A 485891-nucleotide genomic window follows, 5' to 3' on the forward strand; every position below is an offset into this window, starting at 1 on the left:
GGAGTTATTTTCCAATGTGTTCCCTAGAAAACTTGTTGCTGGGTAGATTTGCTTATTATCAGCAGTTTGAGATACTTAATGTAAAAAATGCAGATTTTGATCATATATGGCCTTGTTTGTAAGTGCCCAATTTTGAGATATCTATCATGTTTGGTTTCATATGTGAAATCATCTCTCATTCTTTGTAGCTTCCTAAGTTCGAGACTAAAGGTCCTTCACTCACCCTATCGTGTTTAGTTTCAAATGTGCAATGTCATTAGTTTGTATTTAGCTTTTACTTGTGAAAAAAGATATTCCTCTTTTCCAGTGTGCTTTGTCAAGGGCTGATGAGACTGGGATTTATCTTAGCTAACAGAAGACAACTGACAAAGCTGACTGAATTCCAAAATCAGTTTTTCCCCATAGTGCACTGAGTTGAAAGTCTGAACTGCATGCACAGTGGAGCTAGTTAACACGTGGAACTTATTGTTAGCTCTTACAAACCTCAGTCTGAATGGCCCTTAAGGCACAGAAATCTTTGATGATGAGCAATCACAATTTTTAAGAATCTAGTGATTTCCTTCTTGGGTTTGAAAATTCCAAAATTCAAAGCAGTACCTTTGATGTGGGCAGTAATCACCACCCAAATTTCTGATTTTCTGCCAATGTTTTGGTAGTTTTCAAAGCCTTCAGAACTTGGTGAGTGCAAGTCCGAAAACGGATCAACCTAATTACAGATGTCCTGTGCAGAATTGGAGATAGCACCAGCAAGATATAGATACATGTGTGAGAAAAGGTAGAAGTCCGAAGGAGCGATGTGGAGGCTATATGGTGGGTGTGGCAAAAGATTAAGGTGACCATACGTCCTGATTTTTTACAACTTGTTTTTTGGTCCTGAGTTTATAGCATTTGTCTCCAAAAACAGTAGTCTTAGACCGTAAAAGTTTAAATGCATATATTTATTTAAGTCGTGTAGATTGCAAATTGAAAATACAAGTGTAAGTTAAGAGATGCGTGCTGTACGAGCTGTTACTTCAGGAAAGGAACTGCATTTTTGATATTATTGCATATATATAAATAAATATGACAATTTTACTAATGCCTTACATGTAATGCCATTTTTACGTGCAAAACATCACTCCCTTCTCAACTGCAGTTTTTTTAAACAGTATAAATTTTATCAAGTTAGAACCATCTACTTCAGGAAAAGATGTAACTGCTAATCCAACATCAATAAATGTAGAAAATAATAAAATGAATTTATTTATTCTACTTCAAGAAAAGATGTAACTGCTAATCCATCATCAATAAATGTAGAAAATAATAAAATATTTTTTTTTATTTTGAAATCTAAAGTTATAGATGCAGAAATATTGTGGGCTGTTACGTGCATCAAAAGCTACTATTCTTTTAAATTGTGTGATATTTGGTCGTTATTCACTAAAATGTTCCTGGGCAGTTTCTTTGCAAAACAGTTTTCATGTGGTGAAAAGAAATGTGCTTATATGTGTTATTTTGGTGTTGGGCCTTATTTTAAAACTTTATTACTAAAGTATTGTAAAGATGCTGAGTTTTTTGCATTACTGTTTGATGAGACTCTTAATCTGGCAAATCGAAAGAAACATCTAGCTATTCATGTGAGATAATGGCATCAAGAAAATAAGGTCAGAACTCAGTATCTTATCTTACAAATATCAATGGATGGTCTTGCGGTTAAACTGGAAATTTTATAATTTATTGCAACATATTGGCAGAGGAATATAACATTCAATGCTTGACATTAGGGACATGTGGTTTACAAATTCTTAAGAATGCTTTCAAACATGGAATGTCATCCACTGGCTGGGACATTCCATCGTTCGTATCATCTTTATATTGGATTTTTTAAAGATTCTCTCCTGCAAGACGTGAAGATTTTTTAAGTATATCTGGCTTAAAACAGCTCCCTGATGTCCCAGCAGTTTGAAAAAACCATTGAGCTATGGGATGACTTGCTACTGTACATTAAAAAAGTTAAATGGCGAAGTTTAAAAAAAAAATCATTCTCAAATATTTTAAAGGCAGCTAAGGATAAAACATTTCTTATGAAATTAATTTTTTTTTTCCTCTCTGTCAAAAATATTGCCTTTTCTTGAATATTATCCTTGAAGTGATAAACCACTTATTCCCGTTTTTGCTGAAGATATTTTAAAACTTGTAAATGATTGCCTTGAGCACTTAAAAATTTTGAAACTAGAATATTCAAAAATAACTAAGGCAGAAAATCTTTGTAAATTTAATTTTAATGATCCAAATTATTATAATGATAAAAATAGTTTATTTGGGATTTACTGCTGAACAAAATGAGCGATAAATGCCACAAAAAAGATATTTCACAAGCTGAAAATTTTATATTGAAATAAGATCAATAATGTGTTTTAACAATGGTACAACACTTAATGGCTAAATGTCCAATAAATTATTCTCTTATTCGAAATGCATCTTGTATAGACCCACGATTGATGGCTAAAAGCCCAGAACAAAATGAAAATAGTTATAACGGTATTAATGCGGAATAAAAGTGTTTTACAAGATGATTGTGATGATACTCTGCTGCAGTTTGGAGAGTTTCTAGACAAAGTAGTTAAGACAAATTTACATGAATTTTCTACTTTTGATCCCCAAAATCTTTCTCTTGACACATTTCTCAGTTCTTATTTTCATTATTCAAAAGTATGGAAAATAGTGAAAATGATTCTTATCACATGGACAGGGCCCTGTGGAAAGGGATTTCTCTGTAAATGAAGCAATTGAAAATTTAAGTGACTTATCATACATTTTTCAACGCAGAATATTTGATTACATAAAATTTTTTGGAGATATTCTTAATATCAAAATTATAAAGATGTAAGATTCCTAAGTGTTTTAATCTATAGCTAAAGTTGAGGAATCTTAGGAACTGATAAGCGAATAATTGCTTGAGTTCGTGAGGCAGAGAACAAAACGTAAGAAGGGTGAAATTACCCTTTAATATTCCAATAAATTTGAACAGATGACTCCTTTCTTGGAGTTACAATAAAACCTCCACTCGGGCTTGAACTTAGGGAATTATTCCTAACTAAAAAGATAAAGCCGAAGCTATCAAGAATTCTAACAGAATTGGACCCTTAACGCTGATTAATGGCGAAGCTTGCAAGGGCCGAGCGTAGTAATAGCTTAAGAGAGTAGCTTGAAAAGGTGAACACGTGTTAGTCAGAATGTTGTTAACGAAGTCAGTAGAACTTCAGGGTTAAATACTTCTCATTTGCATTCAGAGGCGATTCTAAAAATATGTTCTGGCCAGAAGTTGTAAGCTTGAAATTAAGAAGAGATAGGAAAGGAAAATTATTGAGGAAGAAATTGATTATATGAAGCAGAAGGAAAATTTTCTTCAAAGGGATATTGATGAAGAAGTACAAGCTTAAGCAGAGAGCAGCAGAAACATTGATTTGTATATCAAAGCAAATGAACTTAGAAGAGTAGTTAAAGAAAAGAAAATAGATCAAATAAATTAGATCTTAAAATATCTGAAAAAATTTTAAGTTTTTTTTTTTTTTTAAAGCATAAATTGTTTGTATCTTTTATTGTATAGTTTATTATTATAGTATCTTTCAAATACCAAAGAAATAAATTGTATGTTTTCTGATCTGTTATTTTAATCTGCAAAACATTCTTACATTGTGATTTTAATAGTAGTTGACTGTGTTTGAATAAATATCAAAAAAGTTAAATAGTAATCATGTAAATCTCTAAAATACGTATGACTGTTATTAGTGCTAAATACATGTTTTTCAAGATCTTATATTCCTAATTTAATGTTATCTGCCTGATAACTTGTAGGGAGTTAGTTTAATTTTCAAACTTGTTTTATGTTTTTGATAAGTATGAAATTGAATTTAATAATACAGTCAAAAGTCGTTAATCCAGACTCGTCGAGACTTCGGCGATTCCGGATTATAGATCATCAGTTTAAATCTGGTAAGATGGCATGCAGAAAATAAAAATATGAAACCATAATTTATGAAATAAAGAACAATTATGATCTAAAGGGTGTCAAAATTTACAAAAAAAAAAGCTTAATATTTATTTGTTTACTTTATTAAACATTTCTTTCAATGTCAGTTGTTTAAGTTGCTTCGTTTTATGTGTTATGTGATAATACTTTCTCTTTAATTCTATAAACAGACATAATTTCTTCTTCAGTTACAAAGTTCTGCTGTTCAAGTCCCGTAATTGCTGTGTCGAGAATTTCGACTAATTTGTCAATCGAAATTTTTTCGTTTTCAATAACCTCTGTTACTTTCTTCACTATCGGAAGCGAATTATAATGACGAGGAATTTGATTTAAATCATATCAAAGACAGAGTACATCGAGATGAAATACTACATTTAGTAAGGAATTTTAAGCCAAATAAAATAAAAACGTCTGCCCTGAAGGTAAGGGTAGTGCTGACAGATCAACTTCCAATTCATTGCGCGCACGGTTAGAGAAACGAAGGATATGCCTTTATCCATTTTTTGCAGCAATTCCACTTTTTGTTTAATGGACTTCGAAACATACTTTCGCTTTGTAAATCCTTTACATATTAGTAAATATATATCGGAAATTCTATTTGACATAATCGAAAATTCAAGCTTACTTTTATAAAATTGCTCTAACAGTCTGGAAAAAATAATAAGCCGGATCCAATTCGAAGATTAAGGAACAACGCAATCTGCAACGTTAACTGAATTAGATAATTTTAGCTTATACCGTCCGTTATACATTAAACGCGCATGCTTAAACGTATTATGCGCATGTGCACATGCATATTCGCAGCCGTAAAGGTCTTATGCACATGCGCAGAAAGTTTGTAGCTATGAGGTCTGAATTAACAACTTTTGACTGTAGTGCATAATGCACACTTTTGATATTTTCTTTAAGCGACATTACAAGCGAGAAGTCGGTTGTATGAATAATTGCTTTATTCTATTCGGTTCTTGTTTGCTGATAAATCCTTAACTTTTTCTTTGATGATTCTTAAAAGTACTTAATTTTCATGTAAGGAAATGTGTATGAACCCTGTTACAGACAGCACTGCAATTTTTAAATGGTATATTAATTCAATTGTGATTTTCTTTTTTAAGGAAACATATCTTCTCGTGTTCCACGAGGCTTGCAGATGTACACTGTAAAAAATTTGGTTCGAAGTTTCACCAAATTATGGGCCAAAAAAGTGGCAACCAAAACATGGTAAAATGTTGTTCCATAATTTGGTACTTTGACTGAACCATAGTTTGGTAATATGTTGTTCCATAATTTGGTGCTTTGACTGAACCATTGTTTGGTAATATGTTGAACCATGAATCGGCATCCATGATTTGAGAACGTTGAACCGTGAATTAGGAATACATTGAACCATAAATTGGTAACATATTGAACCATGATTTGGAAATACCGTAGACCATTAATTATAATTATATTTACCATTAATTTTAACTATTAATTGTAAAGCAGAAATTGCTTGAGAGCACAAGCATAAACAATAATGCTGGTTATGTAGCAATATTTATTTTGGGATGTTTCCTTCGGATTACTTTCAAATTCCAAAACTTCAGATTATGCTTATGATCTTTCTTCAATAGAATTAACTCTTATTGCATCATAATATTAAGATAACCGCAGATTAGTGGTAATTCTTTTCAATAACAGACAACAGTATTTGTGTATCGCCCTATTTTATATAAATTTTCTCTTACCATATGATATAGCTTTATATCAATAAATAATTATAAATTTTATTGCAATTTTTTGTGATAAGTTTTGAATATTCCAATCAACTGCCGGTGCATGTTCAACTATTGATACCAATTCCATTAGGAAACTCTGATTTTACAATATTTAAATGCAAAAGAGAGAGGCATTTTCCCCAACATAAAAGTGGAATTACTCCTTGTTTCTATTATGTAATTAATTTAGTCGATTAAAATTAGATACAAAAAATAAATTATTCCATGCATAATTCGTACTTTTATTCACATTCCATGGCATTTATAAGCTGATTAGACTGCTCGAGATTCTGACAAATATTACTTGGAAAATTCTTTCAGTCCAAACCTTTAAAAACCTCCTACCTAACGCACTGCTTGAAAATGTACGGCAAAAAAATTTTGCGATAGTTCGTTTTCATAAAACAATAATTATTTTCTCAAATACTGGATCTTCATCATGAAATCCAGAAACAAGGTACAATAGTTACAATTCCTTTTAATAATAAAAGATGTCATGCAGGTTCAGATTCAGGGATGTTTGAGCCAATAAATATTGGAAAAAATCTTAAAAAGCACCACATGCGTGCAGCAGTCATTTTAATACCCATCTGAAAGTTCTCTAAAATTTCCATAGGACGGTTAGCAGCCTCATGAAAACCAAATTTGGAATTTTTAATTTTACAATTTAATTGCGACATTTAATACCCATCTGAAAGTTCTCTAAAATTTCCATAGGACGGTTAGCAGCCTCATGAAAACCAAATTTGGAATTTTTAATTTTACAATTTAATTGCGACAGTGTTAGATACTTCTTAAGTATCAAGTGATTTATGATTAACCCCAGTTCAAATGGAACAACCCCCTCAAGCAAATCATGCATTGCATCAGGTGGTAGCATATAGTACTACAATGAAAATTCTTTAAGCAATTAAAAGGACAATTTCCCTTTATTCCATAAACAGAGACATACTTTTTGTCAATTTTCACCAAAGACAAATGATGATTATACAAATCTTTTGTTCGTCGTACAAATTTAGAACCTGTAAAATAATCCTGCATTTCATCTTTTGTTGCTATATAGGAAAGACAGCAACGTACATTTCAAAAAAAAAAAAAAAAAAGGCCATGTCTCATCAGACAGACGATTATGTAACGGCTGTGCGAAGTCGACAGAAGGAGCGCCGCATTTGATTGGACTATTTTTTATTATTCTTATTTTTTCCTTTAACTGCGAACTAAGCGGGGAAATTCCCTTTTCACTCAATTATGTATGCAGTAGTTAGAGTAATGTAACGTTTTCAGCTTGTGTGAGATATCCATATTAAATCTTTAAATAATCACAGCAGGGATTATTAATATAATTTGTAACTTGCACGTTGTAGCCTTGAGAGTTGCAACATAGTAAATCTGGCGTCCGCGACTTTATATTTTTGGATGAAATATGGATATAAAAGTCTTGAAAGCAAAACGAAGTGCTGCAACGATATAGCTCAGAAGATCGAAAACAAAAGTTTAGGAAGTGACAAAGTCAGTACGTTGTTTCGGCGGATTCAAGACAAATTCACACGTTTGAAAACAACTCAAGAAGTTCCGAAATTGTTGCTAAGTGATGATGCCCCTCAAGACGAATATTTCGAAGATTTTTTGAAAGCTTGTTCGCTGTTAGAAAATGCAAAAAAAAAAGGGAAATTCGGTTACGGAAGGAACAACAACCGAGCAAAAAAGGAAATTCAAGCTTCCGAAACTTGAATTGAGGAAATTTAGTGGAGAACCGAAAGACTTTCTTGCCTTTTGGTCCCCATTTCATAAAATTCACAAAAATGATTCTATTGTGGATGAAGACAAATTTCAATATCTGTTACAATGTGTGGTAGCAGATTCTAAAGCTTCAAGACTGATAACAAGTTTTCCGCCAACTAAAGAAAACTATTAAAGGTGATCGCACAACTTGGCACTCGAAAGCCTCGGTAAAACTAAGGAAACATTTGCAGAATTTTTGGAATCACTTGTTAAGTCCTGTTTACCAGAGACTGTACTTCGTGCGTGGGAAAGAAGCCGCTCGATAGAAGATACTGCATCACAGCAAGATAGTGCGCGTTCTTTGGATAAACTTTTGTGCTGTCTTCGAAACGAAGTGCAAAGTGAGGAAATGAGTAAGCTCGCTCGTACCGGGTTGGGAGCTTCACGTTCTGCACATTCGCGTCCACATTGTGATGATTCGAGTTGCTCTACAGCTGCTGCTTTGGTAAATGTTCAAGACAATACAGATAGGCGAAATTTACGTTGTATTTTTTGTGAGAAATCCCACAATTCTGCCGAATGTTTTTCTGCTCGCAAAATGTCTTTAGAAGATAAACGAAAACTTTTGGTGCAAAAGCGCGCTTGTTTTCGCTGCCTACCAATTGAATATAGTTCACGGGCATGCAAAAATAAAGTAAAATGTTTAACTTGTGATAAATTTCATCATACCATTATGTGCTCAAATGGCGAACCTGTAAAGCCAAATGAAACTGACAGTACTGTTATTTCAAGTAATGTATTGTCTAATCGGTCAACTGTTAATGAAAATGTGTATTTACAAACACGTGTTTTAAAAATAGTATTTGAGGGTCAACTTATGGTTCGTACGATTTTGGACAGTGGTTCTCAGAAATCTTATCTCTCAGAAAGGGTCATCGCGTTTTTGCAACTGCGTCCTAAATCGAAACAAACCATTGTACACGGTTTGTTTGGGGGGAAAGAGACAAGTCCTCATTCCCATTTAGTGTTTGATGTTAATTTAAGAAATTTTGAGGGCACTATGACCATAATTTTGAAGTACTTTCTCAAAACAAAATATGTGGATGTGTTCCAAAAGTAGTTGATCCCAATACTCTAAAAGAATTAAAAGAAAGACATATTACCTTGTCTGATTAGCAAGCTAAAGAATATGACATTGAGTTGCTTTTAGGAGCAGATGCCATTGGAGACATTATTACTGGCAGTTCTCTAAAACTGAACTCAGGTGTAACTGTAGTTGAGACTAAATTCGGATACACTGTGATTGGTAAAGTAAACAGCTTACCAAAAGAACCTACTTCAGCTACTATTCCAGCATTACTAGAAAATAATTTGTGCAATAATGTAGTTTCGTTGCATTGTGCTAATCTTAGAGTAACCGAACTCTGGAATTTAGATGCCATTGGCATAACAGACCCAACTGAAGATGTTAAACGTAAACTTACTCACTCTGACACCGTTAAGCAACTTAAAGAGAATTTAAATGTTCTTCCTGATGGCCGATATTAATTGCCACTACCCTTTAAATCTGAAATTTTGTTACCTAACATTAAGTCTATGACTTTTCAAAGGCATCAAAGAATGTGTCAACCAATTAATGGGGAAAATCAGTTAGATGACTATGAGGTAGTTTTTAAGCAATAGAAAGACCTAAAAGTAATAGAAAAGGTTCCTTAAACTGAAAATGATAATTTGAGTATTATTTGCCCTATAGACCTGTTATAAGGCATACTAGCCAGACAATGAAGTTAAGGCCGGTGTTCGACGCTTCAGCCCGAGAGAGAAATCAACCGTCCCTAAATGATTGTTAAAACAGAGGGCCAAATTTAATTGAACTCATACCTGATATAATTGACAGGTTTAGATTGTATTCCGTTGGTTTATCATCCGACATTGAGAAAGCATTTCTTCAGCTGAGTATTATCCCAGAACACAGAGATTATTTGAGGTTTTTTCTTCCAACTCTTGAAGAACCTATGATTAAGACACAATAACACGCCGAATAAATACTAATTCAGAAGTCAAACAACAAAAATCAGCGTTATACCTACAAAATTTTCACAGGACTAGTTTCGATGGTTTTACCGAACCGTCATCTTCAGCTGCAAAACCGCAAATGAACAAGATAGGAAATAATGATTAGATAAGATAAGAAAGCCTGGACAAGAATAAGCAAGTGGCGCCATCTGTTGGCGAAACCAGAACTAAAACATAATTTCTCTAAAAGCCGAAGGCAAATTTGGATTGGAATTAGGATCGTTAACTAGAACAGAAAGATTTTTATGAATGTGAAATGCCTCTAGAAAATCCAGTTCTCCAATGGAAGATGTTTTTTGAATAATTTTGGCAGCAGAAAAATTGAAAGTGTGATTTTCAGACCAACAATGTTGAGCAACAGAAGACCTCTGTGTTTCCTTTTTTCTAACATATGCCTCATGTCCTTTGACGCGAAATTTTAAGGCTCTCTTAGTTTGGCCAATGTAAATTAAACCACACTGGCAAGGAATCCTATAAATACCCCAGGAATTCATATCCGGAATGGGGTCCTTGAGTATAGAAGTTGGAATTTTATTGATGGGAGAAAAAACAATCCGAAAGTTAAATTTCTGCAAAATATGTGCAACTTTATAGCTAATTGATGGAAAGAAGGGAATGACAACAGAATTTTTATAATCTCCTAAAATAAGAGTGTGGCTTTTAGTGTGTTGAGATGAGAATTTTTTAACTGCTTGATTAATAATGTTGAGTGAAAAGCCCCTGTCAATAGCTATTGCTTTTAAATAATTTAGTTCTTCATCAAGGGCTAGTTTGGAGGAGCAAACTTGAAGAGCACGGAAAACATAGGAATAAAATGAAGCTAACTTTTGTTTAGTCGGATGACATGATTTAAAGTGTGGTGGAAGGCAAACCGATGAAGGTTTACGGTAAACTGTAGTACTGAAGTTGGATATGTTACGTGTGACCAGAATGTCGAGAAACGGAAGAGAATTGCAAGTCTCAAGTTCAAAAGTGAACTGAATAGCTGATCAATAGAATTCATTGTTGAAAGAACTCTATTTAAATCATCTTTATTACCTTCAAACAGGGTAAAAGTATCGTCTACGTAGCGGAACCATGCCGGGAAGTTTAAAGTTTCAAACAATTTTGATTCATAATAATGCATGTAGATATCAGCCAGGATGGGACTGAGGGGACTTCCCATGGCTAATCCCTCAGTTTGCTTGTAATATTTATTTTGGAAAACAAAATGTGTTTGTTTCAAACAGAGTTGAGTGAGAGAAATTAGCTCATCAATTTCGATGCAAGAGAAATGAAATTCGCGAAGTCTGGTTTCTAGACATCTTAATGCACCCTCCACTGGGACATTGGTGAATAATGATTTTACATCAAAAGAAACCATGAGTAAATTACTAGGAGAAATGTTTTTAACCTTTTTTACAAACTCTATTGAATTTTTTATGGTGTAAATGTTATTGTCTAATAGAGTGGAAAATCTAGAAACTAAATATTTAGCTAAAGGATACGAGGCAGTACCTAAATTTGATACAATAGGGCGGAAAGGAATACCACTTTTATGAATTTTGGGAAGAGCATATAATCTGGCACAATTCGCAACAGATGGGATAAGCGAATGTTTTAAGTTGCTTGAAATGATTTGCGAAGATTTGATCGCAGTTTTTATTTTGGATAAGTCCGAAGGTGAAGGATCTTTAGGGATCGGATTATATGGTCCTTCGTTTAAGAGTTTAGTGACACCATCGATGTAAGTGTTCTTATCCATGACGACTATCTGGCCACCTTTGTCGGCCTTTGAAATGATAATATCCGGGTTAGAATGAATTTCGCGCATTGTAGCTCTTTCTCTCGCAGTTAGATTTGGTTTCAAAGGTTTATTATTGAATTTCACATTATGAGCGATAAGATGCCTAATCATTTCTTTCTGTGAATCTGAAACTTTACTGAACTTGAAAGCTTTTTCGATAGGAGCCAAAATCTTTGGAATGGAGGGTTTACAGGTTTGTGAGAAGTTAAAATTATATTTTAGAATTCTCTCTTGTTCTTCTGAAAGACTAACATTAGAAATATTAACTATTGGCTTGATGTTTACAATGGGAAGATTTTTTGAACTACTTGAACTGGAAGACTGTAAAAGAAGTTTTTCGAATTTAACTGCAAGGGTGTTTTTATGACCGTTAACTGCATTCTCCGTTCTAGACCAAGACTTTTGCTCAAGGCCAGTGAATTTTGGATATGATTTAGCGAGTTCCAGATGAAGCTTATAGAGTTCATGTTCAACTTTGGACAATTGTTGACGTGTATCCCTTATCACGGACCGAAGTAAGGCAAGCTTGCAATTTAACAGAATTCTTGAAACGCGACTCGAAAGTTTTTGATTAGATTTGATTTGAATAAAATTGGGGATCAATTTTTTACATTTACATTTAAGTAAAAAGTCAAGATGATTCAGGAATTTTTGCCGTTTCAGGCGTAATTTAGTGAAACGATTAACGGATGAAGGCATGATAAACAATGCAGAAAATCAAACTAAATTAACTGAGCAATAATAAAGTACACACAAAACAGCAGAAAAATCCCTCACTGAAATGAATAGAAAACAAAACGTTTGTAAGCAAAATGCATGAAATCAGACAAGCAAAGCACAATATCCAAATGTACAAAACATAAATATAACTTGAAAATTGCAAAAATGTACTCACCAAAACTCCTACAATCACAAAATGGCGGCCACACCACGTGCAAAAAAGAAAGCAAAATGTAAGCCTGTTTGGGGCTTCTATAATTAAGACACAATAACACGCCGAATAAATACTAATTCAGAAGTCAAACAACAAAAATCAGCGTTATACCTACAAAATTTTCACAGGACTAGTTTCGATGGTTTTACCGAACCACCATCTTCAGCTGCAAAACCGCAAATGAACAAGATAGGAAATAATGATTAGATAAGATAAGAAAGCCTGGACAAGAATAAGCAAGTGGCGCCATCTGTTGGCGAAACCAGAACTAAAACATAATTTCTCTAAAAGCCGAAGGCAAATTTGGATTGGAATTAGGATCGTTAACTAGAACAGAAAGATTTTTATGAATGTGAAATGCCTCTAGAAAATCCAGTTCTCCAATGGAAGATGTTTTTGAATAATTTTGGCAGCAGAAAAATTGAAAGTGTGATTTTCGGACCAACAATGCTGAGCAACAGAAGACCTCTGTGTTTCCTTTTTTCTATGATTTACAGACACTGCAGAGTGGTGTTCGGCGTTTGTTCGTCTCCATTCCAACTCTCTGCATCGATAGAGCATTTCTTGGATAATTCTCCTGCCGAGTTTGACGATGTGACCCAAAAATTAAAGCATTCGTTTTATGTTGACAATTGTGTCACTGAGGCTTTACGATATCAAACAGCAAGAAAATTTTATAGTTAAGGCGACAGAAGTAATGGCTCGGGGATGTTTTAACCTACGGGGTTGGGAAAGTAATGTTCCAGGTCATTGTAATTTCCCGGAGTTCAGGTATAACTTCTCTTCTTGGAATCTTATGGGATTTGGATAACGATACATTAAAACGTAATCTTACAGGGTGATCCGCAAATAAGCCCTGATTCCAAAATTAAATATGTCTCTACAACAAAGATCGATAGAATTATGCGGTAAACTGTACGTTTATTAGCAAAACTGTAAAAATGGTGTACAAAAGTTTAGAAAATTTAGTTACGAAAATCGTTAACAGATGGCGCTCTAATCGCAATGACCTATCAATAGCCTTTAAAATGAACTCCGAGGTCGAAAGTGATCAGTACGATTGTTGGCTAGTTAAAAGAGGCTAGCGTAGAAAGTGAAATAATGTATTCCATTGAGCAACGTGTTTTTTTGGTTCTGGAATTTCACCGATTAGAACACAGTCCTACGGCAACACGTTGCAGTTTTCAAAACCAATCCAATGTTCCAGTTGGACCCAATGCGAAAACCATTCGCATGCTCTTTGAAAAATTCGAATGGACTGGCAGCGTGGCTGATGGTCGAAAGGGACTTGTTAAGCCTAGGCAAACTGTAGTCACTCCTGAAAATGCAGCCAAAGTTTCTGGAATTGTTCAGCAAAATCCTAGGAAAAGCATCCGACGGATTGCATCAGAGACATGTTTTAAGTACACAAGCACGCAAAAAATATTAAAAAATAGCCTATGGCTCTTTCCACACAAAATCCAAAGTCATCAGGCCATACCCATAAAAGTTGTGCAACAAAGGGTTGACTTTGCGAATCAGATTCTAACAACGATCGACAACGACAGATTTGATGTGAGCTGCATCTGGTTCACAGATGAGGCACATTTTCATTTGAATGGAATCGTTAATAAACAAACTGGAGATTTTGGGGTTCCGAAAATCCTTATCTGTGTGAAGAGAAAGCACTGCATTCGCCTAAAGTTACTGCATGGGCTGTGGTATGCGCCAGAGGCATTATCAGGCCCTCTTTCGTACGAGAAGCGATTACTACTGAACGTTACGTTACAATTTTGGAACAATTTGTCAGCACTCAACTAGCGTTGGAGGATCGATCAGGTATCGACTGTTTCATGCAGGATATGGCTCGATCACATCGAACAGATAAAGTTTTTCGCTTTCTTCATAAATACTACTTTGGGAATAGAGTAATTGTGTTAGATTATCCGCAGTTTACTGACACAGGAATAGCTTGGCCTCCATATTCTCCTGATCTGAGTTCTTGTGACTTCTTTCTGTGGGGCGCATTGAAAGACACTGTCTATCGAAACAATCCCGCTACTCTAGATGAGCTTGATTGTTATTGGCGTTGCATGTGATTCCATTTCCGTTGAGACATTGCAAGACGTGATGTCAAATTTCCTTGTTCGTTTATGCACCTCATTGTTTCGAATGGTGAACATTTTGAAAAAATTGTATTTTGATTGCAAAGGCTGCTTCCCTTTATTTTATTTATTTATTTTTAGACACCTTTCAGAGAAAGAGTTTTCAGTGCAGAGCGCCATCTGTTAACGATTTTTGTAACTAAAATTTCTAAACTTTTGTACACCATTTTTACAGTTTTGCTAACAAACGTACAGTTTACCGCATAATTCTATCGATCTTTGTTGTAGAGATATTTAATTTTGAAATCAGGGCTTATTCACTGATCACCCTGTAATTATTCAATGGGTAATGAGATAAGTAAACGTAATATTTTGGCTATGGTACATAAAATTTTTGATCCGCAAGGCTTTTTGAGTCCAACTACCTTGTTACCTAAGTTACTATTACAGGAAGTTTGGACTATGAAATTAAAATGGGATGACCCCTTGCCAGACAACATTCAGAAAACTTTTCAGAAGTGGCAGGATGAAATTAAATATCTTGAGAAAATTAGTATTCCACGATATGTAGAGATAAATGAGAATTCAGAGTTACATCTATTCGTTGATACATGTAAGAGCTCCTATGGTGTATGTGTTTACATTAGAACTGTAACGCCCGTGGGAGTCAAAATTCGATTGATCAGAGCCAAATCCAGAGTAGCGCCGTTAATATCTCTGACTATATCCCGGTTAGAATTGATGGCCTGTTGCATTGGCGCGAGACTGGTTCACTCAGCATACGCCGCCTTAAATTTGCCTGATTTGAAAATTATTGCATGGAGTGATTCTATGGTAACACTGGTGGATTAAGAACCGTGGTGATTGGTCAGTTTTCGTTAAAAAATAGGGGAAAAGAAATAAACAGTCTGATTCCTTCTCAGTGTTGGCGCCGTGTTCCAAGTGATTTAAACCCAGCAGAAATGCTTTTAAGAGAGAGTTCTCCTCGTTCATTTTCCGATTCTCTTTGGTGGGATGGTCCGTCCTGGCTCCTGGAACCTCTAACAACTGGCCACTAGATCGTTTGGCTTACGAGACTTCTGAGGTAGAACGAGAAAAAAGGAAGGTTAGATTGCGTAACCTTAATTCAGTTGAAGAGGAAATACCTTGGTATGCAATTAGGTTTTCGCATTTTCAATCCATCATTCGATTAGTCGCATGGATATTGCGGTTTGTAAAAAACGCAAAAAGTAAACGTGCATTTCGAGATACTGGAGATTTAACCGTTCATGAGGTGGAATATGCCGAAAAAACTCTTATAAAAATTGTACAAAATAAGTATTTTCCCTCTGCCGACTCTATTCCCAATATGAGTGTCATTTCAGACAGTGAGGGTATAAAAAGGGTGCAAACGCGCATTACAGAGCGATCAGAAAACCTGAATTTATTTGTCCAATTATTTTACCAGACCGGTGCATTTTCACCCAGCGTTGGATAGAAGATTATTATTTACAAAATTGGCACACTGGAACCCAAATATTACTCGGAATATTAAGGAGCGATTTTGGATAGTGAGGGGCAGAAGAGCGGTCAGGAAAGTCGTAAAAAATTGTGTAAGATGCAATCGATACAAGGCTATGTCCTCCCGGTTACGAGCCGGTGTCTCTACCAGGCGATCGTGTCAAAGACGCAGCGGTGTTCGAGGTAGTAGGAATCGATTTGGCAGGGCCCTTGTATGTGAAGGGAGGTGAAAAAGTTTGGATTGTTTTGTTCACATGTGCAATATATAGAGTCGTTCATTTGGAACCGACTTCCTCATTGTCTACCGATGCATTCTTGTTGTCGTTGAGACGATTCGTAGCCAGAAGGGGAAAGGCGAGAATAATTTATTCCGACAACGGAATTAATTTCAGAGGAGCGCAAAGAGAACTTAGTAGCACTGATTGGGAAAACTTTTGAGGCAAACGGCTATACAACGCATAATATGGAAGTTTAATCCTCCCACAGCCGCTTGGTGGGGAGGCTGGTGGGAGAGGTTAGTTCGTGTAGTAAAGGAACTGTTGAGAAGGACACTCAGTAACGCTGTTCTTACAACCGAGGAGTTGTACACAGTATTTTGCGACTGTGAGTCAATAATTAACTCTAGACCTCTTACCTATCTGTCCGAAAATTCGGATGATTTAATCCCACTTTCCCCAGCCATGTTTCTCATCGAGAATAGTTTAAGTATTCCCGATGTTGATTTCTGCGATTCGAAAGATCTTCGAAAACGGGCTAGACATCGTCAAAAACTGCTTAATGATTTAAGGCATAGATTTAGGAAAGAATATTTAGACCTTCTGGTTCAAAATAAGAAGGGTCCATAATCAGAACTACGGCTGGGTGAAATTGTCCTAGTAGTAGATGACATCAAAAAACCGATGCATTGGCCTTTAGCTAAGGTCATTCGACTAATTCCTGGGAAAGATGGCAAGGTGAGAACTGTAAAACTAAAGACTCAAGGCCCAAGGCATCATATGCTTATATTTCACATGACCCAAGGCAACATATGCTTAACCTGCTGCCTAGATATAGTACTGTATAATCTACAGTGCTACCTTGCATCTTATGTACTGTTGTTGCTCATGATAATATTAATGGTAGCATTCTTCGTTCAGGAGTACCGCGGCTGTGGTTGGCGGGGAATTGCACTGATATTGGCTGTGTTTAGAAAATCTTTAGAAAATCTTTATTGTTAAATATTACAATCCCATTTATCATGGTCATTTATAAGTTGTTATAAAATTAATTTTACAGCACTTGTAAGTCTTATAATATATTATTTAAAAACAGCATATCTTTAGTTCCGATAAACTGGAATAAATAAGTAGGAATTGACTTTAACATGTGGAAAAACTATACTAACATCAAGTGTTACCCACTACAAGTTTAAAAAAGTGTATTTGAACTTGATGAATAAAACGTATTTTATTAAGGATTGAAAATTTTAACAAGATATAGAGAGAGTGTGAGCTAATAGTATGAATTTAAAAGGAAAAAAGATATTAAATAATTTCAAAAACTTACTTCTTCAACAAAATACTCCAAGGGTTCTTTCAAGAGGCATGGTAAAATATAAAGGCCTAAGCTTGTTTTTATGTCCAGAATCCATCAGGGTTAAAATGCGGTTTAGCCCACTGCTTGGCGATTGTTTTTCAATGGGCAATAAACGCGCCAACATGGCTAACCCAATGTTTCGAAGCTGTGTTGTTATTCTGTTGCCACTAAATGTTATCGCCCTGTGTTATATTTAAAGAAATTAAATATTGAAAAATCTGCATAAATGTTTCTCGCATTGTGATAAAACAACGGTACCTAGAGCCATCAAATTTTGAATAACATACGTTTCCAACCTAATATGGGCCCACCAGCGGCCGAGCGGTAAAGTCGCTGAACACTGGTAGTTCGGTCCGAGGTTCGAATCCCGCGAACGGGCTGGCTGCATGGGTGTTTTCGTGGTTTTCCTCATGTGTAACGTGTATACGAGCCAGTTTCCCTTAGAAAGTCCTCCACGAAGGCATCCCTCCTCTTAGGCAGATAGCCCTCGAGGCTTTGCCATAATCACACACCCAACCTAATATGGGCATCTGGAAGCCCAAACTTGGAATTTTTTTTTATTATCTGATTGATATTTTGTAAAACTTGAACGAAATTTTTATTAGCAAACTCAAAGATTTCAAAGCGAGCAACTGCAACACAGTGCGAGGAAAAAAAAAAAAAAATTACCATAAAACTGTGTATCGGAAATTCTAAAGATATGCTCATTTTAAAATTATTTTGCGATATTGCTGTTGAACTGAATTTTATGGTTTAAGTGTAAAGAACATTATATGATAAAGAAATGTAACACACAAAACGGTAAAAAAAAAAAAAAAAAACGCCCCTTTGGGCGTAATATAAAATCTAAAAGCTTTCATTATTTTTTATTTATTTATTTTTACTTGTTAATTCTGTTGCGGTTTGAATGTTCTTATGTGGTTTCTTTTTTTAATCGAGTGTTCCCCCCCCTGTGGGTTTTAGCCTTTTTCCTGCATATATTACGGAAACGGCGTATAAACGTTTGTAAATTTATTTAAAGATGAGGGGGGATTCAAAAGGGTTTCCCCCTGAAATAAATTCATATATAAAACCCCTCAAAAAGACTTTAAATTTTTCTTGAAAAGGGTAAGTGAAAAAATTTTTCTTGTGTGGTTCGTTTCAAAGTTGCTTATTTTAATATTTTGTATTTCTTTTTGGCTCAATCCTAGAAGATTGGAAAAGCTAACGTTGTGCAATTCTCTGATGTTTTTTTTTAATAAAAATAGATCGATATGTACATGAGCAAAGCCAATGCAGTGCCAAATGCCGACGTTGTGCGCGATGCCGAGTTTGTGGAATTCTGGGATGTTTTTTTAAAGTGAAAATAGATCGATGTGCACATAGGCAAAGCCAATGTGGTGCGCAATGCCGAGTTTGTGCAATTCTGAGATTTTTTTTAAGTGAAAATAGATCGATGTGCACATGGGCAAAGCCAATGTGGTGCGCAATGCCGAGGTAGTGCGCGATGCCGATTTTGTGCAATTCTGGGATGTTTTTTTAAGTGAAAATAGATCGATGTGCACATGGGCAAAGCCAATGTTGTGCGCGATGCCGAGTTTGTGTAATTCTGGGATGTTTTTTAAGTGAAAATAGATCGATGTGCACATGGGCAAAGCCAATGTGGTGCGCGATGCCGAGTTTGTGCAATTCTGGGATTTTTTTAAAGTGAAAATAGATCGATGTGCACATGGGCAAAACCAATGTGGTGCGCAATGCCGAGGTTGTGCGCGATGCCGAGTTTGTGCAATTCTGGGATTTTTTTAAGTGAAAATAGATCGATGTGTACATGGGAAAAGCCAATGTAACCAATGTTTCAAATTGTGGCCAACAAATATTATCGCCCTGTATTATATTTAAAGGAATTAAACGATTAAAAATCTTCATAAATGTATGTATGTTTCCCGCATTTTGATAAAACAACGGTACCTAGAAACATCAAATTTAGAATAACATCATCCTCCTGCGAATATGGGCAGCTGGAAGCCCAAATTTGAAATTTGGAATTTGTTTTATTATCGTTTTCATATTTTGTAAAACTTTAACGAATTTTTGATTAACATACTGAGGAATTTCAAAGCAAGCAATGACAATGCTCTACAGATAAAAACATTTTTACCACCAGCGCGCGAGATTGTGTATCGTAAAATCTAAAGGATATGCTTATTTTAAAATTATTTTGTGATATTGCTGTTGAACTGAATTTTACGGTTTCAGTGCGAAGAACATGATATTTAATTAATAAAGGTAACACGCAAAGTGTTAAAAAAACGCACCTTTGGGGCGTAATGTAAAATCTTAAATTTCAGATTTTATTTTGTTTTTTAATTTCATTAAATTTGTCCTTTTTTTAAATTTCCTATCGTTGACAATATTACCTATCGTAGCTTTAGATATCGAAAAGCCATGGCTTTCACAGCGTTTTTTAATAACTAGATACGAATAAATTTCTTCGGTTCAGGCAAGGCTGGGGCTTGCAATTCGGGTTCCTACGCAGGTGCGTTACCCCGTGAATAACACAGTGTCCGATTTTCTAACATTTAGGAGAGGAAATAAATTTCTTCGGAGAGAACACAAATGTCCGAGGACAAATTGTCAAGTAGCAGACTATAATTTATGCTTTCAAAACTATACTTGCAGTTAAAAAGAATTTCCAAGCAGACGATTTCTTTTGGAATTTTTACTTCGTAATTTGAGCAGTTAATTTATTTGCCGTTTGAATGTTCTTATGTGGTAGTTATCAATCGAGTGGTTTTATCTGTGTGTTTTTGCCATTTTTCTGCATATATTTCGTTAAATAAACAATCGCTATGGATTTATCTGTGAGATGCTGAGAGAGGTGAGTGAATGCACACTGCTCAAAAAAAAAAAAAAAAAAAAAAAAAAGGGGGGGGGGGACAGTTCTATGTCTCCTGATCTACTAGGCCGATTGACAAAATTCAAATTGCGTTCTTCATGTCTCGAAAGCGCGACTTAGGATATATATTAGATTTATATATAGCACTATTCTAACATAGGTATTTTGACACAAAATCGGACTTTTTCTGAAATAACATACCAATTTTTTTACATATTTCGATTCTACGACTCAAATTACGCCTAAATATGAAATTTTGTAAAACTTGGAGCGAAATTTACGGAGAAATTCACAAATTTATGTTGGCACTTTTTTTTCAGTTGCGCCAAGAATAGTTCACTTGGCGAACTTCTTAATATATGGCAACCTAGTTTCCTTTCCCAGGAGAGGAAAAAAAGTCATCGTCGTTCCTTTTTTCCAAATCATATTCTTTATATTATATTTTTAATTATAACTGTTATTATTTTAAGTAATTTTTTCTTTTTCGAATTTCATTTTAATTGTTTAAGTTGCATGGTTTTTTCGAACAAGTGTTTTAAAAATTTCTGTTTACCTATTCGAAATGCGTAAATAAAGGTGCAGCGTTTATTTTTTTTTCAAATAGTTTTCTTTATATATATATGTTTTGTCATAGTTATTATTTTAAGTAATTTTTAAATTTTTATACTTTTATTTTAATTGTTTGTGTTGCATTGTCTCTTCAGATAATTGTTTTAAAATTTTCTATTTATTCCTTCGAACTGAGCATTTTAAATGTATTTATTAATATCAATTTTCCAGAATTTGATTTTATTTATTTGAACTGCGTTTCTTTCGGAAGAATACTTTGTAACCCAGACTACGATGAGTTTGAAAACTGCATACTATATTAAATACAGTAAAGCACAGTTTTACACGCCTTTCAATGTTCCGTTCAGAAAAGATATATATAAATAAGAGAGATGTATAACCGACATTTTAACTTAGGAGGACTTGCATACACTGCTTTAAACAGTTTTATCATTGTGCCCATTGCTTTACACAATTTCATCCTACATTTGGTTTCTTAAAATGTTATTCATACTTTAGTCAAATATTTTATTTTTGAAATCACAAGAATCAAATATCATAACATTGAAAAGTTTTAAATTTAAATTTAAAAAAAAATACAAATACTAAATTTTACGAAAAAATTTATTTTTCTTCTCTTTTTCTTTAAGCATTCGGCCCACAAGCGGCCGAGCGGTAAAGTCACTGAACACTGGTAGTTCGGTCCGAGGTTCGAATCCCGCGAACGGGCTGGCTGCATGGGCGTTTTCGTGGTTTTCCCCATGTGTAACGTGTATACGAGCCAGTTTCCCTTAGAAAGTCCTCCACGAAGGCATCCCTCCTCTTAGGCAGATAGCCCTCGAGGCTTTGCCATAATCACACACACACATTTCTTTAAGCATTCTGAAAGTATATTAAAAAGTATCCAACTTTTCGAAACATTTTGGTATTTCTCACAATAATTTTAAATAAAGTTATCGCCTTCCATTTCATAAAGGCCCACAAACGGCCGAGCGGTAAAGACGCTGATCACTGGTAGTTCGGTCCGAGGTTCGAATCCCGCGAACGGGCTGGCTGCATGCGTGTTTTCGTGGTTTTCCCCATGTGTAACGTGTATACGAGCCAGTTTCCCTTAGAAAGTCCTCCACGAAGGCATCCCTCCCCTTAGGCAGATAGCCCTCGTGTGCTTTGCCATAATTAAATAATCCAATCCAATCCTTAATTAAATATAATTGATTTGTAACTTCTACTAGAACCGACGTTAAGAATTGAAGTGCAAATAAATAATATCGTGTGCTTAATATAAAATTAAAAATATTTGCACAGAAAAATATTTGCATTCAGACAGAAAGTTTTTTGAAATATTTGCAATTACTTTATAAGAAGGATATATTAATAACCGTAATAATTACTTATTATATTACTGATGATTAGGAATCAGTTCTTGACAATTACATTCTAAATTAGAATTTTAAGAATTATTAGAATTTTAAATTAGAATAATGAAAATACGCTACGCACAAAAATACATTTTAGGATAAAAAATGAGTTGATTTTTTTATGCTTAAAAACTTCTTAAATTCATTTAATAAACATCGTATCCTCGTTGCTAATTGGATTCAGAATGTTGGGTGTCGTTTATATAATTATTCTTACTTGTCCACGGAATCTGCTGACTTATCCAGTGATTAAGTAGCTGCAGATCATTTCTACATGACCATTGAACTTCCATTAATTCAGTCTCTAGAGGGTTGTATATTTATATCATAATTTGACTTTTATAAAAATGATTATTCTAAATCTTATGTTTCTATAAAAATATACTGTGCTTTAAAAATATGGATGATAGTACCAGCCGCTCTTTCAGCCACTTCATAAGCATTAGTTTGTTTAGAAATAAATTGTGCAGTTAATGTCATAAAATTCAAATAAACATCAAACGAAAATTCTCAGTTTTAGACAATTCGATTTAAACGAAGTAAAGTAGCAGACGATAAAACGCCGAAGGTAAAAATTTACTCTTACAAAAATTTACTTTTATTTAAAAAAAAAAAAAAAAAAAAGTTAGACAGAAATTAAAAAAAATATTAAAAAATTTATTTAAAAAATAGCTTTTCATATAGTATTAATAAATATTTATTACGCATCATTGAGGGAAAAAATGTCATATAATTAATTCTCCGTAAAATTTTACTTGAAATTTAAGGTTAAAAATAGCTGTGGCAATACAGTGTAACAAAAATCCATAGACCACATTTGGCGTTATTATCGCTCAAAAAAAAAGATGCTAAATTTCAAAACGCGAAAATATGTAAATTTGTGTATATCTTAGAAAATTTTGAATAAAAAAAGTCTAATTTTTTGCAGATATGCTTAAAAATATACCTACTTTAAGATGATGGTAAAAATTTTATAGGTTATAATTCAAAATTTTTTTCGAAAAATTTATAAAAATTATTTAAAAATAGAAATTTAAAAAATAAAACACAAAAAATGGGTAAATTTTATTTGGAATGAACCTAAATTTCGAAATGGGAGAGAAAAAATCAAAAAAGTTTAATAAAAAAAGAGATATAAATAAATATTTGCCAAATTCAATTAACATTGAGGAGCTAAAATTTTGAGAGCTAATATTTCAAAAACTACTCGTACGATTTTTACAAAACTTGGTATTCTGGCATAATTTGAGTCATAGAATCGAAATATGTAAAAAACCTGGTATGTTATTTCAGAAAAAGTCCGATTTTGTGTCATATAGCACTGTCCTGTTTTTTTTTTTTTTTTTTTTTTTTTAGCAGTGTACATGTAAATTTATTACTTTATTGGAAATGCAAGGGAAAGGTGCCGTCATTGTCAAAAAGACTTTTTATTTTCCTGAAAAGGGTAAGTGAAAATATTTTTTCTTTTTAAAATTGCTTATTTTTAATATTTTCTTATTTTCTTTCATTGTGAGAAATTAGATTTTTAAAATTTATTAATGTGTAGAATTCTAATACGAAAGTATAGAACGTGGTTTAGGAATTTAAGATACATGGAAATGAAAGCTGTGTATGATGTTGATATTCAATAATAAGTATTTTTCCTTTTTTTATTAATATAAAGCTTAAAAAGTTTTAGAAAATAATGAAGATTGTTTACTTACTAGCATGTAAGAGATGGTGTCGTTACGTAGCAATAAGGTAATTTTGTAAAGATGATAAAGTTAAAATGTTCCGCAATATGAAATTAAAATTTAAAAAAATCTGTTTTTATTTGTATAAATACTAAAGCTTAAAAATATTCACCCTGTATGAGAGACTGCGACGTTGTTTACAGTTTTAATAACTGTTACAATTCACTTACCGTATTTAATAGTTTGAAATACAAAAAAATTTAGTATACTTATTTCTACATCTGTAGAGAATACATTGTGACGTTACAATCTTAGTCCCACCCATTTATGAACGTCACATAGCTCCGCCTTCGCAACTTTGTTTATACAACATCGCCGCTACTGAAAATCGCCAAGCAGTGGGCTAAAGCACATTTTCACCCAGATCAGTTTCATCAGCAGATTGAAGAACTGCCTCAATATCACTCTTTATTTTCTTTACGTAACTTGCATCCATTTAGTACAGCGTTTTTGTAAAACGTGTCCCTCACGTTTACTGATGTCAAACGTTCAAATTCGTCAAACTGATCCTCAAGCTGGAAAATAATTGGATAGTGCTCTTTTAAGTCTTTAATGCTGATATTATTATTTATTGAACTCCTTCGAAAAGAGTATGTTAATGACATTAATAATTTTATTTTATTTCTGTCTTGAAAAAAGGGACTCTTTTTACTTTCTTCTATCATAACTTGCCGATGCATGTCTTGGGAAATTTCATCTTCACCTTCAATATTATCAGGTGCCCAATTTACTTCCCCTTTTTGTGGATTTAATTTAATTTTCTTGGGGACAGCACTAGATACAGATTTTCTTTTTATCCTATTTAATTCCACCTCTAATGATGTATCATTCTGTCGCATTTTCTTTAATTTATTATGCAATTTTATTTCCCACCCACCAATTACTGATCCTATATTGCTTTTAAGGTATGGAAATTTCCAAATAAGAGCCTCAAAAATTTGCACCCTTTCTGCTTTATTGGGATACCGCTTGAAGTCATAAGCATAATTAGCCAAGTGACTTACAAGTTCAGAAGATTGACTCCAGTTTAAGGGAGAACAGTACCTTTGCGTTAACCGAAATAACGTTAAACACGACTAAACGCTACCTTCTGATACACAAATAATATCATAATAATTTCTATTTTTTGCTTATAGATGTGAAACACACGCCTTTGTCAACATTGTGTTCAAAAATAAAAACTTTCACTTCAATAATAATTTTCAAATTGTTGATTTAAAATACTCATGATTAACAGATAAATAAAAATCAATAAGTACGGCGCGCATCATAAAATTTAAAAAACGTTATGCAGAAAACAATTTTTGGTCAAAATCCTTTTAGAATATATCTAACTTTAATTTAAAACCAGAATATATTAAAAAAATACTTAAATTTATAAAATGGTAAAACAATTTTAAAAAATTAAAAATTATCAAAATATTTCGATACTTTTTAATCAAAAATTTTAAATTTTTTTTTATCAAAATATGATATTTTTTGGTTTTAACATGTAGATAATATAAAGATACACATATGATTAAATTTGCATGTATTTATCATATATAGTTTGAAAGCAATTATGCGCGCAATCTTAAAATTTAACATTTTGAGAAACCTCAATTCAAAGTTTTAATATTGATTTTGGAACAGCTTTAGTATAGCCCACCTTCAAAGTTTGGCGAATTTGGTTTGGCGCCAAAGCACATGAAATACGTTGTTTTGAAAAATGGTTGCCATCCAGATTTTCGACGAAACTCCGTGTTTAAAAAAATGGTGGCCATCTTGATTTCACCAGAAATCGTGGATAATAGAAATAAGTTTATGACTATTATACACGGTTTTAAGAGAAAGAAATATTAAGAAATGATTAATAAAAATGATTAAGGTTGGATGTAATTTTAAAACCAATACCGGAAACCTTTAGCTATTTCACCTTTAATAAATAATTTGGTGTGACGTCACAATGTATTCTCCATGCTACGCGTAATTTGTATTTGCTCTTTAAAAAAAATAATGAATTGTTTATTATTGTAAATTAACATCAAATTCTTTAAATTTACATTTCTGAGCTTAGGCGTAACTGAAAATAAGTATAATAAACTGTTAATATTTAAAATTATCATGATACAGTAAGCGAATTCTACCAGTTATTACAACGATAAAGAACGTCGCAGTCTCTCATACTTCATACAGCTTCCATATTTTCAAAGATTTTTAAGCTTTAGCATTTATACAAATAAAAAAAAGTTTTTTTTAATTAATACTCTGGAACATATCAATTTTATCATATTTACAAATTAACGTTTTGCTACGTAACAACATAATCCCTTATATACCAGTAAGTAGACAATTTTCATTATTTTCTAAAAATTTTAAACTTCGCATTAATGAAAAACAGGTTCTTAAATTTCTAAATCACATTATATTCTTTGTAGGCAGGCATACTAGAATTCTACACATAAATTAATAAAAAATTTAATTTCTCACAATGAAAGAAAATATTATAAGAAAATAAATACTACAAATTAGGAACACTAAGCAATACTTCACATACACACACACATACAGTGTCTCACAAAAGTGATGGGACACTTGTGCTTTACAAAAGGAAACTGTAGTAAAATAAATTTAAAAAAAACATGTAAAAATTTTTTGTGGGTGTGTTTCATACTTAAATTTAGTAACAATTACTACATAACGTATATTTTCTCAAAATATTAAAATATCAATTTAATAAAAATACAATTGTTTAGAACGGAGCAAAAAATGGCTCACATAAGTGATGGGACACTTACTTTTCCATCAAATATTTATCCAAAAATTTTACTTTATAAAAGGTTTTAATATTTTGTTGGATTTCCTTTTACTTTTAAAACATGATTTAATCTTCTTGGGATGGATTCGACTAATTTGTTTGCGATTTCTGGAGTGATTTTACCCCATTCTTCTTGAAGCACCGATTTTAATTGTTGCTTTGAAGAAATGGTGTGTTTGCGAAATTCTTTCCTGGGTTTTCTCCACACCAAGAGTTTACCGTCAGAATCAAATATATTAAATTTACTCTCATCAGCAAATATAACTTCATTCCAGTAATCAGAATTCTTATTTATGTTGGATTTTGCGAAAGCCAGTCTGAGGTTTCTATTCTTTTCACTCACGAAGAATGTTTTCCTGGCTGCTCTACTGTGATATCCAGCAAATCGAATTACTCTTCCAATAGTCTCAGGATTAACAATTACTCCATATAATGCTTGTAAATCAGCAGCAACTTTAGGAGCACTCATTCTTGGATTTTTTTTAATATTTCGAACGATAATTCGCTTTAGTCCATTTGATAGCTTTGATGGTCGGCCAGGTCTTCTTTATCCTGAATCATATGATTCTTTTTATATCGTTTAATGATATTAAAAACTGTTGAATGACTCAGGTTAACGGTTTTAGCAGTTTCTCTAATAGAATTTCCACGTTCAATATGCAACTTAATAACTAATTTTCGAATTTCAGGCAAAGTTTCTTTTCGTTTAGCATTCATGGCTGCACAGAGATAAAAACACAAAAATTCCAAAACAAACTGGAGAGAAATACTGCAGACGATTGCGATAAATTATTGCCAATTGCTTTGAGTAAAAATAAAAACCCAAAAAATATTTTTAATGCTTACTTCAGACGATTTTTGTTGCATAGTACGTAGTAGTATCTAATGGTGTCCCATCACTTATGTGAACCATTTTTTTGCTCCGTTCTAAACAATTGTATTTTTATTAAATTAATATTGAGAAAATGTATGTGATGTAATAATTGTTATTAAATTTAAGTATGAAACACACCCACAAAAAATTTTTACATGTTTTTTAATTTATTTTATTACAGTTTCCTTTTTGTAAAGCACAAGTGTCCCATCACTTTTGTGAGACACTGTATTATCAAAGAACTCATATTATCAAGTGCGATTACGATTGCAAACACTACGTATTATAATAATGAGGTAAAAGTTACTTATAGGGTCAAAGTTTACAGTTTTGCTACTGTTGAGTAGATCGTCGGGCTATCGATATATATCGTAAGTCGGAAAGCATTATAAACATATCAAAACCAAAACATTAAAATACAATTTAAATGAAAAATGATGTCTTAAATATAATTCACAATTAAAACAACGATACAAATTTAAAATACACACACGATATGTTAAACATTGCATATAAAATACATTACATTACAGCTCGTCATCACACATTATCTCGTTTTCCTTTGTACACAACGATCCGTATTCGCCCGAAAAACATCAAAGCTCGGTGTCCATGTACACATCCATCTATTTCCACCTTAAAAATATCAGAGAATTGCACAACCTCGGCATTGCGCACTACATTGGCTCTGCCCATGTACACATCGATCTATTTTCACTTAAAAAACATCCTAGAATTGCACAAACTAGGCACCGCGCACTACATTGGCTTTCCCCATGTACACATCGATCTATTTTCACTTAAAAAACATCATAGAATTGCGCAAACTAGGCACCGCGCACAACCTCGGCATTGCGCACTACATTCGCTCTGCCCATGTACACATCGATCTATTTTCACTTAAAAAAACATCCTAGAATTGCACAAACTAGGCATCGCGCACAACCTCGGCATTGCGCACTACATTGGTTCTGCCCATGTACACATCGATGTATTTTCACTTAAAAAAACACCCTAGAATTGCACAAACTAGGCACCGCGCACAACCTCGGCATTGCGCACTTCATTGGCTTTGCCCATGTATATAGCGATCTCTTTTTACTTAAAAATCAGAAATTGAATAAACTCTGCATTGCTCATATACTAAGAAATCTGCTTTCACTTAAAAGAAATCGGAGAATTGCAGAAATTCGCGCATAAGCAACTCCATTGATTCGCGTTGAAAAAAAAAAAAAAAAAAAAAATTTCTAGAAAAATTGAGCTTACTACAGGCGAATCAAGATCCTAGCCTAATTGATTTCTCAGCCGTACATTTCTTGCAAATACTACCATTCGATGACTTTTCCTTACTAACTAACCAGCATGGTATCTTACATTTTTCACAGAAAACGTTATCCTTCAATAATCGACAATCCATCATAAATCCTCTAAAAAGTTCATACTCTATTGTTAATTCATACATAAAATATCTGTTCCCAAACTTTTACGCTTGTTTGAAAACTCCCACCTTAAATTTTCCTTTATAATCTCCTGATATTTAATTACAACATCACTAACAGCATTTTTAGAGCAAGCAATAATTAAACGCAAAAATATCACCTCAAGTAGCCAAAAATATATATACAAAATAGTATTCACGGTATCTGAGCGTTAAACAATCGCCAATAACAGTGTTACGAATTGTGTATTTAGATATTAATTTTAGTAGAATTCTAATTTAAAATGTTGTATTTCCTCCTGCAACGCAGCGTGAGACAAATTTTAAGAGAAATCTATACCGGAAAAGTAAGAATACAGGGCACGTGCATTAAACTTTGAGTAAACGGATATGTCGGTAATTTGTATTGAAATTGAATAAATGTAACTGATTACTAAATTAGCTGTAACCGTAATTCCATCTTCTTGTTTACATTGCGTTTGGCGAATAGTATGGGTTACCAGATCATATCATTTATCGCCGCTCTTGGTGATATTTTTTTTGTTTAAAATTCCGGGTGGGCTATACTAAAGCTGTGCCTTGATTTTTCCTTATTTATATTTTAGTAACATTAATCAAAATGCTCCAGGTGTATAAACAACTCCTTCTTTTAGCTTATTCATTTCATCTTGTTTCTTTTTGTCCCTTCGCTTAGCTATACGAGCCTCTAAACTGTTAATCAGCCCTCGTTGCTTAGCAAATTTAAGCGAAGTTCATCTGCCTTTTTAAGCAAATGTTTTGCTTTCAGCACCAGATGTCAATTGTAATTCACTCATCAAAGATAAAATTGCACATTTTCCATCATTGAAGCTTGCTACAGCTAAATTTATTGCAATTTCCACAATGTTTTTTGCAGAATTTGTTGTTTTGGGGCAAAATGTCCAAATCAATGAATTTAACGATTCATTCGAGTTTTGCGTTCGCTCGCCAATACCCTTTTTTAACAAGTCTGGGTGAGATAAATCTTTAAAAATAGGCTTTATGGCATCCATAACAGCCCCAGGTACAGATTTTTTATGTTTAAAATTTTTCAGTGCACCAGTAAAAAAGCTTTTTTGTATTGACACCAAGAATCTGCTCCATCTGGACAAAAATCGTAAATTGCTTCGTTATTCGAGCGTTTATGATACCATATAGCTGTTAGCTTCCTTTTGTAGTTAAATTAATCACTCGTAAAATGGTTGTAAAAGACAAACATTTATTTAAAGATAAATCTTAATAACCTACACGTAACGTATTTGTAAACGCACATAACATAACAAACGTACTTACTGCATCGTACCATTAAACATTTCAAGAGATTCAAGTACGATGCAGTACACCGTAATGTACTGCATCGTACCATTAAACATTTCAAGAGTACCATTAAACATCATCTCAAGATCTTTTTAAAATTATAAATAGAACGACATCCAGAAATTAGCTGTTGCCATTTTCTCAAGGATATTTTGTCTAATAATAATAAATAATTTACAATCATGCTTACATTCGACCATCCTGACTTTTCAATTGTCCTCAATTGAACCAAATCTTGTCATACATTAAAACGACAAATAAACAACAACAAAAATATAATAATAGGTGTTCGCGCCTGTGCATCTGTAATGTAATCCACGCATGCGCATCTGTGATGTGATGATCTAGGGAGTTTGAGAATCGCCATCGACGGTGTAAGAGGGCTGGTCACAGCTATGAGTTAATGAGTGATTGTAATTAATTATGAGAATTAATAAAGAATCGAACCAGCGAATTTATTTAGTGTGTGTTATTTGGGACGAGACCCAAACATATCTGGTCGTAGTCGACCGGAGCGTGAGTAAATAGTGTTTCGTTTTTGAGAACACAGGAGTGTTTGTGTTTGCCAGTATTCTCAGCTTGTTCTTTTCAACGAAAATCGCTGATTTTGGATAAGGATATTCATCAAAAGTGAATCACTGCAGAGGTAAGTGATTCCTCTCTTGTTAATTCTGTACTTTCTGTGCTTGTTCTGTTATAAATAACAATGTTATTTAAGGGTGCTAAAAAAGAAGATTTAAGGCTTATTGCCTTAGAAATAAATCTAAATGTTGACGAAAAAATGACTATAGCAGATTTGACTGATATTAAGAATAGTGAAATTTTCAAAACTAAGCAAGATAAGAGATAGCAAACTCTATTATTGAAAATAGAAAACAGGAAGAGCAAAAACTTTAGAAAAATTAAAACTTGAGAGATCAAAGAATGAGTTAAGAGTTGGCTAAGCTTAAAGCAGAAACTAAACTTGATGGTTTAAGCGAAACCGAAACAAAATCAGAGTCACTAGATCAATTAATAAAAAGTATCAGAACCTTAACTGTAAAAATTCCTATACGGCCTGAGAGTTGGGGATTTTTCTTTTCGTCATTAGAACGAGCGTTTATTACAAAAAATGTTTCGGAGGACTATAAAGCAGAAATTCTGTTAAATCTGTTAGGAGACAAAGCTTCGAATATAATAACCTATTTACATGATAAGGATATCCCGAATTATGAAAGAGTAAAAGAAGTAGTTCTGAAGGAGTTTCAGCCAACACCATATTCGTGTTTAGAAAACTTTAGAAAAACTGTTAAACAACCACATGAAACTCATGTGCAGTTTGCTTCACGCTTAGTAACTGCATGGGATTATTATTTAAAATTAAGGAAGGTAACTGACTTCGAGACCCTCAAACAACTAATAGTTTCAGATAGGTTATACCAATCTTTAGATACGGGAACAGCTTCTCACATTGCAGTGAGGCAAGGTGATTCATGGTTTTCACCTAGTGAGTTAGGTAAAGAAATAGATTTATATTTCACGTCACGAGGAAAACCTCTTACTGAGAATTCTCATGTTAATCGTAAGTATAATAGCTCAAAAAGTGTAGCTAAAGTGTTTTTATCAGATGTTAAAACAGAGAACTGTATTTTATGCCACGAGAATCACGGATTGGCAAAATGCCCATCGTATTTAAAATTACCGGTACAAGAAAGAGTACAGGTTGTGAAATCTAATAAATTATGTTTTAACTGTCTACATATGCATGCAGTATCAAATTGCCCATCGAAATATTCTTGTTTTTGTCAAAAACGGCACCACAAAACTATTCACTTTCCGAAAGCAAATAATATCGTAAAGGAGAAAGAATGTTCATCGGAACAAAATAAAAACAAAACAAATGTATCTGACTGCAACGTTCCCAAACGAGATGACTCATCGACGTTGAATGTTAATACGCAGGAGTTCGTTCAAAAGGCATTTATTAGCAATTATTCGAATAAACAGAGTACAGTTCTGCTTTCAACAGTCGTATGTTTTCTAATTGATAACGAGGGAAAAAAACACAGAGTGAAGTGTCTGCTGGACGGGGGCAGTATGTCGAACTTTTTGACACGGAATTTTATTGAGCATTTGCAGTTAGAGAAAGAAAAAACAAACATTTCCGTTTCGGGAATAAATGATGCTACTTTAACAATAAAGCATAAAATTAATGCTTGGATATGCAATAAAGAAGGAACTTTTATAAAGAATTTGGACTTTTTAGTAATTCCAAAAATAACTGCTGATTTAACACCTTCGCGCAAAATTAAAATTTCAGTGCAAGATCTTCCTAATTTAAAATTAGCAGATGAAGGATTTAATGTTCCAGAAAGGGTAGATATGTTGTTGGGAGCGGGAGTTTTTTATGAAATTTTGAAACCGAGTCAAATTCGAATGAATAATCCTGATCTTATTTTTCAAGATACAGTTTTTGGTTTTATCGTGTCTGGAAGTATTCCAACAGAGACTGAAAACAGGGTTCATTGTGGGTTGATAAAGGAAGAACACAACTTAGATAAAACTCTCAGAAAATTTTGGGAATTAGAAAATATTGAAACTGATAAACCCAAAAACAAAGAATTTTTAATTTGTGAGCAACATTTCGTAGAAAATTATACACGAAATAAAACCGGTAGGTACGTTGTTAAAATGCCATTAAAGGAGGATCCGGACACTTTAGGAAGTTCTAAACAAATTGCAACGAGTAAATTAAATTCCTTATGGAAACGCTTAGTAAAGAATCCCGAATATTTAAAATTATATTCAGATTTTTTAAAAGAATATCAACAGTTAGGACATATGGTTTAGGTGAGTGAAAGCGAGGAGGAACGAGGTTCATATTACATTCCTCATATTGGAGTATATAGGGGAGAAGAGAAAAGTAAGTCGACTCCCTTGAGGGTAGTATTTAACGCTTCTTCTTTGACAACCAAAGGAAACTCTCTAAATTCTATACAGTATAATGGAGGTGTGATACAAGATGATTTATTCTCAATTATGCTGAGATTCAGGAAATATATTTTTGCTTTCACTGCTGATATACAAAAGATATATCGAGCTATTTCTATCCATCCAGATCAGTGGAAGTTGCAAAGGATTTTATGGAAAGAAGCCATTGATAAGCCAGTTAAAAACTTTGAGCTAACCACCGTTACCTATGGAACTGTGAGTGCACCATTTTTAGCAATGAGAACACTTGTACAGCTGTCAAAGGATGAAGGAGATAAATTTCCTTTAGCAGCACCTGTACTGAGAGAAGACATGTACATGGACGATATTCTATCTGGAGCTGAGTCGCTAAGTTCTGCGTTAGAACTTCAAAATCAATTAATAGGCATTTTGAAGAGTGGAGGTATGTTACTCCATAAGTGGTGTAGTAATGCTACTGAACTGTGTCAAACAAACGACAAAACATATCCCTTTGGTAAATCAGAAGAATCTAAAGCATTAGGTATTTTATGGAAGTTAAAAGGAGATTGTTTGAGCTTCAACGTTAAAATCGAAGACAACGTAAAGGTTACGAAACGGCAAGTGTTATCCGTCATATCTCGCATCTTTGACCCATTGGGTATAATTTCTCCAGTTATAATTGTAGCAAAAATATTTATGCAGAAATTATGGCTGTTAAAATTGAGCTGGAATGATGTTTTGCCAGAAAAGGAGGCTAAAGAATGGAAAGAATTCTCCACTACCTTGCAGTTAATTAACAACATTGAAGTCCCTAGATGTATTTTATTACCGGATAGAATCAAGATTGAATTACATGGTTTCTGTGATGCCTCAGAGGCCGCCTATGGAGCAGTTATCTACTGTAAAGCAACATCAGCAACAAACCATACATCAGTGAGGTTGGTGTGCAGTAAATCGCGTGTCTCACCCCTAAAGAAGACTACAATCCCAAGATTTGAGCTTTGCGCAGCAGTGCTATTAGCTAAACTAATGCATCGAGTGAAATCATCGTTAAAATTGGAGCTTACTACTATCCACCTTTGGACCGATTCTATGATTGTGCTGTCATGGATCAACAAAGAGCCACACCTGCTCAAGACATTTGTCGCAAACCGGATTTCAAAGATACAGGATCTGACTGAAATAGCACAGTCGCATCATATCGCTTCTGAAGAAAACCCATCAGATCTCATATCTAGAGGTATGTCTGCCAAAAAACTGCAACTAAGTCAACTGTGGTGGAACGGGCCTGACTTCTTAATGAAGGATGAGTACCCTATAAGAGTTATACCTGAAGCTATTACTGAAAAGGACAGTAATGAACTTAAAAACTTTGCTGATTCTGAACTATCTACATGTTTAAATCTGAATGTGAATAATTTCATTAATGATTTATTGAATTGCAGTAATAAGTATTTAAAATTAATTCGTATTATAAGTTTTTGTTTTAGGTTTTACAAGAATTGTAAGCAAGAACAAAAGCAGGTAGGTAATTTACAAGTGGGAGAATTGAGAGCAGCTGAAGAAACTTTAATAAAATTAGTACAGGGTGAGTATTATATAAATGAGATAAATGATCTTAAAAAATCAGGTATTGTTCCAAGAAATAGTTCTATTAAAAGTCTTAACCCTTTCATTGACAGTAATGGATTGTTGAGAGTTGGAGGTAGATTAAAAAATAGCAATTTAACTTATGAGAAAAAATTTCCTATTATTCTGCCTTCTAAACATAAATTAACAGAGTTAATAGTTAATTACTATCATTTAAAATATTTGCATGTGGGTCCTCAATCTTTGTTATATCATATAAGACAAAAATTTTGGATTGTAAGTGGTAGAAATGTTTGTAGAAAAATTGTAAAAAATTGTATAATATGTTTTAAAGCCAATCCCATTGTAGCTCAGCAAATCATGGGTGATTTACCCAAGGAAAGAATCACAGCTAATCTTACATTCAATTGTACTGGAGTTGACCTCTGTGGCCCATTCTTAATTAAGTACAAAATCCAGAGAAAAGGTACATATCAAAAAGTTTATGTGTGTATATTCATTTGTATGGTTACTAAGGCCATTCATTTAGAGCTGATAACAGACCTAACATCTGAAGCATTAATAGCTACCTTGAAACGTTTCTTTGCTCGAAGAGGTAAAAGTTTAACACTATTTAGTGACAACGCTACGAATTTTGTAGGTGCAAATGCAGAATTAAAGAGATTAAACAAACTTTCAAACGACCAATTACCAAAATATGTGTCTTACCAATACAAAAAAGAGTATTGTCTTTATAGTTATTGTACAGTATTGAATGTGCTTCACATAAAATGTCATTATGTAACTGAAATGTTATATTGTATTGCTTTGAGTTGTACGCTAATGTATATGGTAAATGTCTAATTATAATAATGATTTTTATGTAATAGTACTTATTCAAAATTGTTTATGATATACTTGTTTAATTTTTTGTGCTGTATCTTAATTACAATAGTTGAATGCTAAGCATTGCAACGCGGGGCGGCATGTTCGCGCCTGCGCATCTGTAATGTAATCCACGCATGCGCATCTGTGATGTGATGATCTAGGGAGTTTGAGAATCGCCATCGACGGTGTAAGAGGGCTGGTCACAGCTATGAGTTAATGAGTGATTGTAATTAATTATGAGAATTAATAAAGAATCGAACCAGCGAATTTATTTAGTGTGTGTTATTTGGGACGAGACCCAAACAATAGGTATGGAAAAAAATAAAATCAAATATAATTTAAAAAAAATTCTATAAGTCCTATACAAAGTCTCTATAGCGCAATGGTTTGCGCACTGTTCACTTGGGCCTTTTAAGTTCGTTGTCAACCTCGTCATTATCATCATCTTCTGTATTTCTGGAAATGATGGCCTCCGACGATCTGTGTTTAGCACGTGAATCAGCTTGGTGGCGCCTTCGACAACCCATTTTTGATCTGTAAAGTGGACAAGATAGATAACTACAATATTGCCTGAAGTAAGGATGACGTAATTGCCTTCGTACGAGCCTTTGAGGTTGTAGTTGCTGCTTATCATCTACATTCTCTTGGCTCTGACTACCATCACTTTCGTCATTCTGTCTTTGCCTTGGCATGAAGTGCTGTTTAGAGAACAGTTGGCCACAGTGTCGATTTCTATTTGCAGCATAAGGACTATTTTTTACCGAAGTGCGATTCAGTCCAATCAGATTTGCAGCTTCATTCCCCTTCTCTCGAACAACAACTTCAAATGCATCTAATTCGCCATCTCTTACACTTCGAACAACACTTTTTGTATTGTTTTTCTTTACTGGAGTTTGGTGAACGAATATATCTTCTTTAGTGTCCATTTTTATGAACTTAGTGCACCTGAGTTCTGAAATATTTAGTGCGAAGCTATCTCTGTATTCATTCGAAAGACGCAATAACTCTTGCTGATGATTATCTTCGAGATCCGAGCTAATTTTAACTTCGCTTAAATTTATAGGAACTTTTATGTTGTTAATATTTTCCGTTTTTGCTAAGTTCGAGCTCAATTCAGGAATTTAAGTATTTAAACATAGTTCAACTTCTTCTGCTCTCCCAACGCATTGATCTTTTTAGAGCCTAACACTTCTATTGCCAACGTTAATCACTGGTATACAAGTTTCGCCATTTTTAATTCCTAATAAACAGCCTATACCTTCGGAAGGATTTTCTATCATAATTAATCCATTATCTACAGAATCTGAATCTGTTTGAGAACTGACAAGACTGATCGTATTTTTCTCTAATTCATTTTCCTAAAGCGCTTTAAGGTAGACTCGATTTATTTTTTCATCAATTTGGAGGTTGCTAAATAGTTCATCTTCCCTATACCCGAAGTGAAATCTTTTCCTATTCTGACATAAGCGATGTGAGGGAGATCAAGCCATGTCCGTCCGATGATTAGATCAACTGGCTGTGCATTATCAGGTACAAGGTATATATTTATGCCTTGGCCTTTTACATTATCAACTTCAATATCGGCTTTAATCATTCCTATAGAAGTCACTGCAGGCACCCTTTGATTTCCAAAACCATATAATTCATTCATAGCAGGTTCGGGTTTCACTTTAAGTTTCTGAGCAACTGAAGTCCTTAAGAGACAACAAGAACTCCCCGTATCAATTAAAGCCTGCACTTCTTCAGAATTATTCAGTTTTGCTTTCTTCAAATATGAATTACTCTCTTCTAAATTTTCGCCAACTTGCACAACAGAATAATTTTTATCATTTGAATGATTATTTTCAGCTTTAGTAACACAATTTTTAGCTTTGCGATCTGTTTTATTACATTTTCGGCATGTTACTACTGGTTTGGGCTGCGGACAGTCCCTTGAGATGTGTCCAAAATTATTACAGCTGAAGCATTTTGGTTCACCTTTTTCATTATGTGTGATACCGTAGAGTTTTTTCTCTTCGTTGATTGTAGCAACTGGACAATCTTTAAAGGAGTTTCGTTTGTCATAAGACCCTTCTTTACGCGGTTGTTTATTGTTGAAAGTTGACTTCAAGGTATCATAATCATCTAGTTTTTTAACTAAATCAATTAGTGAAATCAACTCAGACCATATGTCAATAAAATGATCTCTTACTTCTGGAGACACTTTACGTTTTATCTGATCCGCTACAATAAGGTCGCTAAGTTTCTCAAAAGTATCTACTTTAATTCCGCTTACCCATTCATTAAAAAAAATTCTTAACTCATACGCAAAATTCATCCATGTGTTTCCTACACTCTTATTGTGCGTAAAACATTTTTGGCGAAATTTTTCAGGTGTCATCTTGTACAGTTTTAATAAGATCCTTTTAACTTCTTTATAATCGTTTGCAATCTCATCGGTTTCTCTGGCGATTAACTGAGCAATATCATACGACAATAAGCCAAACAAATGAGTAACCCACGTATTTTCTGGTATTTCAATTTGTTTAGCCAAACGTTCAAACATGATTAAATATAAACTATCGTTCTCGTCAGGTTTAAATTTTTGCATCAAACGATGAACCTCTAACTTTGGATTCATGTGTGTACCACTAGCATTTTCATTGGTGCCAGAATTTGTAGATTTACTTTCTGCTTCAATACGTAGTTTTTGCAGTTCAAATTCCATTTCATACTTTCGTTTTCGTTCCTCATATTCTTCTTTTCACCTACGTTCTTCATCTTGACGTTTTCGTTCTTCAATTTCTTCTTTTTCTTTTCTTTCATTTATTATAATGTTTAACCATTCTTTGGCGCATTCTTCATCGTATTCTTTGCTAGCCAAAATTATCTTTTCCAAATCGCTCATTTTATGACTCTCATTTACATCTTCTCCCAAGTCTTCAGCTAATATTCTTAAATCACATTTCTTTGCCTTACCGAAAATAGACATTTTCGTACTTATTAAAATGCAAATATATACACTGGTGTGCAAAAATTAAGCACGAAGTCGAAAAATTAGCATATCAGCTGAACGAAGAGGCAGAGCGGACAGAAAGACCAATCAGGAGATTAAGTAAGGTGATGTACGGTAGCACATGCGCAGATATGCAGGTAGACGTAATGGGGGAGTGTCTGAGTAGTATAAAGCATGTTGTCGGTGTAAGATCAATATTTCTGGCAAAGAGATTGCACGCTGTATAGCAGTTAAAATCACACCGAGTTGCTGCCTCAGCGAGATATGGCGAATAATCAATCTGTTAGACGACGTCTGGATGCTTTTACCCGAGGTCGAATCATTGGGAAGTTGGAGGAAGGCCGCAGTGTGACAAGTGTGGCTGCAGAGTTCGGAATTGCTCACAGCATCGTTTCATGACTTTGGAGACAATTTCAAACTACAGGAACAGCTATCCGGGGGTTTAGTAGTGGTCGTCCACGAGGAACCACACCCGCAGATGACCGGTATATTGCCTTACAGGCCAGAAGAAACAGGCGGCAGACAGCGGGAGAAATCGCTAGACACACGACACAGGCGACTGGACGACCGATATCGCGTTTTACCGTGGCCAGAAGACTGCACGGTGGTGGTCTGTTTGCACGACGCCCTGTACGGTGTGTGCCTCTAACGCCTACCCATCGGAGAAGGCGTTCTCTGTGGTGCCGGGAACACCGGAATTGGAGAGACAATGAATGGGGACGAGTACTCTTTACAGATGAGAGCAGATTCAGTCTGAGTAGCGATTCTCATCGCATACTCATCTGGAGAGAGCGGGGAAGCCGCAATCATCCCTCGAACATCATTGAAAGGGACTGGTATGGTTCTCGTTTGGGGAGGCATCATACTTGGTAGTCGTACAGACCTTCACATCTTCGACGCAGGTTCAGTTAACGGGACCCGTTATTGTAACGAGATTCTTCTTCCATATGTGCGTCTTTTTAGAGGCGCTATGGGTCCGCAGTTCCTTTTCATGGACGACAATGCACCATGTCATCGCACAGTAGCTGCCGAACAGCTCTTAGAGAGTGAGGATATTGAACGTATGAATTGGCCGGCACGATCTCCGGATCTCAATCCCATCGAGCATGTATGGGATTTTCTAGGCAGACGCTTGGCAGCTCGTACCTTATCACCAGTAACGATTCCGGAGCTTCGATTGGCGCTGCAAGACGAATGGGCAGCAATGCCTCAACAACTCATTGACACCCTCATTCTCAGCATTGGCAGACGCTGTGAAACCTACGTAGCAGTCAGGGGAGATCATATCTCCTATTAAAGACCGGATGTTTCTTGCTGGACACCCATCACAGGGATGTTTCGGCCTTCAGACGCATTGCGCTCCATGCTACTTTTTCAATAAAGCTTCTTTTTATCCCTCTGATTTCTCTTTTAGTAAGTGTTGCTTACATTACTCATGTCCTTACGTATTGGGGATCTTACGGTATTAAATGTGTTGATTTGGAAAGCTTTTGTACAAAGTTATATTGAAAAAACCGTCTCGTCCTTAATTTTTGCACACCAGTTTTATATATATATGTAGGGTGAGGTTAGGATTAAAATAGAGGAAGGCAGTGGCATTTTAAAGGTATTTAATGATGACAGAATAAACATGATTATGGTATATACAGAGTGAAAGGGGGTAAGATAAAAAGTTCTATTCATCATGAAACGGGATTACATCATCAAGTAATATTGTCGAGCGGGATAGCTCGGTTACATCCATCGCTACGTCATAACCTCATCGGAATGGAAGTCTCTTTTCATTTCCTCACGCAGCTTGAAGAAGTATCTCGCTGCTGTAGCTGTTGCCAGATTTAGGAAAAGGCGGATGAGTTGTAGAAGCGAGTGTCCACATATATATATATATATATATATATATATATATATATATATATGCTATTATTATTAACTTCCAATTGCACAACTTAGTAGAACACAGTTATTGGTATTTTATTAAGTTTGTTTGACGTTCTAAATATAATTCAAAATTTAAAGAAATGAAAAAAAATAATAAACTCTCTGGTGAAAATGTGCTTTAGGCCCCTGCTTAGCGATTTTCAGCAGCGGCGATTTTTTGAAAATCGCCAGTAAAATATCAGAATACGTTGCATAAACAAAGTTGCGAAGGCGGAGCTATGTGACGTTCATAAATAGGTGGGACTAAGATTGTGAGGTCACAATGTATTCTCTACAGATGTAGAAATAAGTATACTAAATTTTTTGTATTTCAAACTACTATAATACGGTAAGTGAATTGTAACAATTATTAAAACTGTAAACAAGGTCTCAGTCTCTCATACAGGGTGAATATACGAGTATTTAAGCTTTAGTATTTATACAAATAAAAACAGATTTTTTTACATTTTAATTTCATATTGCGGAACATTTTAACTTATCATCTTTACAAAATTACCTTATTGCTACGTAACAACACCATCTCTTACATACTAGTAAGTAAACAATCTTCATAATTTTCTAAAAATTTTTAAGCTTTACATTAATAAAAAAAGAAAAATATTTATGATTGAATATCAACATCATACACAGCTTTCATTTCCCTTCCTGCTAAAAATGCCCCATAGAAACCCATAAAATTTTTTTACGGGGAATTGGCCTACGGGTACCCGTACAGCTCTGTGGGTACCCGTAGGCCAAATCCCCGTAAAAACCCATAGAAAGAAACCCGTACGGATGTACGGGTACCCGTAGGCCAAATCCTCGTAAAAACCCATAGAAAGAAACCCGTACGGTTGTACGGGTACCCGTAGGCCAAATACCTGTAAAAACCCATAAAAAGAAACCTGTACGTTTGTACGGGTACCCATAGGCCGAATACCCGTAAAAACCCATAGAAAGAAACATGCACGGCTGTATAAGTACCTGTAGGCGAAATACGCGTAAAAAAACCTGTAAACGGAAACCCGTACGACTGTACGGTGACGAGTAGGCCAAATCTCTGTAGAACTGTAGGCACTATAAACAAAATCCCAGTAAAAACCCATAGCCAAAAATCAAAATTTTATATGCATATCCATTGGCCAAATTTCCATTAAAAAAATGGATATTCCGTAGGTCTATGCCTTGTAAAAACCAGTAAACAAAAGCATGTACACCTATACAGGCACCAATACGCCAAATCCTGTAAAAACCACTACACAAAAATCCACAGACCAATAAAGGTACCTCTTGGAAAAATCGCTGCACAAAACCCATAAACAGAACCAATAGCATTATACCATAGTGGAGTATCCATACATAGAATCGTACATAGAACGGGTATCCATATACAGAATCCCTATAAAAAACAATACACAAAAATAGAACTGCATATATTTGTATTTCAGTTCTTTAATTGGGAAATTAAACAATTGTATTTAATCACATCAGCTTGTTTAACAATTTGATACCTAATGAGAAATGTATTAGCTGGATAATATAAGATATAATAAGAATATAATGTATGAATATATGTAGAATATAACGATATAATAAGAATATAATGTAGGATGGTACTTTCTAGCATCTGCTTAAATTTTAGGTTACCTACAATGCACTAAACCAAATTAAAAAACAAAACTAGAAGAAACCCAAATTTTCATGAAGAGAAACATTATTAACAAGCGAGCAAAAAGAATACGGGACTTGCAAATTATAAACTTAACATAGAGTTCAAATTTAGCATACTTGCTATCCCCTTAAAGCTCGCTTACCAATGATAGTAACACCCTGCAGCTTATTATGACATGCATACACATAGATGTTTTGCGTGGAAGAAAGGATGAATCCAAGAATATAATGTAGTGAAGAAATAATAATATACAAACACTGTGTCGACCCCTTATTACAATACTTTGAATGTTACCTGTATCTCTCAAAAGATAAATGAAACATGAAGATAACATATAATAAACTTAATAGTACCCAAAATACAATAAATTATATTGTAACAAAATGAATTTAAAAAAATTTACAAGTTTCAACAAATACGAATTCTCAACGCACAGTTCGGGAATTAAGAAAATATCTCATAGCGTATAATGTTTTATTCCGTATCTCACTTTTAGTGCTATATAATCTTCGACAGATTTTATATAAATAAAATCTATAACATAATGGGTATTTATAGTATATGTAGTTCTTGATGTAAAAAAGATAAACTTTCGTACTGTAAAAATTCCATCTATGTGAATAAGTATGAATATACTCATATACACATAATTATACTAAATAACTAATTTAATGAAACTAAATTCCTATAGAAAATGGGGAAAGTGTAGAATCGCCCACTGCTTGGCGTGTTTTTAAGAATTGCACATACTCGGTATCCATGTACACATCGACCTATTTTCACTTAAAAAAACATCTCAGAATTGCACAAAAATGCCATTGTGCACTCCTTTGACTTTATTCATGTACACATCAACCTATTTTTCACTTTAAAAGTCAAAAGAAAATTGACAAAAATCCAATTCCTTTTACTTTTGTACAAAGTGCCAAATAAATAAGTGGGCGATTTTGCACTTTACCCGAAAAAATATATAAAAATACTATTTACCTATATATATTAATAATTTATTATTACACAAGGTTTTTCATATATCATCTCAAGGGAACATAAATTTAATTAAAGCGATGCATTATTGGAATAAATTTGAGTCAGTGTTTTAGGTGCAAGTTATTTAGATTTCTATTGTAGAAAGAATACTTGAAATAATGTATAGAAATATTATTTTGAACCATAAAAATTCTCAATAGTAAAATTTAAAGTACTGAAAAGGTAGCTATTGTTTTTGACAGTAGATTATATAATATAAAAATACCTCATGCTGAGCATTTTCTGAAATTACAATGCTAAATGTAATTGATATAGTGCAGTATTTAGCAATAATAACTTTTTGTAAACAAATGTGGCTATATTCGGTTAATTGTAATGACAGTAATTTTAACTGCATTTGTATAAGGCTGTACAGAAGATTTATTTATATGGGTTTTCATCCGCAGAGAACAACCGGATTCCCTGTGGAAGTGATTCTGAAAATGATGTTTAAATATTATTCTAACTATATTTAAAAGCAATGCTATAACAGTGCCCTTATAAGACTCATGATCCGAAAAGCTTTGGTTTTAAATGTCTCGTAAAAACTTTCAATTACTTCTGCAAAATTCATACCCACGTAAAAATTACTACACCGAAGTCATATACAGCAAAACGTTCCTAAAACAATCAACTCCACAATTCGAGATAATGCGAGTTTCCTGTAGTCTGACAAAACTATGAATGATTTTTAAGTCCTGTTATTTAATTATTGTCCTGACAAATGTGCCATTATCAGAGGTGGTCATTTAAGAAAATAACCACTATATGAGGTTTCAACTTAATGTAATTTTTTTCAAATAAATAATTCACTTTTTATACTCCCAAGACTAGTACATTTAATATTACATAAATCTTATTCACAAATCTATTTCTATTTCAAAAGCAATTTATTAAAAACACGTTTGAAATTTTCTTCATCAAACTAATAATAATGAAAATTAAAGTATGCATAAAAATGATTATATGTGTTTTAACAAAATAGCACAAAATATTTAATGTAAAAATGTGGTTCTAGTCTCATACTTGTAAAGAAAAATAGACCAAAAAGAAAAAACAATGTAAGCTACTATGATCATCTAAATTTTCACATAATTTTAGTAGTGGAAAAAAGATTCCTTAAGCTTGTATGTCTTGTCTACCCCATTCAATAAGTAATAAACACATTAAATACTTCAATGTTTATTTCATTAATAAAACTTACCTTTTTTGCTCGCGAAATATAATTAGTACATTTTTTAAAACACAAAAAAACATTCTTTTTGCTTGGCCACATCACATTAGTCGAAAAATTCAAAATTGAATCATGCAAGATCATTTTTTAAAAGCGTTGGGAAAGACGAGGTTGGAGTAAGTGGAAATGGATTGGATTGAAAGTCCAATATTTATATATTCATTATATATAATGAATGAAACGTTCAGTTTATATTTCAATGATTATTATCTATGGAAGATATGAAAGTTTCCATATGAATGAGGTATTTTTCCATTTACATATATATATATATTACTGTTTGATATAAAAACTTGCACAGTAAAATCATAAAATATAACAGTTATACATATATATATTGTTTGTTTCTATATGAAATAGGTATAAAATTTAGAAAAATGTGTGTACATGCGCATTCCATTGCTTTTATTTTTCTAACTAATAAAAATTTTCCTTATGTTTTAGTTCAGTTCATAGATGATAGTGATACAGATTTTGTATCCAAACGAACTGAGACCGATATAAAAGAATTTGAGAGTGTTAAGCATTCTGGTCAAATTTCACCGAAATTTATCTGAAACTCCCAGTTTTTCTTACTATAAATATCTTTGGAGGTAATTGTGATATATAACTGGATTTTCTTATGGTTCCTTAGTTTTGTTTCAGAATTCATCTAAAAACAGTGTTAAAAAAGCTAAAAAGAATATTTTTTTAAAATTTGGTTCCAAATCTAAGAGGATACTTTAACAGTTATTTAATTAAGCGCTATCTAAAGTATAAATTAACTCGATTTTTAGCTTTGAACATGGAATTAATTTATTGGAAAGCTGATGTCAGCGAGGATTTTACTGTGGATACTGAAGGTTACTCTAGATCAGAGTTTCCCAACGTGGGGCCCACGCCGCACAAGGGGGCAATGCAACTGTTAAGGGAGGCAATTCGAAAATGGACTCGTCCAGAGTTTAAGGGAACAAAGGACGTTCAAATTTCTAAATATGCTTCATGAAGTCAAAATTTTTCGAAATTTCATTTTTTATTCCCCAAAATAAAGAAAACGTGATGTATGTAAGTGTTTGTAAGTGATGTACGTAAAAAAGTTTTTAAATTGCGGTGCATTTTAAATATTTTATAAAGAATTCTCGCTGTAGACATGGACATTTAAATGCTTTTAAAAGGCATTTAAATGAATGACACATTATGCTTTCCAGACGTTTCTCGCACATTTCAGCCAATGAATTTATTTTATTTTTTACTGTAGAAATGGCAACCGGTATATTATTCTTTCCTTGAATGGCAACAGCAGCTGCTTTCAGCTTTGTTTATATTGATCTTATATTTATTTATTTCAGCCCTTAGTGAAATGAGAGGTGCAAGCAAGAAAAAAAGTTCGTCGGTATTCGGAGGCATATTTAAAATTTGGTTTCATACCAGGTGTATAAACCGTCAACTTCTGTCTTTTATGCCAATAAACGCCTGACCAACGAATCAATGCAACTAGGTAGTCTTGAGGAACATTTGAAGGCGAAACATATTGCTGATATTAATTCAGATTTGAATTATTTTCCCACTTTAAGGAAAAATTTTGAAAAATCGTAATTTTAAAGTCTCTATTTACTGCTCATAATGCAAGTGTTAATCGTGCTTTTGAGGTTATTCATCAAATTTCATTACTAATCGCTCAATCTGGGAAAAGTCGTACTATAGCGGAGAATTTAATCAAACCATCAATATCAGCATTTAAAACTGCTCTAGAAAAAGATGACAAAGACGTTAAAGCTATGCCACTAAATAACAATACTGTTTGCAGAAGAAAGATGAAATGAGTGAGGTTATTGGAAACAACTTGTTGAAAAGCTCAAAACAAGAAAATTTTCGGTGCAGATGGATGAACCAACTTTGAGAGACAGTGAGGCCATATTTGTAAAATATATTCATAAAGGGGATTTTGCAGAAGAAATGTTCTTCTGTAAATCTTTAGAAAGCACAATTACCTCCAAAGATAATAAGCTAAAATATTACTTAGATATAAAAAATATGCCAATAAAAATCTAATACATCTTGTACTGCAGATGGTGCTCCTGATATGATGGTTGAAAAATAAAATAAAGCACGGAATAAGAGAAAGAGTTGCTTAAAATTGATAAAAGATGAGACTCCAGAAATGCTTCTTGTGCATTGTGTTATTCATAGAAAAAACCTAGTAGCTAAAAACAATTCGCCTGTTCCAAATGAAGTACTAAATTCAGTTATAAAGTGTATTAATGCTATTGAAGCTAGGGCCAAATGTGAACGTATTTTTAAGTTATTTTATGAAGAACAAAATGAAGACTATATGAGACTTGTACTTCACACTGAAGTAAGAAAGCTGTCGAAAGGGAACTGCTTGGAAAGATTCATGGAACTATTTGATACTCTTAGTTATTTTTTAAGCAACAAACCTGAAATGAAAAATCCATTAACGGATAATAACAAGGCAATTGTGAGTTATATAACCAATATCTTATTATATTGTGAGTTATTTAGCCGAAAAATTAAATATATCAAATAAACAACTTCAAGGAGCAAATAAAACTTATGTCGATGCAAAAGGAAGATATTTGCTTTCATTATCTTTGTTGAATTATGTCAGGCATATACTACTTACTACAAAAATTTTGAAAAGTTTCATTGGCTCAAAAATGTGACGCGACTACCACTATACTTGTTATTGATACCGCTATACTAGTTATTGGCGATCATCTGAAAATTTTATAGGCTGATTTAAAAGATTTTGTAACCTAAAATGAATTAATTTCCCAACTTGGAGGATGCAGCCAATGCTAGTGGATTTGACTGATATTTCAAATATGCAGTGAAAAGAAGAACTCGCAGAAATGCAAAATGATGAGTCAATTAAAACTTTATTTAATTTAAAAGGAGCTATGACATAGCTTTGTGAGGAAACCAGAATCAGATATCCAAATGGAACAAAATTTGAAAGAGAACTATTGTTACCGTTTCCATCTTCATATTTTGCTGAATGCCGATTTAGTGCCATAAATGTTTTGCTGCTAAAAAAAAAAAAAAAAAAAAAAAAAAAAAATCGGTTGGGCACATAATGAAACCTGGAGACTTGAGATTCAAGTTATCTTAATTGGAACCTGACATAAAATTTCTTTGCTGCAAATATCAAGCGCAAGGAACTCGCGAAATTTAAATAATAAAAATTACTAATCCCTAACATAATATTAAAAAAAAAACTTTCACTAAAATGAGTTTGTTCTTGAATATCAGTTCTCCATGTTTTGAAAGTTCACTTACTGTGTTTGCTCAGAAAATTTCGTAGTCATTTCTTTCTAAAATCTATCATTCAAGTTTCTTTGGTGAATATTTCAATTTTTAAATATTAAAAATTATGTATATGCTAGGGGGAGCTTAAAAATTTTAGAGAGAATTAGGTTGGGCATGGCACAAAAAAGGTTGGGAAACACTGCTGTAGATAGAGATAACTGAAGACTTAAAATCACTAATTAATTTGTAGAGATTTATATTTATTTTAAATTACCAATTTAATTTAATTTTACGTTCTCTCCTATAAGCCTTCATTCCAATAATTGTCAATGCCAGAATATTTAAATTTGGTAGCGCGCGTAAAGTAATGCAAATTCTAAAGTGTAAATACTGAGTTCTAGAGGGAAATGAGAGAGTTTTTGGACTTTCGCTGTCACCTCAGTAGCGTGAGCTTCTATTTCTGCAGTTATTGCTGGTTTACGTGGCATAACAGCTTTCACTTTGCTGCCACTAGTTTTCGACGCGGTTTTAAGTAACATGAGTTTTCTGAGTCCTGTAGCTTAATTTCTGCTACTTGTTAATACCTTCGAATTTTTAGTTTAGTTCTTGTTATTTCAGTTACCGCCCGAGCGAGGCGTAGTGTGTTAGCGTCAAGTTGACGCATTGTGAATTTTAAAGAGTTTAAAAAAGGGTACTTTTAACCCTTCTCCTGTGTAGTTCCTACACGCATTTATTACACGTACAGTTGTTGCTTAGAAGATAAGCAAGCTGATTTTACACATATTTACGTACATTCCACACTTCTCGTTAACGGTAAAAGTAAATATTTTAAGTTTACTCATTAGGGATTAGTTGTATATACTATATTTAATAAGAAATTGTAACAATGAATTTAATTACTGTATAGTTTGTTAAACGGTTTTACTGTTGATTTTTCTGTTCTGTGTATATTAAAATTAATTTTTGATCATCTTTTACCGATCAGATTTTTTTCCACATTTACTTATTTACAATATTTACTCCACAATTTTTTTTTCAACATTTGGTATAGAGTTTTATTTAGTGTTGGATTTTTCTAATAAGCATAGACTCAATTCCAACTCGAAAATATGCATAGTATCAATTTTTATACCACCGGATAGATCAAAGGTAATGCCTTAAATGAAGTTTCTTTGGAATTTACTGAATTTTGGTTTCTTCTAAAAATCAGAGTTTGAGATTTTTAATTATTTGGCAGTAACTAGTAAAGATAGACTTTTAAATCAAAAGAATTAAACCTTTATTGTTTTCAGACCAGTGATTTTAACAGATGTGGTCGGTTTGCTGAATCAAGCAGACGATTAAATGAATTAAATGCAAATTTAAGCTACTAGACAGACCGAAAGAAAAGATGACGTCGCGCTTGCATTGTTGCCAGGCTGATTAGAAGGAATAATTACCCTACATTCAGAAGCATTGATTTTCTTTTTTTTTTTTTTTTTTTGTTTTTGTATTACCTTTCCACGTTATATAGATTAAAAATTCTAAAATAAACTAAAAAAAAAGTCATCAAATTTTAGCTAAATGCACCAAAAATTAAAAAAAATATTTTCGTAACTGTCATAATATGCGTGACTAAAAGTGAATTCGTTGGGTTCCAACATACATACTTTGTTAGGACATTAACACAGTTTCAAGGAATAATAGAATCGAGAGTATACAAGAATGATAACTTCAGCTCACTTTACCTTTGGTAATTTTTATTTAAAATCCTTCATTGTTAGAATCCACATAGTTTCATTTTTAGTCACATGTGATCAGGAATGTTATGATGGCTAAAAATTGTATTTAACTTCTTAATTCATTTGTAAAACTGTCTAAGTTAAAAAAAAGTCTTTTGTATATTTTATGCTTGTTTTTCTAAAGGCGTACTTACAAATTTTAAGATCGGTACTGAAGTCCTCAAATTAATTTTGGACAGCTTTAAAGGCAAGAATCGATGACGATCTAAGGACATTTCTATAGTACCTTGTTAGTTTCGGTTAGTATTCCCCTTTTCTTGCTGCAGTCTTCTACTCTATAAATCTGACGTGGGAGTTATAACATTCGTTTTTGTAATGGCAGTGGAAGGCCATTGGGATAATGGTATAGGCTATTTGTAACCGCAGCGATTGGAACTGTCTTCAGCTGACGATAGGAGTCGCTTTTGCTGGAAGAATCTTCCGCTGTTCTTTGCGATTATTCTCTACAAGTTAAAATTAACAGTTTTCTTTAATTACTTGTGTACTGAGCCAATGCATTACGTGATAATTTTAACACACAAATACTATTAGGTATGTGGAAGAATCAGATAAAATAATTCAAAAGTTTGCATAGATTCCTCATTAAAACGTAAGGTATACTATCAGAATTAAATTTGCGTTGCAGCATTGTTACTGCTATGTTGAAAGTAAGGATTTTGCAATAGAATAATCAAACGGATTACAGTTTCAAGCGTATAGAATACTCACTGGGATATTTGAAACATGCAGATAATTGTGTTGTCGCTTTCACTAGTATTAAGTGTAAAGCAAGTGTATTCCCTTTTATAGCATTTTATTAGGTAAAGGTTAAATAAGTAAGTAAAATATTTTTATTTGCATGAAACAAAATAACTTAAATTTCTCGATAAAATTAAGCAAGAAAACATTTGTTTTATTTGCCCAAATGCATAACTTATTTCTTTTAAGATAAAATCTAAAAAAGCAATTTTTGCTGCTAATAAAAAAACATTCTGTACTGAGAGTTTGCAGTGATGTTAGAGACATCTTTTATTATTTACAGTAATGTTGAAAATATATACAAAAATCACGGATTAGATACATTGAAAATTATACACCGTTTCCACAAATGTCCTTATCCGGAATTCAATTTTGTTACCGTTAGACGTAGACATATGTTTCCAGTTACAAAAATCTTCCAACTGACGGAACTTTCTTAGTAGTTCGCCTAACACCTAAGCGCATGGGAATTTTATTAATACTTTTTCCTTTGTCCAATCTCCCTAAGACATTCAATTTCATTTCGGTTTTTATGTTAATTAGGCTTACTTTCTTCTTGTTTGATGTTTTCGCATGCGCAGGAACCATCACATAAACATTCCAAGCCTGGATGTAAATTGAGAAACTGTGAAAGGCTACCAGGCTTTTTCAGTTACTTCGTTAGTAAGATGGGGAATATGATAGATTGGAAGGCCCATAAAAAGAACAAAATATTCACCGAATTTATTACACAGCTCCAAGAATTGAATATTTGAACAGAACATGGAAATAGTGTGTGGGCATCTAGGGGCATAAATATATACTCTGACTGCACAATAATATAGTTATTAAAATGTGCTTGCATCGTTTGCACAGTATAGGCGATGCTAGCTATTAATAGAACACCACATTATTTCAAAGATAAAGCTCTGCTTCATCTGGGGATATCATTTAGCGACTTCGAAAAAAGAATAGTGATTTTTATACGGAATGTCCAGATATAGAGAATCGAGTTTGCGGTACTCTGCTATATCTTGAACTAAAATCACAATTTTTATTCAAAATTTTCAAAAACTCAAGACGAAAAATTAGGTTTGCAGCTTAAATTCAAAATAAATTTTTAGCATTTTATTTATGCCATTTTATTTCTCTACATTATCTTAAAACTGTATCCGTAAATAAAATTATCAAAAAAATATTTTTAAAATTTTGCATTACTAGCGATTTAAGTAACACTGAAGATAACGTAACCTGTGCAATGGTGAAGAAGAGAATTCAACTTCTGAAAATGAAGCTATCAAAATTGATAGTATATCCCGAAGAAGATTCTTAAAAAATTAGATAGCTAATTATACTTATATTAATACTTATTTAAGTAAATAAAAATGTTTCTTTCTTTCGTGAATACATATCATAAAATACTTTTTATTTTTTGGTTGTTTTGCCACTTCTAGAATGTTATTGGAATTAAATTTGAGGACTGCTATCCCCCTCCCCCAATTTTTCTGCTTTAAAATCCTCCTGCTGCCTAACATTGAAGGGCGTATATTAGAAACATTTGCTTTTTTGAAGATATAATTTCATATCTTATATGTATATTCATTTATGAAAAAACACGCGAGGGGATGTCTGCCTAAGAAATGGCGTATCACCATAGAGAATCCCTTCGGGAAACGGTATCATATTTACCTTAATTCCAAGCAAAACTACAGAATCCTCCTACAGTTTCTGCGTTCAACTGCCAAGTCGCTGAAAAAAGCATTTCACCAAGAGAATTGGCTATTCAATCAATGAAAGGAACATTTCTTCAGTTAAATGCTGTGCTTGAAAGTGATTATGAATGGACATTACCTGCTTTGCATTTAAGAGTTAAAAGAATAAATACTCATTGTTTCCATATGTTAGATTTCAGAAATTTAATTTTAATCTCAGTAAAGCCAATCAATGTGCATTGATACTCGTTTCGTGAAAACTGAAAGGAATCTATTTTTCTCTATGGAATTTCGCTAGTTCTATTATGAAATATTCAAACTGCGACAAAGGATTAAAATTCCGCCGTGAGCATTGATAAATGAATATATGAGACGGTGCAAACAACGTATATGAAATTTCGTAAGTTTTAAAGCAGGTTTCAAAGTTTTTCTTTCTAATTGTGCTAATCTTAGGTCCTGCTTTGAACATAATCACTAGTGATTCGCGATGTTGATTAGTTAATGGACTTTCTTTTTCAAATTCACAAGGATATTAAAAAGCGTTCATAGATTCTTGTACAAATACATGGATTTTTGAGCTAGAGCAAATGCATACTCTAATTGAAACCGTAAAACTCCAGCGTAAAATTTAAAATTCGGTAAAAGGCAACTTGACATTGAGCAAAGCTCTACCGATTCCAAGATGCTCAAATGCAGGTTCCTCTTTTTCAAAAACAAAAAGGTTGTTTTTGAAAAGATGGGGTGTAGAGGATGTATAGGAATATACCTTTGCTGCGAGTATTGCGCAAAGAGCTAGCTCATTGAGCTTAGCCATTGACGCTTGATTTTAGAAGGTCTAGTCAATAAAACTCGAAAAAGAAACAGAAGGAAAAGAGAGAATTAATATAAGTACAGGACCGGTATATCGAGGGAGTGGTTTCTACCCGGAAAATGGGTCCCATGGCCAAGCTATTCAATCAGAAGCAACTCCTACAGAGAAGAAGAGTTGCATAAAAATAACACCAGCATCAGAGAAGAATTATAAACGACTCTGCTGTTTTAACTAACCCATTTTCTCTGAAGCTTCAATGGTCCAAGTCTCAATTTCTACATAGAGCTCTTAAGGCATTTGCATCCTGCACCAATACAGATGATTTTTCTTTATCCTTGCACAGAGTATGTTATCTTTAAAAAAATGGATGAGTACTCGTTTTGGCGGGTAGTGCATTTTCGTCATTTGTACAATCGATTAGTCTTTTTAATACAGCGATCCTGGAAAAAATCCAGGAAGTTTCTGTAAAATGGCATCTTCTTTCTCTTTAAGTTGTTTCACTTCTTTTCGTTGTTTTCTAATAAACGTAAAGAATTCCGAACATTCTTTTTTAATTGCAGGGTGATCAGCATTGCTTCGAAGTAGCAACCTTCTTGTTATTCGGCAATTTACATATGTATGTCAAATGCGTTTCAGAACATTTTAAACGAGGCGGTTCGTAAAAATAGCCAAACTGGCTGAGCCCAAATCTCTGACTATCTCAAACAAATGAGGGCGCATTTCCTCGTTTGCAAAGAGGAGAGAACTTTAAACTGAAGACTTAGTCTGTTTTCATTATGCGCATTTTTGACGAAATATATACTAAATGCAGACAATTGTGTAAACTTCAGGTCTTTCCGTGAACTTCTCATTCGCCGCTGGGATACTAAAGTATAGGGACTTCCAAAGTGTGCGCAAGATGTCCTTTTATCCCACCATGACGTATCTTTAGTGAAGCTTCCTTCAAAATTATCAATGTATTTCCTCCTTTCTATTAACGCATAACAACATTTTCGGTCAAGTTGCATAACATACTGGTTTTACAGGCGTAAAACAATTGCTCATTTGCATTTGATAATCTTGATTCTCTTTAACTAGTTTGCTAATATTTTTAGGATTACTCCAACTTTTAACATTAGAAAAAATTATGCCGCTATTAAGCTCGGTTTATACAGTAGAGGAAAGATGTCTTTCTTCCGAGCTTGAAGTTCTTGAGATTAATTCATATTGAATACGAAATATTCCAGGGAAGTAAGTGATTTTGTTTTTCGGCTAGATTTTTCTTCATTAAGCCGGCTCACATTGAAAACAAGCGCTCTTTTAATAGCTTTATCTAACTCAGTTCTATCCAAAAGTGTAGCATCCACGGTAAAAACACAGAAAAGTGTAGCATCCACGGTAAAATCCGAAAGTGTAGCATCCATGGTAACTGATCTGGCTTTGGAAATGTTCGAACTAAAAAAGAAAAGTAGGCAAATCATTAGTAAACACCTTTCTAAGATTTGCAACAAAATATCTTGAAGTAGGCTAAGTGAATTGAGAGATTCATGGCAGTACGCAGAGAATAGCTTTCCCATTTTATTGCCATTATCTGTTATTTTAAAGTGTGCAATTTAAGGCTGTAAAGATCCTCCTTCATTTACCATTATAACTTGTATTGTCATAAGGACATAAACGGTTCAGGGGATTTCAACAAATTAGAGGATTAGACCATCTTCTGCAGCAGCCGTTACCAAGATTAGAGGCAAACTAGAAGGAGAAAAATGATCTTAAAATACCTATTCTGAAATAACGGGCTAAAGACATCAAGTGCTGTGTAGTTGCGAAGATGATAAATTGATTAAGCCGAGGTTAAATTGGAGTTCCACCGAAACAGCTTTTCACTACAGCGTGTTAGTTAGGGAAGGTCCCATGGAACATCCAGCTAGAGGGTAATCTGCAAAAAATGATATTTCAAGATCGTAAGGAGTACGAAACTCCATTTTCCGCATATCTTGATATGCAAGGGTTTAATATTAACATTTTAACTTATTCTAAGGTGAGGAAAATGGAGAACCATTTTATATAGAAATCAATGGACGGAGTAAAGCAAAAACAAATGTAGGGCCATTTATAGAAGAAAATATTAAAGAAATGTAGAAATATTATATTAGGATTTTGAAAGCGTTAAGAAGAAGTGGGTCCGAAGTAATAAGCTAAAGAAAGTAAATTTTTGCGAATTTAATTGGCTTTAAAGAAATCCAGTAGAACAACTAAAGAAACATTTTCGATCATTCCCGCAGAACTCAAATTTGTGGTTATATTAACGGTGACATGTCGACTAGTTTTCTCTTTTGAAATCATAGGATTCATGTTCCTTGATGTGATTTTGTTGGCATCTCTATAATTCATTTCCCGTGGATAGAAAAGGAATTGGGAATGCTTTTTTAAATTCTCTTAAATTTTAGTACAGGTTTTAAATAAATTTTTAAGTGTTCCAGAAGTATCAAAATTTGTTGCTAAACCAAATAACGTACGTTTTAAGTTCTGGTAAACTATTTAAATAATTTCAAAGTAAGTTAAATGAACTTTCATTCCTTAAACCTAAAATGAAAATAAATATATTCAAATGAAATGTATAGTATAAAATAAATAGACAAAAATTTGCAATAACACAAGGTAAAAACAACTATACAAGTAAACAAACAAAACGAAAAATATCTGAACGCTTTCAGATTTTACATTACGCCCAAAGGGATTTTTTTCACCTTTTTGTGTGTAACCTTTATTTATTAAATATCATGTTCTTCGTTTAAATTATAAAATTCAGTTCAACAGCAATATCGCAAAATAATTTTAAAATGAGCATATTTTTAGAATTTCCGACATAGTCTCGCGCGCTGAAGATAACAATGTTTTTTTTTTTTTTTTTTTTTTTCCCGTACAGTGTTGCCACTGCTCGCTTTGAAATCGTTTAGTTTTTTAATCAAAAATTCGTTGAAGTGTTACAAAATATGAAATCGTTAATAAAACAAATTTCATATTTAAATTAGGGCTTCCACATAACCATATTCTATGGAAGATTACGTTATCCAAATTAGGATGGCTCGAGGTACCGTTATTTTATCACAATGCGAGAAACATACATACATTTATGCAGGTACTTCATTATTTAATTTTTTTTAAATAAAATATAGGGCGATAATATTTGGTGGCAACAATTTGAAAAGTGAACCTACATTTATAGTGAACCGACGTAAAATGACAAAACGAAATTAATAGTCCTCCTGGGCAAATATCCTCTTTGGACTAAAACTAATATTTAGATGAATTTGCAAAAAAGAATATTATTTCATCTGATAAAATGATGCGAATATAACAAAACGAATAAAGTTCGAAATTCTTATGTTTACTTGATTAATTAAATATAGCAAAGCACTAGAGGCCTGTTTGTTTAAGAAACGATGCCCTACGAATAGAACTTTTGAAGATAATGATTCTATTTGAGTTGCACATGGAGAAAAATACCATGCAATCAGCCTCTTAAACCGCTAATATGCGACCCGAGGTGAAGCATAATAGATTTAAGGCGTTAAACAAATAACTGGTTCGAGCTGTTGTACACCAGAAGTTATTCGTGCCCCTCTTATATCGTTTTCTAGAATCTTTGAAATCCTGCAGCCTGATTTTCCGACATACTAAGAAGTTCTTACTATTTAATGACGGGGGGGGGATTCACATAAAAATTCTAAGATTCAGTTTAAAATTTCCTTCAAGCAAATAAAAAACATTCAAACACATATTGCATCTGAAATAAAATATGCACACATATATTGCATCTGAAATAAGTCCAAAGTTTCCAAAATAAATCTATTCTTAGTGTTTGTAGATTTCTTTAAGACGTGAAGTAAAAGGATTAAAGAGATAAAGACTATATTTTGCGCAATGTGGAAGAATAAGGATGGGCAATGTGGGAAGTTCTTTTGTGCATAGTCTATTCCATCCCGATATCATCTTTCGGATCGCAGGTCCTTTAATTTCCGGATTCTTCCGTCTGGCAGCCTTTGCGAACCGGAACTGCGGAACTGAAACGGCGAGGGCCAAACCAGTTTTATCTTATTCCTCACTTCTTCCAAAAAAAAAAAAAAAAAAAAAAAAAAGTCCCACTCGATTTTTGTAACATCATTTCTTTGTGTACAAATCGGATAACGATTGATATTTCAGCATCGTCGCCCGCTATGATTGGCTGCTGGTTACATACGGATAAGTAGCACTTCCTGTCAGGTCCCGTTCTGATATTTTGTGGCACTAAGAAGTGTCATTTTAGTAAAAATAGAAAACAGAGATTTTTTAGGTTCATTTTTGTATTTGTATGAATATTATAATTGCAATAAGTTTAGAGCAAAAATTAAACTATGAAGTATTTGAGAAACAGTAAAATGACACATACAATATGTTTAGACGAGAAAAGAAAATTATAATTCTAGTAATAATTAATGAAATGTGACATTTAAAGTTTAGATTTATTTATTTAAATTAACTAAAGACGTTTCTATAGTAAATTTAGGTTGCCATTATATTTTATAATTAAAATAACACTTATTTCCATAGAAGAAAACAAGTTTTGCATAGCCCTGGATTCTACTCCTTTAATGTTAATTAACAGTGAAATATCGGTAAACATTTATTTGCCAAAGATTCTCGTTTGGATTGAGATCTGTATTATGTGTCTATACGGATACTGACATTTCGATTATATGCCAGCTTTTCATAGCAATACGCTAACGCGACCATTCCTATTGTGAATACTAATGGAAACCTGTCGTTTTAGCTCACTTCGAAATTCGTCAATAATAATAGCAGTATATACGATATATGCAATGTTCTATTACTGATGACTACCAATAAGGGCTAGAGAAGTTTAGCCTGTCACAGAAATGCCCAACCCGTTTGATCTGGCCCGCACTGCACGTCTCATTCTTGCGAAGTCAAGTGCCAAGAGGGATCGGGGAATAGTTGAATTTCAGTCATGCCACACACTCAGAGGTGCAGCTGAACAAAACCCACAAAGATAGAGCTTCTTGAGAGGCCTTTTATACTAGACGTTACGTGGCAACATTACTCTCAATATTCCACTCGTTTTCATTGACGTCACGGTAGGTTGTTTCAGATTGAACTGAGTAGTCGCTAGTCCTTATGAGTACATTTGCCGCGCAAAGTATAGATATTTTACAGCGCCACAGTCGGCCTCTCGCCTTAGCCTGCGTGAAACACACGCAGTTTAGTTTGATTTATTTGATTATTCTAAAGTACTCGAGGGCTATTTGTCTACAGGGAGAGATGCATTCGCGGAGGACTTCCTAGGGAAAAAGGGATAGAATGCACGTTACAAATGGAGAAATTCATGAAAACGCTTATGCAGCTAAGCCCGTTCGTAGGATTCGAACCTCAGGCAGAACTACCAGTGTTCAGCGACTTTACTGCTTGGTCGCTAATGGGCTTCCCACGGCAGCCACGGCCTGGCCTTCTTCTCCAGTTTAGCATTGAGTGCTGAATATTATATTTCTTCTTGAAAACGAAATAGTCTGCAGTGGATGCACCCAGCACCCCTACCGTGTAGTAAGTTCAAAAGTATTCATCGACTCCTTTCATTAAAAAAATGCTGTCAAAAATTTAATGCAGTGTAGAATGCTGCTATGGCTGCGTACTGCCATCATAAGCAAAAGACATGGGATACTGATACTTGGTCAAATCAGTATTTTATTAATGTTCGTATGTTTGGCGTCATTCTCTTCCTCTGCAGGAAGTCCAATAAACCAGAAGTAGGTATTTTGCTTCTTTAATTTAAACACATTAATTGTATGTTCTACTCTTTAAACGGATAATTTTTGCTGCGCTGACATTTTGATTTGTTTTTCTCAAAAATTATAGTTGGAATTTCATAGAATTCCATATTTTATTACAAATAAATTTTGGAAGTAATTTAAAATATTCAAGAGTTATATTTAACCAAATTAAATGCGACCTATTATTTTACGTAAATTAAATTTTCAACCTATTATTTTACGTAAATTATATGAATTAAAATTTTTTTCTCTTATAACGCTCAAATTTTACTATGTCTGTATAAGAATAAGAAAAATAAATGTAACACAAACATTACTATGGAATGCGCCAAACGCAAATATCAAAACAAAACATTTTATTAATTATTCGTAGATTTCTTACTATCACAGAAAAACTAAAAAAATTCACAATAAAAAGAAGATTATGTAGTCTATGCGTATTGTATAATACCAAAACCTTAAAAGAAGAAATAGTCTGAAAAGAACTGCTAATTGAGTCAAACTATTCTTTGTCTTGGGTATTACACTTCGTAGTGTAGCAACATAAAAAGGAACAGACGATTATTTTTCTTCCACATCCGAAACTCCAACACACATTTGGAGGCTTTGTTTCTCACTTAATCTTCGAATTCAATCTCTTCCGAATGGCAAAAGAAGTTGTTAAAGGAGATCGAAAAAGGTTTCTTAAGTGCCCCGGCATATCCGCAGCAAACACTTCAGTAGAGATCCTTAAAGGAAAGAATGCAGTTGCTGCCAGCAAAATGGAAGAATAGTTCATTTACTTTGGCAGAAGAAAATCTGAACATTTCTCCGTCAAACTGAAGAAGATGCATTTTATTAATTTCTTAGCAAAACACTTTCGTTACTTCTACTTCAATAATATTGAGGTATTCAAGCATTTTAAATACATTTAGTTGAAATTCATAATTCCAGGATTCATTTTTAATGTAGATAAAATATAAAGATTAGAAAAGTTTAACCAAAAATCTATTCATTTGTTTGATTTGTGATAAAGAACGTCATAAATTGTTATCTCTGCAATATTAAAAATTTTGAATACATTGGATAACTAAACTGCTAACAAATATTAATTTAAACGGCTTTTGCCTCACTTGTCGTAATAAAATGAACAGCTAGTAAACAAGTAAATGCAATTGCTTTAATATATTAGTGACCACAGCACTGCTCAATACATCTCTCGTTTAATTAAAGCAAAATAACTTTAACAAACTAAGTCTGAGAATTTTTTTAATTAAGATATAATTAACATATCAAAATGTCTATTTTTAAACTGATTAATCAGCATGAGATTATGATCAAAATGAAGATGTTTTTAAAAGACGCGGAATTTTATTAATATCAATACCCATTTTCATTCGTTATTTTTCTGTTTACAAACATGCAAAGCTTAAACAATATAATCTTATTTACAACTTCTGAGTCTGAAAATTTACGTCAATATTTTATTTGCAAACTTGTAAGACTCGTAAGTTATGATTTTTAGTAGTAGGTAATATTTTAAATACACATCCTTTTTTATGATTTTGTAGCTTTTTTAACTTTACTTTTAACCCTCCAACACCTTTTTGATTAAATTTGTATTTAAAATTTCACACGTTGCTGTAATAATGTGAATAACATCCTTCTGAACTCTATTTTATACTGGTCTTATATTAGATTTTACAGTGCTTGAGAAAATACTTAAGTGTATACTGTCTTTCCCACTAAAAATGCACATATCACTTTTTATTTATTTATGAATTATTACGAGATATTTAATTTTCATTATTCTCTATTTAAAATAGGTTATTTTCCTTTCGTTTGCATGTCTATACAGAAGCTAAACAAGGCTATACAAATTATAGTTACATAAAGAGCTAAAAAGAGAATAAGACATAATTCATATAAAAATAAAGCGATCCTTATGAATTTTTACATGTATCAGTATAATGTGAGAAAATTAATGTAACTTTAATAAATTTATATATTCGAACAAAAAGATAAAATAGATATTTTCAAATAGATTGTCATTCCATGTTCTGTTTACTAGGATCGGTACTTACTGTCTAGGTTCTTAAGCTTTCAGAAAATGTGTGGGTTTCCGGAAAACCAGTATCAAAGGTAAACCGGTACCGGTTCATTTGCCTTCATAACTTCGAATACGAAATAAGGTCTCTTCAGCAGAATTTCACATACCAAGGCAACACCGCTAAGTACATGTTGAACAATAGCTTCATGGTGTTTATAATTGGAGCAAATTGGAAATGTTTTAGCACTACGAGAATATCTTAGGTTTCTTAAATATCCTCAAGTCAACCGATCAGCCTTGAAACGAATAAAAGTACCGATACCCACAGTTAGATACCATGAGTGTGTTAAAATTTGTCTCCAAAGCGCCGTTCACATGCAACGCTCTTTCGCACACTCACCATTTGTATTAGGGAGAAACGAGGATATGAATCAGTTTCGCCTTTAGGATCGGTTCAGATGCACATCTTCTTCCATGCCTTAATCCATAAGCCACTGCGAGCAATGAATGATGTCACAAACGCGAATCAGATTGGCGGATTTCCAACGTTTATTTACATCTTTCTTGACATATTTACTATTGCTATAGAACGCTATCGGAGTTTAACTCTTTAATTAATTAAAATACACCTAAATTAATTTAAAATGCAATTTATATACGAGACCAAATAATTAAAAGAAGAAAAGAAACCACATATGCTGCTGAGCGGTTTTAAATAAAATGTTTTGTGGCTACTAAAATTTCAAACGTTGCTTTTTGAAAAAAATGAATAAAACGACGAATTAATAGCATTAATATTAATTATAAATGTTTTACTATTCATTATAAACGTTTTAGAAAATATATTACAATTAACTCATCTGTTAGAATTGTTTTGAACGTGTTTTACGAAGATTTTAAATAAAAGCTTGTGATTTATGTTTATATTAACCAATTGAATAGCACTAGGTTTTATTTTATATATATGTAATGAAATTCAGTAATAAAATTTTTAAGAAATTTGAAATGCTTGAATGACCATACAGACAGCTTATATTCTTTAAACTGCGCGTTCTTAGATTGCATTTCTTTGATAAATCCTTTTATTTAAAGTCCTAAAACGATAAATCTGGCTTAAATTATTTAATATTTTTATCTCTTAATTAAAATTATATACTTTATAGAAAACAGAACGGGTTTTGCAAAATACTGAAAAGAAAAATTTTTTGAAGTGGAAATGTGATTGAGATCATATTTGTTTCAAAGTTTTTGCATAAAAATGTGTTTTTATTTTTTGTCAAAAAATTATTCATTAATTGCAAAATCGATCCTTAAAGTTATTAAGAACTTATCAGGTTCAATGTTCCGTCTTACTTTCTTCGGGAACATGCAAGGACCTGACTCGGAACAGAGAGCTTACTAAAGCTATGTTCAATAACTGTGGGAAGTAGACAGGATACACAAGAAGGGTATACAAAACCCTTTATTTTCTCTATTTACAATAACTTCCGTACTTCGGAATACAAAGACCCACTACTTGTGGTCTAAACGTAAAAATATAAAAATAAAACTAAACTCTTAACTTTGAAATAATAAACGTGGAAGATTGGCCGTATATTAACAGGAAGCCGTATGTAGTACAGAGAACTGTGAACACTACAATACGTTTAAAGTTATCAAGAGGATTAAACCTCTGGCCTGGAAGGCAACCAGCAACTGAGTATAACTTCTAAGGTAAGCGGCCTGCTTCGACTAACTGCTTCCTCTCTGTCGCTTGGCAAAAAGCCACAACTTAAATACTTGGCGTTCGCCAGACAAACTTTGCATAAATACGTTAACGCTTATAATTCTGGCCGGAAGTAGAAAATAAGAAGTGATAGTAAAGATTTAAAATAAAATAAACGTTAGTAAAACTTAAGATCCTTACATACTTCCCGCCAGAGTTAATTAGTTTGAAACTGAGGTCTAAAACGACCTTGTTGAAAACTTTTAGCTCTAGAATCTAACGCGAGGCCAATCTTTTACAAACATTTTTCGCTAGAAACTAGAAATTTAAAAGAAAGAAATTTGTTTTTACAATAGCAGCTCCCAGGACACGCAATTTTTTCATCTGTACTGCATCTAAACAGGAGCTTTTATTCAAATCTGGTTCCTTCCAGAGATCTGGAAGGAAAACTAGTTTAATGAAATGTTACGCAATGAAATGGCAAGTAACATGTATAATTATATTTCTCTTAACATTCTTATTTCATTCATGACTATTTTAATTATCTCTCCCCGTGCTCTCTGACATGTGTTGTAAAAGAACACCAAACACGAATGTGTTTTATGTCTACGTGTTCAACACTTCCTCCTACAATCAAAGCACTAACGTGTTAAAAATTCAACATACCAAGACCTCGTAACACACCCTAACTTCAACTCTAAACCCTGAGGTACTATTCTGAAAGTGGCTAACTCTGAAGTGTAGCCTCAGAGAGCCTAACTACATTCATTCAACCTTTAACACATATTCACCATGATTTGGTCTTTTTACAGTCACACGAATAACAAATTTTTTAACATTACTTTCACTTTTACCATATCACGGTATTTCTTAACATTTGAAATAACAGTTCACATTGTATATAAGAACATATTAACATGCCGTTAATTTTACGCATTTGACAACATACATTAGTAGTACATTGTTAACTTCTATTCCTTTCAAAGCAAGTGCCAATTCTTTCTACATTGCAATACTACATTTCAAAAAGTCTTTCAGACTAAAACTTCTTTCTTGCCAGAAAGTTTTAAATAAAATTTAGACAATAACTTTTACAATATTTAAGTCTTTACACATCGCTATTATACATCAACTTTAGTTTTACGCGCGAATAATTGAAAAACATAATACCAAAATCGGTAACAACTCATTTCTCGCCCTTTTGGCGATAAAGGTAGACCTCGCATGAGGTAAAACTTCTTGAAATCTGCCACTTGCAGTAAGAATGAAAGATTAACTTAAGTTTGCAAAGTAACATAAAATTTTACTTGTCTTTGTGATATTCGGACATTCTTTTCTGAGCCCAGTCCTGGAAAGTAGCGTAGATTCTTGTTTGATTTATCCTCCTTCGTGTGCGGGCTCGCCCTTCAGTGTCTTCCTCTAGAAGCTTTCTTTTTTTTCCAGTTCGGTCACCCTTGATTACTTTCTTTTTCGCCTCTGCCTGTGGTCTTGGCCGTTTGATGGCAGCTGGTCTTGGCGGAACAGTGAAACTTCTTTCGTGTTCCTGCTTGGACCTCGTTGCTGGCCGTTCAAATTTTCCTTGTAACTTTTCCTCCGCCGCTGGTGGCCCTTTCGCAGTTCGGCGACATTTGCTGCGGAGAGTCCTGTCGGATGAGTAGATCTTCCGTTTTAGAGGTGGATTATAGTTGCCGTCATTTCTCCTGGCTCTCTTTGCATTCGTCGTCCTTCTCCCTTCTTCATTCTGGGGGTGTTCGTGAGCTCTCTTTTCTGGACGGTGGAACGGCTTCTTTTTCTTGTTACCTTTAATTTTCCCGCGGGGAAACTTTCTTTTCACTTGCTTCTGCCTCTTAATGGCTTGCCCTTGTACTTGTCGTTGTTCCACCTCTGGAGCTTGTGCCTGCGGTGTCTGCCGTGCCGGATCCTGCAAAAGATCTTTGAAAATTTGCATTTTATTACGATCATAGTAGGGTTTGATTTGATCAATGTTTGCGAAGCAGGTTTCCCCATTCCTGGCTTTTAACACTACTACAGCGTGAGTTATTTTTTCTATGACATATGGTCCTTCAAATCGTGGAAAAAATTTGGCAGTTTTATCTTCTGGTGCTGAAGAAAGTGCATGCTTAATTTTTAATACTTCATCCCCTACTTTATAAGTTACTCCCCGTCGTTTCAAGTCGTAATACAGTTTTTGTTTTCTCTGTGCTACTTCCGTATTCTTTTTTGCTTCTTTAATTAGTTTTTCTATATCACCCATTTTAAATTCTGGTGCTCTCTGTTGCACATAAAATAATTTATCTAACGGCGTTATAATCTTTCTGCCTAAAAATAACTCGGCAGGAGTTTTGACCGTTGTATCATGTTTTGCGGTCCTAAGGGCGAAAGCAAATTCATTGACATAGTTATCCCAGCTTTTATGAAAATTTTTAACATAACTACGCGTAATTTTCACTATATTTCTATTGACCCGTTCCGCTATATTTGATTGCGGCCGATACGGGACCATTTTTAAATGACGTATGCCCAGTTTTTGGCACATGTCTTCAAATACATTACTTACAAATTGAGGACCATTATCCGATATAACTTTTAGGGGCGCCCCGTATTTTAAAATATATTTATTTAAAATAGAATCAGTAACTAATTTCGCGGAGGCTCGTTTTAAGGGAACAATTTCGGTCCACTTACTAAAATGATCAACCATAACAAGGAGATAGCGACTTTTATTTAACTGACTTTTTGGGAAAGGGCCCAATAAATCGATGCCAATTATTTCATTTGGAAATTCGGATTTAATACTATTTAGAAACCCGCCCGGGCGGAAATTAATATAATTAACTGCTTGACATGTTGGGCAGGACTGGACATACGCCCTTTTTAACTTTTGCAGTTCAGGAAAGTAGACTGCCTCGCGTACGCGTTGGATAGTTTTTCGAATACCAGCATGAGAAGCTAAAGGGCTGTCATGGAGCTCCTGCAGGATATTTAATCTAAGATATTTAACCTTTTAATCTAAGATAACAGGTCGAAATTCGTTGTTGGAATTCGTAGTTTTTGTATAGAATAATAGACCATCTATTAGTTCGTAATGGGCCGCCCTATTTCTTATCGCCACAATATCTTGGTGGCTGAAATTTTCAGGATCCTTTAAATACTCATAAATGCTTCCAAACTCAGGATCCTTACCCAGTTCGGTTATTACAGTTTCTCGGGAATTTATTGTACATGCTGTGAGTATTGCCACCTTTACGGTATTACCTTCTTCATCTACTTTAATTCTGGATAGGGCATCTGCTACGATATTTTCCTTTCCGGGGGTATGCTTGATTACCAGATTATATTCCTGTAGCTTGAGTGCCCATCTTATTAACCTTGGGGATAAGTTTTTCCCTGAGTACAATCTAGTTACCGCCGCATGATCAGAATACACTGTTATTGGCGCCTTTCCAAAATAGACTCTGAACTTTTGCACTGCTAACAAAACTGCAAGTGCCTCTCTCTCGGTCGCGGAATAGTTTCTTTGTGTTTGATTTAAAGTTCGGCTAAAAAATGCCACGGGCTGCTGATTTTGCGAAAGTACCGCTCCTACCGCATAATCCGAAGCATCCGCTGAAATTTCTAAATTCTTATCCTTTTCAGGAAATTTCAACCCAGGGGCTTGCGTTAATGCTTGTTTTAATTTTTCGAAAGCACTGTTGGCTTCGGCCGTCCACGAGAATCTTGCCTTTTTCCTTTTTTAATTTTAACAATGGTTCAGCAATAGCTGCAAAGTCTTTTATAAAGGACCTATAATATGAACAAAGTCCTAGAAAAGAAGAGAGCTTCTTCGCCGTGTTTGGAGTCGGATACTTTTGTACAGCGATTATTTTTTATTCCTCTGTCTCGATTCCCTTCTGAGATATTTTGTAACCTAAATATTTTAATTCAGGGGCTGCAAATTTGCACTTTTCGACATTAACTTTTAGACCGGCCTCATTTAATAAAGAAAACACCTGTCTTAAATCCTGTACATGTTGGTCGAGATTATCACTAGTAATAATGATATCGTCTAAATAGATAAATGTGGACTTTCCAAGAACAGGCCTTAACACAATGTCCATACATCGCTGAAATGTTGCCGGTGCCCCTGAAAGGCCAAACGGCATACGCAAAAATGCATAAGTGCCAGACGTGGTTATAAAAGCAGTCTTAGGCACGTCCTCAGGCCTAACCCCTATTTGAAAATAACCAGTCGTTAAGTCTAAAGTCGTCATATATTTGGTGGATGTTGTGTTCCTTAGAATTTCTTCAATAATAGGTAACGGATATACCGGATATTTAGTTATGGAGTTTAATTTACGGTAGTCAATTGCGAATCTCCACCTTTTTGGATGTGTCAAAGGATAGTCATTATTTTTCTTACATAAAACCACCGGGCTAGCATAACTACTTGAGATGGGCGTTATGATCTTTTTACGTAGCATATCGGTGATATGCCATTCTATAATTTTTTCCTTATTCTTATCATACCGGTATGCTTTGTGGCGAACTGGCATTGAATCTCCGGTGTCAATACTATGGTTAGTAACCTGAGTAAATCCTGGAATATCACTAAATAACGAAGCAAATTCACTTACCACTTGTCGGATTCTTCGCTGTTCTTCATTAGGCAGGTGGTCAAGATTTAACATCGGCGGTTCAGCCTTTTCTCCACGAACTGGTTTCATTGTCAGCTTAAGGGACGCTTCATTAAAATCCAGCGTTGCTTGTGCCTCTGAAAGAAAACCTATTCCTAAAATAATATGTGCTTGCAGATTCTTTACTATGAAAAACATCACCTTTATTTGTTCGTCCTTGATACGGACATACAGCGGTAATTTACCTATACACTTACATCGTTCTCCATGCGCCGCTAACACTGTCGTATTATCCGAATTATATATGCGGTATTTCCGAAAATACTTCCTAAAAAAATCTTCTGCCACACAGGAACACTGCGCGCCTGTATCCAGAAGTGCGGTGGCTGGGATATTATTCACCAACACTTCAATCTTCGGAAGAGTCAAATTTTTCACCATTACTGTATTTAACTTGAAGGAAGAGGGGTTTTCGTGGCCTTCGGATTTCCGCACCCTCCCGTCAGCAGAAATCCGTTTTAGTTTAAATTATTTTTCATTTCCATGCTTTCCTTCTTTTTCCACTGGCCTTGAGAATTTTTTCCTGGATTGCTATTGAACTGTCGACGTTCGCCGGCTGTTTTTGAATGCTCGGGTTTCCTTGCCCACTGATTCGCTTTGCTTCCGTAGCCGTGTGCTTGAGTTTGCTGTAGTCTTGGCGCACCAAATTGGTTTCGCTGTTGATATTGGCGTCTTCTTTCAATGTCCGCCGTTCTTCTACTTTCAAACTGGATTGCTAGCTCAAATAACTTTTCCAGTGTAGTCAGATTTCTTAATTCAATAAAGTCTTGCACTTGGGGCAGTAACCTCGGCAAAATCACTTGAATTATCTCAGGATCCGGACGGTTTCCATACAAGAGTTTGAAGATGTGAATTTTTCTTAAAATAAAGCTTGAGAGATTTTCGATTCTTTGCTGATATATACTAAAAAGTTCCGTTTCTAATTTCGCACGATCCTTTACAACAGGGAAGGCTTTTACTAGGGCAGTCTTGAAATTCTCGTAAGTATAGGTGGGACTTCCTGCTTGACCCAAGAGACTTCTGCCTATACATTTGAACCAGTTAAGCGCTTGGCCCCTCAAAGCGCTGGTAGCTGAGGTAACTTTTTGAAATTCGTGCACGGGGTAGAGCATGAAGTGGTCATCTAATTTTCCCAAAAAACTGGTTACCGGTGAGTTTCCATTAAATGTTGCTTCTGGTTTCATCGAAGCGCGCATGGTCTGGACGATGTAACCAAATCCTTCCAGGGCGGCAGCTGGCATTTCTGGATTCTGAGCCGCTTCTGCAGGCAGCACAGGTTCTTCTTGAAACTCGGCCATGGTTATTCTTCTTCGTCGGGCGCCACTATCAGGACTTGCATTCCTCTTCACTTGCTTTGGAAACATGAACTGTCCTGACTCGGAACAGGGAGCTTATTCAAGCTATGTTCAATAAATTGTGAAGTAGACAATACACACTGAAGGGTATATGAAACCCTTTATTTTCTCTATTTACAATAACTTCCGTACTTCGGAATACAAAGACCAACTACTTGTGGTCTAAACGTAAAAATATAAAAATAAAACTAAACTCTTAACTTTGAAATAATAAACGTGGAAGATTGGCCGTATATTAACAGGAAGCCGTATGTAGTACAGAGAACTGTGAACACTACACTACGTTTAAAGTTATCAAGAGGATTAAACCTCTGGCCTGGAAGGCAACCAGCAACTGAGTAAAACTTCTAAGGTAAGCGGCTTGCTTCGACTAACTGTTTCCTCTCTCTCGCTTGGCAAAAAGCCACAACTTAAATACTTGGCGTTCGCCAGACAAACTTTGCATAAATACGTTAACGCTTATAATTCTGGCCGGAAGTAGAAAATAAGAAGTGATAGTAAAGATTTAAAATAAAATAAACGTTAGTAAAACTTAAGATCCTTACAAACTTTCTAATAAATACAATAACAAAATATGAGTGAAAATCATTGAAAATTGTAGAAGAATGACATTTTAATTGTTAATCTTTTCTTCCAAAAATTTAAATTAAAAAAATACTGGCAAACTTTTTTCCTCAGCTTAAAATTATTTTATCTTACAAAATTATTTAATAACATTCATAAAAGTAGATAAAAGTTCTTAAATAAAAAAATCATTTAAAAGGTACCGAGTCTCCTTGTCGAGTGGAAGCCGATATGCGCGTCTTCAGTTTTAATTTGAACGGTAGTTCTGGAACACCCAGCATCAGATAACATTGTCCGTACTTGTTTACAAATTTTCGTATTTCGTACGGTTCTATGCAATTTTTTGGATAATATCACATCCTCAGATATCTACCAGCGCGATTGTTTCGCTGACAGTCCAGCGAGCAGTCAGTTTCACGTCAAACATGTTGTTTGTTAAAATTAAGTGAATCGCGCAGTGCAGTATGAGAAATCTCCTCATTTGACCTGCTCCCGAGAGGTAGGAAAGTTCTACTTCCAATTCGGAGAAGCAGTTAATGCTTGTTGCCGTGTGAATGGGACACTTTGAAAAACCAGCTTTCTCTACCGGTCCAATCTGCTCTTGTGAACGGGACTCAAGAATTGTTAACTGGAGCCTTTCTTCTCGAGTACAGTTCAAAGTAGGTCGAAGGTTCAGCATAAACCTGAGGCATGGAAATATCCTCCTTTGCTGGAATATCAACTATATTATTATATTTCAGTTTCAAATAAGATGGCACCCACTGCAGATGGAGTAGAGAAGAATGGCACAAGGTACTGAGAGCTTCAATTGCTTTAATTCCTTTCAGGTCTCTAATAGTTCTCCACTTATCTAAGTTACATTTTGGCTGTCCGTAAGGATCGAGATTTCCCCGGATAAATGTCGGTCTAAAACACAGTCCAGAGCCATATAAATAACAATGCATCCACAGATAAAAACGGAACAGAAATCGGTATTCCTACGGTTGACAGATTTTCCTTCCACCCCAAAATTTAACAAAAGCCTCGCTACCAGTGTGTCCATGTTCATTCTTACTGTTATCTGCGTACATCAAAACAGCCTCAACAGGTTCTCAATTAATCACTTCCAGATCAGCCTATTTTAAGTATTAACAATAACTCTGCACCAAACGTAGAGTCCATAAGGGATGAGATGGTATTTAAAGAATTAAATGCAACAGAAGACTGCAGTACATCCAAACTCTTATCACGACTAGGGAGACTATTCCTTTTTAACCTTCCATTATTTTGAAAATCATTCAAAAATGCTACTATACGATGTTGATCATGAAACTTCAAGAGCTTGTTAAAGTATTTAGAAAGATTAGGGACAATTCTCAAGATCAAGGGTTGTAAATCAACCTCCTAGAGAACGATTTCATCTGGAGTACTATAACAAAATCCTGCAATAATCCGTGCTGCAGTCAGTTTCACCATTGGCAGTTTTTGAAAACTTGGATCTGAGGCTACATCAGTGTTTCCCTACCTTTTTTGTGCCATGCCCCACCTAATCCTCTCTAAAATTCTTAAGCTCCCCCTAGCATATACATAATTTTTAATATTTAAAAATTGAAATGTTCACCAAAGAAACTTGAATGATAGATTTTAGGAAGAAATGACTACGAAATTTTCTGAGCAAACACAGTAAGTGAACTTTCAAAACATGGAGAACTGAAACTCAAGAACAAACTCATTTTAGTGAAAGTTTTTTTTTAATATTATGTTAAGTATCAGTAATTTTTATTATTTAAATTTAGCGAGTTCCTTACGCTTGATATTTGCAGCAAAGAAATTTTATGTCAGGTTCCAATTAAGATAACTTGAGTCTCCAGGTTTCATTATACCCAACCGATTTCTTTTTTTTAGCAGTAAAACATTTATGGCACTAAATCCGCATTCAGCAAAATATGAAGATGGAAACGGTAACAATAGTTCTCTTTCAAATTTTGTTGCATTTGTATATCTGATTCTGGTTTCTCACAAAGCTATGTCATAGCTCCTTTTAAATTAAATAAAGTTTTAATTGACTCATCATTTTGCATTTCTGCGAGTTGTTCTTTTTACTGCATATTTGACATATCAGTCAAATCCACTAGCATTGGCTGCATCCTCCAAGTTGGGAAATTAATTCGTTTTAAATTACAAAATCTTTTAAATCAGTCGATAAAATTTTCAGATAATCGCCAATAAAAAGTATAGCGGTATCAATAACAAGTATAGTGGTAGTCGCGTTACATTTTTGGAGGCAATGAAACTTTTCAAAATTTTTGTAGTAAGTAGTATATGCCTGACATAATTCAACAAAGATAATGAAAGCAAATATCTTCCTTTTGCATCGACATAAGTTTTAATTCCTCCTTGAAGTTGTTTATTTGATATATTTAATTTTTCGGCTAAATAACTCACAATATAATAAGATATTGGCTATATAACTCACAATTGCCTTGTTATTATCCGTTAATGGATTTTTCATTTCAGGTTTGTTGCTTAAAAAATAACTAAGAGTATCAAATAGTTCCATAAATCTTTCCAAGCAGTTCCCTTTCGACAGCCTTCTTACTTCAGTGTGAAGTACAAGTCTCATATAGACTTCATTTTGTTCTTCATAAAATGACTTATAAATACGTTCACATTTGGCCCTAGCTTCAGTAGCATTAATACACTTTATAACTGAATTTAGTACTTCATTTGGAACAGGCGAATTGTTTTTAGCTACCAGGTTTTTTCTATGAATAACGTAATGCACAAGAAGCATTTCTGAAGTCTCATCTTTTATAAATTTTAAACAACCCTTTCTCTTATTCCGTGCTTTATTTTATTTTTCAACCATCATATTATTAGCACTATCTGCAGTACAAGATGTATTACATTTTTATTGGCATATGTTTTATATCTAAGTAATTTTTTAGCTTACTATAAATATCTTTGGATGTAATGGTGCTTTCTAATGATTTACAGAAGAACATTTCTTCGGCAAAATCCCCTTTATGAATGTACTTTACAAGTACGGCCTCACTGTCTCTCAAAGTTGGATCATCCATTTGCACCGAAAATTTTCTTGTTTTCAGCTTTTCAACAAGTTGTTTTCAATATCTTCACTCATTTCATCTTTCTTTTGCAAACAGTATTGTTATTTAGTGGGCATAGCTTTAACGTCTTTGTCATCTTTTTCTAGAGCAGTTTTAAATGCTGATATTGATGGTTTGATTAAATTCTCCCCTATAGTACGACTTTTCCCAGATTAAGCGATGAGTAATGAAATTTGATGAATAACCTCAAAAGCACGATTAACACTTGCATTATGAGCAGTAAATAGAGATTTTAAAACTACTCTTTTTCAAAGTTTTTCCTTAAAGTGGGAAAATTATTCAAATCTGAATTAATATCAGCAATATGTTTCGCCTTCAAATGTTCCTCCAGACGACCTAATTACATTGATTCGTTGGTCAGGCGTTTAGTGGCATAAAAGACAGAAGTTGACGATTTATACACCTGGTATGAAACCAAATTTTAAATATGCCTCCGAATACCGACGAACTTTTTTTCTTGCTTGCACCCCTCATTTCACTAAGGGCTGAAATAAATAAATATAAGATCAATATAAACAAAGCTGAAAGCAGCTGCTGTTGCCATTCAAGGAAAGAATAATATACCGTTTGCCATTTCTACAGTAAAAAATAAAATAAATTCGTTGGCTGAAATGTGCGAGAAACGTATGGAAAGCATAATGTGTCAGTTATTTAAATGCCTTTTAAAAGCATTTAAATGTTCATGTCTACAGCGAGAATTGTTTACAAAATATTTAAAATGCACCGCAATTTAAAAACTTTTTTACGTATACATCACGTTTTCTTTATTTTGGGGAATAAAAAATGAAATTTCGAAAAATTTTGACTTCATGAAGCATATTTCGAAATTTGAACGTCCCTTAAACTCTGGACGAATCCATTTTCAAAATGCCTCCCTTATCAGTAGCATCGCCCCCTTGTGGGGCGGGGGCCCCACGTTGGGAAACACTGGGCTACATAATATATTTGATAACCATATTCAATAATAGCTCTTATAAAGGAGATAAGGGTTGTCTTTGGGTCTTGGCGTTAGCGTTCCAGTTGCTGCCTGATAAGAATTTCGAAATATTCAATGTGTTTCTAGCCCTAGTTACAAGTAGACCAATGTGCTTATTACACTTGTTTTTAAAGTCAAAATCAATATACCTGGGATTTCTTTCACACTATAGGCGGTGACCATTTAGGGAAATTTAACCATATAGCTGTCTATGTGTTGTAAAGAACCTAGTTCTAGATCTAAGATGATTAAACTATGTTCGAATAAAACTAATTATCCCAAGTTAAGGCTTTAATTTCCCGAATTGAATTGTTTTACTGGATTCGAGATTGTCAATGTTTAGGCCACTAGTCCGAAGTACAATGTTGTCAGCAAATAAACTAATTTTGCAATCACGAGTAATAACATATTCCAGTCCGGAGATATATTATGCAAAGAGGTTGAAACTCAATAAAAGGAAAATGTTTTTGCGACAGCTAGCATCCGCCATCTCGGCTGACATCTTTCTTCCTGTCAGTCGCAGAATATTTTAAATTTTTCCAGCACTTCTTCATTTTCAAGCGTTCAATTCCATCCTATATTCCATCCGAAAACAACTGCCACTTGTTCCTACACATTTGCGATCTTTCTGGTATTGCAGTTTTCTCGGCCTTTCACCTTTTTTTTTTTTTTTCGTTCTCCTTCAAGCAGACTTGGCCTTTTAATCGAGTGATCGTGATGCCTGCCAACTACTTGTTCTAGTCTTTCTAGTATTTGAATCCTTTTTACCTTCTTTGAACCTTTCGTGTTCTTTTTGACATCTCGTCTATAGCTGTCCTTTTGAAAATTATAACAAATGCCGGAACTTTGCTCTCTTTACTTCACTGGCAACCTTGCATTTGCTCTGTGCGGTTTTAGACTTAGATGCAAGTACTGGGCACAACGTTGATGATACTCATTCGTTACATCATTGGGGATAATTGTAACTATACCTATCCGCTGTGCAATATTTGACAGTGATCGAAAAGGGAAGTAGTTGGTATCTTAGTTTTCGAAAAAATAACCCAGGTCCGAACAACCCATGAGAAAATAACCCGTGAAAGAATAGCCCAAGTTAAAGGCTTTAGAATTTGGTCTCGCGATCAGGTTTTGAATTGGTTTGTATTTAATTATATGCCTGCGATATAAAATATTGCCACGACCTGTGCATAAATCAGTATGTATATGTTGCACGAAAATACTTTATAAAAATATCTGATGTGATCACATGGCTTTCTTGTACGGCCTATTAAATTTTACACATTCTTCGCTGCACTACGTTGTAACTTGCTTTCTGGGTTTTTCTGATTTAACTCATCGTTCGAGACAAGTTAAAAATCACAAGAAAAATTTCAAATTTTGAAATATCCTGTTCAATTTGTGTCTCAAGGTAACAAACGCTTTGTATATAGTTTTTGTTTTCATAACAAGTATCCATTTTTCCGACATAAAAACACAGACCCTGCTACATTGAATTAAATGTTAGACGTATAAAACTTTTTAGAAAACCTTTGGTGAATTTTTAGAGTATTTAATATAACAATGAATTCTCTCTTATCTGACACAATTATAATATTTAGCATTTAAAAGAGAGGAATGCTAAGGGAATTATATTATTTATTGGAAAAGTATTACAAATTTAATTCAACATATTGAAGAAATCCACCCAGCGTATTCAGTAAAAGTGTATTTAACTTCAAAGAGGGACGCTTATATAACTTATATATCACGTTCTGGACACATACTAGCTTTGAAAAGTACCGTATGAATGAATGCACCGCTTAAGCTGCTCATAAAGCGATGCATATTTCATTTATCAACTAGCGGGCAAGCCAGCCATGTGAGCGGGCTGCACCCGCTTTATTCACGTTTGCATCCACAAGATCCTGCCTATATATATATGTGCGTGTATGTGTATTATATATATATATGTGCGTGTCTGTTGAGTTTGCAAAATTGCATAAAATGAGTGCAAAATGTATTTGCATTTGAAAAAAAAAATTATATGTTTTTGTACACCTGAAAAAGTGTATAAATACATTTCAGTATGAATGAAATCGTTTCCATACACATCTGAAAACAAATTTGCAGTTTACTTCAGCTCTGAAAACTTCCTTGTAATAGTACAATCTTAGAAAGAAGACATTAAAATATTTATCATTATTTATTATACATAAAAGACAGCGAAGAACAGAAAGACATTTTTCATGAAGTTTCCAAGAACGTTTTGCATTGTTAAGTGATATTGTATGCTTCGTATAAAATAGGTCAATATTGTTGAAAATGTAATCTGAACAATGCATTTGAAAAAAAAATTCTTTCTGGAGTGAACTGCTTTCAGAAAGTGGTTTCGTTTGCTAATTTAAAGTTTTATAGAAAACCGATTTCATAATTAGAAACGTTTTTAGGTGGAGTGAGTGAGCCGTTAAACGGCAATTGCTGTACGTAATGCATGGACTGCTGAGTAAAATAATTTTAACATTTATTTCCTTGATACTAACAGCGAATTTGGTTACCTTACCAACGAATACTTTGGCTCCCAGTGCCTTTCATTATCTTGGATAGAAGGCAAGTTGCATGCGTATTTTTTATATGACAATTTTTTATGTATCATTTTGTGCAAATACAAGTAATAAAATAACAGTATACAATTTGAAACCCATTGAGGAAAAGGATTCTGATAGAAAAGATAATATTATGGATATACTAATGTTGCCAACTAAGAGAAGTATTGGAAGAAAAAAACGACACTGAAAACTCTGAAGTTTCTACGGATGTTGATGTGTGTTATCAAGAAAGAAATATCTCATAGGAAATTTCTGCTGTTAGTAAAAATGAAGACATTTCTGAGAAAACAGTGTAGGTGAACGAAATGAAATTTGATGAAAGTGAAGAAATAATTGATGTTGAGGCAAATGGATAGCAGAAGAAGCCTTTTGATAAAAAGTAGGAAAACACTTGAGGTGCGATATATGGAAATTTCGGATGAAAATAAATCTCGTATCCAATGTTGAAATCCATTTGCGCTGGACGAGATAAGCATGAGCAGCATCAGCATTAGAAACAGGGAACCAGCAAGATGACATTAATTTAATAGATCTATGGACAGAAGGTGATGAAATTGCGTCCTCTGCAAACAGTTAATTTCTTCCCAGAAGCAAGAAACAGCGTTCTGAAGAAAGCCTATTAATAACGATTAAAGAAGTCATCAGACGTGCAGTTTTCGATGAAGTACTGAAATGTTACCAATTGTGAAGAATTCGAGAACAATTCCCGTCGTGGATCTGGCTACACTGAATCAGAAGAAGTCGCTGGTATAGATGCTGAAAACTGTGAAGTACCTAATAATCGGGACACAGAAAATGAAACCTCCGCTAAGATAGAATCTAATATCGAAAGGAAGAATTCTCTTGAGAGAAGTCAGAACAGCATCAACACAGTTAATGAAAATGTGCACAAAGAAGATCATAGTAAATTAGTCGATGTATCGACAGAACACTTTAGAATGGGATCCTCTGACACTAGTCAGTTTACAACAAATAGTAGAAATGACACTTTGGGAAGCGATACAGTAGCAAACTAAAACAGCGCCTACGTAATTTCAAATATATTGCCAGATTCTGGCGGTAATGTCATGAACAGTCACAAAAGGGCGAATAATTCAAGAGTTGAAATTGACTATACTGCTACATGAAACGACCTGAAGGATTCAGACCAAGAATAATTTTTAAATATGGTTTTACATGTTTGCAAAGATAAAAGAATATGCAAGAGTAAAAGCAAAGTTATTACTCCTATTGGAACGTATTTGGGAAACCTCAAGTCAGCTCATACAGAGGGTAATGACCATTCTCTTGATGTTTTTCGTGTAAATATGTTAACAGATGATTACACTGAAAGAAAATTAAAAGTGACCGAAGAACAAAATAGTACGAATATTTCTGCCGACAAATATCTGGAACAATCTGCAACTGATCTTCCGAAAACAGAACCTAAAGGAAATTTTTCAAAAGATTATTGTCCTTATTATGTTAACTCTGTTATTAGAAGAAAGAATATCATTCGTAAAGAAATAGAACGACATGCATTTCTTCTTCTTTCTCTGTATATCACTGGCATTTCTGCTGGACATTGCATTGGAACTTTGTTTAAGAAATGAAGCATGTAAGGATTATGTTAATTTTATTAACAGTAAAATTTTAAGTTCCTTTCCTGTCAAATTCGTAAGTTCAACTTACTACTTCAGGCCAGAACGCAGTTTAGAATCACATCTGGAAACATAATGAGGAAGAGCGGTATTTAACCGCGAAGTTCTTTGGTCTTAGGGAGAGAGAAACAGAGTTTCTGATTTAGCGCGTCTTTTTTTGGCCACTCTCTCTCTCAAAGCTGTTATTACGCTCGGCCGTACTCAGGCCCTTGATAGCTTCGCAGTCATCTGGTGTTTAAGGGGCCAACTGCATTAGAAACTTGATAGCTTCGGATTAAGATTAATCTTAATTTTAGTTTAATTTTTAGTCTCTTAAGTTCAAGGCCAAGTGTCGGCTTTGACTGTACACTCCAAGACGGAGTTTTGCTAAATCTTATTAGAATAATAAAGGGTTAGTTACCCTTCCATCTTGTTGTTTCTTGCCACACGAACTTAAAAGATTATTCGCTAACTAGTTAACATTCGTCACTTTCTACAGTAATTGAGATTTACACAGTGAAAATCTTACAAGCATTTATTTTGTCTTTGTTAGGTTTATCAAATATGTATCATCAGTACATTCAACAAAGCGGAAAAAACTAAAATTCGGAAATTATATTTGAAAAAATTTCTTTGCACGAAATACATTTTATTGTACAGTTTTTGTGTTTAATATAGTTTCCTCAAGTCTCTTAGAATACATTTTTTTTTTAAATTAGAAAGAGTTCGGAATAAAATCATATATTAAGATTTGCTCGAGAATATGTTTTACTTTTTGTGCCTTCTTTTGTGGAACCTAAGATTTCATTTCATTTATCTTTAATGAAAACTCTATATATAAGGGTTTGACTATTTCTCATTGAATTCAGAAGTACCCACTTAACTTACGTAAAGAAATGTTTTGGTCAATCATAAGCATAAAAAGATGTGAAATAATATATTAAAAGCATTTGATGAAGATCTTCGGCTAATATTTTAAATAACATTTTATGTTTTAAAAAAACCATTTTATGAAAGCCTGAGGTTAACAAATTGCACAACTTAGTCTGCAAATTTAAAACTCCGCCATTTGAAGAACGTAAATAAATTATAAAAATAATGTAAAAATGCGTACTCTGTTTGCTATTATATTTTAATTGGAGCCTAATCTTACCGACCGACTATTTATAGACTTTCGAGCAATCCAACATATTAGGCTTTAATATAGATACAGAACATTAATTTCTTCGGAAGCAGACGAATCATACTGGTCCCCTCCAGGCAGCTTCTTTTCGCTGCTCGATGTCTTGACTTTCGCGGTTTTTCAATGTTCGCTGAGGCTATGGAACTATACATGGAAAAATGTTACCATCTTGTCCTTTTTACTAATCCCTCTTATCTGAAAAGTAAACCTTCTTTTCTTTGATACCGGTTTCCCGGAAACCCACATATTTTCTGAAAGCTTATGTCACAAGTAGGAAAACTGTGAAATCTTAGGGGGAGAGGGACAAGCGTTTTGGAGCTTATAGGACCCACTAAGTATCAGTAAAGTGTTAGACATGACACCAAAAGTCTCTAAAATACTCGTATCACGTATTTCTATCAACTAATATAATATGGTAAGAAGGTGGAGATATCAATATAAAGTAAGAAACAACTCGTTGAAAAGAAAAAGATATTGTTGCATGCGTACGGGTTCGTTATGAAATGAATGCACAAGTCCGATGAAAAATGAACAAAAATTTATTATTATCACAACAAAAATGCTTAAATTTTCTCAAATTATCATGCAGTATTACAATATCTCACAGTAGTTATCTTTTAACTACTCAAATGTCCAGTAGAACGTAATTCAAAACAGCTAAAGAACGCTAATCCGCGAATTCGCTACAATCAACAAGAGCAGTTTTCTAAATAACAACAAACTAAGCAACTACTACAAACTGAGATGTTTTCCTCCTTTTATAAGATTTTAAAATCACGCGCTAGAATTTTCCAGTACTTTCTCGAAATCAAAAAGAGATATTTATTTATTTAATGCTTAGCTTTCTTTTAATATTCGTCACGCGCTGCACTGCGCGAGAAATAAAACCAATTAATTTATAATTGAATTAATATTAGCTTTTTAAATACCAAATTCGTAACACTGCCCCCTTCCCAAGGACTGCACGTCCCGGGCAGTACAATCCCTGGACAGGAAGCTAAATTTACAATTGTGGCATAAATGCATTAATAAGCATTACATTACAATAATAAACAACATGAACAATAAATGCAATACATAAAACAAATCAAATGCTATCAAATTCAAATCAAATACTAAATGCAAATCAAATACTAAATACAAATCAAATCAAAGACACATTTAAAAACAAAATGGACCATGGTCTTATACTATTTACAATTATTTACATTATGTACTATGGCCATAGTAATGTGCTAACCTGTCGTAATGAACGACTTTAGGTTTAGAGTTCGAAGACTTACGAATCCGAACCACGACGTCATTCAGCCTGTTTAGGACTGTGTACGGGCCATCCCAAGGTGACTGTAATTTCGGACAAAGTCCTTTCCGTCGAGTCGGATTCCACAACCACACCTTGTCTCCTTCGTGGAATTGATGTTCAGTAGCTCTTGTGTCGTATCGGGTCTTTATCTTCTCCGTCGCCAAGTTGACTCGCTCTCGTGCAAAGTTGTGCATCACTTCAAACCGGGCCTGGAGATCTTGAATATATTCCTCAGACGATGAAGGAGCATCCGGAGGGCGGCCAAACAATAGATCACAAGGCAGACGAAGATCACGACCGAAGAGCATTTGTGATGGAGAATAGCCGGTAGTCTCGTGGACAGCACTGCGGTAAGCCAGTAAAAAGAGTGGTAATTTCTTGTCCCAGTCCTGTTGGTTTCTGGAAACCACTAATGAGAGGTTATTAAGGATGGTTCGATTGAACCTCTCTACCATGCCGTCCGACTGTGGATGCAATGGCGTCGTTTGAGTTTTGTCAATGCCGAGTAGTTTGCATAGTTCTTTGATTACTGCCGAGGCAAAATTCCTTCCCTGATCGGAATGTAACTGAAGAGGCACTCCGAACCTGGAAATCCAGTGCTGTATCATTACCTCAGCTACTGTGACAGCCTCTTGATCAGGAACAGGGTACGCTTCAGGCCACTTGGTGAAGTAATCAATGACAACGAGTATGTATTTGTTGCCATCAGCAGTTCGTGGCAGAGGTCCTAAGATGTCAAAGGCGATACGTTCAAAAGGCGCCCCTACGTTGTAACGTTGCAGCTTGCCTCGGCTGCGTCTCTTCGGTCCTTTCCGACCTGCACAGGCATCGCAGGATCGGCACCACTTTTGCACGTCATCCTTTGCATTATTCCAGTAAAAGCGCTCACGAACTCTCTGTAAGGTCTTCATTATTCCAAAGTGACCTCCCGTAGGGCTGTTATGTAGTTCTTTAAGGACATCAGGAATGCGGGATCTTGGAAGTATCAGCTGCCATCGGAACGTCTTCCCATCATCCGATTCAAATTTCCGGTATAAGACGCCGTTCCGAATGTGAAGTGAATCCCAGAGTGCCCAATACTGTTTGGTTGTAGGACTACAGATAGAAATGTCCTGCCAGGTAGGTTTTCTGGTTGATGACTCCATTAAATCAATTATCGGATTAATGTCGCGGTCTTCCAGCTGGTCTTTCCTGACTTCATCATCACTCCACGGTTCTCGATCAGCCGATGTTGATGTTCTAATTTGTCTTGCGACCGGAGTCAGCAGCTCGTATTTCGCTTCCACCCTGGAACAATATCGGCAGCTTTCTTGGCAAGGTCTTCTAGACAGGGCGTCGGCGTTTCTGTGTGATGATCCCTTACGATGACGGATAGTGATGTCATATTCTTGGAGTCTGTGTATCCACCTGGCTATTTGACCCTCAGGATTCTTGAAATTTAAAAGCCAGGTCAATGATGCATGATCGGTGCGGAGCAGGAATTTTCTGCCATATAGATAGTGATGGAACTGTTCTACGGCTTTGACTATGGCGAGCAACTCTTTCCTGGTGACACAATAATTCCTCTCCGGTTTAGACAGGCACTTGCTCCAGTACGCCACTACACGTTCTTGGCCGTCTATTTCTTGGGACAAAACAGCACCGACACTTTCATTGCTCGCGTCGGTGTCAAGAATAAATGGTCGGTCGAGCTGAGGATACGTCAGGATTGGAGCAGATGTTAAAGCCTCCTTTAAGTTGTTAAATGCATCCTCGCATTCTTTTGTCCACAAGAATCTTTGCTTGCTCTCTGTCAGCTTGTGAAGGGGTCTTGCGATGGAAGAAAAGTCCTTCACGAATCTCCTATAGTAGGTGCAAAGCCCTAGGAAGCTTCTCAGCTGATGGACATTTTCAGGACGTTTCCAGGATTTAACCGCTGATACCTTTTCAGGATCCGTGCGCACACCTTCTACAGAGATGACATGTCCCAGGTAAGTCACTTCCTTTCGGAACAATTTGCATTTAGCGGGACTCAGCTTCAGATTGGCTTCTTTCAGTTTCTGAAGCACCTTCCTAAGATTTTCTAAATGTTCTTCAAAACTCTTTCCGACGATGATGATGTCGTCCAGGTATATCAGGCAGGCTTCGTAGGAAAGACCTTTCAAAACAGTCTCCATAAGACGTTCGAATGTTGCCGGCACATTACACAGTCCAAACGGCATCATCTTGAATTGCCAAAGCCCTTGTCCCGTAGTAAATGCCGTCTTTTCTCGGTCTTCAGGCTGTATTTCTACCTGCCAATACCCACTCTTTAAATCAAGTGTTGAGAACCACTTGCTTCCAGAAAGAGTGTCTAGAATGTCGTCAATTCTAGGAAGAGGGTAACTGTCTTTCTTCGTAACCTCATTCAACCGGCGATAGTCAACGCAAAATCTTGTTGAGCCGTCTTTCTTTCTGACGAGAACGATGGGAGATGCCCATGGACTCGCTGAAGGCTCGATGACATCGCCTTCTTCCATATCTTTTAACAGTGTTCGCACCTCTTCCTGTTTAGCAAACGGTAGACGTCTTGGATGTTGCTTGATCGGGGGATGATCGCCGGTATCTATTCTATGTTGTGTCAAACTAGTTCGACCCACGTCAGAAGACGAGCGGGAGAAAACAACTTGAAGATCTTTGATGACGCGATCGGCAGCATTCTTCTCTTCATCGTTCAATTGCGCATTCTGCAACAACTCCGATGTAATGCTCTCTGATGAGGACACGGATTCTTGGATATTGCTCTTTCTTTCAACGCTGGTTACTGGAGTACATGCTGCAACCACGTCGCCTTTCTTAATATCTCTCGCCTTCTCAGTTACATTGGCAACTCTCACCGGGATAACCATTCTCGATAGGTCGACGAGTGTTGAGGCTACTAGTACTCCTTTCGGGCTATTACAGTTATTGGGATATTCTATGATGCCGTGCGCCGGACAGAGCTTCGAAATCTAACCTTTTGTTTTCGGGAAGAGTCTGAAGGATATCCGCTGCGTCGGCTCTTAAAGAAGCGGCGAGATGACAGGCCTTAGCTTGGGAATCCCATCCATTCGCATCCGCAACGATAGAAAACTGGGTCTTGTACACTTGCCAGGATGTCTTCCCATCATATGTGGATAGCTTCAGAAATGGACGAGCAGGCATCGGTAAGAATTTAAAATCATCATTCTTGCTCCCTGCCGTCGCTACGAATTTCTTTAACGTTTCCATTTCTTTGGCAACTGCAGAAACTCTCTCATCAATTTGTTGTTCGACTTGGTGTTGGACGGCACAAACTTTTCCTTCAATTCGTTCCTCCACAGCCGAAACTCTCCCTTCTATATGTTCTTTTACAGAAGAAACTTTTTTTTCTATTTCTTCTTTCACCGAAGAAACTCTTTCTTCAATTTGATCTTTTACGAAAGAAACTTTTTCTTCAATTTGTCCAACTTTATTTTCAACTGTGTCAATTCTGCCTTCCATAGCTTCAAATTTATTTTCTATTATGCAGGTAATTTCTCTTTTCATTTCTTCTTGACATGCTTCAATCTTTTCTTGACCAGCTTGAACGGCTTTCATTTCGTCCTTAACGGATTCCTGGCCCAATTTCATTTCTTCTTTAAATGAGGCAAAGGCTGATATTAACTGCCTTAATTGCTCTTCCATCGCTCTTGTTATTGGCATTCAAATCCCACCGCTGCCACCAAAAATTGTTGCGTGCGTACGGGTTCGTTATGAAATGAATGCACAAGTCCGATGAAAAATGAACAAAAATTTATTATTATCACAACAAAAATGCTTAAATTTTCTCAAATTATCATGCAGTATTACAATATCTCACAGTAGTTATCTTTTAACTACTCAAATGTCCAATAGAACGTAATTCAAAACAGCTAAAGAACGCTAATCCGCGAATTCGCTACAATCAACAAGAGCAGTTTTCTAAATAACAACAAACTAAGCAACACCTACAAACTGAGATGTTTTCCTCCTTTTATAAGATTTTAAAATCACGCGCTAGAATTTTCCAGTACTTTCTCGAAATCAAAAAGAGATATTTATTTATTTAATGCACGCGCTCTTGTATTTTCAATTTTCCGGCTTAGCTTTCTTTTAATATTCGTCACGCGCTGCACTGCGCGAGAAATAAAACCAATTAATTTATAATTGAACTAATATTAGCTTTTTAAATACCAAATTCGTAACACTATGCATTGGGATGTTGAAAATGTGACTTGTTATTGACTTCAGACAAAATCTATTACAAGAGACAACCAATGTTCAATTCATCAAAAAAACTGTGAGACGGGCAGAAAGACAGTTCACGCATTTTACAAAAGCGTTAGCCTCACGCTTTGCACATTCATCATTTGTCAATGAATCGAAAGAGTAATCCATTGGCGCAACCCACATTCCAGGTTCGTCGTCCAAGTATCCACGCTTATAAAAAGCATAATTAATCAAGTTCTTGAAACGAGGAGCGATGAACTGATATAGTGAAAGGGACTGCAGAGCCAGAAAACAGTCGCCATGCCAAATGTGCTCCTGTGTGTCGACAATGATAGTGTCCGTTCTGTAACGAACAAAAGAGTTGTAGTGCCTGAAGAAATAAATATTCAGAGACTGGATCTTTCCCGTACATCCTTCAGGTACTAGATCTTTTTGTAAGACTTTACCATCAGGTATTTCGGAAGCAGATACTGCATGAACATACAAGAAATTGAGACTTTATTACGGGAATCTGCCCATCTATACACACTTTAAAGACAGTTTGTGTTTAGCTCCTAAACGCCTATTCCTCTGCTCCTAAGACATCACATTTTCTCTACTTGTGATATAAGCTTACAGAAAATGTGTGAGTTTCCGGAAAACCGGTATCAAAGGAGTGAAGGTTTACTTGTGAGTCAGATCAGATCCATAAGTTCATTATCCTTCATAAATTTGAATTCGAAATAAGGTCTTTTCAGCAGACCTTCACGCACCAAGGCAACCTCCGTTGCTAGACCTAACGTTGCTATAAATATAATGTTATATCTGATATTCTATACCTCCGCTGCTAGAATATCAGCTATATCATTATATTTTAGTTTAAAATAAGATCGTATCCACTGTAGATGGAGTAGAGAAGAATGGAACAAGATTTCTGAGATCTTCAATTGCTTTAATTCCTTTCAGGTCTCTAATAGTTCTCCAGTTATCTAAGTTACACTTTGGCTGTCAGTAAGGATTGATATTTCCCCGGATAAATGTCGGTCTAGAACACAGTTCAAAGCTATATAAATAGCAATCCATTCACAGAAGAAAACGAAACAGAAATCGATATTCCTACGCTTGGGAGATATTTCTTCCACCCTCAGATTTAACAGAAACCTCGCTACCAGTGTGTCCGTGTTCATTCTTACTGTCGTCTGCATAAAACAAAACAGCCTTAACAGGTACTCAATTAAGCATTTCCAGATCAGTCTATTTTAAGTATTCTGGACGTTGAGAGGACTTAATAGTACTTATCAATAATTCTGCACCAAACGTAGAGTCCATAAGGGATGCGATGGTATTTAAAGAATTAAATGCAACAGAAGACTGCAGTACATCCAAACTCTTACCACGACTAGGGAGACTATTTCTTTTTAACCTTCCATTATTTTGAAAATCATTCAAAAATGCTACAATACGATGTTGATCATGAAACTTCAAGAGCTTGTAAAAGTATTTAGTAGGATTAGGGACAATTCTCAGGACCAAGGGTTGTAAATCAACTTCCTAGAGAACGCTTTTATCTGGAGTACTATAACAAAATCTTGTAATAATCCGTGCTGCAGTCAGTTTCACCATTTGAAGTTTTTGAAAACTTGGCTCTGAGGCTACATGATTTGATAACCATATTCAATAATAGCTCTTATAAGAGAGATAAGGGTTGTCTTAAGGGTCTTGGCGTTAGCGTTCCAGTTGCAGCCTAAAAGAATTTCGAAATATTCAGTGTGTTTCAAGCCCTAGTTACAAGTAGACCAGTGTGCTTATTACACTTGTTTTTAAAGTCAAAATCAAGATATTTAATATATAATCAAGGTCACCTCACTGTAGGAGGTGACCATTTACGGAAATTTAACTGTATACATGTTTATTTGTTGTAGAGAACCCAGTTCTAGATCTAAGACGATTAAAACTATGTTCGAGTAAAACTAACTATCCGAAATTAAGTCCTTTATTTTCCGAATTGAATTGCGTATAGTGGATTCGAGATTATGAATGTTAGGCCACTAATCCGAAGTATAATGTTGTCAGCAAATAAACCAATTTTGCAATCATGAGTAATCCCAAGTAGAACGACGTTGCTGTGCAACGTTGTAACGTTGCACAGCTACGTCGTGTTTGGAAGAATAGATACCAAACGAAAAGTAATAAATCTGCATTTTACAATCAATAAAAAATATTGAGTGTTTTTTAATATTACACAATTAAATATCACATAGTTATAGATTACAATATTTCATGATAATTAAATCAAGTTTCCTTAACACTATTTTTTCGATCATACACTTTAAAATCATTAACCTTTTTTTGCATACTATAGAATGTGCATTATTATTAATTTTAATGTATTGGTTCTTGTTATTACATATATCTAATTCATCTTCAGCATTCATATTAAGTACTGGTACCAGTCCAATAATTTTTTTGTATTTTGAAACTAATGAACATACCATAACAACAACTTGAATTGTTGTTGCTTCTGCATTGATTGCATTTTCAGCAAAACCAGAAAATGCCTTACCGTTGTATGTTATTTTTGGTTTTACATGAATTAATTCTGAGCACCAACACAATAATCGATTAATATGAATGATATACGATATAGCACTTAGGACGTTAAAACCGAATCGCTAATCCCGTGTACCCAAATATTGCACCGCTGGAACCGCAGCGATTGGAGACAGACACTATTTCCACAGAAACACTATTTCACGAACAGTATATTCTACAGACCACTATAGACCACAGAGACACTAGTTCACGAATGCTATATTCTAAAAACCACTATAGACTGTAGTGGCCCAGTTATTGCATGAGAAATTATTATTTTTTTATTTCATATATTTGTTCATGTGTTTAATTATTTTATAAAATTAACTTTAATATTTTGTTAATATTCATATTTATATTTCTTTTATGCTGAATGGCAATAAGTAGTTCATATTTATATTTAAATTTCTTTATGCTGAATGGCAACTAGTTCTAGTTCTGATTCATGATTGCTAGGTTTTGGTTTCAAAACGTTGCTCGTAGCGTCGCATTTCGATAGCTGGAAAATAAAATGCAATAACTTAGCTATTTGTTTATAATTCATGCTGTTACTAGTCATAAATTAATTTTAGACATTAGTAGCCAAGGCTACAAGACCACAGAGACACTATTTCACGAACACTAGATTCACAATTAAGCACTGTAGCATTTCTTGTAAAGCAGATATTCACACACAAAAGAAGCACAAATTCAGCTTTCTCACGATGATTTCTTCTCAATTAACTTAAACTATTAAACGTCTTTATAACTATTATTTATATCAGTCATTGCTTGATTCAATTTTAAACATGCAGTGAGTCTTTTCAAACGCCTTATAAATGGCATCTTCACCAAATTACTTGGAAGAACTGCTAGAATTTGAATTATTTGCGCAGTTCCTTGTTCGAATTTGGCAGCTAGCCAAAGCGCGCAAATCTCGAGATATTGGTCTATATAAGCTTCGGTAAATAATGTAAAGGTCTGCTTCTCCTGACTGTTTATTAGTTTTCATATATATTGGACAGCTGTGAATTCGTCCTTACTTAAAAAATAAGAAATAAAGGCATATTTCAGTAGTGATTGCTAATATGTGATTTGCATTGATTTCGAAAATATGATTTTTTAAAGTATATAAAATGCATAACTTAATAACTTACTTTATATATTAATTTCATTTTAAAATATTTTGCTATAATATTTATAAAAAATATTTTAAGTATTCATTATTTTAACAAAATTTTAAATAACTATTTAGCACGTATTTCTAGTACTAATTAAATTTAATAAATCAAAAGTATTAGTAAGAATTGGCAGTTGAATCCATTGATACCATTCTCATCTTTGTAGGACTTTAATTAGGCGAGTTATTAATTAAAAACTGTGAAAACGCCAATTTTCGCGCTCATTTTTCCGAGTTCAACAGATTCTTAAATCGCCGGAGATAAAAATCAAGGTTATATTCTGAAGTTGAATAAGGCAGCGATTGCATGTTATCTCACTGTATGTTGAAAATATTTCGTTATAATGTCAGCATTTTAAATTAACATTTTTTTGTTTCAGGTTAGTATAATTGCCACGATATGTTATTGCCACGTTAATTCTTTTATTGATATTGAGTAAAAGTTGTTATATTACATTAAATTTAAATGATGACGTTCTTGAAGTTGTACAACTTTAATCAGCTGAGATATTAATTAAAAAATCAGAAAGCGCTATTATTGTTAAAATATGTTGTTTTTTTTGGCATAATAAATTTGATTTTTTGGAATAATATATTTTTTCATGGCATTAGATACGTGCACATAATTTAGATATAATCTTTGAAATAAAATGATATTTTAAATAAGTTCGCAGCAATAATAATTAAATTCACTTTTGGGTTTTTTTTTTTTTTTTTTAAGATTAAAGATTTTTCTTTGCAAATTTTTAAGAGCTCTAAATTAAATTTCTGTTCCTTGGAGATGGTATACGGGAAGTTTTCTTATTATAAATAATTATGAATTATTAATTCTACTAATATATATATTGATGCAATTTTCTAAGTGATTACGTTGAAGATAATGAAAAGGAATTTAGATAAATTAATTTTAATAACGAATCTACTGCTTAAATAATAAACCTGAACATTTTCGGGATTACACTGCCTACAACGTCCCATTAGTGGCTGAGCGGTTAAGTCCTTGAGAACTGGTAGTTCGGTCCAACTTTCGAATCCCGTGAAACGAAAGCCGGCTTCAGCCCGCTCAGCTGGTGGGCTTGCCACGTGTATGCAGTACCTTGTGGATGCATAAGTGAATACAGCGGACGCATTAGTTAAAAACTGAAAACGCTAATTTTCGCGCTCATTTTTCCGATTGCAACAGTTTCTTGAATCGCTGCAAATAAAAATCAAGGTTATATCCTGAAGTTAAATAAAGCAAGCGATTGCATGTTAACTCAGTGTATTTTGAAAATATTTTGTTAATGTAGGCATTTTTAATAAACAGCTGCCTTTTGCAATTTTTTTTTCTTTTTTAATTTCAGGTTAGGATAATTGCAAGGATATGTTATTGGCACGTTAATTCTTTTATTTATATTGAGTAAAAGTTGTTACCTTTTTGAATTTAAATGATATTGTAAATTAGTTGTCAGTAATAATAATTATTTTAACTTTTTTTACAATTAAAATTTCTTAATTAAAATTTAATTGGATATGAGCTTCATACGAATAGAGAATATTTGTTAAACTCAAAGGTCACTCCTTGCAGCTATGGCGCTGTTGTTGTAGTTTGGTTTATCCCATTGTTAAGTGGGTTAATCTGCAATCAATGACAATAACTACTATTTTTTAATATTTAAAATTTATTCAGACTTTTTTTTAAAATTTTTTTTTAGATTAAAGATTTTTTTTTTTTTTTGCAGATTTTTAAAAAAGAAATTGAAATTACTATTTAAAATACTAATTTAAGTATTGATTAAAAATGTTTTTTCGCTCAGGGTTTAAAAAGGAATATGTGTTCCTTGGAGATGGTATATGGAAACTTTTCTTATTATAAATAATTATGAATTATTAATTTCATTAATATATATGTAGATAAAATTTTGTGTGTAATTAAGTTAAAGTTTATCAAAAATTGAGGGATTTTAATAACGAATCTACTGTTTGAATAATGAACGCGAAATGTTTCGCGAATACACTTTCTAACAGGGTCCATTAGCGGCTGAGCGGTAAAGGCACTGAACACTGGTAGTTCGGACAAACTTTCGATTCCCAGCGAGCGAGCTGGCTGCCCATTTATTGAGTTTAAAATAAAGCATCTTTTACGCTTTTGCCAAGTTTAACCTCGTTCTTTTAGACTTAGCGATACGTCGCTAAGTCTAAACATTTTGGTAGACGTTAACGTCTACCAAAATGTTAAGTTACAATAGTGAAAGACTAAAACCTTATAAATATTTTAATTTTTATTACACAATTTTCATTTAAGCTATCCAAATGGGACAATATTGTTATAATATTTTTATTTACTTTGTCAATATATATGTTACTGAAGCTATTAATCACTATATTTTAATTCGGGTGTCATTATAGGGGCATTAGTTTTATTTCGAAACAGGAAATATGGAAAAACAACCCGGACCCTCGCCGGACTTTCATATTGCAGCTGGAGATGCTTTCAATCACAGCGCTAAGGCATGCGGTAAGGTGGCAGAAAAAAATACCTTACTATTTTCATGAAAAATAAAAGCAGCTCGTCAAGATTTTCCTTAGATTTTTGTAACTAAAAGAAATAATGATAAAATAAAATTTAAGCTAAGCTTTTATTTAAAAATCATAAAACTATTAACGCACTAAAAGCTAAAAAGAGAAATATAGTTTATCATTTAGTTTAATTGGAATTCATCTTGCATTTTATATCACGAAGTATAAAAGAGCGGAGCACCGTTGATCAATTTATAAAGGTAATAGCTTGTTCTATTGACAATGCAATTCGATTTCGTTATTTGGAGGAATATGCTTTTATTATTCGTGATATAAAATTGTAGATGAATTTTGAAGAAGAATTTTGAGAAGTATTTAAATTTTTGTTTCCATTAAACTATATGATAAAATATTTTTCTAATTTTAGTTCATTCATTATTTTACGAGTTTTTAAGGTATTTTCTCCCTCTTTTCCACATGACTTCCTGGTGTAATTTAAGCATACTCGACGCGTATTCGAGAAGTCCAAGTTTCGAGACCCGGCGAGAGTACTGCACATTTTTCACGTCTCCTGCTTAAGAATAACCTAAGTATTCTAAAAGTTTTAAATAAAAACTGTAAAAAAATTTTTATTACATTTATTCTCATCTTTTTAGTTTCAGCGACACTTTATTAATTAAATTATTCAAATAAAAAATAATGTTATTTTACTTTTAAAAATTCTGATACATCTGGTAGAAAAAAATCCAATGGTTTTTATTAAAAAATCTGAGATTACGTTAAAATCTCATATAAATTTTATTTAAAAGTTTTATAAAGTTTTTTCTCCTGCCTCGATACTCTACAGATTGTTTCCACTCTGTACCGATGGTGTAAACAAGAAAATTAAGCCATTGCTAGTTTGTTCGTTAAAGGAAGATATGTGCGTAAAATCGCTTCAACATTAAATTTTTAAAAAGCATAAATCGAATTTCGAAAGAAGTCGTTTACCGCATTATGGCGTCATCCATAAGGAGTGTGCGTACAGAATTTGAATTGGATAGTTATCAGAAAGCATTCTAAAAATCAATACAAAACATTAGATCGTAGTGGCAGACAGTATGAGTGCACTAAGTAAAAACTTATAAAAAGTTTACACTGCACTGATTCTTGTTTAACCGCGTTGTCGAGTTTTTCTAATTCAAATTCGTGATAGTTAAGACGATAAAATATTTATTTGCATTTGAGAACAATTACGAATATTGCAAACAAGATTTCCATAGAAACGAATGAATGAATAGTATTTATATCTACTTTATAAAGATCCAAATTTACTTATCTATGTTTTATGTAGTATACTGACATGTAATCACGAATCAAAGAAGTTGTTATGTCTATCAGCTATTTATGTAACAAATATGCTCTAAGAAGTGGAATGCTTTCCTTGTAATCTAATAATCCTATTGCGTTTCATCCCTCCTCCCCTTTTGTAATTCACGGCCCCAGTGATCTAAATCCTGGTGACCAACGTCCGGTTAGAAGTGTCCGGTAGAACGTCTTCATTCCCGCCAAACGGAGAGAAGCACGTGCAAAATTCCCACGCTCTCTCTTCCCAAACCCTCCCACCATCAATACTTTCACTTTTCTGTATATATATATATAAGGGACCTGTGATTCTCTTGTATTTCAATCACCAGGAACGAACAGTTCGGCCGGTACCATTTTATATTCGTCAATTCTATATAAAAAAAACTTCGTAAACAGTTTAGGACGAAATTTTTATTATGACTCCGAGAGGTAAGATTCTTTTCCAAAATAATCTTTCAATTATCATTCTGTTAAGTATGTTATTATTGCTAAATTTCCGTCGACACGTTTTAGATCACATTTGTCCAAATGTAAAATCAAATTTTTACCATTACAATAATCTTTTGATAATCATACCAACTTTGTACGAGCAGCAGATTCCAAAAAATATATTCGGATAATTTTCTATTCATTTTTTTAATCCTCACACTGAAAAGAAGATTATTTAAATAACAATATCTAACGTAACGTTATCTAGACGATTTTATTATATTTCTTGTAGAATACTCTCAACCTATTAAGTGCGTATACTTGAGGCACTCTTGTATGTAAGCCCTTTCCTTTCTCTGAAGCACCTTAAAAAGTAAACGATTGCCTTAAGGCCTATTTATAATAGTATCATATAATGTGAAGAGGATTCAGTCAAAATATTCTAAAAATGTTAATTATTTCTACATGAAAAATTTTGATATTCTTCCTACAGTATGAAAGTTTTGAACATACGTTTAAAAACAGGAATTGAGTGAATGTAATAACATTTGTAATTCACTCCTGAAGACGATTAGGTTTACAATATCTTAGTTTAAGTCATAATTTGTAGCGTTTAAACCAAAATATATATTTGATGCTTTCCGAGAAATACAATATCCCATAAGGATAGTACTTCCTTTTCACAAAAATTACCGCTCATTTGAATTTATATAATGCAATGTATTCTTGAATTTCATTATATTCATTGGCCCACCAGCGGCCGAGTGGTAAAGACGCTGAACACTGGTAGTTCGGTCTGAGGTTCGAATCCCGCGAACGGGCTGGCTGCATGGGCGTTTTCGTGGTTTTCCCCATGTGTAACGTGTATACGAGCCAGTTTCCCTTAGAAAGTCCTCCACGAAAGACCTTTTCCCTTTAGGCAGATAGCCCTCGTGTGCTTTGCCATAATTAAATACACCACACCACCATTATATTCATTGTAATTGTTAAATTTCATTATATTTATTGATTAAATTTTGAAATGGTGCGCGATCATGTACCGTACATTATCCTTAAATGTAGAATATAAAATCGTGCTCGTTTTTAGGAAGATTAAACTAAATCGTACGCTAATTTGAATATTAAATATGCTATATGAGTATTTTCATGTAACAGTCGATGTTTTTACATAGATTAATGTTGAAAGTATCTATTTACAAATAAATTCTATATCAACTACATTATACTCTAATTTTTTTATATGAATTTTAAAATTCCGGTTAAATTCTTCAAAACAAAAAACAAAAAAGAGTAATAGTTACTTTTATCAGCCAAATGCGATAAAATAAATCTTTTCCGGGCAGAATTTTAATGAACTATCATGTATGCATAATCTTAATACTAGGTACTAGTTTTTAAAATCTTTATATCTGACTGATTTTCTTAATATATTTCAGGACGATGCTTTTTATTGCATTTTAAAACGATGTACTAGACACAGAAACTACTTCCAATAAATATGTTTTGTGATAGCACATTTTTTCCCCGAATATCACGCGCAAACTTTTTTTTTTTTTTTGAGAAATGAAGTGAAGAATTTTTCAGAAGTGATTTATTTCCATTCTTGATTCTGACCTAAAATATGAAAAATAATATTAGGTATAATAATTTTAATTATGGAACAATAATTCACCTTAAAAACATAAAAATAATTTCCTATGCATTGAAAATGACTGAGAAAGGCTGATTTCTTGTATAAAAGGCAGTATTTCTATATGAAAATAGTCAAATTATGGCTATTTCACTTGATTTAATTCGTCGCGCTAATAGTTTTTATAAATTTATTTTATAAGGTATAGCAGAAAAGTATCATGAAGATACTGAAATAAAATGATCTCTTTAAAATTTAAACATGAAATTTCAATTAGAAACATCGTTACTGTTTAAAACTGAAATTGAAATTTCGAAATTACGATTCGATTTGTTTGAATTAGTAATTGATTTTAGAATTTAAAATTCAATCAAATTTTTAATGCACTCAAAATAATGAATGCAAAAAAAAAAAAAAAAAAAAAAAAAAAAAAAACTGAAATGGTTGAAATCGAGTTATATGCTACTTGCTTTCATAATATATATACTAAATTGTTATTTAAAGTGCATGCTGAAGCTCAATAAGCATGGTAATTTAATTCTAAAGCATTGAAGCTCAATAAGCATGGTAAGTAGCGATGGGACATTCGGATTCTCAAACCTCAGGGATGTTGCAAAAACTTTGACTTCCAGAAACGTTTTTCGTCATTAGAACCTTTTGAACCCTAATCTATTATTAAAACCTAAAACATTTGAAATATTATTTTTATTAACATTAAAGAGTTCATTAAAATATTCATTAAAAAGAATGCGATTATTCCGATTGGATCGCCAATATCATACGATTACCTTGAATGAAATGATTTTACTTATCTACACAGACTTTAACATTCAAAGTTTATTTCTGTAAACTTTTAAAATAATTCTCTAAACTTTCTCCGATTTAGAAGGACATTTCGAAAAATGTAAAAATTCGAATATATAGTATATCGTCAAATTAAATTCAGAAAACGAGCTAAAGATCTCAGAATTTTAATAGTGAACTTAATTTTCTAAATTTCTTTAATATTATGATAATTACAAGTGTGTTATTAAAAACAGTATTCTTAAATTTATTTTTCTTCAGATGCAGATTTTAAATTTTGTATTATTCAAACACTTTCAATACTCAGTAGAAGTTTTCTTTCGCTCCTTCTTCTTTTACGAAAGATTCAATAAATTCGACATCTGATAGACTCCAGAATCCTAAGTTTCAGGTTTGAGAAAATTTAGTATTTGTTCCACCTCTACAAAGCAAGAGAAAATATACATAAATATATTTAGTAAGAATACCTGGAATATAAGAATCTTTGTCAATGATCTTTGTTTTAAAAGCTGCCTGTTCCTTACATCACATGGAAGTTATACTATATCCAAATTATTTGCGGTTTTTAAACAGTACTTGTTTCTGGAAAAAGAAAAAAAAGATAATGTTGCCTGTTTTAGCGATGAGGACTCCTGATTTTCACTTAGATGATCTGGATTGGTTTATTGGCATGAGGAGATATGCCTTGTCGTATTTGGTTACGTCAGACGTAACCAAATAAGACAAGAGAACTCTCAGCCCAAGGGGAGGGAGGACTACTTAGGGATACTAGCTCGTATATAAGTTACACATGGGGAAAACCACGAAAACGCCCATGCAGCCCGGGATTTGAACCTGAGACCAAACTACCAATATTCACTGACTTTAACTTTTGGCCGCTGGTGGGCTGTATAAGAAGATATGAGCTCAGTGATATATTTTAATGATTCTCTTTCTTTTTCGATTGAGAATATGCAATCTAACTTTCAAATCTTGTGATTAGTGTTTTTGGTTTTGAAATATTTTCGTTGTTGTTGTGAATATGCAGACATTAAGCAATGAAATATAAGTATCTGCATCTAGACTTTAATGTTTTATTAATACAGTCTAGGTCATGGGGGCCGATGCTACAGCGATTCTTCTTGAAAACTACATACAGAAGTTTGATTTAGTCAATACAAGTATTTTTAGCCAATCCTCTTTTAAACCAATGGCTATTTATATTGTTCAAAGAGAGAAACGTTTCAGCTCTTTTCTGTAGTATATACTAGATAGTCTTAGTGGTACTGAGATTAGGGAACTGCCCAGGACACAGAAGGTGTTCAAGCTCGTTTTCAAGTTCTTGAAACCAGTGTTGTCTAAGATGTGAAAACGTACATTACCGTCCTGATGCACAGCACGTCGGGCACATGCTTAAACGAATGAAGAACTTGGTCCATCGCTTGCTCTTGAATGTGATTATCACCATCAAGAACAGTCAATGTTCACGAAAATTTCAGGATATTGTGATCTAGACCTTCACAAATCTATTTACTATTTTCGCTCTTTGCACGAGACAACCCAGATGATACGCCTTTAAAGAATTTCTCGATATATGGATATTTGGAGTGCAATAAACAGGGAAAGTGACTCAACTGCTATACACAATACACGTTTTGTATTGTGTATTGTCCAAGTTTTGTGCTAGTAATAGCACTGAAACCATAGTTTAGCATAGGCGCTGAGTATCAGCAGCTTTGCTATTAGTTGCTCGACCATGTACATTAGTCACGTGAAATAGTTGGGGCAGTTTTTGTAGAAATGGATGAGCGAATATTAAATTTTATTATAATTTGAGTAGCCTTTGTTTTATGTTTATAGCTACAATTCTTTCTAATATTCTAATATCTTTCTCGAATAATATGCTGTTATCTTACGAATTATTTTGATTAAAAGAAGTTCTTCGCTTGTTTAAAGATATAACATGAAACTAACTACTAGGGTCATTGATAAATCAATAAGACCCGCTGGCTTGGTAACAGGTATATCAGCCATTTGAGCACTAGTAATTTGTCCTCTGATGGAACTCGATATATCCCCAACTTATATTTTGTAATCTATTTCGTTTTTGTTATCGAGGTACATGTATGTTGCAGTAACACTCACCTATTGTCACCTATGTCTGTGTTTGGTGTATTCCACAGAAATTGTTAATACATCTTCTTAAATTTGAAAGACTAACTCGCAAATCATTTTGTATCTTTACGCTTTCGATTTTTGTGGAGTTTTTATAGAAAATACTGCTTAATTAAAGTATGATGCTGAAATCTGTAGAAAAAATTTAAAACATACATTTAAATTCGACAATTCGATTAATTAATAGGTGTTTGCTACACATTTCATACGGCTTCAAGAGACGTTAGATTGTTGTGACATACTATAGTTGGGAAACAGTGGTTTATTGTTAACACACTGGGCTTATTGTTAACACACTGGGCTTTGAATATAGCCATTTGAATTAAAATCCAGGGAAAACTGTACTTTTAATTTCTCCTTTAGTTGAACTGACTTATCTTAGTTGAACTGACTTATATCTATAATTTTGATTGGAACCTTTTGCTGAAGTCAACAGTTTTGATTTCAGTCGTTGAACCGCATTGTATATACTTACTTTTCGAATAACATTGAAGTCAAGAAAGCAATTTATCAAATAAGAGGCACGGTTCTTTTGTGAATTTTTATATTATCTCTACATTCACTGAAGTGTCTGTCAATTATTCAACTATTATCCTTTTCGTTCACTATTATCCTTTCGTTATACTAAGCAAATACATAAAAACTCTTAACTTCCCGGATTAGACTACCAAACCATTTGGGTCTTTATTGCTTTTCCCCTTGTGTGATAAATATGTGTGTTCAATGAAGCAAGTTGGGGAATTTCGATCTACGATCGAATACATATTTTTTTTTTCTTTTGCCGGAGAAGGCATGGATGTAAATTTTCTGGCCCCTCATAGAAGGTAACGGTGGCCGCCTATTAAGTGCCTCCATAATAAAATGACTACAACTTGTGGCCTTAGTAGGGGCGAAAGCCTAAAGATGGTTACTGTCCATCATTAAAGAAAATTTTTTTGAACAAACAACAAAACACATTTATTTTGTCATTTTTAAGAAATAAAACTGTTAATTTTTATTTTGGGTGAAGCAAAATTTATAATACATTTCTGTTTTCCTAAAATTAAAGCAAAGCTGAATGTAGGGCGGTGCAGGATTTACGTATAAGCTATTTTCTTCGGGCCCCCCCAAAAATTAAAATATAGTATAACAGACATAAAAAAGAGTCTCATATTTCAAATAGCTTAGGGTCTTATCAAATCTAAATCCGGCTCTGATGTTGGGGATGTGTGTCAAATTGCTTTGACAAAAGCATTTATTATGGCTAAGCAATTATTCGCAGAGCAAACAAAGAAGGACAAACTATATACTGTAAGTAAACGAGCTTTCATATTTATAAGTCACATATTTGCCAAATATGTGATGGCGTACTATTTATACATAATGAATTGTTACGGCATTTAGTACAATGAATATGTATAATACGTTTATTAACTTATTTTTTTTATTGTAAGCCAATTAAAATATCGTGTACTTAGCCTAGACCAAAAACATATAAATAAATTACCAGCTAGTTTAAATTAATGTGACAATGAGAAAAGAAAGAACGATCGGAGTAACTTATGTTCTGTTCCTCATTAATAAAATAAAACATAGTTTAAGAAGAGAAGTTAAAAGCTTCTGAAATATCATTTTAAAATGCATTAGGTGTCGGAGAAATTATTATACAATTTGACTGACATCAAAAAAGCCACTTCAAAATTTGTAAAGGAAGTGAAGTAAACATGTCGATTCTTTTAGTAATGACTCAAAATCCTCTCATGAGTTCAGGTTTTACTAAAACTTCTATTTTCAAATTCGGAAATTTAAAGATTGGAATAGAACTGCCATATGTTAATTACATTGATTATCTTTTCTAAGTACTAATTTAAACAAAGAATTTTGAATTTATATGCAAATAATGAAACTGAAAAAAATGCGGTGAAATCGATATTAATTTTTTTTATTTAAAGTTTTACCTCAAAAGAAAACAGGCAAGGAAGAAGAATGTTTTTAGAACATGGGATATGTTAAGATAATAACTGAAAAATTAATTATATTTCATTGCTCTGTGTCATTTTTTTTGCTGCTAATATTTATCCTTAAAAATTTTTCAGTTGGTAAAATTCCATCAAGCCTTCCATTTTTTTTCTAGAAACTAGTATATAATAGCTTCAGTTTCAAACCCTGTGTGTTTATACACTGTTTAATTACGATTAAAATGTGTATAACAGAAATTTTTCTTTTTTCTTTTATTCCGTGTTCTTTTTTCATATGATTCAAAAGCCTGCATGATTAAATCGCTCAAGCAATTAATTTTAGATATCTGACTCCACTTTCAAAAGCGAATCAAATAAGGTAGAATCTCAGACTACAATAATTTGGGTTACTTGGATCGTTTTAGTAAAAATATGTGTAAAACAAATTTTTACTTCTGTGCTTACAGGAAAGAAACCTATTAGTAAGTCGTCCCTTATCCCGGAAAAAAGCGTCTAAATTTTACGATTTAACATTACTTTTCCTGGTAAAAATAATAAGAGAAATAAGTCAATTTTAAGGGTCGTATAAAAATTAAATTATGCTAGGTAAGAGCATTCGAATATATTCATTTTTACAAATAAGAGTTTAAAACTTATATATGCTGCCTGATTTAAAATTAACTTTCAGAAAATTTCATTCAAACAATTTATTACATATCTGCCTTTAGTAAGTTCTTGTATATCGTCACCAAAGATTTTTATTATAGATTTTTTAAGAAACTTCAATTGGAATTCTTTTGCTATCGAAGTAATTTGACTATAAATATACTTAATTTTTTTCTGACAAAATTCTCATTTTTCGTGTCATAAAAGTGTAAGATTCTCACACATTTAAAAATGTTGGTAAGTGATCAAAAATGTTCTATGAAATCTCATTCTCCTTTCAGACTAAAACCATTTGTCTGGGACTAGCAGTTCAACAGAGGTTTAGCCGAGAAATCTTTCTTAAACACTTTGAATGTTCAAGACCAGTAGTAAAAATCACAAACTCAGATTGATTTGCTTACGATGATAAACATATTCTTAACGAAACATGTCCTCTTTTGAACTTTTCAAGCATTTTAGCAGAAAAGAACAGTATACTTGAATTTTATTGAGTGTTAAGAACTGAAAAACTTAATGTTTTGAAATTGAATTTAATAAGTTTCTGTTCTGTAAGAGTCATTCCAAATGACTTCAAAGGTTTGACACATTTTAATTAGCTTATTATTCATACTTTCATTAAAAGTACAAAACTACATAGTTTATTTATATTGTAGAAACTACTAAAATAATACTCTACTAAATGTATTTCAAACAAGAAAATACAATTAAAAGTCATTGTAAACAATAATGCAAATACATTCTTTTTAGCCCAAATAGGCAATTTGCCCAGAAGGGCTATTAATTTCGTTTTGGCATTTTACGTTGGTTCACAATAAACGGCATTTCTCTTTTCAAATTATTGCCACTAAATATTAGACCCCTGCATTATATTTAAAGAAATTAAATAATGAAAAATCTGCATGAATATATGTATGTTTCTCGCAATGTGAAACAATAATGCAAATACATTCTTTTTAGCCCAAATAGGCAATTTGCCCAGAAGGGCTATTAATTTCGTTTTGGCATTTTACGTTGGTTCACAATAAACGGCATTTCTCTTTTCAAATTATTGCCACTAAATATTAGACCCCTGCATTATATTTAAAGAAATTAAATAATGAAAAATCTGCATGAATATATGTATGTTTCTCGCAATGTGAAATAACAACAGTATCTAGAGACATCAAATTTTGAATAACTTAGTCCTCCGCTCGAAGATGGTCATCTGGAAGTCCAAATTTGGAATCTGGAATTTGTTTTATTATCTATTTCATATTTTGTAAGACTTAAAATTATCTTTGAGTAGTAAACTCAACGATTTCAAAGAGAGCAATGGCAAGACTCTACGAAAAAAAAAATTATCTCCAGCGCGCGAGACGGTGTATCGGAAATTCTAAAGATATGCTCTTTTAAAATTATTTTATGATATTGCTGTTGAGTTGAATTTTAGGTTTAAGTGCGAAAAACATGATATTTCTTAAATAAAAGTAACACACAAAATCTTAAAAAAAGGTCCCTTTGGACGTAATATAAAATCTGAAAGATTTCAGTTTTTTTTGTTTTGTTTTTTCAAATTTTTTTTTAATTGTGGTCGCAAGCGAAGACCGAGTTTTGCGTGTGCATAAATTTGATTGTTACTCCCTTTTGTTAATCTTTTGAGTATGCTTTCATACCTCAAAGTTTATTCTTTTTTCTATTGTTCTTATTATTTCTTGCGTTAGAGAGACTGAAAATTTTTTAGAGTGAAGTTATTTTAACGCTTATATAAATTACGCCTTTTCGAATTTTTAAAACTTTTTTTTTAAAATGAAGTGTACAACTTACTGAATGCCTTATTATAAATAGTTTTGTGACAATACGAAATTTCCAAAAGTTTTGAATTATAAAATTAAGGCATGATTACAGAGATTAAAATCGTTAAATAACTTAATGTATGGTATTTTTTTCAATTCTGCTGTAGGTCAAGGAGGAATAAACCAACTAGGCGGAGCCTTCGCCAACGGTAAGCCCTTGCCTTTCCATGTGAGATTGCGAATTTTGGAGCTAGCACTTTATGGTTACCGTCCCTGCGATATATCGCGCCACTTACTTGTTTCTCATGGGTGTGTATCCAAGATCTTGACACGCTTCGCAGAAACGGGCTCTATTTTACCAGGAGCTATAGGTAAGAATTCAGATTTAAAGTATTTCTAGTTCAGTTAGTGGAGCCTACTGATATAGGAAGGATAGGCATACATAAATGTTAGGTTATTTTTGCATTATAATGGAAAAATAAATCGAAACACGAAACCATTCTAAAATCCGATTAACGCGTTCTTCTTTTATTTTATTTAATGTTACATAAAGAAGTTCGCGAGTAAATTTAATAAGTTTTGCTGTTACACAAGTGTTTTTAGTTTTGCATTTTAGGGGTAGAAGTGTTTAAGTAAAGTGCGTACGTAGAATATTGTTATCGTCGATATATTTCTTAAATTACAATCACAAATATATTGTTTTTATCTGATCAGACTGACAAAACTTCTATCAGAACTGCGGCCAAAATTCTTTCATTTTCATTACTTTTTGAGGAAAATACTATAAAAATATAAGGGGAGTGTTTAACAATTTTTTTTTATCTAAAGTAAAATATGCGATATGTGCTTTGTTTCTTATAATTAGCTTTATACCTAGAAAATTAATTACGACTTTAAAGTCAATTATGACAACAATGTTCAATATAATCAATGTTTTATGCAAGTTCCAAAAATCTGTCGGAAGTTGGAAATATATCAAACTTAAGTGTAACAATAAAATTTGTGTAATTTAAGATAAATTTCTGTTTATTTGGAGAGAATATGCTTAATGTCCTTGGGTTACTGTATAAATGGCCACTTCTGCCTGTATCTTCTCCATCTAGTACGTCTGACTTTATAAGAATGCTATGAGAGGAGGACAGTTTCCGAGTAATATCAAAGAAGGGAACCGTTCCTGGATAAAGGATGAAACAAAAGCATTTTTCTAAACAGGTACTATAAATGTAGTAAGAAAGAAAGAGAATGCATGTTGAAAAATGGTATATCATCTGTACTTGTCACTCAATTATTCTCTCATAATTTTGAATATGCTGTTACTTTCTGAAACACCCTTAGGTTATGAATTTCTTAATTTGTCTGGTAAAATTCTTAAATAATGTCAGAAATTTAAACTTCTGATAGAAAAATAATTGCACAGAGCTAATATGCAACCTGCTGTAACTATTTCGTTATATTAATCATGGATAGATATAAGTTAATGGATCAGCCATTTTTATAATTTATTTTTTGAATGTTTATAATAATCAGGTTATGGAATTTAATACAAATAATGGAATAATAATTGTAAGTTTTTTTTTATTTTTAGTGTATGTCACGTTTATTAAATCTCTTAATATTGTATCTGTCTACTAAATCAATGAAATTTAGTAATTCAGTATTATTATCAATGAGGTTTGCAAGCAGCATTTCGTTTTTCAGTAAATTTATATGAAATGTTTTTCCTTTTATAAAATTCTAAACGTATACTTGTGTAATTAAACTGGCAAGTTCTGTTTTTTCTCTTTTCCCATTATGTGATTACTTACTTTTGTGAGCTGTTAGCTAAAGATTCAAGAAGTTATAATTATTTATCGCTAATGAAAGGGGTTCATCTGATTTACAGAAATGGTTTAAAATTGACTTAGTCAAAATACGGTAAAATTGAAGGTTAAACAAGTGGTTATTATAAAAAGTATATAAGTGGTGAAAGTAGGAAATAAAGAATAGCCAAAAATCTTCAATTCCTCAATAAATTATGTAGCATTAAATACTAAGCAGTTATTGCGTGTCGAATCGAAAAAATAAGTAAATAAATAAATTGTCGTATGAAAACTTCAGATTATAGAATAGCACCTTCAGTAGTTTACCATTAAAATTTATAAAGTTAAAAATGTATTCATAAAGTATTAAAAAAATTTTTAAAATGTATAAATAAGATAAAAAATTAGCTGTAGTCCTATATATTAATATGCGAATTTCAGTTTAGCAAGTGAAACAATTTTAAGCTAAGCAATAACAATAAGCCTCTTAGTTTAATAATTAGATGATTTTACCCAGATATTAAAGACGTAAAACATACAATATTATATTTGAAATGAGCTGTTCAAAATAGCTAGCCAAATAGTAAGAAAAAAATCTGTTAAGACAATTATTTCATTGTAAACTTACATCACACGAAGACTTGCGCACTTTTTAAACCCCTCTAAAAAAACAACCTCATTCAGGAGATAACTGTTCATTTATTTTACTGGATCGCATGCTCACAATGTTTGCAACAAATAATTCTTATCAGGACGCGAAATTCTCGAAATGAAAACAAACAATTAATACCTTGAATATGATTCCTCTAACATGTTTAGTAATCAAAATAATATTGTAATACAGGCTGTCACATATTTGAGTGTGCGATCAAAGTTTTCTTATATACTACTAATAGAAACTTAATTTATTCGAATCTCATAAGCAAGAATAATTGTTTTTATTTTTTAACTATGTTACTTATTTAACAAAATAACATAATACAAATCCCGGTCGTCTTGCTGAACTATTTTGAACACAGCCTTTTTAATTTATAGGTGGGAGCAAACCAAGAGTTTCAACTCCATTGGTAATCGCAAAAATTCGACAGTACAAAGAAGAAAATGCTTCTTTATTTGCATGGGAAATCAGAGAAAAATTGCTATTTGAAGGTATCTGTCCCAGAGATTCTTTACCATCCGTTTCTTCAATCAATCGAATATTACGGAGAGCTCCAAAGATAGTTTCAACGAAGCAAGAAATGGCAGATAGAGAGAGGGAAGATTCAACATATTTTGAAATCGAAGATATTGCTACCGCTCTTTACGAAAATTCTAATCCTAGCAAAATTTCAAATCGAAGAGGCAAAATATTTACATCAACTCATAATCAAACTATTGCCATGGATTCAAAGCCCATGCGCATTTTAAAAATGACGCAAAATAATAACATGGCCACTTCGAATGTTGTCCCTCCAAAAAAGGAGTACAAGAGAACATTTTATATTAGGGATATATTAGATATGTGACGGTTATCAGGAAACTGAAGTTTATGCCATTTTTACTACTTGATCCTTTTATAAAACTATTTACTGCAGTCGAAATATTGTAAATATGTAGAAATGTGTAAAAAATGTTGTTTTTTGAAACTAACGGAATTTTTTTCTTCACAAAATAATATTGTGCGAAAAGGTGACAAATAAAATGAAATAAAATTTAAAAGTTTTATTTCAAGTACCTGTCTGTCTTTTTCCATTTGCATCCATAAGATCAAGACGATAATCAAAATTTTGCTATACTTCCTTCAGTATATCCTTGTTGCTGTCTTCATGTCATAAAGGATCTGGTTTCTGAGATCATGTAGGCTATGATTAAGTGTGGCATAAACACCTCATTTTTTACGATTCACTGCGATTGAAAGTACATAGTCAACAAGAAACCACTTAATTAATAAAAGATAACATTCGAGAACATTTTTCTTTGGGTGGTACACACCATTTTAATACACTATTAATTTATTGCAGTATTAACTAACAATTTTAATGGACAGAGTTATGCTTATTTGAAACTCGGTCAGTCATTTTGGATAACTTAAATTAGCCAGAATTTGATTATTATTTTCAAGTTGTCCAAAAGAATAAATAAAGGAAAATAAATAAATATAGGAAGTCGCACGAAATACTTACACATTTAATGAATAAAGCAATTTGAAATTAGGCTATTTACATTGCATAAATCTACAAAGAAACGGCAGCGCTTTTTCTAAATATTGTCATTAAACGGATTTTTTTAACTCCACAAGTGAAGTGAGGGAAAATTAAGAGAATTTCAGAATTGGTCAACACCTTCCAGAAATAAAGGATAAATTTTAATGAAATTTGGTACGGATATAGATTGATGTAATACAAAAATCTCTAACAGGAGTGACCAACTTCTGTATGCACGTGATCGACCGTTTTTCTAAAAAATGTATCAAGATCATTTTTTAGTGGTAATGGTACCCACTAAAATCTTGACATTTAACGCATTGAAACTTGTATCATTACTATTAAGTGGTAATGGCTAAAGGAGTATTAAACAACCATAATATTTTATTAATAATATTTATTTATTCAAAAGTAGCCATTGAAGAGTTGCACATTAAGGTTTCTTTTACTGTCATTAATAGAAGTCTGTGCCTGAATGTCTCCAACCGAGCTTTCATAATTTGATATGCCTCCATATAAAGATAATAAAAATTTATATAATATATATATATACACACACAACAATTCTTTGTTCAAAGATATATGTCTAACAATTCTTTAGGTATATAATCTTTAAAAACCATTGGAAACGAAATAAGTAATTATACTGTGAGTATTATGAATCATATTTAAGGGAATAACGAAAGCATCTATTAATATCGTCATATAACGCATCATATATCTTTAATTATTATATGATAAAGGTAAGTAATATATATTATATCTACAAATAATAATATAAATTTAATATCTATAAATGATAAATACGTATGGTTCCATCTTCAGTATGGGAACAGAACGATGTTAGTTTTCATGAATTTTAAATATGAAAAAGGCCGATTCAAATAAGTATGAAGATCCAAAACATAAGTAGGTGTATTCCCTACATTTGGTGATATAAGGAAACTTTTCTTAACTGACATATTTCTAAAAAAATCTTCTTTAAGTCCTCTGTCATGTAAGTTTGAATCAGTTTGTATAGTTATAATTTAATTTTCTAATGTGCCCTTTTTTTCAACATTAAATGTGTCAAAACGTTTTGAGGGAATATATTTTACATACGAACTCTTTTTAAAAGGAAAAAGCAGACACTTCACAAGAGCTTTATAAAAAACTTAAAATCTGACCTTCAAGAGCATTTTTAATTTCTGCAACATATTTTCCAGTGATATAATTACAATTTTCATGATTTTGTAGATGACTGGACATTATTTAGAAGTCACTCCCTGTTTTGCTGAAGATCTTCTATTAGCGTAATAAATTTTGCTTTGTATGCCTTAATTCTTCAATCATTTCAATTATTGTCTTGTGTTTTTCTTGGAATTGTAAATTTAAATAACTTCATTTTGATGTAAAATCTGTTAAGAAATAAATCACTGAACCAAGTCTCATCATTTATATTTACACATTCTTATCTTGCGTTTTGAGAAAAAGTTTTATCTCAGTTAATAAATCAAGAAATCTATGCAGAAATTCTACTTAGAAAAATTACTTCGGTATGTAAATTAAGAAAGATGCTGTTTCTGATATTTCCGGTATATAAATTTGTGTATCTAGTATTATCGGTAAGTAAATTTTCTGCCACTATCGGTCTGAAAATTGTCAATAATATCTGTACGTAAATTGTGAAATATGTCATTAATTAAATTTTGGCTCTCCTTCATTAAATTGCAATTCAAAGAGATGCCATTTTAGGGAACCTTTTCGAACTGAATTATAATTTTTAAGGCTATAGCCATTATTTCTTTCGTATTTCAGCCTTCGTTGGCTAACACTTGTTGATGAATTATGCAGTGATAGCTCAGACACTTGGATATTTGCCATAGTGTTGGCAAAGAGTTTTAAATCCAGATATGTGGCCTATAATTGCTACTGAAACTAGTTTAAAAAGTGGTAGTATCAAATTAGGAAAGAAATGTTTGAGAGTTGAAACTACACTTCTAGTCCTTTCTTTCGAAGAAATCAAGGCTCACCAGTAGCTGAGCAGTAAAGTCGCTATATACGGGTAGTTTGGGTCCGGAGTTCGAATCCTAACGAAAGAGCTGGCTGTTTGGGCCTTTTCGTGGTTTTCCCCAAGTATAAGGTGCATGCGAGCCAGTTTCACTTAGAAACTTCTCCATGAAAGCATCCCTCCCCTTAGACGATAGCCCCCGACTGTTTTACCATAATCAAATAAACCAAACCAAACTTTCAAAGAAATCATACCCAACATTTCGTAAGGTGTATAATCGTTAAAATAACATACGAATAAAAATAAGCTATTGGGCTGTGACACATGTGTCAAATAGAAGTAAATAAAAAAACGTCTATCAGTATGGTTATGTAAGAATTCCCTTATATTTTCAGTCATTTTCTCAATTCATCACATTATTTCGAGACAATCGTAGAACTTTAATTGTAGTTTTTTCTTAAACCCATTAAAAAGTGAATCTTATATTTCAAAGAAAGTTTCTTTTATAAATTTTCTGTCAGAATATGGTTTACATATTTTGCTTCTTTGAATGATGCAATAATTACTGCACATGGCTTCAACATGGGTTTTAAACACATTTTGAGCTCTTAGTTGAACAATTCCTAATTTGATTTTATTCCTCCAGTTACTACTTTGTGGATGAACTGTTTGATATTTGTCATTTGTAAAGCTGAAAACCGTTTCGGTAGATTACTCTTTTTAGTAACAGCGTTAGAGGCATAACATATTGAGCAATAGAATTTATCGTTCATCATTGTATCTTAATTTAAATTTATATAAAGAAGGTATATATACTTTTGCACAGCAATAGTGTCAAGAAAAAATGGATATTTTTTCTAGAAACCCTAATACAGAGTTATCCCCATGGTGAATTGGTTAATTGCTAAACAATGAACATAGGAATATTGATTTAAGCATTGTTACACTAAGAATTAAAACAGAGCAAGCCGAGGAGCCCACTAGATAGCATATTGTGAACTACTGTTAGCGATCAAATCAGAGGCGAGGTAAAACACTGCTCTCCTACTCTCTCTGCGGCTGGCTCGGAAGGCAGACTGTCAGCGTTAACCATGAGACTAAAGAAGCCGCGACCGTTTGCTTCTTTGAGTGACGACTAATGACTTCTTTGAGTGACGATGTCTCCTGTCGGCTTCGATTGATTTGTTGGATATTCCTGACATACTATATTATAATAACAATTATGTTACACGCACATGATCATTCGTCAGCCTCGTCGGCGCAAGAAGGGCTAAGATAAAAGTTACAAGATTGATCCCAAAATGAAGCTAACGGGAAGTGTGGTTCCCTCTCAAAGTGACTTCATACTAAATGAGGCAATTTTCGAGTCCTTGTGGCCCTCGGTTCCTTTCTCACAGCAATGATGTTCTTAGGTGCTGCAGGGAGCTGGAAGTGGGAAAGCGAGTTACAATTGCCTTCCTAAGAGTGGTTGGATAATCATTTGGTTAATTTCTCCATCCACCAAATTAGTACTAAGAGGACGAGCACTGCCATATATAAAAATGATCTGAGAGGCAACTGCGTCTTTGAAATGGCTAGCCGTAGAGAGAGGTAAAGAGAGCAGAAGAGCGTTTTAAGATCTCTTTCAAATATCTCGCAGCAGCCACGAAACCTCTGTTAAAGACCTAAAGATTTCTGGACTCGTTCCTTATGATACTTGCCCAGACCCTCAAAGCTTTGCCGACAAAGTAGTCCTTTTCTTGGATGTTGGAGGACAGGTAGCGGGTGCCTGGTTTTCTCCAGAACTAAGTATGTTGAGAATAAGAGTTGCGGCTGAATCGGGCTTATCTGTGAAGTGAGAGAAAGGAAAATGGCAGCTTTTGCAAACTACTGTCATCTTAGTGATTTATATTAGCCTTTTCAGGGTTGCAGCTGACTAATTTATCCAAACATTGACTTTTCTTGGATGTTGGAGGACAGGTAGCGGGTGCCTGGTTTTCTTCAGAACTAAGTGTGTTGAGAATAAGAGTTGCGGCTGAATCGGGCTTATCTGTGAAGTGAAAGGAAGGAAAATGGCAGCTTTTGCAAACTAATGACATCTTAGAGATTTATATTAGCTTTTTCAGGGTTGCAGCTGACTTTTTTTTGATACGAAACATACGTCTACATAAGGCTAATCCAGTGGATGATTTTCTGGAATGGATATTAACCAGATGGATCGAAACTGTATAGAACATGATAGGAAGGGCGATTACAACTTGCCTTCCCAATACCAAGAAATTGAATATAGCGTTATTGCAGAAGTGGAACCGACCCAATGCGGACTCAAGAATTGTTCATTTCCAGTATGAAGGAGCGTTATGAGACATAGGATTACAACCTTTATTAGCCTTTTTCTTCGGTCGATTTTAGATCTTTCTTTGCACGTGAACCTTATGCATATGTACTATTGACTGTTGTATTATATCCGTCTATATCCATATCACATTTCATTAAAATCTGTTATAGAGATAGCAGCCAAATGTAAAATTCTAAATTTGCACATCAGTGTAGTTCGCTAAGTAGGCTTCGAGATTTTAAAGATTTAAAGAGATTAAATAAATTTTTATACATTAATTTTAGTAATTAGTAACTCGAGATTTAAAATCTGAGAGTATAGAGAAGTTAGTTAGCTCGAAGCAGAAAGACATGAAAAGACATGAAAGTTCGAAGCAGAGACATGAAAAATGAGCAATGTTCTCGTCAGGACTCGAACCACGGATCTCTCGAATACGCACCGATTATGCTGACCACTAGACCATGAAGGCATGCTAAGAAGGTGGGAGAAATGCCTTATATACTCCCCGTTTTAAAGGGCAACTGGAGATTAGGGGACCCAGTCGCTAAATCGTCGTGGTGGAGAATGATCATCAACCACCATTTTTAGTTCAGGCGCCACTGTAGAGGTATTAGGTTATTTCAAAGCAGGAGACATGAAAAATCAGCAATGTCGTCGTCAGGACTCGAACCACTGACCTCTCGAATACGCGCTGAGTGTGCTGACCACTACACCACGAAGGCATGCTAGGAAGGAGGAAGAAACACCTTATAAGAGGTTTATTTTCTAGTTTTTATGGCCTATATCAGGAATGTTAATTTACAAAGTTCTATTCTTAATAGTTTTATTTAATTTTTTTATTTCTAATTTTTTTCTTACACTAGACTTCCAAAATATGCTTGAACTTAAAAGAATATCGAAAAAGGCACGAATGAGTTAAGGTATGAAATTTGGGAGACATAATCTTAGATAGTTCAGTACTTAGTAGCTTAGTGTAAAATTAAGAGAAGACAGTTAAATGTTCCCTTTAGAGTTTTATCGATACTCAGTTTTAGAATCCTGTGAGAAAGTTTAGGTTTAAGAAGCCTGAAAAGAGCGGGAAGCACATTTCAGTTTCCAACGAAGGAGAATGAGCACCTTGAGAAGCAGATAAACCGCAGAACAATGAAATGAACGAATTGAAGAGTCAAGAATTGCAACACCATCTTATAATAGTAGACTGCGAACGCAAACCACCCATGAAAAAATATCACCATATGAGAAGCGCGGACAAGGACAAGTAAACAGTACAACGTAATAAAAATGAAGCACTCCACTATCGACAAATACTTTCAGTTATCTCCACGTCACCATCAGCAGATGAAATCAATGCATTCTTAAAAGAAAAAAACCATATCTCTGGCCACACATACAAATACTGCGACTAACGAAGAATATGAGAGTTTTTTGAACTATTGAAATACGAAAAAAACAGCACATTTTGCTCTAAGACTTTTAAAAATAGGCGAAGGTACATATCCTACTGACCAGACGACTAGCCTCATTGAACCCAACAGTGATTTCTGCAACATAGCCACTATTGAAAACGAACTCATCGACAAATTTATCCAAACATTGTTCACAACTATACTAATCCGGAGAGCCTATATCAAAGGGCAATTTTGGCAACTAAAAATTATTTTGTCAACGATATCAACTTTAATATTCAAAAAGAAATTCCTGGTGAAGAGAGAATATACAAATCGATTGGCACGATGGTAAAAGTTGAAGAAACTGTTAACTTCCCTAGAGAATTTTTAAACTCTTTGCATTTACCAGGAATGCCATTACATTGCCTTCAACTGAAAATTGGATCTCCGATGATTCTACTCAGAAATCTCAACTCACGAAAACTATGTAATGGAACAAACAGCTATCGAAGAGCATCATCGAAGCCGAACTTATGATTGGAAAGGGCAAAGGACATACAGTATTTATGCCCAGAATACCACTGATATCTACTGAGCTGACCGTGATTCCAATTTAAAAGACTGCAATTTCCAATCAAATTAGCTTACCGTTTTACAATTAACAAAGTGCAAGGACAGACTTTAAAATGTTGCGGTATCACCTCAACGATTCCTGCTTTTCTCACGGTCAGCTTATGTAGCTTGCTCTCGAGTAGGAAATTCGAAAAATTTCTACATATAAAAAATACCCCGGATAACAAAATGAAAAATGTTGCTTATAAACGAGTATTGTAAATAGTTAGAATATAGTTTCAATAAAAACATTTTACCTCTTATATTTTTAGTGTTTAAAAGTTTATCCTTTTATTCCAACTACCACATAATCTCATATCAACTCCCTGAGGAAAGCCGGTTACCCCAACTAGTTGGTAATAAATTTCTAAGACTAGACATTTTAATTAATCTAAACTTCGTGATTTCCTTATTAAGAATGAGTTAACTATAACAGACGATGAAACTTTATATATCTAGGCATTCACCACGTTCTGCTAACTAAAAGAGTGATGATTTAAAAATATAAATTTGAGGCACAAAGATTTAAAAAAAATTCTTCATATGGACTTTTCTGCCGTGATATACATTTTGACGCATTTATAAAAACGTAGCTTTATTTTCTTTGAATAATAAGCATGGATTAATTAGCTTTTGCTACATTATATATTTAATTAATGAAGGCTTAGACTGCTTGTACATAACGGCTTCACATTAAAAATTTTTAGATGTATTACTTTATGCGAGTAAACAAATATCTTTTAGTATAATGTATAATTCATTAATATATCAACTTTGTAGGCGAAAAGGAATATATATTTTATTTAGAGTATACAAGAAATTGTGCTTTTTAATAAGACACAGTATAAAAGCCAAGGAGATTTGGCCACAAATCTCGAAGAAATGTAAAAAGATTCTCCCAGATAATTTTCATTATTCATGCAGTCAGTTTGTCTCAATGATAATCTGTAAATAAATAAATATTACCAAATTATATAATTAAATGACAGTTTTTCTCGAAAAATAAAAAAATATTTACAGTAAATCAATAACATCATTAGCACATAGTAAAACATTCATAAATCTCACATTTAGTACTACACTAATTTACAAGTAGAAGAAATACAAAACATTATTTCAGAAAAATATACGAAGGGATACTCAAATTTCATGAAACGAGAAAAATGAAAGCGATGACATATTTAAAAAACCGACTTTGTTAAATGTTTGTGATCGTGGTTCAAATGTTGAAACTGATATTTACAAACTAATGGTTATTATTCCGAAGATCTACTAGGATGGTGAATTAGAAGAAAAAGATTTCAGACAGATCAATCAATTTTTATAAGAAAAATTCAGGAATTTTTCGGATACTCATTATTAGTCTCTAGTGTGTGCGCCATGTCCTAACGTATACAAAGGTCATTTCATTCTACCCAAAAGAATGACAGATGCTACTGCAGTTCTTAGTTACTTTGTAGGGTTTATATTTATTTTAACTAACATTTATTTTAAGTTTAAACTATCTTTCCTGTCAAGCCTTACTTTCCCCTGGAACTGCCAATGCCAGAGTATGTAAATTTTAGTAGAACGCGCAAGGATTCAAATTATCAGCGGAAGTATTCTGAGTTAAATAGAAAGGAAACGAGTTCAAGGTGTGCTGTTCTTACTTCACGAGCGCGGAGGTAGTTAGCCAGAAATTGAAGAACCCCGCGTTTCGGCCTGTGTGCTTGCCTGGAAGTATTGATAATCGTTCAACGTGATCTTCAAGTTTGCTGAATTAGCAGCGGTATTGTAAAACGCGGTGAGGTTAGTTACTATTAGAGAGCCTCGTAGTTAGAGTCTTGTCTTTAGTTTCTTTTCAGGTTATTATTTTTATTTGACCGCCGAGTTGGCGCAGTTTGTGAGCGTCAAGAGCACGCACTTGTAATTTATTACGTTGAATAAAAAGGGACTTAAACCCTTAACAAGACTCTGTCTTTTATCCAGTTTTCACAGTCACCTCTTGGTTGCGTGCAAGTTGGAGGCGCGCAACGCTACATTGGCGCCCGAACACTTATCGAACTGAAATGGCCGAAAATTGGATGTAAACCGCTGGAGAACACCAAGAAATGACAAGCCAATTGGAAGGATTTGGATACCTGGTCCAGACTTTGAGAGCGTCAATCAAGCCAAACGTCAATTTCGACGGAAAAAATTCGGTGGCGATATTTCTAGAAGGCCTAGAAAATCACTTTCAGCTCAACCCTGTGCCGGAAGGACAAAAAGTTGCCATCGCCACATCCGCACTAAGAGGACAGGCCGCGCTATGGTGGAAAAATATAGGCAAATTTTTATTAGGGGAATTTGGAAGCCAGACATATACATTTGAAAATTTCAAAAAATCGTTAGTAAAGGCCTTCCCCATAGTGAAAGATCGAGCAAGGCTGTAAACCGAACTATATAGTTTCTATCAACGGGATATAGAAGAATTGACGGACTTTATTCTACGAAAAATTAAGCTGACGGATATGCTGTATGGGAAGAAACCCGATGCGAAGATTATTGAAATAATCTTACCAAGATTGTTACCCGCTGTTCAAGACTACTTCGAAATTAGAAACCCAAGCACATTGCAGGAGCTCTTCGAATTGGCGGTGAAGTTTCAAAATCGCAGAATAGCGGAAAAAGCTAGAGGGGCAACGTATTCTCAAAGTACCCGAAGGAAATCTTCAAATGAGGAAACCAGAAATGGAAATCGCTCTTATGGGGGAAAGAGCTATCAAGCTAACTCATCGAAACTCGAAGGTCAAGGCCCAAAAAGAAAATTTGAAAATAAACATCCGCGTACCCAGAAGGCACAGATTGAAAGGAAAGCTTTAAACGAGTAGAGGGGCCTGTGAAAGGGAGGGTCCAGACCCCGGAAGTTTTAAAAAAACCCTCAAAAAGACATTTAAATACGGTCATCGTAAAAAACTCACATCTACCAATTATACAAGTCCTGGTTGTCGATTACCAGTAGATGGCCTCATCGATACAGGAGCAGAAGGAAATTTTATGAGCGAAAAGTTCTTCAGAAAGAATTTTTATAGGGTACGATTATTTAAAACCAAAAATACGGAAATTATAGCGGCGCAAGGAAAAACATGTCACTGCATCGGGAAATTATCATTAAACATACAGGTAAAAGAGGAAAGCGTCAAAGTGTTAATTTTTGTAGTGAAAAATCTGCAAAATTCTCTTATTTTAGGTATGGAGTTTTAAAGGGCCGCGAGGGCCAAATTGAATTTTCAAGACAGTTCCGTGGTACTGGAGATGGACCAAAGGGTGGTGGAACCTGTGGAGACACCGCAAGTGGACCTTAGCCATCTGAATGACCATGAAAGGCAAGACATCCAGCAAGTGGTGAGTAATTTTGCTAAATTGTTTTCAGAAAAACCGGGAAATTGTCAGATAGTTACGCATAAGATACAAGTAACTGCCGAAAAACCTTGTAGGACTAAACCTTATCGGTACGACAAACAAAAAGACGTAATCATCGAAGAGCATATTCAGGAGATGTTAAAGAATAAAATAATAACGCCCATAAATAGTGAGTACGCGAGTCCAGTCGTACTATGTAGGAAAAGAACGAGTTTCCTCCTTCGGATAAAAGGGCTTGGAGGTTTGCTATTGATTACAGAAAACTAAATAGTATTACCAAATTTCCAGTTTACCCTTTGACGGTTATAGACGAGATCATTAGACAGATCAAATCGACAAGATACATGTCTACTTTGGACTTAACGTCTGGCTACTATCAAATAGCTATGAGACCCGAAGACATACATAAAACCGCGTTTATAACAAAATCGGGCACTTATGCATTTTTACGCATGCCCTTTGGGTTGTGTGGGGCCCCATCAACATTCCAGAGAGCTATGGACATTGTTCTAAAGCCTGTCCTAGGAAAATCAACTTTAATTTATCTAGATGATATAATTATAACGAGTAGTACGTTGGAACAACACATTAATGATCTAGAACAAGTTTTTAAATTATTAAAAGAGGCCGGTCTTACAATTAACGCCTCAAAATGCAAGTTCGCAACTAAAGAACTTAAATATCTCGGTTATAAAATTTCGCAAAAGGTTATAGAAACGCAAGATTCAAAAATAAAAGCCATCAAGAATTTTCCACCGCCCAACACCGCCAAGAAACTTTCTTCTTTCCTTGGGTTATGTTCTTACTATCGGTCTTTCATAAAAGATTTCGCTAATATTGTTGAACCACTCTTAGTAATCAAAAGAAAGAAAGGTAAATTTACGTGGACAGCGGAAGCAAACACAGCTTTTGAAAGATTAAAAGAAGCGCTCATCAATGCCCCTGTTTTAGAATTCCCGGAGGGGGACGAAAACCTGGAAATTGCAGCAGATGCGTCAGACTATGCGGTGGGTGCGGTTCTTATGCAAAATAGCCATCCTCTGGCATTTTTTAGTAAAACATTGAATCAGACACAAAGGAATTATACAGCTACAGAAAGAGAAACACTAGCCGTATTAATGGCTGTACACAAATTTCGAGTTTATTTCGGCAAAGCGCCAGTAACAGTCTTTTCGGATCATGCGGCTGTTGGTAGACTTTACTCGGGGAAAAATCTAACGCCCAGGTTAATAAGATGGGCTTTAAAACTCCAAGAATATAATATCGGAATAAAATATAAACCGGATAAGGAAAACAATGTAGCTGACGCACTTTCTCGTATAAAACTGGACAATGAAGGAAATGAACTTAAATGCGCTGTGTTGACTTCAAAAATTTTAGATTCTAGAGATACGATTATTACTGAACTGAAAGCTGATCCTTAATTTGGAAATATCTATGCATATTTGAAAGACCCCGAAAGCTTTGAGCACACAGATATCGATGCGATAAGAAATAGAGCAGAAAACTATGAAATAATAGATAATTTATTATTTTATAAGAAAACAACAAACGAAAATCTTGAGTACAAACCAGTCATCCCAGCCTCGCTTCGATTAAGAATTTTGAAGGAATTACACGACGCGAAAACAGCGGGTCATTTAGGGGTCAGAAAGACTTTAAAAAGGGTACGCGAGGCGGTATATTTCCCGCAATTATACAAAATAGTAACGGCGTATGTCAGGTCCTGCAATCAATGTCAGTTAATAAATGATATTAATTACAGCCCGGCCGGGTACTTAAATAGCATTCGCGCTACATTTCCGAATGAAATTTTAGGCATAGATCTTCTTGGTCCCTTCCCCCAGAGCGAGTTAAATAAAAATCGTTTTCTTTTAGTAATAGTAGATCATTTTTCAAAATGGACAGAAATTGTTCCATTTAAACGCGCGTCAGCCAAAACAGTCGCAGATGCATTCTTACACAGATACATTTTAAAATACGGTGCACCGATAAAAGTCATTAGCGATAACGGAAAACAATTCATTAGTCAAATATTTGAAAACATATGCAATGGACTTGGCATACGCCATATCAAAATGGTTCCGTATAGACCACAGGCAAACATAGCACAAAGAGTGAATAAAAACATAGTAAAAATAATTCGCAGTTACGTGAGCACACATCACAAGCGCTGGGATGGCTACATAAATGAATTAGCTTATGCTTTAAGAACGGCAAATCACGATACTACGGGAAAAACCCCAGCAGAATTATTTTTAGGCAGAAAGTTAATTACGCCTTTAGATAAATTATTCTTTGTGCAACAAAGAGAGCAAGAGTTTAAACAGAAAGATGTGCAAAATCTGATTGATCAGGCGCTTAAAAGCTCGGATACGGCAAGAAATAAGCAAAAAACATATTATGATAGAAAAAGCCGTGAAGCAGATTTTAAAGTTGGGGATAAAGTATTGAAGCGGAAATTTTCTTTATCAAGTGCCCCAGACAATTTTACGGCAAAGCCAGCTCCAAAATTTGAAGGTCCCTATGTAATTCAGGAAATCAAAGGTGTCGTATTATATCTTAAGAACGAGAGAGGGGAGGTCTGTAAAGCAAGTCCCGACCAGGTGAAAAAATACTACAATACAAATGATTTTGAAATCCTTAAAAGTTTCTTGCAGGACTCAAGTCTAAACGAAGTAGAAGGTCCAGAGATAACAACAACTGTTCCACCACCCAAGAAACAGAGAAGTGAAGAGAGACCTAGCCCTTCTACAACCCGGACGACGGTATCAAAAAGAAAAAAGAAAAACTTTCAAGCTCCAGCATTTAAGAAAAACAAGAATACAGATGCACCGCGTAAAGAAACCGTGGTAAAGAGCAAAACACCACCTACAACGGATCGCAGGAGAAATTATACATCAAGGAGAACGCGCCCAGAGCCAGAGAGTCAGGTGCCAGCAAGGCCGCCGTTCCGGAAACTGAAACGGCAACAGGAGGAACAAAAATACCAGGAACAGAAGAAATTCAAGAAGGACTCCAGGCCGGAGGACGTCAAGACCAGCCGTCCCATGGAAAAACGGAAACGACAACAGCCCGACGATTACTCCGCCAAGAGGCCAGCATGCAGAGGACGCAAAAGAAAAACTAATGTGGACGACACTCGGAGGTCAGTAAGGAGAAGATTGACGTCCATGAAACCTATAAATTGGGAACAATATTGTCACAAAAGAATGACGGAGTTTCAAGCATCGAAAACTCAAAGATAAGTTAAAATCTTCTATAAATTTTTTTTTTTCTCTTTTGTTCCGAAATGTTATGCATAAGTACGAAGTTCAATGTTTTGACGAAAGTCAATATGTCTCGGTTGAGACTTAGTTTTGTTTTACTTTATTTAGCTAAGGCGAAAGTATTATTTTCTTTAAGTATAAAAGCTAAGAACAAGCATTTTCTGTTGGCCGAAAGACTAATTCTGTTATGTTAAAGCCAAAATTTGGCCGAAGATAAAAATAACTTCGCATTCTTGTATTAATAAGAATTTTAGTTTCAGTGCCGCCAGCTTGGCGAAGAATGAGTAAAGTAAAAATTTATTTTCTCTTATTCATTTTATGGTAAATTGTAAAAATCATATGTATTAAAATTTTGTAAATGTACGTAAATACTTGAATGTTATGTAAAAGTAGAATTTAGTCTAGAAGCATAAAATTTTAGATGCTAAAAGTAAAATGCTCAAAAGGAATGAATTCAAAATTTAAGTATTAATCTGTAGATAAAGTCATGCTTTAGAGCGAAAGCCTGCATGTTTAAAGATGAATGAGAGGGAAGTTAGAATGAATGTGTTTTGTAGGTTCTCCACTTACACTTGAATTTTTAAGAATGTTAAAGTAGCTAATTGAGTTGTAGAATGTCGAGTAAGGTGTGTCTATTTGGTCGTTGAATTCTAACAAATCATGGTGGTTAGGGGAAGTGTTGTAAGACTAAAACACGAATATTCCCGTTTGACACCACACATGGTGGAGAGCCAGGGTAAAGTTAAATTAATGCTTGAAAAATTGAATGAATGTGAATTAAGCAATAACTAAGGTAAACGAATCGTTTAAAAACAAAAATTTATTGTGTCAAGAAAGTGTAAATTATAATGTATTTAGAAAGATACTGATTCCTTCCAGATGCTGGAAGGAAAAGACCAAGATTGATTGATGAAGTCCAGGAAAAGTTGCTGTAAGAAGAGAGAGTTATAAGTACACACAGAATTTTAGTATACAATTTGTTACATAAGATTTTCTTTTCTTTTTTTTTTTTTTTTTTTTTTGTGTAAACGAGGTTCTCGAGAGTGAGTTCAGAATTATAGAAACTTACAACAGGTCGTTTGTAGGACCTGCTTCCAAGTTTTCCAAATTCTGGCAGCGGCAAATGTAGGGTTTATATTTATTTTAACTAACATTTATTTTAAGTTTAAACTATCTTTCCTGTCAAGCCTTGCTTTCCCCTGGAACTGCCAATGCCAGAGTATGTAAATTTTAGTAGAACGCGCAAGGATTCAAATTATCAGCGGAAGTATTCTGAGTTAAATAGAAAGGAAACGAGTTCAAGGTGTGCTGTTCTTACTTCACGAGCGCGGACGTAGTTAGCCAGAAATTGAAGAACCCCGCGTTTCGGCCTGTGTGCTTGCCTGGAAGTATTGTTAATCGTTCAACGTGATCTTCAAGTTTGCTGAATTAGCAGCGGTATTGTAAAACGCGGTGAGGTTAGTTACTTTTAGAGAGCCTCGTAGTTAGAGTCTTGTCTTTAGTTTCTTTTCAGGTTATTATTTTTATTTGACCGCCGAGTTGGCGCAGTTTGTGAGCGTCAAGAGCACGCACTTGTAATTTATTACGTTGAATAAAAAGGGACTTAAACCCTTAACAAGACTCTGTCTTTTATCTAGTTTTCACAGTCACCTCTTGGTTGCGTGCAAGTTGGAGGCGCGCAACGCTACAACTTTAAGCGCAAATTCTTCTTAAAGCAAAATCAATCACATGCGAAAAAAAATCTAGAAACGGAATTTATTTAACCTTTCTATAAAGGATATTTGCCTGAAATTGTAATTTCGCTATCGTTCCATGATTTTATTTCAGACCGAATTCGCATTGTATGAACATAAATATTATATTCTAAGGCTATGTGGCCGATAGGGCTTCGATTGGGATAGCAGATAGCAGTTCAATAAAATGGCAAATGCTTTGCTTTATTATTTAGGATAGCATCTCATTTACTTCCGATAACCGTAGACCAAGAAAATGTCACGACCAAGAAATGTCTCGCTCGTTTTTAACTCCTAAAGAGAGACTCTAATCATTTTCTAATCATCCCCCCCAAAAAAATTGTAGAGTTAAATAATTAATTAAAACTGCATGATTATATTTGTGAAAAATATTTTTTGCATCTTTTATTTGTTACAGCTGTGTGCGTTTACTTTTACACCAGTTTTAAAATATTTAAAGCAAGAATCATGGAAATACCATCAAATGTTTAGCAATAACTAAGAGCTCTTAAAATTTCTTTTCGTTGATAATATTAATATAGCGATGTTTCGTTTAAGATCATTTGAATGACCGCAAAGGATATGCATATTATGTGCCTAAGAGGACATGGCTTCGTGAACATCTTAAGGAAAACTTCTTGTATTTATGTTTTACTTGGTGAAATTTCAAAAACTCCCATGAAGCCACTCCGTTCGCCGATTTGAACCCAGATCAAACTACAATGTTTAGCGCTTTCACAATTTGTCTGTTGGTGGGTTCGCTTCCAAAGTGAAGGTTGAGGAAAGTTCCGAATTTGGGAAATTAAGAATTAAGCTTCTCGTTGCATTTGCTGCAGATGAATTTCATTCTCGAAAAGGAACATAGTTCATGGATGACCTTGAAATCTTTTTGAAATCTGCTATGTTTGTTTTTGCCCTATCGGATTTTCAGGTCGAGACCGTAGTGCTAAAAATCGCCGGTGAATCTGATCCTTTTGTTAAATGGTAAATGTTAGAATTAGCCCGAATTTGAATCTTAACTGATCGAATTCCTCCCTGGTTAGGATACTAACCACCAACAATTAACAGTTTCCGTAAGTACGCTCAGATTAGTGGTAAATATTATAAAGTGACTGAATTTCGAAGTATTGAAATTGAGCCTTGAAATTTCATGGCCAGAAATTTTTATTGCTATTAAAGGATGAGGTGCAATTGGAGGATGTGACAGTACTCTGCACTGAAGTGACCACAGGGAAATCTGGAAAAGTATCTTCAACTATCTGAAGCGATTTGAGTCTCTTGCTTAACAAGTGCATCAGTTCAGATCCATAACTAGGGACAACGTTATAGTACCACGCTAACTGCAATTTTCATTAAATTTACTGTATTGTTGTAGATAAGATATTCTCTATCCATTGCCAGCAGTGACTGCTTTATTCGCATTAGGAAAAATATTAGCTTCCTGTGCTGCCAATTATCAGATCTGTCACCAGGTCTACTCAAACTACGATCTATGACGCAATTTTATTTTGTAATTATTTTGAATTATTGTAATCTCGAAAATTTTCAGGTACCATATTTCAACGAAAATATCCATTTTGACCGCTCTCAAATCCATTTGAATTATGTTTCTGCGTGACGTCTGTACGTACGGATCGAATAAAAGACTAAATTGTTTTTCCAAAATGGATTACGTACGTATGTATGTATCTCAAATAACTCAAAAACGAGTAGTCTCAGAACGCTGAAATTTTATACATGGCACTACTATAACATGTAATTGTGCACCTCCCTTTCTGCTTGCAATCGGCCGCATCAAAATGATATATATATATATAGATTTTTTATGCCTTTCTGTATGCAATAGTTGTAGAATTATCAACAATCTGAGTTGTTTGAGTGCTACTAAGCCTAACGAAGCTGCAGTTGTTTACGTTTAAACTCTTAATAGAATAAAGAGTTAAGTGAGTTTCTGCACCTTCAATGTCTTTTTGCTGAGTGAGACCAAAAATAAACTTTCAGTTTTGTGTACCGAAAGCTCTGTCTTTTGCCCGTAGGCCAAATTTCTTGTTTTGGCGTAGAAACTCTAATTTTAACTGTAAAACTTGCTTTTTTTTAACTCTTTTAAATTTTACTTGGTGTTTAATTTTTTTTTTTTTTTCTCTGTATTTTACAACATTTAAAGACGATAGTTTTGAGTTTTTATGCATTATTATCTTGTCGAAATATATCTAGAATGAAATTCGAGGAAATAAATTAAAATTAAATGCAGCAAAAGATGTGCATAATTTAATAGGCCGTACAAGGAAGTCGTGTGGGTTTCCACGTGAGTTTTTTTAATTCAAATTCAATATAAGCCTGGCAAAATTTTAATTTTTGAAAAAATGAAACTTTCAATTGTAGTTTATACAATTAATAAAATTTCAGAAATTTTGAAACTTTGTAATTGATTAATAAATGATTACGAATGTGAAATTTAAAATTACACGCAGAAAAATTGTTTATTTTCGAATACTTATAATAGATATTTTTCTTTCCTTCTGTAAACAAACAAATTAATACACATGCTAATGCTTGGTCACAAGCTATATCAGATCAATCAAACTTTTACATTTAAATCAATTTAAAAATTATAATAAATGACGTTCTGTATAAATCTTTAAATAATGTATTTTTAAGCAATCTACTAGCAGTGGAATGAGTTCACATAATCGTTCATTATGGATGGACATTTCGATGCATTACTTTGAATGCGCGATTAAAGAAATCTATAAACATGACCAAAACCAAGAAAACCATTTAGAAATTACACATTTTTAAAATTTAACACTTTATAGAAGGAGTTTATTTTAGCATTGTATTAATATATATATATATATTATATTGTATTAATATATATATATATATATATATATATTAATACGATATATATATATATATATATGTGTGTGTGTGTGTGTGATGTATCAGCTTTAATCGTAGCTTAAATAATCAGACGATAAGTTTAAAAAACAGGATCCATTTATTATTATTCAGGAGAAATAGCAGTTACAAAAATCAGATATCCGGAGTAAATAAAAAGAATTACTAATAACTTTTTGTACGAAGTTTACTGCATCGTGACATTTAAGAAAAAGCCCCGATATTCCTTTTGCGAGTGCTTTTATACCCTCTGGAAAGGCGGAGCTTCCAAGAAATGACGTCAGCCAATCCAGTTCGCTTTAAATATCTCGAGAACATTCTATAACTGCACGTATAGAAAAGGCGGGAAAAACAACTTGACTACGGGGCTGTGAATTTAATTCCACGTACTTTCAAATAAGAGAACGTCGCCATTAAAAATGAAAAGAACATACAGTTAGAATTTTAAGTGTATTCTTGACTATGGAATTTTATTATTACATATATATCGTTACAATGGCAGTTTAATTCTGAACACGAAATACACTTTTATGAAGTACCTTAACATCTGTTTAAAATTTTTTAGCGTTGATGTGAGTGAGAAATATTTCTTAGTAGTTCCCCTTAGTACTTTTTTGGGAGGCCTTTTACTGTAATTACAGGCTGATAGAGATATCACATTAAGTTGATCAACCTGATTTTAGACCATCATGAGGTAAAACATCATATCATGACTACATAATTGATTCTGTTAGTTGCTCCTGACTAATAAGCATCTTTAATCGGTTTCAAGGCTTTAAATTCAGATAAGCTTAAGTCTACTATCTGAACATTCTAATAATTCAATATAAATTTCTCAAACCACTTTTTGCATTGAATGAAGATATGACAAGGTACAGTTTTACCAAAGAGTAAACGTTCCATTGTCTCCGAAGAGATCATATGATGATGATAATAATTTTGACTCAAATACCCCCCCCCCCCGATACGATATATTTTCTGCTACTTAAAGTACAATTTAATCTCATAAATTTTTATTATACATTTTACTGTCATGCAACCTTATACACACAACTAGCTGTAGTATATGTAGCTGTACGCTCCACAGTAGGTGTTGTGCACTCAAGCCAGCAAATCTTCACCTGTTCTTGTCATATTTCAACTCCACAGCATCAAATACGAGTATTCCATTTCTTTGGTTCATTATCATACTACATGATTTCACAATTGCAGATGAAACTTTTCTGTTGTTTTTATGACCTATTAATGTCCTTTTTTTCTCGTTCTGAGATTTTTAGACCATTTTTTATGTGAAGTTGATAGGTAAAAAAGGCCTTCTCTTTGAACTTCAAATTTTGCGCTAGAATTAGAATCAAAATTTTGAAGTCGCCAATTGAATAGTTCTACCATTTAAGTTTACATCACATTAATGCGAATTATTTTTAACTACCTCAGACCATTTCCTCTGTTTATAAATGCAGCTTTTCAGTTCTTCTGTCGCAAAATACAGTTTTATAGTTTTAGATCTTTAGGTACCTTCACCAGTTTGATTTCAATCAACTGAGTCTGATGTTTGGAAACTTTCATTTCGTATATTTCCATCTACTTTTCTTATAATCTACTATTTCTTATTATTTTATTTATCGTAATAAATGAATTATGTAGTTTAATTAAAGAAATTACGACTGTAAAAGCCACACAAGAAACTTGCCTTATTGTTAATATAAAAATTAAATAAGAAGTTTTAATATCAATTCTGATAGCAAAATTTGTGTGTTTATTCATGTTAACCAATTTATTAAATCCTTTTCATAGAATCGCAGCATTGATTGATTCTGAGATTTCTTCTAAGATAAGTCAGTTGCATTTTCTTCGTGTCGTTTTTCTATTATAACTTTGTTTGCGTAAGAAGATTGATTCAGAAAGTTTATTCACTATTCCTCTTTTCTCATTTCCGGTTTTAATCTTCATATTTAGAAACTAAATAAGAAGATTCCCCAAACGAAACTCTACTAACATTGAAAAACAAATTATCAGGATAAGCACCTATTAAAGCAATAAATAAAATATAAAAAACGCAAGTAAAAAATATAGTATAAAATTTTGCATAAATAATAAATAGTCTTTAAATACGATACTTACAATTCTTGTATTCAAATCTATAACCATTCGTATATTCAAATGGATGTGGATTCACTTCATTACTCTGCAAAAATCATATATCATATATTAATTAATATAAATATGTCACCAGGACTTCTGAAAAGTAAAATAAACATGCAATGAACCTTCATACTACGACCACCTCTCTAAGATTTCTATTTCTGATAAGAAACCAATCTTTCTTAAAATACACATAAAAGTTGGTACCTTTGTCAGATGACTGTCTCCATAGACGATCAAAATCATGGCAAATCATTTTGTCTTAGGAAGACTACATTGTATATGATAAGAATTTTATAAAATTAAATTGACCCTTTTGAAAAGTGGAAATTATTCATTTAAATAAGATGCTGTCGCAAATTAAGTAACACCAGACATTCCTTATTTTTCGCGTTTGCGTTTCGCGGATGTTGGGATTCATTATTAATGGAATATTTATGTCATTTCTGAATTGATTCAGGTGATTAACGCAATTTTACTTATTAGCTTTATTCCAATTAAGTCAAATAGTATTTGTTTTATGCCACCCGTTTATTTTCTGGTGATTCTCATAACATTTCTAGCTTTTTTTTTTTATTTTCATACTGAATTAGATCAAATTAACTGTCACAGAACGCTTAGAAAGTCACAGAGTGATTATGTTTTCACAGGAAAACTGTTGTTTAATTTTGCCTGCAGTTAAAATTAAATATTGCATAATTTTATCCGCAAAATGCTACAGTATTTCAGGAAATTATTCAAATTTCATATAGAATTGTTATATTTTCTAAATTTTCTTGTTTAAAATCCTTCTCGCTAATGTTAGATTGGAATCAGGACTAATACTGCTTCGAATAAAAAATAAAGACATATGATTCTCATATTAGACCAAAAGATAATTAAAGTTAATCTTAGACAGGAAAGCAAAGAGGGAGAAGCTGAAAATTAATTAGGCTCCTGAATTCAAGCAGACAGTCTTGCTGTAAATGCAAAGAAAAAATTAATTAAACGATCTCATTTAGCAAACACACAAATTAAGAAGAAAAAGAAGATTTTTACTTTTTACAAACTGAGTTATTAGTTGTATTATTACAACGCGAACCATTTACATGCATTGCGAAAACAAGAAATTCTTATGACGCATTTTATTGTGGCATTTAGTGCATCATAGTGACCTTGAAAATGAATTTGCGCTATATCAAGATATGTTTCAATATGGTAAAAGCGAATTTTTTAAAAAAAATTTACAGGCAGTTTTGGAAATTTATCGCATTTATTATTATCACAGTATAAGGGATTTTCGCCTTCTCCACTGCATGACTTCACGTGCTAGTGGTAGCAGATCTAGCTGGTCACTAGAAAATATGGAATTCGTATGCCGACGAGAAAACTGCTGATTTTCGTATTTCCTGCTTCGGTGACAGCTTAATAAACTGTACAGTGGCGAAAGACTAAAATTTGGTGGATGATAATTCGTCACTGACTGAATTTAGCGACTGGATCTTTGCCTTCTCCAGTTGCCTTTCATGTTGGTGAGGATATCAAGAACTTTCACCTTTCCCTGTCTTTGTCTTCGGGGTGCGAGAGGTAGCAAGTCTAACTGGCAGTCAGGACATTAAGAATTCGAATTTCCGGTGAAGTCATTGATGACTACACATTTTTCCTGCTTCTAAAAGCCTAATAGACTTTTATATGTTATGTATTCGTTTCGGGAGTTTGTATTTATTTAAAAAAATTATCAACGAATAATTGTTATTACTTCAAGTCTATATTTATTATCCACTTAACTACATATATCAATAACTCCTGCATAACATTAATGAATAACTTCTGCATTGAACAAAATGTTATAGAAATTACACATTGGACGAAATTATTTTTAGAAAGATGCAGGGTTTTCCTTATTTCGCATAAAAAATTTATTTTAAGTTTGATTTCCTGTTCTAAACTTCTCAACTTCCCTTCACATTCTCTCGCCAGGATGTAAATTTAAAGTTAAGCGCAGCGCTATTTAAACATGTGAATATCTCAGTTTATTCAGAGCGTGTTTCGCTAGCCAAGCGCACGTTTCGTTGTTATTTCGCGGTCACACTAGTAAGCCTCTTGGCCTTATCAGATTAGTATCACGCCGGTTAGATTTCTGTGAGTCTACCTCTTAGGCGTAAACTTAAGTGCGCTCTTGCACTATTTATTTCAGATTTGACTTGCATTTTATTCTGCGTTTAGTTTCCACCGGAAGTGGACAGTGTATTTGTAACGCACGAAGTCCGTGTCTTTCTGTTAAATTAGTTTGAATTAATAAAGGGTTATTGTTCATCCTTCTTCTGTGTTGGTAATTTATTCACGCCTGTGAGAGAATTCGCCAGGTTCGTTGTAGGATCTAATTTAGTTTATGTGGAATAACAGAGACAGATCTTAGAAAGATATTTAAAAAAATCCCTTTTATATGCTTATGTTTAGAAAAACTACAGCAATTATTATTCCATATACTTTATATGCATAATATGTTTTTAACTTCAAAATGCTATGTGAATAAAAACCTTTATACAGAAAAAAAAATATGCGTTTACAGATTTATATATTCCTACAAATGCAAACATAGTATAATTTAATTCTACGTAAGAGGAACATTAAAAGTCTTCCTTGCCAGTGTAATGAAACAAATTTGAATATATAAAGAACGAAGTACAAAATAGGCAGTTAAACAACACATAATACACAAAATTTGACGTGTATAAATTTTTGAATAGGAGAGAAATGATTTCATTTTTGACATTACAAACGTCTTAGCAAAAATTTTTGGACCGTTACTTATGTAAGTTATGCCACCGAATTATGGCCACTGCATGAGAAAAACGATTTATATACTCACGTTTGTGAAAATTGCAACACCAAGAAGGAATCGTCATAATTGAATGCAATTTAATACACAGTTGAGTGGTAGTGGTACAAATAAATGATTAAATGTTCAAAGCAAACAAACAAGAACAAGAGATCAGAATCAGTATTTTGTGTGGCCACCACGCGCCGCAATAAGTGCTGCTACACGACGTGGCATGGAGTCAAACAAAGTTTGAATGTCTGACTGAGGAAGAGCATTCCATATCGTTTGTACGCGTACCCAAAGTTCGTCTGCAGACGCAACAGGACGAGGATCACGAGCAAGACGCCGACCAATGACATCCCACACATGTTCAATTGGCGACATATCCGGGGAACACGCAGGCCAAGGAAGAAGCTGTACCTGCTGCGCTGCAAAGAAGGATTTAACAATCCGAGCAGTATGAGGGCGGGCATTGTCCTGTTGAAATACAGCGCCTGGCAAGCTTTGAAGGAAGGGAACAGCTTCGGACTGTAGAACTTCACGGATATACCGGTTGCTGTTCAGATTGCCCACAATTCGTAGCAATTGAGATCGTCTATGATATGCTATGGCGCCACAGACCATAACTCCGGGTGTTCGTCCACTGTGGCGTTCGATAATGCACTCCGGAAGGTGGCGTTCACCGGCATAGCGTCTGACACGAATGCGGCCATCATGGTACCACAAATTAAAGCGGGATTCGTCAGAAAACACGACATGCTGCCAATCAGCACGCCAGTCTCTATGCTGATTGGCCCATTGTAGCCGCAGGCGGCGATGGTCGTGCGTTAGGGGGATCCTGTATAAAGGAGTCCGTGCGCGCAGTCCACACTGCAGCAGACGTCTACGAATTGATGAAGCACACAATGAAACACCTGTAGCTATTGACCACAGTGCTGCCAATTGTCTAGAGGAAGCTGTACGGTCCGTCCGCGCCATGCGGACCAGGTGTCTATCATCGCGAGCTGACGTCACATTTCGGGGTCCACTCCCGGATTTCCGAGTTGTCCGACACTCGTCCGTCCACTGCTTCCAAACGCGCATCACTGTGCTCCTGTTACGCTGCACACGAGAGGCTACTGCACGATACGACAATCCAGCTTCACGAAGGCCGATGATTCTCCCTCGTTCAAACTCTGTAAGTTGTTCAAATCTCGCTCTTTCGTCGACGAGGCATAAGTACAGATTGAGTTAACGTTTACCACTAGCAGATAACCACCGATAACCATACACGCCTCGCTACAGCCGTCTATTTATTCGGATCCATCAGCCGTTCAGAGGGCGCTGCTCAGCATACGCATGCGCTACGGATTTGCAATTCTAATCATTTGCATATCATGCGCTACTTTGCATTTCCTGAAAATTTCAGCTCACTCGCGTAAGTCCTTCATGGTGTTGCAATTTTCACAAACGTGAGTGTAGTTCATTCTCCACACGACAGCCAGTTTCCAAAATGTTGCTGACATAAGATTTTTAATTTATCTCTCATATTAACAATTTGCCAATTATGAGTATTTAAAAACTTAATAATTTTGATTCATTAAGTTGGTTTCTAAATTTAAAACCCGAACCCACTACCGAAAGGAAAAAAAAGCCAGTCCTGTACTTTACCTTTTTATTACTATTATTATTTGAAAACATAATATGATTATTCTTTACCTTCGGCAAAGTTGATTAGCATCTGAGCGGCCCTGAAAGCGGCAATTGGTGCAGCGCTATCTATTGGTGACGTTGTCAAATGCTCGTTACGCGTATTATTTGGTTTAACCTTGATAATAATGTATTTGTTGAAGTTTTAGATTTTTCCATTTGTATATGCCTAATTATCTACCTTGATGCCAAATTTCAAGTATCTACGTTACTCAGAGGTCTAGGTTTTGATAAGTGAGTCAGTCAGTGAATGATAAAAATGACGCTTTTCAGAACTTAATAATTCCATGATCCTAAGAGTTAGGTTAATGAAATTTGGGATTCTAGGTGTTCAAAAGATCTCTATTAGATGTACAAAATTGCAGGTTTGTAGGTATGTAAGTTATTAGTTGTATTATTACAACGCGAACTATTTACATGCATTGCGAAAACAAGAAAGTTTTTGAGTAATGCGGGGGGGGCGTCGAAAGTAGCTTGAAATTATTAGTTCGACATACGGCAAGGTTGCGTTCTGTGTATTCACAAATAAGCTACTTATTCAATCAATCACATTTATTTTTAATTTACATAGTGAAAAAAAAAGAACATTCTACAAAAACATATCATGCAGCGTATATGCACGCTAGCGATAACGGCACAAGCACGAGGAAGAACTAACTACAACAAATCAGTTCACTTCACTTGAGAGAAAAGTACAGAGTTTAGTTGCAGCACTGCTATACAAGAAAAAAACAAAGTTAACATTTAATTTAAAAGTTCGTTGCATGGTTGCTGCATACTCCCCTCCCAGTGTCAACGATATCGTACAGGGAAATGAACATGACGCCGAGAACGTGTAGTCTTAGGTTGCACCTTTGTTGCAGGCTGTGCTGAAGTGGTGATATCAGATGAACACTCATTTGATGGGGTATCTGGGTTAAGTGGTAAATCATGTACCAGAGTGCCCTGCAAACGGTGAGGTGAAGTTGGTGGTGGAGCGATTGGTTTATCCCTGTTCAGAACATAAGCTGGCTTTACACGATCAATGGATACAGGTACAGTTTTGCCATTTATGTCTAGGTAAAAGACCTTCTCTGTTCTACGAACAACTAAAAATGGTCCAACATAAGGAGGTTGAAGTGGGCGTCTCACCATATCATGACGAAGAAAAACATGGGTAGCTGTGCCTAAATCACGGTGTATAAAGGTTTTGCTATCACCATGTCTCTTGGGTGGTATGGGGCGAAGTGTTTGCATATGTGCACGTAAGTGGCTGACAAAATCTGTGGTGTCAACCGGTTGTTGAACAGGAACCAGGAACTCCCCAGGCAGACGAATGGTGGTGCAACCCAAATCTTCTTTCAATCATTCTATCAATTTCAAAATCTGCTGGTGTGCAACCCAAATCTTCTTTCAAAGCAGCTCGAAAACCAAGAAGAATCACAAGAAGGACTTCAGTCCACCGCTCAGTGGCATGGCACTTGATAGCAGTCTTAAGAGGTCGATGCAATCCCTCTATTAACCCATTCGACTGGGGGTGGTAACTAGTCGTCCTGGATCTCTGAATTCCCAGGTGATGAGTGAGAGAGCGAAAAAGTGAAGCTTCAAACTGGCGTCCTTGGTCAGTTGTCACAGTAGAGGGCACTCCATACCTGGAGACCCAGCATGTGAAAAATGCTTCTGCAACAGTTTGAGCAGAGATATCCTTGAGCGGTTGAGCTTCTGGCCATCGAGAGAAACGATCAATTAAAGTCAAGCAGTAAGAATAACCATTTGAGGGAGGGAGAGGGCCTATAAGGTCCAAGTGAACATGGTCAAATCTTTGAGAAGGCTCCTTAAAACTTGCCAAAGGTGCTTTTGAATGGCGATGAATTTTAGCCTTTTGACATGGGATGCAACACTTGGTCCATTCTGCTATATCCGATAACATTTTAGGCCAAACAAATCGTGACCGCACAATGTGTTGTGTTCTGCGTACACCAGGGTGAGCCATGTTGTGTAATGAGGCAAAAACATCCTGGCGAAACTGTGTTGGGACATAGGGACGAACTCTGCCAGTCGATACATCACAGAATAGATCAATGTTTGATTCCGGGAGAGTAATTTTTTTTAACTGCAGGGATGTGTCTGATGACAGTAAGGACTTCAACTCATCATCCAATGTTTGTGCTTTAGCTATTTCAGAATAATTAACTGCTGCAGGAAGAGTTAAGGCAGCTATACGGGACATGACATCTGCAGGAATATTCTCAGGCCCTGGAATGTGCTGTATGTTAGTTGCGAATTGCGAGATGAAATCTAAATGCATCACCTGGCGTGGAGAGCACTTGTCATTCTTTTGACGGAAAGCATATATCAGAGGCTTATGATCAGTATAGAGGACAAAGTCTCTAGCCTCCAACATATGTCTGAAATGGCGAATGGATGCATAAGCAGCAAGGAGCTCCCGGTCATAAGCACTGTGCCGAGTTTCTGTTGTACTGAGCTTCCTCGAGAAAAAACCTAAGGGCTGCAATTTGGAGTCCACAACCTGATGCAATGCACCACCAATAGCATGATCAGATGCATCTACATGCAAGGCAAGTGGGGCAGTTGGAGAAGGATGAGCAAGTAACGTGGCATTAGCTAGTGCTTGTTTGCATTTTTCGAAAGCCTCTGTTGCAAGCGAAGTCCAAATAATTGGTTTCTTCGAATTCTTTTTACCAGAACCCTTTAGGATGTCACTTAACAAAGCTTGGTTATCTGCTGCATGAGGCAAAAACCTGCGATAGAAATTCATTAGGCCTAGAAACTTACGCAAATTACCAATAGTTTCAGGCAACTTAAAATCTAGGACTGCTTGGACTTTATTTTGCAAGGGTTTAACCCCTTCTGGGCTTATATGGTGACCAAGAAACTCCAACTCAGTGACACCAAACACACATTTTGAAACATTTAGACCATAAGTACTCAGTCTTTGAAATATAGCATGCAAGTGCTTCTTATGCCCCACTGCATCATTTGAAAAACATAGTATATCCTCAAGATAAACATAACAAAACGGGAGACCCCTTAGGACCTCGTGCATAAAGCGCATGAAGGTTTGGGGTGCATTCACTAAGCCAAAACACAGATGAGTATACTCGTAGAGACCCCATGGGGTTGTCACTGCTGTTTTAGGAATGTCAGCGTCTGCAATAGGAATTTGGTGAAATGCTTTAAAGATGTCTACTTTTGAGAAAATGGATTTACCGTAGAGTGAATGAGCAAAGTCTTGAAGGTACGGAATAGGATAACTATCAAAATCAGTCACAGAATTCAGCTTGCGGTAATCTCCAACCGGACGAACTGTAGAATCCTGCTTAGGGACGACATGCAATGGTGAACTCCATGGACTTTTGGAAGGACGGATTATCCCTTGATCCAGGAGGAATTCGAACTCAGATTTCACTGCTTCGTGCAGCTTCGGATGGAGTCGTCTCGGTTTTGAAGTCACAGGTGGTCCACGAGTCAAGATATGATGCACTGTGTTATGAGGAACAGTCTGCTTAATTAGAGTAGGATTTGTTATATCTGGAAACTCAGAAAGCAAGGAGTCATAATCTGAATTAACAGAAACTGTGACAATAGAAGGTTGGCTTTTGTGAGCAACATTGCCATAAGTAAACAGTGAAGTTTCAGGATTTATAAGACACTGCCGTTTCAAATCAACAAGAAGATTAAAATGTTTCAAAAAATCTGCACCGATGATAGGAGAAGTTACATCAGCAATCACAAATGTCCATGAGAAGGGCTTCCGGAGACCCAAGTCGACTTGTCTGCGCACAAATCCATATGCAGGAATTTTAGAATTGTTGGCAGCAAAAAGGGCAAATGTTTCACAACAGTTTCTCTTATCTTTAGGAGAAGGAGGTAACACTGAGATCTTACTACCAGAATCGATCAAAAATTTTTGACCAGTCTTCCTGTCGTGAAGAAATAATCGACTGGGCTTTTTGGATACTTCCGTCATCCCAGCTATGACGGGAGTTACAGGTTTTTTTTTTTTTGCTGCTGGTACGCGCAAGGCTTAGCACATTTGCGTGCCTTATCACCAAAACGGTTATGATAGAAACACACATTACTGGAAGTATTACTTTTTCTGGAGCGAGAGGTTGAACGACTCCGGAACCTAGTTGTCCTCCGATCATGGGAAAGTTCAGAAACTTGGCGTGTAAGTTCTTCGATCTGCCTGGCTACGGTTTCAGTTGTGATGGCACTGGGATCCAAGGATGTTGCAGCTCCAGAAGTAGCACAGATTGCACTAGGTTGAACAACCTCAGCGACTTTATCAGCTATAATTGCTAGCTGATCAAGTGTTTCAGAAGAAGCAGACAGAACTGTTTGGATATGGGCTGGCATTCGTGCATCCATAAATTTTGCAAAAAGTCATCATTAAGCTGTTTCCCAGAAAGCTCTTTCATTTTCCGTAGGAGATGACTAGGCCGTTCATCCCCCAACTGGAGTTCAGTGAGGAGTTTTTTAATTTTCTGGTGTTCAGAATCTTCAAATTCACTGATGAGCCTCTCAGACAGTTTTTTATATTTGTCCGAGTCCGGAGGGTTTAGTACGATATCCGAGACGTGCGACAGAGTTTCCGCATCTATATTCGCTATAAGAGCAGAAAATTTCGTTTCATCACTCGTAATTCCGCTGTAAATGAAGGCATTGTCACATTGTGCGATCCACAACCGCACGTTAGCTTTCCAGAAAGGTGGAATGCGAAGTGCAACTTTCGCTACTTGGCTCTGCTGATCGGGTGGAGGCATCGCTAGTATGTGGAAATAGTTCCGGAAAGCAGAAACAAAATAATCGTAATTATCCAGAAAGCGAAGTCGCCACAGTGGGATAGGCTTTCCACAGCAAGGCTTAGCGAAGCATGTGACCAATTAACGTAACTTATTTTTCGTCCATAGGTCACCAATTACGGCAAGGTTGCGTTCTGTGTATTCACAAATAAGCTACTTATTCAATCAATCACATTTATTTTTAATTTACATAGTGAAAAAAAAAGAACATTCTACAAAAAAATATCATGCAGCGTATATGCACGCTAGCGATAACGGCACAAGCACGAGGAAGAACTAACTACAACAAATCAGTTCACTTCGCTTGAGAGAAAAGTACAGAGTTTAGTTGCAGCACTGCTATACAAGAAAAAAACAAAGTTAAAATTTAATTTAAAAGTTCGTTGCATGGTTGCTGCAGACTCATTGCAAATTAAACTGATTGGAAACTTTTATTCATAATCATGAGCAGCACTAAAAACTTATACAGGAAAAAAACTACAGACTTCCACCTTCAGCACACCCAACACCAACACATGGTGAACGAACAACCACATGGTCAACAGAAACTCTTTAGTCAAAGTTACAGTTAAATATGAAAATTTAAAAACAAAACCACAGCAAAAAAAAAAAAAAAAAAAGTTCTGAAAATTCACACACTTAATTAAAAAAAATTTAATACACATTATTACAGTTATTAGCAATGACAAATAATTATTACACTTTTCTTTCATAATTTAAATTGATTTTTTTTACTAATTTCCGAGCTATCACCAGGCCACTGAAATGCTAAGTTCAAATCCAATGTATTGGACTGGTGCAGCCATCTACTGACAAGATAGTGAAATGCAAAGTGTTCTAACATTACTCCCTCACCAGTAACTAAGTTACGATACATAAATTGCATTGGTAAGGTCAATAATCGAATAACATGATCACTACATCTCATGATCAAAATGCACTTGACATATAAAAGAATCAATTTCTAAGCTTGCATCTGGTTCTGAATTGTAAGGTTATAGCAAATTAAAATACAAATAATAATTAAGGTAGCCGGAACTTCAAAATATATCACTAATCTTTTTGTTCCATGCTGGAAATCCACATAATTGTAGATACCACATTCAATATTCTATACATTCATTATAGATTTCATTATTATATCTCAAAGTTAATATATACATACATGCTCCATATCTGGGCTTAACTGAACAATTCAATGTGTTATGCTTTCAGTGACATGAAAATAGTTAACAACAGTGAAAATCTGATCAGTATTACTAAAATTTTCACATTTCATAGCAGGTATTTAAAACACCAAATGCACTTTTCTTATTTTACTCACTCCTGACTGACCCAATGCAACACTGTCCTGAATATACACCTTAGCAACTAATATTCTTTGAAAATTATTAGTTTTCTGAAAAATAGGTATTAGTACTGCATTAAACTGCAGCTGGATAGAAATTATATTTGCTCTAAAACTCATACATGCCTAATACCAACATGATTAGAATACTACTTATTTACATACAACTCAAATTCTTAATTTTCAATATACTGCAATCTAACATTAACAAATTAGTGAAAAAGACATATCTCACAATACATAGATATATATGTGCACTACACTATATAGCACTGAAATATTCTAACTGAAACAATAATTGTATTTGTAAGATAGCTTCTAAAGAGGTAATACTGATGTTATGCCTAAGCAAAAACACACTGTATTCCAAAACACAATAATACCAACCCTTACAGCTATACATGCATATAGAATTTGAAGCAAAAATTTCTAGAACAGGAAGAACAATATTTAAAGTATATCTGAATATATTCATGAACAGTAATATATTGCTCAATATCTACACCACTACGACTCTGGTATATTACAGAAGATACATAAATTAGAAATTATAAAATCAGTATACATTATTGTTATATATGACATTAGCACTAATTGGGGAAGTAAAGATCATGAATAATAATATTTGCAGTAACAAGAAATAAGAGTTGTGATTTAGTTTTAAGTTCGAAACCTAACAGGAAGTTTTATTTCTCTAGCACAACGAGTGTTTGTTGGGAGATTACTATGATACATTTCCTTTGATTATCCACCATTGACATCATCATCAAGAAGCTGATTCGGTAGCTCTGGCATGCTCTCTGCATTCATAAGGTAAGCAGGTTTCAGCCTATCAATAGAGATGTTAAAATCTTTTCCTTTAATATGCACAGAATAATACTTATCATGTCTTTCTGCTACAGGAAATGGGCCATCATAGGCAGGCTCTAGTGGTTTTTTCACCCGATCAGCTCTTACGAACACATGAGTACAGGTCCTTAAATCTCTATGTACAAAAACTTTTTGATAAGATTGACATGTATCTGCAGACTTCATTGGCTTTACTAGGGCCATCTGCTATTGAAGATTGTACACAAATGTGTCAGGTTCCACGTGGACACTGGGTTTTTCAAAATATTCACCAGGAAGCCTGATATTGGTACCATATACCATTTGAGCAACAGAATAGTTTGTACCATCTCTGATAGCAGCTCTTAAACCCAACAAAATAGTGTGTAGCATATTAACTCCATTTTACATTATTGTGAGCTTTTATTGCAGCCTTAATGTCCTGTGAAAGCGCTCTATTTTCCCGTTACATTGGGGATGATAGGGCGTTGTATGCAGAAGTTTAGCACCACAAATAGCAGCAAGATTTTTAAACATTTGGGAGGTAAACTGGCGACCTTGGTCAGTTACAGTACACTGTGTTACTCCAAATCTGCTCACCCAATGGTCATAAAAAGCTTTACTCACCAGTTCTGCAGTGATCTCTTGTAATGGAACTACCTCCATCCAACAGGAAAATCTATCAATGTATGTTAGACAGTAAATTTTACCATTAGATGGTGGCAAAGACCCAATCAAATCAATATGGATGACGCTAAATCTGGCATCAGGTTCTTGATATGTACCAAAAGTCGATTTGGTGTGTCTTGTTACTTTAACTTTCTGGCACTGCAGACAAGCTCTAGCCCAATCACTTGCTTGTTTCTTCATCCTGGGCCATACAAATATGGCAGTTATCTGTTTTGCAGTGGATCTGACACCAGGATGTGCAAAACCATGGATATGATCAAAAAGTTTCCTGCTAAAACTTTGAGGTACATATGGGCGAATATTGCTAGCTGAAGTATCACACCATAGGATATTTTTAGATTGTAGTACATATTCCTTGAAAATTAATGAGGTGTTACTTGCAATTAATTCTTTCAACTCAGGGTCATTCTGTTGTGCCGTTGCAATTTCTTCATAATTAATTGCAGATATCTCTTCAATTCTGGAGAGAGTATCTGCTACAATATTGTCCTTTCCATTAATGTGCTGTATATTTGTAGTAAACTGGGAGATGTACTGTAACTGACGCAGCTGCCTAGGTGAAGCTTTATCATTCTTTTGCTTGAATGCAAAAATCAGTGGTTTATGATCAGTGAAAATTTGAAAATCTCGTCCTTCCAGCATGTATTTAAATTGCTTCACAGAGAGATATATTCCAAGCAATTCACGATCATATGTACTGTATTTTCTTTGAGCCCCATTTAGCTTCTTTGAATAAAATGCAACTGGTTTCCAGTTACCATCTTCATACTGTTGCAAAACTGAACCAATTGCCCAATCTGAGGCATCAGTGCACAGAGATAATGGACATTCAGACTTTAGATAACTTAAGAGGGCAGTATTAGCCAAGTCAGTTTTGCACTTCTCAAATTGCTTTATGCTTTCTTTAGTCCAAGGTACTTTACTTTTATATTTTTTCTTTGCTCCCTTAAGCATTTCATGTAGCATTGCCTGGGTCTGCGCTGCATCTTTCAAGTACCTCCTATAAAAATTTACCATGCCTAAAAACGTTCTTAAGCCATGAAGAGTGGATGGCAGTTCATAATCAAGAATAGCTTTAACTTTGTTTGGCAGAGGTTGCGAACCAGAAGGCGTAATGAGATACCCCAAAAATTCAATTTCTTTAACTCCAAATACGGACTTTGACACATTTATGCATAGGCCATATTTATCAAGCCTTTCGAAAATTAAGCTCAGATGTGTTTTATGCTCATCCTCAGATGACGAGGCGATTAAAACATCATCAAGATAAGGAAAACAGAAATCAAGCCCTCGAAACACCTCGTGTACAAATCTTTGAAAGGTTGAGGGGGCATTTCGAAGACCAAAACTCATAACGTTAAACTCGTACAGTCCAAATGGTGTAATAATTGCTGTTTTTGGTTTATCCTCTTCAGCTATGGGTATTTGATAGTATGCTTTGAATAGGTCTAATTTTGAGAAAATTGTTTTCCCACTTAAGATTAAATGAAAATCCTCAATCCTAGGAATCGGGTATCTGTCCGGAATAGTCTGCTCATTCAGACGTCTATAATCACCACAAGGTCTTAAAGTTCCATCTTTCTTTGTAACCAGATGCAGAGGACTAGCCCACTGTGATTTAGATGGCCTGATTATACCATTGTCTAACATGAACTGAAACTCTTGCTTTGCCAAATTCAGTTTCTTAGCATCAAGCTGCCGAGCACGAGAGTAAACTGGTTGTCCTTTTGTAGCAATATAGTGCTCGACCTTATGTTTCACTTTGGTGTTCAATAAATTGGGCTTCGTAATACCAGGGTACTTTCGCAACAGCTCAGAGAATTTTACAGAATCGCCACAGTGGCTAATCGTACCGACGGTGCGAATAGCTAACAGGCTATTCACACCACCTACGTTCGCGCATGCGCACAAGCAGCCCAGGTACCAGGTAGAATTTTATGCAAATTCCTATAGCATAGGACTCTCAGAACTTATAATTCAATAAGAAAACTTACTGAAAATGATAATATTCTTATATATTCATCACTTTTTCAGTATCCACACAGGTTAATAGGTTCAACTGCCATATTTCAAAATCAAAGTTATTTATGAAATAAAACCTTACAAAATCTCATAAATCAATGTGTGTGCAAATTTTTAAATCTAAATAACTTACATTAAATTATTTCTAACTTTTAAATTACATCCCATTATTTATTTCAATTTTATTGATTAATCTGTTTGTACTAATATTTCAAAGTTCTTTGAAGCACTTTTTGTGTCCTGAAAATGCCAAGTATTTCCATAAAAAAATGCAGGCATACAGAATAATTCATTTAATAGTTCATATAATCGCTTTTAATTTATTTCATGTCTAAATTTTCTACACAGAAATCCGATGTCTAATTTTTAGCATCTTTTATCAGACGAAATTTTTCAAAGAGGAATGAATTAAAAGCTTGATCGAGCAAAACACATCTTTAAAGCTAAATGTATTCTAAGAAATACAAAAAATGTCAACACGATTTGGCCCCCCCTTCAAATCAGTCATTTAAACTATTCAAACCGTTCAGGAAAAGGATAAACATTGCGAACATAAAAATCTGCCCTTTTGTATATATACTTTAATAAAAGGAAATGTGTTCCTTCTTTCTATAAGAAAAGGAACCCATTTTCCTTTGTAAACTTTGGAAAGTCGCCAACGCTTAAAAATGATAAACCACGCAAAGTTAGAAACCCGCCTTTGACAACTCAATGCGCATGCGTGGTTAATGTTGGTGCGAACAGCTTAAGCGGCTAATCGCACCGGTGGTGCGAATTGCATCGACCGCTAATCGCAGTATTTTCAGTTACTGATATTACATCACTATGTACAAACATATTTGTCACACCATCAATTAATTTCCTCTGGCGAATGTCAAGCAATAAGTGAAACTGATTCAGAAAATCGGCACCTAAAATGCCTCTGTTTACTTTTGCTACAACGAATGGCCATTGGAATGGACGACGTAGTCCGAGGTTCACGGTCAATACCTTACTTCCAAACGTTGGGATTTCAGTTCCGTTAGCTGCGTATAGCTTGTATGAAGTGCAGGTACTTTTAGATTTCGTATCAGCTGGAATCAAGCTGATATCTGCTCCGCTGTCAATAAGAAATTTGATTCCTGTTTTTCTGTCTTTGATAAAAAGGCGAAATTTGAGGCAATTAAGGTATCCGACCTCGTTCGTGTACCATTTTTTAAGAAATGGTTTTTATTTTAACTATAAACGTATTAATTTCAAGATAAGCATATTAATGAGTGAAAATTGCTTAAAAGATAATGCTAAGTAATTTTAATTTTGAAAAATAATGAAAAAACGGATAATTTTTGCTTAAATTTTGCCATTACGGCAACAACCACGGTGAACAATGTATACATAAATATACAGTTTTTTTAGTTTGTATTTATGTTTACACTTGTTTTGTATGCAATGAAGCAAAATAATAAAGAAATATTCATGTGTTCTTGAGATATGTCAAAATATATAGTATTAACTGCATATTTTCCTATTATTGCATCCAAAATCTAAGAATAAAAAGTAACAGTTCAACTTCTAATTAATATTTCTAAAATCTTCTGCTTCAGAGCATGCATCAGATTATATGAAACATGCATAGAAAGTATCATTTAGTTTTATTCATAAAATTGTGAGTTATGGCTGTTACCATTGGCAATATTTACTGAAAAAAACATTTTTCAGAAAACAAGTTTAAAGTTTTCATAAAACAATTTCTTAGTGAAAAAAGCATCCCTGATAATTAAAATCCCCTTCTTTGTAATTGACACCTTGTTTGTTTTTTCGCACACATTGCGCTTTTTTTTTCGAACAAAGCGTAATTTTTTTCTTTGGGTTTTTGTAAAACTTGCGGAATGGCGCCAAGAGTCATGTTTTTGCACTTTATCAAGTTTCAGAATTCCCTGCTCAATGTAAAATTCAGAACACACAGCTAACATTGAAAATGCTTCAAGCAAACCTATAAATCCATCATTAAATAAGATTAAATAACAACACTCACATTTTCTCCAAACGTTAATGTTCGCGAGGAACAATTTGCAATAAAATGCCATTAAAACGTTCTTTGATATTTTGTGTTTTGCCATGTATGAACTTTTTTAATAACTCTTGTTTATGTAGTCAACTCCATATATGTAGGTTTAATTAAATTCAAAAGGGAATTAAAGGAATTAAATTCAAAATATATGTTGACATACCAGAGGTTTTTGGCTGATTTTTTCTTTTCTGCAATCGCACATTGATAGTTGTACCAACTCGTTGACTGAGGAGGGCATTGGCTTTGAAGAAGAGCTACAAAGGAACAAGCAGCTAGTACAGCCTGCTGCATCTCAATTAAGTTTCCATCATTATTTCTAATTGCAATCCCTAATTCTGTAGTTTATCAATAAAAGAACCAATCAGTTTACCTTTCCCTTTCAATCCAGGAGTGGAGTTTTTTTATTTTTCGTAGTCCACTACTAACCCTTTTCTGTATATGTCCAATGCATTCCAGTTTCTTGACCGAATTTTTACCATATATATTTTTCACAATTAAAACCCCCTTAGAATCTCCATCCTCATAATAGTCCGTGTACTTCAGCTTTCGTAATTTAATAGATCATTCATAAAGCGAATAAACACCAACTGCTTCCATACACGAAGCTGCTTCTTTATAATTTGCAGAATAATTATGTTACGCTACATATATTATGAACTACTATATGTCGTGCTGAAGATTGCATTCCATTTTGTTTAGTTTGTTGCAAATGATGCAAAATGTGACATACCTTCAAATCAAGACTGTCAACGCTAATCGACAAAGCAGTAACACATCCATTCAACGTCGAATACCCTCTGCGCCAAACTAAATACGAAATTAAGGGGAAAAACTACCGCCAGTTTCTTAAATTTTATTACAAAATATCTAAACTTAGTACGATGGTTTATAATTTACAAAATCTTGATGATAAATAAAGTTTCTAAATAGGTATGTCTATTTAAACGCTCACTTCCGGTCCAGAATATTGAAACTTCCGGTTTATTCCGTTACAGAAAAATGCTTATAACTTCAGTTCTAATTAACATATCAACAAGCAAAGACTTGTATTTGATAGCTAAAGATATATTCTTTAAGATAATGTAATAAAGTAAAAATCGAAATTTTGTCCGAAAATCGTCTTTTGTACGAGGTCGGATACCTTAATGTTTCCAATAGAAGCAGGGCTTGCCGCTGATTCTACTGCTAGTTGCAGTTTTCCGGCTGCTTCCAACTGCAGGGAGGTTTGCATTTATCAGGGTAGTATTTTTTTCCAAATTTGAAATGGAAAAAACAGTATTTTCCATCTGGGTCAAAACGCTTGCGGGATCTGCTGCGACTCCTATTTCTTTGATGGCTTCGACTTCGTCGTCTGTCTCTCGTGTGTTGAACACTCAGAGTCGCAATTTGTTGCTCAAGTGAAGAATTTTTTTTAGCAACATATCATATGGGCCAGCTTCTTGGACCACACTCGCAACCTCTATCCGGGGATTCATCTCAAGAATTTTGTCGGCCATAGTGGCCAACTTATCAGTACCTTCATCACTAACAATTAAAATGTTTTTTACTTGGTCTGGCAGTTTCTCCATTCATAAAGTCCTCAGAACTATATCAGACACATCATCAGCATCTCCAAGGGCACGCATTTTTCGGAGTAGTTGGCTGGGCTTTAGGTCTCCCAATTCTAGTCCAGTTAGCAATCGCTTGATGCGTTTGTTTTCACTTTCTTTAAAAGTGCTCAGAAGTCTTTCTTTAGCGGCTGAATATTTGTTTGGCGTGTCGTCTCGAATGATGTCCCAAATGTTTTCTATAAATTTGGGTTCAAGTTGTGCAACCAGGTAATCAAATTTTGTGTCTTCGGAAGTAATTCCACTGATTTTAAACTGTGCCTCTACGGTGAAAAACCACATTTCAGGTTTCTCTACCCAAAATGGCGGTATCTTAACAATCACTTTACTAGCTTCAAGCTTTGAAGTAGATGCAGATTCACTGTCCAATGGCATGTTTGCAATTTTAAGTCAAACTAAAACATTAGCATTCCTAATAAAACACGGGTCACCAGATATTAGTTCGACTCATTGCAAATTAAACTGATTGGAAACTTTTATTCATAATCATGAACAGCACTAAAAACTTATACAGAAAAAAAACTACAGACGTCCACCTTCAGTACACCCAACACCAACACATGGGGAACGAACAACCACATAGTCAACAAAAACTCTTTAGTTAAAGTTACAGTTACATATGAAAGTTTAAAAACAATAACACAGCAAAAAAATGTTCTGAAAATTCACACACTTAATTTAAAAAAATTGAATACACATTATTACAGTTATTAGCAATGACAAATAATTATTACACTTTTCTTTCATAATTTAATTATTAATAATTTTACGGTTACTATGGGATTTAAAATTTTCAACTGATATTCACATTTTCAGCAGTAAAATTATAAGTCAGTGTTTCAGAAGAGAAGTAATATATGCAAATGCTACCTAAATTTCGTATAACTGTGGAAAATATTTAAAATTACATTTTAACAAAATCCAAATAAATAAATGAATACTATGTGTACGTGCTAAATATTAAATAATGCTATTAAGCTTAATATAGTAAATTGCTATCAAATAGAAAGAAAAAAATCTTATTTAAAGAGTAATGCAGGTTTGCATATTTGCAAAACATTTAAAAAAATTTTTTAGGGTTACCTACCTAACCTGAGGTGGTTTCAGAGATTTCCTAAGGGAACTATCACATATTTAAACTATATCGAATGAAGGCGAATAAAATCTTCTACGCTACCAGCATTTTACAGAGCCAGAATATACTGAACAATACTAGAAAAAAATATCCACTTTCATCATTATCAGGATGTTGTGAACGTTTCAGGCAAGAATATGACCCGTGCCTTATTATTATTTTTTTCCTGTCTCTTTACTCTCATGAGATTTCATGCAATAGATAATTCCGAGGATTTTCATTTCCTATGCCTTCTCCCCTCATTTTTAATTCATGCATGAGGAAGGCTAAAGCTTCTCCCGCTTTCATGAGGTTTTCATTAAATTATACTCTGAAAAGTGATAAAGCCTTTCAGAGAAAAACAACAAAAGTGCTGTTTTTACAACACCGAACCATTAATCAATAAATCGGATTACTTTTAAAGTAACACCAAAAAGAGTAATTCCTTTCAAAATTTTATTAAAAAAGTCTTAAATTTCTGCTGGTAGTAAACACTAAAATTTAAACAAATTTACTACCGTATTTCTTTACAAATTTTGTGTACTAAGATATGCAACATCTCAGTACTAAAGCTTAATTTTTAGGTGTAATAAAAAATAATGTGTTTTACATTACGAAGGCCAAATAAAAGTATTTATTTTACATTTACAGAATCCTTCCATGACAATTCTGAAACTATTTTACTAATCTTATGCACGTTACTGTGAAAAAGCTATAAATGTATAAGTCTGTATTCAGTATTTCAGAAAGTAGAGCCTTCGGCTACCTTTATAGATCCAGCGTTTGTTAATGAAAGTAATGTCATTTTCTAGAAAGCTGAGTAGTTTATATAACACCTCGTTAAGTCATCTACTGGTTGTTAAGTTAGACAATATATACCTATTGGTTAAAACATCCTCAACATTTTGCACTTATAACACCATCCTTAAAAAAAGATTTTAAAACAAGCAAAATTCAATAAAGTATTATTTTTTAGGAAATATAATATGACATAAAAATAATTTTGAGCTTCTTTCAGAGTATTCCGGACATTATAAGATCTGATATAGTTTACATTTTATTAGTATACATATCAAAGACTCAACAATTTAGATATAACGTGCCATTTCTCCCAAATTAAATGAGATTTTGTTATATCAATTGCTGTTAGATTTTGTTAGATCAATTTTTGATTATCAACAGCATTGCTTTGATTACATCATTTCTATAACATACGAAATTTAATCACAATTCTTATTTAAAGAAAACTGCTGAAGCAATCCAGCAGAATTTAACCAAAATTTGAAAGGTGAAAGATATGTTAGGATACTTGAAATGATAACATTTTTAAAACTGGCTTTAGCAATGTTGTATGGAAAATAAAGATCTTATGTTGCTAGCGCATCGAGAGTAGGCTTGCCTAATCTTGTTAATGATAAATAGATGTGTCATTAAGCTTGTTAAAACAAGAAACATAGAAAATGTTCAATTCTCCTGGATATACCGGGTGATCAAAAAGTCAGTATAAATTTGAAAAGTTAATGGGGTTTTATTAGAACCAAAAAAAAAAAAAATACTGTTATCAGGTACGTCGATATGTTACAGAATCGCATCGTCCCCAGCCTGGCTGATAAACACCTGCTGGAACGTACGATTTTTATGCAGGATGGCGCTCCACCCCATATTGCTAGACGCGTGAAAGATCTCTTGCGCGCGTCATTTGGTGATGATCGTGTGCTCAGCCGCCACTTTCGTCATGCTTGGCCTCCCAGGTCCCCAGACCTCAGTCCGTGCGATTATTGGCTTTGGGGTTACCTGAAGTCGCAAGTGTATCGTGATCGACCGACATCTCTAGGGATGCTGAAAGACAGCATCCGACGCCAATGCCTCACCATAACTCCGGACATGCTTTACAGTGCTGTTCACAACATTATTCCTCGACTACAGCTATTGTTGAGGAATGATGGTGAGCATATTGTGCATTTCCTGTAAAGAACATCATCTTTGCTTTGTCTTCATTTGTTATGCTAATTATTGCTTTTTTGATCGGATTATTGCTTTTCTAATTATTGCTTTTCTAATACAACCCCATGTCATTCTAAGTATGTGTGTCAATTTTTACCTTTCTATCTACATTATTCCGTGATTTATTAAGTTTTCAAATTTATACTGACTTTTTGATCACCCGGTATTACTCGCCACGATTCGAACTCTGAAATCTTACCGATATACCCTCATGCACCGTACCTCAGAGTGTAAGGTATTTTTTCCTCCCTACCGTGTGCCTTCGTGATGTAATTGGAAAGTACGAGTGGTTGGAAATCGGTAGGCTAGGAGTTCGGATCCCGACGAGGGCATTGCAAAGTTTTCACGTCCTCCGAGGTAAAATGCTTAATAATCTCTACAGCACGAAACCTGACATAATGTAAAGACTCAAAGATTTCAATAAGATTCAGCAAAAACGATTTCTTACGACAACGGGAACAGCTGTCTAGTTCAATGCCATCATTTGCATACTTTCATTAGTTATAAATAGATGGTACCTAACACCATAAATTTCAGAATCAGGCTCTGATAATTTAATGTCAGAATCTTAAAAGTTTCACTTATCAAAATGGCACTAATCAATATCGGAATTCAATAAATTAAATTAACCAAAAGTTTTGTAGGAAACACAAACTAAAACAGAGTAATAGACAGCAACTGTGGAAAAAAGGGAAGAAATTTTACGATGGAAACTCTTCTTCATACACAATAGCCTTACTCATAACGCGATTATTATCACATGTTGATTTCGATAACCTGAACTTAAAGAAACTGTCTTCACCACTAAATACCCGAGTTAAAAGAAGACCCAAACTCAAACGTGTAAGAGTAACCTTGAGAAAGACTTTAACGTATTAAAAATCAAAAACTGGATAATAGTGTTTGGGAATAGATCGTCTTGAATTAAATGTTTAGAGAAGGACTGCACCCCGTAGCTCCACTGAGCCGAGTACAGGTTTTTACTCTGCATTTGCATTAAAATTTAATATAAATGCATTATTTCATAAACAACGAAATTGTATTACCAGATCTACAAAATTTTATTGATATCATAATGATCATCTACGGTGTTAAAATATGAGGTAGCTGTATGCGTTTTAAAAGAGCAGACAACCGGCAAATTTTGTAGAATGAGTTCTACAACAATTGTTAGTTAGTAACTAAGATAAGTATTTACTATCATATGTGGCATAAGTAATACTTTTAAAAATTTAAACCTTTAAGTTTTATCTTGAGAAAAGTCGCAGACCATTACCAGGAAGAATCATTATTACAAATGCTAAATGGTATCCTGTATGCTTATGTTATACCTCAAGAAACAATATTTAAAAAAAGTAGTCACACAGTACCCTGCACACATTTACGCTACAACGTTTTATTTTAATACACTACTGTTCAAAATATAAGCTACAAAAGCAACACAAAAACAAAAACCTATTTAACGGATATGCGTGAAATTCATCCTTCAAAAGGCTGTAGTATTACTAGACTACATAGCAAACAATAAAGCAAAGACATACAAAAACACATATATTACGACCATCGTATCGCGAAAGACCAAATGGATCGGAAGAATGTGCAATGAAAACATCACGCTAATAACGGGTAAGATACCCTATAGCGGAAATGCATGCTTGACAAAGGCGAGGCAAACTGGCAATAGTGTCGTTGATCGTTTGTTATGGCAGTTTCACCCTTCCTGTAGTAAAGCAAGTCGGATCTCGTGGAGGGTGTCTAGCCGCACACTGCGACCTGTTGTCCGTCGTCCCAAAATGTATCACACATGCTGTACGGTCAGGTGATCTAGCAGACCACGGCAGATGTGGAATGGTTTTACTTTCCAGATAAATCCGTACTACTCGAGCTCTATGCGAGCAGGTTTTTATCATTCATAAATACCGCGTCGATACCCATTACAGCGATAAAACGACGCACAAGAGAATTTAGAATTTTGTCGCGATATCGGACGGCTGTGTTGGAACCGCCAGGAATCACGCAGAAGTCTGTGCGTCCGTTCATTGGTATCCCAGCGCATACAACTAAGCCTCCTCCTCTGTAATGATCTCTTTCGACGCTGTTTGGCATGTCTGGCCTACAGCTGTTTGGCCAATAGTTTGTCTCTAGCTCTCACCATGTCATTGCTCTTCGGGAATCCTTCAGGATATTAAATCGAGACTCATCCGTAAAGAGCACTTGGTCCCACTGCTCTGAAGTCCAACTCCGATGTTCACGGGCCAGATTCAACCGCGCTCTGACATGCGATTGGGTAAGGAACACAAACCACAGGTCATCAGACACACAGTCAACATTCATGCAGTCGACATGACGCTATTTGGCGGGATATGGGACGTTCTGCAGCAGCAGAGATATGTGACTCTTGCTATCATTAATGATCTGAGGCGTTTTGCACATAGCAACAGGAAGCGATTGCTGCCGTTGTGTTAATCCTCCAGCATCTAGACCCACGTCTTCTACAGGGGTTTTAAACTCTTTAGTAATGATTATACAACCTATTAATGCACATTCTGTGTCGTACACCAGCTTGTAACATCCCGACAGCCCTCCAACGCATTTCATAGGGCAAATTGTGCTTTCAGCTCATGCTTTCCGCTTTGTCTATCTCGGATTACACGCAACTTGCGAACTGACGCATAGATCCGGCATGTTCCTTTTTAAGGCATTGCGGTGTGCCTGCAGAATTGCATTTTATGTTAATTTTGGGCTGTCTATTTGCATTCGGCGATGCAACCTCTATCGCATATATAAGCTGTATGTTTTCATTCCCCTTTTTACATTCGTACCTTTTCTTCTAACGGTTTTTGCTTATTTTTTTAGTTTGAATATAGTATAAGAAGAAAATGAAATCTTTTGAATACAACTAAGTAACTTAATAAAATAGAGCTTCAAATACTTACATGAAAAAGCATGTGTAAATATTTTACATATTTATCAAAAACAGCGTATCGAAAATGTTTTGAGCCAAATCCCAAGAGAAATACGATAAAAACACCCTGAAAGGAATTTATTCAATGAGTGATAAAAAAAGATATATACAATAATCATAAAGCTTTAGTTTGTTAAAGTATACAAGTATAAAGGTTAACATTCACATGTAAGTAGGAAGTAACATTTACACAAAGTAATATTTACATGTAAGTAGGAAGTAACATTTACACAAAATAATATTTACATGTAAGTAGGCAGTAAAAATATGAAGTTTCAATAATTTATATGGAAAACCTAATGTAAGATAAGGCGATGTATATATATATATATATATATATATGTATAAAAAATTAGTAACTCAATAGCCTTGAGTTTGGCGTAGATTTGTTAAGCTCAAAGTTGTTGTGTTACTAATTTTATGTTTCACTTGGCGTGTTTCTCTTCTGTTTACATATATGTATACTTGAATATACTAAGTTTTTACGCAAAATTTCGCTGTAGAAGACGATCAAACCGTATTAAGAGATTCAATTTACTGAATGGCCGCATCTTCAGAGTAGAATGCTTATTTAATTTTGTCAGGCTCATTTTGGTACTAGAATGAATTTTACCGCAATCGGAAAATTTTCCAAGCCATAGATTTCCGAATCTGAGTTTAGTACTCGCCTCCGTTGTAGATTTTCTTGGATTTTATTAGATGCCACCACGACCATGCTCAACTTGTTGGCTAAAAGTGTTAAAGTGTTCCTTTGCATACACTGCGTTACTGTTACGATTATTTCGACTACTTATGTTTAGAGTTATGTAAAATGCTTTTCATGGAAATTGTTACTTTTTGTGCCACATTCATTTCGTTCTTTTTCTTGTAAATTCTTTTTGCCAATTATAGACAAATGTTCTGCTTGAAAATGGTGACCTGAAGTTTGACTGAAATTTGCAGTAGGTCACGGTAAATGTTTCCGTTTTATTGGGTGTTGAAATGCAAAAGCTTTTCTAGATGTTGAAAAATCTACCATACTGTATGCGTTTTATGTGTCATACACATAGCCATGACTTACGTCTTAGATTTCATATTTGTATGAGTATTCTGCTTCAAGTTTCATTGCAATATCGTAAATTGTTCATTTTTTATAAATTAATAAAACATATAATTCTTTTCCAATAACCCTGATCATACAGTAAACATAATGAACCAGCAAACAAATTCTTCGCCTATAAAGCATACACTTTGCTAAAGCAATGTTACAAAACTCGGAATTTAAAAAATAAATAAATAAAATCATGTTAGTTGATTAGTTGGTATGATATATACAACATTATGCTTTCACAAAAAATATTTTTATGAAATACGCTTTTCTTTAAAACTCTCAAAATAATTAAATAACTAAAAGCACAAAAATAATTTGTCGTATAGCACAACGGGAGCAAGATATTAAGTATAATTCTTTTTACAAAATTCATCCACAGTTTTTGTCACGAATAATTCAATATGTGGAACGCCTTTAATAACTGTACAAAGTTTATTCTATTATACGTTTGAAGAAACAGTTCAATTATTATGTTCCATTATTTAGGCACCCTTATTTTTATTATCGTAATATAAAACTGTAGATGAAATTTACAAGGGGAATTATTAAATCTCTTGCTCCCATTAACGTATATGATAAATTATTTTTCTGCTTTTAGTTCAGTAACAATTGTATGTGTTCAGTAACAATTGTATGTGTTCAGTAACAATTGTATACGTATGTGTTTTAATTTAAAGTTTATTTCATAAAACCTTTTTTTCATTTCCATCTTTTTAGTCTCAATGACATGTTATTAATTAAATTATTCAATTGAAAAATTCTTTTTCAATAACGAATAGTCACTGCTTTACTTCTAACAATTGTTTATGCCAAATGATCCACAACCAAAAAAAACTATTTTCAAAAATTCACCAAAATCTCAGAACGTGTATTAATAATTTCGTACATATTTCATTTAAAAGATTCTTTTCCTCTCCTGGTGTTCACAATAAAAATTCCGAGATTTTTAATTTGTTCATGAAATGCAAATATGTACGAAAGACCATTTTAATATCAAATATATTAATTGAAAAATTCTGAACCGAAATTTGAAATGATCGCTTCACTAAACTGAATTGTCATCTATAAATACTATGTGTACGAAGTTTGAACTTTATAGCATATCAGAAGGTAGTTTAAAATTCGATGATAAACCCTTTGATCATAGCAACGAACACCATAAGTGAACACGATTCCAGAGAAAAAGAACATTTCAGAAAAAGTTTTCGAATTCAAAGTGTTGGACAATTTGATGAACAAGGAATTCCTCTTGTATTTTTTAGGTAATTAAATGTAAAGAAGAGACCGATTTCTTCATCATTATTGTAATTTTTTCCTGAATTTTTTCATGCCACTTACTGGCATGTAAAGTGGAGTCCAAGTGGAGACTTTGATTTTCTTTATGCCCATGCTATCTATTAGTCATGCACCTAAAGATATGATTGATATTCATCTTCCTATTTCAAGACTTAACAATCAAGAATAAAATTTCTAGAGAAAATAATATCACGTCTTCTTTCCATCTGTATGTGTTGTAAATGTTTTCCGTTCTTACACTATTATTTTACTACTTTATATGTTTAACACATTCACTGTCATCTACGAAAATCCACGTAGTTGGCAAACTGGGTCTTCTAGCCAGCTATGAGTTAATTCGTTATTGTTCATTTTACCTAAGTGCCAAGTACAAGTATTGCAGTAAATGCATGCAATATTTATTATTAGGAGGATCAGGTCCTCCTACAATATCACTTTCCTTGTGATACTACTTATGGTGATTTAGCATGTCATTATCAATATATGTAGATCAGATTGTAGGATACCTCCAGAGACCGTAAATGATTATGATTTTACTTTGGATGACGTAGAATTTACTCTTAAAAAGTTAAATAAAGGACAAGCTCCTGGTAAAGATGGCCTGACAATGGATATTATTTTAGAAATCTTTGAATGTAATAAAAACTTCTGAATGAATGTCTTCAGAGGGGGATTTTTCCTGAATGTTGAAAACAGACTGATTTGGTTTTGTTCAACAAAGAAAGAAAGGATAAAGAAGATCCTTCCTCTTTTCGACCCATTTGCTTACTGCCTTCCTGGGACAAGGTGCTGGATAAGCTCATGACGCAACGGTTATAATATTATTTATTATCAAATAAACGTTTAAATAAAAGTCAGTTTGGTTTTATGCCGGGTAAAAGTACTATCCAGGCTATAGATAATTTAATTCTGACATCCTTCGAAATAGAAGGAATGGTAAACATACTGCAATTTTATCCTTAGATGTAAAGAGCGCTTTCAACAAAGTTTAATGGCCAATTTTATTAAAGGAATTAAAAAATATGAAATGTCCAAGAAATATCTTCTTATGTGATTTTCTGAATGAATGAAAAGTTTCCTTATATGATGACAGTAGGTGGCATCGCAGAAATTACCAAAGGGGTTGTCCCCAAGGCTCAATATCTGGTCCACTTCTGTGGAATGTTATTGCTAATATAGCTTTAAACATAACCTTACCACAAAATGTCAGTATACAAGCTTATGCTGACGATTTTGTTTTATTGGCCACGGGAAGTGGTCGCCATGCTATTGATAAAGCTTTAAGTTTCGCCTCTCAAGAATTGGAGAAGTGGTCTTTCTATGTTAAACTCAAATTTGATCCAAAGAAGAGCTTTCATTTGGTTATTGCCAAAACTAATACTAGATCAATACATCCTAGGTGCAAACTGAATGAACAACCAATTAGAGTTTCTAAGAATATAAAATATTTGGGCATTACGATCGATCAAAAGCTCACTTTTATACCTCACCTAGATCAAATAAAGATCGAATGCACACATATTCTTAATAGACTTAGTAAAATTAATCACCAAGGTAAGTTCTTAAGAGTTTATATAGAAGAGCTATTGAGAGAAAAATCTTGTATTCAGGACGCGCATTGGACTGGAACGGTCCGAATGCGTAACAAAATTTTGCAAATTCAAAGAATCGCTTTATTGAGGATTACTAAGTGTTTTAGGACTGTTTCCACAGTAGCTCTTCAGATTTTGGCTGGATATCCCCCGATCGATATTTTAGCGGGAAAATAATATGCTATCTTTGAATTAAAAGCTGGTAATAAAACTGTCGATTGCTTCAGTGAGATCTTCTCAGCTAAAGAGTTTGACTTTGAAAAAGGATTTGACATTCATCCAGCTTTTTTGAAACGGTTGAATTGGCATAAAGGCTTCCCCAATATGACAGGCTACACGATTTTTACAGATGGATCTAAATTAAATGGTCATGTGGGGGAAGCCTTTTGTGTGTTCTCAGATGAGAAACTAAGCTTACAAAGGATATATAGACTTTCTGACAATGCCTCTGTCTATCAGGCAGAGTTAGTGGCCCTGCGAGAGGCCTTGCATTGGCTTATTTCTAATTCTGCGATAGATCCTGTAGAAATCTATAGTGACTGCGAAAGTGCAATTGTTTCAATTACGGGTGTTTGTCCAAATAACGATCTAATTAAACAGATAAAAGACATGCTCATTTTTCTTAGCTCTTTCAGAGATATTAAAATCTTTTAGACGAAGAGTCATATTGGTACCATTGGTAACGAGTTAGCAGATAGATTGGCAAAGGCTGCCACTGAAAATAAAACTATCGATTTTGAAGTAAAGACCTCCTTTGACAGTTTGAAATCCTTGTTGAAAAGAAAAAGTTTGACTCTATGCCAAGCGAAGTGGAATGACCCAGATTCTAAAGGAAGATTCACTTATAATTTAATCTCAATTGTAAGTGAGAAAAGATGCCTAAGTGACAAGTATCTAAACCAAGCTTTAACTAATCATGGACACTTTACCTTTTATTATTATAGGTTTTCGATTAAAAATTGTGCCTGTCCATGCGGCATGAGTAATGTCGATATTGAGCACCTGTTGTTTAAATGCTCTTCTATCAAAAATATTGTTCTAAGATTTATTCCAGATATTGCTAAATTTAATACTTTAAAGGATCTAAGTAAAAATACAATGACTAAATTGAAATTGTCAAATTTAATAAAATATGTATCTGTAAATGAAATGAATTTATATATTGATCGCGTTTAAAATTTCCCTGTCTGTTTAAAAGAAAACTGGAATGTTTATGATATTCTGTTATTTTATTTCTTTGTATATGTAAGTAACATATTTTTATACATGCAAGTAACATGTGTTATATTTTACAAAGTATGTAATAATGTGCTTTTGTTGGTGCAGCTGGTAAATCTCACCAGCTCTTAGACTTTAAGTTCATATTTTAATTGTTTATTCTATTTTAAGTTATTTCAGGTAGTAAGGTGGTAGTTCTACTGCTTAGTGGGCCTGATTTAAGCCTTCTTTTAGATCTCAATATTTTTTTAATTAAATAGCTTCACTAAGCCCTGTTAAGCCGCTAATGGCGGTACAGGAAGTTCAACCAGCCATATGCAATATTAGGTGCTTGGTGTGCAGGAAGGGACGAAATAATGCCGTACTGAAAGGGTTTCTCAAAACGTAGTTATCAGATCATTTTGTAAGGTTTATCCTAAGTTTCTAACAGTTATTTTTAAGCTACTTTCCTGTCCATTCTAATTTTAGCTTACAATTTCTTATAAAAATGTGTTTTTAGAATCGCGTTTAATGCAAATGAGTAAGCGTAGTATATAAGTCGGAGTCCACTGACTTCAAGAGAGAGCCTCAGGGTTTCTGACTAGGGCGCGTTTGTCTTTTGGCTACGTCTCTCTAAGCTGTTACTACGCTCGGCCGTATTACAGGCCCTTTATAGCTTCGCCAGCTAATTCGATATTTAGGGGCCAACTACTTAGAATTTTGATAGCTTTGGCTATATCTCTTTAGTTAGGCATTAGTTAAGCCTTATTTCTTATTATTTTGAGTTCAAGCGGAGGCTTTGCTGTACGCCCTGAGAAAGGGGCCATCTGTTAACTCTTATTTTGAGCAACAAAGGGTAATTAACCGTTCTCTAGTTTACATTTCTGTTTTTACTAAAGCAATTATTCGCTTAGCTGTTCACTAGGTTCCTCCATACTTAGTTGTTAGATAAAAGGGTGGAACTCCACAATTTATATCATTTTTCCTTCATCCGGTGACGCGTGTAGGACTATTGGAAAATAACCCATGGCGCGTGAGGAGTTTTGCGCGAATGCGCAGAAAGGCTGAGTATTGTTTGTCTAGTTCCCTCGTAGTTGCCAGAGGGAGCAAAAGTAGTGTTTCATATGCCAACTACGAGTATACTCGCGTAAATTTAGTTACTAATAAAAGAATCTGTTATATTTAAATAATAAAACAAAAAAATAATTTAAAAGCATAAAATTGCAGATGGATTACTGGCATGTGTGAACGGATTCAATCAGCTTTGGGAGAGAAAGTATGAACAAAAGACTAGTGGGTTCCGTTGATGAGGGTTTCTAGTCGAGCGCGGTTAATCAGTGCTTATGCCCTCAAGCTGCATATGCTGAGCAGATAGATGGCTGATCAATTGTTTGAGCAATTTCGGCACAGGATTTAAAATTGTCTCCCAGCAGAGTTCTTCATTAAACGGGGAGGGAGTTCAAAACATAGATAGATATAGATGCCTATTATACATTCGTACATAATTAAGCTGTTTCTCTCACTTCTTTCTTTTCGCTTGCTTAACCTTCAGATCTCCATATTAATGTCATTTTAGAGATAGCAATTTCTAACATGTTTGGCACCAGTTACAGTTTTGTTATTCATAGAGTGCGTGGCGGAAAATGCTGAAAGCTGCAGCTTCCATAGATTATTCTCAGGCTATATCCATCCCTTAAATCTTATGTGTCTATTCAAATCTTCTGTATGAACAGGGATATTTACTGTCTGAATAACAGTTCTTTACTTTTATTGTATTGCAGTCCACAAACCTGGAATTTTTATAAGGTTTATAATATTTGCATAAATTGCATTTCTCATAATTTTCTTACATACACTGTAAAAAAAAAATCTGTAAGTTTACTAAGAAAACTCATGGAAACTGGGATGCCATGGGTTATTTGAGTAACAGAAACAGGTGTTTTCTTTGTACCATTACAGGAGTTTTGCCTGTAATGGTTACAGATCTTTTTCTTGTAATATCACAGCATATAGTTATGTAAGTAGAACATATTTTTCTCATGTAGATTCCCAAACGATATATCTGTAATGGTTACAGATTATTTGCGTGTAATATTACAGCAAATAATTATGTAAAAAGAACATGTTTTTCTCATGTAAAATCTCAACAGATATATCTGTAACCGTTACAGGTTATTTGCTTGTATTATTTCAGCAAGTTATTATGTGATTAGAAGATACTTTTCTTACGTAAAATTCCAATGGTTGTATCTGTAAAGGTTTCAGATTATTTCCTTCTCATATCTCATTAAGTAATTATATGTGTGCAGAATATATTTTTCATAGATGAAATACTAAAGGATATGTCTATAAAAGTAATAGATTTTTGTCTAAAATGATGCTTATTATAACAAAATACATTGAAATCAATATATTTTGAGTAAAACAATATCTGTATGTATATATATCATTTTGATTAATAATCGATTTGAGTTTAATTTGATAATTAAGTTTAAATTGATATGCTACTCCTTACATTAAATTACATGTATATCCTTTATATAAAATAATGAAATGGCATCTGGAATTTATATTTGGCCTGTAAAATAGCTGAGGAAAAAAATGCTTTATTTGCATGTTTTAGTGTCAATTATTAAGATATGTTCTAGAACTTTCTTTTTAGTAATTTTAGCTAAAATAGACACATGTTGCTTTAGATTTAAATTATATGAGTAAATATGTTGCATGTTGATATAATCATATTATTACTGTAAAAGACATTTTGTGAAATATTTCTATGAAGAACTCAGAACAGCTGTTCTTTATGTTTCAAAAATATTATATTCTCTCCTTCTAAAAAATGACATTTTCAGTAAATTAAAGAATTCAACATAGCAATGAACTTTATTTTGTTACTACAAGGAATTCAAAATTTTGTTCATAAGCTTGCATTACAACGTCCAACTAATCTTTTTATTCTTATCTGCACTTAGTGTTTGTCAACAGTCTGCTATTGCTTGAAATAATAGATGGTAAATGCATAAATTTTTAACTTACCTTCAAATAATTTCCTTTGAATTAACAGATAGAAGTCTTTCATTAAAAGCCTAATGTCATGTTTTTTGAATAAGTATAAAACTTCACCAACTGACCTTAATTTTCAAAGCCTTGCTTCCATTAAAATTCTTAATGTTTAATACAATTATGCCTTTAACAAATTTGTTTAAAAAATTAATACTTCACTTTATCTTAAAATTTAATGCATTTTATTTTTACCTATAATTTTTTACAAACATGATATGTAATAAATTTAAGCTTAATATTTACCATTTAGAAAGTGATACTAAAAAAGTAGTCCTACTTATTATAAAGTTCGAGATTTGCATACAAAATTGTGAAATATACACGTGACACCAGAAAACAAACTTTATGCCTTATATATATATATTACAGCATGTTAATTAAGAAGTTTATTGAATTTATAATTTTATTGTGAAATATTATGAAGCAAATAATATGCTAATTAAAATACAGAAGTAAAAATACTTTAATTCTTAATTCATAAACTTTACATAAAATCTGAAAAAAGAATTAATTAAAAATAACACAATATAACATTTCATAAAAATTCGTTTCGACTGCTTGGAAAAAAAGAATGGTTTTTCCCTCTTTGTAAACCATGCCTCCTAAATAAAGAAAAAAACATTATTTTAAAATAATAACCATGCTCTTAAAAGCTTATAAAAATTATTTTAATAGATGTTTTAAACGTGTGCTTATATAACACTTTTAATCATATTTCTTTATAATATCTTAAGAAATTAAGAACAGCTTAAATTCTTTAAAATATTGGATTACAGTGAACCATCTCATTACGACAAACTACCCCTGTCAACCACTTTTTAAATTTACCCAGCATTCCTCATAAAATAACTAATTAGAAAACGTAACTTCTCTAGGATGCCCACTATCATTGAAGATCAAAATCTTCAGGAATCACGTATAGCTAGTTTAGAGAAGGTTCATTGTACAAAAACAGCCAATATGCAAATCTTTTCATAAATGAAGCCACCATAGTTATTAAATATAATATACAGTATACTTATATTCAGAATTTATAACTTGAATAAATTTCTCGAACTATTCTAGCATTCGAAAAATATTGTACTTATTACCTTAAATTTCTAAAACAATATTACATATTGGTCCAAATGAATCACTGGGACTCGGACAACATTTTCCCCCTAGCTTTCTTTTAGCACAGGATTCTGAATATGTTTTAATGATTTTAATAATGTTTGTTACCCTAAATTTTTCGTCCGCATAGTGGTCGTTTTCATCTTACTAACCGATTTGCTAGGGGATTTTGGGTGCTGGCCTATCATTGATGAAACAATAATAGTGAACAGCTTCAAGAAAATGGGGATATCTAATGCTCTTGATGCCATATTCCCACTTATTTTTACTAATTTTATCTTCCGAAAATTGAGAGGGAAAAATTAGGTGAATAAATTAATTTCCAAAGGACACAGTCACAGTAATATGAAAAGTAATCATGGATAAACTACTACTATCACAATATTATTTCTTTAAAAGAAACCTATATTTCAATAAGAATACACACAATTGCAACATCTAATAAGTTATCTCATTTCTACTTCTTTATAATTTGAATTTCTTTCATTCTGATTGTTGTTCTTGCAACTCCTTAGGCCTCAGATCATACATAAATAATTAGAGAAGGTGAATATGCAACTGATATGGCAAAATTGCACAGTGAATGGCAGTTGGTATTTGCTTTAACTATCATAGATCATTTTTTTATTAGCCTGACATAATATTCAACAGGGCTTTTAGTGTGCAAAAGTTTGCCTTTGTTAGTATGACGAAAACAATCATTATATCGAATATCCATTTTAGAATCTTGGGATCTTCATTTTCTGAATGCATTAAAAATTGGAAAATTCTTCAAATATTTTTCTAACTTTGAGAATCTGGTTCTAAAGCTGGGTGGAGTGGAAAATGCAACGCAATACGGTAATTCTAAAGATCATTGGTCGTGCTAGTACAAACTGAACGGTGATAACTTGAATGCTGTAGAAGACGACACAAATTGCAGTTCCAGATGCTTTAAGTGCTTTGAGGTCTAGGGTGTAGCAATGGACAATAATAAGAGTGAAATTCAAGGTATAGGGAAGTAGGAATGAAAATTATTATTATCAGATACTGAAATGTTAATGTTACTAAGCATTCTTATTGGAATGTAGGTCTCTTTTAAATAATAATATGATAGTTACCAGTAGTTCATTCATGGATATTTTTGATTGGTTATCTTACTGTAATCACATCCTTCAAAATTAAATTGATTGCTTAATTTCCCCCTTGATTTTCATACTATAATATTAGTAAAAAGGAAGAAAAAAGTCTGCAAGTAAACATAACTCCTGCTTCTCCCTCTCTCTCTCTATATATAGGCATGTTTCTTCGTGTGCAACTAAGCAAAACAAATGTGACTTTTTCTTCTTTAAAAAAATTTGTGTTAATAAATATGATGAGAATTAAGTTCATTTTAAAGACTTATGACACATGAATTATACATGATCAATTCCACATGATTCCACATGTGTGAGTTTGGAAGTTTTACGTTAAAAACTTTTCTTTAAATTAATTATTTTTAAAAATGGCCTTTCGTAATTAGAACTTGCAAATCGACTTCACTAGTCTTTCATAACATTGCTTATCTTTTATTAACAAGAAATATTGCATTCAGATATTTAATTTAAGATTTCCAAAAATAATGCTACTGAAAGACATGAATATTTACTTAAATTTGAAATTAATTTGGTTAACTTAAAATAATATTTAAAAAAATTAATCTTCATATATACGTCTAAAACATCAGACCTTCATAAATTTCTTTTACTTGAACGATATTTAAATTCTGCATTACTTTGGACTAGTAAATCATTGGGCAATTAAATGGCAAGCTATAAGAGAACTAATGTAGTTTACAAATGCACTGAATTTTATTTCCTGCATTAACTTTAAAAAGTAAAATTTTTTGCATATTTGCATCATTTGATTGATAGAATATGGCAAAGCATGCAAAGGCTATCAGCCTAAAGGAAAGTATATATTCATGGGCGGCTTTGTAAGGAAAAATAGCTTGCACTTCCATTTATTCATGTGGGTATATAGTATATATATTTACATTGTTAAATGCTAAAATCAATGCTTCATTAAAATTTAATTATTATTTTATTTTTAATACTAACATACAGATACAGAATTCTTTTAAATTCCAATAAACAATCATAATTTATTTTAAAGAAAACTTATTTTATGATTTATATATTATATTACATGAATAAGAGAAACATTTGTCAAGAAATGTATTAAACTTATATTAGCAGATTCATGCTATCCTAGTAACAAGACTATCATACTTCAAAACTGTATTAAAACTGGGCAAAATAAAATCAACATAAATTCTACATTAAATGTTTAAAACTTATAAGTATGCAGTGGTAGATATTTATACAATATTATAAATTTTGTCATTTATAAAATAATAATGAAATGATATTTTTGAATATAATGTACAAAATTTTAGTTTTCGTTTATAACTAGTTTAACGAATTTTTAGAAAAATATTTTAGGTCATTTCCATCTTTCCCCTGTTGATATTGGTATATTAAAATATATGGAATAATTAAGTTGCATCTAGTTAGTAAAACAGAACATTACGAAAAGTATTTGATGCAACATATTTTTAATCAATATAATTACTTCATTTTGGAATTATAACATTTTCGTAAGAAATTAATACCAGTGAAAAAAATAATATTATTACACTAAAGAATAAATGAGATTCTCGACCGCGTTGTTCAAGTTTTTGTAATTTTACTTCATAACACACTCGTACATAAACATATTATTAGACTAAATTATAAATCAAGTATAATTAATCAGGTAATCCTAAAGAAAGAATAAACTAAACCTAGTAAGCAAAAAATATATACATTACATTCAGAATTCTAAATGTTTACATAAACTTTTCTCGCAAGGCCTGCCGGGAAAAAGATGTCAAACGTTCTTTGGTCATACGATTGCAAACGAACGCTAACATAATTAATATTGTTTTCAACAACCACATTACCGGTTCAATTAAATACCATAATAGTGATTAAATTTTGGAATAATTAGTTATAATAATACGGGCAATTTAAGGCGTAATTTATCGGATGCACAATGACAAAATACTACTATTAGATCTGCATTTGGAATAAATATTTTGCACTCTTTCAACTCATTAGACATTACGAACACTGATATTAATTAATCGCTAAGCTTAAACGTTTAAATAATTACTCACTACATGTAACAGTGCAAAGTGCATGAGAATAATCTGCATAAAATGAACAAAAAAATATTTCAAACAGTAATTGTAAACATTTTCTTACTTACCTGCGCTATACAAGCAGCATGCATTTAGCCATGTTTTTTTCTGCAACTAGCTTTCAAACACTTTTCTCCTGATTGGCTAATTTTCAGTCAGTCACGTGATTCTTCCGCGCGGCTACTGAAACATTATCTGTAATGTTACAGGCAAATCTGCTGTATCCGCCACAGTTTGCTTTCAACCTGTTACCATTACAGGAAATTCTTGTGTAACTTTTTTATTTCTGTAACTTTACAAAACTTTTGCCTGTAAAGAGCGGACTTTTTTTTTACCGTGTACTTTCAAAATCATTTCAAAAGGTTTTAAAAGTTTATTTTCTTATAAAGATCTTTATTTTCTTTATCTTTCCTCGTTTTCTCTTATATTTGATCTTTCTTTATTTCCTAGTTACATTATTTGTTATAACCTTAAAAATTTTACACCACATGAACTACTCTCATGTAAAATAAAAATGTTGTATAGTTAATGAAATTTAACACAGAAATTACGCAAGATCAAGTGTTTCAAGATTTAATAATGGCTGATAAAAATTTAAACTAAATTTTGAAAGAATTTTTTGCTTTTTTATATCTATTTATATCTTCATTTGATCCTCTTCAGCCATTGATAAGAAATACTGGATGAAGAAAAATTATAGTTTCATATATTTCTTTCCCATATAGGTTTAATATTTTAGTTTTTACTATAAAAATACTAATCAAATATTTTTTAAATTTTACTTACCAACCAAGAGTTAAAAATTTGGAACAATTTTCGCCACCCTCTGAGATTGATGACGTCAAGCTCTAACCAGGTGACAATACCTGGTATCCAGATACCCACGAAAAACATGGATAAGAAACACAGCATCTTTGTGCTACAGCTGTAAAGAAAACATTAAATTTTTGTGTTTTAATTCTTAAATGCACTGAAATATCTTTTAGAAAATACTGATTGCTATAATAATATAATTCTCTGAGGTCATAAAATCTATGAGAATTCTTATAGTATGAATTCTTTCATGTCATAAAATTCATGGGGAAGGGAGTTATATTAAACTGAAGTTAGGAGATAGTAGAATTTGAAAAGAGCATAAGTACAGTAAAATCTCGCTTAACTGAAACTTAATTTAAACAAAATGATGGAAAAAATAACACTGAACTAAAAAATCTGAAAACTAGACACTTCTATTTATTTTGTAATGAATCTTTAGTTATTTATAATTTCAGTCGTTTTAGGACTTAATACAGAGAATCTGGCGTTGCGTGCGCGCTATGAGGTTAGTTTCCTGCCAGCTCTAATAGACGTAATTATCCGACTTTGCGGTTTCTCGCTGCCTGCACATTAATTCTGATGCTACAATAGAGTTAATGAGAATGTTTCTAGTGTCCTTGTCTACTGTTCAAAGTTTACGTCAAATTGAAAGTTTTATTTATTTTTCATCACCACTAGTTGTGGTCATTGTAGCAGAATAGCATCCACTTGTGTTTTACCTTCTCAAGACCTCGTTGTTTTTCTCAGACAAAGCGACAACTCGTTTCATGTTTGTTGCAGCTATAGGACTAAAATATTATTATCAGTTTAAGTGTAACCCTATAATTTTTAAATCATCGTTTATCCTTATCTCATGATTTAAAAATAATTTATATTGCAAAAAAGTAATTTCAGTGCATTTATTTACAGAAAATGTAAAAGGAAAATTTCTGTTCAGTGAACTCAAAGAGAATTAATGATTTATGTCAACTAATATAGTTAAAATTTATTTTTCATTAAACTAGTTTCTAGGAAACAGAAATGAGAACAAATAAATAAAGTATTTAAAATAAATACACAATGTTTTGTGTATTTATTTTAAATGCTTTGTTTATTTATTTTAAATGCTTTGTTATTTATTTTAAATGCTTTGCATTATATTCTAAGTCATATTCTCCTATTTTATGAGGAAATTTATTAATAGTATAACAAATGTTCAGTCCTCCAAAACCATTTCTAATTTAAAGCATAACTACAAACAATTGCAAAAATAAAGATCGGTTAACAACTTTTGTGGACAAGGTGAATACATAAAAATTATTACTATCAAAAGGTTTCAACTATGCTTTAAATAAATGAATGATAATACGATATTTTGGATTTAGAAATATAGTAAAACCTGACTGAGATAATTACCCAGGGTTTCAAATGAGTTTGCTCTTCCCTGAATTTGGTTTTCTTAAGAAAAGATATGATTATCGATGACATTCAATACCGACGTTTCATTATGCTACCAAAAATACCGTTTTCCAGATATTGCCGTCTGTTGGAACGAATGCAATGCGGTTTTGCTGTATTTTAATATAAAATTGAGGGTAACGAAATCTATATAAAGTTCTACGTTAAAAGAACATCTTCGTCACGTTTTGTTGCTATTTTGCTTCTCTTCTCTAATTTAACAGAGTTCCAAAAATTTGCATTTTTGAGAAGACTCATTGGGTATACAGATTACATTTCATAAAAGCTTGATAATTCCATCAAAATAACTTGCAGACCTTATTTTTCTAAATCTTGAAAGAAAATTCAAGAACCGGAATTTTCTAGCAATTTAGCTGTCTCCAAGTGCAGTGATATGATTCCAAAATTACACTGATCGATCTAAATCTCTTAATATCAAAAACCTAACTGCATTTTATTTTCTAATAAGGTACGCTTAGTCTGTCATTATTCTTGTTAAACATGTAACATTGATTGTGCCTTATTATGCTCATTGTATCTGTATTAGAAATAGGCGTTATTATTCATTTTTTATAATATAGAAAATGTGTACATAAAATATAAAAATTTTATCGTGACACTCATCTTTTTCCATATTTTATTAATTAAAGCAGCTAAATTAACTTATTAAGCTATGGTTGAGTTAATGATAATATTTTGTTTCCGTACAAAAGAAATTTTGTGGAGGACATGTTACAGTTTTAATAATTTACTTTACTTAGATGTATTTTGCAAAATACATACCTTGAATGACAAAATAACATCGAATCATTTTGTGAAAATAATTTAATTTGTAAGGATCGATCAAATATTAAAAATACTGAATCTAAGCTCATGTTCGAAAGTACTAAAGGAAATATTTGCGTTCAAAAATACTAAATTTACAACAAAAATGCAATAATTTTGATTCCCTTAAGTTGCAAAAATCACAATGATTAACTTGACAATGTTTCATGAGGAGACAACGCTGAAGTTAGTAAATATATCAGTTACTACTAGAACTCCTTATATTCTATCATCTGAGAATATGTGTTATAAAAATTGAAAAGATTATAAGATTAGTGAAAATTAGAACAAGAATTGTTGAAAACTTTAAGAAACACTTTTAATTATCAGTTAGAGAAGAACACTTACTTAAGCTCTTGAACAACTTCAATCCTTTTGATTTGAGGAGAAGTCAGATTGCAACAAATGACAATGCTCCAAATGAAAGAACTCTGTCCCAACAAAAAGGAAATATGTTTGTTACTTTTGATATAAATTAATTAAAATTTTCTTCTAATTTAAAAATTAGGTTGAATGAAAGCATATGCAAATGAAGTATAAAAAATTTTTTAGACTTATGAAAAACACTTCTTACTTTCCAAGAAGAATTTACTAGTACTTAAATTTAGTTTACACTAGGCGTTATGTGTATTTTATAGAATTAAGAAATATACCAAATTAAAGAAATAACCGGCTCTTCATTTATGCAATTTTCATGACAAAAAAAAAATGAACTAATGCACTTACCATACTAATGAATGCTAATGGGCAAGCTAATGAACATCTCAGCCCTCTGGTAGGTCCAACCATACACCTGTTTAAAAATATTTTGCTTCTTTTATACCGGAAAATATTCAGTGACTCGGTTTAGAAATCATGACTCAGTTTTTCATTCTTTAAGTTCCTTAAATTGCAGCAAAACATACATATTCTATGCCGCGGGGTTATAGGGAGTATTCTATATCTAAATGTGAATGAACTATCTAATGTAAATAAAGGATTTTAGTGCAATATCATATTTTTATTATTTATGAATTTATCAAGAGATAAGAGAAACACGCCTTAAATAAATCATAAAAGTAAGCAACAGCCTGCGATAGGCGTAGATTTCTTTGCTCCTGATGAAGAGGTACTTTGTTCGCCCTCCAAATCGATAGAGTTTCTGTGATAGGCACAGCCAAAAATCTACGCCTATCACGGGTTATTGTTTCACTTTTATGATTACGAATTCATGTTCACAATAATGATATTTATAAGTTTCAATGTGATTGCCCAAAGCAATTAGATATGAATCTTATTCCATGTATTAATTAATATAAGGCAATAAGATTAAAATAAATGATTGAAAACTGAACTCTAATAATTTATAATGGTGAAGGTCTTTTCATGAATTTCTGTTAAGAATTGTTATATGTATAAATAATTCTTTGAAATTAAGTTTATTTATCATAGGGAAAAAAAATTGTGTAATTTTGTTAGAACATAATTTCAATTAAGAAAGCCTGATGAATATTGGCTACAGATTTTGTTGTCTCTTTCTAAAGTGTAGTAGATTAATTTTTGTTGATAATAATAAAAATTTATTTTAATTAATCTTTAAAATTAAAGTTATTAATAGCTAGGTTCTTTAGCATGCAAGTAAAAACATTATGGCTTTATCTTGTCCTAAAAGCTGTCTTATACTAGTCTTAAATTCGAACATTATATAAAATAATGAAAGATTAATAAACAAATGCTAATTAAGTCTGTATAAAATTCTGAATAGTTTTTTTAAACATCAGAGATAAACAGTGACCCGCCGTGGTTAAACAGCTGAAAAAACAAGTCAAAATGAAGTTAATTAGAAGATGGAAGTTAATCAAGTGGGGAAACAATGTAACATAGGCAGGATGTTTTCGACGATTTTGACTATACTGATTGGTAAGAGGACGAGAATAAGGGCAATATCGGAAAGTAAAATCAAGCACAGATTAATCCGCAAAAAATATTTATTCAGATGTCAAATTTGATTTCGTGAGGTTTTATCCCATTCGTGAAACCTTAGTGTTTTGCTTAATGACCCAAATTTTGACTCTTAGGAATCATTAGTTTAAAAACTTGATTTTGTAGTTTCTTTCAAAGTGATTTTTGCATTAAGAGATGAAACCATGTGTTTTGCCTCCTTGTCAATTAGGGTCCTTCCAACAAGTTTTTACTATTTTTACAATAATTTATGTCTGTATGTATATGTGATGAGTTTTTGGCTTCATTCTCCTGTATTGAATTTCAAAAATTTATGCTTTCCGCATTTAAGATTTCTGCGTTCATATAAAAATTAAATTAAATTTTGGGTAAGACTACGCAACCAGAGGCGGTACTTTATTTGAAGTCCATAACAGTTTTGTATCAATCAGCGTAACTTATCGTTGCATATATTAACCATAGCATATTGTTGTAAATGAAAAAGCCTTGCAGATCAAACTCAATTTAGTTTTGTTGATACTGTAGAAATAACATAGAAGAAAATTAAATTATGGTATACATTTCAAAGCATTTATTTTAAATATGTTACAAACGCTTAACATCCTTTAGTTGAAAACCGATTAAATTATATGTTATTGAACTGCCAAATAAAATATAATTTTTTATGAAAAGAATAAAGGAACAAATATTATGTTACTTTTAAAACGCGTTCTACACGCGAGTAAACAATTTCAATGAAGGAATGATGCAATAAACACTAAAAATAAATATTCTTTATAATTGCATGATTATCGTATAGAATTCTTTTGAGCTGCTTATGATTGACTACTTCAGAGATTCTTCACTGAAGGAAACTAAATGTTTTTAAAAGTTTATTTGAAATAAACATTAAGGGTATACTAAATAATTTAATCAATGCAAATGCTTATAACTTTTGACACAAAACTGCTATTATTAGCCCAGCAGGGCTACTAGTCTTAAAACGGTATTTTGCTTATCATTATGAAAGTCTGAATCACTTTTCAAATTATTGCCACCAAATATTATCCCCCTGTGTTATATTTAAAGAAATTAAATGATGAAGAATATCCATGAATTTATGTATGTTTCTTGCATTATGAAAAATGGCTTTACCTAGAGCCATGAAATTTTAAATAACTTAATCCTCCACTCGAACATGTGCAACTGGTACCCCGAATTTTGAATTTCGAATTTGTTTTATTAACTCTTTGATATTTTGTGAAACATTAACGAATTTTTGATTAACAAACTCAACGATTTCAAAGCGAGCAATGGAAACACAGTAAAAAAAAACTCATCTCCAGCGATAGAGACTGTCTATCGGAAATTCTACAGATATGCTGTTTTTAAATATTTTGCGATATTGATGTTGAATTTAATTTTATATGGTTTAAGTGCGAAAAACGCGATATTTAATAAATAAAGGTAACACACACACAAAAAAAAAAAAAAAGTTAAAAAACGCCCCTTTGTGCGTAATATAAATTTGAAAGCTTTTTTTTTTTTTTTTCATTTTGCCTTTCTATTTTTTAATTAATTCTAAAAGACATATTTAAATTTGGTAGAAATCTAGTCTAGAATTTAGATCTTGCTCATGCAAGTGCAGTTTGTAGAATGTAGATTCATTAGAATTTCTAGATTTATTAGAATGGCAGAAATACTACATATATTAACCGAATTTAAACTTCAGTCACTTTTACATGATAACTAATAAGATTATTTTGTGATTTTCCTATATCAAGTTTTACGACTTAACTTTGCATTCTAAAATATATTAACAACACAAAGAATTGCAAAAGCTGTTCCTTCTGGTATTTAAGAACATATAGCTGGAGTTAGATCACTGTTTACATAGTATTCTTCGAGAGTTTGTTTTCGAGTTAAAATAAATCACATATTTACACTTTAAAGGTATTTTCGATCACTTAAAATTGACTGAACTTTTCCAGGATAATATATATTACATTAATATAAATATTATTTTTAATGCTTTAAGTACTGGCTGAAAGCGAAAAAAAGAGGTATGTTTTCAGATATACCTTCCTATTATAAATATTAAGTTTTATTAGAGAGATCGAATTTTAGGATATGAAGTTAGTTTTAAGCATTTAATCAGGATAGTTTAATTAAGTAAAAATAAAGAACTATACCTGTCTTCATAACCGTAATTGGGTGAAGATGCTACTACGACCCCTACCCAAATAAGTGGAAGACCTGAAAAGAAAATTTTGTTGATTAATTAAATTTTGATGTCGATACATCTATATTTCTCTCTCTCTCTCTATATATATATATAACTTGTAGTATCTCTGGTATATGTATATAGGCTGCCATTTTGTTTTAAAAACGACTTTGTAAGCAAAGTTTTAGCGTTTAAGATCATTTGCCATTTCGTTTTAAAAACGACCTAGAAAGCTTTGACGGTATTTTGTCTTTAAAACAACCTTGTAACATTAACCAGAGGTATATTTCGTAAGTGTACATCTGTATAGCTATCGAGGGAGTAGCCTCTGAATGGGCCAATGGGCTTATACTAATATATCTGGCAATTTACATGACCTTCGCAACACTTTAAGCACTGAAAACGTTTTGCCACGCAATTTACTGTACAAAATAATTAACGCATTGTGGATTTCTTGTGAAAATGTTCAGTGCGAAGTTAGATCAAATAGAAGCATGGTTATATATTAAATAATAGAAGTCTTAGCAATTTTTGTTGCAGTCTATATGAAAAATATATTCTCTAATAACAGCCAGTGCTGTTTTATTCAAAATGAATTTTCCTAATTTGCATTTCTACATATTTAGTGCGTTAAATTTCAAATTATTAACTGTTCACTGTTGAATGTATTGCCTGCGCAAGAAATACTGTTCAAACACAATGGATGTATCATATTTATAACGAATAGTTTCAATCTATTCACATGTAACTTTTAATGTTAACAATAGGTATAATCGCAATTTAGATCATCAGATCATTCACAATGTGTATTTTGACTCTTAAGAAAATACTAGTAACACTTGCAGTTATTCTCAGCTCAATAAAAAAAAAATGTACACTTAGAATTCTCTTAATCCACGGGTGTTAGAATACAAATAATATTCAAGCATAAATAAATAAACTTATAAAATGAAAATACTACGAGATTTTCTACTAAAATGGTAACAGAATTTTTACGCTTTACAAATATAACTTATAACTGTGTAGCAAACGAAAAATAAAACATAAAGAACAACATGCTATCATTCCACAATTTCAAAGATTCAAGAGCAGTAGAAGCTCATTGGTTCATTATTTGAACTCCTCTCTCAGTGGCGATACTGATGTGCACATGTGAATTATGCTAACGGGAAGCTCTGCCCCGCTTATGTTAAACAGTTCAACACGACTGGACCAAGATTATTTAGCCAAGTGCCGGTCTTGGCTAAATAATCTTGGTAATAATCTTGCTAAATACACTCATGTCCATAAATTAAGGATAATGCAAAATCAGGCAAAGGAAGAGTTAGAAGCAAAACAAATTTGACTTATTTGTAAGGCTTATTTATTAAACAAAAGGTAAAGAGCAAAAAAGATGCTATATGTTTGACATTATTAAAAAAAAATTAGCGATTTTTTCTCCCTGGAGCAAATTACAAAAAAAAAAAAAAAAAAAAAAAAAAAAAAAAAACCTATTTACAAAAACCAATATTACATAGTTGGTATGATTGTTAATACATTGTATGTCTCCCAGACGATGCAATACAGTCCGTACAACGCCTAGGCATGCTGAGTATCAAATTATCGATCTGATCTTGGGGGATATTACACCACTCAAAAAGCAATGCTCTCCGAAGTTCCGGTAGACATGTAGGAGGAGGTTGACGGGCTGCAACTCGTCGGCCAAGCAAGCCTCCCACGTGCTCTACTGGATTCAAGTCCGGTGAGAATGCTGGCCAGTCCATACGGGTGATATCCTCCGATTGAAGGCATTCACTTACGATGTTTGCACGGTGAGGACGGGCGTTGTCATCCATAAAACAAATTGTGCGCCCATAGCGCCCCGAAGCAAACGTACATGTTGTTCCAGAATGACGTCCCGATAGATTTGGCTTGTCATGGTTCCAATTTGAGCATGCAGGTCAGTTCTGGAACCCAGAATAATTCCACCCCAAACGAGCACTCCTGCACCACTGTAACGGTGTCGTTCAATGATGTTTTCTTGGTGGTAACGGGTACCTGGAGTTCTCCATATGAAAGTCCGGCGAGAATCAGACTGCAAGCTAAACCTGGACTGGTCGGAAAACATCACACAAGCCCACTGTTGCGGTGCCCCCAATGTGCTCACTACTCCAGGCTAACCGCAGGCGACAGTGAGATGCAGTAAATGGAACGCATCTGACAGGTCTACGAGCATATAGACCAATCTGCTCTAAGCGTCTGTACAAGGTCTGCCTTGAAATTGTCGTACCAGTGGCTGAAGAGAGCTGGCGAGACAGGTCTTAGGCTGTGCTACGCCTGTTTCTTTTGGCAGTAACTGCCAAATATCGGTCCTCATTCGGCGTTGTAACTCTGGGACGACCTGTGCTGTAACGTCTACTCACATTAGTATCATCTTGGAATCGTTGCCAAAGCCTGGAGATGACACTCTGGGCAATTCCAAGTTCGTCTGATACTTCCAGTTGGGTACGCCCACATTCCAGACGCCCGATAATTCTATCAAGTAAAAAATCATCCAAATGCGTCCTTTGTGTCATAACTATTCGGTTATTGCACTGAAAAGCTTAAAAAGCGCCTGCGAACAATTTTACTTCTTTGCCTGTATTCCTTATATATCCATTTTAGAGTTCGATTTCCGCGTGACTTATTATCCTTAATTTATGGACATGAGTGTAATTTACCTTACAGCATGTACTACTTTTATTCACCCATCATTTTTCAACGATTGTTTTATGTTTCTCGATATGGCAAAACTATCAAGCAGAGTACAAACATAGAAACATATTTAATGTTTGGGCAATACTATTTTTATTTCGTTTTTTGTAAAACTTACAAATTTCTTATGAACAGACTCTAAGATTTGAAAGCGAGCAGTGACAACACTTTTCGAAACAAAGCATATTTTTATTTGCAGAGCGCAAGACAGTTGCCACTCGAAAAAAATGAGTGCGAGAATTAACGTTTGCAGAGTTTTTAATTCATATCTCGGCTGATTAAAAGTCGTTACGAAGATGAGAATCGTCGAATTGGCTTTCACGAATTTTTGGAATCGAGGGGTATCTTTCTCGAATCTCAATTCATGTCACAAATAAATAAACAGACAGATAAACGCGCATAGAGTTTAAAAGTATAGATAAGATAGGACTTCCAAGTTTTCGAGTCAGCCCTCTTTTTTTTTTTTTTTTTTTTTTTTAAACTTGTAATTGAGATTATTTCTAAAATGCCGAGTAACTTATACGAACAAGTAAATTAGGTTTTCGAAGTTCTTATGTATAGTTCAACTAGGTTTTTTTTAACTCACTATAATTTTGTAATTTATAGGTTTTTTATTTTTTTCAGTATTACACGTCAAAAAGATTTTTATTTTTATGTGTTTCATTTTTATATGTTTTATTCTTAGAGTACGAATGGCATGTGGGAGAAGCTCGTTGGCAATTGTGAGACTACCTGAGAGTTTATTTTTTCAAAAAAGAAATTTATCTAAAACTTATTAAGTAGAAGACTAACATCTCCAAAAACGTTATATGAATTACAATTTACAAACAATTAGTTCGTATCAAAATTATTTGCATAAAACTTAAGCAATAGCAAGAAGAATTTATTTTATTTTCACAGACATTACTAATCAAGTTTTTAAGTCATTTATTTAAAAAAGGAACAGTTAAAAATGTTGGAGCAATTTGAATGTTTTTTTACGTAATGAAGACCGTTTTTAAACCTAACAGGAGCAATGAGGCGAATGAGTAAAAATGATTTATAGTATAAGAAACCTGTAAATTTGTCATTTTAAGCCAAAAGAACGTGAAGAACTGCCACTGTGTTCTAGTTTTCTATTTTCATTTTCCCTAGCTTTTGCCAAAAATTAATTACTGAATTTCATTTTGAGGTTTGCAGTTCTTCTTTAGTATTTGTAAATTCTTTCTCCAGTATTACTTGGCGAGATTAAAAGTAGCGAATAGTAACTATGCTTCACATTCCTTCTTGACATCCTTTTTCACACTCATTTTTCAACGGACATTTTTTAGATTACAAGCATAGAGTACGTAATAATTTTTCTGGCTTATTTATTTACATATTTCTATAATTAGATGCGAATAAATAGCTTTGATTCTATTATTCCAGACTGTATAAGTTACCATTTTTTTGCTATTGTTGATAATTTCCATGTTATAAGTTCCTTTTTTGCCTTTTCCGCCAATTTTGTTTTTCATACTTAACGGAATTTTCGGTACATTAATTTTCTATTTGGATGGTGCTTTCATTGTTTGAATTTTTACTATGTTTTGGCAGATTGGATATGTAGAGGTGACATCTTTAATTTTCAGAGCTACAAATAATTTTAAAATTATTAATTTCGATACCTCTACTAGCTCGAGACTAACAGAAACAAATCTAGTATGCGAGATAAAACTATAGTATCGGCGTCTGATTTTTTCAGTTCTTGAAAAGGTTTAACTCTGACGTGATAAAACAGGGCTTTACCAAAGTTGTATTTACTGTATTTTTACATTTAATTAATTAATACTTTCACAACTCAGCCAACTCAGTATGTTGTTACATAACATACACAAAATTTATATCTTTTGTTCTGATTAGTATTTTAAATATTTTTTCTTAAGTTATCACTTTTCAAATTCATTTTTTTGCCTTTTTGTTATAATTTAACTTAATTAATCAATTATTTAATGTCAATGTTAGATACAATCGAGCAAGATTATAAATTTGAAAGTTCTATTTTTCAGTATTGTAATTACTTCCTAGCTTGTTAAATATATATATATATAAGTGCATATAAAAGAAAAAAAAGATTTTCTGTTACTTTTCTTTTTCCAAAAAAAATGTTTTAAAACCTACTTTACTGAGACTGTTGCAAACTGTGAAATTAGAAACCTATTAAATAATCTGCCTATTCGTAACAAAGACTAGAGTAATTTTAGCGATATAATCTGAGCATGTCGGTAATACTTTAATTGAGAAAAATGGCAAGTTAAAAATCAGGATGTAGGTTAGGCCATAAAATGTATGTTTTATCTCTGGAGTTAGTGTAAATTATAAAATTTATCAGAGAGAACATTATATTTATATTTAAGAACAGATATTTACATCTTTATGACTATTTTTTATGTTTCTGTATGATAATTTTATACCTACTAAACTGAAGCATAAAAGAGGAGCATGGAAATACTCATGAAATTTTCATACCTGGTCAAGCAACTAAATAATTGCAGTCAGGTATTAAAAGTAAAAAGGCCCGAAAGGAAAATCAAGATGTATTCAAAATAATCTTAATAGACAGATAATTAATTGTGAGAAATGATTTAGGACTCACTGCTTAAGTCTGTAAGGACTGAAGCTTGAATGCTGTATTCTTTCCTTGTAGACTTTCTAAACAAAAACTAGTTACCCTTTACGTTAACCAAAACGAAATCTAAAAAATTACACAAGCAAATATTTTGTTGCATTGGGAATGTTTGAAATTAAAGATTTTGTAGCTTCTCGGTTAGTTGTAAAATGAAGTCATATAGGATTTGAAAAAGCAGACATCAGCCCGTTAAATGCGACCAAAAAGTCCTTGAAACCCTAGTAAAATTAAACGCGGCACCTGGCTTAATTGTCAAAGCATGAATTTTTGGTTCATCCTAGTTTCATTTTCTGTGTGTGGGAGGGGGAAGGGCTCAGTAATACCCGTATCATCAAAAAGTCTCAAAGGTCCTTGAGGCTTATAAACTTATGTGCAAAGGGTGCCATATAAATGTGCAAATGGCTGGTCGAGTTCATTCGATTAAATTCCAGAAGTTTATAATAGGGATGCAAAACCTTAACAAATGCACTGTAACTTAAAACGAAACTCATAATTAATTTATTATATAGTTATTATACATTACATTTATAATACACCAAGAAAACGTATTATTTGTTTCATTAAATAAAAAAATCTGATGTGTACACTCCATGATTTCCTTGTACGAAATATTAAATTATATGCATTTTTTCTTGCATTTCATTTAAACTTATTGAATTGAATTAAATCTACTTCGTCGATAGCGCATAAACCACAATAGAAAAAATGCACTCTCTAAAATTCACAATATTTGTTTACCATAGCGACACTCTGACGCCAGGTTTACTTAACAGCGTTACATTTCGTTCATATTATAACTCAGAATGCAAAAAAATTATATCATTTGAAGAATTATCTGATCGTTGCCACATGTTCTATTCAAATACTATAATAAATCTAAAACGAGGTATAAAAGAAATTAAGCAAACAAAACAAAAAAGAAACAGTTTTTCACAGACAATTCAGTATTTTTCATTCAATTAATTCAGTTCTCACTTCCCGACAAGGCAAAAATACATAAAAACTCAAAATATCTATATTAAAAATTACGAAGTAAATCTTAAACACTTATTTCCTCAAATAAATTCCAGAATGGATTAAGCATGATTTTATTCGCAATAATAAAAGAAGGAGTTATCTTTGTTGTTGCGAAGCTTAATTTCTCTAGATTGGCAACAAATCCGTTTTTTTTTTTTTTAAGTTTCAAATGTAAATAAACATGGCCGTCTTCTCAAAAATAATTAGGCTTAGCCGCACTTAAATATCTTTTAAATTGTTGATAAGTCTAAAAATATTGCATGCAGATTTACTAAAGGCATGAAAACCTTAATCGGAAGATAAGAACAACATAATTCAATTATTTTTAAAGCAAAAAGGGCACAATTTACAAAGATCACTAAGCCGGATAACAAAGTAGATATATGCATATATTTATATGCGTTTAGTGTAGCCGATTGAAACCAAAATACGAGGTGCATATCTGTATGTTATAGCAGTCCTATATACAAAATTTCAACGTTCTAAGGCTACTCGTTTTTGAGTTATGCGAGATACGTACAGACTCCACGAAAAAATCTCTTCAAAATTCATTTTAAATCAGTTTTATAATTTTTTAGAGGAAGACTCTTTTATTCTGTCCTTACGTACAGATGTCATGCAAAAACATCGTTAAATTGCATTCCATAGCGGTCAAAATGGGTATTTTCTTTGAAATATGATGCCTGAAACTTTTCGCGATTACAATACTTCCTTTTTACTTCTTACAAGGAAATAAAAAAAAAAAAAAAAAATCGAAATTGAATTTCTGTTATAAAACTTCTGAAATGAATAGGTATTTTAACTCATCTTATTTTATGTTACTGGGTTATTTATGAATAAAAATAAAAATTTCTTGTACCCCATCCTACGAGTAAGTAGAACCGCACCCTGCCGTCGACAATTCCTTTGATGAATCCCTTGAAGAGCGCATGAGTCAAGATGGCGATCCAACATCCTACCGCCAAATAAAAATAGTGGATGAAACCGGATAAAACGCGACAAGCCTCCTATGGAAAGAAATACAAAAAAGCTGTCAACAAATATTAAGTTCACATAAATTTATGTTTTATTAAAATAGATTTATTTGGCTTAATTAATGAAGGCATTTTCTTATTATATATTAAGCCTAAGCAATTACATTTCATACATGAGTAAGCTTTAGCTCAGAGGAACCATTGCTACATTGCTGCATTACCCTTTGCTTTGCATTACTGTTCACAACATGTGCAAGAAATTATACAGGATATTATCGCATTTATGATGCATTAAAATATATGTTACATGCTAATTTGTAACGTTAGTTTAAAAGACACCTGCAAAATGTCAGGTAATCGCAGTATCATATGACACTAGCTCCTTTGATTTTTTTGTGTACTAATAATTTATTGTTTGTGCTACTTCTGTATTAAGATCTTTGAATTTCGACAGCATTTTAGATAGAGAATTTATGTAAATTTACTGCATGTATCCATTAAAAATTATTTCCAACTAAGACATATGCTATGTAAATGCAATTCACACATGAAGATTCCGAAACTTTGTAATGTAAATAAAACACTGTTAGTTCTTCTGTCCGCAGATACTTTAGTGGTCCTAAACCACAAGTAATTACTTTACATTATGCACAAAGTAGCTTTATTTTTTAAAAATAATTCTTCATTATTACGTTATTTCAGGAAATTATTCGTATGGCAACGCATGACATCACAATGCACAAATTACACTCAAAAGATTTTACATTCTCTATTCGCGAATTCTCGAAGCTTAAGTTTATATCATTGGTTTATAGCCTCACTAACTTTATATGGGACATATTGCAATGATGCTTGAAATATAAAACTAAAATATTAAGAGTGCACATTATAGAGACGTTATGCACGGGGTTGGAGTTATTATGCAGCCATGTTACACTTTTTTAAAATGTGGTGAACATACTCTGAGTTTTGTTAGGCTAAATAAAATTCATCAACTTCGGGAGCGGTAAATGTTTCAGCCTACTTCTCTTTCACCAAAGAACCTTAAAACTGGCAACGCTTCATATTCTTTTAAAATTTAATAATTAAGATATATACACAATATCCTAAAAAGTTATGCTAACGACAAGGAAAAACGTTATTGTTTGACTTTATTATTATCACATTCAATTCTTTTAACAAATGCGATAATTGCGTTTAATAAATGCTATTTCGTAGTGTTTGCATTAGCTAGTGGATTAGCCACCAAATTGAAAAGTCGTAAAATATAATGCTCCTAGCTACGTAAAAATCCATTTTCTTACTTCATCATTGTCGCATTCATTTGTTTTTAAATAATACGTAACAGGATTAGGATTGAGGTACACTGCTAAAAAAAAAAAAAAAAAAAAAAAAAAAAAAAAAAAAAAAAAGGTCAGTACTATATTTCCCGGGGTGTACTCCAACTGCGCTAATGAAAATCCCCCCCGGGTCGAGCTATAGTCCAACTGCGCCCCAATCAAAATTTCTTAATTTCTTACCCCTGCTGCCTACAGGGTTACAGTTTAATTTTTCGAAGCCAATTGTAGCCAAGAGGAAAATAAAAATAAATAAATAGAATTACATATCACAAGAACAAGTAAAAATATCTAACGAGCAGGCTAATTACTTGAATAACAGTAATAAATGCGAGAGCTAACAAAGAAAATAAAAGGTATTGGTAAACATACATATTAGCATTACAAACATCTTTCATTTATTATAATAATATCATAAATTAAATAGGCCCACCAGCGGCCGAGCGGTAAAGACGCTGAACACTGGTAGTTCGGTCTGAGGTTCGAATCCCGCGAACGGGCTGGCTGCATGGGCGTTTTCGTGGTTTTCCCCATGTGTAACGTATATACGAGCCAGTTTCCCTTAGAAAGTCCTCCACGAAAGGCATCCCTCCCTTTAGGCAGATAGCCCTCGTGTGCTTTGCCATAATTAAATACATAAATTAAATATTTATAAAGCATTCCATGTTAAAGTGTGCTAAAAATATTTTTTGTTAATTAAAGTAATCATGTATATATTTGCAAAAATTAATAGTTAAATTTAAAAAAAAGCTTAGCATGAAATCTATTATAACAACATTACTACGCGTTTGAACACTGACGTATAAATTGTAAATAAATTTAAATTATTATGCTAAGAAGTTTTTTCTAAAATTTATCTAGAAGAAAAGAATTAAGTAAACAGCACTGCAAATTAATATAATCAATTAGGCCCCTCAATAAATAAAAGCTTATTTTTTTAACCAAAAATTAAAAATTGGGATGCAAAAGTTTGAGTAATGCACTTGGAAATATCTGAACATACAATTAATTAGAAAAATATAATTAAATTAATAACAAGCTAATTAAGAGTAACATTAAGCTTAATTTCATTCAATCTATAACAAGCAATCGATCAGGAGCTCCGCATAACTGAAGTTTTAATGCTAGTTTACGTAGATTTGAGTATAAAATAAAAGTTGCACTTGTAAAACAAGTGAATAATGTACTGATAGTCAACAGGAATTAAAATACAGTGGTTAAAAATATAACTACTTACTTGTCAGAAGGTATGCAAAGTTGCCATGGCTAGAGAAATTGAATGATTATATAAAACTCGTAAAGTTAAGCGCTACAATGTGGAAAGAAAATTCTGGAATAAACATGTTAAGAAAATTAGATGGAGAAATAATCCTTAATTTATTGATATCCATATAAATTCTATGCTTTTGGAAAAATGTTACATATAATTTGCACCGAGGTATCAATCACCGAAATCGAGTTAATTTCTTTTCTTATTTTTTCTTATTAGAGCTATTTGTAAAAAGATATGCTAAGGTAAAGGTGAAAATTTTTGCAATATTTTTAAAGAATAAATTAAAAAAGTATTTTTACTTCATTAAATTTCAAGTAATTAATTTTACAAATAATTCAGCCTGAAACTAGGTTGGGAAATAAGCTATATGCTGAAGATAAGACTTTGCCAAGGTGTTAGAAACATCTTCTGTTAACTAGAGTTGTGATGCAAGAATTTGTAAAAATTATCATTTAAATATAAATTGACATAAATACAATACAAAGTATATAAATTCTACATACATGAAAACTTGAGTACAGTGCAACAATATGTGAAAAAGGGGGATTAAAAGGGAACTGAAAATCCCAGGATATGAATATAAGGGAGTTTGATTTTTTTGTTTGTTAATTATGAAAATTCTGTTGACACTCATAATTATTAATTTATTAATTAAATGTGTATTAGAAATTAAATGTATGCCAAAGTACATCAGGTGGAAAGCAGAATAAATATTTAAAAGTTTCTAGTATTAAAATATGGAATTTGTAACAAAGTTAAATAACTTCATTGATTAAAAATGGAAAGCTTAATACGGGAATATATTGCAATAATATTAGTGTGAATTTAGAACGACTTGAGAAGTCCAATTTTTAATCGGACTTTTTCTGAAATAATATATCAATATTTTTCCATATTTCGATTCTACGTCTCAAATTATGCCAGAATACCAAGTTTTGTAAAAATCGTACGAGTAATTTTTAAAATATTGGCTCTCAAAATTTTAGCTCCTCAATGTTAATTGAATTTGGTAAATATTTATTCATATCTCTTTTTTTATTAAACTTTTATTATTTTTCCTTTCACATTTCGAAATTTCGGTTCATTCCAAATAAAATTTACCCATTTTTTGTGTTTTATTTTTTAAATTTCTATTTTTAAATAATTTTTATAAATTTACCCATTTTTTGTGTTTTATTTTTTAAATTTCTATTTTTAAATAATTTTTATAAATTTTTCGAAAAACTTTTTGAATTATACCCTATAAAATTTTTACCATCATCTTAAAGTAAGTGTATTTTTAAGCGTATCTGCAAAAAACTAGACTTTTTTATTCAAAATATCCTAAGATATACATGAATTTACATATTTTCGCGTTTTGAAATTTGGCATATTTTTTTTGAGCGATAATAACGCCAAATGTGGTTTATGGATTTTTGTTACAGTGAATTGCCACAGCTATTTTTAACTTTAAACTTCAAGTAAAATTTTAGGGAGAATTATTTATATGAAATATTTTCCCTCAATGATGCGTAATAAATATTTATTAATACTATATGAAAAGCTATTTTTTTAAAAATTACAGATGATATTATTGAAATTTTTAACTATTTTTTTTTTATTTCTCTCTTTCTTCCTTTAAAAAAAAAAAAAAAAAAAAAAAAAATAAGAGTAAATTTTTGTAAGAGTAAATTTTTACCTTCGTTTTATCGTCTGCTACTTTACTTTAACTGTTTAAATCGAATTGTCTAAAAGTGAGAATTTTCGTTTGATGTTTATTTGAATTTTATGAAAATATTTTATGATATTAACTGCATAATTTATTTCTAAGGAAACTGTTGCTTATTAAGTGGCTGAAAGAGCGGCTGATACTATCATCCATATTTTTAAAGTACAGTATAATTTTATAGAAACATAAAATTTAGAATAATCATTTTTATAAAAGTCAAATTATGATATAAACATACAACCCTCTAGAGACTGAATTAATGGAAGTTCAATGGTTATGTAGAAATGATCTGCAGCTACTTAATGGCTGGATAAACCAGCAGGTTCTGTGGTCAAGTAAGAATAATTATATAAACGACACCCAACATTCTGGATTCAATTAACAACGAGGATACGATGTTTATTAAATGAACTTAAGAAGTTTTAAAACATAAAAAATCAACTAATTTTTTATCCTAAAATATATTTTTGTACGTAGCGTATTTTCATTATATTCTTAAAATTCTAATTTAGAATGTAATTGACAAGAACTTAATCCTAATCATCAGTAATATAATAAAAAGATGCATTGTCATGCAATACAAAACATTTGGAATACGTTTTCTGACTGAATAACGTAAGATTAAAAGTCAACTGCTCGGGCAATTGCAGACGCTGAACACTGGTAGTTCGCTGAACACTGGTAGTTCGGTATGACGTTCGAATCCCGCGAACGGGCTGGCTGCATGGGCGTTTTCGTGGTTTTTCCCCATGTGTAACGTGTATACGAGACAGTTTCTCTTAGAAAGTCGTCCACGAAGGAATCTCTCCCTTTAGGCAGATAACTTTCGTGTGCTTAGCCATAATTAAATAATCCAATCCAATCCTTAATTAAATATAATTGATTTGTAACTTCTACTAGAGCTGACGGTATAAATGGAAGTGTAAATAAATAATAGATAAAGATGCTTTCATAGAGAACCTTTGTAAAGAGAACCTAGTAAACTACGAAAACCAACCATGCAAAGCCTCGGTTAGACTGCAGCCGCGAACGGGCTGGCTGCATGGGCGTTTTCGTGGTTTTCCCCATCTGTAACGTGTATACGAGCCAGTTTGCCTTAGAAAGTCTTCCCTCCTCTTAGGCAGATAGCCCTAGTATGCTTTGTCCTAATCAAATAAACCAAAACCTCTTGATGAAAACAGTCTTTCCTTTTATCTCATACCTTCAAAATGCTTAGCTTCTAAAGACTGATAAAGGCTCTGATAAAATGGATTGAATTGGATTATTAAGTTACGGCAAAGCAAGGCTATCTGCCTAAAAGGAAGGATGCCTTCGTGAAGAAATTTCTAAGGGAAACCAGCTGGCATACACGTTACACATGAGAAAATCCACGAAAACGCGCATGCAACCAGCCCGTTTACCGGGATTCGAACCCCGAAGTGAACTACTAGTGTTCAGCGACTTTACCGCTCGACCGTTTGTGGGCCTTTATGAAATGGAAGGCGATAACTTTATTTAAAATGATTGTCAGAAATACCAAGATATTTCGAAAAGTTGGATGCTTTTTAATATACTTGCAGAATGCCTAAAGAAAAAGAGCAAGAATAAAGCAGAATTCCTGAAGAAAATAAGAAGAAACAATAAATTTTTGCGCAAAATTTAGTATTTGTATTTTTTTAAAATTTAAAACCTTTTAATCTTATGATATTTGATTCATGGGATTTCAAAAATAAAATATTTGACTAAAATATGAATAACATTTTAAGAAACCAAATGTAGGATAAAATTGTGTAAAGCAATGGGCACAATGATAAAACTGTTTAAAGCAGTGTATGCAAGTCCTCCTAAGTTAAAATGTCGGTTATACATCTCTCTTATTTATATATATCTTTTTTGAACGGAACATTGAAAGGCGTGTTAACTGTGCTTTACTGTATTTTCTCCTTTAATATATGCAGTTTTCAAACGCATCGTAGTCTGGGTTGCAAAGTATTCTTCCGAAAGAAACGCAATTCAAATAAATAAAATCAAATTCTGGAAAATTTATATTAATAAATACATTTAAAATGCTCAGTTCGAAGGAATAAATAGAAAATTTTAAAACAATTATCTGAAGAGACAATGCAACACAAATAATAAAAGTATAAAAATTTAAAAATTACTTAAAATAATAACTATGACAAAAAATATATATATAAAGAAAACTATTTGAAAAAAAAATAAACGCTGCACCTTTACGCATTTCGAATAGGTAAACAGAAATTTTTAAAACACTTGTTCGAAAAAAACCATGCAACTTAAACAATTAAAATGAAATTCGAAAAAGAAAAAATTACTTAAAATAATAACAGTTATAATGAAAAATATAATATAAAGAATATGATTTGGAAAAAAGGAACGACGATGACTTTTTTTTCCTCTCCTGGGAAAGGAAACTAGGTTGCCATATATTAAGCAGTTCGCCAAGTGAACTATTCTTGGCGCAACTGAAAAAAAAGTGCCAACATAAATTTGTGAATTTCTCCGTAAATTTCGCTCCAAATTTTACAAAATTTCATATTTAGGCGTAATTTGAGTTGTAGAATCGAAATATGTAAAAAAAAAAATTGGTATGTTATTTCAGAAAAAGTCCAATTTTGTGTCAAAATACCTATGTTAGAATAGTGCTACATATAAATCTAATATATATCCTAAGTCGCGCTTTCGAGACATGAAGAACGCAATTTGAATTTTGTCAATCGGCACAGTAAAACGGGAGATATAAAACTGCCCCCCCCTTTTTTTTTTTTTTTTTTTTTTTTTTTGAGCAGTGTACAAATCATAATCATGGGTCAGTACTGCCCAACCGTTAACGTGATGCAAGCCAATTTGGAATTTTTAAAAAAAGTTGTGAGCAACAATTGTGTATTGCGCATTTAATTTTTAAATTATATACGTATTGCATTTTATGTATTTTATTTATACGAATTGCAATTACATACGTATTGTGTATTGCACTTTTAATGTTTCAATTATATACAGGGTGATTATAATTAAAGTTGTGATTTCAAAATGCTTTAAAACTACCGGTCAGAATGACTTGATATTTTACCAGAACAATCGTGAGACAATAGAATTTTGTTTGGCGAAGGAAAAGAAATAGCTCCAAAATATGCTGACAGATAGTGCTATCAGGGATAAGGCCTAATCGTTAAACACACGAATGTTGTTAGCCAAAAGGAAATAATAGACACTAAGGGTTTTGGGAAGGCGAACAGTTTAAAGAATACGTGTGTAGAGAGAAAACAATAACAGTGATAAAAGAAAAAGAGGAGCTTCATGAAACAAACACCTTACGGATGATTAACGCAGAAGTTGTTTGATATGGCCTCCTCCTTGTTGGCCTCCGCCTTATTAGTTGGAAGCGCAAAACAGTTCGGAAACATGTTCCACAACAGTTCAGAGGATGTCTGTGCTGATGCTATGAATGTGGTGCGTCATGCTTGCCTTCAAGTCCCCCAGATTCCCAATCCACCCATTGTAAACAACATTCTTCAGGTATTCCCGGAGCCAAAAGTCACACGGGTTGAGTCGGGTGAACGTGGCAGCCATCCTGTTCGAAAATGGCGGTTTATGATTTTATGAACGATCAGGAATTGCTTCACATAACCAGCAATGTCCGGAGGAGAGCCATCTTGCATGAATATTGTGCGATCCACACACTGACGCTGCTGAATTGCCAGAAGGACAGGGTTAAGCAAAAATGCTTCATACAGCTTGACAAAAACGGATAGGCGTATCCAACTTCCGTCCAATTCCCCGTGCACTGCTGATTCCTGCATCACAGTTCGTCGATTCTTGTAACGTTGTGGCCACATCTTTAATTGCCGCCTCCATAACTGGTTTTCGTTCTCTGCCCCTTTTCACCTCAAATAAACCGGTCTGTTTGAATTATCTATCATTTTCCGTAGTGATTATCATACCGTATATGGGTATGGGATCGGATTTTATGCCTTTTAATGTCCAGAACTTCCTGATAGCTGTTTAACGCAGAGTCACCGTTCTGATAGAAAAGCTTTACGAGCAGGGCGCGATTCTTCTTTGTCAGCCATGATGAAGCATTCAGGCAAATCCTTACGTGTTCCGCTAGTGTTCTGCATTTTTACCACAGTCTGTGATGCGCATATGAAGTCTTAGGAATGTACATACCTTCACAACAGCCATTTGTACCCTGACAACATCTATCGGCACAATTTGGAACTATTTTTTTTCTTCACCAAACAAAATTCCATTGCCTCACGATCGTTCTGGTAAAATATCAAGTCATTCCGACCTGTAGTTTTAAAGTTTGAGCGTTTTGAAATCGCAACTTTATTTAAATCACCCTGTGTATTATATTATTATTTTATAATTTGTGGATTATATACGTTATATATAATCCACAAATAATAAAATTGTGTGGCATAATATGTCAAGGAAAAAATTTAATTATTTATTCTTTATTATTAATTAAAAATTCTATTAATTAAAAATTAATAGAATTATTAATCTTATCTATTAATTAAAAATTCAATAGGAGCAAATTAATTACAGGAAAAGCAAATTTTAATGCTAAACCTGATACTACATGTCTTCTGCGTGTTTTTGGTATATACGATTTTGGCTAAATTCATGTAATCATTCATACGTTCGTTTGTTATCCTGGATCTGAATTTCAACAAGTTCATTGATAAAAAAGCATTTTCGCAAATGTAATTTAATCCAAAGAGGGGTTTAACTCTTGAGAAGTTTCCTTTACTGCTCTTTAAACGTTTTATTTCCCTCTAAGACTACCCAAAAAATCTTTTTCTGATATTCTTGTTTTTAATTGTAGATCAGATATTTACATATTTGCAATTTGTTGTGATATTTCAGAAATATTATTATCAAAAAATTAATTTGGAATGAAGGAAGCAATGGGCTGAGTTTTAGGAAAATCACAAAATCTAATTTAGAAATTATATTTGAGCTCGATGAGATTTTCAGAATATTTAATTGTTTCAATTTGCGTATATCTCTTGACGAAATTCTGGAAATTCGCAAAGTGGTAAAAATTTCATTCCTTTATTTGAGATTTCCACAGATGTAGTTTTGATTTAAATGCGCTTATATTTCCTAATAACTCAATAATAATTTCCTCTTTGTCCTAAAGTTCAAGATATATTTATTTTGGTTTTTATATTTCTAATCAAGGCTAAATCAAATAACCAGTTATGACCATTAAGTTCTTCGTCAGTTTCGTTTGTGGATTTACTAATTTCACAATGTACATTTACTAATTTCACAAGGTACCATTTAAGTTCCATACTCAGCATCAAGTTCATCTATCTGTGAATTAAAAAATCTGCTTGATGAGATTTTTTTAAATCTTTCCTATCTACATAAATAAGTGTTCAGGCGAGTTGTCGTCAGCATAAGAATACAGAACTTATTGCACAATTAAATTAACAAAATTCAAAAGGTTATTTAAACCTAATTTGCGGTCGAACTTGAAATAAGGTAAATGTGAAATTTTTTGTGGAAATATACAACTGTTAGCACTGAGCCCCTAACTGTTCACAATTATATCTAGTACTCAATTATTATTTTATTTGAAAGGAAAGGGTACTTGGAAACCTTTTTTTCTTTCAAAGTTAAACATTCTCTTGCTCATCAAAACAGATGTCAGAGTCACGGTTCGTTGGAAACGCCAAAACACATTCCCAGTAATGATGGAAACCTTCTTTAAAAGTAAATTAATCTCGCTATGCTTCAGCATTAATTACAGTTAAAAAATTCATATATTTAATGCTACTTTAACTGAGATTTGTGTAACCATCTAAATTGTACGAATTATTGAGACAGAAAACAAGAAATTAAAATACAATATAAAAACTTGAAATTTGACTCTTTTGAACCCAGTATAATTGTCACATCCTTATCTTTGTCATACAGTAACATTGCTTCACAAGCTGCTTTTCTCAATTTTTTTATACATATACCTGAGTATTTAGTTGCACCTTTCCTATTTGTAGCATGTTATATTCAGAAAAATCAGCTGTGTATAATGTCCCGTATAATATCACTTATTATACTGTCTGTTAGAATGTTATTAATATGAGTGCAATCTCCTTCATTGATTATTGTCTATAAGACTTTTATTTAAATTTCAGACGCTTCCCCTTGCTACAGAATAATGCTATCAGTAGCATAATGAAAATGGGAACCTGTTTTGCATATTCGAAATTACTAAGTGAGAAGATCTAACTAGGTTCTACTTTTGATAGTTTAAACTTGTGTTCTGATCTATTACGCTTTATTACTAATTGAATTAGTTTATGAATACTTTACTCTAAACTTATTCAGGTATGCTTAAAATAAGAAAAAATATTGAACATTAGTGCCGAATGTTGAAATTTATTTATGATAAAAGAAAGATAATTTATGTGGATTGAATATGTAATATATGTATATTTTATTGGTAACAGTAGAACATAATTTTAGAAAGACGTAACATTCCATTGAATTCCCTTTAAAGAATAATAATAGCTATTATGAAACATTTTAAAAAAGGTTTCCTTTAAATTTGTTTTATATTCGTGTGCTATTTGATTAATCTTCATAATAGAAAGAAATTACAGAAAAAAAAAAAAAAAAAAAAAAAAAAAAAAAAAACACTATCTACTTGGATCATGCTTTTATTAAAAAAATATGTGATTTAAATCCAAGATTTTTTTCTAGAAAAGTATTTCATAAATCTTTCTGTGCCTTATGTAATTTAAAATTTCAGTTTTATCTCATTGCTGTGATTGATATTCTGGATATACTATGCTTATCTAGAGAAAAATCATTGACAGTGTTAAGAAATATTAGTAAATGTAATCTACTAGTGTTCTTGAGAAGACCATTAGCACTTAAAATATATTCTTGAATTCTATCTTAAAACACTATATCAAAAGCAACTTAAAATATATTCTTGAATTCTCTCTTAAACGTTATATTAAAAGCATGGTTAAGAAAAAATATGGCTTCTAGATTTCTTATAAGAATAATTAGAAAAGTTTTCTCGATCTTAAAATTTGTTAACCGAAATACTCTTACCCAATCATGTCTCTTGAAGTCAACGGAGAAGAAAGACAACATGGTTCCCACAGCAGCAATGGATAAGTTCAAACGGATGATATGAAATTGATCATGTAATGATCTGAAAAAAGCAGAATTTCAAGATTCATTATAAATGATTAATTAACCAAAATACAGTACTGAAAAAAAATTTTATGTTAAATTGTTGCATGTGAATGGCTTTCAAAATTCATTTATATTAAGATGGATATTCTAAGTGATGTGCACCGCCATAATATACCAGGTAAACGAATAAGTATCTGTAATTAAGTTTTATTTGTGCAGATGGTTTCTCTCTTATTGCTATTAAAGGGTGTAAATTTAGAGAGAAAATAGTTAAATTAAGGCTATTTCAGATAAAACGTACTAATTTCGAGAGTAACTGATATGGTTATGGCCTGATTACTGTCTAAGCACGTACGCCCCGAATCTAAGGCCCAGGAGTTAAGAGGCCCACCAAATCCTCCTTTAGCTCCTTACAGCCTTATTTTTATCTACTTAAAACAAGTAGAGTAAGCATGCCAACCACAGAAAGAATGATTTGCCTCCAGCCTCGGATTCTCTTAATCGTGCTGCAGACACAGGTCCCTCACCTTCAGTTTTAATTAATAAAAATTAAATAAATCTTCATACACAACTGCCGAAAAGGCATATTCTACTACTGTGAATTTCAGCACTAAAATGCATTTTAGATCACCCGCCTAAACCTAAATAAGTTAGGTTTATTTTATTATTTTTATTTTTTAAGATAATGGGTTTTTGGATAAGATTTAATTTGTTACGTTATTTGTTAATTTATTACAAAAAATCAGTTTTGAAAATGAAAAACAGAATTTTTCTTTTTAAAATATACATAGCTGTTTACATATACGTATTATTAACGCATATATTCTTTACCACAATTTTCAATAAACAGATTTTTTTTAAATACTTGATCATATATGCTTAATGAAAATATATAAATATAATTCTGAATAAAATTTTTATTAGCATAAAAAGTAGTAAAAATTATTTTATGAAACTTGATTCATAATTTTCTGGGACGAAAGAATTAAAAATATTTTTAAAACAAAAAAGTCGGACTTGGATTGGGTAACTTTGCTTCGTCTGCACTCTGAAAATATAGAATATCTCTAAATCCTAGTCTATTTATACCATATAAAAAACAAATATTGTGCTGCAGTTATTATTAATCGATAGGAAATGTAGCAATGTTCCGAATATTTAAAAGTTTCTAAAATATTTGAACAAAAAGGCTGAACAACACATAATCCCTGCAGAAAGTCTTGAGTCCGCCAAACGTCTTCGCAGGACTAACTAATGTAGGTGACATATTTTGAAAAATGTGCGCATTTTTGTTTTACTTAACTTATTGTAAGGACGTTTCAAAGTATTTACTTACGGCCTCATGGCTATGGCACTTATATAACATATGAGGACGATGATGGAGATGCTGTAACCCAAGCCTCGAACAACGAACACCCAAGTTTCATCTTCAGGCTCTACGTACTCCTAATAAAGAATGCCAAAATTAGAAAATTAGCCATCTTTTACCATTGCAGAAAATTTAACATGAGTTATAAGGACTGTTTAAACTTTCTTAAGAGGTTATTGAAAACTTGCTTTGGTACTTAAAATAAAAAAATTTTCTTTAATGAATGAATATTGCGATTTGAAATGTCCAACTATTTTTTATGAAATTTGTGATGTATTCCCATTTATATATATTCATATATATAAATATATGAAATATTCATATCTTCCCATTTTTTTCTGAAAAAGTGTACTGGAAATTAACCAATTTCTTTCTTGTATTTTAATATTTGCTCTGCATTATCATTTGATGCTTGAGAATGATGGTTAATTAAATTTCAGTCTTTTACTGTCACCAATATCGCTCACGTATCTTTTACTATCACCGATAATTTTTCACGAAAGAGCATTACATGAAGATCTCAAATTTTATTTAGAATTTGAAAATCAAGTCGATAATTTTTTTAACATCAAATTTTATCCTAAACAAGAATGGCTATTTGAGCTAGGAAAGAACTGTTCTAAAACTGAAGGAAAGTGTTTTTCTGTCTTTAGCCAGAAAGTATCAGCTACTCACCCTAACTTTACTGCTACTCAAAAACTTTCTTTTACTTCTTTTTAAACAATATCGAAATTTATCGAGAAAGCTGTTTCACTAAAATATATATTGAACTATTATATTATAATTTAATTAATATTTCGAATTAGTTCAGATTTTTTCTTTTTACCTCCTTGTACGAAGTAAAAAGGAAGTATTGTAATAGCGAAAAGTTTCAGGCATCATATTTCAACGCAAATACCCATTTTCACCGCTATCGAATGCAATTTAACGATGTTTTTGCGTGATATCTGTACGCAAAGACAGAATAAAAGACTCTTTTCCTCCAAAAAAACTAAAAAACTGCTTTAAAATGAATTCTGAAGAGAATTTTTCGTGGCGTTTGTACGAACGCATGTACGTACGTGCGTACGTACGCATCTCGCATAACTCAAAAACGAGTAGCCTCAGATCGTTGAAATTTTGTATATAAGACTACTATAACATGTAGATGTTCACCTCGTATTTTGGTTTCAATCAGCGGCGCCAAATGTATATAAATTTATTTATAAATATATCCACTCTGTTACCCGGCTCAGTGATCTCAGTTTCTTTACTCTTATATGTTTGTAAATTGTACATTTTTTGCTTTAAAAATGATTGAATAATGTTGTTTTTATCTTCCGGTTATGGGTTTTATGCCTGTAATCTATGCCTGTATGATGTAAGTAAATCTGTATGCAATATCTTTAGAATTATCAACAATTTTAAAATTGTTTAAGTGCCGCTAAGCCTAATTTGATGGTGGCCATTGCTCTTGTTTACATTTGAAACAGCTGAGTAGCGGATTTGTTGCCAATCTAGAGAAACTTAGCTTCGCAACACAAAGATAACGCCTTCATTTATTATTTAAATAATGGTTAATCCTTTCTGGAATTTTTTCGAAGAAATAAGCGTTTAAGATTTACTTCGTAATTTTTAATACAGATATTTTGAGTTTTTATGTATTTTTGCCTTGTCGCGAAGTGAAAACTGAATTAATTGAATGAGAAATACTCAATCGTCTGTGAAAAACTGTTTCTTTTTTGTTTTGTTTGCTTAATTTCTTTTATACATCATTCTAGCTTTATTATAGTATTTGAATAGAACATGTGGCAACGATTAGATAATTCTATTCTTTAAATGATATAAATTTTGTGCATTCTGAGTTATAATATGAACGAAATATAATACTGTTAAGTAAACCTAGCGCCAGAGTGTCGCTATGGTAAACAAAGTGAATTTTAAAGAATGCATTTATTCTATTGTGGTTTATACGCTGTCGGCGAAGTAGGTTTAATTCAATCTAATAAGTTTAAATAAAATGCAAGAAAAAATGCGTATAATTTAATATTCCGTACAAGGAAGTCATGTGGTGTACACATCAGATTTTTTGTTGTTGTCGTTCTTTGCTTAATTTCTTTTATACATAGTTTTAGATTTATTATAGTATTTGAACAAAACATGTGGTAACGATTAGATAATTCTTAAGATGATATAAATTTTGTGCATTCTGAGTTAAAACATGAACAAAATATAACGCTGTTAAGTGTACCTAGGGCCAGAGTGTCGCTATGGTAAACAAATAGAGTGAATTTTAAAGAGTGCATTTATTCTATCGTGGTTTATGCGCTATCGACGAAGTAGATTTAATATAATCCACTAAGTTTAAATGAAATGCAAGAAAAAAAAAAGTATAATTTAATATTCCGTTCAAAGAAGTCATGTGGTGCACACATCAGATTTTTTAAACTAAGTGAGCTTGGCTTCGACTATCTTAAACCGATGCTTAGAGAAGAATACATGTTTCGAGCGTAATATATTCACATACTTCATGCTTAAATTTACTTACTTTAGGCACAGGAGGAATCGCTAGAAGAGAAAATATTCCTAGTCTGTCGCAGGCACACGTGGTGTAATATTCTGTAGAATTTACTTGCGTGCAACCTTCGGATGTCCAACCTCCAAGTTTCGATCGCCTAGAACCAAATGAAGTTATCCAGATTATCGAAATAAGAAACCAGGTACTTTCCTTTAGGATAAAATGTACAATAATCTTTCAGTTGTGAGATTTTTATTTATATGATAATTTTGGTTATGCTATGACGTTTTCAAATTTAGATCAAGGAATGAGAAAATTGCGTTTAAGTACTCTTGTTAAAATATCGAAACTTGAAGCTCATTATCAATCATATGTCAAAAAAAAATTAACATCCAACTTAGATAAAAAGAATCTTCTTTCATTTGATGAATTACTCTGTACAGTATGATGTCTGTACAGTATGATTCATTTGATGAATTACTCTGTACAGGATCTTTAATACAACACATGAAATTGTTTTCTCAACAGGTGCAGTTAGAGTGCCTTGAATTTCGACTAGCCAATGTTTATTTTAACCTCCGATCTTACTTACCAATTTGAATGCAACACTTCAGACCCTTCACCAGTCATTTGACATGTTGTATATCGGAGGAACGAAAGCGTCAAATGTACATCCTTTTTTTTTTTTTTTTTTCATTTTGTAGAGCATATTTCTCATAAGTGTTAAGCTGAAAAGTAAGTAGTCACAGTGACCTCTGTGTGAATGATAAGTCTCTGGCTTTTGGTGACAGAAGTCGAAAGATCAGTGTGGTGAGTTATAAAATCAATAATTATGTTATAATTAATGTAGATATTGCATATATACTCATTGTGCAACTCATTGATTAAAACCAAAAACTTTCTTGTGAGTGGCATTGATTGAGAATAACACACAATTAACCACACAATTTTAAATGACTTTTTAAGCTCGAGATTTTAGGTAGATTGAGAAAGTAAAAATTTTATTAATGTCTTTTAACATCAGTGCCGTTAACATCATTCATGCAGCTCAAATGATTTTATGACATTAAAAATTCTTCAGCTAAAAATTCTACTTGCTAAAATTAACCTCGAAAAGACTTTCCAATAATAAGGAAATGGCATCAGGAAGTGCTGTAACTGCGTTAGTCATTCTTTTATTCATTCATTAAAAAAATCAGAATGGAAAACTTGCAGTTTAGGAATCCGTTTTGATTCAATGTTTGAAGAAATATGAACTTCTAAATTTACCTTTGAAATGAATCAAAGAAAAAACGCTCAGTTTTACATCCAAGATTTAAAAAAAAAAGACAAAAGATTTCCAACTTATTGGAGATGGATGAAAAACCTGAAGAAAAGTCAAGGCGTGACATTACGGTGTGAGAAAATATGCCAAATGAAGACTCGTCAGACTATGCATGATGTAAATCAGGAAACCAAATAAACATATGAATCAATGGGTAGTAGATACACCGGTTTAGTTAACGGTTACGAAAACAAAGACACTTCAACTGCAACAAAATTATATATTGACATAATTCTTTTATTCAATTTCAAGAAAATTTTCTTTTCATTTTGCCAGTGCTTTTTGCTTTTTTACTTTAAATGCTTTGAAAATTATACATTTTGTCAGTTTTTGTGTGCAGTGCAAAATATCATATAGCAACAAACATTCTTAATATTTTTAAGCTTTTCAAAACTGAGAATTCTTGTCATCTTGAGATGTGCAGATAGCTAAATGTAAAACAAGAATATCGATGTAAAAATTAAATCGAAATTTTACTGGAGTTAATGTTAGAGAAACTTTCCATGGAATTCATGATAACTGGATAATCCTTCTTCTTCAACAAGAATTTACTTCTAAAACACAGATATCATGCATATAAATAAAGATTTTCCTATAAAATAAAATACATTCTAAGGCTGAGTTTAACCACTTTCCGCAGGTGCACTACAAAAAGAAGGGACGGACGCACATAAACTATTAAGCTTCACCCGGAAGTCAAATCTGCGCCCTGGAGTTCGAATTGTAGTCAGTCTCCATTTCTACTCTAGTAGAACTGTGTCAAACACCAGGGTACCTGGGCTCGACGTCCTACTCCCTGTAGAGCATACTTAAATTTCGAATAGATGGCAAAAAATAACTAGGAAAAGATATATATAGTTATATATATATATATATATATATATATATATATATATGTACTAATTTTTTAAGTAAGTCCTAGGTAGAATTCTAGGTAGTCCTAGGTAGAACTTGAGTTTGGTTTTAAAAAGATAAAGTTAGATTTCACGAAAGGGGGAAAGCACATAGCAGTTGAGCTTATGAACTGAGTAGAATGGAGCTGTAATAAAGATATGATATGGCAAAGTGCTAATCAAACGATCACTTTGAATCCGTTTGGGTATAGGTACCATATAAATTACAGCATCGAGAGCAAAATACAATACAATAGATATATAATATAATTTTATATTAGAATAATCAAAATTATACAGATACAAAATTGTGTAGAATGCAAAATACATGAGTAATTAGACGATTCAAGTATGTAAGATAGCCATTGGCCTATTTATATTGTTTAGGTCATTGTAATCATAATTTGCAATTTTTATGGCAGAATTGTCGATTTGTTGCTGTCTTTCATGAAGTTTCTCACTCAGATTATAATAATGTGTTCTTAATTGAACCACCCTTAGTTCCTCCTATATTCTATTATTACGAATATAGCATTTGGAATTAGTAAGCTGGCGTAGGATACAATTTTGAGCAGTTAGCAAGCGTTTTCGGTTCGATTTACAGACATATGCCCAAACTGGATTTGTGTAATATGGCATGGGACGCAAAAAAAATTTATAAATGAGTAATTTTTCTATCTATAGATAAAATACTGTTTCGAGAAATTAAGGGGAAGAGTCTAGCTTTACGTGCTCGAAAAGTCTGTATAATTGATGTGATGTGTGGGGACTATGTGAGAGTATTGCTGAGGATCACCCCAAGATAAAGAACCTGCTTGGCCCAAGGAATTGAGGTGCCATAGGTGTTTAGATTCTTCTCGGTTTTCTTTTCCTGGTGAAGAGTATGGAATAAGTTTTGTTGACATTTACTTGAATCTTCCATTTCAGAAGCTAAATCTGTAGTGCATAGATGTAATTTTGTAATCACTGGATGACTGGACCGATGAATGCACTTTGGGCAAGGATCGCCGTGTCATCTGCATACATTGCAAGTGTTGTATCCTGTAGTGGGAATGTTATTCACGTAAATATTGAAGAGGGTGGGACCAAGTAAGGACCCTTGTGGGAACAGTCTCCACCAACCACTACATCAGCCAGGGAGACTCCAAGTAAAATATGCCAAAATTGAAACCATACATGAGGAGAGAAGCTTACCGAACAAAGCCATAGTTCGAAAAAGAAAGGAAAATAACATCTCGGAATTTTAAAACGTTCTAATAAAAAATACAGCTACAACAAAACTTCCATTTTCTAAACGTCTCCACACAATGCATCATAGCCGTAAAAATACTATATAGCATTATTTTACCTTTCTTAACAATATGTAGATTTCGAAGATTTATGCTACTACACTTTTTGCCATGCTTTAATAACAATACGGCACCAAATAATGTGTAGAGTCACTAAGTTCTTTTGAAGCAGAAATACATGAAAAATTAGCAATGTCGTCGTCAGGACTTTAACCTGGATCTCTCAAACACAAGCCGATTGAGCTACTGTTGCACCATGAAGGCATGATAGAATAAGGAATAAAATACCTAATAATCAACTTTTTAAAGGCGACTAGAGATTGGGCAACCCAATCGCCAAATTCTGCTAGTGACGAATTATTGTCCACCACCTTTTAGTACGGGCTCTACTTTAGAGTCATTAGGATTTTTGAAGCATGAACCACGAAAAATGTGCAGTGCCCTAGCCAAGACTAGAACCCGGACCTCTCGAATACGAGCCAAGTTTGCTACCGTTACACCACGAAGGATTGCTGGGAGGAGGGAGAAAATACCTTATAAATAGATTAAAGTAGCTGCTCCAGTGAATATACTGATTTTCTATTTCGTTTATATAGAGGGCTGAGTTCATTATCTTACTGTTGAAACTGACAAAGAGAAGAAATGAATATTACAAATACAAATAAATGAATACATTTAGAAGAAATGACTATGTCAGAATTTGCACGTGAAGTATTGACAAGAAAACTTACTCTGGAATTTCAAGTTCATCAGACCATCTCACGCATTCTCGCCTTTCGATCTGCAAAGAAGAAAATAGATACTTAAAGACAGCTCATATTAAATACCATTAAGCTTTCGTGATTTATTACTTGCAGCAGTTTACTAACTGCAAACTATATTTAGTGCTATGTAGGTTACATAGCACTAAATATAGTTTAAAGATTAAAAACTGAACAAAAACGGAGAAAATTTTCGAATTCTATTAAGAGAGAGAGAGAGAGACCAATAAATAAATAAATAAATAAATAAATAAATAAATAAAAAAGAAACGAAAGAGTAACACATGAAATTTAAAAATTTAATGAAATAACTGTGCAGAAAAATATTATCGTGAATCGATGACAATAAGTAGCGCTAGAAAATATATCAGTATTAAATGGAGAGATGGACTATATTAAATTTCAAAGGAATGGTCTCTGAAAATATTAATATAATAATATAATTATTAATATAAATGATCCCGAGACTGTCTTTATTTTCTTATTACAATGAAATGCTAAAAATAATGCTATTTTATTTGCAGCGATTTTAATTCTGATACGGGACAAAGTGATTCAAGATTCTTCGAGCTTCAGATAAACTTCTTAGTCACCTATATACGATATTCTTAGTCACCTATACACGCGAGAATTAAGATTATTACTACTTTGTATGAGAGAAAGTAAGAGGAAAATTAATAGTCTTGGTCGAAAAAAATTGCCTGGAATGTTTAATGTCAAAAAATTAGTGCGCGATACATTAAAATATAAGCACAAACTGATGGTTGAGTAGATACTTCATAATAAGGATTCAATCTGCTAAATGGTATGAAAATATCACAAGAGTTAGTTAAAGCGTAGTTTTTAGTCATTTTCAAAATCAGAAAAAATTTGATAGAAAAATAGGATATTTTTTTCCAGTTTATGGAAAAAATTTTTAACATGGCGCACTTATTTCCGAATCATGTATTTTTGATAATTTATTTAGAGACTCATAAATTACTGTTAGCTAATTGAGAAAATTTTCCGAGTGTACCTCCGAAAGAGCAAAGAAGGTTTCCGAAAAGATGCGTACTTTTTAAAGAATACACATTTTTAGCCACATGACACGAATAGTTTAAGAGTTTAGATGGGAGTTTTAATTAAATTAAGTAAGAGTTACAACGACATTTAAAAGAGCGTACAGACAAAATTTACAAAACGAACTACTATTTTGATCACCTCACAATAAGACTCATTTTGAATACCCACAAAATCTGAGAGGAACTGAAAACAGGAGCAGGAAATCCTAGATGATCATACACTCCATGCTCTTGATCTAATAGCCTAAAACTTATTGTTAAAGTCCAAACATAGGATAACTTCATCGCATTATTGCATATTTCAATAGGAGGAATAGGACAAGACGAATGAATTTAAGGAAGTTATAGAAAAGTGAGCTTTAAACTGATATGCGAAATATTTTTTCATATGGTAGCTTTACAGCCTTTATATACTTTTTATATTTCCACCTTCTTCAATGATCTTTGATAAATAATAAACACGACAAATAACAAATAATACATAGTGCGCAAACAAACAAGCAAATAAAAACAAGCAAAACAAAAAAAAAAATACCTGAAGTCATCAGATATTTCACATGTTCTCGTTTCGTTATTGTACTTGATATAACCTATTGTTTTCTTCTATTTAACCTTTCATCTTCTTCATCAACCGATCTCTTTAACCAATAGTAAAATCTCAAATTTACGCTTCTCTTTGAAATTACGTTTTGAAAACGTTAAACGCGGGAACTGTAACACGCGGAAAATGTTCTTAACAAAGATACATTTACCATTAAAGTGTGTATGTAGTTTGTAAAAGATCTTGAGGCGTCAAGCACATTTCAAGAGTTCTTTGTTGGAAGTATTCTCAGCCCTGGCCTCCCCTTTTTAGTTTGAGTATCAGTTTTTGAAAAATTTCCTTTATGAGATTTTTTACTTTCAGATTGGTTTGGAGACAGAATTAGGACAATCAGTACTCTTTAGTAAGATCAAAGGTTGTTTCTTTTAAGGACCGAGATTCTTCAGAAAACAATTACCTGTCCTCAAAACTTAAGAGTTTGGTGTCTTAGTAAGTAAGTATTCTCCTTTTAGGGAGTAATGTCAAAAGTCTTCAGTTATAAGGTATTTCTCCCTTCCTAGCGTGCATTCGTGGTGTAGTGGTTCTGCACGCTGGGCCGGTATTCCAGAGGTCCGTGGTTCGATTCCCGGCGAAGGCGATTGCTCATTTTTCATCTTGTCTGCATCCAATTAACCTAATGTCTCTATAGTGGGCTCGAACTAAAAGGGTGTTGGATGATGATTCTCCTCACCCAGCATTTGGCGACTGGGTTCCCTAAAAACCCCAGTCACCCTTTAAAAAGGGGGAGTATATAAGGTATTTCTCCCGCCTTCCTAGCGTGCCTTCGTGATGTGGTGGTCTGCACACTTTGCCGGTATTCCAGAGGTCCGTGGTTCGATTTCGGGCGAAGGCGGTTGTTAATTTTTCATCTCTCCGGCCTCCAAAAAAAAAAAAAAAAAATCTTAATGTCTCTACACAGTATTAAACAATGAAGATAATAAAAGCAGTGAGTTAATTTTACTATTTTTAGACTAAAAAAATATGTGTCGCAGGAGCAACACATCATTTAGTCAAACTTCATGCCAAATTCTCTTGTCTCAAGTGTTGAACCTGCTGAAATAATTTTCGTTAAAATGCATAAGAAAACAATAAACTAAAACCTCGCAAAGTACAATATTTAAAAAAAATGGAAGCAGTGAGAAATTTAATTAGTATATGCTGTGAGTCGACATAGTAAGAAACTAACTCAGTAAAATCTCGGATAAAATATTTCCAGACAGAAGATAATAAACATCCTACAAAACTGTTGTTCATTTCTTTTAAATAATTCAACAGTGTTCCATAAATAATTCGCAGAATTCGGAAAAGAAGTAAAAAATTTGTCAGTAAGAGCACAAAAATTTTAATTTTTTGAAATCTGTAATACTAATGAAAATATTCTTTATAAAATGCCTAAATATGATCCAAAAGACTAGAGAAGTGAAAAATTCGAAGAATTGTAAATATATATATATGAAGGTTCTGTAATGAATATTTGATCATATTAGATATAAAAATTTAGTAATAAATTAAAAGCTAGCAATAAAATTTTAAAAATCTAGAATTAAAAAGCTGTATATATTGTACGGTTAAAAAAAATCAGACTTTGATATACAGATATATATTTGTAATAATAAAATTCCATAGTCAAGAATACACTTAAAGTTCTAATTGTATGTTCTTTTCATTTTTAATGGCGACGTTCTCTTATTTGAAAGTACGTGGAATTAAATCCACAGTCCCGTAGTCAATTTGTTTTTTCGCGCCTATTATACACCTTACTGCATATATAGCGTACAGTTATAGAATGTTCTGGAAATATTTAAAGCGAACTGGATTGGCTGACGAGGCTGACGTCATTTCTTTGAAGCTCCGCCTTTCCAGAAGCTATAAAAGGACTCGCAAAAGAATACCGGGGTTTTTTTCTTAAATGTCACGATGCAGTAAACTTCATACAAAAAGTTATTAGTAATTCTTTTTATTTACTCCGGATATCTGATTTTGTAACTGCTATTTCTCCTGAATAATAATAAATGGATCTTGTCTTTTTTAAAACTTATCGTCTGATAATTTAAGGTACGACTAAAGCTGATACATCATATATATATATATATATATATATAGTAACCTGTATTTACACAGCCGCATAATTAATATTTTACCAAAAAATAAAGGTAAGTTATCGACTAAATCAAAAGGAAAATTAAATAGTCAGATGTGCAGAGTGTCCATATACAAACAGAAAGCCACATTAAACCAAAAATATCTTGATTTAGTCCAGTAAAATGGTAAAGCAATGTAAAATTATTATTTTTATTAGACAAGTAAGTAAAATAACGCAGTTTGAAAGTAAAAAAATGATTAATAATTACCTCTGGGTCTTCAATTTTTTCAGCAGAATCTCCTCGAAGTGACTTTGATTTCTGTATATCGAAATGTGATGTCAGTTTTCAAATAATAATTTTTTAAAATTATATGAGGATGTATAATTGAAATCTATTAAGCAGCTTTTACTTACCTCATAGTTATGTTCTAAAAAAATAATGATAGGATCGGATGATAAAATTTCTTTATCGTAAGTCGGTTTAACATCAAAACTGATAACTCTACTGTCCAAGAATACGCCAGATGCATTGCTACCTCTGAAAAAGAATAATTAGTGTTAAAGGAAAAAAAAAAAACGCAATTTTAAATCTTGAAAAGAATCGCATCAATAAAAATTTCTTCTGTTGTTTTAAACAGTGGGAAATACTACTAAATGAATTCAGTTGGCTGAAAAATGAAAAAACTGTGAAGTTAGATAATTATAACACTGAAAATATTTCTTCGAAGAAATAGCGAAATAAATGAAATGTTTCATAGTATTAAGAATAAAGAGTCATATAACGAAATCGCACCGCTAGAAATAACAAAACTGGGAGCTGAGTAATTTAAATAGACATATAAGGAATTGAAAGCTTTCCTTTCATGTGTCATTATAGTGTAGAGGTTTAGCTAGCAATTTGAAAGTGTCAAATTTGATTTCTGGTGAGGGTACTGTTTTCATAGTTTCTTACAGGGTAACTAGTGTAACGATTTTGTCAAAACTGCCAAAATACGTTTTTGCATTCAGAGCAACAATTTTGCACGATAAATTTCTTAACTCTAGCTTTAGTTAAAAAAATAATACTTTAGAAATCGTTTCAAATATTACATTTTTTAGTGTAAGAGGCAAATTTCGCATATAAGTTTTCTTTATTTTTAATTTGTTGCCAATGTGTCCTCTATATTTTTGTATCTTAAATTTCTTCAATTTTGTTTATTCTCTGATTAGCAGTTTCGTTTTTCATAAAACGTGTTCTTAAAGCTAAGTAAATAATATGTTGATCTTTAAATATGCCTTCTTGAATCAGATTAATTTTTTTGTGCAAATATATTTTTTTATTTTTTAATTAAACACTCACAATTTTATAAATCCGGATCAATTCTGATCAATCTTTTTAATAAACTAGTAGAGTAAGCATTTAAAATTTTGCACTGATTAGTGGCGTTATACTTATTTCTTTCAATTAGTCAAACCAATGACAAGAAATTCCATGGAAAGATAAATTCTGAATGTATTAATTTAGCTTTGATCAAAGATAAACTATAATTTTCGCTTTAATTTTATTCTAGTAATAAACTAAGTTACTTACCTAAATCACAGTAAATTTTCTCAAATCTTTTTATTGATGCCTACTTCTTTTAATAAATATACTTTTTTTAATATAAAACTATTTAAATTTTTGGAAGCTTTTATCATTAAAGTTTTTCATTGGCTCCAATTGAAAGTCTTCTGAGAGTAGTAATTGCAACGTCATTATTTTCTGGAAATAACTTTGTTCAGATTTTGAGATAAAATAATGCTACTAGTTAGTTTTAACTTTCTCTTTTCTTAAAAAAATCCTGTTAAGTACATCGTAGCTTATAATAACTCCTCACCACTATAATTTGACTGATTCTTTTTCTCAGAGTTATACTTTAAGTGAAATACTGTAGGAAACTAATGCTTCCTTTCAATCAATTTTTCTACTGTAGCACTGAAAAGTTCTGTTTAATTTTCAGCAAGAGCATATTTGATATTTTACGATTCCCTTTTTCTAGTTTAAAACAATGTGGTATGGCAGTTTAATTCCCAAATGCCGCCTGATTAATTTAATTTTGTACACCAATTTCCTCAAACATTGATAGAAGAGATTTTTTTTTTGTGTGCATGAGTTTTCTTATGCAATCAGAAAAGATAGTCAAATTGAACAGGTTCATCATTGTAAATACGCTGATGCGATAAGGGCAAGTTACTCAAATAATTTCCGCACTATTGAATTAATAATCACAGACTTCTAATTTCTCTTATTTTCTAATTAATCTGTTTGGTTTGTTGATTGTTTAAAACAAGGCCTACTAAGACTGTAACTGTATAAGCTTTCTTTCTCTAAACAATTAAATGGAAATTGCCTCTTGTTTTTATTACACTTAAAATAAAAGAACTGAATATAAAAACTGAAAAACAAATTGGGTTCCAGTGAGAAAAATTATATTATATTCATTTGAAATTTGACATCTCTCTCTCTCTCTCTCTATATATATATATATAATCATAAACTGAAATAAAAAGAAATCGATACTGTTTTAAGAAAAGAAGAAAGATTGTGATACCAAATCTGACAACTTACGTTATAGAATTTTGTAGTGGCGCCATCTTATGGAAAGCATTATAATACACTGATTGAATACTGATAGCTTCATCTGAAATGAAAATAATAAACTTCAAATAATATATATGAAAAACAAATGAAATATTAATTATAAGAATTTTGTGAAACCTGAAAACAGTAAGAGAAATATAACACGGCAATTAATTTACTTTTTTTTTGCTTTAAACCAAGAAATCAAGGTATTATTAACAAAAAGTAATCAAAGCTTTTATGGCAGTTCTAAGACGTTATGAAATACTGCTGTTAGAATTTTGTTTTCATTAATCACTAACGTTTGAAAAACTTACATACCACTGTGTGCGAACTTTAATAATAATCAACAAATTAAATGGCAGCACTCCTGCTAGCTCTCCCCCCTTTTTTTTCTTTTTAACAACTTTTAAATATCATTTTACGTATAAGATTATTTCAAAGTGTTTAAAGCTGCATAGCAGCATGTGTTTAAAATTCTCGATGAAATGTCAAGTGTTGCCATACACTTTATATTTTTTCAGACTTTTTTCATTTCATCATATCAATATTTAGTTTTCTTAATTTTTTATCTGTTTGTTATTAACCTTTTATGTGTTAACATTCTTTCTTAAACATCACGTTCTTCACCCTTACGCCATATACAATTCAATTTAGAAGCGTAATCAGAAACTATATAAAAACAGCATATCTTTAGAATACCCGAGAGAGTGTTACAGGCAGCCATACATATATTTACATTCACTATATTATTTCTTTAAAAATTAGCCGCTCGAACGGCCAGCCCTAAAATAGTTATAAAAAAAGGGGGGATCTAATGATTTTAGCTAGCATATCCAGCTAGTATTAATTCATAAAAATTTTAAGTATTTCTAATTAGACATCTCATTTATTTGAATATGTGCTTATTTAAATCAATCACATAAAAAGTAGAAAAAAGTATTCTTGGGAATTGTTATTGCCTTTAAATCGCTTAATTTTTATTACTCAATAATCTTCCGGATTAAATTTGAAGTAACTTAGGCTTTATGGAACGGCAGCACTATGGAATGTGGAAGATAAAAGTATTTTATTTCTAGCAGTGGCAACACACTGCTTTTACAGAGCCGAGTTTATTAATTAAAATTGAAAAATAAATATCGTACATTTTTCCGAATGACAACAGTCTCCCGTGTTGGAGATAAAAATGTTTTATTTGGAACAGTGTTGCTACTTCTCATTTTCAAATCGTGCAGTTTGTTAATCAAAAATTCATTAAAATTATGGCAAATATGAAATAACTAATAAATTAAATTCGAAATTCAAAATTCGTGCTTTCAGGAGCACATTTTCGGGTGGAGAACTACGTTATTCAGAACTGGGTGGCTGTAGGTACTGTCTTTTTTTCACAATAGGAAGAACATATATATATATATATGCAGATTCTTCATTATTTTCTTTAAAAATGATACAGAACGATAATATTTGGTGGCAGCAATTTGGAAAATGATACGCCGCTTATAGTAAATCGACACAAAATAGCATTTCAAGACTAACAGTGCTTTTTTAGGTAAAACTATAAAAATATTAGGGTCAGGCATAAAACGTATTCAAATTCATATGCAAATGGATTGACACCAGATGGATAGACAACCAAAGGCACATCCCGGTGTGATCGCTGACAATACAGCGTGCTTAAGGGACTTGCTGTCTAAAAATTCGCGGACTTGTTGAAAACATAGATTCTACATTTATTCTATTTACTCCGAAATAATTTATTTGCGGATGTAAACAACAATCCCAAATTTTTTTTAAGTCTCGAAAGAATTATGAAAGGCACTTTTTCCCCGAAAACTCTCGAGGACCGCTTGCATTGCAAATGCTAAAACTTAAGCCTTTTAGTTATATTTTTAATCTGAAAAACAAAACAAGATAGATCAAGTGAATTGGGATGGTAAGGAACAATAACGTCGTTGTGTTTGGGAACGTGTAGGATAGAGAAAGAAAAGAAAACTTATAAGCAAAGCGGCTGAGAGTCAAATTTCCTACTAGAATCTCCTTGTAAACTTGAGGTGAACTTGAGGGATGGATTTTTGAATTCTTCCAATATTTTCTGTTATTTTGCTCCCGGAACACTCGTCTTTTTTAAATCAAATTCGACTACCCATGAAGCATGAGTGCCATTCAAAAAACAAGTGTCCGATTTAATTACAAAGCGTTTCAGGAATTTCGGTAACAAATTTATCAAGTTTTACTCAAAATTTGATTCATACGTGTTATTCGGTTTCCCTGTCCGTTGCAAAAATTTCAGACACAGTGAAACAAGGAGCTGAACGACGTTAAGTGATAGAATGATGTAGAAAAAATTCAGAATTACGATCCTCACCTTACGATCACTCCGTTTAACGAGATAGTTCAGCAGTAACAGTCATTCTAATGGAATCTCATGCAGCGTAATTTTTGTACTATGTGAATATATAACGCATTTATTGTGCATTTTGATCACTACGTAAAGATTCGAACTTCTATTGTAGTTACAGCACTTCTTAAAAATTTCAAAATTGTTGTGCTACAGCACAACGTTTTGAGAAAACTATTCGAATCTCAATCAGTACAAAGATTTGTAGTATCAGATTGTGACCTGGAATTCTTGATTGTGACCTGGATTCTGTTTCTGAATGTTATCAAATACAAACACTTTAAGTGTGATAAGTAAAAGAGTATTTTCTTTTTAAGTATTATTTTTCAAAATAGCAACAGTAAATTAAAAGAGCTTCACAGAACCGGTTACAATTCGCAAACTCTTGAAATTTTGAAGTAATCATCTATATAGCGATAATCAGTCTGCTGATAAATGCCCTGTTATTTGAATTACGTTAATGTAATTCAGTTAATTCGTTAATTTAATTCAGTTAGTGTAAAAAATTAAATAGTTTCAGTTTTACGCGTTATGTGGAATGAGCTATTTGAATCTATGGGAGATAAAATGTGATTCTGATTCTTAGTGGCAAGAGGAAGATTGAGATAAAAGAGGTTCAAGAATCAATAGATGCATCAATTGAAAACCATGTGAAATTTATTAAAACTTTCGTTTTCAGGTCACGTAGTGTTTTGATAGTATTTTAGCCATAACATATCAATGGACTGATAATCAAACAGCAAAAGATATCAATCATAACTGTGAAGTATTTTCAAGATGAAAAGGAAATAAACTCACAGAAATTAAAAATGAAATTTTGTTTGCATATTTTTAGAACGCCAAGTATGTAAAATTTCATGAAAATACCTGCTGTTAGCATCATACTTTCAGACCTCTTGACTGATAAAACGTAATATGCAGAAGCTTGCTATCCATACAAATAAATGAGTACAAAAAATAAATCTTATAAGTTTCATTTTGAATTTATAAAAATTTTCTAAGCGAGAAAACAAGGCTTCTTAACGGGTTGTGCTGTATTATTTTTCTTTTGATAATTCCTTCTGAGTTATAATAACATTCACTTTTGATTACGAATTGTTATTTTAAGTTTATATAACCGTATGGTTTAGTAGATTGTGCATACAAAAATTTGTTTTAGTCATCAGACATTACAGGAAACTCTCCTGTGCACTGAGTAAAAAGTAATTAGAAGCTATATGAACTGTAGAGAAAATCGCTAAGTCGCTTAACAGAGCTTTTAGTAAACTAATGAGTACAAAGTAAAGAACGAGAAGAATTAGGATGTATTATTGTTATTAATCATATATTCATAAATTTTACTCTTGATAGGATGGTAAAAAATATTAGAACTTAATATTTTTTCTTGGATAAAAGTCATGTTAAACACGACTGGATATAATTCTCACCCGAATCTCCAAATATTGCTGTTGGAATTCTAATCTGATCCCTTGCGTCATTCCATTTCTTCTGTAGTTCTTTCCATTTGGCATCCTTTCCATAATCCGGAAAGTACATATACGGAGCATTTTTCTTCTTAAGTTCCTTTGGACTACTTTTGGCACTGTGTGTAGCTAAAGGAACAAACACATATAATTTATTATTAAAAGTACATTTGTATTTACATATCATTTCTGAAATTTGTGCCGGAATTTTAGAATGGACTAAGCAAGAAACAGTGGTGCGATTGTCAGTGATAAACTCGTAATTTCATGGAATAATTTATAAATAAATGGAAATCAAATTGTATTTGACTTTTAAAGCACAGTATCAAGTTCTTTTATATACTGCTATATGTTTTTTGTCACCTTCAGTGTAATAACTGTAAATTCTTTCCTCCCCGTATTCTTTTCCGTCTTATCACTTTGCTTAGTTTCAAGTACATAAATTTGGAGAAAAAAAAAAAAAAAAAAAGAAGAAAGTTACTATTTCGGTGCGAATATAAATTAACGGACATTGAAATTCGCTTTATAAAAAACGCAGATGGTTCTAGAAAATTGTCATTAGTTATTTTTTTCGTAATTTTCGTGAAACATTAAAAGCAAAATCTTGATGTTGCTTTATAAATAATTTTAATAAATGATACAGAATTAAAAAGAATTAAATACTTAAAAGACATGAATAAATAAAATTTTTAAATCATAAAAGATCTTCCATATACCCCAAAAATTCTATGCAACAAACAATGCAGTGAAATAATTTACGTTATAAAATACTTATTGACCTGTAGACAATCAACATAATTCATAAGATTTAGTGACGAAAGATATTCACTCATTGATTCAATGAAATTGTTTCCACCGTGTGAAGTCGAAGTTCGTTTAATGAAAATTCAAAACAGCAGAATTTATAACATATCAGACCTTACAGTAATGAATAAGATTTTATATTACCAGTAAAATTTGAGTCATTTATTGTCAGAATCATCTGCAATTTTATTTTAATGTAAATGCCGATTCTAAGCAATTCTAACTTCTATAGACATGTTTAAACTGGTGTTGTGGTAAATTTTTTATTCAATAAATGTTATATATTTTCAGACATTTTTTCGAGATATTTTTTGAAATATTGTATATTACAAAAAATTAAGATATACGGAAATTTTCTATAAGCAGGGTTCTTTAAAATTTATTTAAACGATAACTCTTCATAAGTATGAAAGTCTTATACCTCACAATAGCTTAACTTTTTCAAATCAGAACATTAATTCAGTTCAAAGTACAAATTTTATTTATTTATTTATTTTTGTCATGTAATATCTCCAGTTTAATATTGAGATAATCCGTGGTACAAAATGTCATCTAAAATTAATTGAGAAACTAGCTCTATATAAACCACTCAAAAGCAATTTAAAGTTTAGTCAAAAAAAGCATATGCAAGAAACACTGAGATGTTACTTGCCGATATTATCAGATATCATGAGCAAATCCACGTTCTTTTCTGAGGTCTTTGATTCCAGAAGTTTTGACATCGCCCAGTCTTGTACAGACGTTGTCAGTGCAATAACATCTTCACCTTCCTACAACATAAATATTATATTTCATGACATGCGTGATTAAAAATAATGAAAGATTTGATTTCGAAAAATGAAGTGCGATTGTGTGGGTTATTATATCATACCTTTGAGTAAGTATTTTATAATGCTAAGAAATGATTTCATACTTTACCTACCAAATACATTTCTTGAGATTTTTTCGTTTGCCCTCCAACATGTTCTAAATTTTATTTATGAGTGGTCAATAAATTTTAAGCTGAAATTGAATCATGCAAAAATTCAAAATCAAAGATGATGTTCATTAATAGAAGAAATATTATTTGTGATGGATATCAATCGGTTTTTAATGACGATCCCCTTATAATTGTGAATGAAATGAAATAGTTAGGTATTCGATTGAGCAGCAAATTTAAAGGACAAAAGCATGTTTTCTATATTTCTAATAAATTAGAGAAATGTCTTTGTGGATTAAATTTACCAAACTATTAGTTTGTAGGGTTTCACTTGATCTGGAAATGCTAATTAGTCCAATAACCCTAACAGACGTGAAGCGAATTATCGCTATGTCTGAAACAACAACAGAATCGTGAGAAGGTTAAAAATAATATTTTCATTTAAACAGAATTCAGAATACAAAGACACTTTCTGGTTTTACAATATAACCACAGCTCGTGATGATGCAACTAAATAGGAAAGTCAAATTTAAGTTAAATGTGGGCAGTAGTAAAAGACTTCAAAATTTAATTCTATACTAGAAGTTGGCTCACTACTCTAACCGGAGCTTAAAAAAAAAAAAAAAAAAAAAAAAAAAAAAACCGCCAACGCCGATAATCGCAACTATCAGAGCTGGCAGGAAAGTTACCACGAAACGCTTTGCCTTAAAATCCAAAAATCTCAATTTAAATACTGGCTACTCATTTGCATTTTCGTGAGGAATACGGAAAGGAGAAGTTATAGTAAAGGCTGAAATTATAAAAAACCGTTAGTTAACGGGAAATTTCCTACAAGCTGTAATGCTGTTTACTCTGGTGCCGAAATTCCACCGATGGTTGTATTTATTCTGTAATACATAAGTTACAAAGACAGCCTTTTCATTTTCCCTATTTCTCATTTTGATCGTCTACTGCCTTTGTCTGCCCTTCATCATCCATATGTAAAATAACCACCACAAATTTTGGATGGTATGGATATTGATGAAAATTCATTCTCAATTGTGTGCTATACGAAACGTAGTAAAACTCATGACAGAGTTGATTTTGCTTATATCATCTCTGTGACGATGGTATCGAATTGAACACCATCAGTTTCGTGTTAAAAATGAATGAACTTTTTATATTTCTGAACTTCTCTGTATTAGTTTTACAGTAAGTGGTTACCTAGCCAGGCTAGACATGTTTTCAGTTACTTAATCTGCACTGATTCTTTCTCTTCTCTGGAGTCCTTAAAAAGTGCCTCATCATGCAACGGTATTATTACTGATATGCAGCAATTTGTTGGGCAAAGGAGAAGAAGGAAAAGGGAATTTTAGTGTTTTATATTTTATATTTGTAAGCGGACACACGGAGATATATGGAAACAAATGAGTCGATTAGCATGCCAAGAATAGAACTACAGAAAACATTAGTGTTGATGTAAATTTTCCAAAATCGTATTTGAAAATAATATACAAAGCTAAAACGATTGAACAATTGAATTATGATTACATCCAGTAAGAGAGATCCTACAAAACATTCTTTACAACTATCTTTGAAAGTCTGAGAAATAAGGATTTATTGCCCAAGTTTAACGTTAAGCAATTTTTGCCTGGCCATGGAAAATCAGCTTTTTTTTTTCTAAGTTTTAAATAATTATAGATATAATTTCCTTTTCAATAAATATTGAGTTATTTCATTGTCTTGTTTTTGAACTTCATATATACAACAATATTTTTTAAATTGTAAATTGGTAATTGCTATTAAAGTATCCTTATTTGCGCTTCTATTTCCTCCCAATCACCCTCAATTTTTGCGTATTTAATTACAGAGCAGTAGTTTTTACAATTGGAATGATGGTATTTACCTGTTCGATAAAGATTATCTAAAGTTTTCTCAATTTTTACAAGTTTTACATTTCTTAATCTCCATTTACATGTATTATTTTTACAACAACATAATAGGATAAGAAAACAGAATAGAAAATAAAAATATTAAGGAAGGATGCGCTCCCATTCTAAATATTCAATTCTTAAACATTAATTACTTAAACAGAGTAATTATTTCCTGATCTGTTTTTTAGTCTCATATTCAAACGTTCACCAACTTTTTCTAAAACAAAAGTTTGTTTTGGAAATTCACATACATGCTAAATGCAATATTATTAAAATCATTAACATAACAGATACTGCACCTGGTTCAAAAGATTCTATAAATAATGAAATTTTAACATGCACTTCTTTAAGAAATTTTATGTCGTCGTTTGAAATACTTTATTTGAAAATTATGTAAATTTATAGAATTTCCAATGTTTTTTAAGCATCAAAGTAAAATAAAGAGAGCTAGTTGCATAAAATGTAACAGCCGTTTTAAAAACGAAACGTTTCGTTGCGGCATTTGTTCATTTACATAATCTCTACAATTGGATAAAATTTTGTTTTTCCGGTCATAATTTCCGTCATCTGTTAATTTTATAGGAGGAAGAACATAAAAACACTCTTCTTCGCACTGTGAAACGCTATCATTCTTTTCAGTGTTTACTTTTATTTTTGTCTTCAAATAATACCTATTATTGAGAATAGTTTTTAGTTCAATGGGATCTTTAATGTTTCCAATTCTTCTACCTTTTGCTTTTATAGTGTCTGTAATTTTTAAACAATTGCCGTCTATATATTCTAAAACGAACTCTTTATTTGTGACATCTTTTTTGTTTTTCTGATTTCCACTGTTGAATAAAACATTATTTTCCATATCGTAATTTCTATCGCTTGCCAATTTGAAACTACTCAGTTTTACTCTTTTAGTAAAATATAACAGTTTCAGAATACCTTAAAAATGAGTATCTGTATTAGGAGGTGCCTTAGTAGAAAAAGCATTAGTAGGTTCAGAATTCGCATAATATGTTATAAAATCTTTAAAGCTCCCGGCTTGTAACAGTGTCAGGGCAGTGTTTTGGTGTAATTTTCTCAATGGCCTTCTATTTCTAAATACTTGTTGTTAGACCCAATCCATTAATAAATGTTGCACGGTCATTCGTAATGGGAGAACCATCTGACTTTACAGTTTTAAGTCTTTGATAAAGAAAACTGTTTGAAAATAGAAAACAAAGATCTGAACTCTTGAGCGAAAATTCTGTTTTTGCTTTTTCGTCTTTGAGATCAACACTTTATTGTTTTTCAGTTTTTTAATGTTCATAAATCTTTATATCTCTATTAATAACAGATTTAGTTTTGTCCTAATGCTTCATTTCCAATCTCGTTTAAAATATCTTTAAAAAACTCTCTTCCTTGGGTTGTTTTACTCTTTCCATAATATCTATGATGATATATTAACACAGAATTAAACTTTAAAAATAAATTGAATTTTTTTCTAAATATCCCTTTCTGATTCAAATATTAAATTATATTCATTTCTTGACTGTTCAGGTTTAATAATTCATTCTTTTGATTAGCAATTTTTATCGTAATGCTCTTACATTCTTTATATTTTACATTAGAAAATATAGGCTTATCAAACGTTTCTGCAATTTGACTGCCTTGTATTTATTTGTATGCGAAAGAATAACATCCGACATCTTATTATTGATTAAAGAGCCCTTGGAAATATGGCAATAAATGTAGATATTCTTATTTCCGTTCGATATGTCACCGAAGTGTTCTCCTTCTTGTTCGCCTTTTTCATAAATTTTGCTTTCAAATCCTAATATTTTACGAAGTTTACTTACAGATTAGTACTTTATATCCATTCAGTAATTTGATAGTATATCATTGTCTAGCTCTTAGGATACCAAATTGAAAGGGTAGCTCATATTTCTCTACTTTTTCTTCCAAGTTTTAAAAGAAATAGTCTTTCAAGGTAATCGTTCAATTCTATAATTATTTAATTTCCATCCGGAATATTGAAACCGAATCACCGAAATCCAACAAAGCATTTAAAGGTATTATTTCCGTTATTTTCACTTATACCAAGGAACCAACATGATGAATCTCTAGAATGATACTTTTTAATCTTAAGTAGATGATCTAAGTCAACAATGGATTCTTGTAGTTTAACTTTTGAATTTACCATTCGGGCGTTTAGGGTTTGGCCCTGAAATTTCAAAAAGCTCCAAAGATCATGGATAAGTGTTATTATTGTTGCGTGCGTATGGGTTCGTTATGAAATGAATGCACAAGTCCGATGAAAAATTAACAAAAATTTATTATTATCACAACAAAAATGCTTAAATTTTCTCAAATTATCATGCAGTATTACAATATCTCACAGTAGTTATCTTTTAACTACTCAAATGCCCAATAGAACGTAATTCAAAACAGCTAAAGAAAGCTAATTCGCGAATTCGCTACAATCAACAAGAGCAGTTTTCTAAACAACAACAAACTAAGCAAATACTACGAACTGAGATGTTTCTTCATTTTATAAGATTTTAAAATCACGCGCTAGAATTTTGTAGTACTTTCTCGAAATCAAAAAGAGATATTTACTTATTTAATGCTCGCGCTCTTGTATTTTCAATTTTTCCGGCTTAGCTTTCTTTTAATATTCGTCACGCGCTGCACTGCGCGAGAAATAAAACCATTTAATTTATAATTGAACTAACATTAGCTTTTTAAATACCAAATTCGTAACATTATGTTTATTTTAGTTCAAAAATGAAACCTCTCACTTTGTACCCTCACTCTTATTCTTTTTCTTCGGTTATGTATCTTATACTATAAAAGCCGCACTTCACAGATAAAGGATTTTACAACCAAAAAACAAACAAACAAAAAAAAAAAAAAAAAAAAAAAAAACACCTGGCATTATATATTATTATTTTTCCTGACATTTTAAGATGTTTTACTATACGTTTTTTAATTTCATTTAGTCATCAAAAGAGCTAAAATATTCAACAAAAATATAATTCAGATGGTTATAATAACAAAGCCAATGGATATCGTCCCCCGTAGATACATTTAAATTGATAAAAGTATTTTCGATTTTTTTTTCATCATTTTGGTCTGTATATCTGAAGTAAAATTTCTTTTAATACCTTTTTAATTTTTTAAATTATCCTCGATCATTTTGTTGGAAATTCTCAGTTTTGATAACACTTTCTTTCCATAATTGTTTTTTGTTGTTGTTTTTGTTTGAGCATCTTCTTTGTTGTTTATATATTATGTACTGTAAAGCCAATAGAAACTCGGGATTACGTATTTTTGAGACAGCTCCAGATCCAAGAAGCTTCTTAATACCGACAACTGCCGTTGCACCCATCGCGCCTTAAGTTGCAGCTTTTGCTATTAAAAGCAGAAATAAGAAAGGGAAGAAATCCTCCTTTGATCTGATGTACTTGATCTTCGCTCAAAATTACTCTTTCTTGATTTCGATTTCGTTTTTATTTGAGATTTGTTAAAGTATATCAAAACTAGCTGCCTCTTCATTTGGAATTTGTAAAGAAACACTTTTTTCATCTTCAAATGCTTTTCGCATGTTATTTCTTTGACAATCAGAAAGATAAGCTATCATTTTAAAGTAATGTCTGATTTATATGGAAAGAAATTTTTTATAATATTCCTACACAAAATCTTTATTCACTTTCCTATTTCTTAGCAAGTTTTCAAGCAACATCATTATCTGTTTTTTTTTTCATTCAAAACCGTTAGAATTTTTTTGAGTTAGCTCTTTTAAAAGATTTAACTTTTTCCCTAAGTTCTTACTGGTCAGTAATTTTAAAGAATCCCTTATTTTATATAATTTTTCCAATATCGTCAAAACTCTTCATTATCCTCGGTAGTCGATTTCAGTATCTTTTCAGTATCCTCTGCAGTCGATTTCAGTATCTTTTCAGTCTTTTCATTATCCTTTGCCGCCCGAGAAATCTGGCTGTTCAACTGGCTTCTTTCTTTACCTAATCTTGTTTTTAGATCGCTGGCTTTTTCAATTATTTGAGCAATGTTTTCTTCCTTAAAAGAGCAGTAAAATATTCTGAAGGCAGATCTAAATTATTTTCGTCTGAAAAACTAATAGCTAAATCTTTATTCAAATCAAACATCAGAAATATTTCAATATCTTCTATGATTTTGACAGAATTTTATTTTATAGGTACGGGCTTTCTCTCTATTGCATCAATAACAAGCTTATGAAATTTCTGAATGAACACTTTGAATGGTATTTGAGTTTCCTTTATAAATTATCTTCATTATTCAGCCTAATTTCTTTTTGTAATATTATGGCCTCTAAAATCTTTTGCATGCTGTTCTTTCTTTTTTCGTTTTGTTTTTTATTATCGTTCGTTAATAATCAAATAAAACTTGCATCACACAAGATAAAATTTGCACGAAGCAAAACTTTCTTTCTCTAAATGACAAAAATAAAAAATTATAACAAAACAGAGTTGATAACAGATCCCAATCACTCATCCACCCTCTCAGTGTGATTGTAGAAGAATCTTGATTGGGAAAAAAATATTTTAATAAATTTATTTCGGTAGCTTTTGAATTACGATGCATTATACATACGGTTAAAAATCATCATGAAGATGAATATTCGGATTTAATTAGAAAATTTAAAAGATTAGAAGGTATTCAGAGAGCATCATAAAAATCATATCATAAATTTTATAACGATAAAAAACTACAAAAACAGTTGTTAGAAAAATATAATGAATATAAGAAAAAAAATTCTTTGAAATAGATGACTTAAAAGAATTTTTACCGTTAAAAGATTTATGCCCAGATAAAAAGAACATAATTGTATACGATGATTGCTTTAATTAGACAATGATCAGACAAGTATTAAAGAATTATACTTCTGCTTTAGACGCAAAAACGCATCCATCATTCATCAAGCCTAGGAGGCTTTTTTTCGAAATCCTAAATTCAAATTTGCTTTTACTAGGAGCTATCATTTTACATTTATGAAAAAAAGCTTTTATTGTTTCCCAAGTTTTAAACACAGATGATTCTATGAATAGACTGAAAGATATGAACAGTGAAGGAATTAAAGGCACTTTTCATGAAAATAAATTGGTTACATATGATAAAAAAAATGAAATTTATAAAACTGATAAAATGATAAAAAGAAGCAAAGTTTTTGGTAAATAGTTAATATATCTGGAAAGTTTTAACTCCTGGATAGATTAAATAAATCTTTCAAAATTATTAAAAATTTTATTTACATTTTAAATTTCATCCGTTTAATTTTTTTTAAATTCTGTCCTCTAGTTTTTATTATTTAATTTTTTTATGTAAATAAATTGTTCTCGTCATTTTTTTAAATCATTGTGTCGCCTTTTTATTGAGTCTTCATTTTTAAGGATTTTTTTATTAGCTCGTAAATTTTAATCTCCAATTTGAAAATTTTAGCCTGTAAATTAAAGGCGATTGGGAACACAATTTAAATTGCATTTCTTTTTACTTTTTTGTTTGTTTCATATTAGAAAAATCACATTTCTTTTTTTTTTGCTACCTTCAAGTTGCCCTAGCTCGATTATTTATAATTACTCATCTGCATTTCAATGTATAACTTTTTCATGTAGGAATTTGTTTATGAGATAGAGTCGAATTTGTACTTTCTAAAATTATATAATTTTTAAAATATAAAACTTGAATTGCTACTAATATTTCTTTTATTATAATTATAGTTACATTTACAGGAGACTAATTTAATTCATCTACTCATAATATATTTGAAAAAATTAAAAGCAGTGCTAAAATATTTCACCCACTAACTTCATTTAGATAAACATTTTTAAGAGTGTATAATATGAAATTATATTTGGGAACACAGTCTTAGCTATTACTAAAGATGGACTGCTATTTTTCAGCAACATTTCATTGCAAGCAGCAAATTATTGTTATTTAATTAAACGAAGTTTCATTACTAAAATACATTTCAAAACGGCCAAACGATAATTTTAGCCTAATCACAAACTGAGAAGCAGTAACTAGATGTAAAAAAAAAGAACAGGAATTCAGCTTTATAACTAAGTAGACTCAGCTTTCGAATGGATTTAATTTTAAACAAATTTATTTTAAAGAAATATAAAGTAGGTCTTTCCCTTCTTTTAGAATTACATGTATAATAAAATATTTATAACTATTCAAATAGCCTACCTCTTGAATTTCTTTCCACAAATCAACTTGACTTTCAGAAAAGATAGTACTCACAATCTCTTGCATTTTCTGAAAATCAAAGCTCATTTTAATAATGACACATATTATCACGAATAGAAATTAAAATGAAATAAAAGGAAATTTTTAAATTCAGTCGTCTGGAATTAGTGAATTAATCATAGCATTTTTTATGAGTTAGCAATTATCAATGTTTCAAGAAACTATAATTTACAATCTACATACCTGCAATTATTTATTTATCTGTCTATAACTTCTTACACACACACACATAATATATATATATACATAATTAGGACCCGCGGTGCTGCCGATAAATACGAGAACTATAAGAAGTTTTTGTAAAAGCGCAGAGAGAACACAGAAACTAATAGCTTTTCATAGTCATTGTTTGTATTAAGGAGAAATGGGGTTATGGAGCAGCTTCGCCTCTTCAGGATGCAGAGACAGAGAAAATACAGAAACTCTGCTTTTATGCCATATATTCATGGATGATGGAGTGCTTTATGTACAAACAGCTACAACAGTATGGGTAGTGAGTCTCATCGCGTTAATTCTCTTATCTATGCATGAAGTAGTAACCTGATATTCATCTGTACATGCAGCAGCTCAGCATTTGCGAAATTGTGTAGATCGTGAGGAGTAACCAAAGGTTGGGTCACGTTCGCTAGTGCTTCGGGATAGAAATTTTGTAAGGTTTCGAAATGTTTTAAAGTACAAAAAGTTTGTACTACTAATTTAAAGTTTTCTCTTATTTTATAATTATTCATAACATTTACCTGTAATTTCAAATTAATTTATAATCATTAATTAACTCTTAATATTTATATATGTATATTTATTATCACTTCACTATTACATTATTTTCTTCTAAGACACTACTCCTTTTTTCCCTCTCTTACATGGGAGTGGTGATAAACCACGGCATGTGAATGATAAGGGAAAAACTTTAGGATATACTGGCATATATAGAATTGCCAAACGAAATGTAAAAGATATTTTTATATTGTAGCCATGAACGGTTTTGGAAAACATTTATGATGAGAAATTAAAACACTTGTGCTGTTTTATTGAAAATTTGTATAAAACTGAACAGTTCTATGTAAACTATACTGATAGTACTAGAGTAGAACTGCAGCAAATGAAAATTTTGTTCATATTTTCTGACTTTCGTTTAAGAACTTGCAACAGCATAAAAAAACTCCTTAACGAAAACGATTTGTTTCATTACTGCCTATTTCCCACTAAATTATGCACAGAATTTCAAATCATTTCATAAGACGTCGCCCTCTAGTTTACTGCCTTACTCCTAAAATACATTACTTTGCTTATTAAGAAGGACATGCAATTCACAGGAAAAAGATTTTGAATTTACGAATTTCTGTTTTTTTAATTTCTGCTCAATTTATAGTTTTCCAACATGCTGAAACATGATTTTGTTACCTTAAGTTTATTATTCTTTTTCTTATGTTATAAAGGATTTCTATAGCGCTACACGCAGCAGTAATCGTAAAGCACATTTAATATTCCAAGAACTTTGGTATTTTCTCTTCCATTTCTTTAATGCTTTGATGGAAAATCTCACTTTCTTTCCTCATTTACTACAGTAAGATTTTAGAAAAAAAATACCTATGCATAAATTAAAAAAGTTATAAGGAATTTCGCTTTCTCCACTTCGGTTTTGGGGTATAATTGGTGCCACGTCCATTTAGTTGGCATCGGGCAATCTTTAATTTCTCGGAGAAGGCATAGCTAGTTTTTTTTTTTATCCCAGAGAAGGCATACCTAATTTTTTGTGTATTTTCTGCTCTGAAAAGTTTAATAAATTTTGCAGCGATTTTTTTTTGTATTTTCCACTCTGAAATGTCTAATAAATATTGCAAACTCTTAGGAATTTATAGACTACTGAGTGGTTGAAAATATAAGATTTCGAAAATGGATATTGTTGCGTGCGTACGGGTTCGTTATGAATTGAATGCACAAGTCCGATGAACAAAATTTATTATTATCACATGATCTTATAATTATAAAATAAGGAGAAAACTTAAAACTAGTAGTACAAACTTTTAGTACTTTTTAAACATTTCGAAACCTTACAAAATTTGTATCCCGAAGCACTAGCGAACGTGATTTGGATACTCGTCACGATTTACACAATTTCGCAAATGCTGAGCTGCTGCATGTACAGATGAATATCAGGCTGTTGCTTCATGTATAGATAAGAGATTTAACGCAATGAGACTCTTTACCCATACTGTTGTAGCTGTTTGTACATAAAGCACTCCATCCATGAATATATGGCATAAAAGCAGAGTTTCTGTATTCTCTCTGCCTCAGCATCCTGAAGGCGAAACTGCTCCATATCCCCATTTCTTATGAAAAATGAACAAAATGTATTATTATCACAACAAAAATGCTTAAAGTTCCTCGAATATTTGTGCAGTATTACAATATCTCACAGTAGTTATCTTTTAACTACTCAAACGTTCAAAAGAACCTAATTCAAAACAGCTAGAGAAAGCTAATTCGCGAATTCGCTACAGTCAATAAGAGGAGTTTTCTAAACAAACTCTTAAAACAACAGCAAACTAACTAAATTGAGAGGTTTTCATGCCACTTGTATATTCTCTTTAAATGCGCGAGAATTTTCTGTTATTTTCTCGAAATCAAAAAGAGATATTTATTTATTAAATGTTAAATGCATATGCTCTTGTTTTTTTTTTTTTTTTTTTTTTAATTTTTCGGCTTAACTTTCTCATAATATTCGTCCCGCGCTGCACTGCACAGGGAATAAAACAATTTAGCTTATAATTCTACTAACATTAGTTATTTAAATACCATACCCGTAACAATATGAACTGCCGGTACAACAACGAAAGTTTTTAATTTATAGCAATAATTCGAAGTAGAATCAAAATGTACTGCACATTATTGATTCATTCCTTTGTTAAAATTTTAATAAATAGACCAACCAAAATGTATACGTACTGAAACTACATGTTAGAACATTTTTTTAATATTAAAAAGATTCTGTGAAGGTATTTTCTATAAAGCAATCTCAGTTTTGATATGCGTAACTTATTCTTCAACTACTTTTTTTCGAGCTTTTAAGAGTTTTTAAACTAACGAACGGATTTCTTTAGTCTAACGAAATAACTAACCTTCTTGACGTAAACTATAACAAGTAATGTAAACATGGCATATGTTAATATGGATTTTAATTACGGAACAATAATTTTTATCCCATTATGCAGTCTAAATTGTTAGCTAAAACTCATAAGCATATACACTGGTGTGCAAAAATTAAGGACGAAGTCGAAAAATTAGCATATCAGCTGAACGAAGAGGTAGAGCGGACAGAAAGACCAATCAGGAGATTAAGTAAGGTGATGTACGGTAGCACATGCGCAGATATGCAGGTAGACGTAATGGGGGAGTGTCTGAGTAGTATAAAGCATGTTGTCGGTGTAAGATAAGTATTTCTGCCAAAGCCGTATACACGCCGTGTAACAGTTAAAATCACACCGAGTTGCTGCCTCAGCGAGAAATGGCGAATAATCAATCTGTTAGACGACATTTGGATGCTTTTACCCGAGGTCGAATCATTGGGAAGTTGGAGGAAGGCCGCAGTGTGACAAGTGTGGCTGCAGATTTCGGAATTGCTCACAGCATCGTTTCACGACTTTGGAGACAATTTCAAACTACAGGAACAGCTATCCGGGGGTTTAGTAGTGGTCGTCCACAAGGAACCACACCCGCAGATGACCAGTATATTGCCTTACAGGCCAGAAGAAACAGGCAGCAGACAGCGGGAGAAATCGTTAGACACAGGACACATGCGACTGGACGACCGATATCGCGTTTTACCGTGGCCAGAAGACTGCACGGTGGTGGTCTGTTTGCACGACGCCCTGTACCTCTAACGGTACTTTGCACGGTGTGTACCTCTAACGCCTGCCCATCGGAGAAGGCGTTCTCTGTGGTGCCGGGAACACCGGAATTGGAGAGACAATGAATGGGGACGAGTATTCTTTACAGATGAGAGCAGATTCAGTCTGAGTAGCGATTCTCATCGCATACTCATCTGGAGAGAGCGGGGAAGCCGCAATCATCCCTCGAACATCATTGAAAGGGACTGGTATGGTTCTCGTTTGGGGAGGCATCATACTTGGTAGTCGTACAGACCTTCACATCTTCGACACAGGTTCAGTCAACGGGACCCGTTATTGTAACGAGATTCTTCTTCCATATGTGCGTCTTTTTAGAGGCGCTGTGGGTCCGCAGTTCCTTCTCATGGACGACAATGCACCATGTCATCGCACAGTAGCTGCCGAACAGCTCTTAGAGAGTGAGGATATTGAACGCATGGATTGGCCGGCACGATCTCCGGATTTCAATCCCATCGAGCATGTATGGGATTTTCTAGGCAGACGCTTGGCAGCTCGTACCTTACCACCAGTAATGATTACGGAGCTTCGATTGGCGCTGCAAGACGAATGGGCAGCAATGCCTCAACAACTCATTGACACCCGCATTGTCAGCATGGGCAGACGCTGTGAAAGACCGGATGTTTCTTGCTGGACACCCATCACAGGGATTTTTCGGCCTTCAGTCGCATTGCGCTCCATGCTACTTTTTCAATAAAGCTTCTTTTTATCCCTCTGATTTCTCTTTTAGTAAGTGTTGCTTACATTACTCATGTCCTTACGCATTGGGGATCTTGCGGTATTAAATGTGTTGATTTGGAAAGCTTTTGTACAAAGTTATATTGAAAAAAACCGTCTCGTCCTTAATTTTTGCACACTAGTGTAGACTGTGTAGAACTCCGAAAGGGCTCAAAGATTACCAATATTTCCATTCAGTTTAAGTGTACTGCTAGCTGTGCAAGTTGGAAATTTTTTTTAAATAAGGCATACAGATTATTACCCCTACGTTACAATTGATTCTAAGTATCGAGAGTCTTGGTTTTCGTATTGTAAAATAAGTAAGTCATGTAGTTTCTTCTTGTGCAGGCGTTTGTGTACCTGTTAAACGTTGGAAAAAAAAACTGGCTTCAGTTTTTTTATCTTCACATTCATAAGTCTAAACATAATGAGCATAAAACAGAACAGAGCTTCGAAAAGTCAGGTATTAAGCTCTTAAAAATAATCTGGCATTTATCTTCTTCTGCAAAACACTTATGATAGCAATTTATCCCTTTTTGCCTTAAAAATTTAAAACATTAAAAACCTACATCTGATCTTCGATAATTTTTCTAAAATATTGTTGCGTGCGTACGGGTTCGTTATGAAATGAATGCACAAGTCCAATGAAAAATGAACAAAAATTTATTATTATCACAACAAAAATGCTTAAATCTTCTCAAATTATCATGCAGTATTACAATATCTCACAGTAGTTATCTTTTAACTACTCAAATGTCCAATAGAACGTAATTCAAAACAGCTAAGGAACGCTAATCCGCGAATTCGCTACAATCAACAACATTAGTTTTCTAAACAACAACAAACTAAGCAACTACTCCAAACTGAGATGTTTTCCTCCTTTTATAAGATTTTAAAATCACGCGCTAGAATTTTCCAGTACTTTCTCGAAATCAAAAAGAGATATTTATTTATTTAACGCACGCACTCTTGTATTTTTAATTTTTCCGGCTTAGCTTTCTTTTAATATTCGTCACGCGCTGCACTGCGCGAGAAATAAAACCATTTAATTTATAATTGAACTAACATTAGCTTTTTAAATACCAAATTCGTAACACTGCCCCCTTCCCAAGGACTGCACGTCCCGGGCAGTACAATCCCTGGACAGGAAGCTAAACTTACAACTGTGGCATAAATGCAACTGAGGCATAAACATTACATTACAATATCAAACAATATAAACAATAAATGCAATAACTAACTTAAACAAATAAAATGCTATCAAATACTAAATACAAAACAAATACTAAATACAAATCAAATACTAAATACAAATCAAATACTAAATACAAATCAAATACTAAATACAAATCAAATACTAAATGCAAATCAAATACTAAATACAAATAAAATCAAATACACATTTATAAACAAAAAGGACCATGGTCTGATACTATTTACAATTATTTACATTACGTACTATGGCCATAGTAATGAGCTAACCTGTCGTAATGAACGACTTTAGGTTTAGAGTTCGAAGACTTACGAATCCGAACCACGACGTCATTCAGCCTTTTTAGGACTGTATACGGGCCATCCCAAGGTGACTGTAATTTCGGAAAAGTCCTTTCCGTCGAGTCGGATTCCACAACCACACCTTGTCTCCTTCGTGGAACTGATGTTCAGTAGCTCTTGTGTCGTAGCGGGTCTCTCCGTCGCCAAGTTGACTCGCTCTCGTGCAAAGTTGTGCATTACTTCAAACCGGGCCTGGAGATCTTGAATATATTCCTCAGACGATGAAGGAGCATCCGGAGGGCGGCCAAACAGGCGGTCACAAGGCAGACGATGGTCTCGACCGAAGAGCTTCTGGGATGGAGAATAGCTGGTAGTCTTGCGTTTCGTTTCGACCCTAGCATTATTTCGGCGGCTTCCCGAGCTGGGTCTTTCGGACAAGGCGTCGGCATTTCCAGGTGAGGATCTCTTCTGAGGATGGATAATCATGCCACCAGATGCTGAAAGCAGTTTGTTGTTTTTGAAGTCTAAGGAAAAATTGTATTTCCTTAAAAAGTCCAATCCAAGTATGCATGGATCTGTGATATCCGCCACATATGCCGTGTGATGGTAGGCGGCACTTCCAAACGTGATGTTCACGTTTAACTTCCCAGTTATGTCGATCTTGTCACCAGACGCAGTCTGAAGGGTAACACAGGATGGCGTCCAAATAAGTTTATCTTTAAAATGTTCAGCTAAATCTTTCCTAATGATGGTAACATTAGCTCCTGTGTCAATGATCATATTGCAAGGAACTCCATCGATATTCCCATTGATGGACAGTCCGTTATTGTTGCCACTCACCATAGAGATCTTAAGCGCTTTAAAACAGGGTTTTTCATTATCTGGGAACCTCCGTTCCTTGATATGGTCATTAATTGTCACTGCGTCGTTGCTCAGAAATCGTCTCAATTTTCGTACCCTGGGGTGTTCTGCAATTCTTTCGTACGTGGCCTTCAGCTCCACAGTTCCAGCACTTTGGTTCCTTGTCAGTCCTTTTCCTTCCCGTAGCATTTAATTGTCTGTTTAAATCGTATGCCTTATTTTCCGTGCTCTGGGGAGTTCTGCAGTTCCTTCGTAGGTGGCCTTCAACACTGCAATTCCAGCACTTTACGGCCGGTTTCTTGTCACCAATATTCTGTCTCAAGGCGTTCAGTTGTCTAGTTAAATCGTCTAGACGAGCAGTGACTTGATCCCCTGGCTCCTGGACTTGAGCAGCTCTGACTGGATGGCGGTCTCGACGGGTGGCTTGCTGGGCTGCCTCAAATTTCATGGCATACACTAAAGCGCTTTTCAGATCTTTAACATCCGCCACTCGCAGTGCTTTCTGTATTTCAGGGTCCCGGATGCCATCGATGAAATATTGCAGGGACAGGATTTCCCTTGTTTCTGTCGGGCACTCCGAAAAGGCGTGATGTGACAGCCTTTCAACATCCGTGGCGAGCTCCTGAAGCGTTTCGGTGAGCTTCTGTTGACGAGATTTTATTTGGAGCCTGCTGTAGTCTTTTAAACATTTCTCGCCGAAGCGCAGCTCCAAAGCGCCGGATAGAGCTTCGAAATCTAGCCTTTGATTTTCGGGAAGCGTCTGCAGGATATCCGCTGCGTCTGCTCTCAGAGAAGCGGCGAGATGACAGGCCTTAGCTTGGGAATCCCATCCATTCGCATCCGCAACGATAGAAAATTGTGTCCTATACACCTGCCAGGAGGTCTTCCCATCATATGTAGATAGTTTCAGAACGGAACGAGCAGGCATCGATAAAAATTTGGAACCTTCAGAATTGTTTCCTACCGTCGCTATGCACTTCTTTAGGCTGTCAACTTCTTTGGCGACGGCAGCAGAAACCCTATCATCAATTTGTTGTTCGACGGCAGAAACTCTTTCTTCAAATTGTTGTTGGAAGGCCGAAACTCTTCCTTCGACTCGTTGCTCCACAGCCGACACTCTATCTTCTATTTCATCTTTGACAGAAGAAACCTTTTCTTCAATTTGCCCGACTTTATTTTCGACAGCTCCTATTCTGTCTTCCATAGCCTCAAATTTACTTTCTATTACGCAGGTTATTTCCCTTTTCATTTCGACTTGACCTGCTTCAATCTTTTCTTGTACAGCTTTTATGTCTTCTTTAAGAGTTACTTGACCAGCTTCCAACTTTTCGTGAACGGCTTCCATTTCCTTTTTAACGGATCTCATTTCTCCTTTAACGGAATCTTGGCCCAATTTCATATCTTCCTTAACGGATTCCTGGCCCAATTTCATTTCTTCCTTAACGGATTCCTGGCCCAATTTCATTTCTTCCTTAACGGATTCCTGGCCCAATTTCATTTCTTCCTTAACGGAGTTGACGGCCCCTTCCATCTTTTCTTGGAAAGCAGCAAATGCAGTCATCATTTGCCTGAATTGTTCTTCCATCGCTCTTGTTATTGGCATTCAAATCCCACTTCTGACACCAAAAATTGTTGCGTGCGTACGGGTTCGTTATGAAATGAATGCACAAGTCCGATGAAAAATGAACAAAAATTTATTATTATCACAACAAAAATGCTTAAATCTTCTCAAATTATCATGCAGTATTACAATATCTCACAGTAGTTATCTTTTAACTACTCAAATGTCCAATAGAACGTAATTCAAAACAGCTAAGGAACGCTAATCCGCGAATTCGCTACAATCAACAACATTAGTTTTCTAAACAACAACAAACTAAGCAACTACTCCAAACTGAGATGTTTTCCTCCTTTTATAAGATTTTAAAATCACGCGCTAGAATTTTCCAGTACTTTCTCGAAATCAAAAAGAGATATTTATTTATTTAACGCACGCGCTCTTGTATTTTTAATTTTTCTGGCTTAGCTTTCTTTTAATATTCGTCACGCGCTGCACTGCGCGAGAAATAAAACCATTTAATTTATAATTGAACTAACATTAGCTTTTTAAATACCAAATTCGTAACACTATGAAAAAATTACTTAATATTTGCGTTAGATAAACATACTTTTAATTTATAGAAATTAAAATAAGGAACAAAGTTTAATTTGCTGTAGAACAAATTTCCTGCACACTCTACCAAATTGAGTCCGAAACTCTTTCCCTCTTTATAGAGTAAAAACTTCAGTTACGGGTCAAATTACTGCCACAGTGAAATTTATTGACTTAAACATACATCAATCACAACCATCTACTGTTTTTTACATTATGTATCGTCTTCTTTGAAGATACAGAGTGTCTATAATTAAAGAACCCTGTTTTAATGCGGCCTACAAGCGAAACTAGTAATCAACCAGTGATCAGGAAATTGCAAAATTTTGTGGCGGCCTTAATGAAGTGATGAGAATGTCTTTCATCAAAAATATTAGTTCCAAATCTCGTCACTAGATGTCGTTTTATCTTGAAAGCGTGGTGTAAAAATGTAAATCTTTGTCGACGTCACGCAGCAGCTGTTGATGAAACCTAAAAACATTTGCGTAGACTTTTTCTCAATGTGCTTGTTGCTCACAATGACGATACGTTTACGAGATCACGCTTTGTTAGTAAAATTGTTTTACCGAAACCGCCGGATGCGTGGCCTCCTCGATCCCCAGACCTCAATCCCTGCGATATTTGGCTTTTGGGACATTTGAAACATCTGGTAAGTCGCGACAATCCAAGAACTTTACCTGATCTTAAAGCCAGCACTTCAAGCCATGTGCTGAAAATTTCCCAGCACATCCTTCGAGCCTGTGGAACATGCCATTTTCCGATTTTATATGGTATCTGAAAATGATAGGCATCATGTGGAACATGTTTTTTTTTGTAACAAAATTTGTAAAATTATAAAACATTGTAAATGTGTGACTAAATATATAACTTATTAATATAATGCCCTCTAATAACGCAATTTGTAAATTTATTTTTTATTTTTTTTTTTTTTTTTTGGAAGACATTCTCATCCCTTCATTATGTCCGCCCCAAAATTTCACAATTTTCTGATCACTAGTTTCGCTTGTAGGCAGCTTTGAAATAGAATTCTTTACTTGTAGACACCCTATATGTATATAATTTAAAGATATTTTATTGATATGCTTACTAATAAAACTCCAAGGTCTTCAGGTTCCACGCCTGGGCTGAAAGGTCCTGAAGTCTTGTTTACAAGCTTCTTCACTATGGCAATCATGTTCTTCAGATTTCCTTTCTTAATTTTTTCGATATCCACTTCTTCTTCACCTCCTTCATTTCCATCAATACCATCTAAACCTGCACCGTTTTTTTCTTTGTCTAAACCATTAGTAAAAAGCTATTATCACTGAGTAAACAAATTGCAATAGAAAACTGAATAATTGCGTTATTTTCTGCTTTATCTGTCGCTGCTGTCTAAATAAAAAATATTGATTTGGCAAAAAAATATTTGTAAGGGTATTAAAAAAGTAGTCATATCGATGACGTTGGATGTGCAGAAATTATTTAAAAAGACAGAAAATGTTTTATTTAGCACTGGTTTCTGAATACTAAAAATGCATTAAAGTGCAATACGTAAAAAGAATACTATAATATAAAAGATGCATATCCATGTAAAAAAATTATAATGCATCAGTTGGCATACTGTATTCACATATCATCATATTGTAATAGTTTATTAAATAACGCACGCACGTTTTCAGAATAGATAAACTGACGTTAAAACGTGTTCACTAGAAGCGCATCATAACTGAGTAATGGGTAAATAATATGAAATAAACGAACTTTCATGATAATAAATGGATGTTTTGTGCGTTAATACAGCCAGCAGAGAAAGGTAACCTCAAAACACGACCGAGGTTTTTTTTTCTACGATAAAGTTGCATAAAAATTAACTTTATCTTAACCAAACAGCAATTTATTTAACAAAATTCAAAATACTAAGATTATTTTCCTTCTATGCATTGGGATATAGTTATAAACGTCAATTAATTAATTTATTTAATTTATAGCTTGTCATTTGCATTACAATAAAACTTCCATCACTCGAAGTTTGATCATCTTTTGATGTGTCAAACTAGATGTTTCTGCTCTGACGAAAGGCATTAAAAATGCATATTAATTTATTTATTTTTGTTTCTGGAGAAGCCTAAGTTCTATATTATTTACGTACCAATATGGTTACTATCCTAGACTTTTTTTGCAAGAACTATATTTGCGAAATCGGTATTTTTCAGTTATTAAATTCATCATTCTTTTTGTTGCTATACTTTAATAATTATTATTCACATATTTTGCTGCTGTTTGATAGAGAGTGGTAGAGATAATAAGACAATGAAATATACTGAGCTTCAATTGCTGGCGACTGAATACTGGTTGTCTGCACATAGGGCATTCCAGATTTTCCAGTTGTGTTAAATGAATGGAGGCCACTTTTCTTTGTTAAGATTTCCGCAAAGAGCATTGATTATAAGGTAGATAGCTTTCGCAAAGTTATTTATCATGAGATTTTAGTAATAAATGATCTTTAGGGTAAATATTAGGTAACCCCCTCACTTCTACATAACATAACATAATAAATAATCTCATAATTAAGATATCCTGCCATATTCATGATTGATGAAGTCTACCTTTCCAATACACAAAGTAAATATAGAAGTGTTGTGCAATACATTATTGTAATTTTTATTAATTTTCAATAAAATCTGCAACCTAATTACTGAGTAGTGTATTAATTGGAATTTTATATACGTGCATTTAATATAAGATGAGAAAACTTAAATATATACATGTTAATATAATATGAAATTCATTTTAAATCATGATCAATGGGCTGAGAATTTATTTTTCAAGTGGTTTTATGAGGTCCACCAGCGGTCTAGCGTTAAGAACCGCTGTGTACTGGTATTTCTATCCGGGCTTCGAATCCCAGCAAACAAATTGGCTGCATGAGCGTGTTCGTGGTTTTCCTCATGTGTAACGCGAATATGAGACAGTTTATCTTAAAAAGACCTTCACGGGAAATTTTCCCCTTTGTAGCACCTAATAGCGGAACTTGCAATAAATAAAAAAGTTTTTTTTTGAATAACGATAGCAAAAATTCTCCATTTCGTAGTAGGTAAAGAGAAAAAAATGGCTAAGGATAAAAATTATACTAAGCTTCTTTAGTCTATATCGTTACTTCACACCTAGCCCTTTCAAAATCTTTCATACATTTATTTTCTGAAACTGTATGTACTGTTTCGGTCTACTAAGTATTTAAAACTAATGTTTCCCTTCTGCTAGGTATGCTAATTAACTTTTCGTGTATTTTAAGCACAAAATTTCTACAATTTCCTTAAATATCTCTTATTAATGTAAATAAAAAGTATTGGAATAATATCCAAATCGTGAAAGTGATCTTTAGAAGATCAAAACATGAACTTCCAAGCATTAAATACATATGCAATTTCGTTACTATTGATAACTGGAACGTTATTTACCGTCACACAATGAAGATAAAAAATATCTTTTAACTAATAATCTACATGCGATATTTCGATAAAGTTTTTGCTAATCTGAGACCAAAAATAAAGCAGTACTAAAACATGCTTTTGAATGATAGCTTCTCTTTGGGAAGGATTGTAATCCTTCGTCCTTGATTTAAGAGTAAACTTAAGGAAATTCTGAACAAAAATATGATAATCACAGTTCAAGTGATATGAAATCTCCAAAATCGAAAGTAGTTTAACGTTTTCTCTAATTTATTACATAAAGGTAATACTTCAAGTGATATGAAATCTTCAGAACCAAAAGTAGCCCAACATTTTCTGTAATTTATCTTCCCTGAAAATTTTAATATATTAATTTTGTTTGTTGCATTTTAGTATATTTTTACTTAAATTACCGTTACGCCGAATGACTGAAAATAAAGTCACTGAAGATAAGCAAAATGTGTCTCGTGAGTATCGCATAATTTAGAAGTTACGAATAGTTGAATATCATTGGCAAGAGGATGGGAATGCTAATTAATTTCTAAAGCGTCTCAAATTAAAGTCGCCAGTGCCTAACAGAGTATTCTGTGGCCTAAGATAAGCAATAAATGATTTATGAACCCAATACGGGAAAAGTATAGTGTATGAGGTATGATATGTTGAACGTCTGTGACAAGTGAAAGAAGTCTAGCTTCTTTTTCGTCTGGAAGATTGTAGATCAGTTGCACATCCTCAATACTTATATATTGCTGGAATTCGTGAGAAGGATCTCGATACTTAAAAGCTATCAGAGCTGGTTACAAGATAAGATGATGTAAATGCAATTAGCCGCTGCACTTACTTGTTACTGATCTCCTATATTCCCAAACTAATAACCTATTTACTCCTCTTATACGTTCAAAGGCCAATTTTTACTTACACCAATAGTTACAATTTTTACCTTCAGCCATAAAAAGCATATTTTTTGTTTGACTACTTCATTCTCAAGCACCTTTTGTACAGTGAAATTAATAACATTCTAAGCATAAATAGAATACGGGTGTAAAATGTTTGTTTTATCTTTCCCACCTTTAAAATATATCTTTTCTTTTTAAAGTGCCAGTATTGGTTATATCTAAGAAAAAAAAAATTATGTTCTTTTCGAAAGGAAAATAGCCATTTTCTTTTCAAAATTTGCAAATTTTTCCCCCTACATGGTTGGACAGGGTTTTTTTTTCTGACAATTGTACTTGTGATTAATCATAAGAAAATTGCAGTATGATCGAAGTTTTGTACACTACATAATTATGCAACAGTTACGTATATAATAAATATTTGCTTAACTTTGCAGTAGCATACGAAGTTTACACACCTGTTGAAGGTTTCTTTGCACCCTTAGAAATTTCGACTATATGCATTATTGTCGTCATAGCTGTGTCCACATTAGATAAGTCCATTGTGTCCTAAAAGAAAGACAAAATTTAGAGTTTTTAAGATTTTAAATATAAAACTCGAGTTATATGTGTGCGTAATTTATTTAGTCACAGGTTGAAGCTTTGTTATTAACATAAATTTTTATGTACAAGCTGACTAAAGTTTAAGTTTTGAAACCAACTTGAGCATAAAATTATATCGAAAGCAGTTTTGCTAAAATGTTATCAATCATATAATAATTCACATAACGTGTCTAAACACGTGCGTTGTTGAAATTTTTGTAATAGTTGCTTTGCACGGATACTGAAATCTGACGAATACTTAAAGCAGGATGATGAGTGCTCCAGGCTGCGATGTATAATACATTTACAGTTTCTTTGCATCATAAGAAAACTTATTTATTTAACTAAGGCATAGTTTGAGTTGCAAGATCGTTTCTTACATTTGACAGCCTGTTCATTACTGTTGTTAAGCAAAACATAAGTAAAGAAAGAGGAACAAAACTTAGACACTAAAAGTCTAATTTTACATACCAGTTGCTTTATTAGCTTTTTAATATCTGTGGAGCACTTTAAAGGGTGCTTTGGAGGGTTGCATACTGAAAAAAAAATAATGTGTTTAAGATTTAAATATTTAATACTCTTTGCAACATTACATAATATCACTCAAAAAAACAAATGCTTTATGATATGTGTTTTCAATTAATTTAATTTCTGTTTTTTTTCTCCGTTTATGAAGAGGAAAATTTATTGTTCAAGTAAGTTCCATTACAGCATAATCGTTGAATTTCTAAAAATTGCTTTGTTAGGGATATCTGCATATGAAACAAAGAAACCAGTAGAAAAAATAGAGCTATGTTACAATAACTGACAATACTGCGCATCTTCTATGACTACCAGAAATAAGTTTAACACAAATGTTAGTAATTGATAAAAGGTACTATTTAATGTTATATTTAATATTAATAATGCATTTAAATGCACGTTAAATTGCTTCTTGTTCATCACTGCAAAGCACCATTAAGTATGTTCTTCCTAGCAAAATATCATTAGCTTCTGACGTTTTCTTTACAGAATTTTAACTTTTGCTCCCAAAATATGATTTTTTCATGTGCATGCGTTTTACAAATAGATCTTTATCAATGTCTCGTATTGAGATGAAAATGAGTTAAGTTCCTTCTTGAATTCTCGTTTCTTTCAGTGAAAAGATCTGCAATTGTAAAATATATAGTTTTCATTTTGTTTGTCTAAGTTAATACGTTTCAAGAATGCTTTTCTATATATTTAAATTTTCTGAATTTTTTGGTGTAGTTGGTTAAATAAAAATATCAGTTTAGAAATAATATTCCCTTACACTGGTGAGTGAAACCATGTTATGGGAAAGCTATATTACATGGGGGTTATTTGTACCATAAATGATAATTGATAATTCTAATTAATTAAATTTTTTCGTAACTTCATTCATAAATGAAGTTATGAAAAGCTAAAGGAGTTCAGAATACAAACAAATCCACGAAAATAAATTGTGTCCTTGCTGGGATCCAGCACGATCTTCAGTATACTGGTTGAATATGTTAACCAGTGTGCCACAACGCTACATAGGAAGACCGTCATAATTCTTTACATTTCTCCATTTAAAGACGACTGAGAGAGGGTTGATTGACCTCCAATCGACCAACCCTAACTAAGAGACTAAATATTGTCCCCTTTTATTTTATTTCGAGCTCCGGACGCACAGAATAGAAAGAGTTTAAAAGTGGTAAATCTTCAAAAACTCACCCAGCTCTCGTTCGAAGTTGAACACGGGACTTCAGTGCATAGGATAGATATGCTACTCGAAGTATCATAAGTACGCATAAGAATGTTTTATTCATTACAAAATTACCTTTCTGAAATAATAAAAGAGCACCACCAATAAATAATATGGAAATTTTATTCAGTGAAAACAGCCAAAATGCAGGCAGGGGCCTCTCACAAAATGAGTTACAACTTTGTGTTTGTTAAATGTGTACTAGGATTTTCAAAGCCGCGATCGAAATAAGGTAAAAAAACACATACTTTACGTATTTAAACTGCTTTAGAGTAGGCGAATAAAATTATTATTACATAAATATCAGCCATTTGCGTAATTAATGCAGTTTGTTTGAGTTATTATTCCATAGGCATTTAGCTGTCTGTTGTATATATTTAAATAGCTATGTAAATTTTACTTTTCCTCTTATACATAAAACAAGTAGAGAATTAATAAAAACGATACTTAACTCAAAATCGTTTCGAAACAACTGAAATCTCCGTTATAAAAGCATTGTAGAACACAAGAACGCGAAGGTGAAAAAGCATAACAGAAGTCTATGTAACAGTCTCATAGTAAAGTTATGTGATTTTTGAATTGCAACTCATGCGTAGTTAAGACAAATTTCTGTTTTACTGAGGCGCTAATCACTTTGTGCGTCCTTCGTTGCATGAATTGATATCCTTTTGGTAACGGTATGCTAAAACTGAATTTTTGTAATAAAAGCTAGAATATTTCTGTTATCTAATTGATTAAGCATTTTGGCTGCAAGGCCAGCTTTACAATTCTATTCAGTATAGCGATTATATTCTATTCAGTATAGTTTTGAACTGGTCTAGCCTATTCAGTATAGTTAGAACTGGTCAGTCAAAGGTACATGATGATTTTGAGATACAATTGCACGTTTACTAAAAAGTAAAATATAGTAATGCATTTCAAGACAGACAGCCTCTAATGAAAACCTCAGTTATATTTTAAAACATTATATTAAATTTATAAGAATTAAAGAAGAGCGAAGTTATGAGACATGAAAACTACCACCATTATAGCAAAATAAAGAAATGTTAAATGAGCAGCAGATAAAAAACTATAATTTTTTTATAGAAATACGAAGAATAAAAGCACTGTAATTAGTCATATAGTCTGAACGAAATAAAAACATTGTATTTAGTTAATTTATGAATATTACTTACATTTATCCGGTTCTATGTACAGCATGGAAATAAAAATACATTTCTAATAATTAAAAGTCAGGTGAAAATTAGAATAAATATCAATATTCCATAGAGATGTATAATACAATAAAAATATGCAAAACAGGAATGTACCAGAAAAAATGAGTCAATACAATACTGCATATATGGAAGGTTAGAAGAAACAAATTGCTATTATTGGAATGGTTTCGGTATACAGCTTTGCTCAGAAGTTACGCAACAAAATCTCGCGCCTTTAGTTCCAGCAAAGCAAATGAAGTGACATCGTAATGTAATAGCGGACCTTCGATGATAACGGTGGAGGTGTCTGAAATAATGAAACTTATAGACAGGAGATGTGTTATTTAAAAAAAGAGGCAAAAATAAAGATGTGTCCTGAAACCTTATTTATGTCTATTAGTAACTGCGGACTCGAAATTAGACTCGAAATCAGCGCCAGATGGTGAGCCAACAAAAGAACTGTAAATGGAAGATTAATGAAAGAAGTACACATACCAAACAGCAAATGACGGTACATTCTTTACCATGCACAGGGAAAATACAATACATATTATGCTAATATAGTGCTCACTTATTTACATTATTGAACATTAAAGACTGCAATACATACACACGAATAGCGTGTACTGCCTCTATCTTAGATATTTTAAGGTAAGTACTCAAACTACCAAACATTTACACCAAAGAGAGCGGTATTTGCATGATTGAATTAAGGCCAGCCTGTCATTTTCGAAAATGATGCTTGGCGTCTTTCGAATATTGTCAATATCTAAAATGATTTTCTTTGCAACGTTCAAAAGCTTCACATACATCTCTGATTTCGCATGGCCACATAAGAGGAAATTATTGAGTTTCAAATCTGGCGTTCTACGAATAGAGAGAACATCACAAGAATTCGTCCTGGGGATAATCTATTCATTTAATCGGTTGTGGCGTTTTGATATTTTGGAGTCATATGTCTCTAGAAAGAAGTGGTGTACCGAAAAGATTCCAACAGCATCTGGTTTCTTCAAATCCATGTAATGTTGCCGAAATTTTTCTAGGACACCTTAATTAATAGACAGAGAAACAGATGCATATTTAATATTATGAACTCTGATCATTATTGGAAATTTAGTATGTCTTAAACACTTTTTTTGTATACCATTTATCATTAAGACCTATATTTTAGACAGAAATATGCATGTTTAATAATTCGGAGAGATCTTTACAATATATTATGGAAAATGTACTCGTAAACAGTGGTCCAAACCTTTAGTCCGATTCCTAACGTAATCGTGACCATTTGATCGTTTCTAAAAAGGTTATTGAGATATCCGGGGTAAGCTACAATATAATGGGAATCATGTGTAAAGGTATTAACATTTGTTTTCATTGTTTTAGCAACGGACACACAATCTTTGTAAAATAATTTACTTCCCGACACTCTATTAACGAGTTTAACACCAATAATTTTAAGAATTAATACAAAATAATATGTTTAAAAATACTTTAAGAGCAATGAAATAAGCATTGTTTCAATTCCTCTTTTAACTTCCTAAACAGTTCGAGTAAAAGCTATAGAAGAAATTATAATGAACGAAATAAAAGAGTAATAACATAACATAACATATGGTAATATATAATAACATAACATATGGTACTGATTTAATTTCTCGCGTTTAAATCTGCAATCAATGCAGAATCACCTTAATTTTCCTAAGTTTTTCTTACACCAGTTTCTTTAAAACCTTTAATAAAAACTTTATGAAATAATGTACATTGGGGGAAAACGAAAAAAAAAAAAAAAAAAATGGGACACTTCCTGTATCTTCTGTTCCTACTGGGCCGATTAACGAAATTCAACTTGCGTTTTTCATGTTTCGAAAGCGCGACTTAGGATACACATATAGTATTTTTCTAATATAGGTATTTTGACAGAAACTCTAACTTTTTATGAAACGGTATGCCAATATCTTTCCATATTTCGATTCTAAGACTCAAATTATGTCAAACTGCCAAGTTTTGTAAAAGCCGCACGAATAGTTTCTAAACAATTAGCTCTCAAAACTTGAGCTCCTCAATGCTAATTGAATATGGTATATATTTATTAATATCCCTTTTCTATTAGCGCTCACCAGCGCCCGAGCGGTAAAGTCGCTGAACACTGGTAGTTCGGTCCGAGGTTCGAATCCTGCGAACGGGCTGGCTGCATGGGTGTTTTCGTGGTTTTCCTCATGTGAAACGTGTATACGAGCCAGTTTCCCTTAAAAAGTCCCCCAGGAAGGCATCCCTCCCTTAAGGCAGATAGCCCTCAAGTGCTTTGCTGTAAACTAATAAACTAACCCTTCTCTATTAAACTTATTTGATTCTTTCTTTCATATTTCGAAATTTAGGTTCATTTCAAATGAAATTCAACCATTGTTTTAAAATAATTTTTATAAATTTTTCGAAAAAATATTGTATTATAACCTATAAAATTTTTATCATCATCTTAAAGTAGATGTATTTTTAAGTATATCTGCAAACAAGTAGAGTTTTTATTAAAAATTTCCGAAAATATTCGTGAATAAAAAAGGAAAGGAAAATAGATTGCCATATATTAAAACGTTCGCCAAGTGAATTATTCTTGGCCAAACTCAAATAAATGCGCCAACAAACATTTTTTAATATACTTTCGCACAAAATTTAATATTTAAGCATAATTTGAGTCGTAGAATCGAAATATGGAAAACAACTGGCATGCCATTTCAGAAAAAATCCGATTTTGTGTCAAAATACCTATATTGGAACAATTGATATATATAAATCTAATGCATATCCTATCGCTTTCGAGATCTGAAAAATACAATCTGAATATCGTCAATCGGTCGAGTAGAAAGGGAGATATAAAACTGTCCTTTTTTTTTTTTTTTTTTTTTTTTCTTCGCAGTGTACAAGGGATTCATTTAATTTTCTATGAAAATTTGATATCATCCAGTTTTTGTAAAGATAGAGATCATAAAAGCAGAAAATTCTAAAAACATTTTTTTACGGAAAGATGCCTTTTATTGCAGCCATGTTCAACGCGGTACAAATGCTAATATACTCCTCCAGTCACAGTAAAAATTCTGTTAATGGACTGATCGCATAAGAAAAATCAGATGCAGGAGGAAATAATAATATATTTGTACATGAATTTTACTTTAGCGTATTGAATTAGAGTTTGAATTTGGCAGCTATAAATAACCGCATTTTCTGAACTAAATGGGAATTGAGACACACTTTTGTTTTTGAATAAATATATGTAAGTAATTAATAAAAAATCACTACATAAATAACGAGCGACAACGTAACTTCAAATAGACCCGCAAATTTAGTGAAATGCTGAAGAAACGTTTACAACAAGCATTGAAATTATACGATGTAAAGCAATAGTAAAATAAATTCATCTACAAATGCCTTAATGGTGAAAAAAATTAGTAGTTGATTCATTTTTTTTAGGAGAGATGAAAAATGAGTAATGCCCTCACCAAGACTCGAACTACGGACTTCTCGAATACGCGCCAAGTGTGCTGACCATTACACCACAAAGGCATGCTAAGAGGACGGGAGAAATACTTTACAAGCTTTACTGTTGAAAGTCAAATCAAGTATTCAAGGCTCCTCTCTGGTGAAAAAATGCAGATTATTTTTAAAAACATGTATCTGTCGAGGAACGATCATCAGGATCAGGAACTAAATTAATCCGACTTGATCTTTTGTTATCCACTGGTCTGATATAAGTAAATTTGACAGTTAATTTGCAGTTTTAAAGCAAATATAACATAATTTGCTTTCTCTCTTATAATTGAATATTTTTTGTTTAATTATTTAAATTTAAGCAGTAGTTTAATTACCTATAAGATCAGGAATCGAACTAATACAACTTGATCTTTTGAAACATTCTAATCTATCAGAAGAACAATTGCCAGTAAACTTAAAAGTTTAAAGGTTTTGTTCCGTACATAACTTACTTTTCTTCCTGTCTTAGCTTTTGTGCATTCCTTTTTGTTTAATTATTGGAAATTTAAGCAGTAGTTTAATTACTTAATTTAAACTTTTAGTAAAATGTTGAATTCACCTCGGTCAAGAAGTTAGATAGAGTTATGATGGTATACTATCGCAGTTTACGAATGAAAATAGACTGAAGCAAAAGTAAAAATCACCATTGCAATATACAATTTCAGTTTTACGTAGTAAAACAGTGCGCTCTTCATTTTTGCTCCAGCTGAATCAAGTTCCATACACACTCAAAAACAAAGTCCAACGTTAAGAAGAATCAGCGTAAGTTTCTAATTTTTTTTTTTTTTTTTTTTTTTTTTTTTTTTTTTTCAGTACTTGTTTCGATAGTTTTTGAACTGCCTTCTTCAGCTGCTAAGTGCAAATGAACCAAATAAAGGGTAGAGATAAGATAAGAAAAGTTAGATAGAAGTTAAGCTACCGGCGCCATCTATTGATGAAACAAGAAAAACTAAAACAAAATTTCTTTAAAGGCTTAATTTAAAGGTAGATTGCAATTGGGGTCATTAACTAGAATATAAATGTTTTTTTGGATGTAAAACGCTTTTAAAAAATCTAAATAACCTTCAGCCTATACCTTTAGCGTTTAAAGAAATTTTGTTTTAGTATTCTTGTTTCATCAATAGATGGCGCCGGTAGCTTGACTTCTGTGTAACTTTTCTTATCTTATCTCTATCCTTATCTTTTCTTTCTGCACCCTTTATTTGGTTCATTTGCACTTAGCAGCTGAAGAAGGTAGTTAAAAAACTATCGAAACTAGTACTGAAGAAAATTTTTTAAAATTTACACTGATTCTTAATGTTGGATTTTTTTTTATTGTTATTCAGCGTGATATTTAAACTAAATTCCATATACACTGTTGAAAACAATTAGGGGATGTTATGATTTTGGATATAAACTGCGGTTGAGGAAATGTTTTGGTCACTAATATATCGTGTGTAGGTATTATAAGATACGAGAAAAGAAAAAGAAGCAACGAACAAGGAATAATAAATTTTGTTGCCAATATTTGTCGGTAAAGAAATAATTCACAATTTGTGCATATTATACAAACAAACAAAGGAAAATAGGATTTCCCGAATAGAAATAGTTTCAATCGGTGGTATGGTTTTTGCTGACCGAAAGCAATGCCGCACACTTACGAGGCATAGTATCAATGAGAAACTGGGTATTCTCTTCCATTCCTGAGCAAAAGAGCTTTGAAATTATTGAATTGTTTCTGAGGGGTGATAAGCGAGTAGCAACCCTTCTCCCTAGAATGTTCCAAACATATTCTATTGGGTTCACATCTAGAAAACAAGCTAGGCTATCTATTCGGAGGATTCCTTCGTCGAAAAGGAAATTCTCGACTAGCTGAGAATGAAATGGCCTGCCGTTATCATTATTCATAAGAATGAATTCATCTCCGATAGCTGCAGCGTAAAAGACCACAGTAAGTCTAAGAATCTCATCAGTATACCGCTGAGACTTCAGCGTTCCGTTCCTCATATGTGCAGGTCGGTGCGGTCATTGATAGAAATATCGGCTGAGACCATGACTCTGCAAAATCGGACTTTTTCATGCACAAATGCAGGAGTATTCCGTGTAACGGGCTCTCCTAAAATGAGCATTCGCCTACCTCTGATTAATAGTTTAAATTTATCTTTGGTGTTATCTTACTCAGTTTTCTCTTTGCCCCTATTTCAAATATTGGTAAATTAATTTCTAAAATTTATGGATTTTCCTCTCCTTATGCTTACTTTAATTTTATGACTGGGTGCCAATATTTAGTCATCGGGGTTTTGGAAGAAAATTTCTTATGCACGGTAGACCAACATCTTCCGTGGTTTGTTCATTCCCTAATGATTAATAAGCAGCGCATATTCAAAACATTACATAAAAGTGTTCATGTATTTTTCATATAAATTACTTTCATCGTATCACATGCTTTAAATAATATTTACGCTGCTATAGTTAAATAGCACTTAATATGGTGTAAACGTACATAAAACAATATAGTAACCCTTATAATGCACTACTAAAGTTATTCCTTTAATCTGTTCCTTATTTTATTGTGTATTACCTATTGCATTTTATAGTTTTCTATTTATTTTTTTCTTTTATTATTTTCAGTTTGATGAATTAAACAGGCTATTAAAACTTTCTTTTACAAAGGAGGTTTAGATTTTGCAATTTTAAATTAATAGTTTTACCATTAGTTGAGTTCAGTTAATAACTGAACACTTTTATTTGCTTCCCTTACAAAACAAAGATGAGATTTAATAATTTTATTTCGAAATAGTTGACCAGCGTAAACGCAGTTGTTCAAGAATTTTGACATAAGTGCTTTCAGTAGAGGGATATGGAAATGTTTTCCGAAGTAAAATTGCGTGCGCTAGTTTAACATTATAAGGAATGAATTTTACGGCAATCGTATAATATCATCTCCTCAACGCACTTCTGTCTTTTCATTTTTTAATTAAAAAACATTTTAATTTACGGAAATTTTTTTTGATGCTTCATTCTATTTTAATAAAACACTCACTTGAGTACAGACATAATTTATCGACATTTCCAGCTCATCAGAAATAAAATCGAAGGGGATGATAACAATGGACAGCTATATTCTAAAAATTAATTGCTCACACACAACCGAAAATCTGTAAACATAAAAAATGTTTCTACGACTTCCAATAATTTTTACCCTATCTCAAGCTTGACTGTATCTTTTGCTTTGAAGATCCTTACTTTATTTAATTATTTGTCTCCAAGCTGAAAAAATACAATAGCGTTTGGTAAGAAAAGGAGTCATGCTATAAAAAGATCTTTTCTTATAGCATATTCTATGCATTAAAATTCCAGGACAAATTATAATAAATATTAAGAATTTTAGGTAATTAGTAAAATACGATATTAGTTGTGAAAGAAGAAAAATACACATGGTATTGCAATTAGAAAATATTAAGATGAAAAAATAATATAATAGAAAAATTTCTATTTCGATGAATAATTTATGTCATCTTAAGTCTGTTTGTTTTAAAAAGACAGGCAGTTGCATACCTGTGGAATAAGAAAACTTGAGTTCTACATTGCGAAACTTTCGCGATTTCCATGCGTTCCCTAGGGAACTAATGTTTGTATATCGTATAACGACGTGACGAACATTACAGCCGTTGTTTCTTGTACTAGTATGGAAATTTTAGAAGTGACAACAACAACAACAATAAAAAAGAGTATTTATTTCTTGTTATCTTCCATACAATTTAGAAAACGACAGAAAGAGAGTAAACAAAGATTTATGTAAATAAATATATTAGGTTTTACTTAGGACTTTTATTTTTATTTTTTTATTAGAATTGAGAACTATAAAAGTACTTACACGCTCCAGTTATTTTTTTTAAAAAAAAAGGGTCATCCTTATATTATTTATACATTATGCAAATACTAAATAACCAATAAGTTGTTTTCTTGATGCTGTGGTAAAGTACTTTTGTTTAACTTTAATCATTTTTCATATTTGATATAACAGTTTGAAGAGTTTTAGAGTTTCTAAATACATTTTATACATAAAAATGTTACATTTAACTTTTAATAATAACTTTTTAAATTTTTATGATCACTTTTAAACTATTAAACGAAAGTCTCTTAGATGAAAGTGGTAAACCACGTGATAAAAATGTGTAAAATGCCTTGAGTATTTACAACAAATTGCTATTTATAAAAATTCATAAAAAAAGGTTTGTACTGTTAAGTTACGGATGGTCATAAATTCTCATCTGAAATATTGTTATAATTAATGATAATTCTCTGGCAAATTTCTTCACAATGCGGAAAGTTTTTAATAACTTATTAAAATCTTCGATGTTTCTTGTTTTGGTCTTTTATTTAGTTTCCGGAATTTTTTTTAGATCAAAGTAAAATTTAATTGCCATTTACTGCATCGATGAACGCATATGTTGGAAAATCCTTAACAAGGCGGGAATTGTAATGATTAACTATTATGTAATCAGGTTATATGCAAACAACTGATACATTTTATATACTTTTCTCTCTTTCTCTCAGAAAAGATATTTTGTTACTTACCAAGGCCTCCTAAGAAATAACTGGCATTTTCTTTAGAAACTTTATATTGCCAAGTGGCGAACTCGTCCAGCTTTCCTCGAGCATAGTCATCATACATATTTTTACCTAATCTTCTGCAACCAATTGTCAGTTGCAGTGGCTTGAGGGGTTGACGAACAGGAGGTGGGATGGTTTCTGGGTACTTCACGTAGGCTTCCCGTTTTGCATTTATATACAACTGAAACATAATTCGCAAGATTAGATAATATTTTTGTTCATTCTTTAAAAATGTATATCAAATATAAAAATTTCATAAAATTGTCTATCAAATTTTTCATAAAAAAGATCGCTGTTACTCGATATTACTGTTAACAATTATTCCCTACCTGTTGCATAATATATGCGGTTAAGAAGTTTTCATTAACTACAATGAAGGTGAAATTTTCATAAAAAATTATCAATTAGTTATGTTAATGAGTATAAACGGGCATCACAAGGTAATTACATGAAAATAATCTGTGTCATAATTATATGTTATATATATATATATATATATTAAATAACTACATAAAGATATAAATTATTATCTGTTGCATACATAGCTTTTAAAACTTTCAATTAATCCAGCAAGGTATGGTTTTAATTAGAAGATTAACTGACTGTATTTTGTTATGACGAATAGTAATACATCTGACAAGTGGCAGTTTGCGAAGCCTCATACATAATAAATTAAAGACCGTATGTCACATCGAGTAACAGCGACTGCCAGGTAGGGTGGATGATTCTTGTAGTAGTATAATGTCACAGACACGAAAGTTTGAAAGGTTAAGGATACTGATTTTTAACATCAATATAAAAAATACTCATTTGCTTACTATGCTTTGAATACTGATATAAACTTTTGAAAAAAACGGGAGAGATATATTCTGTAAACCGCCTTTTTGACTGTCAGATGTGAAAATACAATTTGTCAAATGTTACAAGTACATTAAGGAATCGAAGTTTGTAAATGGAAAGAGAAAATCTAATATTTCTAATGATGTTTGAATATAAGTCTATGATTAAAATGGCCTTTTTTCACTTTATTTATTATTTCTTTGATAATACTACATTGATTATTCAAGAAGAAAGGAAATATAACAATAAATATTTTTCATTTTAGTCTTGCTTTAAAACATAACTTTTAAGAAAGCAATTCAGATAAAATAATATTTACATCCAAACCCTCGTTTTGACTCCATGTAAATGCAATATTACTCCAAGTATCATTCAGAACTAATCCAGCTACATAAATAGCCCACACATTTTCTCCTGTAGACACAACAGCATGTATGTATATGCCCTTACAAAATACAGCAATACCAGGTACACCTTCTGCATCACCTCCTGTAATCATAAAATTTAGTCAAAAAAAAAAAAAAAAAATTATGTAGAATTAAATATAGATTTAAATGTAAATTATTAAAAAATATGCAGGCTATCAAAACAAATTAATTAATTAAAATTTTAATGAAAAAAGTAGTCAGTTGTCCAGTTTCTTACTAATGCAGGTTCTTTAAGTGAAATTTTTACACATAATTGAAAGCCTTCATATAAAGTATAAATGCCTTATATCAATGAAAGTCTCCACCCAGAGGGTAAAGTGGTTAGGGAAGCCTACTGCGGTACCGAAGGGCCCGAGTTGGAATCCCGGAGAAAGCATGGATGCTTGTAAATGTATAATGTTCCAGTGTTCCTTACAAAGACCTTTATGAAGGCATTCCGTTTCATAGAAAGCCTTCTTGTGTTTTAAAATATTCAACAAACGAATAAATTCTCCAAGAATGAAAAACACTCAAAATTCGTGAATATTTTCGTCTAATTATTACATAAAATATCTTAAAACATTTTATGCTATGAAGCTTATTCTTTAAGACTTAAATTGTAGCACTAACCATTAGTCTTTAGTTTTACTTCATATATTAAATAATAGCCTCACTTCATATATTAAATAATTTTTATTTTGAACAAGAAATTTGAAAATACAGAGTGTGAGCGTTGTTCCATCGACACCCTATATTAATATAAGATTTTTTTGCATAACTGGTTGCAACAAAGCACCTGAAACTATCTCCTCAAGATGACGGATGCCTTTGTGGAAGCCTGTCTAAGGAAAAGGGACTTGTTTCCACATGAAGAAAAACTACGAAAACGTCATACTTCAAGACTATTCCCTAAAATAAGAGCCATGTTAATACATTGAAAGAACTCAAAGCTTGGCAAAGTTCAGCCTTATGTTCATACTAATTTTATAGAAAAGGTCTATGAATTTTGAAGACGACAGGCATGATATCCCATGAAATACGTAAAAATTTTCTATAAAAATCAACGCCAATAAAATGCTGCATTTTGTCAAATTTTAAACTGACGTGATTCTATTCCATTTACAGTAGAGAGGATATTTTAGACTGGCGATATCAGCATCATCATCTCCTCATTCTGGTTCCTTGCCATGGGAGCTCTGTTCATGATATGTGATCATTTTTATGAAAAAAAAAAATTGAAAATGAAAACTACTGAAATTATTTACTGTTTATATACAAGTAAACAATTACTTTTTCCGAAAAATTTTGCTTTGTTAAGGAATCGTATTATAACATTACTCATCCTTACCTGTGCTAAAAAGGTATCTTTTACTATTGTCTTTCCTGTCGAAGATTAATTTGGCAAAAATACTGGCCGAAAATCCGTATTTGCAATTGATAGGATTCCTCCAACATCTATTTTGCTCCTCTGAAGCTTTGCCACGGGTAGATTTCGTCAAATCATTTATCTTCAAACAGGATCTCTCTGGTTCTCCTTCGTTCTCGCCAAAGTCAGCTGAGTTACCAAATCCTTCGGGACCATCTTCGGATGAATGAACGGGTCCATCGTTATAAACAGGCGTTCCCGCGGCAACCAAGTCAGAAAGGTGAAATGAAGTAGTGGCACCATACCTCGTGTCTAAGAAAACAACTCATAATTATGCATAATTAGATAGAACAATTTGAGAAGTATACTGTTTGGGAAATTTAGATGAGTGACAAAAATTAAATTTGGCTAAAGGAAGAGTAGTCACAATTTTCAATTAGAAATTTTAAAACGCGTTTCAATTGCCTTGCTACAAGTCCTAAATGGATTACATAATTCATTACAGTGTAAGAGTTATGCTAAATATGCACTATGTTCGAGATACTCTCCTTTCGTATGATTTCATTCATAAACTATAGTACTTTGTTGTAAAATAAAACTTTATCTTAATGAGAGAATGGAGGAAAAAACGAAAACGTTCTTGTGTATGGATAAACATTTCAAACTTCTCGATTTAAGAAATATAGCGTCTATTTGCGCTTCTATCTGCTAAAATAAGGTATTAAAGCTAATTTATAATTGTTACTGTGCTAACTGAATGCAGAAAATGCTCAGATATTTCATTGTACGGATGTTGGTAAAAATTATTCTAATATGAAATAGTTTTTAAACTTTAACAAATGTATAACAGTTATAATCTATCCTTGTATATATATTATCAAGTGCGGATTTTTTATAACATTTAATCTGTTGCATTTTTTCGTCTCATGCTTTTCGTGCATGATTATGCGCTATATACTATTTTACAATAAAATAAATCATTATTTTCTGTGAGACATATAGCACATTTTTTAAGCTATAATTTGAATTAGTTAAGAATTAGTAAATAATGTATTGTTTAAAAGCAAAGCTAAGAAAAGCTAATTTAAACAAAATTAATAAAGGATTCTGAAAATAAACTGACTAGGAATATAAACTAAACTATAAACAACAATAATGAATAATTCGGCATAAAAATAAATATGAACACTTAACATGAATAATATGAACACACACACGTAAACTAGCTAAAACTCCTTGAGCTATGTAACTTGTATTATGCTTATTTGGAGATACTTTACCTGTAAGAATAATGTTAACGCTTCTAAATGTTACTATTTATAATACCTGAAGGATCTGGGGTAGTAGTTGGAGGATTTGTTGTAGTGGTGAGCCTAGTAGTTGTTCGTTTAGTTGTAGTTGTTGGCTTTGGAGTGGTCGTAGTTGTTGGCGGTTTGGTTGTCGTAGTCGTTGTCGCTACTGTAGTTGTCGTCGTCATAGGCGTTGTCGTAGTTGTAGGTTTAGTTGTTGTCGTAGTTGGCAACTGTGTGGTCGTCGGTTCAGGAGTAGTCGTTGGTTCTTCAGTAGTTGTCGGTTCTGTTGTAGTTGTGGGCTCTGTAGTTGTAGTAGCAACAGTCGTCGTAGTTGGCAGTGTAGTTGGAACAACTTTGGGTGGGGTTGGAGTCATCATGGCTGTTGTCCTTTTTAGTGTATCGTCTAAAACAGTTATTGACGAACAATATTTTTTCTTGCAGTCACTGGATGATTTTGATTTGGCATGCATCTATTCTACGTGAAAACTAGCTACAGTCAAATCTACTCAAGGCACTATCTATTTAAACAAAATAAGTATTTGAAATGAAAAAACGCGCATATTCAAGTTTTCCCTTTCTATTTCTGAAATTATTCAAATTCTCTTTCAGAATACCTCGCAAAGTATTTTACATCCTTTTGATGTCACTTAAATAGTTCTTTCGACAGGAATCAAAAGATATCAAAGATATGATTATCGTTCCTTTCTATTGTGCATATTGCGCTTTAATCTTTGATATTTATTACCTTACATGCAGTTTTTACTTTTGATCGCATATTTCCTCAAATACATTTATAGTGTATAGGAATTACTGCATTTACATTAGAGCAACATTGTAAAATGTGAAAAATATCCTTACCATAATACATTCTGAAATCACAGTGAACGCCCAATATTTATAATATCAAATATATACACATGAAAATATTATTTTTTGTATTCAAATAAAAAAGCTACACATTTTTCACTCAGTTGAAAAACTGCAACAGCGAATTTAAATTTGTGAACTAAAATAATTTTTTGGGGGAGGTATTATTTCGGTTCTGTAATAATGACTCGCCGTAAACACATGCCTTAGATCATAATTAAAAATTTAAATTCATAGTTTACGTAAACATTAAACGTATTTATCTATTACATCTATTATCACAAGTTTAGAAGTATTGAGGTAGAACTGAAAGTAGCATCATAACAGCTCATCTAACTTATTATTTCAACTTTTGTACTTTGATGTAAATACGAAATATTTTCGGAAATATTAAGTACATCTATGATGGTCGATAATTAAAATTTAACTTAGGACAAAAATTGATTTATATTAAATAGAACGTAGTATATTCCTGTAACATTTGATACGAATTTCTGATTTTCCAAGTAAAGATTCCCGCTTTTCTACTAAAAGATAATTTAAAACGATGTAGAAACTATTGAGAGGAAAAACTAGTAAGTATCTAATTAATAAATGCATAATAACAGCCTGTTCTTACCCTTTTTACCCTAGATTTTCATGGGGGCGCAAATAGCAGACGTTAGCAAAGTTTTTATGGGTAGCTTTACGACTCAGCGTGGATAGTAAGGGGTATGTTGCGATAACAGCCAACACCGTCTCGAAGAAACGGCTACTATCTAAATGGTGTTGTAACAGCTGACACTCGCGAAGTTGGGTGGGTTGATTTCATCAAGAGTATTGCTAGGCAGAGAATCACTATGAACTCAATAAATTCGTCTGAAGGAATCGGAAACACACAATAGAAACCCTTTGATTATAACTCTTTGAAACTTCTTAGGATTATAACTGTGTTCTCCTGTTATTTTATGTTTTGTAACTGAATTGATTACTAAATACATTTGATTTTATACTGAGGGTTGTTTAGTATTTGCTAGTAAAAATTAGTATGTTGAATTAATAAAGAGAAGTTCAGTTGTAACGAAAGGTTTTAGCAAGATGAAATAATACAATGTAATATAATCATCGACAAACATTTTGGAGTTACGTTATTTACAATTTAATTACAAAATGACAACTAAATATTCAATAAAAGTGGCATCACGACAGTTACTGATAAGATTGATAACCACAGAAATATATTTGCAAAAGGATATTTTCGGCTTTCCATATTAGACGTCTTCCTCTTCTCTAAATCTGCTGTTTCTGTGAACCTGTGAATATGCCAATAAAGTACATTCAGTACCAATGCATATCTAGACATAAAGTTATAACTTCATAGCTGAAGGAATAATATATGATTACATGACTCACATGTAAATATTAAAATACTATATAACGTATTATTTGGACAGTGGTAATAAGAATAGCATTATATCATAATGAGCAGAACACAAATATTTTCATAGAAATAATTTAATATCTTTAAAAAAATAAACACTCGGTTCATTTCAGTTGGCGATGAATGGAGACACCTGGTGCATATCAATAGTTAGCATGTGTTGTCATACATTCATCATTAATTAAATTTATTTTAATTTTAAATAATAATAATAAACAATTGAATTACATTTTCATATTAAAATAAATAGTTTAAAAATATAAATTTTGAAACATTTACATGAAAGAGGAATAAAAAATAACAACTGAAATGCAATTGCATTAAAAATATAAAACCCACTGTTCATGCAGTCTATATAGTTCAATCAAACCCACATAATATTGATCACACATAAAATCACGCATAATAACATTTTAAAGAAGTGAATATGCTACTGTTATATTTATATTTTTAATTGGGATGGTAAATATCTTTTCTCAATGCATCAAAAAGATTCGTTATTTTACAAATTTTAAGAACAAGATGTCTTTGTTTAATAAGGAATCTTTTGAATTGAATGACATTAGCTGCAAGAAATATAACTTGGTATTATTCCGTTAAGGAACATCCCATTATATAATGACTGGAGATACAATATCCTCACAGATACGATATTGGTAAATCCATCTTCTCGTAAAGCGTATCGCAAAGGTACCATGTTCTGGTTATGTATCGCGATAACTGCGGAATCAAAATTTTATGATCTAAATTAATTTTTGGGAAGCAATTAAAATTAACACTCATTCATCTAAAATTCTCAGAGTAAAAAATTACAATTCCATCGAATATTGCTGATTAAAATTTCAGTAATAAGGTTTTTAAGGAACGCGCAACCAATTATTCTGCACCAAAATTCGTAATATATGACATCAGACCAGGGGTTCTCAACTTGGGGGGGGGGGAATTTCATAGTTTCAGATGGAGGGAGAATGTGGTAAGCATTTTATTTACCTGTTAAGTACTTAGTTTTAGGTATGAATATAAGAAATTACTTTTATTCAAGTTTTAGCATTATTCAATATTTCCTATACTTTTGTTTAATTTATAAAGCACACTAAAATAATCTAAATCTAAATAAATACAAATATGTATTTTTCGAATTCTGGAAAGAAGGGGAGGAATGATCTGGTGATGGTGAAAGGGGTGCAAGTGGGTTACCTCCACATTAGGCACATTCTTTTATTGACTATTCTAAGCATGCAAATGTTCACAAAATTTAGTTATTAACTATATAATAAATAGCATCAGTTAGATGTATGACGAACTGTAAGTAAAAATAAATTTATATAAATAATTAAGCAATACGAGTCCCATTTTTAAATTGATTAGTTTGTTATATAGTGTGTAAAAGTGCACATCTGTATCGCCATCGAGGGAGTGGCTTCTAGAACTGACAAATGGGCTTCAAGTAATATTCTATTATTTCAAATTACTTTTGCTGAACTTTAAGCAAAAAGGTTCAAACTGTTTTGCCACGCTATTTCCTGCATAAAATAAATAAAACATCATGAATTTCTTGTGAAAATTTTCGGTGTGAAGTTAGATCAAATATAAACATCGTTTTATATGTAAGTAGTAAAAGTCTTAGTATTTTTTATTGCAGTCTATATGAAGAATATTCTTTATAATAATAACCAACGCTCAGTTTTATTTAAGTAAACTTTCCGAATTTGCATTTTTGCACGTTTAGTGTGTTAAATTTCACATTAATAACTGTTCATAAGGGCATTTTCTGCACAAATACTCTTTAAACAGAAAGAATTTATCTTATTCACAACGGGTATATTTAATTTTTTAATATATAACTTTTAATGTTGACAATATGTATAATCAGTTCATTCACAATATATATTTTGAATCTTACACATTCAAAATCAAAGGAATGCACTGATAAAAGAAGATACTAGATTCATTGTAACACTTCCAGTTATTCTCAGCTGAATAAAAAAAGTATGCACTTGAATTCTCTTAATCCACGGGTGTTAGTAATAAATGTATTTGATGCTAATTGTAACTTCAGTCATTTTCTCGATATAAAGGGCGATAATATGCCACGAATATTAATCCGAATAACAGCGCGGGATAAATTTCGCGAAAGTAAGATGTTGATGATTAAAGAAACTTATAAAACGAAAGCACTACGAGATTTTCTACTAAAATTATAGCAGCATTTATACACCACAATTTATACACCACAACTGCGAAACAAGTGCAGAACGAAACGTATATGCCCTCATGTACACAGTTTCAAAGATTCAGCGTCACAAGAGGTACAAGACTCATTGGTCCATTTTTGAAACACTTCTCTCAGTGACGATACTAATGTGCACTTGTGAATTATGCCTTCCGGTCCAAAAATGATAAGGAGAAACTCTGTCTTTACTGTTTCTTCCAACTCCAAACTTAACAACTTTTTTTAATCCAAATCTTATTTCGTTTTGGCATTTTGCGTCTATTCTCGTTCTTCGTTGATTCACTTATCAAAATGTTGCCACCAAATATTACAGCCCTGTATTACATTAAAGAAATTAAGTAACGAAGAATCTATGTAAATGTATGCATGGTTCTCGCATTGTAATAAAATAACGGTACCTAGAAGTATAGAATTTTGAATAACGTAATACTCCTCCGAATATGGGCATCTGGAAACCCAAATTTGGAATTTGGAAATTGTTTTATTATCGATTACATATTTTGTAACACTTTAACGAATTTTTGATTAAGAAATTCAATGATTTCAAAGCGAATAATGGGAAAACTGTACAGAAACAAAACACTTTTATTGCCAGCGTCCAACACTGTGTGTCGGAAATTCTAAAGATATGCTGATTTAAAAATTATTTTACAATATTGCTGTTGAATTGAATTTTATGCTTTTATTTTATGCTATTGGTAATTTTGTTAAAGTAGTTTTATACACTTTCATTGAATGAAAACAATTATGATAAATGTCTCGTTAATTTGTGCTATTACATGCTATTTCTTATTCCTGTTTAATCCTGTCAAGTCAAAAGAAATATGATGTTCGATTTTATTTGACGTCATGCAGAGCGTAATTAGAAAGATATACAGTATAATTAAGCTAAAACGTTTACTAAAAAATTGTTCAGTGCAATTTAATTTTACAAACATCTCTGTTTTTTAATTGTTAAGCAAGCAAACTCATTAGGTATTTTACCGGAGTTAATTTTCTGGACACGATTATTTTCAATTGACAGCAAAGCTAAACTGTTGAGTCTGACCTGGCGTATACTGCTCTGTTTTATCATTAATTTTAGTTTTGAGAATAGGCCGCCCAGACGGTATAGTGGTTAGGGGATACTGACTGCGGTACCAAAGGGCCTGGGTTCGAATCCCGGGAAGGCATGATTGTGACTGTCCATCCCTTCATAGGAGGCAATGGTGGCCCACCTGTCAGGTGCCTCTATAATAAAGAGACTACCACATCTGGCCTTAGTGGATTAATGGATTCTGTTACAAAACTGTAACTGTTCACAGTCTACCACTAGAAAAAAAAATTTTGAGAATAGTCGTTCAGCCTTAGCTAAAGTCACAGGAACCATAAAGTTCATGATACATTAGGAAAACTCGATGAAAATGAACTATGATTTATTCATTAACAGATCTGCTGATTCTTTGACGTTATTAAATTTTTCAAGCTCCTCTTTAAATGGCGCCTTAACTAAAAGTAATTGTAATGGAAATGTTTATAACACATCCGCAGGAAACCTTTGAGCAAAATCAATTGCTTCGTCATGGATCTCTGTCGCATTTGCTTTGAATACCATTCGGGTTGAATTATTTAATAAGTATGAAGAAATAATTGGTACCTTTGGAAAATATGGGGAATTTGAGTGCATAATGTACTTATCACAGGGTAAAACACAGCCTCCTGAGGACAGAGCCCTGCCCTAGTTGCCCCATTGGTAATTATGGCTCTATGTGTATATCTTTTCAGAACTGTCAGTTCAACAAGCTGCGAGGATAGTAATGAAGTGGAAGCGTAATGAAGCACATAGTGACACTAAACATTGAAAGGTTAGGCCAAGGAATGTACGAAAATTCTGATTCGGCGCTCCTTTTTAATCACAGGAAACTCGTTACTGCTTGAACTCTTTGGTCTGTAACTCGTAAATAGTACTATGTTGAAATATTATTCTGTAGTACACAAAAGCGATATACACACATAATACTACTATATTAAAGCAAAAATAATACAATAATTTCAGCACATGATGGCATAACACAAAACATGCAAAGGGTATTGAACGTAATACTAAGTCTAATAAGATCAATATCACATGCCCTTAGCACCTTACAGAACACACGATAAAAAAACCTTGATTAAATTTATGTGTAGTTATAGCACCTTGTAGAACTCACGAGGAAAAACCTTAATAAATTTACGTGTATTTAATAAAAGTTAGTCTAACTGTACATTTTGCCCCACATATTTAATTCCTTTGCACAATTAGTATAAAATTATTGTTGTCTTACCTAAAAACACATTTAACCCGTGTAATCTTGTTTGATGGCCAGATGTTTATTGTGAATATAAGTCAAATTCTTCTGCAAAGGAAGATAACTCAGTTCATTTTATCGGAGCCGTATGCCTGAACTCCATCTCACTATTGACCAAAGGTTCCCTAGAAGAAAATTTACCTTGGATATGAAATTAAAGACCTTCTAAATCCACTTTTACTTAACATTCTCATAAATCTATAGCTTTTATATAAAAAAAAAGAATACTTGTTTACCTTATTTCAAATTTCGACTCGGTTATCTACAAAGTAAGATAGATTGACAATCTGTTTAAATTTTAATCCGCCGGAAATGCTGAGAAATTCAAAATGCAAGGACGGCATTCCGGCTCACTCCTGCAGAAGCTCTCTTTTCAGGTCCAGGAGTGATCTAGAAAGGAGCAGGCAAACTTGCCTTCGCAAGAGTGTCACAGAGATTATAGCTTTGAAGTCTGTAGACATGGCTTCTGGAATACCTCGTCATTTCAGAAAACATCATTCACCAGTCGTCTGAATGATCTGACTGCCATTTGCACCTCTGAAAAGGAGGACATATGGATTTAGAATCTCATCTGTTTGATTTCCTGTTAAGTTTACCCTGCTGTTTGCATCTGCTTCAGTTCTAAGTACAAAAGAGCCTATTTTAGCAGTCTTAACAGAACATCGACTTTCAACTAATCGTAAGTGGCGCACTATTTTCTTTATAAAAGATAACTTTTTCAGCCTAACCATTGATTCTTCGCAGACCTTTACCCAGAAAAAAGCAGCAATCCTCTTCGTTCACCATCCGAGAACGGCAAAAATGGCGACTTAAGTTTGAGGATATAAACAGACGACATGGTGAACAGGCGCACAGACTTCACTTCTTTGACAGAAGCTGTGTAACTTCTGTGTAGTATACGGAGAGCCCATGTTCGCCTTTAAAGGAGTCATTTTTATGGATGATAACGCTCATCCTTATAGGACTAGTTTGGTCGATGATTTACTAGAAAAGGGGGTATTAACTGAATTTAAAGAAAATTAACTAAAATTTTGTAATGGATTCGAATTTGTTGCTTCGCTGAGCTTTAGTGCCCCACGCAGCCGGAAGCTTTTCTAAAGCTGCTCAAATCACTTCAGTGCATTAAACTTCATAAAGTAGTAAAAATAAAATAAATTGTCTCTTACGTCCTGCTGCTTTCACCTCCGTTTATTTTATAACTTAAAAAGTTATAAGGTATTTTCTCTCTTCTTCCAGCATGCGTTCATGGGGTAACTTTAGCACATTCAACGGGTATTCGAAAGGTCCAGGTTCGAGTGTCGCCAAGGGCATTGCTTATTTTTCAAGTTTCCAGAGCATTAAAAATCCTAATGACTCAACAAAGTCTTAAGCATTTATTCTCTTTCATATCTATCTGAAGGATTTCTATAGACAGGACACCAAGTAATTATAGCGCTCTGTTTTCATTTTAATAAATAATGTTCTTATTTCAGAAGTTACGCTCTATCCGTAAGTCAGGGTCTTTAATTTTTGACCAATAAGTTTTTGAAACTGAAAAACTCTCTTTTTACATATTTTGCTCAAAGCTTTCTCTAAAATATCTTAGTCGACTAATTTAATAAACTAAACAAGTTTGATTCAGTCAGCTGTTTATTGTTTACATAGGAAAAAGCTGAAAATAATTAGAATAACTGTAATTACAGGAAACTACATATTTACAATGGTAATAAATAAAATCCAATATATTTAACGATTTCATTTTATTTTCGTCAAGATTGGTAACTAAATAAAGACACAAACGCTTTTAAATCTAAGTCGCTAAATCTGAAATAACTTACGGCTTAATCTATTTCCTTACCTTCGAAAACTCAAGGTCCTCTATTTCTTCTTAAATACTGCTTAATTTGCATATTATTACGTTACAGCGAAATTTAACAAAATTTAAAATCAACTGTTTAGTCAAATGAATATTTTTAGAATGTTTTTTTAAATCTTTATACTTACTTACTTTTACTTTTCTTTCAGAGCATCATTCCAACTCTATACAACTGCATCATCTTCCTACGATTACTTTTGATTTAATAAACTCTTCTTTCTGAAGTGTAAAAGGAAAGACATGTAAGAAATGATAAAACATATTGCTAAATACTTCTAATTTGGTAAATTTTGCGATAAATATATATCTCTTTATAATGAAATTTCTTTCATAAGAGAACACTTCTGCTTCACTTCAAGTAAAAAAATAAAATATGTTATATGAATTTCAAAGATGGGTACCGTCATTAGGACTATGGCATTGGAAAAAAAATCCTAAAGAGGTGTCATTAAATATTTATCAATTGGAGATTACGCATGAATTACGCAAAGCATATTTCAATCATTGGATTCAAAGGAATCGATAACTAAAAGAGTGGAAAATTTTCTTTTATGTTTCACTACTGCAAGCAATGAGTAATCCTCACGCTATTTCGATATCTATTTACATGACAATTTTCAACTGAGAATTGAATCCCGCTTTTTGTTAGGTTCTCCGAATCTATAATTTACATGCATTACATTTTCAGCAATAGAAATAAATTATTTGAAACTAATACTCAGTTCTATGACTTTGAATTCATTTGCAAGTAATACCCTATTCTATTTGAAAGCAGTACTCAAGACAGTGCAATCGAGTGATTAATTACATTTAATAACATGTCTTTCAGTAATGGATGAGGAGTGATTATCAGGAAAAAAATCAATACATTTGTAAATTATGAAACAATAGATGACGAGGATTATTTTCAAAATAAACTTTTCAGGATAGTTATAAAACTTTTATCAGTTTAAAAACGATCTTTAGTTAATGTAATATTCTTTATCATATGTGATTAAAAATAAAATCTCGGAGATGCTAATAATAGCTGATTTGAAATCAAAATTTTCAAATAGAAATTTTAAGGAATTAAGTGTAATTTTTATTAACATATATTTTTATGCTAAAATTATTATTTGTTTTCCGAAATTTATTTAATGGTGTAAGACAATTCGAATATGACAGGCCCATTGATTTTATTTTATTCACATATGATCAAAAATATTATACTAGCTAGAAATGAGTTTTACTTTACAGTGTATTTGATTAAAACCGAATAATCTAAATTTTTTTACCCTTTTTTTCTTTTATTTGCTTTAGTCGTCATATACAGAAAAGTGTTACAGACAGAAAGTCGTTGTATCTGAACTTCTTAAATTTAATTCTTATAACTCGGTGTAAAACTACCTTCAATTCATTTACATTTCTATTTTATAGAAATATGATCTTACATCACTTAAAACCGCGGCATGCTAAAATTAATTAATGAATCCTTTGATTTAAAAATCCATCATTCTGAGTAAGGCTGTATTTTAAATCAAAAGGCCTGTTTAAAAATTATGATTTATGATGCTTTAAAATATGTAATTGTCAATAGCTGCACAATTAGTAGAAGATGTGTAATTGTTTATGCAGAAAAAGTTTTGAAAAATTACAGATTTTGGCAAATAATGTTAGAAACATTAAAAAAAACCTTCATTTGATATATCTCGTGGTGTAAAAATCAAACTTCTGTATGATTAGTTTGATTAATAAGCAAGGATTTGCAAGAGAATTTAAGATTAAGAATCATGTATGTAAACTCAATTTTGAAAAACTCTTAGTGGAAAATTGTACTGCTATTGCAAATAGTTTTGTGTGTAAAATTTCAAAAACGTCTGTCTCTGGAAAAGAGATGAAGTGTAATCTTAAAGATTCTACTTGAACAAATAGTCAAACATAGCAAAAAATTAAATAAGGAAAGAATTAATTATTGAAGGTGTTTTAAATGTGCATTTATATTTGAACTTGAACAAATATTTTCCCAAAACAGCTATTTTTATTTTGTGGGATTTGTTACTGAAAACCATAAATGCTGCGATGAAACCTGCATTTATATTGAATATTGAATGCTAAAAATATATTTATAATTTGTTTCATTTAAAAAAAGAGGCTTCTAGATGTAAATAAATAAAAATTTCTTTAGGTGTTACAACGTAGAGAAGTTATTGAAGATAACTTTTATTAATAAATTTGTATTATTATTGTTGGTATTTTATTCAGATGCAAGGGTCATAAATGAAATATTATTGAAAGTTTCCCAAGAAAGTAAAACAGAGAAAAATCTGGCAAATGCTGTACTTCAAAGCAATTTATTATTGTTTAATAATAATATTTACTAATAATTCTACTAACCTCCCTTGTAAATTTGTGATATATTTAATTGATTATTCGCGTAATGTTCTTTTTTTTCTTAATTAAACTCAAATAGAACATTTTAAACAACAAAGTTGGAACTAGTCAAAAGATATCCAGAATACTTTTCTTAAGCTAAAAGATAAATTTTTAATTTCATTCAGTCGTTTATTGGTGAAAAGTAGCACTTAAAAGCATAACTGAATCCAAGAGACGAATTCCACCAGAATGAGATGAAGGCATCTACTATAACACTACTACCATACTACGAAATGTACCACTGTATTCCTTGAAGAAAATGAAGACTGATACAGGTACTGCATATGTACCATTTTTAGCGTACTCTTGCGAAACCCTTTAACGTTTCACCCATGAACTATTGTGCATTTGGTCTCTTGAGGTGAGCTCATTCTAGGCGCAAACCCACCACGATGGAGGGATTCTGGAAAGTAGAGGAAGATAAATGGAAATCAATACCCTTAGTAATTTTACGAAAAGTTCTTCTATTATGGAAATCATGATTCAGATTTCGAGTCCAAAAAATTGTCAGAACGAGCACTTAAGAAAATAATATTTATATTTTAAACATTAATTAAACGGCCACAAAATCGTCTAAAACTAAGTAAACACCCTCTTTAATTTCAAGTAACATGTTGCATTCTAGTGCCTTGTAGCTTTTAGTAGCTTAATTAATTAATTCATTGCACCTTTCTGCCTTTTAATCACCCAAGAAGTTTGTCAATACCATTTTAAATGAGTTCCACAGGTTAGGCTCACCCTTGTTCGATTATCAGCATCCTTCGTAAATTCCTTAATTTTAGGACAGACAAAACATGCCCTCTTTAATTTTAGTTTTACTGATCTTGAGACGAGGAATCATTTCTAGAAAAGAAAATCCTCTGTCTTCAACCCTTTGCTATAATAAAGTTTCTCGTTAAGCAAATTTTCTAAGGACTCATTAAAAACTCAAAAATAACAGTTTGAAGACCTGCACCTAAAATCTTCCTTTTAGGTCAGAAATGTTTTAGTGAAGCACTGATCTTTATCGCTATTGCCTCATTTTATAAAAACAACGGGACTATGTTCATCTATATTTTTGTCAAGAAAGCCCAGCGGATAATTGCTGCTCTGTTTAGACATTCATTCTCGTAATCTATAATATACCTTAACAAAAGGTTCATGTGGGTAAAATAAGGAAGCGTCACTGACAGATATTATTTACATTATGAAGTAAAGCTTTTGAAACTGTTTTCAAATAGTCCACAAACGACCTCCAGGCTTCAGAATTATGCCGATTCTCCAAAATTCTAGTAATGAGTTCTAAGTCATTTAAATTTAAAAAACATAGTTTTTGCATAATAAAAGAATTTTAAAAATCCAATATCTATGTGTCTGACGAAAGCTGCACATTTTTTGTATTTTAACTGCCATTATTTTAATTTACCATTATTTTAATACTACTATACTATTTACTTCATTATATTAATTTTTTATAATACTTATTATATTATAATTGTATTTAATAGCATGATTTCAGTTTTAAAGTCAGTGGCTCAGTCTTACTTTCTTGGGCATTAAAACTGCAAAAGAGTTCTTTAAGCTAATGTTACTGGAGAATAATATATGTCTAGTTGAAACAAATCGATAAATGAAATCTGAAGCATAGAAAAACAGCGTTACTGGAAAATTCTGCTACATAAAAGTACATCCCAATGTAGGAATTCTGACTTTATAATGGAAATCAATACCCTAAAGTACATCTCTAAACACATTTCTTGCAATGAACTCATTTTAACTCATAAATTTTATATTCATATGGTAACTGTGTTTACTAAGTATGCCGAAGAAAAGAGTTTAATATAACGGGTATTAATAAAGATTTTATTGTATAAATGTTATACCTAACTGGAATATCAAACAGCTTGTGTTCTGAAACACTGAGCACCATACTATAAAAATGGCACTAATAATGGGTATGTAATTAAGATATGTTTTTTCAAATATTTGCTGTATGCTTCGAACATTAGAAAGATAGAAAACTGAAGTTAATGGCAGGGTTGAGTGTTTATCCTTTGGAGAAGTTACTCATCTACACTGTAACAATAAAATATCCCATTACAACTCTCAAATAAAAAGAATAATAAAAAAAGGTTATTTACCTAGCTGTTTTATTTTACTTTCAGTTTATAAAAGAATATCCAATTATAGTCAATTTAAATGAATTTATGGTACGTCTGTTTTCCAGGAGATGTTATTAGGGCCACAACAGTATACTGTTGTTTACGGATAATACAGCTTCAAACAGTAGAACTAAGACTCCAGCGCAAATAGTAAATGTCTGAGAAATTTGGATTTCTGACTTCCTCTTTTTAATACGTCGAATAAATGTATGTTTTATTGACTATTGTGAAAATGAAAGGTCTTGATTTTTCATTAAGAATATCTTATTTTAGTAAAGATTATAGTGTTAACCTCCAAACTTGATGATGTAAATTTACATCAATCAATTTTTTAATATTGCGTAGACTACCGTGTTCTTCAAAATATTTCGCTGAATTTATTTTCTTTAATGATTTAGAAATAATTTTGTGATCTAAAAGTTATGGATGAAGTCAAATATTTGAAAGTTATATAAATGTTGAAGTTCATGATTATATCTGAAATGGTTTGGAACTTAAAAGGTTAAAAACGGACTTATATAAATGCATATATCTGTATCTCTATTTTTGTCTTTCTATATTTGCAACAACTGGAAGCATGTTTTTGTCGGCAAATTTAAACAAAATATTAATTTTATTTCCCTAAATATGCAAGCACAATTGAAATAAAAATTTGAAATAAGTCTTTATTTACATAAAATCTGTAGTTGAACATAAAACCTTGTTTCTGTTTATTGAATTGTAGTCAAACAAAGGAAATGTCTCTATTTACTAAAGATAATTAAAATTTCTGTTTAATTAAATTAAGCTACCAATATGTTTCATATACACACTGATCTAGACTCATTTAAAGGTTTCTTTAAAATATAAGTATTGTAATAAATTCTTTTGCAGTGTATAAATGAATAATACCTACATGAAAAATCACATTAAATTTAATTTAGGTTAAAAAAAGAAAACCAAACAGTTTGTTAAATACAGTAATCAGAAAGAACAAAAAATCGGGACAGCAGGAGTTCCTGTTTATAGTTTTTGCATTTAAAAGAGTGATTTACTTCAGTAATACATTTCTTATTATTCCCCAAAAGTTAAAAATTTTTATAGGAAAGTTTGCTGGTAACAGGAAACTAAGAAAATTACTTTAGGAAACCGTATTTCAAATTGTTACCCGAATACACAATTAATATCATTTTCCCTTTCATTCAAAGTGAAGTAGTGAAAAGGTTACTAAGAGCTCCCCTCTAATTTAAATTAAAATATTTTTCTTATTTTATTATCTCTAAAATAAAATACAGTATTATCCCTTTAAAAAGACTCGTTGACAGATTCGTTTGATATGTTCCTGTTTGTGAACACTCACATGTAATTTGCAGAAAGATTTTTACTCAGGAATTCACATCAACATTTTCACTACGGAACTCATACAAAATATTCACTAAACTGCATATTCATATATTTAGCTTCTAGACTGTCTCTAAGTAAAGCAATTACTTAAAACTTAAAATTTAATTGTATTAAAAATTTGTAATTTTAAGCTTAAGAATTCAGAAATGCCTAAAATGGTTTACTTAAAAAAGACAATAATGTATTGATTTTTCTCTGTAAAAAATTAGTTAAAAATAAAAAACTGACAGGCTTCAGATTTTAAATTACGTCCAAAGGGGCGTTTTTTTAACATTTTGTGTGTTACCTTTATTTATTAAACATCAAGTTCTTCGCATTTAAACCATAAAATTCACTTCAAGAGCAATATCACAAAGTAACTTTAAATCGAGCATACCTTTAGAATTTCCGATACACAGTCTCACGCGCTGGAGATAAAAATGTTTTTTTCTGCACAGCGCCATTGCTCGCTTTGAAATCCTTGAGTTTGTTAATCAAAAATTGGTTAAAGTTTTACAAAATATGAAATTGATAATAAACTAAATTCCAAATTTCAAATTTGGGCATCCAGATGCCCATATTCGCAGTAGGATTACGTCATTCAAAATTTGATGGCTCTAGACTACCGTTGTTTTATCACAATGCGAGAAACATACATACATTTATGCAAATTCTTCATTATTTAATTTCTTTTGGACTAATAAATGTCACTTGTAGTAATCCAAAGCTGAAAATCAATTAATGGAAGTGCCTTTCTTATGTTTGGTTCCAATTGGAACCATGGCGAGTAAATCATAAACTATTTTCATTCACATGATGTATTCAGATTAAAAAGAAATACTGCATTATTACAATATAAAAGCAAGGTACAAATTATAGCTTTACAGCTAATAATTACTTCATAGATGCTATTCATCTATTAAAACTGTAAGTGCCATATTGTGTCCATTCCAGATAGGTATTTGGCATCAGTCCTGAATTCGATTTATCCTTGGCCAAAGAATTAGAATAAACCGATACACAGGAAATTGAAAGAAATATTGCGTGCAAAATTTAGAGATGTATGTCAATACTTTGGAGTAAAATATTATTCTTTGAAGAGAAAATTTAATATTTTATCTAGATTATAGATGTACTGTCAGTCACCCACTTCTCACATTTCATTTAAAGTAGGAAATACAATTTATTATGAAACTTTCTATCTCAAGATATTGATTCTCTGTATCACATTTTTCTTTGTATTAATCAATATCTAAAGAAAAACAGACTACTTTTTGAATACTTGTTATTACATGAAAAACTTTTTTTATTTTCTGTTACTGTTACTGGCTTTCTTATATTATTTCTTATATATATTATGTAAGATCTAAGAAAGTGGAAAATGTTTCTGAGTAATTCACGATTAATTACATTTTGCCACAGTTGCTACTTTATGTAAAATGTACGTTTTGATAATAAAATGTCACACTGTATGATTATTCTCATTCAACTAAAATTCTTCAACCCTACCAAGGTAGGCAAAAGAATTAATGTTCGCCTATGAAATAACTACAGAATCTTGAAGAGGTTTAAACAAACATTTTTAATAAAAGCTTTAACTTTAATAAATGGGCAATTCTTGCTTATAAATTTAATTTCTGCTACTTACGAGATATCAGATAACAGAAAGTTTAACTTAAATTTAAATTAGTTCTATGCAGGAAACTACAAATCGCGAAATGCTTAACTAAGTGTTGGCTCAAATTATAAAGTGCGCGATTTACTTCAGCTAGCAAAATGGCTAATGACTTGCTCATTTTAACAGAGCTGGGCAAGTTTCACGCCTATTGGGCCAATTCTACGTCGAGTGTCGCTGCCAAAAGTTTCAACTTAAATACTTTTAAAGCATTTACATCCTGGTGAGAACTAATAAAAAGGAGCAGCGATAATAAAGTCCCAAATCATAAACAAATGGGTTAATTAACATAAATAACGACCTCCATGTTTTTCCTGCTGACCATCCTGAAACGTTAACAGCTGCCTCCTGCAGCCATCAATTTTTCAACTTTTTTCCACTAACAACATTTCTTTTCATTATAGTTTCAATGTTCGGAAAACCTATTACTTAGATGGGGATAGGGCTTCCTGCCCAGGCGCCCGTAGACACGAACGTTTGTTCACAAATACGACAAATCGCTCTTCCGGGATAACGCTCCCTTGAGCTACAGAAAAGAAAAAATGTAATTCGAAAATTTTATCAAAAAAGAGTTTGCCATTAAAAAATAAGAAAAATATTTAAAAAAGAAAAAAATCTGAAAGGTTTCAGATTTTAAATTACGTAAAAAGGGGCATTTTTTAACATATTGTCTGTTACCTTTATTTACTAAATATCACGTTCTTTGCACTTAAACCATAAAATTCAGTTCAAGAGCAATATCTCAAAATAGTTTTAAACTGAGCATATCTCTAGAATTTCCGACACAGAATCTCGTACGTTGGAGATAGAAATGTTTTCTCTGTACAGCGTTGCCATTGGTCGCTTTGAAATCATTTAGATTTTTAACCAGAAATTCATTGAATTGTTACAAAATATGAAATCGATAATAAAACAAATTCCAAACTTCAAATCTGGACTTCCACATGCCCATATTCGCAGTAGGATTACGTCATTCAAAATTTGATGACTTTAGTTTTACTGTTGTTTTACCACAATGCGAGAAATATACATACATTTATGCAGATTTTTCATTATTTAATTTCTTCAAATATAATGCAGGACTCTAACATTTGTGGCAATAGTTTGAAAAGTGACACGGGCATTTATAGTGAACCAACGCAAAATCGCAAAACGAAAACAATAGTCCTTCAGGGACAAAGCCCCTTTGGACTAAAAATAAAACTTTATAATTTTTTTTTCCTTGTCAAGTCATGTAACATAAGGCGTTTATTCTGTAATTAGGTAAATTTTATTCATTATAACAAAGCGGTAAATTAGCATAAAAATTATTTATTGAATATACTGTAAATGTATTTTAATTAAATACAATAGATTAATATTAAATACATTATTAAAAAATAACATCTATTTTAAATTATTAAGAATATCGTTGAGAATCTATAACTGATTGATTATATTTCAAAAATAAATTAAAGCTCTTATATTTTCCTAAACGGCAATACCCTGATAATCCATTATCGAAAGGACATGTGGAAAGTAAAGTAAAGTTTTGCCGCTTGCCAAAGTAAAGTTTGCCGTTTGCAACGCTTGCCAACGATTGCTTCTAGATCTTTTTTATTCTTCTGCTCTATCAGTTTTCAACAAGTGATTAAGTCAAGGATTGTGTTTTGCTAAGAAAGGAATATATTATAAAATGAGTTCACTTCGTTAAGATGAAAAACCTTTAGCTCATGTTTTAGGCTTTCTTTCAATTCTAGGAAATGGAAAAAAGGTCTGACTTCGCAAAATTATGAGCTAAAGAAGCGTCTGGTGCCAGGAAAAGTGCTATTGCCTTTTTACATGGTCAAAGTCTTTGCATACTAAATACAAAAATTAAGAGTAGTATTAGGATCTTTCATTACTATTAATGGACAAAACATTGGAAGAATGTTTAGGGAGAAACAATATGGTCAAGAAACAGTTTTCTAAATAGTAGACATTGAAACAGATAGCCTTAGTAAATACGTTATGTGAAGCCATTTTCACACTGCGTCAAATGCGAAGCATTTTAGCTATTCTACACAACAACTTACAGTAAAGCTAAGTGTCAATGTGCAAAATACCTTTATCAGGTTCAATGTTCCGCCTTACTTTCTTTGGGAACATGCAAAGACCTGACTCGGAACAGGGAGCTTACTAAAGCTGTGTCCAATAAATGTGGGAAGTAGACAAGATACACAGGAAGGGTATACGAAACCCTTTATTTTTCACTCTTTACAATAATTTCCGTACTTCGGAATACAAAGACCAACTACTTGTGGTCTGAACGTAAGAATATAAAAATATTAACTAAACTCTAACTTAAATTTGGAATAATAAACAAGGGCCTACGTGGAAGATTGGACGTATAATAACAGAAAGCCGTATGTAGTACAGAGAACTGTTAACACTACAATACGTTTAAAATTATCAAGAGGATTAAACCTCTGGCCTGGAAGGCAACCAGCAACCGAGTAAAACTGCTAAGGCAAGCGGCCTGCTTCGACTAACTCCTTCCTCTCTCTCGCTTGGCAAAAAGCCACAACTTAAGTACTTGGCGTTCGCAGACAAATTTGCATAAATAAGTTAAAGCTTTTAATTCTGGCCGGAAGTAGAAAATAAGAAGTGATAGTAAAGATTTAAAATAAAATAAACGTTAGTAAAACTTAAGATCCTTACATACTTCCCGCCAGAGTTAATTAGTTTGAAACTGAGGTCTAAAACGACCTTGTTGAAAACTTTTAGCTCTAGAATCTAACGCGAGACCAATCTTTTACAAACATTTCTCACTAGAAACTAGACATTTAAAAAAAATTTGTTTTTACATTATCAGCTCCATGGACAACCACTTTTCATCTGTACTGCATCTAAACAGGAGCTTTTAGTTCAAATCTAGTTCCTTCCAGAGATCTGGAAGGAAAACTAGTTTAATGAAATGTTACACAATGAAATGGCAAGTAACATGAATATTTATATTTCTCTTAACATTCTTATTTCATTCAAGACTTTATTTTAATTATCTCTCCCCGTGCTCTCTGATATGTGTTGTAAAAGAAAACACCAAACACGAATGTGTTTATGTATACGTGTTCAACACTGCCTCCTACAATCATAACACTAACGTGTTAAAATTCAACATATCAAGACCTCGTAACACACCCTATCTTCATCTCTAAACCCTGAGGTACTATTCTGAAAGTGGCTAACTCTGAAGTGTAGCGTCAGAGAGCCTAACTACATTCATTCAACCTTTAACACATATTCACAATACTTTTCTCATTTTTTTTTTTTTTTTCCAGTCACACGAATAAGTTAAAAATTTTTTGGCATTACTTTTACTTTTACCATATCACAGTATTTCTTAACATTTAAAATAACAGTTCACATTGTATATAAGAACATATTAACATGCCGTTAATTTTACGCATTTTAAAACATACATTAGTAGTACATTGTTAACTTCAATTCTTTTCCAAGCAAGTGCCAATTCTTCTACATTGAAACACTACATTTCAAAAAGTCTTTCAGACCAAAACTTCTTTCTTGCCAGAATCTTTTAAATAAAATTTATACAATAACTTTTACAATATTCAAGTATTTACACATTCCTATTATACATCAACTTTAGTTTTACTCGCGAGTAATTGAAAAACATAATACCAAAATAGGTAACAACTCATTTCTCGCCTTTTTGGCGATAAAGGTAGACCTCACATGAGGTAAAACGTCTTGAAATCTGCCACTTGCAGTAAGAATGAAAGATTAACTTAAGTTTGCAAAGTAACATAAAATTTTACTTATCTTTGTGATATTCGGACATTCTTTTCTCAGCCCAGTCCTGGAAGGTAGCGAAGATTTTAGTTTGAATTATCCTCCTTCTTGTGCGGGCTCGCCCTTCAGTTTCTTCCTCTAGAAGCTTTCTTTTCGCTCCAGTTTGGTCACCCTTGAATACCTTCTTTTTCGCCTCTGCCTGCGGTCCTGGCCATTTGATGGTCGCTGGTCTTGGCGGAGCCGGGACACTTCTCTCTCGTTCCTGCTTGGACCTCGTTGCTGGCCGTTCAAATTTTCCTTGTATCTTTTCCTCCGCCGCTGGTGGTCCTTCCGCAGTTCGGCGACATTTGCTGCGGAGAGTCCTGTCCGATGAGTAGATCTTCCGTTTGGGAGCCGGGTAATAGTTGCCGTTATTTCTCCTGGCTCTCTTTGCATTCGTCGTACTTCTCCCTTCTTCATTCTGGGGGTGGTCGTGCGCTCTCTTTTGTGGTCGGTGGAACGGCTTCTTTTTCTTGTTACCTTCAATTTTCCAACGGGGAAACTTTCTTTTCAATTGCTCCTGCCTCCTAATGGCTTGTCCTTGTGCTTGACGTTGTTCCACCTCTAGAGCTTGTGCCTGCCGTGCCTGCCGTGCCGGATCCAGCAAAAGATCTTTGAATATTTGCATTTTATTACGGTCATAGTATTGTTTTATTTGATCAATGTTTGCAGAGCATGTTTCACCATTCCTGGCTTTTAACACCACTACAGCGTGAGTTATTTTTTCTATGACATATGGTCCTTCAAATCGTGGAAAAAATTTGGCGGTTTTATCTTCTGGTGCTGAAGAAAGTGAATGCTTAATTTTTAATACTTCATCTCCTACTTTATAAGTTACTCCCCGTCGTTTCAAATCGTAATAGAGTTTTTGTTTTCTCTGTGCTACTTCAGTGTTCTTTTTTGCTTCTTTAATTAATTTTTCTATATCACCCATTTTAAATTCTGGGGCTCTTTGTTGCACATAAAATAATTTATCTAACGGCGTTATAATCTTTCTGCCTAAAAATAACTCAGCAGGAGTTTTGCCCGTTGTATCATGTTTTGCGGTCCTAAGGGCGAAAGCAAATTCATTGACATAGTCATCCCAGCTTTTATGAAAATTTTTAACATAACTACGGATAATTTTCACTATATTTCTATTAACCCGTTCCGCTATATTTGATTGCGGCCGATACGGGACCATTTTTAAATGACGTATGCCCAGTTTTTGGCACATGTCTTCAAATATATTACTTACAAATTGAGGACCATTATCCGATATCACTTTTAGGGGCGCCCCGTATTTTAAAATATATTTATTTAAAATAGAATCAGTAACTAATTTCGCGGAGGCTCGTTTTAAGGGAACAATTTCGGTCCACTTACTAAAATGATCAACCATAACAAGGAGATACCGACTTTTATTTAATTGACTTTTTGGGAAAGGGCCAAATAAATCGATGCCAATTATTTCATTTGGAAATTCGGATTTAATACTATTTAGAAACCCGGACGGACGGAAATTAATATAATTAACTGCTTGACATGTTGGGCAGGACTGGACATACGCCCTTGTTAACTTTTGCAGTTCAAGAAATTAGACTGCCTCGCGTACGCGTTGGATAGTTTTTCGAATACCAGCATGAGAAGCTAAAGGGCTGTCATGTAAATCCTGCAGGATATTTAATCTAAGACTAGCTGGGATAATAGGTCGAAATTCGTTGTTGGAATTTGTAATTTTTGTATAAAATAATAGACCATCTATTAGTTCGTAATGGGCCGCCCTATTTCTTATCGCCACAATATCTTGGTGGCTAAAATTTTCAGGATCCTTTAAATACTCATAAATGTTTCCAAACTCAGGATCCTTACCCAGTTCGGTTATTACAGTTTCTCGGGAATTAATTGTACATGCTGTGAGCATTGCCACCTTTACAGTATTACCTTCTTCATCTATTTTTATTCTGGATAGGGCATCTGCTACGATATTTTCCTTTCCGGGGGTATGCTTGATTACCGGATTATATTCTTGTAGCTTGAGTGCCCATCTTATTAACCTTGGGGATAAGTTTTTCCCTGAGTACAATCTAGTTACCGCCGCGTGATCAGAATACACTGTTATTGGCGCTCCTGCAAAATAGACTCGGAACTTTTGCACTGCTAACAAAACTGCAAGTGCCTCTCTCTCGGTCGCGGAATAATTTCTTTGTGTTTGATTTAAAGTTCGACTAAAAAATGCCACAGGCTGCTGATTTTGCGAAAGTACCGCTCCTACCGCATAATCCGAAGCATCCGCTGAAATTTCTAAATTCTCATCCTTTTCAGGAAATTTCAACACAGGGGCTTGCGTTAATGCTTGTTTTAATTTTTCGAAAGCACTATTGGCTTCGGCCGTCCACGAGAATCTTGCCTTTTTCCTTTTTAATTTTAGCAATGGATACTTTTGTACAGCGATTATTTTTGATTCGTCTGTCTCGATTCCTTTCTGAGATATTTTATAACCTAAATATTTTAATTCAGGGGCTGCAAATTTTCACTTTGCGACATTAACTTTTAGACCGGCCTCATTTAATAAAGAAAACACCTGTCTTAAATCCTGTACATGTTGGTCCAGATTATCACTAGTAATAATGATATCGTCTAAAGAGATAAATGTGGACTTTCCAAGAACAGGCCTTAACACAATGTCCATACATCGCTGAAATGTTGCCGGTGCCCCTGAAAGGCCAAACGGCATACGCAGGAATGCATAAGAGCCAGACCTGGTTATAAAAGCAGTCTTAGGCACGTCCTCCGGTCTAACCCCTATTTGAAAATAACCAGTCGTTAAGTCTAAAGTCGTCATATATTTGGTAGACTTTATGTTCCTTAGAATTTCTTCAATAATAGGTAACGGATATACCGGATATTTAGTTATGGAGTTTAATTTACGATAGTCAATCGCGAAACGCCACCTTTTTGGATGTGTTAATGGACAGTCATTATTTTTCTTACATAAAACCACCGGGCTAGCATAACTACTTGAGATGGGCGTTATGATCTTTTTACATAGCATATCGCTAATGTGCCATTCTATAATTTTTTCTTTATTCTTATCATACCGGTATGCTTTGTGACGAACTGGCATAGAATCTCCGGTGTCAATACTATGGTTAGTAACTTGAGTAAATCCTGGAATATCACTAAATAACGAAGCAAATTCACTTACCACTTGTCGGATTCTTTGTTGCTCTTCCTTAGGCAGGTGATCAAGGTTTAACATTGGCGGTTCCGATTTTTCTTCTCGAACTGGTTTCATCGTCAGCTTAAGGGACGCTTCATTAAAATCCAGCGTTGCTTCTGCCTCTGAAAGAAAATCTTTTCCTAAGATAATATATGCTTGCAAATTCTTTACGATAAAAAACATAACCTTTACTTGTTCGTCCTTGATACGGACGTATAGCGGTAATTTACCTATGCACTTGCATCTTTCTCCTTGCGCAGCTAACACTGTCGTATTATCCGAATTATATATGCGGTATTTCCGAAAATACATCCTAAAAAAATCTTCTGCCACACAGGAACACTGCGCGCCTGTATCCAGGAGTGCGGTGGCTGGGATGTTATTCACCAACACTTCAATCTTCGGAAGAGTCAAATTTTTCACCATTACTGTATTTAACTTGAAGGAAGAGGGGTTTGTGATGACTTCATGGTTTAATAAGGCACCATTTAGCAAGACGAAACAAACATTTATTAAATATATAATTCAAAGCATAATATAATAGTTACTCAGAGCAGTACGTCGCTCCTACCGCATAGTACAATCTACTACCTTCCTCTTCCGAGGCTAACATGCAACCTCTAATAAATACATTAACCCTTCTCGAAGAAGAGCTACCTGCGCCAAGCATGCTCTGTTGATCGCCAAACAGTCGCCAGATATCACACCCCCGTCGTAAGATTGTTGTTGATATTATTTACAAATCAATCAGCAATCTGGAAACTAAAATCTAGCAACTGTTTGCGATCAACGTGAAAAAGAAAAAAAAAACTACATATACTTTTATACATCCTCTCCTAATTTTCAAATCTCAATTACTATAGACATACCTCAATTTACTACATAAACATAGATAACACATTTTTATATATAAACATAGATAAATCATTTTTAACTTCACTTGTTCCGAACCTTATTATTATTGTAACAATTTATCAATTCTTAATTCAAAGAAACCAAGTTGATATTTTCTTTTATAAACATGTTAAAATATACCCTAGTATTATTCCAATGATGACAGTAAAATTATTAAGTTTCTTATATATATATAAAATTATATTCTTAACATTCCTTTTAATTAATGATGCTGCAGCATGATTTAAATCCTTGGGAGACAAATATCTAAATTTACCACTTACCTCGAATATTTGTTATCCAATAATTTCTCTATCTATTTCAAATTACATAAACATCTTATTTGCACAAAATTGTAAAATGATTATGAAAAGCAAAGAAAACTATCTAATTATTAACTATACAAAATGTTCGTGAAGATGAACAGTAAATTAATGTTCAAAGTTCACAAGTGGGAAGTCTGGATAATGCATCCGCGTTTGACAGTTTTTTTCCAGGGCAATGTTCTATTTCGAGATTATATTTCTGCAAAGCTATGGCCCATCGTTGTAATTTGGACGATTGCGGAGCATTTCTCACTATAAAGGCTAGAGGATTATGATCAGTCACAATTTTCATCGATGAACCGAATATCCAAGGTTCAAACTTCTTCAATGCCCATACTATAGCATAAGCTTCTCGCTCTATAGTCGGCCAGCTCTGTTGAGGTTTCGATAATTTCTTGCTCGCGTAGCAGATGGGAAATTGCTTCTCTCCCCTTTGCTGTGACAAACATGCACCTATTCCGATTTGGGATGCATCAGAATGAATGACAAACGGATCCTGCAGTGTTGGGGTGATCAGCTCCGTTGACATCGCTAATCGTTCCTTCAGTTGTTGAAATGTTGACTCATGAATTTCTTTCCATTCGAGTATTTCCGGTTGTTTATTTTTCGTGAGTTCTGTGAGCGGGTAGGCGATCTCTGCATACCCTGGGATATAATCGCGATAATAATTACATAGTCCTAACAGACTTTTAAGATCTCTTTTCGTTTTCGGCGTTTCCAGCTTCTTGATTGCCTCTATTTTCTCGGGATGTGGTTGATGTTTTCCTGATCCAATGATGTGTCCTAAATATTTAATTTGAGGTTTTGCAAACGAACATTTCTTCGAATTGATAGTAAATCCAAGTGACTCTAGTTTGGTAAAAACTTTATCCAGATGTCGGAGATGAGTGTCGAAATCCGTGGAAAATATAGCTATGTCATCAATATAGGCTCTTGAAAATTGTTGAAATTCTTTCAGCGCGTTATTCATTACTCTCTGAAAAGTTGCTGCTGCGTTCCTTAATCCAAAGGGTAGCACTATAAACTGATATTGACCTCGATGAGTTTTGAACGATGTGTACTCTTTACTTTGTTCCTCCATGGGAATTGCCCAATATCCTTTCAGCAAATCTAAAGTTGTTATGACGTTGGCTCTTCCTATACTGTACATTAAATCAATGGCATTTTGCATAGGAAAGTCATCTGGCTTCGTCACTGCATTCAAAGCTCGATAATCTAAGCACAATCTGATATCTCCATTTTTTTTGCTTACACAAACTACTGGATGAGCTATTTCTGCATTACTTTCTTCTATTAGTCCCGATTTCAATAATTCTTCTACTTCTTCATCGACCTTGGGTTTCAATGCTTCAGGAGTCCTATAAATGTAAGGTTTCTTCCTCTCCATATTGGGTATTAATCTAATTTTATGAGCTTCAACTTTAGCTATTTTCAGCTTACCGGTGAATAGTGCTCGGTGTTTGTTGATAAGAGCTATCAATTTTCTTCTCTGCTGCGGATTCAAATTTTCTAAATTCAGATTTGCATCTATTTTAAAATCTTCCAGGGGGGTCGAGAGATCTTTTCCTGGTAAAGTTATAACTTCTCCAAATTCTTCTTCATTTTCAAATATCACTCCAACTGCATTGACACTAGCTTGGAACTTTCTAATTTTATTTGCATGAACATGTTTGATCTTTCCATCAGGTAGTTTTACTTTATAGGAATGAGGTGGGCAATGATTCACGATTTCTCCTGGACCAGTCCATCGTGCATAGAGTTTGTTATTTGAATCTGGTATGAGTAAATAAACTTGTTCTCCGATTTTGAAATTTTTTGGTATTGATCTCCGATTAAAGTACTCAGCATATTTTTGTTGTTTATCACTTGCAATTAAATTGGCTTGTTCGGCTGCTTGTTCTAACCTTATTTTTAAAAGTTGTAAGTAATCCACTGCCGATTCACTTAGATTAGGTGGTATAGGTATTTCTCCTGACCATGAAGACTTCAGTACTGCTAAAGGACCTCTTGGTTGTCTTCCATACATCAGCTGAAATGGTGAGACACCCGTGGTGCAGTTTGGTACTTCTCTGTATGCAAAGAGCAGGTATGGGATGTGCTTATCCCAATTCGAAGGATCAGTCCTGATGACATGATGTAACATTTGCTTGAAGGACTTGTTCCATCTTTCTACTAATCCATTTGAAGCACTGTAAGCAGGTGTAGAGAACCTAGGGTGAGAACCTAGTCTTTTCTGGAATTCTTTAGTTAATTTTGAAACGAAGTTACTTCCGTTGTCACTAGCTATTGTATTAGGGATTCCTGTTCTCATGAAAATCTCCAAAAGCGCGTCGCAAGTGGCTTTTGCTGTCAAGCTTCTCAGTGGAATGGCTTCTGGCCATCGGGAATGTTGATCTACCAGACATAACACATATTTATGTTTCCTAGCAGAGGAAGGTTCAATAGGTCCAATAATGTCGATGTTAACTGTTTCGAAAGGTAATCCTGGCCTTCTGACCGGTGTGATGGGAATCTTGTCAGATCGCTTTTCTGGACTTTTCAACTGACAATCTTTGCACGTTTTACAAAAGGTTTCAACATCTTGTGCTAATCCAGGCCAATAAAATGAATATCGTATTCGCTCCTTTGTTTTTCTTATTCCAAGATGTGCGCCGAAAATGGAACTATGTGCTAATTCCAACACTTGTGCTCTTCTACTAAGTGGAAGCACTAACTGAAAAACATTCTGTCCTAATATTTTTTCTTGGTGATGTAAAAAATGATCAATAAATAAATAATTTCCTTTTTTTTCTATTGCTAGCTTCCATGCTTCTCTCAGCGAGGGACAGTTAACTTGCTCTTCGCGTAGGCGTTCAGCAGACGATAAGTCTGTGTTTACATAAACACTCGCCTTCTTCCCTTCCTCCTCTTCGTTTTTCTCCTCCATAAGCATTAGCGGGGGGGAATCGACGCTGTCGTTTGACTGTGCATTGGCGAATAAAGTTTGTAAGTTTTCGCTTCCGTAATTATTTCTTTCTGCGTTTGGTTCTTCTGCCGCAGGATTAATCAACAGTTCGTATATTTCTGGAGTTATTAGGCAAGGCACATTTAGCTTATCAGTCACTGCAATTAATGTATCCACAAAATTAAATATATTGCTTCCATGATCTTTATGGTAAATAGGTACACGGCAAACTTTTGCTTCAATTGGTTGTCCGAAAGCAGGTGTTAGCAATATTTTACCTCCTTCTCTCTCCTCTAAATTTAGAATGAGCGATGAATGTACGATCGTTATCTGCGTTCCAGAGTCTACGATAGCTTCGATTTTCTCAGAGTTAATAAAAATATCTACTTTTTGCAGTGGTTGAACGATGCGTTCTGCGAATTCAGATCGTAGATGGGATGAGTCTACTTTAGCTACGATGGCTTCTTCTTTTGATGTTCTGTTTGAATTTTTTTGAGTTTTGGAATCATCCTTTCCCTTCTTATTTACTGCAGTTTCGTTCTTTCTTCTTTTGTCTGGTCAATCTCTCACGATGTGTTGATAATTTCCACAAATATAACATTCTTTTCTTCTCGCGTGAAATCTTTCGTGTTTTGGATATTCTTTTCTCATGGGTGGTGGAATATATTTGTCGTGTGCACATGTTGTATCCAGGAATCTCGGTGATCGCTTAATTCCATTTCGAACTTCGTCGAAAGATTTTCCTTTGGCCGTGAAATAAATATCACATTCTGTAGCTAATTCTTGAGGCTTCAGCCATTTATTTCCTTGGCGTATTGCGACGTGTGCAGCTGTTTCTTCATCTAATGCTTGGAATAATTTATCGGAAATAATTAACTCCTTGAGTGTTTCGAAATCCTTTACTTCTCTTGACTTGCAGTAATAGTCCCATGTAGCTGTTAGTCTTGAAGCGAACTGGATATGCGTTTCGCCGGAATAACGTTTAGTTTTTCTGAAGTTTTCTAAACAGGTTTGAGGAGTAGGTTGATATTCCTTCAGAACAAGAGTTTTCACTTTTTTGTAATTTTGCAGATCTTCCTCCTTTATATAAACAAGAACATTTGAAGCTTTTTCTCCAATTAATTTCAATAATATTTCTGATTTGTATTCTTCAGGAACCTTCTTGTGCTTAAATGCTCTTTCGATAGAATCGAAAAATATATTCCATTCTTCTGCTCTCTTCGGTACTGGTATAGTCAGTGTTTCTACTCCTTTGATCAGCTTGTCCAGTGAAATTTCGGTTTCTCGTTCTGTGTTTTGTATTAAAGGTGTTGGACTTCTACTTCCTTCATTTTGAGTTGCTCGAATCTTCGCTAGTTCTATTTCGTGTTCTCTTTCTGTTCTTATTCTTTCTTCTTCCATTTGCATTCTTTCCATTTCTTCTTTTCTTTTTCTATTCTCCACTGTAGTAATCAGAATTTCTTTCACGAAATCAGCATCTTCGATGTATTCCTTGCTATTCTGGAGTTTGTGTTTCAGTTCTACCAGCTTCAAATCTGGGGATGCTTCTTCGCCAATTTCCAATAGAACTGTTACTAAATCCTCTTTCTTTGCGTTTTTGAACATTTTCTTCTATTTTCCTTTAGAATCAAGCCTTTCAAACTCTCGATTAAATAATTCTCACGTTTTTACTCTCTTTTGCAAATGAACACTTCTTTCGTTAGTTAGGCTTAACTTTACGCCTCTTCCGTTTTCAACGCTCTAAGCTTCTAACCTCTCTGGTTTTCTCGAAAGAGAGCGTGTTGTGATGACTTCATGTTTAATAAGGCACCATTTAGCAAGACGAAACAAACATTTATTAAATATATAATTCAAAGCATAATATAATAGTTACTCAGAGCAGTACGTCGCTCCTACCGCATAGTACAATCTACTACCTTCCTCTTCCGAGGCTAACATGCAACCCCTAATAAATACATTAACCCTTCTCGAAGAAGAGCTACCTGCGCCAAGCATGCTCTGTTGATCGCCAAACAGTCGCCAGATATCACAAGGTTTTCTTGGCCTTCGGATTTTTTCTTTCCATGCTTTCCTTCTTTTTCCACTGGCCTTGAGACTTTTTCCTGGATTGCTATTGAACTGTCGACGTTCGCGGCTGTTTTTGGATGCTCGGGTTTCCTTGCCCACTGATTCGCTTTGCTTCCGAAGCCGTGTGCTTGACTTTGCTGTGGTCTTGGCTCACCAAATTGGTTTCGTTGCTGATATTGGCGTCTTCTTTCAATGTCCGCTTTCTTCTACTTTCAAACTGGATTGCTAGCTCAAATAAATGTTCCAGTGTAGTCAGATTCCTTAATTCAATAAAGTCTTGTACTTGGGGAAGTAACCTCGGCAAAATCACTTGAATTATCTCAGGATCCGGACGGTTTCCATACAAGAATTTGAAGACGTGAATTTTTCTTAAAATAAAGCTTGAGAGATTTTCAATTGGTTTCTGGTATATGCTGAAAAGTTCCGCTTCTAATTTCGCACGATCCCTTACGACAGGGAAGGCTTTTACTAAGGCAGTCTTGAAATTTTCGTAAGTATAGGTGGACTTCCCGCTTGACCCAAGAGACTTCTGCCTATGCATTTGAACCAATTAACCGCTTGGCCCCTCAAAGCGCTGGTAGCTAAGGTGACTTTTTGGAACTCGTGCACGGGATACATCATGAAGTGGTCATCTAGTTTTCCAAAAAACTGGTTACCGGTGAGTTTCCATTAAATGTTGCTTCTGGTTTCATCGAAGCGCGCATGGTCTGGACGATGTAACCAAATCCTTCCAGGGCGGCAGCTGGCATTTCTGAATTCTGAGCCGCTTCTGCAGGCAGCACAGGTTCTTCTTGAAACTCGGCCATGGTTATTCTTCTTCGTTGGGCGCCACTATCAGGTTCAATGTTCCGCCTTACTTTCTTTGGGAACATGCAAATACCTGACTCGGAACAGAGAGCTTACTAAAGCTGTGTCCAATAAATGTGGGAAGTAGACAAGATACACAGGAAGGGTATACGAAACCCTTTATTTTTCACTCTTTACAATAATTTCAGTACTTCGGAATACAGAGACCAACTACTTGTGGTCTGAACGTAAGAATATAAAAATATTAACTAAACTCTAACTTAACTTTGGAATAATAAACAAGGGCCTACGTGGAAGATTGGCCGTATAATAACAGGAAGCCGTATGTAGTACAGAGAACTGTTAACACTACAATACGTTTAAAATTATCAAGAGGATTAAACCTCTGGCCTGGAAGGCAACCAGCAACCGAGTAAAACTGCTAAGGCAAGCGGCTTGCTTCGACTAACTCCTTCCTCTCTCTCGCTTGGCAAAAAGCCACAACTTAAGTACTTGGCGTTCGCCAGACAAATTTGCATAAATAAGTTAAAGCTTTTAATTCTGGCCGGAAGTAGAAAATAAGAAGTGATAGTAAAGATTTAAAATAAAATAAACGTTAGTAAAACTTAAGATCCTTACACCTTCACTAATCTTATTCCAACCGCCTAAGCCCCACAAATGGCCGAGTGGGTTAAGACCGTTGAATACAAATATTTAGACTGTATTTCAATCCCAGGAGAACGGGCTGATCGCAGGATTGGTTTTCCCGATGTGTAAAATGAATATGAGTCAGTTGCCTTTGGAAGGCAACGAAAGCATAACTCCTCTTTGGCAGAGAGCCTCTTAGATAGTATTGATGAATAAATCTGATAAATAATTATGCAAACTTTTGCTTGAATAAACTAGTAAACAGGATGATGTAGTTTATCGCTAAATAGTTATACCTGCAATTTTTTATATTAAGCTTTTCGATATGTCATTGTTACGCGGATAATATATAAAACCAAAAGCGAATAACATCAAAGTGAAATTTGCCAAATGACTTTTTAACACAAAGGTCTAACACATGTATTAAAGAAATGCATTGTAAGTGATATCATATATAATGATTCACATGCACATACATTATGCGATCACAGTGAGCTTATTTTGTGTGTACAGAAATTGAGATATCCGGAATTCCTCTGAAGTTTTCTTATGTTTGTGAATTTATTTAAGTGGGAACAAATTTTATATTACGAATTAATTACACTTCCTAATTTCATGACTTTAATGCCTTAACTTTTAATCGTCATTCTGTGATTTATGTGGATAAAATACAATTCCTTTCTGAATTTTTATTGTTTAGTTTTTAAATCAAATATGTTTTGAATTTTGTTTTACAAAAGTAAAAATATTCTATTTTTATCCATACAATCTTTGTTGAAATAAAATTCTGTAAACGAAAAAATAATATTCACTAACATGCATCACAATAAATATAGAGGGTATTTAGATTTTAGAAAGATTTAATTAACGTTTAAATCGAAAAGAGTATTTGTTTTAATGTTCGATCTAGTAGCCATTTTTCTAGACTGTAAGTTTGCATTGTGATTTCCATGAGAAGAGAACTTATTGTAAGATTCCAAGAAAATTGATTTTCATTCTTCTTCCACTGTTTTCCAGACTCCATTAATCGTGGTGTGTTTGCGCTTAGAATGAGCTCTTCTCAAGAGACCAAATCACAATAGCCGGTAGGTGAAACGGCAGGAGACGTTGCAGGAATACTTTAAAAATGTACTTACGCACCACATGTATCAGTTTTCATTTTTCCAAGGAATGCAGTGGTACCTTTCGAAGTATGATTTGTTGCTTTGCCTTGATGAAATTCACTCTTTGAAATTCATTGAGATAAAGAAATGGAATTTTTTCTCTAAAGATCCCACTTCAGTCTTTATTTTGATAGTACGTTGAGATTTTAACATTTTTTTAAACTTTTCTTATTTTTAATTTTGCTTTGTGAGATAACTCTGCTACAATCATAAAACCCCTATCTAAACTTTCAACAAGTATGACTTATTTTGTGTTAGTGAAGTTTCATTCTTTGAAAGTCAAGGATAATGAAAGATTTCTTCTGTGAATATAAGACCTTTCTCTTGAGAGTATGTTCAGTTTATCACAACATTTTTTCCATTCGTCCTATTTTTTTATTTTTCTATTGTAAAAGAATCGTACGACAATCATAAACCCTTCACATGCTTTGCATTGACAGAACCAGGTTTGTACATTTTTCTCCTTCGTTTTCGAAAATAATTTTTTGTTGTTGTTGCAGTCATTTAAGTAAATTCATTCTTTGTCAATGGTCACAATGTATTTTGATTTATCCTTTGCTAAATAGTTTTCGTGCAGGGTTATAGAAATTGTTCTGCGTTGAGCCACGTGCCTTGGCAAAAGCTGGTAATCATTGTAAAAAATTTTAGCCCTTTAAGGTAGTTTTAATTCTTGGTTTATTACATTATTTATTGTTACTAAAAATATAGCTAAAGACTTTTCAACTGATTTCTGCATCGGCGGATTTTCTCTTGTTACCAATGATTTAACTAACATTTAGAAACATCAGAAACAAACAATAAGTACATTTTTCGAGTCTTATTTCCATGTAAGAGCAATGATTGACATTTTTCCCCCTTCTTGATTAATAATGTTTCTTATTTTGTACTCAGAAATTTTAATACCATGCATTTTGCAACGTTTTTGGAATATGGAGTAGGAATGTTTATCTTTGAACAGCCTAAAAGCATATCTTATTTTCAGTCCCAAATCATATCATTCAAAAAAATTTCTACTTTCTTATTTCAAATAAGCTGTTAGTAGAAATTTTCATTCCGAAACATTTGCCTTAATTCTTCATCGAAATCGTCCTAAAAATGCGTACACATCCTTTGTATGAATGCGGCCTGAGGAAAAAAAATAATTTAGTTATTTGAATTTTTCAAATAATTGAATAAGTCTGGAGTTTTACTACATTATGTAATGTATTTTGAACTTTACTATTTTGGTTCTTTTTACTTACTAAATATCTAAAGTGATTTTTGAAGGTTGGTAAAAACACAGTGTTCATAATTTTGTCTTATAATGTCTTATAGTTTTCTGTTTTTAGTATAACATCCGTTTAAGTTTGATGCAGAACCGCCACTGGCTGAATACATAAGACTGTTGAATAATAACTGTTTATATCAGGCTGAATTTCCGAAGAACGGATTTAATCTTCCTGTTTTACTCCATATGTAACGTCTACATGAGTCATTTATAGTTAATTACTGGAAATTATTAATTGATTTTTAATAATTTAGTAAGAAATTAACAAGCATAAATATTGTAAGTATCAAAGACATTAGGAAATCAACACAGTACGTTATTCATTAATATATTATCTTGGCTTACGACGGACCAAATAAGTAAATCTTTTTCAATTCATATAAATATACCTTATATACTCCCCCTTGGGAGAAATACCTTATATACTCTCCCGTCTAAAAGGCGACTGGAGTTTTAGGGGACCCAGTCGCCAAATCCTGGGTGTGAAGAATCATCAGCCACCACTCTTTTAGTTCGGGCGTTACTGTAGAGACATTAGGTATTTTTTTGGAAGCAGGAGTCATGAAAAATGAGCAACGCTTTCGTCGGGAATCGAACCACGGACCTCTGGAATACGCGCCGAGCATGCAGATCACTACACCACAAAGGCACGCTAAGAAGGGGGGAGAAATACTTTACAATATGATAATTAAGGGAAAGCAAATTTAATGCAACAGTTCATGATATTTTAATATATTTTGAAATATGCGATTTATTCAGTATTTGTCAAGTGAATCTTTCAGTTGTTTTTAAATGCCTGGAAAAAAAAAATTCTTTGGGGGGGGGGGGGGAATAAACCATGTAGCAGCATTCAGACTAATAATAAATTATTTAGGTCATTAAAAAGTGTTCAATTCAAGGAGTTTTTTTCATATGATATATATTTCATAAGATATATATATATATATATAACATTGATTTTTTTCTTTTCTTTTATACTGTTCTAACTTATATATACTTATATAACTTATATATAACTTATATAAGTTAGAACAGTATAAAAGAAAAGAAAAAAAATCAATGTTAACAGTCCAGTCTGAATTTAGATCTGCTTCTTCTAGATCAGCCTTTCTCAATCTGTGGTCCTAGAAGCCTGCTTTTGTGATCCTCTTAGATCCCCCTTCCAAAAGCATAATAAATAAAAATATTCAAATTAACTTCGTATACCATATTGTAGCTGAAATTCTCAGAGGAATTGGAATTCTCACTGGAAATTACACAGGGTAGTAGTCTATCATGTTTTTCCCATTTTATGAAACTTTTCATCAGTTACCCTATCTGTGGATTTTTTCGCTCCCTTCTCTATCTGTGAAAAAAAAAAAAAAAAAAAAAAAAAACATTTAAAGCCTTATGATTATGACACTGCTTATCAGTATAAGTATAAACATAGAACAGTTATTCAATAATTGGCAGGCTCATCTATCTGAGTACTGGCATTATATAAATTTTTAGCTAATAAGATAAATATTATCCAAACTTGACCGTTTAAATTACTAAAAACGTATATAAATTTTCTTTTATTAACTTCACTATTTAATACCATTATAAAATTAAATTGCAGTTATAAAGTTTGATTTTCGTTGCTAGTATAAAGTAAGTCCAAACTCCTAACGGATAAGCGAATGAACTAAAAAGAATTACAAAGTCTTAAGACGGTTATAGAGCCATTAAGTTATTTTTATAAGAGCAAGAGACTGAAAAGTGAGCGAACACGCGCCCAGTGTGCTAACCGTTACACCACGAAAGCGTGCAGAAAGGAGAGACAAAATAACTTATATACTCCCCCTTTTAAAGGGCGAATGGGGATTAGGGGACCTAATCGAGAAATCCTGGTGGTTAAGAATCATCATCCACCAACGTCCCTGTTTGAGCGACGGTGTAGAGTCATAAGTTTATTTCTTTTTAAGCGGGAGACGTGAAAAATGAACAATACCCTCGCGGGGACTCGACCCTGGAACTCTCGAATACGCGCCAAATGTGCTAACCGTTACACCACGAGGGCATGCAGAAAGGAGGGAGAAAATAGCTTATAAGGTTTTAAAACAAATCTTTTTATTAAATCAGAACTTGAACATAAATGGATTTGACAGATCAGCTAACCACCTGTGGCGATGAAACTTAAATAAGAGTATTTAGGTGTTTTTGGTGTATTTAATTATGACAAAGTACACTAGGGCTATCTGTCTAAGGGATGCCTTCGTGGAGGACTTTCTAAGGGAAACTGGCTCGTATACACGTTACACATGGGGAAAACCACGAAAACACTCATGCAGTCAGCCCGTTCGCGGGATTCGAACCTCGGACCGAACTACCAGTGTTCAGCGACTTTACCGCTCGGCCGCTGGTGGGCTTACTTAAATAACAGAAAAATTCAAATTGAAAACTAAAATCAGCATCCAAAGGCTACCCAACTCATTTGCTGCGAAGTTGACTCCAACTTCTCAGCGGCGTAATAATTTAAATATCGGCAACTATAATACCCAAGACAAGGAATATAATCTTATTTGAACTAGCTATCCAAATAACGGGGCCTCGAGAGGTAGAAATACACTCTGCCTTAGATTCTAACAATCTCAGCTTAAATACTCCGTCTAATTTGCATTGTGGCGAGGAAACGCAAGGGAAAAGTGAGAGTAAAGATCTAAAACATAAAAAAGCTGGTTAATTAAAAATAACAGTAACCTTACACGGTTACAATTACTTGTAATTTAAAAATATACGTATACTGGATATAGAGTGTCTGAATAATTCTTTCCGAGGGACAGCATTAAGACGGTCCGCAATATAACCTAATTTATAAAAGTTGTTTTTATTTGAAAAAGGCTTGAAAAACGCCGCTCTAGAGTAATGTTCATCAACCGCTATGTGAAGTGCATCATGAAATCTTCACGGAATTTTTGTAATTAAATATGCCTTTTATCTAACTGTTTATTTATCATGGATATAATGAAAATTTAATTTTAACGTCATTCTGTGTCAAATTATTAAAGCTGAAACACTGGGAACAATGCTTAGTTTACACTTTCAGTTTGCGAATATATATGGAAGGATTCCATATGGTTGATACTTGAAGATGTTTAATTATTAGTTTGTTTTTCCCCGTTTATCGATAAATATAGTATTAGAAACAACCCTGTTCTTAATCAAAAAGAATGTCTGACTAAATTTGTAACAGAATGTCTAAGATTAAGAATTTCAATGATAAAATATTTTAACTCTATTTTTTTTAAATGAATACCAATATTTTATCATTGAAATTTATTTAAAATATTACGCATCTCTTTTTCAGAGGAAGAATAAGTAATTTCTAAATTTGGTATAGCAGGTGAGATCATAGCAGGTGAGATCAATAGCAGGTATTATATGAGGTGAAATAATATCAACTCCGATAAAAAAATTAATCGTTAGACTGACATAGTAAACAGAATTCTACTACAATTAAAAATGGTTAAATTTAAACACATAGATAAAAGTGTTGCATCTTGAAGATAACTTGCATGAGAATCCCTCATTGAGAGCATTTCATTTTAATAAATTTTGTGGAGCACTCCAAACAGAATTCACATTAGTGAATTATTGATTAGTTATGATGATAGTTTCAAATCTGATACATTGTGTTAAAAAATCGCTAAATGCACAATGAATAGAAAAATTAAATCGGAAGCGATGCCGTAACAGTCAAAAGAATACGTAAAATATACATTTTATTCCTTGCATAACATTTATCAGTTTTCAATAAAATAATAAATGTTTGTTAACGAAAATTTATAGTTTCCCTAATTTCACGGAATAAAGGCCACGGACATAGCAATAAACACTGAAAGAGTTGATAATTACACCTTTTTCATATTTTTAGATCTAGCTTATTTGTTCATTATAACGATCTCTTTGCAGTCAGTTCACGTACATCACGAAATGTTGAACATCGCGTACTTTAGCAAGAGAACAACAATTAGTCTATAGCCTCATAATTCGTGAATGTTTTTCTCAAAATTGAAACACTTAATTTTAATTATTTACCGGAAAAGGAATTACAGTAACTTAGTAATTCATTGATACTCTCACAAAATCTAGTCTTTCGTAAAAACATTTTAGGGTATTACCATAATTAGATACCATAACTAATAGCGAATTAGGATAATTAGTGTCTTCCTTCTTTCCGTGTATCCAAAAACAGCTAGGCACTCATCGATGAATTTTATTAGTAATTCATACTAGTGCAGAGTTTGCACACCCGTTGTCGGTTACGAGAAGAAAAATAAAAATTTTCGTCGTTGCTTAGCAACACCAGAATAGTGTATTTTGACACGGAAATAGTTTACATTTCACTGAGATATACAAACATATCAACATATCAAGTCAATATAGCGCTGAAAAAGTAAACTTCATGTTGATGAAATGTAAGAGTTTAAATGATTATGTTTCGCCAATTTTATTAATGTTGCTCAGCAACGTCCAGAAGACAGAAATATTTAAAAATAAAATTCACTCAAAATATTTATTTAAAAGCGAGAACACTCGGAATAGTGCTTCAAAATCCATTTGGCATTTTGAGAGACATATATTCCTCATTTTTCCATAATCACTTAGGAATAAATCCACGTTATCAAAGTGTGAAAAATGGAAATTTACCCAAATGAATTGCTGTCAGCTGTCTAAAACATTCATATACGTGGTTTGTGCCTTACGGAAAGCTTAGTAAATTTTGAAAATATCTTTTTATTGTTTCTAAGCACCTATTAATATTTTGAATGATTATTCCATAAAAGTCATATAACTAAGCAAGAACCGCATAAGAACTAGAAAAGATCTTATAAGAGTGCCACGTAAGGATCAGAGACTTAAGTCAGAAACTTATTAACTTTAAAAATATTTGTAGTTGAATTTTTCCAATTTTGGGCATTTCCATGCTTTTATTATGTTATGTTATCCTAACGAGGTATTTATTTTCTACGTGGATGAAAAGGTATTGTTTTTTACGACGTATAAGGTGTTTAGTTCATCCCATACATCTTGTGTGTGCATGAAGGACTTTTAAGTTCCTGTTTGTTTTTAAACATGAAACATGTTTCAATTGAAAACAACTCCTTGCGTAATTAACCGATCACTTTAATAGGTACTTCTTAATAATTTTTACCCTTTATTTTATTTTTAAAAATACGTCTTATTAAAAAACTAAATAATATTATTGACAATATATGTAACAAATAGCTTATAAAAATATTAGAAATAGGTCCTTTTCTTACACAAGGTTTTACGCAAGTAAAAAATGTCATTTAAGTAAAGCAAGCAATTTTTCATATGAAATATATTACGGCAATTTCATTTACATCTGTTTTTAAAAGCAATAAAGTTTTTACATTTTTTGTTTCTAAGTTAGGTCAGTAATGAGCTGTTGAAAACTATGGAAATATGCTTTATCAGCACAGAATGAAACGGAAATATGAGTTGTAGAGACATTAGGATTTTTTGGAAGCAAGAGAGATTGAAAAATTTGCAACGCCTTCCCCGGGAATCGAACCGCGGACCTCTGGAATATGCGCCCAGGATGCAGACCACCTCACCATGAAGGCATGGCAAGAAGGTGGGAGAATTACCTTATATACTCTCCCTTTTAAGGGGTGTCGGGTTTCTCATTTTCAAATTCTCTACACTTTTATCTTTCAAAAAATACCACTCTTTAATCTCTATGAAAATTAGAAATGTAAAAATCTACTTTAAATTTGTCATCGAATGCTTTGATAAATGAGGATTTTTACATAAAAACGCGGTTTTCTCTAAACGTGATTTTTTTCATACTCGATGTACCTTTTCCCAGGTACTACTCTTCACAGGTATCTATAAAATTGTTATAGCTTATTTATTAGGTTTCCCAATATATACTCAAATGACCTTTTTGTGATAAACTAAGAAAAAAAATTTTTTAAATTTTTTGCTTGAGAAAAGTGCTAAATTTTACTATGCCTAACAAAATATTCTGTAAATTACTCTTAAATTCATAATGTTACAAAAGCTCATTTCAGTATAATTAGATAGGTATACTTTAATTACACAACAAATTTCAAGCGTCTATCTACAGCTGATTTTTAGAAAAGGTACATCGAAAATGGCCAATTTAACATTGTCGGTATAGAGTTTCTGGCACCCCTTAAAGGGCGACTGGGATTTTAAGGAACCTATTCGCCAAATCCTGGGTGTAGAGAATCATCATCCAACACGCGTTTAGTTCGGGCGCCACTGTAGAAACATTAGAAATTTTTTAGAAGCAGGAGAAACGAAAAATTTGCAACGCCTTCGCCGGGAATCGAACCGCGAACCACTGGAATACGCGCCCAGCGTGCGGACCGCCACACCACGAAAGCATGACAAGAAGGCGGGAGAAATACATTATATACTCCCCCTTTTAAAGGGCGACTGGGGCTTTTAGGGGCCCCAATCGCCAAATTCTGGGGTAGGAAAAATGATCATCCACCACTCTTTTAGTTCGGGCGCCACTTGCAGAGTCATTCGGTTTATTTCGAAAGCAGGAGAGATGAAAAATATGTAACGCCTTAACTGCGAATCAAACCGTGGACCTCTGGAATACGTGTCCAGAGTGCAGACCATCACACCAAGAAGGTGGGAGAAATACCTTATACCGTGATCTTACCTAATATTTAAAAGCTATTAAGAAAATGAGAAATGAGTAACATTTAAAACAAATCTTAGGATTGCTCTTTTCATAATGTGCAGTATATGAAGATATTCATGATTCTGGTATGTAATCTTTTAAAAATGAGGATTATAATCATATTTGCTGTGAGTAATGACAAATTAATGCTCTTACTAAAAAAATTTATTGAAAGGATTTTAATTACGATTTGAAATGGAAACAATTTTAAAGACCACATGTTTTGTTGTTGTGTTCTTTAGAATATAAAATATTTGCGTTGTTTTTACTCTTTACTGTATGTTTTTAAAAAATTCTTCTAATTAGGATGTTACCTTTCCTCCTGCATGTGAGAATTTCATTGCATATGAGGTTTCTACGGGACTTGGATAATTAAGCAGTATTAAATGTGCAGTTAGAAAGTTCGGCAATAAAATTTTTAGTAAATTTCTATTGTCATATTTCTTTTCTTTATATAGCCTTCATTTATAGCCAAAGCATTATATAATACGTTCTCTCTCTCTCTCTCTTTTTTTTTTTTTTTTTTGTTTAAAAATTCAAGATTATATACAGTACATTAAAAAACCTCAAAGCCGAGAACAAAAATTTATAAGAAAATATATTTATTATAACAAGTTTGGGTCTGTATTAATTCGAGCAGAAAACTATTTGCTATACGATTATTAATTTTTGGGTGTGAAGTTCTTGAGATTTAATTTAAACTTTGATTTATGTAACACGAAATGCAATTACATAAAAAATATCACAGTGAGATGCCTCAAAATTCATAAAAAAAAACTATTTCATAAATATATCTTAGACTAAATTGATGAGACACGATGTTTACATTCTCAACAGCACGATAAAAGCAAATACTTAACGAATATTTAATTTTTGATCTGACTTATCCCACGTAATGTGAAATTAAAATGATGTAAAAACAAATATTTCGTGCAAAAGTTAGTTATCTTCTTTGTTAGATTTTTATAATAATTTATATCTGGTATAATTTATGAACTGCAGATTGGTCGTCTTGCAAGCTAAAAGTTCATGAAACTGCATAAATCAAATGTTGCCATACGACATGTCAATCATACGTCACATGTTGCATAAATTATAAATTTATAAGTATTTAATTCATACAATAACTACTAGAATATGTAAATAATCGTGAATGATGTTATAAATAAACACTGGAAAATGAGACAGATACAGGCATTCTTGATATTGCCAAGTTCAGAAACTATCGAACTGCATTTAATTGAACTGATGTAATATACATAAAACTTTCGATATTTATTTGCAAACAATTGGATGCAATTGAAATAAATAACCATCTTTCCTAAAACGAAGAATGTTTCTCTGTAGAAAAATTTTCAACGATATTTTAGGTGCCTGATATGTTAGAAATATTATTTTAGTATAATCAAAATTATTGTTTAAATAAAACATGTCATGTTTTTTACTTCCTTGTAAGAAGTAAAAAGGAAGTATTCTAATCGCGAAAAGTTTCAGGCAGCATACTTCAACGAAAATATCCATTTTAACCTCTATCGAATTCAATTTAACGATGTTTTTGCGTGATATCTGTACGTAAAGACAGAATAAAAGACTCTTTTCCTTCAAAAAAATTATAAAACTGCTTTAAAAGGAATTCTGAAGAGAATTTTTCGTGGCGTCTGTCGAACGTATGTACGTACGTACGTATCTCGCATAACCCAAAAACGAGTAGCCTCAGAACGTTGAAATTTTGTATATAGGACTGCTATAACATGTAGATGTGCACCTCGTATTTTGGTTGCAATCGGCAGCACCAAACGTGTATAAATCTATTTATATATATATATATCCAGTCTGTTACCCGACTCAGTGAACTCAGTTTCTTTACTCTTATATGTTCGTAAATTGTACATTTTTTGCTTTAAAAATTATTGAATTTTGTTGTTCTTTTCTTCCGGTTAAGGGTTTTATGCCTTTAGTAAATCTGTATGCAATATTTTTAGAATTATCAACAATTTTAAAGTTGTTTAAGTGCCGCTAAGCCTAATAATTTTTTTGATGGTGACCATTGCTTGTTTACATTTGAAACAGCAGACTAGTGGATTTGTGTCCAATCTAGAGAAACTTAGCTTCACAACAACAAAGATAACGCCTTCATTTATTATTGCGAATTAAATCATGCTTAATTCTTTCTGGAACTTTTTCGAGGAAATAAGTGTTTAAGATTTACTTCGTAATTTTTAATACAGATATTTTGAGTTTTTATGTATTTTTGCCTAGTCGCGAAGTTCGAACTGAATTAATTGAATAAGAAATACTCAATCGTCTGTGAAAAACTTTTTTTTTTTTTTTTGTTTTGTTTTGTTTTGTTTGCTTAATTTCTTTTATACATCATTCTAGCTTTATTATGCATTTGAATAGAACATGTGGCAACGATTAGATAACTTTTTAAATCATATAAATTTTGTGCATTCTGAGTTATAATAAATGAACTCCTACTTTCTTAAGTATTAAGATGTGCCTGCTCACGCAGCTAAATTTTTTTCGCGCACGGGTGTTGGTACTTCTCATAGTACCATTCATTTGAAAATATCTTTGCCTAGTGCACGTTAATGCTATCTACTGGCGAAAACTCTTTAGTAGTTAATGACCAGAAAAAAGTTAAGTCATAAAGTTATAATATGAACGAAATATAATACTGTTAATTAATCTAGCGCCAGAGTGTCGCTATGGTAAACAAATAGAGTGAATTTTAAAGAATGCATTTATTCTATTGTGGTGTATGCGCTTTCGGCGAAGTAGATTTAATTTAATCCAATAAGTGTAAAAGAAATGCAAGAAAAAATGCGTATAATTTAATATTCTGTACAAGGAAGTCATGTGGTGTACACATCAGATTTTTTGTTATAATAATGCTCCATGCAAATAAATGTTCTCATGTTAGAAGCCGATCAGTTCAATGTCGCTGATCGCAGTTATCCAGAGAACTGCAAAATAGTGTTATAATCTTCATCGTTTCAGTAGAAAATAGATTTGTTGGTTTGTCTTTGCAGAGGTAGCATTCAAAGTATTAATGCAAGGAATATTTTCTATATTTCTGTTTACCAGAATTCGTGCTTATTTTTCATGTAAAGCATTCATAACCCTTAATTTCGTCTTTTTAGTTTTTGTGCAACCAAGATAATCAGTGTATAATTAACCGACTCTTCACTGGACATTAAAATAGAAAATTGTGGACATGTTTAAGCAAAGTATATTGTAGATAAAGAATTTATATAAATATTATTGTACGCTGGCTTTTCTTATTCCCAGCCGTTTCTGAAATTAAAAGAAAAACTTTAAAACATAAAAGATGACAAAGAATGCTTATTTCTCTGAAAAAAGGAGAGCATGTTTTGACATGGTAATCAGATATTTGTATAAATAGATTTATAGTTTAATATTTTAGCTAAGTAATTTAAAAGTTTATATCTTGATATTGATATCTTGATAATCGAAAGGAATTAAGAAATTACTTGAAATATCTTATTTTTCGAGAATATTTTTAAATTATAAGTACCTGTAAATTGTATGGTGCATCGATAATTTCAAGCAATGTTTTAAATACTTCAAGATATGAAGTTCTAGTATTTGCTATGTTTTCGTGACTACATGGCATGATTTGCAATGCATAAAGTAGTATATCTCCTAGTACACGTTTCATAAGAATCTTCGGAATTCATTGGATCTTTCAGAGATAATTCACTCTTGTAAACCAGGTTTCCCAACCTGGTTTACAAGATGAAAAGAATACGTTCATTAAAATGGGCTGGAAAATAAGCTAATTTCAGGGCGACTTTCAGATTCTTAATTTCGAATATTCAGGACAGATAGGAGCAGAATGTCACAGATATACACACAGACAGACAGAGAGAAAAACTTGTTCTAAGACACTATCATCAGATGTCTGCGAGTGACCGACAATGAACTAATTAATAATCTATCTAGTTTTCAAGCATACTATCAAATTGCAAGTTTAGAGTTTAAATTACAATATTGTGGTCTCATATACAAAATATCTCTCTGTAAAAATTGAAAAAATGCATGAAGTGAAAATGAACTACGTGAAATCCCATATTGGTGTTATAGAAAACGAGAGGACTGACATATTGTCCAAAAAGGCTACTTTGAATAATACCGGGGATGCGTTCGATATTCAGGCATCAAAAAGAATTGTTATTAGCAAAATCAAGGATATCTATTATGATTGCTAGAAAGAAAAATGGAAAGTTTCCAGAAAAAGGAAAGATTATTCGTTGAACTTTTGAATTTTCTAGAAATATGGAAATAATATGTGATTTTGTTTACAATCAAATAATTACTGGAGACGGACGCTTCCCTGTGTACCTGAAAAGATATAAATACCAAAATAATAGTTTTTGTAGTGCATAAGGCAATGCACGACATTTTGTAGAAGACTTTGTAGTATTGCGACATATTAGGGAAAAACATGGTAACATAAAAAAATTCTATTATAATCTTCAACGAATTTAGATTTGCAAAGAATTTGATGAACTTTATAAATGGCAATAGAACAATATTGAAGATTTTGATTTTTGATGTTGTCAACTGTCTTTTTGTTTCTAATCTGTGTTGAGTGTGTTGCGTTAACCATGAGGTCGATTATTATCGACCAGAAGGGTTGCAGCACCTTCGTATATTACATTGCTATCAAACTATTTCAAATTGTAAGTTTGAAATGCTTCTGTAAGAATAGCCGTCTCTTCGGCGAAGAAAGCTAAGAGTAGTTTGAGTAATACAAGATATATTATATTACGCAAAGGAAAAGACCGAGCAGTGTTGATGCGTACTTAGATCCATATTGAAGAGGAATAATTCTGATTGCGTAGTATGATGTGTTGAGATCGTTAATATCTAAGAAACTTGGCAGTCGATGCAGTTTTAATTCCATTTTTATTTGCGACTGACATTTGTGGCCACAGTTCGTTTGGCAATCTAGCCGTGCCTATTCAAGAATATTTACATTTTCAATATTATTGCAATAGGAAGCAACAAGTGACATTACGTCCAAGCAGAGCAGAGAGAAGCTGAAGTGCGTAATTATGCTATATGGAAGCACGCGAAGAGAAAAGTTTTGGTTTGTGTTTAAAAGCTTCAGTTCCCAATTATTACGTCATAAGCGCTGCGCAGGCGATGCAAAATCCAATGATCTAGAAATGACGCAATCCAGAGAAGTTATTACGATTTTTCTAACAAAGAGGAAGAATTAAAGAGTTACCGTTAGTTTAAATTAAAGTTTTAATTTATATATTTTTTATCTTAACATATACATATATGTAGTAAAAAGATTAAGAATTAAAATATTAGTATTGTTGCACGCGCAGGGTTCATATCAGACCGAATGCACACAGAACTGATAATAGCTTGATACAATTTATTTTTACCAAAACAAACACTTTAGAGTCTTAAAACTTCCGCAAAAATACTTGTACAGCTATTCATATTCATATCAGAACGTATCCAAACAGGATGCGTTCTGCACTGCACCGCTAATACGGAGATATCTCAATGCTCCGAAGTCACGCTGGTCCACCAGTGGCCAAGCGGTAACGTGTGTAACGTGTATACGAGCCAGTTTTCTTTAGGAAATACTCCACGAAGGCATCTCTCCTCTCACGCACATAGCCTTCGAGGCTTTATCGTAACCACATAAACCAAACCGAACTCACGCTGAACTAACAACTCACAACAACAGTTGAAAATTATATAAGTGAGAATTATATAAGAGAAATGGTGAAAATTATATAAGAGAGAGAGTAAGTTGAAAAACTTACTCTCTCTCTTATATAATTTTCACCCTGCTGCCGAAAGATTTCTAGTATTTTCCACCTCTCGAAATTACTGGGAGACATATGAGGGCCGGATACGGATGCAGCGACATATCTAGATTGATTACATTTATTCTGTCTCAATACTAATTACAGTTATATATGGACCGGACTTAAATGCCGCCAAATGGTAGACAATTTTGGCGATTTTGGGCGATAAAATTTAGTTACCAAAATCGTCGACAGTTTGGCGATATCTCGCCCATTTAGCGAGGTAGCCATTTACTCAATTTTAGAAACTTGCCTCTGTATTCTTATTTTTCTGCATATTTCAGTTTCACATATAATTTCACTAAAATTATTTACATATGTACAAAATTCGTGTCAGTATTTGATACCGGGTGTGTTATCGTTATAAAAAGTAAACTAAACATTTTGCTGAGAGTTTTAGATTTACAAAGGAGTTCTGAATAAATTTACAGATTATAATTAAACAGTTTAAAATAATATGCAGTTACTTTTTTTAATGATTTGTAAAACGAGTTACTTACTTGAATTTTAAGCCAAAGTAATCAACATATAATTCATAATGACATTACAGCTCCTTTTGTAAATTTGACAGTATGAACGTTTTAAAAAATCTTGTAGAAGCAATTTTTTGTTGAAGTAATACCACCTATTTTGTTTGCATTTTTAGTGCTAAAATATGTTTTTCAAGTAATGAATTCTATGAACAAATAATACGTTTAATGCCTGTTAGTGGCTAAATAAGTAAATATTGTCCCATTTGCAACTCCTATATGATCGATAACATTATTTTTCTGAACTGTCTTAAATCTTGCATTTGTCAAAGCTCAGTTCGTCTTAGAGAATATAACAGAGCTGAGGAGACATTCGGGGACCTAGGATAAAATTTTGCATTAAATTTTAGAATAAACAAAATCACATCTTGAATAGAAAGCAGTGAGTTTCAAGTAAGTAAAAGTCTATATACAGTCCAAAGCAGAATAAAGCAAAATTTTGGCAGTTTATCGTTGGAAATTTGATGCAGGAAGAAGTTCTGGATTAAAAGAGAAGAATATGAAGTGGTATTATCAAACGACAGAAATCTTGGTTTACACGTTATGTAATATTTCTGCTATATAGAAATTCTGGTCTCAGGCGTTTTGACAGGAAAATGATTGACAGGAAAATGGTCGCAAAATATGGGGTCGGAAATAAGAGATAAGAGATAAAAAATAGGATCTCTTCGCTGTCTGTGTGTGTTCTATTGACAGCGAAATTGTTTTCCTTTTCCCTAATGAGAACAGAAAATGTCTCTTGGACAGCAACCATTTCAACGTTATTTAATTCCGCTATTTCTAAAAGTTGGCCAAGTTTAATTCTGGTTGCCGTAGTCGTTAAACCATTAATATTACACAGAAGAATTTTCAGTCTTCAAGGTTCATTGAATACCTAAGACAGTTGGTTTTGGAGGTAACAAGAACCACTCCCAAAAACACTATTAAGATCTTTACAGGCGACAGCAAAATTGCTGACCATGCAGGTAATAGAATTTATATTGAGACTTTTTTGGAGAAAATAACTCTCTGTCATTGTATTTCTCCCGCCTTCTTCTCATGCCTTCGTGGTGTGGTGGGCTGCACGCTGGCGCGTATTCTAGAGGTCCATGGTTCGATTCCCGGCGAAGGCGTTGCATATTTTTCATCTTGCCTGCTTCCAAAAAATACCTATGTCTCTACAATCGTAATCCAAATCACAGTTCTGTCTTCAGGAGTCAATTAATAGCAATCAATTTGGATCTCGAGGCTATACTAACCGAAAGGAATTTTGGAGATCTATGGATTTTATCTGATAGCCATAGCTCACTACAACATCTTGATAACTGGATAAAACTGCAGCTAATTTCCTAGTACCATGATATCTATTTACAATTGATCCTCTCTCATGTGAATCTTTACGGCAACGGAATGGCAGACAAATTTGCAAAGGAGGGCTATGATCTTTTATCTCCCTCCTCTACCGCTCTCACCTATATGGAACTATATTCTCTTGTAAAATCCTAAATTATGGTGGAATGGCTTGTGCTCCGCACTCATCAATGGTACTTGGTTAGCATGCCTGGTTATACTCCAAACCTTGGGCGAGACAGAACTCCCAGACAGCGCTCTCACGTATTGCCAGGGGTCACATCAAGTGCCTTTCTTTCAAAGAGGGCATAAAAATCTTCTCCAGATGCACCAACAGCAGAGAACATCAGGCTTCTGCCGAACAGATTATGGTCTATATATCAATCTCCTCCTTGTGCTAGACTTTCTTAGAGTCAACAGTTTTTTGCACTTTATCTGACTTCCCCTGAATCCGGAGGAAAAGTAACAACAACGACAAACAAGAAAATGTAGACAACAGGTACCGTTCATCATAGGAGACATTTCATCGGGACGAGATGTTTTTCGACTTTTTTTTCCCAGGAAGAGGAAAGTACACGAAAGTTTTTTCCCACGCTATTGATAATGAAGGATGTTAAGCGCCTACTCAAATTTTTCCGGAGTTATAATTGTCTTAGATAAGGTCGTGGAGACTGCGATTCACCAATTAATTTGAAATGAGGTATAGTTGCATTGGTCGTTGCTGTATAATTAATAATTAGTTGAGAAGTTAAAAGAATGAGATTTGGTTGAAACAGCTCTCAAGAGTATTTTTCTTTTACAACTGCTTTTGAGTTGGGTGCGGAGCTAGTAAAAATCAAGAAGTAAAAAAAGGGGGTAGATTTTGTTTAAAGTGGAAGGTGGAGAGTTTCGTTGAGCTACTTCTTTTAAGTTGGCTACTCAGAGTTTTTCTTCAGTTACAGGTTGTTGAGTTGAAGGCAGAGATAGTAAAAATGGAGAAGTGAGAAAAAGGTAAATTTGGTTGAAGGATAGAGTTTTTTTCATGCTTATTTTCTGGTTTGGCTGGATTTGGTTTATCATTGTATTGGCTTGAAGTTGAAAGATAATTAAGCAAAAAATAATAGAAAAAGCAGGCTTATCCTGAAACGGAAAGAGAACTTATTTCAGTGAAGGTGTCTTGGAAAAACGAGGCGCGTCTTCATTTTCTTTTTTCGGCTTCATTTTTTTTTCCCTTGCGAGGGATGACTGCAGTTTTAGATGAAGGCGAAGTGCTCAAGTTTCTAATTTTCAAGAAATGACTTCGACAATTTACGAATAGCAAAACATCACTGGCTTAAATATGTGTTCGATGTGTGATGGAGAAAGAATGTAATTTAACGAAGATGTCTTGAAATAACGAAGTGGTAAAGATTTCTTCTGTGCTTTGATGTAAAGGTTGCTGTTTGCGGTTATGATTAGCTGATGTTGCTACAGACCTTCAAGTGAAGACCAAAAGAAAAGGGTTCTTCTCCTGCAGAGAAGAAGTCACCGAAAATGGTTACTCTTACGAATTATGTCGAACTGTGAAGAAACCAGTATTCGTATGAACTATATGGAATAGTGTGGAAGACGGTGCTCCTATGCCAGCTTTATTTGTCTACAATTACCATTATTATTATTTTTACAATTAACTGTTATTATTATTATTTAACATAACTATACATATTCTAATTTCTCACACTAACTTTTAGGACTAACATAACATTTTTCTTCTTTTTCGATTTTAATTGTACTCCGAAAGCTTTGTACATCTATAATTTTGCTGTTATTATTTCTAGAAACTTTTCAGGATACTGGAACAAAGATAAAGAATTTAGGAATTATACATTTTATAATCGCAAATTATTAAGTTGATTTCTCTTAAATTTGGTCAGATGTTTCATGTTGTACTATTACATAAATAGTTTGATATGAAAATGTGCTTATATTAATTCATAATTGATTTTGCATGTATAGGGATTCGTAATGGTTTGAATGCTGACAGAACTGATGATAGTTTGATAAAATTTTATTTTCGCAAAAGACACTTTACAGTTCTGGAACTTTACACTAAACTACTCTTACAACTCTTCTCAATAGAACAGAGCACAATCAGTAGGTACCATTTCAAACTGCTAATAAAGTTAAACACGATACAATGCAAACCAAAGCACGTAATACTCTCAGTAATCCGAAGTCAACTCTGAACAAAAAACTGATGGTCTCTCCGGGTTCATATAGTTTCCCTCCGGCCGCCGAGAAATCTCTAGTATCTTCTATTTCTCAAAATAAGCGCCGGATACGGTTACAGTTACACATAGAGATCAATTACAATTATTCAATTATAGTACCAATTGCAGTTATACAGAAACCGAAATGCCGCCAAATGGTTGCCACGTTAAGCGAATTTTGTCGGTTTCTTGCCAAATTAGTGACAAAAACTAGTCGCCAAAACCATCGCCAGCTTGGTGATATTTCTCCAGTTTAGCGAGAGAGTTATTTATTTGCATGTTAAATAGGCTTTCCCTTGTAACCTCATTTTTCCTCCAGAGCTTCGTTCAGTCTTTTTATGATACATTATACAGAAGATACTACAATTTTGCACATAATTTGACTAAAATTATTTACATATATATTATATATGCAGAATTCGTAATAATATTTGCTGCTGTTTTTGAGCTATGCATAGCAATGTTTCTCAAACTATGGTACACGTACTACTTGTGGTATATTATATTATTTTTGGTAGCACTGTTTTTACACAGAAGATTTAAATGCATTTTCAAAATGAATGTAAAATGACACTCTTTTCCAGTGCATATAATCGCTATTCTTATTTATATCGTACACAGTTTCAAACATTTGACAATCTCTATGTATAGTGTATACATAGCTTCTAAGGGTGATTTATCTTAATATATAAAAGTTTGTCACACATTTTATACTGTTTCACATATGTTTTTTGTACGGTAATGCCATTTATATTAAATTATGCTCATGTTGATTAGCTTTCTGTTAGAGCAGTTAAAATTAATGCCTATTGTTTGTAATGTTTAAGTCAATTTTATACCTCATTCCTAAAAATCAGGTTATTTAATTTTAATCCAAAATGCTATTAAATTAATTGAATCGAATACAGCTAGGACATTAATTCTACAGCATAAAGTTGTATCATATTAGAAGCTTCGAATTAATGTTTCTGACCAGAAGCTCTAGGATAAAAGATAAAATATTAAATATTCTGAAAAGGTTTTAAATCTTCTCCTTCAAGATCTTGAATATATAATATGAAATAATGAAAAAAACATTTAAAGAGCAAGCAAGTCCACTTACGCAAGCAAGTCCACTTAAGAGACTAAAATGCATGATGAGATTAAACGTGTTAGATAACTTTAAAGCTAACATTTAGAAAAGAATAATTCTAGTTGGAAAGTAATCAGTTATGTGATGTTATTTTTTTTTACTAGTTGAGTCAAGAGGAAAGATTCAGAATTACTCTTTGATCCTACAATCATATTGCAGAACCTAGAAAATACTTTTGTATGGCAGATGTATTCAAATGAAACTGTGTGCAAACGTGCGTGGAAAGTAATGGTACATAAGTATCAGAGCACTGACTCCTGTTATTATCCATAAAATTGTCGCTCATTTCACCAGAGTGCACGAGCTACTTATATATGAATTCAGTTCACAGATCTAATTGCAGGACATCAAATGAAGCTTGGCAGTTTGAAATGCTTAGAATATCGCTTTTTAGATAAAAACATCAGATTAGTATTTATTGATTAAATATAATAATATTTTACAGCAGTTCATTTCTTCGTAACATGTAAAGTAGATTACTCATATTTTATCTTTTAATTAGCTACTGAAAGTTTTTGCTTAAGCCCACCTTTAATCTATTCACTTAGAAGGAAATATCTACTTTAAAATCGATACAACAGACAAAAATAAAAAATGGCAAAAATAAAATAACGATCGCACTGAAAATCGATGACACATGGTCTTCCACGCAATTAATATTCAACTGATTTTTTATTTATTAAAATTTTGGTGTATGATAGGGATATACGATATACAGGACCGTTTCCCCGTATAAGGGACATAAGAAAGCAGTGAGAAAACTTTCGATATGGGAGAGGCGCAATATGTAAAGAAGTATACAATTAGCCACGAATTAAAAATATACTTGATTTATATGGAGCTTCAAATGTACTTATCGTCAAAGGCGTCAAAAAAGCTGGAGCACGTCCTATCGGTATAATATGTTGAGGTGGTATAATATGGTGGCTAAGGTTCTTCAGTGACGCCGTTATATTCTTTTTTAATCTAAATTTTATTCATATTTTTGTATTATAATAAAAAATATGATGCATAACAAAACTATTTGTTTTTTTTTTTTTAATTGAAAAAATTATAGCATGAGTTAAGATTCATTGTATAACGTCAAACAATGTAATTTTTCTTTGTGGGTAAAACTATAATTATTCATTATTCTATGAATAAAGGTATTTTTATATAGTTTGTAAACTATCAGGCGTTAAACTTAATTAGAATTGCTTCTCCTCGCATCTAACTGCTGATCCTAGAAATTATGTACAGAGGTTCCTGTCGCCTAGTATTGCTCATACTACTAGTACACAAGAAAAGCCTCAAAATCTAGCGCATAAATTATTAACTACGATTTGTAGAGTTACAGAGCTAAAAATATAAAAAACAAAATTATTGAACTTCTTATCGGACAACACCTTGGCAGATCTACATTATACTTTGTATCGGAATGGAAAACTAGATAGTTCTAATATTTTCCGAACTTTAATTTTCGATAGTTCTATTTTGTGAGCTGTTTCTGCAGCAAAAGGAAAGAATTCCAACTTCCAGTGAGCTCTCGGCTGAGATTACTTCCTGGTTTAAAACTGTGCCGCTTGTGACCAAACAATGAATATAGGAAAGAAACGAATAAAAGTTAAAATTATTAATTATAAATTATATTAATAAAATTATAATTTGCTTATGAAGATGAGTTCTTAATTAAAAATTGTTTGAAAACTTTCGAGAAACAAAAAGAGAAATCAAAGAAAACTGATAAATCTTATGAAATAATATTTTATTTGGAAAACATAAAATGCGATAGCTAAGATTATATGGATTATTAAATTAAACTTATTACAAAAACTTGAGAAGTTAAATACTGCTCACAGAACTCACATAAGCTAAATGCAGCGTAAAATACGATGTAAATATTTATATTAAAAACTTAAATTGAAAGCAAAATACAAGTGCTGAAAGTAACTGGCCGTCTGATATTACATTAAAAAATATAAACTGATTGCGAAATGATGTGCAATAACAGAATAACAAACAAAGTGGAAAATATTTATACCTCCAAAAAGTAAAATGTATGATTAGAAAAGTATTTAGGAAAAACAGATATGTGAAGAACACTATTTATATAAAACCTTCGACCAGAAACTAGCTTAAATTTTTTAAAACAGAAACTAGCTTACTTTGGGGATAACGTGCTGAAGGTTGAGGTGAGTAAGGTGCCATGTAAGACGAACTACTACCTAATATATATGTTAGTCCTCCGATTAGCTAGATATCTAAGGATTTATAAATTTACTAGTTTTCTAAAGGGGGCCTTGTAATTTATAGTATCATCAGGTCACCAGCAAGTAATTTAGTGCTTTTCAGATATATAGCGCAGCACCGGATTGCACTTAATCACATGTTCGTATGGATTGATGCTTGTAGAGTCTGAGAATAATACAAAGTCTGGAACCTTTCTAAATATAAGCTTTCTAGCCTTTTTCTGTTGAAACCAAGGATGTTGTTACACCAGCATCATGCAAGCATATACTTCTTTGCGTATGAGTGTCTAAACAAATCTTATTGCCAAAAAAATACTGTAAATCTATTACAACCTGCTTTCAGGTTATATTGGTTTTGAGTGCGCAATTTCCCCAGGTAAATGATAAATAACTATTCGGGCTGTTTACAAAGTGCAGCAACACAAGTGATATACATTTTCGTCAAGTACATTACGGATATTTTGGTCCTCCAGAAAACTAAGAATGAAGTGCTCTGTAGTGTCTCAACTGCTCCATCGTATCACCGTTTGGAACTTGGTCGACTGCCGATTATAAGAATCTCATATCCTTGTTTTCATTTCCGAAATGCTTTGAAACCGTAGAATAATAACTGTGGCCTAGCGTTTGTCAAATTCGATTAATCCGCTTATAACAGGGATGGTGAACCTTATTTCGGTGGCACGCCACAGGTACATATTAAATTGCTTTTATTCACTACAGTCACTGAATACACTTAAAAAAATCTCCAAGACAAGTCTAGCAGCCATATCCAGAGGCGGATTGAGAAGATAGCCCGAGGAGCACCATTATGGCATTTTCCAAGACAGAAGGTTAACTAGTGAAACTAACAGAACTAATGTTTCAAGATATAGAGGAATGATTCTTTGCTAGTGAGAGCCCCTATAACGGAATCGTCTCTTTTATTGATTTAGACAGCTTAATTTTCTAAATATAACAGTTTGAAAATGTGATGAAATGTGTGCGTGGCTTCTATATCATACAAAAATTGAATTTTGAAATAAATGTCACATAAAATCTTTATATTAGAGCAGTGGTTCTCACACTGTGCCATGGGGGCAAAGAATAATTTTGAAAATTAAACATTTTTATGTAGATTCGATGCTATGCATCAATGTGAGAAAGAGTTCGGTAGTTTGAAACTTCCGGTTCTTTATAGAAAGGCGAGCAGAGCTTAAGCCCCTACTTATCCTATTTTATTCATTATTTATTTAAGTTTGGAATCGCGATATTATGGATTACTCATGTACAGTAACGTTCGCTGGCTCTATCGTGGACAAGTTCTTCACAGATTTGTAGAGCTTTCCGAGGAAATTAGATTTTTTTATAACAGAAAAGAAGCAAGAATTTCCAGAACTGATGGATCTTATTTGGTTGTGTGATGAAAAATTTATCAACGACTTTACAACATTATGTACTGATGTAAATAAAGAATTTCAATGAAAAGGACAAAGTGTAAATAAATTATTTGACATCATATTATCCTTAGAACGCAAAACTGATGTATTCTCTAAAGATATCGAAATAAAGAAGTTTAAATATTTCCCTTTTCGCTTAAAATACGCTTAGAATTGACGTCGATAAATTATCTTAGGATGACAGAAAAAATATATTTACAAACTATCTGGATATTTTAGAAAATTCGAAGAAAATTGTATCAGCATGATTTTCTCAATTTCGGAATTAGGAGAAAATATTGCAGCTTATTTCAAGACTAATTTCACTCTGATAGAATGGGTGATCTTAAAGTGATATGTTTTGAGTAGTTTCATATTAACAATTTAGAAATGGAATCGAAAGAACTTCAAGAAAATTCTACTTGGGTGAACAAATTTGTCAAACTTCGTGAAGTATTAGAAGAAATGGAGTGCGAATACTCCAAATAACATCCAACAATTAGAAAGTTTAATGCTTGAATAATGGAACGATTTACTAGAAAAACTGTCGGCCATGAAAAAATATACAATAGCACTCCTTACAATATCTGTGATGCTTGTGAGCCGGTGAATCAACTGTAAGAAACCATCTTCGCTCAAATTTAAGCGAATTTCTTATGTTATTAAAGACAACAAGTTACGACAGAAATATAGTAAATGACTTGGCTAATAAGGTTCAGATACAAAAGTTGGACAAAACTGATTAATATTGTAGTATTTGTTTATAATTTTAAATGAATGTATTTTTAAAAGCAAAAGTATATTAAGTGAAGCGTCTTAAAGAGGATAACATATTTTTGAAGTGAAAAAGTAAGAGCAGTTAATAATATAGTTTGAATTGTATTGACACATCTAATTTTTCATACTTTCAAAAATTAAAAACATCTACCATTAATTACAGTTATTTTATTTTTTCACTTACAATAAAGCATGACCGCTTTAGAACATTTTACGTTATCTTAATATTAAACCGAAATATTTTCAAAATACTGTTTATTCAATTTACATTTGATGCAAGTTTATACCTGAACAGTAAATACAGTTACAAAATATACGATTATTACGATAGTTTAAAATCAAATGAGGAGTTTAAAAATGATTTTAAAAAATAGCAAGTCGTACAGAATGCGTTTTATTTATATTATTCTTGAAAGTGATGTGGGCAGTCTGTTGCCTATAACTTTTCATTTATCTCATTGACGGAATGATCATAAAGTTTTCTTTTGTCATTGTACATATTAAGGTACATTTTCCCACAGAATTATTTGCAGGTATTTCACGTTTCAAATGAGCATGGTTTCATGGGTGCCTTCATTTGTAATTATAGGCTAGATTTTCGTTATAAATGGTTGCGGAACGCAGAAAAGCAAATGCTATTTTATAATTCACCTGAAATATTTATGCAGTGTTTCATTTTTTAAATTAAACTAGAGGACCTTCAAACTATTTCCGGATTTTGCTCCTTTTATTTTTAACATTAAGCAAACGCTGTACCATTTATATTTCACCAAAATGAGTAATCAGACAAAAACTGGATATATATTACCGGAATTTTTTGTGACTATTTCAGTGATTTAGTTGTAAATATCATAGCGATTATGTTTCTAGAAGAATTATTTTCCAGCAAAGTGATTATATTCTAGAAGAATTATTTTCCATCAAAGCAATCCGTCTATAACAGCTTTTATTTTCAAGAAAAATATATGCAGATCGAAGCAGAACTGTCTCAAAATTACACAGCTTAAGAATAGAAAATGCGCATTTTAATTAACAAAAATATAATTATCTTGTAATGACTTTTGCAGTTGGTGAAAGAGTAAAAAAGGAAAACGATAATAACATGAATTCTTCGAATTTGTCATGCACACCCAATTTTATAAATTAGTTTACTGTTTAAATGGATGGTCATTAAAGTAAGTGAATATGGAAATTATTTCTGAAAAAAAAAATGAGGTGGAGTCTGTCTGACTTCATTACAAGGAACTTACTCTCCATCGCTCCGAAACAAATAAGGTTCTGAGAAAATTCATCAACAAAAAAAGAAAAAAAAAATTCTTTCTCTCTGTCATGAGCCAGAGAGGGAAATCTATCGATCGCATGTCACATCTCATCAACACCTTTTGACCCATATATCCTTAGTAATGGCTGCAATTTATAGTTCTTCTGCCACTGATAATAAAACACATTATACTGAATGGAAATAAAGCAGAAGTTTCTAATTCCTTATGTTGGACCAGCAAGGCGTAAATGTGTTTTGTGCCATTTCACGATAAATTGACCTGCATGTCCTTATGGTTGTTAACTGTTAATCTTTAAACTGAATGTAAAACACAACAGTTACGAGGAGAAACATATTCACTTGTTTGATAAATATCGTTTCGGTTTTTAATGGGTGTTTCAGGTTTTTTGCAGGGTCGTAGTCATCCGAGGAATTGAATGGTTTCAAATTTTTCTATATAATAAGATTAAAGTTAATAGAAAGAAATCGAAATTTTAATTTTCTTTTACACACAACTGAAAATGCATGAGAAATCGACACACATGTATACCGTAAAATTTGAGACATCGAAACACATATAGACCATGAAACTTAACTTTGGGCTAAAAGCCAGTATCTACTTTTTTTGCAGGAGTATGGGAGCCAGAAGCACAGGTGAAATTACAAGTTGTAAAATTACAAGCACACGAAGTGAAATTACAAGTTGAAAAACTTAGTGAAACTTAGTGAAACAAACTTAGTGGAACACTGGAACTAATTTCATGAAAACTTTAGCTTTTGTTCGCAATTTTTAGAGACTTGGGTTCGACAAAGTTTCAGCCAAACGCAGCATAGTCAGCTGCTCTTTCCCACTGAAAGTTACACTTAGAGAGCTCTTAACAGTGTTTACTTAGGGAAGAGACTCGAAACCTTCAAATTTGTTGCTGTGATATGCCTGAAATTAATGTCTCAACTCAATGTAATGGGACAAGGGAATGTGATGGATCCCCGATACTTAGAAATAAGACAGAGACCAGAAAAAAAAATACGAAAGTAATTCTGAAAATTATTTTAGGTAATATATAGTGCTCCGAAATGAGTATTTGTTAATAAACATAATCCTGCAAATGTTAATAAAATTATCAGTTGCATATATTTCTTAATTAAATATATTTTAATATACCAATTAGATATATCGTTAGAAATAATCAAGATGCGTTTAGTGATTTTAAGTCACTTAATTTATTAAATAATTGCAGGTGATTATTAAGAAACTTAACGTTATCTGAGAACTCACTATGCAAGAAGCCTTGAGAGAGACTAAAATTTTTGCGCTGTAAAAACACTTGCCAAGGCGAGAAGATGACATGTAAATAGTAGAGTAACATAAAATGAAGAAACGAGAGGTAACGGTTTTGGAACTATTCCATATACCAAATCATTTGTAATGGTATCAGGGAAGAGCATAATTTTTTTAAATTTTAGTTGTCTAGACAAACGCTATTTAACAGCATAAACTTATTTTCAGTAAAACAGCACTTTGTTTAAAACCCACAACATTTATTTAAAGCTCCAATTTATCGTAATACTAAAATCTCACTGCATACAGGTATACTTCTTTTCATGCAAGAAATATGAAATGAATATCTAAATAGTATTTTTTCGCATTGTTTGTATTGCTTGCTGTTATTTTTATAAGCTGCTATTTTACCTGTAATTTGATACCACAGATGATGAATCGTCAGTAAACGATTTCCTGTCCGTGTCCAACAGTAAACATAGTGTCCTGGGGAATAGATGGGTCTTCAAGGACCGGAGTCACGTGAATGAAGTCTGCACAATCAGCGGCGCTGGCAGTCAGACAGCAATGACAGATAGCCGGGTACCTCGGTGTTCAGATCGAACTCACTGAAGCGCACATTAAACCATATTTTTACGTTGGTAGCTTTTTCATGCTTTTTTATTCGCTATTTATCTACGATCCTTTCGCTGATTAGATAACTTTCGCCTTTTTTTATGACTACGCTAATTTAATGAGAGGAAAAAGAATCCATTTAAGTTTGTTGTTATAACTTATTTTAAGAGAACAAGTTCAGTTTTGATAATTTTTAAACAGACATGATTCGCTATATTAGTAAAAATTCAAATATTTGGTTTAGCTATTTAATACCGAATGAAAATAATAGCTGTTTAATTTATGTTTTAAGCATACTGATGTAAATATTTCCAATGGTATCTTAATGCAAATTTCCATTGCGAGTTTGTTTAGTATCCTATACTGAAATCCAAGTTCTCAGTTCCACTTAGAGTTTTAAGCAAGACAGCAAATAAGGATACACTTATATTTAATCTAACAATTGAGAGAATTTATCTATCGTGGCCATTCAGTCTCTTGGAGCAAATAGCTCGATGCCAAAAGATTCGTATTCGAAGCCCAAAATAAGGCATGCATGTTTATGGCCTTAATGCGTTCGCAGAGAAAGCGCGTTTAAAATTCCCTGATACGAAAATTCACAGATATTTAAAAATTCACTGATACAATACATATTAACTGATGTGATACATGTACAGGGGGTTCGAATCAAATGTACCTATATATGCATGCATCCTCAGTTTTCGATGCAGCACATCATGAGCAGTTGATTGTGGTACAGATAATTCAGAAGCTGCCTGCCTGATCGACTTACGAGGGATCCAAACGAAAGCTTGTCGAACATCTTCAACACGTGAATCAGAATGTAAAAGCCGATCACCTCCGTACACTTCCCGTTTCAAGAAATGTTTTGTGCCACTTTTTATGCTCTTAGTCTGAAGTGGATTTCTTTTATAAACTGTTTGAAACATTTTTTGCCACTTTTACTACGGATTTGTTCTGCATATCATAGAAGAATTTGTATTTTCTCCTACGGTGACGCCATTTTTTCGTTTGTCGGCTTAGTAAAAGCGCAGGTGGGTCACACGCAAGAAAAAATATTGTCTCCAATTTCTATGAATTCAGCTCCCACATGTGGCCAATATCGCCCTCATAGCACTAAAATTTTGTTTTTAATCCACTGTTCAAAATAGATACACATTTGATTCGGACACCCTATATATTAACTGATACGAAATACATTTATTTAAAATTCTCTGATTTGATTCAGTGATATTAAATGATATATTCACTGATACGCAAGATTCAATTATATTCACTGATATGAATCACTGATGCAGAGCAAGTGCATTTAAAATTCACTGATATGGTAAAGTTGCGTGCGTACGGGTTTGCAATAGATTGAATGCACAAGTCCGATAACAAGTTAATAAAAATGATTATTATAAACAGAAATATCTGAGAACTCTTGAATTTTCCTCAGAGATATTCGTACAAGTGTTCACAGTGTCCCGCAGTATAATCAGTAGTTATATTTCAAACTACTAAAAACATTAAATACAAAGCGCATCTAAAGGAAAAACTAAATCTGATATCTCAGTTCGTGCGAAACTAAACAACTCATAAAACAGAAAATAAGCAACTGAGAACAGATGCTCTCTTCCGCCTTAAATAGTTTTCAACTGGCCACGCGAGATCTTTCTAGTAATTTCTATTTCTCGAGAGCTCCGAAAAGCAACGAGAGAATGGAATTACGGTTACAGCTAACGTAGTGGGCAATTACATTTGTTAAATTTCAAAAAAAAAAAAAAAAAAAAAAAAAATTCCGAAATGCCCATGTTTATTCAAAGTTAAATGCACGTGCTCCTGTATTTTTATTTTTCCCCCCGCATATTTTTCTCTTAAAATTTGTCTCCCGCTGCATTGCACAGAGATATACAACAATTTTAATTATAATTCTACTAAAATTAGCTATCTAAATACAAAATTTGTAACATTCGCAAGGACTGCACGTCCCAGGCAATACAACCCTTGGACAGGAATCCATAATTACAACTAAGGTATCAATACAATAATAAACACTGCAATACTATAAAACAAACAACATAAACAATAACTGCAATAAGTAACTTAAAATAAATTAAATGCAAATCAATAAATGAGTGCATAAATTTACGAAATAAGAAACAAAAAGGACCATGGTGTTGTACTATTTACATGATATACACTACATAGTACTATGGCTGTAGAAAGCAGCTAGCTAGTCGTAATGGACGACATCAGGCTTAGAATTCGATGACTTACGGATCCGAATTACGACGTCGTTCAGCCTGTTTAGGATTGTGTATGAACCATCCCAAGGTGACTTTAACGCCACTGTGAGAGCTCCCGACCTAAGGGTTAACCTAAGGGGATTGTAGCTCCTACAGCGGAAAAGGATGTACAACTCTAGCTGCCGCCACAGCCCCCAACAGACCAACGGAAGTTTTTTAAATCATAATCAAAGATAAAAAGTTTACAGATACATTGAAAGATTGAGTTAACTAATTGATATGTTACATACATTACAATTTTAGTAATCCTAAATCATTCTGTTCATAGCCATGTACCAAATTATTTTCCATGTATTATACAAAACTAATTCCAATGTGCTGTGTATCTGCTTACGGTACAAGAAAGAATATTTCTTGCTATAATTTACCGTATTACACAGTACCATTCCATTCAGCATACTTGTCATGTTTGTTATACTAAGAATATGTAAATGTTACATCACAATTTTAATCAGACTGTCACTACTACATTTTGATTTGAGGTTAGATAATTCCAGGTGGTGCAAGCAATCCACAGTGAACTTATTGTTCAGTTGTATAATGCAGTTCAAGCTGTTTTAATATTAAGTTTCACTAGAGATGCTGACATAATTTTTATACTACTTAGCGTTCAGTTGGGAAAGTGAAGCGACTATTGCAAATACTTATGATTTGTGAGAGTTTGTTGATGGCAATATTGCTTTTTAAAAACTGCAAAGTCCAATGTTGCCAATAATCATCAGAAGGTTTTTTTTCAAGGTGAAATTGCCGGGTGAATTCGCATTCGTAAGCATAATGATCAACTGAGCCCAGTTCCCCACAATAACATCTATCATAATGACGAAGATTGAATCTAGCTAAGTATTGGGGGAACGCGCCATGACCAGATAAGAACGCTGTTAATGCAGAATTAAAAGATCGTGTTGAAGTAGGTACTTTTGGAATTAATCGAAAAGTTCGACGTCCTGTCGAAGCAGAATCTCAACGGTGTTGCCATTTATGCATTAGAATCTGAAAAGATTGTCCTTTGAGAAATGAGGCTGGAAACGAAAGTTGGAATTCCGGCAAGTAAATACACCGTCTGAGTCCTTTCCATCGAATCGGATTCCACAACCACACTTTGGGTCCTTCGTTAAATCGATGACCTATAACATTCGTGTCGTATCGGGACTTCACCTTCACCTTCGCAAGTTGACTCGCTCTAGTGCAAAACTGTGCATCACTTCAAACCGTGCCTAAAAATCTTGGATGTAGAACTCAGCCAATGACAGCACATCCGAAGGGCAACCAAAAAGGAGATCACAAGGCAAATGAAGGTCGGGTCACGAACGAAGAGCATCTGAGATGAGAAATAGCCGGTAATCTTGTGGACAGCACTACGATAAGCCAGTAAAAACAGAGGTAATTTCTTGTCCCAGTCCTGCTGGTTTCTGGAAACCACCAACTAGAGGTTATTAAGGATGGCTCGATTGAACCTCTCTACTATCCCATCGGATTGCGGATGTAAAGGTGTCGGCTATGTATTATCAATGACGAGTAGCTTGCAGACTTCTTTTATTACAGCCGATGCAAAATTTCTTCCTTGATCGGAATGTAACTGAAGAGGCACTTCGAACCTAGAAAGCCAATGCTGTATCATTGCCTGTGCAACCGTGACATCCTCTTGATCAAGAATAGGATAAGCTTCAAGCCACTTGATGAAGTAATCGATGAAAACAAGGATGTATTTGCTGCCATCAACAGTTTGTGTCAGAGGTTCCAGGATGTCAAAGGTGATACATTCAAAATGTGCTCCTACATTTTAACGCTTCAGCTTGTCCCAGCTGCGTTTCTTCGGTCCTTTCCGACCTGCAAAAGCATCCCAAGATCGTCACTCCTTTTGCACGTCATCCTTTGCATTAATCCATTAGAAGCGCTCACGAACTCTGCAAAGTCTACATTATTCCAAAGTGGCCTCTTGTAGGGCTGCTATGTAGTTCTTTAAGGACGTCCGGCATCCGGGATCTCGGAAATATCAGTTGCCATCGGAGAGCCTTTTCATCAACCGATTCGAATTTCTAGTATAAGACACCGCTTCGAATGTGCAGTTATTCCTAGAGAACCCAATATTGTTTTGTCTTAGGACTATAGATCGATATGTCCTGCCAGGTAGGTTTCTCTATTTAAGGACTCCATTAAATAAGTTATGTATTTTATGTCTCCGTCTTCCAGCTGGTCTTCCTCAACTTCGTCATCACCCCACGGGTCTGGATCAGTTGATGTTGAAGTTGTTACTTCACAGTAGTTCGACCACATACAGTAGTTCGTATTTCGCTTCAACCCTGGAACAGTATCGGCAGCTTTCAAAGCAGGGTCTTCTAGACAGGGTGTCGGCATTTCCATTTGATGATCCCTTTCGATGACGAATAATGATGTCACATTTCTGAAGTCTCTGAATCCACCTGACTATTTGACCTTCAGGATACTTAAATTCAGGATATATTTGACCTTCAGGAAATTTAAAAGCCAGGTCAACGATGCATGATCATTGCGGAGCAGGAATTTTCTGCCCTAAAGTTAATGATGAAAATGTTCTACGGCTTTAACAATGGCGAGCAACACTTTTCTGATGACACAGTAATTCCTCTCCGTTTTAGACCGGCACTTGCCACGGCACATTCTTGTCCATTTATTTCTTGGAAAAAAAACACCGATACTTTCATTGCTCGCATCCGTGTCAAGAATAAATAATCTTTCGAACTGAGGCTACGTCAGGATCGGAGGAGATGTTAAAGCTTTCTTCAGGTTCCTCACATTCTTTTGTCCACGAAAATCTTTCCTTGTTGTTTGTCAGCTAGTGAAGAGGTCTTGCGGCGGAAGAAAAGTGCTTCACAAGCCTCCTACAGTAATTGCAGAGCCTCAGGAATCTTCTTAGCTGATGAACATTTTTGGACGTCTCCTGTCTTTAACTGCTGACACTTTTTCTGGATCTGTACACACACCTTCGGCAGAGATGTCCTAAGTAGGTCACTTCCTGTCTGAATAATTTACATTCAGCGGGACTCAATATTAGATTGGCATCTTTCAATTTCCGAAGCACATTTCTAAGATTTTCTAAATGTTCTTCAAAACCCTTCCCGGCGATCATAATGTCATCCAGGTATACGATCATGATGTCATCCAGGTATCTAAGACAGGATTCGTAGGAAAGACCTTTCAAAACAGTCTCCATGAAGCGTTCGAATGTTGCCGCCGCATTACATAGTCCAAGCGGCATCGCCTTGCACTGCCGAAGTCCTTGTCAGGGAGTAAATGTCTTCTTTTCTCGGTCATCAGGACGTATATGTACCTGCCAATATCCATTTTTTAAATCACGTGTCGAAACCCACTTCCTTCCAGGAAGAGTGTTCAGAATGTCATCAATTCTAGAATGAGAGTAGCTGTCTTTCTTCGTAACCTCGTTCAACCGGCGATAGTCAATGCAAAATCTAGTTAAACTGTCTTTCTTTCTTACCGGGGTGAAGTAAGTAAGTAAATGCCATATCGCCGCCCGTGAACTAAATCACATTCAGGGACTGGTACGTCACTAGTATTTACGTCACTTTAAGATGACATCGAACACACTTGATGAGCCCAGGGTCCCACACCCCCGAGACACCAACACATTTTAGACTCCCTCTTTTCCCACCGCTAAACACGGGCCAGTCAGAACCGCCCTCCCGGCCGGACCGAGACCACAGGGGGTGGGCTTGAGACCATGGAGCAATGATTGGCCGCTCATAATGGCTACCTGCCAGCACTACACGGAAAGCCCCTCTCCTTAGGCTTTATATGGAATATAAAGTACAGCAGTGACCGGACGCTCGATGGCCCAAGTGCTATTTGGCTACCAATACCCTGGTGGAGGGGACTGACACCACCCGGCCAATGAAAAGTGAGTATGAGACCCACCCCATGGACCCATGGAGAGCCGCCAAGTTCATAAATTTTATACCCCCGTGGCCGAGACTGCCTACGTACAGTCACTTACCTCATTTAATTTGAATACAAACTACCGAGAAGATCTAACCAATGTTAAATGCATGTGCTCCTGTATTTTTACTTTTCCGGCATAGCTTAAAATTTGTCTCGCGATGCATTGCACAGGGAAATACAATTTTAATTATAATTATACTAAAATTAGTTATCTAAATACAAAATTTGTAACAGTATTTAAATTCACTGATGTTCGCTGGAGAGGCTAATAGTAAGGAAAATGGGGCAGGAAGCTCTCTGATGTCATGTGAAGATATCTGCGGTCAAAATTAGTAACAGATGGATGAAGTTACATGGCCTTCACCGTTTTAACATCATAAGCAGACCGAGTAAATGTACATGTATGTGCTCACCTGAATGTGGATTACTTAAATAAAAACACGAACTCCATTTTATAAATTGATATAGGATTTTAAAATTTATAATAAAGACGTTCTGTTTAAAAATCATTTCGTCTTAAAACAAACAAAGTTTTGTAATTTGTGCATACAGAAGCTCATTTTTATAAATCTAGGCAAATTTGAATTTACAGAAGATTTGTGACTTTTATACGAGAGATGAAACTTAAGATTAGTTTTTACTGAAGTCCAACAGAAGGATTTTTACAGGAGGAGTATGCGAGTTTTGCAAGTCGATGGCATTTATTTCTCTAATGTCGTTTCGTGGCGAGTTTGAATGTTAGATTTTTTTAAATAACATTTTCATTGAGAATTTTTACTTGTTTATTACTATGCTAGGATTTAAGTGTTTGAGGTAGAGATACATAATGGAATTGGTAACTGACAGATAATGAAAGGCAACGGATTCCTAATAATCAGTATATATATTTTATAACAATGATCTTTCTTAAATGCTTTACTTATTTAACCGTTTTATACGCATTTAATTTATTTATTTTGTACTGGATTACTTTCGATTATCCTATCTGTTCTCAGTGATGTGTTAGAGATAATTTAAAGGGCTAATGAACAATTGTCAAACAAAAGGAAGCATTTTCAATCTGGAATGTTTGGCTTTAAATTTTACAAATAAAGAACATGAACATGATTAAACTCGGTTGAAGAAACTTTCCAGAGAGATACCTTATGTGTTCAAGAAGTACACGAAGAAGACAAAAAAAAGTGGCGTTTTGGAGAATGATTCGTCGAATAATGGGGAACATATGTACTGTTAGATATTCTACTCGATCTTTTTAATTACATAAAGCATTCTTTTCCCCAAAATACATTATTACTCTTTGCTAAAATTTTCTGGTAAAACGTTGTAGAGTTCCCCACTTGTAAATGCTACGTTACCGTTGAACGAGAAGAATCTTAAGAACTGATAAGCGAATAATCGCTTGAGTTCGTGCGATAAGAAACAACAAGATGGAAGGGTAAATAACCCTTTATCATTTAAATAAGATTTAACGGAACTCTGTCTTGGAGTGTACAATAAAAGCCTACAAAATAAAAGCCGACACATTAGTCTCTTGACTAAGAAGTAAACTAAAACTAATCTAAGCTAAAGAGATATAGCTATCAAAGTTTTAATGAAGTTGACCCCTTAAACACGAGATGACTGTGAAGCTATCAAGGGCCTGAGTACGGCCGAGCGTATTAACAGCTTTGAGAGTAGCCAAAAAAAGGCGGAAGCTCGCTAATCAGAAACTCTGATTCTCTCTCACTCAGCAAGTAGAACTTCGCGGTTAAATACCGCTCCTCCTCATTATGCATTCAGACGTGATTCTAAAACTACGTTCTGGCCGGAAGTAGTAAGTTGAAGTTAAGAATTTGACAGGAAAAAAGTTTAACTCAAAATTTAACTGTTAATGAAATTAACATAATCCTTACAACGTAGTAAACTATGATAAAACTTCTCAAATAATACATTTTACAAAGGTTTAGACTTTGAAATTGTTTTTTCTATTGACTACAATAGGATTGAGGAAAAAATAAAAGCATTTGTTAGAGAAAACATAAGATGATTAGTAACACCCTATGGAATTTAGAAAATTTATAGTACAAAAACTATAATAAATACAGAAAAAGATGCATGTTAATACATAAAGAATCTCTTCAAGATTTGTATGGTGCTCGATATTTGTGGAAGAGAATGGCTGAGCCAATGGTCCTGCGTGGTCCTTTCGTTTCGGTTCGGCTTTGGACTAGTAGTTTGACCAGGTTCATTCTCAGGTTAAAGGGCTAACTGCATGGCTGTTTTTCATGGTTTTCTCCATGTGCAACTCGAATACATTTCTTTTATAAAATCCTCCACGAAATTATTTCTCTCCTTGAGTAAGCTCTTGTATGTTTTTCCTCATTCCAATAACTAATAACCAACCTTTCATTTAATTTGTCAGTCTTCTTGAAGCTGTTGTACCATGCGCATATTGTCTTGTCTGGAAGGGCCTTTTTTGTTATTACATAGGAAATCTTTGTGTAGCGTGAAACTGACTCAAGTTTAGCTTCTAAGATTCAGTGAATTTTTGTGTTCATCGTGTGTGCTACATACGCTTACGTTATACTGCAACTTAGTTTTATAATAGTCATCTACTGACTAAATCTACAACTACGTTATGATAGATGGCAAGGGCAATTTTTAGAAATTCCTTATGTACAGCTATGTGCCATTTTTGACGTATTTTGTTTTACTGTATTATAAACTTTCGAAATTAATCAAGGAATTATGAATGACCCTATTTTTATATAGAAATGGAACTGCTTAAACAAATGAATAAATTCCTATTATGTGAGTCTCAAATGTATATCTATCTATACATACGATGAATCTTACTAATATCAAATGAGCATACACTTATTTTAGATTAACAGTTTTGCTTCTTAAATCCGAGCAGTAATATTCAGTTTATTACTTCACTTTTAATTCCAAATTTCAAGTATTTTACCATCATAATGAAAGAACTTTCATTTGGAAAAACAAAATATGTAATAGATAGCATGTCTCACCATATAAAATCGCCTACCTATACATTTTATGGGCTGAAATGTAATTGGAGTATTTGCCTTAAATCGAATATACAGGCATGTGTGTTGAATCAACCATGTTCAATGACTTTCAGCGAAAATCGGATACGGATATTAATTTACCCAAGTGCTGAGTCAAATATACACGCCTAACCGTAACGATAGCCCAAATAACTGGAGCGTGCAGTATTCTTTTGGGGCGTGGACTTCAGAAAGGGGACAATAAGGCAGAACTGCAAATTAGAATTACATTCTTTAGTTTTGTTACAGACTGCCTAAACTAAATTATCTCACGAGCTAACGTGTTCTAGTTATCTATTAAGAATAAAAGTGTGCACGTATGCATATATTCATACATAGTGTAAGTATAAGTTTAGTGTAGTTATATATGTTATTATTTAGTTTAGTGCTGCAAAAATTATTCTTTCCTTCATTCGTGTGTATGTATGTGCATATATATATATATATATACAAATTAAAGAAAGAATAATTTTTGCAGCACGAAACTAAAAAATAAATCAAATACGTACACTACAATAGAATTCTATGCATATAAAAACTAAGTCAGAAAACTAATACTGTACGTTTTTACAAATTTACGCTCCTTTAAAACTTATTTTCAAATTAATTTTTGAGATTTTGTACATTCTTTTTCAATTTAAATTTTCATGCACACAAGTGAGTTTCTTAATAGGTTATGAGAAGTAACTGTTACAGTTTCGTAAAGGCGCAAAAATTTGCCCATACTTAAAAAATATATTACAAAATACTTTTTCATAAACAACAACAACAAAAAAAAAAAAAAAAAAAAAAAAAATCTAGTTGACTGTGCTTTGATTGATTTCTTCAGGGTTTGGGTAGTTGCTTATTAGTACAGAAATTATCTGTTTGTTAGGTAACTTATTACTACAATAATTTTGAAATATCCTTTTTTGAATTTCTTAGTTTGTATTAAATAACCCATGAATCTTATTTGTACAACTGTTCATTAAATAACAAAATCTTTTCCCAATCGGGACAAATTTTAGCGTAATGAATTAAAAACTCAAGAAGCATGGGAAATCAGGACCTTATTTCTTATTATTTCATAGCAGGCCAGATTCCTGCCGTTAGCAACTTAACGCGCACAGAAAATAGCAACATAAGCGTACTATTTTTCTTAGGTATCGCACACTTTTGTAAATCCAAGGTTTGTGGAAATTTTGTATCAAATTAGCTGATCCACATCATCTTGCGACTTCGCTTTCGCTGGATTTATTATGACAGCTGTGACATTCTGATAATTTTCACAATATCTAAAATCGTTTTTCATCATTACACTGAAGTAAGCCAAAGAAGAGTCTTCTGATGCCTCTCCGTATTCACTGGATAACACTATTAAGTTTCGAAAACACTATTATTTAATTTTATCTGTTGTTCAAATTGGTTACTTCCTGAATTTCTCCCTCTCTGTCTCTCAGTAGAATATTACAATATTTCTAAAACTTTCATGTGATTAATGCATATATCATTAATTATAACACTGCTTCAAACTTTTTCAACAAATATTATATTGAAATTAAGATTATGGATTATCTTACCATTGCCTCGCGTGAAAGAAGAAGTTCATATGCTTCCCAGTTTAGAAATAATTAATATTAGATAGAAAGCTATGTCTGAAGCCTGTATATGCCAAAACTGAAATTCTTGTGAAAAACATGCAGCTGAGCTGCAAGCACAAAAGAAACGCTCTCCAGAGAAACTGAAAAGGCTAAAAAATTAATCACGCAAATGGTAAAGATGCAAAGCAGTCCTACTTTTTACAGTTAGTAAAAACGATCGCTTAATAGTTACTTTATCATGCCTTCAGAAACTCCAAATTTTATTGAGTTTGTTCTATTGTTCTATTCTGACATTCATTTTGTTATGGAGAAGTATAACCGAACCTATAATATTCTGTGGTATTCCGTAAGCTGAAACATTTTACATAATACAAGAGAATGTAAAAATTACACTTCTATTAAATGCGCGGCTAGCTTGAAAATAGGACAATCATGCACCTGATTTTCCTGATTCTGAACGAGACTAAAAGACATTTTGTGTCAAATAGAAATAAACGAGAAATGAATTGTGAACTAATACTTTCCGCTGAACGAACTAAGTCTCTCAGTGTTCAAAAATTAATAAACTAAACTTGACTTACTACACCGGCTTCGAATTACCATTTATTTTCACATACTATTTCAGGAATACCGTTATCATTGTTTCGAAGCCTCCTTACATGAATCTACAACCAGATCAGGTCGACAATTTTTTTATCATGAAAAGTGTTGCGCTTGTCGTTGGCTTAAGCCTTGGAAACCTCATCTAGGTGAGATTATGAATCTGCTCAGCTCCTTTCTAGGTCAGAAGAATCTCCTGGGGACGGATTCGAGGACCTACTATCCCTTCTTCCTCTATCACAACCTCTCGAGAGGTCTTTCGGCTGGACTTTTCGGCGGAGTATTTTAAGTGCCGCCATACGGCAAAGAGACTGTTGCTTACTAACCTGCAATATTTTCTCTAGTTTCGAATCCGGAACCAAGTATGTAGCATCTAATCTCTCCCGTACCACCATGCCAGCATTGGCATTAGACAAAGACTGTATCATATTCCATGGCGCTTGGAGAGTAGCGAACAGAATTTCATTTACAGAGTTTCAAGCTCACAGTCCATTGTTGGTTGCCAGCTACATTAACTGATATAAGCTTACTTTTAGGCCAGTTTGCATTCTTCTGAAGTGGAACTAGTAGTTCAACTAAGGTAAATTTGAAGGGAAAGATAGTATAAGTTGATAATCAAAATGCTAATGTTATTCGAAAACATTTACAGGTGATAAAAAACTCGTGAGTATGGACAGTCTGTAAAGCTTTTCGAACCATGAAACGTGAGGATTAAAAACAGTAGCTTTACAACTCATCACTAAGTTTATTTTAGACCAGGAAACATCAGCAGTGCCTTTCCTGGGATTCGAACTCAGGACCTCTCGACTGCCAGCTGGGCGTATTTCCAATTGCAATACGAAGATATGCGGCTAGGAAGTAGAACATTTCTTACAAAGTAGCTAACTAGAAGTTAATGTAGTTTCATAATTGCATTTGAATATTACGAGTATATAAGGTGTTACAAAATAGGTGAACGGGATCGCTACTTGGCTATTTTTAAAAATTAATTCCGAAATTTTTTATCATAAATAAGAGTAACGCGAAAATGTTTTCACTCAACTGCTTTTTTGAAATTCTGTCCTTGTCAGATTGTACAAAGTAGTCATTTACTAATCGATTACATTCGTATTCCAAAGGATATAATTTCGGTAGCATGAAGTGATGAATGTGTATTCCGATCGTCTAAAAAAGAAAATTTTTTAAAAAAAAGGTGGTAAAGATAAATGGAGCTAACTTGAATCCTAGGTGCTTTTTATTTCCATTTCATTCTACTTCGTTGGAGTAAATTGCCCTTTTTTGTTTCTAACTATTCGGGAGTAAATTATTTGTGAATGGAGTAAAGGGGTGAACAGACATTTAAATAAAGATAAATCATGAATAAATTTGTAGAATGCTGATTTACTCTAGCTCAACTAATTGAAAAGCTCTGAAATTTTTCTGAATTAGATGTTCTTTTTTCGTTTTCTCTTTCAAAACTTTTGATTTTCTTCAACCTAATAATATTCATTTTATAAGGAATTTCTCCCGCCTTCCTAGCGTGCCTTCGTGGTGTAGTGGTCTGCACGCTCAGCACGTAATTGAGAGGTCCGTGGTTCAATTCCCGACAAAGGCGGATGCTAATTTTTCTTTTCTCCGGCTTTTCCAATTAATCTAATGTCTCTACAGTGGCGTTCGAACTAAAAGGGTGTTGTATGATGATTCTCCTCACCCAGGATTTGGCGATTGGGTCCTCTAAAAACCCCAGTCGCCCTTTAAAAGGGGGAGTATATAAGGTATTTCTCCCGCCTTCCTAGTGTGCCTTCGTGATGTAGTGGTTCTGCACGCTGGGCCGGTATTCCAGAGGTCCGTGGTTCGATTCCCGGCGAAGGCGATTGCTCATTTTTCATCTTGCCTGCTTCCAAAAATACTTAATGTCTCTACAATTTGTTTATTTTTATATCGTTTATAAAATGTACAAATATTATAAAATTCTTCATGACGTTTCGCAGTAATTTTTAAAACGATACTTTTATTCATTTTTCTTTCCTAGGAAGAGAAATACTTTTCAGAGAAAGGAAAAACTACTACATGTTTCTTTTCAAGTATGTTTTCAATACACATTTCTTAAATTAAAACATTGTGTGCTTGAAAAGAGTGTATTTGTTAAAACCAAATAGCTTTACCTTATACACAGATGAATCTCTCTGAATCTGCAGCAAAGGAACCTCACCGATTTCGTAGAGATTTTTTTTCGCATAACTAAATATATACGAGTATTTCTAAATCCATTCAAATTCCACAATGGAAGAAGACGAGATATTTTAGGCCATTCAAATTATTTTTAACATCAGTGGCAGATCAGTGAGTTACGCAATTGCATAGTTCCAATGAAGATTTTTCGGGTTTGACCGCTGAAAGATATTCGTGTTTTTGATGCCATCTATAGAAATTGCAGCATGCAGAGTCTGTTGGTCATGTTAATCCATCAATCGGCCACTATTAAATAAATAGTATAAAAAATTATGTATATTATTTAAAATTAAAATGCATACTTACGATTTTATATTTCAAAAAATGAAATGAACAAAATTTTAAAATTACCATACACATTATCGCATGAAAATTACAAATTTCCTTAGTGTGATGGCATATAACTTTCAGTGTCTGCCTGCTTACAAGATTGTCACCAGAGTTTTGAAATTTTTCTGTGCATATAATGACATCATGTACTGACGTAGATAAAAACTGCTCTGCAGATCTTGTGGAAGTCTGCAATCCTTCGTGAGCTCCCTTGCATATAACTCTCTTATTCTGCTCCATCTTTATCTTTTTATGAAAGTCATGGGCACTATCTTCAAAGTTTAAACATCGATGTGTAAAAAGCGAATTATATTCTGCAGAAATTAAAATTTTGGAAAATGCGTAAGAAGATATCTCTATACATATAAGCGGCTAAAGTGTGTGTCTCCGATAGTTTATTGTTGCCACTCGGAAAAATGAGCGCGGAAATTCACGTTTCTGCAGTTTTTAATTAATATCTCAACCGATTGAAGTAGTACAAAGATTAGAACGGTATCGATGGTGGAGAATTTTTTGAATCCGAGGATACGAGTCCTGATTTCAACTCGGCGCCGTTCCGTAGATATTCGAGAAAAAATAACTTGGCACGTAGCCAAATCCCTCCAATAGGGAAAACCCAAGAAAGAAAGTGCAAAATGTGGGGGGAAACGTAGGGGGAAAATTAGTTTTTAATAAATATCTCGGCTAATTAAATTCCCACGAAGACGCGAATGGTCAAAATGCCGTGCCACGGACCTGCGGAATCCAACGGTGTGCTTCACTAAGCCCGAGAGCCAGCCGTTTCGGAGGAAATAATGTTTACTCCGAAACGGCTGGCTCTCGGGCAATAAACTATCAGCGACAAACAGACACTTAAACCCCAGATATATATGCGGCTTAAGTGTCTGTTTGTCGCTGATAGTTTATTGGTTGCTTGCGTAACTGTACTAGCCAATGGGGTGAATTGCCAAGGCACAGGGTTGCCGTTTTAATTGAGACGTAAACAATTTCCTGTAAAACTTGCCTTTGCTATGACCATCAATAAGTCTCAGGGCCAAACGCTTAAGCGTGCTGGCATTTTTTTACCTGAGCTTGCATTTGGACACGGTCAACTTTATGTTGCCTGTTGAAGAGTTCGTGAAAGAACAGACGTAAAATTAAAAATAATGGATGGTCCTCTGCAAGGCGAGCTTAAAAATGATGGAAAGATCTGCACAAGAAATGTTGTGCACAAACAGACCTTTGATATGTGAATTAAAATTTTATTATTTAAATCACCTTCATTGATTGAGCTAGCGGTGGCTGTTAAGAAATATACCGCCAGTGGTTTCCTTCATTGCACTCTACTTTAAGCAATTAAGCAAGTAGAAGAGGGAAACGCCGTGGGGCAGTAAGCAAAGAGACGTCTTCGCCGCCTGCCCTGGTTAATTCAGTTTGAATTAGCAGACACCTTTGCACAAATCATTTTAATTACAATTTATGATATCTAGAACAGCGGTCATTTTGTATGACCGCTGGGGTTTCTAGTATATATATGTAGAGAGAAAGAGTTACATATATGCACATATACAGGTCACCTTTTTATTCTAGATGATTCATTTGATCAGAGGTGCCCAAACGTTTAGCTTCCCTGTGCCACAATGGAAGAAGACGAGATATTTTAGGCCATTCAAATTATTTTTAACATCAGTGGCAGATCAGTGAGTTACGCAATTGCATAGTTCCAATGAAGATTTTTCGGGTTTGACCGCTGAAAGAAATTTTTGAATTTCACCACTAGGAGAGAAATGTGCAAGTTTAACCGAGTTAGTTCTCGGGTTGGACACTTTTGCATTATATTAATAAGGTTTGTTACACTGAACGGCAGAAACATAACACAAATGTTTTCCACATTTAAATCCTCAGATTCTTAATTCATTTGCATATTTTTTGTCTCATAAGTCTAAATTTCAAATTTAAATTTAGGCCTCCAAAAGTGTTATTTTGATCTTGCCTGTTAATTGGATGACGGTTACAAGAGATTTCACCGTATTAATTCATGGCCTGTGATGCTAACATGTCACAGAAAGAAAGCTTTCAAGGTCTGTAATGTTTATGTATAAATTTAAATTTGGTTTTCAAGCAGAATCTTTATTTTCTTTTGTAACCTATTCATCAAGGAATTTAAACTTTTTTCGCTTTATTTGCTTGAAGAAATATTTGCATAATGTAACCTGTGATGAACAATAAAGTCATTTAGTTAAGCGATTCTCTTTAATTGCAATGATAATGGAACTTATCTGAGATTAGTTACATTAAACCTACTGCTATTAAATGATATTAAAGCGCTTACAAATTGCTTAGGAATAGCTTCATAAAATATTTAGACCACCTAAATATTATATATTCGAGACTTTAAATAGCATAAAATCAGCAAAGACCTGCTAAAACGCATAAAAAGATCATAAATATAACCTTAGAAATCAATCAGAGAACATAAATAATGTATTATTAAGATTTAAAGAAAACAGTTTTTGTATAAATAAAAAAATAAAGTACTAGGAAAAAATATAATTAGAACTGAAAGTTTTCAACTTTTAACGGTCACCCAAAACGGTTTGTTAAGGTATTTTACGTTCTCGCTAAGCTCGCAGTGTACCAGTCTGCTGCTACGCTCACTCTTACTAAGCATTTTTTGCTGTGTATGTTTTCAGCTTTATTATCAAGTATCATTTTCTTCGCACTTACGCCAAATACAATTCAACAGCAAAATTACAAAATTTTTTAAAAGCAACGTACTAATGCATGTTTAGAATTCTCGATGTAGCGTAGCTTACTCTACATAAAATTCGATTCAACAGCAAAATCGCAGAATATTTAGAAACAGCATACCTTTATAATTTTCGATAGTCAATCTCGCGAGCTGGAGATAAAAATGCTTTATTCCGTACAATGTTGCTACTGCTTCCTTTGAAATCGGTGAGTTTGTTCATGAAGAATTCGTTCAAGTTTCACAAAATATGTGAGAGATGATAAAACAAACTCGAAATTCAAAATGTGGGCCTCCCAAGTGCTCATGTTTCGGATGAAGGACTACATTATTCAAAATTTGATGAGTCTATGTAGTCTGGGTGAGTGTTTTTCCACAATGCGATAAACATACGTACGTTCATGCAGATTCTTCGACATTTAATTTCTTTAAATATAAACAGTTAATATTTGGTGGCAACAGTGTGAAAAGTGATACAACGCATTTAAGTGTTTAAAGGCAAAATGTCGTTTCGAGACTAATACTCTATTCGGGACTAACGTCAATTTTGGGCTAATAATAGAAAATTGCAAAATTAAATATAAACGAAATATAATGAAATATCATAAATGCCTTAAAAAACAAATTATTCAAGTATTGTCTTAGTTGGGATATTTCTTATATCTATCGTCTCGATTTGTATAAATGAGTATGCAGAAAATTAGCAAGAGAATAACTCAAACGCCATAAATTATAAAATTTGAAGTTTTGCTTGCAAACCATGCTTGAGAATCTCTACGCATACTCAAATCTAAAATTTGACAGATGCAGGAAAGTATACTATTAAAACTCCTTTTTGTTTCAGAGTATGACTACCTAACTCATTAGAATAATACATCCTTATTAACTATGCAGAGACACCATAAAAAATACAATAAAACGGTCTAGTTCTGCAAAGAGATTCTGACTTAATGTGAGTGGGCACGCAAAATCTAACATTCATATTTCGATAAGTGATTCTATGCATAAGTTTATGCCAATTACTTTGTTGATCTGCTTACAGTAGAAATTTAGTGGTAGCGTGCTTGCGTCATAAAACTTTCTTACTGTTCAACATACATCTTTCAAAATACAGCTGCTTACAATGAATTTTAAAGCTAAGTTTTATTGACTTGACCCAGAGAAGTTGCCAAACGATAACTGTGATAGTGGTTAAAAGCATATCTCAACTTGAATTCGTTAAACTATCATTCGCTTATGGAAGAAGGTTTGAATGGAATTCTTTATTTGAATTTATACAATGGGTACTATTTTAATAAGTGAAGTTTTTCCTATAAGTAAATCAGCAATAGAACGAAATAGGATAGTTTTGAGTGTGTGTGTTCTTTTTGTTTGGATTAATTTAGTGACTAGTTTGCAACTAATTTCTGATGCTAAGAGATCTAGAGAAGATTTCTGGCTTGGGTAAACTTCTACAGTCATTAAGTTTTTTTGAAGCAGGAAGACGTGAAAATGTGCAATGCCTTTACCTGGACCTTTCGAATTCGCTCCGAGTGTATTCGAGTGTGCTACCTTTACACCAGGAAGGCATGTTAGAAGAAGGGAGAAAATACGTTATAGACCCCCTTTTAAAGGGCGACTGGGATTAGGGCACCCATTTCGCCAAATCCTGGTGGTGATGAAGTATTTATTGTTCACCAACTTTTAGTTCGGGCGCCACTGTAGAGTCATTAGGTTTTTTTGAAACAGAAAGACTTGAAAAATGTGCACTTCTCTGGCAGGACCTCGAACTTGGACCTCTCGAAAACGCGCCCAGTGTGCTCACGAATACATGCTAGAAGGAGGCAAAAAATACCTTATAAAATGTGGCGTTGTTTATTATGTTGCGAAAGTAATTTAAGTTTTAATAGTTTTAATAAGAGAGCTTCGTAATTTTAGGTAATGTTCTTGAAAGTTAGATTTTTTATGCTTGTGCAGTTGCTGGTTAATAAATTTCTGATAGTTTAATTTTAAACTTTGGCATTTATATTTTAACTATCAACGAAGGCTCGCTATTGGCACAATAAACGATTGGTTAAGGTAGCCTAAAACCTAATAAAGCAAGTTAAAAGGGCAAGATCCGTCAAAGGACTTGGTAAATAAAGATAAAATTTATATTACATATAAATTTATATTACACACGCCAACATAGCTTATTTCTGTAGTAAGACACTTTTCTGTCTTTGTAGGTGCAACGAATCTTATACCTTCATTAGAATATTTTATTATATTAAAACTTTCATTAGAATATTTTATTAGATTAAGACGAATTACGTATTTGCGCATGAAGACATATTGCTATTAATCATTAAAGATTGATAATTAAATATAAGATTTACGAAAGAAACAATCAGCTTTCATCTTGACCCCAACAGTGTACCGAAAATAAAATAATAGACCTAAAATTATATACAAGAATTATCGGAGAAGAAGAATAGCTTAAATTTAATTTTGTTTTATTGCTATTGAATAAAAGCAATTTGCTAAATAATAAAGCATTTTTATCCGTGCAAAAAATAATATATCTATAGGGCACACTTTAACTTCTTTTACCTCCTTTCTCTAGAACCGATAATGATTCGAATCTTAATCAGTTAATTTTTTTAGCTATTTTTATTCAAAAGCTTCATGGCACGCTACATTATAATTTGTTAATAACGTTCATCAAAATTTTCTACTTTACCAAACTTTATTCAATGTTACGAACTAGCAAAAAGTGTAAATTTTATAATATAACGAGAAAATAAATGTCTCAAAGGCAAATATGTTTTTTATTTATAAAATACTGTCCAGGTTTTAAAATGGCTTGTGATACTCTCCTTTAAGTGCTAGAAAGGAATCTCTACTGATGTTTAAGTTGGTCTTAACCCTGATACGAGAAATAAAATGAGAAAGATATATCTGTCCCATATGTTGTCGAAGCCAAACTTAAGCGTATCTGATGGCTAAGCAAGGAATTTTGCAGGAGTAGTTCACAGTTAACAGATAATTTAGTAGGTAAAACACCTCCAGCAGACGCTGAAATTCGTCAATAGATTAGGGTATTCGAATATGGTAAAGTTCACGAAGGTTTATCTAGCTAAGGGAAAAGATGTCTTCGTAGAGGACTTTCAAGATAAACTAGTTTCATTCATGACATACAAAGGAAAAAATTACCCCCCCCCAAAAAAAAGGAAGAAAGAAAAGAAAAGAAAAAGAAAAAAAAAAAAAAAAAAAAACAGAAAAATACCTGATGGCTTTGAGATTATTACGCCTAAAAGGGCATGTTTCTTCATTCACATTTACACATACATGCATGTTTCGAAACATTTCGGCTAATGTCTCTTTGGGTTAAAAATATTTAAAAATATCATATCTTTAGAATTTCCGATAGATAGTCTCGCTCAGTGGAGATTTTTTTTTTTTTTTTTTTTTTTTTTTTTTTTTTTTTTTTTTTTACAGTGCTGCCATGCTCACTTTGAAATCGATGAATTCGTTAAAGATTTACATATGAAATAGGTAATAAAACCAGATTCGAAATTTGGGCTTTCAGGTGCCCATAGTCGGATGGAGGACTACGTTATTCAGAATCTAATGGTTCTGGGTACCTTTTTTTCACAGTGCGAGAAACATACATACATTCATGCAGATTCTTCATTATTTAGTTCCTTTAAATATAATACAGGACGATAATATTTGCTGACAACAATTCGAAAAGGAAAAACGAACATTTATAGTGAACCGATACAAAATGCTATTTCGAGACTAATAGCCCTTCTAGGCTAATGCCCCTTTGGGCTGAAGAAAACAGGCATGCAACTGTTCGCTTCGATTCGAACTCGAGTCTAACTAACAGTATTCAGACCTCGCCTAATGATGAAGCGTCTTTCGACAGATACTAACCAGAGCCCAAACTCTATAGGAAGCGTTTGGGCTAATGCTTTTTAAGTTGGAAATAATAAATGTTGTCACTACTAATTGTGCATTTTTAAAAATGTTTATCATTTCTGTAAGAAGTATACATTTATCCTGATTATAACACTGATCACAGGGTACGTTTACTTGAGCAAAGAGAGATAAGAACAAATATTTCTATCTGAGCAACACTTATGAATTCAGAACATAAGAATTTACATATTAAAGCGTACAATTAAATTTAGAGAGAGATAAAAAGTTGGAAAAATTTCTTAATGATAATGCAGAACGCCATCGGATTTTTTACTGTTATCAAAACACGTTTTATTCAACATTACAAGTGAATGATTTGAGAATTAAATTCGATTAAAGAAATCGAATTTAAGTGGTATTAATTTAGAGGCAAGAAATGTACTAAGCGAAGAGGTAATAAAGTAATTAATATTATGCAAGCAAGCAACTGAGGAACATATTGCGCAGAGACGACGTTCATAAGAAATAATTTTTAGGAGTTTAATTCATTTACATAAATAATTCTTATTGCATCGACAGTAAATTACCTTTTATTTTGATGCACTTTCTTAACTGAATAAATTTTATTTACAGTGATTTTAGTTGTTTTTTTTAAACGAGTAGACTAGATGACCTTTAAATTCATTCCTGGGTACTAGCGTTTCAAGGTTCCCAAGGTAAATATAGAATACCAATAAAAACGCTATATTTTATGCATGTATGCCTGAATGCATATGCATGATAGGCACTACATTTGTCGTATCTAATAAGATTACAATCAGCAGTGAACGAATATTCATGGCACTCTTCCAATAACCAGAGAAGGCTGTTAGTTCCGCATAACTAAATTTTTGCTACAGTAGAACTTTACAGGTAAAACTTATATTACAGAAATTTCTTAGTGAGTTGAAAAGCAAATCGGATCTCAATAACCGAATTTTCGGGCTTAAAACGTTTCATTAAATATGTGTAACAGATATCTCAGTAACCAAACCTAAATATGCCTTATTGGTAGTTAGGCGATTTAAAGGTCGGATTACATGACGCTGCTGTAGGTCTTTTACTATAAAACATATCCATAGTAAAAAAATAAATAATAAATAACAAATAACAAATATAAATAATAAATAACAAATAACAAATATAAATAATAAATAACAAATAACAAATATAAATAATAAATATATAACGTGAAAATATATATATTGGATTTTTTAGCGAAAGTTTCCCACCACCGTAAATACCGTCTACGCAAACAGTTCGCTTTGGCGTGTTTAATCATATTTTGTCAAACGGTTTTTGGCATTTAAAAGAAATAGACTTGCTTTAGAACACAGTATTGTGAAATTTGTAAAAAAAAATTCGTTAAGTTCAAGGTGTCTGAAATGAAACTATCACGCTGCCAGATTAGAACCATTATTTACTTGGCAGTTCTCTTGCAAAAAGTTAGTTACAAAATGCCACCAAATCATGTGTATAACTTTAGGAACTAATGTTCTATCATAAGACACTGTGAAGGTTTGGTGGTGTATTTAATTATGGCAAAGCATACTAGGGCTATCTGCCTAAGGGAAGGGATGCCTTCGTGGAGAACTTTCTAAGGGAAACTGGCTCGTATACACGTTACACATGGGGAAAAACATGAAAACACCCATGCAGCCAGCCCGTTCGCGGGATTCGAACCTCGGGCCGAACTACCAGGTGAAGGTTTGGTACCGAAAGTTCAAAAACAAGGGCAGTGACATTCAAGAAGGAAGCAAAGCGCTCTGGTCGGCCTACTGATATTGATCAGGCTCGCCTTCCGAGAACTTGTGAAAGAAGATCAGTATGTAATCCCTCGAGAGCTTGCTAAGGAGTTAGGCATTAGCGCCATGTCCATTAGGCTGCGTTCAGACGGCGGCGTAAAGGGCATAGAGGCGTAGTCATAAGGGCATAAAATACGGGAATTCCGTTCACACTTGCGAGAACGGGGTGTAAGCCGTGGCCAATGAGAAAAGCTAAATCTGCGCATGTGTGGATGTGTCTACAACTTTCCCGCGCTTTTCTCCTGCTCGATTGATTTACCGCGTTCGCTCTGCTTGTTTTGTGACAGCGAAAGCTTCTGTAGAACCCCGCTTCGTTTTAGCTTCGCTCTGATTGGTCGACGCTTATCCCAAACTCGGTGTAAAGTTGAAAACTTTGAATCCTATGCCACGAGCCCTATACCAGATTTTGTGACGTTGCACAGACTGGTTGCCATGGCAACGGAGCTCGGCTTTAATCACTTACGCCATTTACGCCCTCGTCTGAACGAAGCTTTAGTCGCGCTATGCATTGCATGAACGGGACGTACAAGTTCAATCGCTGAGTGCCGCATGAGCTGACTCAAGCAGATAAGGATAGATGTATTCGGGTCTGCACTAATCTGCTCGAATATTAACGCAAGGATAAAATTCTGGACCGGATCGTCACTTAAGATGAAAAGTGGATTTACTTCAACAACACAAGCCGAAAAAGGGATTGGACTGCTCCCGGTGAGCCCATCGGAAAGGCCGCAAAGCGCAGTTTGACTAACAAAATGATCATGCTTTATATGTCTGGTGAGATTGCCTTGGTCGTATCCACAAAGAATGTCTGGAAAAAAGGTAAAACCCTCGACAGTAAGGTGCACAGCGAGATGTCTGGAAAAAGGTAAAACTCTAGACAGTAAGGCGTACAATGAGAGGTTAATCCGTGTTGAAGCTGCTATCAAGGGAAAACTTTGAACAGAGTCCCGGGGCAAAAAGGTAACGTTCCATCAAGATAATGCAAGGTCACATGTGTCTGCAATCACCGAGTGAATTCTGTATAGACTCGAATAGAATCTTTTGCCGTACCCACTATATAGCTCCGACATTGCTTCTTCGGACTTATACCTTTTCCAAATCTGTAACTATATCTGGCTGGTGCTATCTTCCATTCTGCACAGAACCTCCGAATGAGGTTGATCTATTTTTTGACTCGCGGCCACCGAGGTTTGGGAGGAAGGCTTTGGAAAGCTGCCAAAACATTGAAAGAAAATTATAGATTTGAATAGTGATTTTTATCTGCACTGCTTTCTTGTTTTCTCCCTCCATTTTTATTTTGAACTTTTTTTTTTAGAAAACTTTGCTTACAACCAGATGTATATATCGTTAAAAATATATAAGTATAAAAATATTAAATATTTTTACAGAAATTTTTTAAAAATATATCACAATGCAAATACTGAATATTTTTAACAGATTTTTAATAGACAGGTTATGAATTAAATGCATTTTTTATTCTTAAATCAATCGGATTAAAAAATAAGAAACGAATATTCTTAAGAACTGCATCTAATGCTCTGTTTGTTAATTAAAAACAGACTCAGTTTGAAATATAAATTTCTTTCATTTTGTCGACAGGCAACAGACTCAAATCAAAAGAAACCCCGTATTTATACTAATTCAGAAGTCAAACAACAGAAATCAGCGTTATATTTACAAAATTTTCATAGGACTAGTTTCGATGGTTTTACTGAACCACCATCCTCAGCTGCAAAACCGCAAATGAACAAGATAGGAAATAATGATTAGATAAGATCAGTTAGATTTGGTTTCAAAGGTTTATCTTCCCACCGTAAACATCTGGCCAATAGTTAATATTTCTAGTCTTTCAGAAGAACAAGAGAGAATTCGAAAATATAATTTTAACTTCTCACAAACCTGTAAACCCTCGATTCCAAAGATTTTGGCTCCTATCGAAAAAGCTTTCAAGTTCAGTAAAGTTTCAGATTCACAGAAAGAAATGATTAGGCATCTTATCGCTCATAATGTGAAATTCAATTATAAAACTTTGAAACCAAATCTAACTGCGAGAGAAACAGCTACAATGCGCGAAATTCATTCTAACCCGGATATTATCATTTCAAAGGCCGACAAAGGTGGCCAAATAGTCGTCATGGATAAGAACACTTACATCGATGGTGTCACTAAACTCTTAAACGAAGGACCGTATAATCCGATCCCTAAAGATACTTCACCTTCGGACTTGTCAAATATAAAAAATGCGATCAAATCTTCGCAAATCATTTCAAGCAACTTAAAACATTTGCTTATCCCATCTGTTGCGAATTGTGCCAGATTATATGCTCTTCCCAAAATTCATAAAAGTGGTTTTCCTTTCCGCCCTATTTTATCAAATTTAGGTACTGCCTCGTATCCATTAGCTAAATATTTAGTTTCTAGATTTTCCACTCTATTAGACAATAACATTTACACCCTAAGAAAAAAAAAAAAAAAGGTTAAAAACATTTAAACATGTAAAAAAGGTTAAAAACATTTCTCCCAGTAATTTACTCATGGTTTCTTTTGATGTAAAATCATTATTCACCAATGTCCCAGTGGAGGGTGCATTGAGATGTCTAGAAACCAGACTTCGCGAATTTCATTTCTCTTGCATCGAAATTGAGGAACTAATTTCTCTGACTCAACTCTGTTTGAAACAAAAACATTTTGTTTTCCAAAATAAATATTACAAGCAAACTGAGGGATTAGCCATGGGAAGCCCCCTCAGTCCCATCCTGGCTAATATCTACATGCATTATAATGAATCAAAATTGTTTGAAACTTTAAATTTCCCCGCATGGTTCCGCTACGTAGACGATAGTTTTGCTCTGTTTGAAGGTAATAAAGATAATTTAAATAGAGTTCTTTCGGCAATGAATTCCATTGATCCTGCTATTCAGTTCACTTTTGAACTTGAGACTTGCAATTCTCTTCCGTTTCTCGACATTCTGGTCACACGTAACACATCCAACTTCAGTACTACGGTTTACCGTAAACCTTCATCGGTTTGCCTTTCACCACACTTTAAATCATGTCATCCGACTTAACAAAAGTTAGTTTCATTTTATTCCTATGTTTTCCGTGCTCTTCAAGTTTGCTCCTCCAAACTAGCCCTTGATGAAGAACTAAATTATTTAAAAGCAATAGCTATTGACAGGGGCTTTTCACCCAACATTATTAATCAAGCAGTTAAAAATTTCTCATCTCAACACACTAAAAAGCACACTCTTGTTTTAGATTATAAAAATTCTGTTGCCATTCCATTCTTTCCATCAATTTGCTATAAAGTTGCACATATTTTGCAGAAATTTAACTTTCTGGTTGTTTATTCTTCCATCAATAAAATTCCGAGTTCCATACTCAAGGACCCCATTCCGGATATGAATTCCTGGGGTATTTATAGGATTCCTTGCCAGTGTAATTTACATTGGCCAAACTAAGAGAGCCTTAAAATTTCACGTCAAGGAACATGAGGCATATATTAGAAAAAAGGAAACACAGAAGTCTTCTGTTGCTCAACATTGTTGGTCCGAAAATCACACTTTCAATTTTTCTGCTGCCAAAATTATTCAAAAAACATCTTCCATTGGAGAACTGGATTTTCTAGAGGCATTTCACATTCATAAAAATCTTTCTGTTCTAGTTAGCGATCCTAATTTCAATCCAAATTTGCCTTCGGCCTTTAAAGAAATTATGCTTTAGTTCTGGTTTCACCAACAGATGGCGCCACTTGCTTATTCTTGTCCAGGCTTTCTTATCTTATCTAATCATTATTTCCTATCTTGTTCATTTGCGGTTTTGCAGCTGAGGATGGTGGTTCGGTAAAACCATCGAAACTAGTGCTGTGAAAATTTTGTAAATATAACGCTGATTTCTGTTGTTTGACTTCTGAATTAGTATTTATTCGGCGTGTTATTGTGTCTTAATCACGTATTTATAGTTATTCGACGCAAAATCCTATTTCGAGACTAATAGCCCATTTTGGGCTAATAATGTTTCTGTATCCTTGCAAAACATTTTTCATTAATGATAATGAAAGTACACTAGCTCATAAAAGTTATCAATTCGATATAGTATAAATTAAACATATTTTAATTTATCTCAACTAGGTGCATTATTAAGAATATAAATATTTAAGTTTATTAAGAAACATATATATTAATTTTAATCGTTCTGTTTATTTATCAACGATGGATTGATTCAATATGAAAGATAAATTAAAAATCTGAAGTTTTGTTGAATCATAACATTTTGAGAATTAATTATGTATGTTGATATGTGAATGACAAATTATCGCTCTTACATGCCGCACTAGTCAAAGAACTGCTTCTAAATAGAAATCATGCATAAAATAAAAAAATAAAAAATCTGAAACTTTCAGATGTCGTTACAAGTTACTACCAGAATTATTTCGTAAAGCAGAAATCTTTGAGAGATTTAGTGCTTGTTATATAGTTATTCTTGTGCTAAACTCTAATTCTGAAATCGGTAGATGTATAATTAAATGTTGAATTAAAAAAAAAAAGTAATTCGATTCCAAAACCATTGTATGATATTTTAAGAATTAATATTGATGAAGTAAGAAATATTGGCCCCTTAATATATTCCTGAATTTCATTATTTATCTGCTATGATACAAAGATAGGTATTGATGTCATTATAGGTCAGCATTTGGTTATGTTTGTTTCAACGATAGGGGCTTTGATGAAGTGTTACATAAATCATCACACAAAGAATGCCTGCAGACCATTCCGCTAAAAAAAAGACTTTAAAATATGAATAAAAAAAAAAAAGAAAATCTGAAAGGTTTCACATTCTAAATGACGCCCAAAGGGGCGTTTTTTTAACGTTTTGTGTGCTACCTTTATTTATTAAATATCATGTTCTTCGCAAAATTTCGTTATCATTAAGTTCAAAGTGTCTGAAATGAAACTATCACGCTACCAGATTAGAACCATTATTTACTTGCAGTTCTCTTGCAAAAAGTTGTAGAAACATTAAGTATTTTTGGAAGCAGGCAAGATGAAAAATTAGCGACGCCTTCGTCGGGAATCGAACCACAGACCTCTGAAATACCGGCTCAGTGTGCTGACCACTACACCACGAAGGCACGCTGGGAAGGCCGGAGAAATTAAAGGGAGACTGGGGTTTTTAGGGGACCCGATCCCCAAATCCTGGGTGAGGATAATGATTATCCAACACCATTTTAGTTCGGGCGCCACTGTAGAGACATTAGGATTTTTTGGAAGCAAGAGAGATTGAAAAATTAGTAACGCCTTCGCCGGCAATCGAACCACGGACCTCTGAAATACCGGCTCAGTGTGCTGATCACTACACCACGAAGGCACGCTAGGAAGGCCAGAGAAATACCTTTTGAAGTCAGCTACAAAATGTCACCAAATAATGCATACAACTTTAGGAACTAATGTTGTATCATAAGACACTGTGAAGATTTGGTACCGAAAGTTCAAAAACAAGGACTAGGACATTCAAGAAGGAAGCAGAGCGCTCTGGCCGGCCTACTGATATTGATGAGGTCCGCCTTCCGAGAACTTGTGGAAGAAGGTCAGTATGCAAGCCCTCGAGATATGAATATAAAATTCATAAAATTCAATTTAACAGCAATATCGCAAAATAACTTTAAAATGAGCATATCTTTAAAATTTCCGATACACACTCTCGCGCGCTGGAGATAATTTTTTTTTTTTTTTTCCCTTACAGCGTTGCCATTCCTCGCGTTGAAATCGTTCAGTTTGTTAATCAAAAATTCTTTAATGTCTGACAAAATATGAAACAGATAATAAAACAAATTCCAAATTCTATAAATTAGAGCTTTTAGATGTCCATATTCGGTGGACGATTCGTTTTTGTTTTCATTTCTGAGTTATGCGAGATACATACGTACATAGCTGCGTATGTACAAACGCTACGAAAAAATCTTTTCTGAATCCGCTTTAAATCAGTTTTATGATTCGTTTGTAGAAAAAGAGTCCTTTAGTCTGTCTGTACGTACAGATGTCACTCAAAAACATCGTTAAATTATATTCGGCAGCGATCAAAATTAATATTTTCGTTGGAATATGGCTCCCGGAATTTTTCGTGATTACAATACTTTCTTTACTTCGTACAAGGAATTAAAAAGGGAGGTAATGTCGAAAGAAATAAATATTTTAATGATTCAGTCAATTGCCCAATTAGCTTTGAAAGTAGGATCACTAGCAGTAATATGAGATTCACAACTGTTTATAGATCGAACGTTTAGCGACTCTACAGCTGTCTGAAAGGATACCGTTCTCTGTACAACCTTTGAGCAGTTGTTAAATTTCCGTTCTCAACTCTGTAGATGTATTACATATCAGTAAGCTAGCATTCACGTAGCGATGCACACCACTTGAAAACCCTTGTCCGGAACGACAATTTATGAAAATAGATTGCTTTCACCTACCAGTCTTCAACGCACCATTTACACATTCTATTAGAAAATCTACATATGTCAATCTCTTTTACCTGTCTTTACATTTCTGACAGATATTTTAAAATCATTCTGCATTACAGGTTTTGGCGCAGAGCAATAGTGAGGAACTTTTAATTCCCCCCCCCCACACACACACACAAAAAGCACCTCACTCTTCACTTAGTGCGTTCTGTTAATTCGAGCGGTGGAATTAAGAACTACTGCAGCTATTTTTTTCACTAAACTTCCAGCCTCAGCTGTTCTTTTGCCATTTGACTTTAAATCCCTGGTAGCTGACTGATTATTATCACCTGAGAGTTGATAAAGTTAGGAAAAACATTTTTTATTCTCTATTGAATGTATTACAAAAACTATTGGATAAAGGCATTACAACATTCAAAATTCTTTTTAAAGAGTCCAGCATCTGTTGTAATTTTTAAGTTTTAGATGGAAGTAAATTGTTAAACGCCTTTCAGTTAATACTTACAGAATCAAGACATACCTTCTCAGAAGTGTTCTTGACATTTAAAATGACTTATTAGACTCGCACATTATGATCTGTCTCTAATCGTTTCGTTTACAAAATAAAGTATCACATACAAAATTGCTATGGTGTTACAAAAAATATTATTGCGAATACATTCCGCAAAGCATTCTTCTCCACAATGGCCATCCACCATATGATGCCAAGAACTTCCTCTCATTTAGTTTAGTTATACAACTAGTGTAGTAGGACTATATCCATGAGACCGTTTTGTGCTATTCTCGCCCACTTCTTCCTATCCTGTCCTATGTCGGCAACTTTCTAGCATTTTTATTATATTTTGTCATAAATATACTTCTGAAAATACTGATTGTATAAATAGTATAATAGTAATAAATTCTCCTACTTCATATACAGAAATACAAGGTATGTAATTAGTAAACTCAGAATACATTGACAAATTTTAATATCTAAGATTAATCACTAGAGAGCTCCTTAAATGCTAAAATACTTATTTATTATTCTAATATTAAGTATACCGTGCATAAATTTTGTCCCTTCTCTCTTTCTTTCTTCTTATATATATATATCGAAAGTAAGTTTTTTTCATTAGTCTGACTCTGAAAGAAATGTGTTACAGTCACCTTTCGTGTACTTTATTCATTATATTAAAAATCGTTTTGTTAACTTAGCGAGTAAGCAGATTAACAAGGTAATTTATTAAATTAGGTTCGAGACCATCTATAGCAGTACTGAAGATAGAACTTCGTGGAATGCACGTGTTACGCTGAATTTAGATGTCCCTCAGTAGTCCCGCAGGAAAATTATCCAGGTATAGTAAAATATTAGTACCTAGACATAGAAAATGATACAGTGCTTTTGAAATGATATACTACCTATTTTTAGTTTCCAGTAAACATTGTAAGCTATTATCAAAAGCATTCAGATTCTATATATCAAAAGTATTTAACTTGTTCTTCGTTACGATCAACCTTTTATTAGAGGAAACTAGTTGCTCCTTAAATTTGAGAAATTTAGCGCATTCAAACTCTTACGCAATGATTGAAGTGGGTTAACTATGAAATATGAAGCAACTTTATAATTTACTAATAATAAATTTCTGCTTAAGTTGTTGTGATATGAGTAAGCTATGTTCTATAAGATATTACTTACTTGTCATAATGGGAACAATGAATCTGTCGACCATACTTAGAATATATTACGCAGACAGTTCATTTGTATGAAGTCAAGGTCTATCTCTTTGAAGCTCAAGTTTGAAGAAAAATTTTTTAGAGGAAATTTTTCCCAAATAGAGGGTCTTTTATGTAGAAGAAAGCTTTGCTAATTGTAAAAATGGTACGGATGTTAGTCTCCAAGAGCTTTTCTGAGAAACTAAAGTGATTTTGTTTTTACCTATTTTTTGCTGTAATAAATAACCTATCTATCTTCTGTGGCATTAGTCATTGAAATCAGCCCACGACCAACATTATTCTTTGGTTCACTACCCACAGAATCGTAGACAGATTCTGGGATTGTTATTCATGAGTATTTCTGTAAGTCAAACGGTAAATCATTTTAAGCCATGATGTTATAACCATGTTCCATTTTCGTAAGGAGTGTAACAGGGTATGACCTTTTATGTATTTGCGTTATAAAAATAACCTCTTCATGCTTTCGTGGTTGTTTTTAGTCACTTTCAATGCATGGTTGCTTTTAATGTAAACTCATATGAACTTAACATTACACCTTCCTGCTAAAGTCTTTAAAATTTCTTATTATGCGAAAAAGGATGCTTTTTGCTCTTGAGTCTGAAAATACTCGCATAAAATCTTACATTTTGTTGAGAGAAAGTATTGTTTAAAAAAAAAAAAAAAAAAAAAAAAGTATCCGAAGCTGCATTTTGCACATTCTATTTATTACTGAACCTAATACTTAGAGCAATACTTGGACTGTTTCTCACAACAGAGAACTCACATAAAGAAAATGACAATCGTTAGATCAATCTTACCTATAAAAATGACTGAAAGAATCATTAATTTATGGCCAATACACACTCCAGAAGAGCGATGCATGATAAAATATTGAAAGAAGTTCTTAAGGTATATCGAATTTTTTCAAACCTTTAATCAAATGCGCTAATTTTAAGTACTATACAAAAAACAGGGTTTCTTGCGGCGTGTATCAAGAAGTCATACGAAATGTTTCATGAAAATCTTGAAGTCAGATACGATTTTTATGCCATTATAAGAAGTTGTACACAATTATTCCTTCTTGTGTATTTTACATGTTTGACAAATGCAAGCTTCTAACACAAAATAGGAAATGCTATTTCCATTAGTAACAAAATCGAATGATTTTGCAGAAAAGTATCGCTTTACCGGCCTTCAGTTACAGACGATTATACAAGTGATCTGCTTCTTTTGAAAAAAATAAACTCTTAGTGTCCTCAAACTACCCTTTCATGGAAACAAAATTTCTACGTGGTACAACATGCTCTGTTCAAATTAAGATTAGATTGATATCAATATCCCACAATCTCAAACAGTGAAATAAAAATTTTATTTACGTTTCCATTGACAACAACAACAAAACAAAACAATACAAAAAAAAAGTGAAATCTGAACGCAAAAATAGACTTTTGCATCAGTAAAGATCCTACCCGTGTTTAGCTTTCAAACATAAAGCCAGAATAAAAAAAAAAAAAAAAAAAAGTGAAATCTGAACGCAAAAATAGACTTTTGCATCAGTAAAGATCCTACCCGTGTTTAGCTTTCAAACATAAAGCCAGAACAAAACAAAACAAACAAAAAAAAAAAAAAAGCACAAAATATAGATACTTATAACTAATGATGCATAAGTTACTGCGATAATGATAATGGTAATTTTTATTTTGAATCACAATACCTCAAGAACATGGATCTCAGTTAAATGCACTGCAAACTGAAAAAAAGATGAAAATTATAGCTATTAAAGCATAAATTAATGCAGGTATAGTTTAGATGAATTTATATCAGTGTTTAAATACCTGTCATTATACTAATGTAATACATTTCTGTTTTCTAGAAGAAATCCAAGACGGAAATAGATGTACTGGAAAATTAGACGTTTAGATAATTCTTTCCTGTCATTCAATAATACCTGAGATGTTAGTATCTCTTCATATGAAAAAATGAAAAAATAATAATAATAATAATAATAATACATATTTTTCGGATTCTCTACCATGTTTATCAAACTAAAGAAAAATGTACTATTATTAAACATTTATACTACAAGGATTCTTAATATTGTTACGAATTTCGCGTTCATGTAAATAATTTTACTAAAGCTATATGTAAAATTGTAGTATATCTTGTATAAAGTAAAATGAAAGACCTCAAGAGAGTGAAGTTTCGCCGGAAAAATAAGGTTACTAGCTTTAAGTTCATTTAATGTTGAGATAAATGGCTGTCTCGTCAAAGTGCTGTAGCGTAAGCACATCCGAGATGGATGAATGATGTCTTTTAAATATTTATTTTAAAACTTAAAAAACTTCTGGATTAAATAAAAGTAAAACATCATTACAGTACACCCATTAACATACAAAACTTTCGCTTGATACGGCTCTGACAGGCGCGTGGCGCGACTTACCTACAGCGTCTCTCTAAGCATAGTTCTCACACAAAAATCTCTTTCCTTCCTTTTACGTTAATTTAGCAAGGTAACGCACAGAGGGGTGTCCTAACGAGTTTCCTCTGTCGAATTACTTTCCGGTCATTTAGCAGACACTGGGTGATAGTTTGCAAGGAAACCGCACAAGGCGGCGTCCTTAACGCACTTCCTTTGTTAATTACCTGGTGAATAGTTCTCTCGAGAACAAGAAGTCTTCTAATTTAAAGCGAACGTTCCATCAAAATTGAGGATCGTCACAGCGCCAAGCTAGCGATGGTTTTGGCAACTACTTGTTCCTGCCAAATTTGGCAAAATAGCCGAATGTTGCGAAAAAACGCCGATTTGGCGACATTTGTCAGGCTGCTGTGTAACTATAATTGGACTGGAACTATAACGCGCACCCGTTTCTTTACAAAGAAATCTGTGAAATGCTCTTATCTTTTGACGTCAGTTATTCGAATATTTGTTCCAGCCTTTCGAACAATGGTATACCGAATTGACAAGGGATAAGAGGAACAATATGTGTGCGGGTTAAATGCTTGAGGGAGTAAATATTCCTACAAAGAGCTAGGATTGTGTTCAATGCAGATATCCAAAAGAATGCTATTGTAGGGTTTCCAGAAAAGGGGGATATAATTTGGACTAAGATGCTCTTCCAACCTGAATGAATTCGTGGAATTAGGCGTTAGATGTTTTCTCTTTCCCATAGTCACTTGAAGCCGCGATTTTGAAGGGAAAATCGAAGGCTTTAGTAAATCGCATTTGCTTTAGTTGAAATACAGTTGATCTAATGTTCCTTTTAGTAGTAAATATGGCGCGCACGAAAAGAAACAAACACAATGCTGGTTTCAAGCGCAAAGCCATTCAGTTTGCGAAAGAAAACGGAAACTCCAGCTAGAAGAGAAAGTTAATCAGATCTATCAGCTAGATTATTCAACAGGACATAATAAGTGATTTTTAAAATGCTTGAAACTGATGTTCTGATAAGCCAGGATACCGCGAAAAAATTATGAGTTCTAAATCGAAACCAGAAGTATACTTTAGCAACAAAACAAAAATAAATTTGTTGCACACAGTGAATCCTGTGTTCTGAAGAATTTCTGAAGAAGGAATAAGTATTAATTATCCTAATGTCAAATTGTCGAAATTAAGCAGAATCTTTCGAGAATATACATTTAATTGTTTAAAATCGTTCTTAAAAGATTCCGCATTGAAATGCATACACGAATCAACATTAATGCAGAGTAATTATGATTTAACTGTTAAACTATTAAAAGAACGATTTGGTTAAAAATGTAATTATTGTATATGTTCACATGTAAACGAACTGTCAGACTTAACTTTTCCGAAATTATGGTCGAATTTAAAAGAACTGAGACAGTTACATGACACAATTACTATTTAGATTCGAAGTCTCGAAACAGTTGGAGTAGAACTAAACAATTACGGCAGATATTCTGTGCGATTTTCGTAAAATGAATTCCTGAAGATATCATACTGAAATATAATCGTTCTATAAAAAAAGCAGAATGGTGCAATTGTTCAAAATTACTCCAGGTTCTTAAAAGAAAAATCGAAACACGGGGAAAAGCACTATTATTTCGCAAAACAGACGAAGCCGATATCATAAATTATTCGCAGTGAAGGAAGTATGAGAATTCTAATCTAAACGTCAACCGACAGCAGCTGTATTACATATTACAATTCAAAAAATGCTTCTATATTATGTTCTACAGGAGAATATATGATCGGCAGTTATTCTTTACATGAACGGAAAGCTTTTTTTCATGTCTTGGATATTATTTTAATTGCTTAAAAAAGCTCAAATTTCCAGATTTTGCCAAGATCGCATACAGTGCAAAAATATGGTCAAAAATATAGTCATTATAGTGAAATGCGTTTAATGCGAAAACGCTTAAGACGAAATATTGGTTAACACGAAATAATACGACGGTGCCGACAAACTATTATGTATGTTCATGCATTTTTTTTTTTTTTTTTTTTTTTTTTTTTTTTTCTTTTAACACGAAACGAAAATCACTTAACACGAAAAGATTTTCCTTCTGGAAATAAACAAAATACGGAAAACACCAGCCGCGCAGGCGAGGTTTAAGAGGAGTGTAAAGTGAAAGAGAGGTGATTTCGTGTGTTTCCGTAGATAGTGTAGCGACTTTAGAACAGTCAGGTTTTTATTATTGGTAGCGTAAATAAAGGTAAGTGTTAAATTTCACAAATTGAATTTTAAGGTAAGTTCAACTGCTTATCATAACAAAGTAGTTTGCTTAGCAAAGTAGTCCGTTTACAATAGGAAACGATAATCACTTGAGTTCAAACAGAGGTAGCGGAGAAAAAGTCCGGCTACGCTTCTTTGAGGGTTTCTTTTTCCGCTCTTGACAGAGCTTAGTAGCGACTCGGGACGAGCCGTAAAATACACAAGAGAGAAAGGGGCTCTCTAAAGCTTACTAGCGACTCAGGAAGAGCCGTAAAATGCAAGAGAAAGGCTCTCTCTTCTCTACGCAACGACTGCGTATACTTCAGACTAAATTCTCTCTAATTATTTTCACTCACTGTTTTTATGTCCAGGTTTTCTGGGCGTGTCTTGTGCGTCTGCTGCAGTGATTCGCTAAACGTCTTTTTCGGAGCATCTCTCCATTGGTTAACAGGCGATGATTTGTTCTCAGATACTGTCTTGACAGCCTGAGAAACTGAAATTTTCCGTGGGAAAATTCAGAACGTCTTTTTGGGAGGTCTATCTAAATTATTTCGAGAAACAGGCAGTTGGCGACAGTCTATCGCATACACACAATGGACACTCCACAACCCGTGAGAACTTGTATGAAAGTTTTCTCCTTTCATAAAAACAATATGCTTTCCGCACTTTGTTGGGGGTCACGTTCGACCTCAAGAATTCGTAAGTGTCATCAGGGTGGTCATCTGGCGCCCATTTGAAGTCTCCTTTTCCCAGACTTCGTGGGAGCCCGTGGGAAAATAGCTGACAACGTTACAGCTATAGATTCCTTCCCCCTTCGGAAGAACTTTTCTCGAGTTGAAACGAAGAGGAAAGTTCTCCTCATCATTTCACTAACTTAAAAAATGACACGAAATAAACTGTTCTCTCGATAACACTTTCAAACACACCTTTACAGGAACATAGCTACATTAATTAATAACAGTACTAGTAATGTCACTATTGAAAAGTTCACATATAAGTCAATAAGGCATTAACTTTAGAGGCGAGAATTAATGGAATATTTAAAATCAGAATCGCACACATATATATATATACACATACACATCACAAATATTCTTAACAAAGGGACAAAATAACTGATGATATATTCTTATATTACACTTTTACTGTATACAAAATACTTATTCAGATAAGAAACTGGCATGATCACCTCTTTACACTCTGTGTTTCGCCCGATTCGAAACGACTCAGCCCATCAGCATTTTTATTCAATTTGCCTGGGCGGTAAACTACCTCAAAGTTATAAGGTTGCAACAGTACTATAAAGCTAAGGAACACAATAAATCCTAAGTAATTCTAAAAGGATCAACACTCAATATACAAATACAAAGTACTACAATAAACAAAACAAACAAAAAATTATTGTACTCAAAACAAGTTGTCGGCTCCTATTGGTACCTAATTCAGATAAAATCTCAATTCATTTGGTGCGTTTTCGCACCTATGAGCTTTCATTATGTCTGTGGGTTTCCCACTTACGGCTAAATATTTTGTGTTTCTATCTTGAAAACTACTTTGCCAGTGATCTGTTCGATTTCGATGTTCAGTTTCAGATTTCCGAACAGCACATCGTGAATGGAAACGCTCCGGGGGTCTTCCTGCACTTCTTTCTTTCCGAGTTCTTTCTTCCGGGATTCCAGACAAAAATTCGTCCTGGCGGACCAGCGTTTTTTTCTTAGAAATGTTTCGCTTTCTTCGTAAATCTAAAGAAGTCCATGCACTTCGTGGGTTAATGACCGCTTTTGTTATCTTGATTTGTCCATTTCTTGACCTGTTCTCCGAACGATGAGGACACTTCACCCTTTCTTTGCCTCGGACGTTAGCTGACTGGACGGGGAAAATTTCACCTTCCTCCTCGTCATTCATTCGCCCCGCGGGGCGCTCAACTTCGTTGTTATCTGGACCTTGGCTAGGGGAATTTTCTTTCCTGCTGCAAGCTTTCGTTTGACTGCGAGTCATAACAGCATTAATTTTATGGGGCTGCATTTTATTCTGTTCTATCAATCGTGCTGTTCGATTTCCCAGCAGATAATATTCTTGATTCAGGTCGGAGCTAATCACTGCGGCTTTAGTAATGACTTTCCCAAAGTCCTCTCCCTCTAATTCAATTCGAGCCAAGGGTAAACACCAGGGATGTAAATCTAGCTGCTGCTTAACCCACACTGTCTCTCCTAGAAGCATCTGATGTGTTACTTGGTCCCATCCGATCAGATCGATAGTGGAGCCAGTATCTCGGAGTACAGGCATTTCTCGATTATTTACTCTCGCTATACTCATATAGGGAGCTAGCCATGTATCTGGAGATTCTGAAGTGCCTAGTTTGTTTACAGCTTCAGCGGCCTCTTGTCTTTTTAATCTAGGTCTTGTCATCTAGGTATTCTCCGTTGTTCGAAAACACTTGACTTCCATTTCTCCGCAGTTTTTTCTTTCGAAACATTATCATGGCGATGTACTCGATCTGAAAATTCTCCTTTTTTCCTTTCTTTAATATTTGAATCCTGTTCGGTATTTTTAGTAAAACCTGTTGGTTTTTTTACGGACTTTCGTACTGCTTCATATTCATCTAATTTCTTCACTAGTTCGGCAGAAGATATTATACTCGGCCACTCATCCACGAAGTGTTCGCGAATTTCGCTGTTTACTCGACGTTTAATTTGATCCGTCAACATTAAGTCTTTTAGCGCATCGAAATCTCGTACGTCTACTCCGTTTAACCATTCATCTAGATAGTTTTTTAACTCAAAAGCAAAGTCTTTATATAAACTACCCGCACGACGCTGGTGTTGAACAAATTTGACGCGGAACGCCTCTGGGTTCAACTTAAACCGCTGCAAAAGAATTTTCTTTACGTAGGAGTAATTATCTAGCTCCTGTTCCGGCTCTCGTAGAATAATAGAAACAATGTCCATTGGCAATAGAGCCATCAAATGTGACACCCAGTCTCCTTCCTCTGCCTTCGCTTTGCGAGCCTGACGCTCAAACATCGCTAAGTAAAGCGAAATATCCGATGATTCGGGATTATATCTCTGCATTAAATTTTGCAAATCTCTCATAGATCTCGGAATATTATTTTGAGAATTTTCTCTGCCATTATTGGCGTTTGTCAACCTTAGACGTTCTAATTCAAATTCTCTCTCCCTTTTCCTTTCACGTTTACGCTCTTCGGCTTCTTCGAGTCTATGTTGTTCGATTCGCGCTTCGATAATCGACTGTAGTGTTGCCTCGACGAATTTTTCGTCATACTGAGGGCTCTGTACAATGAGGTTTTTAAGATCTTGTATTTTTGCATTTGGGGGACCTTCTAGACCTAATTCTACAGACAGATTTATGAGGTCTTGCTTTCTACCCTTGCCAAGATATGACATTTTGCCAGTGACAAAATTAAAATGATACAATAAAATAAAACTAAAGGTACCAGTTTGTCTACTCTGAAAGTTTCACACTATCCAGAAATACTACAGTAAAACAACATAGCAATGCAATTTATGGTATGTATGACATAAAATACGTACCATTAGCAACATAGGAAAAAAAATTAAAGTAAATTAAGCATTTCTTAAATAATCTGTTGCAGCTTAACACATAACCATACTTAATGCAGTATATAAAAAAAATTGCTAAATACTTATTGGCAAAAGAATATTAGTCACAAAGAGTAATACTTATTGACTCAATTTACAACTGATGAGTGCTTTCTAAAGGTTGAAAATACTATTATAAAATTCTCTACTCATCAAAAACAAAACATTTACGAGTAACCATTTAAACATATAATTTCGATACACAAAAGACAAACTCCATTAAAATGCCTCTTTAAAAAGATAATGCCATATCAACTTACCCATTGCAGACAAAAAAAATAACAGCTCTTCTTTCCTTTCTTTTCTATTTGCACACGCGATTCAATGACCGAAGAAGGAAACCAATTGAACAATAGTCGACTGGGCGATTCTTCTTTCACTAAACACCAAAAGCACTTTCACTGCACAGAGGGTGGTAAACACCAAACGCGAATTCACAACACTTTCGAAACGTCTGGACTTCTTATGTCTTTACGTCTGGACTTCTTATGTCTTGTCTTTACACCCGAGGGAGAATTTTACTTCACACTCTTTCCCAGGCACTTCCGGAACTAGTCTTTGTAGTAGTTGATTCTTCATGAATGCTTCTCATCGATGATCCCTTTTCAGCTGCTGGTTAAACTCTCCAAACTTGACTGCGAAAGAATTCTTTTCCACTGCTAGAATCGGCTGATTCTGAATGAAGATAAGAACCGGGACGGTTCTCCAAAACGATCACGTCTTTGTTTGTCTATTGGGTTTTTACGATCCCACCGCTGCCACCAATTAACACATACCTTCTAGCTGTAGCGAATTTAGAACAGTCAGGTTTTTATTATTGGTAGTGTAAATAAAGGTAAGTGTTAAATTTCACAAATTGAATTTTAAAGTAAGTTCAACTGCTTATCATAACAAAGTAGTTTGCTTACCAAAGTAGTCCGTTTACAATAGGAAACGATAATCACTTGAGTTCAAACAGAGGTAGCGGAGAAAAAGTCCGGCTACGCTTCTTTGAGGGTTTCTTTTTACGCTCTTGACAGAGCTTAGTAGCAACTCGGGACGAGCCGTAAAATACACAAGAGAGAAAGGGGCTCTCTAAAGCTTACTAGCGACTCGGGAAGAGCCGTAAAATGCAAGAGAAAGGCTCTCTCTTCTCTACGCAACGACTGCGTATACTTCAGACTAAATTCTCTCTAATTATTTTCACTCACTGTTTTTATGTCCAGGTTTTCTGGGCGTGTCTTGTGCGTCTGCTGCAGTGATTCGCTAAACGTCTTTTTCGGAGCATCTCTCCATTGGTTAACAGGCGATGATTTGTTCTCAGATACTGTCTTGACAGCCTGAGAAACTGAAATTTTCCGTGGGAAAATTCAGAACGTCTTTTTGGGAGGTCTATCTAAATTATTTCGAGAAACAGGCAGTTGGCGACAGTCTATCGCATACACACAATGGACACTCCACAACCCGTGAGAACTTGTATGAAAGTTTTCTCCTTTCGTAAAAACAATATGCTTTCCGCACTTTGTTGGGGGTCACGTTCGACCTCAAGAATTCGTAAGTGTCATCAGGGTGGTCATGTGGCGTCCATTTGAATTCTCCTTTTCCCAGACTTCGTGGGAGCCCGTGGGAAAATAGCTGACGACGTTACAATAGGCTTTGGCTTGAACTTGGCTTTGAAATACCCTCGAAACAGTGTGTGACACGAGCTAATTTTGTTTATTTAAGCTACTTTCATCCTCCACCCCTGCAAACGCTGCACAAAAACATCTCATCTCTCATCAGTTGGCTTTGGAATTCGGTGACGAGTACATTGCAGTGTGTGTAAAAGATCAGTGAGTTTGGTTCGCGCCAAAAGAAATAGAGAAGACTGGTATTGAAACTGAACCGACAACTTAATGAAATGTTCTGTGTTACTGGACTGTTCCTACTGTATCATCGGAAGAATTCATTGCAGTAGATGATGATAATGTGTATACTGCCCCAATTGATGGCAGACAAGGACAGTTTGGAGTTTGTTCAAAACTCAAAAAATATTATTCATGCACATTCCGACGACGAAAATAAAATGAATAATGCAGTTCCTGTTCACACATTATCCGAAATGAGGAACATCATGAAAAGTACGCGCAGTTATGTAGACTCGCATTCCAATGCTGAAATGAATAACAAAATGGACGATATCGAACAATTTGTTGACAATTTTATGCAAAAAAGACAAATATCAGATTCTTTGCCAAAAACTCAATATATGTTTTGTTTTTCAAAAAACTTGAAAATTTTGTATTAAATAGAGTTCTTGTGGATGTTTTTGTTTCATTGATTTTTATTAAATACATGCATATATACATATCTATGTAAATAAAGGTAGCAAGTAGTATATTAGAAAAGAATTTTCGAGACCTAGTTGGTCAAAAATTGCGCGTTGAGCTGCAAATTAAAAAAAAAATATATAATAAAAGGAAAGGGAAAAAATAGCTAAAGCTGTAAAGATCATTTGAATAATCCTATTCTAGAGATTACATGTATAGCAAAGTTGAAACAACTAAAACTACGTTAAAGCAACAAATTGTTCGCGGAAAAAAAGCCTACATATTAAACATGAAAAACTATACAGGATGTGAGTCGGAAGTTTCAAGACTGGTTCATTTCTAAGTAGGGAAGCGCTCGCGGACCGGTTCCGCCGGGTGGTGGAAGTAGAGGGTCTTAGGGAACGAACCTGCGCTGCGGCAGTTGCCTCCGGAACCCTGGAGAGTGGGCATCGTTTGCAGCGTGAGTGCGTGTCATTGACCTCAGACGAAAAGTAGGAGAGGCGAAAATGGAGCAGCACTTGGAGCAACGTTATGCGATTTAGTTTTGCGTGCGACTGAACAAAACCGCCACGGAGACTCTCGGTATGATTCAAGAGGCCTTTAAGGAAGAAGCTATGTCTTGTGCAATGGTTTTCATGTGGAACAAACGTTTCAAAGATGGCCGCGGGAATGTTGAAGACGACGACCGCTCTGAGGCCATCATCAAGCCTAACGGATCAAAATGTGGAGAGAGTACGGGAACTTTTAAAACAATGACCGTCGTCTTAGTACTAGATTAATTGCCGATGAATTGGGACTCAGTCAGAGTACGGTGTGCGATATGCGACGGGGGCACCATCCCTTTACCATTGGGTTAATTGGTACAGCGCCACGTCCACCTTTATCTAGCGTTCGGCTATTAGAACAATGGGAGATTATATACATATTTGACATTGGTATTAAGGAGTGCACAGCCAAGAACATACAATAGTCATGGGTAATGTATATAAATCATGAGTTAAGGTACAGTTGGCCTGTGTATATACCATAAGACAATGACATATTCGTGTATGGTATGGCAGATTCACATAAAGCTGCGCCATATATATCTGCGCATTAGGACATAAATTACTATATTTCAAATATCTAGCGCGGTAATTAACACAGACAGAGGAAAGTGGACAATTTAGTGATTATGACATTACAACAGTCATAACTACAAATTTTGACATTCCTATTGACAACACTAATTAGCTCAGCATAGGGGAGTGAATAAAGAGGATTGTGACGGAGAATTTGATGATGCGAAAAGTGTGTGCCAAACAGGTGCCAAAAGTTTTGTTGGTAGATTAGAAGAAACGGCGCATGACTGTTTGCCAGGAAATGCTCCACCGGTTGAATGTTGATCCTAACCTTCTAGAGAAAGTGGTTACCGGTGATGAGACCTGGGTCTACGAGTACGATCCTGAGTAGAAGCATCAAAGCTCAGAATGGCACACTGCTTCCTCGCCGAAGCCCAAGAAAGATCGCATGAGCAAGTCGCGTGTGAAGTGCATGCTGATTGGGTTTTTTTTTTTTTTTTTTTTTTTTTTTTTTTTTTTTTTTTTATGGTAAAGGAGTGATTCACAAGGAGTTTGTTGCTCGTGGACAGATTGTCACAGGTGACTTTTACGCTGGAATGCTCCGCCTCTTGAGGGATTGAGTCTGCCGCGTCCGCCCGGCGATCAAGGGCGACTGGATTCTTTCACCACGACAACGCCCCCGCTCACACGTGGAGCGCCGCCACCAAAGTTTTGGTCAAGTTCAACGTGACAACACTGCCGCAGCCACCCTACAGCCCCGACTTGGCTCCAAGAGACTTTTTCCTCTTCCCCCGAATCAAGACAGCCCTAAAGGGAAGCGATTCGACTCCATCGACGCCATCCAGTAGGCTTCGACAAGAGCCCTTGACAGCATGACGCGGCCTTCCAGAAGGGCTACGAACAATGGAAGACGCGCTGGCAGAGTGCTGTGTTGATGCTGAAAGATCATATTTTGAAGAATGTTTTTACACGTTTACAAAGAATGTTACACTGTTGCAAATAATGTTACATTTTACAGAGATTTTTCTGTGAAGTATAAAATTTTGTTACAGGTATAACGTAGATGTTTACAAAGGATTTTGACATGACATGTAAAATTTTTGGCATGTAAAAGTTTTGACAAATTGAAGCATTGTTGTAGAAAACTTTGCAAAGAGTAATGCAAAATTGATGAGAAGAATTGTTTGCGTGTACTTTTGTTCTGAGATTCCGAGAAGATTTTACAATTTATAGAAGGTATTTTGCAAATTCTGAGAAAATTAAACAATTTAGAGAAATTATTTAACAAAATCAAATAATGTTACAAAAATAAAACGAAACTAATAAAATAATAAACTATATAATAAATAAATAGAAAAATAAAAATAAAAAAACTATATGATAAATAAATAGTGAAATAAAAATAAAAATAATAAAATAATATTACAAAAGTAAAACTATATCATCAAGATTACAAGTCATTTTCAAGATATCTACTATTAGTTAAGGGTGTTCCAAAATTTACGTAAGATTTAAATTTACCACCGTTCGTGCAGTAAAGTGTTGGCAACTCTATTAGAAAAACCATTTGACAATTGATAGTTTAGAGTTAGCAGAAAAGAAGCAATACACGATAGAACAACGTATTTTCATTGTTGAAAAATATTTTTAAAATAATGAAAGTCCAGCGGCCACAGTTCAAAAATTTCGATTTTCGAGCCCATTTTCACCTTGATTGCTCGAACCCATTTTTACCTTGATGGCTTTGTTAACCGTCAAAACTGCTGCATTTGGGGTTCAGAGAACCCACATGTGTTTGTCGAAAAACAAATGCATTCTTAACGTGTCACTGTTTGGCTGGAGGCATCATTGGACCATGAAGCTGGTCAAACAGTGAATGTTACTGGCCTCGATATCTCGACTTGATAACACAGTTCTTTCTGCCAAAATTTGATGATATTGATGTGGACGACATGCTATTTCAACAAGACGGTGCCACATGCCATACAGCCGGTTAAACAATTTAATTACTGCAGGAGACATTTGGCCGTGTACTCTCTCGTTTCGGTGATGCGAATGGGCCCCCTAGATCGTGTGATTCAACACCATTGAATTTCTTTTTATGGGGTTATTTGAAGTCAAAGGTCTATGCCAACATGCTCACAAGCATGTGTGCATTGAAGGAGGGAATTCAACGCATCATCAACGAAATTCAGCCACATTTATGGAAAATGGTCATAGAAAATTTCGACAAGAGAGTGCGTGTGACAGCAAAGCCGTGGAGGCCATTTGCTCGATGTTTTATTCCATGCATAACCCTATCCTTTGTACTTTACAATTCAATAAAAAAATAGCAATTTAAAGGAAAAATTTTTGGCACACTCTTTACATACGCTAATAACATTAATAGCTAAAAATTATTAAAAAAAAATTCAGAATTATGCTGCTTTGAGATTGTCACTGTTTATGATAAGATAGTTCGTTAGAGTCTAGAGCTTCTGTCGAAGAGATTTACTCCTGAGAATCTGCTGAAACCATTCACGAGCATTTTTGTTGTTATAGGGCCGAAAATTTAGATCTTTGGTTATTTGACATTGAAACAAATAGAGGTCTAATGTACCTGCTAAGCCACAAATGCAACTGTCTATTGTTATGTAGACCAAAACGAAATAAGTAGGCCACAAAAGGGTCATGAACTGTTAGAAGATAAGCCATTGCACTAATTATAGAAATATTTACATGAGGGGAGAAGGTAACCGTTCTCCTTCCAGTGACTTCTTGTGACCATAAAAATTTCCATTGTGACATTAGATCTTTTTCTAAATGAGATTTTGAGTAAAAAATGGATTAGGCAAGAAAATAATATATGTTAAAACAATGTTTGCAGCCTCTCGTGCTAGCTGATCAGCGATCTCATTGCTGACAGTGCCAACATGGGCACGTGTCCAATATAATCTTTGTTTTGTACCTGTCAGAAAGTGAGTTAAACAGATGTTGAATATTTATCTCTCACTATTGGAGAACGTCTTTGCCCTACTACAGCTAGAAGACTCGGAGCACTGTCAAATATTATTATCCTAGTTTTAGGCCTTTTTTTGCAAATTTAATTGCCTCTCGAACTGCTAATAATTCTGTCTGGAAGATGGAATTTGATTTGTTTAATTTTGCTTTCCAGGTTTTAATTTATAATCCATCGCAAAAAGCGCAAAAGTCTTAATCAAACCTGTTTGTGAAACATCTGTGAATATCTGTAATTGAAACAAGTTAGTCGTAAAGTTTGTAAGCAAGTTTTCTGGAAATAAATATACTGGGTGAATGTCTTTATTTTGCCTGAGTTTCTCATAATCTGAGGGATGATAAATAGTAGAACTGAAGGAACTTGGCTGTCGCAGACATGTTACTTTGGTTTTAACAGCTTCTTTCAGTAGGGCGAGGTTTGCTAGAGGAATACCTGCTAAAATTTGTGAAGAACTTGTTGAGTTATCCAGTGAGCTTTAGTAATTGGTAGAAGAAATACACGACGCTGTAAAGGAAGTAAGTGTCTTTGAGCATGTTTATAGAGTCATGCTCCAAGCAGAAGCACACCATGTAGGAGAATTTGCTCGATCACTGTATGATACCATATTTTTTGAAATTTTGAAGAAATTCCACAGGTTCTGGCTGTAGTAGTTTTCAGAGAGTAAAGAATATTAGAAATTTGCTTTTAATATAATTTATATGATGGTTCCAGGATAGCCTATTGTCCAAAATTATTCCTAAAGAAGGCATTTGTTTTATTAGCTTGAATTCGGAGATTTATTTACAATTTGAAGAATTCACATAAGAAGAATGGTTGCTTAACTACAGAATAACTTCAGCTAGCTGAATAATATTGGATTAAAGGGTCGCAGATGAAGCACTTTATTCAAGAATATTTGGTTTTAACCAAAGGAAGACCATTTCCAACACATTCAGTCTTTATCCTAATATTTCGCACCAAGAAGTACATCTAGTTTTGGTACTTGTCATTGCTTTTATTACATGCACACTGCGGAAAAAAAAATGGGACATTTCTAAATCTCCCATTCTACTGGGCCGATTGACGAAATTCAAATTGTGTTTTTCATGTCTCGAAAGCGCGACTTAGGCTATGTATTAGATTTATATATGGCATCATTCTAACATAGGTATTTTGACACAAAATAGGACTTTTTCTGAAATGACATACCAATGTTTTTCCATATTTCGATTCTGCGACTCAAATTACGCCTAAATATTAGATTTTGTAAAATTTGGTCCGAAATTTACGGAGAAATTCAAAAATTGATTTTGGCGTATATTTTTCAGTTTTCGCCAAGAATAATTTACTTGGCGAACTTCTTAATTTATAACAACCCATTTTCCTTTTCTTTTTGTCATTGTAAACAAGCGAAAAGAAAGTCATCCTTCATACTCTCAAATAATCTTAACAAAACGCGTATTATCGTTTGGCGTTATTATCGCTCAAAAAAAAAAAAAAAAAAAAAAAAAAAAGATGTCAAAATTGAAAACGCGCCATATGTAAATTAATGTATATGTTAGAAAACTTGAGTAAAAAACTCTTGTGGAGTGTCCTCGCACTCCACAAGAGGCACTGCAAAAAAAAAGTTTTTGCAGGTGTGCCTAGAAACTTTAAGATGATGTTAAAAATTTTTTAGGTTACAAGACAAAATTTTTTTCGAAAAATTTATAAAAATATTTTAAAATACAAATTTTAATAATAAATAATGAAAATGTGCGAATTATATTTGGATTAAGCTTAAATTTCGAATTCTGGAAGAATGAATGAAGTAAGTGTAATAAAAAGAGAGATATCAATAAATATATATCAATTCAATTAACATTGAAGAGCTAAAAAACTACTCGTATGATTTTTACCAAGCTTAGAAGTTTGGCATTTTATCTCAAGTCGCGCTTTCGACACATGAAAAACGCAATTTGAATTTCGTCAATTGCCCCAGTACAACGAGAGATATAGAACTGTCCCCCCCCCCTTTTTTTCGCAGTGTATTTGTCACTTATGTGATTTTATCATTAAGGACTACCATGAAACATTAAAACATGGAGATGTAGCAGAATAGGGAGAAAACGTAGATTTTAAGACCCAGACATGGAATATATAAATGCATTTTGTGTCAGAAAATGTTGTTCGAAGCCAATGATTCAGATTCTTGCACCACTGCTAAATGACAGGTAGTGACGTAGCTAGGGTGCCGCAAGGAGGGACATCTGTCCCCGGGCGCAGCATCCAAGGGGCGCCAAATTGACGCTACAAAATTTTTAATGAATTTTTTTCCTTTCTTGGCACACAGAAAGGAGCGCAAATGTCCCCGGGCGCTGGAAACTCTAGCTACGCCCCTGATAACAGAGTATCAGAAGCACACCGTTTTCAAACGACTACATTGGATTATATAAGACCTTTTTACATTAGAGATCAAGAAGACCTGTGTACTGCTCTTCACTTGCACCTTAACCAGAATGATACATTTGGAATTCACTATTGACTTGACCACTTAGACATTTCTACAAGTGTTTCGAAAATTTGTTGGAGGAGAGACATTTACAGTGTCATCTATATTTGATGATGCGAAGACACTCCACAAGGTAAGTCGAGAGCTAAATTTGCTGTAATAATCTTAAAATGGGTAGAACTTCAAAATTTATTTGGAAAGTTATCTATCAAATGGAAATTTATCGTTGAAAGGGCTGCCTGATGGGATGGTTTAGAGGAACACTTAGTGAGGTTATTAAAGATGTCTCTGAGAAGAAACTTAGGAAGAATATCAGTTTCATTTTAAGAACTGAAAGTTATTTAAATAGACACAGAGGACTCTCGTTTATGCCTCTCCAGGTCTCTCACTCCGATCAACTCCAGGCCCCTCACTTATGTTTTCAGTGATTCAAATGAACCAGAACGACTACCGCCTGGGCAATTCTTGATTGGACAACAATTTTTGACTCTTCCTCGAGCAAGCTAAGGGGATCCTTCCTCTGAATCTAAACTTTTGAAAAATAAAAGATATAAAAAAAAATTTACTTAACGGAATTTGGAAGAAATGGAAATCATCTTATCTTCTTGAGCTTAGGTTATAAGGCATTTATCCCACCTTCTTAACATGCCTTCGTGCCGTCGTGGTCAGCAGGCTCGACGCGAATTCGAGAGGTCCGCGGTTTGAGTTCCGGCGAGGGCACTGCTCATTCTTCATTTCTTCTGCTTTCAAAAAATACCTAATGTCTCTACAAGGTCAGCTCATCAATCACGACCAGTCAACCGGTCCGCATAGGTTCGAGAGAACATTGTGATTTGATAAGCGATGACAACGCGACATGACTTTTATGGCGAATGGGCTCTGTGACAGAACTGCATCTTTGACCTGATGACTGTATCCGTGCATGCACCGTGAGACTTTCGAAACGAACATTCATTAAAAGACCTGTGCAACTGTTATATCCTGTGTAACTCTCAATCAGTACTTACAAAAATTTTCATCTCCTGACGAATTTTCGGCTCTGAAGGATGTGGCGAATGTCATTGCCCATAGATGGTGCTGATACGTTATAACTGTTTTAATTTAGTGGCTAAGATGTGTTGTATATCACCAAGAGTGTAAAGTTGCGCCTCATTATATTGTGCCAATAAAGGATGATGTCTAAAATATCTTTAGTTACTGTCTGAGAAGCCACCAGATCAAGAATCAGGCAAGAAATTTCTGTTTTATTCGAGGTGATGTCGACTGAACCCTTTTGTTTTAAATTTAGGCTTATGGTTTTGAGTGTCTTATTTCAGAGAGCTTCTGGCAATCGTCTCTCGTTGTTGATATTCCTGCCCAGTTCTGTTTCAAATTAATATTCCGACCTTAGTAGTCTCGATAGCTGATGAATTAAATTTCGCACATCAGTAATACATCTCTTGAGCCAGGTTGTTCTGTTGCAACAGATAGCGATAACTCGCTGTCTTTCTTGCAGGTAGCAACCGAACGGTAAAGTCGCTGACACTGGTAGCTCTGTCCAAAATTCGAATCTAGGCGAACGGGCTGGCTGAATAAAGAGGTTTTCATGTTTATTCCAGTGTCTAACATGTATACGAGTCAGTTTCCCTTAAAAGTCCTCCACGAAGACGTTCCTTCCCCCCCTTAGGCAAATAGCCCTTGAGTGCTTTGCCATTTTTGCCAATAAACTAAACCAAACCAAACTGTCTAGTACGGCCTGTAGGACTTTATTTATAGTTTCAATTACAAGATTAACCCTAAAAATTTTAAATGTAAATTGTTTTTTAAGCTAGAGTTTCAGTTAAACAGATCTCTGTATTAATTAATTGAAATAAGAAAATAGAATGCAGAATATTTTATTGATTATTTAAAATGTTCTCCTTCAAATCAATGTATTAGCAATATCCGCAATTAAACTTCAGAAGCCCTCTCAAATAAATAGATATCCTCTTGTATTTCAACAGACCTACTGTAAATTAATGAATTTCAGTTTAATCAGATTTAAATGCGCGTCTAATTATATTATTTAAACAAAATTATAAAATTTTGGAACTTTTAAAATTAACACTATTTTCAGGACAGAAACGAAATATATGTGAAGTAATGCATCATTCAGATACATTAGAAAAGATAAATAGTTGAAATAGCTGGCATAGCTAACAGTTATAAGTGCATTAAATTTAAATACGGTAATAAAGGTAAAACATTTTGTTATTGGTGTATTTAATGCATTGTCAAAAATCATTCACCGATCTCCTTTTTATCCATTGTCCAAGTAAAATTTATACAATGTTAAAACATTATTAAGGGTAATGAATATTCGATATGAGCGACCTTCGCGTGAAAACTCTTTTATCCGTGCAAAAAAAAATGTGCTGCATATTGTCATTAATAATTGCATTCGACAAGCTTGTGTAATTGACAAGTTTTCTAGAGTTCTTTCTCATTCATCATTTCCACATGCCTTCTAATAGTGCGGTGTATTGACTTGACAACACTGAATATCGCAAGCAATAGTAGTTGCTTAATACTGAAACCTCAGATTTAAAATCGAAGATACGGATGTCTCTGCAAAGTGAAATTTCATTAAGCTTTAAAAGGAATATTTTTATAAGAACAAAAACATTTTCGTCTAGGATTATACTTATGCTTACAAATTCATTTATTGTAAAGCAATATTTGAACCTAGTTAATCGGCTAGAACCAAATTTTATATAAAAAAAATCTATTTTAAAATCTAATGAAACATAATATTTTAGCTTAACATTCTAAAAACATTAAATTGTTTATCGGTTACAAAATAGAATTATATTAAAAGAGGAGGAAAATCTTGTTCCAAGCATATGTTTTATTTTCATAAAATATTTTAGGCAATCTGCTTGGTTCAAAATTATTAAAAAAAATATTCCAAATATAGCAGATGTTTGAAATTCCGGGCCAAATGGGACTTCAACCCTTTTGAATGTTTGAGAACTCTGGATAATGACGAAGTCTTTCGCCCAGCTCATATATATACTTAGTGTGAAGCAAGAGAAGAAAATTAATTTTTGCGCTTTCAGTTATAATTATAATATTTTAATCAAAGCTTGTAAAGTTAAAAATATGATCTGGCCAGCACGTAATCTCGCGCCAACTGCATGGCTTACTGTGAACAAAATATTTAATATCAGCATATCATTAGAATTCCCAATAAAAGGTTAATTGCTCCAGTACACTTTTTTATATTACTTATATTATTTATATTTACTGCATTATTTCTTAAAAAATAAAGCGTAGCGCTAACATTGATGGCAACATCCTTTTATTTGAAAAGTGATTCGACAAAAAAGTTAAAAGAACTCAAAATCGAAGTTTGAAGCTAACACTTTTAATTGCTTCACACAAGAATTCATCTTCATAATGAGCTTATTCTTGTTGCATCTAGCATAATTCCAAGAATGTATTTCATGATTTTAAATGAAATATGTTGTTCACAATCACATACCTATTTGGAAAACCAAATTTGAGAAATTTTGGATTATATCATAATATAATAATTTTTAAGAAATTTTTCCAAGCTTTCAAGTAAAATTTCAACTCTGGTTCATCAATTTTAACCAAAATCTAATATGCTGTACTCATTGATATAAAAGTTTTAAATGCTAAAATTGGAAAGATTTCGATCATACTTTAATATAGTGTTTCACTAAAAACTATTATGAATTTCAAATCATGACTTCCAGTTATCCATGAAAGACTGTTATGGGCTTCTTGTAAAGTATCACTTCCGGGTGTCCAGTTTTATCCAAAATCTAACCAACTCTTTATGTGAATATAGAAACCTTAAATACTGAAAATAGAAATGTTTGGAAGTTTCATATGAGAGTTATCGAGTCGAAAAAACTGCAGCACACATACAGACTTCAAAAAATAGTGATGTGAAAATGTGTTGTGTAGACACTAATTCGTGCTTTCTAACTAAAAACTCTCTATCGAATTTTTGAACCAAAAACGTTACCTTTCTTACCTGTATATAATATAGGTAGGCGATCATAAAAATAGCAAATGCTCTTTTCACATTTTATCGAAGCCGTCAAGTTCATGCATGTTTCTAGGGCTCAAAGCATCGCTGAGTAAACACGCCTTTATAGGTTTTAAGTAAAATAACACTTTTTCCAATTTTACCCAAAATCCAATCAACTCTTTATATGAATTCAGAAAGCTTAAATACGGGAAATGGAAATTTTTGGATGTTTGATATAACAGTTATCGTGCGCATATAGAATTCGTCACATACATACAAAACACACAGATAGATACTCGAATTTTTGGATCGAAAACATTACTTATGTTGGAGGGAGGTAAAAATACGAAAAACAACGAAATGAATTTAAAGAATGTAGTCCTTAATATAATATATACATACGTAGACCGTCATGTTTAGAAACTTAGCACTGCTGTTTTGCCAAACCATGTGCGCAGATTTAGAGAATCTTTCCAAATTACGGTTTATGGATGAGTGAGTGTCACTAAACTGGAAGCCCTCCATTCGCAACACCTGCCAAACATTGCCTGCAAACAACATAAGAAGAGGCCCTGTTAGGCGATGTTCTTTTCAAGATCCTCAGGCTGAATGATTTCCTAACTACAGAATCTCTTAGACTTAATAAGACTTAAGGAGGAGTATTGTTTTCAGTTGTCAACATGTAAAATGAGAAAATGAAATTGGCAGACACAATTATGCAATATATTATCAGCTATTTGCTAAAATTTTTAGACAAAAAGCGGATCTTTTTTTTTTTTTTTTTTTTTTTTTTTACTAATAATTATATACGCTTCCTGATGGAACAGAACTCTGGTTCTCAGCATTGCGTTGTCTTGTGGAAAAGTGTGCTCGAACTGTCAATTGAGATCCGATATAATATAATATTAAATTAAGAAGAATACATTTATTAAATTAAGCAAAACACGTTAAGGTTAATTGCCTAAGGGGGATGTCTTCCTGGAGGACATTCTAAGCAAAATTGGTTCACATTCATATTACACATAGGGAAACCGGAAAATGACTGCTGAATGGATAAACTGGAAAATGAATAAGCTGAGATTTGAACCCGAATCGAAAAACTAGTGTTTAGCTGTGTTATCTGTTCTACCGTTGGTGAGTTAAGTGAAAAATATAAAGTACATTTTCCAAAAAAAAAAAAAAAAAAAAATTTTTTTCAAGTTAATTTTTCTTTTACATTTTTTATTTGGAACTTTAGACTGAAAACAAATATATGTTCAGAATTGCAAACTTCTACGCTTATTTCGACTTTTTCCAGAATTCGGTTACTACACTTTAATTAACTTAACTGGGCATAATGTAATTAGGTATCACTTTTAGGTTTAGTTGGACATTATAAATAATCTGTATTTTGTTCAATTAGAAAATTTACTAGTGACATCAGTGACGTTTAAGTGTTATTAATAGGAATTTTGAAAGTACATGAAAACTTTGCACTTTTACAATTAATTCGAGCTTTGAAGAGCTTCTTATGCTTACAATTTCAAAATTGTTTATGAAAAAAAATTTTTTTTTAAATTTGGGATTCAGAAAAGTAAAGCGTATAAATTACTTATGCAGGCGGTCTTGTCATACATTTTAATTTACATGAGAGAGAATTTTGAGAAAAGGTGGTTTGTTCGATTTGGATATGTGCGTTGTGAGAATCGATTCTGCCTATAAATTTCTTTAAATAACCGTGTGTGTGTGTATGTGATTACGGCAAAGCCTCGAGGGCTATCTGCCTAAGGGAAGGGATGCCTTCGTGGAGGACTTTCTAAGGGAAACTGGCTCGTATACACGTTACACAGGGGGAAAACCACGAAAACGCCCATGCAGCCAGCCCGTTCGCGGGATTTGAACCTCGGACCGAACTACCAGTATTCAGCGACTTTACCGCTCGGCCGCTGGTGGGCCCTTTAAATAACCGATATTATATTTAACAACCTGCAATTTGTCAAACAATAGAAGTAGATGTTATTAATAAGAATTGGAATTAAATTCATAAGCTTTTATAACTTATGAAATTAACTAGAATTCTGCTTATTAAATGCTTGTAAAAGCTTCTCACTTTTACTAGTGAGTTAAAATGGACTGTTTTATTCACTGTAACATGAACAACAAAATAATGAAAACAATTCATTTTCTACTTAAGATTTTCGTACGTGATTTGTTTATTGACAGTTCTGCAGTAGTTTTATAATGGCGGGAATTTGCTCCATTGTTTTCGTGAATTTTAGAGGATTTTCAAAGATTTTACCTACATCAAACTTTTCCGTGAGTAACAGATAAATATATAAATTGCATGTGTCTTCCTATTATATTTTTAACTTTTATTGTAATTATTAAATGTTTTTCATATTTAAATACAATATTTAGCAAAAATATAGTCCATCAGAAGTTCCAATTTTCTTCAAATTCTTTAGTTCCGGTTCAAATTTAATTTGCTTCAAGGGCAACAAACAACAATTTCCATTCAAGATCACACAACCGGTATTAAACTCCTTATCAGCAGCCACTTAGAATTTTTTACAGGAAAATCTGAAAATCTTTACCAAACAAGAAAAGCTGATAAGGCAATGTTAGTTATTTGTTATTTTTCCGTAAACACTGCTGTATTTTTCACAGTGGCAGCACAAAATCTACAAAAATCCTGCATTTAACTTGATCTGGTGGGCGCCCTATTTAAACTGCATGCTTCCCCAAATAATAGAATAAATAATAGAATAAATTAATTTTAATTGAGATTAGTTATACATTTTTTTGAACCACATACACACTTGTTCGTTAAACACTTATTCCAACTTGTACTATACATTTATTGAGGAAAATAAGATTTGTGTGTTCATCTAACTAGATTTCAGATACTAACTCGGAAATACTTTTAATTGAAGTCCTGTATAAACTACCTCTCCTTTTACGGAGAGTAGTTGGGTCCTCTTATGTCAAATGAAATTTCTCCGTAAATACTATCAGTCAGTTATCAACTTGTATTAAATTTACGTATAATAAATAAATATATTCATTTAGAAAGTCTAGAGGTTTAAATGATATATACCTGAAACATACAATAGTAACATTAAACAGAACATCGGTATAACTGAAACATGCTTCTTTATTTAAAACTGGCCCACCAGCGGCCGAGCGGTAAAGTCGCTGAAAACTGGTAGTTCGGTCCGAGGTTCGAATCCCTCGAACGGGCTGGCTGCATGGGTGTTTTACCCATGTGTAACGTGTATACGAGCCAGTTTCCCTTAGAAAGTCCTCCACGAAGGCATCCCTACCCTTAGGAAGATAGCCCTCGAGGCTTTGCCATAATCTTACACACACACACACTTTATTTAAAACTAGCGGAAGTACCCGATGCCAGTTAAGTTAGACTGAGAGTAATGTATCTAGCAACAGAGAGAACGATACCGCTCTATTAACAACGCAAAAAATATGATTCATAGTACTACATTTTTCAGCCTGATGCGTTATGAAACCCACATAAAAAATGTTGATAGAAAAATAAACTAATTCTTTCTCATTATCAGCAACAATGGCACGCAGTTTTTAATTATTTTCGCCTTTCTAATCAAATGATAGTAAAACCTCAAGTTCCATCCAATATTTCATCTATATTCAATTGTAATCGATTAAATGTGGCAAAAAATTGATCATAATTCATTAGAAATCAGTAACGCTAACAAACAAACACACAAACAGACATTCTTTATATGTATAGATTTTGTAAAACTTCCAAATTTTTGATTAACAAACTGTAGGATTTGAAAGCGAGCAGTAGCAACACTTTTCGAAATAAAGCATTTTCATCTGCAACGCGCGAGACTGTTGCTACTCAGAAAAATGATTTCGAAAATTAGTGTTTCAGAGTTTTTTATTAATATCTCGGGTGATTAAAGTCGCGCGAAGATGGGAACACTCGAAATGGCTTTCCACGAGTTTTTAGAATCGGGAATAATGTATTTAATGTTTGACAAAGCTATTTTTATTTCATTGTAAAACTCAGAAATTTTTTATTAACAAACTCGTCGATTTGAAAGCGAGCAGTGGCAACGCTTCTCAAAATAAAGCAGATTTTTGTCTCTGGCGTGCGAGACTGTTGCCATTCGGAAAAATGAGGGCGAAAATTAGCGTTTTAAGTGTTTTTAATTAATATATCTGATTTTAGCTTTTTTGGGGGGGGGAAGTGGACGTCGACCGTTTCTAGGACCCAGAAAAGAATTGTGGAAAGTTTGATGACGATAGCGATAGTAGTGACTGAGTTATTAGCGAACAAACAAACACACAGTCTTTCTTCTTTATATATATAGATTCATGGAGGTAAGAAACTTCCTACCTCCATGGTATAGATTAGGAGGCAAAAACTTTATTCTGATACTACTTTTTGTATAACACTTCTCTAAGATGATTAAAATAAGTTCGCTATCTTTAGGAATAAAGTAATTTTACTCCTAAAGATTTATCTCGGAAAAGAAAATAGCCGTGTAAATTACCTCATGCACGAATAAAATTCTGTATAACTTTTGCCCAATCTAATGTTTTGACGTAAGATCTGACATTAATTTTGCTTGTTTCTCATCCATACTAATGCTCACAGCATAATTGCTGCTACGAAAAGAATGTACAATTATGTTATAATGGATTTGAAAGTGTTGTTGACGTATATGATGATGATGATGAAAAGCTGGATGTTATGCGAAGGAAGCAGTCATACACCTTTTTTCTTATTCTTGAACATTTGTTTTGCAGTTGAATATTTTTTTTTTTCTTATTCTTGACGTAACATATATATTATATATGTTTAATAACCTGCGCCCGATTAAAATACGATATTCCAAAATTATTAGCTTATTTTCCATATATTCATAGAAGTGCATTTAGAGATAGAAAAGATGCGGCGGACGACATCTTACAGGCAAGCGCTAAACGAGTGTTCAGATTATGGTACTGAAATTAGAATAGATTAATAATAAAGCAGTTTTGGTTCAGTCTTGTTCAGTTTGTTTCAGTTTTTGTTTCTGTTGGCTGGTTAAAGGTTTTGGCTTGTAAAGTTTTCCTTATGAACGTTCTTTATGAATTATGACACAGGATTAATTTTGAAATTTTTCCTCCAGTTTACCATGAGATGAAAAAAAAATATAATAACGACAGCCAGGGAAATGACAATATATCTTGGGATGATTGAATGGCCACGAAATTTCTTCTTCAAAGCGGGTATACAACTGCATTTCAGGCAGTTCATTAGATTACAGATTTCCAATAAATCCAGTGACAATTTCTGAAAGGCTTCAAACCAACGACAGGATACTAAAAGATCGTGAAAGCCAATGTTAAGTTTTAGGAGGTCATTTAAGGAATACTATACTAGACTGCTACAATATCCTCTGAGCAAAGTTCCGAATGAATAAAAATAATTTCTTTAGAATTGCCAAGATTTCTGAGTGCACTTCATGAGTAACTGACAACTAGTCATCTAAGCAACTGCTCTGAGCTAATTATTTCTAGTATTATATGAACAAACAAGGGAAAGTCCATAGGATAATAATAAATAATCAAAATATGTGGCAATTGTAATAGGTAAAACATTGTGCAGAAATTATATTTCAGAACCGACTAAGATTTCGTGAAAGGAAGCAAGATAATTATTCAGTTTGAGGTAGTTGGCTTTTTGCCACTGTGTGTGACTAAAATCAATTCAGAATTGTTAGTTATTAATGGATATACTTTTGAAAAATAATTATTTTGAAAAACAAAGTTATTGTGACATAAAAACGCGCAGCACAATCAACTGAAAAAATGTAACGCAGTTATCTGATGGTGTGGTGTATTTAATTATGGCAAGGCACACTAGGGCTATCTGCCTAAGGGGAGGGATGCCTTCGTGAAGGACTTTCTAAGGGAAACTGGCTCGTATACACGTACACATGGAGAAAACCACGAAAACACACATGCAGCCAGCCCGTTCGCGGGATTCGAACCTCGGACCGAACTACCACTGTTCAGCGACTTTACCTCTCGGCCGCTGGTGGGCCCCGCAGTCATCTGAGGGCAATCCAGTAGCTCTCATATGAATTATGAATACAGTAGGTCCAGTTCTAGATGTTGTATGTTAATGCAATATGAATTTACTTATCGAATGACACTGCGCTTTTAGACAGAACTTAGTGAATATGAAATCATAGAGGTCTGCAAATATTGAGCTCCATAAAGGCAAGTTATAGGAAATTATGGAAGAAGAGGAAGGTAGAAAGAAAAAGAAAATATGATGTGATTTATTTTCTTAGAATTCTAAGGAATTATCCCTAAATGTTATGGCTTTTATTTGTAAAATTACAGCAGTATTATTCAAATAAAATGCTAGTTATTCAGAAATTTATAACATTTAAACTTTATCAGGAAATTTATAACTTTATCAGGCATTTCAAAACAGTTTTAAAAGTGCTAAAAGTTCAAGCATTTTAAGTTTTTTTACTAAAAGCATTTACATTTTGTTGTTCAATGTTTCATTTGTAACTATTGCTGCAGAATGTTTCAAATCTATAAACTAACGAAAGGACAGCATTTCATACGCCTGGCTGTGCAGGGACTTGAAATGAACTCTTCACTTGTTAGTACCTGAAGATGAATTGTTTATTTACAGATACATATCGAAAGCATTTTCTGAACGGGTTTCAACTGCTTTTCACAGAAGTTCAACTGTTTTTCATAATTTAGTAATTTTAGGATATAATTTGTTTCAAATAGTTTGCTTTTGTAACTTATTTTAGTTATTTCTCAACTATCTGCTATATGACTATGAAATTAAGTTTGAGAACGTAATTTCAATTATCAAAAGGTAAACTTAGAAATTTACTTTAAAAATATTTTATACATTAACTCTAACTTCAGTAATTATTGATTCGAGATTTTCAGAACTTAATGATCTTCTATTCGATATTTCTTTAAGGATTCATGCTACAATTAGTGACTTTTATCAATTCCTTGCACTTAAACTGCTCTCCCAGTGTCTTCATGCATCCAAATTAAAACGGCTATAAATTTAGATTAGTCATTTGATGGTTGCCCTCTCAACCACAGTCACATTTAAGAGAGACTACAAGAAATAAAAAACATTCTTTCAATATGGTGTAATGAGAGGTTGTTGGGTCTGGTGATTTCTAAGCCATGGCAAAGGGGGGCATGGTTAAATTTGTCAACTGTTTCTCGCTCTCAAACTCCTCCCAAACTATATCTTTTGAAGAGAAATTGTGTGCACTTTATATTTTATACTGTTTAAATTATTTTAATCATTTAAATTAAGAAGGAATCAAAAAATTTTATTTAATAATAAAATTATGTAAGGCAAACAAACATATTTAGAGTGGAACAACAAACTTTTAATAACTTAACTGCAAATGTTTAGTATATAAATGGTAAAATGCTTAGTATATAAATGTATGTAAGACCAAATCATTGAAATATAATTCAAGCGCATATATGTTTTTCATAAAAATTTGTTTATTCACTTATCTATAAAACTTTAAAATCATACATTTAATGCAAACGTTTTCTTCACTATTATTGCACCATTTAAGTGATTTGTATCGATAAAGCTTATTAATACACACATACATGTGTATATATATATATAAATATAATTATTTATTTTCTGTTCATAGTTTTTTCCTAAGAAGGAAAGTATTAAATTATTTCAAATTCAAATTAAGATACCTTAATTCTTAAGGTGACTTATATATATATATATATATATATATATATAAAACCTTTGATTTCCATTTTTCATAAATAGGGACAAGGTTTTGTTTTCTTTCTTATTAATTATTTATTTTATTTCGTTCATTTAAAAAGAAATAATTCCAGAAAATGACACATTATATTTCTTACTTCTCGAAGAAGAGGCACAAAACACAGTTCTTAAGAAAAACGTTTATGTAGAAATGTCATCAATGCAAAATTAACTTTTATCAAATTTTAAATTTCATACTAGAACACTTTATTTCCATTATACATTAAATGCATTTCAAAAGGATCTTAGTGATTTAAAAGCAATCTTCATGAAGCAAAACTAAGTATGCATTGTTTTGCAGAAAACGTTAAGGAATAAGTAATAAATTATTTTGACATATAATTCTGAAAGGTAGAAAAGTAAAACATTCGCTGTATATTATTTTTTAAAAGCTGAGAAGAAAGCTATTAATATTATGTTATTAGCTTTCATAATATGTAACTAGTATAATAATTACATAATATAATTAGTATATTAATATACTAAATAACATTTTGCTCCTATATATATACTTGTTTTAAAATGTTTCATAAAAGTGTCTAGATTATGTGATTTGTTTTTGAAGGATTGGTTTAATCGAAGACAAATCATAGAACTTATTCATTGGTAATTGACAAGAACTTCCATTCATGGCTCGGCGATTTTATCGAAACTAAAAACAACAACACCTCAACGTTACCAAAAATGCTAAAGTGGATTATTTTTTAACTTCAAAAGAAAAAAACACATTTCGCAAATTTAATGTAACCAAATTATGTTTAGATTGATTTTGCGATCGTTTAAACCTCTGGAAGGTAATCGCAAATGATAATTAAATAATTTCCCTTAAAAATTAAGAATTAAATTTTGAAAAACAATTCATCGGCGGAAAAATACAGTTTATGAAAAACATACGCTTTCAGCTTTCTTTAACGCAAAACTGAAAAACCAAAATTTAATAAATTTAAATTAATCAAATTATAAATATTTACATAGAATATAGCCCCCTGTTTTGCTTAAATACTTCAAATCCTAGAAAGAATCTTCGAGTTTTGTAGTTTAAAAACGTTAGAAACAGAAAAATTATTCATAAATATACATTTGGTTAGTATATTTTTAATTAAAATCTTTAAACCCGGGAAAATAATGAAAGTTAAAATTTAAACTTACCTCTAAAGAAAGAAATGTGTTTAGAATGCGTCGTCTACTGTGCAGATCTTCAGCGCTTTTCAGATGTAATCAAAGAAATATTCCCATCGTCGAACTGCCTTAATCGTAATAAATCGTAGTTTGTCACGTGCATTCAGAGGGAGTCTGCGATTGGTTTTTGGCGTCTACCTCTGAACTAGAACATCGATTTCGTTCCACCCACCTGAGCGGAACGTGGAGTTTGTTACGCTGACGTCATAAAGAGCGTAGATTTATTTTAGGCAAGTTTTTAATTACATTTTTTAGTTTTTTAACTATGCCACTGGCCTCATTTAAGCCGACACACTGATTAATGAAAATTATACTAAAATGGTCGAGGGGAATTACAATGACAAAATTTGTGTTTGCATTATATGGATATTACTGAAGTTGAAAATAAAATTTAGTGTTTGTAACGAATGTAACTATTATTTTAGAACAATTCATTTTAAAACATATTAAGTTTATTAAAGATCAGTTTCAGTTTTCAAAAACGAGAAAGACTGAAAAAGAACCAGGCTTTAAGTTTCTTTGATACTATTCTTTCACTTTAAATGTCTTTGGTACTATTTTTTGACTTTAAGTATCTTTGATATATTATTTCTTGATATTATATATTTGACTTTAAGTTTCTGTGATATTCTTTTGATGTTATGATTATTAATAAATGTAAAGAAATGCGTCGTTCTCTCTTTCTGTGTATTTAAATGCTTTTACTTAATATCATTATTTACATTATATCAAAATTGAAGGATTTCAATAAACAATCGAACATTTAATGATATGAAGAAATTTCTTCGTGTAATTAAAATAAATTTTAGAAACAAATTTTCGATCAAATCTCTTAACAGTTGTAATTCTACACGGAATTGGATCCCAGAACAAAGGCTGGCTGCATGAAATTTCTCCAAATGCAAGTAACTACGAGCCGATTTCTCTCAGAAAGTCCTTCGCGAAGGTACTCCTCCCGTCAGGGAGACAGCCTTCGTCGCCTTTGCCGTGTTCAATAAATAAGCAGTTAAGAACCATTTCTGTGCTTTCCATGAAGAACGTTTATGAATAGAGGAGAACCAACACAGTAATAATGTATAGAAAAAATGTAAAAAGTCTGTCAGTCTATGGACTCATCACAGTATAATACCTACATAAAGAATTTACAATTAAAAATTCTAAAAATTTTAATTTATTTAGAAATTTAAAAAAACGTGAGGTCCAAACAAATATTCACTTTTCTTTAATAAATATAATGTTGCCAATTCATGAAATTAAATCTTTAGTCTTTAATAAAATTTAAAACTAACTCAAAACGAATTTCAACATTAAGAAAAAACTTTTATTTCTGTTTTTCTTCGATGAACGTAACATATATTACAATAAACACCATTTAACATGGTCGCGTTTATTCACGACTATATCGATAACATAAAGCGACAGGAAAAAGATTTTCTTCAAAATGTTGGTGAAATTTAACTAACTTAATGTAAAAACAATTAGAAACATATAAATACTTAATTTCACAGCATTCCAACTAGGAAAAAAGTCATTAATAGTGGATTATCTGCAGCTTCTACGCAAAACTTCTATGAACTATCAATATTCATAAAGTTTCTGTAAATTATTTTATTGATACTGCACTTTAATCTTAACAGATCAGAAGGCCTCTCTCATCTTAGCTTATTAGAAATTCACTGATTTCTTCATCATTTTCTTCAGAAAGTTTTTCACATGATGCGTTTGAATTTGCTTCACAAAGCGACTAGTAGATATCTTCTTCTGTCATTAATGTTGCAAATTGAATTTTCTCATCAACATCCGTCCAGGTCTTCACTAAATTTTATATTAACTAGAAACGCTGCTTTCTCTTCTTTAACTTCATCTGTTTCATCATTTTTTTAAAAGATCGCTATGGTAATGCTGAATATACTTGAGAAAGACATATAAATTACATATTAAGTAATTACCTGTGAGAAGAGAGATATCATTCTTGGTTCGTTATTTCATAACCAAAGCTATTCATTAAAAACTACTGATATCACTCATACCTTTGACTTATACCTATAATCCATTAGTAAAGTGCAAAGGGTGTTTACACATTCTTAGAACGATTTCGATAAAGATTTTAAAAATATATACAAGTGTTGGTGAATTAAAATTTTTGGCAACAGCTTATTATATGAAATGAAAAATATCGTCTGATGTTTAATTTATTCTTATTTCAAAATGTCTCACACAAACAAGTTGTGGATTGAATGTTATGTTTTAAGCTTTCCGAAGAGAAATATTCCTATCCCATAAATTAAAAACGTTATATTAGAATTTCTAAGAGCAAAATAAAAAACATTACTAGTCGGAAAGAGAAAAACCGTTGATCATTATTTCTACATGGAAAGAAGACTCCAAAAGAAGACACGGAAAAGGTATGTACTTTTTCTAAAGTTTCTAAAGCGAAAGACCACTCACAAAGAAATCACTCAGAAGGTCTTTAGATACATCCGTAGCAACAAAAACACAATGTTCCCCAGCGTTTGCTGATGTATGTAGCTCAACGCAGAACAATTTGTAAAACCCCTGTATTAAAACTATTTAGCAGCAGATAAATGGAAATGCATAGTTACTCTTAATGAAGAGTAGGTTCACCTAAATGACTACAGCAATAAAAGGTATATTTATTATCGAAAACGAAGAGAAAAAAATTGATAAGTATACCACATAACTCCCTTGTGCGCTTATTAAATTATACATATTTTTTCCTGCATTCATTTAAACTTATTTCCTTGTACTGGGCAGGTTGAAAAGGACATTAAAAACTGCAAATTTTGAAACTAAATATCCCAGTCATTTTTGGTCGTCCGAGAATCAAATTTCTTATATTTTTATTTTTTCATAACGAGTGTAAAAATTTCCCAAATATAATTCTAGGAGCCAGGAGACCGCATTAAAACTAAGATTTCGCTATTTGTCGGAAAACATATATTTTTAATATGACATTGCCAAAGCATAAATGTTTTCGTCATTTAAAACACTTCTATAATTGGAAGTATGCAATGATGACCAACGATTGCGAAAATAAAGGCTGGGTTTGGATTTTAAGTCGGGTAAGGGAGAGGGTGTGTGTGTATATATATGTATCGTTAAATAGTACCAGAAACTTTAAGAAGAGTTTTGATAATATTTTTACCAATTTATTTAAGACTGTTTGTAAAGTAGTTTCTGAACAAGTTAAAGAAAACTTCTGCTGGATTATTTACGACAACTTGAAAATCATTGAAGAAGTTAAAAATCTTAAAATTTACAATATTAACTGCTATGACTTTGAAAACCTCTACACGACCCTGTCACTCCAAGAAATCTGGGAAAGTCTTATAGAAATAGTTGATTTTCCCCTCTGAAATACTTAATATTCTGGATTTACAAAAATGGAAAGAATTTCTAAAATTTTTGCTGTACAATAACTATATTAAACATTCAAACTTTCTTTACCTTCAAACACAAAGAATTCCAATGGGATGTTCATAATTCCACTCATATTTGTAACCTATTTCTATTTTCTAAAACATTTAAATTCCTTAAAAGCTTTTCGAATAACGATTTCAATAAATTTGAACACACTTATATATATCTTGAAAGTAATATTGATGATATTATTACTTTCAACAATTTTAATCTCATTAAAAACAGCAACATCTACCCAAATTGTCTAAAACTAAATAAGACCAATAAAAACCAACAGAAATAGTTTATCTTGATCTAACTATTCATAAACTAAAGGTAATTAAACTTTTTGATAAACGAAAAGATTTTAATTTTTCTAATAATAAACTTATTAATTGGAATTCTAACATATCTTAAAAAAATTATTGCAAATACTCTTTTTAGCCAAATTAGTAAAATTAAAACGTTTACACTGAAACAGAAACACAAAAAAAAGAAATTCTAATTCTCACCAAATTTTAAGAGATAATAAAATTCCTTTAAAATTTATTAATAGTATATTAAACAAATTTGGAGTAGTCTACACCCCATAATACTTTTTAAAAGTATGAATTTTTTATCTGAAAGCTCCAAAAGGAAGGATAAAGGAGGATGTTTTAAAAGGTATATAGGATTTTTTTTAATTACTATTCTGTTACTAACCATGGCCTTCATGAGCAGTCCATGACGTGAAGTCTTTTTACTTTTCTGACATATTTCCTTTACTTCCTTTTGCAACTTTTTTCTGTACTTTTAAATTATAAAATTTAAAAACTAAAATTCAGCTGTATAGATTTTTTTACTCATCTCTACTAAACAATTATTAAAACTATTTAATCACTTTTTGTGCAACTTTTATAGTCTTTTTTAAGGATTAATTGATTTTAAAATTTAATTAAAGTTTTACACTAAATAATATTCTTTTTTTCCATTTTTGTTTTATAAGAGTCCGAATTTACTTAAATTTCATTCAATTGATGTACAATTTTCTCTTTGACTAAATAAATTTTCTTTAAAAGTTTTTCTTTTAGTTTAAAAATTACATCTTTCGTACAGGATTTTAGCCTTTTGAGCGATTACTTTCTCGCCAAGGATTTTTAGTTAATAAAGACAATAAAGCCAAAATGGTAAACCTGTACGTCACTTCTGTTTCACATCTCATAGTTAAGACTGGTGTTTAATGAGAGTGCTTGAAATTATTAATTACTTCATGTGTGTTCTACTTAGGTTTTTTCCAACAGTGTTTTATAAATTACCTCGCATCTTAATTCATTGATTATCTGTTTAAAAGTAAGCATTTTGATTTAAAATTCTTCACTGAAGTATTTTTTTTCACTTCCGTTTTCAATTTTAATAAAATAAAATTCTCTCTTTATAAAACATAATTATCTTTTTTAAAGTTTTTCTAATTATTCTAATTAGAAATTATTTTGTTTTTTCCTTGCTTTGGGGAAAGGCCAGAATTCTGGGGTGAACTATTATAATTAAAATACATTATAATATTTCATCGGCTAATTCTGGATACTTAAAGCAAGGATTTTCGTAGAAGAGAGAATTGAATTGATTTAAATGTTCCTCTCTCCTGATGCAGTAGCATTGAAGTTGATCGAATTCCTCTTCTGTTTCTGTTCATTTTTCTTTAAATTTCATTAATTTTTTTGAAATGGGGATTTACTTGATTAAAGTGTTTAGGTTTTAACATTCTTAAATTCTTTATTGCATCTATTTGAAATTTATTAATTATGAATTTCAATTTTTTGTCTTTGTGAAATATTAGTTCTAAATTTCTTACTTTATGTCTTTAATGATAATGTTTTCGGCGGCTTCATGCGCGAAAATATTAGGCATGTTTATATTTGGTTTTCAAAAGAACTGTTTTGTATATACATATATACATACAGAGTGATTCTAAATTCATGGTACAAACTTAGAGGGGTAGTACAGAACAACGATGCGAATAATATTCACATAGGAGACCCAGGTCGCAATCTATTTATATAGTCATAAATATAGGGTGTCTCATATACATACAGGGTGTCATAAATACATAAATAGTTTGTAATACATGGTGTACAGAGTGTAAATTCATAAATATAGGGTGTCTCACTTGGGTCCGTGACACTTAGCCGACGAGACACTTAACCGACACCAGTTAGCCGACACGGACACTTAATCGACACGGACACTTAGCCGACAGGACATTTAGCCAACAAGGACAGTTAGCAGACAAGAGATTTAGCTGACAAGGACACTTAGCCGACTGAACATTTAGCCGACACAGAGAGTTAGCCGTCAGAACATTTAGCTACGGTACATTTAACTGCCAAGACATTTAGTCAACAGGACATTAAGCCGACAGTGACGTTTAGTTGACACGTACCCAATAATTATTTAAACTTACCCTCAATTACAAAATTTCTCGACTTCTCCATAAGTTCAAAATTTAAGTCATTTCTTTCACCTATAGGTAAACTTCAATTTTCGATTCTTAAATATCCCATAATTGCTCTTTTATTGTGTAATTTAGCATAGTTTGATATATATCGTGCTATTTCTGTTAGGCCCAGCAGCGGACGAGCGGTAAAGTCGCTGAGCACTGGTAGTTCGGTCCAAATTTCGAATTTCGCAAACGGACTGGCTGCATGAGTGTTTTCGTGGTTTTCATCATGTGAAACGTGTATACGAGCCAGTTTTATTAGAAAGTCCGCCTCGAAGGTGTTCTTCTCCTTACGCAGATAGCCCTCTGGCTTTGCCGTAATTATATAAACCTACTTCTGTTAGGTGGCGGCAGGCCACGAGGCACGAATTCATGGGCCGGAGCTCTATCCCAGTTTAATAAATACACGATGTAAATAACTTGTAAATAGCATTCTGAGAGTGTAAATAGCATTTCAGAAAAAAAATGGAGTTCCAGTATGGCGAGGAGTTTGGCCAATGACTCTACTCCTGACAGGGAAAAAAAATTATGTGTTGAGCAAAGTAGTAATCAAATGTGAAAGTATTAAAAATCTGAAAGCATTGGGAGGAGCGAAACTCATTGTCGGCTTAATGTCCTGTCGGCTAACTGTCCGTGTCTGCAAAATATCCTTATCGGCTAAATATCCTGTCGGCTAACTGTCCTTGCCGGCTAAATGTCCTGTTGGCTAACTGTCATTGTCGGCTAAATATCCGTGTCGGCTAAATGTCCTGTCGGCTAAGTGTCCATGTTGGCTAAGTGTCCGTATCGACTAAATGTCCTGTCAGCTAACTAGTATCAGCTAAGTGTGTAAGGATCCTAAGTTTTACTAATGTTTATTTTATTTTAAATCTTTACTATCACTTCTTATTTTCTACTTCCGGCCAGAATTAAAAGCTTTAACTTATTTATGCAAATTTGTCTTGCTAACGCCAAGTACTTAAGTTGTGGCTTTTTGCCAAGCAAGAGAGAGGAAGGGTTATTTTGCCATAGTAGTTTTACTCGGTTGCTGGTTGCCTTCAAGGCCAGAGGTTTAGTCCTCTTGATAATTTCAAACGTATCGTAGTTTTAGCAGCTCTCTGTACTACATACGGACTTTGTTAAATAACGGCCAATCTTATTGCTACGCACTTGTATACTAATTCAAAGTTTGTTTTAGTTAGTAGTTTTATATTCTTACGTTCAGACCACAAGTGGTTGGTCTCTGTATTCCGAAGTTCCGGAAATACCTGTAAAGATAGAAAAATAAAGGGTTTCATATACCCTTCAGTGTGTATTGTCTACTTCACAATTTATTGAACATAGCTTGAATAAGCTCCCTGTTCCGAGTCAGGACAGTTCATGTTTCCAAAGCAAGTGAAGAGGAATGCAAGTCCTGATAGTGGCGCCCGACGAAGAAGAATAACCATGGCTGAGTTTCAAGAAGAACCTGTGGTGCCTGCAGAAGCGGCTCAGAATCCAGAAATGCCAGCTGCCGCCCTGGAAGGATTTGGTTACATCGTCCAGACCATGCGCGCATCGATGAAACCAGAAGCAACATTCAATGGAAACTCACCGGTAACCAGTTTTTTGGAAAAATTGGATGACCACTTCATGCTGTATCCAGTCCATGAATTCCAGAAAGTCACCTTAGCTACCAGCGCTTTGAGGGGCCAAGCGCTTAATTGGTTCAAATGTATAGGCAGAAACCTCTTGGGTCAATCGGGAAGTCCCACCTATACTTACGAAAATTTTAACACTGCCTTAGTAAAAGCCTTCCCTGTCGTAAGAAATCGTTCAAAATTAGAAGCGGAACTCTTCAGCATATACCAGCAACGAATTGAAAATCTCTTAAGCTTTATTTTAAGAAAACTTCACGTCTTTAAACTCTTGTATGGAAGCCGTCCGGATCCTGAGATAATCCAAGTGATTTTGCCGAGGTTACTTCCCCAAGTACAAGACTTTATTGAATTAAGAAATCCGACTACACTGGAAAAGTTATTTGAGCTAGCAATCCAGTTTGAAAGTAGAAGAACGGCGGACATTGAAAGAAGACGCAAGTATGAGCAACGAAGCCAATTTGGTGCGCCAAGACCACAGCAAAGTCAAGAACATGGCTAAGGAAGCAAAGCGAATCAGTGGGCAAGGAAACCCGAGTATACAAAAACAACCGGCGAACGTCGACAGTTCAATAGTAAGCCAAAAAAAAGTCTGAAGGCCAGCGGAAAAAGAAGGAAGGCATGGAAAGGAAGAAACAAAATTTAAACTAAAACGGATTTCTGCTGACGGGAGGGTGCGGAAATCCGAAGGCCAAGAAAACCCCTCTTCCTTCAAATTAAATTCAGTTATTGTGAAAAATTTGACTCTTCCAAAGATTGAAGTTTTGGTGAACAACATCCCAGCCACCGCACTCCTGGATACAGGCGCGCAGTGTTCCTGTGTGGCAGAAGATTTTTTAGGAAGTATTTCCGTAGATACAGAATATATAATTCGGATAATACGACACTGTTAGCTGCGCATTGAGAAAGATGCAAATGCATAGGTAAAATACCATTAAATATTCGCATTAAGGACGAGCATTAAGATCATGTTTTTTATCGCAAAAAATCTTCAAGCACATGTGATTCTAGGGATAGATTTTCTTTCAAAGGCAGAAGCAACGCTGGATTTTAACCAAGCGTCCCTTAATCTGACCATGAAACCAGTTCTGGAAGAAAAAAGAGAACCACCCACGTTGAATCTCAACCACCTGCCTACGAGAGAGCAACAAAAAATTCGCCAAGTTGTAAGTGAATTTGTTTCGTTATTTAGTGATATTCCCGGATTTACTCAAGTTACTAACCATAGTACCGACACAAGAGATTCACTGCCAGTTCGCCACAAGCCGTATCGGTACGATAAGAATAAAGAAAAAATTATAGAGTGGCACATTCGAGATATGTTACGTAAAAAGATCATAACGCCCATCTCAAGTAGTTATGCTAGCCCAGTTGTGTTATGTAAGAAAAATAATGACTATCCAGTAACACATCCGAAAAGGTGGCGTTTTGCAATTGACTATCGTAAATTAAACTCCATGACTAAATATCCGGTATATCCGTTACCTATTATTGAAGAAATTTTAAGGAACATAACTTCTACGAAATACATGACTACTAATTCAGAAGACAAACAACAAAAATCAGCGTTAGATTTACAAAATTTCACAGGACTAGTTTCAATGGTTTTACCGAACCACCATCTTCAGCTGCAAAACCGCAAATGAACAAGATAGGAAAAAAAAGGAACAAGATAGGATTTTTTTTCCCCTTATCTTGTTCATTTGCGGTTTTGCAGCTGAAGATGGTGGTTCGGTAAAACCACCGAAACTAGTCCTGTGAAATTTTGTAAATCTAACGCTGATTTTTGTTGTTTGTCTTCTGAATTAGTATTTATTCGGCGTGTTATTGTGTCTTAATTATACATGACTACGTTAGACTTAACGACTGGCTATTTTCAAATAGGTGTTAAACCAGAAGATGTGCCTAAGACTGCTTTTATAACCAAGTCTGGCACTTATGCATTCCTGCGTATGCCGTTTGGCCTTTCAGGGGCACCGGCAACATTTGAGCGATGTATGGACATTGTGCTAAGGCGTGTTCTAGGAAAGACCCCATTTATCTATTTACACGATATCATTATTACTAGTGATAATCTGGACCAACATGTACAGGATTTAAGACAGGTGTTTTCATTATTAAATGAGGCCGGTCTAAAAGTTAATGTCGAAAAGTGCAAATTTGCAGCCCCTGAATTAACTTACTTAGGTTACAAAATATCTCAGAAAGGAATCGAGACGGACGAATCAAAAATAATCGCTGTGCAAAAGTATCCGCCGTCAAATACGGCGAAGAAGCTGTCTTCTTTTCTAGGACTTTGTTCATATTAAAGGTCCTTTATAAAAGATTTTGCAGCTATTGCTGAACCATTGTTAAAATTAAAAAGGAAAAAGGCAAGATTTTCGTGGACGGCCGAAGCCAATAGTGCTTTTGAAAAATTAAAGCAAGCATTAACGCAAGCCCCTGTTTTGAAATTTCCTGAGAACGACGAGAATTTAGAAATTTCAGCGGATGCTTCGGATTATGCGGTAGGAGCGGTACTTTCGCAAAATCAGCAGCCCGTGGCATTTTTTAGTCGAACTTTAAATCAAACACAAAGAAATTATTCCGCGACCGAGAGAGAGGCACTTGCACTTCTGTTAGCAGTGCAAAAGTTCCGAGTCTATTTTGGAAAGGCGCCAATAACAGTGTATTCTGATCATGCGGCGGTAACTAGATTGTACTCAGGGAAAAACTTATCCCCAAGGTTAATAACATTTGCACTCAAGTTACAAGAGTATAATCTGGTAATCAAGCACACCCCCGAAAAGGAAAATATCGTAGCAGATTCCCTATCCAGAATAAAAATAGATGAAGAAGGTAATACTGTAAAGGTGGCAATGCTCACAGCATGTACGATACATTCCCGAGAAACTGTAATAACCGAACTGGGTAAGGATCCGGAATTTAAAAATATTTATGATTATTTAAAAGATCCTTAAAATTTTAGCCACCAAAATATTGTGGCGATAAGAAATAGGGCGGCCCATTACGAACTAATAGATGGTCTATTATTCTATACAAAAACTACGAATTCCAACAACGAATTTCGACCTGTTATCCCAGCTAGTCTTAGATTAAATATCCTGCAGGAGTTGCACGACTGCCCTTTAGCTTCTCATGCTGGTATTCGAAATACCATCCAACGCGTACTCGAAACAGTTTATTTTCCTGAGCTGCAAAAGTTAACAAGGGCGTATGTCCCGTCTTGCCCAACATGTCAAGCAGTTAATTATATTAATTTCTGCCCGGCCGGGTTTCTAAATAGCATTAAATCGGAATTTCCAAATGAAATAATTGGCATCGATTTATTGGGCCCTTTCCCGAAAAGTGAGTTAAATAAAAGTCGGTATCTCCTTGTTATGGTTGATCATTTTAGTAAGTGGACCGAAATTGTTCCCTTAAAACGAGCCTCCGCAAAATTAGTTACTGATTCTATTTTAAATAAATATATTTTAAAATACGGGGCGCCCCTAAAAGTGATATCGGATAATGGTCCTCAATTTGTAAGTAATATATTTGAAGACATGTGCCAAAAACTGGGCATACGTCATTTAAAAATGGTCCCGTATCGGCCGCAATCAAATATAGCGGAACGGGTTAATAGAAATATAGTGAAAATTATCCGTAGTTATGTTAAAAATTTTCATAAAAGCTGGGATAACTATGTCAATGAATTAGCTTTCGCCCTTAGGACCGCAAAACATGATACGACGGGCAAAACTCCTGCTGAGTTATTTTTAGGCAGAAAGATTATAACGCCGTTAGATAAATTATTTTATGTTCAACAAAGAGCCCCAGAATTTAAAATGGGCGATATAGAAAAATTAATTAAAGAAGCAAAAAAGAACACTGAAGTAGCGCAAAGAAAACAAAAGCTGTATTATGATATGAAACGACGGGGAGTAACTTATAAATTAGGGGATGAAGTGTTAAAAATTAAGCATTCACTTTCTTCAGCACCAGAAGATAAAACCGCCAAATTTTTTCCACGATTTGAAGGACCATATGTCATAGAAAAAGTACTCAGGCTGTAGTGGTGTTAAAAGGCAGGAACGGTGAAACCTGCACCGCAAACATTGACCAGATAAATCCATTTTATAATCGTAATAAAATGCCAATATTTCAAGATCTTTTGCAGAATCCGGCACGGCAGGCACAATCTCCAGAGGTGGAACAACGACAATCACAAGGGCAAGCCATGAGTATAAAGGAGCAATTGAAAAGAAAGTTTCCCCGTTGGAAAACTGAAGGTAACAAGAAAAAGAAGCCGTTCCACCGACCAGAAAAGAGAGGGCACGACCACCCCCAGAATGAAGAAGGCAGAAGTTCGACTAATGCAAAGAGACCCAGGAGAAATGGCAGCAACTATAACACGGCTCCAAAACGGAAGATCTACCCATCGGATAGGAATCTACGCAGCAAATGTCGACGAACTGATGAAGGAAAACCAGCTGCAGATGCAAAGAAGCAAGAAAAGTTTGAGCAGCCAGCATCGAGATCCAGGCAACAACGAGAGAGAGTTGTCCCGGTTCCGCCAAGACTAGCTGCCATCAAACGGCCGAGACCACAAGCAGATGCTAAAAAGAAGGTCTTCAAGGGTGACTGAAATGGAAGAAAAAGAAAGCTCATGGAGGAAGGAACCGAAGGGCGAACCCGCACAAGAAGGAAGATAAACCAGACGGTAGTCTTCGCCACTTTCCAGGACTGGGCAGAAAAAAGGATGTCTGAATATCACAAAGATAAGTAAAACTTTATGTTACTTTGAAACTTTTAAGTTAATTTTTCTTACTGCAAGTGGCAGAATTCAAGAAGTTTTACCTCTCCGCAGCAACTAGACTCTCCGCAGCAAATGTCGCCGAACTGCGGAAGGACCACCAGCGGCGGAGGAAAAGATACAAGGAAAATTTGAACGGCCAGCAACGAGGTCCAAGCAGGAACGAGAGAGAAGTGTCCCGGCTCCGCCAAGACCAGCGGCCATCAAATGGCCAGGACCGCAGGCAGAGGCGAAAAAGAAGGTATTCAAGGGTGACCAAACTGGAGGAAAAAGAAACCTTCTAGAGGAAGAAACTGAAGGGCGAGCCCGCACAAGAAGGAGGATAAATCAAACTAGAATCTTCGCTACCTTCCAGGACTGGGCTGAGAAAAGAATGTCCGAATATCACAAAGATAAGTAAAATTTTATGTTACTTTGCAAACTTAAGTTAATCTTTCATTCTTACTGCAAGTGGCAGATTTCAAGACGTTTTACCTCATGTGAGGCCTACCTTTATCGCCAAAAAGGCGAGAAATGAGTTGTTACCTATTTTGTTACCTCGTATTATGTTTTCAATTACTCGCGCGTAAAACTAAAGTTGATGTATAATAGGAATGTGTAAATACTTGAATATTGTAAAAGTTATTGTATAAATTTTATTTAAAAGATTCTGGCAAGAAAGAAGTTTTAGTCTGAAAGACTTTTGAAATGTAGTATTTCAATGTAGAAGAATTGGCACTTGCTTGGAAATGAATAGAAGTTAACAAACAATGTACTACTAATGTATGTTTTAAAATGCGTGAAATTAACGGCATGTTAATATGTCCTTATGTACAATGTGAACTTTTATCTTAAAAGTTAGGAAATACTGTGATATGTTAAAAGTGAAAATATTAGAGTAATGCTAAAAATTTTAACTTATTGGTGTGACTGTAAAAATAGAAAATTATTATGAATATGTGTTAAAGGTTGAATGAATGTAGTTAGGCTCTCTGACGCTACACTTCAGAGTTAGCTACTTTTCAGAATAGTACCTCAGGGCTTAGAGAGGAATATAAGGTGTGTTCTGAGGTCTTGTTATGTTGAATTTTAACACATTAGTGTTTTGATTGCAGGCGGTAGTGTTGAACACTTGTACATAGACACGCACGTGTTTGGTGTTTTTCTTTACAACACATGTCAGAGAGCACGGACATAGCTTGCCATAGTAGTTTTACTCGGTTGCTGGTTGCCTTCAAGGCCAGAGGTTTAGTCCTCTTGATAATTTCAAACGTATCGTAGTTTTAGCAGCTCTCTGTACTACATACGGACTTAAATAACGGCCAATCTTATTGCTAGGCACTTGTATACTAATTCAAAGTTAGTTTTAGTTAGTAGTTTTATATTCTTACGTTCAGACCACAAGTGGTTCGTCTCTGTATTCCGAAGTTCCGGAAATACCTGTAAAGATAGAAAAATAAAGGGTTTCGTATACCCTTCCTGTGTGTATTGTCTACTTCACAATTTATTGAACATAGCTTGAGTAAGCTCCCTATTCCGAGTCAGGACAGTTCATGTTTCCAAAGCAAGTGAAGAGGAATACAAGTCCTGATAAGTGTCTCGTCGGTTAAGTGTCCGCAACCGGTCTCACTTTAACTGAAACAAGATATTTACAAGAACTTTTCAAAATTCCCTCCACCAACATCGATACATGTTTGACGGCAACGGTGGCGCGACTGGTGTACATTGGCAAAGATGCCAGGTATTTCACGCACACTTGAAGCAGCTACTGATATTCGAGCAACGAGATCCTCAGTCAACTACAGCCGCATAAATAAGACTTTTCAGATGTTCCCAAAAAAGTAATCGAGGCCTAGTGAATTGGGAGATTGGAGCGGCCAAGAAACTGGTCCACCACAGCCAATCCATCGCGCCCCATTTGGCATTTAGGTAATTGCGAGCATCAGCACTGAAGTGGACTGACGCTCCATCATGCTGGAATCATGTTCGTTACGAATGGAGATCGGAACATCTAGCAGTAGTTTTGGTAGCACCTGTGACGTTGGCCATTGAGTCGCTGCGATAGTTGATATGGGCCAAATAAAAAGTCGTGAACGATGCCCGCACAAATATTCACACTGATTCGTTGTTGAGACGCATGTGGTTGCTTTGCATTGGGATTCTCAGTGTGCATTAAATACAACCCCGTGGTAAACGTCGCCTCATCTGTAAATAGAATATGAGCTGTGAAGTTCGGCTACAATGCAGATTGCTGCAAAAACTATTAGCAAAAGTTCAGACGCAGAGGATAGACTTGCGGATTCAAAGTTTGTACTCGCTGAAAATGGAAGGGGTGTAAGCGATTTTCTATGTTGTTTAGTGCAAATGTTTTCGTACTTAACTCGTACACCATCAGTCACAATATTCAAGATGCTATCTTCAGATCTTGGATTGCGTACACTTCGTCGTCGAGCAGCATCCTGTCTAGTAACGTAGAAAGAAACTGTTTCACAAAGTTGATGATGTAACCGCCGAAACATCCTGTGATCCGGCATTCCTCTATTCGTGAACTGCGCGTGATATATTCGTAGCGCAGCTCTGGCGTTATCATTTGCACGGCCGTACATGTAATGCATGTCTACTTACATGTAACGCATGTAATACATGTCTACGTTATACGTAATACAAGTCTATACCATGTAATACAAGTCTCCCATCACTGACGACAGCACAATAGCGAATGGCATCTTCCCCTACTGAAATTCACACCCTACTGCCCTCTACCAGCAACGGTGTATTTTAATGCCAATTAGTGATATGCAGATGCGTTTCGTGACGTAGTTTAAAGCAATATTTTCTTAAATGTGTAAAAGGATAAAAGGGTCTGTGGACGCTGTTCTTTGTATGAAGTAATTCAAACGAGATGTTATGTGATCTCAATCTTATTTTAAAGTTTTCTTATTGTAAATGCATTTTAAGTTGTATTTATGACTAAATAAATGGACTGAGACCTGAGTTTCCTGTGTGAATATTATTCGTAGCCTTATTCTGTACCAACCCTCCAAGTTTGTACGATGAATTTGGAATCACCCTGTATATAAATTTCGGGGGATCACTATCTTTATTTTTACACATTTCAAATCATCTCTTTGGCAGACAAATTACTTTTCAATCACCGTTGAATACAATAAATTTAGTATTTACACTGGCTTAAAAAGATACGACGTCATTTTAGGCAGGAAAGCATAAGCGGCGCAGAGTTATTTGCGTGGCAAACGTCAGGAAAAAAAGAAGGCGTCATTACTCGTGACGCAATACTTGGTTCACAAACCGGATATGCATCTTATGCGCCCTACATTTTTGTTAGCTTAGCACATAGAACAAGGAAGACAGAAAGAAGGTAGCAACAGAGAAGGCAGCCGCAAAGCTTCCTGCCAGGAGGAAAGCTCAAGCGAAAGTGACGCAGCAATTTAGAGAAAGAAGCAGAGGCGTAGCTAAGGATTTCAGCTCCTGGGGACAACTAAAGATTTTGCGCCCCTTTCTGTGTCCCAAGAATGAAAAAAATTTCATTCTAAAATTTGTAGCATCAATTTGGCGTCCCTTGAATGCTGCGCCCGGGGATAGATGCCCCCCTTGCCCCACCCTAGCTACGCCACTGGAAAGAAGGGAGGGAGTCAAAAGTTTCAGTTCGAGTTAAAAAGTTTTGGGTTACAATTTAGTGATTGGGCAAGAGGTATCTGCATTAAAGCGTTACGTAGAATCGCGTGATTAATTTGAATGACGCAGTTTAGACTTATAGCGCTATTTTTAAGATAGCTATTTTTAAGTCCCCAAATTAAATAAAAAAATAAAAGAGATTTTAAGCAATTAAAATTAGAAGTTTGCCTTCATATTTTTTTATCTTACATATATATATATAATGTTTATTCGAGAGAGCAATATTACAATAAAATGTATTCAAAACTCTTATCTCTCTCTTCTAATCCTATGTCTTTTAGGATTTTTCGATTTACATCTCATAGCAAAAAGAGTAAAATCTATTGAAAACTACTACAACGCAAATGCAATTTTTAATTGTCAAGTAAAGGCTTTGTTCATTAAAGTACAAATAAGTGCCTAGCTAAAATGCTAGTATTGCCTATTTGAAATAACCTTGATTCCCCCTCCCTTGAGACACTGTAATAAAAATAATGTTTCAATTTTCTCTAATGCATTTTTGTATATTTAATTACATATTTATTTTCTTTATGTGAAAAAAAAATCTTTCTTTAGTTCGGATATTTAAGTTTCATATTTAAAGTTGCAGTTACTTTATTAGTCCAAAACGGCATTGTCCCTGAAGGACTATAGTTTTCGTTTTGCGTTGGTTTACTATAAATGTCCGTTTCACTTTTCAAACTGTTGCCACCAAATGTTAGAGTCCTTCATTATATTTGACGAAATTAAATAATGAAAAATCTGCATAAATGCATGTATATTTCTCGCATTGTGATAAAACAACGGTACTTAGAGCCATCGAATTTTGAATGACGTTATCCTACTGTGAATATGGTCATGTGGAAGCCCAAATTTGAAATTTGGAATTTGTTTTATATTGATTTCCTGTTTTGTAAAACTGATTAACAAACTCAAGGATTTCAAAGGGAGCAATGGCAACGTTGTACAGAAAAAAACATTTTTATCTCCAGCGCGCGAGACTCTGTATCGGAAATTCTAAAGATATGCTCAATTAAAAACTATTTTGCGATATTGCTCTTGAACTGAATTTTATGGTTTAAGTGTGAAGAACGTGATATTTAATAAATAAAGGTAACAGACAAAATGTTAAAAAAACGTCCCTTTGAATGTAATTTAAAATATCTTTTTTTTAATAATTAAAAAAAAAAAAAAAAAGTTTTACTTATGTGAATGCATGAATAGGAATCGGGAGATCGCATTTAAAGTTGGATTTCGTTACCTGTAAAAAACAAATTTTTAAAAAAATTGTGCGTTGCCCAAACATGAATATTTTTCTCATTTAAAACATTTCTGTAACTGAAAGAACTGTATTTTACAGACTACAAGCGGACTTTTTTCTTAAAAGAAAAATTGCAACTAAAATTCAGGTGCGTTTTATACTCGAAAATATAAAAATGTCCAGTGTTTGATTTAAAATTCCCGCCAGTCTCAAAAATGGCCATATATTCGATGCCACGGGAAACGTATCTGTATCTGGCAACATTGGATTCAATTGGCAGCAATTGGTAACTCTGTCTCCCTCAGGTCAGCGGGAGTATCCCAGCAATTGAGCAATCAAAGCACTGTCTCCCCCCTCCCCCTTCACAAACACAGAACAATTGACTAACCTATGATGCGTCATTGCAATCTACGGGGCCAGTGAACTTAAATTGAAAGTGATTTGTGTTATCGGTAACAGTACAATATTTTTGTTAGTATCTAGTTTCACAATGGGAAAAAATCTGATCTGTACACCTCATGACTTCCTTGTACGTAATATTAAATCATACGCATTTTCCCCTGCATTTCATTGAAACTTATTTCCTCGAATTTTATTAGAGATGTGTTTCTTATTCAATTAATTCAGTTCTCACTTCGCAACAAGGCAAAAATACATAAAACCTCACAAAATTTTTATTAAAAATCGAAAAATAATGAAAAATATAAAACATAAATATAGTTAAAACAATTTAAAGAACAACTTACAATTAAAAATAGAATTTCTAAGCAAAAACAAGCAATTTGTCCAGCGGGCGTGAAGAAGATTTTCGGTGCAAAAAACTGAACATTTGCTTTTGGTCTAAATCGGCAAAAAGACACTGAAGGTGTAGAAATTCGTTTGATTTGTTATGGACGCTATGCTGAGTCAATATATGGGATAATTTAATAACTTAAGTTTCAATTCCAAAATGGATTAAGCATGATTCATTTCGCAATAATAAAACAAGACGTTATCTTTGTTGTTGAGAAGCTTGGTTTATCTAGATTGGCAACAAATCCACTATTCTGCTAAGTTTCAAATGTAAACAAATATGGCTGCTATGGTAAACATAAATTAGGCTTAGCCGCACTTAAACAACTTTTAAATTGTTGATAATTCTACAGTTATTGCATGTAGGCTAACTAAAGGTATAAAAACTTTAACCGGAAGTAGTAAGAACAACATAATTCAACCATATTTAAAGTAAATTATGCGCAATTTACCAACGTGTAAGAATTTAAAGAAACTGAGCTTACCAAACAGAGTTACAGATAGAGTATGTATATATATATTGTTATGAATTTTGTATTTAGTTAGATATTTTCAGTAGAATTATAAATAATTAAAACTCTTTTCTCATGCAATGCAGCACAAGACATAATTTAAGAGACAGCTCCACCGGAAAATTAAAAATACGGGAGCCGGTGCATTTAAAATTTAATAAATAGGTATTTCTTTATTAAATCTGAGAAAGCGTAATGGACTACTGTGTTAGCTGTAACCGTAATTCTACTCTTTTGTTTTCCAAAAATCTCGAGAAAACAAAAATTACCAGAACTTTCTCGCGATCAATTAAAAAACTTTAAAATGCCAGAGAGAGAATATCTCAGCTCAGTTGTTTATTAGCCATTGTAATTGTTTACTTATTTTGCTGTAATTTTGTTGATCGGATTAGCTTCCTCTGCGCGGTGAATTGCGTTCTATTTAACGTTTTAGTAGTTTAAAGTATGTAGAATCATCAGGTTAATTGGAAAAGCCAGAGAACTGAAAAATATGCAACCGCCTTCGCCGGGAATCCAACCACGGAAATCTGGAATACCGGCCCAGCGTGCTACCGTTACACCACGCAGGCACGCTAGGGAAGTAAGAGAAATACCTTATATACTCCTCTTTTTAAAGGGCGACTAGGGTTTTAGGGGACCTAGTCGCCAAATCCTGGGTGCGGAGAATCCTCATCCACAACCCTTTTAGTTCGGGCGCCACTTGTAGAGTCATTAGGTTAATTGGAAAAGCCAGAAAGCTGAAAAATATGCAACCGCCTTCGCCGGGAATCGAACCACGGACCTCTGGAATACCGGCCCAGTGTATTACCGTTACACCACGAAGGCACGCTAGAGAAGTGGGAAAAATACCTTATATGTATAGCTACTGATTATATTGGGTGACATTGTACGAATATCTCTGAGGAAAATTCCAGCGTTTTACTTTATTTCTTGTAATAAGAATAAATTTTATTAACCTTTTATTGGACTTGTGTATTCAATCTGTTACGAACACGTACGCACGCAACACGTTTTGTTCAATTTGTAGTGGAACAACGAATCGAAGAAAAAGTTTTTGCCGTCCAACAACAAATTGATGACAGGGTTACTGCGGTCGCCAAAGAAGTTGATACCTTGAAGAAATTCGTAGCAACAGCAGGAAGCAATAGTGATGATTTTAAATTTTTAGTCTTACCTGCTCGTCCCTCTCTGAAGTTTTCCACGTATGATAGGAAAACCTTTTGGAAAGTAAAGACACAATTTTCTATAGTGGCGAAAGCGAATGGATAGGATTCCCAAGCTGAAGCCCGACATCTCGCCGCTTCTCTGAGAGCAGACGCTGCGGATAACCTTCAGACTCTCGGAAAACCAAAGGCTAGTTTTCGAAGCTTTATCTGGCGCGTTGGAGCTGCGCTTTGGCAAGAAATGTGTAAAAGATGAACACGTTGAGCTCCACGTCAGCCCTCTGTGGCTGACACTAGACTTTCCGTTTAGGCCGCGTCAACCGCCACTGGCTGACAGCATGTAGCATGATATATAAAATTTACACTGTTTTATGGAATTACAGAAAATGTATTTAAAATTTACTAGATTTTAATTCATTACAGGACTAATGGATTTCATTGAAACACGATAAACATAAAAACGTAACGTGTCGAATGAATGCCTATAAGAATCCCGTTCCCAAACGCAAACTAACTTCTACTGCTATAAGAATCACTGGCCCTACAATACCAGCGTTTTTAATCGGTGCGCGTGGCCTGAACGGGATTGCCTAAGAAATACGCTTGACGCCCTACGTGTTAAAGCATGCCTCAATTTAAATCCCGTCAACAGAAACCCATGAAAACTCTCCGGGAACTTGCCATAAATGTTAAAAAGATGTCTCGCCTTTTCAGAATCCTCGACAGCAACAAGGGAAATCCTGCCCCTGCAGTACTCTATCGACGGTATCGGGGATCCTGAAATACAGAAAGCACTACTAATGACGGATGTGAAGAACTTAAAAAGTGCTCTGGTGTACGCCGTAAAATTTGAGACTTCACAGCAAGCAACTCTTAGAGACTGCCAACCAGTCAGAGCTGTGCAAGTCTACGAGCCAGTGGATCAAGTGATGGCTCGTTTCGATGATTTATCTAGACAAGTCAGTGCTTTGATACAGTGTAGGAGTGAGAATAAACCAATCCTGATGTTTATGTGAGTATCGTTTGCTTCATTTTATTGTTGCAAACAGCGTAAATTCCTTTTGCTTTTCTTCCTTTAGTTTTGAACTTTATGTGTGGCAACAAGATAATTTGATTGATAAAATTGTGTTTGTGACAGCCATGTAGAATGGCTCGCTTATTTTGTATCAATTATTTTGCATCGCTAACAAGTGTAATTTAATAAAAGTGTAGGAATACAGTCCATTTGTTGACTGATTATAGTTTGTGAAACATATTAAGTGTAAGAACATTTATTGTTGGTCAAAAGTCTAGCCGGAGAGCTAGTGAAGATAGTGACTGCTCTAAGTGTATTCTAACAACGCAAATATGTATATGGTTTGTGAAAATTATCCACTTTGTGAGGTAAGTGGATTTTGAACAAAAATTCGTTTAATTTGTTGTTAAATTTTAAGAACAATGTTGTAATACAACATAGAATTCGATTTCATTTTAATAATAGTGTTAAGTGATTTAAGAACAATTTCTGTTTTTGAATTGATCAATTATGAGTGAACTTATAACTTTTAAAACAAAAAGAGCGGTCTTACGCAGGAGTGTTACTAATTATGTAAAGAAAATTGAAACTATTTTAACTGCAGATGAAATTAATTTAATAGAACTAGAGGAATGTGTCGAATTATTGAAACAAAAAGAAACTGAGTTAAGGGAGCTTGATTCTGAAATCGAAAGTTTAATTACAGATACTAAAGAATTAGAAAACGAAATAGATAATGTTCAGGAGTACACAGATAAAATTTATTTGTGGAAATTTAAAGGTGAAAAAATATTAAAAAATCAAAATAATAAAAATAATTCTAATAGTGTAATTTCAGAACAGGTTCTTGACAATATTAAATTACCCAAGTTAACATTACCGACTTTTGGTGGTAATATTACAGAATGGATAGCTTTTAAAGATCTTTTCAGTGCTTGTGTAAGAAATAATACAAATTTATCTAATGCTCAAAAATTGCAGTATTTGAAGGCTTCGTTGAAAGGTGAAGCATATCGCATTATTCAAACCATTCAAATTTCGGATTGTAATTTTGAAATAGCATGGAATCTGTTAGACGAAAGATATTCAAATAAGAGAGAACAAATTTTTGCATATATTAAACGTTTTTTAAGTTTACCAACTATTCAAAATGAATCAGCATTTGATATTTTAAATTTAGTTGACAATATTAATGAAGTAATTCGTTCTTTAGAAGTATTGAATCAAACCATTGATAATTTTGGTGACACTTTAATGACTTATTTAATTTTGCAAAAATTAGACCCTTCTACAAAATTATGGTGGGAACGTCAGTTAAAATCTAATGAAATTCCAAAACTTACGACTTTAATTGAATTCCTAAAAAACTATGCAAGAACACTTCAAAATAGCAAATCAACAAGTAATAAGGTACCTAAATCTGTGTTTCAAAATAAGAATAATGTTCTAGTTGCTACTTTGGGTTGTGGTTATTGTAAAGAAGATCATAGTTTAGCCAAATGTTCGAAATTTCTAAATTTATCGGTTCAGCAAAGGATAGAGTTTGTAAAATCTAATCGTTACTGTTTTAATTGTTTATCTAATATGCACTTGCTCAAAAAATGCAAGAGTTTAAATACATGTCAACATTGCTTTAAGAAGCATCACAGTATTTTGCACATTGTAAATAATTCAAAGAATGAAACTCAGTTAAACAGTATATCTCCGCCTACGCAATCTATCATTAAAAGAGATGAATTAACGAGTCCTAAGGATGTTTCAGCCACAGTTTGTGCCTCTCATTATGATTTGAATGCAAAAGGTAATCAAACCAGTCACATTTTATTGTGTACTGCTTTAATAAAAGTTCAAAATTCTAAGCAACAATTTGTGAAGTGTAGATGTTTATGTGACACTGGATCTCAGAGATCATTTATTTCAAGGGATTGTGTGAAGAAATTAGGATTACGAGTGAAAGATAATTCCATTTCTGTATCATGTTTAGGAGAATTTAATACTATAAGTAATGGGGAAGTCGATTTAGTATTCACTTCTCATTTTAAAAGTGATATTCGTGTATCAACATCAGCGTTTGTACTGGACAAGGTGACAGATAACATTCCCTATGTATCTTTTCCATCAATCATCTTCGATAACTTCAGTCATTTACAATTAGCTGATCCATTATTTTACAAGTCACAACCAGTTGACATTTTATTTGGAGTAAATGTATTTCTGCATTTAATGACGGGAGAAATTGTCAAACGTGGTCCTGATCTACCATTTGCTCTAAATTCGAGGTTGGGATGGATAATTTCGGGTACTACAAATTTTGAATCTACAAATTTTGAGCCAGTATATGTAAATCATTTGAATACAAACACAGATGAGTTAGTAAATTCTTTCTGGGAGTTAGAAAAGTTTCCAAATGTACAACCTTTAACAAATGAAGAAAAACTTTGTGAAGAACATTTTAAAAACTCGCATTTTAGAGACACATCAGGTCGTTATTCAGTTGCATTACCATTCAAACATAATAGAGATATTCTAGGTGACTCCCGTGAAGTGGCGTACAGAAGGTTTCAATACTTGGAGAAGAGGCTGTTATCTATGAAAGAAATTTACAACCAGTATATTCAGTTTATGAAAGAGTACTTTTCACTAGAACACGTAGAATTAGTGCCAGACACAGATTATGAATTAGAGAATAAACACTATTATATCCCACATCACTTTGTGTTGAAGGACTCTAGCTTAACAACAAAATTGAGAGTTGTTTTCGATGCGAGCGCTAAAACAACCACAGGTGTTTCTTTAAATGATACACTAATGATAGGCCCAAAAATACAAGATGACTTAATTTGTATTTTACTAAGATTTAGACTTCATAACATTGCAATAACCGCTGATATTACAATGATGTACAGACAGATAAAGGTTCATGAAAAAGATAGAGATTTTCAGAGAATATTATGGAGAGATAGCCCATATAAGCAAATACAAGTTTGCCGTTTGAAAACAGTTGCATATGGAACTGCAGCTGCTCCATATCTTGCAACCAAAGTTTTGAGTCAGTTAGCGATTGATGAAGGATTGAACTTTCCAAAGGCAAAGAATATAGTTTTAAGAGATTTTTATGTTGATGATATGTTAACTGGTGTAAAAGATAGTTCGGAAGGTATTGCATTGATAGACGAATTGCAACATCTGCTAAAAAGTGGTGGCTTTGAGCTTCACAAATGGTCGACAAGTGAACCGTCGTTGTTAAAAACCTCTGGCTTAACAAACACAGATAGTGACAATATTCATCGTGTAATAGAAGACAAACCATTGAAAGTTCTGGGATTGGAATGGCATCCGGACAATGATGAATTCAAATGTAATGTCGGTGTAATAGAGTATCAAAGTGTTCCGACTAAAAGAATTATTTTGTCATTCGTAGCAAAACTATTCGATCCATTGGGGTGGATAGCTCCGTTTGTAATTCTCGCTAAAATGATCCTTCAGCAATTGTGGAAATTACAGTTATCATGGGATGATCCTGTAACAGAAGAGATTGATCGAAATTGGAGAAATCTATGTAGAGAAGTTAAACTTTTGAATTCTATAAATATACCTAGGAAAATTCTGCTACCTGATTATTTTCGATGTGAATTTCACGGACTTTGTGATGCGTCTGAAAGAGGTTATGCAGCAGTTATTTATATCAAAACTTGCAATAACTCTGACATTAATGTTAAACTCGTAACAGCTAAAACTCGTGTAGCACCATTAAAATCTATTACGATTCCAAGACTGGAATTATGTGCAGCAGTGTTATTGGCACGCTTAATTCAGTCTGTAAAAGCTGCATTAGTTATAAATTTTGATTTAGTGCAAGCTTGGAGTGATTCACAAATCGTGTTGTCATGGCTAAGGTCAGATCCTAAAAAATGGCAAGTATTCGTATCCAATAGAGTTTCTGAAATACAATCCATCTTACCACCTGAGAACTGGAGTCATGTTGATGGAAAGGAAAATCCAGCTGAATGTGCTTCACGTGGATTATTTCCTGCAGAGCTATTATCTCATCAATTGTGGTGGAATGGTCCTTCTTGGTTAAAGTGCAGTGAGATTGCCTTATCTAAAAATATTCTTATAGATGAAGAGGCATTACCAGATGCACGTAAAACAGTCTCATTTGTAGTTTCTGAACCTGTACAGGAACTTGCTATTATATCAAATATATCTTCATTTCAAAGTTACAACGCATATTTGCTTGGCTATTAAGATTCACATCGAATTCTAAAGTAGCATATCTAGAAAGAAATACGTCTTTTTTATCTAGTAATGAAATTCGAGCTGCAACTTTCTGTATTGTCCGAATAATACAGCGATTTCACTTTTTTAAAGAAATTCAATGTTTGGAGATGGGAAAGGACTTACCTACAAACAGCAACCTCCTTAGCTTGTGTCCAATTTTAGATGACAACAAAGTGTTACGTGTAGGAGGAAGACTGAAAAATGCGCAACTGTCAGAAAATGAAAAACATCCAATCTTATTACCTTCAAAACACAATCTGACAGAAATCATAATTAGACACTTTCATGTCAAATATCTGCATGCAGCACCGGAACTTCTTCTATCTTTAATTAGACAGCAATTTTGGATCATAACTGCTAGATCTGCTATCCGAAAAGTAGTGAAATCTTGTATTACGTGTTGTAAACTTAGAGCTAAAACTGCAAGTCAAATAATGGCTGATCTACCGGAATCTAGAGTAACACAATCGCGACCATTTCATCGAACTGGAATAGATTTTTCTGGACCGTTCATGATTAAACATCGTGAAGGACGTGGACAAAAATCATTTAAATATTACGTATGCTTATTTGTGTGTTTTATAATCAAGGCAGTACATTTTGAAGTGGTAGAAGATTTGTCAACAAAGGCATTTTTAAGTGCATTGAAACGATTTATTACAAGAAGAGGGAAACCATTTGAGATTTATAGTGACTGCGGTACTAAATTTAAAGGTGCAGACAAAGAAATCAGAAAATGTTTTTTGCAATGTAAGCAAAATCAAGAAATTCACAAATTTTTGTCTTTAGAGGAAATAAAATGGATATTCAACCCGCCATCATCTCCCCATTTTGGTGGACTATGGGAATCGGCAGTAAAGTCAATGAAATTACATCTAAAAAGGACTGTTGGTGATACTGTGCTGACCTATCCGGAATTTCAGACCTTGATAGCGCAGGTTGAGGCTTGTCTCAACTCTAGGCCATTGTGTCCAACATCGGCTGATCCAAATGATTTAACTGCATTAACACCTGGTCATTTCCTAATAGGAACGTCTTTAACTGCCATACCTGAACCAAACCTAAATTATAGTTCCTTCAATCACATTGACAGATGGCATGTGAGACAGTTTATTTTTCAGCACTTCTGGAAAAGATGGAGTCGAGAATACCTGTCTCAGCTTCAACAAAGACCTAAATGGCAAAAAAGTCAAAACAATTTAGAAGTCAATGACTTAGTCCTCATCAAAGAAGACAACCTTCCGCCTCTTAAATGGAGGTTAGGGAGAATAATTGCTGTTCATCCGGGCTCAGATCAAAGAGTCAGAGTTGCTAGTATTAAAACTGGTCATGGTGTCATAAAACGACCAGTCGTGAAATTGTGTCCTCTTCCTATTCAGACTAAAAAACTATGAACTGCTTCGCATATAATATTTTGTATTATTTTTCTTATGTTTATCTTTTATTACAGACTAAGAAGTTTCAAAATGCTCCAACTGTTGAAATCCCCTGGGATTTCAACGAGGGGCAGGATGTTTATGTGAGTATCGTTTGCTTCATTTTATTGTTGCAAACAGCGTAAATTCCTTTTGCTTTTCTTCCTTTAGTTTTGAACTTTATGTGTGGCAACAAGATAATTTGATTGATAAAATTGTGTTTGTGACAGCCATGTAGAATGGCTCGCTTATTTTGTATCAATTATTTTGCATCGCTAACAAGTGTAATTTAATAAAAGTGTAGGAATACAGTCCATTTGTTGATTGATTATAGTTTGTGAAACATATTAAGTGTAAGAACACCTAAAGTACTGGAACTGCGGTGTTGAAGGCAATATATGAAGGAACTGCAGAACACCCCCGATCATAGAAAATAAGAAAATGGTTTAGACAATTAAATGTCATGAGACAGAAAAGGAGTGACAAGAAACCAAAGTGCTGGATCTGAGGAGCTGGAGGCCACGTACAAAAAACTGCATAGCATCTAAGGGAACGGAAAACAAGACAGTTTCCCAGAAAAGTCGCAGAAAACAAATTAATTACCATATCACGGAGCATAATTTGGATGATGGTGGAAAACCCCGTTTTAAAGCGCTCAAGATTTCAGCAGTGTGTGGCAACAGTAATGGACTATTCATCAATGGGCCTATCGATGGAGTTCCTTGCAATATGATCATTCACATAAGCTAATGTTACCATCATTCGCAAAGATTTAGCTCAAGAGTTTGATGTACGCCATCAAACTGTCTCTTCTATTTCTTCTTTGACAGAAGAAACGCTTTCTTCAATTTCTCCAACCCTATTTTCGACCGAGTCTATTCTGCATTCCATAGCCTCTAACTGTTTCCTATTATGCAGGTAATTTCTCTTTTCATTTCCTCTTGACCTCTTCAATCTTTTCTTGAGCGACTTCCATCTCCTTTCTCACAGATTCCTGAACAGTTTGATGCCTTCTTTAAAAGATTTCTCAACAGTTTTCATCACTTCTATAACAGGTACTTGACCAGCTTCAATCTATTCTTGATCAGCTTCCATCTTTACGTGAAAAGTTTCCATCTCTTCTTTAACAGAACCTTTCATCTTTTCTTTAAATGAAGCAAAGGCTGCCATCGGTTGTCTGAACTGCTCCTCCATCGCTCTTATTATTGGCATTTTTCTCCAGGAATGTGGGCGTAGGTTCGAATCCTTCTTCTGATACCACAAAATGTTGCATGCATGCGGATTCGTAAGAGACTGAATGCACAAGACTGAATTATAAAAAGTTAATAAAATCTATTCTTATCCCAAGAAATATAACAAAACCCTGGAATTTTCCTCAGAGATATCGGTACACCATCCAGAAGGAAGAGCTGTTACTGTTAGGGCTACTTCTTTTAACTTTTCAGGATAGATTTTTACAAGTTCTAAAAGAGGTGTCTTGTAAGAGCAATCATATTTCTCTATTTCTTCAAAAGCCATAGAAATCTTGTTTGTATTTTTTTCATTTTTATATCTAAAAGCTCTTTATTTTCATTCGCTTTGCTTAAGCCTTTTCAATATTATCCAAAAATATTTCTCAAAATCGAATTCATCACTGAAAAAGGATGATAGAGACTCAGTTGCAATGTCTGCAGTTTGACTGCCCTGATTTGAATACTCCAAATGTTTTGAAAATAATTTCATTCTTATTGAAAGTTCATAGATGGCTTTCTTTGCCTTCTTAATTTACTCGTCATCCAATAAAATTCGATGTTTTGGATCTACCTGTATTGAACCCAGCAAGATCTTATTGTCTAGCAAACTAATTTCTCTTTTCTTCACTGAAGAAATTATTCCCTCTACAATGAACCCTCCATTTCAAAAAGAACAAACATCACGTTCTTCCATTCTCACCTTCTGTTAATTCTTCAGTTTGTAGCCTTTTTGTGGCTATATAACTGTAAAAGAAGGAGTTTCCAACTCTGTGAGATCATTCCACAGTCTTTCTGCTTAGTGAAACATTAGGGTTATCTACATCTTCTTAAAAAGCTCTAAATTCTAACAACCTGTATATCATCAAATATGTACTTCCCCATCACGTTGCTTGATCATTAATTGCTCCTTTTCCTGCTCGCTTCCTAAGAATGGCATTAATTTTGGAAGTTCTTGTTGCTATTGCTGCTTACCTAAATTTACCAGTGAGATTTGTATATGAATGAATCAGTTTAATCACTAATGGCAAATATCACATCCATCCTCCTCCCTTATATATATTTATTAATATGTCAATAGAATAGAAAATAGCTATTTAACAATCTATATAGCTCATAAATAAAAATAATAACTCAGCTTATCATTATTTTTTTTAATTCACTTTAATTTCATTCCAAATTCAAACTGTCCAACAAAAACTGGAGTCGGCCTGTTTTCAGCGACTCAGCTCCGAATCCTTTTACCCCAAAATCTGCCCAACTCCGATTCCGACTCCACAGCCTTGCTTTAAACTACTAAAACGTTAAATAGAACGCAATCCCCAGCGCAGAGAAAGCTAATCCGATCAACAAAATTACAGCAACTAAGTAAACAACTACAACGGTTAACAACTGAGCTGAGATATTATCTCTCTGGCATTTTAACGTTTTTTGATCGATCGCTAGAAAGTTCTGGTAATTTTTGTTTTCTCAAGATTTCTGGAAAGCAAAAGAGTAGAATTACGGTTACACCTAACACAGTAGTCTATTAAATTTATTCAAATTAAATAAAAGACATACCTATTTATTCAATGTTAAACACAAGTGCTGCCGTATGTTTAATTTTCCGGCATAGCTTACTTAAAATATGCCTCTCGCGCTGCATTGCACGGGAATACATACGTACGTACAGACGCCACGAAAAAAAATCTGTATGAATCCATTTTAAATCAGTTTTATAATTCGTTTGTGGAAAAAGAATCCTTTATTCTGTCCTTGCGCACAGATGTCGAGCAAAAACATCGTCATAGCGGTCAAAAATGGATATTTTCATTGAAATACGGTACCCTGAATTTTTCGTGATTACGATACTTCCTTTACTTCATATACAAGGAAGTAAAAATAAAATGTATTCATGATGCGGACTATAAATTGAAAGTAATAGCATATGCAAAAGAATATGGGAACAGAGCAACTGAGCGGCATTTCGGCTCTCCACCGACAGAAAAAAAACCGTTTGCGTTTGGCACGCTAGTAAAGAAGAACTGATAAAAATGAGGAAGACTAAATGTGCAAATAAAAAAGAGGGCTGAATGCAAAATGGCCAAAACTAGAAGATGATGTATTGAAATGTATTCAAGGACACTGTCAAAATGGCAATGGAATTAGTAGAAGAATGTTTCAAAGAGGCGCTACAGTGGACCTTAACAGACATTAAGGGTGGAGTTGATTGGTGCTATAGATTTATGAAACTTCATGAACTTAACATGCGAACCAAAATTAAAATATCTCGGAAAATTCCACAAGAGCATGAAGAGAAAATATTATCTTTCCATCGCATTATTCAACATCGGGAGAAAAAAAGTGTGGAGCTAAGCCAAATTGCGAATATGGACGAAACTCCTCTAATACTTGATGGGCCAAGTAACACAACTGTTGCCTTGAAAGGTGCTAAAACTGTAACTATATAAACAAGTGGACATGAAAAAATGCCCTACAGTGTTGTCCTTTTATGTTGTGCTGATGGTACCAAACTCAATCCAATGATCATTTTTAAGCGCAAAACAATGCCAAAACCTTCTGAAACACCGCCAGGTGTTGTTTCTCACGTGCATAACAAGAGTTGGATGGATGAAGCTGGAATGAAACTATGAATTAACAGATTGTGGGAGAGAAGGAAAGATGCTTTCTTGAAGAAGAGTTCTCTTCTTGTACTAGATCAGTTTAGTAGACATTTGAAGAACTCTGTAAAAGAGAAATTGAGACACGGAAATGCAGAGTTTGCTGTTATTCCGGGAGGACTTAACTTTACAATTGCAATCTCTTGATATTTCGATAAATAATTCATTTAAAGTGTATATGAGAGAGGAATGAAACAAATGGACGATGGATGAAACCTAACATGAATTCAAGCCGAAAGGAGCTTTGCAACGACCTACAAACCAGTGTGTCAGCGGATAAAACAGTCGTGCTTTAAAGTGAGAGAAGATGTTATTAAATCTTTCAAGAAGTGCGATATAAGCAACGCTTTCGATGACAGTGAAGAACATTTTTATATGAAGAGGAGGAAGAAGAAAGTTCAGATGACGATTTTCAAAAATTTTAAAGGCCAGTTCGGTTTTTTAAAGTAATATTTTTTTAGTCCAAAGGGGCTTTGTCCCTGAAGGACTATTGTTTTCGTTTTGCGATTTTGCGTCGGACTCATAAACGTCGGTTCACTTTTCAAATTGTTGCCACAAAATGTTAGAGTCCTGCATTATATTTGAAGAAATTAAATAATGAAAAATCTGCATAAATGATTGTCTATTTCTCGCATTGTGATAAAACAATGGTACATAGAGCCATCGAATTTTGAATGACGAAATCCTACTGCGAATATGGGCATCTGAAATCCCAAATTTGGAATTTGTTTTATTATAGATTTTATATTTTGTAAAACTTTACGAATTTTTGATTTACAAACTCAATGCTTTAAAAGCGAGAAATGGCAACGTTATATAGAAAAAAAATACTTTTATCTCCAGCTCGTGAGACTGTGTATATCGGAAATTCTAAAGATATGCTTAATTTAACATTATTTTGCGATATTGCTCTTGAACTGAATTTTATGGTTTAAGTGCAAAGAACATGATATTTAATAAATAAAGGTAACACTCAAAACGTTAAAAAAACGCCCCTTTGGACGTAATTTAAAATCTGAAACATTTCAGATTTTTTTTTTTTTTTTTTTTTTTTTTTTTTTGTCGGGCTTTGCAATCTAATAAGCGTCTTAAAATTCGTAGCGTCTTATAGCCCGTAAAATACGGTACATGACTACAACCAATGAATGCTAAAATATGGGCCGGGTAAGGATTTTTAAGCCGGGTAAGGCGGTGGGCATACATATGTCATAATTCACAGTTGCAATGGCTGAGTGGCACCTGGAGGAGTTGATACCAAATTACATTTAGCCAATTAACATCTTTATTTGAAGATTTGCAGACACACTAGAATAATTCTTTGTAGACAATATTGTAACGGTTTTTGTATTTAGTTTGCTATTTTTAGTAGAATTGTCATTAAAATCGTTTCATTTCCCCGTACAATGCAGCGTGTGACGAGTTTTAAGGGAAAGCTACGCCGAAAAAGTAAAAATACAGGAATACGCGCATTTGATAAATAGATATATCATAACTGCTTTTACTTTCCAGAAAACTCGAGAAATTACGAGAATCTTCTGGTGACAATAAAAAACTTATAAAAGCCGGCGAAGAACATCTCAGTTCAGTCGTTTTAGTGAGCTGTTGTTGTTTATTTAGTTCTTGATTGTTGCGAATTCGCGGTGAGATCGAATTAGCTTTCTCGGGGAAAGTGCACAAATCGCCAACTTATTTGACGCGTTTTGTTTGGCGCTTTTTACAAAAGTAAGAAGAACTGAATTTTTGTCAATTCCTGACAGTTTAAGTGAAAATAAATCAATGTGTATATGGACCAAGTGAAGGAAGTGCGCAATGCCGAGATTGTCCAATTCTCTGATACTTTTTTTTTTTTTTTTTTTTTTTTAAAGTGAAAATAGGTCGATGAGTATATGGTTACGGAGTTTGTACAATTCTTAAAAACGCGCCAAGCAGTGGGTGGTTCTTTACTTTCCCGCTTTCTCTGCACTTTGAATTGCGTTGTATTTAACGTTTTAGTAGTTTAAAATATAACTACTGTGTGATATTGTACGAATATCTGTGAGGAAATATTTCAGCATTTTGTTTTATTTCTTGTAATAAGAATAAATTTTATTAACTTTTCATCAGACTTGTGCATTCAATCTATTACGAACCCGTATGCACCCAACAATATATTCTTTAATTATGATGGTATAGTGGTTAGGGGACCCTGACTGCTATACCGAAGGGCCCCGGCTCAAATCCCGGAGAATTCATGGATGTAAAAATTGTCTGTCCCTTCATAGGAGGCAATGGTGGCCGTCCTATCGGGTGCGTTCATAATAAAAAGATCACCGATCTGGTCTTAGGAGTGGCCGATGCCGGCATCGGCAAGCGCCGTCCATTAAGGGGAAAAAAAACTTTAATCATAGCAATTACGATAATTTCTTATACGTACAGGTAAAAAAATGCGACGTCATTTCAGGCAGGGAAGCATAAGCGACGCAGAGTTGTTTACATGACAGAAGAACGGAAAAAAGGAAGCCTAGTGCTCGTGACTCAGTATTTATACCTGAATTATGAACCTTTCCTAAGTAAAACTTTCAAATTCTTTATCTAATTTTTATCAAATTCAATCTTTTTTTTCCAATTCAGAAATACAAAACTACATTTTAAATAAATCATAAAATTTTTAAATTATTAACTTTCATCTTAAAATGATTTAAAATATTACCATTAATAAATCATAAAATAACACAATTACTTATAAATGCAAAATTATTTATAATGCAAGGTCATTTTAAAACGTAATTTCCTGAATTAAAAACTTTGGCTTTGGAACTTAACACTTCAGTATCACATTTGATAACTTTTGACAATATTCGATCCTTTGAATGAAAAAGCACTGAAATTTTTGAAGAATTTGACGAATAAAGCACAAAAGACTACTTTGTATTTCACATTTCACTGATAATTGTTGAACTTAGCACTCTGGATGTTTAATTTATTTATTTATTTTTTTACACGATGAAAACATTGCGAGTCACGTAATGGGCGAAGAAAGTAAACACAACATTCACTGCTTCGATTGGAAGCATTTTTGAATCTGAATCACTTTTTAATTTTTTGTTTTCGCAGTCATTTGATAGTTTGACTCAAACATATCGGCGTTGCGGCAGCAAGCAGATATCCTGACGGCTTTTTACTTATCTCATCATTTCGAAGCACAATCGCGATGCTTGAATGGTAGGGCGAGAAGAAGAAGTTGATACTAAACTTGATTTAGCCAATTAACATCTTTATTTGCAGATTTGCAGGCACAGGAGAGTAATTCTATGTAGACAATATACTCTTTAATCATAGCAATTACAATAATTTCTTACATGCACAATTAAAAAAGATGCGATGTCATTTCAGGCAGGGAACCATAAGCAGCTGCTTCCATGGCAGAAGTTGGAGGAAAAAAGGAAGCGTAGTGCTCGTGACTCAGTATTTATACTTAAGTGCAGAAAGTATTCTAAGCTATGATTGAACAATATTAGTTTTAGTTACATTTTTCAAGCAGTGTTATGTAATTTGGAATGATCTCGAATTTGGGAGAAGAATTTAGGGGGAGGCAGAGCACCAAATTTAGAATGTTAATTTTGAGATCTCCAATTATCTTTTAAAACAGCCATCGTACATTGTTATATATTACATATATATATATATATATATATATAAATACATGTTTTGTTTGGCCAATTGCAATAAAAATTGAGGTGCGCAACTAGATGTTATAGCAGTCCCATGAATAAAATTTCAAAATTCAATGGCCTTTTGTTTTCCAGTTATTTGAGATACATTCGTAGATATTTCACGAAAAAAATCATTCATTTACAATTTTTTTTGAAAAGAGAGTCCTTTTTTTGTCGGTGTGCGCTGTAAACATTGCGGACGAAAATCGTGGTAAAAAATAATGCGGTTCAAAAACATCGTCGTGGAAAATATCGGTGTAAAAAATAAAGTGCCTACAAATCGTCGCATGACGATAACATCGCAAACATGCATTTTTCAGGTTTTAAAGCTGTAAATGCATATTCGCATAATGATTTAGGAGCGCAGGAAGAAAAGAGGGATTATTTTTACTTCTATATTTCATATTTTTAAATGAGCAAATTAATTTTTGTTGAAAAAATTAGAAGGAAACTTAACTATTTAAAAATTTAAAAAGAGAAGAAAATTAATGCAAATTTTTGCACTTAATAGAATTTTAAATTTACATAGTTAAAAAGTTTTACTGATAATTTTCATAAAAAATACGATCTAAAAATGTTTAGAAAGAAGAAGATAAATAATAGCATGAGGTTACCTCTATAAAAATTGCTTAGTTAATGATCAAATTATTTTCTTTCACGTTTGTCAATCTGATATTGTTTTAGTGAAAAAGGATATCTTTTTTTGTTTCCGTTTATTCTTGAAGTGTCATTTACATTTCATGTATACTCTGTAATCAATTATTTGGATGTCGATTTGTTAGTTAGGAAGAATGTCAATTACATAATATGCCAATATGGGATTTGAATTTATTGGATTACGCCAAAATGCACTAGGGCTATCTGCTTAAGAGGAGGGATGCCTTTGTAGAGTACTTTCTCAGGAACTGTCACACATTTACTTTATACGTCAGCAAAATCACGAAAATCTCCTGCAACCAGCTTGTTCGCTTGATCGAAATACCAGGGTTCAGCGACTTTACGGCTCGGGCACGGGTGGACAGTTCAGCAGGGGAATATTAACAGAAACCTATTCAGTTTTATATAAATAACATCAGTCATTGGAAGACTCAAACTTAAAAGTATATCAGAAAATTTAAACGCAAACTTTTTTTTAGAAATAATATATAATTGCAGTGAATCCTTCTCAAAAATACTGGTAAGACTATAGTATTTTTGAGAACAGAAATAAACATAGGTTTTAATTATTATGGAAGATGGTGCACGTTTAAAAAGATACGGTGAAATCTTGAGTCGTTGATTTGAAGAGAATTTTTTACATCTAGACATTTCTTCTTAACACTTTAAAAATATTATTTAATTTTGTGGATAAATTTTATTCGAAAATTTTTTAGTTATTGATTGAATTTTTATAACATAGTGTTACGAAATGTACAGGCGCGGTAAGATGTCTTCCCCGCAAAGCAGTTTTAGGGTTGCCATAAAATGGCAAGGGAATGTAGGGTTGCCATATTTAGCGAGAAATCGCCCATTTGGTGACATTTGCCGACGAAATTGGCTATATGCCACGTACGGATGGAGAACCTTCTGGAACGAATTCTTACCGGTTTAGCCCAGAATGTTCTCGAACACAAGCCGAAAGCTATATAAACCCTACTGGTACGTGGAGAGTTAGTATCGAGTGTGTGTCTCGTCTAGCGAGCTGATAGTCAGTCATTGAGCGAGTGTCTCGAAGTCTAGCGCCAATTTGGTCGTCGAGTGCATCGGGAATTAGTGCATCGTCGAGTTTTGTCTTAGACTGTGCTGAGTCGAGAGCTATACTCTTGTGTACCGTCGAGTGCATCGCGTGGAGAGTCTCGAGAGTACGTGGAGTCCCGAGAACGACCAAGCAGAGTCGGGAGCTGTACTCTGGTGCTTTGCAGTGAAGATGTCTCCACCGTTATTGCCTGACAGTGTGAAAGCTGTGTCGCTGAACGTATCAGCGTGTTTATTGTAAATCTTCGACGACTGTAAAAGTGCTTTGAAGCTGTCCTGATTAATATTGGTAAATAAAGTGTGTTTCCATACTTCCTCAAGTGTCGTCGTTATTCAGTCCAAATCCACACGAATCCCGTATGAACGTGAAGGAGAAAAATAACGTAACAACTGGTGTCAGAAAAGAAAAACGTAACTGGTGTCAGAAAAGGAAAACGTAACATCTGGTGTCAGAAGTGGGATTTGCGAGTGAATGCCAGTGACCCGCCTGCAGAAGTCACTGGCATTCACTTGCATTCACTGACTTTCTTCCGCCATGGCGGAAGAAACGAAGACTTTCATAGACCTTTTAGCCGAGTTGAAAGCCGGACAGGAAGAGATGAAAGCTGAAATGAAAGCCGAACTGAAAGAGATGAAAGCCGGACAGGAGGAGATAAAGGCTGAGATCAAGAGCGAAATAAAAGCTATACGAGAAAAGATGCAAGATAAATTCGAACAGATAAAAGTGGAACAAGAAAAGATTAAAAGCGAGATCGTAGAGCTTAGGATACTGGAGCAAAAATAGCAACTGTAGAAGAACGATTTGAAGGAAAATTGAGAAAATTCCGGAAAGAAGTAGTTGTTTCGAAAGAAAACCGGACTGAGCCCAAGAATGAAGCTGAAGATTTCAAGATTCCCACAGAGTACTCTCATACGGTTATCAAACCAAGCACATACGGTGGAAAATCATCATGGAGTGTATATAAGACCCAGTTTTCCATCGTGGCGGAAAATAACAATTGGGACTCCCACATGAAGGCTTCGCAGTTGGCTGCGTCACTCCGAGAAGATGCTGAAGACATCTTAGGGGTCCTCTCCGAAGACCAGATTTCAAACTTCAACGCCCTCTTGAATGCGCTGGAAATGAGATTCGGGGAAAAGTGCGCAAAGGACTGTAGCCGTCTGCAGTTGAAATCCCGCCAGTAGAAAAAAGCCTTCAAGAACTTGCATCTGAAAGACCTAAAATCTGCCTTGATCTACGCTATGAAGTTTGAGTCGGCTCAACAAGCGACTCGAAGAGATCGCCATCCTATTAGAGCGGCTCAAATAGAAGATCCAGGTTTTGATATCTCGAAACTAAAAAAAGAAATAAGAGAGATTCGGGAGGCGTTAAGAAGATCTAATAAAAACAATACTGGGAAGAAAATTGTCAAGTGCTGGAATTGCGGATTGGAAGGACATCTCAGCAGGAACTGTCACGTGAATCAAGACTGGGAGAGAGCTTTCGCGAAACAAAACCAGGGAAACTGAAATGCGGCAATCACACAGTGCGGAGGTTGCCAGGCAAAGATGCAGCCCCTCTGAAAGTTCTTCAAATCTCTTCAATGAGCGGCGGAGATAACGGACTGTTCGTCGAAAGATACGTGAATAAGCATACTTGTAAGATAATCATAGATAAGGGAACAAATGTAACCATCGTGAGGACAGATCTAGCTCGAGAATTGAGCCAAACGTTGCGCTGGACTCCGCTCTGTGTGACTTTACAAACAGTGACAGGTGATAAGATTGCCATTGAAGGTAAAATTAACATCATCATTACCTTCGGGCCACACCAGCGGCCGAGCGGTAAAGTCGCTGAACACTGGTAGTTCGGTCCGAGGTTCGAATCCCACGAATGGGCTGGCTGCATGGGCGTTTTCGGGGTTTTCCCGAAATGTATACAAGCCAGTTTCCCTTAGAAAGTCCTCCACGAAGGCATCCCTCCCCTTAGGCAGATAGCCCTAGTGTGCTTTGCCATAATTAAATAAACCAAACGATCATTACCTTCGGAACTGAGACCTACCAGCACTTAGCTTTCGTCGCTGACATCGCAGACGAATTAATACTCGAATTGGACTTTTTTTGGAAGTACGACTTTACGTTGGACTTTAAACGTAACGAAATGCGCTTTGCAAAAGAAGATATAACTGTGTTTGAAATGAAGAGCAGCATTCCCTCAGCTCACCAAGTAACAACAAAAACAGATGTCACCATCCCTCCGATGACAATTATTAATAGCCGGGTCCATAGAAAGAAATAGCTTCACATTTGGACTAATTGAATACCCTGAAAACAGCCCAAATGAGGTATTAGTGGCCTCCTTATTAATAGACCTTTCGAAAGATGTCATCCCTGTGAGAGTGGCGAATGTTAGCCACAGACCGAGAAACATCCAAAAGGGTGAAGTGCTAGCAGCATGCACTCCAGTTACTTGCGTTTACAAAGCCCCACTTGAAATTCCGCTGAGGCAATTAGGAATTTAATGGAAGAACATCTGCAAATTTAACCCACGAACAAAGACCTGGAGCAGAGGAAACAATTAAAGAATTTGAAGATCTATTTTCTAGAACATCTAGAGATGTTGGCCGCACAAAACTGACGCAACATCGAATTGATACGGGAGATCACTCTCCGGCAAAGCAGCATCCCAGACGTCTACCATTCGCAAAAGAGGAAGAGGTTGGAAATCTTCTGAAGGAGATGCAAGAAAATGATATCATCGAACCATCCACAAGTCCATGGGCATCTCCTATAGTTCTCGTCCGAAAGAAAGACGGCTCGACAAGATTTTGTGTCGACTACCAGAGACTAAATAATGTCACTAAGAAAGACAGTTACCCTCTTCCCAGGATTGACGATACTCTAGACACCCTATCAGGACACAAATGGTTTTCTACCCTGGACCTCAAGAATGGGTACTAGCAAGTGAAAATTCATCCTGATGATAGAGAGAAAACTGCGTTCACTACCGGTCATGGACTCTGGCAGTTTAGAGAGGATACCGAAGCTGTGCCTTTTGGACTCTGTAATGCCCCTGCAACATTTGAACGCCTGGTGGAGACAGTGCTTCGTGGTCTATCTTACGAATCATATCTGGTCTACCTAGACGACATCATTATAGTGGGCCGTACTTTCGAGGAACATCTAGAAAATATCAGGAAGGTGTTCCAGAAATTAAGAGATGCCAACCTTAAATTGAGTCCTTCGAAATGCAAGTTGTTCCTATCTCGGATGAAGTTAACCTATCTCGGGCATGTCAGCTCTACCGAAGGTGTCCGCACAGATCCAGAAAAGGTGTCGGCAGTTAAGGACTGGAAACGTCCTGTGAATATTCATCAACTACGGAGCTTCCTGGGACTCTGTACGTATTGCAGAAGATTCGTGAAGGGGTTCTTCGACCTCGCAAGGCCTCTGCATAAATTAACAGAAACTAAACAAAAATTCGTGTTGATTGAGGAGTGCAAGAAGTCCTTTAATCAGTTGGGAAGACGGCATTAACTTCTAAGCCCGAGCTCGCGTATCCCCAGACCGACAAATAATTTATATTAGACACAAATGCAAGCAACGAAAGTGTGGGGGCTGTCCTTTCTCAAATGATTAATGGTCAAGAGCCAGTAATAGCCTATTTGAGTAAGTGCTTGTCCAAATCGTAAAAGAATTATTGCGTCACCCTTAAAGAATTGCTTACTATCGTAAAGGCCATAGAACATTTCCATCATTATCTCTATGGCAGAAAATTCTTATTGCGGACTGATCATGCTTCCCCAACCTGGCTACTGAATTTCAAAAATCCCGAAGGACAAATAGCCAGATGGATTCAAAGAATCCAGGAATATGACTTTGCAATAAAACATAGTAAAGGCTCCTTCCACGGAAATGCGGATGCTTTATCCAGGAAGCCTTGTCCTGCACACTGCAGGCTTTGTTCAAGAGCCGTGGCTAAGTACGGATTGGTGAATCCGAGTATCCAGCAAGTAACATCTTCAACATCAGCTGATCCAGATCCGTGGAGTAATGAAAAAGTTAGAGAAGACCAATTAGCGGATCCTGATATTAGGCCAATAATAGAACTGAAGGAATCCTCCAGTACAAAACCCAAGTGGCAGGACATTTTCATTTTCAGCCCTGCAACTAAAATTTACTGGGTTCTCTGGGATTCACTTCACTTCCGAAATGGAGCCTTATATCGACTATGGGAAAGCGGCGATAGAACTAATAAGAGATGGTAGCTGCTGCTTCCTCGAAACCGAATACCTGATGTTCTGAAGGAAATACACAGCAGCTCAACAGGAGGGCATTTCGGCTGTATGAAGACACTAAACAAGGTCCGACAGCGCTTCTTCTGTAGTTCGACGAGAAACGATGTTGAGAACTGGTGCCGATGTTGTGATGCTTGCGCAGCCAGGAAAGGACCGAAGGCTGCAGCGATACAATGTAGAAGCGCCTTTCGAGCGAATTGCCCTCGACATTACTTGGACTTTTTCCTTGGACCACGGATGGCAACGCAACAAATACATCCTCGTTGTCATGTATTAATTTAGGAAGTGGCCCGAAACTTACCCAATTCCAGATCAAGAAGCTGTCACCACAGCTGAAGTTCTGTTACAGAATTGGGTGTCCAGATTTGGGACCCCCTCCAGATTCATTCCGACCAAGGCAGGAACTTTATTTCGGCTTCTGTTCAAGGAACTCTGCGACTTGTTGGAAATCAAGAAAACGCAGAAGACCCCGTTACATCCACAGTCTGATGGCATGGTGGAGAGGTTTAACCGTACAATCCTGAAGCACCTCTCGCTCATGGTTTCCAAAAACCAAGAAGACTGTGATCGCAAGCTGCCTCTGTTCCTGCTTGCTTACCGCAGTGCCGTCCACGAAAGCACCGGCTATTGTCCATCACAGATGTTCTTCGGTCGCGATCTCCGTCTGCCAAGTGACCTGCTCTTCGGCCGCCTCTGGATGTGCATTCCTCGCCTGAGGAGTACGTGCAAGACCTCCAAGCCCGGTTGGAAACACTACACAGGTTTGCTCGAGAGCGGATCAACATCTCGACGAACAGAATGAAGAGATACGACGCAAGAGCCACCGAACATCAATTCCAGGAAAATGAGAAGGTTTGGCTGTGGAATCCAAGACGTCGTAAGGGCGTTTCTCCCAAACTGCAGTCGCATTGGGAGGGTCCCTATACAGTCCTCAACAGATTGAACGACGTTGTGATACGGATCCGTAAATCCCCCAATTCCAAACCCAAGGTCGTTCATTATGACGGATTAGCCCCATAATTTGGCCATAGTACTTAGTGCTTCTTCTTCTTAGGGATACCCATAATTCTTGTGCAGGAGTTTTCTTGCTTAGTTTCTGTGTAAAGTTTGTATGTAGTGTAAATGTTTGTTTCTTTAGTTATGTTATTTGTACAGCCCGGAACGTGCAGTCCTTAGGAGGGGGCAGTGTTACGAAATGTACAGGCGCGGTAAGATGATTTTGAATTTTTGAATTTTTTTATTTTCTGTTTCATATTTTGTAAAACTTTAAGGAATTTTTGATTAAAAAATTCAAAAAGAGCTGTGGCAACACGGTAGGGAATAACACATTTTTATTTCTAGTGAGTGAGATTGTCTCTTGGAAATTCTAAAGGTAGATGTGCTATTTTTAAATGTTTTTAGCACAATGTGGGGTTAGATCAAATGCTCTCGAAACGCGTATGTGTCTGTAAATGGGGGAGGGGGGAGAAAGAAAAAAAAACACGCCTGTCTGGGCGCATCTGAAATCTTTCAACTTTTGTTTTACTCTTTTTTTTTTTTTTTTTTCTTTTCCTAATTTTTGCCAGTACTGCTGATTTGCTGAAAATAAAGGCCTGTTGCTACCACTTCCATACCCTGATGTCAGCTAGGTAAATGGTATACTGCTTTGTTTATGTAACTAAATTTTCCAATGTTAATTAGTACTATGACTTCAAAATGTGTAAATAGAACAAAGTCAAATATAAATTTGAAGGACCACGTAATTTTAGTCACCTGATATTTTTAACACAACTGTTGAACAAAAAGAGAATGTTTTTTATTTAAGCGATGCTAAACAACATACAATAAGATTGTTTTATATTACTTTTAATTACCGCTTACGAACTGAAGATTTTACACATTTTTAAATATCAGTATTGTTGTTGCTTAATACTTCTAAATAATAAATAAAGGAAGTCATAACTTCGGGTGATGAGAAAGCCACTTTATTCGATTAGAAGGCGAAACTCCTCTATTTACATATGATAAAAACATCATAAATTTCAGTTTTGTCGCTGAGAACGGAAAATATTTTGAATCTGAAGCACCTGCTTTCCAAAATAAAGTAATTATTTTTATTATATAAAATTAAAGCAGAGTATTTTCAGAAATGGGCTATGTGAATTTATTTTCTAAATAGTACATTAGACCGAGGAGAGAGAAATAAGAGAAATTTACAGATTTTTCCGAATTATGTTTTAATCTGCCAAAATAACTTCAAAAATTTAATCGCCAGACTTTATACACAAACATTATATTGACTTTCTCGATTTAATGTATTTAATGAAAAAACTTTAGTTAACTTAATGAAATGCGCATATAAATGCTTAAAAAAATAGTGCCATATAAATAAGTGAAACCGGTATGATGATTGAAAAATACTTACTGGTTACAAAACTGGTAAGTTTTGTCAATTCCACTTTACAAAATATGTTTCATTGATTTCCCTTTACTACCGATTCCCTCACAAATGCTCACAGAATTTCTGCATTTATCTCTCTCTTGTTCACAGTGTCTGTTACCTATACGTTAATCTCAATATATATATATACTATATGTACAAAATTAATCTTAAAATTGCATACAGTCCCTTAAAAAGTAAATGATATATCTAACATCTAAGGCTTTGAAATCTTTTTTTGGAATCGGAAATATATGATTGATTCTTTAACGAAAGGTTAAATAAATAGTCGACAAATCCCCTTTAAAACGATTAACTCAAGATTCCACCATGTCTTTTTAATCTTGCGTGGATGAGTTTACTCTAAGGGCAGTCCGATGAAGTTTTTATTTCATTAAAAATTAATTAATTAAATTAAAAATTAAATTAATTAATTTAAATTAAAAATTAAATTAATTAATTTAAATTAAAAATTAAATTAATTAATTTAAATTTTTAATTAAAAACTAAATTAAAATTATCATTACATTTTAATTAAAAATTTTCATTGACAAATAATAGCTTCAAAATTACTAGTTAAAAAATTCCGAGGACAGAGAAACGATACAAAATAAAATCTCATTCAGAAGTATTAATGTAATTTTGCTATAGATTTCTGGCGCGCGGACATTAAGATATGACATCGTGCTCCGCGATGTATACCAGTGATCATCTTGACTTGATACTAAAAATTAAGAAACACCAAGTACAAGCATGATTTTAAAAAATAGTTCTCTGAAAATTGGTAGTTTGGACCGAAGGTTCGAATCCTGGAGAACGGGCTGGCTGCCGGGGCATTTTCGTCGTTTTCCCGTGTTTAGAGTGTATACGAGCCAGATTTTCCCTTAAAAATGGCCTCCACGAAGCCATCCCTTCCCTTAGGTAGATAGCCTTTGAGTGCTTTGTCATAGTTAAATAAACCAAACCAACCAAGAAATAAAAGACATCGGCCAGTGTTTTTTGTTCTAATTACTAATATAATCCACTTTCCTTTAAAAACATTCTTATCAAAGCCGCGTTTCCTAAGTTATAATCCCACAGCAGTTTAGCAGAAGTCATAATAAAATACCTACTTAAAAACATCTAGAATAATCTTTCATCCTAAACATACTAGTGGTCACTTCGAGGAAATGTTGGTACGAAAGGATTCAATATGTGTTAAGAAAGCACAAGGAATATTTCAATTTTCATATAAAAGCATAAAAAATTAAGTGTTTACTAAAGAAAATAACTATACCTAAATGGGAAAGCTATGTTTAAGGCGACCATTTACAGTTCGAAATGATTTACCCTTCTATGAAGGTGGTCATCTTGGATGAGATTTCATACCAAAGCTTCATACCTATACTGGTCACTTACAGTTGTGTTTGTTTTAGGAAGCTGTTTCATTGTATGTTATAAAAATCCAGTCAATAACTAAAAGATTTTTTTTCGAATACGACTGGGCCACAAAATTAAATAATACTTTTAAAGTGCTTATAAGAATGTTTAAATGTAAAGTTCAATGTAAAGAATTCTCTTCAAATCGACCTCTCAAGATTTCACCATAATTTTTTATACTTGCTTGGATGTGCCCATCTTCCATAATAATTAAAATCTATATTTATTTCTGTTCTCAAAAACACTAGTAGTCTTAGAGAGATACTAGTATTTCTGAAAAGCGTTCACTGCAATTACATATTATTTCTTAAAAAAAAAAAAAAAAAAAAAAGATTGCGTTTTAAATTTTCTGAGTATACTTTTAAATTTGAGTCTTCCAATGACTGATGTATAAAAGCAAACTGGTTTACTTTAATATTCACCTGCTGAAGTGGCCACAGTACCCGAGCGGTAAAGTCGCTGAACACTGGTATTTCGATCAGGCGAACGAGCTGGTTGCATGAGTTTTTTGGAATGAAGATTTCCGCCCTAGTAACCGTTATTCATGGTGATGTGGCTTATCTTCTCTATATATTTGTGTTTTTTAACTTTTGCATCTTTAGGTTAACTTTTTTAGTAGATTTTTACTTGTCATAAAATATAATCCCCTAATGTGTATATATATACATATTTATGTCTGTGCTATTTTAACTTAATTATTAATATATATATATGTGTAATAATTAAGTACGTAGACGACATTGGCACTTTTAGCAGCTTTCGATATCCGTCATGGATGATGATTAAGACATACAGATGACGATAATAAAACTGAATTTTTTTAAATCGCCAGTCTTTATTTTCGCACATATGTTACTAGGGCGGAAATCTTCATCTTAGCAGATAAAATATTTCTAAATCATAAGCAACTATACTAATTTTTATACAAGTTATGTCATCTTAGAATAAGAACAAAGGAGACAAAACTAACATAACAGCATAGAGATGTTTGTATGGCGGAAGCTAGGGAAAGGAATGACGCAGTTATTGTGCTAAGAGTATTTATACTAAGTCTGATGTATAAGTACAGCTAATCTGTGATTGGTTAATTTTAGTTTTAGTTACCTTTTCCCAGCAGTAATACCTTGGAAGGATCTCGAATTTGGAAGAACAGATAAATCTAGAATTTCGCCAGTTATTCTTAAAACAGCCATCGTATTTTGTTACATCTTTGAAAAATTAGTTCTAAATTTCTTACTTTATGTCTTTATTACTAATATTATTTATACTAATTGCGTTAACTAAAAGCGCGGGCTATATTAAATATATAAAAATACTTATTTTTGGCCTTGCCGGCGCTTATTTACGCAATTACTCTAAATTACGTAGCGCCACATTCGTGATCGAAGTTTTTCCATCTTCTTTTTACCCTATGATAGTAAGAATAGTTCAGAGGTGTCCATACTTTCGATTAGTAATTTCAGTTTCTCAAATTTCATCTTAATATTTCATCTTAATATGCATACTAAAGACGCTAACTAGTCTTATACAATGCAGCACTTACTACTACACACCTTTGGGGAACTCTTATACACCGTGAGGATGCGCAGAATTCGCTCTTTTCATTGCATACATAGACCACATGTACGGATAGGCTACTTTCTGCTTTCCTCTCCCTGTCTCAATTTAAATTAGCTCTTTTATTTTTTTTTTTTTTTTTGTTTCTATTTTTATTTATTTATTCTTTTTTCCCTATAACGAACTGAAAACTATGCGAAACTCTCTACTCTGAAATGCGAAATTGCTCCCTCTTTCTATATATGCGCAATTAAATTCACTTATTCATGTCACTTTCACACACTAGTGTGGCGGATAAAGAACGGTATTGTGATCATACCTCCCGCATCCGAAAAGGGAGTTGCTAAGCTTTTCTGAAATTTTTGATTTCATTAAAGGAAGTGTAAATTCCGGGTGTATTGCTGAAGCAGAAAGAATTTTAAAAGCAATTCATATAGTAACACACGGAATTTTACTTGAAAGACCGAATTTAGAAATGTTACCTTTATGTTTAAGGGCATGATCTATAACATCCTTATATTTTGATGTTGGCAAAGGTGAACTTACAATAAAAAAATTTCTTGTTTATGTAAAAGAAAAGCTGTTGGTTGTGGTAATTACTGTGCCTCTGTTTTATCGTATTGCAACAGGTAATTGAATTTAATGTTTGTCTTCATCAATTGTAAGCAAACGATCTCATATGTGTTTTATGTGTTTAACCTGGCATTTCAAGAAAAGTCCTACAATCAAAAGTGTCTTTTTTATATAAAAATTATACTGAATCTACAAATATTAAAAAAACACCATTGAATTAATTTATATAACATTAATTATATTTAATCCATGAAAGTATTTTTTATTTTCAACCAAGACATACGAATTTAAAAATAAAATATCAGATTTAAAAAAAAATGAAATTATCTTTTAACCAGTCTGCTTCTTTAATGCAATTTTATTAATAAATTTATATCTGAGTAAGGGTCAAAAATTCAAGAATATCTTTATAATATCTTTAAACAAATTTAAATTTTAACAAACATGTATATACGTAAAAAAGGAAATTTAAAGTTAAAATAATTAAAAAATGTGCAAACATATAAAAGATTTAATTTTCGAACTGATCTACAATTTCATTTAAAATCAGATAGCATAAGCAAATCAAGTGCAAAACCAAACCATGAAAATAAATTCACCAATTTAGCAAATTAAAATTAATCTAATTTTTTTTTTTTTTTTTTTTTAAATATGAAGTGAATGACTGTTGAGCAGGCAGGAGACAGACTTATCAAGGGGAAGTTGCCTCCAAACCTAACTCTCCAATCATTCAATTCGTGTTTCGTCGTTCATGCAGGCAAGGGTAAAAGTCAAAACCAAAAGTAAAGAGTGAAGAATGTCCAAAAAGAAATACCAATAAAGTGATACCTTTAGAAATTAGCAATTAAAAATTAAAATTCTAAAAGGAAAAAACCAATGAAGTTTTTTGAGAAATAAGCAATGTAAAGTCAAGTATTAAATTTAAATTTTTTAAAAAATTAAATTTTAAAAAAATTAATTTTTCAGAAAAATTAATTTAGAAACCAATGCATTTTAGAAACCCTTGTCTACAAAAAACTCCCCGACACGAATATGCATATCAATAAAAAGAAACTGAAAAGGAGCTAGACATAATTTATATAAACCAATAAGAAACAAAAAGAACTACTTCATAATTAAAAAAAACAAATATATACTTAAAAATATAATTTCATATCTAGAAAATACTTAAATACTACATAAAAAATATTTAAAAAATACTTAAAGCAAGTAAATAGTAAGTTTTAATTCTAACTTACCTACTATATTAGCGTATGGGGTCTGCAAAAGTATTTTCAAAGTGATGTAAGTGTGTTCTTCAAATTATATAGCTGGCGCTTATGTAAGTAAAGTTGAGTGCCAAGCTGCTATCTTATATTATATATTAAAAATTTAAATATATTAAAAATTTTTTGCAAACTTTAATATTAAAATATTTAAATCTAGAAAAAAATTAAATATCCTAAAAGTATGTAATTCAAGTTTTAATTTTAACTGATCAACTATTTATGGTAGAGAGTTAAGTAGCTGAGCCAATCAAGAGATGTAAGTTTGCTTTGCAAATATCATAAAAAGAGTACTAATTGAAGTAAAGTAGAGTTAAGTGGTTATAGTGAATTAATAAATGTAAACTGTTTGTAATGTGCAATGTGTGTTCTCTTGCAAAATTGTGTAAATATTGCAAATAATAACGTTAAGTGAAAAATATTTTTTGTGAAAATTGCAAATAATTAAAAAGTAATTAAGTAAAACTGAAATGTTTTAAAAAACTTTTTTAAAAGTTTTAAAGTAAAATTTAAAATTTAAAATGTCTCAAAATGTCTTAAAAATTCTTAAAAAATTTCCCAAAATTTTTTAAGTAAACATTTTTTGAAATGAATTCCTTGAAAAGAATTCCTTAAAAAACTTCTAAAAAAATTATCAGAAATTTCCTAGAAATTTCCCAGAAATCTCCCAAAAATTCCTTAAAAAAGTTAATTAAAAGTTATATTTAATGAAAGAAAATATTGAAAGTTTAATGAACTTGATTTCAACTAGTATATCAAAACTTAACTAAATACTGGCTAAAGTATGAAAAATTAGAAGAAGATTAAAATCTTCACTCAATTCGGGCTATAATTGAGACTTTTGAAAAGAGTTGGCCCTTTATTAGTAAAAGGAAAGAATCCAGTATTGATTAAATATACATATTTACAAATTTATTTAAAATAAAAATTTAAAAGATAATTCCTTTACTCTTTAATATCCCCATTACCCTCCAACTAAGGTTTAAGGTAATGTTATCATACCAAAAACAGCCAAAAATTATAAAGTTAATGCCTGTCTTTTTAATATATAAATTAATAAATTTAGGTGGTACTTGGTTATCAACTTGAAGATTAATTAGTTTTATTATTTCTTCCTTTAAATCTTCTATTTCAGTACATATATTTTTTATTCTGATTATTTGGCTATGAAACGTGTTTTCTATTACTTTCTAGAGATATTAGAGTTCCAATTAATTAGCTTAATAGTATGAATATTGAAATTCCTTCTTTTATCATATAATTTAATTTTGCTGTGTTTAATAATTAGCAGGTCTAGGTATTCAATAGTATCTTGATTCTATTCGTTTTATTAAGAGTTAAACTATTTGGATAAATTTTGAATTGTTCAAAAGCAGAATTATTATTGAAAGTTATAATATCATCTATGTATCTAAATGTATGTGTAAAAAGCTTTAATTCATTTTTATTTAAACTTAGTTGGAATTTATATTCAAAAGTAAAAAGAAATAGGTTACAAATTTGTGTAGAACTGTTTGCTCCCATAGGAATTCCTCTCACTTGCTGAAAAATCTTATTATTGAATTTAATGTAGTTATTAAATAATGCAGAATTCAGATAAGTATTCCATCTTTCAGTACAAAGGATGTCAAGTATGTCAGGAAAAAGTTGTGGGACTTGCATTAAACTAGTAAAAATTTCTTCTAATGGTAGAGAAGTATAAAGGTTTTTCAAAGTCATAGCAGTTAATGTTCTTGATTTTTAAACTTTTAAATCTGCTGAGAACTGGAGCATTATTATAAGTAATCCAACTATAATTCTGTTGTCTGTTAACGAGTTGTTGGATTAAATTACAGATTTTTTTAAGTTTAATTGAAAATATGTAATCTATATTCTTTTTATAATTATTTGTACCATTAGCAATAAATCTAAATTTGAGTGGTGATTTATGAAATTTTGGGAGAGCATATAGATTTGCTAATCTATTGTAGTTAGATGGTTGTGAAATTTGCAGTGTCTTATGAAATGCTTTTAGCTTTTTTGCAATAACGTTTTCTTGTATATTGGTAAGTTTGTAAGTAATGGCTTTGTTTAGTTCAGTATTAATAAATGAGACATAAAAAATTTTCATATTATGCTAAAATTATTATTGGCTTTGGCTATATAATTATTATTGGGTATATAATTTGAAGAACACGCTTACATCACTTTGAAAATACTTTTGCACACTCCATACGCTAATATAGTAGGTAAGTTAGAATTAAAACTTACTATTCACTTGCTTTAAGTAATTTTTAAATATTTTTTATGTAGTATTTAAGTATTTTCTAGATATTAAATTATATTTTTAAGTATATATTTGTTTTTTTTAATTAGGAAGTAGTTCTTTTTGTTTCTTATTGGGTTATATAAATTATGTCTAGCTCCTTTTTAGTTTCTTTTTATTGATATGCATATTCGTGTCGGGGAGGTTTCTGTAGACAAGGGTTTCTAAAATGCATTGGTTTCTAAATTAATTTTTTAAAAATTATTTTTTTAAAAAGTTTAATTTAATGCTTGACTTTACATTGCTTATTTCTCAAAAAACTTCATTGGTATTTTCCTTTTAGAACTTCAATTGTTAATTGCTAATTTCTAAAGGTACCACTTTATTGGTATTTCTTTTTGCACATTCTTCACTCTTTACTTTTGGTTTTGACTTTTACCCTTGCCTGCATAAATGACGAAACACGAATTGAATGATTGGAGAGTTAGGTTTGGAGGCAACTTCCCCTCGATAAGTCTGTCTCCTGCCTGCTCAACAGTCATTCACTTATGCATTTTTTTAAAAAAAATTTAGATTAATTTTAATTTGCTAAATTGGCGAATTTATTTTCATGGTTTGGTTTTGCACTTGATTTGCTTATGCTATCTGAATTTAAATGATATTGTAGATCAGTTCGAAAATTAAATCTTTTATATGTTTGCACATTTTTTAATTATTTTAACTCTTTAAATTTGCTTTTTTACGTATATACATGTTTATTAAAATTTAAATTTGTTTAAATTTAAATTTCATTCCTTGCGGCAATGGCGCAAAGAATTAATTAAATTTGTATTTAAATTAAATTTATTTAAATTCAATTTATTCTTGTGAAACAATTTTATAATATCTTTATGTATATATAAGCTTCTTAAGTGTTTTTCGCCGATAGTTTATTGTTGCCACTCGGAAAAAAGAGCGCGGAAATTAACGTTTCCGCAGTTTTTAATTAATATCTCGGCCGAGTTAAATCGTATGAAGATGAGAACGGTATCGATGGATTCGGAGAATTTTTTGGAATCCGAGGATACGCGTCTCGAATTTCAACTCGGCGCCGTTCCATAGATATTCGAGAAGAAAGAATTTGGCGCATAGCCAAATCCCTCTAATAGGGAAAACCCAAGAAAGAAAGTGGGAAATGTAGAGAAAACCTAGTGGAAAATTAGTTTTTAATTAATATCTCGGCTAATTAAAGTCTCGGGTAAACGCGAATGGTGAAAATGGCGTGCCACGGACCTGCCGAATCCAACGGTGTGCTTCGCTAAGCTCAGGAGCCAGCCGTTTCGGAGGAGATAATGTTACTTCACCCCATACATATATAAGTGTCTGTTTTGTCATACTTAAGTGTCTGTTTGTAGCTGATAGTTTATTAATTGCTTGCGTAACTGTACTGCCAATGGGGTGAAACTGCCACGGGAAAGAGTTGCCGTTTCAATTGAGATGTAGACAATTTCCTGTAAAAGTTCCCTTTGCTATGACCATTACCTGAGCCTGCTTTTGGACACGGTCAACTTTATGTTGCCTGTTCAAGATTTCGCGAAAGAACGGACTTAAAATTAAAATTAATGGATGGGCCTCTGCAAGGCGAGCTTAAAAATGATGGAAAGATCTACACAAGAAATGTTGTGTACAAAGAGAACTTTGACATGTGAATTAACGTTTTATTATTTAAACCACCTTTATTTATTGAGCTAGCGGTGGATCTTAAGAAATGGACCGCCAGTGGTTTCCTTCACTGCACTCTACTTTAAGCAATTAAGCAAGTAGAAGGGGAAAACCCCGTGGGGCAGTAAGCGAATGGGCGTCCTCGCTGCCTGCTGTGAGTAATTCAGTTTGAATTTGCAGACGCCTTTGCATAAATCATTTTAATTATAATTTATAATATCTAGAACAGCGGTCATTTCGTATGACCGCCGCACTTTCTAGTATTGTTACAAGCCTGTTTATTAATTAAATTTATATTAATATCATCAGCTTTGAATTATGAAATTATCTATATGAATCTATATGAAAACCGTAGGCCCATTTCTATCTAAGACAAGAATAAGTTATTCTGATCAAAATTCGCAATAGCATGTCTGTATATACTATATGTCTGTGCTAACTGTCTCATTTCCTCCAAAGTTACATTGTTTAAAGCAACTAATTTACAAAATTAGTTCGCATCAATAATAATTATTTTTATTTTATTTCTTTGCAATTTAAATTTCTTAATTAAATTTTAATTTTATATTTGTTTTATACTGTTGCGTGCGTACGGGTTCGTTATGAATTGAATGCACAAGCCCGATGAAAACTGGACAAAATTTATTATTATCACAACAAAAATGCTTAAATTTCCTCAGATATTCTTTCAGTATTGCAATATCTCACAGCAGTTATCTTTTAACTACTCAAACGTTCAACAGAAGTTAATTCAAAACAGCTAAAGAAAGCTAATCCGCGAATTCGCTACAATCAACAAGAACAGTTTCTAAACAAACTCTTAAAACAACAACAAACTAAATAACAACAACAACGGAGAGGTTTTCATGCCGCTTATATAAGCTTTTTAAATGCGCGAGAATTTTCTAGCACTTTCTCGAAATCTAAAAGAGATATTTATTTATTAAATGTTAAATGCACGTGCTCTTGTATTTTTAATTTTCCCTTCTTAGCTTTCTCGTAATATTCATCACGCGCTGCACTGCGCGGGGTATAAAACAATTTAATTCAACTAGCATAAGCTATTTAGATACCAAATCCGTAACAATACAAACAGAGAATATTTGTTAAATTCAAATTTCATTCCTTGCAGCAATGGCGCAAGAGAATTGTTTAAATTTAATTTAACTTACTACTTTCTTGTGAAACAAATATATATATATAGCGTGAGTGTGTATCAATACAGCGGTGACAAACTTTCAGGAGAAATAGAGTACGCCTAGACGAGGGAAAATGACATAGGAATGATTGGTCGGAAATGCTTTCCTGGCGCTATAGTGACGACATAAAAGTCAAAGAAAGGACCCGAATGGGATGAGAAAAAATGTTTATTATTCGGAATCTTCAAGCAAAGAAAAAACATAAAGAGACAACGATCGTCATCAAAGGAAGTGTTCGAAATTTCTACCTGGACCGTGATGCAGGGGACCGTGCGTCATGCATCTTCCTTGCCATCTTCCATTAATGATGCGGATCTACCATGTGCCATAGAAATGGGGCCTGCATCACGGTCCCGGGTTGTAATTTCGAACACCTTATTTAATGACGATCGTTTTTTGTTTTTGTTCTTATTTGTAGGTTTCAGCTGTACTAAACATAATAAAACATCTTTTGTCTTACTGTTTGCGTTGTTATGTAGCGAATTTAAATTATTAATATGTGTTTTAAGTTATTATTATTCTAATATTTTTATTTGTATTCATGTGTATTTTAATCTGGAAAAAAGTATTCTTAGGCTCTTAAGGTGTTGGTTAACTTGTTGTTCTTGGGTAGGAATTGTAACTAAGGCGGGAAACGGTTGCGGGAGCCATCTGGTTTATGGCCTTTTACCAACAGTGGAGGCAGTAGGGTATGTGTGTCGCCCTTTTTAGCTAATGCGTGTGAAACGGAAATCGCTTTCCTGCCGCTTTGTTAAGGTTGCAGTTTTCTTACTTCAAGACAGTGGGGGTTAAACTAACCTTAGGTAATTGGATGCTCGTAAAGCTTATTTTCCGCTTGTTAGTTGGGGGGTCTACTTTTCTCTTATGTGTACAGATGTTTTTCGGATTGCATTGTCAGATTTTCTGGTGTTTGATTCGTCATGGGTGTGTCATTTTCTCAATTTAGATAACATAAAATTCCGGGATTGGTAAGATTTAATTTTATGATTTTTTTGAAAGCTTATGAACTCACAGAGGCGGAGAAATCGAGATTTCCTGGGTGCTTGCACCAGGCTAGAGATCATTCTGATTCTGATTTTCAAGAAGAGTAAGAGGAGAAAAAGTGGGGGCTTGACCCTCGCGGTCTTGCTCTCGCGAGGGGCGTGTACCAGCAAGCAGCGGATATGATTTTCTCTCGGCTTTCAGCTGATGAGAATTTTGCTTGAGTTGAGACAAGTGCTCTATGCAAAATATAGCTTTGCTGCTTCTTCGTTATATTTTCCCAAGAACTTTAATTAGACATTCTCGAGGTTACCTTAATACAGGTGTTCGTCCCGGATCTCCCTTCCCTTTCCTAATACCAGTATTTTTTCCTGGGAGTCTTGAATTTATTGAAGTGTTCCTGATTTAAAGGAAACTTCCTGATACCTGTGTTTTCCTTGAATCTTGATTTTCATGAAGCGTTAGCGTTCCTGATAAAGACTGCTCCCTAATTTAAGGGAAACATCCTGATACCTGTATCTTCCTTGAGTCTTGATTTTGTTGAAGCGTTAACGTTCCTGATAAAGACTGCTCCCTAATTTAAAAGAAGCATCCTGATACCTGTGTCTTTCTTGGGTCTTGATTCTGTTGAAGGCGTTAGCGTTCCTGATTTAAAGGCAGCTGGACTATCTGTTGAACTATCTAAAACTCCGTATTAATTCGTCGATGATGGCATTCCCGATCTCTTCGAATGGTCAACGAAATGAGTTCGACGATCTGTTGAACTATCAGCACTCCATAGTAATCAGTCGATGATGGCATAGGAGTTTAATCTATGAACTTCACCCTGTGAGTGAATTTTTTTTTCTGTCTTTTGTATTTAAATTGTAACCGAGTAATGATACTATATTAATATACGTGTGGTACAACCGCCTAAATTGTGAGTTATGTAATGTTAAAAACAAATTAGTACACCTAACATGAGTGTAAGATTTAAAATGATATATATGTTAATTTACATCTTAAGGTTAATTTGTAGGGGACTGATCAGTTTGCCGAGTTGTCATATGTTTGAATATTCTAGGAATTAATAAATGTGTTTGTTATATATACTATGTTTCTTTTGTTCAATTTAGTGCATAATTTACTGTGGTCTGTCATGTCCCTCCATTTGCTTTGGGGAAACATGGAGTTTAATTGAACTTGAAGAACGCAAACCTAAAAGTTAAATTGTACTACCACTATACGATTGATTGATAGATATGATATGCGATTGTTTATTTGATTCATCTTTTTATTATTATGAATTAGATTTGTTTTAATGTTTATAAGAATTTCGATGTTCTTATTTCGATGTTCTCAATTGAATTATTTGATTTTAGTTAGTTTGTCCGGCACAACAGTCAGTTAAGTTAAAGTTATAAAGGAATAAGGTATTAAAACACCAACATAAATTTTTTCAGATATAACAGTGTCCTTCCTTTTTTGTCGTAACTACCGTGCCAGGAAAGCGTTTCCGACCATGCTTTGCTGTGTGATTTCCCATCGTCTAGGTATACTCTATCTCTCCTGAAAGTTTGCCACCACTGTACTGATACTCCCTGTATACATAAACCAGAAAATAATTTAACAAATATGAACAAATTATTCCTTAGGGAAAATGTAGTCAGTTTTTTTTTTTTTTTTTTTTTCGAAATGTTTAGAACACACTTTCGCATAATGTCCAGTTTCCTTTCCAATTAGCCATACGTGAATCTACTTCTTCCTTCGCTTTAGAAAATTACCATCTCCTTTCATATTTTTCGACACGATGGAAGCATACTTCAGGCTTTTTGCAAGCTCATGAATTACACTGTGGTACACAACAAAACGTGTGGTCTGTACTTCCTTTTAGATAGTCTCCGCAATAATCAGAAATAAATGTTTAAAGTATGTTTCGATCACAAATTGACAGACAGAGTACCGTTCCTTCGCCCAGACGGTATAGTGGTTAGAGAAGTTGACTGCGACACCAAGGGCCCGGGTTCGAATCCCGGAGAAGGCGCGGATGTAAATTGTCTGGGGAAATTGGATGGCGGGACGGGGTGCGGCCTCTGTGTTTTTGCGAACAATTCTCAGTTATTTACTTGGCAAAGGGGACTTGGCCAGTCGAATTCAGTCTTTCAACTGAACTTCTTGCCTTGCGCAAAGCAGTGCGTTTGGCATTTACTATTCTTCCTTATTCTTCCTCTATCTTTTCTGATTCAGCATCTAGTCTTTTCTCTTTACAACAACTTCACAGTAGAAACCCGCTAGCTAGAGAAATGCAAATCTTCCTACAGTCTCGACCGGTTGACGATAGGCCAGGGATTGTTTGGATACCTGCGTGTGTGGGCATTGCGGCTAATGAAGCGGCGGATCTGTTGGCCAAAGAGGCTGCTTCTCATTCTCAATTTTTTCTTTCTTCTTTTCCATCTCCTCCTTCATATCTAAAGCGGGTTTTTCTTCAACAACTTCTTGAGACTTGGCAGAGGCGCTGGGATACTGATTTGGTTGGATGACGAACTAACTCCGTGGTTCCCAGGGTCTCTGTTGACTCTATTTCTTCTTCCTCTTCTAAAACTTGGTTTCTGACGGGGCATGGCCCATTCCCCTCGTACCTTTCTAGATTCGGATTGAGAGATACTGATCAGTGTGAGTGTGGCCAGACTGGTAATCTAGATCATTTTCTATTTGAGTGTTCATTGACTAAACACCTGCACATGCAGCCACCTACCGTTCAAAATTTACCTCTTTTCACAACTCAGCTAAATAAAAATTCACACATGTCTACTCGTCTACATGCTGTTATGAAATACTGTAGAGCACACTATGCTTATTTATAATTTCATGTGAATAATTTTCCTTTAGACACTGCGCCTCAGCCGATTTTCCCCTTTTTTTATTGGCTGTATCTGATTTCTATCTATCTCAATTGTTTTTCAGTACTTATATTTAACATTATATTCGCAGCTTTAATGTGCATTCTGCTAAGTAATAAAATTACTGTTGTGAATTTTTATCTTATATACATAAACTTTTGTTTATGATTATGGTTCTCATTCTTCTTTGCGCCTACTTAGACAGACATCGTGGTGGTTTACTGAATTAGGTTTTCAATTTTTTCATAAATATTACAATTGAATTGTCTTTCACTGAACTATGATGAATGTTTCTGAATAATACAACCTACCATGAGACTGCATTACATCCAGCTAGTTTTCATAGCCAACATTATTGCTCACTGAGATATGGTGATTGATTGTTTTACTAATATTGCTATCAAATTCTTTGAACCTACAATGACTGACTCCATTGTTGATCACAGAGTTATGGTGTTCAATTTCTACATAAACATTGCGCCTGAGTTGTGAAGACTGAACGATTTCACTGCTATTCACTGAACTATTGTGAACATTCATAATTTTACAATCATTGCAATCTATCTGTATTTTTAGACTATAGAGTTCAAGTGCTTTATTACCATTGAAATGGTGAACATTCCTGGATATTATAATACTATAACGACTGCATTGCAAAGGTTTTTCGTAGATTACATTATCATCACTGAATTATGCGATTAACTGATTTGCTAATTTCATCATCGAATAACTAAGAGTGTAATGAACAACTTTGTTACCGTTCATTAGACTATGGTGCTTACCCACATGAACATTTCAATTGAACTATAAAGACTGAATTTAATTTCACAAGCCTAGTCCATTCAATCATTGTACTGTAGACGTAATAACGTGCAAAGGGCACTATAGACTTATAGCGCACAGTTGAATGACTAGAAACTATTTTATTTTTTCATAGTTGTAGTGGTTTGCTCTCATCTATATGCCTGAGTGCACATTTATTTTTTCTTATCTAATGTAAATACTACATCCTTGTCATATGCAATCTTTTTTTAATACTCAATAAATGCCGTCTGTTCTGCTGGTCCCTCCTTTGGTTATGGCCAGCGGATAGTCGATTTAATTACTGGAGGGGTGGGTCACTCATCCCGTTTGGCATTCTGTTCCTGAGGTCGGGAGCCACCCTTTCCAGCGGGTTGTAGGAAAAAATGTCACCCGGAAAAAAGGGAAACGGAAAGAATGTCCCCGGAAAATAAGGAACGGAAAAAATGTCACCCTTCGTTTGCAATGGGAAATACAAGGCACGTTTAGAAAGATCGCCAAGCTGGGTGATAAAAGTTTTATCTCAACAACCGTAACTTCGGATTACCGGAAGCATGTGCGAGCAGAAGCAAGAAGATGTGTTAGCTGCTTGTTTCTCCCTTAACCCCTTCGCGCCGACTGTCACGTATACGTGCCAGCAACGAACACACTTATTTACCGGCCGACACGCACGCGTGCCAGAGGATTGTTCCATTCTCTACCGACTGTCACGTATTTGTGCCAATACTTTGGAACGTTTTTCAAACTATAATTTCTGCCACAAGATGGCACTGTATGTCCATATGGTTTCAGATACATGTAAATTAGACCTTCTACTCGAAATGAGAGAAGCATGACTCACATACACGTGTTTTTGATTATATAAACAAATGGGAAAATAAATGTTTCCGAATGGCGTGATTTATGACGTCTCTTTAAATCGCACTTTATTCGCACGTTGTAGTAGTTTACTGTAAGTAGAGAAGTTTTATTTGCTCTAAAGCGTTGGGTATTTCGGTTTGCAGTTCAGTTTTTAGAAAATAATTAGATCTTGTTAGACGTGAATTCTTTGTTTTTACCGTTGCAATGTCGAAGAGTCGAAAATGTTTAACAGAGCATGAAATAGCAGAAATGATGCAAAATATTTCAGATATTGATTCTGAAAGATTAACTGAAAGACATTTTCCAAAACTTTGTTCAGAAGAGACTGATAAGAAAATGAGACGACGATGCTTCGTTTGTTCACATTCCCGGAAAAATCCTCCAAAACGGCAAATGAGTTATTACGAGTGCAAGGAATGTAACGTAGGACTGTGTGTAGATCCCTGTTTTCAAATTTTTCATACGAAAAAAGAATTTTAAGTAATATATTTAGTTTTCAGATGTATAATGTTAAAATTCATAAAATGGTGAGTAATTAAAATAAAATGTGTAAAATATGCATTTAAACAAGAAATAAGGTAATTAAAGTATATTGTAATATCTTGTTATTTAATAAATAAATATAATTATTGTTGAAGTGGCAACGCCATATTTATATCAAACCGTTATTCAGCAACGAGAGATATTGTTTTAAAAAGATTGAGTATTCTGAAGATTTTGCCAGCTAGGAGTAGTATTAAAATTTTGCCACTTAAGAATTGTATAAAATTTGTCTGTCACTGAGAACTAGAAATAAAATTTATGTTCTAATAAGAAGATTGTCTGTTTTGTAAATTATTGCAAAATACATTACAATATCAAACCGTTACTCAGCAACGAGAGATATTGTTTTAAAAAGATTGAGTATTCTGAAGATTTTGCCGGCTAGGAGTAGTATTAAAATTTTGCCACTTTAGAATTGTATAAAATTTGTCTATCACCGAGAACTAGAAATAAAATTTATGTTCTACTAGGAAGATTGTCTGTTTTGTAAATTACTTCAAAATACATTACAATATATATAAAAATATTTATAAAGCATAAGCCGTTTAAATACTCTATAGAGCATTATTAAACAATGCGTTGATACTTCGGAAATTTCATGGATTTAGGCTTAGTAGCAAAAAAGCCCCCGGCCCTGGAGAGACGCTCGCGTAAGACACTGCCGGCCTCAGCGATAAGCGCGCGTTTTCGCTACCCGGCTCGAAGGGGTTAAGGTTAAAAATAGAGGGGTATTTAGCAGGGAAGTTTTTGCGATGGAAACCAGCGGGGGAAGGCGGGTTGTCCAGCGTCTGTCATTGTGAGGTCTTTAGTAATTTCTCTCCTCGCACCGCATGTAGTTATAGCCTTAAGCTGCGGTTTAGTGAAACATTGATTTCATAACAGAAAACGAATTCATCTGAGCTTTGGTATAAGAAACAGTTGTAGATGTAATTTAAAGTTACGGTTTGCGATAAGAATAGCACTAAATTTTTTAGCTAATTAATTTTCGCATAATTTTCCCCTCATTTGATTTTAATTAAAAGTAATGTATCTGCAATTGTTTAATTTTGCACTTAGGTTTGAAAACAAAAATATCACAGTTATTAAAATTAAGAGGTTTATTTCAAAATTATTAGTCCAAAGGGGCTTTGTCCCTGAGGGACTATTGTTTTCATTTTGCGATTTTGCGTCGATTCACGCTGAATGTCCGTTTCACTTTTCAAACTGCTGCCACCAAATATTGTGATAAACGAACGGTACCTAGAGTCATCGAGTTTCGAATGACATAATCCTACTGCGAATAGCCCACCAGCGGCCGAGCGGTAAAGTCGCTGAACACTGGTAGTTCGGTTCGAGGTTCGAATCCCGCGAACGGGCCGGTTGCATGGGCGTTTCCGTGGTTTTTCCCATGTGCAACGTGTATACGAGCCAGTTTCCCTTAGAAAGTCCTCCACGAAGGCATCCCACCCCTTTAGGCAGATAACCCTCGTGTGCTTTGTCATAATTTAATAACCCAACCCAACCCTACTGCGAATAGGAGCAATTTTGAAATTTAGAATTTGTTTTATTATCGATTTCATATTTTGTAAAACGTTAACAAATTACTTTGCGATACTGCTCTTGAACTGAATTTTATGGATAAAGTGCGAAGAATATGAAATTTAATAAACAAAGGTAAAACACAAAATGTTAAAAAAGGCCCCTTTGGACGTAATTTAAAATCTGAAACTTTTCAGATTTTTTATTTTACTAAAATTTTAAAATCTAATTAAAATGGATTCTATTACCACGTGTGATCTGGATTTAAACATTTAATATGCAATGAACCTTCTTATGGCGACCTCTTCCAAAAGAATTTCCAAGAGTAGAAATTAACACTTGCGCATTATTTCTTGAAGACGACCACTTCCACCAAAGACCAAAATAATTAGAAACGTGGATGATCGTTTTAGAGAGGATTTAATACATTTTACAATGCACCAATGTGTGATCCACTCAGAGCCGGACCATCTAGTAGCCCATAAACGATTGGCGACCATCTCCCTAAGACTATCACATCCAAAAGTGACCAGCATTTCTATAGATATGAACAAACGCACTGAACGTCATCTTTCTAGGATGATCACCTACACAGAATACCCAAAAATCAACTAGAAACATGGATGGATTAGGATTATTCAATTATGGCAAAGCGCACGAGGACTATCTACCTAAAGGGAGGGATGCCTTCGTGGAGAACGTTTTAAGGGAAACTTGCTCGTATACACATTACACATGGGTGAAAACCACGAAAATGCTCATGCAGCCAGCCCGTTCGCGGGATTCGAACCTCGGACCGATCTACCAGTGTTCAGCGTCTTTACCGCTTGCCCGCTGATGGGCTGAAACATGCACGGATATCTTAGAAAGTTTTTACTCACAGTAGTTATATTAATTACAATTACGTGTAAAGCTTATGGAAACTTATTAAACGCGGCCGAACGTTTAAGTTGCTGAATACTGGTTGTTAGATCTGGGTTTGATTCCTAGCAAAGCAGCTTTTCATGGTTTTTCCCCTATATAACGTGGTTACGAGTTAGTTTTCCTTAAGAAGCCCTCCACGAAGGCAACCCTTCTCTTAGATAACTTTCGTGCGCTTTGTTATAATCAAGTAAACCAAACGAAATTAAAGAAACTTATTCGTTCTACTCTCTGAATTGCGCTCAAAATAAATCATACGTAGGAGCTTTTCGTATTCATAACCTAAAACGTATCAAAACGGAAAATTAAATAAATTTAATTACTTACCTTGGTTATCCAGAATTCAATTTTTAATTTATCCCTTATTTCCAAAAATCTGAGCATGAATAATCGTGTAATAAAGCATAGACCGATAACTTTGAAATTCAGAGAATAACTTGGATGACCTTCGACCACTAGCAGCCGAGAGGTAAAAATCGTTGAATATTGGTAGTTCGACTGGCGTTCAAGCCATGGCGGATGTGTTGCTTACCAGGAAACTTTCGTGGTTTTCTACATGTGTAACATAAATACGAGTCAATTTCTATCAGACGTATGAAATAATTTTTGTATCAACTCCCCGTTATAAACAGTCCTCCATGAAGGCATCCATATCCCCGTCAGCAGATAATCTTATGGTACTTTGCCATAACCTAAATAATCTGATTTGACGATCATGCTAATCTACTCTCATACTGAAGCCTCTGGTGCTTTAATTAATGTTTTATTTATCATAAAATGTGTTAACTGCTTTAAATTAACCAAATCAGGATTTTTTTTGTTAGATTTCCTTTTTTAAATTTTTGACATTCTTTTAGAAGCCTAAATATGTCAGATAGTTTTAGTAAAACATATTGTTTGTAACTGTTTTACATATAAGTACAGAGAATCTCATGACGGCTAACTCTAAAAATGTTTCCTACAACATAAATAAGCAGGCTTTTGTACATTTGCTTCGCTAATGCAACCATCTATATAAGTGGCCTATCATAAGTGGCCTAAATCGCTTGAAGCCGCCGTTAGTTGTCGCATTAAGAAAAGTCTCCTTATATTTGCATTTTTGTGGCATTAAATAATTTCAGTTACATGTCTGCCTTATAAATTATAATATTGATTTTTCAAGGTCATGTAACAATTTTCAATATAAATTAGAATAGTAATAATCTTTTACATTTCATTCGGATTATTGTATTCGTATGAAAGCCTTGAATCAATTGTTGATCATTATTTTTTACGTATGCTATTGCAAAAATTTAAAAATTATTAATTATGATAATTTCCAATATTCGGGCTTTAAATGCTTAAGTTATTTAATTTTATGCCAAGATTTAGACATTGTGCATTTACAATAAGAAGATCTTAATTATGGAACTTTTCAACATCTGAAGCTGGTTAAAACTGGTTGAAAAACCATTCTCGGATTGATTTGTTTTATGCTTAATTTATAGCAGTTTCCCTAAGTAACCAAATTTTAGATTTATATCATTTTTTTTAAATTGTTTAAAAAAAAAAAAAAAAAAAAAAAAGAGAGAGAGAGAGAAAATTTTTCTTTCTTACATTATAATTATTTTCTGTTCATCTTTTATCATAATTAGTGTATTTTTCAATTTTCCTCAACTCTCAAATCTTGTTGTGTTTCTAAAAATATCTTTAGATTATTTACAATCCCCCACAATTTTAGAGCTTTTATGTTAAACTCTAAAATAGTTATTAGAAGAATTATTAGAAGCGTTTGATGTAATTAATCACGCAAGTCACCCATAGATTCGCAAATTTTGAATTTTCAAAATTTTTGCAAGCACTTGAGCAGAAGATTCGTCTTTCCCAGCAAATTGCAAATTTTAAAATTCAAAAAATTCAACTACTCTATCATTCCAATTTTCAGACTCAATTAAAGACACTGAAGTTATTTAAGAACTCTCTGTGATTTAGAACTCCCCAGAATTGATACTCAAGAAATGATTTCAAAAATGCTCTTCTATAGCTATTATTAATTGTTCTATCTTTTGCACAGCAAGTATCTACTGCACTTTCTCCTCATTTCTTCTTTGGTTATTTGAATCATGGCAAAGCACGTGAACTGTCTGTCTAAGAGAAGAGATGCCTTCGTAGAGGTTTTCACAAAGTATGAGAAAGGGAAACTTGATCGTATTTACCTCACACGTGAAGAAATAACTAAATTATCTTGCAACCAGCTTGTTTGCTGGGATTTGAGCCCCTGTCGAACTATCAGTGTTAAGCGACCGCTGGAGCGCTGATGAGCTGCATTATGTATTCTGCTTAAGAATATAGAACACAAATGACTGTCAATCTTATTATATCATCAGTGTTTAGTCCCTATGAAAATAAAATTGCTAGAAATATGAGAGAAAAGACATGTAAATATTTTGAATTTGGATTCAATTTAATCCCCTTCATGTAACATATAATGCTGTAATTTACGTAATAGCATTTTAAATTTTTGAATATATTAACACAAAAGGATCGCAAAAAATGCGATGATCGTATAAACAAACGGACACTGTGCTACGGCAGTGCCGTAACGGCATTCGACAAAATATGTCTCGTTTATATACCAATTTCTGCAGAAGGAAGAAAATTATAGCCAATGCAGAAAATGTAAATTTTTATTGCAGAATGCATAAACTTATTTCCAGCTCAATGTAAAACTGTTCCCCCGCAAAATTTATATTATAAGAAAAAGTTAAATGTTTGTTATGTCGCATATTTCTTTACTTACATTGTAGAGACATTCGATATTTTATGAAAGCAGGAGACTTGAGAAATGGGCAATACCCTCGCCGGGAATCGAACCGCGGAGCTCTGGAATACGCGCCCAGTGTGCAGACTACTACACCACGAAAGCACGTCAAGAATTTATAGATTTACATCATTTTTTTTTAAATTGTGAAAAAAAAAAAAGAAAAGAAAAGAGAAAATTTTTCTTTCTTACATTTGTGGTGTTGCGTGGCCCCAACTTACCCGCAACAATAGTAGTGACTGCTATTAACTGGAAAGTACACAAACTCTTAAGAAGGGTTTAACTCCCTTTTTATTCCACTTTAGAAGTTACAGATGCGTTCACTTGACGCTCACACACTACGCCGACCCTGCGGTTAAATAAAAATAAGAAAGTACAACTAAAAATGAATAATAACAAATCACTACCTACGAGGCTCTCTAAACGTGACTAACTTAACTGCGTTCTAAGATATAGCTGAGATTTCAGCAAACTTTCTGAATAAAAAGTTGAAAGATTCAACTAACTGCCGAAGCAAGCACACAGGCGGAAACGCGCGGTTCTTAAATTTCTACCTAGCAACCTTCACGCTCGTGAATCAAGAAAGCACACCTACAAACTCGTTTCCCTTCTATTTAACTTAAATTACTTCCGCTGAAAATTTGAATACTTTGCGCGTTCTACTAAAATTTACATACTCTGGCATTGGCAATTCCAGGGGAAAGTAAAGGATTGACAGGAAAGATAGTTTAACCTTAAAATAAATGCTAGTCAAAATAAATATAAATCCTACACATTAATTACTAAGTAAATCTTAAACGCTTATTTCCTCGAAAAAATTCCAGAAAGGATTAAGCATGATTTAAATAATAAATGAAGGCGTTATCTTTGTTGTTGAAGCTAAGTTTCTCTAGATTGGCAACAAATCCGCTATCCTGCTGTTTCAAATGTAAACAAGAGCAATGGCAGCCATCAAAAACATTATTAGGCTTAGCGGCACTTAAACAATTTTAAAATTGTTGTTAATTCTAAAAATATTGCATACAGATTTACTAAAGGCATAAAAACCTTAACCGGAAGATAAGAACAACATAATTCAATCATTTTTAAAGCAAAAAAGGTACAATTTACAAACATATAAGAGTAAAGAAACTGAGATCATTGAGCCGGGTAACAGAGTGGATATATATATAAATATATTTATATACGTTTGGTGCGGCCGATTGCAACCAAAATACGAGGTGCACATCTGCATCATGAGGTGCACATCCTACGAGGTGCACATCGAGGTGCACTAATACGAGGTGCACATCCTCACGTCAAGAAGGCTCCCGCCTTCTTGACTTGAGTATTATGTTATAAGTGTCCTTGATCTTATAACATAATTAAAATAAAATCATGTCTAAAATTTATGCATATTTAATACTAATTCTATATTTTGCATATTAACATTAAAAAAAATACCTGACTAAATTACTCCTGGACGGTTGTGTATAAGCCTATGGTTTGTTTGATTAAGTTCGACTCATTTTAAAGTATTGAATGGTGTACTCGCTTGCAAAACGTTGTGAATTTTGTGTTTCTTGAAAAATTGGCGATACTAAGTATGATTGCTAAATAGTACATTCTTTTTAAGGGAACATTATGTAATAATATGAATATTTTCTCCTGGGATATACTTTTATCAATGATATGTTACTGTAGCGTAGTTTTACTAAATTCCTATAAATCAATTCTAATTATTCTAAGAGGTGTATTCCATAATAATTTTTGCCAGTGTGACTCTTTTCATTGCTTATTTTTCCTCTCTAGTGGTCTCCCGTTCTCTGGCCAAGTTTTATAGCAATCACTGAGTATTTGCCGAAAAGTCTAAACTCGGTCTAAATATTTTAATCACCAAATGACATAAGGTGAACAAGAAAATGCCACTCATGAAAAAGAAGGATGAAATTCTGATCCATCTCCTCAAAATGACGATTTAATAATAAGCAGCATTTATGCGATGGCTCTGCCAAGTAAATTTTGTTGCAGAAAACATTTTCAGAATAACTTGAAATTTGGTTGATTTTTCAGAAATCATTCTGTTCTACTTACAATTTCTGAGAAGCGACATGGTATAGCATTACTTTTGATTCATGGGTTCTCGCTTAGTTGTAAATTATACCCTTTAATCAAATATTTACCTAATGCAACATTTTCGTATTTGTATTCAAATACAAAAGCGGGCTATGCTACTAAATCTGCTTATTATGATTTATTTCATTCTTAATTAATAACAGCCACGAACGCTTTATAATTGAAAATTATAAATGTTTTAAGTAATGACAACCTTCAAAACTGGTTGTTAGTAGCTTTAATTTTGACTCCATACACTTCAACAATTAAAAAACCCAAAAGATAGGCGAAAGTTTCCTTATCAGTTCTTTTTGAATCTTTTTTTTACGTCCTTGTACGAAGTAAAAAGGAAGTATTGTAATCGCGAAAAGTTTCAGGTAGCATATTTCAACGAAAATATCCCATTTTGACCTCTTTCAAATGCAATTTAACGATGTATTTCCGTGATATCTGTATGTAAGGACAGAATAAAACACTCTTTTCCTCCAAAAAATTATAAAACTGCTTTAAAATGAAGAGAATTTTTCGTGGCGTCTGTACGAACGCATGTACGTACGTATCTCGCATAACTCAAAAACATGTAGCCTCAGAACGTTGAAATTTTGTATATATGACTGCTATAACATGCAGATGTGCACCTCGTATTTTGGTTGCAATCGGCCGCACCAAACGTATATAAATATATTTATATATGTCATAATAAAAGCACAGGAAAAGACGGAGCACTGTAGATGCGTGCTTAGATCCATATTGAAGAATAATTTTGATTGCGTAGTATTTAAAGAACTTGGCAGTCGAGGCAGTCTTAATTCCATTTTTATTTCCAATTGATATTTGTGGCCACAATCACTTGGCACTCTAGTCGTGCCTTTCCACAGAAGATTTACATTTTTGATATTGTTGGGATAGAAAGCAAGCCAGCGAAATTACATCTTAGCACAGTAGAGAGCAAAAGCTGAAGTGCGTAGTTATGAAAGATGGAAGCACGCGAAGAGAAAAGTTTTGGTTTACAATTCGGTGATTGGTCGTCAAGAGGCATCTGGTATTAACGGTTACGTAAGATCGCATGATTAATTTGAATGACGCAATGCAGAGAAGTTATTACGATTTTAGAATAGCGAGGAAGAATTAATGTTTATAGTTATATCTATAATTTTGATTCATATATTTTTATCTTATATATATATATCCACTCTGTTACCCGGCTCAATGATCTCAATTTCTTTACTCTTATATGTTTGTAAATTGTACATTTTTTGCTTTAAAAATGATTGAATTATGTTGTTCTTATCTTCCGGTTAAGGTTTTTATGCCTTTAGTAAATCTGTATGCAATATTTTTAGAATTAACAACAATTTTAAAATTGTTTAAGTGCCGCTAAGCCTAATAATGTTTTTGATGGCTGCCATTGCTCTTGTTTACATTTGAAACAGCAGGATAGCGGATTTGTTGCCAATCTAGAGAAACTTAGCTTCAACAACAAAGATAACGCCTTCATTTATTATTTAAATCATGCTTAATCCTTTCTGGAATTTTTTCGAGGAAATAAGCGTTTAAGATTTACTTAGTAATTTTTAATATAGATATTTAGAGTTTTTATGTATTTTTGCCTTGTCGCGAAGTGAAAACTGAATTAATTGAATGAGAAATACTCAATCGTCTGTGAAAAACTTTCTTTTTTGTTTTGTTTGCTTAATTTCTTTTATACATCGTTCTAGCTTTATTATAGTATTTGAATAGAACATGTGGCATCGATTAGATAATTCTTTAAATGATATAAATTTTGTACATTGTGAGTTATAATATGAACGAAATATAATACTGTTAAGTAAACCTAGAGCCAGAGTGTCGCTATGGTAAACAAAGTGAATTTTAAAGAATGCATTTATTCTATTGTGGTTTATGCGCTGTCGGCGAAGTAGGTTTAATTCAATCTAATATGTTTAAATGAAATACAAGAAAAAATGCGTATAATTTAATATTCCGTACAAGAAAGTCATGTGGTGTTAACATCAGATTTTTTAACATTGCTAAAATTCTGCATGATATTTGTTTTTGAACTTCTAAGAAACTGCTAACAAAATTTGAAATACAAAAGTTATACTGGAATTTTAAGTCTGAAAAGTAATTAATTCAGACTTGAAAGCTTTTGAAACATAATAGAACTTGAGCTCAAAAGAATAATAGAATTTTGCATTCATTTTTTAATTATACACCATTGTTGCTTCATTGATAACAATGCTATAAATAGTTCACTTAGAATTACAACTACAATTGCTGCATTCGAATTCATATTTCTTACTAATTATTTAAAACATGAAAAATGAGAAATATAATATTTATATTTACTTTTTAATTTCCAAAGTCATAATAAAGTTTTCTTATGAATAGAAATTTGACTGTTTTTAACAGTTTTCCCCTCTTCGTCAAGAAACACTTCTGTTACGATCCTAATTAAGAATTACAGAGCAGCAGAACATATCCTGTTTCACTCGCAACAAACGCAGAAAGAAAAATATAGTGTATAACTGAAAACACATACGAAATTTGATAAAACAAATTCTTTCGCATTAATTTTCAATTTTATTTAACTCAAATTTATTCAATATTTCGAGTTCTGGATAATCAAATTAGCGGTATCATTCTAAAGCTGCAAAATGTTATTAAGAAGCTCAGCTTCATTTTTAATGATTCATTTTACAACGCTATTGAAAAAAAAAATTCCGAAAGTTTTCACATTTTAAATTACGTCTAAAGAAGCGTTTTTTTAATGTTTCGTGTGTTACCTTTATTTATTAACTATCATGTTCTTTCCACTTAAAACATAAAATTCAGTTCAATAGCAATGTCGCAGCATATCTTTAGAATTTGCGATACACAGTTCCACACTGGAGACAAAAAGGTTTTTCTTCCCTGGTAGAGTGTTGCCATTGCTCCCTTTTAAATCGTTGAGTTTGTTACTCAAAAATTCGTTAAAGTTTTACAAAATATGAAATCGATAATAAAAGAAATTCCAAATTTCAAGTTTGATCTTCCACATACTCATATTCGTTGGATGATTACGGCATTCAAAATTCGATGGCTCTATGTACCGTTGTTTTATCACAATGCGAGAAATATACATACATTTATGCAGATTTTTTATTATTTAATTTCTTCAAATATAATGGAGGACTCTAACATTTGGTGGCAACAGTTTGAAAAGTGAAACGGATATTTATAGTGATTCAACGCCAAACGAAAACAATAGTCCTTCAGGGGCAAAGCCTCTTTGGACTATTAAAAAATACTAGTATGTTTATTAGAAAATTGCAAGAGGTGTGCTTTAGGGAAGGGTTGCATCATGGGGAACTTTCTAAGAGAAGCTGGCTTGTATACATTACACATAAGACAAAAACCTTGAAAATATCTATACAACCAGCTCATCCGCAGGGATTGATTCAGACTAAACTACCACAGTTCAGCTCTTGGTTACAGGTGGCCCACTTTTACAATTGGTAAATCAAGGAAAAATGTTGTCTCTTGTGGACACATAATAATTCCCTCTAATATTTCAAATCTTTCTTTCGTAACGACGAAAATGACGCCCACGGTCGGTAATGTGTACGATCAAAACAACAGCTCAATAACCGGTTTCGATTTGCATCGTTGTCCATCTTATGCAAATACTCTGGAAATTGCTAATTTTATCAAATTCTTATTTTCATGGCTATTATGAAAATGCCTATTATATATAGACAAACTGTATGCCTGTGAAAACTCTGTGCACGTAAAAAATGTGCAATAATTCTTTTACTTATTATTATACCATTATTAAAATTTCTTTTCTGCAATGTCGTTTATGCTCATAACTATCGTTCGTATGTCAGTGTCGATTCTATGTGTGTCGACGTTATACCTTGTCGATCATATGCAGTACCGATGTGGAATGTCGATCCCATAAATAAAAACCTTAATGGAGATACAATTTTATCCAGTAAGTACCACTACTGTTCTTTCAAGGTGTTGATTAGACACTGTAATCCAAAGTTATACTAGATATAAGTGCATAGAGTTTACCTGCTTTTCAAGTGCGCAAAGTAATTACGAGAATTCCTTTATAAAGCACTCCTTAAAAGCATTCTTTCCAAAGCAGAAAGCCTCTACCCCTTAATCAATGAATTTTCAACTCCTTTCGTAAGTAGGAACCCGAGTCAGTTTTGTTAATATTTATTTGTTTATAATAATATTTATATTATTTGTTAATATTTATTTGTTTATATTTGGATGAAAATAGAGAGAGAGAATAAAGGAAAATCTGAAAGCTTTCATATTTTATATTACGCCCAAAAGGATGTTTTTTTAATGTTTTGTATGGTACTTTTATTTATTAAATATAATGTTTTCGCATTTGACTATAAAATTCAATTCAACAGCAATATCACAAAATATTTAAAAAGAGCATAATTTATGAATTTCCGATACACAGTTTCGGGCGTTAGAGATACATTTTTTTTTTTTTTTTTTTTTTTTTTTTTTTTTTTTTTCGTACATTGTTCCCATTGTACGCTTTTAAATAGATGAATTTGTTAATAAAAAATTTGTTAAAGTTTTACAAAATTGGAAATAGCTAATAAAACAAATTCGAAATTCGGGATTCCAAGTGCTCATGTTTGGTTGGAGGACTACGTTATTCAAAATTGGATGGTTCTAGGTACCATTGTTTCTTTGAAAATGCGATAAACATTCATGCATTCATGCAGAATCTTCATTATTTAGTTTCGTTAAATATAATGCATGGCAATAATATGTTGTAGCAACAGTTTGAAAAGTGAATCAATGGAGAAAGTGAAACCACGCAAAATGTCGTTTTGAGACTAATAGCCCTTTGGGTCTAACGCTCCTTAACATATCTATATTTATATAGGAAAAATTATAATATAAAATAAATATAGTGTAAAGTATATGTTACCGTTAAAGCGTATAATTCAGTTATTTCCTCGAATAAGTAAGTATTTGATGGGAAAAAAACTAGCCAAGCCGGTTTAGCTAATTATTTTAGAATAACTTTATTAATTAGTATAGAATATAATATTCTATAAACTAACGAATGATTAATGCCGCCCAGATGGTGTAGTGGTTAGGGAAGCCAACTGCGATACCTAACGGCCTGGGCTCGAATCCAAGGGAATGCATAGTTCTAATTGTCCGTCCCTTCATAGGAGGCCAAGGTGGCCCACCTATTAGCTGCCTGCATAATAAAGTGACTACTACTTCTGGCCTTAGTAGTGGCCAAGTTGAAGTCGGCTGAGGGCCAAACATTCATATTTAAAAAAAAAAAAAAAAAAAAAATACTTAATAACAAAAAAATCTGAAAGTTTTTAAATTATGTCCAAAGGGGCGTTTTTCTAACGTTTTGTGTGTTACCTTTATTTATTAAATGTCATGTTCTTTGCACTTAAACCGTCAATAGCAATGTCGCAAAATAATTTTAAAATGAGCATATCTTTAGAATTACACAGTTCCGCTCGCTGGAGATAATTTTTTTTCATATAGTGTTGCCATTCCTCGCTTTTAAATCTTAAATTTAATCAAAAATTATTAATTTAAAATTTTTTAATCAAAAATTCGTTAAAGTTTTGCAAAATATGAAATAGATAATAAAACAAATTTCAAATTTCGGCTTCCAGATGCCCATATTCGCAGGAGGATTACGTCATTCAAAATTCGATGGCTCTGTGCACCGTTGTTTTATCACAATGCGAGAAATATACATACATTTATGAAGATTTTTCGTTATTTAATTTCTTCAAATATAATGTAGGACTCTAACATTTGGTGGCAACAGTTTGAAAAGTGATTCGCCGTTTATAGTGATTCAACGCAAAATTGCAAAACGAATGGAATAGTCCTCCAGGAACAAAGTCTCTTTGGACTTAAAAAAAAAAAAAAAAATCTAATGATAAACCGTTAAAGTGAGAAAAAAAAATTGACACTATAAAATATCTGTCATTTCATAAATTAACTGATGATAAATCGTTAGTGTTTAGAAAATTATATTTCATATTACGGATAGATTAAATAATAAAGGATTGTATAATATGATAATATTATTGCTAGATTCGTTAAACCGTAATAAAAAATAACAGACTATACTACGCCAATAGTTCTGTTTAAATTTTTACAGCTTGTCAAATTATTAAGCTATTTAGTCCTGCGAACAAGCAGCTTTCGCTTGCCGTCTTTACTGACAATTCGTCATTTATCAACATTTTAATGTGAACAAACTGTTAGCTTTCAGTTAGGAATGGCTGAAATTTAGTTTCAAGGCCGGGCAATCATTGGTATAACAGAGGAAAAACATTTGCTCCCCATGAATTCTTTCCTTCCGTTTGACGTGGGTCGGTTTCCTAAATGAACCGGGTGAAGCAAATGGGGGGGAGAACATACGATTTTTCCGCAGGCAAGTTGGAAGAACCTGCTATCGAAATGACCTTGCTCGGCTGCAGCCAGCTCAATGTCTTACCCTTAAAACCTCCCTCAAGAGAGCCCGCTATAACTCTGCCGGTTAAATTAGAATTTGGCAGGTTTCACCAACTCCGATTGGCTACATTATTTGGCGAGATTTTAGAGTTCCTTTTTTTTCCGTTCCCTATTTTCCGGGTGATATTTTTTCCGTTTCTTATTTTCCGGGGACAATCTTTCCGTTTCCCTTTTTCCGGGTGACATTTTTTCCGCACACCTTTCCAGCGAGTTGTCCCCTCCTAGGAGGCAACGACTGCCGAATATTAGATGCCTCCACAATAAAATTACCATCATTCCTGGCCTTAAAAGTGGCCAATGCTGAAAAAAGGTAAGTGCCTGCCATTCGATAAAAATAAATAAATAAATAAAATTCTTTAAAATGAAAACTTTCAGATTTTGAGCAACGACCAAAGGGTCGTTTTTTATTAACGTTTTGTGTGTTACCTTTATTTATTAAATATCATGTTCTTCGATTTTAAACGATAAAATTCAGTTCAACAGCAATATCACAAAAATTTTAAAATAAGTATATCTTTAGAATTTCCGATGCACAATCTCGCGCGCTGGAGTTTTTTTTTTTTTTTTTTTTTTTTTTTTTAACAGTGTTTCCATTATTCTCTTTGGAATCGTTGATTTTGTTAATCAAATATTCGTTAAAGTGTTACAAAATATGAAATTGGTAATAAAACAAATTTCAAATTAAGGCTTCCAGATACCCATATCTTGTGGAGGATTACGCTATTCAAAATTTGATGGCTCTAGGTACCGTTGTTTTTCACAATGCGAGAAACGTGCGTACATGTATGCAAATTCTTCATTATTTGATTTCTTAAAATATAACAATAATATTTGGTTGCAACAACTCTTCAGCGCGAAATGCCAGAACGAAATTAATAGCCCTTCTGGGATAAACTAAAAATTCTACATAATGTTCCTATTAAAATTTTTATGCTCATTTTTTCTCCAATAAGTATGTTTTTAAAATGTTTGTGTACTTTTATCATGCATCTTAATAATACAAGTGAAACTGAAAAAATTAATAAATATATTTTATATGTAGCGCTCAACACACTTTTGTTCTGCAGTGTTGCCTCTGCTATAATTTTATGGAACACTGCATATCTAAATATTCAAAAAAATGAATATCAGTTGTATAGGCTGCATCTTTACGAGACAAACTAAATGCAGATTCTGCCAAATTGGGAAATAATAGGTAGCAGTGCTAGGAATGTGTTTTTTTCTACATATATCAACCATTCAACTTACTTTCTTTGTTTTCATCATTCATCTTTACTACCTATATTTCTGTCACTGAACTTGATTTAGTATTAAACTATTATTTTAATTCTCAGGTATGCGTACATAGAATTAGTTTCATTAGTTAAAAAGATTATTAGTAAGTAAGATGCTTGCAATGGTATATTGCTAAATGTATATAAGCATGCAGGAAAAGAATTGTATTAAATGAAATAAATTATATCTTAATAGACAAATCAACATAATCAACAAATCAATCAATAATATAATTTGCTATTTCAGAATTTTCAGCAACAATACATTTTCTTTTTTTTCTTTTTAATTTTTAAAAGCTACAAAACAGAAAATAAATCCTTAACTGTTTCAAAATTTAAATACTCAATATATAAAAGTGTGGAGAAGAAAATATGATTTTAATAATAAATATTTATAAGGAATAATGTTTAACATTTATAAGAACTGTTCAAATAAACTATCACTAACAGCAATGCATGCATCGCAACCACAATGAGGAAACTGGCGTATACTTTGAAAGATGGCCAGCATGTACTTCTACAGCAATGATGCTAATTTGGTGCCAAGGTTGGACTAGGGGTTCAAAAATGTATAGTTAACTATCACAAATTCTGCAAAAACGTGCCTTGTGGTATATAAAAAATTTCTTCACATTTTTTTCATGCCAAACAGGTATATCTCCGTTTGTGATCTACTTTTGACTAGCCTATATCAAATAATGTAACAAAACAGTTTGCATCATACAGGCAATCAGTCTCTTCAAAATTTGTTGCATTATGCATGAACTGTAATGCAGCAACAATCTACATTATGCATGAACTTCTCTGTAAATACTTCTGCCTGATAGTTCATAACGTAGAGTAAACTTGGAAAGATTTGTTATGTACTGCTAAGCATTTGCTGTATTTAATATTACTGTTACATTGGTGTTTATAGAGTGTAAACTCTGAAAGGAAATATGATACCTCGTGGTTTAAAGAAATTGTTCTGTACTTTGCTATTAACGCAATTGGTGCAGTCTATAAACAAGCTATTCTTTTTTCTAAAATTAAAATTTTAAGTTTTTAAATTATTGAATATAGTTCTGTTTGGATCATAATTATACTTACAAATTAACACTGCATTATTTAGATTATAACAGAGGACTGAACATCTATTTGCCTAAGAGGAAGAATGCCTTTGTGGAATACTTTTTATAAGAACAGTTCCTCGCTTCCATGTTACACATAGAAAAAAAAAAAAAAAAACACACACACAAAAACTCTCATACAGTCAATCCATTTGCTAGGATTTGAAACTGGGTTGAACTAACAACACTTCTCAGTTTTACCAATTGTCTATTGTGATCCATTTCAGTCGCAGGAAAATATTGTTAATACACATTAAATATGGGTCTCATCAGTCGTTGGGAAGTTATGACCACTGAGCACTGGTAGTTCAACCCAGGTTTGAACACACTCAAATGAGCTAGCTGCATGGTTGTTTTTCTCTATGTGTAACACGAATATGAGCTAGTTTCCCTTAGAAAGTTCTCCACAAAGGTATCCCTGTCCTTAGGCATGTAGCCTTTGTGTACTTGTGCCATATTAAAAATACCTAACTTTAAATTTGAATGCAGTGTTCACAGTTATGGTAAATCACACATTTTAAGGTATTTTTTAAAAATTTCTTGAACTATAGAGAAAATTACTCATTATCTGTAATATGTGTTATCGATCGTTTCGTATTCCTAGACATCTATACTCTGTAAGATCATTAGGCCTTTAACTGTAATGACTCATTTGCATCATTGGAAAGAAACATTATATCTATCAGCGCCGGATTTATCATTTTTCTTAGGCGGGGCAAAAACTTAAAATTGCCGCCCTTACCCATTTGGCTCATATGCAAGTTACGCATGAGCGAAACGACGGAACACCCACGCAGCCAGCTGATTCGCTTGATTCTAACCTCCGACGGAACTACCAGTGTTCAGACTTTACATCTCAGCCTCTGGTGGCCAAATATACATACCAAAAGTTACGTAATTAAAAACCCGTGCGAATCCTCTTAATGCAGTTACTTCTCCAGTGCACTGAAATAATCAAATTTACATTTTCCCTGAAATTGGGATTTTTTCAATATTTGCAACGAATACCTACTCACACTAATAAATGATATTAATAGAAAACGATTCAGCACTAAATACTAAAATAGTTCAGCACAGCACAAAAATGGAAATCAGACATTGCTAAATAATAAAAAATGTCATTTAAACAAATATAAACAAATTACAAATCACTAATAGAATGAATTGAATAATTTTGAACCAATTTCTCGATACTGACAGTAACTTTAACCTAGCACATTAAATATTCATTTCACAATAACACCTTCATGTAGCCTACTCAAGAACTCTACTATCGTCCTCACAAAGCCCGATAACATAATAAATATTTACATATTCACGCAAAAGACTATTTTTGAACTGTAATAATCATTTTCTCTGAAATACGCACTTTTGTAATATTTTCAACAATAATTAGCCAGACCATGGAGGTAACAAAGAAAGGAAGAGCCAACCCCGCACTGCGAGGGAAGTACTGCTCCGAGGGCTTCGGTCTCCAGATCGAGTGTTTTTGTTTACATTCAGAACCTCCCTTTACAGCGTACTGATAGTAATTCGACACACATGCTTCAATACAAAAAAAATCGAAAAAAGGGACATTTCCGCATAAAAGAAACATTCATTGTGTGATGGATAATAGCAATTTGTATAGTTATGCTTATACGAAATGTTAAGTTTAATGAAGATTTTAGCAAAAATGTTACGTTTACAGAATGAAAAATACCTTATGGTACCTTTAAAATTATATACGTCTTTCGATACACTTGATTATGAACTCGTAAAAAAAAATTATCTTTAGTTACAAACAATAGATTACATAAGTTAGAACAATAGATGAGCTGATTAATTACGTAACTAACTTTCATTAGCTATACATAACAACCATACGGGCTACTGCTGAAAGGAAAAGGTTAGTATTTGTACTTCTTTTCATAATTCTTATTTCAATAATAATTTTAAGTTCTTACCTAACGTTCTTAAAATATTGCAGAATTAAAATTTTACTCTGCGAGCCTTTTGTTCTGCAAATAAATCTATGGCATCGTCATAATTAACTTCATGTACTGTTTGATTTTCGATTGCCAGAACTGCGTGACTTGATAAACGTTCCTGGTCCATCGATGATCTCAGATAGTTTTTATTAAGTTTTAATTTGCTAAAACTTCGCTCACTTGCGGATGTAGTTGGAAGCATAGAGTAAATCTTCAGGGCGATAGAAATATTGTAAAAGACATCCTGAAAATCATAGGTGTAGATCTGTCACAAGAGATAAAAAACTCTAGCTTTTTTTATGCCGACGAATAACATCGAGGCTTGTTGTTTAAAAACGGAAAGTTCCTGACAAAACTCAAATGCGCTTAGAGATCTAACTCATATTTTCGTGCAAGATCTGCTCCATTCTTTTGCAGTTCTTCAGTTGACATATTCAATATTTCACAACCATTGAGAAATGGCATTTGAATTTAGTGTAATAGCCCTGTTTACCCTCGTTTTAATGTCTGATAAGATTCGATTAAATACAATTTTCATTGCATTAGAAAGTAGCTGAACACAATGAAATGTTCGTGATTCGTCCTCACACAATTCATCAAATTCCTTTTTGCGTTTTAGAATTCGTTTATTTGTCAGAATAGGTTCAACATGTATTTTTTTCGGCTGCTGCTTTAAATTCTTCTATCCAATATTCCGTAGGAATTTCTCTCATTTTTTTAAAAGCATTTTGATCAGACCTACCATTAATGCGACGAAACGCGCAAGAATAATATCTTCCATTTGAATTTCAGTATTTATTCGACTGATTTCTTGAAGAATATTAGCCCAAATTGTCAGGCTGATAATAAATTCAAAATTTTTTACAACATGTAGCAGGTGTCCTGCTTTGTACTTTGATAGATAATTAATTTTGAAATAGTAATATAGTACTTTGAGAGATAATTAATTTCTTTCAAGGATTTTATTACTTCTGGTAAATTCGTTAGAAGGGCTTTGACAGCCAAATATTTTGACGACTATCTCATCTGGCTGCTTCCTTTTGAGTTGGTTTTTGGAGATCTTTTTGTAATATCCCATCGAATAGTGAACCCGACAAAAAAGCTAAATATCTTCTGGATAATTCCAAAGAAGTTAACTGCTTCGGGTCAAGACGAGGCAGAAAGCACACAGACAAGATTCAAAGAGTGCGCCAACTATCACACATATTCGGCCAGCTTATTCATTTCTGTAATCCTGGCTTGTACTCCAGGATCTAATATGGCCGGTAAGTACCGACCATGTTAGATCCGTTATTCTCAAATTGACCACGACATTGTCAACACCCAAACCATCAAGGTCAGTTTTTCCACAATCCGTTGAGAAATACATTCTCCTGTCTTTCCACCAATTTCTATGAAATCAATAATGCTCTCTTTTATTTCACACGCATCACCACATATTTTTTACGTATTGAATCACCTGGCTCATTTTTTCTGTATGCGACACATCCGGAATGCAATCGTACATTATTGTATAATATTTGGCTTCTTTAATATCATTTAAAATGTTATTGCGCCACTGTTTTCGTCATTACATCAGTAATTTCATTTTGAATTATAGTTGTTAAATATGATACGTGTCCCTTCTTTAGGTATTCTAACTGGTACTCAAGAGTTATGTTTGGCTAGCAGAGTCATTAAATTCAAAAAATTACATTGACTAGGCCGAAGACACTTTGTGAGCAGACTGCCAGGGGTTTGTTTCATCAGACCCACGTAAAGAAAGACAGTTTGTTGAAAGATACAATACAGTATCCATACTCACTTGTAGGATCTTTTTTCCTTTTCCTTTCTCTGTGTGAATTAGTCTCTTAATGTTATGATGCCTTGACACTATTTCATTTGTTGTAGTGGAATATCCCACTTAATCATGCACTCTCTGTGGGATTTCAGATATTTCATGTTCAGTTAACCTTTCTGAAGCTTTTTTCCAATTAGTGAATCATGTAGTACACAATGCTGATGTAACGGCAGTGGCATGTTTCTGATAAATCTCACAGGGTGTACAAAAATTGTATTTTTAGTTTTAGAATAAATAATCCAAGATCTTTTTAGCCTTTCATTAGTTGCTAATGTGCTGTGTCCCAATGAAGATCTCAAATGTCTTCCATCACGTTCAGTGTACCTAAGGTTGTCTGGATATTTTTCGGCTAATAATACAGCTTGACTGCTAAGAAAGATAGTTGCTGATCGTTCATTTTTTCTGTGATTGGCCAACCACCCGGGTCCGACAAATCAAAAGATTTTAAGTCTTCGTTCTGCTGCCTAAATGAGAAAATACTTTATATCCTAATTTCATGTGCTCTAGATGTTAGTTTGGGGTCTATAAAGAAAGTTGTTCTCTCAGTTGCTGAAATGAAGTCTGTTTGAGGATGATAGATGAAGATTCTTCATCTTGGTCATACAAATTGCAAGAAATATCAATATCATTTAGAATCTCGGCACCATTGGAAGTTGCGGCAGGGTCTGACGGTTCGTCTTTTCCGTGAAGCCATTTTTCATTTTAGCTGCAATTTGTTTTCTCTGTTCGGTCCTATCTTTTGCTCTGGTTCTATATTCTGGCTCTGAGAGTTTTTTTTTCTAGATCCTCTTATGATTTCTAGTACCCTAAATAATATATAGTATAACTTGCCTTAACAAAAACTAAAAATTGACGTAATTATATTCTACAGTCTTAGAGGCGCGTCACGGAAGCGCGTGCTAACTAAATGGTTGCGTCTCGCTAAATATGGCGAGGAATAGTGGAAGCAGGCATATTAAAGAAAATGAGAGCACAAAAAACCCCCTCCAAACTAAACATTAAAAAAAACCCTAAAAAACTAGAAAAATAATAAATCCATTTTTAAAACCTAAGTTGCCAACTGGCTGCAAAAAATCAAAATGCCTTACTTCATTTCTGTTGTATATTCTCGACGTACATTAATTTGAATTATTTTATTGGTGTAAGGTTAATTTGAATTGGGTGTTAGGAGAGTTACAATTTACAATGCTTCTCCATTTATTTCGCGAGAGGCGTTCGCAAGGCGCCTCTATGCTATCGTTCTGTTTTTCATTTGAATATTCTCGCCAAAAGAGAGGATAACAGAGGGACTCTAGGCAAAGAAGTTGAAGGGATAGGAAAGATATATAGATTCTTTGCTTTAGGCGTCACTTACAGGGACAAAAGACCAAGCCGTTTAAAGAGTACTTTTGTAATAAAATTGCATGTTGGGTTAGCAGAGGGACAGGGTACTTTGACGTTTTCAGTGATGCCTGGAGTCCCTCTATTGTCCTCTCTCTCTCTCTCTTTAGAGTCGTGTTCGGCTGTACTTAGCTTACTTTTAAAACTGTTTGCTCCATTAAAAGGTTTCGAGTAGATAATTATAAATATTCTTAAAAGAGGTTTTAAATGTGGCTTTGAAACTACTAATGTTGCATCAAAATTTGACAACATTCCAAATACAATTCAGCGCCACTCTTGAATCTGCCGCCCTCAGAAGTTGCTGCCCGGGCCACAGACCCCGGCTTGCCCCCCCCCTAGATCTGGGACTGATATCTATTGCAACGATTCATCCACTGCCACTTGTTTTTCTGTATTCTCCTTTTAAAAAGACGCGCCGTGGACGCCGAGAGTGAAGGTGGTTACCACGCAGCTCTAATTTAAGCTTTTATAGCAGCGGAAGTTTTAATTTGAGAGCTCCAAAAGCAGTTTCGCCGGATAACCAACGTTTAGAGGATTACGAGGATAATTATTTGTGTTTCTACGTGCCTTGGTTTACTAATTACGAGCTAGTTAAGCGCTTACCATTGTGTATCCCATTGTTAGCACTGAAGGATGTCTTCTCACGCCCGCCGAGCAGCCGCCGCCACCCGACGTGCCTAGTAATTGGTATCATCGGAGAGGACATTGTCTCAGGACTCTAAGGATACCAGTTTCAAGACATTCCGACAGCTGGATCAAGAGATATGAATTTTTAGATAATATTCATTTTTTAACCACGAGGTAACAGTGACCTCTGACCTTTCGCGAATCTTAACGGTCGCCCGGAAGCAACAACCCCTTGCTGAGCGACATTCGAAGGGCGACAACAAAAGGATACTTAACGAGAGTGGGGATTTTTTTCCAGAGTGCTATCCCCGGATCTAATTGAGTCAGCTAATTAATTCCAGCAGCATTGTCCCTGTCATTAAGAGGGGATTATGAGTATCTAAATTTGGAACTGATCGGACTGGTAGTTAAAGAGTTCTAAATTTCTAGCATATTTATTTTCCATTTCCAACTTAGTGCAAGTGTCAACATCGATCCCAGTGCTACGGTTCATGCTAATGACTAATTAGCGTAGTGTCTTAATTGTGCAATTGTGAAGTGCGTGTGCAGTGTTCAAGCTCTTGTGTTTCCGTAATCTCTGTGCAAATGTTTTACCAATGCTGAGTACAGAAGAACAGAGCCGAGCAAGAAAGTAGGCTCTCTAATTAACTTTCATAATTCAGCTTAATTATCAGGTTAGAAATCACTAGATTGTTTGAATTTGTATGCAGCACATTCTAAGTTGATTCATGTATTCGTTATGTAGGTCCTGTCACGTTGCTTAGTAATTTGGTTGTTACATGGGCAGGCTTTAAATGTAATTAATTATAAGACAATTCATTGGTCCAACTGACCACTGTATACTGCGCATGTATAACGTGTGTTTCAGCATAAGATTATCTTATTTATCCTAACTGGCACGAGTAGTAAAGCAGCAATAACTGTCAATAACTGTTGGCTAATTACAGACAATGAATTGTTGAATGCAGCTACTGATTAATTGATTTCGGAAATATTGATTACATAATGTGCCTTCATATGTGTTTTTCATCTGATTTTTCTCCCTAATTTGTCTAGCTGATCTTATAAGTTGCAACTACTTGTGTTTTGGTATTTTTAATTAGGTTAATTGCATATACAGACATTTAAAAATACCTTGTGTGTTTTCATATAAGTGTCTTTCAGCATTTGATAACTTTCAACTCTAATCGGTATGAGCATCTCAATTGCAGTAACTGAATTTGTAAATTAATTAGATTAATTACAGATGCGATTCTTATTGAACACAGGTTCTGTTGTTATTGAATGCTTATATTTTATTGAATGCATAGTATGCTTACATTATGTTTGTGGATTCCCTTGTATACTTACTCTGTATTTGCAATAATTTTTCATAGTGATACTTCTCAGTGTTAATGTGCTCTTGTTTGGTTCAACTACTCAGTGTATATCCATTATTCAGGGTTCAGCACAATTACTTGTATTTTAAGTCTGTATTGTGTTATTGTGAGGTGCTAATAAGAGAAGTGCAATAAGTGTACGAGCAAATAATGCACAAATGAAGTGCAGTCAGTGAAGTGCAACAAGTGCTTACGTGATATAGTGAAGTGGAAGTTAATCGCGAAGTGTGCAATCTGCCTTTGTGAATTGCGCATAGTGAATAAGCCTTTAAGTGAATTGTACAAATAATGTTAAATGCAAATAGTGCATAAGTGATATAGTGAGTGCTACTAGTGCAAGTGATAAGTGCAACAAGCGCATAAGTGTTATTGTGAAAGTTAAAATTAGTCGCGAAATGTGCAAATTTGCCTTTGTGAAGTGCACATAGTGATTGAGTTTTGAAGTGAATTGTGCAATTATGTTAAAGGCCTTTTAAGCGATAGTGAAGTGAATTTCTAACATCTAAAGTGCTACTGTGCATAGTGGTTTCCGTGAACCACCATTTTTGTGCTTTGTGCATAGTGCCTTAATATTTCTACAGGTGCGTGCTACCGTGCATTGTGCTTCATATGTGAAACAGCATATTCTGTGTGTTCCCATGTATAGAGCATATTAATGCTAAGCGTATTTGTGCTGTGCATCAGTAACATAATCCAGTGCAGTAGTGATAAGTGCAATTGAATGAACCAGTGTTTTTGTGTGTTCCGTGTATAGTGTATTTCAGTACTAAGTACTATATTATCACGTACTCAGTGTCTCTAAGTGGCAACAGAGACTACCTGAGAGACAACGCCAGTGAATACAGGCCAATTAAATGCATCATGCCACGTCAAGCTGTACTACCAACTGACGGGGACGTAACTCCCAGCTGCACAAATTTAACAGTGTTACTGACCTCTGACCTTACCTACGAGAGTAAAGTGGATACAGTTCACGAACATATCAAAAGCGGAGTACTTACGTATAGAGGTGGTAAGTACTGTCTGCCCACCAATCTTACAGAGGACTTACTACAGGCGTTAGAAGCTCTGCGAAAGTTAGCCCGTGAGGGTCCAACCCCTATAGTCAAGCCACCAACAACCGAAGCAAGTACAAACACTTCAACAGTGCTGTGTTGTGATCTCGCACACGGCAGCAGTCCGAGCACAGAGCAACAGGACAACAGCATACACGAGGAGTCGCAGCAACGGCACGTACAGCAGCAGAAAACCTACGCGGCAGTTACAGCGAAGATAAAAAGTCAACACCAAGTGGCAGCGCCAAGTCAGACGCTACTAATATATCCGAAGGAGGCCACCTGCTCTACGAGCCAGGAACTCAAAACTAAACTCAGCGAGGTGTTCCCACTGCCAAAGCTAGGAGTAAAGGTCGCGGCTATAAGAAACATACAAAAAGGAGGACTGGCAGTTGACTGCCACTCAGAGAACGATCTTAATAAGCTGCAAAGCTCACTGACAAGTGATAAAGGCCAAGAGTTAGTGGACACAAAAGTTCCGGCCACACGCCTACCAAGAATTGCCATACACGGAGTCTCAGTTGATATACAGGAGACAGAATTGGAACGTACTTTAGCATCAGAATTCAATGCCACCGAAGCGACAGCCAGAATCCTCTACAAACTCCGGGACAGATGGAACACTGTCCTGTCAAGTGGGTCATTGAGTGTCAACCATCTATCTTCAAACGCCTCCTGCAGACCCCAAGACTTTACATTGGCTGGCGAGTCTATAGAATCTCGGAGTTTTTTAACACCAAGCGGTGTTATAAGTGTCAGGAATTTGGCCACGTCCAGAAAAACTGCAAAAATAGAAACTACTGCGCGTTCTGTACAGACGACCACGAAGTGCGAAACTGCCGTGCACAACGACCTGCTTGCATTAACTGCGCGGACTACAACTACAGGACCGGCAGAAGCATCTCTTGTAACCACCCTGCCTACGATGTCAACTGCCCGTCGTACGGCAGGTACGTCGCTACAATCAGAAGAGGCACAAAATATGACTGAGCCGCAACCGCCTGATCAACAACTGACAGCATCGCGTACCCCAGGAGACTCTATAAAATGTATTCAAATAAACCTGCAGAAGGCAGAAGCCGCAACGGCGCATCTTGCACAGCACACAGTAACCCATAAGCCAGATATACTCTTAATACAGGAGCCGAACTGCAGAACTGGAGAGGTGGCATGCCTACCAATTGCCTGGAAGATTTACCAGTGCAAAGCCGCAGCAAATAAACCTGCACCAAGAACTGCAATAGTTTGCTGCAACACAGCCTGGTCGCCTCTCATTATAAAGCAACAGCGAGACCACGTAGCAATACTATTAAGTTTTGAGAGGATGCAGTTAATTATCTCTTCAATTTACAGCCCCCCTCCAGATGACATTCAAGAGACTATTTCAAGCATTGAGGACATTAGCTTTAAGTACCCATCGATCCCGCACTTACTCGGTGGTGATTTCAATGCCCATAGTACCATATGGGGGTATCCCACCACCACCCCTAAAGGGCAACTGCTAGAAGATTTCCTGAATTCTAACGGCCTTCTGCACAGCCAACCTTTGATAATACCTATCATCAGGGCTGGCCAGATATCACTATCACTACCCAGGACATCGCCAACAATGTCCATGACTGGCAGGTGGCCGAAGACGAAAGTTGTTCGGACCTATTTACTTCAATATAGAAGGTGATACGAGCATTAGCATACTCAGAAGATTTAAGTTACCAAAGAATAGAATACAGGCACTCACAAGGGCCTTTTCCCAGGCGCTTCAACAAAAGGAGCAAGCATTGGATTTATGCAATAATCAGAATGACCTTAATGACCATACAGAGCAACTTCTAGACACCATCCGATGCATATGTGATCAATACCTGCCCACCAGGACTTCAAAACGACTACAGGGTATTGCGTGGTGGACGAAAGAACTGCGCCAACAACGGCAGAAGTGCAGGGCGTTAAGACGCCGTCTTCGCTCTACGACAGACGAGGAAGCAAAGATTACAATCCTCGCAGCATTCAGAAAGGAAAGAGCAGCGTACAAGATTAACCTCCTAAAGGCGAAGATCGCCAGCTGGCGGAAGTTCTGTACGGAGAACTCAAATCCATATGGAATACTGCACAAACTAGCAACCTCCAAAGTCTTCAAGCCGGATCATCTGTACGCCGAGACCACAAATCCACCCTCCACCGGCAACATAGCAGAAGATACTGCTACCACATATCTGAATGCAGCCTTCAGGGAAGATAACCCAGAGGATGACACGCCACAACAAAGACTAACAAGAGACTGTCAAGACGTCCCAGATACCCCGGATGATATCCCTTTCGAAACGGAGGAGATTAAGCAAGTCTTCAAATATCTTCCGCTCAAGAAAGCGCTAGGCCCTGACGGACTGGACTATGCAATCATCAGGGTCGCATACACTGCCTGCCCAACATACTTCAAGGCCTTCTTTAATAAATTGCTAAGACAGCAGATATTTCCATCGGCCTTCAAAAAGGGCCAAGTCGTATTCTTTCTTAAAAAGAATAAATCACCAGAAGACCCCAGCTCCTACAGACCGATATGTTTATTGTCTGCGCTGGGGAAGGTTTACGAGAAACTTCTGGTGAATAGGCTAAAGTACCACCTTCACCGTACCAAATTCCTTAGCAATAACCAATATGGGTTCAGAACTGGCCTCTCTACAGTACACGCTCTAGATAAAATCAGAAGCCACATTAACGATAATAGAGCCAATAACCGGCACACGGCATTTATATCACTAGATCTTCAGAGTGCCTTTGACTCCCTCTGGTGGCCTGCAATCAAGCAGGCCCTCAGGGAGGCAAAGTGCCCCAGGAATCTATATAACATCTTCAACGATTATCTGGACTCAAGAAGTCTCATAATCGCAAACAATAGTGGTGTCTATACAAAGAAGCAGGAGAGGGGCTGCCCACAAGGCTCTTGCACGGGGCCCCTGCTTTGGATAATTACGTTCAATGCGCTACTGCAACTCAATTGGTCTGACCACACCAAAGTAGTGGCGTATGCCGATGATGCGGACCTTCTAGTTACTAGCCGTACGCGAGACGAACTGGAGAGGAAAGGCTCCGCCACTTGCTCCAAATTCTATGACACGTGCCAAAAGCTGAAACTCGTTATCTCAGCCCAGAAATCTACGGCCATGGTCATACCGCGTCCAGGTACAAACCCCACGAGACGACCTTGTATTAAGTAATGGGCAGAAACTTGAAAATCACCAAAACGTTGAAATACCTTGGAGTCACGTGGGACCAAGGCTTGACCTGGCTACCACATCTACAAGAAGTCAAAGTCAGAACAGCCAACATTGCAAAGAAAGCCAGGCAGTTTCGGGGACAAAACTGGGGGCAGAACCCTTACATTCAAAAACTGCTCTACTTGACGGTTGCAGAAAGGATTGTACTCTATGCCTCAGCTATTTGGGCACTACCAATGGGCAGCCGTAAAATAAAAGCCCTGTCAGCAATACAAAGACCTTTTGCTCTCAACATTAGCAAGGCATATAGAACAACCGCGACAAATGCAGCACTTGTGCTTACCGGGCTCACACCCCTTCACATCAGGGCCAAGGTAGAAGCAATATATGAGCGGGTAATAAGATTAAAGGAGAATGCTGCACTCGACACCACAGTCTTCAGCACGCTGCAGTACGAAACACCAGGCAGCACACAGCACGTGCACCCAGCACATAAAAACTCGGGCATACACGTCAAAATAGCAAAGAGATCTACGACGCGAATGGAGGATGTACCAGTCGCCTCGCAATTCTACACAGATGGCTCCAAACATGATAACGGAGTGGGTTGTGCTTATGCTTATTATGAGCATGGTACACTTCACAGTCAATGGAAAGGTCATCTTGCAGCTCACAATAGTATCTTCCAGGCGGAGGCCATAGCAATTGAAGCGGCAATACAGTACGCACATGACATACAACTTGCACGAACAGAAATCTGCACAGACAACATGTCAGTGCTGCAGGCATTAAATAATCATCATCACACATCTCCCATAATCCTGCAAATCCAACAGACATTGCATAGCAACCAGCAATCTAACATCAAGCTAAAATGGGTAAGAGGCCACTCTGGTATCGCAGGCAATGAGATGGCAGATCAACTGGCCAATGAGGCAGCAATCAACAATAATGCACAGGCTGTCTCAGCACTAATCCCGCCGTCATTTTTAAAAAGACAACTAAGAGACATAGGGAATAAACAATGGAAACACGAATGGGAGAATGGAGATACCGGCAGAAGGACTTTCGAGTTCTACCCTGTAGTAGATAAAGAACGCTTACAGGCCATACCCCCTTTAGTAAACCTTAGTAGTGTGTGGGGAAATTGGCTCCCCCGACCACTACGTGTTCAACAGTAGCCTCACGACGAGCCATCACCTACCATATCCCACTACGGATATAGCACCTTACAAGAGGTTCATCATCAAACAAGCACCTGCGATAAGAAATATATGTAAAATTATACAGCAGCTGAGCGCCCTAGGGCAGGATGTCTGCCAACCAACATAGGAATAATAGCATACACAGCGCAATAATTCTATGTCTCTATTGTAACTTAGCAGGTGTTATGTCTAAAATTGTAAATATGTAAGTGTATAAGTAACTGTGTAATGTAAGTAATGTAAGTAATAGTGTAATGTAAGTAATTTAATCAATGAGTGTAATACGTCGTACTATGTGTACTTTTAACATAACGTAATCGGTAATGTAGTCATTAGCGCGTGTAACGCGTGCCCCATGTGTATTATTTTAAGTAACGCATATATGATTATAAGGCAAAGTATGTGTGCCTATCTTGTTATATAGCATAATGTCATTTAAGAAGTAATAGCAATAATGTAAACTATAAGTAATCCAGTTATAAAGTAACTTAACAAGTTCGCAATACAATTAGCTTAACGTAGTATACAGTCAGGTTATAACTGTAATAAGTGTAGATTAACGTCATGCATTATGTATGTGTAGTCTAATGTCATGTGAAATGTAAAGTATGTATGTACTAATTCATGCAAGTATTATGTATAAGTTTAATGTCATGTCATATATCATGTATGTAATGTTATGTTTCATGTATGCATTATGGCCTATGAACACCCAGGTCAACCATTAACATAAGAATCTGTACAGAACCAATGTCAAACTGGAATAGCCCTTGTATGGCCATGTAAACTTTTTCATGAAGTCTCAGTAACTCCCGGTGCGCCCTTGTTGGACCCCAGGGAGTTCTTGTATCTATATAGGGGAGGGCGTGGGACATATGCCTGTTTACCTCCGTTAAACACCAGGCGTCCCCGTCCTCCGTCACCTGTCACCTGTATTCTCCTTTTCCTATATAACACACATATACATCTAAGTTTTTGTGCTTTTGTTCTCACCATATACACAGTCATCTGTTTTCAGGTAAGGAAACATCTGAGAATATTACAAACTTGGTATTAAAATTCTAAAATCAGAAAGAAGAAAGAGGCGCATGTCTTTAAAGCAAGCCACATTACAGTCTATTCGTGCAGAAGGCTAAATATAAGATTTTGCCGAAAGCAAGCAAAACTACACTATGCTGTCCACCACTAGGCTAAAACATTAAAATTCCCATTGGAGGGATCATAATCTGCAGTCAAGCTACTGAAAAACCATCTGGGAAAATGCTATACATATACCTGGGTTGAACAATAAATATTTTTTTGGTTACTTCATGGGTTCCCACGTAAATGCTTTTTGGCGACATAGTGCTTTGCTTCATCAATATATTCTCATGGCTTATCGGGGGAGATTAGAACCCAGCCTCAGTTGTTATTTTTCTTTTCATAGTTTGTCACTGTAAGAGTGGCAACCATCTGATTTTTGTTGTAGTTTGTTGTAGTTCTACGGATTTTGAAAATAAATATGACGCTTTGGAATTTTATATGTAAAGTTATTTTATTTTAAGTTTATTAGGAGAAAGGAGAACAGGTAGTTCTTGCAAATCTCGAACAATTTTGGTGACGATTGAAGTGATCAATGCATTTGATACTCAAATATTAAATTCGGAATTTTCTTCAAATGATAAGTTTGAAAGTGAATGGATGAAAATTGAAGAATACAAAGAAAAATTAGATTTAATACGAGTAGGAACGGAAAGCGACACTATCCATCGGCAGTGTTCCGCCGAATTCGAACAAACGGAAACTGAAATTACCTAAAATAGAGTTAAAACAATTCTGTGGCGAAATTAAAGATTAGTTACAGTTTTGGGGGCAATTTCGGCGAATACATGAAGATAAAGAAATTCAAAACGAGGATAAGATGCATTATCTCGTTCAAGCGACCGTACCCAGTATGAGACCACGGGATATTGTAAACAGCTTCCCTGCAACTGCCGAAAATTATGAAAAAGTTATAGAAAGATTAAAAAATAGAATCGGCAGGGAAGAATTGTTGGTAGAATTCTATATTCGGGAATTATTAGATTTGATTATTAAAAATGTCACTGATCAAAAGGGAAAATGCAGTATATCAGAATTGTATGACAAATTAGAGTCGTATTTACGTTCGTTGGAGTCTATAGAAATGACAAGCGATAAATACGTTGCAATGCTGTTTCCGCTCGTGGAATCTTGCATTCCCGAGGAAATTTTACGAGTTTGGCTTAGAAATTACGCATCAATAATTACAGCAGAAAATTCTCACTCTGAGAAATTGAAACAATTATTATTGTTTTTAAAGAATGAAGTGGAAGGAGAGCAGAGAATTTCTTTGGCAAAAGCTGGATTTAAATTAATTGATTCGAGTGCCAAGAGAGAAAGTAGAAGAGATAAAAGGTACCAGAGTGAACATTTCGTGCCTACAGCAAATGATTTATTCTCAGGCATAATAAAGCAACCAATTATAGTGAGAATAATTCTTGCATATTTTGTGAAAAATTTCATGAAAGTCGAGATTGCTTTGTTGCTCAGAAGATGCCTCTGAGTCAAAAGAATGTTGAAATTAAGAAAAAGAAGGGTTGCTTCTTCTGCCTCAAAATTGGACACAGGGCCAAGCAATGTAAGATAAATGTACGATGTTTGATATGCTCGAAAAGACATTGGTGTGTCATGTGTCCGGATTTGCCCACCATTGAAAAAAGCAATGATATTGAAAAGAATAAAGAAGAGGAAACACAAAACGTATCAGTTGCAAGCACTAATTTCCTAGATGGGGTGTTTCTTCAAACACTATTAATTAATATCGACGCGAACAAAAAGCAGAAGACAGTAAGGGCACTTATCGACACAGGATTGCAACGTTCATACATATTAATGGAGACTGCTGTAGACATAGGGTGCCACGCAATTGGATCTGAATCTTTAATTCATGCACTTTTTGAAGGAGTAACAACAAAGAGAGAAATTCACAAATGCTACGAAGTAAATGTTAGAAGCCTAAGAGGTGACTTTTCTAGATGACTAATCTCGTTTGAACAGTCGAAGATTTGTGGACCAGTAGTCATTTTACAGCCTGGACCATGTATAGAAGAACTGAGACAGAAGAATATCCATGCATCTGATGTAGGAAAAAAGGATTTGAAAACAGAAGTTCTTATTGGAGCTGATGTCGCAGGTGCTCTGTTAACCGGAAGAATTCAGAAATTAGAAAATGGGTTGACTGCCGTGGAATCACTACTTGGATGGACAATCATGGGAAAGATAAAATATAACGTTTCAAAAAGAAACTCCTTGTCCATGTCTTCAACAATAATGTCGATGTTGACTCATAGCAGTGACATAGAAAACTTGTGGAATCTAGAAGCACTGGGAATTACAGATGCAAAAGAAAATAAAACTGATTCAGAGTTAGAAGAAACAGTGTGGGATCACTTTCACAAAACTATGAAGAGGGTGGATGATCATTATGGCCAAGTCATAATGAAGTCGATTTACCTTCATAATATGAAGTCAATTTACCTTGGATCAACGATAAAGAAGCTTTACCAAGTAACAGAGAAGTTGCTGAAAAGCGATTGAATTCCACGACAAAGAAGCTCATGTTGAAAGATAAATTTGAAACATACAATGCAGTGTTCGAAGAATGGCTCGAATCTGGAGTAATAGAAGAAGTAACAGAAGAAGAGGTGTATTGGTGTGTTGGTGTATTTCATTAAGGCAAAGCACACTAGGGCTATCTGCCTAAGGGGAGGGATGCCTTCGTGGAGGACTTTCTAAGGGAAACTGGCTCGTATACATTTTACACATGGGGAAAACTACGAAAACACCCATGCAGCCAGCCCGTTCGCCGGATTCGAACCTCGGACCGAACTACCAATGTTCAGTGACTTTACCGCTCGGCCGCTCGTGGGCCTACAGAAGAAGAGGAACGAGTTAACAATCATTATCTTCCCCATAGACCGATCTTCAAAGATAACTGTACAACAGCAGTAAGGCCTGTATTTGACACCTCGTGCAAGCAAAAAGATTTCCTGTCACTTAATGACTGTTTAGCAAAAGGTCAAAATTTAATTGAATTAATACCTAGATTGCTTCTTGAATTTAGGCAAGGAAAAATAGGGATTATCTCAGATATTAAAAGAGCTTTTCTTCAAATATCTGTTCAAAGATATGATCGTGATTTCCTAAGATTCCTATGGTGGAAAAACTCGGAACAAAAGGAAATAAGAAAATTTCGCCAGAGTAGTCTTCGGACTAAAATGCAGTCCGTTTCTTTTAGGAGCAGTGATCAACTCTCATTTAAAACAATGTGAACCTTCTTTGAAGGAAGTGGCTACAAAATTGAAAAAATCCTTCTATGTTGACAACTGTGTCACTTCAGTGAATTCGACATTCGGTCCTTCATCCTCGCGAGTGTAAGTCATGAGCGCTCCAACTGCGACGAGTGAGGCGAACGACGATGTCAATCTCTCGATGGATGTTAGCGCCCCTGCGGAGTCGCATTCTATCAGGGAAAGCTGTGTTGGATTACCGCACGCGGATATTTTGGATACAAACGATAATGACTACTGGATTAATCTTCACAACGATTTGGAAGTCAATTGATGCGATCAAGACTACGATTACTGAGTGCCAGAAGTTACGACCGGTCACGGATGCGGACACGACTACGGAACCACTTCAGAAAGCTCTACAAATGCTCAGGCTGCAGATATAAAAGGTAAGTGTAATCTTCCTTGTAATTCATGCATTGGCTTCCAAAATATTCTTACTCTTAAGAGAAAAAATAGTGATGCTAAGGTGAAACGTAAAATTAATAGTAATTATAAGAAAATTGAATATGACGGTTTTAAATTACCAACTAAAACTGCTAAACTGCAAAAATTAGAAAACGTACCTCTGAATGTAGAATTTAATAATAAATTTAATGTGTTAAATGATGATAATACTGAAATCGCTAGTAATGATACCCCCAGTCAACAGGCAATGCAGCAGCAGCCAATAAATACCCAGTCTTAGACTGTCCCACCCATAATGGTAAACCTGGGCAAATTTAAACATGAAGAATTTCTCAAAAATTTGGCTTTAATGACTGAATCTAAATTTCTCAGAAAAGTTAATGGTGAGCTGCTAAAAATTCTACCACAAACAGCTGAGGATCACAGAATGCTTAGTGCTCTATTTCAAGAAAAAGATCGAACATTATGTGACTAATACGAACTATGCTCGACCCATTAAAGTAGTTTTCAGAGGATTGTCTAACACTACGAAAACTGATGACATAGCAAATGAACTGGCAGCCAAAGGATTCGCTATAAGCAAGGTGACTCAACTGACGAGTTGGAGAACACGTGCCCCCATGCCATTATTTCTGGTGCAAGTGATGAAAAATGACAAGTCTGATCAAATTTTTTCATATTACTGAATTGCTACTGTTTGCTGTGACTGTGGAGAAGTACGTATCCAAGAACCAGGTACCACAGTGCTATAATTGCTAAAAGTGGCACCATTCTTCGGAGAACTGCTTCTTCGCACCTAGATGTGTGAAATGCTCATTAGAACACAAGACTATGGACTGTCCAACTAAGGGACGCATTGAAGAGCCAAAATGCAGCAATTGTCAAAAAAATCATGTCGCGTCGTATCGTGGATGCGAAAAGTTCCCTAAAAATAAGGGTAACCAACAGAAAAAAGATAGCACTGTAAAAAATGGAATCTCATATGCAGCTATGACAAGGAATCAAATTCCAAATTTTAAAGATAAAGCTAATGTGCAAATCCCCAGCTCGGCTACTGCTGCACCAAACCAGTCAATTACGAATAAGGTACAATTCAATGTTACTGATATTAGTAATGCTCTAAAAAATTTAAATGTTTCTAATGTAAAAAGTGTTAAGCAAATCTCTTCTGAAAATAATGACTCCAGTGCTCCGCAGGAGAAAAATCAATGCTCAGAATTTGTAAATTTTGTTAAGAATGTAGCATAATTTATTAATATTTTTGGAATTCATAACATAAAGATAATGAATAATGTATTTAAAACTTTCATGCCTAAGCTGAGAGAATTAACGGATCCTGTGGATAAAATGTTCTTATTTTTTGAAATAGTTAATGAAATTCATAATGTATCAGCGTAATCAAAGTATGTCTTTAACTATAATTACATGGAACGCAAATGGATTGCTCCCGAAAGCTTACGAGCTCAAGGAGTTTTTACACGAATTTGTCCCTGATACTCCTACAAGAACACATGCTTGGCCCTCAAAATTATTTCAGAGTCTGCAATTATGTCACACACAGATGGGACAGATCAACTGTAGGCAGATATGCGCCTAGAGGTAATGCAAGAGGTGGATTGCTTATTTTGATCAAGCGCTCCATTTCTCATTATGTCACACCATTACCACAGCTTTTAGCAATTGAAGCCCTAGCTATTACACTCACTCCAAACACATCAAGACCAATCACTATTATCTCCACCTATTTTTCTATACACACACCTACAAATACTGTTAAAACAGATTTGCAAACACTACTAAATATTAACAATCGAGTCATTATAGGTGGAGATTTCAACGCACACCACCGCGAGTGGAATTGCTGGGATATTAATCAACATGAACGCATTATTAGTCAATTTGCACAAGAGGCCAATATTAACCTAGCATTTCCAGATAAACCAACACACTGTGGGATTGGTAGACCATCGGTCACTGACTTTTTCATCCTAAAAAATATTAACTCACCGAGTTTTATTGAAAGTTTGACTAAAATGTCATCTGACCACAATCCTGTGATAATGGAAGTTAATACCAATACCTACAGTACACCACATAAAAGAGCCCTTATTACAAACTGGGCAGGTTATGCCAAAGCTCTAAACAACACCCAGTACCCAACACATACAGTACAAACGAGAGATGAGTTAGACGCCCTCACTGAAGATTTCACAGAAGAGCTGCAAGATGCACTCCTTAAAAACAGCAAAACTGGAAGAGCAAATAAGAGATATAAAAACAGTGACATCTGAGAACTGATTAGAAGACGGAACCACACACGTAAGCAATGGCAAAAATTTAGATGTCCTTCTGATAAAATTTTATTAAACCAGCTAAATCAGCAAGTCAGGACTCTAATAAAAAAACATGCACAACTTGACTGGGCCAGACATTTAGAATCGCTTTCAGCGGATGATAATTCGATCTGGAATGCGCTTTCTAAATTTAAGAGACGCAACACCAATATTCCGCCCATTAACGGCCCCAACGAGATCGCATACACTGATTTTGAGAAAGCTGAGTCTATTGCAGAAAACTATGCTTCTCAATTTCGTATACACAACATCTCTCACCCACAAACAGAACACTTAGTCTCCTCCCTCAATACACACTTTCAATCAAGAACACACACAAACAACACACCCTTAATCATGCCTTCAGTAGTTATATCGAGAAGAGAAAAAACCGTAAAAGTCCAGGACTGGATAAAATTAGCAACAAAATGATAAAAGAAATGGGGCCCAAGATGCTCTGTAAGTTCACGAAAATCATCAACATCATGCTTAAAATTCAGCACTTCCCGACCAATTGGAAGACAGCAATTATAGCACCGATTTTGAAGCCGGATAAAGATCCAACCTACGCCGCCTCTTACAGACCGATAAGTCTCTTATCGACCCTAAGCAAGATTGCGGAAGCTGTTATCCTGGCAAGAATCCATGATTTCCTGCAGAAAAGCAACATCTTGATTCAAGAATAGTATGGATTCAGACGAAAACATTCTACCACACATTAACTTTACAGAGTGACGGAGCTGATTGCAGATTGATTCAAGAAAAAATTAGTCACTTCAGCTCTCTTCCTCGATATATCGAAAGCTTTTGATTGTGTATGGTTACAGGGCCTCACTTACAAGCTAATCACCCTGGGTTTCCCAGATTACATCATAAACATAATCAATTCCTATCTTTACGATAGATACTTTGTCGTTCGTTATAACAATACCCACTCTACACGTAAAGCAACCCTAGCAGGTTTGCCACAGGGAAGCTTGCTCTCCCCCACATTATTTTCAATTTATACAAACGACATCCCACACGACCCCCTCACTACACTAGCACTTTAAGCAGACCATACCGCGATACTCCACCAAAACGCGTCTATGGCCGCAGTTGTTTGTACAAACATTACAAGAACACATCCACGCACCACTAGAGTCGTGGATGATAAAATGGAAAATCAAGACCAATGTGGAGAAATCAGAAGCTGTCTACTTCACCTACAAAACCAACCTGGACTTGGATATCACCCTCAAAATGTATGGTATCAGCATTACCTGGGCAAAGCAAGTTAAATACCTTGGTGTCATTTTAGACCAAAGACTTACATGGGCCCCACACGTTACATATACTTTAAACAAGTTTCGGGGTGTAAAAGCATTACTCAACCCCCTAATTGCCCGAAACTCGGGTTTGTCTATTGAAAATAAAGTTCTTGTATTTCAATCCATTTTGCGTCCCATCATCACTTATGCCTGTCCATTCTGGGGTTTCCTATGTGACACAACAATGAAAAGAATTCACTAAGTACAAAATATAACTTTGAGGCAGATGGCAAATTGTCACTGGTACATTAGGAACGATGCAATTCATCGTGAACTCAATATTGATAAAATCAACATCTGCTTTGCTAAAATTGCAAGAAAATTCTTCAGAAACATTCATAAAGTAAATAAAAGCTCCATCTCGCAGCTCGACTATAACTACCAGAATAGAGACAACAGAAAAAGACCGAAAGCGGTCCTTATACATCTAAACACGTAAACTATGATTGTATTTCCTTTTTCCCCTTGATAATTTATGTTTAAATCTAAATTGAGCACTGAATGATGACTTATTTCTAAATAATTATACTCTGCTTTATAACACGACATAAGTGTCGCCATCTAGGAAGTAATTTTAGAACTACTACCAGACTCAGGAAAATACAAATTGCCATCTGTTAGAAAACTCTGCTACATAAGTTTCTTACTACAAGGTAAATTAACTCAGTTATGCTGTACCCTAGCCAACATAATATCTATATTATCCTAATTACATAGAAATAACTATTATTGCATTCCATGATCCTTTTTCTTTACTTAAAAATAATTCACATCACCTAATCTTAATGTACATTTTGGTATTACTTTAACTCCTCCCCCCGGCCAATGCCTGTCTTGCAAGTAGATGCACTTCCTTTTCAGATGCACCATTGGTAAAGACGGCCAGTAGCTCCGCCCATCTCACCAAAGTACCTCCAGAGACAACGCCTTCAATTCAGATGAGCTCTCGCCATTCAGATGCTAACACGCAGCATTTTGCATTTACACCGCCGGACATTCGAACTAGCTCAACACCGGACGTATCTGAAGTTGGGATTTTGGGTAACGAAAGGGCCGATGTGTTGGCCAAGGAGGCAGTTTTGGGCGAATCCGGGGAGTGTTCCATTGTCCAACCATCCAGAAGAATTCTTGTAAATAAAATAAAACAATTTTATATTGATATGTGGAAAAAGGATTGGAATGAGTCTGATAGAAAAAAGGATTACAGTTATAATTTGATCCCTATATATAATAAATGTATTTCATGCTGCCTGGATCTTAATCAAATTATCACAGGACATGGACGCTTCCCGGAGTACCTAAAGAGATTCGGTCTACAAGAAAATGAGTTATGTTATAATTGTGGAGTTACGGGTTCAGTTAAACATTTTGTAAATGAATGTGATTTAACTTATGATATAAGACAAAAGTTTGGAAATATTAATACATTTACTGGAAAAAACACTGAATTTGAATTTGCTAGGGAATTAATGAATTTTATTAATAATAATCGTGTTAATGTCGGAATTTTTATTTAACATGTGTTTAGTGTTTTTATGATAGAGCATGGTCTGTGTCTTGTGTTTTGTCCTTTTGTTTAGTTAGTTTCTAACCATTCTATTTATTTTAATTATTATTGTGCCGTTAAGGTTCATTAGGTTATATCCTAATGAGCGTATTTTATTATGTGGTTTTTAACTTGACGCCCCCCTGGAAAAGTCATAAAATCAAATCGATTAGGTGGATAGGGGGCTGCGCCTCTTTCTGTACCGGACGTATCTGAACACTCATAACTTGCACCTTCACGAGATTTATTTATCTCAACTACGAACTGTTTAACGTTAGGGTAGAAAACGATATGCCATTTTCGCACGATTTCAACACAGGATGGGTTTTCAAAACCCGGGTGCCTGCATACAAGTGTTTTCTAACACCTGAGTCTTCAGTGAATTCGAATGAAGAAGCAGAATACTGTATTTCAAAACCAACTCAGTTAATGGCAAGTGCTAACCTTGACTTAAGAAGGTGGGAGTAAACAGAACTGAACAGTGGAAAATTTACAATGAGCGAACCATCGAAAGTACTTGGTCTTCTATGGGATAAATATGAAGATTCTTTGTTTTGTGACATCCCTAATATCAACTTGATTGATCTCTCAGTGACAAGACGAAATGTGCTATCAATTGTACAGAGAGTTTTTGACCCAATAGGTTTCAAATACCCTTTCATACTCCTTCCAAAGTTATACTTGCAAAAGAGCTGGGAAACTAAATTGAGCTGGGATGCAGAGCTACCTGAAGATATTAAAAGAAAATTCTTGAAGTGGGTCAAAGAATTGCCCTTGTTATCCTCTGTGAAGATTCCCAGACTACTTTCATTGACAGAAGGACAATCTTTTAGTTTGCATACGTTTGCCGATGCTTCACAGGGATCTTATGCAAGTGCAGTATATTTGAGAAGTCAAAGTGACCCTAGTGCAAGCCAAACCACTAGTGGCTCCCTTGAAAAAAAATAAGTATACCACGACTTGAATTGCTTGCTTGTCTTATTGGGATGCGATTAGCATCATTTGTCCAGAAGAACCTTAAGGTCGAAATTTCAAAGGAATATTACTGGACCGATTCGTCAACAGCACTGTTCTGGATAAAGAACGTAGAAGTTTGGAGCACTTTTGTGAATCACAGAGTTTCAGAAATTAGAGTCCTATCGGATCGTGAAAATTGACATCATGTACCAGGTGCGGAAAACCCAGCCGATATGCCATCAAGGAGATGTTCTGAGAAGAAACTCATTGAATGAAGATGGTGGGAGGGCCTAGCTTGGTTGGCGCTGCCGGAAGAAGAATGGCCCTGTTCTATCCCAATCGATAATAAAGAAGAAATTAATACTGAAAAACGTAAAGCAGTTATAGTTTCGTTAAGCAATGTTAGCGATATGTCTTTACAATTCTTTGGCCATTTTTCAAAGTATAAGAAAATATTTAGAATGATTGGGTGGATACACAGATTCATAGGAAATACCCGAAAGAAGAAAGAGAATCAGGAGAGTTAAAAGTTTATGAATTGATAAGGGCTGAGAAATCTATCGTGAAGATTATTCAACATGATTCTTTTTCATCTGATGATATTAAGAAGCTGAAGTCAATAAGTGTGTTCAAAGATGACGAAGGCATTTTACGTGTCAGGTCTAGGTTGACTGAAAGGAAAGACTATGAAAATTTTATTTATCCGATGTTACTTCCGAAGAATCATAAGATTGTGGAGAAATTGATAATTGATAAACATCTCTCTATGTCTCATGCAGAAATTCACGTACTGATGTCAACACTTAGAGAGACGTTTTGAATCCTGAAAAGTAGAGCTACGATTCGAAAAGCTTTATATGCATGTGTCAGGTGCAGGAGACATGGAGGTAAACGACTACAGACTGTACCTGCTACTCTACCAGAAAACAGAGTTAGAGAGGCTCGTGTTTTCGAGATTGTCGGCGTTGATTTAGCTGAACCATTAATTTTGAAGGATAAAAGAAAAGCTTGGATTTTACTTTTCACATGTGCTGTTTTCATGTCGGTCCATTTGGAACTGATTTTGTCCCTTTCAACTCAAGGGTTTTTACTTGCTCTTAGAAGATTTATTACTCGTAGAGGAAGGCCATCGATAATTTATACCGATATGGGAAGCAACTTTGTCGGATCCAATAATCTCTTGAGATCGATTAATTGTAATACCATTGAGATAGAAGCCGCCACAAACAAGATGAATTGGAAGTTCACTCCACCCGCAGCACAATGGTGTGGCGGCTTTTGGGAACGACTTGTTCAAATGATTAAGAAGCTTTTGCGTCGATTCCTAGGCCAGTCATGTCTGAATTATGAAGAATTGATGAGTGTGCTGTGCGACTGTGAAGCAACCGTGAATGCCAGACCACTCACTTATATGTCAGAGGACTCAGATGCTCTCGTCCCTTTGACACCATCCTTGATTTTAGGTGAAATTCCAGTCTTTGGAGTTCCTGACTTGGATCATCTTGATAAAGTTGATTTCAACAAGAGACTGAGACTTTTACAGAATTTACGAGAGCTCTTGAGAAAGAGATTTAGAAATGAATATCTCGGCCTGCTAGTGCAACGTCCATCTACAGTGCCGATTTCTCAACAGATAAAAATCGGGGATATAGTTCTTATCGAATGTGAAGACAAACGCAAGGTGTTGTGGCCTCTAGCAAAAGTAATTGAACTATATTCCGGAAAAGACGGCAACATTCGAGTAGTTCGTGTCAAAACCAAGTTTGGAGAATTAATTCGACCAATCCAGAGAATATTCCCTCTCGAAATACCTTCATCTTTGAGGTCAGATGAGGCAAATGAAACTGAGACGCAGGGTGAACACAGTTTAGTCTCAAAATTACCAAAGAATAATGTTCAGCTGTAGATTTATCAAAGGACATTAAGACTGTCGTGACTAGAAGTGGACGACAAATTAAAATTCCATCTAGATTTCTAACCTGAACACTACTTGAGTTATTTTAGAGTATAAATTTAAGAACTTAATTTTTTCTTTTGTTTAATATTTAGCCTTAATATTTGTATGGACAGTATTTTTTATTATATTTTGTTTTGATTGATTAAGTATATGTCATCAATCAAAAGGTGGGAGTATTGTTAGAACCCAACCTCAGTTGTTATTTTTCTTTTCATAGTTTGTCACGCTAAGAGTGGCAACCATCTTATTTTTGTTGTAGTTCTACGGATTTTGAAAATAAATATGACGCTTTGGAATTTTATATGTAAAGTTATTTTATTTTAAGTTTATTAGGAGAAAGGGTAGTTCTTGCAAATCTCGAACACATGGGTTCCCACGTAAATGCTTTTTGGCGACATAGTGCTTTGCTTCATTAATATATTCTCATGGCTTATCGGTGGAGGTGTACCAAAAAAAATCAACTGGCAAAATATTGGGTACTGTTCTTTTATCGGGGCCGGATTAACAAATGTATGCATGTACACCTATATGTGTATGTGTATATACATACATTCGTACTTAAATATATGAACACATACATCCATATATACATGCATAGCATATCTACATTTATGAATTAGGTCCTGATAAAAGAACAGTGCCAAAAATTATACAGAAATAGATTAATTATGTGTTTAATAGACAAAACAGTGGCTATTAAAATAATGCCCTCACCAAGCAGTTAAAAATCCTTTATCTACTTTGTAATGTTGCGCGCTCCCAACCTGCACGCAACAATAGTGGTGACTGCTATGAACTGGAAAGTACACAAAGTCTTGAGAAGGGTTTAAATCCCTTTTTATTCAACTTTAGAAATTACAGATGCATGCTCTTGACGCTCACAAACTACGCCGACCCGGCGGTAAAATAAAAATAAGAAACTAAAAATGAATAATAACAAGTGACTACCTACGAGGCTCTCTAAGCGTAACTAACCTAACCGCGTTCTAAGATACCGCTGATATTTCAGCAAACTTCTGAATTTAAGTTTAAAAATTCGACTATCTGCCGAGGCAAGCACACAAGCCGAAACGCGTGGTTCTTCAATTTCTACCTAGCCACCTCCACGCTCGTGAAGCAAGAAAGCATACTTTCGAACTCGTTTCCCTTCTATTTAACTCAGAATACTTCCGCTGACTATTTTGAATACTTTGCGCGTTCTACTAAAATTTACATACTCTAGCATTGGAAATTCCAGGGGAAAGTATGGCTTGACAGGAAAGATAGTTTAAACTTAAAATAAATGTTAGTTAAAATAAATATAAACCCTACAACTTCAACACAGCCTCTTTCTGCTCAGACATTTATAGATTTAGAAATTTCCTGTGCGGAGACATCAGTAAGTTTTCAAGTCCTTGCTACATAATGTAGATTTTATGACATTAACTAAAACATACGTAATACAGCGTAATGACACATTTCCATATTTTAAAAAGAAATTAAAATACATTCATAATTGGAGGACATCAAAATGAAAACATATTGATATGGCAACGAAATGAACTGAAATATAAACAGAACCTTAGTTTTAAAAGTGTTACGATACTTCTTTAGTTTTGCAGCTGCCATTTTCTTAAACATCAAGCTGGCATCAAAATTAATGCCAAGTTCATGTCTCATGTACACTTTGTTGCTACCCTGCTTCCTCAATTGCTTTTAATAGGGCATAAGAAGCATTCCAAGGTCTCAAAAGGTGCGTTCCGACGTGGGCGTAAAGCGCATAGAGGCATAGTCATAAGGCCATAAAATGCGGGAGACCCGTTCACACCTGCGAGAACGAGGTGTAAGCCATGGCCAATGAGAGAAGCTAAATTTGCGCATGCGTGGAATGTCTACGACTTTCCCGCGCTGTTCTCCCGCTCGATTGATTTCCCGCGTTCGCTCTGCTTGTTTTTTTCGTTGTGTCATGGCTTTTTCAGCTCGCCACAAAGTTTTACTGGCTCAACAGAATGATCTTTTATCTGCCCTTCTCATTAGCCAAGAGGCAACGGAAGAAGGTAAAAAAAGAAAAATAACGACATGGTCTAGAGATATTTTTTTGAAAGACCAATACTTGGTTGGCACATATCTTTCTGTACAAAGCACTATGGAATATTTCTGCATTGTACTGTAGCACTCTCTATACTATAAACATGCACATGCATATTTATATACTATATAAATTTTTATATATATATTTTTATATATAATTTCTCTTAGGAGAAATACGATATTCTAAATATGCCTAATTTTAAAAAAATCTTGAGGATAACTAACAGATAGCCTGTATATAATATTTTTCCATTTTGCAGGTGTGAAAGCAGTTCAGCTAAAAACAGTACTTACCATGCATTAGTATTATTATTATTTTTTAATTTTCAATCAAAAGGAACATGTGTCTGTGACAGTGAAACATGTGTGCTTAGCACTCCTTATTCACTGTCCCTGTCGATCACTATAGTAGCACTACCAGTATCATATGCACTACCAGTATCAATTATCACTATTACTAGTATCCCACAACTGGTCACAATGGCCAGCAACCACAACTAGTACAATACTAGGAAACGTTCACTCAACAATGTATTTTATGCTCAATTATTAAATGCATTTTGCTGTCTTGCCAGCTGTTTGTATACATCTGTTTTTAATAATTTACATGTATAGGCCGCAGCCCTGAATTTAATTTCAAGTTATGCTGTCATTTCTATTTACGACCAAATCTCAAAAGTAATTTCACATTGACCAATTTTAGGTACCCAAGTCTTCAAATACATCAAAATTATAAACATTCATACCTTATCCAGGAATCTCTACCAGAGAAATAGCATGAATTTAATGATCAAAACTCCATTCAAATGATAGTAATAAAGAGTGGATAATAATAACAAATACTATTCATTCAATTGTAGGGTTTATATTTATTTTAACTAACATTTATTTTAAGTTTAAACTATCTTTCCTGTCAAGCCTTACTTTCCCCTGGAACTGCCAATGCCAGAATATGTAAATTTGAGTAGAACGCGCAAGCATTCAAATTATCAGCGGAAGTATTATGATTTAAATAGAAGGAAACAAGTTCGGTGTGTGATATTCTTACTGCACGAGCGCGGAGGTAGTTAACGAGAATTGAAGAACCCCGCGTTGCGGCCTATGTGCTTGGCGGGAAGTAGTGGTAATCGTTCCAGTGAGCTTCAAGTCTGCTGAATTAGCAGCGGTATTGTAAAACGCGGTGAGTTAGTTATTTTAGAGAGCCTCGTAGTTAGAATCTTGTCTTTACTTTCTTTTCAGGTTATTATTTTTATTTGACTGCCAAGTTGGCACAGTCCGTGAGCGTCAAGAGCACGCAATTGTAATTTATTACTTTGAATAAAAAGGGACTTAAACCCTTCACAAGGCTCTATCTTTTATACAAGTTTTCACAGTCACCTCTTGGTTGCGGGCAAGTTGGAGGCGCGCAACGTTATATTGGCGCCCGAACAATTATCGAACTGAAATGGCCGAAAATTGGATGGAAGCCGCTGGACAACACCAAGAAATGACAACTCAGTTAAAAGGATTTGGATACCTGGTCCAGACTTTGAGAGCGTCAATCAAGCCAAACGTCTATTTCGACGGAAAAAATTCGGTGTCGGTATTTCTAGAAGGTCTAGAAAACCACTTTCAGCTCTACCCTGTGCCTGAAAGACAAAAAGTTGCCATCGCCACATCAGCACTAAGAGGACAGGCCGCGCTATGGTGGAAAAACATAGGCAAATTTTTATTAGGGGAATTTGGAAGCCCGACATATATATTTGAAAATTTCAAAAAATCGTTAGTAAAGGCCTTCCCACAGTGAAAGATCGCGCACGGCTGGAAGCCGAACTATATAGTTTCTATCAACGGGATACAGCACAATTGACGGACTTTATTTTACGAAAAATCAAGCTAACGGATATGCTGTATGGAAAGAAACCCGACGCGGAGATAATTGAAATAATATTACCAAGATTGTTACCCGCTGTCCAAGACTACTTTGAAATTAGAAACCCAAGCACATTGCAGGAACTTTTCGAATTGGCGGTGAAGTTTCAAAATCGCAGAATAGCGGAAAAAGCGAGAGGGGAAACATATTCTCAAAGTACCCGAAGGAAGGAGGAAACCAGAAATGGAAATCGCTCTTATGGGGGAAAGAACTATCAAGCTAACGCATCGAAACTCGAAGGTCAAGGCCCAAAATGAAAATTTGAAAATAAACATCCGCGTACCCAGAAGACACAGATTGATAAGAAAGCTTTAAACGAGTAGAGGGGCCTGTGAAAGGGAGGGTCCAGACCCCGGAAGTTTTAAAAAAACCCTCAAATAGACATTTAAACACGGTCATCGTAAAAAACTCACAGCTACCAATTATACAAGTCCTGGTTGGCGATGTACCAGTAGAAGCCCTCATCGATACAGGAGCAGAAGGAAATTTTATGAGTGAAAATTTCTTCAAAAAGAATTTTTATAGGATACGATTATTTAAAACCAGAAATACGGAAATTATAGCAGCGCAAGGAAAAACATGTCACTGCATCGGGAAATTATCATTAAACTTACAGGTAAAAGAGGAAAATCTCAAAGTATTAATTTTTGTGGTGAAAGACCTGCAACACTCTCTTATTTTAGGTATGGACTTTCTAAGGGCCGCGAGGGCCAAATTAAATTTTCAAGATAGTTCCGTGGTGTTGGAGATGGACCAGAAGGTGGTGGAACCTGTGGAGACACCTGAAGTGGACCTTAGCCATCTGAATGACCATGAAAGTAAAGCAATACAGCAAGTGGTGAGTAATTTTTCTCATTTGTTTTCAGAAAAACCAGGAAACTGCCAAATCGTGACTCACAAGATTCAATTAAATGCCGAAAAACCTTGTAGGACTAAACCGTATCGTTATGATAAACAAAAAGACCTAATCATCGAAGAACATATTCAGGAGATGTTAAAGAATAAAATAATAACGCCCATAAATAGTGAGTACGCGAGTCCAGTCGTACTATGTAGGAAAAAGAACGAGTTTCCTCCTTCGGATAAAAGGGCTTGGAGGTTTGCTATTGATTACAGAAAACTAAATAGTATTACCAAATTTCCAGTTTACCCTTTGCCGGTTATAGACGAGATCATTAGACAGATCAAATCGACAAGATATATGTCTACTTTGGACTTAACGTCTGGCTACTATCAATTAGCTATGAGACCCGAAGATATACACAAAACCGCGTTTATAACAAAATCGGGCACTTATGCATTTTTACGCATGCCCTTTGGGTTGTGTGGGGCCCCATCAACATTCCAGAGAGCTATGGACATTGTTCTAAAGCCTGTCCTAGGAAAATCAACTTTAATTTATCTAGATGATATAATTCTAACGAGTAGTACGTTGGAACAACACATTAATGACCTCGAACAAGTTTTTAAATTATTAAAAGAGGCCGGTCTTACAATTAACGCCTCAAAATGCAAGTTCGCAACTAAAGAACTTAAATATCTCGGTTATAAAATTTCGCAAAAGGGTATAGAAACGCAAGATTCAAAAATAAAAGCTATTAAGAATTTCCCACCGCCCAACACCGCCAAGAAACTTTCTTCTTTCCTTGGATTATGTTCTTACTATCGATCTTTCATAAAAGATTTCGCTAATATTGTTAAACCACTCTTAGTAATCAAAAGAAAAAGGGCTAAATTTACGTGGACAGCGAAAGCTAACACAGCTTTTGAAAGATTAAAAGAAGCGCTTATTAATGCCCCTGTTTTAAAATTCCCTGAGGGGGACGAAAACCTGGAAATTGCAGCAGATGCGTCAGACTATGCGGTGGGTGCGGTTCTTATGCAAAATAACCATCCGCTGGCATTTTTTAGTAAAACATTGAATCAGACACAAAGGAATTATACAGCTACAGAAAGAGAAACATTAGCCGTATTAATGGCTGTACACAAATTTCGAGTTTATTTCGGCAAATCGCCAGTAACAGTCTTTTCGGATCATGCGGCTGTTGGTAGACATTACTCGGGGAAAAATCTAACGCCCAGGTTAATAAGGTGGGCTTTAAAACTCCAAGAATATAATATCACAATAAAATATAAACCGGGTAAGGAAAACAATGTAGCTGACGCACTTTCTCGTATAAAACTGGACGACGAAGGAAATGAACTTAAATGCGCTGTGTTGACTTCAAAAATTTTAGATTCTAGAGATACGGTTATTACTGAACTGAAAGCTGATCCTGAATTTGGAAATATCTATGCTTATTTGAAAGACCCCGAAAGCTTTGAGCATACAGATATCGATGCGATAAGAAATAGAGCAAAAACTATGAAATAATAGATAATTTATTATTCTATACGAAAACAACAAACGAAAATCTTGAGTATAAGCCAGTCATCCCAGCCTCGCTTCGATTAAGCATTTTGAAGGAGTTGCACGAAGAAAAAACAGCGGGCCACCTCGGGGTCAGAAAGACTATAAAAAGGGTACGCGAGGCGGTATATTTCCCGCAATTATACAAAATAGTAACGGCGTATGTCAGGTCCTGCAATCAATGTCAGTTAATAAATTATATTAATTACAGCCCGGCCGGGTACTTAAATAGCATTCGCGCTAAATTTCCGAATGAAATTTTAGGCATAGATCTCCTTGGTCCCTTCCCCCAGAGCGAGTTAAATAAAAATCGTTTTCTTTTAGTAATAGTAGATCATTTTTCAAAATGGATAGAAATTGTTCCACTTAAACGCGCGTCAGCCAAAACAGTCGCAGATGCATTCTTACACAGATACATTTTAAAATACGGTGCACCGATAAAAGTCATTAGCGATAACGGAAAACAATTCATTAGTCAAATATTTGAAAACATATGCAATGGACTTGGCATACGCCATATCAAAATGGTTCCGTATAGACCACAAGCTAACATAGCAGAAAGAGTTAATAAAAATATAGTAAAAATAATTCGCAGTTACGTGAGCACACATCACAAGCGCTGGGATGGCTACATAAATGAATTAGCTTATGCTTTAAGAACGGCACATCATGATACTACGGGAAAAACTCCAGCAGAATTATTTTTAGGCAGAAAGTTAATTACGCCTTTAGATAAATTATTCTTTGTGCAACAAAGAGAGCAGGAGTTTAAACAAAAAGATGTGCAAAAGTTGATTGATCAGGCGCTTAAAACCTCGGATACGGCAAGAAATAGGCAGAAACTATATTACGATAGAAAACGCCGTGAAGCAGATTTTAAAGTTGGGGATAAAGTATTGAAGCGGAAATTTTCTTTATCAAGTGCCCCAGACAATTTTATGGCAAAGCTAGCTCCAAAGTTTGAAGGCCCCTATGTAATTCAGGAAATCAAAGGAGTAGTCTTATATCTTAAGAACGAGAGAGGGGAAATCTGTAAAGCAAGTCCCGACCAGGTGAAAAAATACTATAATCCAAATGATTCTTGCAGGACTCAAGTCTAAACGAAGTAGAAGATCCAGAGACTACAACAACTATTCCACCACCCAAGAAACAGAGAACTGAAGAGAGACCTAGCACTTCTACAACCCGGACGTCGGTATCAAAAAGAAAAAATAATTTTCAAACTCCGGCGTTTAAGAAAAACAAAAATACAGATGCACCGGATAAAGAAACCGTGGTAAAGAGAAAAACACCACCTACAAAGGATGGCAGGAGAAATTTCACATCAAGGAGAACGCGCACACGGCCACAGAGTCAGGTGCCAGCAAGGCCGCCGTTCCGGAAACTGAAACGCCAACAGGAGGCACAAAAATACGACGAACAGAAGAAATTCAAGAAGGATTCCAGACCGGTGGACGTCAAGACCAGCCGTCCCAGGGAGAAACGGAAAGGCCAACAACCAGACGATTACTCCGCCAAGAGGCCAGCATGTAGAGGACGCAAAAGAAAAAGTCAGGTGGACGATACTCGGAGGGCAGTAAGGAGAAGATTAACATCCATGAAACCTCTAACTTGGGACCAATTCTGCCAAAAACGAATGACGGTGTTTCAAGCATCGAAAACTCAAAGATAAGTTAAAACCTTCTATAATTTTTTTTTTTCTCTTTTGTTCCGAAATGTTATGCATAAGTACGAAGTTCTATGTTTTGACGAAAGTCAATATGTCTCGGTTGAGACTTAGTTTTGTTTTACTTTATTTAGCTAAGGCAAAAGTATTATTTTCTTTAAGTGTAAAAGCTAAAAACAAGCATTTTCTGTTGGTCGAAAGACTAATTCTGTTATGTTAAAGCCAAAATTTGGCCGAAGATAAAAATAACTTCGTATTCTTGTATTAATAAGAATTTTACTTTCAGTGCCGCCAGCCTGGCGAAGAATGAGTAAAGTAAAAATTTATTTTCTCTTATTCTTTTTATGGTAAATTATAAAAAGCATATGTATTAAACTTTTGTAAATGTATGTAAATACTTGAATGTTATGTAAAAGTAGAATTTAGTCTAGAAGCATAAAATTGTAGATGCTAAAAGTGAATGCTTAAAAGCAATGAAGTCAAAATTTAAGTATTAAACTGTAAAGTCATGCTTTAGAGCGAAAGCCTGCATGTTTAAAGATGAATGAGGGGGAAGTTAGAATGAATGTGTTTTGTAGGGTTCTCCACCTACATTTGAATTTTTAAGACTATTAAAGTAGCTCATTGAGTTGTAGAATGTCGAGTAAGGTGTGTCTATTTGGTCGTTGAATTCTAACAAATCATGGTGGTTAGGGGAAGTGTTGTAAGACTGAAACACGAATATTCCCGTTTGACACCACACACGGTGGAGAGCCAGGGTAAAGTTAAATTAATGCTTGAAAAATTGAATGAATGTGAAGTAAGCAATAACTAAGAAAAACGAATCGTTTAAAAACAAAAATTTATTGTGTCAAGAAAGTGTAAATTATAATGTATGTAGAAAGATACTGATACTTATTCCTTCCAGATGCTGGAAGGAAAGACCAAGATTGATTGATGAAGTCCAGGAAAAGTTGCTGTAAGAAGAGAGCTTTGTAACGATCAACAGAATTTTAGTATACAAATGGTTACATAAGATATTTTTTTTGTGTAAACGAGGTTCTCGCCAATTAGTTCAGAATTAGAGAAACTTACAACAGGTCGTTTGTAGGACCTGCTTCCAAGTTTTCCAAATTCTGGCAGCGGCAAATGTAGGGTTTATATTTATTTTAACTAACATTTATTTTAAGTTTAAACTATCTTTCCTGTCAAGCCTTACTTTCCCCTGGAACTGCCAATGCCAGAATATGTAAATTTGAGTAGAACGCGCAAGCATTCAAATTATCAGCGGAAGTATTATGATTTAAATAGAAGGAAACAAGTTCGGTGTGTGATATTCTTACTGCACGAGCGCGGAGGTAGTTAGCGAGAATTGAAGAACCCCGCATTGCGGCCTATGTGCTTGGCGGGAAGTAGTGGTAATCGTTCCAGTGAGCTTCAAGTCTGCTGAATTAGCAGCGGTATTGTAAAACGCGGTGAGTTAGTTATTTTAGAGAGCCTCGTAGTTAGAATCTTGTCTTTACTTTCTTTTCAGGTTATTATTTTTATTTGACTGCCAAGTTGGCACAGTCTGTGAGCGTCAAGAGCACGCAATTGTAATTTATTACTTTGAATAAAAAGGGACTTAAACCCTTCACAAGGCTCTATCTTTTATACAAGTTTTCACAGTCACCTCTTGGTTGCGTGCAAGTTGGAGGCGCGCAACGTTATACAATTATTAATCATCAAATTAATTATCAATTCATTTATTAATTATCAATTCATCAAGTTATGAATTATGTGTGCTATTTAGTTTCATTAAAAGTAAATTCCTTTCATAGAGAATGTAATTAAAAAACAGAGTAGACAAAACTGTACTTCAACAGGAGACAAAACTGTCTTGACTGTTGACTGTTGTTTTAAGGATATTTCACTACATTTTTTCTTTCTTGGAATTCATAAGAGCATTTTTCTCAAGAGATTAATCTTTTATTACTTATACATAGCTTACACCATTGAATTGACTATTGTGACTATTCTTAAATAAGTGAAAATAATTTTTTCTTTTTTTTTAAAGTAATATTTTTACTGTTAAAAAAACAGCAGATTCTTGATATTGATTTGATGTTTTAGTAAAATTAATTCATGAAGTTTGTTTGGAAAGAAAATCAGCATTTGAAGCAAATACCAATACAATATTTCCAGCTTTTTTAATAAATTTATTTTTAAATACAAAAATAATTAAACAGGAAAAAAATTACAGTAATAATTTTTAAAAAATTATAGACAGAAAGAAAGTAATAATAATAATTTACACAGAAAAAAATAAAATTTTTGCAAGCATGCATTTTTTAAAGAATTTTCATAATAAAATGAAAAATATTGGATGGGATCAATCATCTACGGGATCATACACAGCGTGCGTAATCCTGAGGTTACTTTCGCTTTACGAGTTTCATCCATATTTTTCAATATAAATTGAAAAACTCATTTAAAATGCATTAAAAACTCATTAAAAAATGCATGTTATCATCGTAGATTTCTTGCGAGATCAACTCTTTATTTCGTTCGGATACGATTACAACTCATTATTTTGTTCGGATACGATGTGTTCCATATTAAAAAAAAAACGTCGCCTTCGATGTGACAGCGAAATCGTCTAAAGAAAGCCGCTTCGTTTTAGCTTCGCTCTGATTGGTCGACGCTTATCCCAAACTGGGCGTAAAGTTTAAAACTTGGAACCCTATGCCACGAGCCCTAAACCAGATCTGTGACGTAGCAGTGACTGGTTGCCTTGGCAACGGAGCTCAGCTTTAACCACTTATGCCCTTTACGCCCTCTTCTGACCGGGGACAAAGATTTTTGTTATATTAATTCTGCAAAGTAAGATTCATGATGGTAGTGAAACGTGCCTCTTCAATTTTTATTCCACCACTTAGCGGAGCTCCAGAGTCTTTCTATATTTTATATATGAGCAGTTGTTATTAGATCAAGAAAATGAAATTTATTGTCCACAGAAAAATGTCTGTTAAGCTGCTATTTACCAGTTCCTGTCTTTTATATTCTAACCAGAAGTTTAAATAAATTGTCACTCCCTCTTGTAGATAGTCGATAAGTTTTGGCATGAGTGTGGATGGCTCTCTATTTAGAAACTGAGCGAGAAAGAATTTTTCAGTTTTTTGGCATAACTTGTCATATATACAGCATTGTGGAAAAATCATGCAGGTTTTGGGTTTTTTGCTGTATGAACTGATTTTCCGCTATGTTCAAAATTTTTTCAGGGCCACCTATTCACATATTTGGTTGGTGGAGAAATGTTCCATTGAATAATCACATTTTTATAGTGTCTCTTTCATTTTATGCTGTTACAAATAGTATTCTGAAACCACTGAAACATATAATTTTCTTTCATGTGCAGATTTTCAAGCCCGCACCTCTTGATGTGAAATTTTATTTAATGTCTGTTTTTGCATATTCGAATGTGATGTAAAATCTGTGCATTTCTTGAATAGCATATAGCAAGCATCTTCCTTTCTTCTCAGTAAATTAAGAATTTTAAGATTAAAATATAAATAAAATTCATTAACATGTGGATTACTGAGAGCTCTTCTTGTGATGAGAGAATTCTGAGTGATTATGAATTATTAATATTTGCATGGTACGAAATATGATCACATCGTCTCCTCGAAGCTCTTCTCATTATAAGCAAACTGTAAATCATCATTGTTGGGGCTGCCAGATGTTTCAGAATAGTTTACATTGGTGATTTATCAAAAACCTTGACACCTTTAAAAAACAAGATCCATAATAATAATAAGGAAGAAACAATATCACATCCTTACCAAAACTTGGTTTAATTTATTTGATTGTAGCACATAAGGGCTATCAACCTAAAACAATGGATGTCTTTGTGAAGGACTTTCTGGGGAACTGGCTCATATCTACACTAGAAAAGCCTGGAATCCATCTTTGAAGTCATTTTTAAGCATTAAATTGATATTAGGTTTCTGTGAAAATACCTTGGCAGCTTCACAAGGGCTCATTCATATTAAAATTTGAGTGTATTTCGCAGTATAAAAATTTGTTATTTAAATTTAGTGTGGGTGCAATATATTTTTCAAAACTATTCAGAACAAAATTATATACACATTAAAAATTCAGAACATGCAAAAACTTTAAAAAAAATCTTCCAGTAGATCTTTTGTTTAAATATATTATATGATAGTTTTTCGATCCAAAGAGATTATGTAAATAATTTATATTTAAACCAGATTCCTTTCAGATATACAATAAAATAATACAAGTTGTCACATTTATTACGAAATGTTCATAATTTTAAATTCATTAATTATTCATTTGAATATTATGTAGAGAAACAAATATTTACTTTTTTTCTAATACAATGATGAAATTAAAGCACAAAACACTAATTATTACATTAAATGTACTGCAAATATTAAAAGAATTAATTTAAAACTGTAATCTCATATATTTCGCAGTGATTTAAAATAAACACAAGAGTATATTGGAAAGCTATACATGCTAAAATGTTAATATTTGGTATGTATTTAGTTAGCATCTGTAGTATTTTCAAAAAAAAAATTTCTCTCTCCGAACTTTATCCCTGAAATTCATATTGCACAAGCATGTTTCAATTTATGGGCAGAAATTTACTGAGCGTAAGGGGCGTATCTTTGACGTGACATCATCTTCACGTAGCATGGACCTTATAAGAGATAGACTAACCCAGTGGGCAGGGCGCGCATCACCGACATGTCGGCAAGAAAGAGTAGGGATGATCTGGTTTACGTTAACGCTGAAACCTACGGCGTTTGTATCACATAACTCTTTTTAATTATTAAATGTGATACGTTGTATAGTCATGAGATTATGAATGCCACAGTTGTTTCCAAATAGGATTTAAAATATCTCATTAAAGCACTTTTTACTGCATTTCGCGCATTTTTTTCACGCGTAATTCTTGTACAAACATCTTTACTTTGGTAAAACGGTAAAAACTCTAAGCACAAAATTTATGAACTTAATTTTGCTTAAAAATAAAGTAAAATTAAATAAAATTGATAGTACGTGATGCTTTGAAATAAATAAGGTAAAATTAATCAAGATCTGATACTTTTTTTTTTTTAAATTTAATATAAACATTTTCAGGCAATGATTTTCCAAACTATGATAACATTACGGAACGATCATATTTATTTGACTATATGATCATTAAATTATTAACATTAAAGTGGATTAGTTATTTTAATAATTCATAAATTTCGGAGCATAAAATTTTCTGAGCTTAATGAAGCAAAAGAAAAAAGATAAAATAAAATCTAGAAGCCCTCAGATTTTATATTACGCCCAAAAGGAATCTTTTTTTAAAGTTTGTGTGTTACCTATATTTATTGAATATCATGTTCTTCGCCTGTAAACCACATACATTTGAAAACAGCATATCTTTAGGATTTCCGCACTGGAGATAAAACTTATTTTCCATACAGTGCTCGCTCTGAACTCGTTGAGTTTGTTAATCAAAAAATCAAAGTTTTACAAAATATGAAATAGATTGAAACAAATTCGATATTCGGCCGTCCAGATGCCCATGCTCAAGTGGAGGATTACATTATTCAAAATTTGATGGCTCTAGATACTGTCGTTTTTGTCACAGTGCGAGAAACATACATGTATTCATGCAGATTCTTCATTATTTAATTTCTTTACATATAATACAGGGCGATAATATTTAGTAACAACATTTTGCAAGGAGACACGGACATTTATAGTAAAACAGCGCAAAATGCCGCTTCGAAACTAACAGCCTTTCTAGGCTATCGCCGCTTTGGGATAGCAAATTAAATTAACAGTAAATTTTAAAAAATCTTATGCAGAACTAAAAAGAGATTTAAAAAAATAATCACTATAAAATACAAGCAAAATTAAGTATTACGGTTAAATACAATTTTAATATTAGAATTAAATGTATAAACATTTTTAAGGAGTCAAAAGTGTTTAACAGTATGATGGTAAAAGCGCAGAATAGGCTGCATCAACAAAGTTCAGTAATAGGAGCTATGTGACGTCCATAAATGGGTGGGACTGAGCTTATGACGTCACAATGTAGTCTCCATGGACCTTATAAGAAATAGACTAACCCATTGGGCGGGGCGCACATCACCGACATGTCGGCAAGAAAGAGTAGGGACAATCTGGTTTACGTTAACGCTGAAACCTACGGCGTTTGTATCACATAACTCTTTTTAATTATTAAATGTGATACGTTGTATAGTCATGAGATTATGAATGCCACAGTTGTTTCCAAATAGGATTTAAAATATCTCATTAAAGCACTTTTTACTGCATTTCGCGCATTTTTTTCACGCGTAATTCTTGTACAAACATCTTTACTTTGGTAAAACGGTAAAAACTCTAAGCACAAAATTTATGAACTTAATTTTGCTTAAAAATAAAGTAAAATTAAATAAAATTGATAGTACGTGATGCTTTGAAATAAATAAGGTAAAATTAATCAAGATCTGATACTTTTTTTTTTTAAATTTAATATAAACATTTTCAGGCAATGATTTTCCAAACTATGATAACATTACGGAACGATCATATTTATTTGACTATATGATCATTAAATTATTAACATTAAAGTGGAATATTTGTTTTAGAAATTTATAAAATTCGGAGCATAAAATTTTCTGAGTGTAATGAAGGGGGGAAAAAAAGGTAAAATAAAATCTATAAGCACTCGGATTTTATATTACGACCAAAAGGAACCTTTTTTTAAAGTTTTGTGTGTTACCTATATTTATTGAATATCATGTTCTTCCCCCGTAAACCACATACATTTGAAAACAGCATATCTTTAGAATTTACAATTCTCGCTCTGAACTTGTTGAGTTTGTTAATCAAAAATTTGTTAAAGTTTTACAAAATATGAAATAGATTAAAACAAATTCGAAACTTGGCCGCCCAGATGCCCATGTTCGGGTGGAGGATTACATTATTCAAAATTTGATGGCTCTAGATACTGTCGTTTTTGTCACAGTGCGAGAAACATACATGTATTCATGCAGATTCTTCATTATTTAATTTCCTTACATATAATACAGGGCGATAATATTTGGTGACAACAATTTGCAAGGAGACACGGACATTTATAGTAAAACAGCGCAAAATGCCGCTTCGAAATTAACAGCCTTTCTAGGCTACCGTCCCTTTGGGCGAATAAATTAAATTAACAGTAAATAAAAAAAACCTTATGCAGAACTAAAAATAAATTTTAAAAAAATAATCATTGTAAAATACAAGCAAAATTAATTATTACGGTTAAATACAATTTTAATATTAGAATTAAATATATAAACATTTTTAAGGAGGCAAAAGTGTTTATCACTATGATGTATTATGAAATATAATTGAGATAAAATTCCTTTATAGAACTTGTGCTATAATACTCATCTATAATTTAAAAAAAGCAGCACAATTTAGAATTTTAAACAAAACTTTCAAAAATTCGTTTTTAAATATTTTAGTATTTTTTACTTATTTACGCCAATAAAAAGCATAAAAATTGCAAGAGAAAATTGCTTGTTTGAAATTTTCTATTAGTTCAGATTTAAAATATTATTTTCTAAAAGAAGTAGTTACAAATTTCCTTACAGCATAGGAAAAGCTAAAAAAATATCCAGTTCTGAAAGCATGCAATAGCTTTATAATTATCTTGAATGTTAATTATGCTTGATAAATATGCTAAGTTTTTAAAAATAAATCTCAATTTCAAAAATAAAAATATGTAGAAATTCTAATTTGTGAAAAGAGGCGCTACAACCAGCTTTTTCTTGACAATTATACACGCTGCAATAGGCAACCAATGTTAAATTTCTGGAAGTCGTCCCTACTTCTCTGGATGTGATCAAGGTGACAGCCGGCAACGCCTCAGACGAGGGAGAAAACCCGTTTGGGTTAGTCTATTTCTTATAAGGTCCATGGTAGTCTCGCATTTACACTACGTGTACTTTCTATTTTCTCTTAAAAATAACAATAATAAATTGTTTATTATTGTAAATTAATATCAAATTCTTTACTTTTAATTTACATTTATAACATTTAAGCTTAGGCGTTACTGATAATAAGTATAATAAATTGTTTATATTTAAAATTACCATGATACAGTGAGCGAATTCTACCAATTATTAAAACGATAAACAACGTCGCAGTCTCTAATACTTGTAGAGCTTCAATATTTTTAAAGATTTTTATTAAATTATTATTATTATTTTTATTATTATTATTATTTTTATCATTATTATTTTTATTAATTTTTTTACTTATACAAATAAAATAATCATTTTTTAATTTAAATTCATATTGGGGAACCTTTCAATTTTATCATTTTTACAAATTACGTTCTTGCTACATAACGACATAATTCCTTACATACCAATAATTAGACGATTTTCATTATTTCTAAAAATTTTAAACTTTACATTAATAAAAAAAGAAAAATATTTTTATTGCATATGAACATCATTACACAGCTTTCATATCAGTTTCTAAAATTCCTAAATCACGCCATATTCTGTGTAGGCATGCTAGAATTCTACGCATTAATAAATAAAAAAATCTAATTTCTCAGAATGAAAGAAAATAATATAATAAAATAAATACTACAAACTTGGAACACTAAGCAATGCTTCACATACGCACATACACACATATTATCAATGAGCTCATATAATCAAGTGCAATTACGATACCAAACACTACGTATTAAAATATGAGGTAAACGTTACTTCAAGAGTTAAAGTTAACAATTTTGCTACTGTTGAGTAGATCGTCGGGCTATCGATATATGTCGTAAGTCGGAAAGCGTTATAAATATATCAAAGCCAAAAAATTAAATATACAATTTAAATCAAAAATGACGTCGTAAATATAATTCACAATTAAAACAACAATACAAATTTAAACTACACTAACGATATGTTAAACATTGCACATAAATAAAGTTAAATTACTGCTCGGCATCACACACAACCTCGTTTTCTCTTCTACACAACGATCAGTATTCGCTCGAAAAACATCAAAGAATTCCACAAACTCGGTGTCCATGTGCTCATCCATCTATTTTCACTTAAAGAAAAATCAGAGAATTGCTCAAACTCGGCATTGCGCACCACATTGACTTTCATCATCTGCACATCGATCTATTTTCACTTAAAAAACATCCCAGAGTTGCACAAACTCAGTATCGCGCACAGCCTCGGCATTGCGTACCACATTGGCTTTGCCCATGTGCACATCGATCTATTATCACTTCAAAAAACATCCCAGAATTGCACAAACTCGGCATAGCGCACAACCTCGGCATTGCGCACCACATTGGCTTTGCCCATGTAAACATCGATCTATTTTCACTTAAAAAATCCCAGAATTGCACAAACTCGGCATTGCGCACAACACTGGCTTTGCCCATGTGCACATCGATCTATTTTCACATAAAAAAATCCCAGAATTTCACAAACTCTGCATCGCGCACAACCTCGGCATTGCGCACCACACTGGCTTTGCCCATGTGCACATCAATCTATTTTCACTTCAAAAAAACATCCCAGAATTGCACAAACTCGGCATCGCGCACAACCTCGGCATAGCGCACCACATTGGCTTTACCCATGTGCACATCGATCTATTTTCACTTAAAAACATCCCTGAGTTGCACAAACTCAGCATCGCGCACAGCCTCGGCATTGCGCACCACATTGGCTTTGCCCATGTGCACATCGATCTATTTTCACTTCAAAAACATCTCAGAATTGCACAAACTCGGGATCGCGCACAACCTCGGCATTGCGGCCTACGCGGACGACTTCTTGATTATAGTCCATGGAAGATCCAAATTAGAAATGACAGCGCAATTCTACCTCGACAAGTTTAGCTTCTGGGCAAGGGACCACAAGATCACGATCTCTGCCTCAAAATCCCAAGCTTTGCTCATAGGCGCCAAAAGACCTCTCAAAAGGAATCCATCGATCAAACTTTATGGCAACCCAATCAATATAGTTAAACAACTCAAATACTTAAGCTTAATCATTGACTCAAGGTTATCCTGGCTTCCGTATCTTCAGTATCTAAAAATAAAAACAGTCTTAAAAATTACATGCAGAGAACAGCGGCTCCAACCTGGGGCATTTCATCGAAACTGCTAAAACATTGGTATCTCACCGTTACTCAGGCCATAGTTTTATATGGATGCGGCATTTGGGCAAAACATCTAACGGTACAAGAGAGGCGCCTACTTAACTCACTCCAACGCCCACACCTTTTGCAAATAAGCAGAGGATACAGGACAACTTCAACAGCGGCACTGCAAGTCCTAACAGGGATACCACCACTAGACTTGGTGGCAGAGCGAGAGGCGGCCATCTCCAATACTCTCCGACTTGGGAAAGACTATAAACTCTGGAACAGGAACTTGCATACCTCGGAGTATATGCACAAGATCTTTGACTATCCCTGCCACCCCGCCCAGCATAACCTCGCGGAAAATATATACACGCAAACACTTCTCTGTCGGCAGAACTCAATAGCCATCTACACGGATGGTTCCAAAACAAAGGATGGCACTGGATGCGGCTTATGCACAATGATCGATGGAGAAATCAAATACCGCTGGAAACGTAGACTCAATCCGAACAACACAGTCTACCAAGCTGAATTGTCAGCTATTAAAAAAGCAATCGATCTCTCATATAGTCACCAAGAAACTGTCTATATCTATAGTGACTCATTGTCGAGCATAGCCGCCATAGAAGGACCAGCCAGCCGAGACCCCTTCGTACTCAACATACAAAGGGCATTAGTCAACCTCCCACTCAATTATCGTCCCATCATTAGCTGGGTACCAGCGCACACAGGTGTAGTCGGCAACGAGCTGGTGGATGAACCGGCAAAACAAGCGGCTTCGGGTATCTTCCTGCCAGAACATGCTCTACCTCTGCCTTCCTCTTATCTCAAAAAGATTACACGCGGCGACCTTTACGCAGAATGGCAGCAGAGATGGGATACTTCCCGGACAGGTCGAAGGACGTATAAATTTATCCCAAAAGTTACAGACCTTGTCTTCAATTCATCTTCATTGACTACGTTCCTCTCTGGGCACGGCCCGTTTCCTGATTACCTACACAGATTTGGACTTAGAGACTATGATCTCTGTGAATGTGGACTAATCGGAACGCCAGACCATTATGCATTTACATGCAGATTGACAGAGGCGCACCACATGCGTCCTCCTTCAGATAGATATTGGAGGGAATGGACAAAAGTGCTACTAGAACGGAGGGGTGCCTGCTTTAAGCTTCACAAGATCATCAAGTTCTGCAGGGTACACTTTTCATTTGTCACCTAATATCTCCCAGCGCATAACCCTGCTACCAGATAAGTAATATCTGTTTACTACTGTTATGTCCATATTATTTTCATCATACTCTTATCCTATTCGTTAAATGCATTTAACGTATTACCTTAAATACTACACTTTATGTGACTTTTACTTGACTGTAATAATCACCCTCGATGTGTTTATAGTATTAACTTAATTATTATAATTGATATCATATGCTTTCATTTTAACCTGAATTTTGTAACTACAGTATATGTTGTCACCACCTTAACGTGTCTAATATATTAATTTAATCATTATAATCGTAATCTTATGCCTTCCACTTAAATTGAATGTAGTAAATACATAATCCAACGTATATATATATATGTAAGTGGATTCCCATCAGCATTAAGTAATGAATTGACATTCTTATAAGTATGTTTCATAAGCAAATTATCTTAAGAATGTATTATATTATGTATATTTAAGCATTGCCATAAGTAATGTAAGCAAGATCCTGTACGCGTATCAATAATATGTGTTGCCAGTTGTACAAAATTTCATGCTTGTTTAATCATTGTACCATGGTATTCTGTGCTTTGCTTACTGTACTCAGAAACTTCATTCTTAGTACTCATTCATCTCAGTATGTTGCCATTTTTATCTTTATGTTTTTATTGCATACTACCAAAAAGTGTCATGTAATCAAAATGCGCACTAAGTCATGTCAGCCATAGCACTTCCCTATATTCTTTATTATTTTACTGCTATGTAATTATGCCTTATTGCAAATCGTGTAACCTACTAAGCAAGCATATCTAATGTAGAATTTATCATGCGCTTACTTAGTATTAATAGTTATAAGATAGTTGCATCATTTCGATTTCCGCACAAAATTCCTGAAACACAGCTGTATGTTTTGCATTAAATTAAGAAATTTTGAAACTTATAGTACTATTTGCGAACTTTGTTATGCACTTATGAGCTTTAGTATTAAATACTATTCTTTAGTTACTCACTATTAATCGTTATTAATGTATCTCAGTATCATTCATTTACTTACCTATTCAAATTTGCAATGTTCTGCATTAAAGTATTTAATTATTTATCTTATAATCCTATATATTATGTAAGCGCATATTATGAAACGCATATATTATGGAATATGTAAATAACGTGTGGCTGCTAGGATCTATTTAATGTTTATAATATTCTGTGTGCACAGATACTAATGAGTACAACATTTGTGCGGATAGTAAGTTATACAATTTGTTCATTGAGCAAAACAGTAATAATGTTTGATGCTATGTATATATTTTTATATTTTTTTAATGTTATGTGTAATTTTTAGTGCTATGTATAATCTTCATGCTATGTATGTAATCTTCATGCTATGTATATCATCATGCTATGTATGTATGTACAGTATGTCTTTAGTATGTGACACGGACAGATACGCAGCATAGATTAAGCCAAGTTCACCAATAATGATTTGTAGTGAAGTACTAACTCAATGTACTAAATTTCACGCAGTGCTCTTAACCCATTACTGCCGATGGAACATTACACAATCAGAGCAATTGTAATTACACGCGCGTATGAATAATACTCAGCTCAGTACAGCACTTACATCTTTTCATGTAGCAGACAACGTCTGCAAAGGTGCCATTGTAACAACCATTACTGTGAATCGGTAACTTCTGACTTAGACTCAATAAATGCCGCTGGTTTGCGGGGCTCGCCCTGGCAGTAGCGGAAGTAGATAGTAGATAATTTCTACAGGTCAGGCACTATTCCGATTGGTTATACCTGAGGCCGGAAGCCTGGTCTGTAGTGCTCTGCCCATGTACACATCGATCTATTTTCACTTAAAAAATCCCAGAATTGCACAAACTCGGCATTGCGCACCACACTGGCTTTGCCCATGTGCACATCGATCTATTTTCACTTAAAAAAAACATCCCAGAATTTCACAAACTTGACATCGCGCACAGCATTGGCTTTGCCCGTGTGCACATCGATCAATTTTCACTTGAAAAACATCTTAAAATTGCACAAACTCGGCATTGCGCACCACTCAAAATCGTCTATACGTCTCAAAACCGTCTCTCTACTAGTTTCATATTTGTTCCACAAATTGGGCACTTATACGATATTGCAATCAAACTTTTCTCCATACACCACTCAATAACGCTCTTTTTGCCTCTTCGCTCCAACTGATTAAACAAATCCAGATTCAGATACTCATCCATT

At 33.8% G+C, this 485891-nt stretch overlaps 2 protein-coding genes across 7 annotated transcripts; one reads left to right on the forward strand and one right to left on the reverse strand.

Annotated features, from left to right (window-relative positions):
* Positions 1-91978: 91978 nt before the first annotated feature.
* On the forward strand, positions 91979-104565 carry LOC118202058 (paired box protein Pax-1-like). Its single transcript, XM_035374215.2, has 3 exons — positions 91979-92099; positions 101230-101433; positions 103897-104565. Exons 1-3 carry the CDS (start codon positions 92087-92089, stop codon positions 104364-104366), a joined length of 687 nt encoding a protein of 228 aa, XP_035230106.1. The 5' UTR covers positions 91979-92086; the 3' UTR covers positions 104367-104565.
* A 7566-nt stretch (positions 104566-112131) lies between these two features.
* LOC118196921 (uncharacterized) lies at positions 112132-364054 on the reverse strand. 6 transcript variants are annotated; one of them, XM_085822091.1, is made up of 29 exons: positions 303099-303234; positions 253377-253463; positions 251626-251926; positions 251366-251514; positions 244577-246701; positions 243233-243562; positions 241797-241966; positions 240602-240818; positions 230048-230112; positions 229453-229543; positions 225761-225948; positions 215485-215553; positions 207104-207221; positions 205612-205776; positions 201775-201847; positions 199602-199725; positions 199456-199506; positions 195434-195483; positions 191227-191353; positions 188667-188776; positions 187244-187346; positions 175734-175881; positions 168446-168509; positions 165060-165126; positions 164682-164764; positions 162042-162180; positions 148674-148769; positions 124757-124820; positions 112132-112296 (listed from the first exon to the last, which is right to left on the reverse strand). In XM_085822091.1, exons 5-29 carry the CDS (start codon positions 245010-245012, stop codon positions 112286-112288), a joined length of 3159 nt encoding a protein of 1052 aa, XP_085678217.1. In that variant the 5' UTR covers positions 245013-246701; positions 251366-251514; positions 251626-251926; positions 253377-253463; positions 303099-303234; the 3' UTR covers positions 112132-112285. The 6 variants fall into 6 exon arrangements, with proteins under 6 accessions (XP_085678217.1, XP_085678215.1, XP_085678214.1 ...); XM_085822089.1 differs by lacking the exons at positions 251626-251926; positions 303099-303234 and adding an exon at positions 363991-364054; XM_085822088.1 differs by lacking the exon at positions 251626-251926.
* Positions 364055-485891: the final 121837 nt, after the last annotated feature.

The sequence above is a fragment of the Stegodyphus dumicola genome, chromosome 8, assembly GCF_044657685.1.
Source record: "Stegodyphus dumicola isolate Sdum_Otavi_A_Nest chromosome 8, ASM4465768v1".
Taxonomy (NCBI): domain Eukaryota; kingdom Metazoa; phylum Arthropoda; class Arachnida; order Araneae; family Eresidae; genus Stegodyphus; species Stegodyphus dumicola.

Excerpts from the sequence above, each read along its gene's own strand:
- LOC118202058 (XM_035374215.2), top strand. Across the intron at positions 101,434-103,896 it reads TATTTTACCAGGAGCTATAG|GTGGGAGCAAACCAAGAGTT; the intron begins GTAAGAATTCAG and ends TTTAATTTATAG.
- LOC118196921 (XM_085822089.1), bottom strand. The coding sequence starts at position 245,012 with ATGCATGCCAAATCAAAATCATCCAGTGACTGCAAGAAAAAATATTGT. Across the intron at positions 229,544-230,047 it reads AAAAGCTAATAAAGCAACTG|GACACAATGGACTTATCTAA; the intron begins GTATGTAAAATT and ends TCTTTCTTTTAG. Across the intron at positions 175,882-187,243 it reads ACTTCAAGAGACATGATTGG|GAGGCTTGTCGCGTTTTATC; the intron begins GTAAGAGTATTT and ends TTCTTTCCATAG.